Source organism: Phyllopteryx taeniolatus, chromosome 7 (assembly GCF_024500385.1).
Source record: "Phyllopteryx taeniolatus isolate TA_2022b chromosome 7, UOR_Ptae_1.2, whole genome shotgun sequence".
Taxonomy (NCBI): Eukaryota; Metazoa; Chordata; class Actinopteri; order Syngnathiformes; family Syngnathidae; genus Phyllopteryx; species Phyllopteryx taeniolatus.
Genome location: NC_084508.1, coordinates 2,548,951 through 3,125,666, shown reverse-complemented (window position 1 = coordinate 3,125,666; position 576,716 = coordinate 2,548,951). Strand labels below are relative to the sequence as shown.

Sequence of the window (576,716 nt, the reverse complement as noted above, 5' to 3'; positions counted from 1 at the left end):
CTGCTACACAAAGGATGGCAAAGAAAGAACACATAACATTTAAGGGAGACTGATTCACTTGATTCTCACGTTTGAAGAAGAGTCAGCAAAGTTCGCTGCCTTGCTCCTCCGCCTGCGCAAAATGACAAACACTTCAATGATTGGCACTTTGTTTCGTATACATGGTTTCAATTTGCTGGCAATTAGACAAGATATCTTGGGCCCTGGAAATTACGCCAAAGTGTCTGATGCAAACCAAAATGGCAGACTTCCTGTGTCTTTTCAGGCATGGCTTCTTGAGAGTTTTTTGGTGGGTCTACCCATGACAGACATGCCTCCAAAAAGTTCATGGCTTCGGGGGCTGTATTCTCCCCAAATTTCTCAAGGTGAGTTTGTTTTTGAAGGACCCCTGGCTGTTTCAAACCAAAATGGCAGACTATCTGTGTTGTTTCAGGCATTGCCTCTTGAGACTTTTTTGTGCATCTACTCCTGATAAACACGCGTGCCAGAGTTCAAGTTGCAATGTGAAACTGGCTACGGGGGCTGAATTTTCTCATTTGGTAGGAACCGGAAAATATATGTCGGATGAGTTTGTCTTTGAAGGATCCCTGGAAGTGAGCCTAAAACGGCCGCTTCAAACCAAAATGGCAGACTTGCTGTGTCTTTTCAGACATGGCTTCTTGAGACTTTTTGGTGGGTCTACTCATAATAGACATGCCTACCAGATTTCACGTGGCCGGGTGAAACTGGCTTCGGGGGCTGAATTTTCAAATGAATCCTGAGAGAGGCACTATCCAGCCTGAAAATGCGCTGGGCCGGAAAATGCTGAAATCTGAATAAAAAGCGTGGATGCTTTCAAGCTCTTTACAATCACCTCACATGAAAGTCTAATTCAGTTTGGCCTCTTATTAATTCATAAGCCATTAGTAACATATTTCGCCAACAAAAAGTCACTACACAAAGGAGGAGAATACAAAAAAAAAAATACATTTACGATGGTGGTGGTGGGGGGGGGATTACAGTGTGAAAGAAAAACGCAGCTGAATGATGCAAACATTGAAACAATTTTACACAGCATTAGCCTGATGATACATTTAAACATTCACATTTGTTTATTGCTATGGTGACTCACCGTAAATTCATGTCAGGACAAGTCAGTGCAAACGCAGACAAGCGCAGCCTCGGAAATATACGGCAAGCTTCCAGCCTCGAGTTGCACAAAATGACATGAAAAATACAACAACAAAACATCAGAATTCTCATGGAATTTGCCGGACACTGACTGACAACCACTTTGTCCCAACATCAAATACAGTTTCATTGAATAATATGTTTTAGTTCATTACTTACAATAAATCCATTACTGTTTTTAACTGTTTTTTTTTTTTTTTTTTGGATTGGATCAATGAATGAATATAATTTAAATGAACCAAAAATAGCAACATTAAGGCTACAACTACTACAGGAGTCTTAAAATGCTCAGTGGGCTCACAACACCTTTTCTTCTTCTTATTCTATTATTATTACTCATTTTATGTTCTTTAGTTACCATCATACGTGATTTTGACATTACTGGTACCCTTTTGTGGTGACGTCTCCATGAAAAAAGCTAAAGAAAAAGCAAAAGACTTGTTGTATCCAGGAGAGCCGGGAAGATCAAGTTCCTGTTCTATGGTTATTATCACCCTTTTCCATTCCACTGAAGCCTGGAAATGTGAGAGTAATTTAGCCCCGCCCCCCCCCCAACTTCAAAAGGTTTACACTTGCATACAGAGACCACAAGAGGGCAGCAAAACAATACTTTTGTGTAAATTATACTTTTCAACTCACTTCAACATACAGTAGTAGCTCCTTGGTACCAAGGTACCGCCGAAGCACTATTTTTATATTCAACATGATTTTGGCCAGAGCACTCAAACAGCAAATAGGTGAGTTTTTCAGCGACTAATGGAGGCTAGGTTCCTAAAAATAAATCAATTAAAATAAAAATCCTCAAATGTGATTTACGAAGGCCCAACCCTGATTATGGGTTACCCCAAAAAAAAAATGCCAAACTTAATGAGGAATTCTATTTCCTGTTCTATGGTTCTCATTGCAAACTGTTTTGGGGTGTATCTTTCCATTAGAGGTGTACAGAGAGCTTCAGCATCAATTCCATTGAGGGCAAGGTGTCATGGCTGCTTTCATTTCCTGGAATGAAAATGTATTTTTTTTTCCCTCTCTCACTGCGTATAAATCAATTATTAGCACGCGCACAAACATGCACACAGACAGAAACTGCTGTTTACATTTTAAACAGCACCAGCAGCAGCATATGAAAAGCCAATAGGTTGTATTGGTGTGTATGGGGGGGGGGGGGGGGGGGGGGGGGCGTAGGGGGGACAGGAGTCATAAATAAGTCACGGAGCCCCCCGGACCTCCGAGTGAAGGCGGCCAGGCTCTGACACCGATCTGTTTCATGTGATAGCACCCAAATGTCCCACAGACACAACCTCTCATTTTTTTCTCCGTGTGTGTGTGTGTGTGTGTGTGTGCGCGTGTGCGTGCAGCACCATCCGTCCTCCAGAGACCCCCACAACATAACATAAGCTCCCCTCCATCTTTGTTTTTATCCCCTCGAGCAAGGCCGGCGAGGTGTCAAGTCTCAAATCAAAAAATAATACTTCAAAAAAAAACAAAATAAAATAAATCCCAGGCTGACTAATTGGGTGTAATTAAGCAATTAAGAAGCTGGCCAGCAGGATGAAGGAGGAGTGAAGAGGGAATCCAAACAAACAAACATATGGAGCATCCCACCGGATGTGGGCCAGGCAGCGAGGGCAGAGGGGACGCCACAGTGACATTTTGTTACCGTTGCAAATATGTTTACTTGTTTATTCAATCTGCCCACACACACTAATGAGGCACACTCAGCCTGTGCTATTCGCAGCGGTTAGACACCAAGGAATCGACGCAGATAGCAAAACAAAAAATAAAACAATAGAAAACGACACCCCCCGCGCCCCCCTCAATTTTCTTGAAAAATATAATTGACAGTGTTTATAGTAGGGATGGAGCGATTATTGGCCGAGCCAATGTTTGGCATTTTGAATCATAACGGCATCTGTCTTTTTTAATCCGACGGCCGATCCTTCCGCCCATCCATTTTCTACCGCTTATCCGAGGTCGGGTCGCGGGGGCAGCAGCTTTAGCAGGGACGCCCAGACCTCCCTCTCCCCAGCCACTTCAACCAGCTCATCCGAGGGGATCCCGAGACGTTCCCGGGCCAGCCGAAGGACGTAGTCTCTCCAACGTGTGTCCCGGGTCATCCCCGGGGTCTCCTCCCGGCGGGACGTGCCCGGAACACCTCACCGGGGAGGCGTCCGGGAGGCATCCGAATCAGATGCCCCAGCCACCTCATCTGGCTCCTCTCAATGCGGAGGAGCAGCGGCTCTACTCTGAGATCCTCCCGGATGACCGAGCTTCTCACCCTACCTCTAAGGGAGAGCCCGGACACCCTGCGGAGGAAACTCATTTCGGCCGCTTGTATCCGGGATCTCGTTCTTCCGGTCACGACTCACAGCTCGTGACCGGAGGTGAGGGTAGGAACGTAGATCGACCGGTAAATCGAGAGCTTCGCCTTTTGGCTTAACTCCTCCTTCACCACAACGGACCGATACAAAGTCCGCATCGCTGCAGACGTCGCACCGATCCGCCTGTCGATCTCCCGTTCCATTCTTCCCTCACTCGTGAACAAGACCCCAAGATACTTGAACTCCTCCACTCGGGGCAGGATCTCAGCCCCGACCCGGAGAGGGCACGCCATCCTTTTCCCACTGAGGACCGCGGTCTCAGATTTGGAGGTGCCGATTCCCATTCCAGCCGCTTCACACTCGGCTGCGAACCGGTCCAGTGAGCGTTGGAGGTCACGGCTTGATGACTGAGCCCACCAAAACCGGACCCCCTCCACGCATCGGCTGCGCCTTGAAATTCTGTCCATAAAAGACGGCCGATAAGAGACCAATTTAAAACTTGGTAAACTTCAGGGAACTATTTATGTACTTTATATATATATATATATATATTATATAATATATATATTTTCAGGTAACTTTACAAGAGATGCTGCTGACCCCGGGAACTCCTCGCACTTTTTGTTTTATCGGAAAACAACATTTCAGTTATATTTCTTGAAAAAGGGAAAAAATGGACAGCTTCAATAAGCCTGAAAAGCATGACATGCACTCAGTTGTTGTGACTCTCGGCTTGTCTCAAAGTATAGCGAATCCCCACAATTAATTTACAACACCCCTAATCGAAATGAAACGCCTCAACTCACTTTAAAATAGAGACAAGACACCAGGATGCCGCCAGATGGCGTCAAAGCGGTACTGTTTACGCTATGGCATGGAAGACAAAAACAGCAAATAGCCAAGTTTTTCAGCAAATAAAGGAGTCCAAGTTTTAAAAAATAAATACATAAAATAGGTAATTATTTTTTATTTGAGACTTGCATGAATATGGGAGGGGGCGGGGTTAACTGAACACTTTCTTTTGTGAGTAAATCTAGCACTCTACTTGACTTGCCGGTTGTACGTTAGCAGCCTGGCTTTGAACAACCTTGACGATGAGTGAAGTACCGAAAAATAAAATAAAAGGAATATTTCATCAGCCCATCTCGCCATCCCACCCCATCATTGTGTTTTTCCTACAAGCCGCGTTTTCTCGCGTTTATCTGGCAAAGCACTACGACGCCGGGCGTTGACACGTGAAGCAAAACTGAGGCGAAGCGCTGACACGCCGACGTCTTAGCACATAACGCTTAAATCATTTTCCCCGGCAAAACCGGAGCTGCGCCTTCAAAGCCGCTCAGCCGTAATACAAATTTTGCCGGCGTTTGAACTTATTTTATGGGATTTGGCTGTAAGGCCCCGCAATCGATTTGCGGCGCCCATAAAAGCAGATACTTTATCTTTGGAGCTTTGTCGGAAAAAGCTTAGCATCCATAGCTAGTTCTGCCGATATGCCTGCGGGGCGTTGGAGGTAGGCTGAGCGGGGAAGGGGTGGGGGGGTTTGGTGTTCGAGTGTGTGTGGTGGGGGGGGGGGGGGGGGGGGGGGGGGGAGTCTGCTGGCATTGACATTATATCGCAGAATGAATTGTGCTGACTTTACACCTCCCGCTGCTTACATTCTGCTCCTTCATAATCTTTCATGAAGCGCACAATGTTTTATTTAATGTCCCGGGTCAGAGAGAATGTGCGGAGAAAACATATTAATAATGAAAGCGGAGGAGAAGAAGGGGGGAAAAAAAAAAAGTCATCGGCAAACAGGTCAAGAGGCTCGTTTGAAGTCGGCTGCTCTGGCGCAGTCCGGAGTTTAACAATTCGTGTTACTTTCACAAGGCCAGGCTCCGGCCGCCGCCGTCTACCAGTCACGCCTGTTCTTGAAAGGCTACTCGAGGAAAATAAACTGCAAAGCAGCCCATGTAAAAATATGTCTATAATTCTTGATCCTTGAGGTATTTGTAAGTGGTATTAATTTTCCATGCCAGGCTAGAGCCGCTGCCGACGTCGACCAGCGACACCTCTCGCTGCTGTCCTTGAAAGGATGCTCGAGGAAAAATAACTCACAAAGCAGCTCATGTAAAAATATGTCTAGAATTATTGTCCTTGGGGTATTGTTAACCTGTTATTTCTCAATGTTGACGTCTCCATGTGAGACCTCTCACCACCATCGTTGAAAAGCTACTCGAGGAAAATAACTCTCAAAGCAACGCATGCCAAACTATGATTATATTTTTTTATCCTTGCAGTAAATGTATCTGCTGTTATTTCTCAACGTTGCTGACAACTCCGCGACACCTCTCACCGCCATGCTTGAAAGGCTACTCATGGAAAAAAAAAAAAAAAAAGGCACAACGCACGTGAAAAAAATGGGAATAATTCTTGTTTTTTTTGGGTATTTGTAACTGGTGTTCTTTCTCAACTCCAGGCCAGAGCCACGGACATCTCCCAGTGGCGCCTCTCGCCGGCGTCCTTGAAAGACTACTCAAGGAATATGACTTGCAAAGCAGCGCATGTAAAACTGTCTCTAAATGTTCATCTTTGGGGTACAGTATTCAAAACTATTGTTTTTTTTTGTCAATGACAGGCCACAGGTGTCGACGTCTTCTTGCGACATGTCTCTCCACCATCCTTGAAAGGCTACTCCAGGAAAATAACTTACAATGCAACACGTAAAAACATATAGTTCTATAGTTCTTGATCCGTAGAATACTTGTAACTGGTGTTATTTCACAACGCCAGGCCACAGCCGTCGACGCCTTGCTGCGTCGTCTCTTGCCTATTCTTGAAAGGCTACTCAAGGAATATAACTTGCAATTCGTGTAAAATGTCTATAATTGACTCAAGTGTCTATGTCTATAATTCTTTATCCTTTGGGTAGATGTAACGGGTATTATTTCTCATCGCAAGGCCACAGACATCTCCTTATGAGGCCTCTCAACACCATCCTCGAAAGGCTACTTGAGGAAAATAACTCGCAATGCATGTCTATCATCTTTGTGTTAATAATAGTTGGTGTTATTTCTAAAGTTCAGGTCATGGCTGCCGACATCTATTTGTGATGCCTCTCGCGGCTGGCCTTGAAAGGCTACTCGAGGAAAATAACTCACAATGCATGTATGAATATCCCCATGATTCTTGATCCTTGTGGTATTTGTTGCTAGTGTTATTTCTCAAAGCTAGGCCACAGCCGCCGACGTTTCCTTGCCACATCTTTTGCTGCCATTCTTAAAGGCTACTCAAGGAAAATAACTCACAACCCAATGGATTTAAAATACGTCTATAATTCTTGATCCTTGGGGTATTTATAACTGGTGTTATAGCTCAACACAAGCAGCAAGTTGACACATTTTTAAATGTAGCACTACAGTTCATTTAAGCTAAAACACAGCAAATATTGAGACATAGGGGACAAGTTAAAAAAAAATTAAGTTCACTTCTGTGTAAAATAAAAATAGAATCTTTGGCCTCCCACGTGCTATATTATAAATGCCAAATGTACAGGCTGCGGGCCCCCGAGCTAAATAAAGAGTGCCGTCCTCCTACATTTGGAGAGTAGGCAGCTTCGTCTTAAAACATCTCGTGACTGACGGGAGAATCCAACGCCAACCTCAGCAGCACGCGGGCGACCTCGGCCGAGTGGCTCGGCCTCTCCGTGGGATGAACGCCGCGGCGCTCCCCAAATCCGACATGCTTTAGAAGAACCGCTGACCCCGCCGAAAACTTGCACCTTCAGCCAGAAGAGGAAACGCGCATAAAATAAAAACAAAATCAAATCGATAGTTGTACTTTTGTGCGCACAAATAAACACCGTCAAGTTCGCTACAGTGCAGGACAAGTTTGCTTTCACCTCTTTTGGGGAGCTTTCCAATTGGCAAATAGCGCTCCTACACCAGGGGTGGGCACACTTTTGTGCTGAAGAGCCACAGTTGAAATGGCAAACGGACACATGGGCCAGTTCATTCGTAGCTAAAAAACAAAGCCCGCGAAAAAAAGTTAACGTGTATGTGAAATATGTAATTTAAATTGTGGCGCTTTTAAGTCAAGGTTCCACTGTATTAATATAGGCCAGTGATTCTCAAAGTGTGGTACGCATACCACGAGTGGCCCCCTCGAGTGTTGTCGTGACCGTGTTGAATGAAGCTCTTAGCAACGAATGCACAAAACCATTGCGTCTCATAAGCCAGCTTACATCCAAACACACAGCACACTAATCAGTGGATTTGTTTAGTTGTATTTAACTTTTAAGTACAATTCATTCGCATTCGGAATTTAAGAATTGTTTGGTTTTTGAACATTTATTTCGGTAGAATAGCTAATTAACTTTGATGTGCATTACATTTTAATTGAATCGTTATTTGTCCATTTTTGTTTTATTTTCCTATACGTGTATATGTTCAAAATGTGCATAATGTTACAGTGAAATATTACATGAAGTTTTGTTTCTCCAGTACTGTATATTTTATACTTTTCATGTACAGTACATGTTTAAAATACAGTTCAGTTGTCTTTAAACTTAAGTACAATACATATTTGATTATTCTTAAAACCAGAGTTTGTAAACATTTATTGTGGTACAATTTCTATTTAACTGTTATGTACATTCGATTGAATCATTTTTATTATTGTTTTCCTTTTATTGAGTGCTGCGTCAGTGTTCAAATTACATGTATTGTTACAGCAGCTTAGAATAACAAAAGATTTTCAGAAATAATATCTCTGCCCTGTCTTTGAGGAATAGGCTGTATTTAAATCTTGGCCGTTATTTTTTAGGTTGTACTTGGTTGTATAAATGTTGAGCACCACGAAAACGGACACTTTTAAACCATTTCAGCGGCAGCACAAATTTTGGCTTGGTCCCTGACGCCCTTAAAAAGCGAGGGTTCACTGTTTTTACTGTGCTGATTTTTCTACCGCTGCCTTCATGTGCTCCTGCTTGATGCACGTTTAACGCGTGGGAAAGCGTAATGGCGGCGTACAGACGCCGCTGTTTGGCTGCCATCGTCGCTCGTTACCGTCACCATCCATAATTGAGAAGCAAACGCACGCAAAATGCTGCCGCATCACTTCCCATTTGGCTGACAAAGGATGCCAGTGCGCCGGGGCGACGCCTTGTGATGCCCGGGTGGTGCTGGCTGGCTAGCTGGGTGGCGGTGCGCTTGATTTTGTGACAAGAGTTGGTTGAAATGATTTAGTTTGTAGCCGGCGTCGTCACGGGATTTGCTGTCCAAAGGCGTTTGGCGGCCGAGCTTGAGCGCCTTTTTTTTTTTTTTTTTTTTTTTGTTCTGCCTGTGCCGGCCATCAAAGCTCTTTAGCGCCGCGCTTGTTGTTAGCTCCGGCGCTAACGCTTGAGTTTTAAACCTCTTCTTTTGATACTCACAATACAGGAAAGCCTCCAAAGTCCAACTCAACTCAAGTTGTTCTCATCTTAATGCATTTTTTCTTAAAAATAAATGTAAAAGGTATTCACATTTATTTAATTAAACAGAATCTATTTGTCTTTTCGCTCAGTTAACAGCTGATCGGCTGCTAATGACTAATGTACGATAAGTGCCCAACTTAAGATAAAGAATCCTTTGTGATTTTCAAAAACGGTAGATGGCGGCAGCAAACTTCACAACATCCGGCCACCGTCCGTTCACATGGTTACCTGCAGTGAAAGTGTTTCTGCGGGTATTTTGCCAAGTGTATTTTGTCTAACCATGGGTACAAAGAAAAGTGAGTGCTCAGAAGAAGAAGCGGATGATGTCCATTGAATTCAAACTAGGGAAACGTGCGAGGAGGGGTCGACTTGGCGAAGCAGTACGGCAGGTACTATACTGAAGGTACTACACTGAAGCAGAAAGCGTTGAAAAAGGCTATGATGCCAGCCAAAGGGTGTGAAAATCATTTCTAAGCTGCTCTTTCCATTCTAAGATGGAGAAGCTGCTGAAAGTGTGGGGGAAAAGGTCAAGTTCACTGAAAGTGAAGTGAAAAAAATTTAACAATGAAGGAAAAACAGCTTATTTCTTTAAATTCTATTTTATTACAGCATTACTGTGTTTTCTTTTCCGAGAGTACAATACTGTAAAGTGCTACTTTTCTTATTAAAAAAAATACAAATAATAACACATATGACAAAATTGTGTTCAGTGTGTTTGGGGGCCTGGAACGGATTTATAGCATTTCTATTCATTTTAATTGGGAAAGTTGATAGCGAAAATGTGCTCAAATAAATTGTACGCATCTTCCGCGACAGAGTGCCTCGTTGTCTTTGTGTGTGACTGTCGATCGCCATCTGTTCCTCCTCCTCCATTCGTTCAGGTCTCATGCCGTATAATTAACACTCACGTTTACCACACGCATCAGTGCACGGCGATTAGCGCGCTTGGCTTAGCAATAACAACTGAAAGTATGTATGTATGTACGCATGCAGGCGCAGTCTACTGTACACACATTTCCACGCAACAGAGATGAAATCAAACAACACGCCGGCTCCTCATAGTGTCATTAGCACAAATCAACATTCGTTGAACAATTACATATACTAACAGCATTTGTTTTATATTCAGCTCATCTGTACACTTTGCTATTTGTGCAATGCTTTGAGATTTGCACAAAAGGCAAAGTAAAAAAAAAACATACATTGCAATTATCATTATGGTTGTATTATTAACCCACAATGGTCATGATAGTTGTGGGTGTGGCTATGGTTATGTTTATATTATGGATGTGGTTATGGTTACTGTTATGTTATAGTTGTTGTTATGGTTAAGTTACTGTTGTGGCCATGATTGTTGTTGCTGTTAAGATTATGGTTGTTATGGCCATTTGTGGTTATGCTGCGTGTTGTGGTTATCGTTATGTTTGTTATCGTTGTGTTCATATTTCTTATTGTTAGGGTTACAGTAGTTGTTGTTATGGACATAGCTGTTATGTTTATTATTATTGTGGTTATGGTAGTTTTTGCTATGGGCATAGTTGCTGTTATAATTATTGTCATCGTGGTTGGGGGTTCGAATCTAGAGTGTGCCTGTTCTCTCCGTTCTTGCCTTGGTTTTCTCCGGTTTCATCTGGCGTTCCGAAAACATGCATGTTGGTTTCACTGAAGACTTGAAATCGTCTGTCGGTGTGAACGGTTGTACGTGCCCTGCGATTGGCTGCCGACAGGTTCAGGGCGTACCCCGCCTCTCGCCTAAAGTCACCCGCGACCCGCGTGAGGATAATTGGTACAGAAAATGGATGGAGTTCACAACAGCAGGCACTATAGCCCAGATCTGTGAGAGAATTTTAGTCAATCAGAAGCTTCATCACTTCTTCGTCTCGAATTCTGTCACATGTTCTATTCACAAACAAAAAGACCGCTAACCTACCCCCTTTACACTTTGAGATACTTGCAAAATTTCCAACAGTCTTGAATGCAGCATTCAAGTCCGTCGCTTTCCTGTGACCGGGACATTCTTTGGAGTCCTGGAAAAAAAAAAAAAAAAGAAAAAGTGTCGCTTTGATGTGCAGAACTATGAAGGCGTCATACAGTATTTACGGCGTCTCCCCGGAGGACGGGACGGGACGGGGGGCTGGTTTGCTGATGGATGAGGATTACGGGTGCCACAACATGAAGAGGGCCTCTGTCAGATGGCTGACACCTCCTTTCGCCTGCCGTTGTCTCCATTAGTCCGCCGATCACGGCGGGATGATCACAGGAAGGCGGGAAGAACGATGCGACTGTCAGGCGGGAGCGGGAACGTCGGGCTGAGGGTTGAGAGAAACAGAGAGCGAGAGAGAGAGAGAGAGAGAGAGAGAGAGAGAGAGAGAGACGGGGAGGACGGCTTACAGGGGATACAAACCCAAAGATTATGGTAATCTTCCCGCCTTTGTCCCGCCGCGAAATGTTTTGGTACTACGCCTTTTATGAGCGTAAGCAGGGATGTGAACCTCTTCACTGGGCACTTTCTGTGTGGTTTCTGGGTAATTAGCAGCAGTCGCAGTCCCTTTCTGTTTCTCTGCTCAAGCTTATGCTCTTCTTTGCCCCCCCCCGCCCTTTTTTTTTTTAAACCCAGGCCTCTGCCTGCGATTCCCAGGCCGGGCCGAGTCGAGCCGGGTTGCGCAGGCCGGGGCCGAAGAGACCATCTGTTGGCTAAAACGCACGGACAATCAAATGCGCAGCTTAAGTTGAGACAGGTGACCGAATTCATGATTCTTTTCAGCGAGGTGCTCAACAGAAGCTCTCAATGGACTTTGTGCTGCCGTCAACGTGCCAAACATTCTGCCCTGAAACATTTGATTTCTATTTATCTTGGAATAAGAACACTTTCATACATATATTGTTTCTTTGCTCTGGTCCAAAGGATCCAAAAAACAGTATAATAAACCATGTGACATGGATCTCTTCTCATATTGGTCAGCGAAGCAAGTGAAGCAGTAAGATAACGTTGTCGATAACGTTTCGTTTCGTATAGCATTTCCTTGCCCAATGTTTTTTTAACGATGAGAAATTGGAAACTTAAGAAACTGGGACATCTTGTCACATGAATCACGTCGTGTGAATCCAAATGATTCTCATTTGAATGGAAGATGTGAGCGAATCAAATTGCAGTTTAAATCGGATCCTAATACGGGTGAAGTGAGTGAATCAAATTGTCATTGGGATATTGTAACTGTGGCAAATTGTATCGTAATTGGGGTGAACGCTATCACATTTTGTGTGAATCATACCGTAATTGCCGTGAACTGTATCATAATTGGAATGCATCCAATCATTATCAGGTAAGATAATTGTAGCATAACTGGGGTATCTCTAATGACTATTTTTATATTTTATGGAATGATTTTATTTGCCTTCTTGTAATTTTATGTAGACGTAAAGCACTTTGAATTGCCTTGTGTACGAATTGTGCTCAACCAATAAACGTGCCTTGCCTTGATTGGGTGAATCCTAACATAATGGGGTATCCTAATTCTATCTTCCCAGGAGTGGCTTGATGCAGTATGTATTGCAAACACGTCTTCATTGGGCTGAATCATGAGTCGTAATGCAATTGGAACGAATCCTATCGTAAATGGGAGTTGCTTTACAATACTGCAAATGTTTAATTGGGGTAAAAAGTATACTTTTTGGATTGAATCGTATTGTAATGGGGGTAAATTGTATGCTAATTTCAGCTAATGGTAGCGTAATAGATACAATCATAATCATCATGAATCATAATCAGGGTGAGTAGTATTCTAATTGGGGTGAATCCACTTTTAATGGGAAGAATTGTATCTTAACTGCTGTGAATTGTTTTGTAACTGGAATGAATTGAAGCTGGGGTGAATCGTATCGTAATTAGAGTGTATTTTATCGCAATAGGGTGAATTATACGCTAATTGGTGTGATTTGTATCGTAATTGGGGTAAATCATATCTTAGTTTGAGCTAACGGTAATGCAATTGGAGTGAGCGCCGTAATTGGTGAGGGTTGTATTGTAATCATATCTTCCTTTATTTAACTATCGTAATATGTTCTGGTTTTCAGCGTATCAATTCAGGCGGGGAAACAAAAAGTGGCCCCAAAAACAGTGCTGACTTTTGTCACTTACTTTTGGTGGTCATCTTCTAAGAAGTGAGGGGGGCATTTGCGGCGGGGGGGGGGGGGGGGGGCACGGACCGCTAATCTGCCTTTCCCATGCACAGTGACGGGATAAAGTGGTCCGCCGGCACGGCAAACGAGCCTTTTCAATTTGTCCGAGCGCTGATAGCGCCTCTCAAAAGAAGAGCTTACGCTCATCATATCAGGCAGGGAGGGGGGCCTTTCATCCGGGGGTTCAGAGGTCAGCCTGAGATAAAGTGCCATACAAGAGATCAGTGGGGCCGGGGGTCCTCATCAACGCGGCGTTAACTGCGACACATTTGCTGCGCCGCCGCCTTTGATGTGCTTTCTCATTTGCGCGCAACAAGGCCCGCGAGCCGCACTCCAGCACGTGAAACCTCCTTTTTGTCGCCCGCCATTGTCTCAGTCACGGGTGCTTTGTCTTAGCGGGGAGGGTGCGCGGCGGAGGGGGCGGGGTGCATCAAAGCTGGCCCGAGATGGACTCAACAACAGTGGATTAAGGTCTTCTGCATGATAAAGTCCCTACCTATGGGCGTGGAACCAAGCTAATATGTGAAAGAATGTTATTGAGAGGGAAGAAAGTGGCAAAAAAGCTGCCCCTTTCTCCGCGTAATGTCCTAATCCGCCGGGCCGACACCGAGACCCTCGGCCCGGAGTTTGTTCATCAGCGAGATGCCCATCTGGATTGGCCGCCCTCTAAGCTGGTTAAACTTCTCCTAAACTCAATGATTGCCCCCCAGGAGAACCAAATGGCATATTAAGTGACGTGAAAGGGGAATGGGAGTTTAACCCCCCCCCCCCCCTCCCACCCCCCCCCAAAAAAAACGAAAGCAAATTAAGTCGAGCTAAACAGATTAGAGGGCCCAAACACGGCGGTACAATGAGCCCAAGAGAGGCGCAATCTCGTTTTCAAAGACGCCGCTAAACTGCTAAGCAAACCTCATCGCGGACTGGACCGAGCCACTGTGGTCTGGAATACATTTTCCAATTTCACTCATCATGGGGAGCCACCTCAACACAGACATTTACTACCATATACTTTGTGTAATTGACAAAAAAATAATATATATATATACATTCATGTTTGGATTGTCATTGGGGGCAAATTGTATCATAACTGAAATTCGGATTTCAGTTGGTGAAAACAGTATTTTGTAATCCAGTCCAGAATCCAGTCATATTTGGTGAATTAGGGCTGCACGATATTGAAAAAAAAAAGAAAAGACTGACATTTTTTTTTTTTAACCCTGCGATATACTGTGATGTTAAAAATACAGCATAACATACACGTAACCAGCACACATTTATCTTCTTCCCTCTCTTGAAAAACTATGCTCAGTTGAGCGCAAAAGTATATTGGAATGAAGTCTACCCGTATTTCAATGCACTGTAGTATTGCGCAATCGTCCAGCCAGACGTGAAGTTAAAATCATTTCTTTTCATACCCAGTTATACTCCAGTCACTAGCACATTCCTAACACTATTTTAAATCGACTACTACTTTTTTTGTTTTTCATCAATCTGTTATTTTACACCGATGTTTTAACATATGCACTAGCATTTCTATATTTGAGTGAATTATTTCACAAAACCTGTTGTTGGCTCTGCCCCTCCGCCCATGTGTAGTCTGTTGCGACATGCATTCGTTCATAACATTCTGAAGAGAGATGGCGTAAATGCAGGCGTGTAATTGTTTTCTTTTTGTTCTCAAAAATGAATATCTAGCACTCTGGGCTGCTCCGTGTGTCGTTTGATGGGTTATAATTTACCGTAACATGGCTGCTAATCTTATTAGCATGTCCAACCAGGGCCCCCTGCTGGTCACTTATTAATATTCCAGTTGTTTGACTGCATCTGAATTGCGCAAGACCCTGCGATGTGACTATTGTGCATACGTACATCGCGATGACGACGCTCAAAGGATAGATTGCGCAGCCCTAGTGTGAATCGTATCTCGGTTTGATTCAATCTCATCATAACTCTTCCTTCCCGCATCCATCTCTCTTCCTTCAATATATCATTGCTCTTCCTTTACGCTTGTCTCTTCTTTCTCTCATCTGTCACTCCTTCTCTTATCCATCTCTCGTCCTCCTCTCTTCTCTTTCTCTTTTCTCTTCCGTCTCTCATTTGTGCTCATCGTCCACTCGTCCTTCACTCACTATCTTCTTTCTCCCTTCCATCGCTCTTCCTTCACCCTTCCTTCAGTCTTCCCTCCCTCTTCCAGCATCCCTCACGTCTAATTCCTTCTTGAGCGGAGCAAAACGCTGAGACTTTTGCGAGCAAATGCGACGTGAAGGCGTGTTTATGCTCCATATGGACCACAAGTGTGCTGAAATAGCTTTGTCGTTAGCGTGCTTTGTTGCGTGTCAAATTGTATCCCGGCTCTTCTGCTCGTTAGCGCCTAGCTCACGTTGCAGCTGTGCACAAACAACCCGTTTTTTTTTTTGTTTTTTTTTAATGATCTGATGTCACCTTAAATTATGGATGCACCACCAAGACCGCAAAGCCCCGAACACCATAATAATAAATTCAATTATTGCTGTGCGTTCAACACATGGTTTATGAAAAAACTATATAATAACAATCAGCTCAATTGTTGGCGTGATTTTAACATTTGCCTGCTGCTACTTATTACTGTGTTGTCCATCGTGTTGCGTGACAAAGAGCAAAAGTGCCAAAAACGGACCTGATAGTTGTTACTTTGTTTTCATGAACCAAGTGTTTGGGATACAAACAACCAATAAAAGCATTTATTATGAAGTTGTTATTTTTACATTTGCCTACTGCGCTACTCGCCACAACATTCATCTTGCTAGGTGACGAAGAGCAAAAAGTCAGAACGGTGTCTAGAACAGAGCTGATCAGTATTACTTTGGCTTAAGTGAAAGTTATTTAAACCACAGCAAAACTGAGAAAAGAGGATTGCTGTTAGTAAATACCTGGAGTCACTCTCTTTAAAAACCAAAGAACAAGTCCGAAACCTTGGTGTTCTGATAGATTCCGACCTGACATTCAACAGTCTTATCAAATCAATTACTGAAACGGCCTTCTACCATCTGAAGAACATATCCAGAGTGAAGGCTTGCATGTGTCAAGCAGACCGAGAGAAGCTCATCCATGCTTTTATCTCAAGTAGACTTGACTATTGTAATGGTCTTCTGACTGGACTCCCTAAAAAGAGCGTTAAACAGCTGCAGCTTAAACCAAAACCAAAACAAAGAGGTCAGAGCATATTACCCATAATACTGAAGTCTTCCAGTCAGCTTTAGAATAGATTTCAAAGTTCTGCTACTGGTCTATATATCACTAAATGGTTGAGGTCCTGATTACATGAACGAAATGCTAATGGCATATAAACCCAGTAGGGTTGTGAGATCGAGAGACTCAGGTCAAATAGTGGAGCAGAGAGTCCAAAGCAAATGTGGTGAAGCAGCGTTTGGCTATTATGCTGCACACAAATGGAAGAAGTTGCCAACAGAAGTGACGTCAGCCCCAAGTGTGCATGTTTTGAAGTCCAAGGTTAAAAACTTTTCTTTTTTTCCCATGCTTTCGAGAGCATTTCCACTTTGAAATGATATTTCTTGCACTGTACGATGTTTTAATTGTATTTTTATTTAATTGTATTTTTTATCTTTGTTTTAAATGTTTGTAAGCTGTTTTTTTTCCCTTTGTTTATAAATGCTTTTAATCGTGTAAAGCACATTGCGTTACCTTGTGTATGAAATGCACTATATAAATAAATTTGCTTTGCTAAGTCTTCTTTTGTAACATTTGGTTGAATTGCTACTTGCTGTTCATTTCAAGAGTAAAAATGTCACAACAGCATCAAGAACGGTATCCGATCGTTGTTACTTTGTCACAATAAAATATATAAGCCACCAATGAAACAGACATTATCGAGTCGTATTAATAACATTTGACAATTGTGCTCCTCAAGAGCAAACGATGACGACGGTATCGTGTTGTACAATCCGAAGCCTAACACCTACGTGCTGTTCATAAAGGCGTGCTCTCCCTTTTGTTCTGTCCGGAACGTTCCGGGCCGGCCGTCACTCCGGAGCGCACATTCCGGTTGGAGAGCTCGCTCCCGATGACACGCCGCACGGAGACGTTAACCTGGCCAAGCATCGGGACAACACCCCGAGAAAAAGGAGGACGTCGTTGTCACAGCCAGTTTGCTCTCTGTTGCCAAAAAAGACCCTCACTGGCTCTCTCATGCAAAAAAAAAACATGCAAAGAATCTCTTGTTTAGCTTTACAAATGTCTTTAATAACATAGAAATCAGTCAACTTGAATGATTTGCGCCTGACCCTTCTTATTTTAAGTGTAAATAAGCAGTGTAACAAGTGATTTGGGTATGAAGTCGCCTCCGATTCTTTTGAAACAGTCTTGATGTGAAACCCTACTCTGGTTTTTTTAAAGCCCACTTTGAAAACCTAATCTGTGTATAAACCCGAACCCTTATTAAAAATCCTAGCCCAGTCTTAAAAGGTTACTTTGAAACCCTAACCCCGTCTTTAAACCAGACTGAGGAACCCTAACCCAGTCTTAAAACGCTACTTGGAACCACTAACCCATTTTTGAAACTGGAATTTAAAACCCTACCCGTGTCGTGAAATCTTATTTTGAAACCAGTTTTAACACGTTACTTTATAGGTGTAACCCTGGCTTGAAACACTTATTTCAACCTCAACCCTTGTTTGAAACTCTACTAAAACCCTAACTCTTGTTTAAAATGTAAACTTCAAACCCTAACCCTGTCTTGAAACATTACTTTGAAACACTAACCCATAGGTTGGCACATGAAAACCCAAGTCAGTCTTAAACTCTGACTCTGAAACCATAACCCTGGCTTGAAAAACATATTTGAATTCCCCACCCTTGTTTGCAACCCTAACGTAACACACTAATCCTTGTTTAAAAGCCTCCCCTGTCTTAATTCCTTACTTTGCAGCCCTAACCCTTGTTGGAAAACCTTAACATGAAAGCTCTTACGGTGTTACTTTGGAAGCCTAATCCTGCTCAAAAGGTTTCCGGGTGTGTTAGTCCAGTCAGACTGTCACGACGTTTTCTTTAATTAATGAGTGATTGCTGATTCGTCTTCCTTAAGTTCTAATGACCAAGAAACATGTCAAGATGTCAACCAGGACGTTAATACTGACGTGTTCCTTCAGGCCGCTTTGCGTAAGCATATTTATGCATTAAACTTGATATGTACACACGCACGCACACACGCACGTCACTCAAAGCCTCTGGTGGTTAAGTTTGCTCTGTATGCTTTATATCAAGACAGCCAGCCTTCATACTTTCTTATTCTTCCATCATTAGTCTCATTTGAAAATCAATTCCTCTCTTCAAACCCTTGAAACTCTCACCTTTGTTTGAAACCCTAACCCCGGTTTCAAACTCTAATTTGAAACCCTAACTAACTCATTTGAAACCCCAATCTGTGTCTGAAACACTCATTTAAAACCGTAACCCTGTCCTTAACCAAAGTGAAAGTCTAATCTATTCTTTAAACCTTACTATGAAACCCTAACCAAGTCTTAAAAAGTTACATTGAAAGACAAACATGGTCTTAAAATCAAATAAAATCTTACCATGAAACCCTAACCCTTTATTGAAACCCTAACGCGGACTGGAAACCTTACTTTGAAACACTAACCCTTGTTTGAAACCCTCAACCCTGACTTGAAATGCCTAGCCGTGTCTTCAAACCTTAATTTGAAACACTAACCCTTGTTTGAAACCCTAACTTGAAACCATAACCCATGCTTGTAACATGAATTGGAAACCCCAATCCTGTCTAAGAAACCCCTACATGAAACCCTGATCCTATTTGAAGCCCTAACCTTTCTTTAAAACAATAACCCAGTCTTGAAAGATTACTAGTAAACCCTAATCCCTAATTTGAAACCATAACTCTGCCTTGGAATGTTAGTAATTGTTGTCGATTAATTTGATCATCGATTAGTTGTCCATGAATCGATTAATCATGCACCCCGACTTGCAAACCTACTTTGAAGCCCTGATCCTGATTTCAAACCCTTGCTTCGAACCCAGAATTTGAAACCCAAACCCTTGTTTCAAACCCTAAACCTGGCATGAAACCATATTTTAAACCACCAATCCCGCCTTGAAACCCTTTCAAAGAAATTGTGATTCATTTAAAACTCAGTAAAGCTGTTCAAAATCTCTTGATGTGACTTAATATCTTCATTTTCCTTGTTCTGACATGGATAACCCTGATCTCAAATTCGTGTAGCTTCTGATTGGACCTGCTTTTTCCGTTTAACTCGAGATAACTCTATGAATCAAATGTTTGGGGGTTGACTAACCACCTACTGTATGTGTGTCTTACTCGACAGTAAAGCTTCCGTTACATTAGCGTCAGAGGCTAACAGAATGTGAAAATTGCTCCGTATCGGCACGCGTTTTGTAGCACTTTTGCAAAAGTATGGATCGGCTCCTCGTCCCTGCGGCAGGAGCCGGGATGCGGGAGATTATGCAAAACTGTCCCCTTTTACGGCGTACGCGTCGGTGGCCCATTAAAAAGACATCATGAGAAGAAGAAGAGGAAGAAGCGTCTGCGAAATGACCTCGGGACAGCGGAGGCGCTCTCGTCTCAAACTGACCCCTCACATTCCATCACAGTCATCTTTTCTTCCGCTTCGTGCTCGGTTTGCTGCCGCGAAAAAAAAAAAAACATTTGCACACAATGCAGAACCTCAAATCAAAGATGAAATATCGGAAAACAAAGACAAATACTTCATTTAAGAGTATCCAACTAAAGAGTTCTTTGAGTTAAAAGCTGTCACTTGATGAATTTTCTGCTTTGTGCTGAGAGACAAAAATGGCTTACTTTAACCAGGATCCCTCGCTGCATCATGGCTGTGGTCTGTTTTGTGCCTGTCTCGGTGCCGTAAAATTCATAATGCATTGCACTGGCTGAGAACATTAGCTGTTAATTATCTGCTCGCAATCATCTACCACGATGTGATGAATGAATCCTGCCTAACTTTTTCCCCTTCAGTCTACTGCGGTCGCAGTCACGAACATCCGTGCAGCTCCTCGGGCAGGGCCATTGGACGCCTTGTTCCGCAGAGATCATCATCTCGGGGGAATCTTATTGTTTGATTAGTTTGGTTTCGAATCCTAAAATTCTCGGTGTACTGTTCAGATGTTTTGGGGTGCACTCACGAGGGAATTCTAATAAACACCGATTCGTTCATAGTCCTAGTAATTAGACTTAAGAATGCCAGTTTAGTTTTTCTTTCATACTCTTTTATTGTGATTTTCTACAATACAGTTCCTATTTTTCTTCATTAAAATCATGTACCAAAATAATTGTGGAGCTTTTTGCCGGGCCGGAACTGGATTAATGGCATTTCAATTATTTCAATGGGAAAATAAGTAAATTGAGTTACAAGCTTGGTCATGGAACGAATTACCACTGTATGCTCATTTTTTGTCGGTCAAGATATTTTTTCTTACCAGGCTGTTTTTGTGTCAGAGCATTTCAGCTGTTTCAAGAACGTTTTTGTCCTAAAAATTTGAATAAAGCATTTTAATTTGCTGGTGAGATTGCTTTACTGGTCATGAGTAAGTTTAGCGTCGAATAATAAATATCAGAGTTGTGCTAATTTCTCCACTTTGATCGGTTTTGCAAACATTTATTATCACCAAATGCCTTTAGATTTTTGTCCACTCACATCTCAGCCTTTATGTGTGAATGTAAATTTGAAATGAGAAATTCTTTTTTTTTTGACTAATCAGATTTCAAATTCATTCTCACACAGCCAAGCGAGCAGGGCCTCAATGACGACAGCCCTTTTTCCGTCCTCTGATTGGTTGGTCAGAGAAAAACTTCTTACAACCAAGATTAACTATCAAAACACATCTGTAGAAATCTGTAAACATTGATACATACAATATTCAACATCTCCGGTGACTATGATGTATTTTTTTTTTTTTACATTTTCCATAATTTTTTAAATCACATTATTGAATATTATATTAATTGTGAACTGCTCCAGATGACGTATGTGGCACAGTTGAGTGCTGTTATATTGCATTTTTGTATCATGTTGATGGTTTCTATAACTGTGATGTGACAAGGTTAGCCCCCACTGCAGGCCCAGGTACCAACTGCATGGCGCAACACTGTTTTTGCAGTGCAGGAAGTAAAACGTAGCATACGAGGATGCCGATTCCACGATGCGCCCCGACGTTTTTGTATTCTTTGGCAATCGCCGCGATTCTGTAGCGGAGACATGTAGCGGAAACACGGCGAGACAAGCTTTTAAGAGCATTAAACAAATGCACTTTGGGAACCACAAACAACAGGAGCAACTCTGGAAATTTGATGTTTATCTGTCCTAATGCGGTCCTCTCTGCGCCACACCGGAACACATGGTCGGCACGGCGGCGACGCGATCCTATCCGACGTGCGGATATTCAAACTGCCATTTATAAATAGCCGCATGAAAGTCGGGCGCGACGGGGAAACAAACGCGGCGAGACGTTTGCCCGCCATCTGCTCGCCGCGCGACGAGAACGTTTCTGGCGGTCGAGTGGAAAGCGTGCTCATTAAAGTCAAATCTCCCTGGCCGGAAAAAAAAGTCACAGTTCCCGCTAAAAGCAGAAAAAAAAACGCTTTCTTGCCAGTTTGAAGACAGGCAGCGGAGGACGAGACGGCGACGCGAAAAGGTCAATAAGCTTATTAGAGCCTCCTGAGGTAAAAGTGTCGTTGACGTGTAATCTACACTTTAATTACATTCAATAACATTTGTAATTTATGTCGAGTCCAGACACATACAAAAGTTACAGAATCTACCCTTGTTAACAAGTTTGTCGTTTTATTACTATAAAATAGCTGTTGCCATTCTTCCCCAATTGGCCAACACACACCATGAAAACTCATATTGATTTCTAAATTTGCATTGCCCATCGTTCTTTCATCATCTTTCGCAATTCAGCATCGTCTCTCTATATAGTATACATGGGTCGAATTTAATACAAAGTTTGGGGAAATGGGACTAAAATGGAAGCTTCTAAACAAAAATGGAAAATTCTCCACAAATATACACAATAACAAAATCATAACATTTACTGCTGATAGTACAGTACACCACACCACATATGTGGTTCAAATTTAGCAGGGTTCAAATTTAGCAGGAATCGGACAAAATCTTTCAGATGAGTTTGTTCTTGAAGAAGTCCAAGAAATGACTAAAACTGGCAGCTTCTGACGCAAACGTCAAATTTTGTAGCTACTGTCTGTCAGCATGCAATGACAAAAACTCAAATCCTTCATAATTTACCATCACATTGTAATCTATCACATTTGTTATCTGATTCATCCTTTTGTCTTCAGTCTTTGTAGGTCACTACATTACACATCCGTCAGGTGTCCAGGATGTACCCCGCCTCTCGCCCAAAGTTAGCTGGGATAGGCCCTAGCTCACACGTATTGAAAACGGATGGATAGTTTGATTACAATGCGGTTAACTACAGTACTCATTACACTTGTATGACAGCTCAGAATGGTACTTAAAACACGATCTGTACAATTAATTTGCCGAGGGCCATAGTTTGACCCTGGAACAGATGTTTTCTAGTTCTCTGCCGAGTACGCTAAAGCCTGATAGGCCGCCAGCCTAGCGTAGCAGCCCGTGACGGCAGCACTTCTGTCGACAAGGCTAATGACCACGGCGGTTAAATTCCACTAATTAGCCTCCCCGGTCGCCGTGCTGCTTGTTCCGCAATTAATTAAAAAAAAATAAAAAATAAAAAAATAAAAATCACTGAGCTGGTGCTTTGCAGACATCTTCAACCCCCCACACACCCGTCTCTGCCTTTAAAAAGCCAGCGGGGTCGTGTTGATGGCGGCCCAGAGAAGCTAAAGACGTTCTCATGCTCATGAGAGGGAGCGGGCTGTGTAATTTAAATTCTGTTGACATTTACTGTCAAGGACCATTAATTCTGCCGGGCTTACTCAGCAGCAGCGGTGGGCCGCAGGCGGCGTGCTAGCTCGCTAACGCTACTCCTCTCTTTGCGGATTCGCTTGCACAAAAACACCCGTCGACAGCCAACAGGCAGCAGTCGTACTGTAGGTCACAACGTAGCCTGGTGGTTTGTCATTTATCCTGGTTGTGTCCTTGCAGCGCAGACACCTTCGCCAGCCAACACTAATAAGACAATAGCAATGTTAGCTCACTGTTTTTGCTCCAGCTGTAATGTAAGAAAAATCTTCAACGTGAGTTTATAATGTAGTTTACTGCAATAGGTGTCAGCTAGTTCTTGTTAGCTACCTCCAAACATTAACATTTATGACATCTAAATGCATTTCAAGGACATGCTTGGCTAGTCGACGTCATTATTTTACCCAGCGATTAGGATCACTCCAGCTATCTAACTAGCTAGTTTGTTATGATAACTTCTGGAGGAATACTAAGCTATTTATAGTATAATGGTGAAAAGATTTAATGGACATTTTCATAATTTTTGTAAACAATAAGTGCCAGGATACTTCCAGGTGGCAGAAGAAGTGTTTGACTACCGCTGACCTGAACTGAAACCATCCATCCATCCATCCATTTTCTGAGCCGCTTCTCCTTACAAGGGTCGCGGGCATGCTGGAGCCTATCCCAGCTATCATCGGGCAGGAGGCGTGGTACACCCTGAACTGGTCGCCAGCCAATCGCAGGGCACATACACATACAAAACAAACAACCATTCGCAGTCACATTCACAATTTAGAGTCTTCAATCAACCTAGCACGCATGTTTTTGGGATGTGGGCGGAAACCGGAGTGCCCGGAGAAAACCCACGCAAGCACGGGGAGAACATGCAAACTCCACACAGGCGGGATTGAACCCCGGTCCTCAGAACTGTAAGGCTGACGCTCTAACCAGTCGTCCACCGTCCCGCGAACTGAAACCATCACCATAAAATGTGTTGTTTTTGGGTTTGCGCCAGCACATCTGCCCCAAAAGTTTTTTTCCCCATTTCATTTCATTGAAAAAAATAATAATCTCAATTAATTGCAATTTTTGAATCAACTCGTTTGAAATATAAATTACGGCCAGCGTTCCATCTCCTTCAGAAGCAATTTACCTCTCGTAAGATCTTCTTTTTTGAGAGTTCACAAATTCAAACTACGGCGGTTGAGCTAAAAGCTAAAATCGTCATTCAAGGACTTTACCCTGTTTTCTCAATCACGCTGCCATGGTCAAATGATAAAGAAGGGTTGATTTACTAGTAGTGCCATTGGGGCTATTGCCACTCAGAAGTATGTGTCACGTATATACAAGCACTGTTAAGTCTGCTAGATAGGAGTACTGCTTAAGCTAACGTTAGCTAGCCGCAACATTACTGAACACATTTTGTAAATGTTTATCAAAATGCAAAAACAATGCAGAGATTAGCCTAGCACGCATATCCAGCTCCTATAGTCTCTAGCTCGCAAGATTCTGCTAAAACAGTGAGGCATTTATAGCACTGAACGACTGGTACAGCTGTTTTATTCAATTTTTGTACAACCTCTGTTAAAATGTCACCTTGGTTGCAGGTGAAGCTAATGTTGCTAGCCTTCCCTATAGGTATAGATATAGACTTTTGAAACAAACCTTTATTATCATATTTTTTTAAAACAGCAATTCCGAGGGAGTGAAGGAAGGATGGAAGAAGGTCAGAAAGGAAACGATGTAGGGGGGGATTAAAATAATCTGTACATTTAATAAAATGACATTTTTTATAACTCTATACCTATTTTTGACCAAGTCTGTATTTAACTTAATCAGCAGACAACAATAGGCCTATAGCCAGATTATTCTTTCTGTAAGCATATTTTTCTGTCCATTTTGTCCCGATAAATATTGCAGACATTTTCAGTTTAGCATAGCTACCACGCATAATAAGCTGGCATGCAATGCGAGTGAACAACACATGGAGACATTAGCTCTCATTTCCTGATCTTTTGACTGTGAGCACAAATCACATCTCGGCGTAAATACGACGGCGCGTGTAAGAAAGCGCGCTCTTTAAAGCGCAATTTGCCGAGCGCGTGTTTAGCGGTTGAGCTAAAGTGTATCGGACAAGGCCTCGGCTCGAGCTCTCGGCAATGACACAACCTTGAGTGAATAATGGGCACAGCATCTGCGGGCTAACGGCCACGGGCTCACGGAGCGTAACGGTCGACGATTACGCCGATTGCCCGCGTTTAACGCATCTGGCTGATGTTTTTAAACTTGGAAAGAACAGACAAAAGTACGGGCAGGCGTCAAGACAATAACTAATCCGGGGGTATTTGTCGACATCTGCAGGCAAATTGGCGTGAAAATGGGTTTGTGGGAACACTGATTTGTTTTTCTGACTAACAGCATTAGAAATTGTTTTAAGATGATTATGTTTGATTTAGCATTTTAAAGAATCTCAGCGGTCATAAAGGGTTATCGTAAAAAATGTTTTTTTTTGTATTATTTACATTCATCTATCATTTGTTGCAGCTGTTTTAATGACTTTAATTGGAAAACTGAGAAAATGTGCCAAGTTGCAACATTGAACAAAAAAATTAACAGGTCTTTTTGTATTTGTATTATATGCAAAATTGCAATTGCATTGTGCATTCGGAACTGAAAATAGTTTTGTGTAAGTCTGTGCATGACTTTCCTGATGATATTTTTCACATGGATCTGTTTACTGACTCAGTATTAATAGCAAAAAAAAAGAAAGAAAAAAAACTACATGTAAATGTACATTTTAATATTTTATGTTTGAGGTTCCATTTTAGAGAATTTCATAATTTTATTAAATTCTCATTCACCAAATGCTTCTTTGGAAATCAAACTTCTCAATTTGTTTGCGTGCCATATCTACTTGACTATTATATTACAAGCCCCCAAGGCCCACATAAGTAGCCCGCGGGCCTGTTCTAAAAATAGCTCACCAGTGATGGGACTTTGTGATTTCCTAGGAATGTTGCAGAAGTGATTATTTGAAAACATAAACACTTAAGAGATTTATGGCAATAAAGCATTGAGTATTCATATATCTATTTCCTGGATTTTTAGATCATTGTTGATAAATATTGTGAGAAATTATTAATATGATCTGTGTCTTCACAAAGAAGCAAATTTGTTTTTACAGACGTGTGTATCAAACTGGTAGCCCTTCACATTAATCAGTGCCCAAGAAGTAGCTATCACTTTCAAAAAGGTTGGTGACCCCTGATATAAAGTAAATACTTGTAGTCCATGTAGCATACATTCCTTCATTGAAATAATAATTCCTTAAAATGTTATTTACTAGGAGCGCAACAAACACCGTGCTGCCCCTAAATATAATGTTTGTATATTTATGTAATGTATGTACCTTGAGATACGTACACTCATATCTCAAATCATCTTTCCACATTGAAATGAATGGAAATGCCATTATTCCCTTCCAGCAAACAAAAAAGTTTGCAATGTTTTTAATAAAAACAATAGCGTTCCTTGAGATTGCACTTCATAAAAACACAGTAATGACATAATGCAATTGAATGTAAAGAACTAAACAGTTTTATCCCACATTTGTTTTTGCTTCAATTCAATGGACATTGTGCTGCTCCTTCTGGTGTGCACCTGTCGGCCACGTGAGGGCAATATAATACTGACATACGCATATGCATGGCGACGGTCACAGCTCCTCAGTAAGCTGCAGTAATATTTGTCTTCCTTTGCAGAGGATAAAGAATATACTGTATGCCTATATCGTAAACAAAAAGAATTACACGGTGCGCAGACAGATATGTTTAGTTTGACAGTAAACTTCAACTTGGAGTGCCAATGAACAGCTTGATGGCTTCTTTTTTCCTTTTTTGCAAAAGTGTTCACTATTTGCGAAACTGCTGCTTGCTGTGAAGTGAGTTCACTGCCACCATACAGAGCATGTATCTCAAATTTTCACTCACAAGTGTAAGCAAAATAAATAAATATAATTTTAAAAAAGAGGTATCTCGAGGCACCACTGTAGATTTCAAAAAGTAACAATAAGCATCAACCAAAATGAATTTCCACGCGTACAAACTTGACTTTGGTGTACAATTTTGTGCGATAATCACATAGATGAGTGAAAAGATTTGAGGTGCGGTGGCAGGGCGGGGGTTATCTCCCGCTGCTTGTTTTTCGCTATTAAAATAGGAGACTTACACAGTGAAAAATACAAGGAGGTTGATACTACATTTCCTTGGCGGTGGGCGTGTGACCTAAATGGAGGATTAAAGTGCGTATGAAAGGGGGCTTTAAGTGCGGCGCTGCAGCATCTGACAGGTCCTTGGGAGATACACACAGACTTGCTTGCAACACATGTCACATATCATAGCTTCAGCGTGTAGCCCCAGCGCTACCTGCGAGCTACAAATGTGCGCTCGCTGTCATTTACACACACACACACACACACACATTACAGGCGGGGGAGCAAATAGCGGCGTAGCATTGTTTGTTTTTTTTGTTTTGCTTGAATGCTGTGATGTGAAAAACACGAGCACGCGTTCAAGTTTTGTCGTGACACATTTTGGAGGCTAGCTTGTTTAGTCGTATTATGTTAATACGCGCATGGCGGGGTGTGGGGGTGCGACACAAACACATGCGCGCACACACACACTCGCACACATCATCACCAGAAGCTTATTATTAGGATTGTTTTGTTACAGCTCCAAACCTCAAAGAGCAATTTTCCACTTCATTTGCAAATGCTGTTAGCGTTTTTTTTTTTTTTTTTTTTATTACTACCCACTTGGGAATGTCATGAAAATTTAAAAAATATATATCCAAAACACATTTTAGATGTAAAGACATGGTTAAATGTGTTGTTATCACACATGATGATGTCTTGTGTTGTTTCATATTAAAGCTGGTTGAATATAAATTAGCATTAATGTGTCTATTATGAGACAAACACATGAATAAAGCTACTATTTTTTTAATAATATTTTTCTGGACAAGTAACGACCAAACTAATATTTATTTTTGTATTATTTCCATTTATCTTTCATTCATTGAAGCAGCTTTAATGACTTTGAATAGAGAACTGGGAAAAAAAGCCCACAGAAATCACACCTTTGACTTAAAAAAAAAAATCATTGAGATGTTGTTTATCATTCAAAATGCACATTATACAAAATAAATTATTTTTTATTTCTTTTTTTAGAAAAAATATTTCATAGATTTGAGTAAAGAGTATCAGATACATTTTAAATACAACAGAAAGTTTGGACATCTTGTGTTTAGTTCTCCTTCATTATGTTTGTGATTGGGCATTGTGTCTTTTGACCATGTGAAGCACTTTGTGAGTCCGCTCTGTGAGAAGTGTGAGATAAATAACATTTCTTCATTTATCTTATACGGTGGTTTCCTTTCATCAAGTTCAACGATTTCGACTGGACTTTAAAACTAATATCAGACTTTAAAACTAATATCATCAGCCCTTGTCATCCATTTGCTTCCGAGTTATATTTCAAATCAGCTCGATGGTGCGTCTCATTTTGTGTCTGTATGTTATTCAAAATCAATACGATTTTACTTAGTATTATAATGATGGGTTTGATGAGTGGCGGGAGAAAGGGGGCAAGATGGCGTCGGGGCGATATTTCTCGGCGTGGACGTGCAATGAGGATCTTTGTCAGGATGGAAATTGTTGGCATTTTGTGCTCTTTTAAAAATAAGGGGGATCTCATTAAAAGGGAGGCCTGGCCGTCATTAGCCAATGGAGGAGCGGCTCCATCACGGCTGCGCTGTCGCCAATTTAGCTTGTGATGGAGCCGTGTGATCTTCCTCCCACCCGCTAATGTGAACCCGCGCCCTGCGGCGGCGTGGCGGCTTTAATGAGTGTGAGGCGGTCACGCATTCACTTTCCACTCTTATTACACCGTCATTTCGCATCATAAGAGTCACAGTGGATGAATACAAGCACTTGATGCTAACACGATAACTTATGCTAGCACAAATAGATAGCCGTCGATGCAATCATACTTACTTGTGTCATTACAAATATATTAATGACGACCCTCAATGTGTGCGTTCAAATAAATCAAAACAGTTCGCAAATTTATTATGACAAGCAATCAATGCTAACATGCTAACTTGTGGTAGCATAAACTGTATTAAAAAATAACCTTGAACACTCTAAAACAGGGGTGGCCAACCCGCGGCTCGCGAGCCTCATGCGGCTCTTTAACTAGTTTCATGCGGCTCTTCAGGAGCTGTAACATGACATGCGTCAAAAATTCTTGGCTGGCGCTGTCATTCACTCCCCTACAGCTAGATGGCACACTGACCATGTAAGCCTGTTTGAGTGACGTCAAACGAGCGACGAGAGAATCTTTGGTGTGACATCATTTGTGTTGTAAACAATTTCCGACAAGTTACCTCTTGAAATGGCAGGGAAAAAAAGCACATCCAAACGAAAATATGAAGAAGAACACAGGACGTTTTTGCCAGAGTGGGAGAGTTTATATTTTTTTGTTAAACGTAATGGCAAGCCGATCTGCCTTATATGTCACGCAGCATTAGCGCATTTCAAAGCTTCAAATCTTCAGCTCACTCCACCCTAACATCGAACAGGAATTTCCAAAAGGGACTGAACTTCGCAAGAACAAGTTGGTCGCTTTGAAAAGCAAGGCAGAAAAGCAGGTGCAGTTTTTCAAAAAAATTACAAAACACTCAAGAGACCGTAACGCTTGCATCATATCAGCTGGCTTGGAAGCCAGACTGTTTGAAAGCCCCGCTCGTCACAGATGAGGCTGCGGCTGAGTTGGAGATGATCGACCTTTGTGAGGAGGATCAACTGAAAACTGTTTTAAGGGAAGGGACCGTTGAGTTCTGGAAAAGTGTGCCAATTGAAAAATACCCCAACATCAAACGAGCTGCGCTTAAGATACTGTCCATGTTTGGGTCAACGTACGTCTGCGAGTCTGTGTTTTCTACCCTGAAACATGTGAAATCAAAGCATCGATCTCTTCTGACTGACACTCATTTGAAAGAATTGCTTAGAGTGGCAACAACAGAATACAAGCCAGATTTGAAGAGGATTGTTCAAGATAAGGAATGCCAGAAGTCTCACTAAGCAGCATAGTAAGAGAAAGATGTTATTGAAAATTATTCTTTTATTGTTTGTGGACTTGCTTGAACTGAGAGTTTGTGTGTGTGAGACACAATGTTAACTGTTGAAAATTACTGATATTATCATGTTGGTGTGGTTATTTTCATTAGATCTGGCTGAGCAGAGGTCTGTGTATGCGTGCATACATGATTAAAAGATGATGTTCATGTGTACCCGTGTATGTGGCTCTTTGCAGTAACACAGGAAAAAAAGTGGCTCTTAGTCTCTGACTAGTTGGCCACCCCTGCTCTAAAATAACAAAACAAGGCATTGAGGTTAACATGTCAACTTGTGCGTTACAAATGTATAAACAAAGAATCTAATGACTAATCAAAACAAGCTGTTGATGCAAACATGCTAGCTTATCTAACGTACCAACTTGTACAAATACAAATATATTAAAGAACTTTGATTCTTTCTCGCCGGCACGGTGGACGACTGGTTAGCACATCTGCCTCACAGTTCTTGGATCCGGGGTTCAAATCCCGGGCCCGCCTGTGTGGAGTTTGCATGTTCTCCCTGTGCCTGGGTGGGTTTTCTCCAGGCATTCCGGTTTCCTCCCGCATCCAAAAAACATGCGTGGCAGGTTTGCCCGTAGGTGTGAATCAGAATCATCTTTATTTGCCAAGTATGTCCCAAAAAAACACAAGGAATTTGTCTCCGGTAGTAGGAGTACGACAACAGACAGTCGATTGACAGAGAACACTTTTGAGACAAACAAAAAACAGTCACTGAGCAATAAAGGGTTGCTAGTTGTCTGGTAATCCCGGTACATTATTATTTTTTTTTTTGACAATTGTGCAAAAGATGCCGAGTCCTCTAGCACTTAGAGCAGTTCGAATGACTAATATTGCAATAGTCCGGTGCAATGACCATTGCGCAAAGGGCGCCGAGACTTCAAGGAGTGTATGCGGTTTAAAGTGACGAGCGATAATCTGGGACAATGTTGATTGTGCAAATGTTGCAGATACGCCTCAATCAGTGTGCAAATGGAGCAGATGCTACTCTGGCACGAGTGGCCAGTATTGGTCAACAACAGATATGCAAATAGTGCAGCGTGGCGATACTACTACAGTGAGTGCACGAGTAATATATAATTGGCCCTAGAGAAATCTGACAACAAACTCAAGTCAAAAAACCGCCAGCATGTTGTAATGGAATTGTAGGTTAGGTGTTTAAGAAGTTGATCGCAAGAGGGAAGAAGCTGTTGGAATGTCTGCTAGTTCTAGTTTGCATTGATGAGTAGCGCCTACCTGAGGGAAGGAGCACGAAGAGCCGGTGACCGGGATGCGGAGGGTCCGAGCTCTTGTCTTAGTTCTGGCAGCGTGCAATTCCTCAAGGGTGTGTAGGGGGGTACCGACAATCCTTTCAGCAGTTTTGATTGTCCATTGCAGTCTGAGTTTGTCCTTTTTTGTAGCAGCACCAAACCAGAGTGTGATGGAAGAACACAGGACTGATTCGATGACCGCTGTGTAGAACTGCCTCAGCAGCTCCTGTGGCAGGCCGTGCTTTCTCAGAAGCCGCAGGAAGTACATCCTCTGCTGGGCCTTTTTGAGAACGAAGTTGATGTTGGTCGCCCACTTCAGGTCCAGAGAGACTGTAATTCCCAGGAACTTGAAGGTCTCGACGGTTGACACAAGGCAGGTGTACAACGTGAGGGGCAGCTGGGGCGAAGGATGCCTCCTGAAGTCCACGATCAGCTCTACAGTCTTGAGCGTGTTCAGCTTCAGGTTGTGTCGGCCGCACCGCAGCTCCAGTCGCTCCGCTTCCTGTCGATATGCAGACTCGTCACCGACCTTGATGAGGCCGATGACAGTGGTGTCATCTGCAAACTTCAGGAGTTTGACAGCCGAGTGCGCTGAGGTGCAGTCGTCCGTGTAGTCCGAATTTCGAATGGAACAACGAATGGTTGTTTGTTTCTATGTGCCCCGCCCAAAGATAGCTAGGATAGGCTCCAGCAGCCCGTGACCCGAGTGAGGATAAGCGGTAAAGAAAATGGATGGATGATTCTTTCTCGAAAATGACAAAACAAGCCATTGATATGAACACACTAACTTGTGCGTCACATATATAATAACAAAGAACCTCTCAAATGATGACTCAAAATAAGCTGTTGATGCTAACATGCTAACTTGTCTAGCATGCTAACTCGTACTAGTAGCAATATATTACCAAGTAACCTTGATGTTCGCTCTTAACACTTTAACAACACCTCATGCTAACACGCCAACTTGTGGAGGGGCAAAATATATAAGGCAGGAACAGCGATCGCTCTAAAATGACCAGCTGTTAATGCTAACACGCCAACTTTTGGTAGCATAAAATGCACAAATGCATTAAGTAACGGAGCCGCTCAATGACGTCATTGATCGGATCGGCGAATTATGACATTAAAGCCGATCAGCATAAAATGCTAATTATCTATCGATACCGGTCAGGCCGATAAAAATCGTCTAATATTTACATTCAATTTCATCCAGCTGATGCTAAAGTAATGAGCATGTAGCGGATTATTTTTTATTATTTTTTGTTTTGTTTTGTGTATTTGAGCTTTAAATCTCTGACGGGAATGAGTGATGTTGACTTTTAGGCGCAAAGCAATTGGAAAAAGGCCAGTAAGATGATTAAACTCCAGAGGAAGTGGCTCAAGCGGCCCCCTGATATATTGTAATAAAAAGTGGGTGCGTTGGGGGTGAGATCAAAAAGAGGTGCGCGCTAGCGGTGCGCACACATGCGGCGGAGGGTTTAAAAAAAATTAGCAATGCTCAAGTGGAACGGAAGTGGCTTGCGGCGAGCGAGTTCCCACAATGAGAAGCAACATGGACCTCCAATAAGCTTAAGGAGCAATCTTATATTGCACTCAGCAGGTCGGACGCTTTCAAGCGGGCTGCGCGCTCATAATCCAAAGCCAGCCAGCTTTTTCTTTTCTTTTTCAAACTTTGAAGTGCCACAAAACCGCATGTTCCTGCAAGTTTTTCCAGTGAGGTCAACTCAAGTCATTTGTTGACGCTTCCCTCCCGCCGCAACACAACATCGCCTTGTTGGACTTTTAGAAATAAAGAGCCTTATTGTTCTGAAAAAAGTACTAATCCAACGAGAACAAAGTTGTATTTTTAAAAAGGCAAACGTTTGGGGTTATTTCTTTGTTTTTGGAAAAAAAAAATGATATTTTTAGATTTTTATTTTCAATATTTTTCAGGAAAAAATGCACAATATTCCTAGGTTAAAGAGAATAAAATGTCATATTTTCTGTGAATTTTTTTTTTTAGGGGAATTAAGTTAAGGTAAAAATAAGCAATTATACCAGAAAACAAAAATCAAAAATTTATTTTCCCCCAGAAAAAAAGGCGTCATATTTTCAGAATAAAGTCAGCATGTTGTGAGGATAAAGTTGTTTTTTTTCCAAGATGTTGAATATTTGTTTTGGGGGTAAAAAAAAAAAAGTCATTTTTTTAAAAGGAAAAAAGTAGCATTTACTGGAAAGAAAAAAAAAAGCATAAAACTTTGAGGGGGAAAAAAGAAAAAGTAATCCTTCAAGAATAAAGGTTTCTTTTTGAAATATATTTGAAGTACATATTTTGAGAACAACAATTCAAATTTTCAAATTTTCTTTCTGAAAAAGGAATCACGTAATGAGAATGGAGTTGTATTCTGTATTTTTTTTCATGGAAAAAGTGTCAACGAAAAAAGTATGAATTTTCAAGGAAAACTTTTTAAGGGGGGAAACTATTTTTGTAGAAAAAAAATGCAAATTTAGAAGCATTTAGTTTTCTTTTCTTTATGAAAAAAAGTCACAATCTGAGAAGAACGCAGATCCACCCCAATAAAACAATTTTTTTGTTTTAAATAAATTACATTTTTTCTGAATTATTTTTTTCTTGAGATTTTTAGAGGGGGGGGGAAAAACCCTACAAAATTGAGGTTTCTTTTCCAGCGACGTGACCCAGACCCCAAATGAATGTGGACGCCTCCCTCGCCGTTTTGGGGCGACGTGGGAATGCGCTGAGCGACAGCGTCTGGGAATCAAGTGAACCCGCCTCGTAACTCGATGGCCTTTTCGGCTCCGCATTTGATTGCTCAATATCCACCCAGAACAATATGGCCACCTTAATTAACTTCTCTCAAAGCTGACGCAGTTTGCACCGCCATCTGCCGTGAGACAATCGTGCGTGTCTGTGTGCGTGTTTGTGTGTCTCCCCGACTAATCCCCTCCACCATTAAGACTTGTTTGAATGCAGAGCGACAAACGTGTCAATTATACAGCACTTAGGAAGCTTTTCCAGTGATGGCCACATAGAGAAAAATGCTCAACTTGCCCTAATTAAGACCTAAATACAATAAGACATTTTTTATGAACACGGCGTAAGAGCAAAATGGCCCTCGGCTTTGGTGAGTCCCGACTTGGAACAACGAAGGACTCTGGAGCTCAACCTGTGAAGGTTACGTTTGTCCAAGCTGCTTCAGGCTTTATTCAAGTAAGACCAAATGAAGACTTATCTTAATGATTTTATTTTCTGCCAAAGAACACATGAAGAGTTGCATTTTGTTTGAGAAAAAGGTCATATCTTTTTAGAAATGCTGTACTTTTTCCCCAGAGAAAAGGTCAATTTTTCCAGAAAACACCCAAAATAGAAGGCCCTATTTTCTGGAAATGGTGTGTTTCTTTTTTTTTGTCTTTGGGGAAAAGAGCATCAATCATATTCTATATCAGTCATATTCTTGAAAAATAACATTCCTAGAAAGATAAGATTTTTAATAGAAAAAAAAAAGTTAAAAAAGTAAGAAATGTGGGGTTGTTTTGGGAGATTTTTTAAAAAGTCATGTTTTTTTCTAGAAATTATGTTGTAGGTTTTTGGGGGAAATGTTGTTTTTTTTTCCCATTCGAGAAATAATATTGTTGTGGTTTTCCCCCAAAATGCTGTGTTTTTGCTGTTTTAAAAGGCCAGATTTTTCGAGAATTGTTTTTTTCTTGAAAAAATAAAACAAAATAAAGTTCCTCTTGACATTATTTCTTAATTTTTGAGAAAAATGTAAAATTTTATGAGAAGGAAGTTGAATGTCTTTAGAAAATATTTTTATTTTGAATTGATGAGAAAACCACATTAAAGTTTAAATTTTTTAAGTTCCAAATTTTCTAGAAAAAAAGGATTACTTTTGTATTTATTTTTTTTTTCTACAACTACATTTTCTTCCTCCAAATGTAGTTTTACTGGGCATTTAATTAAAAAAAAAGAAACTTTTTTTCCTCAGAATCATGTTTATTGTTCTAGAATTGTTTTTCCAAAGGGAAAAACTTTTCTATATATTTTATATAATTTCATCAAATAAATTCATAAGTCCGAAAATGTTGAGATGAGGGAGAAAAAGGTGTTAATATTGCTAAAATAAAGTTGTAATGTTATGATGATAAGGTCGTTTCCCCCCCCCATGGGAATTTTTTTCAATAAAAAAGGCGCAATATTACAAGGATTAAGAGGTAATATTAAGAGAATAAAATTGATTAATACAAGTTCGTCCATTAAGAAATGACGGGTCAAATGTGACGTTTGGCCAGCCCCGCCGGATCTGCCTGGCACGATTCTGGAATCTGCGCGGGTTTCATCGGCCCAAAGGTCTTCGCAGACTTAATTAAAAAGACGATTGTGAAGACTTCTCCTAATGATTTGATCTGAGGCCCTGAAGAAGGGACCACACAAGGCCATCAAGGTGGCTGCTGAACTTGGGTCATGATGTGATCTTTGTGCGTCCTAATCTGATTAAGTCATTGTGGAGGTAAACTTCAGACTCCATCTTGTTAGCAGCTGGCCAAAGATGGATTACGGCGGCCACTGAGCTGGAAAATGAACTGAGCAGTTCAGCGTTGGCCTTGCTGCCTTTCAACACCTCTTCAGGCTCCCTCTGCTTTTCTTTCGTCGGCCCTTCAAACCGCATATTATCCTCACGACGCACCCACCCCTACACTTTCTTTATTTGGCGCTGATGCCTTAACTAAGTGTGGACAATGGCGAAGAAATCCTGACCCCTCTGTTGCCTTAAAGACTTCTCAGACCTGCCGCCGCGTTATGAGAACACTGTTGAGTGCTGAAGGGAAGAACAAAAAAAAAAAAAAGGGGCAAAGTTTGGGGGAATTTGGTCTTAAACGACTGCGAGCGACCAAGCTGATAGGTCGGGAGGTCTTCGCCTCCTAAATGAAGATATTTTGCCTACTCAGTGAATTATGCAAATGACAGCGATGGTCGCAGTCTCTGCTTCAGACACAAACTTATACTTTTCAAGAAATATTATGAAAACGAGGTGGTATATTTGAGGGGAAAATGTTTTATTGCATTTTATGAGAGAATACAATTGTATTTTCGGAAGGGAAAAAGCATAAGATGAACAAAATTAATATTTTGTTTAAGATACAAAGGCATATTATTATGTGATTGACGGAACAAAATTAAGTTGTTTTTCAGAAAAATAAGTTAGATTTTTTTTCAACTTAAAAGGTCTTAATATTGTGACATGTGTTTTTTTGCAAGAGAAAAAAAGCAAAATAACAGAATGAAGTCATATATTTCGAGGGAAAAAAAGTCAGATTTTTTTCAAGACAAAAGGTCTCCATATTATGAGATTTAAGTTGTGTTTTTACAGGAAAAAGGTCAGGATATGGAGAAAATCTAATTTTTGGATCAAAATTATTTTTTTCATTATTAAATAAAGCATAATATCATGTAATTAAATTTGTATTTTTTAAGAGACAAAGTGAGAATTCAGTCATATTTTTTTAAGTCAGATTATTATTATTTTTTTTAATAAAATACATTTTTATTTTTTGGGGGGGTGGGCAAAACTCACAATATTAAGAGAAGACAAAGTCAGACTGTATATATTTGAAGAAAGTTGTACACTAATGACAATGACGGCTTTTTTAAATATAAAAATACTAATATTATGATATTGAAGTCAGATTTTTTTCAATAAAGTCACATTATTTCAAGAAAAAAAAGTAGGGGTGAAAAAGAATTATTTTCCAGAAAATATGTAATAAGGATTAAAATTAAACTTTTCTCAAAAGGAAGAAAAAGTCTCGCTATAAAGACAATTTAGCTGTATTTTTTTGAGAAAAATGTCAAGATTTATTTAGGTAAAAAGATATAGTATTATGAGAATAAAGTTGTATTCTTTTAGGAAACAAACTCTGAATATTAAGAGAATAAAGTTGTATTTAGAGATAAAAAGTCATGTTTTTCTAAAGAAAGTAGTAAACTTACGAGAATGAACTCATACATTTTTTTAGATATGATTTCTTTTTGGGGGAGAAGTAATAATGAATTAAGATGATAATATCAGATTTTTTTTCAAGAAAGTCACGTTATCGCTACAATAAAAAACTATGAAAATAAAGTTGTATTTTTTTCGGATTTCTTTTAGGATAAATAGAGGAAACAAATCTATTTTTTAAGTCTTCATCTTAGTAGAATGCATTTGCATATTTCCCCATAAAAAGTTAACAGTCACATTTTTTTCAATAAAGTTCAAGTAGTTCAAGAAAGAAAATGTAATGTGAGAATTAAGTTTGATTTTTAAGAAAAAAGAAGACTGACAAAATAGGAATATTAAGAAAATAAAAATGTATTTGACCCCCAAAATTCATATCCTGAAGGAAAATGGAAGAAAAGTCACAATTTTAAAAGAACAGCCATATTTTCTTGATTAAAAAAAGGAAACATTTTTTTTCCAAAAATTTGAAATCTTAAGAATAATGCTTTTTTTCAGTGAGAAAAAGTTTTTGAGAAATCAAGCAGTCGTACTTTGAGAAAAAGCAAAGTCTAACCCTCGAAAAATGCAGTAGTTGTTGTTCGATTCAATTGCATATTTTTTCAAGACAAGTCGTAGTATTATGAGAATAACGTTGTTGTTTTTTTTTTTTTTTTTTTAGAAAAAATGTTTCTTAACCTGTTGCGTTATGCGAATACGCTGAAGTGTCTGGAATTTGGTCTTAAACGACCGCGCCGCCGGGTCGAGAGAGGTCTCCGCCGGCTAAATGAAGATATTTTGCCCCCTCGCTAAATTATGCAAATGCACGAGATGGTGGTGGTCCGCGCTGCGTTTTGCTTGTGGTGGTCTTTGATTGCCTTTACAGTGAATGCACACAGCACAAGAAGAGTGCCCCCAAAGACTGAAAGAGTTCAAAGCTTTCAAAAGACAAAAAGGCCTAAGCCGGGATTCTTCTCTCTTCTTCTTTTCTTACGTACACTCAAAAGAAGAATAAAATATAAATTCCCTCTATTCCCGTGCCTTTTATTAAATGTCGGGACATAAAGGCAAAGGAAGAAGTAAACGTGGCCGCGGCGGCCATTTTGCAACAGGACTGCTCTTTTGGAGGCCGACGTGGCGGCGAAAAGGGGGTCGCGTTCGATCGGGCTTTCAAGTACGCCGCACTACACACGGCCGAGAGCTAATCAGCAGGTTTTCTCCCCATTATCGCTTCCCGTCTGAGGGGAGCGCCGCACACAAGTACCCCCTTCTATTGATTAGTCGGACGGGAATTTAAATATTAATACGCTGCCCGGCCCCGCTTGGCACTCTCGCTCTCTGCGGATCCACAGGCTGCATGGCCAAGCACTCATTCCCCAGATTAAAAAGAAACCTCGCCATTTTTTTTTTTTTCTTTTTGAAGCACAATCCGCCTTTCTTTTCAGCCATTGAAAAAAAAAAAAACTTCAAGGAGGCAAGTGGCAATGAGGAGGAAGACAGTCACGTCTTGCCTTCCGGAGTATACACTAATGTAAAGTTCCACACACAAAAAAGAACAAAATACCACAAGAAGAATCTCGTAAATATGTGGATACATAGATGTGTATAGGGATAGAAAATACATATTTCGTCAACGATAAAGTTGTATATTTTTGGAGAAAAAAAAGGCATATTTTTCTAGATTAAATGTCATATTTATTTTGAGATGAAACTGAATATTTTTGGGGAAAAAGTATGAGTATTAGTATTTTTTAAGATCAGATTTTTTTTCCCACCGTGGTCGCATTTTTCAAAATAAAAAGTCATATTTTCAAGGAAAATGATTTTTCTTGATTAAGATAACCTATATATTTCTGAATAAAAAGTCTAATTTTCTAGATCAAAGGTTGCATTTATTCCAAAATGTAAAAATGTTTTCTAGATTAAAGAATGTATATATCGTTGAATTAAAAAAAAAAAAAAAAAAAAAAAAAAAGAAAATCACATTTTTTTCTAGATCAAAGTTTGCATTTATTCTGAGATTTTAAACTTTTTCTAGATTAAGGAATTGTTTTTTTTAAATAAAAAGTGTCATTCTTCTAGATCAAAGGTTGCATTTATTTCAAGATTAAAAACATTTTACTAGATTAAAGAATGTATATATTTTTCTATTTAAAAGTAATTTTTCTGGATCAAAGGTTGCATTTATTTTTAGATTAAAGACTTACTTTTCAAGACCCAAGTCATCTTTTTTCAAGATAAAAAGTTCCACGTTTTAATATAAAAAGTCTGATTTCTTCCCAATAGTCACATTTTTCAAAATAATAGTATTTAGGAAAGTGAATTTATTGATAAAATTTAATATTTTCCAATGTTAAATATTGTATTTATATAAAAATGAGTAATTTTTCAAAACTAAAGTCAGTTTTTAAAGATAAAAAGCCATATTTTTAAAAAAAAAAGGATTTTTTTCACAGTAGTCATATTTTTCAAGATAAAAAGTCATATTTTCTAGATTAAATGTTGCAATTGAATCTTTTTTTATATAATGATTCTGATTTTTTTTCACAATTACAGTGCCACATTTTTCAAGATAAAAAGTCCTACTTTAAGAGTAAAGGCATGTTTACCCTGAGATAAAAAAATATAAACCATATTTTTCAAATAAATTTTTTCAAGAAGCTTGTATTATTGTAAATTAATAAATCTCAGATTTCTTTTTATAATAGTCATTTTTAAAATACAAAGTCATGTTTTTAGAAAAAAAAGTTCTATTGGTTCAAGAAATTAGCCCTAATATTTTAGAAAAAAAATACTCAACCACATAAGAGGAGTGCAATTTTTTTTTAGATGAAAAGCAATATTATTCAAGGATAGAACTGTATTTTGTCCTGATTATAAAGCCATAATATGATAAGAATAAACTGTTATCAGAATTAAATTGTATTTGCGCTAGAAAAAAGTTGTAATCTTATGACAAAAGGCAACATTTTTAAATGATTTCAATTATTTTTTATGTAAAAATAATTACATGAATTTTAATTCAAGAATGAAGTTCTATTTTGAGATTTTCAAAAATAATAAAAAGTCAGTTTTTCAAGTTGTGTAACACTTTGCCTTTCAAAGACAGTCATTTTGTAATGTAATGACTTTCAAATCCGATTATTAATACACAATAGCGGCAGTCAGTGTTCCACCATCAAAGTTGCAATGTGTGCTCGACTGGCCAAGTGCAAACTGAGCATTCACTGAATCCAAATTGTTTTTAGCCTATTTTAACCAAGCGCCTTATTTCGCATGGAGCATCCCGACGATGTAAATTTAACGTGAAGCTGTTCTAGCCCGTCCAAAGCAGTGGCCACTCCGATCGGTCCGCTCGACCTTATAAATGAACACATTTGCCCGCCGGCGGGCTCACGACACGGGCGAGGGGACACGGACGCGTCGACGCGGGCGGCGGCCCGAGCGAGCAAGCGACCCAAAACGCGCCACTTACGACCTCACTTGACACCAAGGGAAATGCTGCATGAATGCCCAGACTAAGTGATGAAAAAATGCTAGGTAATACATACCAGGGATACCAGACAGCACAACCATAATGCAGAAATATACTTTAAAAAAAATAAAATAAAATTACAGAACCAAAACGCCGAGAGAACCGTAAAACACAAGCACACAAGTGAAGGAGCTGCTGTTGGCCACAGCTCACGCCCAGATAATCACGCACCACCTGACCAGGCACCGCCTCTTAAAGGCACATGCATGTATCTGTCACAAAAACTACATTACGTATAGTAATATTTTTCTATACATTTTATGTTTGAATTGCAAAAGGTGACATTATACACACTATCAAATGCATTTCAACATTTAGTGCAACTTTTTTTTTTTTTACATTAAACACTCGTTAATTGAAATATTCCAGCAATATCTTTATTGATAAGCAATCTTAAAATAAATCAATATATCAAAATAAACTATAAAATGACTGACAAAAAAGGTAATAGGACACATACAGGGTGGGCCAAAGGTAATGGATACACTTTTTAAACTTATTTAAGGAAGGAAGGAGGGAAAGAAAGAAAGGAGGACAGAAGGAAGGAGGGAGGGAACAAATGAAAGAAGAAAAGAAAGAGGGAAGGACGTTTGGCTCACCCTGTAAAGTTATTAAGGTCATCTATGTGGAAGTTGGTTGCTCATATACCTTACAGCATGTAAGCTAATGAGTTTGGCAGGAAGCTAGGCGTTAGCAGCTAATAACGCTTCTTACCTTGAGTGACAGTCGCAGTTAATTAGCTCTAATTCAGCTCACAGGACAGGGCAGAATCTACCAGCCTCGCCACATTTTCCTCTTGTTTAGTTTTAGCTACATTATAAGAGCAACGAAATCACCCCGAAAATGAATAAATAAATAAATAAATAAGAAAGAAAGCTAGAACCAAAAAGTTTAGCTAGAGTCAAATGCTAGCATATTAGTCATAAACAGCTATAGTTATGAGACAAGAATCGGATTAGCCGAGCTAACAATTGTGCCAATGTGGCAGCCATGTTCCCAATGAAAACAATTCATGGAAATTGAAATTAAGTCATAACTTGCTCATTTCTCAAACAAATTTCATGTGTTTTACTTTTTTTGTCAAAGCGTGTGCTATCAATACAGAACATTTGAGGTGGGGGAAAAAAGCAACCAAAATTATTTTTTTTTACCTGTGAAAGGTTATTCTGAGTTCCCTTGTCGTAATCGTCCAGCGTTGTGTGCAAGCGTACGCAGCACCATGTACCTGCATCCTTGGTCTTCAGGTTTTCTTGCCGTCCACACATAGATGGCGCTGACGATTTTGACCCTCCTAGTTTAGCGTCGCCGTAGGCACGGAGCTCAAACGTGGATGTCGCATGCATTTTTTCATATCTGTGGAAGCAGCCTGCCTGAACCAAGAGGTGGCTGACAGGAAGTGATTGTCAGGGAAGGTGATAAAGTTGACAACGTAAAAGCCACGCCCATTTGAATTTTGGAGGGAAAATGAAGAGTACTGAGACAAGATGGAGGACACTAGCTAGGAGAGGACCTGTGGATTCATTTCCTTTTTTTACAGACAATATATCATAGAAATGATACATTCTTAGGTTGGATATTATTTTAAGATGCTGGAAGCCTAACCTGCGGAGAGAGTTTGGGACGAAATCTTGGTTTTTCGATGTGGCTCTTATTAGGATATAACTAAAAGTTAAGTGCTTTATGCTTCTTTGTTACGCCTGTGTGCTCATGCAATTGTTCGGTGGTGATTTTAACTCCAACTCACAAGTGGTCTGCTACATTTCCTCATAAACATGAGTTGCCGCTACGCTAAAATGGCTAATGCTAATTTGTTGTTCTCATCCATTTATTGAGGCTACATTAAAGGTAGGTTCTATTCATGTTTTTCTGATGTCAATAATTAAATGCTTGAATTTATTTATACCCTATTAAAGGTAAGTTGTTTCCATTTATATTTGTGTTGTTTATTAAATGCTTGAATTTATTTAGATTGCATCAAAGGTAAGTTTTTTGTTTTTGTTCACTTTTATGTAATGCCTTGTTCTATAGCAAAATTTGTATTTAACAGAATTACTTGAAAACTTATTAAACTTATTAACTTAAAAAAAATATTTTAAAATGCTTACTGAATTTATTCAGATTACATAAAAGGTCAGTTGGTTGTATTGATAGGTTGGTGTTTTATAAAATACTTGAAAACTTGAATTTATTTAGGCTATGTCAAAGGTAAGTTGTTTTTTCGTGATGTCTTTGAATCGTTTTGGAGCAAACCCTGTATTTGAAGTTTATTTGTAAACATAAATTATCAAATAGCAACTAATTTAAAATTTTATTTTTCAAATACCTTTACTGTAGCTTGCTTAAATTCAAGTAAGTTTCCATCGTTTGTGTTAAAGTATCCTTTTATAACACCATGACACCAATGCTATTCGTTAGCCTGTCTAAGGCGTTTTGCATTGTTTGTTAGCATTAAGCTAAACGGATTTACAGTATCTAAAGCAGAGCTCGGTAGTTTTGTTGTAAATATACGGTGTGTGAATTTTTTTTTTTTTTTTTTTATATTCTGAGAGTAAACTTCAACTGGGATAGCAATATTTTTAGCCATGACTGTTGTCTGTTATATATACCTTTTTATATTTGTCTAAAAAAATAAATCCTCTCATTATTCTAGCATTTATCCAATAGAAATCATTTTGGTAATCTTAATCGACCTAAAACAGGAAGACTTTAGTCTGATTTCATGTCAGACGGGGGAAAAAAGTGTCTTTTTATACGGTCCTTCTAAGTAGGGTCACTCGTACCTCAAGGGCGGCACTATTGTATGAATTTCGATGGCCAGCAAGGCCCTCTCTGCTACCCTAAACTATCACAACCATTCACCTACACGTACAACCTAAATTCTGATATTTATTCCGTGAAATTGTATGTGTATATGGATGTTATTTTTTTTTTTTCCCTTTTGTCCAATCAGATTTCAGCTCTGCGTGTTGCCATGTCAGTCTAATCTGCACAGGGCCTCCAGAGTTAGTCGTGCTGGCCAATGCTAGTTAAACTATTAGCAATGGGACTGTTTAACCAGTCAGATTTCATATTCGCCTCACAAGGCCAGCTAGCCAGCCCACAATAACGTCAGCAAGTTTCCATCCTCTGATTGGTTGGTCCGAGCAAAACATGTAACAGCCAACTGCGACTGGTTCAAGGATGTTCATTCTAGCATTATCTTATTAAGAGTGCTTAATGTATTTTTATGATGTCTAAAACTGACTCGCATTTGTCATTATAGTCAAGATGGAGCGTTTTATTATTTGAACATTATTTTTTAAACTATCATGCTGGCAAATGGCTAAAATCCACAAAAGCCATTTTAACTGGATTATATTAAACTGTCATATTTTTTTGTATCTTTGTATCGGACTAAATGTTAGTGAACCAGAGAGGCCCCCAAAAAAGCCAACATGACAATCATGAAATCTTGTCAAAAGTACGTGGTGATAATATCAGGCGTGAGATCCCGCCTTCCAGGTGAGGAGCTCTTCGTCGGCGGCAATGGAGGCAATTAATGCGAGACCACAGAGGTCATTAGCATCGCTCCATGGCGGCACGTTAAGCAATCACCTCACGACATCCGCCGGCCCGTCTGTCTCCACCCGCCCCCGCCCCCCCCCCCATTCGCCGCACGTGTGAGGTCACTTGATGACGGCCGACGCGCACTTCCGACCGGGGGAGCTGATTAGGCTTCGCCGACAAGTGTTAATCAGCCAGGCTGCAGGACAGGACCGACACTGTTAAGGATTTGAAACGCGCCCCACTGCTCGTCAAAGATGGACCAATGAGGGCCGGCCCGGGGATGCAGTGGGAAGGTGTGAAAACTTGGGTGTTCCATCCATGGTGTTGGTGTTTCTGAGCTAATAAGTCTCTGTCTGGGTCATTTTAATTGCTCAGTTGAGAAGCTATCATCAGTGTTGTTTCAAAGTTGTGTACCGAATGATTTTGTGGCCTTGGTGTTCAAGCAGGACCAAAGTTAATGAACTGAAACTGCATTTTTCAAAAATGCTAATTCTTGGAAGTGAGACTTACTAGTTTTGCCCACTCTGCCTCATTTCCTGGCGTTTCGCCTCATTTCTCCCAAATAGTTCCTTTTTCCCCAGTAGATTGTGACATGGGGTCACTACACCACTCATTAGTTCGGCCTAATCTTCCTCATTTCTTGTCTTTTCTCTGCATTTGTACAAAAAAAAATGTTTTCCCTCGTAGATTCTGAAATGTGGTTATTGTGTTGTTATAGTTGAGACTTGGAGCCATGGGCACGAAGCAGAGAAAAGCAAACAACTACTCACTTTCCCCAAAAATTAGCATTTTCCTGTTATACTACATTTGGATTTTCAGAAAAATGTCAATTTGTTTTTACTAATGTACCAAATATTAAATGTTTAAAAATCAAATGTTTGATTGAAAAAAGTTGTAGTTATTTACCCATGGGAATAAATAGCTTAAATCAATGCTAGCCATGTTAGCAAAACATATATTTTATATGTTTTGCTAACATATATACCAAAACTATATTGAATCGTCGTCGTTGTTGATACTGGTACTCATCATATATTATTTAAAAAGGTTTAGGATAAGCTGTAGACTGATGTGGTCGCACCACGATGTTGCGAACATGCATGTTTATATTCTGTAGCGCTACGCAATCTGCCTTGTTTCCTGGTGTCTCGCTTCTTTTTTTCCTTTTCGCTTCCGTTTTTTCTCTCAGCAGACTCTGTCGTGGTGAATCCCACCATGTTGTGTGCGTCCAGGGAGCTGTCCCTTCTTTCTCCATAACAGTTCTTTTAATTTTCGTTTTAACCTCCACTTTTAACTTGACATGAATTGTTTAATATTATTTCAAGTAATGGCCTCGCCCCTAATCGGAGTCGTCATTGAGTGACTGACGGCAGAATTAGCATGGAGTGTTTCGTTAAGCTCCCAGTCTTGTCGTTTGCGTTTTGGAGAGTGATTGAATCAAAGCGGACAAATTCACCACGTGTAAAAGCCCAAATTCCCTTGGATTGAAAGCTAGGCGTCAAACAAAAGGAGACGGTGCTGACAGTGGATACAAAGGAGGACGTCTTGGCGGAGGCATTCATCACGCCGGCTGATGTTTCTCCTTGGCACAAATGGTTGAGCGTGAGTGATGCTCACCGCCATCCATCACAGAAGGACATCATGGACACACGGGGCGGATGTGGGATTGTGGTGGGGGGACTTCAGGGAGCTCATTAGCGCGTCTATTAATCTGCGGTTTGACCCCGGAGAGAGCGCACCTCCAGCTAAAGGAGACCTCAGCCCAAGTAATTCGGAGATGAAAACAAAAGCTCCAGTGGATCACACTGGGGGTGAAGAATCACACCAGCGTCATCCTCTCTTTTTTTTAACAGCTGTGTTGGGAATCGTTCACGCCCTCCCGATGTAGGGATTTTTAGTTGCTCTACTTATATTAAAGACATTTTGGTGATACCGATCATGGAAATCAAACAATACCCCTGAAACAGAAATTCATTTATGTATCGGCGCAATGCATCATGGGCTGTATTGCTTTCCCTAGTGACCATCGGTAGTGCTCTCCAAACTACGACTCGGGGGCCATTCAAGGGCCGCCGCCAATTTTTTTTTAGCGGCCTGCATCATATATTAAAAAAAGTGTTGCTCCACTCTGCTCCGTGTCAAGGTGTTATTTGTAAACATGTCATATATACTATAAGTGATCCTCCAGTAAAGACTGTTTTAAAAATGGTCAGTTTCCTACGAATTGTGAAATATTTTGGTTCTGAATGTGGAGATCTGCTCAGGGCAGGGGGGGAGGATCTATTCTCGTGGGATACAGGGACGTGAGCCACCTCAAAATTCTGAAACCTCCAAAATCATTTGCCTAAAACTCTTTAACAGAAAGCTGTGACGTAGCAGTAGAAAACAATTTATAATTGCTTGATGGATTGCTTTTGGCGGGTTGAATAAAATTGGAAGAATTTCAAAGTGGTCCCTGTGTCCTTCGATTTTTCTGTACGGTATACGGCCCTGGGAGGAAAAAGTTTGGACACCCCTGATATAAAGGATAACCTATACTCCCATTCAAACAGCATTACAAAATGGTGAACTCACTATGTAGGGCACTATATAGTTGATAGGGAGTGATCCAGAACACAGCCTATGTCTTCTTTTTTCCCCCAAGTAAATTATTGATAGTGGGGAGGAATCTTGATGCCAAGGATGAAAAGCGTCTGGCGGACCTCTGTGTCCAAGTCACTCCGGCTTTCAAGACGAGTCCCGCCGCATCGCTGATCCTTCCTTCAGGGCCCGCCGCCTGCCGCCCGCCCGCCCGCCTCCCTTGTTAGCGCTCTCTCGCTCGCTGGCTGCGCTGTTGAGCTCAGCACTTTGCCGAGTCAAAAACAATGTCATGCCTGCGAGGCCCTCGCGTCTCCGTGTCCTTCGCTGAGCCCTCCGCTGCACTTGCTTCCTTACCAAAAGGTAGCAGTGCTTCTGTCAGCTTTATTTAACACAAACGATTCAAGTCTGTGACTTTTAAAAAAAGCTGTGTTAAAACTAAAATTAGCACTCAGTTGGCGTAAGGGTTGGAAAATGTAGACGAGCTGGTCGTTGTTACTTTGTTTTAATGAACCGGGTAATGACAAAAATTTTCTGCTCAAGATTCACATTAAGGTTATATTTTATTTCGGAAAAGCATCACCGTAAAGATCACCGTTACTTTGTTTTAATAAATCAGGTGACCACAATCATTGTTTTGTCCTCATGATTAACAGTAAGGGTACAGTGTATATTTCTATATGATTAGTAACACTGTCATTGGATTGCCGTTACTTTGTTTCAATGAACCAGGTGATAGCAACTGTGGATCGTGAACTTAATGTTTTGAGCTCACAGCTGAAACATGTAGTAAAGCCAATCATCATTACTTTGTTGTGTCAACCAGGTAATGATGAATCGCGGACAGTGAGCTTAAGATTTTGCGCTTGTGACTCACAATAAAATTACTGTTTATTTATGTATGAATTGCAATAGTGCTCAGACGAGCCGATCGCAGTTACTTATTTTTTTCCATAAATCACGATATGACAATCGTGGATGGTGAACTTGGTTTGTGCTCATCAATCGTTGTAAAGTTATGCTTATATATGATTAGCGACACTTTCCAGATGAGCCAATTGCAGTTACTTTGTTTAGAATGAACTGTAGTGCCGCTATAGATATCGTCGAATGGTGCGCAATACTGCAAGATTTTGGATCAATCTGATACCATGTAAATACAGGGCCAAGATCACAGGTACTGATACTAGTGATTTACCGTGAAAGTCCGAGTTTAACTCTGCGGACTGCAGACATCTGACAAGGCCGTTTAACAAAACACAGAAAACGTTATAAAGTGCTGTGGTTTTGTGCGTTGGCAAGCTACTTCCTTGTTCTGTACTAATCCATTCACAGCATAGTGAATAAAAGAGACATTTCGTGCTCGACGCTTTGAGACAGATCCGCACCGGTTTCATCCATGCAAAATGATTGCTGAAAGTTCAACACAAGTAGGATAGCAGCCAGATTGACTGGTCTCAGTCTAGCCGAAGCTCTAAAGCTCAAACTGGCGTGGTATTGATGTTTTTCCAGCACAGAGGAGTCAGTGTTGAAGGTTGGATGGATTTGAGGTCAGACGGGTTGTGTGCAGGTAGCGGTAGCTTAAGAAACGACGACGCAGCTGCTGCTGAGACTGTGATTGCGCCTTTGATTTCCCTCTCAGATGTCTGCAAAAGGACACTTATACATATTTCAAGGCCTGAGAGTCCACAAAGGAAAAAGCAGCAGCTTTGAAATAAACAAAGGTCCCTCACCTACACGTCATCTCAGATGGCCCTGGGAAAAACGGCCGAAAGACGAGAACCGGCACAGCCCCCGTCGTCGTCGGCTCGTCCGAGTGTCGTCCGCCGGTGCCGTGACCCCCATCTTTTTGCCTGACGGAAAAAGCCCCGGCGTCCATCTGCGCTCCTCTTTGAGTCGGGCCAAGAGGCGCTATCGCTAGCATTAAGTTGATTAAAGTGCTCGCCCTCCAAATGCCAGATGAAAGCGGCGAGCGCACTCAGCCCAGGTCGACAAAAGAGCAAATCGTACGCCGGCTAAAGCAATCCAAAGCTTCTCTGCCAAATCATCTCTAATTGGACCTTTCTTCCTCTGAGCCAGCTGAAAAGCAAGCCAGCGCAGATACTTTGTTTGAATGTCATGTCAATCTCACTATTTTCAATGAAAAGCTTTCAATCGCTCCTTTTTTTTGAACAATTGAGACCGTTGTTACGTTGTTTTAACAAACCAAGTGGACATGTTTGGCACTCCTGAAATGACATTGACATTGGCATAGTATTAGTGAGCGTGTCAAGACAAGATGCCAGTTACTTTGTTTTAATAAACCACATAATGTCCAAGATCACAAGTGACATCAAGGCATTTATATACAAATAGTGACCATATCCAGACGAGAGGCGATCGCGGTTACTTTTTTATAATAAAGCACCTGATAATAATCATGAATCGTGAACACTTCTTGAGATCACAAACGAGAAAAAAAGAATAATGACACCGTCAAGACAGAAGCCAATTGCAGATACTTTATTTTAACGAATCACCCGACAACAATCATGAATAGTGAATGTTTTGCGCTTATGACTGACAAATTTATACACAAGTAGCGGCATGGTCCAGCCAAGAGTTGATTGCGTTACGTTGTTTTAATGAACCACGTGACGACACCCTTGAATAGCGAATGTTATGTTTTGTTCGCTTAGCAATGGCGACACGGTACAAAAAAAAGAAGAGAGAGATGATCACTGTTACTTTGTTTTTTTAAACCATGTAACGACAAGCATGGAAAGTGAACGTGTATTTTGCAGGACTGACAAATTATTTATATATGAATAGTGATACTGTCCGGAAAACTGCCACGATTTTCTTTTAATAAACTCAAGTGGCGACGACCCTGGATTGTGAACGTAATGTTCTGAACTCGCGGCACGGTGACCGACTGGTTAGCGCGTCTGCCTCACAGTTCTGAGGACCGGGGTTCAATCCCCGGCCCCGCCTGTGTGGAGTTTGCATGTGTGAATGTGAGTGCGACTGGTTGTTGGTTTGTATGTGCCCTGCGATTGGCTGGCAAGCAGTTCAGGGTGTACCCCGCCTCCTGCCCGATGATGGCTGGGTTGGGCTCCAGCACGCCCGCGGCCCGAGTGAGGAGAAGCGGCTCAAAAAATGGATGGATGGATGTTCTGAACTCTCTGCTGACAAAGGTTTGCTAATAGCAACACAATCCAAACAACAGCCGATCACCATTACTTTGTTTTAATCTTGGATATCCATTTTTTTTTCGGCTCATGACTCTCAATAAAATTACCGTATTATTTCTTAGCAAATAGAAACACTTTCCAAATGAGGCAATTGCTGTTACTTTTAGTTAATGAACAATGTGACAACACCCTTGGATCGTGAACGAAATGTTTTTTGTTCCCAATTGACGAAAATAGTTATTTGACCAAAATACCAACACGGTCCAGACAACAAGAGGTCGCGGCTACTTATAAGAATAATAATAATAATAATAATAATGAATCAGGTGATGAAAACCTCACGTAGTTAATGTAATATTTTACGACTCATAGTCATGGTACATTTCTATATTGTACGAATAGTGACTGACACTCTCTAGACGAGTTGATCACCACTACTATTTTTTAATAAACCCAAGTGCAAACAATCTTGGATAATAAATATATAGAGTTTTGTCCTCATGAATCTTACAAATATAAGAGATGCGTTTCCCTTTTTATTTAGCAGTGTTAATCTTTGTATTGTTCAACCAACAAAAGCATTGAATATGTCACGTTATTAACAGTTTTCCACCGCGTTTACTTTCTTTTAACCGAGAGGAAAAAGTCACGACACCGCCGAGTCCAGAGGAGAGCCGACAGGTAGCCAAGATGAAAGCGCGCGAACGATTGCACTGCGCCGAGGTCGACAAAAGCGCAACTAATAATACGCCCGACGAAAGCAATCCAAAGCCTCTTTGGCAAATCATCTCTAATTGGACCTTTTCTTCCCCGTCGACTTAGCCGCCATTCTACCTTTTTCAAAGCCTCCTTTTGAGAGCGGCCTACTCCAACCAAGTGACCATTAGCTCCATGTACAACATTACAGTAGCAAAAAAAAAAAAAAAAGACATTAGATAATTAAAGTGCGCTTCTATTACAATCCAAGTCAAAGGCAAGCAGATGGCGCAATGAGGAAGAAGCAGGAGTGCGTTGTTGTGCAGGAAATGATCAGGACGTGACAGCACTTTGCTTTCAGGTAATCTATTCCCATAATTGTCCCGCCATATGCCGTCCCCTCTTTAACCATCAAACCCCCCCTTCGCCGCCACCCCCTACCATCCCCGCCGAGGAGGTGTCATGCGAGCGTTACGTCTCGAGGAACACACTCGGCGAAGCGTCGACAGAAGCTTTGACAGCGTTGTTGCGAGCAAAACAAACAAATGCTCGGGCGCTTAAGCAGCTGATCAATGCCTGTTCCGCCATTTTTTTGTCAAATGACGACATTTCTGAGCTCAGAAGAGGTGCCAAGCGCGCTCCAAATTAGCCTTCAAGAGCGACTCTCGGCACGCCGGTAAATAAAGGGCCAGCATAAATTACCTTTTGCATGTCAATCCTGATGTTTTTTTTTTTTTTTTTTTTTTTTTTTGTCAGTGTGTCGCCTATTCGTCTCGCTGGCGGAGTGAAATAAAAGTCAGCGATGCAACTACCGGCGGCGCTCGGCTTACGCTTGAAAACGATTGGCTGGCTCGGCTCGAGATGTGCGGGATGCAGCCGAACTTTGGCCGCTGGAGGATGAGGCAGGTGGTGTTTATGCAGCTGAATGAGCGCATTACGGGCTACGCGCTTCCTCCTGCTTCAAACATTAGCGTTTCAAATGTGGCAAATCAGATCTTCATCTCCCGCGCTAGCTGCCTGCAGGGGACTTTTGGTGTATACGGAGGACAGCGTGTTCAACATCAGTACCATGTAACCACCGAGCAATTGTCTACCAATTAGTGTTCTTATCAAATTGGACCTCTTGGCAGATATTTTGTCGTCATTGACATTTTTCACTACAGTGAATGCTCGCTGTTTGCGGGGGTTAATTTGCTGTTCGCAAAGAGCAAATTACTGCGAATAGTACAATAGATTGCTTGCTAATTGCCTATATCAGGGGTGTTAAACTCATTTTTGGGACGTAGTGTACAGTAACTTATGTTGGGCAGCTAACCATTAGTAGCTGGTCAACACCGCCAATCGCGATTCAGACCGATTCTTGAGGTTTACCCCCCTTACTACCACCGGCGGAGTCCAGCCTGCCTATTGGACTTCAACTGGAATTTTCCATCACGCTGCTGATCGCTGTCAAGTTGGTCGGCTATCAGCGCTAGCAAGCCCTCAGTTAACGTGGTGCCTTAGAAGGAGCAGGCCATTTTGGGGCGTTACAGAAAGACCTCACAAATATTCGGATAGGTGCGTTTTTCAGCCATCAGTTTTACTTGCAGTATGTTCAACAGAAACATTTGGGAATGCTGATTTGTGAATCAGCAGGGGTTAAGTGTAGATTCATTCACTATGCTACGAAATAATTTTGTCATTTGACCTCCAAATTGTCTTCTTTTGTCCAAACATTGTTACAATTGAACTTTAGAATTGAACTTTCTTACTTAGTACTATTTGGAGTGTCTACCTCCACCAAAGCAGAAACGGTCAGAATTTGGTTTATTTAGTCACATATGTGCCTTATTTTGATCCGTATATTGGTAGCGTATTAAGTGGCGTAGTTGGTGTAGCATATTTGTTTCCTTCCTTGGAAACATGCATGTTTGCTTTGCATATGTGTTTGCATATTTGGTGAGAAGTTTGTTTCGCTATTTATTTCTGGATTTTGGTAGTGGATTTGCTTCCATATTTGGATCTGTATTTGGTAATTTGGGATTTACTTACGTATTTTGGGAGTCTTTCGGTTAACATATTTCTTAGTGCATGTGTTTCCGCATTTGGTTTCATATTTTGGTAGCATATTGGTTTCCATATTTGAAAAGCTCCATGTTACAATATTTGGTTCAATAGTTGATAGCGTAATTGTTCCTTCTATCTATCTAATCTAATCTATCTAATCCATTTGCCAGCATGTTTTCTTCCAGATTTGGTTGTCTTTGGTAAAGGATTAGTTTCTATATTTGGTATATGTTATGTTTCCTCATCCGAGAGTGTTTTGTTTTTTTTTGTCAGATTTGGTGTATTTGTTTCAATGTTTCCATATTTGGTGACGTATTTGTTTCCACATTTGGCCTAAAGTTTGCCGTGGAAAGGAGAGCAGACGGATGAAAGGCATGGGTGATGCGAGTAAGCAGATTGGACGGGACATTTATGGACTGCGGGCCTGGACTCGATGAAATGTTTGCTCCACTTTGTCCGAGCGACACTCGGCGCTGTGGGTGCCGCACTAAAGTCTCCATTGTCTGAGTCAACTTGACCTGACCTAGCTGGTTAAGCTGTGGCATTGTGCGCAGCAAATTGCTTCAACCACGGGGGGGGGGGGGTGCGCTTTGTGTGGCTGCGGGCACAATAACGCGTAAGCATCGCTAATGCGCAGAAAGACCAGTTTTGTCTACGTTTTTTTTTTTTTTTGCGGCTAGCTGAGGAAACACAATAGTCAATGTAACATTGGCTCCTTATCCACTTGGCAATGCGGTTTTGTTGACGCATTTCTCACCACTTTGTACGGAGACCCAGACATAAAAAAAATTCAATTATGGCCAGAATATACTGCAGTTATCGTGCACACAAAATTCTCATTTGTGGCCATGGAATATAGGTATAATGTGTGCACGAAATGCTCATTTGTGGCCATAAAATGGGTACAACGTGCACACCAAATTATTTGTGGCTGAGGAATACTAATTTGTTGCTGCGAAATACTAACTTATGGCCAGAAGATTACTAATATGTGGGCACTAAATGGGTATAATGTCCACATAATATGCAACTTTTTGGCCATAATTGGTGTATGCATTACGTGCACACAAAATGCTAATTTGCATCCTCAAAATGCTAATTTGAGGACCTAAGTTAGTTTTTAGTGCCACAAATTAATTTTCATAGCCACAAATTAGCATTATGTGTCCACGTTACATCTATATTACGGGCACAATTTAAAAAAAAAAAAATAAAAAAAAAAAGATGTCATATTTGGGCTTTCGTAAATGCACATTCTGGGATGCAAACATCGTGTGAGCGTCCTCCAGCAGCACTTAGCGCCTCAGCAGGCCCGGACAAGCACAGCGCGAGTCTTCACACCCGCCTCACCGAGTGCATCCTTTCGCAAAATGTAATTAAGTGTAACGCCGACACCGCCGGCCGACGCTGGCGTTCAAAACAAAAACGACGTGACCGAAGCGAGGTTAACATCATGTTCTTTCTCTTCCGATGCTAGTTTCTGTTTGGATGCCATCTTATTACGAAGGTGATGTTGAATTTCATTTGCACGCTTCACGCCGACAACAAACATTCGACATATTGCCTCTTGGACAACTTTTCACTCTGAATAAAACTTGTATTTAATGCGGCACTGTTAAAAGAAAAAGAACACCTGTAACCCCGTCCACCATTGTTGCATCATGTTAATCAATGAGTCCCGCTCGGGATTTCGTGAATTGCTTATGGTTGTGCTAGTAAAAATTACATTCGACGTGGTTGTTCTGCTTTGACATTTTCAACCTAAGCGGGGTACTTCGCCAAAGTCAGGTAGTAGGCAAATCAAAAATCGATGTTAACGAAATAATAATAAGGATGGTGTTTATTAGTTTTCATAGGTTTTGTTTGGACTGGTACAAATGTTCGGGAGTTTCTGTACTTGTTCGTAGTCCCCTAAAACAAGCACAACTGGCTTTACATGTAATTGTTTTTAATTTTTCTTGATGTTTAACTGTGTTTCCATCTACATTCAGATAAGTGTATGTAGGCGTTGGATATTTTGCCTCTTCTGACTGCGAGTGGCATTTCATTGTTTCCGTCATGCTTCACGCAAATTAGTCACTTGGAAAACTTTGCTTCCGTGTGCGGCCGCGTACGCTTTGTTTGCGGTCATGTGACTGCCCGGTTATGTTTGATTTGTGAAATGGAGTCAAAGAACGATGGTGGTTTCGTTGGATTAGCGACGCAGAGTCACGTGACGGCGCCACACAGCAAGGCAGGAGTCCGGATTCGAACCGGATTGCTCCGCGTGCCGCCCAAATTATGGTTCATTTGTTAAAATTACGCTTAAAGTGGTTGTGATTACTTGAAAGTACGACACGCGCAATGTTTTGTGTCTGGCATTGTTTTTCGTTTAAAATCCTTCCGGATTTTTACATAATTGTTTGTGGTTTTCCGACAACAAGCGGAAAACTTTATTTCCTTCTGGATGTCATCAGCCTGCCGCTAATTACAGGCGGCGTCCTGCCTGCCAGCCAACACGTTATCCCTGCCATGAACCGCGCCAACACTAATTGTTCCATTACATCAACAATACGGCGGCGTCAGAAGAACAAAAGAAGTCGAAGAAGAAAAAGAAAAGAGGTAGAGATGAACTTGACACGCTAATTTTCATTAACCCCAATCTCTGGGCGCTTTCATCATCCACCGCCCTCCCCATCATCATCATCATCATCATCCTCCTCCTCCTCGCTGGCGAAGAACTCAAATTATGCACAAGCGCCGCGGCTACGGCTAATTACCCAAAGAGTTCCTCATTAGGCCATTTCCAATCCCACCTTACATCAACACTTACTAAGACCTGGGGGATTCTCCCGTTCCCAGCAGCGGTTAAACAAACAATCAGTGCAAAGGATCAGGTGTTCCACTCGGAGAAGAGCCGGAAGAAGCCAAGGGTAAACAACTGCTCATCTCCAGCACCCTGACGCAGACGCTAACTGGCTTCGATTTTTTTCTCGCGACTCGGGTCAGGAAGTTCCGGAAACGTCTGAGGACGGGGGAACGGTGTGGATTCAAACTGGACGCCACGCCTACGATAAACACAAATCGATCACAAGTTATGCCCACAACAGTTATTAACGCTAATATTCTCTTTAGTCTACCAGCCGCATCACAGTACAGTCACAAATAATGAAAAAGCCTCGACAGACGCAAATCCTAATATTGAACTAGCTTAACTACGAATTTTAGATAACTAATTTGTAGAAAGTAGAAAATGTCTTGCCTTTTTTTTTTTATTATTCTAATGACGGAATCTCTAAACTAGCCGAGTTGAGAACATTTTTATTTTTATTTTGAGGGCTAAATTTGGCATTCTCCCAAAAGAAAAACCAACTGCTGAGACTCAGAACTATGTGATTGTTAAGCTAACTGGCTCCAAAATATGTTTTTGCCGCAAAATACCTCATTTTAGCAGTTTTTCTTATCTTTGTAGATTTTGTATGCTGCCTGTTCTACATTTTGATTTCACATGCTAAGAAGACATTTTGTAGTGGAAAATCTGCTCTTGTGGTTTAGCATCTTTGAAGCTGATTGTTGTTTGGGGTTTATCGCCTGCAGATCACGTCAGTGTTCATGGTGGATGTCGGCCAAAAGGCGGCTTGGCAAGGGGAACGTTAGCGATTAGCAGCTAGCTGCGGAAGAAAACAGCGTTTGTTGTAACAGCCAGAGACGACGCAGTTGCGGTGCACAGGAAATCACACGCGCGGGCAGCGAAAAGACAAATGAAGTTGGCATTCGATAGTGGGATGGAAATGATCCCGTATGCTAATCTGGATTCCTTTGTGCCAAGATACTGTTTGCTAATAAGATCCTCCTTGTCTGTGACATTAAGACAGGATTTGCATTGCGGCTCTTGACGCCAATTTACGATTTATTGCCACTATCCCATTTTCATCAAGTGATTCATATTTGATATGTTTTGATTAACAAAGGGGTGTCAAACGTGAACGGAAGTTATGCCACAATCGGATGATTGTCTTAGCCAAAAATGTACAAAAACAAGTTCACATGCCCCCCATATTTGCCAAGTATTTCACGACAAAGTTCTTAAGCTAACCTAATTTGAAAATGTCCACTTTTTTTTTTTTTTTTTTGTGGCAAAATTAGTTGGGGTTCCAAATTCAGCGGTGGCGAACTGGTGGTGACACAAACGCCATCAAGCCTTGTGACTTGATCAACTGCAGTCTTTTAGCTCAAGGGTTTGTAAATATTATAAAGTTGTTTTTTTTCCTGGCAAAGAATTTGCTTGTTCCTCAAACCCCGATTATGACGTTCTTAACCCCTCCGTCTTTTTTTCTGGAATTTTGTGTTTATGGTTAACTGTCGGCAACTCAATGAAGTCGTCGCCAAAGTGGTCCACTGATCAATGGCAACCATTTGATGGGACTATCTACTAAGTTCCAACCTACTTGGAATATTTAGTTTGCCATTTTTTTTTTTTGCGAAAACGTCGTCATCTTCTGCAACATTGTCTTCTGGAATAAGATTGTTTTGGTTGGCCCACGGCGACTTTACAAAGTTGTCGCCGACGTACTCCGCTGACCAAAGGCTGACCACAAAAGTTCTTCATCAAGAAAATATTCAAAAGTTTTCAGTCTTTTGGGGCGAAATGTTGGCGGCTCTCCGAAGTGCGCTGACCAATGGCAGCCGTTTGACGCGATTGACTACGATGCTATTAACCCAACCTACTTGAAATTATTCAGAAGTTTGTCATTTTGATATGGCAAAATGTTGGCGTCTTGGGTCGTCTTTGTTTCTGGAATTGGTTGGTTTTGGCGAACTGACGGCGGGCGACTCTACGAAGTGCGCTGACCAATGGCGGCCTTTTGATGTGCTCTGGCTCGTCAGCCTTCATCCTACCTCCTCCTCCTCCTCCCGGCGTCAGGTGTCATCGCATCGGCGTTCCGCCAAACGGCAGCAGAACGCGCGGCGGGGCTGTCACTTAAAAATGGGACGGCGTCAGATCTGTTACTTTAACCTTGAAGCAATTAGCCGCGGCTGAGCCGTAATGAATCCTGACATCACTCCGCTGTGATGAAACCTCTAATTGCTCGGCGGGAGGAAGAAAAAAATGAAGCTTTTGACATCACTGCTGACAGACTTTTTTTTTTTTTTTCTTCCCCCCTCCTCTCCATCCTCCTCCAACCCTTCTTGGCGGTTGGCCTGGTTGCAACTTGAAAGCAAGCGTAGCCTCGGTGCCATCAGCTGTCCTGTCACATGACAAAGACGATGACGGCGAGCCGGCGAGGCAAACTGGCTGCCTTCGCCCAAATGATGATTCCCGTTTAAGCCGCCGCGATGGACGCCATCACTCAGACGAGCAACTCGCCGTCCTCGACGGGCCCCAAAGGTCAACGCCCCCGGACACGTTTTTTTTTTTTTTTTTGTCTTTTTGCTTTTAACACACCCACTAGCCACCTCGCGACCGTTTTAAAACATTTGTGTTCAGAGGCGTCAGAAAAACGGAGCTGAATTCAAATCACAAAGTTGACGTGTGTGTGTGACCTCCAAGGTGATCGTTTGATCATCGCGTCTGCTTTTGATTAGTCAGGCCTGGCATGGCTTTGATGAACGTCATGCCTGACTGAGTTGTACAATCATTTATTCAAGCTAATGCCAATTTTTATTTTTTTTGAATGCCCTTTTAATCAAAATGGATGAAAAACACAGCTAGATTTTAAAAATCTATTTAAAAAATAGATGTTTTTGAAAAGCAAAATGTATCAAAAGAATTTCTCAAAAAAAGAAATCAGATTAGTATGGCATTAAAATTAAAAGATGAGAATGAAATTCAAATTAAAATATTGGGCTTTTTAAATCTTAATGTTTTTAATAATTAAAAAAAATTATTAGGCCATTTAAATCATACAATAATTTCAACCATAAGTAGTCTAATTAAAAATATTGTTTAGCTTTTAAAAATAAATATATATATATATACATTTTAACATTAAAAAAGAAAAGGAATTATGAATTTAACACTAAATTGGGGCTTTAATAGCATATGAATGAAGCAATCTTCCCCCCAAAATGTTGTACATACATTTAAAACAAAAAAATACTAAAATTTAAAAAAGAACCAAATTAAGGACAAATCAATCAAAACTTTGAAATCCTAATTGCATTGAGAATTTTTATTTTTTTTTTAAAAGTTATTTGCGAACCACATTTTTAAAAAGCAGTGAGAATATTTGGCATATTTTTCAGGAAGCTTTAAGTTACTTTAAAAAAAAAAAAAAAAAATGTGCCCTCAAGCTTTTTTTTTTTTTTTAAGTTACTGAGTTCAAGATAAAAAAGCACATCGATGACATTTCCCAGCATAGTTTCTCTGTCTTGTATTTGAACATTTTTAGTCCACTCGGTCAGTTCTGTTGTCTGAAGGCAACAATGTAGAAGATGCTGCAGAGATATTTTGGGCGGATGAGGAGGAGGGGGACGAGGCCGGGGGGGGGTCCGGGGGCGGGGTTAAGACGCTGTTTAGTGAGTGATGTCGGCAGATGTGATAATGAGAGGCCAAGCAGAGCAAGTGTTAGCTCATTATTGTCATGAAAAAGATATGGCGGCGTTACATCAGCGAGTGCAGAGAAAAGTGGCAATTAAAGGAGCCTCGCGAGGTTCCCGCTGCAGGCGAACGGAGAGAGAGAGAGAGAGAGCCTCCCTCCTTCCGAAGAAAGCCCATCTGTTGTCAATAAGCGAGAAAAGAAAGAAAGGAAAGAGGCCTTAATCCGCTTTATTCACGTCTGCTGCCCTCCGCGCTCCGCATGACACGCAATCCTTCACCGGACCGTCGTCATCCTCCTCCGGACTCCCAATGACATCCACTCACACCAGCTTGCATTTCTTATCAGACCTCGTGCGTATTTTATGTTACATGAGATTTGTTGTGTTTCTGTTTAATACAATTGATTGGAATGGATTTATACATATACAGCAGATATGGAAAAAAAAAAACATCTGATAGTTCTAAAGAAAAATCTACTTCATTCTCATAACGTTATTTTTTCCCCCTTAATTAAAAAATGGCAAAGTAAATATTTCTTTCTTGGGGCGGGGGGAACAAGTTCCTTTTTAGATAAACATCATTACTAGAAAATGTGATTGTTTGTTTTGTTTTGTTTAAATGTCTAGAAATGGCAAACTACAATGTAATTTCTAGAAAAGCACAACTTAATGTCTCGGAATTACACTTCTTCCTCTAAAAAAGCAGTTTTTAAAAAACCTGTAATATTTATAGAAAAATGTTACTTGGAAAATGTATTTGAAAATGTCATGTCTTCCTTTTGGAAAAGTTTTTTTTCTGGAAAAAGCAACAGTATCTAGAAAAAAAATTTCATTTCTTCCTTGGAAACAAAATGTTAAATTCTTCTTGAAAAAAGTATTTCTAGAAGAATATGGCTTGGAATGATATTTCTTTCTTGGAAAAAATATTCTTGTGAAAAAAAACCCTAACAATTTCTTGAAAAATCTCTTTTTAGAAATGTTCAGATAAACCTTTTTTCCTTAATATAAATTACCATTGTTTCTAGAAAGATGACTTTTTAATGAATGTGTAGAAAAAGTAGACTTGAGTAAAAAGACTGTACAAGAAAAGACATTTCTAGAAAGTATTATTTTTCTAGAAAGAAATCAGTTTTTCTCAAAAAACACAACTTTTAACTTTGGCAGAAGATTACATAAGTAAGATACACTGAATATAAAAAGTCTACACACCTCTGTTCGAATGCCAGATTTTTGTGCCATTAAAAAAAAAAAAAAAACTGGGACCAAAAATATAATTTCAAACCTTTTTCGAGCATTGTGACATTTACCTGCACAACCCATTTTTTTTCGTCATCTTTTTGCGATGGGAAATTAAAAATAACAAACAAAAAAAACAGATATGTTTGCAGAAGTGTGCACACCCTGTTATAATTGGGGATCTGGCAGTGTTTAGAATGGGAGTCAGCATTTAAAGCCACCATTTAAAGTGCCTCTGATTAAGCACCAATAAAGTTCAGATGTTCTAGTAGGCTTTTCAATTGAATTGTGCAGGTTAGAGGCCACATTATCGTGGGAAAGGTTTTGAAAAGATTTTTCTTGATCTAATTTTTTTTATATATATCAAAAATCTGGCATTTGAACAAGGGTGTGTGTACTTTTTTATCTCCACTGTATTCACATTTTGTTCATGTTTGTGGTATTTTTTATACTACAATGTATCTTTGTTGATTTTTTTTTTTTTTTTTTTTTTTTTACAATATACATAGAGTGGTAGTTTTAACTATTTAGATTTTTCTTGGATTTTTAGTCATCTACAAATCTTTTCAATTTATATTTAGTACTGTGTTTACTTATTCATGTTTGATAATTTAGATTTTGTATTTGCTTTTAATCATATCGTCCTCAGCTTTAGACTGACTGACTGGCTGGCCACGAGCCGCTTGATGTGCAAGCTACTGACGTCACAGGCGATATTACCGCTCAGATTTCTTGTCTATTTCATCCATTTCATTTATTTTATGTAGTACAAAGTGCATTCTTTTATGTTTCTAGATTTGTATTTAAACCTCTTTTGAAGCGTCAGACTAGTGAGCAAGTGAATGACGTCAGAAGTGATGTTTAAACTCACGTTTGTTGTACATTTGATGATTTATCAGATCATTTTCCAAGTACTTTATTTAGTAACATACTATGTATGGCCTTTCTTTTTTTGTTTTCATGTTTTTAGCATTGTAATATAGATATTACATTCATTGTCTTTTTTTTTTTTTGGTACTTGTTTTTCCCAGCTAATTCCAAAGCTCCCCCCCCAAAAAAACAAAATTCCAAAATCAAGTTTAAAAATATATCAAACTTTGAATGGCAATTGTAAATATGTTGCAAATATGGACTGCATTGAGTGTTTCCCGTGTGAAAAGCTCAACCTGCCAGTCAGCTTCACGCTGTCACTTTGACTCACACTCAAGTGTGACCCACTTTAAACAAGTCACTGCCACCTTTTTTTTTTTTTATTTTTTTTTTTGCCGCTTTGTTTGCGCCACCATTTCACCGCTTTAAAAAATAAAAAATACACACACACACTCCATAACTAACTCCTCATAAATAAAAATCATTTTTCATGTAATATTTCGCGTTGTCTTTTATTTTATAAGGCGTCTAATGGATGAGCAGGTCTCCATGCCGCCACATTAATTCTGTTTGGCTTGCAGGCTGTTAATGAAGCGCGTGCACACACACACAGACACACACACACACACACCCTCCATCCATCCACCCGCGGAGTGCAATAAATAAATCATAACGGCGCAGAAGTCATGCATGTGCGCGCCCAGCTGATGGCGCAAAGCTGAAGAATCTTCAGCATGTGCGACGTTAAAATGGCGATATTTGCGCGTCTTAAATTGCGGAAACTGTGCCCGCACGAACGTGCTGTAGATACGAAAACGTCGCATTTTACTTAGTCTACTTTTAAAGGGGGGGGGGAAATAATAATTTCACGTCTGCAGTGCTGAAAATATTTTTTGTTTGTTTGTGGACGGTCCAAAAGCAACAAAAACGGATGAGGTCGACGATGACGTCACGTATGTGGTCATAAACCCGGTCCACGGGTAATTGTAAAAACAACCCTGCTAAAATGTTGCTTGTAATAATTGTTGTGCTCTCTCTCCAAATCTTTGAAGTGTGACGTCGAAAAATGCAAATGACGTCACGGCAGTGGCAAACCAGCAGGATGTGGGCCATATATGGCCATGCAGCTGCTCAACAGATTGCCCTCAAATAAAATTCTATATGTTCTTTAACGAGGTTGAAAAGGCAAATGAAGTCCTTATTAGGAAAAAATAAGGGATCTTAATCAGGGTGTCAAACTTGTGGGTTGTGGGCCACGTATGGTCATAAATCTGTTCCGTCAGACTGTTCTAAACGCAACCAAACCAAAGAAACTCCCATACATAAATGATAAATTGCATAATTTGTGTGCTCAAATAACAAGTATATGTATTTTGACTGACGCACTAAAATGAACAAGTTGATCGGTTTCAAAATATTTTTTTTTATGAGAGTGATGAAAGGGGAAAATGTCGCCGTGCTTGGAGTAAATCGGGCACGAAAACCTCAGGGATGCGAGGTCATGCATCTGAGTTGTCAAACCAAGTCAAATGACGAAATTGAGAGTTTGCGCTGTAAATTTGAAAATCTGTATATTTTAATGAGGTTGGTAAAGGTCGGCAATGCAAATGACGTGATCGCCACTGTGCAAACATACGCCTCCAAATCACGTGGTAGCCTTCTGAAAAGTTCAACTATTTGCCAGAACCTCATCACATAATAACGCTGACGATAATGATAATAAGGATGAATGCAATTTAGCACGGCCCCTGATGGGAAAATGGCTGCCGCTCGCTTTGAGCGAACTTGTGGTCGTCCCCCCCCCCCCCCCCCCCCCCCCCCCCCGCCTCCCTCGCCCCACCCCACCCCCTTCCTGGTGCGCCTGCCCCGCTGAGAAAATGCGAAATGTGCAGCTTGTGTGAACAGCTGCTGGGCCCAAGCAGGCCGCAGTCCCGTTCCCGAGCGCGTGCACGCGCATTCCCAGCCATGACGCACGTGGGCCACCTGCACGCGAAAGCTACAGCTTTTGTTTGGCAAGACTTGAACACACTTTAACAAGTGATTATTTTTTTGTTTGTTTGTTTGTTTTCTTGCATTGGCGCTGCTTGAAAACACAAATATTTGTTCGTTTGTCGTTGTTTTTTTTTTTTTGTTATTGTTTTTTTGCTTGTGGGATTAAAAAAAAGGGAAAGTTGTACGTTTGCATGACGTCTTTATTCATTCCGTTCGTCTCCATCTAATAATAAACTTGAACTGTTTATTTACTAATGTTAAGTGGATTTTGTACAAAAAGACAAAGAAAAAACGGACAATCAGACGCGAGCAGTCCACGCGTTCCAGAGTTAAATATCTCCATTTTCCACTTCTCCGTGGATTTAAACGTCTTTTGTTTTTCGTGGGTTTTGTTGTTGTTTTCGTCGCGTCCCTACCGCGCGTGCGGCGTGCCGGCCATGGGGCTCGACAGGGGGTTCAGTGCCGGCTGGCCCCCGGGTCCCAGGCCGTGGATGAGAACGCGGGGCACCAGCGGCCTCTGGATGCCCGCGGCCGCCGCCGCCGCCGCCGCCGCCGCGGCCGCAGCCGAGTGCGGGTGAGGCGGCGGCGCGGAGGGAGTCCGGTACATGCTGCTGTACATGGCCGCCGCCGCCGCCGCGGCCGCCGTGCTGCCGTCCACGGAGCCCAGCAGGCTCGGGTGGTAGAAGTAGGGCGACGGGAACATCCGCTGCAGGGCCGAGTAGTTCCCGGCCTCGGCCAGCAGCTCCAAGCCCACCGCCGTCTGCCGCTTCCACTTGGTCCTGCATGCGGGCACAACGCCAAAGAACAATCGTCAAAAAAAAAAAAAAAAAAAAAAAAAAAAGTCAAATAACCAATAACACCATTGTTTCTATCAGGTGCGCCCAACCTCTGGCATCCGGACCATATATGGGCATGTGTCCGGTCCACACATTTTGGGCATTTAATTTATTTATTTTTTTTTCATAAACTGCACGAATTGAGGTAGAAATTCTTCGTCATTTTGCAAAAAAAAAAAAAAAACAAACTAAGTCCAATGTGGCCAACTTGTGGTATGCGGGCCATATATGGGCATACATCCTGTCCACCATGCAATTTCGTCGTTTTTAATGAAATAGCTTTTTTTTTAATGTTAATATACAATCCTTAGTGTCATTTAAAAAAGCTTCTCAATCTCAAGGGTGGCCAACTTCCAGTCCGCGGGCCATGTATGGGCATGTTATATGGTACACCATGTACTTGGACAGTTTTTGGATATTAAAAAAAAACAACATTTTAAAGTTTTTATATACATGTGCAAGATGCATTGTGGAGAAAAAAAACGTATTTTCACATACAAAAAAAAAAAACTAAAAACCCAAAACCTTCAAAATTAAGTCTAGCCATATATGGACAATTCGTCCATTATGGGGTGTGAGAATGTTTGGATTTTTAAAAAGCATTTTTGTTTTTCCATTGCGCAGAACGAATTTAGGGAAAAATGTTGATACAATTTTCACAGCTTAAAAAAATAAAAAAACAAGCTTCAAAATCAATGGTGGTTCAACCTCCGGCATGCAGGCCATTCATGGGCATACATGCCGGCCCACCATGCAATTTAAAAGAAAACCTTGATATAATTTTCACGTACAAAAAAAAAAAAAAAAAAAGTTTATAAAAGACTAGTGGCCAACTTCCGGTTGCAGGCTCTATATGGACATATACATCTGGGAGCGAATTCGAGGAAGAAAAAAAACTTCAAAATGTTGTTTAATGCTGATCATTGTTGATAACAATTTGAAATATTTCCGTTTGTTTGTTCATGTAGATGTCAAAGGTTAAGAAATGCTAATTATGCATCTTGTGACCTGGCAAAATAGGGTGGCAAACCTCCAGTTTACGGGCAATATATGCTCATACATCCGGTCCACCATGCTAACGGGAACCCGAATGAGCAGTTATTGAAAAGTAAATTAACCTACAAATGCATGTAAATTAATTATCAACATTTCCTGAAATTGTGTATGACTCTAAAAATAGCTCCAGTGTTTTTACGCACACATTTTAATGAACCTGCACACGTGCAGACCAGCATGTAATATATAATGACGTCAAATAAAGTCACGTTCCTATTTATCGAGTTAGCATATACAGCACCAAATATGATTTAGCCAACGTGCATACAAACTGTGGCTTGAATAAAAATCATCGTTAATATTACAAATGCAATATTCAAATACAACTTAGAACAGTCAATATGTAAATAATACAACTCATCTAATAATAGTAGTAGCTGCAATTTCAATGATGTTGACAGTTCTATTTGTACAAGTACACTAAAAAACCAAATGTTGACCAGTAACCATTAATCATCATATTTAGTTAACAATGCAGCAGCAATAGGTAATATATTTTGGCATTGAAATACATTTTAAATGTAATTCGTTGAACGCCTATTAAGAGGTCTTAAAGTAGACTGAACAACGTGTACTGTATATATTATGTTATTTTAAAAAAAAAAATTTAAAAAAAAGAGAGAAGCAAGGAATATTTTTCACTCAGACCACATATCAACCAATGATCTCGGGTTTTCAAATTCATCATCTAATAAACGGATGAAAACATAAACAGATTAAATCCCGAAAGAGACTTTTTTTTTTTTTTTCTCGCGTAGCCTTCACCCTGATTACGATGACTATGCAGAATAAATGTTTATCGTGACTATTCAACGGCGTGCGTTTTTTTTTTTTTTTTTTTTTTTTGCGTGCGTTTGGGCCGTAATGCGGTCGTCCGTACCGTCGGTTCTGGTACCAGGTCTTGACCTGCGTGTCGGTGAGGTTGAGCGCGGCGGCCAGGTCCATGCGGTCCTGCACGCTCAGGTACTTCTGGCGCTCGAAGCTGCGCTCCAGCTGGTTGAGCTGATGGTCCGTGAAGGCCGTGCGCGCCTTGCGGGGCTTCTTGGTGCGCGCCGGCGGACTGTCGCGGCTGCTGGAGATCTCGCGCTCGCCTTCCTCTTTGCTCGCTAGTAGAAAATCAAAAAGAAGTCAAATCAATGCATCCCGCAGGTCAAAAAGTGCAACCGGGAAAAGCCTCGTGTCGCTCCTTCCAGAGGTTTCGGCTTGAGTCCAAAAGGCTTCTTGGCTTCTCCAGAAAGTGGAGAAGATGCAAAAATCGGATTTTCTTCCCTTTTCTTGAGAATAGGTTTTTCTTTTTACCCCCTCTGAATATACATCTTGTTTTCCTTCTTTTTCTTTTCAGAGCGAGAACATTTTCCTTTGAAAATGTTCAACTTTTTTTTTTTTCCCCCTTAAACACTGTACGACCTTTCCACCGTCTTACTTGAAACTATATCGTTTTTTTGCAATGCAAATGTACACTTTTATTTTTGCAATTATACTTTTTTCTTAAAGATACAGATTTGTGAAAATGCTTTTTCAATGTTTTTTTTTTTTTTTTTTTATTTACTTGTGCATTTTCTTGTTTCTTGAATATAAAAATTTTGGGGCGTAAAAAAATGGTTTTCATTTGAAGCGATATATGTTTCTTGAAAACATGCCTTTTTTTCTTTTTCTTTCCCGAGCAAATCGACCTGCTTTTTTTTTTCTTGTAAATGTACATTTTTCCTGTTGAAAATATCCGACTTGTTGTTGTTTTTGGGGTGTGTCCTACTCCGCGGCCCCGACTTAAAAGCGAAGAAGCCTTTTGAATTCATGCTGCATCGTCCAGCTGCCGCATTTTATGAAAAAAATAAAATAAAATTCCTTCATAGTCATACGATAGCAAAGGATTTGTCGGCATTCGTTTATCTTTTTACGGTGTTCTTTCATGTTCAAGTCGACAGAAAAGAATTGCAATTGCGTGTGTGTGGGGCGGAAACCAATTTGGGATGAAGTCTTGAAATCAAAAGTCCACTTGCGTCCAATTCAACTTTTTGTCCGCCAATCAAATCACCCGCGTCAACTTTCCGATGAAGTTTCGCTGAGGCGCGCGTTGTTGTAAAAATCAATGTGTCAATCTATTCGTGCCCGGTTCTCCTCCTGCCTGCAGGAGTACCGATCATCTCTCTAATTGAGGCTCCTCGCCCTCACCGTTGCACTTGAGCACGTCGCCGCCGTGCAGCAGCATCTCGTCCCGCCGCTCCATCCTGGCCCCCCGGCCCTCGTCCTGGAGCTCCAGCTTGGGCCGGAAGGCGTCCGGGGCCGAGGCGCTCTCGGCCCCGAGCTTGGGCGACAGGGCGACGCTGGTGCTGTAGGGCGCGCAGGCGGCCAGCGGCTTGCCGTCGCCCAGGATGTCCTTGATGAGGAACGACGAGGTGGCGCTCCGCGGGCCGCTGCAGCCGGCCCCGGCCAGCGGCGGCCCGGGCCCGGGCCCGGGCGCCGGTGGGAGGCGGTGCGGGTGACGCTGCCGGTGGTGATGGAGGAGGAGGCCGGCGTCCGAGTCCTCCGCGGTGACCGACAGCGGCGACGAGGGCGCCGTGCCTCCCGCCGCCGTGTCCGCGTCCGAGCAGGACGGCGGCGGCGACGGCGTGGCCCGGCCGCCCGCCAGGATGGTGTCGATCCCGAAGCTGGAGCCGCTCGATGCCTCCATGTCAGCGGGAGGGAGACGTCATAACAGCCCGGGCGCACCTCTCCTCAGCTCACCCCCACCCCCGCCCGCGCCCCCTCACCCCCCCCCCCCCCCAAAAAAAAAACCCAAAACAAAGCAAAGCAAAGAAAAAGTTGTCTCAGACGAAAAACACAAACAATACCAAAAGGGGAATAAGTCCACAATCCAGCAGGTGAGTTTCCCCAGCATCCACGCGCAGCTCGCCCTTGTTTTGCTTTTCTGTTTCTTTTTCTTTTTGTTTTTCTTTTTATTTGAAGTGGCGTCCGAGTTGCTGGCGCCGTCCGTCCGGCTGCTCCTGCTCCTGCTCCTGCTCCTGCTCCTGCTGCTGCTGCTGCTGCGTCGTCGTCCGCATCTCACTCGTCACTCGCGCCAACCTTTTGCCGCTAATCGCCGCACTCGCGCGCTACAATCACTTCCTGCGGTGACGTCACGGCCCACGGGGGCGGGGGCGATTCATATTTTCTCCTTTCTAATAAACAAGGCAACGCTGCTTCTCTCTTCATGGCGCTCAAAAAGAGCGAAAACCTCCTCCTCCTCTTCCGCGTCCTCCTCCTTCTCCTCCTCCTGCTTCTTTTCATCCACCTGCTCCTCCCTAGCCATTGGCTGACGCCCAGGCCCCGGCGGCCAATCAGCGCGCGGCATCTTCAAGCCTCTTCTCAATGCGCAGGCTGAGAAATGAAGCTTTTTTCTCTCTCTCTCTCTCTCCAGGCCACAGCGGCGAGCTTTTATTTCCTAAACACTCAAAGAAAAGAGGACTTTTTGTCTTTTTTTTTTTTTTTAAAGGAGAGTTAATTCCAGCGTCATGGTGGGAACACTCCCCCCCACCAACCCCATTCCTCTTTTATTTTTTTCGATTGTTTTGTTCTTTCAAGCTCCGTCCTGATTTTGATTATTATTATTATTATTTTTAACAATTTTCAGTCTTATTTTTTTTTTGCATGCGTTCATGTTCCAGGCGTCCACGGAGGAGCGACGGCGTTAATGAAGGTTGTCATTTTCGAATGACTCGCGTCATTATGGGCCGCTAATGAGCGCGCGAGATCAGCTGACAAAGCGCCTCTGCTTCATTTCCATCCGATCTTTAGCAACATTTTGCTTTTTGTGTATATTTACAATTCGTTTTTATCTGGCAGCGAGGAATTTAATTTCTTTCAAGTTCAGACTTGATTTTAACATTCTGTCAACTGCATTTTCCTGGGCTTATTACTTGCATATCTTTTATTATTTGCATCAACTTGCACGCTGTAATGAAATTCGTTATATTTATATAATATGTAACAAATGTGTGTGCCGTTGAAGCTTCTTTCATCTTCATCACTCGATGGAATTTTTCCAAACTCACTCCAGTCTAGCAAATACATCTATTAGAATTTATTGACATTAAAATCCCGTCAGTCTGTCGCAGTAATCTGTAATAATTAACATGTCAAAGTTCGGAAGGATGCGTTTCATTCTTTCAAAGAGGAGCATCTCATCGGAGAATTTCTCCTTTCAAAAAATGAAATGGTACTTAAGAATTAAATACACGGAAGACGCTCGATTAAAAGGACATTAAAATATACTTAATTAATGAATACGCAGGTATTATGTTGTGTTATTCAACTGTTAAAAAATAATTCAAACACGCAGTTGGATTAGACGAGAATCAACCTCCACCCTTTTGACCACACGGGGGCGACAAAACGAAGCAAAAAACAAACAAACAAAAAACGTTTAATTGCGACAAAAATCACGAAATAAAAAATATGTATTCTTGGGAGAAAGCAGAAATGTGACACTAATACTAAAGAGTAAAAAGCGAGCAATAACAATGTGTCATATGATGCCTGGAAACACATTTTGAGATCATGCCAGAATGAAAAGCAGGAAATGTATTTATTTGACTCGATGATGCTGACTGTTTGATGATGATGATGATGATGACGATGACGATGACGATGATATTTTCATCGAAATGTTGTTTGTCGTGTCTGTGGCTGCTGCGGTGGGAAAAGCGCGGAAGCTGTCAGCTCACACCGTCGGCGACCTGCGTCATCTAGCCTGTCAATCAAATCCCAGGAAAGAAAAGAAAAGAAAAAGTAAAGAGGGAGGGAGGGAGGGGCGAGTTTGCTAAATGACTTTTTAGGGAACTAAAAAAAAAAAACCTTAATTGTTGCATGACGGAAATGATCTTAAAGAGAGAGGTCATTCACAGCAGGGATAAACAAATGTTAAGTTATTTAACATGACCAAATATGCTACTTCGCTTTCGATAGTCTGTCATTTAAATATAAAACATGGATGCAAACGTTTTATTTCTGCTTATTTTGGATGGACGTGATCACCTAAACTGGGTCACATTGATGAGTAAAAGCTTTAAAAACTGCAAAATATTCATCCTCCATTCAGCTGAGATGTCACCATTTCAATTATTATTTAAATCTTCCACAAAAGAAATTAAGATTATTATTATTATTATTATTATTTTTTTTTTTACGATAACGATTACAGAAAGTGACCATCAAATCTCCATTGCTCGTATTTAATCTTTAAATTGTTTTAGGTGATTGTTTTTATGTTTGTCATCCCGAATCAAATAAAATATTACATAAGAACTCAAGTGTAGCATCGTATTGGACTTATTTGTGTTAATTGGATGACACGTGGAGACGAAAGCTAAATTGAGGGTATTCGGGGGGGGGGGGGGAAAGTAATATCAATCAATCTGAAATTTGATTCAACGATTCAATTTTATTCCCATTGACAAACAACAACAAAACATTTCATAAATACAACACATCTCCATCCATTTAATTACAAAATGTATGTAATGTAATGTGAATTTATGTATGTAATGGCAATCCATGACTTTATTGGAAGAAAATGTGCAATTACTTTAGTTGTTTTTGGACATTTCCATGATTACATTTTTAGTTGCATTTGGGGAAAAAAAAAAAAAAAAAATGGCTGCAAAAACTCAGATTACTTCCTCCTTTTAAAGTCGACACTTGTGATTGGCTCACTCTGGTCTTGTGCGATTCTGCTGTAGTTTCAAACATGACATATTTTTCCAAATATGACCTCGGAGCGCCACCTTGTGGTGCAACCTATTAATTTGTCTGGGATTTAAAAAAAACTCATAGTTCCACTTTTGAATGTAAATTGCGCACATTTGTCGTAAGGTCAACATGGTATGGTGGTTTTCCACATGCATCCATATATAATGCAACAAATACATTTTTGTATGTCTTATTGTTTTGTACTTTTTTTTTTGTAAACACCCAGAACAGTACAAAAATTATTGTAAATAAATATAATAAAGTTTTAAAATTTCTTACAATTTTTAAAGTTCATCCAAACTTGGCTGACTGTTGGTTCTTTTGCGTTCCAATTGGACACTATTTTTTTTGTCTGTTAAATCCCAAGTCCGTTAAATTGATGTTCCAGTGTATTGTTATATCGTCTTCCAAAGACAGTATTTTCTTTGTAAAAGTTGAAGATTTCTCTTAGGTGTACCTAATGAAGCAACCTAATACTATTGAATGTTTTAAAACATCAAAACAAGACTGAATTTGATCTAGTTTCTATTAAAAAACAACTATGATGCATATTATCGTAGATATTTTCGCCGATGAAGTTGCCAAACTTTATCTAGTCTTTATTTTTTAAAACAAAACAAAACAAAAAAAAAACCAACCAAACAAATGTCTTGGTTACGTAGAAAAAGACTCGCGACGAGTCCAAAGTCGGCCTGGCTGGGCTGCAGCTCACCCGCGACGCTAGTTAGGCTAGCCGTACGCAAAATGAGGAAAAGACTGATTTTATGTTATATCCCAATGAGTGGACATTTTGCAGACTGTTCTCTATATCGTTTTTAATATAAATCTGTGTATACATTTCATTATATTCCCAGCATTCCTGTCACTGTACCGAACGAAGTCGCTAAAGAGTGTAGTCACAAAGGGCTTTTTTCTAGTATCGGTTTAAAAAAAAAAAGAGACTTGTATCTCGTTTGTAAAAAAAACAAACAAAAAAAACATGATATATTATCATTTTGTAGCCAGTAAAGTGGCCAAAGAGTAGTGTTTCGCAATAAAACATCCAAGCCAGTGAGGCCTTTATCTAGTTCCTATGAAATATTGGAAGCTAATGCTAAGCTAATGACCTCTCATGCGTGTCAGTCGTCCGATCAAATGATGAAATTACGCGGACGTTCCCGCACGGAAAAGACATTTCATTGTCAGGAATCACATTTCTGGAATGAAAGGTTGTGCCACCAGAGCCATGTGACATTTTGAGGGTGGGACACACACACACACACACACACACACACACGTGCGCACGGGCATGTATGTTACTCCCTGCAATGTACATCATTCCCAGCTCTGCTGGCCATATTCCGGGTTGTGTCATTCCCAACGCTGTACCTAATCACGTGTGTAAGGCGTGTATGTTTTGCATTTCGTTGCATTTTCGAGTGTGTGTGTGTGTGTGTGAAGCGCAGGTGAGTCGGATTTCTAACCTGACGAAGGCGGAAGTGACGTTCCCAGCGTGGCAAATAATCCCGACATGACGAGCGCATTGATCGGAGCGTGTTCTCAATGCGGCCCTGACAAGCTTGTGTGTGTTTGTGTGGGGTGGGAATGCGGGGGGGGGGCGGGGGTGGTGTCGGGGTACAATCCCATCATTACCAAAGCTGTCAATCAAGCGAGGCTCGCTGCCTTCCGCCAGGAGCCTTCCTCACTGATTGATCTGTGGTGATGGCATCGCACAAATAATTACCGCCACGCTCCTGACGTGCGCGTTCACGCTTCGCCAAGGTAATCGGAAAAGGGGGGACGAAAGAGGGTATTGAAAGGGGCGGGGGCGTTTCGGATTACCCGGAAAGAGCCGACCACGGGCCGACGCGTCATTTCCTGTCACGTCGTCCCTGTCGCTTATTAACAACGTTACCACAGTTACCATGAAAACGAAACTTTACTGGTGACTTGATTTTACAAGTAACTAACCTTTCTGAGCACCTCACCTTCCTGTGTGCTCACCGACGTCTCTGCTTGCTCCGGAAACTGCGACGCGCCGGACTGGGTCTTGTTTTTTGGAGGAGCTTCGACAGACGTGTGGCGGAGAGCATCCTCATCACCGGCGTCACGCCAGAGAGGAAGGCGGCGTACAAAGGAAGGTAATGGCTGCTCAGAAGATCATTGGGGGGGGGGGGGCAGCCTCCCCACCACTACAGACATCTTCACCAGCAGGTGCAGGAAGACGGCTCTCTGCATCATTAGACTCAACACATCCCGCGCAACCTCTCTTCCATCCGCTCCCCTCAGGCAGGAGGCCACAGAGCATCCGGTGCAGGACCACCAGGATGAGGAACAGCTTCTTTCCGGAAAATGTTAGACTGTTAAACTCAAACAGTGCTCTGTGGCCCCGCCCCCATGCCCATTCATTCCCGGATGATGAAAACTTGATTCTTTTTTTTAAGTACAAATAAAGAAAATAAGTAAATATCATGTGCAACTCACGCCTCTGGCATTTGTACGGTCGCTGCATCCAAATCCTTTGAAGCTTTTGCACCTTTGCACACGTTCACAACTGCAAATAAGTAGTTTTGATCTTGCCTTACCTCATTTTCTTATTCTATTCCTATTTCACAAGGCTTGAGATATATTGGGCTAATCTGGGACCTCGGGTATCAAAGTATGTGCCATGTCATAAACGTGTATTAGTATGACCAAGTCCTTGAATCCTTGATTTTGGACCAGAAAAAGTGTGAACTTGAACACCCGCAAAATAGTCAGATAAGAGGCTTGGTGTACCGAGACTATTGTCCACACGGCACACGTCGACAAGCCAGGCAACGGCGCCTTTTTTGCAAGCCGATGAACAACGCAAGGTGAACCCGCGCGCTCGCGAGGAAACGAGCGATGATTAAATGATCAAACGGCAGCCGTGTCACCGCCAGGCGCTCGTCTTTGCCACAAGTGGGTGAGGAGAGAAGAAGGGAAAAAAAAAAAAAAAAAGTTGGGGTGTTTCAAACGCGCGAGTAATTACAGCCGCCATGTCAGCTTGACATTAATGCAGCCGGCAGAGAGCGCCTAATTGGCCTCGGAGGAGCCCAGAGTGAACCAGAAAATATATTAACATTTTAAAAAAGCATATTTTGCCTAATCCGCTCACTTTCCAACAATATTTGAAGACCCCAAAAAACGCCCCCGGGCAGGAGAATTTAAATGAGCGATTTTGTTTTTGAAGGAAACGGCCAATGAAACAGAAAAGAGACGAAAGGGGGAGGGGTGGAATGGGGGATCATTAGAGAGGCTGACAGGCTTGCTGGCTGCTGACTGGCTGGCCTGTCACTGCGCACCACCACATGAAAAGAGCCATAAACGTGCAGCCACAAGTCAAAGCCTATTATCTGCATGTTCAAATGATGCAAAGGGTGAGGCGGGGGCGGGAGGGGGGGGGGCATGAGGGAGGAGGGGATTCGTGTCTGCTGTAGGGGAGAAAGTGGCCAGATGGAAGATCTTGTAACCACTTAGCAAACGCACAACAATCGGCTGCAAAAAAAAAAAAAAAAGATGCATTGTCACGTGTGTTCTGTCTGTGGTGAGCCAAAGTACACAAATGCACCTAAACCTGCACTTGTACGCATTACCGCAGTGGCAAAAGCGCCGATTCGGCACAATTCCCCCCCCCAACTTGTCCGACTTCCAATATGTCGGCATTGCTGCCCCTCGTAATCGACACGAAAAAGCCAAAATTCACCAACCAAATCTCCAACGCAAAGTTACTGATAGCGAAATGGGCGCACTCGCCACCGATGAAACCCCCTGGTCTAAGACCTCTGGTGAATTCTCTCGTAATCATTTGTACGAGCGCTGGGATTTCATGAAACATCCGATCCAGTGTGTCATCTCTTCGCGTGGCGCTTTAAGAGGAACCGAGCTGATTGGCCAGTGTTGAAAAAAGAGAAGATCGTAAACATGTTTTTGTTCTCGCTTGCCGCCATCTTCTCAATCCTTTCTGTGGCTTTCCTTGCCGGAGGTGCTAGCTCCGCCCACCCGCCAACCCCCCCCCCCCTCCCCCACTCTCTTCTCGCCCTCTCGTGTCCGCCGGCCTTTTTTTTTTTTTCCCTCTCCTCCTCATCTCAGGTTCTGGTTTCCAAAAGGGCAAAAAGCTCTCCGGGCCGAGTCGTTTTGGCACCGGCGGGGGGTCTCGGCCGCCTTCGTCAGCGCGGAACGCCGCTAACGCTTCACGACTGCGCTCGTCTCTTGTCGCATCACCGCGCCGTGTGCTAACCCAATACCCCATACCCAGATACATCTACAAACTGTTACTTGAGAGTATCAACGTTTGGATAATTCGGCCCTCGAAGCTAGTTTTACTTTGCAACGTGAAATTTGTCGATCATGAGTAGCAATGTGTGAAAAGACACAGGAAGTCCGCCATTTTGGTTTGAATTGACCATATTAGAGCCAAAAGGGAACTCGTCCGAGAGGTTACGGCCGTTTGATAGCAAATTTGAAACGCATAAGACAGAAGGACAAAGTTACATTTTGAGAACTTCTTGTCCCGTCAGCGGAAAAACAGAACATTTTTATCATCTTCCCCGCTCTAGCACAGCTTAACACCAGCCAATCATTGGCCAGCTCCTCTTAAAGGGACAGGCGCAGAAAATGATGTCACTCGTTTCTTCCCTTCGAACACCGTCCGGAATGCAGAACTTTTTCTGTTCTTGACTTATTTTTGCGATCTTTACCGATTTAATGCCACCGCACTTGTAGCTGAACGCCGACCAATCATATCTAAATCTCCTCTTAAAGTGACGGGTACAGAAAGTGATGCTACACTGTTCTTCCTATCCAATCCCGGAAGACAGAACCTTTGATGTTCTTAACTTATTTTAACAATCTTTTCGGATATTGCCCCTCTGCACTTGTAGCTCAACGCCAACCAATCATAGCTCATCTCCTCCTAAAGCGACAGCCGCGCCGTAACACAGAACCGTAGATGTCCTCAACTGATTCTCCGCCGCTAAAAACCATCCATTTTTTAATTATTATTTTTTTTGCGGCGACTAAACGAGGCGATCCTGCCGGCAAACGGCTTCGGCCTTCGACTCAAAATCGGCGCCAGACCACAAGCGCATCATCATCCGGCGATACTCCCGCTTCCCGCATAGCAAGCACGGCCCCCCGCCCAGGAATCCCGTCTGGGAACCATTCCTCTCCATACGTTTCAAGGACTGTAAACAACGGCGGCCAAGGAGATTCTCCCTGGCTCAATTACGCCGCTGCCCCGCGGCCTCCCGCGGCCCTGAGAGATGGCGTCTATAATTAGACGAGGCCAGACGTTATTGATGACCCCTCCCTCGCTGTTAGCATTAGCATTTCCGTCAGGGGGGGCCGGGCGTACGGCCTCCGGACCCTCGCGGCGTGACGGGAGAGCGCCGGGCTGTTGGCCCGCTCATCAATACAAGCGGCTGTTTTGTCGGTAATTTGCAATAAGTGTCTGCGCCACATCTGTAGGGACGCGGAAATCATTAGCGGCTGAGGCCCTGCTCGCCCGCTAATTGGAAGCGTTGGGCCTTATCAGACCGAGTTTTTCCGAGACCTTTGACAGGTACCGATTCCAAAATCATTGCGGGCTTGTCAATTTAAGAGGCTGTTAAAGGGCTTATTTTAATTTTAATTGGAACTTCCTGCTTCCTGCGCTGGATTACAAATGAGCTGTGGGGCGGGTCGAATTGACAGCTAGCACGACCGAGTTCGCTCGGCCTCCTCGGGACTTCATCATCGGCATCGGAACGTGAGCGGAAAATGTTCCAATTAAGTGCCGCCGCTTAAGATGTTTGTCGGCCCGGCGCGCAGGGACACGGCCATGGATCACCTGTGCTAAATCGAGCGGCTTTTTACGCTGTGACCCTGAATGCAGCGTTCCCGGATTTAATTAGGACAGACTGGCTGTGAAAGCTGGGAAGCTTTACAAAATACAAAAGGTGATTATTATTATTATTTTTTTTAATGTTTTTATTTTGAAAAGACGTATAATATTTAAAACACGTACTGTACAAAATTGAAAAGTACATTTACAAAGCTGGAACTATTTACATAATGTTGAATGCGTTCATAAAATTACAAAAGTTTACACAAACGTACAAACTGAAAAAAATTTGAAAAAGTTGAAACCCATTTGCAAAGTTGAAAACTCATTTTGAAAATTGACAGTATTTAACACATTAAATGCATTTTCAGACAAAATTACAAAAATGTAAAGAACTCTGAAACAAAATTTTACGATTTACAAAATTGAGAACAAATTTAAAAAGATGAAACCCTATTTACAAAAGTTGAAACCCTATTTACAAAAGTTGAATACAATTTAGAAAATTTAAAAACCAAGTTGCAAAATTTTAAACATTTACACAATTTTAAATAAAATTTCAAAAGATTAACAAATATAAAAACTCTGAAACAAGTTTACAAAATTAAAAGCACATTTCTAAAGTGGAAAATCCTTACCAAATATTAAATGCATTTATAAAACAAAATTACAAACTCATGAACAAATTGACATTAAGAATTTTTTTTGTATTTTTTTTTTGCAAACCTGAAAACAAATTTACAAAATGAAAAACACATTTACAAAAAGGGTGACACGAAGGGGCTTCAGCAAGCCTCGTGCGTAATCACAGGGTCAGTATTCTTACTTTCGTTGAGTTTTTATGCGACAGTTAACTTGTAAGGTCTTCGGCCGCCTCCGTGGAAACATTGTTTAGCTCTGGGCCGCAAACGCGTCGCAAGTGGAGCGGAAATCGTGTGAAAATCGTCCTCATCCGGACAAAAATCACGTCTTCTTCCGCCAAACGGAGCCGTCACGTGGCATTAAAGCCCCGACTCGGTGTTCATTCCACTTTCCCGTTTAGGCCTCTAACGTCAGGGAGGCTAATGGGCGTCTCATTAGGCAGCCGGCGGCGGTGCGAGAGATGGCTTGGCCGAAAACGTGGGAGCTGGTGTGGTGTTTGTCGAAAAGATGGCGGCAGCCACATTTTCGGCCATGCCTGCTCAATTTTGAATCCCGAAACAGGTTCACAGCATTTGAAAAAATATGACAATGAAGACAAATTGACAAGATTCTTTTTTTATTTTGAGAAAAATAAAAACAAAAACAAATGTACCGAACTTTGTTTCAGATGTAGGAAAAACTTATAAAATATTTTCAAACACATTTACAAAATGTAAAAAAACAAACAAAACAAAAAAAATCCTAAACTGATTCAAAATTTACAAAATTTATCATTTATAATTACATTCTTCGGCAAAATTGAGAACAAACGAACAAAATACATTTACAATATTTTTTTAATGAGAGTTTAAATACACTACCAAATTTAAAATAAAATGGATGTGTAACACAATTGAAAATAGATTTACAACATTTCAAACATAAAATTGCCAAATTTAATTAATTTAATTGAAAATAAATTTACAAACTGAAAACAAAATTGCAGTTGAAATTGCAAAGAAATGAACACGCTTTAATTAAATTTACAAATTGAGGGAAAATGTACAAAAGTTTTTTTTTTCATTAAAATGAAATAAACACAACACCCCAACAGATTATCAAACTGAAATTTGTTTTATTAAAAAACGAGAAAATAATTGAAAACAATTCAAACGATGAAAAAATGGTTACTAAGTGAACTTCTTTAAAAAATGCAACACATTTACAATTAATGGAAATGAATAAAACATTACAAGAATGGAAATAAATTATTTAAAGTGACAACAAATTTACAAGTACCAAACAAATGTATACAAATAAAAATAAATATACAAATTCCAAATAGTCACAGAATTACGAGTGAATTTGCAAACTGCTAACAAAGTCATATAATTAAAAATAATATTACAAATTCCCCCAAAATTCTTACAATTCAAATAAAATTCATGACTCCAAGCCAATTTATGGAATTGAAAATAAATGTACTAATTCCAAACAAGTCTTACAACCAAAATAAGTTTACAAACTCCAAACTAATTCATACAATTGGAAATAAATGTACAAAAATACCCCAAACCAAAGCACCGCGTCTTCCACTGCTAACATTGTTTACGCCAAGTTAGCTGTGGGCCGTGACGGCTAACTGCACAAACGCGTCGCAAGTGGAGCGGAAGTCGTGAGAAATACGGCCTCACCCAGACAAAAATCACATCTCCTTCCGCTAAATGGAGCCGTCACGTGCCATTAAAGCCTCGACTCGCGTCCGTTCCACCATGCCGTCCGGCGCGCGCGAGGCCGCTAACGCCGAGGAGGCTAATGGCCGTCTCATTAGGCAGCCGACGGGCGCCAGCGAGACACGGCCGGGCCCGAACTGTGGGAGCCGGCGTGCCGTACGCCGGCTGTTTTTTCCGCGCTGTCGCCGAGCATACGAGCCGATTCGCTTGACCTCATTAGACGTCGATAAAGAAGGGAAGGCGCTTTGCTAAACATCACGTCACGTGCTAAAAAGACCATTCCGGAACCGTCTGGTGTGCTGGGAAAAGAGGAGGGGGGTTGGGGACGGAGGGAATACGGGGGATGAACCCTGCCTCGCCGCGAGGGATCCTGACAAGCCGAGCGACGCAAAGGCGTGTTTAAGAGCAGCAGTCAGTGAAGAGAAAAAAGATTTATGCTTTTAATTAATGGCAATTAAACCGCGCCCGCTGGGCTGGCCCGTGGCGATTGTTCTGCGTGAAGAAAGAAAGAAAGGATGAGTGGGAGGAGAGGAGGAGAAGAGGAGGCGGTGATGAGCATTTGAATGCACTAAGCTCCGCCAGGGGAGCTGACACTGCGGGCGTCAAACCTTCCGCTAAATCAATAACACAATTAAACTTTCATAAAGCGACTGCACGCCTTTGATAGTGCAAACTCCTCCCAGAGCAGGAGAGCAAACAAGCAGAGAACAATCAAAGACAATCGCACACAATCAAAGACAATCAAAGTTTCATCAGACAGCAATCAAAGGGTCTCGTTAGCACGCGCCGCCGCCGCCGCTAATCACCGCAAATGAGTGTGACTGAGGCAGCCACCTCCGATTCGTCTTGGCAGCGCACCCTAACAACCCCCCCCCCCCCTTCAGAGCACCCGCTACAACCCACCACAACAATGCAAACACAATGACCCCCCCCCCCCCCACACACACACACACACACACACACAACCAATCAATGCACGCTAACACACCACAACGCTTGTTCAGTGGGCTGGACAGATATTTTCGGACGATTTTGTGGGATTGCCACCAAATATAATCTGAGCTGCGACCAGAAATTATTTGGCTGATTATGGCCACCTATGACTACAACACACCCAAACAAAACACCAACACCACACTACATATAACACACCGCGACGCACCCCCCCCGCGCGGTGTATCGACGATCGCTCACCCCAACACAACACACTAAACCGCAACGCACCCCAACAGTGCAGCATAACAGACAAAGACGCACCCGCAAAACAACACCCTTGCACGCTACGCCACAACCCCCCCCCCCCCCCCCCCCCCCAAGCAACACACGACCAAAACAGGCCACCGCAATGCGCACCCACGTCCACAACACACCACAAGCCACCCCCACAAACAACGCTCCCACAAAAGACGCCATCAACGTTTCTGAAGACTTCTTGCTCGCGCTCAGCGCGGATCCACGATTGATTTTCACGGCGCACGTTAGGTTTGCACACCCGTCATACAAAATGCAAGCTTTTATGTTTCCCCGCTCGACCGCGTGGCTCGCAGGCAAATCCGCTTTGCGCCAGTTTGATCGTCTTCGGGGATTCTCCCGCTTTCGCTTCACGATTTCTCAAGGCGGCGTTTAGCATTAGCGTGTTAGCACTGGAGGCTGATTAGCCGGTCTCTTCCTATTACACAGGCGTGATGATACACCACCATGCACCCAAACAACGCACCCCCAGAATACACCGTAACGCGTAACAATCACAACACCAACCGAAACACCACACCACAACAAATCGTCACAGAACACCACATGACCCCCCAACCCACCACAGCACCCCTCAAAACACCACACAACCCACCCAAAGCCCTCCACCAAAACACAACACAACACCCGACAACATACCACAATTCACCCGGACAGTACACCGTGTGACACCTGCCATTTTACATTTTGGTCTGGTCTGACTTTGATGTCGTCCCTATTTCTCAAGACTGGCATTAGGACTCCAATGCTAATGCTAAAGCTAACATCCAGTGTCTTCCGATTCATTAGGATTGAGTTCCTGTCCTATGGCCGTCATCACATTTTGATTCTTTTGTCAGTAGACAGTTGGGGGTATTTTGGTGTGGGAGGGGGGAGGGGGAGGGGGGGGGGGGGGGGCTCAATGTAATGGAAATGCAACCTTATTGACAGGTGATTGAGACCAGCACCAAACACCAGCTGCACCCCCTCCTGTCTGTGTGTGTGTGTTTGTGTGTGTAGTTTCAAGTCAACATGGTCCAATTCCCACAGTGATGTTGTCCCGCCTTCCACCTGAACTGCGAGTGAACCCCCCCGCTCCCCCGCCCCCACCGTATCTTGAGGGACGGTGTCTCTCTCACACACACACACACCCACACACACACACACACACACACACACTCTCACACAAATACAAACGCACACAGACCTACTACACTACCACAGCAAAACAGCTACACGCACACACAAGGAGCTAATGCTACATCGCAGACGCTGACGCCGCGTGTCCAGTGTAACTTTTTGGACCGCGGGGCCGTGGCGCTAATTAGCGTGCGGTTAGCCTAGCGTCCTGGAAAGGCGACTCCCTTCCCACTTTGCCACCTTCAGCCAACACCACCGCCAGCCATGGCGAGGACGGCGTCGTGAAAACGTCCCAGCGGAGGTCAAACTTTGACCTTTTCCCTCATGGCAATTCCTCCTGTGGCTGGGACGCACATCTGGTTACTGGAGCAAGTTTATTTGTGTCGCCATGCTAATGAAACATTTGAATAATCGGCGGAAATAATCATGACTAAAACACGAGAACACGCGCCACAGAGGATCCTAAATGCAGAATTTCACCACCACGCATAAGTAGAGGAGTTTTTTTTTATACTTCCACTGTAATTTTTTGGGGTATTCTGATGGATGTTTATTGGAAATATCAGTCAGACAGAACAAGGTTTTCAGGCCCACCCGAGAAGGAAGCGCCAGACAGGACACTATGCACACCAAGGGACCCAGAGCGGTCCATCCAAAGTTCCCGTTGATGTATTCATTCGAAATTAAGGAAAGTAATCAAATGTCATTCGTTGTATTACTTTAGCGAAGTCATTGAAATAGTTACACTACTATTGCATTTTCGACAGGGTAACTTGTAACTGGAGCTAACTACATTTTCTCAGCAGCCATCCGACACGCATATCCACGGAGTTCGTGTATTTTGTCTGCCCGCAAAGCCCCCCAATCAATTCACCAAAATCGCGTTAGACCAGTTGCGGCAAATTTTCGACGTGGCCGAGCAGGCCTAAGTTTAGACGGACTTTCCGACACATCCCCGAGGGCACGGTCTCGCTGCGGCGATGCGCCGGCTTGGCGGAGACCGGACTGCCAAATTGGCAAACACACTCGGCGAACGTCGCACTTGCACGAAAATCAGGATACGGCGGTTTTTGCGTTCGTTTGTAGTTGGGCCGTCGTGTATGTCCACGGCCGGGCCGGAGCAAAGTGTTTGAGGGCGTGTCGAAGTGACGCCGACGAGAAATGAGACTCGAGCAGGAAGTTATTAGTTTGCAGCAGGCAGAAATGAGGCCAAAGGGGGAGGGGGGGGGGGGGGGGGGGGGGGGTTGTGATGACGAATGAGCACATTTCCCCGAGCAAAAGCCTGACCTGGATAGCGCGCTCGTCTTCCTCCTCCTCCGCCAAGCGGGCCGCCGTTTTTCAGCAGCGACCCCGCCCCCCTCTTTCCTCCGCAAAGTCCCTGCCCCTCCGTAATCCCCTACCCCGGGCCGGCGTAATTTGATCAAATAGCGAGCGCCCTTCCCCGCCACTTATTGGCCAATTAAGTCAAGTTCTCACGCAGGGGGTCCAGCTGGCGGCGTGTTATCCCGGCCGGGATGAATTGATTGAAGCGGTGCGGCCTTCTTTAATGATGGAGGTGATAATACTTGTAATTCTTCTCAGTCAGGGGACGCAGCTGTTAGCGCCATAATCCTTGTCCTGATACACTCGAGTAGAGGCGAGGCATTAATCTGCCTGCCTGCCTCCGTCCGTTCCTCCGTCCGTCCTCGTCCTCCTCCTCCTTCACAATATGCTGATAGGACATCTGTGTGATGCCACGTTGAAAGTGTAACAACGTGGTGGTGGAGGAGGAGGAGGAAAAAGGAGCGTGCCAACCTCACAACTGCTGGCATTCCTCAAAAAAAACTGAAAAAAAAAACTCAATAACTGGCGCCCCCGTGACAACTTAAGAAGGATCGAGATTTGGGGAGTGAAAAATCAATAAATACACGCGCTGCTTTCAAAGGCGCGAATTAGCATTCCCAAAACGGGTTTGGGGGGGGGGGGGGGGGGGCAATCATCCCGCCTGCAGCCATCCACTCAAAAACATCAAATTACACTAATGAGCTCTAAGTGCACAGAAAATGGGACGCAGAAAAAGCGGCGCAAAGTCGCACATCGAGCCAATCCCTGGCTTGAAACCATAATTTTAAACCTGAAACCTGGTTTGAAACCCTTAAGTAAACCCAACTTCTTTCTTGAAACCTTACTTTGAAAACCTAATCCAATCTTTAACCTCCATCCATCCATTTTCTGAGCCGCTTCTCCTCACGAGGGTCGCGGGCGAGCTGGAGTCTATCCCAGCTATCATCGGGCAGGAGGCGGGGCAACACCCTGAACTGGTTGCCGGCCAATCGCAGGCCAATCTTTAACCTGATTTAAGAAAAAAACAACAACAAAAAATTTTGTCTTGAAACCCTACTTTAATAACCGCGGTTTGGATACCTATTTTGAAATGCAAACCCACCCCGGTACTGTTCCCCAGACGGCGTGGGTGAAGTTGAAAGGTCAGTGTAGCAACGAGCTAATTAGCCGGCGTGCGTTGCAGCCGAGCACAGAAAGCTCCGGGGAGCGGGATCACCATGTTCAGGCGGCGGCCCCCCTGCTCCTTTGCTCATCTTTAATTAATAATTAACACACTAGCCTAGCACTCTGTCATGTTAGCTTGTTATCGCTAACCCTGCTTGTTTGGTTAATAACGACATCACTGGAATGTTTGACGAGAGAGCTGCTTTTGTAGCCAAGAAAAAAGCAGCGTGATAGGCCTACCGATAATATCACAATACAACAATTACGAGATAATAAAATGAACCATAAATCATCTGATACCTCAGGATATCTGCTTGTGGATTGATACATAAACCCATGCGATACGATACAAATATCACAATTAGCGCTGCAACAATTAATCGATTAATTCACAATTAAGTGTAGCAGTTAAATTTTCTCGAGCAACATACATAAAATCAACTTGTTAGTGAAATGTGGACCAGTGAGACCCCATATCTCCTTCAATTTGAAATAATGAGCTACCAACAATATTTTCCATAAATTGCCTGATAATCAAAGAAAATGCACTATAATCTGTAATCGACTATACATTGAAAATGCACTTGTGTATCTATACTGTATTGTAACAGACAATAATGCGTTACAAAACCAATCGTAATAGTTCAGAAATTGCGTCATCAATACGCTAGAAGCAAACATTGACGACGCGCGATTAACGATACGGTACCGGCGTGTTTATGTAATTCATTTTGTAACGCGTTACAGAATTCACAAGTTTGTAAAATGAGTGCGAATATCTGTCGGCACATAATTTTCATCCCAAACGTTCCTCTCACTTTGCATGATGCTCTCAAATTGGCAAAAACGAAAAGTGTGACATTTCACACATCCCGCCGCCGCTAACTAAGCTGTCAAGCGGATAAACTGCACGCCGTCACACCGCCAACGAGCCGCAAACGAGCTACAAGCCCTTTCAGCCAATCGGAGGCCGGCAATTACCGCGACTACCTGCCAAGCCACCAGTCACGCCGGGGTCCGAGCAGGACGTCTTTATTATGCTCCACCGAGACTCTGCTGTGTTGGCACTAGTGTGGAGGGGGTGGGGTAGGGTTGCGAGGTGGGAGGGGGACCTGACAGCGTCTGTCTACAGGTCAACACCGGCGAAGAGGTTCCGGGACCCCCGCGACCCGCAGGTCCCACTTGACAAGTCTATCTATAGAAGCACTGACACATGGAACACTGACGGCCTGAAAACTCAGGCTCACTTCTGCACTATAGTACTACTACTTCATGGAAATATACACGGATTATATAGAAAACAAGACCTCCATCAAGGCCCCAATGGCACATCTGCAATATTAATTTTCAGGTTTGATTTTTCTGAGCAATTATCACTACTATTACTATCAATATTTATTGGGTGAATTTATTTTCTTATATATATATATATATATATATATGTATATATATATTTTTTCATTATTTTTTTTTTTTAATGACTCGCGATGTGGCGTTTCACATATTGCGGCTTCAGCGCATCGCAACATGTAACTAAAGCTAATTGAATAAAGCCTACCACCGCTACTGAGAACAAATTCTAATCCATAACAGGTGGTTTGGATAGAGGGATGATGCAAAAACAGCCATTGGTGCGCTTTATTAAACAAATGGTAACAAAATACAGTGATCAAAAGCCCATTCTTAGCAGACCTGCCGGTAGCCTCAATTGACTCCGTCACAGTGGCTAATGCTGAAGCTAAAGCCAGGAAAAAGCCAGCGGATAGTACACACCTTTGCACAATGGTCATTGCACCGGACTATTGTAATATTAGTCATTCGAACTGCTCTAAGTGCTAGAGGACTTAAAAAAAAAAAGTACCGACATTCTCAGACAACTAGCAACCTTTTATTGCTCAGTGACTGTTTTTCTCAATGTCTTTATGTCTCCTAAGTGTTCTCTGTCAATTGACTGTCTGTTGTCGTACTAGAGCGGCTCCAACTACAGGAGACAAATTCCTTGTGTGTGTTTTTTTGGACATACTTGGCAAATAAAGATGATTCTGATTCTGATTCAAATACGGTGCAAAAATGGGCACCTAGGAAGAAGTTTGTCTTTGCCCGCCTGCAGTTCCGCGCCAGTCAGTGAGGCTTCGTGGCTGTCCTGTTCTCTCCCATCCTGTCCTGTTGGTTAGTGGTTGCATCCCTTCCTCACAGGATGTAGACATATGTCATATTATTCGGCTATTCTGCTGTATATGTTCGCCTCCTGTTCTCTTTTTCTGTCCCCACACAAGCCTCATTTTGTCCAGCTGCATTTCCAATAAAGACCACAATACAAACAACCACAGAGGGGAAGGGTTTTTCAACCGGTATGCATGGAAGTTGCTCACGGTGCGTTTCATAGTTGTATATTATAAAATAAATTATTGTTTTGACTCGGGTCTTGAAAGATCAGCCCAAATGCTCTAAAACGGCTGGCATATGGGGGCTTCGGCTTAGAAAACCGCTGGCAGTGAATGAGTTAAAGGGGTATGCAAAGTTGGTTCTTATTTGTAACTGTTGTACAAGTTACAAAGACAAAGTTAAACCTTTGTTTGTTTAACAGCGGTCCAGAGAGGTACCGCGATGTCAGCGGTAGCGTTCCAGTGTGGCTATGTTAGCCTAGCCTAGCCTAGCATAGCAGCGTCGATGTGTGAAATTAATTCCGGAAGGGCGTCCCTCGCGCCTCCTGGAACGATGTCTTTAATTGACTGCCCGGCTGTGATGAATGGCGGCTGGCACACTCAACATTTGCGCCTACATCTCTGGAGGAGCACTTAACTCTGAAGCTGAGCTCCGCGTTACGGCTCGGGACGGGAGCGAGGCTCCTAACGGCACCCGGAGCCGACCTGAGCCGCATCCCGGTGACGTGAGGAGATATTTAAAGGGATTCCTGCCCCCTTGAGTGGCCCTCAGACAATGGCCGCTTCTGCCGTTCAAATTCATGATGACGCCTTGGAAAATCAGCTACACTCCTCTAATGTATGTCTGTGTAGCATATTTACATCATCATTACTGGATGTACCGTAATTTCTCGTGTATAATGCGCATTTTTTACCCCCCAAAATAGTCAAAAGTCCATAGTGTGCATTATACATAGGTATAGGACAAAATGAAAAAGACATTTTATCAATGTATGCCGCCATCTAGAGGTTATGAAAAAGCTGTACACTTTCATTCCACTATTCCACCGCCCCCTAGAGGTTATGAAAAAGGTGTAAACTACACTTTCATTCCAATATGACAGGGGTACGTATGACTGCATATATGTACAATTGTGCTCATAGGTTTACATACCCAGGCAGAATTTGTGAAATATTGTTTTGTTTTGTTTTTTTAAATACGACTGATGACTGAACAACAACCATCATGAATTTCTTTATTGTTATGTTTTGTTTAATGATAATGATTTTCTGAAATGCTTGATGGTTCAATTTGAGTCCCATTAAAATCAAATTAAATGTGTTTCACTTGGTCGTTCATGTTTTCTTAAAAGAATTGTATGCATCTTACAAATCCTGCCTGGGTAATCAAACATATGAGCACAACTGTGTGCTTTCCCATTTACTAAATAAAAGTAGGGCTGTAAATTTCAAAATAAGAGCAAGTAAATAAAAAGAAAGTACTGTGTGTTCAAATATGGTGTTTAATTTCAGAATAATTCTTTGAAAAAACGAACAAAATACAGATAATACTTAATGTTTTGATCATATGGGTAGGAGCAAAATCATGCATTGTAAAAATGCATTATACATAGGTAGAAGGGTTTTCCAGAATTTTGAGGTCAACTTTGGTGCGGATTATACACGAGAAATTACGGTACCTCTAATCTACGATAGTTCCATTATATTCAATGTTTGTAAACCTCTAATGTGTCATGTTTACTTCATATTTGATGCTCTACACCAGTGGTTCTCAAACATTTTACATCAAGTACCTCCTAAATCTCTCCAAGTACAACCATCTTGACCAACATTAAAATACAGTTCCTAATGGGCTTAAGTGTTGATCAAAAAGGAGACAGAGAAACTTCATCTAAAACAATAAAATCTTTACAAAATAAAATCCTTTTAAAATAACAAATGAAGGGAAATTCAACTTCAAGAAACGGTATTACACTATGTTTTCTACTTGTTCAACAGCACAATACTGTAGGCTCACCAGGCAGATGACAAAAACAGGAACAAGGGTCCCGTGGATATAAAAAGTATACACACCCCTGTTCAAATGCCAGGTTTTTGTGTCGTAAAAGAATTTTGACCAATATAAATCTTTTTTTGTTTTTCCCACCATTAATGTGACCTAGAATTTGTACAACTCAACTGATATATCTTTGTCGCTTTTTGAGAGTGGAGGTGAAATTAAACAACTGAAATCAACTTGCACTTCACGTTTAACTTATCAAAAGAGATGTTATGTTTTAAATGGTCTTTTACCTGGTTAAATAAATAATGGTTAAATCTGGTTGCGCGAGGATTCACTCCCTCTTATAACTGGCATGCGGCTGTGTTCAGACGTAACGGATCACATTCCAAGTCATGTTCAACAGGAGTCCACACACACCTGCCACCATTTCAGTTTTGAAGTTCAAAAAAACAACAACGCATGGGGCCTTATGGAAACATTATTTGCTTTATCCACGAAAATGACTGAATGGAGCTGTTTGCTGACCAGACTTATTTGTGTGCGTGTTTCTCAAGTTAGAAGTGGGCTGAAATATCCAAGTTTGGGGCAGTGACAAAACTACGGCGCATGTTAAAGATGTTGTTTTTCGAAGTCTGTAATGTCGTGCGCTCACTTTGATTGGCCCGCGAAGCCCAGTAGAAGACTTTGTGTGCGGACATGTGACTTTCTTGTGTCGTTTGATGGGTGAACTTGAGTCAAACTTCAGTGGTAATCACGGTGGATTGGAGCAACAGCGCCCGACGCGGAAGTCGAAAACGAAAGTCAAAAAATAGATCACGCACGCAATTATTGAGAAATGAAAGTAATGAGCGGCATGTAGATTATTGTAGCGGAATAAAAGTCCCATTTCCTCTTAACATAAATACAAAGACATACACAAATAAAGGAATGCTTCATTAAAACTACTCCAAGTGCAATTTTTTCAAAATGTTACTTGACTAAATGTAATGGAGTAAATGTAGCGCGCTCCTACCCACCTCTGCACCTAAGACACCTTATTTACCTTATATTTAATGTTTATACTCCTAATGTAGCATATTGACATCATATATAATGTAGTATATTTACATCTTCCGTATTTCTCGTGTAGCATAGTTACACGTCTATACAGCTCTAATATACTATATATACATCATGCTTTAGTGTCTCTACACCTTTAATATAACATTGCATGTTCCTTCGTACGCCATACCATATTGACATTGTTCTTAACATTCTATATATCTGTAACAGATAATGTCTTTAGAATTATACACCGCTAATGTTGCATTTATACATATGCCCTCTAATGTAGCATATTTACATCACATTTAATCTGTGTACCCGCTGATACGGTGAAGGGCTTCACCGTGGTGACAGTGTTTTCACGGCGGGGGTCCGTGTGGAGGGGGGGCGGCTTCCATGCGCCAACATCCATCCGTCCCACCAGCCAATCACTGGCCACCCGTCCTCATTAGCACCACCCCCTAACCTCCCGATGACCAAGCTGGCCTGGCAGGCCACCAGCCCCAACATGGCGGCAAACGCTTAGTTTGACCCCGGGCGGTGCAGGCCGGCAAAGACCTTGAACCAGCGAGGTCGTTGGCATGGGAGCATGTGACTGAGCTAATTGAAATCAACATCCAGGCGGGTGCAGGGCGGCGGTGGGGGCGGGTGGCGTACTTGGCAGCACGGCTCATGCCAACATCAGTCACCGCTTGATGCCGCTCCCCCCCCCTAGCAACGAGGGCGGCCCCGCTATGAGCTGGACACGCACCCGGCGCTCCATCGCAAGGACGTCGAAGGTCCCGGAGCCAGGGGTGGCGAGGGGTGGCGACGAGGGGGTGGGGTGCTGCCCAGAACCGGCGGGACTGGTGCGGGTCCGCAGAGCTCTCACCTCCCAGCAGGCCGCCTCCAGGCCGGCGTTAATGGTGGCGCTCAAGTGGACCCCCTCCTGCCCCTCCCCCCTGGCACCAGCTTATTAGCCCTGGGCAGGGCACATTAATGCTACGCTAATTAGCAACGAGCTGACCAACCAATTATGCACAGTTCAGTCAAGATGCAGAGGTTAAAGGGTCTTCCCATGTTGCATCACACACACTCGCAAATTATTTCAAGCAGCTGTGTGTGCGGCGCCCGTTTGTATAAAACATTAGCACAATTCTGTTGCTATGTGACGATGTGTCATGGTGTTGGACATAAAAATGTCCCCAAGGCCATGTACGCTAGTCATTAGAATAGCATATGTTAGCACAATGTAATGTAGCATAGCACATATAGCATAGCATGTGGCACAGCATATGGCATATGTGCATTGTACAAGAACAAGTCAAATATCATACTAAAATACAAATGACATTAAATTAAAAAAATACCATCTAATTTCTGTAGCTCCATCAGTTTAAAAAAAAAAAAAAACCTGCCTTTTCTTTGCTAGTGCACTTTTTCTCATGATCAACTTTTTACTTTGATTGTCGAGTGGGGATTAAAAAAAAAAAAAAAAAACAAGCCACATTGTGTGATGATGTTCTGGCCACAGCCCAATTAGCAGACATTTTTAAAAGAGCAGACTTGTGACCAGAAGGTGCGAATCCCAGCTGGGACTTCTCTGTGCATCCGAGGTACTTAACCCCGAATTGCCTCCGTAAATATCCATCTGCACCAGCCGGGAGACGGCGGACCGAGGTGAAGTTCCTCAGAGGAGCTTTAATGGCATTTCTGTGCTGAACTTTAACGCAAAAGAGGGGGGAAAAAGGTAGTTTGACGCCGTAAAATCAGCATGTTTCAAGGGAAGGGAACATTAGTTTGTATTCTGTCCGTGATCAGCCGCCATCTGCTCGTTTTTGTTTTACTGCACCGTTAGCAGGTAGCCAACATGGCCGCCTTACTGGCTGTCACAAAACACACCTCATGTGCACACGGCGGAAAGAAGGAAGCGCACACTGGCTACTAAATTAGGTACACCGGCGCCATCAGATTACACCCCGACCGCCCAACTGGAAAGAATGGAAATACCGCGGTACCTGGATTAACAAGTTTAAGAAAAATAGCACTCCACGGCAATGTGCGAAGTAAAACAATTTAATGTAAAGAAATAAAAAAAGTTATTATTTTTTCTTTTTTTAAATTTCCAAATATTTTTTTTTTTGCCATATTAATGTGTACAGGGGTTACATTGGAAAGAAAACGATACAGTAAATTTGAAAAATATTTTTTTCCCGATTTGGAAAGGGCTAATATCGGTTGATTAAATTGGTCAGCTGCGTAATCAGTCGGTGTCACGTGGAGGGCGATGAGGTCTTGGGAAGGCCTGGTCTTCACTTTCGTAAAGTGTTTGACAGGAAGTCTTTGAACGGCAGCGAGAAAAGCATCGGAAGACGTCAGGTGGCTCGGAGGGCCGCTAATGGGGTGGGAGGATGCGGGAAAACGCTTGGCCTGGATTTGCATGCTGCCGACGGCGTCTTTAGAGGAGAAGAAAACAAGAAATAAAGAAGAGGAAGCGCCTTTAAAGTCAGAAAAGGAAAACACTGCCTTCAGGTGCGCACTAATTAACAAAGTTTTGTCTGAGAGGAGACGGCGGGCAGAGAAGAGAGCGCCGGAGAATCCCCCAAAGACGCTCTTCAAAGGCGCTTAAACGCATCATCAAAAATAATAATAAGAACGCTAACGAGCACGCGCCGCAATGCAACGCCGCCGCCGCCGGCGGAACGCCACGCGCACCGGCAGGAAAAATGCGACACAAAACCTCCTCATGCACTTTAGGATACTTTGACACTCGTTATTAGCGAAAGAAAACTATTGATCTTCAGTGACAAGACTGCGAGCACCTATTGATTTTGAAGGCCACACGCAAAAAGTGACGGGCCGCGATTGCCATGGGTGCCCGAACAGAACGTACACGCAAAGATGCGTGTTTTACATTTACTTGGAACCAGAAAATAGGGCTAATGTTGTCATATGCAGAAAACAACAGCAAACACACACACACACACACACACACACACACTCTGCTCCGACATATGTATAATATTTATCAGTGTCGATTGTAATGCTTCATTGTGTAAAGTAGTTGAATTCCACATTGGTTGCCTTTTTTCCCATATTTTGGCCAAAATGAAGCACACACACATGCACACACACTGCAGGCGTCCTTCACACCAGCCAGTCCCTTGCTGTGCGTTGCCAGGGCAACGCGTCGCTGGCGGCCCTGTTGGCTTTCTCCCGTCAGCTTGCTTACGCGGCGGCTTGACCTCGCCTCTTGTCAACCTCCAGCAGGTCTCTGACTCGCGGCCTCCTCCCGTCCCATCCCGTCCCGACGCCTCCGTCCGTCCGTCCGTCCGTCCGTCCGTGCGTCCGCGCACCTCGTAAGACCCGCCCGGGGGCCGGGGGTGGGCGGCGGGTCACGGGCGGCCTGACACCGTGGCGCGCACCCCCTTTGGCCCGGATCCTCGCACTGCCAAGTCGGATTAACGTTTCCCGTCCCGTCGTCTCCCGCTGCCCACCTTCGACCTCCCCGAGAAAAGCGTCGGCCGTCCTCGCTCGCTCTCTCGCCCCACCGACTGTCTGCTCACATCGCGTTAGCTTAGCGTGCCGCCGGACTGCCAGCCGTTGCCAAGGATCAGCTTCCATTAGGCCGCCCATTATCGGCGCAGATCAGTCGCGTTTCAGCGTTTAAGTGTCCAAAGTTCACGCGGCCAGCCGGAAGGTGGACAAGATGCTCGTGTTTGGACTCTTTTCAACACGATAGCGTGCACGTTAAGCTAGTGGCGCTAAGCTAAAGCTCCACAAAGACATTTTTATGTCTTGTTTTAAATCTTTGTACCACGTTAGGGCCATGTTAGGCCCCTTAGTCATGCTTGTCACAACAAACAGTATGTTTACTAGATAGCAAGTGGCTAACTGCGACTGCTAGCACGGCCTACAATGGTTTGCACTGTGTTGCAACTATATTGCTCTCTGTGGCCCTGGCAGCAGCCGCCCGTTGGTGTGTGGATGTGCGCGTGAATTTGGCGAACGTGATCCTCTGTAAAGCGCTTTTGGCACCGTGGTGGTGTAGCTAAAGCGCAATATAAGCGCATTCCATATAAGCATTCGCTGTAGTCTTCCGTCAGATTCAGATTCAGAATGATTTGTTGGTCCCAGAAGGGCAGTTCATTTTTTACAATCTAGCCGTCTATAGTACGACAGTAACGACAACAAGGAAATACATAAATAGTATACATACACAGACAGACACGCAAGATAGATTTCTTGATCATTTGAATCCAAGCTATGTCAAGCAACGGCGGCTTTAAGCTTCCACACTCTTTATTTTCTGTGCGCACTACGGCCCAGGTCCGGAACGGGCCTCGAATATCCTACGAATAATTGTCTATATCAAATTGGGAACTGCAGATCTCTTCGAAATGTATTATCTCTCCATCTAATAAATTGTTACTTAAAAAAAAATGTAAAATTCAGATACATATTGTTTTTGTGCCTGTTTCAAGGCACCCTCTGACCTTTGTTTGACTTTGGGTCTAATCATTCTTGTGCTGTTTTACTATTGAAATGTTTCAAGATTCCCCCCATGACCCTTCAAAGAGCAGCAGGTGCTGGTTTCCGTGGGAACCTGTGCAAACGTGGTGGGAACACAGTCGCTTCTCGGGACTGTTTCAAACTCACCCATGAACACCAGTTTCACAGTTTCAATATTATAAAAAGGATTAGCACAAATGGTAGGTCTAAAAAGCATTTTTGTAAACGTCTCAGAGTTGAGCTGAAACAGCCCCAGTATACACAAACTTTGTTGCACTTGTAAGAAAGAATGAGATTTTCAAATGTTTTCATTTTTGGGTATTTTGGGTCACTTTAGGAAAAGACATCAAATTTCTGGGTGGAAGAATGCCATTGGAGGTTTCTTTTATTGTTGTCAAATGTCAAAACGCCTCAAATTTGACCCGAACAGTATGTAAGGGTTAAAAAATGTGATTTTTTTTTTTTAACTGTCATGCGTAGATGCTGCCGCAAAGTGAAGTGGCACATGTGCGGACATGATGGACTGTCACGCCGCAAAGTAGATCCTCATTATAGCGTTTCCCCGAAGGCCGGCGGCGGCTACCGCGGCCCCGCTGCGGCAACGCGGCGGGTCGCGTGCGATTTCCTGCCGGAGACAAGATGGCAGCGGCGTCCAAAAGTGTCAGCATCAGTGCGCCGCTGATTGCCAGCCCCCACCGCCGCATCCGCCCCCCTCGCCATCCCGCCGGCGGCGCTGTTTAGCGAGTAGCAGCGTGCCAGGCTGCTACCATTAGCAACATGAAAGGTGCTCCGTGTATTTTTAAAATTGTTGACTTTCCGCGTAATGATAGCTCGCGCAATTAAGCGCTAGCTGCAGGCCAAGCTCGTCCTTCAAGAGCAAAATATGCTCTCGTGTGTGCGTGTTTGTGCGCACGTGTGTGTGTGTGTACTCCATTTTAATTGGTGTAATACGTGTGTTTTCGTTGAATTAGTCATGATCTATTATGTCGTTAGCTGATTAAGAGGGAGAAATGATACATAATTAGACGTTTAAAAAGAACCACTTGATTAGAGCGCACGCACTTTGTCAGCCAATCGCAAAACAAAAATATATTAATAGACGATGATGTCAAATATTCGTATTATTGACGGATTTTGTGCATAAAAACACCGACCGACCAGTCACTTGGGCAATATAATGAGCTACAGCTAATACTGTGCCTTTAACAATGGTCAACCTTTGATTGACAGCTTTACATTCATGCAACAATATGTTGATTATGGTGCTTGTAGTGAACTGTACTGCATCGTGCTGAGAAATAGTTTTTAAATTTATAATCTTGGAAAAAAGAGAGATTTATTTTTTTCTCGAGGACAAAGGTCAAAAGCTATATAGCCAGAAAATCGTGTACAATTAAAACGTGAAGTCACATTTTCTTTCAAATTTAATATTACAATATTAAAGTCAAAACTAAAAAAGATTTTAAGACTGGAAAAAGTCTTTTTTTTTTTTTCCACCACTCCCCCAAAAATATTTCTTCCTCCAAACAATGTTTGACTGCAATCTAAAAAAAAAAAAAAAAAATGGATTATTGTACGTTCTTTTTTCCCCTCTTGGTGTGTACCCAATACTTCTTTGCACTTCTTTAGTGGCTCAAAAGACAACGAAAACGTATCAATATTGTTGCGCAGCCACACAATCGTGTTCAGTGCATGCGGTCCTGTGAATAGCTCAGTGACAGTGTCACTGGCTAGCATGAAGCGCTTGAGGGTGTGTGTGGGGGGGGGGGTGCGGCGGGCTAAATTGTGTTGGATGCGTTGTGACATTCACGTGTGCTAAATGTGACCACTTGAAGTCCCGTCAGCCGCATCCCGCGAGCTCTCGGCTGCAATAAAAGCCTCCATGTAGGGCAGCCGTCTTCCACTCGTCTTCTCTTTTCAACACACATCAAGCGCCGAGGGAGGAGGGGGGCGGGGGGGGGGGGGGTCCGCCAGGGGGGCGAGGGAGGGTGCGGTGTCACTCTGTGGGGTAAATAGGACAATAATAAACAACAATTCATACACGTTTTTTTCCCCATAGGAAATAATCATCTGTTCCTGTCAGCGCAATCATACAGTAAAGCCTTTATTAAGTAAATAGGCCACAATTTGAAGTCATATTCCTGTACTGTTAAGAAAAACAAAATGTTTTTTGTGCTACTTTGATTGCTCAAGTCGTATAAAAGAATGGTGAGCTCAATGTACAGGCGAGACATTTTTATACATCTATGGTGCTAATATAAGATTCAAGATCTCAGCTTTGGTTGTGATTCTGAAGGTAACATTCAAAGATCGAAATGCAAGCCGCGGAACGATGAACGTAAATACGATCGAAGTCAGTCCAGGTATCGCTTCGAAGCGTCCTCTGAATGGAGATTCTGTCGATGCAAAATTTACAGTGCAGCCCACCGGATAGACTTTCCCTGGCTTTGCGCGAATGCCTGCCGTAGAAGTTCTGCGTTTTTTGTTTTTGTTTTTTTTTTTCTCATTGGTGGTAGTGGGAAGCCTTCTGCATGGTTTCTCAAGAACAGATCCTGTTTTGAGAAACTCAACGTGGATAGCCGAAACTGTAAGACCCGTTGGAAATGCTTCCGGAGATAAAGCCCAAGCTGTCAAATGCTGACGGCCTCACGTCTGGCCGGATGATACCTGAAACGAAGGTTTTAAACAAAAAAAAGGAAGTGTATCACGACATTGGGACACCCTGTATATTACAAAACTGTCACTGTTAGGTTTTTTTTACTTACATATTACTTTAATATATAATATATACGTATTTTACATATTTTAAGCGCTTGTATGGTAGTAGTGTTAAAATGGATCTTAAAACATGGCTTGTAAGGTAAATAAGGATTTAGTTTCTGTTAGTATTCCACACATTTGTCTGGATCAATAAAAGCGATCAAATTATTCCGCCCCCCCCCCCCCCCCCCCACCCCCCCCAAAAAAAGCTTAGCCTGACGAGTGACACATCAGGTCAAAGTTCAAGTCGCTTCGGCGCAGAGCGGTGCCAATTTTCCCATCCCGGACGCCTCTCGCTATCGACAAACACATGAGAGTGCTGTCAATGCGGCGCTCCCGTCGAGGCAGACAAATCGAGAACGCCCCGCTAACGATGCGAGTCGACGGCGCTCGGCACACCCCCGCCGCCTCCTCCTCGCGTACTCCTTCTCTAAATAACGTGCAATCCAATTATATCGTATCATTGAAAAACAAATAAGAATAATTTAAAAAGTGCATACAGTACCTATTGTACATATAGTGATCGGCGCGCCAATTAAAACAAACGCAATAAAACAACTCCGGAAGACAATTGCTGAAATGTAGACTGGAAGACTTGAAGTTGGAATGTTGGAATCGGTCAAGGAAGGAGGGAGAGACTCATGTCAAATGTCTTAATTTATTGTGAACATTTAGGAATTATGATATGTAAAATATCTTAAATTTGGGAATTTTATTGGACAGGGATTTAAAAAAAAATAATTTTTTTTATTATTATTATTATTATTTTATTTTTTTTGACTCATTCCTACCTTAACTTTGGGCCAGTTAAAAGCTCTGACGTGATTGTGACGTAACACATCAATCTGACATCCCCAAATGAATAAAGTCGTGGTTTTTTTTTTTTTTTTTTTTTTGGGGGGGGGGGCATAGTTTTAGAATATAGTCCTATTTTAATTTTTTTTTAAACATTTTCTTGAATAAAGGCAGGACTACTATTGTGAGAATGAAATTGTTTTTGAAATTCAATTAACTCAAATATTACTTTCTTCCTGTTTTAGTTTAAAAAAAAAAAAACATTTCCAGTACATCATTATATTCTGACTTTTACTTAGAAATAATGACAACTATCATAACATTGCAACTTTTTTTTGGCTAAAAATTATGAATTTATTGTAAAAGTCTTCAAAAGTTTGAGAATCCATGACATAAAAGCTCTGACATGATTATGACGTATCATCACATGAATCTGACATTATGGAATAAAAAAGTTTTTTTGTTTTTGTTTTTAGAGAAGGAAAATGTCTTTTCCTGAATAAAGTAATCTTAGGAGAACTTAATTAATATATGGCTTTATTCCCCAGTTCAACTTTGACTTTAAGATCAGAATGTTGCCTTTTTTTTTTTTTTTTTAAATATGACTTTCCCCTCATGACTTTTTTCTCTGATTAAAAAGTATGAATTTATTGTAACGTTTCGACTTTTCTTTTTAATTCATTAGGCATTATTTGGAGTTGCAGTAGTAGTATTTATAGTAGTAGTTATCGAAGTTGTCTTTAATGGGTGTAAGGATTATGAGGACCTGGACTCCAAAAAAATTGAGAACTGCAGTGTAGAAAATCAAGGTGTCTTTTACACAGAAAATATTATGAGAACAAATATGTTAGGATTATGAGGGGGTCCTTGATCGGGTGTGTGGTGGTGGGTGGGTGGGGGGGGGGGGGGCACTGTAAGGGGTCCCTTGGACCAAATAGTTTGCGAAATGCAATCCTAGCATACAACCCCCCCCCCCCAAAAAAAAAAAATCCAAATCACAGAGCATCCAAACAAAGGCGTTCCCCTCCCTCCCCCTTCTCCTCCTGCTGTGATCCGCAGAGTCAACATTGATTATGATAACCATTAAATTCCCGCCCGCTCGCTGCTGTGCCGATGGGTGTAAATATTGGACATGATGGGTACACGGGCGCGCTGGGAAGTGGTGCGTGTGTGCCAACACGGCGCACCTTTCATATTCTAATTTGTAGACAAACTTCACATCCCACTTTTTTCCCCTCCTAATCTCGCTTCTTGTTCGAGGCGGAAGCGCCGTCACAAAATCATGACACGCTCGTCTTTGTTGTGGTTTTGTTGTTGTCATGGCAACAAGACTCCAAAAATTGTTCAGTCATTTGTTAACATTCCAATAGTTGCCGTTTTTTGGGTCCCCCCCCCCCCCCAACCCCTTTGTCTAGCAGTCTGCCTGAATTTGGATTTCTAAATAAATGCCTTGGTTCAGGACAAAAGCTTACCTCAGCATAATGTACCCAAGGACGTAACGTGTTAATGCTTACCAATGAATTTCAGCTCTTTATCTTATCATAATTGTAGCAATTTAACATAACATACTTGGACAGATAACATGCTAATGCCCACCAATGAACTTGTCTCTGTTGGAGCAACGTAGGTTAGCATAACGTAATGTATGCGGACAAGTAACGCTCTAATGCTCACAATGAATTTGTCTTTGTTGAGGTTTTTACACGAGATAACTTAGCAATAGTTTAGCATGAAAAACGGTACAATAAATGCTAAATTGTCTTTGTTCAGATCTTTAGCAGAGATTAGTTCAGTTTAGCATATTTTAGCATGAAGTAACATAACGTACTGCTTGACACGCTGGTTTGCTGACCGCTTTATCTGATTAGTTGCTTATTATAGTCATTGTCGCTAACTATTCCAACTATTGGTCACGACTTTCTTGTAAAAGTTGCATTTATTGGACAAGAAAATGTAAAGTTGGTCATTTCTGACAGATTATCTCATGGCCAAAGGCATCATAAATCAAAATTAGTCCCTTGCCAAAAGTGTTGTTAGCCTAACAGCTCACATTAGAAACCTCCTCTTGCTAGCCGCCTACGCAAGTCGCTCGCTAACAGGCCCCGCTTAGCTGCGTTTATCTCTAATTAATTACGGTTGCCTGATTAGCCGCTCTGTTTCCGCCGGACACGGAGTCAAGTCGCCGCGATTATTAGCGCGCTCACCGGGCCTTTTAAGAGTGATATTAATGCTATGCTACACTAGGCGCGGAAAGAACGGGAGATGCTTTAATTGCCCAGGTGTTTGCTGACGGCAGCGGCACTTCATCATCCACCAGCTCGCCAAGATGATTAGCCAGGATTCGTGCAGCGGGAGCTATCTCGTTAGCGAGGCTTGTTATTGTTTTATTTATGACGCTCGGCCTCCGTCCCCCGTTTGGCCCATTTTGTTCACGGACGCTCGTTGTTGTCGCTTTTACAGCACACGCTAGCCTTTTAAAAATCAAGCCAAGTGGACCAGTGTGCTTCATTCACTTTCCCAACAGTGATTAAAAAAAAAAAAAAAAAAGAAAAAGAAAAAAGCTGATAAGATACATCCTTTTTTTAGCCTAACTTAGCAATAGCATAACATAGCACGTACTTGGACAGGTAATATGTTCATGCTCGCTAATGTATTTGTCCTTGTACAGCATAATTTATCCTAATTCGGCACAACGTAATTGGACAGGTAATGTGTCAATGCTCAATAATGAAATTGCTCTTGGCTGACCTAAGTTTAGTATCACTTAGTGACAATGTAACAAAAATGTACCAAGGAAAGGTAACATGTTAATGCACGTGTCTTTGTTTAGCTCTTTAGCTTAGTTTAATTAATGAATTAATTCCTGTCTTTAATTCTTTATCTCTAATTTTGGCTCTAATTTAGCACATTTACATCTTATTTAATGTCTATACACCTCAAATCATTTACATCACACAGTATGTAATGTATTCACATCTAATAGAGAATATTTAACTTCTATACACCTAATGTAGCATATTTACATCATTTTTAATGCCTCTAATGTCACACATTTACAACATGTTTAATATCTGTATAATGTTCTGGTGTATTTTTCCAGCTGTTTTTTCCTGGCCTCACAATGTGTAGTCTTGGGGGTGTTGTGTGGGGGTCGGGGAGCGGGGGGGTTGACAGCTTGTGGTGGTCCGACGTCCGCCAAGGTGGAGGAGAGGGCGCCCGGGGGCGTCGGCGCAGTGTTGCAGTGGACATGCATATGGCTCGCCGGCCGTCTCGTGGCACCTTTTGCCAAACGAGGCGCTCAAGGCCGCTGACCTGGAAACCAGCGAGCCCACTCACTTTGCCCCCCGACCGGGTTTCTATGGCCGGGAGAGACCACCACGAAGCGCATCCCTCCCCCTTTGTCTCCCGCCTACCACTTCCTTCCTTTCTCCTCCCACTTCCTCAGCTAGCCGGCGGCGGCGTTAGCATCCGAGCGGACATGTGCGAATGCTCACTCGGAATATGTCCCGGCATGACACGGCACATTTTGTCACGTTAGGCCAAGTGAACGCTTCAGACGCTTTGCTCCTAAGCGACTGTAATGGTCTCTGCGTGAAAAGAAGAGACGTGTCACTGGCCATTAGCTTAGCTTAGCTTAGCATGAATAATGTAACATAATATCCTTGGACAGGTAACACGTTAATGCACACCATAGAATGTTGTAGTCACCGGACAAAACAAGGCTAATCACTGCTATCTGTTTCCTGTCTTTATGCTAAGCTAAGCTAACATCGCAATAATGTGATTTTGTATTCTTAACGTGACTAATTTGCGCTTGAAAGGTTATGGAAAAGTTAATATTAGCTTAGCATGAATAATGTAAAGTGTAACATAGTTGGACAGGTAACATATTAATGCTAACCATAGAATTGGTCTTTGTAGTCACTGGAAAGAACTATTAACTATTGTAAAGTGCTTCTTGTCTTTATGCTAAGCTAACCTAGCATGAATGCACTTTTCCACACTTGGTTGCTGGTCCATTCACTTCTACATAATATATAATCAGTGGACCTTAGCTTAGCATATTTAATGTGACGTAAAATACTTCAACAGGTAACATGTCTATGTTTGCCAGATTACTTTTACTTTTCTTTGTCATCAAGAACGGGGCTATTTGCGACTATAAGATTCCTGTCTTTGTCTAAGCTGAGCTAACCTTACAAGAATGTGCTTTAGTATTAACACAACTACATTGGGTTCTTCGGAAAAGAACAGACACGTCAGTGGAAAAGAATTGTTGTAATTTACGTATATCACAATTAGCAGCCGTTGATGTTCTGATGTGACAAAAAAAAAAAACGGATTTGCTGAATTGGCATAAATCGAGTGTTGTTTTTTGAGACGGGACATTTTCCGATGGGACCGTTTCTGAAATGGAAGTATTGTCACTTAGGTTTTTCGCAGTTCGTCTTTTGACGTCGTGTCACGTGACGGACATCGGCAAACGTTTTCCTGACGGGACATTTTGCAATGGAACATTTTCCTGGCAGGAAATTGTATGACGGGACAGTTTACAGCGTGAAGTGCCGTAACTTATGAGTAACTTCAAATCAGAGACCTGTTACTTTCTGAAACAGGATAGTTTCCTGACGGGACATTTTCCAATGGGACATTTTTTCGACAGGATATTTTCTGACCTAAAGTATCGTAACTTACGTTCCTCACGATTAGCATCCTTTGACGTCCAGTTGTCCGGAACCAAAAGCGGGACTGACCCAAAATCCGCTGATGTTCCGGCTTTATGTAAAACCCGGATGTGGAGTTTGCCGCATTGATTTATCCCGGCGCGGAAGTTGTGTAAAAGCCCTCTGCCACTTAAAGGTCACCCTGAGAACATTCTCCCACTTTCTTGTCGCCGCGATGCCGCCACACTGCTGTCCTCAGCATCTCGGCGGGGCGGTTGCCTAATTGCCCCCGTAAATCACCAGCAGGGCCGCGTCGTCCCGCGTTTACTTTTTCCCGACAGTAATTTACTGCTTGCTCTTTTGCACACTTGTCACGCCGTGTTTTCTCCCGCTCACATTAGAGGCGGGCAGGCGGGGGGAAAAAAAGGAGGACGGTAATTAACGGTGCGCTGCCGCCGGTCGCCACCGCTCCTTCATCACGCCGTGATAATTGTGCTCCTTGTCTGTCACCGTAACCCCGCTCGCCCGCCTCCCCCCCCCCCGACGCTTACTCCATGGCGATTTGTCAATGCGGGCTGGGGCTGGGGGGGGGGGAAGGCCTCACACCCCCCTGTCCGCCATCACGGGCTTCGCATCCAGGCCGGCCCGTTTGTATTTCATGTGAAAACTTGTCAGGTATTAGCCGGGTCCCGACAAAAGATTTATGATAAATGCACCTGAGTGCCTCATTGGTCCGTCTCCCCCCCCCCCCCCCCCCCCTTCCAGAGGTGGTACACTGTCAGGTCCAGCTGAGTAAAGAGTGGTGAAGGGAGCTCCTTTAATGGAAGAATACAGTTTTTCCCCAGACTATTTTTTAAAGACATGCACCCCTTTCCGCACGCGCGAGACCTAAAAATTAAGGTTAGCGCACCTCAGCGCTAGAATACCTGAACTTTTTTTTTTTTTTTTTTATGGTGTGAATTTTAGACTAATCCAGTATTTCTCAAACTTTTTAAGCCACACCCCCCTTTCTACAGCCCGGAAAAAGTTAACGCACACCATCTCCTCACGCACCCCCTCAAATAATTAAAACAAAGCCTTTTTATAGCCAAAGAATTATATAGCTAATGTATTTATTACACAAGTCTTAGACTAATCCATTATTTTTCAAACTTTTTAAAGCCACACACACACACACACTTGTACATCCTGACAGTTAGCGCACCCCCTCAGACCTCCTTAAAAATTCCAAACAACGCCTGTTGATAGTCGTTTTGTGAGTCACTTGGAGTAATAAACTAAATGTAAATTTGTTATCATTTAAACACACCACCATTGAAATTTTAATCTCACGCACCTCCTGTAGGGCACCACCAGGGGCGTGCGCACCAGAATTTGGCCATCTAATCTATTTACAGGGAGTAGGGGAATTGGGGGGCGGGGGCGGGGAGGGGGGGGGGTCTTTGGTAATGTTGGAGCATGTCAGCGTCTATTTTTACCCGCTGCGTGCCAGTGATTCACGGCCTATCTTGTTATCCCGCTGCTCCACATTGCGGGTGTGTATGTAATGGTGGGGGGTGCACCATATCCATCAGCCACGTGCCGTACCCCCTGAGGTTAAGTCATCAATAACTTTGCCTCTGGAAATATTGCGGAGGACCCACAAAGTTTTGCGCCTTTGACTGCTTGTCACACCCTTAACGCGCACCCCACCCCACCCCACCCCAGCCCTCCCAACTTCTTTTTTTTTTTTTTTTTTTTTAAATATATAAAATATCTTTATCCCGCTGTCACGAGGCGGGCTAATGGGATGTGTGGTCAAGATTTGAGGATCCATCACTCGAGGGAGGGGGCCGCAAGAATTAGCATGGGCCCCATGCATCACCTGCCACAGCTGTCATGGCCGCTGTCTGGACCCGCTTCATTATAGCACCGCCCTGGTACCGCACCCCCCCTCCCCCCACCACCACCACCACCACCACCACCACCACCGCCCTCCAACAACCATGCCCCCACCATCTCAGGCAGCTACATGAGAAAACTGTTTTTTTGTTTTGTTTTTTTTTAAGGAAGGCCTCCGTTCTCCCGCTCTAGATAATCTTTCAAAACTATTAACGCTGATTAAGTGGCATTTGGCCCCTTTCGCTCGGTCCATTTAAAAAAAGATTTTTGATTTAGATTTTTTTTGCTTTGCGCTGTGAGCCAAAACTTTACAGTCGCATGTGGGCAAGGGGAGCCGCAGTCACGGATGCACTTGATGTCGTTTCTTGAACTGGACAAACAGTCAAACACGCAAATACAAAATCAAAACACAGAAAAATTACAGCATCCACTCAAAATCCCGCAATATAGAGAATCATGCGCGATATGAAAAAAAAATTTGCAATGCACTGAATCTGCAATAGGTGAGCGGCAATTTAGCGAGAGAACACAATTTTTTTTAACTTAAAAAAAAAAAAAAAGGTGAAACATACATTCATGGAAAAAATTATGAGACCGCCCTTATTTTATTTCAGTTTCTCGTTCTGTTTTAATTCCTGGTGGACAAATAGAAGGATGACAACAAAAATAGCTCATAAGAGTTTAACTGAAGAGCTGATATCTCGCCATTGTCCACTGTTGTCTTCATAGCAACCATAACCACTGGGAATATAATTGAGCTCAAGTATGACAAAATATTTTGTTGTGTTGATTGTATTCTTCAGGTAACACACCTTTAGTGGCATGAAAATAAACAAGAAATTGAAGAAACAAGGGTGCTTTAAGTCTTTTTTTTTTTTTTTTTTTTTCCCCCCCATGGTTGTTTTCATGGTGTTTCCCTTCATTTCAATGTGGAAAATTGATTTGATAATGTGCGTGTAGAATCAACCTAAATTAAGCGCTTGCTCGTGAAATTAATTCAACTTGTAAGTCAAGTTACCACCGTATCAGTTAAGTGGCTGGCATTCGGACGGCGATCCCCCCGCTGTCGTGTTCCCGGAGGGCCGTTCTTTACGTGTTCCCCAGCGGGCGGAGGTCACGGCCGAGCGGCGGGCCGCAGCTGGCGACCGCGCCCCTCGCTCGCCCGCCCGCCCTCTTATTAGCAAATCAAAGGCGCCCGCAGGAAGAAGACGCTCACCTGATTTCCTGGCCGCCCGCTAATCACGCCAGCCCAGCCTCGCCGTGACTGACACTTTTCTTTTATAATTGGCCCCATGATCTGGCAGCCGTCTAATAACCGCAAAATCCCCTCAGAGGGTGCGCCGGGCCGGGGGTGACCTGGCTGCCTGATCCGCCGCGCCCCACACCCCAGCCCGCCATCTGCAAGGGTCCGCCCTAATCTCGGTGTGGATATTGAGCCACGGCGGCGCGGGCTAATTACTGCTCATTTGCCAGCGGATCAAAGCCTCGTTACTGTTGCTCAGATCCAGAGGGGGCGCACCCCCCTCTTGCCCCCCCCGCCACATCCACCGCCGTTTCGTGTGTGTTGGCTAATGTAGCGAGCCTCTTCAAACACAGGAATCAATGACCGATAGGAACTCTCAGACTCGGTAATGCACCGCCTTCCACGTGCCGACAGAGTTCGCTCACCCGTTTTTGCCACGCACCCCCTCAAATGTCCCAAACAAAGCACGCTCATCTGACTTATCTACAGTATTTGTTGCAGAAGTCTCCAACTAGTCAAGTAGTTCTGAAACTTTTTAAGACGCGCACCCCCTTCTACGTTATGGCAGAGTTAGCGCGGACCCCGCCCACCCCCCTCAAAATGTCAAAACAGTGTTTTAATTCCTGTTCATTTGCCAGAAAATCAAAGTCTCGTTCGTGTTGCTGAGATCCAGATGGGGCGCACCCCCCACCTTTTTTGCCCGTGCGTGTCTTGGCAAACATGGCGAGCGTCTTCAAACACGAGAATCAATGAGAGAAATGGAGACAAAGGGCCGTAATCCCACACTCGCTCTTCCGTTCTTTTGCCCTTTCATGTCTTGACCCAAAAAGTGAAAATCTGTAATGGTTATCACAGACCCTTTTAATCTCACACACCCCCACGGGTGCACGCACACACTTTGCCGATCTCCGGACTAATCTTTTTGCGAGACAACTCCTGGTGTAATCCAGTCTTTAACATACTTTTTGATCAGTTTAGAAATCTACGAATACATCTGTTCCCAAGTCTTTCAAAAACGTTTGAATCCAGACCTTTTACTTTTTAAACTGCGCACCCCCTTTTACACCCCTCTCCCCTGCACACACCCTATAAAACCACCAGAATTTTCAATCTTCGGACTAATCTATTTATGTGGGAAGTCATGGACGACTCCCAAAAATGTTTTTAACCACGCCCCCCTCACTTTACAGCTCAAGAAATGTAGCGCACCCCTCTTCTCCGCAACCCGAATCTATTCACGGCGGAGCCATGGACTAATCAAGTCTTTCCCAAACATGTACGTACTCCTCTCCTCTGCACCACTCAATAATTAAAACAAAAACAAGTTTTAATGAGGTCATTAATTGATTTACAGCGGTAGTCTAATCGAGCCTTTCCCAAACTTGTTCATGCCACGCACCCCCGTTTACAGCCCGGTTTAGCGCACCCCCTCCCAGGGCTCGCCTTGCGTTGTGTGTGTTGGTAAACACGGCAAGTGTCTCCAAACAAACACGGGAATCAGTGACAGAAACGGAGACAAAGGAGCTTGACAGGCCCGTAATCCCGCACTCATTGTTCCGGTGCGCTCCCGTTTCATGTCTTGTGGGTAAATATCCAACACGGGGGGTGGGTGCGAGCCCGGCGTCATGTTGTCTCTCCTCCGGCAGAAGAAAGGCGTTTTGTGTTTTTCCCGTTGAAACACCGTAACCCTGACAGAAGTATCAGCCGGCGTCTTGACAGTTTCTGTCAGCAATTAGCAGCTAAAGCGGCTAAATCTCTCCCAAACAAGCGCTTTCGACGCGTCGGCGGCGTGGCGCTACAAAGCCGACGACGCGACACGGGAGGCCCTGGCGGAATAAACCTCCCGCTTTCTTCGTCGAGAAGTTTGTCGGCGACATCCCGCTTTAATGACACGACGTCTTGTTGTTGTTTTTATCGCTGCCGACCGCAAACGGGTCACCCGGTCGTTAGCGTCGCCGTATTTAACGCCAGCGGCTGGCAAATTAACGCGCCCGTGATCCGGCCCCACGGCTCATTAGGTCAGGATATTTATCTTCATCTTAATTCCGTGTTTGATGACACGTGCAGGGACGGCAGCGTGGGGGAAAAAGCTGGCTTTGATAGCAGCAGCCCCTTTCACGCAGAGATCCCGTTACAGCTCCGATATACGACTTCTGAAGCGGGGAAATTCGCTGGGTCGCCGCCCTACCCCCATTCCGTCTCATGAACATTTCACCCAGTACAGCGACACAGGAAAAAGCCGTGAAAAAGCCAACCTCGAAAGACAACAGTCCCTTTCATGCAGAGATCCCGGTACGGCTCTAATATTACCTCTGAAGCCGGGGAACTGCCGCTCGATCTCCTGTACTACATCACAGTTTTGGAAGAAATCTTGACAGCAGAATTCGTAGACTATTCTCGTCGTTAGCCGATGTTTTAGGACGCACCCCTTTCTACATCTCGATAGTTAGCGCACCCCTCTGCGCCCTGCACAAACTCTCAAGTGTGGGGCACTTGGAATCTCGGGACTCATCTACTTAAAGGGGAAGCCTTGGTCTAATCCGATTTTTGCCACCCAGCCCTTTCGTATTTACATTCCGTTTGTGCACCTCTCAGCCCCCTTCACACACCCTTAAGTGTAGGATAATCAAGCGCACCACAATTTTAGAATCCCTGGCACACAATGAAGTTTTACAATTCCTGCTGAAATCTTGACAACGGAATTCTTCGATGACTCCACTCTTCACGAAATGTTTTTCAACTCGCACCCCTTTCTACATCTTGATTGTTAGTGTACCTAATCTCCTCCCTGAACACACCCTCAGGTGTAGGTCCCTTACACACCCCCACAGTTTTGGAATCAATGGACTCAAAGTCTCGGACAAATCCATTCTTTCCGTTGACCGCCCTTGACCCGGGGTGCCCCTCCCTCGTTTACGACTACGGACAAAATCAATAGAGGCAACACTGTCTGGTCGCTCTCTCGGCTTCCTTCCCGCTCTTCAAGCGCACCCCCCCCCCCCCCCCCTCCGCCCCGACCACCGCCCTCCAGGTAGGCCGCTACAGCCAAGTCGCATTAATGCGGCCCCCGCACACCCTCGTGTATCTCCTCCGCGTTGCCTCGCCCTCAGCAAGGCCAGACGCTAGCTGCTAACAAACACAACAGCAGAAATACAGAACACAAACGATATTAACGACTTGAACGAGATAAATGCATCTTTAGATTTGTTATAAAACGCACGATTTCTGTCGCATGTTAGCCATTTAGCTCCTTTTAGTCTATGTAAAGACAAAATCTTTTACACAAATCAGAAGTGCGCAATTTACGTTTGTTATCGACTTTCTGTGCTACGCTAGCTTGCTAAAGTTGATTGGGTTAGCTTCTGAAATCCATATCCAAATCCATTCATTTGGCCAAGTTTTCTCATCTTAATTTTCTGGTTTTTATTTCAATTTGTGTCACATTCTTTCCAAATCTTGGCCAATTTTGAATTTCAGTCACACTTTGTGAATGTTACATTTTCAGCTCATTCATGAAAAAAAGTCATTTCACGTTGGGTACATTTTTTTTTTTTTTATTTCTATCACATTTTCATCACGTTTTGTATTTTCATTTGCAAATGGGTGTTAGTTTGTAAAAGTTGCACAATTTGTAAATTTGTCACTATACTATAAGTGTCAACATTTCTCACAATCTGTACATTTGTTTCATTTTTGTTTCATAATTTGTAAATGTGTACCATATTTCTTTAATTGACTTTTAAAATTAGTTTCAGCTTGTGTTTTGCATTTTGTAAATTTGTTTTAATGTATTTTTTTAAAACGTGTGCCACATTTTGTGTTGCCATTTTTTTTTAAATTTGTCTCAAACTACTTTGTAAATGATTTTTAAATTTGTTTCAGTTTCACATTCTGTCAATTTTGTGAAAAAATAAATGTCCAATTTATGATATATTCTTATAAAGTACTGCCATTCTTTTTGCATTTATTTCACATGTACATTTTTGTCACACTGTTATGATAATAGTTTATATTACTGACGTGTTTTCACATTTAACGTACGACAGGTTGTCAGTGTCACATTTTGTGTTTGCGTTTATTTGGTGATTTGTCACGTGACATTTTGTAAAATTGTTTCACATTTTGTCAATTACTTTGAAGTTGTACTCTCAATGAGTGTTTCACATTTTGCACACGTCTTGACATTCCCGTGATTTTATTTACTATTCGCCTGTGCAACATGTTCTCTGTTTTGAGTCTTCAGCATTTGGACGCAAACGGCAACAAAAAAGCGTCCGCTGTCCTTTTATCATTTCAATCCTTCCAAAAGTGGCTCGGTCGCCACGACAACCCACACAGCATCATCCACAGTATTGATGCCGCGTGTGTTGTAATAAGTGTGTGTCTTTGAGGTGTGAAGGATGTTGATGTGGGGGGTAACGCTTGCGAGGTCAAATCTTTGGCTTCATGGACCCCGAGGAGGGAAATTGATTGTTAGGAGGCGTGGGGGGGTGGGGGGGGGGGGGGGTAGGGGGGGGGGGGCAGGCGAGCGTTTGACTCCTGCAGGGAAGGAAAGAGAGCCTTGCTTGACATCACTTCCCAGAATCCTCCTCTGCTCCAGCAGGCCAATAACACCAATTAACCTATTAGGAGACATCTTTCATGGCTCGCATCTTTACACACGCCGGCACGTGCACGCGCACACAGCACAACAAAAACAACAACACGCACACACCAAACTTTATGTAGGACTTCGCTGACATTCAGCAGATATAAAAAGTTTACACACCCCTCAGTTCAAATTTTGTTTATACAAAAAAAAATGAGACCAAGACAAATCATTTCAAAACTTTTCCCACCATGAATGTCACTCATAACCTGTGCAACTTAGTCCTGCAAATAAACAACAGAGATAATGTGGTTTCAAAAGTGTGCACACCCTCTTTTAACCGGGTTGTGGCTGTGTTCAGAATTAACCAATCACATTCAAATGCATGATAAATGGGAGTCAGCACACACCTGCCACCATTTTTAAAGTGCCTCTGGTTAACCTCAAATAAACTGCACTTGTTCTAGTAGGCTTTTCCTGACTTTTTTTTTTTTTTTTTTGCTTCCTCGCAACAAAAAGTTCAACTTTGGTTTCATCGGACCATAAGAATATCATATATATAATATATCAGCACACACACCTGCCACCATTTTTAAAGTGCCTCTGATTAACCCCAAATGAAGTTCAGATGTTCAAGTAGGCTTTTTTTCTGACATTTTTGTCCACAGAGAGCTTCCACAGAATCAGGGGAATCTCATTGTTTAAAGGCAGTCAGGACATCCATCCATCCATCCATTTTCTGAGCCGCTTCTCCTCACTAGGGTCGCGGGCGTGCTGGAGCCTATCCCAGCTGTCATCGGGCAGGAGGCGGGGTACACCCTGAACTGGTTGCCAGCCAATCGCAGGGCACATCGAAACAAACAACCATTCGCACTCACAGTCATGCCTACGGGCAATTTAGAGTCTCCAATTAATGCATGTTTTTGGGATGTGGGAGGAAACCGGAGTGCCCGGAGAAAACCCACGCAGGCACGGGGAGAACATGCAAACTCCACACAGGCGGGGACGGGGATTGAACCCCGCACCTCAGAACTGTGAGGCTGACGCTCTAACCAGTCGGCCACCGTGCCGCCGGCAGTCAGGACAAGCTTACAAAATAATTTCCAAGGTTTTAAATACTATACCATGGAACAAAGTGAAGACAGGAGAAAATATTGCACAACAGTGACATGGCCAGCTCCTGGCTATTCCTCCAAAATTGATGAAAGGATGAGAAGAAATAAAACAGTGCCAAATAGCAATGAGTTGAAAAATGTCTGAAAAAGCCTACTAGATCAGCTGAACGTTATTTGGGCTTAATCAGACGAACTTTAATTGGCGCAAGTTGTGAGCTGACTCCCATTTTTATGAGTTTGAATACGATTAGTTCATTCTGAAGGCAGCCGCATCCCAGTTATAAAAGGGTGTGCGCACTTGTGCAACCGCAAACTATTACCATCACGAAGGAAGCCTTTGCGCTGTCGTTTTGGTGCCGGCGAGCGCCTCGTGCACACGCGCAAACTTTGTGACATTTCCCGTTCGCGTGTGCGTCGCGCCTTGGACACAATACAAACAAATGACGGGGCGGCCGCCGTGAAAAACATCAAAGTGCTCAAAAATGGACCCCCGGGGTGTTTGTTGTCCTCGGCTGCCGGCGTCATTGGACCCCGCTTGTCATAAAGTGGCCCCCCAGGTCATTACTCGCCACCATCGCAGCGGCCATGTTGGAAGCCAAAGGACGCGCTGGACGCACATCTGACGTCCCCGCACCGATGCGCTGGCAGAGAAACTCTTGAAGCAATCGGCGGCATCATTTTTCATTTTGATGCATAAATTCTCTTTATTTACCTTTTGGTTTGCATGGAAAACGCCACTCACGGGCTTTTCGGTGGCAAAACATCACAGGCAAAAACAACAATTGTGGGGGAAAAAAAATAAAATAATAATAAATAAATACTAGTTCACAACGAGCAAACAAGTAGGACACAAGTACTACTTTGTGAGAATTGTATAGAATTACAGTAGATAGATGGAACTAGTATGATAGTGTTAGTATAGATCCACGATTCTCAACTGGTGGGTTGCGGACCGCGAGGAGGAAATTGGATGTACAGCGGACAAGCCGCGGATTTTGAACCCAAAATATTTTTGGGCAAGCGCGGGTTGATGGTTTCCACCCCAAAGAGAAAAATCATAAATTTTATTTTTTTTTTTTAATCGGCGGACAGGTGAAAACGTGCGAGTTCCCAATTGCATCTTTTAAAGATGGTAAATTTTGTTACATTTTTTTACACATTGATCATTTGTGTCACATATTGTAAATCCCATCACATTTTCGTATGTCGTGTTTTGTGTTTCACGTTTGGCGAATGTGAAATTTTGTAAACGGGATTCCAATTTGTGGATTTTCTGTCGTGGAAGTCAAAGAAAGACGAGAGCGTCAAACGCCGCGCGAACGCTTTCGTGCGGGACGGATAGCGGCAACGTGGAAGCTCATTGGCAGGCTGGCAAAAAAAAAAAAAAAGGATTCATATGCTCCACTTCCATACAACCACCAAGTAAAAGTACTTTTGAAGTGTCCGATTCTTTTTTGGGGGGGGGGGATTTTAGTCAAATTCCAATTTTTTCCTTGTGAAATTCACTTTGCATGTAAAATTCCAACAATTTGGATTTTTTTTTTGGCCCAGAAAAGCCTGACTTTGTTTTCTCACTTCTGATTTCCCCGCCCCCTTATAAAATGACAGCTTTAATTTTGTAATATTTTGACTGTACGCATAAAACTCAAACTGTTCCTCGTACTTAGATTTTAGCCTGTAAATTTCCGATTTTAATCATGAAAAATTCTGATATTTTCCCCCCTAAAATTCCAACTTTTCCCTTTTTTTCTTGTAAGATTCTGCCTTTTTCCTCGAAATTTTCAAATGTTTTTTCTTGTAAAGTTCGGACTTTTCTTGGAAATTAACTTTTTCTGATGTTTTTTTCTTTTAAGATTTGTTTTCCTAAAAAAAAAAGATTTTTTTTCCCCTCGGGTTTTTCTACATAAAATTCCATTTTTTTTCCCCTTTCCAAATGTTGTGCCTTTTTCCTCGTATAATTGTCGCTTAAATTTCCAAATACGACACCTTTCATCGCCCCTCATCCTGATTTTTTTTTTTTTATTTTTCTTGAAATATTCCGACTGTTTCCTTGTCCCATTCCAACTTTCAACTGGCTCCATTTTGTTGTTCGGTTTTGCATGTCGAGTGTTTCCGCTGGGAAACGCGGCGGCGGTTTTCTCGGGGAATGCTAACGAGCTTGCGCATGTCGTAAATCCCCATCGCGGGCGCCCAAATAAATGTGACAATTATTGTCTGCGGGGAAACTTTTCAGAGGGGCAGCTTTATGGTAAGTCGTACCGCTTGGCACTCGATCATCAGCGAGGACGGCGGACGCTTCCGGAAGGCGGGCATATTTACGAGCGCGCAACAGACGGCTAGCGCGCCTCGCGTCCCGCCGGAACGGGCCTTTTGGCGGCCGTATAAAGATGATGAAGCGGCCGCCGTAACGGGCCTCGGGACCCCGCGCCGCCGCAGAAAACGTCCCAACGAGTATCCCGAGATTGATGGACGCCGCGACGGCGGGAAACGACAACGGTAATTTAGTCGAAAGCAAACGAGGCGCGAGAGCCCTCCCGCGCCGCCGTTCCGGCTCGAGCGCTCCCCCGACGGCGGCGGCCATTAAAGAGGCAGCCGCTCGGCAATATGCTGCAGTCGAAGTCGTCGAGGGGGCGGGCGGGACAATAAAGGGGCGGGCCACGGCGCCGAGCGAGCGTCGAGTCGACGCAACTGAACCGCGACACATTAGAGCAGTGCTTCCCGACGAGGCAGAAAACATTTAGGTTTGGAAAAGCTCATAAAAGTTTGGCATGCTGAAATATCATCTCGAGCGGTTTTTTTGGACATACTCGGCAAATAAAGATGATTCCGATTCCGATTCTGATTCTGATTCTGATTGACTTAGAAAAAGCCACTCAATGTTGATAGAGGCTGATAGAGTTGATAGAGTCATTTAAGGGGGAATTTGTAAGGGAAGAAGTCGGCGATAGAGAATGACAAAAGTTGGGGGGAAATGTTTTTAGGAGAAAAAGTCCGCAATGTATGTGGAAAAAGGAAAATTCTGACGTTTACAGGGAAAAGCTTTACATTTTACAAGGAAACAAACATTTTAAATTTTCAAGGAAACGGTCATGACTTTAGGAGGAAAAAAAAGTCCAATTTTTACAAAGAGAAAGTATTTTTTTATGAGGGAAAACTAAACCGATATAAGAAGGGAAAAAAGTCTGCATTTTACAGAAATAAAAAGGGGAAAAAGTCAACATTTCATATGAGGAAAATGTCCGAATTATGAGAGGAAAAAGTTAGAATTCAAACTTGTTCCTCTTGTCAAATTCTTCTCTTTTGTGCCCGCGATCCTGTTCTTTGCCACACCGTGAGCTATTGCGCCCCCTGGTGGCGGAAGGCGCCGAAGTTTCCGCCATTGTTCCCGTGGACGCGGCGCGCCTGTTCCGGTCCGCTGGCCGACTTGATGAGGTCGAAATGAAGCGGCGGTGGAGAAGCTACGTTTGCTAAAACGTGCTAATCTTCAGTGCTGCGCGACATTCAAAGTTTGCTAATGAGAGATTCAATCAAACGTGGGATTAATTCCCCCCAGCCCCCCGCCAAACCTCCTCCCCTCGCAACAAAAGCGAGTTGAAGTTTGAAGGCGCGGCTGCTCATCTAAATGCTAAGTGAGATGGCTCTCCTTAGCCGCACGCTAATCATGCTAATTACGCCTTCACTCTCCTCGCGCCTCGATGTCAACATTTCAGGCGCGACCGAGCCAACGCCGATCAAACCTTCGTTCCGAACCGCGACCGTCGTCCGAAACCCTAATCGAGTCTCGAATCGTTAACCCGTCTTTAAAACCCTAACCGAGGGTTTCCCTCGCGCCTCGGCAAATCGCCGACGGTCATCCTTGAGCGACGTTTCGAGTGCTTATCGAACCTTCATTTCAAACCCTAACGCAGGAGTGAAGCCTTAATTTGAAACACGACATTGTTTCAAACCCTAATCCATTTAAAAAACCCGTTATGAAAGCCAAACCTTGTTCCAAACCATTAGCCTGGCTTAAAACCCAAATTTCAAACCATAAATTTATCTTGAAACCTTCATTTCAAACCCTAACTCTGGTTTGAAACTGTATTCCAGTCTTGAAACCTGAATTTTAAACCCTATACATTTATTTTACTCTGTTTTAGACCCTTAATTTCAAGACTTAACTTTAGTTGAAAACCCTAACCTTATTTTAACAACCTAATTTGAAACCCTAAAAGCTTAATTTCAAACCCTAACTTTTGTTTCAAACCCCAAATGGGCCTTGAAAGCCTAAATCTAGATTGAACCCTTAATTTCAAACCTTCACCCCGGTTTCAAACCTTAATCCTTTTCTTGATATCCTACATTAAAACCGGAACCCTGACTTGAAACCCTACTTTGAAACCGTAAACCCTTGTTTAAAACCATAACATCGTCTTGAATCCTACATTGAAACGCGAACCCGCTCTTGAAAGCCAAATTTGAAACTCGACACCGTCGTTTGAAACCCTAACATGACTTGAAACCCAACTTTTTTCCAGCTCGGTCACGGAACCGATTCAACTTGGAAGTCAAAAACGTCAATCGTGTTTTATGACTTTATTCTCATAATATGCGCACTTTGTTTTTCCACATAAAAGATGATTTTAATCTCGGAAAAGAACAATTTCCACTTCAACCTGTTAAAACTTTATTTGTGTAACATTCCGACAACTCCAATCTCATTATTTAACTGCAATCTTACATATTCTCATAAATTACAACTTTTTCCCGAATAAAAACAAAATGTCCGAACGAACGATTTGGCCAAAGACGAGAGGCGTCGCGACGATGATTGTCGTCCAATGATGATTCAGAGATCGGAGGCTGATGATTCCGACCGCGGAGGAAGGCGGAGGCTTCATTAGAAACCCAAGCCAAAGCGAGAGGACTAATACGTGCCGACCGACCGAACAGAATCGCAGATGATTCGAAAATAACGAGCGTTGAATACGTTTGAAAAAGCGGCCATTTAACCGCGAATGCCCGTCCGTTGTGTTCCACTCCAGCGACGACGTGGCATAAAAAAAAAATCAAATAAAAAGGAGGTCAGCTCGCGCCCGCGGGATGCGGGCCAGCTGCTTCCTGACCACCTGACCGCCGCGTGGACCCCCGGCCCCCCACCCGTCCTCCTCCTACCTCATTAATGGCCAAACAAGCGCATCGTGTCGCCTGAGGAGACCGGACGTCCTCTTGCTTGACGCACCAGACTCTTTTTTTTAATTTAATTTAATTTTTTTTTTTTTTTTAATGCCCTAAACTCACAGATTTTCATGATGAAAACTCAGTTGGGTTTTCTGTAGCAACCTCTATAACAATTATTAGAATCATTTGTAAATCAGCTTCAGATTTTTTGCTCCTGTTGTTTGGTCTATTTTTTTTTTATTATTTTGCAATAAGGAAAATACATTTGTGTTGTCACATTAAAAACTGTATATATATTTGGATTGTTTCTTGCAATATTCTCTCTGGCACTATATTTATTTTCATCATTTGTATTTTTCTAATGATGTTTCTATGCATTTTTGAAAAATTCATTTTCACTTTACTATCTGTATTTTTCAGATATTGCTTTATGAATTTCATAATGCTGAAAATGCATCAGAATGTTTTATTTTCTGTAACTGTATTTTTGATCAAGACATTTCTGCTTTTTGTTTTAAATGCTTTTTATTTCGCCAATTCTTTGTTTTTATTTTACATATCGCTTGAGTTGCCCTCCCCCAAAAATTAAACCAGAGAATATATAATTTTTTAACATCATCTACCATGTGTATTCTATCAGGAAACATTTTCATCTTTATTTTATGGATCAACTCAGATATTTATTTTAATATATCAATCAATGTTTTTTTTAATGAGTTTTTTAAATTTTATATACCATTGCTTTTGTTTGTCTATTTATCATTGTTCCAATTTATGGTTACATTGTTTTTTGCATGTAAAATAGATTTTGATTGAAAAATATATTTTATATCGTTTGAGTTTATTTCAATGCTGAAAGCACTTTTTTTTTTTTTTATATATTCCCTTTGTATTTGTATTTTACGAATGCTATTTAAGCATAACTATCACATCACAAGCAGCTCTGCGTGATATTTTCTATTTGTACAAGCAAAACAACAAACTTATTGTGACCCCAATAAATAAAGATGATTCTGATTCGGATTCGGATTCTGAATAACCGCTCTCACGTTGAATCAAAACGAGCGCAATTCTTGTATCGTCATGAGACGTGTACCTAATCAAGTGTCTCAAAAGACCCATCATGACGTGTGTGCGTGTGGGCGGGCGCACGCGTGTGAACGGCAGCGGCTCATGTAAGCGAGCTGTGTCATCCCAATTAGCCCGAAACAATTAGAGCGACTTTGAGTGCCATTACGGTGTTGTCGTTTGAGGCTGATGATGATTTAAAAAAAAAAAAAAAAAAGCAAAGAAAGAAAGAGAAACCTGCAGCGTGGAGCGCCTGGAGGCCGTCAGCGTGTGATTAGAACCTGTCAGCTGCTCAAGCCGACGCGAGCGGCCATGCGTGGCGCGCGACATGACCCGCTGTGCTCAAACCCTGTCAACGCATTAACCTGAATTCCCGCAAGTCGTTACGGACGCCGCCTGCGGGATGGGGGGGGCGAAGAAAGGGAAAAAAAAGTAACAACTGTACAAGGACAAAAAAGACTTCATTCTTAACATGTCACACCTTGTGTAATTGCACGAAGCTACCACATGACTTTGTCGTAGAAACGGCCGCTAGCTTAATGCTAACGTGTAAGCATAGGCGCCGCTGTGTCATAACCCTTTCAGCGACGGACGTTTGAAGGCGAAGCGTGGAGCAAAGCGTGCAGACAGGTAAAGGAACCGTACTCACAGGGATATATTCTTTCTCCTCTGCGACCGACGGCTAATGTTAGCGCACCTCACTGAGCAACGGTGACTCCACGGAGGAGATCTGTAAGTCGGCAGTGTGCTGCCCCCAGGTGGCCGAGGTGCGCACGCCACGCGTAGCGGCGCAATGCCCGTTGAGTTGAAGCCAAAGTCGTTGAATTCTTTACATTCAACCGAATTCTTATTGCTGTATGTTTTTTTTTGATAAAGAGCAATATTATATCATGCTAATGTTTTATGATTAGAAAACACATTTCAAACTTTTTTTTTTTTTTTTTTTTTTTTTTTTTGCAGGCTGAAAGGAAACATGGCCAATTAGTGTCAAGGTTATTTTTGGGCAATTAAAACATCTTTGAAATAAAGCCCAGACCTAAACCCACCCAAAATGTTTCGGGGTGACCTGAAGGGGGAGATGTGCCCTCAAAACATGATACATTAGGAGTGCCTCTGCAAAGGAAAGGCCTTGAATGAGTCTGCGTCTTTTGAAAAAATGATTTTCACAACAATAACATTTTTAGAATGTAGTAGCCAGAACCCAGACCTAACCCCAATAGAAAAATGCCTGGCGTGTCCCGAAGGAGGCTTTGCAAGAAGGGACTCCATCGCAATTAGACACGGTTGGAGTATCTCTGCGTGCCAATGTTCGAATATTGTCTTTTTAGCACTTCAAATTTTGTTTATTGTCATATCCATGTCAAAAGTGCAAAGTGCATTCCAATGAAATTAAAGATGTTGTGCACGAGCACTCTCTCATTCCCAAAGTTGACACCTGACTAATAAAGAAATAAAAAGTCACAAACAAGACCTATATTCAGTTAAAAATGTCGGGGGGGCTAACGGGGGGCTGAGCCCTCGCAGTCTAACACGTTAAGAGCGCCTCTGCAAAGAAAAGTAGCCAAATGTTTTGAAGTTGTATTTTTCATTTGAATTGTACGTGTTTACTATTTCAATTTTGAATGTTTTAAAAGGGAATTTTAAAGCTAAAAACATTTTTGGATTTAAAAAAAAACAACATTTTTTTTAAAGTTTACATTACTTGTTTGTAAGGTTTGGCAATTACTGTATTTATAATTGTATACCTTTATTTATTTATTTTTTAAACAGCTTTGCAAATCCCCCCTTAAAAATCAAAACGATTGTTGTTGTTGTTGTTTTTATTTTTTATTTTGTGATGTTCCTGAGATGATCCCAGGCGGTTCTCGGTCCAAATGGAACGAAATCGTGTGTGACAAAAGTGCGCTTATGAAAACAAATGCGCTTCCCCGCTGCTGGAAGCTGTCTAATAAGAGCATGACAGATGACATCATTGCGTGAGTCACGCGACAGCGCATCATTAAACGCACACACGCACGTCGATACTAATAAATGGCGGTGGCAGGAGGGGAACGATAGTTTTCCGGGAGGCCAAAAGGTTGTCTTTTGCTGACCCTTGTCAAAATATACAGATTTCTTGACGCCGTCATTACTCAGCGCTCAATCCCCAAACGCTCATTTTGAGAGGTCACGTTAAGTTTGAAGGCCCGGAGTGGACTAAGACCCCCTTATCGCCCCCCGCCCCTGACACCTCCGAGACCGTAGCCATGACAACAATTCTGTCAATACAATTTGCTGACTTGATGGCTTACACTCTCGTGACATTGGGAATTATAAAAATACGGAGCAGAACCTTCTCTCAGGACTAGAACCGTTTCTCTGGACCACAACCACCCCCCCCCCCCCCCCCCACCCCCTCGGGACTCGGGACTCGTACCTTCTCTAAGGATTGAAACCGCCAAATGTGCTTCGCGGACGTGCACGCTCACGCCGTCTTTCTGGCCGCAAGCGCCACCAGGTGAATAATTGATGTGTGGATGAAAGCGCCGGAGCGGGCCCCCCCTCCCAGAATCCCCCCGATGCCCCCTCGCACCTCTCGTGGGTCACGTGAGGCCTCCTACAAGTGCAAAGGCGTGTAGCGTCTTGTTCCTGTCGCCGGCGTCTCCCCTGGTGTCACGGCCCCCGGCGTCGCCCGGGCAACGCCCGCCATCCACGGGCCGCTGACACTGGCCGACAACGTCACGGAAACCTATTGATTTTGCACACGTGCGCGCACAGTTGTCTCGAAAGCACACACATACGCAGTCATGTTTCACACACACACAAGCACGCTGTCAAGTCACACACATGTCACAAACACACAGGCACACGAACACACACACACACACGCACGCACGCCGTCGCGTCAAAACACACACAGTCATGTCTCACGCATACACACACAGATACAAACGCACACAGTTGTCACACATACACAAACCCACAATTGTTTCTCTCACACACATACACACACACTCAAAGTTGTGTCTCACACACACACACGCCGTCGCGTCAAAACACACACAGTCGTGTCTCACACATACACACACTGATACAAACGCACACAGTTGTCACACGTACACAAACCCACAATTGTTTCTCTCACACACATACACGCAAACACACACACTCAAAGTTGTGTCTCACACACGCACACACACACGCCGTCGCGTCAAAACACACACAGTCGTTTCTCACACATCCACACACTGATACAAACGCACACAGTTGTCACACGTACACAACCCCACGATTGTTTCTCTCACACACACACCCACGCAGCGTTGTGCCAGACACGCACACGCACTGTTGTGTCACGCTGCGATCAACAGGCCCGAAAGGACGGCCGGTGATCAATCACTGCCCGTCGTCGCCAAGAGGACTTTTCAGCGGGTCCGCCGTCCAGGAAAAGCGACCACGTCCCGTCATTGCAAACTTTCAACACTTTCAGCAATAAAAAGGGTTTGTAAAAGGTTCAAAGGTCGGGAGCTTAAGGCGGCTTCGCTTGGAATGAACGAGCAGGTCCCCGAGGAGATGAATGAGATGCCGACGTCACGCCCTGGCTCTCCGAGATCAGTACTCCGATCTGATCTGTTCTCGTTATGCATTGCCAAAAAAGATGATTGTATTTTTGTTTCATTCTTTCCACTCTTGCTTAGACAAACAAAGGCAAAAAAAAAAAAAAAACGACTCACGCACGCCACCAGCACGAATCCTCACTCTTATCGCTCGCGAAGTCGCCCAAAACTCTTTTTTTTGCGCAAATCTATTTAAAATTAGGATACACACGCCCACTATATGTCACACTTAACATTCACGTCTTGGAATGTCGATGGCATTCGATCACAGGCAAAGGGAATTAAGATTAGGGATTATACCACTACATTTGAAAACAATTTCAATTTTTTATTTTTTTTTTTACAAGTAATGCTTTGTCTTTTGTCTTTGTTTCTCTCTGACTTCTAGAAACTTTGTCCTGTTCGACTGATCAAGTGTGATTGTCAATCAACCTCAATTGTAATACTACAGCGGAAGCTTAAAAACTCCGCTGTGACGCGGTAAAACTGTTCCGGCATGAAAGGGATTTCCAGATTTTCCATTCTGCTTGACCTAACAGCCGAACAGGACAAAAAAAAAAAAAAAAAAAAAAGCAGCGGCTAACTGCTAATGCTACCTACGTGTGCTGACAGCAGTGAGTGACAATGGTGCGTTTTTTGTTTTTTTGTTTTCAAAATGCTTTTCGCATAATCGGTTCCGAGCGGCGGGCTCGGCGGGAGGACGGCTGAGTGGATCGGGAAAAGGGTCGACTCTGATTGGCTGTCGTCCCGCACATTTCCGCCAATGTTTAATCGAGTAAATAGGCACCAGCTTATCTGATTGGACAAAAAAAAAGAAGAAAAAAAACGAACAACCACGTACGTAAGAGAAAAGTATGAAATGAAAAGAGTAGACTGTTGGGAATCAATGAACAGAATTTTATGGAAGAAATATTCGAATGTAGGTGGTAAATGAAGGTCATGATCTTTTTGGTCCTTCAGAGAAGGCTAACTAGCTTGATGCTAACAGATGTAGCGTAGCCGTGGTAACAACAACAACAACATCATCACGAGCCATAAATAAATGGCAGTGCTACTTGTATTTGATGTCCATTGGTTTGCACTTCGAATGGAGCCCTCCTCCACGGGGACCGGGACCCCCGCAGCAGATGGCGAGTGAGGCTCTGGCGACGAGACATTTTTTTTCATGTCGCCCTCTCCCATCCGTCCGTCCGTCTCCCCCCCATCCCTCTTCCCCGCTCTCTCCAGCCAGCGGAATAATGAAAAGCCCGACCGTGGTCACGGCTAACTCAATCTCATTATAATCCCCCCTTTATTTTATTCATTGGGCCCCCTGGGAGGCTGCCTGCCAGCGATGTGCCTTTCAACCTCCAGAGAGGAGATCTTTTGGAGAACGTAATGAAGTCACAGAGTGGCACAATTATTTCCCAAAGACGCCGCGTTAATGTACTCGACAATTCCCCCGGGAAAGGACGCGTGATGACAATTGCTTTGTACGCCTTTGATCGCTGCTTTAAATACTGGCCGGGATCAACTACGGGCTGATCCCCCCCCCCCACCCCAGAACCCCCCTCACACACACACACACCTCTTCTGAGGTTCAACGCACCCACCCCACCACCCCCACCCCCTTATGTCGCTGTCAGGTGTGACCATTGGTAGTGCGCACACACTGGGAATAAATGACTCACTGCTACCTGGAAGTTTAGCAACCAATTTTGAATTGTTTGACAGAATTGTTGTCCCAAAAAAAAATTGCAATAGTTGCGCAGTTCAATGCGCCACTTTATTAGGTACACAAACACATTACGTCCAATACGAAAAGAGCATCTTCTGGATTTTTTTTTCTTTATTTTTATTTTTTACTTCCTTGCATTCCGATACGCAATTGCACAATTATTAGCAGAGGTGGCAAACGTACGGTGTACTAAAGTGTGTAAAAACAAAAACAAAACTGCAGTCAAGTTAGCGCAGTGTGTTGATTGGTCGAGAGAGAATGGTCACTTCCTGGATGAAAAGACAAAAAAAAAAAAAAAAAAAAAAAAAGAAAAAGTCAACAGACTTCGCAGCGACGCTTTGACCACGTTTAAAACAAAAAATAGAAATTCTTTGCAATTTAGCCGCAAGTTGTTCAAATCTAACGCGAGACAAATTTGATGCTACGTGAAGCAGCCAAAATGGCCGCTTCAAACCACAATGGCTGACTTCCTGCGTGTTTTCAGACACGGCTTCCTGAGACTGCGCCGCGACGCTCCGATGGCGGCTCGTTGATGAGCCGAAGGCGCAAACGAAGCTTTTAAAGCTCGACAGAAGAAAACGTACGACAAACGAAACAATCCCAAATGGACTTCCCCGTGTTCATTTCAATTAATTCCGCCGACAGAGGCGCCATCAAGCGCGCGCCCGCGCACATTATTGTCTGAGGACCCGAGCGCGCGGTAATTATATTATGAAACGCAACTGTGACTCCCGCTGCGCCTTCGATGCCGCCGCCTCCCCGATCCCCTCGCAGCTCCCGTTTGAACGGCGGAAATTGAACGCCATCCGCCGTCTTCGGGGGGGCCTGTTTTCACAAGCGCGCATTTGCACGTCTGCGAGGCCGATCGCAGGAAAAAGCGCGGCTGCTAATAAGTCTTTCGACTCCGACAGGCTGCCCGCGCACGCACGCACGCACACACGCACGCACGCACACACACACACACAGACACACACACCTATTACTTGTCGAAGCGTACTCACAGAAACATAAATAGATTTCTCCTATGATGTCATCCGCTGTACGCCCGCTCGCTCGCGTGCGTTTCACTGTCACGCGTACAAACCGCCGCCCAAATGTTTGATTTCCGCTAAATATTTTGTTTTGTGTCAAAGCGTAAAGGTCAAGGTCCGGCTCCAAGGTCAGAGGAAGGTCAAACACGGCAAACACGTAACGCCGACTTTTCCCTGCACTTTTCACCCGATCGTCGCGAGTGGTGTCGCTTGACCTTGCCCTCGAGGATATCGTGTGAGGTCGAAGTTCACCGGTCGGCAGACAACATTTGATTTCTCGCCAAAACCGCTTTCATATGAAACGCCGTGAATACTTTTTAGATATGAAATGTACTTGGAAATACGCAATCGTGTGAGAACGCACCAAATCTGATATTTGGTCATGACAATGTCAACAAACAATATGAGCGCTCTCACCAATGGACAAAAAATAATAATAATTCTTCGCTTTTCCGGGCCGCACCGCCACTGACTGATATAATACAGAAAATAATATATGGTTTGATGTTTTGCCATTTAAAAAACGGAACATTTGCTCCCGAAAAGTTACATGAGATCAGCGTTTCTCAAACTTTTTAAACCGAGCACCATTTAAAAAAATTATAAAAATTGAATAGCCAAGAGGCGCCATAATTAACCAACATTAATATACAGTCTGCTGAATAAAAACGCAACGGAATTTTTATTCCTAAAATGTACGTTTACGATTATTGTGAGTCGCTGTAACCTTACGTCGTTTTCACCGAAATATAGTCAAATGAAATAATGAGTCAATTCAAATGTGTTGCACATAAAAGTTCAATAAAAATTGTACCGGAAAAAAAACAAAGATGACAAAAACATTTGGTAAAGATGAAATTCAAATGTATTCAACGTTCAAGTTGAATCCAACGGAACGCTACTCGGGCAGCGATTCTTCGGTGTCGCACTGGTGGCGCTCGTGACGCGCTTTGAGAATCGAGCAAAATCGGATGTTTTGCCACGCCCCCGGCGCCTCCCCGTCGAGATCTGGTTCGCGCGTCGCCAAAGCTCGCTAACGCCGGCCCCGTCTGGACTGGCGCCCGACCCGCCGCTTCCTCGCAGGCGTCTGATTGAAGCTCGCCGGGTGGCGGCCTCGTGGCGGTCCGCCTTCGTTGAGGACACGGCGCACCTCTGAGCCGGGGTGTGAAGCAGGTCCATTAACGAGCGCTCCGAAGGCTGCGCGGGGAACAGCAAACGGAGCGGAGCCGGGCCCTTTCGGAGGCTTTCGCTTCCGTCGGTGTCACGTTGTCACGGCTCGTGATTTGCGACCCGCGGCTGTCAGACGTCTTCGTCCCCGACGTCGCAGCCGGCGGGCACTTGACACGAAAAACAGATGAACGCGCGCTTGTTTTGGCCATTTTGGAGGCTCGTCTTGCAACAGTGCTGTTGTTTGCTGCAAGGGGGCCAAACTCATTGGGGCCGCATGCAGCCCAATTGGAGGTCAAAGGTGCATACTTCACATACGGAATAAGAAACAACAATTCCCTTTGTTTGACTGTAAAGCGCTCGGTGCAGAATCCACACAGCGACCGGCTCAGAATCGGAACCTCGCCGAGCGCGAGAGCAGGGGGGGGGGGGGAGGAGAGAGGAGAAGCGGCAGTAAAACAGGCCAACCTGTACTAAACTCAATCTAAAAAAAAGGACAATAAAACATTAGATTTTGTCATTAAACTGATGGATTATTGCCATAGAAATGCAATATTGGGCCACAAAAGGGCAATATTTGTGCACGGCGATGCAACTGTTGACCCTAAAAGCTGTATTTGCTCACAAAAAGCTTTTATGAGCCTATGAAAAGTTTTGTCGCAAACATTTTGAAAATATCGATACATTGCATTAGAATGATGGATTGTTTTTTTTCTTAAAAAGACGAGCGTGTTTCATGAAAAAGACAATTTTGCCTTTAAAACGGTATACTTGGTTACAAAAAGACTACATTCGAACATAAAACCATTATATTATGCCTTTCGGAGTTGAGATTTTTTGCATAGACGGGCTCGCGTTCTGTGAAAATGCAAAAAAAACTATATTTGGCCCACAAAAACAATCAGGAAAAGCTAATATTGTGCCATTAAAACAGTGTTTGCTCACAAAAGGCATAAAACAGCACTAGATTTTTCCTTTAAAATTAGATTTCACCTTTTTTATTTCAAGCAATAGTTTGCCATGACGCTGTGATTTTCTGCCAAAAACAACAGCGTGATATTTTGCCGTTTTGCTCACAAAAAGGCTTCATCAGGCGACTAGATTGGGATATTGTGTTGTGACCAACATCGGCGAGCTCACCAATGGACAGAAATTCCTACAGCTGCGCAGATTGCACAACAATGTGCAAAAGTGAAATATCTGCATATGAACACGCAAAAGTACAACATTGGACCGCAAAAATAACATTTCGATTTTGTCACCAAACTCATGTAGCTTAATATTTGTTGCTATATTTTTGTATTTTATATTCCATGCTATATTTGGCCACAAAAGTGCAGTATTTGTGTTTGAAATTGCAATAGTTAATAATCATCCTAATCAAAAATGTGTATGTTGGCACACAAAAAAAGTACATTGTTCGTATTTTGCCGTTGTATTTGTTGACAAAAAGACTATATTAAATGATTTAACCATATTTTGCGATGAAACACTAGCATTGCTCAGAAAAAGGCATTTTAGATTTACCATATTCTTCTCTTTTTAGTGTTTTTTCTGTAATCGTTGACAACAAAAAGCCGTTTTGCCAAACAGCAGCGAGAGGCGCGCGTGTTTATTCACACTCCGGTCCTCGTCCCGGCGCTGCGGGAAACGGCGACGGGATTATCCGGGGTGGCGAATTGTGATTTAACAAGCGCCTCTTCTCTCCCGCCACCTGTGTTCACAACAAACCTCGCCGTTAGCCCCGCGCGCCCCCCCCCCCCCCCCTCCCCCCCCCCCGCCCCGGAGCGAGAGCGCTTCATTACGCCGGCCATCCTACGGGACGCCGCCTCGGAATTCTCGACGGCGGCCCTAAAATGGAGCAGATTTCCACAGCAACAAAGAACCAGGGGCGGTTCTAAAGGGGTGGGGGAGGGCAGTGCCCCCCTAACACTGTGCTTGCCCCCCCCCTCTTAGGTTTGGTTCAAGTCCAAAAATGAAAAACACACCACCCAAGTTGTTTTAGGACTGAACTTGTTTGGCAAAAGTATCCGTACTTGTACTTGAGTACAGCGTGCGAGTGCTTTTGCCACCTCAGCAAATTGGCAGACGCGCAATCACGCAGGTTGACGCGAGTGCGGCGTGCGACACCACAACCACAAGTAGTCGCTCCACAATGTTGTGCGTGGTCATTTCACTCACTGGACTGCCGTGTTTCTTGTTTTGCCACAGTTCCCCAACATTTTTCTCCGAGTCGATTCTGGAATGTGGTTGCTCCACAATGTTGCGCGTGTTCATTTCATCTATTTGACTACCTTGTTTCTTGTTTTGCCACTGTTCCCCAACATTCGATTCTGCCATATGGTTGCTCCACAATGTTGTGTCTGTCCATATTTACAGTGTCCTGTTGGTTTTCTTGTCAATCTAGTCTTGCCTGCATTTTTCCTTAATGTCTTTTTTTCCCAAGTAGATTTGTGGTCACTCCACAATGTTGTGTGCATCCATGTTTATGTTCCAAGGAGCTATGCAACTTATTTGTCTACCTTGTTTCTCGCTGTTTTATTTTTCCAAACTAGTCTTTTTTTTTTCAGTAGTCTCTGACATGGGCTCCCTCCACAATGTTGTGTGCCTCCATGTTTACATTTCTGCGGCATGATGGGACGTATTTTTTCCACGCAGTTTGCCTCGTCTCTTGCTGTTCGGCTTCATTCCTTCAAAATAGTCCCTTTTTTTCCCCCAGTATATTTTGACATACAGTATCGTTGCTCCACAATGTTGTGTGCCTCCTTGTTTAATGTTCCAGGAAGCAATGTGACTTTTTAGGTCTGTCCATTCTACCTTGTTTTACTTAATTTCTCTGAATTAACTTTGGGGTTTTTTTTCTTCCCAGAAGACTCTGACACATGGTCACTCCACAATGTTGTGTGTGTCCATAATTAATGTTCCCGTAGGCTATGTGACTTACTTTTGCCCAGTTTGCCTCACTTCTTGCTATATAACTTCACACAGTTGTTGACAGTTACTCGGAAGCGAGAATAACCTTGGGCAATGAGCCACATGCTGCTTCACCAAGGTTTTACATTGTGTTAGCGTTACGCTAGCAGCCTTTAATAAGATGAAGTCATGTGGTTGGGTTAAATACATACAAGGTGTAATTCCTTTGTTCCGTTTTACAGTCAACTTCAGCTAACACGACAGCGACACGTGTCGCATACTCCGCGTAGCTGCCGTGTTCACTCTCACGTCGGATGTCGCGTCGTCGGCGTATCTAATGGAGTGGCCGAGCGAGCAACCGAGCGCTCCCGTCCGCCGCGGGGGAGCCGCTTTGCTAACGAAGTGGTAAATTCAGTGTTAATGAGCGGCTTCGCTGTCGCCACCTCCTCCGAGGTAAAAAGCTCTCACGCTCCCGTCTTCCTCCTCCTCTTCTTCCATCTGTCGCCGCGTTAGCCGGGAACAGACGCTCCCCATTTGCGGCAAAAACGTCGCCCGCACCCTCCCCAAACGACGGGGTGGCGAACGCATCAAAAATATCCGAGCGCGGGCCTCATTAGCAGCACACGTCTATATATAACCAAGTGATTTTTTCCTTCATATTTATCTATTTGCTCGTATTTACTTGATTTAGTGGATGTTAAAAGGCTGCCTTTGCCTTGCCTGCAGATATTTACAGGGATTAGCAGCTCTAATACACTTAAGCTGTATGCACAGATCAATCTGCGAGCAGCTTTTACTCACCCGCTTTGATTACCGCACCATGTTGCGCACTTGACAGGCAGCAAAACAAACTGCGCTCGTGTACTAAAGACTCTATTTTTACTTGTATTATTTATCATACTTGCTCTGTTCTCCGGTCGATGATGTGGAGATGAAAAAACAAACAAAGTTGTACTGGGGTATGCTGCAGATGTGCCTGGCGGAGGAGGTCAATTTGTACAATTAGCAACAAAATCTGACACGTGAATGTTTTCAAGAGCTGACGTAAGCCACACCGGGCGACTCCGATCACGAGGTTTTGGCCTTGGTCCTGTTCCCAATGTAGGAAACCCTGCTGATGGAAAGCTCTTCCTAAAATAGTCCCCGTAGAACTTGGTTTCAGCCAAGTGTGACCTTCTGTTCGAAAAGGATGACCCATCACCCCGAAAACCACCAAAATCCAGGTTCAGGTCTTTCCTGGTATTGCCAGTTGAAGTACTTCTTGACATTGCAGACATTCGTGTGTTGTCCCAGTGGAAAGTTCCACCATAAAACCAGTCTAGGTAGAACTTGGTTTCGTTCCTGTATGTTCTGCTGTTGAAGTTATTTTAAACAGAACGATCCACAGAACCTCCAAAATCACCAAAATCCCTGTTGTTTCCCATTATTTTCAATTCGATACTGCCAGAGGGCCCATGGCTAAAAATGATGGTTTAGAAATTGATTTCATGCCCTACGGCCTTCTCCAGGGAGCCCCAAAACCACCGGAATCCACTTCCAGGTCTTCCCTGAGGGTGCCGAAGAATGTGCTTGCCACTTTTCTGACATTATCGAGATCCGTAGGTGTTGTCGTTGAAAATGTCACCCCAAAAATCTGGGTCTGGGCGAATTTGGTTTCAAACCACTTCAACCTTTGATCAGAAACATCAAATGGAACAATCCATGGATCCCCCCCCCCAAAAACTCAATCCGAGTTGTTTCTGATTGCTGTCGGAAGTGCTTGAGTACATTTTAAGGGTACTGCTATTGCCCAACATGGTCAAATTTTGGGGGTGATTAAAACCACCGAAATCCTGGTTCCGGTTGTTTTGAATGAATTTCTCGAGAGGGGTCCGACCGGCGGTCCGGCGGAAGCCGAAGCGTTCCGGCTGTCGCGGCCTATCAGGAGCTCGACGCGGTCTTCCGAGGCGGGAGGTCGGAGGATCGCGACCCCGCCCGAACCGCCCGCACCCCCCACCACCCCCCCCCCACCCCTGCCGCTAACACCCTCCCGGCGCCGACAGCTAATTTGACGCAAACGCATTTGTTTGACACTCCTCCTTCACGTCAAGGTGAGAACATTCCCTGTTTGGCTGGCGTTCAAGCATCAGATTAGCGATGCATCACACTCTTGAATCCGTCCTCCTCCTCCTGCGAGGAGATTCATAAAAAAAAAAAATAAATAAATAAAAAATAAGCCAGAAAGCCTCTTAAATCTGTGCAGCGGAAAATAAAGGGACGCCGCGCCTTCCCCCCGCCTGGATGATGTTCTCTTTTATCCCGCTGAAATCCCGTCGCCCAAAGGTCATTTCCATAATAATACTCTCTCTCGTCCCTAATGGGATTCCGCTTGTGATTATGTATGCCGGCGTCTTGGCGATGCGGCCTGTCTTCGCCCGTCGCGCAGATGTAATTACAGCGGGCCTTTGATAGCTAAACAATGTAATTTACTGCTTGACTGCGAGTACACACTCGCATTACTCGGCCCGGCGGCGCGTGTCACCGAGCTCGCCGGGAAGCGGACGCCGCTCGCCGGACGAGCCAATTGAACACCGCCGCCATCCGCCGAATCGACGGCGTAGAAAGAGAAAAACATCAGAGCTTTTTCTAATCGTTTCGCTATCTGGCATTTCACACATTCGGATTCCAGCAACTTTATTGATCCCGGTGTGGGCGATTCATTAGCGGCACACTTTCGACAAACACTTATTAGGACGAGGTCAAAGAAGACGTGCTAAGTAGGCAATGGGACAGGTGCAAATAAATACAAACAGTTAGATAAAAAGCGATGAAACGCAATCAAATTCAAGGAAAACATACGAAAGATTAAAGCAAGATTAGCCTGGCAGGCACCAGGCCCAAGCCCGCTAGCTGGCGAGCTAAAGAGGATTTAAGCGGATATTTTGAAACATGTATGGATGTGTAGGCAGAAAAAAAAAAAAAAGAAGATGCTAGACTAAGTAGGCTGAAATTTCCAGCTTACACCCCGGAAAGTTCCCTTTAAAAAAAACAAAAACAAAAAACTCCAGACCGATTCTGACTCACTCGATAATCGTGCTATGCTAATAATAGCATTTAATACAAATAATAACAATAGCAATCAGTATGTGTACCAGATAAAACCAAGGTAAAGTCAAACTACTCACTCTGTGATGATAAATGTCAGACACGTTTGCATTTTGCCATTCTGGGCGGGCGCTGTCATATTTTACTGTCGTGTATGATTCCACGTTTGCCAGAGATGTGATATTTCCAAATGTTCACGTTTTCTATACCAAAGCTGCCAAGCTATCACACTGGATGTGAAATTTCCGCTTGAAATATTGTTTTTGTGCGCGACACACGTCAAAGAAAGCTAACGAGCTGCCGCGTCGTGGTCATGTGGCGGAGGCGCAATGCGGCCCCAAAACATCGGAAGCATAGCCTAGACTTGTTACGCTAATAATAATATTTATTCACATCACGTTTTCTTTCTCTTTTTCCTACTTTCTCGCTTGCTATTGTATGCCTCGCGTTGCTATGCTAATAATAGCATTTCATACAAATAGTCGGGATAGTTTCACACGTATACCAGATCACAGTAAAATATAATAAAAATACTCAACCTTTTGAGCACATTGAAGTGTGCTCGATGGGAAAACATTTTGGACGACGCACGTCTTGCCGCATATCCTGCTATTGAGCCGCCCGGAGTTGCTATGCTAATAATAGCATTTAATATTGATTAAAAAAAAAAAAAATGAAAAAAAAAAACACGTGGGTGGATGTATGTTTATAAAAGACGAGTGGCGATGAAAACTGCGGGAAATGGAAATGTGGCATTTGGAAGCGTCCGTGTTTGTTTTCCATATCCGACCGGTCGCCATCTGCTTGGCCCCGCCCACCGTGAGAGCCGCGTAGCCAAAGCGCTCACATGCCCCGACGAGAACATTTCTTCGTCTTCTTCTCTTGTTTGAAATGAGGGGGGAAAAAGAAAAAAAAGAATTTAAAAGTAAGAGAAATCCTCCCCTGTCAGACGCGGCCGCCTTAATCCGTTTAATTTGGAAAGGTATTGTTTGGAGCTTTAGCGCTGATGTGCGCTAATCCTGCGCCGCCGCAAACGAGGCCGTGTCAGCACATTTAATCGGAGAATCCCAGGTTGAGGCGCTGTTTGATGTTTCCACCTGCGATTGAACATGCCTGCCGTCTTAACCCGACTGTCACTCGCCCGCCCGTCGCCCGGGTTCCCGTTTCACCTTTTTTTTCATCAGCGAGACCACTTCACAGCCTTTTCGCTCCTTGACACCCCCCCCCACCCCCCCACCACCACCACCACCACCCCCGTCCTCGCCTAACCTTTTATTATCTTTTTTTTTAAGAAAAACTTTGTGCTGGACGAAGCCAGTTTTTACTCTCTTTCTCTGCTGGATGCTAAGCTAAGCTAGTGAGGGTTTTTCCTGTAAATCAATAAATGAACTTGAAATGAAAGCTTAAACCTGAAGACAACAGCAATCTGTCAGAAGTAACAATTGTATGTTTGTCATGACAAGGCGGCTCAACGTCGAGCGTAAGTGCTAAGTTATCGTACACTCTTTCCCGACTGTAAACAATCGTATGTTTGTACTGACGTGGTTTATTGTTTAGTATCAGTGTAGATTATTCTCATATGCTCTGTTCCATTTGTAAACAATTGCATGTTTGTGAACACAGGACAACTCAATATTTGCTATAAACGCAACTTATTCCTAGTTGATTACTATGTTACAATGTTCCAAAAATAAACAATTGTATGTTTGTGATCACCAGGCAACTCTGTGTTTAGTGTCGCTTATTCTCGTACCGTATACTGCTTTCTATCTAACTGTCAACAATTGTATGTTTCTATTCGTGAGGCATCTCAATATTTAGTGGAAGTATTGTTTATTCTCATGCGCTGTTTTCCCGCGTGTAAACAATTGCGTGTTTGTAATGACGACGTTTCGCAAAAGTGTGACAGCGCCTGACGTGTTATTCAGGAGACTGTCTACTGCATTCCGAGCTTGCCGTCCGCTTTGTACAATTTCTCCTCCTCCTCTTCACAGGAAATCCACGCAACATTTGCAGCGACGCTGTCAAAAAGTCACGCGGAAATGCGCGGGTCTATTTATTTGACGCCATCCTCTGCGAGCCCGTGACGGCGGCGGGATTCCCCCGGCGGCGTTTTCCCGCCGTGCCGCCGCGACACGATTGTCCCGTCGCGTTCGGCGACGGCCGCCCTTTTGACCCCGGATCGACGGGCCCGCTCATTAACGCGGGCGAAGAGAGCGCCGCTCGATCGGTGCCGGAGCCGAACAAATCAAAGGGTCGGCCGTAGACGAAAAGGAGCTAATATTTCCTCAACGAGCCCGGAGAGACGCCGTGGCGGGATGCAAATTGCCTCCCAGGAGAGTCGCGTTCACCAGAGGAGCGGGAAGTAGCCGGGAGGCGGCAGGAAGCTAATGAGTGTAACGCTAAATGTATACAAAGGCAAGGGCGCGCAGCCTCGCTATTCACGCCAATTAATAGCAGCTTATCAATGGAGGGGCTACTGGAAGAAGGGGCGCGGCAAAGGGGGCCGGCCGGCGTTCATCGGCCCCTCGGGGGAGAGCGCCCGGGCCGGGCCTGCCGAGTTAAGGAGGTTTTAAAAAGCGCTCACTTGACACATCAAAACAAATCACGGCCCAATCAAAGGGGGCTGCTGCAGGGGTTCAGGATGGGGACGGGGGGGGAGCTGGGGGGGCGTGCCCCTGTAGCGAAAGGCTACCCGGATACTTTCGAGACGCATGAATAATTATTGTTTTAAGTAACAATCAGCGTGAAGGAGAAGGCCTTCCGATGCAATTAGCATGTCCACATTAGCATTTTTATCCATTAGCGCCATTAGCATAGTTAGCGTTTTGACACGCGGCTAACGGGCTCGTTAGCCCGCGTGACTTATTTGAACGCAACTTTGTTACACAGGGACATTATGAAATTAGGGAACTTGAATTAATAACGTCGACGCTCACCATATTAGGACTGTAAGCCTTTTTTTTTTTTTACTTGTGTATATGCTAATAATAATTGTGAGGACTTTCGGAATAGCTGTCTAATTGTGGTTTCGTTCAAATATTTCTCATTTTTTACTCCCCTCACATGTTGCTACAGTATGTAACATCGCAAAAAAAAAACTTCATGAATAATTTAAATAAGAAAAAAAATATTTACAAAAATAATTTAAAATGCTGTGTATTCATAAAAGAAACTGACAAATAATACAACATAAAATATACAAGACATTCATACAAATATAAAAACATTTACATTCATGTCATTCAATGAATAAAACCTCATATAAAATATATTGATTGAAAGATTATTGCAATACAGAGTATTGATATGGCAAAACATACAACACGTTTTAAAAAGTAACACATCTAGAAATAATATAAACAATGATATACACATTTTTAATATTGTACCTATATTCTTAGAAGTATTTAATATAACAATACATTTACAAATGTATTAAATCATCCAAATGTCATTTATATACCATATTAAAAGTACATATGTTACAATATAAACTAAGATCATAATTATATTTAATGAGTTTAATAGTTGTAGTAATGGTTGAACAGTTGTTTTCAGATAGACCGCTTGAGCTTAATTATCTCTTAAAGGGGGGGACGGGGGGCGGCATAATCATAATCATAATCATAATCGTAATAATACCCCAAAGAAATAATTTGGTGTTGTGGACTGTGAAGCCTTTCAGGACTCGAAAGTCTGCCACAAAAATCCACACAACGGATGAGCCCAAAAATTGGGAGCCACTCGTCACACTTGAAATATGTTTGCAATACATTTGGATGATGATGAGGGGGATGATGATGATGACGACGATGATGATGAAGCGCCTGCAGGACGGCTGCCATGACGACCGCACTTAATGAGGCTGTGCGCGCTCCCATCAATTATTCAGCTGCTGTTTGGTCCTTCGCAGCATCCGTAGCGCCTCAGCATCAGTGGTCGCATTCTGCCCCTCAGTGGACGAAACGCGCATAGCAGCCACGCCGCGCTCGACACTTTACACGACTTCTTCGCGCTCTCTGTTTTTCTTCAATTGGACCGTGAACGCCTCACCGATCTTGCTCATCATTTATTTGATGTGTTCACTATTATTATTCTTATTATTATTAAATGAATGACATGCTCATCTCCGGGGTGCAAACAAAGCCTAAAAAATGGTTCAAAATGTAAACAAAAAAGGGGAATCATTAGTATGCTATATTTAAATGTCTTATTGTATACTCCTATAAAAGTAGTCTTTTTGTTCATGATTTTCTTTAAAATAGTCAATGTTTTTTTTTCTCTTTTTTTGTTTATAAAAATATGTATGAAAGGTGAAAGTCTTTTTTAAAGTGTCTTTGAGTTTGCAAAATCTCCTCATTTGGTCTAGTTGAAGTGTCTTGGTTGTCTTGGATTTTTTATTTTTTTTAAAAATTACATTCAATTTGTGGAATATTCTAAATTGTCTCTGATGTTTACAAAAACATGAATTGAAGCAACATTTAAAAATGTACATTTTGTTGAAGATTAAAAATTGTCTCGTTTACAAAACATTTCCGGAGGAGACAAAAGCTTTTGATGTTTGTGAAAAATGTACATTTGTTCAAGATTCTCGAGTCTCCAACGAACGCACGTTTTTGGGTAAACAGCAAAGAAAACGTAGAATCTTCCGCAAACGTAATGCACAAATTTGTAAATATCATTTAGTGAATATTTGTTGATGGAACTACAAAATATGCTTTGATTTTCACAAAAATATGGTACGTTACAATTTAGTTTGGTCTGGGAATATGAAGTACGCAGTTTTATACTGGAAAATAATTCAATAATCAAACGTAAAATTAGAAAATTCAAATGAACGAGATGCAGCATGCTGGCATTTAGCCGGGTAAAATAATTCAACAAAAATATCAAACATATAGTCAAAAATAATGAAAGTATTCAAACAAAATATAAACTTTTATATTAAGCGAAAATACAAAACAAGAGTAATTAAAAAATAAGAGAACATGAAAATAAATTGCAATACATATATTTATAAAGCCAAGTAAAAGAATACAAAAATGTATAAAATACATATTAATAAAAAAATTGCATACGACATAAAACCAAATATAACACACCACACATAAATACATTAGAAATATAAAATATTGAATTAATGAACAAATTACGATGCGACGTTAACAAGACGCAGCACGTTAGCATGGCGGCGCGCGAAAGCTAACACGTTGAGCGACGCCGTTGATTGTTTGCCGTGGCGCGACCCGGCGGGTGCCGCGTTGGCGACTGACATCAGGTGCCACGCGCAAGCGCCAAAAAACGCTAACGCTAACACATTTTGGGCTGCTGCTACAACGGCGCCGCTTGCAACTCCGGCATGCTAAAATGAAGGCGGGCAATTAGAGCTTCAAAGATGAACTGGCGAATTCAATTTCGGTAGAAATTGCGCGTGAATGCTGATTGAACCGAAACGCTGTGGAATTTATGGAATCGTCCAAATGTGCAATGCCATGCTTGAAATTCGAAATATCTCCCAATTTATTTTGTTTTATTGTGAGAATTTCGCAAATGTGATCATGACTAATTTGACGTTGGAATGATTTGAATCTGTGGAGATTCAAATCTTTGTTCTTTCTTTGTCCGTGTGTACAATGCGGCCATTTTGTCGAATGGGTTTGATGTGATTTGATGTTAACCTACCAAATAGAATCGTTGCAATCCAATACGTTGTCTGGTATTTACACAATGACGTACATTCAGTACGCTTTTTGGAGAAATGACATTTTCACAACACGCATTTTCAACGTGTCAACGTGAAATTGCTTCGAATGAAAGTGTTGAAAATGTGCCGCTCGTCTATTTTTAATGTGGAGAGTCGCTGGTGTGCTGCTCGAGCGAGCGGCTTTGACCTTCATTTAAATTGTACAACGCACAATGCATTATTCATGCCAGACATCTTGTTTTTTGTTTTGTTTTGTGTGTGTTTGTTTTGTGATTCTTAGCAGAACAGCGTGTTAGCATGTTAGCATAGAATCTTTTGGGGGTTTTTTTTCATTTTATTGCTTATTTGGCAATTAGCAATTCATCAGATGCTACCTGAGCGGTAAGTGTAGAGTAAAAAAAAAATAAAAAACCATCAATAAAAATCTGTGTGTGTGTGCGCGTGGCCACGTCAGTTAATTGGCTGCTAATTGGCATATTCATAAAGAAATGAAATATTGATGGCGCTAACACGTCTTTGACTGTACACCACTTCAATTATCAGCCAGAAGTGAAGCCAAATCTTCCCCAAACCCAACTGAATATTCATGCACCGACTGGGCAAATATGACTTATTTATACGCGCTGAATTATTAAGCGGGCGGAATGCGGATACTTCATGATTAATAGTGATATATTGAGAAACTGTAAGACATAAATATTTGCGCATAAATATTTATCCGCTCTTATCTGGTGTTGCTTTGTGCGCTGACTGCGCACACGCGTCATTCTTCGGCAGCGGCTTACGGCAGACTTGTGGGTTTTCCGCTGGGTGCCTTGTTTGCTTTTGTGTAGATCAATGATTTGGGTCTGGGGTATATTTATGGGTGTACATGGGGGTGTATTACGGGTGCCACCGGACACATCATTCGATTTTGGGTGTACTACCGGGTACATTATTTGCTTCTGAGTACCGTGGATAACGAGCGAAACACAGCTTAATTTGGTAGTTCAATTTAATAAGTGAAACTCATATTATAGACACGCACTACATACTCACCGTAAACTATTTTGTGTGTTTTAAAAAAAAATATATATATATATATATATATATATGTATTGTGGCTTCTTGGCCAATGACTTATGTGGAAGTGAGGGGAGGAGCTTCATTTAGTCAGGCCATAGCCTTGTCTAATCGAAAAAAGTGCTTCACACACACGCACAAGTTCACGGATTCTTATGCTGTGTTTATAAACATTGCCGTTGATTAGTTGATATTTCTCGTTAGTCTGCAATGCTGCGTGGGTCGTTGCGAAACGTCGCGCGCCTTTTCCTGCAGCGGGAGCACGTGACCACTAGGGAGCAGAGTGGAGCCGACTGCGCTCGTTTTTTTTCACGAGCAGCCGCGAAATGACTGCTCGCAAATTGCATTTTGATATGCAAAACGCTTTTTAAATGCATATGATATGCTATTTAAAAAAGTCCTTAATGCGGGTAAATATGGCACATTAAGTCTTCTAATATTCTTCTGAGATTAGCGAGTGTGTGTGTGTGCGTGCGCGTGCGTGCCTGCGTGTTTGTGTGTGTGATCAAATATTAATTCTCCTAAAGTTGCTCTTTTAAGAGCACGTCTTTGATGTGGATGTAATTTTTCATCAGCGAAGCAGATCTGCTGCTGGGAGAGCAGCGGGACATGTTTCTTTGATGAGTTGCTGACGAGGCGCGCTCGTTTCAAGATAATTACAGGCTGAGGACACCGTGCCCACCATCTTATCGCAACGTGATGCATGAACTCAGGATCACGTTCGCTATGTGGCCATAATGTGCACCACGATTTGTACGATGTGTGTGCGCTGCAAAATAAAAGGTGAATGTCTAAGGAAGTACAAACCCCAATTGCGATGAAGTTGGGACGTCGTGTAAAACGTAAATCAAAACAGAATGCGACGACGTGCAAATCCTTTTCAACCCATATTCCATTGAATACACTACAATGACAAGAGCGTTCATATTCAAACTGATCAACTTTATTGTTTTCTTGCAAATATTCATTCATTTTGAAAGTGATGCCTGCAACACGTTCCAAAAAAAGCTGGGACACGGGCAGGGGTACCACTGTGTTACACCACCTTTCCTTTTAACAACACTAGATCAGCGATCGGGAACTGAGGACACTGTGGAATTCTTTCCCATTCTTGCTTGATGTACAACTTCAGTTCCTCAATAGTCCGGGGTCACCATTATTGTATTTTGCACTTCATAGTGCGCTTGCACACATTTTCAATAAGAAACAAGTCTGGACTGATGGCAGGCAAGTCTAGTACTTGCAGTCTTTTATGACGAAGCCACGCTGTTGTAACGTGAATAAACAGGGACGTCCCTGAAAAGGATGTTGCTTGGATGGCAGCATATGGTGCTGCATAACCTGTATGTACCTTTTTGCATTAATGGTGTCTTCGCAGACCGTACCGGGCGCAGTTAACCAAATCAAAACGAGCAATAAAGTTGTTTCGCCTTCCCGGGGCGCTACACTTACGACAGCCTTTGGAGTGCGCATGAAAAGGTCGACGTATGGCAGAATACGGCAGATATGAGAGGGAACGCCCGGACTTCAAGGTTACTCCACACAGAGTGCGCACATGGCCAGAAGGTGGCGCAATTGAAAGAAGGAAGTGGATGGCAGAATGGACGCAGTCAGAAAAGCCCAGAGCTGCGTGACTTTTCCGACTTAAGCATATGGGAGAATATGGCGCAATGTGAATTTAAGGGGAAAAAAAAAAACTATTGGTTGTCCATTATTAAGCGTTTTGTATTCATTCGTATGCATAGTTGCAAAAATATAGTTGATCCAAATACTCGATTATTTGATGGAATTTTAAGTAGAATACTCGTTTACCTAAAATATTCGATAGCTGCAGCCCTATTGCAGTATATTGTTTCATAATAATAATAATAATAAAAACCTGCTTCAGGTCGCTGTGCGATTAACCTGCAAAGAATTGAAGAAATGATTAGGAAAAACTGTTCCTTAAACAAAAACAAATATTTCGAGCCTTGGGCGAGTTCTGTCCTAAGCCTTGTTGCATGAACTGATGAAGTCAAAAGAACAATCGTGCTGCGGTCGGTTCACTACACTGAGAATGAAAGGAGCTGGATGAAAAAGCAGAATCAGAATCAGAATCAGAATCAGAATCAGAATCAGAATCAGAATCAGAATCAGAATCAGAATCAGAATCAGAATTATAATTATAATTAGAATCAGAATCAGACTCAGACTCAGACTCAGAATCAGAATCAGAATCAGAATCAGAATCAGAATCAGAATCAGAATCATCTTTATCTTTATTTGCCAAGTATGTCCAAAAAACACACAAGGAATTTGTCTCCGTATTTTTTCAATTTTTGCCGAATAATTTTGTTGGAAATATCCCAAACTGTCACTCCACATGCAGCCATCTTGGTCTAGTCTGGAGATACACGAATTTCACGGCAGTCCAATGCAAATGTAATCCAAACATCCAAACATCCATCCATCCATTTTCTGAGCCGCTTCTCCTCACTAGGGTCGCGGGCATGCTGGAGCCTATCCCAGCTGTCATCGGGCAGGAGGCGGGGTACACCCTGAACTGGTTGCCAGCCAATCGCAGTAATCCAAACAAGATTTCTTAAACATGTATGAGAAAAATCATAAACAATGACAGCTTTGATTGGTGAAGATCAACTTTATTTGATAACGAAACAAAATCAGCAGTGAACTTACAGGCTAAACTTTACCGTGTTGAAACTTTATGGCGTTACACTGTGAGCAACTGACAAGGTAACGTTGCTATGCAAACTAGAAATACATTTATTAAAGCACACCCATCATTCTGAACATATGAACTTGAGCATCAATCTTATCCCAGCTTGAATTCTGCCACAGAACCCATTGGCAGAGCAAATGCGGAAATGCACTGCTTGCGTAAAGCTAAAGACAAAAGTGTATAACGGGTAAAGACATAAACAGCATACAGCAACAACAGCGACAACATATTGTATGTGTCCACGATATGCACTACCGTCATGTCCGCCGGTACTGTGTCCATAGCGGCTCGATCCAAATTGGAAAGTTCACAATGTGCCGACGGTCTCGAACGCATCACAAGCTAGTTGTTGTTAAAAACCTCCCGAGTTAGGGTACGTAGCCCACAGTGCTAATAGGGGGAGGGGGTGAGTTATTTTACGAGGAAGACAAATAAAGATGAGTTTGTTCTCTTCAAAGCTCCAAGAAGTTTCTACAATGTTTGATTCATCTAAAGAGAATAGCCGATGACAACACATTACAGTCGGCGAGACCCCCTAGACCCCCGCCTGCCCCCCATCGGCCTCCCTGTGCGCCTTGTTACGCGCCACTCGGTAAACAAGACTGGCTAACAACTTAATTGATTGACAGTCCTTCAGCTTTCAAGCTGCCACACTTTATTTGCTCGAGTTGGAGAAACTGAAGGCCGGCGGGTGCACGGCGGGGATTTGGAAGGATTGTGGGGCGGGGTGGGGGCCATCGATGGGACGCCATTAATGAGCCCCACACCAGATGCCCGAAAATAAGAAGCCTTCATCCAGTCAAGCCCCTGGTCAATCTCAACTCGTCTTCACGTGTGGTTTCATTCAATCTGATGTTCTATTAGCGTGTAGCATTAGCGACCACATGATCAATGAACCAAGGCAATTAGTAGCAAAGCGCCCCCCGGGACTTTCTGGTCAATGGCAGCTCGTCTTTGCTTCACTTTTAAGTCAGTGTATCAAAAGGGAGTTCAGAATGTAAAAGTGGGATGAAAATATTCTTTATCAAATCTATCGTGGGAGACTTCCAAAGGCATTTTTGGAGCGGCCATGTGAGAAATTTCAAGTCAATCTGCTTTGAATGAGGCCTGTTAAAATATGGAACATCTAAAAAAAAAAATAATAATAATAAGAATAAAAAGCATTATTAAGGAGCATCGAAGTGGACTTGCAAAAGAAGATTCAAGTCAATCCTGCTCGATGAACGAGGGGCACACTAACTTTTTAATTTGGTCATTTCTGAGTTTATTAACACTCCACCGGCAAAGAAGCTATCATGCAACGGATTTGTTTTTTTATTACTACTTGTAGACGACACTGAAGTGAACGTGGGAGAAGTTTCAAGTCAATCTGACTTGAGAAACGAAGTCTGTCAACTTTGGTGAATTGTGGTTGGAAGAAATGTACATTCCAGCATTGAAGTGGAAGTGTTTGAGAAATTGCAAGTCGCTCCAACTTGATGAGTGAGCCCTGTTACGTGTTGTAATTCGGCGCTTTGTAAAACACATCTGGTCAAATTCTGGGGTCCAGATGACTTTTAGTTTACGATGACACTGAAGTCAACATGTGTGAGACGTTTCAAGTCAATCCATTTTTAAATAAATAAAATAAATAAATAAATAAATAAATAAATAAAAAGTCTGTTAGACTGTTTGAGGCTTTACAACAGAAGTCCGTCTGTCCAAAGTGTATTGTCCAAAAGCAATTTCATAGAAGTGTGAGAATTTTCAGGTCAATCCGACGTGATTTTTTTTTTTTGTTAATGATTATTTTGGGCCTTAGTAAAAGTGCCCCCATCTGGCAAAATTCTACAGTCCAATGTAAAGTTTTGTCAAGGACCTTAAAGTGGACCTGTATGAGTTTCAAGTTTCAATCTCAGTCAGATTTCTCGGCCTTCATCTGGACTCACCTTGTAAAATGTTGTCATTTTGGAGCTTGATGGCAGAGCCGCCTATCTGGCAAAATTCCAAATGTATTTTTTTTTTTTAAATCTTTTTTTGCTTGTTTTGTTTTGTAGATGAGATGACTGAGGTGGCTTTGTATAAGACTTAAATGGAAGCGGAACACAACCTGTTCAATGTTCTATTGTAGTCTCTCATCTTTGACCGAGTTGAGGCTCCAGTCAGGTAGTATTAGCGCGTGACGGCCACCAGAGGGCGCTGGAGATGAACAATTCTTCCACATGCAGCCCTTGCATTGCTCTTGAAGAATTGGCGAGTGTGTGTAGGTTACACCACACTGAATTGTGGCTCCCTGATTACAGAGGCCTCATTAAAGATGACGCATTTGATTCATTTATAAGATTTATTAAGTGTGGATTATTTCTAGTCATTGTGTTTATTTCTATCGTGCGAGGTGGCCGTTATCATGAATATATGGCGAGAGGAGCGCTCGCATTGATTATATGCAGTGTTGCGGAGTCGCTAGTTACGTTTTTTAATTACAGAATGTATATCACTGTAATCCATTGTATGACTGGGAGAGCATGTCTATTTAAATTACAGTTGCTTGTGTAAATTTCCCTAATTACAATTTTGGTTACATTTGAAAAATAGCCACAAAAAGCTCTGACTGATCAAATATTGTTTTTCATATCAACATCCGCCATCTTCATTTGCCGCTTGTGATTGGCTCTCTCCGGTCATGCGCCATTCATCGTAGTCTCAAACATGCCATATTTTTCCAAACATGAATTTGAATCGACAACCTTATTGTGCAACAATTTGTTAGTTTGCCTGAGATTTGAAAAAGATTGCACTCGTCGTTACACTTGAACACAGAAAAGAACCTTGACCTTTGAACAGTTTCATCATTAGAATTTTGGAGGTTTTTTTCTGGAACATTCACTAATCTAGTTTGTCACACGAAGTGATATTGTCTACATTGTGTACATTTGTCTTTAGGTCAACATGGTATCATGTTTTACACATGCTGTACAAATATAATGCAACAAACAATTTGTATTTATTAATTTACATGTCATCATGTTTTGTTCTCAATTTATTATTTCCAATGTGTGCTTATTCCCAAATAATAATAATTTATGGTTTTAATCGACTTTTTTGTTGTTGAAAACCCGTTGACGCATTCATTCAAAATCAAGACGAGTAATCGCAAAATGTAATCGAATGTTGAAATAGTAACACTACATTTCAGAAGTCATCTTCCCAACGCTGATTGTATGATATTTACATTGTGCACCATGAATTTTTTGGGGACGTTTTAGATTACTTCTAGTCGTGTTTATCAGGAACACCAATGGACTACCGATGGGAGCAATTGCGAAAGCTGTACCTTGTATTAGCGCTCAGTTCATTTGTTTGACTTTTGTGGATTATTTCCAACCGTTGGCATTTTGAGGACATGACGTTAAAAAAAATGCAGCGGCGACTTCATGTTCGAGAGACGAGTATACGACGAGCACCTCAAGTAAACAACGGGATTTATCGAGATTCCGCTGACCTGCCAAACTCATAAAACTGAGAATTACACATTAAGCTAAACAGCTTAATGTCACAGATAAATCTGTTTAGCTTAATGCTAACAGACGATGCAAATTGCCATTGAGGGGCTAACGAATTCCATCTGTGTCTCAGTCTTACAACGGATATTGGAACACAACAATGGAGCAATACATGTAGACAGATAAAATAAATGCAATATAATGGGCCTTCTCTGCAGTCGGGAAGCAAAAAGAAGCAGAAGGAGCCTGACAAAACTGTCTGACGCATTCCGTCCTTTTTTTAAAACGCTTCGAAAAAGGAAGTCTGACTTAGAATACGACGCCGCTTTTGATTTAAGGCAGGAAACGCCTTCGGGAGACTTTCACAAAAATGAATGTCAGCTCATCTTTCCTGCGACTGACAGGAACTTTAAGGGAGACACTGTCTGCGTCCCTTTAAAAGCTACCGACAACACGACTGAGGCCCACCGGAGACAAACTCGAACCTTGTGGCACTGATTTATGAGAATTTTGTGGTTCACTCATCAAACTCCGCCCACACGCGTCCAATTCTTGGCAATTTAGCGTCGTCCATCTGTCTAGTATGCAGTGCCGTGAAAAAATATTTTCCCCGTTCTCAAATTGCATAGTTTCCCCCCCCCCCCCCCCCACTTTAATGTTTAAGATCATCAAACAAATGTAAATACACAAGATAACCCACGTAAACATAAACTACAGTTTCTAAATGGTGAATTTATTTATTAAGGGTGGGCGGGAAGGGGGAACACGATTTGGGGGAAAGCTAAGTTCATTTCCACTGACCACCTCCGAGCCTTATTAGCCCCGAGACCTTTTTAATCAAGAAATCACCGAAATAGAACCTGTTTTTACAAAATTAAGTCGGCAAAATATCTGGAAAAGCTGCAACAAAATACCACAATCCAAAGAAATTCAACAACCGATGGGAAAAAAAGTCATTGACATTGACTGTATCTGTCTGGAATGGCTTACAAAGCCATTTATAAAGGTTTAGGACTCCAGAAAACCACAGTGAGAGCCATTTTCCTCAAACGGAGAAAACTTGGAACAGTGGGGAACCTTTGCAGGAGTGACCGGCCTCCAAACTTTATCCAAAGAGCACAGCGACAATTCGTCCTGGAGGTCACAAAGGATCCCAAGACACGGCGGATACCAGGACAACATCCGAAGAACTGCAGGCCTCCCTCGCATTGGTTATCTCAAATGCTGTGAACATTAGCACTTATTTGATAGTTCTGGAGAAAAAAATCACTCCGGTTGACTGTGTTGATTTCATCATATTTGATGAATTTTACTGGATCGTTTGTAAGGTACGTGGTCCGTTGATCATGTCGGACTTTATCGTCCATTGCTGAATTTCACAAATGATAACGGCAACTAAAAAGCTAACCATCACTCCTGTTGCTCGACGTGGCTCACAGTTGTCTTTTCTTCGATGTTGACTGCTCGCTTGACTTGACTTGGTAGTTTTGTATATAGCCTTTGTTCTCCTCTTTTTCTTCTTCTTCTTTGATGGTATTTATTGGAAGTGCCCTTTAGGGGTCTTCACACTTGATTAATTTTCAGTCTCGACCTTTCTAACACTGGATTTCTTGACTCAAGCTCAAACTGGAATTGACCTGCAGTGTGAACATAGCCGAAATGACCCAAAAAATGGCCACCTCAAACCAAAATGGCCGACTTCCTGTTTTTTTTTTTTTTTGTTCAGATGTGGCTTCTTGAGACTTTTTGTGGGTCTACTCATGAAAGACATGCCTCGCAAATCTCATGTTGCTAAGTGAAACTGGCTTTGGGGCTGAAATGTTACCCCAAAAAATGTAAATGTTCACTCTGGGAAAATGCGGTACATTTTTGAGAGCCCTCAAAAACGTGACGTTATTTGGCCTAAACGTAACACCGACTGGCCCTGTTAAACAATAATCTGCTGTCGAGCGCTGCGGCTGTGACAGAGCTACGTTGGCTTTGACGGGCGGCGCCATCAACAGGATGGAATCCAAACTCAAAGCCTCGCTTGATGAAACGCCAAGCGGCGTTGACGCGCTTTCATCTGGCATCCTGACACGGTGTAAATAAATACACTTGAAGTCTGACATGCATGCGGATGAGATGGAAGATAATTTGATCCCTTTGAGCGCTTCCTTGTCAGCATCAGCATCTTTTTTTTTTTTTAAATGTGTTTGTGTGTTTTCCACAACAAAAGTTTCCTTCCCTCCTGCCTCGTTAGTGCCACATCACATCTCCCGTGACATTCACCGTGTTCCCTTTCAGCGGGAATCTGCCGTTTCGCACCACTGTATCGCTCGGAGCGCATTTTGGCTCTTGTGATACGGCGGCGGAATGAAAGTGCGACAATTTCACATCACAGCCTGAGACGTACGTACGGAAATGACCAAAGGCGAGTGATGGATGATCAGGCCTTTGTTGTGTCTTCTCAAAGCTTCTTCTTCTTCTTCTTTTTCTTCTTCTTCTTGGTCCTTTGCAACCAAAATTGTAAAGATCATCAAATGCTGTCGAAAACAACAAAAGGATGTTTGCAAAGAACAGCAAGAACGAAAGAAACAAGTGATGCTTAACTTTGGCGCAGTTAGAAGAGATCACGAGCAACCACTGGTAATATATATATATATATATATATAGTATATATATTTTTTTGCCTTTGACCTTAAACAGAAAAAAAAATAAATTACCATTTTAAAAAATACTGAAAAAATTTCACCGGCAACGGCCCTGGACCGTAGGAGACGCGCCGTGGCGTTCTTCAAGACCATTTAGAGTTGTCAACAAACATGGCATCTATTGAAATGTGCGTGGAATTATGACTAGCAAAGATGATTTTGTCTCCGATGATCCTCTCACAGAGGTTTTGGTTTAAACGTTAACAATTTTTTTTTTCTCTTTGGCAAACGGTAGCATATCGATCCAAAGGATCATAAAGAAAGACAATTAACTCAAATTTACTGGAATCCATTTGTCCGCTCTCGTTGCATCCGGATGAATGGATGAAGGAGAAGATGAGTATATTTATTCATCCATCGATCCATTTTCCACACCGCTTAAAATATGGCAAATTTATTAAGGAGCTGTGCTCAAATCCGTCTCTCGGAGACAACAGCCATCAAAGCATCGAAGAAAGCGTAATGCTGCCCATCAACTGAGAACATAACTCGTGTCTCACAACAAGTTTGCATGTTCTCCCTGTGCCTGTGTGCGTTTTCCCGGGGCACTTCGGTTTCCTCCCACGTTACCGAAACAGGCATGCTAGGATAATTGAAGACTATCTCGTCCGTAGTTGTGAATGTGAGTGCGAACGGTTGTTTGTCTGTCTAAATGTGCCCTGCGATTGGCCGGCGACCAGTTCAGCGTCTTTCGCATGAAGTCAGCTGGCATCGACTCCAGCAAGCCCCGTGACCTGTCGGGAGGCTAAGCGGTGCGGACAATGGATGGATTCATGGATGTAACAGTGGCCTAAAACACACTATTGTCAAAGCGGACACCGCGACCTGGGATGTTTAGCAACACGGCGAGGAAACTGCACAATCGTTGGAGTTGCGTCTCACCTCCGAGCAGCTGGAAGGGAGCAGATGAACAAGTAGATGAGTTCCAGCATGGCGGTCACCACTCGCGTGGTCGTCACTTTGGTGTCCAGATCTGAAAGAATGTAAAGCGCCGCCATGGTCAGAATTCAAGCTGCCAGCAGCGACCGACGATGAGAATGCCGTCTACTGTACTGTATACACTTCTAGCAGTTGGGAGCCTATGATGTTGCATGTTTTTGTTTGTTTGTTTGTTTGTTTTTGAGGGGGTGGGGCCTAGTTTAATCTCAGTTTTGGGGCTACAACAGCGAGGACTCCTGCTTCTCGGGACAACAACAAGTGACCTGCCAGCTCATTCAGAGCTTTATAAGCCAACGATCATATTTTCAACTGACTTGTGAAATGTACCGGCAGCCGGCGGACTGGGGAAATGTGCTCTCGCCTGCGTTCCGGATCAATTGCAATCAAGAGAGGGAAGCTCGGTGTAGTGGGAAAACGCCAGCCACAAAGAAAACAACATTTTCAAGCAAGCTCAATTTCAAGCAATCATGTCATCACTCAGGGGCGGCGCTAGCTTTTGACATTTGGGGTGTCTTATCCCTCCCGAAAAAGATTTGCGGCTAATATAGGCCTAGCGACGCCCCTGTCATCAACCCTGGTTCTGCTCGTTAGCTCGGCATATACAGGAAGTCAGCTATCCCGTGTGCCGCGTCGGTCACATGACAGTCTGCATAATAGCGCACTCGGTTAGCCGTACAGGATAAAGCAAATCCTGCGTAGCGTGACCGAGGTGAAAGGTTCTTAAAGTAAGAGTCTTTTTGGAGAGGGCAGAAAGATTAAGCAAGACAAAGAAGGTTTTGGGAAGTGAATACCACGGACTTGGACTGGAAAGTTGTGTGAAAATAATTGGTTTCCAGAACCTCAATGTGTGAATCGAGTGTCGCAGAGTTCGATGAAGTCCATTCTGAGTTGAGCACGACGGTGTAAGAACCTCCGCACATCGATCGGCAACAATTGTTTGCAAATTAACGCAGTCTTCTTAAATCTTGACTGTCGATTTAACCTCGCAGGCTCTCGAGTCACGAGATCGTCCGGGGCATCATTCAAATCTCCGCCAAATATTGCATGTGCGCCATTATATTTGCGTTTAAGAACGATACATTTCATGTCGACATGACTTTTGATGGAGCTGTCTCGTTACGACCTTAAACATGACAAATTATAAATGAAGAGTTGTCTATTTTGATGACCAAAACCATCCACCGACCCTCTTCTGGGGGGGAAATGATTCCAATGTGTCTCCTGTGAACTTGCCGAATAGGATACGGACCCCCTGCTGACTCAATTGAGCCGTGGCTGAAATAACACTATTGGGTTTTCCAAAGTTTCACAGCACAACTTTTCTGAGTGATCTACTGCGAAATATAATAATAATAACAATCTTCCATCTACAAAATCTTTTTGTATCATCGCGAATGCCTCTAACATTGCGAGGTACTAACAGCAAGGAACTAAAGTGAGATTCTGTCATTTAGCAAAAGTTGAAAAAAAAAAGAGATCTGGATGTCGGTAAGAATAATTATGAACGACAAAGTAACAATCACACAAACGCGGAGTAGGTAGATACTCTCCAAATAGAACTGTGAACATTAGCTACCATAATAATAATAATGTCTTTTATCGTGTGAACAAGCAAAATGATTATTTTCCGAGTAACGATGTCTCAGCAACTGTCCTTCCACACAAAGCTGAGAAATATTGGTTTTCCATCTTTAATCTTGAACTCCTCTTGATGACCTCTGCCCCCATCCATTTTTTCCCCCCCTTCATCTTGTAAATTTTTTTTTGGGGGGGGGGGGTCTCACTTCTCAACAAATGTGCATCTCCATTCGACCTCTTCCCTAAAATAAGTTTAAAAACTTGATTTACACACAAAAGTATCCAAATGTCACTTGACGAGTAGAATGTGATTTTGATTGACAGTACGACGTCAGCAGCGACCGCCCCCTGTCGTAAGCCACGCCCCCTCACATAAAGCCCTCGCTGCTGGAGGAAAGTCAGCCAAATCATGTGCAAAAGTCCGGAGCCACGCACGACTCTTTAGCTTTCTTTCCCCCCACCGTTTTTCGTATTTTTTGGTGCTCTTTTCGCACCCCCGCTGAAGTCGCTCCGTTCCCGGCCGAGCAGGGACCGTCGTGCCCCGGGTAGGGGAAGCTGTGCTGACCGCCTTCGGAGCGCCCTTCCCGGGCGTTTTACTTGTTTGACTGGAGGTACGTTCCGCTGCGCTGTCAAAAAAATGTCCACCGCCATGCGTATTTGTCAAATCGGTTTATTTGTGTGCACTTCTAAACAGAAAACGACGTTATGAGGTCCCCCCCCCCCAAAAAAAAAAAGTTAATTTAACGTTTTGATGTATTTTAATGTGTTTAAACCAACGTAGCTTGGAGCTTGTCTGTGTTGTCAATATCTGCATCCTTGTTAGTTTATCTTTTTTTTTTTTTTTTTTAAATGTCATTATTGTTATCGATTGGCAAGTTCAATGCTTTTTTTTTTTTGTTGTTGTTTTTTTTTTTTTTTTTTTAACTTAATGTCCATAGCAGCCTTCATCTGGGAACTTTCAAATGATTTCTAGAGCTCACTGGCCACTTCATTAGGTACACCCAAGCCACCAGAATGAGAATACGTGTGGAACTTATCACCATAATAAACATCTTGTTAAATGAATACAAATCAATTAAAAGTGAAACTTATTATTTTTGTAAAGGTAGATTGCTAAAGTTCTTGTCTTGGGTGACTTCGATAGTGTGTACCTAATCAGCTGGTCGTCAAGTGTACAGTATGCCAAATACACATCATCATCATCATCATCAGTGATCATTATGTACATTATTGTTATTATGCTGTATATTGTGGACGTTGTTGTTGCGCAATGCACAGTGGTTAATAAATGTATTCCAGTAATGTATTTGTAGGCCAAATAGGCCAAAAGGTCATATTTTATGTTGATGTAATGGTTAATACATCAGGATGTATAGTGGGTATAAAAAAAAGTCTACACACGCTTGTTCAAATGCCTTTTTTTTTTTTTGTGGTATCACAAAAGAAACCAAAATAAAAAAATAAAAAAAATCCAACATTATTGACCTTGTAACCTGTACAACTTAATTGAGGGGAAAAAAAGAAGTAGAGAGGGGAAGTGGAAATAATTCACTGAAATAATGTGGTTACACAAGTGTGCATACCCTCTAATAACTGGGATGTAGCTATGTTAAGAATTAACCAATCACATTCAATCTCCCAAACATGTGGGAAAATGCCTTAAGGTCACATGAAAGCAAGGCTGAACTTTTCGGCCCTAATTCCAACTAATTGGCACAAACAGAACACTGCTCATCACCAAAAGAACACCACACCTCCAGTGCAACATGGTAGTGGCAGCGCCATACTTTGGGGCTGCAAGTCTGGCCTTGGTCAAGGTGGAGGGAATCTGTGTGCTAGTAAAAATATGCTTGTAGTTAGCAGTAGTTCAACTGTATTGCATTTTTATTATTTGAAAGTATTTGTAGTAGAAATTAAACATAAAACATGAAATTAATGTAATTCTAATTGATAATACAATGTAAATTATTTTATTGTAATTGTAGTTTGCAGTTTTGTACAAAAATCTTGTATCAGAAAATAAAAAAAACACTAAATTAACATTAATTAATTTTAAATAGGTGGTTGTAATTAGCAGTAATTTGCAACTATATTGTCGTTTTTAAATGTATTTTAGAAAATCTAATACATTTAAACAAGTGATTAAAAAATAGCAGCACTATCAGTGGTCTAACTGGAGATGGGGGGGGGGGGTCTCTGTCTGGTGGGAGGTGAGGAGAAGTCACATGAGGTGATTTGAGTGTTGCCCCAACAAAAGCATGCGGTGTGTCGGCGAGTCCTGTGCCGCTCCTCAACTGCTGTGAGACGTTTTGGGAAAAATGACGACGGGATCGAGTGCTTAATCCTGCCGCCTCACAGCAAGATGCTCACAAATTTGATTCTGCCAAGCATCAAGAAGCGAGGCAGACTTGCTAACTAACTAACAAGGAGCGCAGCTCCCCAGAACATAAAGTCCTTGAACACGCACAACATTGTGCAGTGACCACATGTCAGTGTCTACTTGAAAATAAGGAACTATTTTGGAGAAATTAGTCAAAACGACAAGTAACAAGGCAGACTGGGCGGGAAAAAATAAGTAGCATAGCTTCGGGGAACATAAACATGCACACACACAACATTGTGGAGTGAACACATTGCGGTGTTTGGTAGGAAATAAAATAGACTCTTTTAGAGAAATTAAGTGAGACACCACGAAATGAGGCAGACAGTGGAGAACAAATTAGTGGCGTAGCAGTCCACGATGTAGATATGGACGCGCGCACAATATTGTGGAGCGGCAGCATGTCAGTGTCACCTGAGAAAAGGGGGAAACTATTTTTGGAGAAATGATGGGAAACCTTAAAATGAGGCAGACAAATAAGAAATGTAGCGATCATAAACATTTACGCACACAACATTGTGGAGCGACCACAAATGAGAGTTTACTGTGAAAAGGGACTATTTTTGTATGAGAAACATTAAGAAACATTACAGACTGGACAGAACCACAGAGTGGCATAGATTACCTGGATCATAAACATGTACGCACACAACATCGTGGAGTGACCACATGTCAGCGTCTACTGGGGAAAGGGACTATTTTGCAGGAACGATGCGTAACCTCAAGAAACAAGACCGACTTGGTGGAACTAATAAGTAATGTAGGGCCCGGAACAGTAACATGGATGAACACAACATCGCGGAGTGAGCACATGTCAGAGTTTTACGAGAATGCCAAGTGCCGTTGTCACATAACCTAAGATCATCTTTAACATCTTTTAAACTTGTTTGCAACATGTGGTGAGACTCCATACATGAACTCATATGACAAATGAACCTATTTGTGTCAAAAGCAACTGTAGCCGTCACGCTGATGTCGCCACGCATGTGATTATCTCAATGCGGTGACCCGCTACGGCTGCGCGCAATGTTCCTCTTCGGTGACTTCTGTCTGAAAGGCACAGTCGAATAAATCCAGGTTCATTGTAATGTGTCATAATTCCCGTGGAGCCAGTGTGTGTTTATGTGCCTCGGTTGGTGCTGCTGTTTTGGTTAGCAACGCGCTTCAAATGGGCGAAGCAGTTAAGCCCATGCCCTCCCTACCTTTTACCTCAGCTGCGGCGGTAACGTCAGCGGCTCCGCTGTGCCGGACACGAGGGTCAAGCGGGAGCATAAATCACGGCGAAGGGGCTCCAAACGTGTAATATTTGTCATGATCCTCCAAAATGACTTCCCAGGCCCCGCAGCTGGCGCGCCCTGAAAGCCTCTTTTGTCCCACGACTGTTTATGCAGCCGCGATGCGCCTCCACACTTGGACCCGCCCCCACATTTTGGCGCACCGCCGCGCCTCGGTGCGTCCCGACGCGGTTCGCGGCCCGACAGATAGCGCCGGGTCTGTACCCAGCCCCCCTCGTAGCCCCCCCACGCGGTGCCAAAATGTGAAGCAAAAAAACAAAACAAAAAAAATGTTCGTCAGTGCCTAAGGAAGTGTCTGCTTTCTTTATTATTTATTTATTCACGGATTATCAATCGGCATGGATACAGATCCTTGATTTTTGGGTAACACTAACAAGGATATAACAGTCACTATCACTTGATTGATATTTGTGTGTAACAGGGAGCCATTACATGACTTTTTCTGTGGATTATCCATCAGGATCAATGCAGATCCTGGATTTTTGGTCCACAATGAATGGTCCGGTTCACCCCAGAATCAAAATGTTATCATCCGTCCATTCGTTCCCTACGTTCCGTATCCGTATGTCTGTATTATACTGCCCCCAGGTGGCCAAGGCATACACACCAGAAGGAGCAACGCAATATCCATTGAATTGAAACAAAAAAAAGGTGTTTCATTCTTTACATGCTGTTTAATTATGCCATTACGGTATGTTTTATAAAGTACAATCATATAGAGTGCTATTTTTCTTACTAAAAAACACATTTCACAAATTTTTGTCGGTTTTTGAGGGGAGGCTGAAATGGACGAATGGCATTTCCATACATGCGTGTGTACCCAATAAAATGTCTGGTATGTGTATATTTGCATCCAATAAATCTGATTATTGAACATACAATATTATACAAGTTCAAGGTCTTAGCACATCTCCAAATCTCCCGGTGGATTTCCATGTTCAAACTCTATTTTCATACGAAGTGAAGTGTTGTATGGGGTGTTAAACTTGTCACGGAAATGAGCGTTTGAAGCCTCTCCTCAGCGAGAGTGTGTTAATACCTCGTGGCATGTTCCCCCTCTGCTTTTGAAGTGTGCGCGACCCCCAATTAACTCCCCCGGATTAATCCCCGGCTCGCCAATCTAGCGCTTCCCTCATCTCCTGCGGGGGGCCGTGTTAAGCCCGACCCCCCCCCCCCCCACACACACACACACCCTCCCACCCCCCATCCCTCCTTCCCTCTTACACTGCTTGACTTTCTCTTCTTTTGTTTGCAGCACTGACTTCCTGTGAGCGGGCCTCTCCAAGAGGGTAAAGACGGAAAAAAAGAGAGTTTTGCGTCCACTTCCAAATATTGTCCGTATATTGGAGGCCGCCAACTCGGAACAATGGCCAGGAGATGCGCCCTCGCCTTGTTGCTTCTTGCAGCGTGCGGCCTGGCATCTGCAGGTATGGCAGTATCAAGTAATTGTGTCCTAATGGTGATATTGTTGAGGTTTTTGGGTCATTGCGCCTTTATTTAAGGACATAGAGGCTAAGTAGTTGCACACAAGGAACGCTCTCATCAACACCGTGAATATGAGGTATGACTCAATATGGTTTGCTGCAAATGGATTTTGGGCTTAGTGCTGAATTTGGGAAGATTTTTGCTGCTATTGAGAAAAGACGTGTTTTTTTTCACATGAGCAAACATAGTAGCAATTTTGGAAAGTGCACATTCAGACCTTTAATTTGAGGTATGACTCAATATGGTTTGTTGCTAATAGAAATTTCACCCCAGTTACTGGTCAACTTCGACAAGCTGGTATGTGAAATGTTGTTTTTTTGTTTTTTTGCATGTGACATGTTTTTCATTTGATTCATCGAAGGTTCTTAATATACAAAGTCTATTTTGTGAATATCAAGTAACTCTGTGCTGGGACATTTTCGAGCATGAAAATGTCTTTTTTTGTTAATTAAGCCATTATACAAGAATGTATTGGCATTGTAATTATTCATGGAGGAAGCTCTCATCAAGCCCTTTCATTTGAAATATTACTCAATGTGGTTTGCTGCAATGGAGTTCATATCCTGGTACTGATTTGTGGGTTTATTACGTGGAGGAAAATGACATTTTCAAGCATGAAAACACTCTTGTTTTGGTCATTAAGCCATTATACAAGAACATCTTGGCATAGTAATTCCATATGAGGGAAGCTTTGATCAGGATCTCTAATTTGAGGGACGATTCCCCGTGGTTTGTTGCAAATAGGCTTTTGTCTTGGTGCTGATTTACCAGTTTAATAAGCAGCGGAGATAATATTTCCGAGCATGAATAATTTTGTTTTGGGGGGGGGGGCGATTTACGCCATCACTTAAGAGCATATTGACAAAGTAATTGCACATGAGGAAAGCGCTCATCAAGACCGTTAATGTGAGATGTGACTGACTCACTGTGGTTTGGTGCAGGTTTGTGAGTTTAATAAGCAGTGAAAATTGGGCTTAATGGGGTTATTACCTCGTTAAATGAGCAGATATGGACAGTATAGTTACCAATCTGAAAAAGGCCCAACTAAGACCTTTAATTTGAGGTATGACTTGATGTGGCTTGTTACAAATACATTTTTGACCTTGTGGTAAAATTTGAAGCGATCTTCTTGAGATGAATGAGAGCCACCACCAATGACTACTCAGCTAAGTGGTTTCCTCCCTGCTACATATGTCCAAGTTTAGCGACGATCGGAAGAAGATTGAGGAAGTATTTGGTGTTTGACTTGTTTGACGTCGCTCCGACCTTGAGCATTGTGCTTTGGGGTGCACAAAGAAGAAATGTGGTAAATAGCAAATGTGTTGGTGTTGGTTTGTACGTGTGAAAGAGTGAAAAGCAGAAAGAAACATGACATATCATGCCTTTGTTTTCTTTTGGAATGATGACATCAATCTGTGGGATTTCCCACAGTTTCTCCTTTTGGCACGCCTTTGTAGATTGTGTATTTGTCAGTTGAGGCCAAGGGTATTTTACACAGAAGAAAGTGCTGACACGGCGGCGTTGTGGAGCACAGTCAGCCGGGCCCGCGTGCCACTCTGATTTACGGCCTCCCGATGAGACGAGTGACGGTCAACTGGTGGACAAAGATGAATGCGAGCCATGTACAGCGGAGTACAGTACACTCCCAGTGCCGATTAATAAAAGCCTCGGAATGATGATGTCAGCCAGGGCACCGGACCCAAACCGCACTCGGCGGCTTTGAGGAATGCGCGCGTTGTGACCTCCGCTGTACAAAAGGAAGCATTTTTCTGTTGAATGAGAGGATCTGTTCTGCACGCCGTCACCTCAACCTTATTATGAGGCTTCATCCTCAGGCCTTGACGTAATTACAAGGCATCTTTGTCTCTGGACACTAAAAGGCTCCAGTTCGGACGAAACGTTTCACGGTTTACCGCTACAATGGCTCGTACCTTGAGTTACAAGTTTAATTTGATCACCTTTGTCGCTCATATCAGCTTTCCCCATTAAAATGCCAACCATCAAATCAAATCAAACTTTTTGCGTAGCACCTTTCGTACGTAAGCAATGCAACACAAAGTGCTTCACAAATAAGGAAACAAATCACAGCGACACAACAGATCCTTCCCCTATGCAGAGACCGGCAAAACAATCTGACATCGAGTCAGTCCTCCTCACCGGTAGGTGGCGCTACACTTGGGCCGTTTCACACTTTGGCGAATCATCACGTGCGTCAGAAAGAAAAGGTCTTGACATTTTATGGATCAAAAGTACCAGTGGTATCGATACTCAGTATCAATGAGTACTCAAGAGTAAGTACTCGTACTGGTATCGGTCAGAAAAAAGTGGTATTGTACATCTTTTTATATATATATATATATATATATATATATATATATTCATCTTCCTAAGGAATCAAATCAATAAGCAGTATCGATAGTGGAATCAAAATTGTTAAGTTCTTATCAAGTCCCACCCCTCTGGATAACGTCTATATAACTGTAAAACTGTTGGGGCAATTGTAAGTCAAGGTGTCACTGTATTATTGTTTGAAATTGGCATTTTGGCGACTCGCATATTGAGTGTCTAGTTGTCTACGGTTTCTGACATCCGGGGCACGGCCCAACAAACAGAAGGATACACAAATCATAGAAGAATCGTATCTTCCTCTAATATTTTAGGGATTTTGATGTGTTGGTATTTTGTTCCTAATATTTTTATTTGGTTTCCTACATTTTTGTATTTTTTTTTTAAGATGGCAATATGTTTGTTTTGTGAAATATTTTGCTGTTTTTAAATTGTGTTTTGTTAATGTTTTTGTAATTTTAGTTTAATTTCTAGTCGAAATTTTGTAGGTTTTTTTTTGCTAAAATTGGTGTATTTTTGTCTATTTATTTATTTTTTTGTCATACTTTTGTATGTTTTTTTTTTCAAATTTGTATATTTTTCATCTACTATTTTTGTTTTTCGACTGATGTTATTGTTTTGTTTTATCGTTTTCTTTATTCTTTTTTTTTTTTGTCAAAGATGATTGTATTTCTTGTCTCAAGAAGCGGTGCTGTAAAACGCACAAAATGTCGTCCATTTTGCTTTGGATGAGCCATTTCCGAATCGCGTTGGCCGTTTTGAGGCGTCATTCAAAAGTGAACTTCTTCCAATTTTGAAGCACGTATATTCGATGAAAAGTATGTAATGAAGTAATACAAGTGTGGGTTGAGGTTCTTATTTAGATTTCTATGATTATTCTTCAAGGTTGGCAGGTGTTCTCTTGCGGTTTGAAGCATGCCCAGTGCGCAGAGTTGACTTGAACGCCAAAACAATAAGCGCACAAAGCCAGGATCTAAAACACAATGCCGTTCCGAATGAAGTTGCTTCCCCGTACCACCGCGTGCATTGTTGCACGTCGTCCCCGTGGGCGCCATGTTTACCGCCGTCCAGGGGGAAGGAAAAAAAAAAAAAAAAAAAAAAAAGTCCTTTTCCTGCAAAGTTCACATATCCAGAAGTGTAAAAAAACACATCGGGAGCAGCTCGATGAATTCCAAATATCTTCATCCAAAAGAAGGTCGGAGATTCGACCTTCCTCTCGCGCTTGCCAGCGTGACGCATCTGTGCAAACAGTTGCCATCCACCCTCCGCACGCCTTCTGTAACCAGGCTTCTCTCGGAGCCACGAGTTAGTTTTTACTAACTTACTACCTTTTTACTTGTCTCGTTTTCATTTTTGTAAAAAAAAAAAAAAATAGAGTTGGAAAGTATATTTCTATGATTGCTAAATATTTCTCTATATTTAAAAATATTTTTGGGCTAATATTTTGTAATTTTAGTCTAGTGTTTTCATATTGTTTCTAACATTTTTGTCTTTTTTATTTAAAAAATGTCAAATATTTATTTATATTTTAGGAGTAATATTTTAGTAATTTCAGTAATCTTTTGCAGAGGCTAATATTTTTGTGAATTTAGTTTAATATTTTGTATTTATTTTATATTTTTCGTCCATTTTTCAAACCTTTTGTCTCATGGTTGTTTTGTGTAATATTTGTGTCTTTATGTAATACTTTGTATAATATTTTTGTGATATTTTATCTGTTAACTTTTTCCTAATGTTTTTTTTTTAGAATACTATATTTTTGTCATATTTCATTTTTTTTCATCTAAAAGTACAAATACATTGGAATTTAAAAATCAAATAAATACATACAAATTGTGTTCCCAGAAATATTTATTTTGGCTGCTATTTAGTTTAGCCTAATAAAGTTTAGCCTTCAGTTTAGTCTAATATATATATTTTAAATAGCTTTTTGGCTAATAGTTTTGTTATTGTCGTAATTTTTTGTATTTTTTATTATCTATTTTTGTATTTTTTGTTGAATACTTGTAGGTTTTCATTGAATACTATATTTATCATATTTGATTTTTCTAGCAGCATATTATCGTCCATGTAATTTTTTTCCCTAATATTTAGTCAAAAAAATCATTTTCTTCATAGTGTAGTGTTTTCCATCTCATATTTTTTGTATCACATTAGTGTATATTTTCAAGGCACAGATTAAGAAATGCTGACTTTTGTTTATTCCAGTCCACTTGCATTGGCTGTCCTTTCATCAGCTTTCAACACGGCAATTCGGCGTGGCGCTCCAGCGCGTCACTCCCGCTCCTGCGCGTCGCTCCCGCTCATGCGCGTGCCGCATCGGTGCAAACAGTTCCCATCCGCCCGCCGCACGTCTTACGCAACGAAGCCTTTTCTCTCGCAGTAACGCAATAACGCTCATTGTGGATCACCTCCCTGCCACGCCACGGCTCTTTGCTGACGGATATATTGTCAACTCTTGGCCACACTTTGAGCTTTGCGGAGAAATGAAGTCGTGCGGGAGAGCCGCCAGATATACGAGCCGGAGCTACTCTGCCCGGATCGCGATCGGCTTGGGCCGAGCTGGCAAATGTTACAATATTCCAAATGACGGCAAAGGGCTTTTGTTGGCAAAAGGATCATTTATTTACAGATATTCAACTCCGAAAAGAGCCGTCAGCAACACTAAATAACCGTGTGGCTTTTTTACATGGCATTTGCCATTCACTCCGTGAACTGCATCTTCTTTTCACATGATAGAATTTAAACATAACAATCCACAGTCATTCAGCAGCCATAAAAAGTACATTTGTAATCATTTTAGCAATAGAAACCAGGTTTTCAATGATGTTCCGACCTTGGCGAAGCGAGAGCTTGGCAGCGTGTCATTTCTGAGTAACAATTGTTGGCTCCGAGTAGAAGGGTCGTGGGGGGGGGGTAAAATCCTTTTAGAGATTATATCGCCAAATCAAACAAAAAAAAGTGCCTTGTGGTCTTTTTTTACGAGTTGTGGATATAATGATGTCATCCTCACGTGACAATGAGAGCACACGAACAACAAAGAGCTTACTCACACTTCCAGTCGCTGCAGAGGGACGCCTACTGACCACAACGCTAATACCTTTGGATTTAAGATACAAAAGATACCGATTGCATTATTCAAATGCTAAGTTAACGTAGCATCAAAACAATCGCTAGACGACAGTGTTAGCGAGCAGCACTGTTAGCTCCCTGTCTATTATTCCAATCAGTCAAAAGCAAAAGTGGGGGGAAAATAGCATAATTTTAGTGGCATAGCATTAGGTTCTTGTTAGAGATAACAAAAGCGCAGCATTATTATTAATTTATTTGCTGCTAATAAAGGTTAACGTTACCTCTCTGGTGCTTGTACAGGTAGCCTCTTTAGCTTAGCTAAGATTGCTCGTGTCACGGAGGCCTCGTTTCAGTAGTATATTGTGAGCATTTTGAGCTAACTACAGCGTAGCGTTGTTTTACTGATAAATGTACATGCGGTATGGCTGTTGATTTTGGATGCAGTCAAATGACTATGTCATGTTTGCTTAGCTGTTAGCTTAGCGGGCTAAACTCTCTCTCGCTATGAGTAGAAATGAGGCCTCATGTTAGTAGCATAATGTTAGCATTTTGGTACACAAGCTTATAACAGTGTAGCATTATTTTACAAATAAACATACAGACGGTCTGGCTGTTGATTTGACTATGACTATGACTTGTTTGCTCACCTGTTAGCTTAGCTGGATAAACTTGCTAACGTCATGATGGAAATGAGGCCTCAAGCTAGTAGCATAACATTCGCATTTTGGTTCATGAGCTAACCACAACATAGCAATTATTTTTCAGATAAAACTACATACGTTGTGCCTGTTGATTTTGTTTTAGTAATTCAGTTTTACATAGATAGATAGTAAATAAGTCACAGATAGTAAACAGGGCTTCTATTAGTAGCATAATGTTAGCATTTTGAGCTAAGGACAGCACAGCATTATTTTACATATGTTTTATTTTTCCCATTGATTTACATTTATAGATTGATTGATTTTTATTTGAATGTGTATTTTGAACATGAAAACATATACATAAAGTGTGTCTTTTGATTTTTTGGGGGGGCTTCAAATGCCATCTTATCCAGAATATACATTTATCGGGGTTCATTTTGTCCAATGAGCAGAACATTTCAAGGTGGAAATTCAAGTTCAAAATAAAAGTTGCAATTTGTGAACTGAAGTCGAAGTTTTTTTGGTCTTCACTATCGCGCTGTTGACGTCCCACTCCCTCCCCTTGTAGCAGATTGTTCTTCTTCTTCTCCACGATGTTGAGAAACACAATGGAAAGCTCACAGTCGCCAACAGCTGTCTCCCATTACCGATTCTGACTTCTCTTGTTTTTGCGCCTGCTTACTGGAACCACAGATGGAGAGATCGAGCGAGAAAGGAAGGAGGGGGTGGGGCGGAGGAGTCAGTAGAGGTTCTTCAGATTTGCGTAAGCGAGCTCTTAAGAGGAAGGCCGGCGAGATACGAGGGCGGCCGGGAACGAGATAGCAGCAGTGGATGTGCGGGCAAAAGAGCTGTGTTCACGCAGTGGACGTGCCACGTGATTCACGCCACCTCTCGCCACCGTGTACGATAGAAATAAACACCGCAACTCGAATTCAACCGCGCTCGGTCACCTTTGGGCACACGCGCGCTTCACGTCCGCATGTCATGTAACCATGTCACATGAAAATAAAATGTTTGTTTCTCGCATTTTCTCTTTTTTTAGTCGTCAGCAGTAGAACATGGGTTGGTTTCACCAAGAACATCGGTTTCTGACCACAAAGCGTAGAATGAGCTTTCACGTTGACCCGAAGGCGCTACTATTTATTTATTTATTTGGCGTTTTTGACACCTCAAACTATAAAACAACAAAGACTGAGAAAGGGCTTTTGATGGCAAAATAATCATCAACCACCGTTTTGCACAACAGAAATAAACGCAATGACTCAAAGTAAAGTGTTATGTGACACTAGGCAGCATGGGACCGGTGTTGGGGCCTTCCTGTCAAGATAAAGGCCCGGCCTCACCGTGGCTATGTAAACAGCCCAAAGCGTTCTGCCTAGCGACGCCTCAACATCTGCTCGGCCCGCTGGAAGAAACCCCGCCGACGCTGCCGTCGTCGATTCAAGCGCGGTGACCCGTCCCGCCTCCTCCTCCTTCGCCTGCTCCTCTCCCGCCCACGCCGCAACTCTCCGGTTACAGCGCTTGCACAATCCGAAGGCTCGCGGCGGTCGGCCCCAGATGAGCCTCGGCAACCGCTCGGGGTTTTGGCAGCGACCGGGAAAAAAAATCAGACAGAAAGAAAGTTGTTTGCGCTCCAAAAAGAAAAGAAAACGGCACACTTTCACCATATGGACGATCCCTTTGTGAGTTTGCGGTCAGGCGATTAAAGCCGTTTCAATCAGAAACGAGACCGTCGCCAAGGCTCAGCTCGTATTTTGTTTGTCGGCCTGCTAGTCCCATTCTGGTTTTTTAAATGTTCTTTTATTTTTAAGATGTTTTGGTTGTGTTGGAATTTTCCAAGTATGTTCATTTTTAAAACAGTTGAGAATCCTAAAGTTGTCCTACAATGACTAAAGCTACACAAAAGCAGGAGACATTCCAAGAGCTTCTTTCCCCTTGCCATTAACCTCTTAAACAGTTGACTTACAATTTCAAAGTGACGCTTTGCCAATTTTGCATATGTCCATAGTGAAATTATTACTGTATTCATTGTTGTCACTGTGTCACTTTACATCATTTGCACAACTAGTGTTGCTCAGTAATAGCGCACTTCTGGACACTTTATATCGCTTTAAGACTCTCGACACTTGTGTGTTTATGTCCAAAATATATATTTTGTTACAGTGGCTTGTTTTCAGTAGTACTAGAGTTGCTCCAACTCTACTGAGGAGAAATTTCTTGTGTGGTTTTAATTCAAATGGCCAATAAAGATTATTCAGATTCTGTAAACAAAGTAAAATGTCCGGTTGAAAATGTCATTTCATTTCACTTCCTGGACACTAGATATTACCAATGCATAAAGATTTTGTGCCATACCGTTTGTTATTTTCAAGCCAACTTGGTTGCGTTGAACGAGTATAGGTGGCATTTGCAAGAGGTTATTCTTTTTAAAAATCTTCTACGATCCTTAAATTAGCCTAAAATGGCTAAAGCTACAAAAAACTAAAGTAAAATGTCCCATTAAAAGTGTCAAATTTCATTCCACATTCATCATAACAAACTAATCTAATCCTTTATGTTATTGCTTCAATTTGGACTATTGTAGTACTGGGATGGCTTTCAAGTTTGAATTTTCATCTTTGTCCACCAGATGTTGCAATGTTTTCCCATTCAAAGCATGCAGCAAAATGTCACACCCTTTACTGTTTTCTGTCAGGGTGCCGCACTACGGAAATAATGCTGAAGTGTATGTCGTGTTGCATCATGATGTGTATGGAAAAATAAAATTGCTGCATGCTTTGAATGGGCAAAAGGTAGCACCATCTGGTGGACAAATGTGACATTCAATTAATAAAAATGACATCGCATCACTAGATTCTGCATCACGGGCGACGGCAGATTTTCTATTTCCCTGATCTCTGATTTGTTTTAACGCCCAAAGTTGGGGACTTGCAATCTTTTTGTTGACATAAACTTTTTCTCCCGCCCTTCTTCCCTTTCTCCCGTCGTGCACAGCGTGTTGGAAACGTGCCAAGCTAAACATGCCGCACACGCCTTTACTAGCGGGGAAGCGCTCGCTAGTGGACGCGGAGACCTAACCCCTTCACACTTTTTTTTTTTTTCACCAGCCCACTCTTACGAAGTTTTATGATTGCACTGGACCAAGTGGAAGTGTTGCCCCAACACATGTATTGCCTCTGACAGGGATTTTATTACAAGGGTAGCATAGCATTAGTAGTTTTATGAAGGTTTAAGTGGCCCTAGTTTTGACATGATGATTTCTTTTGGGGCACGGTGGACAACTGGTTAGCACATCTACCTCACAGTTTTGGGGACCGGGGTTCCAATCCCGGCCCCGCCTGTGTGGAGTTTGCATGTTCTCCCCGTGCCTGCGTGGCTTTTCACCGGGCACTCCGCGGTAAAAGAAAATGGATGGATGGATGGATTTCTTATGGCTTGATCGTGAAAAGTTAGTTTTATTGTCTGCATGATTTGGTTAGCTGCTTGCCTATGCCAGCAAGATTACAAGGGTAGCATAGAATTAGCAGTTTTCTAAATGTAAAAAGTGCTCTATTTTAAAATTCTGGATTTCCTCATCATAATATGTGCGTCGTCTCGCTAAAGGGTATGCGCTTGTTCGCTTAAGGTTGTTAATTGTATCACCTGTGCTTTTGGTTAACTGCTTGTTTTTGCCAGCAATATGGGAAGAGTAGCATAGCAGTTGTAGTTTTTTAAAGGTTTAAAGTTGAAAGTTTTCTGTTGTTTTGGTTGATTTCCTCATGCGTTTTCTCGCTAAGGGTTATTGTTTGTATCGCCTTTGTTTTTGTTAACTGCTCGTATAAGCCAGTGTGACTACAAATCTAGCATAGCATTTAGTTTTTTAAAGGTGTAGATTATTAAAGACCCTTGTTTTCAGATCGGGATTTCCTTGGACGTTTTCCTGCAAACAAATATTTGCTTGTTTGTATTGTGATTAACAGCTGCAGGTACCATCGCATTAGTTTTACAAACATAAATTTACCCCAACATTATGTTTGCATTTTAACACTAAAGGTGATTATCTCAGCTTTGGCTAACTGTTCGTTTACGCCAACGAGATGATAGTGTAACATTGCAATAAGATGATTTTTTATGACGATTTCCTTGTGTGTTTTCTGGCTAAATTTTATTGTTTATATTGTTTTTTTCCCCCGTTTTTTTTTGTTAACTGCTTGTTTACACCAGTATGATTACATAGCATTCGTAGTTTTCCTCCTCCGCAGTGTGATTCACTCTTTCTGTCGGCGGCTTGAGAAGAAGAAGGATAAGAAGGAGAAAAGCGGCGCTCGCCATCTGCGATGACTGATGGTGTTTTTGTGCAGCATCACCAAAACAAAGTGGTCGGGCTCAATTTTGTATTGACGCACCGAGAAAGCGATCGATGCCCAAATGTGAGCACGATACCCTTTGTTTTGTAGCAAATGACGTGATCTTATTAGCAACGCTGATGTCGTCATCCTCTGGGGGTAAAAAAATCGACTTTGTCACTGCTCAGATACAACTAGAAGTGTCAGCAGAAGCTAGCTGTTGCTACACAGGCTAGCAGTTAGTTGGAAGAGCCTAAAGTGTTTATTTGTTATCCTCATCAATGAATCTATTTGAAAGTAGAAGTTTTTTAAAAGCGTTAAAGCAGATTCGGATCTGATGGAGAAAAAGTGGTTATAAATACAATATCGCCAAGGCCATTGATGTTACTCCTGCACTTGTCTGCATCATTCATTTCCTAAAAGCAAGACAAAATATTGATGTTGTGCTTTCCTAAAAAGAAAAGGTGAAAGCTGTTATATTTATTATTGAGGCCATTGATGTTTTTTTTTTTTTATAGAACATTATAAGTCAGACCTGTTGCACTTGTCTTCATCCTTTGATTCCTAAAACGAAGACAAACTATTGATATCGCACTTTCTCAAAAAGAAAAAATGTAAGCCGTTGTATATATGATTAAGGCCATCAATGGTTTTTGTCATTTTAATTCAGACCCTTCAAGCTCTTTCACTTGTCTTAATCCTTTGTGTCCTAGAAATAAAATAATATATGTTGCCCTTTCCTAAAAAGAAAATATTTTAGCGGTTTCTCATGATTATTGTTTCAGGCCATTGGGGTTTTTATAGCATAACTGAGATTGTGCCAACTGTTACCGTTGCACTCGTCTGCATCTTCTGTTTCCCAAAATGAAAACAAGAAACTGTTGAACTTTCCTGAAAAGAATATAATTATCGGGTTATATATATTATTAAGGCCATTTACGTTTGTTTATTTATTTATAGCATAATAATCCAGACTATTCAAACTGTTACTGTTGCAATGGTCTTCATCCTCCCTCTCCAAAAATGAAAACAAAGTCACACTTTCTTAAAAAGAAAGGCTCAAGCGATCTGATATAATCAAGGTCAATGGTGTTATGAAATAATTGTCCTTCACTTACTGTTGCACTTGTCTCCCTCTTTTGCTCCCTTAAGAAGCAAACAAGCTATTGGTGTTGCACTGTCTTAAAAAGATTTACACTGCAATACATGACAAAATGACTGTTTTAGTTGTTTATTTTGCACATGGCGCCTGTTTTAGTTGCCTCCAAATGTGTCACTTAACGATGGCAGAGTTGAGCAGTTCCTTCGCCGAGCAGGAGTGCGCTCCTTCCCTCCTCGCTTGGTCCCTTCCCAGCTTCGGTTTCTCGTGACTGCAGTTTACTTCCCGGCCAAAGAAAATCCTCCAGGCGACATGAACCTCCTTATTCCCCTTATGAAGGGCTTTGCTGGCTTCCTGTAGTAGCAGCTTGGGGTTGAGGGGTGAGTGGGCAGGGTTGCTGGTGATGACATATTTTTTTAAAGCCCCCCTGTGGCGGGAAAGTGGGCAGGAGATGTTGTATTTTGGCGTGGGAATGGTGCCCTGCGGTCCAACAGAAAAGGAGGCCAGAGGATCATTTTAATCCAGAGCGGGAACCGGGGAGGAGATCTATTGAAGTTTGCAATAATAATTCATATTCACTGTAATTAAAGTGGCTTTATTATGGCTTTGCCCGTTTGGACCGGCGCTTTTGGGCCTTAACGTCCACTATGGGTAGACTTTAACATTCTTTTCTTTCAGGAAAAAAAACTTCAAATCTGAGCTTTTGGTATAGAGTGGAACTCCGCCATTTGCGGGGGAGAGTGACCAGGTGTTGGGTTGCGAAGAGCAAAACGTTTCGAATAATTGAATAACCCCAGAAATTATTGAATAAGCAGGGATATACCACTAATAAGCTTTTGGGGGTTAGTCCCCCCCCACCTCCCAAAATAAAATAAAAAATTGAAAGAAAGTCGAAAAGCAATCAGGGAATAAGTGAATCCGTTGGTGCTGAACCGTGACTATGCAGCAGTCATCTGTATACTAGTTCTCTACTGATATTAACATACTAGTGGTATACTTGTACACAGGTTTACTTTGACTAAGCACCCACTATACTACTACCACAATCCTACTACAACCCCAGTTCCAATGAAGTTGGGACGTTGTGTTAAACATAAATGAAAACAGAATACAATGATTTGCAAATCATGTTCAACCTATATTTAATTCAATACACTACAAAGACAAGATATTTCATGTTCAAACTGATCAAATTTATTGTTTTTAGCAAATAATCATGAATTGGAATTTTATGGCTGCAACACGTTCCAAAAAAGCTGCCGCTATTCTACTGCCACTATGCTACTACCCCTATACTACTGTAAATATGCTACCTTGATGTTACTATTACTATGCTGCCACAATGCTACCACAACGTTATACTGAAGCAACGCAATTAGGACACTGAGTTCAAGACAAGTGTAAGCATGCACAGAGGGAGTGGGAGTGGAGCTCTGTGTGCATGTGTGTGTGTGTGTGTGTGTGTGCGCGTGTGTGTTTGTTTATCTTGGGAAATGGCTTTGTGGGAATATGTGACTCGTCCCAAACTGGCACACACTGGCTGACATCACTTCCTGTTCCCAAATCTTGGCCGGGCGCCACCCTGTAGGAAGCAGCAGCAGCAGCAGCGTGTTCGGAGTCCCGCCCGAGTCCTCGCCTTGTCACTTTCCTCATAATGTGTGTCATCGAGTCAGAAAAATATCATCCGTACACCCAAAACACCAGAATGGTGACTTTCACTGTGTAGGTTCTCGATTGATCTCTGCGCGTCATGTTATGGTGAACATTCACGCTGGATGGCGCATTAAGTGGCCGCACTGGTCGCGGGTGATTAATGATAATAATAATATCTAACTCCCTGTGGGTGGGGGGACTACTACTATGCAACCTCTATGCCGCTAATACACTGCTACTGTTACTATGCTGCCACTCTGTTACAACTAAGCTGCCGCTGTTTTACTATTACTTTAATGCCGCTATGCTACTAATGGTATTCAACCACAATGTCACTATTTCTATGCTACCAATTTGTTACTATTTCTACACAGCTGCTCTAACTATGCTGCCGCTATGCTACGACTGCGCTGCTACTATTTTATTATCACGACAATGCCGCTATGCTACTATTACTATGCTCCCACTTTGCTGCCACTATATTACCACATGATCCAACCATTATGTTACTATTACTATGCTACAACTGTTACTGTTATTATGCTCCCACTCTGCTGCCACCGTTTGACCACTATGCTGCTACCATTATGCTTCCATTGCTATGCTACCGCTATGTTAGCATGTATATGCGGTCAGTATGCTACTATAGCCACGCTACCAATAGATTACCGTTGCTACGCTATCACTGTTATTTTTACTATGGTGTCACTATGCTACTCTTTCCAACATTACGAGACTATGTTCACACCATGTGACCACCATGCTGCTACCATTACTATGCTACCGTGACTGTGCTACTACAGCTATGCTACCAAATTGTTATTTCTACACTGCCACAGTTACTGTTGCTATGCTGCCACTGTGCTACTTAGTATGCTACTATTGCTGTGTTACTAAAATGTTACAATTTCTACACTCTCACTATGCTACTGGTACTATACTATAACTATGTTACCAATATGTTATTATTACTATGCTGCCAGTATGCTACAATCTGACAATTATATGCTACATCTCAACATCAGAGCTATTTTTGGGATTATTATTTATTTTATTTTTTTATTATGCTGGTGAAGCAGCCCTTTTAAACAGCGCACCACGGGCTATTGAACTCTGCTATGTGCCCTAATTAGGCTCTCCAGCAGCCACTTCCTGTGATCATGGCCGTGCAAACACATAGTCCTGAATGTACAACAACAAAAGGATATCATTAACATGTTTTGGTAGACATAATAATCCTCATAACGCTGCTTTTGGAGACCCGTGTGTGTGCGCGCGCGTCTGTGTTGCAAATCTCTCCGTTCGGCAGAACCACACAAATAAACAGTCAAGGCACCACAGAAGAAGAAAGAAGGCCTTGGCCCACGCTTTGTAACTCTCTTGCCTTCTTTCTTTCTCTCAGTGATGCTGCAGACAACGCAAATATTTGAAGCCTATTGTGAAAATATTTGAGCTTCTAACGGATCTCGGCGACCACTATTCTACTATTGTCCTCATATGCTATGTTACTGTTACTATGTTGCCACTATGCTACCAATATGCAGCTACCACTGTGCTACAATTACTAATTTAATATCAAATTCAATAGGAATTAATACGCCTTAAAGTGCCTCCACACTGAGAGATGCTGAAAGTCTACAGGTGACAATGTCTTGTCTGCTTCCTCCAAACCTTTCACTTTCAGCCGGAAAACATCGACTTGACACCCTGACCTTTAATAACCTCCCCCAAGGAGGTTAGGTCTGAATCATTACGTGAGTTGGTGGGTTCGTTTGTCTGAAACTTCCTGTCTCTGACATATATGTTATGTAGCAACCTGGATTATTATTTTTTGGGTTTTTTTTCATGAAGGATGTGCCCTTTATTGTCATTTCCACTGGCTTTTTCAAAATAGAATGTCCAAAGAGCTTAATTTTCCAAAATAAAACACGACTTGGGGTCCTCCGGATAATGTGGAAAAAACATGAAATATCTTAAATTAAAGGCATTTTTTTATTGAGCTTTTCATAATTACACTCTGTTAGGAGCAATCTGAATGGCAATTAAAACTTAATGAACTAAAACCTTTGTGTGCTGAAACAAACAAACATACCAAGTTATTATTTTAGTAATCTATCGGGATTTAAAAGACATTTTTTCAATTGACTTTTTCAGAATTAAACACTGTTCGGAGCAATCCGGATGTCAGAAGTCATGTAGTATGCTAAATTAGCATTAGCATAGCAGTTTAGTTGGGGCTTTTACCACCATTTTTTGACACAAACATGCTCCCACTTATCATTTATGCCATCTATAGGCATTTTTTTTTTTTTAAATTGAGCTTTTCGGAATCAAATAGTATTTGGCGCTATCCTGATTAAAAACAACCTGAGAATATGCATAATTAGCATTCCCATAGTTGGGGGTTTTACCACCATTTTTTTGACGCAAACATGCTCACAGTTTGCATTTAAGTCATCTTTGTGCTGATAAAACTGAATAGTAATGTAAATATAACAGTGTATGGCGCAGAAAGAGAAAACAATTGCGTTGTGATCTCAGCAGAAAATGGGAGGATAAGGAGTGGTGCAATAAAAAAAAAAAAAAGCCTTTGGACTGAGGCACATTCTGGCTCACGCTGGGAGACTTTAACATTGAAACATGGAAACGAAATCATTTCCAAATGTTCCAACCTCGGCGTGATTTGAGTTAAGGCGAGCGGGGCCTCGGTGGGCGCGATGCTGCTGGCTCAAATGCAAAATATGACCCCCCACCCCCAACCTCTACCCACGTCCCCCACCCGACTGCGGACCTCCTCGACGGGAAACAGTTGTTTGTTGCGCCCCTCGAAAACCTCAGCAACGCTTTTCTGAGTTCCTGCCCCCCCCCCCCCCCCCCCCCCCCCCCGTCCGACTTGATGTCTTGTGTGCGTGTAAGTGGGTCATGTCAAGATGGCGAAGCACCTTTTGCAGAGGACGAGGAGGAAACGCCGTGTCACGCAAGAGTCAACATGACTTTCTGTACACTCCGGGCTCCCACGCTGAACTGAAAACATACACAATCACTTTATTTATTATTATTTATTTGGATAGTGTCTTGGAGCAGAGCAATTGTGCAATCTTTTTTTTTCCCCTTCGATTGTTTTAACGTATACGTTAGATTGCACAGAATAGTTTGGAGTCCACTATCTTAACAATGCTTGTGTATTTTTCCTGGGGGGGGTTTTGGTGCTTTTTCCGGGACTGATTTTCTTCATGGTTCTGATTGGCTAAGATGGCCTTGGAGTTTGGGCTTTTTTTGTTCGATTTTTCTTTCTTTTTTTTTATTTTTAGTTTTAGTTTTCCTTGTTTTTATTTTTCGTTTATTTTTTATTTTAATTTCTTTTCTTTTATGATTCATTTTATTTCAGTTTTTCTCATTTTCTTTCATTTGATTTGTCCTTTTATTTTTGGTTTGATATATTGTCATTGTTTTATTGTAATTATTTTCTCTTTATTTTTTTGTTTTTCTTTTTCCCCCTGATTTGTTTTGACACCTTGACCTTTTTAATTTTTCTAATCATTTTTCTTGCTCTTTTACTTTTTGCTTTGTAGTTTTATTACTTTTCTTCATTGCATTTCACTTTTTTCTTTGGTCATTTTTCTTTTCTTTTTCTCATTTATTTATTTTTCATTTATAATTTCAGTTTTTTCTTTTTCTTTTCTAGCAATTGTTTTTCTTTTTCCCTTGTTTTTTTCTCTTATTTGTTTCATTATTCTTTTTCTTGTTAATTTTCCTGTTTGTTTTTAGCTTGTTTTCTTTTATTCATTTCATTCATCATTTTCTTATTGGAATTTTTATTTTTATTGTTTTCGCTTTTTTGAATTGTTTTTATTTTTCTTCCTTCTTAGTCCTTTTTTGTTATTTTCCTCATTTGTGATTTCTCGTTTTCTTTCTTTTTATTTGTTATTAATAATTTTCTTTTTCCATTTTTTTGGTTTCTTTTAGTTCCTGTAGCCTTCGAACACCTACATCCATTTCATTCGTCTTGACTCGCACTTGATTCGAGCAGTCTTGAGTTCAATTCAGCACCTTTTTATTGGCTTTTTCTTCTCGGCGGCGTAAACTGGTCCCGTGGTTTTCTTGCCAGGTCCCCGAGGCAACAGGTGGTGGTCAAATCTCAGGTGCGATGATGAGAGCATGACGCCTGGCTCGTCTCGAGGGAAAATATGACCAAATTAAGAAATGAAGCGGTTGGAGAGCGTAAGCGGCAATGTGTGTGTTTATTGCATGTGAAACAGCCTTTAAATGGTCAGACTGGGTGACGCTACATTGTTTGGAGGAGAAAATATGCCTGGCTTTTAATTTTTTTTCCACTTGACCACACTATTTGCTTCATTTACGCCGCCGCCCGCTGCAAACTTCATTCTTCTTTTTCGCCCTCTCTCGCAGGCCCGTTGTTTCGCAGCCCGTGCGAGTTGTTGCCGGTGGGCGCGGGCCACCCCGTGCAGGCCATGAGCAAGAGCTTCACGGCCCTGTCGGGCTGCGCCAGCCGGGGCACGAGCGCCCTCCCCCAGGAAGTCCACGTGATCAACCTGCGAGGCGCCGCGCCCGCCACGAGGCCCGGCAACGCCCCCGCAGAGGTAACCTTCGTAATGCGTGTTTGTCGGGTTGTGTTGTGTTGTGTTGTCTGACGCTTTTTCACTATGAAACTGTTGTTTGGCTTTTCATTTTTTATCACAAGCGAGGCAATGTCAACATACAATGCTAACATGCTAACATCATAGCATCCTCCCATTTTCTACTTCCAAGGTTGACCAGAGGTTCAGGTTGCTGTGTTGCTTTAACGTAGCATACAAACTGTTAGCATGTTAGCTTTTTATCTTGTTTGAAATAGCAAAAGGTAGGGTGATCTCTGACTAGATGATAGCTTACCAACTGTTAGCATGTCAGCATTTGACCAGCTCGTGATTCAAATTCTACCCGACTACAGGCATGGGTTAAGATCCTTAGCAATCTGCCCGTCGGCGGCTAGCTAATTAGCAGCTAGCAGTGGAAGCTAACATCACTCTTTGCTCTATATTAGTGCACCAAATGTTCGCATGTCAGCATTTGATCAACTCTCGCTCAAAATGCTATCTTACTATAAGCGTGATTTAAGATCTGTAGTAATCAGCCAGTTGGTGGCTAGCTAGTTAGCAGCTACCGGTAGAAGCTGACATTGCAGTTCATATCTTTGCTTTTTGTTAGTATACAGTACCAAATGTTAGCATTTGAGCAACTCTTTCGAAATGCTACCCAACTGTCAGGCACGATTGTAGATCCTTTCTGCCCTTAGGTTGCTGTCTTGCTACATGTTATCCAACTGTTTTTTCTTTGTTTTCAACAAAACACTAACAAAAGACGAACAGATGGTTGAATCACTGGCTTGTGTGGGGTCCTCAAGGCAAACCATCCTGTCTACCATTCAAGTGCTGTGTTAAGACTCATGACTTGCTGGTCTTATTATGTGAAACATGAGCCATGACTGGCGAGTGAAGGTAATAGAGAAGGTAATGGACTCAAGCAGGAATGTTGCAAATTTTGCCGGGCGCCTTCTTAATTCGGTGTCCCTGAGAGGTGTCGGATTTTGGCGGAATTAAGAACTGTAATTGGGCTTCTCCCCTCTTGTTTCTTTTGGCACAAGTTGAGCTCACAGCCTCACACCAAGCGATGGCTAAAACTAGACAGAACTGGGAAATCACCAAGAAATGATAGTCGGGTGACCCTTGCACACAAGTCGCTGCAACCTCATCACCAGTGCTCCCTTCAGAGGTCAGTTTGAAGCAGATGGAACTGTTCAAGTTGTACATGAGCAACATTCTGGAAGACCTCGGCATCCAGCATTCCCACAAGAGGAGAACAATTTTTGGAAATGCTCCTCCGATCCCCCTCAAAAATCTGTACTATGATTTCGACATGGGATAGCAAACCCAGAATCAAGCGTCCATCACATGTTGAAGTGAGACTTTTGGAAAAGTTACATTCCAACATTGAATTCAAACTCTCAATGTTTAGTTTAGTTCAGTGATCATCAAATAGTGGAATGGGAGGGGGGGGAGAAGGGTTCAGTTGGATTTAACGTTTAAGTTCAATACATTTGCATTTAATTGACTCATTTTATCATTTATAGTGACAGAACCATGCCGCGATTAGCAAAAAGTCTCTAAAAGGGCTTTGCAATTGCCTACGATGTCACAAGATGGTGAAAAAGCACTTAAACCAGGGAGGATCATAAAGCATCAACACCATACATCTAGAACGTACACAATCATGACCTGATGGTTCATAAACGACGATTCAGCAATTGAATTATGTAACACAAACAAACCACCTTCACATGAGGGTCACCAGTAGTATTAGCTAGCATACTAACCTTAACAACAAGCTAGCACAAACTGACGTCACATCACTGACATAGTTTTTCAGCGAATAATGGCGGATCGGAAGTAAATGAAGTTACAAGCTTGGTTAGGAAATGAATTTAACTCGTGAGTCACGGAAATGCGATAGTTAGGTTTTTTTGCAACCACAAACACAACAAAAAAGAGAAAAGAGTGAGCACAGTGCATTTTTGGGGGCACCCAGTAGTTGAGTGGCATTCAATCGGTGTGCGGCTAGCCTTATCCTTCAGTCAGCAGTCGCCTCCTTAATTGCGTCCGTTTGCACGAGGAAGCGGTGTCTGGCGACGGCGTTGGGGATTCTTGGAGGTGCTTGCGGCAGAGGCAGAGGCCTGACCCGGGTCGCCAAAAAAAAACCTCATCCGGGCCCCCGGAACACTAAAAACCGCAGGGCGCGCGACAGAATGCAGATGGGAACTTTCAAACACACGCCACACACGCAAACTTCAGCTGCGACGTGTGCGGCCGTCGATAGTTTCCCGCGACGGCCGTCAATTTCACGTTTCAAAAGGCGCAGCTGGACCCGACCCAAACGCACGTGACTGGCAGCTGGCCCAGCGCCGCTCGTTAGGTGAGAGGCGACTCCCCAGCTGTTGGATTTACCGCTGGCCCAAGAACAACACCGGCCTCGTGCTGGAAATTTGCTCAGCGTTCAACGTGGGGTGACGGCCGCTAACCGCGCTCTGACCTGCTCACAACCTCCACTAACTACATCATCTATTTATGTGCTACTAACTTGTAGCATGTTAGCATTTTAGCCAGTCTTGGTAGACTCTTGAAGTATGAGTATCAGAGGATTATTTTTGTGACACCTGATTGGGGGTCAATTGTACGGACCATAACTTGCACGACTGCTGCGTCTTTAAGTTACCCCCAAAATGTCAACCAACATTATTTGCGTTCCAAAAGTTATATGTGAAGACTTGATTGACCACATTCATGACTAAAAACATTCCTTTTTGTAGGTTTTATGCATTCTGTGCGATTGAGTGGTTGACCAGACAGTTGTGCAAAAGTCTCCTTTTGTTTTCAGACTTTTTAACGACTATTTTGGACTCTTTTATAGACTCTGCAGCAATGACTGGCTGGAATAAAATCTCTACCCACCGAGTGTTATTCACATTTGTCTGCGATCAAAGTAACAGAAGCTGGTTTTGGCCGCGTCTGAGGAGAGAGCGCGCCAGATTTGGAAGGACCGCTAAAGCCACCGACTGGTCGCCGCTGGGTCAAAAACGGACGTCAGCCGTTTCCTCCAATTACCGTTGAACTGAAAAGCTCGAAAAGTATCTCAATTCCACTGAATCTTCGGCAAATTGCGCCTAAGAAAAACACTTTGGCGGTGTCCGAATACCTTTGTCCAGAGGGTTTGAGTGTCATGTTGGTTAAAGATGATGGCCATTTGAGCAACTTTTTGTAAACAAAAGCAACTTAATTTGGATTTTGATGAATGGTGTGTGCATCTGTGTTGAGTCTGATGAGCTTTTGTTTTGATAGGCTGCTAATTCCACTTTTTATTCCATTCCAGTGGCTTGATAGGCCTCTCACCCAGTAGCCTTTCGTGAACAAAGGGACTTTGATTTGGTGATTGGACGTCCGAGTTGCTTCTGTAAAAGCAAGTGTTTTGCACTGAAACTGCTTTTATTTTGGGAGGTTGCTACTTCCTGCCTACCTTTCTGTACAGGTGGCTTGATTGGACTCGCAAATGGTGGTATTGAGCAGCTTTTTGCGACCAAAAGGTGTTTGTTTGATTTGTAATTCCTGTGACTAGTGTGAGCATCAGTGTTGCTTCAATTAAGCCATGGCAGGTTGCTACTTCCTTCCTTTTTTGTTGGCTTGATAAGCCTCTTTGACGGGAGTATTGAGACGCTTTTTGTGAACAAACAGTCCCTTGACTTTGATTTGACTATTTGGTGACTGTTGTGAGCATCAGTGTTGCTTGTGTTAATCCATTTTGTAGCACTGTTACCTCCTTTATTTTGGGAGGATGCTATTTGGTTTTGCTCCATGGCTTGAAAGGACTCAACCAGAAGCTTTTTGTAAAGAAAAGGATGTTTGTTTGGATGTTCGGTGACTGTTGTGACCAGTCGTGTTAAGCATTGTTACCAATTTTCTTTTGGTGGTTGTTACTACCTGTTTTTGTTTGATTGCTGTGGCTTGGTAGGGCTCTCAACAAATAGCTTTTTGTGATCAAAAGTAATTTAATGTGGCTATTTTATCACTGTTGTGAGCATCAGTCTTGGTTCTAGTTCTGCTTTGTTTCAGGTAGGTTGCTAGTCCAGTTTTTGTTCCATTGCTGTGGCGTTTTGTAGCTTTTTGTGAGCAAAGAACTCTGATTTTAATATTCATTAGCATTTTAAAGCGATTTGAAGATGCTTGTGGCTACACCACGTACAATTGGACACATTCTCCTGCCGCTGTTTGTTTGCATTTGCACCTGAGCGTGCTGATTAGCATCAGGCAGCATGTTTGGCCCTCGGCCGGGCGCGTCAAAAATGTGGGCCGAGTCGCGATAACAACCTCCTCTTGTATCCCCAGCCACCCGGAAAGAACCAAGATCCAGACAGACAAGATCAGTAGTTGGCCGTGGTAGACTTTTTTTTTTTGCAGTAGACTTAATACAGTAAACCCTCGCCGAACTCACCTACTGTAAAAAAAAAAAACGGCCAGCTCAGATGGTGAAAAGAAATTTTAAGCTGTATTTCAACAAATACAGTACTAAATTGTTGTCAGTCTTTGCAGGTTTTCAGCACTTACCTTCAAACATATTGAATGTATTAAGAAACAAAACACGAAAATGACTTTAGTGTGACTTCAAAGGTTTTTGGATTATAGTTTGAAGTATATTTAGGTTTTAAACTATTAATATAGGCAATTATAAACATTTTGATTTGGCATCTACTCAAAAGCCGCTTGACGTTTCTCCCGCCCTTTTATTTTTTCCGCCTCCCTTCGTTAGTCCTCTGGTGACTATAATTAAAAGATGTTTGGATTTTTTTTCTCTCCCCCTCAATCATCGGGAACTCAATTAGAGTCGCCGAAAGCGGCAAACTCCCTTTTCCCGCAGGCCGTTCACAGTCTACATGATGTACGCCGCCACCACAATAAGTCGTGAAATTTCTGTTTTTGTGAACAAAACAAGGTTACAAACTGATCACACTAATGACACTTTTATTGCAAGTGGAGTCAGGAAATCTGATACAGAGCTAAATAAGGTCCACCTCCTGTTTTTGTTCCCATTCCATTGGACCTCTCATTGACCCAACTTTTGTAAACAAATGACTTTCATTTGAATCTTGTGTGACTCGTGTGGTGCGTTCCAGTCCATCTGTAAACAAAAGGTAGAGTGTTTTACTAGTTTTGGGAGGGTATAGTTAAGCATCTGTTGGCACTATTACTGCTTTCATTTTGGTTGACTGCCACTTCCTTTGTTTCAGTAGGACTCTTATCGGGAATATGGAGAAGCTTTTTGTGAACACAGGACTGATTTGGCTTTTGTGTGACTAGCAGGAGCGTTTGAGTCTATCAGTTTGTGATGCATGACAAGGAAGATCTAGACTGCTACATTACCTTCTCGTACTAGCTGGCTGCTAACTGGTTACCTGTGATATGTTTTTCAATTGTAAACAAACGGTAGAGTGCTGCTTAATGTTTTATTTTTTCAGCCTAATCATTAATCGATGTTAAGCAGTACGATTTTCAGAGATGGTGACTTCCTATACCTGGATAGGTCTCTTGAGGGTATTTGGCAGCTTTTGTGAACAAATAATTATGATTTTGCATCTTGTGTGTAAACTGTGGTACATCGGAGTCCATCTTTATGTGGTGTTTGACAACAAGAAGCATAGATGACGATGGAGATTAGCATAATTTAGCTTCTCACGGTATCTGACATACTGTGTGCTTGTCATTATCCATCCATCCATTTTCTACCGCTTATCCGAGGTCAGGTTGCGGGGGCAGTAGCTTTAGCAGGGGAGCCCAGACTTCCCTCTCCCCAGTCACTTCATCCAGCTCTTCCGGGGGGATCCCGAGGCGTTCCCGGCCAGCCGGGAGACGTAGTCTCTCCAGCGTGTCCTGGGTCGTCCCCGGGGTCTCCTCCCAGTGGGACGTAGGATCGAGCTTCTCAACCTATCTTTAAGGGAGAGCCCGGACACCCAGTCTCCCGCTCCAATCTCCCGTCACTCGTGAACAAGACCCCAAGATACTCGAACTCCTCCACTTGGGGCAGGATCTCATTCCCGACCTGCAAAGGGCACGCCACCCTTTTCCGACTGAGGACCACGGTCCCAGATTTGGAGGTGCCGATTCTCATCCCAGTCGCTTCACACTCGGCTGCGAACCGCTCCAGTGAGAGTTGGAGATCACGGCTTGATGAAGCCAACAGAATAACATCGTCTGCAAAAAGCAGAGATGCAATACTGAGGCCACCAAACCGGACCCCCTCTACGCCTCGGCTGCGCCTAGAAATTCTGTCCATCAAAGTTATGAACAGAATCGGTGACAAAGGGCAGCCTTGGCGGAGTCCGACCCTCACAGTTGGAACACACCCTCGGTGCCCTTTCTTAAAAAGCGGGACCACCACCCCAGTCTGCAAATCCAGAGGCACTGTCCCTGATGTCCACGCGATGTTGCAGAGGCGTATCAACCAGGACAGCCCCATAACATCCAGAGCCTTTAGGAACTCCAGGCGAATCTCATCCAGCCCCGGGGAGTCCTTGCCACCGAGAAGCTTTTTAACCACCTCGGTGATCTCAACCCCAAAGATAGGAGAGGCCGCGTCAGAGACCCAAGGCTCTGCTTCCTCATGGGAAGGCGTGTCGGTGGAATTGAGGAGGTCTTCGAAGTATTCTCCCCACCGACTCACAACGTCCCGAGTCGAGGTAAGCAGCGCCCCATCCCCACTGAGACGCCGGATGGTGGACCAGAATTTCCTCGAAGCCGTCCGGAAGTCGTTCTCCATGGCCTCACCTGCTTGTCATAAACGTTTAGTTTTTTTTTCCAGCCCAATGATTGAGTGATGTTATACACTATGATTTTGATAGGTTGTGACTTCATATGCCTCAATAGGTCCCTTTGCCGCTATTTAGCGGCTTTTTGTGAACAAATGATTTTAATTCAGATTTTTTTGTGGCCTGTGTAGTAGATTTAAATCCATCTTTTTGTGATATTTGACAAGAAGAAGGACAGAGGGACTATGTAGATTCGCATTATCTTAAGAGTCTCACGCTAGTTGCCTTACGCTTGTCACTTGTAAACAAAAAGTTAAGTGTTTTACATGATTATGTGGGAAATGTGTGTGAAAGAGGCTACTACAGCCTGTATTGGCCTGTGTTACGGCTTTGATGCGAGGGACTCTGTGTGCAAGGGGTGCGAATTGTGCTTCAGTGCCACTGGAGTGAGCTGATGATCTCGCTCACAGCTGTCGTCGTCGTCCCCCCCACCCCGTGAGGAATTTCAATTTGAGTAACGCGATCGGTCTAGACGAGACCCCGGCCGCACCCTCAAATCCGCTCGCTCATTTACGCTGTTACAACCAATCAGGCGACTGGAGCCTCTGTGGGCGGGAACTTGGATGACATGAAAGCGGCGATGGCAGATGCTCACCAGCTGCTGACCATGATTCGTTGTAGTTGAACTTTTTGTGAACAAAGGATTTTGATTTGGCGGGACTGGTTTGGTGCATTTGAGGTTAAGCGATGTTAAGCAGTGGGATTTTATGTTCGTAAGTTTCTACAACCGGTTAAGCCATGATGAGTTTTGGCTTTTTGTGAACAAAGGACTCTTGTGTGACTGGTTTGGTGCATTCGAGGTTAAGCAATGTAACTACCTTTTGTTATTGTTGGGTTGCTACCTGTTTTTTTTTGTCCCAAAGGAGTCTTATCTGGTATTTAACATTTTTGTTTTTGTGAACAAAAGACTGAATTGGATCATCACTGACTGGTGTGGTTCATTTTGATTCTAATTTTTGATGATCAAAGATAAAAACTCTGCTATATGCTTGCACACAAAAGATACTGTGTTTAATGTGTGTTTTGTCCAATGCTAAGTTGCAATACTTTGGGGGAAAAGATTGTTCAGCGACGTAAGCACTGTGGTTATTTTAGGTTTTGCTCCTTTACCTTGATAGGACTCATCGCGGCTGTATCTCAACTTTTTGTGAACAAACGACTTTTTCCGGTTTGGATCTTCTCTGAGCGGTGGCGTGCATTTGAATCTATGAATCTGTGGTATTTGACCTTCTTAGCTTCTTGGGCGAGCTTGTTGCCTAGCTGCCGTATGCTTGTCACTTGTAATCAAAAGGTAATGTTTTTTCAAAGCTGGGGAGGAGGATGGGTAAACCACATTAAGCACAGTTACTCCTTTTATTTTGGTAGGTTGCTACTTCTTTGGCCTTGATAGGATTCTCTGATGGTATTCAGCAATTGTTTGTCAACAAATTCAAAGTACTCTGTTCACGAGAAGCTGCACTTGTAGCTTAATTTGTTTGCGATTGACATTGTTTTTGTTTTCATTGCCTCGCTGTGACTCAGCTTTTTGTGAACAAACGACTTTGACTTGGTTTTTTTTAGTACCTTTTTTTCGCGATGTTCGACCAGTGATGATGTAGGCTCCCTATGCCATCTTTTTTGTGTGTTTTTTTGTTTTTTAGACGCGCGTGTCAGCCGGCTATTCGTGTTTGATGCAACAAAGTGGGCCTCCTCCTGGCGCTCTGCGATCATTTGTAGCTCCACTTGCGACACACAATAGCTCCTCTCAGCCCTTTTTCTTTTTTTTTCTTTTCATGTCATTCAGGTGATTCACATCTCGTTTTTTTTTTCTGTCTGCGCCTCCAAAACTTTTCATCTCCTCTCGGCTGGCTCGCTCGCCAGCCGATGATATCTGACGGTTGTTGTTTGCTTTTGTTGTTGCTCTCCGAGGACCAATGAGAGGGTTTTTCCACATTCGCAGCGGGCGGGAGGGAGGGAAGGAGGTTTCAAAATATGCACACACACACACACACACACACACACACACACGCACACTCAAAACATAAAGTTTCTTATCTTGTTTGTTTGGAGCCTGTCTCATTTTGCTTTAAAGATAGTTAAAATGTTTATGTTCCCTCAATGGAACTTTTACTGATTATTCTGGGGGCTTTTTGTGCTGATAATTAGGCTTTAATTGCCTCACCTTCTGCGGTCACGTGACTCAAAAACGTATATGACAATGTCATAAGTCAAAAAACAAAAGTCTTATTCCATGTCTGGATGGGAAAATAATCCCGTACAAAATAATAATAAATGGAAATAATGCATCCCTCACAATTAATTATGCATCTCGTAATGTTTAAAATAAGATGTAACTTGTGCAAGTAAATTCAGCACAGTTAATGGTAACACATAGAAATTAGAAAAAATAAGGATATGTGTCATCGGAAAAAAAAAAAAAAAAAATGTTACCCATTATGTGTTGTATTACATTCAATACACTGAAGTTAGCAGGATGGATATTATATTCAATTACAAGTACATGACAGACTTATTCTTAAGTGTCATACAAGTCGAAAGATAAGTTAAACTGTGTTCATAGTAACAACAACAATAAAGCATGCTTCATAAGACGGCTGCAGATCGAAATGTTTTACATTTGTATCGTTCTGTACAAGTGTAAAAAAAAAAAAATGTTTTATATTAAAATCCCTAAAGCAATCTGCGATATATTTGATAACAAGTGACAACGCGTGGAGTAAGTGTTGGCAAAAAAATCCCCCAGAAAAGCCAGAAACACTTGAGTGAAGCAGAATTGACGTATCGCAACAAAGACGTGTGCTCGCACGTGTGGTGAGTCAGATTCCCCAATGTCCTTGAAGGCATCAGAACAGTGCTTTCACGCTCGCTCTCAGTGATTCACTTCAGTGCGAGCCGCAGGCAGCTTTGTTTTATTTCGGAGGGGAATAATGAGCGTCCTTCGGCCTCCACTGATGTGATTTGCGCGCACCAATTGGACTCGTCTGATTAGCGTGGGAACACCAAAGAGGAACCGCAGAGAAGGGGCCATCGCTCAAATGCTCAAACTTTTAACGCTGGCAAGGTGACCCAGTGGTACCGAGGTCAGTCTCGCAGCGGACAGGTGCAGTGGGAGTAGTAGAAGAAGAAGAACTAGTAGTCATAGTCAAAGTAATAGTATTAGAAGTAGTACTAGTAATAGTAGTTGTGGAAGTAGGAGTACAAGTTATAGTGGTAGTAGAAGTAGACATAGGAGTAGTTCAAGTAGTAGAAATAGAAATCGAAAAAGTGGTAGTATTACTGGTAGTAGTAGAAATAATTGTCGGTAGTAGTAGAGATAAGTAGTAGTATGGCACAGGACAAGTAATACCAGCAGTAATGGTAATTGTACAGTAGTGGTAGAAGTAAGTAGCAGTAGTAGTAGGAGCAGTGTAGAAGCAATACTCGTCTAACAAACAACCATTCGCACTCACAGTCATGCCTACGGGCAATTTAGAGTCTCCAATTCATGCATGTTTTTGGGATGTGCCCTGCGATTAGCTGGCAACCAGTTCAGGGTGTACCCCGCCTCCTGCCCGATGACAGCTGGGATAGGCTCCAGCATGCCCGCGACCCTAGTGAGGAGAAGCGGCTCAGACAATGGATGGATGGATAGTCTTAGTAGTAGGTGGTGATAAAAGCAAGAGCGTGGCCACCATATTGAGGAGGAGTTACGTAAACCGCACGGCCTTTTGTTTTTCCCGTCTCACAAACAGACTGTGAAAAAAATGCCTTTGAGCAAAAACACCACGCAGAAAAAAAAAAACATGAAAGCCTCAATGAAGTGAACTCGCTGGTAAACAAAATAAAAACCAATTAATCAGCACTAACTCATCGAAAGCAGAAGGCTAATGAGGCCGTTGTGCATGTGCGCGGTAGGTGGAGCTGCACGTGAAACCCATCCAGTCTCTGCTGCGCCACCAGAAGCCTCTGGTCCTCGTCCTCAACTCCCCAGAGGCGCTCGTGTGGAAGGTGAAGACGGAGAGCCTCGCCCCGGGCGTCGGGCGCACCGTTCACGTGAGTTCAGCTTCGCGCAAGACTCAACAACTCTTTTCATCCCGAACCTTTCTACTTGATTTTCCCTCATTATAGGACAATAGCAGCAAGGTAACCTTACTGCGTAGCATTAACTGCACTCAACATTTGCAGTAAGTCACTTCCACTACATTTATACCGGCAAAGGCGCATCATAACCACAATAGTAACGCACCCAGGGATTTTTTTGATTTTCATATTTTATTAAAAAACGTGTAAATGACAAACACCTCAAATTTCACAATGTGTTCTTTATCCATCCATCTATCTATTTTCTGTCCGCTTATCCTCACGCATGTTTTTGGAATGGGAGGAAAGCGGAGTACCCGGAGAAAACCCACGCAGACAACATGCAAACTTCAGACAGGCGAGGCCGGATTTGATCCCGGGTCCTAAGAACTATGAGGCGGCATGGTGGTTGATTGGCTATCACGCCAATCAACCACCGTGCCGCCGGGGTTCTTTATATTTTATTATGAATTCATTATTTTAAGTATCTTTGAAAAAAAAATTTTTTTAAAACAAACAAAATTGTATCCACTGAGGGATTTTTAAAATATTATTTCAAATGTTTAATAAATAACAAAACACACACACACACAATTTTGTGCCAGCACGGGATTTTTTTTTTTCTAAAATTATAATTTAAGTATATATTTTTTTTAATAAAACATTTGTATACAACCATTTTTATTCACATAAAAATAATAAAAAAGTCTAATTAAAAAGTACACCAAATGTCCCAATTTCCCAAAATTCCTAAATTTTAAAAATATTTCATAATATTTTAGAAATTGTATCCCACATAGGATTGTTTTTTAAGGTTAAGTAAATAACCCAAAAAATCACTACCTTTTTGTCCCAGCAGGTGATTTAAAAAAAAAAATGACAGTAAATAATTTTCAACATTTTAAAGGTATAATCTGCGATTTTTGGCGCCTACTGCTGGAATTCAGCATTACAACAAAGCGGTCCGTCGCTCCAATATGACCTCGGCTGTGCCGAGTCCAACTGTCCTCTCTGAATATGCACCAACGTCATGTATATTTGAGCTGTTGAAACCCGCAAGGTGAATAAAACGGGCGCGAGAAACTACCAATAGTTCTATATCCAACGTACAAACACGTTGTCCTAACCACTGCGTTGATGTGGGGACATACATTTCCTGGTTCCCCCTAAGCCATTCAAATAATGTACCTTCAAAAAGTAAACACAACTCAACTATATTTATATTGTACCTGTGGAAAAAGTAAACACAACTCAACTATATTTAGATTATACCTGTGGAAAAAGTAAACACAACTCAACTATATTTATATTGTACCTGTGGAAAATGTAAACACAACTCAACTATATTTAGATTATACCTGTGGAAAAAGTAAACACAACTCAACTATATTTATATTGTACCTGTGGAAAAAGTAAACACAACTCAACTATATTTAGATTATACCTGTGGAAAAAGTAAACACAACTCAACTACATTTATATTGTACCTGTGGAAAATGTAAACACAACTCAACTATATTTAGATTATACCTGTGGAAAAAGTAAACACAACTCAACTATATTTATATTGTACCTGTGGAAAATGTAAACACAACTCAACTATATTTAGATTATACCTGTGGAAAAAGTAAACACAACTCAACTTTATTTATATTGTACCTGTGGATAAAAAAGCAAAGCCTGTGGCCAAAATGTACACGGGGGGTATACGTACGTCGTCGTATGTACGTTTGTCGCTTCGTGGACGCGGATGACGTTTTTCGCCTGTCGTCCTGCTCTTCTTCGCCTTTTCCCATCTCGATCATGCTTTTCGTGTCACGTGTCCGGACCTCAGCTGTATGTCACTGGCGATCGACGTCCGTAGGAAGATTCGGGAAGTCGCGCCATTTTTCATTTAAAAATGTATAATTAAAAAAAATTCTAAATTTCTAATTTTTAAAAGTATTTTATTTGTCATAAATGGTATCCCACTCACATTTTTGTTTTTGTTTGTTGGTTTAAAATACCCTAAATTTCATCCCAGTGGGGGATTTTTGTTTTTTTTTACATTTGTAATTAAATAATGAGCATGAAAAAAATACCCAGATGTTTCAGTTCAGTTTCAGATGGCTTCAGTTCTCCCGTGCCGCACGCACGCGCACATGCGCACACTCGTACACTCGTCGGTGTATTTTCTTAAGAACAGCCATCAGGCGTCAACGCCGAATCGGCGTCCGCAACAGACGGAACGCAGCTGACGAGGCACACAACAGGCCGACCTGCTGTTTTAAGCGTCGTCGGCGTCATTCTGACTCGTTTTACGTCAGCTTACGTTTAGCCATCACCTCTGCTGCGATCCTTGAGATGTTTATTTCAATGGTTTGAAATGATAATGAGTTGCTAACGATGGTGACTCACGCAGTATTAAATGTTTGGTAGGGGAGGAAAAAATAAAAAATCAAGCTTCAGGCTCTTGTTGGCTTCTCGTGGGTGTGACACGTCCTTAAAGAATCCCACTCAAGTGTAGCCTGCAGCGCTATTTCATTATTTAACCGTTTAATGGCGTCTGCGGGGGAAATGTGAAAACATCTAATTACGCAACACCATTTAAAGGTGCACGCCATCCGACAGCTTGCTGCTCATGTGCTCTAGTGCAGTGACTCCCAAACTTTTTGCACTGATTCAAATATATTGCCCATTCGTGAAATACAAATTTTACCCGAATAAATAGGGTTGAAAACAAAAGATGAAAAGCAACTGTATTGTAATGTAAAGTTAAATACAACTGAACTGCACTTAACAAATGTACTACGCTGGAGTAAAAATGTTTTTTTCTAAAAAGCCACTGTAACATTATGTGTACAGTTTGAACATTTAATACAGTGATTCTTCACATACCACAAGAGGGAGCCCATGTACCACTAGTGCAAATAGCACCATAGGATTTCTAATGTTGCGTTTGTAATGTTTTTATTTTTATTTCCACTCTCCGATTATCCGATTTAGTCGAGTTTTTGGGTCAGGCAGATTTTGTTTGTTTGTTTTCTTTTTTTTTCTTTTTTTTTTTTTCAAATCGGCAAAAGTAATTCAAAACACGTCCCCGCTGCTATGCACTGCTTAAACGTAATTGTGATTAAAAGTTAAATACAACTGAACTGTATTTAATCAACAGTAGGGTTTCTAATGTTCTGTTTTAAATCTATTTTTATTGAGGCTGGGTAATTCATCAATCTAATCAAGCTTCTGTGTCAGGATTACGGGGGAAACAATTGTGTAAAATCAGAAATCGGAAATGTGATTTTTGTCGGAAAAAATAAGATTTTATTTTATAGCCATATTGCTCAGCCCGTTTTTTTTTGTTTTTTTTATCATCATGAAGCTAATGAAGGCATCAGAATATTTGAAAGGTCTCTGAGTATAGGCTCTTTCATAGAGTTTCCGAAAAATTGCTGCGTCCAGCTAGTAATGACAGAAAAAAATGAAATGCAAATGTGTGAATCACGAACCGCGAATAGGTGCGCTTTCACCATACCAGAATGTTGGCGCCATGGCAAATTCCCACATTTTATGAGTACAGAGCCCCTTGGGGTTAGCTAAGGAAGTTTCGACGGTGAGCGCACGGAGCAACACGCTCAGCAAATGAGACACTTTTTGGAGCGGGATTTTTTTTCCTGGATGTCCACGAGTCGCCGCCGTTCCTCGTCCAGCTCGGCGGCCGCCATTGGAAACGCTTCACAGGCCGACGCTGTTGCTCTTGGCCAGCTCGCTCAGCGTTTTGCACTTCCTGAAAAACAGGCCAAAGTGAGGCTTTTGTTGTAAAACGCATCCTCGCCGGCACAGGCCGTCAATCAGCGAGCGCTGACACGAGGCCAGTGATTGTTTCTCTCCGGGGACGCGCCGGCCTTGTTGACATTTGCGGCCAAGTCTTGTTGCGTTTAGGGGGTGGGGAGGTTGAGAGTTTTTTCCTCGTCTTGATGGAATAAACTCTTGACATTTTTTTTCTTTCTTCACTGCTGGCTCGCGCTGCCCATTGTTTGTCCGCCAAGACGTTTGGTTTGCTCCGGCTCCTGGAGTCATCGCCGTCGTTGCTATAATGATCGAAACAATGCAACACAGACATGTTTGGGTTTTTATTGGAGACAGCATTAGTTAGGACTGGAACACATGGCTTTCTTTTCAGTCTGCAGTAGGTTTCAATTAGCATGTTAGCGTTTAGCGGCGATTGCGTAGTATCTCACTTTTACACTTTTAGTTGCCAAACATCCTTATTTTTTGGGTAGTTTACGTGGATAATTTGAGACAATTTGGATTCTTCAATCCAACTCACGTATTTAGTTTTCATCAGAGACACCATCAACAATTTAGTCTTAGTGATGAACCTAAAATAATGTGTATTTGGATGACAAAGCTTCACTTTATTCTTAAGTTGTCTTTGACGCATGCAAAAATGTATGTTGGGTTCACCGAAGACGTAGACTTCCTTTGATGGTTACTAAGACACGTATCGTATTTGCATCAAGCACTAAATTGTGTCCAACGTTTACAAAAATACGTAGGGTAAATTTATCAAAATGTGTACATTGTATCTGACGTTGATTGGAAAATCTAAACTGTCATTGATGTTTACAAAAAATGTGCGTTGGATTCTTTGCTTACTCCAAATTGTCTTTGATGTAGGGCTGCAAGTACCGATTATTTTAATAATCAATTAATCAACTTTTTTTTGATTAATCGGATGCAAGTGTCCTATTTTGATGAAACACAGAGCTCATCAGTCTGATTTATTATAATAACTATAATGAATAATATTTGTTGCTGAGAGGCTGAAATTCTGAGGATTTTGACCATTGTAGGTTATATAACGTCTCTAAACGATTAATCGATTATCAAAAATGGATTCATTTGATAATCGATTAATGGTTGAGACTCTGCTTTGATGTTTACAAAATACGTGCCTTAGGTGCATCCAACGCTCTAAATTGTCTCTCGTGTTTACAAACTTCTGTGGTACATCATCTTAAGACTCAAAATTGCCTTTGATGTTTACAAAAATAGGAAGAGTAGGTTCATCAAAGACCCCAAATTCTCAAAACACACACACACAAAAGAACGCACAGATCTGGTATAGTCAACCTTGAAATTTGTCTCCGATGTTTCCAAAAGGTTGTGTTGTGCAAACACTGTGATGTACAGCATGTTATATTGGTCCAAGCCCAAGATTCAAACCCAGAACTTGCTTGCTGTGAGACGGGAGTAGTCACCATGCTTCCATTTTTTTTCATCGTTCATTTGATTCTCATCATTGCTTATATAAACACAACCGCTGTATAGCACAGTATAGTACATTTATGTAACTAACTGGAAGTTCACCGCCGCGCTTCCCAGTATTTCGGGTCCGTCGGCCTGACGAGCATTGGGCAAGAGCGAGAGAGTGAGGCAATGTGTTCAAGTGCTTCCTTGGCTTCGCTGCAGCAAATTCCTGAGGTCGGAACGCCTGCGGCTCATTTGGCGTTCGGGCTGACCAAACCCCCCCCCCACACACACACACTTTAATTCCAACTAATTACGACCTTATTCCCGCAAACTAACTGATAAACTTCGCGTGGCTTCGCGCAGACACTCCAGATGCTCATTTAGAATTTCCGGAAAACCTGATGTGATGTTAATCATTACAAGACAAGAATCCTTGTACACCTTAATGTACATATTTTGCAAACGTCAAAGACGATTTAGATGATCCGATCGACGTCACAGACAATTTACAATCTTCAGTGAACATAATAGTCTTACATGGATGGTTCAAATAGCGTTGTAAACATCGTACAAATGTACATATTTTGTAACAAGTCAAAAATCGAACTTAGGTTTTTGCAAACATCCAGGATCATTTCTCTGAGTCTTTAGTTTCTTTTTAGTGCTTTTTTCTTTTTTTTTCTGACTTTTAAACAATCTACTTATTTTCTTATAAGACTTTGGACAAATCTATAATTTGTAAACATCAAAAACCCGACTTAAGTCCTTGACGAACCAAGCATGGATGCTTGTTAAATCAAAGACAGCTTAAGAGTCTTCGGCGAACCAACATATTCGCTTAAACGTCAGAGAAAATTTCCATCTTTTGTAAACATCCAAGACAGCGAAACTCTTTGATGGCCCAACAATGTTTGTCAGCATCAAAGACAGCTTGAGAGACGTACGGACATATTTTTGCAAACCAAAAATCCAAAGGCATTTGATGAACCGAACGTACGCCTCTCGGAAACATCAAAGACAATCGAAGAGTCTTGAATGAACTTGAACGTACATATTCAATGAAACATCAAAGACAATTTCAAGACTTCGGAGCGCGTAAGGTTCCTCAAAGAGAGGCTAAATGTCGTCTCACTCCCGCTGTGTTCCCGTCCCGGAATGCGACGCCGGTTATTTGTGAGATGGAAAGGAGTGACGTTTGAACGAACGAACGAACGAACGATGTTTAACTGTGTCAAATGAAGCGGGCGGCCAGGCCCAGCTCCAATAAGCGACGAACGAACTAAATGTTCCTTCTTGTTATTTTAAGGCCACTGCCTGTTTTTTGGACTCTTTGTGGAAGATTTTTTACCTGTATATATTGCATCCGAAAAGTATTCCCAGTGCTTTGTTTCTAAGCTTCCTCTGTATTCATATTGACATGATGAAGTCTTTATTTACTCCAAACATATGCCGTGTTTTCCTTCCTCCTTAAGGTACCGGAAGGGTCGGAGGTTCGCTTCCAGCCGGGAAACTTCTCGCTCTCCTGCCGGGTCCAAAAGGAGCTCCTGCTTCCCCACGGCAACGAGCACCTCCTCAGCTGGGCCCAGAAGATGTACGGGGCCGTCACCTCCTTCTCCGAGCTCAGGATGACTCAAGATATCTACATCAAAGTCGGAGAAGGTGACATTCCCAGAATTCCTCAACGCGTGCCTGCAGAGTTCCAGAAGTTCCTTTTGAAGGCCCTGGCATGCTGTGTGTTGTTCACGTAGCGATATGAAATTTGGTCTGTGTCTATCAGGAGTAAACCCACACAAAAAGAAGCCATGGCTGAAAGGTCAAAGCAGGTCAGTCGTTTTGGTTTGAAGCAACCAGTTGCAGGGATCCGTCAAAGATGATCTTATCCTAGAACTTCAAAGGAAAAGGGGGAAAAAAAGATCATTCAACTCCCAAAAGCCACTTTCACTTAGCAACATGAAATTTGGTCGGCGTGTCTATCGTGAGAAGACCCACAAAAAAGTCTCAAGAAGCCATTCCTGAAAAGACAAAGGATGTCAGCCATTTTGGTTTGAATTTCCAGGGGTCCTTCGAAAACCATCTTGAATTTGAACCAATTTGAATTTCCGTCATTGCGTGCGGATGCGCCAACCTTTCAATTTACCGAAGGTTCATTTCGCCAAATGAGGACGCGTCGAACTCTTCACGCTCTCTTCAGCCGCTCTTTGATGCTGAAAAAAACGCAACAAGGTTTGTTTGCCGTTAGCGTGTCACGTCAAACCAAAGCTCAGATGACGACCCGGGGAAAAAGCGGAGGGGTTTAAATCTGGACCAGATGCTAACCTTGCTCCTTTTAACCTGAAAAAGCCCTCTCACACACAGAAACAAATACAAAAACATACACACACAAAGACAGATTCATACACAAACACTCATAAACACAAACAGGCAAACATAAATGCGCACACGCACGAAAACACAGACATACTGTATGTATGCATGCACACAAACTCACAAAAGTCACTCAACAGAGACAGACACACAAACACTCGGAAACACACAACTCACGTGCGCACACAAATACACACCCGGTGTTAACATGGAGTAACCGACGTGTGTTCTCTCAGATCCTCTCTTCTCTGACACGTGCAAGATCGACAACAGGTTCCTGTCGCTCAACTACCTCGGCGGCTACGTGGAGCGGCAGGCGTCCGCGGGCTGCGTGCTCTCCGCCGGCCACCACGAGCGGGAGGTGCACGTGGTGGAGCTGCAGGCGCCCAACTCCAGCAGGTCGGCGCGCTCTCCGGCCGCGGTGCCGTAATGCCACACCGGACGCGTATATGGCCGCTAAATATGTTGCTAGGTTACATTTCAATCGAACGCGCATCATGGAAATAAAGCATCAAATATATCATATGTAGCTTCAACATTTAGCGGGTAACGATGGTACATCAGCGTTATCTAGAACAAATACATAAATACCTTAGAACGTGTAAATATGAAGTGTAGAAGTGTATACAACATTAAATAGGATACATTAGAATTGTACCGAGCATTAAATATGTAACGACGATAACTTATGGCATGGCATAGAACATTTAATGTGAAGAAGATATGGTGCATTAGAATTGTACAGAGGATGAAATATTTGACTTAAGAGGTGTTTGGGCACAAAATCTGATGTTGGCGTCGTGTTGTTGTCTAGTGCGTTCCAGGTGGAGGTGATCGTGGAACTGCGACCGCTGGAGGACGACGGCCCACTCCACCGTGACGTGGTCCTGCTGCTCAAATGTGTCAAGTCGGTCAACTGGGTCATCAAGGCCCACAATGTGGTGGGCAAGCTCACTGTTGTGGTAAGTCGTCCACCCCACCACAAACGCCCAAGTACAGAGGTACCATGACTTGAGAAGGTCCCAACTTACAAGTATTTCCAGTTGCAGGCCGTCGATTGGTCGAATTTTTTATTTATGTATTTATTTGTATGCTTCTGTTTCAAGCCAGCTTCAAATCCGTCGCCACACTAGTGAAATAAAGATGAAAAAAAAAGGGAACAGTTAAGGTATTGGCACTAAACCAGCACACGAATACTATAATAAGTACTAGGGTTGCACGATGAATCGAATTTTAATCGTGAGTTGTTTGTAGTTTGTGACCGTGCACGACTGACCAATGGTCAAGCAGAATAACGGAGACGATAATTGACAATTCACTATATTGACGACTGGGATTTTTTAAATGAAAAATCGGTGCTTCTAGCCTAATGTTATTGCATTTTACGTATTAACTGTATTTGCTTTGTGATTGCACTTTGTAATAGCATATTTATTCAGGTAACCCTTGCTAAAGTAGAAATTTTTTTGGGGGTACATTTATTTTTGATTATAATCTATCATTTATTCTTATTCAAAGATTCATTGGGCACTGAAAACTGTCACATAGTTTGTTAAAAAGTAGTGCAACAAAAATAAAGATTTCTCCCTAACATGAAGAATGATTGCGACTAATAGTCGTGATTACAATATTGATCAAAATAATTGCGATGATCTGCGATTGACTGGCGACCAGTTCAGGGTGTGCCCCGCCTCTCGCCCGAACATAGCTGGGATAGGCTCCAGCACGCCCGCGACCCCGTGTGACGACAAAGCGGTACGGAAAATGGATGGGTGAAAAATTATTATCGTGATTATTATTTTGGCCATAATCGTGCAGCTGTAGTAAGCGCAGTGATTACACTTCATACAAGTTGTTGAATTCTTCACATTCCCTTTTATTAGACTGTTTTTCTGTATTCAAAATAAGTAACCAAAAACAATTTTGGTAATTTAATTGTGAAAATAGATATGATTTCCGGACCAACCCCGCAATAGGTGAAATCCGCAAAGTATCGACCATATTTTTAAAAATTTATATTATTTATACATATTTTAACTCTGTATGTACCTCGGCCATACTCTATTAAACACTTTTTATACTCTTAAACACCTTTTAAACTCTTAAACATAAAATAACGCACAGTAGCACTGTACACTGTGTACATTTTATTCCTTGTAATATGTGTTTAAGGGAATTTTTCTTTTTTTTTTTTACAGTTTTCATGTTTTGGGCTAGGAGGCGTTTATTTTACCACAAAGAAATTACAGCGCACATTCTTAATCCCGTGATATGGTGAATTATGTGTTATATGAATACAGGGGGGGGGGGGGGGGGGGGGGATCAGCAATGCACTGAATTAGCAATAGGCGAACTGCGATAAAGCTAGGGAACACTGTACAAGTAAATTGAGCTAGGAGCCTAGTCACGGAACAAATTCAACTCGTAAGTCAAACCACCACCAAAACTGAATATGAAAAACTGAATCGAATATGAGACGAGAAATCTTTTTTCCACGCAGGCTTCCGACAGCGTTAGCGTAAGTTCGGGTACGGAGAGGCTGATGCAAGTGTCCAAATCCCCCAAGCGGCGCTTACCGTCCGGGCCGCAGGCGCTGATCCAGTGGGCCGAGGAGCACCGCTACGGCCCGGTCACCACCTACACCAACACGCCCGTCGCCAACCACTTCAACGTCTGGCTCAAACAACGAGGTAACAAAAACGTTAAATACATAAGTTACATTAGAGTTAGTGTTGCGAAAAGTATTTGGCCCCTTTTGAAATTCTTTTTTTGGTGCATACTTTCCCTACTTTGGTGTTTAAGATCATCAAACAAATATATATAAATATCAGACAATAACAATAAATAACCCCAGTAAACATAAAATGTAGTTTTTGAACACTTTTTCACGGCGCTGCATATATAAAGTGAAATATTTGTGTTACAAGTTAGCTTCAAATATGCCGCCACTTGAGAAAAGTGGGGGGGGAAAAAAGGGGAGTCATGAAGACAAGCTACCACTGCGTTTGTTCTCCAGACATAGTGGACCTCGCGGAGAGCATGCTGCCCCCGGAGCTGACCATCCTGCGCGACCCCGGGCCGCCCCCCGGCGGACGGGGCTGGGGCTCCCCGCGCCGCTCGGGCCTGCCCTTCCCGTTCCCTCCGCCCGTGTCGCAGGGCCTGCCCTACCTGCCGCTGCCCTCCCTGCTGGACGAGCGTCCCTGGGAGAAGGCGGAGCCCGAGGAGCACCGGGCCGTCCTCAGCGTGGGGTTCGCCGTTCAGTGCCAGGACGCCAGGATGGTGGTCAGCGTCAGCAAGGAGAGCCTCCAAGTGAGTACATAACCTCCCTGGACTTTTGATTAGGTACACCCCCCTGAAGCAAAATGTCATTGTTATCGTCACGTAATTAGGCCAAGGGCTTTGCGCACGCCAACCTGACGCTTCAAGACCCACAATGCAAAGCGGCGGTCAACGCCACTCACTACACGCTGGAGACGCCCCTCACCGGGTGCCAAACCACCGTTTACCCCCTGCAGGGAACCTCCAACGCCCTCCACATCAACACCGTGAGTCCGCCGCCGCCTTGCAATATCGGAGCTAGGTCCGTTGAATCGTCTGGGGATGATAATACAGTTGGGCTCTTTTGATCTATATTCCCGAATACCATTTCCTTTTAGGGGGAAAAAAAACAAAAACTTTTTTTATTTTATTTTTTTTTTTTTTTTGAACAGTCATCATTTTTATTCTTGAAAAAAAAAATCTTTTTTTTTTTTTTTTTTTTTTTTAGTTTGACTTTTTTGAGGAATTAAAAATGATTTTTTTCCAAGAAAAAGATGGAACTCTTGAAAATAATCATAATTTGATTTTTTTAAACAAATGTTGCATTTTTTTATTTCAAGAAAAAGGTTCAACTCTTTCAAGGATAAAGCCATATTGTTAATGAAAAATAACAACAACAACAAAATAAAAAGTGTACAATGCAAGAAAAAAGTATCTTTGGGGAAGTGGGGTTTATTTTTTATTTTTAAACAAATAAATGTCAACGTGGAGTAAAATGTTACGTTTGGTTCGACCTCTGTTATCTGCGTTATGGTGGAAAGCATCCCGGATGTTTGCTCATCCTGCTCGCCGTCTGTCTGCTGCAATTTTCACAACTCGGGCGCACTTCCCAGCGCTGCTTTTGTTAGGCATGGATAAACTTTGAACTCTGCTCTAAAAGAGATGAATTATCACTGAGTGGATCACCCATGACCACCTCAGGGGGCGTTCAACTCGACAGGAAACTGGAGAATTCCTCGAACGTGTCGTCTGCATGACACTGATTTGTCATCAGTTTTTTTGTGTATTTCATTTTTTGACTGACTGAAGGCGACATAAACATTATAACAATTAATAAACCATAAAGAAGGCTTATACAGTGCCGTGAAAAAGTATTTGTTTAAGATCATCAAACAAATGTAAATGTATGACAAACATACCCCTTGTAAACATAAAATGCAGTTTTTAAATTGTGGTTTTATTTATTGGGGGGGGGGGGGGGATCTATTCAAAGCTACATGGCCCTGTGTTAAAAAGTGAATGCACCCCTTGTTAAATCATAAATGAACTGTGGTTAATCACATTTTTTGGAAAACTGAGTTCATTTTCAGTGACCACATCCTGATTACCTCCAGAACTTCTCAATCAAGAAGTCACTTAAATAGAATCTGTCTGACAAAAATCAAGTTGGCCAAAAGAGCAAAATGCCACAATCCAAAGAAATTCAAGAACAGATGAGAAATAAATTGACATCAGTAAGCAAAGGGTTACAAAGCCAGTTCTAAAGCTTTAGGATTCCAGCAAACCACAGTGAGAGCCATTATCCTTAAATGGAGAAAACATGGAAGAGCTGTGAACTTTGAAGAATGGAATTGCCTTCAAGAATACCTCAAGAGCAGGAAAAAAAATAAAAAATCAGTATAATTCCAAAGACTTTTGGGACAATATTCTATGGACTGACGAGACCAAAGTTGAACTTTTTGGAAGGTGTCTGTCTTGTTACATCTGCCTTACAGTAAATGTAACAAAGCATAAAAAACACAGAACAAAGAACATCATACTAACGGTCAAACGTGGTGGTGGTCGTGTGATGGTCAGGGGCTGCATTGCGCGCCTTCAGGACCTGGACGACTCGCTGTGATTGATGGATCCATCAATTATGCTCTTTACCAGAAAATCCTGAAGGAGAATGTTCAGCCATCAGTTTGTGACCTCAAGCTAAAGCGCACTTGGGTTCTGCAGCAGAATAACGATCCAGTCCGGAACACACGTCAGGTCAACTTCTGAATGGCTTAAAAAAAAGTTTTGGAGTGGCCTCGTCAAAGTCAGGCCTTGAATCCGATTGAAATGCTGGGACCATGACCTTAAAAAGACAGTCCACGCTCCAAAACGTTCCAGTGTTGCTGGGAGAGTGAGCCAAAATATCTCCACGGAGATGTGAAAGACTCATTGGCAGTTATCGAAAAGGCCTTATTTCAGTTGTTGCTGCTGAGGGTGGCCCAACCAATTGGCACTGTAGGATAATTATTTTTTTTTTATTCCTCCATATTAGGTTCTGATACGTCACGGCGAGTCCAAGGACGGGAGCGGCGGCCCCCTGGAGTACGAGGACCAGGAATCTGGGGAGGTCCTCTTCCCCAGAGAGACTGTAAACCTCGAAAGGATGCCACCCAGAGATCAGATGTCAATCATTAGAGTAAGCGACTCCGAAACAACTCCAAATAAAATCCATTTTTCTCATTTTTAGTGCTCTAAATTTCTCTTTCCTTGTTGTTAGTATTCTTAGGCCATGTAAATGTCCTAAACCAAAATTGGCTGGATTTCTTTTTCTCTTTTTTCGAAGGTTCAGCTCCCAAAGCCACTTTTACTTGGCAACATGAAATTTGGTCGCACAAAAGTCTCAAGAAGCCTTGTCCGAAAAGACACAGGCAGTCAGCCGTTGGTGCTTTCAAGCAGCAATTTTAGGGTTATTTTGGCGATATTATTTTGTTTATTTTGCCTCTTTCAAAGGCGAACTCCTACAGATTTCGGCCAATTTCTGCCAAATTCAAATACGTCTACTTGACGGTAAAGAATTATAGATTTCGTTATTGTTATTGGCCAATCGATGCATGACAGCCAAGTTTGCTGACTCTCCACAATGAGATTCATGTGCCCCCTACTGGCAGAAATGTAATGATGTGCCAATTTGAACTGAAAGAATGTCGCTGGATCAGCACAATGTGATCTGATGTTTATCTTGTCTTGTAATCTCTCCTGCCAGTTCAACTGCACGTACCGTCAGGAAAGCAGGAACAGCCCGGGCGCACCGCCGCCAGAGAAGGTCCCGGGCAGCGGTGCGGCTCGGCATGTGGACATGACGTTCAGCGTGGACCTGTACGACGCGGCGCCCTCCGACCGGCCGTCCCGCCAGGCCTTCAACACCGTCTCGCAGAACCAGCCGGTTTTCGTGGAGGTTTGTGCTCGTCTCGTCAACTCGCAACGCTGACTCACCGAATGGCTCGAGTTGAACGTCAGTAGCTTTTTTTTTTATATGGCTCCGTGAACTGCGTCATCTTTTCTCACAATCACGACACACACTTTGTGTTACCCACTGCAGCACACCGACTGTTTCTCTGTCCGACTTCCAACGTGTTGCCATTTCCCTCCCTCATAATCAAAGTGGTCACCAAACTAATCTTCATCTCAATTTAAAAGTTGTGTTCTCAAATCCAATTTGATGCAACGCTGCCATCTACAGGCATATGTTAGTCATCCCAGTGGTTTACGAAACTGAATTTCACAGACACGCTGGGCGAGACCCTCTTCTTCCGTTCAATAACATACTTGACGAATATATTCGTCAGTGGCAGTAAACGGTCGGATTCCTGTTGATGAGTGAAAATAAAAAGTCAGCAGAAAAAAAAAATACTCAAGTTAAAGTACCGATACCTGAAAAACCTACAGAAACAAAGTATTTGTTCTTCGTTCCTCTCGAGCACCGCTCGCTGGTTCACCTCCTCGTATCCCCGCAAATATTTACTCAGCGGAGGTCAAGGGAGGTGGCACGCAGCGGCCTTTGAAGCAGTGATTCATGACGCTATCGGCGGGAGCTAACAGAAGAGCTCTTGTGTGTTTGCCGCCAGCTTCTTCCCCGTCAGAAGTAGCACCGTGCTGAGAGACCCACCTCAGGACACAAGGTGCACTCGCACCGAAAGCGTCTCCTTTGTTTTCTTGAACGGAACTCTCCGATGAGTTCACCGGGGCCTTTGCTAGCCTGTCAGAGTGTGGAAATAATTAGCTGGCTGCTATATGATGAATATCAAGTGATTTTTGTGGCTGTTGTGAACATTCATAAAGTGCAGCCTTCCCTTGCAAAAAAAATAAATAAATAAATAAATAAAACGTCTGGAAACTTTTCAAATCGGTCTCTCAAATCCATCCCCGAAAAAATGCGTTTCCGCGTTGATGTGTGCCCGTGAGCGCGAGACAAACGGCAGCTTATCGTGCCTCGTTTGCAACTCTTGGACGAGAATAACTAAATGGACAAACGTTGGGTGTTCTCTCTCACCTTCCAGATCACGTCGACGTCAGCCGACGAGGATGCGGGCTTCAACATCCTGTCGTGTTTCATTTCGCCCGACGCCAACCCCAACGTGGAATCGTCCTACTCGCTCATCGAGACGGTTTGCCCCACCGACAGCTCGCTGCGCTTCCGTCACGACGCGCAGACAGACAAGAAGAGCTTCGGCTTCACCTTCAACTCCCACTATAACACGTCGCGGCTCTTCCTGCACTGCAAGATGGCGCCGTGCGCCTACACCGAGCCTGGCCTTGCACCGGTATGCACCCTGACTCCCCCTGGTGGCAAAATGTTATGTTAGCCACTTCGTAGCCACTTCCCGACTTGACTTGAGAAGTTACAACAGATGGACTGTACCATTTTTATCGAGACGGGTTGACTCTTGTTACCCTAAGAAATTACGATCCGTCACATTTTTTAACGCTTTCAAACGAAAGCAACAAAATTGGAATAATAGTTCTCATTGTTTACCCCCAAAAATTCTTATGACTCAGAAACCCCTTTCATGTTGCCACACAACTTTTTCTGCGTCACTGGTTTGTGTGAAAGGTACCGACACTGAATGGGTGGTTTCAGTCAACCTGTGAAATTGATGGCTTTCGAGGGTAGTATCAAAAGCCCCTTTAAAAGTCAAATTTGCCAACTTCGGAATTAGTATCAGAAGCCCCTTTCAGACTAGGTTTTGAAGCCCAGAGGTTTCTACTTTTTCCCCGTGTCACTGGTCCGGCCGAAACGTACCACCATAAAATGTGGTTTCACAGTCGACGCGCAAACTTGCTGGCTCCGGAAGTAGTGTCAGAAGCCCATTTCACGCTGACACTTGAGGCGTGAAAGTTTTGTTTTCCGTGTCGCAGGTCCAAGCGAAATTGGGGTGCCAAAGTTAAATTTGGCACGTTCAGAAGTAGCAGTAGTGTTAAAAGTGACTCGTGAATTTACCGCCTTTGGAGGAAGCGTCATAAGCCCCTTTCATACTGCCTATTAAAGTTGGAGAGTTTCTGCCTTTTTCCATGGAGATGTTCTGTGTGAAACGTGCTGGGACGGAACGAGAGGTTGAAGTTGACCTACGGCTTTCCCGGATTTGTAGGAAGTATCAGAAGCCCCTTTCACACTGACTTTTGAATGGCTGGAAATCTGGTGTGGGTGAAAGGCACCGACACTGAATGAGGGAGTCAACCTATAAATTTGGCGGCTTCGGAAGTAACAAAAGCGAAACGCCGGAAAAGGGGTGTGGAGTTTAATACCCGACACTCACTTCTCCCACAGTTTTGTTGAAAGCCATCGCCCTGACAACTGTTTCATCCGTTGCACAACTTTTTGTCACCTCTGTGTGAAAGGGGCTAGCGGCAGTTACTCCGGAAAGATCCAGTTCGATTTTCACCTTTTGGCCATTGTTGTTGTGTTGTGCCGTTGACGCCGCGCGTTTGTGTTTGTGCCTGTGTCGTCAGTGCGTGGACGCCAGCTCGGCGTGCGACTCTCTGCAGATCGACGACATCGTGAGCATGATGATGAACGCCGGGACCGGCAGCAGAGCTCTGATCGTGCTGGACGGAGACACGGCAGGTCAGGACATTGTAAACCTGTGACGTTTGGGGTTTGGGCTTCCTTGTGGAAAAAGGGGGAAAGTAGTAATAAGTAGTACGAGTAATCCTAATTTCAAAAGGTATGTCTGTGCAAAATGTCCAAAGTTGGCAAAGTCAACTTGCCGTGGAAAGTTTACCAGAAGCTTTCCGCCCTTTTGAGACTGTTCAGTTGTTCAACTTAACATTTATACCTCAAACAAATTTGAGGTGCATGTGTCAAAGAAAAGTACTTTTCTTTACTCTACTACTTTTACTTTGACTTCCCTCCAAGATACTTGGCCCTACGCTGCTTTGCTGTACTTCGACACTACTTGGTTTGACTCTACCCTGCTTTGCTTTACTTTGTTTCAATTGACTTTGTTTTGCTTTTCTGTACTTTTACTCCACGCTACTTTTACTTTACCTTTAGTCTAATTTACTCAACCCTGCTTTACTCTGCTTCGCTTGACGTCATACTACTTTACTTTTACTCTACTTTTACATTACTTCCTGCTACTTGACTTTTACTTTGCTTTGCTTGTACTTTTTCTTTACTTGACTTTGCTATACTTCTACTACATGCTACTTTTACTCCAATGCTACTTTAATTCACTCTAGTCTAAATGACTAATGACTGTATCCTGCTGTATTTGCTTTAAAGTACTTTCACTTCACGCTACTTTCCTTTTATTTTACTCTGTTTCAATTGACTCAACTACTTTCACTTCACGCTACTTTTTTTGCTGCTTTACTCTCCTTTTTTTCGGCTTTACTCCACTTGACCGTACTTCACTATAGTACTCGAATGCGCTTTAATTCCAGGGCCGAATATGTAATATATAGTCGCTGTATATTTAATGGCATATTGGTGCTTTTTTGTAAAACACAGTCAAATGTCCTGTATGAGTGTGGACGTTGTGCTGTGTGTGTGTGTGTGTGTGTACGTGCGTGTGCGTGCAAGCGTGTGTGTGAGTGATAAGCATTGCGTAGTCAGAAGTGAAGTCACACGACCGCGAACATCACCTCCCTCACATCTGCTCCTCATTACGAGTCATCATCCGTCTGTTTACATCCACCATTTGTACACAAGCGTGTGTGTGCGTGTGCTTGCGTGCGTGCGTGTGTGTGTGTGTGTGTGCGGCTGAGGCGCAACTTTTGGCTGCTAGCTCGCGATGAGGGAGAGCTGGAAAAGAGGGAGTCATAGCAGCACTAAGCTCCAGTTGTTTTCACTTAGCAGCTTCAACTTGCCCCCCCCCCACCCCCCACCGCCACACACACACACTTTCACCCACCTCACTGCGTGTGTGCGTGCGTGCGCGTTAGTCCTTGAAGATCACTCCTTATTTAGCCACTCATCCTCTCCGTCAGCGGGGAATCTGAGACCCCCCGAGGTAACGGCCGTCACCTTTTGGAGTGGCCCGCGTGATGATGTCACTAGCGCCCCCCCCCCCCCCCCCGGAGAGGCGTCAACGTGACTCGATTTGACTTTTGTCTTCTTTGCTTTATTCTATTGTAGTCTTTTCTATTCTTTGCATCATGCTACTTCGCTTTCCTGGTCGCTGCTTTACTCCACTTTACTTTACTTCACAACTTCACTCTGCTACTTTTAATTTGACTTTGCTCGACTGCTTCGATTTTTTTTCACGCTTTTCCTTTACTCTGCCGAACTTTTCTTGGCTTCACGCTGCTTTACTACTTTGCTTCGACTCGACTTTTGATTTTCTCCACACGGCTTGACTTGACTTTACTTTGCTTAACGTCACACTACTTTACTACTTGACTCTACTTTGCTCTACTTCAAGCTAATTTACTCTGCTTTACTCCACTACTTTACTTTTCCTGTACTCTGCTCAGCTCTAAACTTTAAAACTGCTTCACTTTGTGACTTTACTACTTAAACTTAACCTTGCTTTACTTCACACTACTTTACTCCACTTGACTCTAATTTGCTTTACTCTGATACTTTTACATAACTTTGCTTTATTCTACTTTTACTTGACTCTGCTCAGCTTCACTTTGCTTATTTTCATTATTTCACTTTTGTTTTACTCTGCTTTGCTTTTCACGCAACGTCACGACTTTTTTACTTTCCCATTTACTTTATATACGCTACCTTTACTCAATCCTGCTTTGCTCGTCTAGCTGTTTTGAATGTCATCAAAAATCAAAAGGGATCTTGCTTTGACAGTCCCCATTAAGCTTAATGGCTCATCTTTTCAAACTTAAACCTCAAATATTTGCTGTTTTAGAGTGTAAAGCTTTCAAAATCAATAGCGTTCTTGCTCTGCCATTGGAAAACAATATGCTAAAAATGCTATGTTTAAATAGTAGTAACACGACTTTATAGAAGCTTTAACCACTGCTACGTTGGCCAAATAGGGTCGGATGTGTTTCAAAATCAATATAATTGTGGCTCCATTGCAGACTCGATGAAAAATTTAAATTATATGAAGTGTTAGTCGTCAAGGTTTCCGTTCAGGAAGTCACGTAGCATGTGCAGAATCCTGGAGGAACGTCGCTTACCGACATTGGCGGATTAACGACATTTTTCATTTTTCCGCCGTCTCGGAGCGGCGGGGCCAGTGTTGACGTTGGACGGGTTGCCGTTCGATTCCCGGGGAACACACAGGAAGACGCGGTGGTGAGCATGGTGCTAAGCTAGCTAGAAAAGGCCGCATCAGGCCAGGGTTAGTTTTCCTTTGTCGGTCTGCAGCAAACCGCTGACTTCCTGGTTCTCCTCCAATCAACAGTCACTCTCTCACCCAAATGAGTGTACGGTATCTTTAGGGACCGAAGCAAGCTTCACTTAGCAACATGACAGTTGGTAGACATGTCTGTCTTCTAGGCAGAAGCTCCACCAGGACCCAAAAAATGAAAATAAAACATAAAAAAGTTCCCCCCGGGACCATGTTTGCGCCGCCTGAACCAATGTTTCACACGGACATTTGTTACAGACGGAGGCAGTGTTGGGCCACTGATAAACTTTGCCAAAAACAACAGAGGAGCGTCTGTAAAAGATTTTTAAGACACCGTTAGATGTGTAATGTACATAGAACCTAATTTATGAGTGAGCTGAATGGTAGTTAGTGCGTTTTTGTTTTAATCTAAAATGGTAATGGCTAGCGCGCTTGTGCTAATTGCGATTGCTGTTTCAACTTTTGTATAGCAAATTTATACCGTACACTCAGCACCAACGTATGCAGTTTAAGGATCCAAGTCCATCCCTCAGAATTAGCAGTAAAAATAATGTAATAATAATAATAGCGGAGGGACAGGGTGATTATTATTCGATTATTTGATCAATAATCAATAGGCGAATCGATTCTAAAAAGATAATGAGAGGCTTAATTTGAAGCAGCCATGTTCACTTAGGAACATTAAATTTAGTAGGTATGTCTGTCCTAAGTACACCCACAAAACATTGTCAAAAAGCAATGGACTAAAAGAGACGGGAAGAGCTGCCATCTTGTTTGGAAGCAGCCATTTTAGGGCCATTTCGAGTCCATATTACGCTGGAGAGTTTGTCTGATTGCTACCAAATTTAAGCCACGTGTACTAGAGAGATGGACAAAGCAAAATGTACGTTTTGTCGGCAAAGTTTGATGACTCGCCATAAAACCCAACAAAACAAGCAATTGTTATTGGTTTTTTTTGTTTGTTTCTTTCTTTAATTTTATAAAAACCCGACCCGATGCGCACCCTTGAACACTGGAACATGCAAATTTCTGAGGCTTGCATTCCAAGTTCACATGCTACAGATAACATTGTTGACGGGAGCGAGGGCATCCTCCAGCGATGACCTGTCATCTATCCGGCCTAATGAAAAATACGTGGCCTAAGAATAGACGCCATTGTACTCCGCCGAAGCTTGGAGGCGCGCCAGGCGACGTCGCGGCCGACCCGGCGAGGTTCATCGCTCAAGACCCCGACGGCACATTCCGAAGCGCGCAACAGTTGTGCTGTTCTGTTCGTGCGCAAGATCAGCAGATCACAGTTTACACGTTTATATACAGTATGTACAGCGAGACAGAGAACTAGAGAAATACTTACTAGAAATATAAGAAATAAATATAAACAAATATTAAATAAAATAAAAATGTCTATATTTTGTGCATTTAAAATAGATTTCCAGAAATACTGTATTTTTGTATATATTGTATGGGTTTTTTAACTATTTTGTATATATTTATCTACTTTCTTACTGTATGTTTGAATGTATTTATGTACATATATTTTGTATGTATTTTTTATATATATTATTGTGTGTATTTTAATATATATATATATATTTTGTTTGTTTGGTTGGGTTTTTTTTGGGGGGGGGGGGGGGGGGGGGGGGGGGTGTATATGTATCTATTTCTGTTTAGTTTTGTTTCACAATATTTTGTATGTTTTTGAAAAATGATATATATTCATACGTATATTCATTTCTGTCTTGCAGATACGTCGTCACAAGCGGGCTCGGACGACCCCACCAATAATAGTATGTTCTTTTCCGGAAAAGTGCAGCGACGCGCATAAAAGGTGATGGCCAAAGTTATTGATCATCCATCCATATTTTTTGTTTTCAGACTCGGCGGCGCAGCTGCTGGACACGCCGACCGTGGTGGGAATCGCCTTCGCCGCCTTCGCCATCGGCGCTCTGCTGACAGGAGCGCTTTGGTTCATCTACTCGCACACAGGTGAGCGCTTTTAAGGAAAACACAAGACTGCGCGAGGAATGTCGGGATTGGCAGAAATGCGTCCAAACATCCTGCGGCTCACAATAACACGGACCGCGACTACTTCCCGTGCCGCGGCAGCGAGGGCGCGCTCGTCTTTCCTGCCTTTGAATGTTGTCAGGGATATTCTCCGCATGGAAATTCCCCCCCGGTCGGATTGCGTGGGCCCTCGCAGGAAAAAACTCGCAATCTGTCCGCTGCATGCCAAAATCTTCTTCTTCCTGTGTCACCCCTTGAGACCCTTGACCCGGAAGTCAGAGGTCGCCTTTGGTAGTCTCGTGCTTATTGTCCAGCTGTTTTCTTTCAGGCTCGCCCTCATAAGGGTTGCGGGCGGTGATGGGGATTCAGGTCGACTCAAATCACTGTTTTGATGACTTTTGACTTGACAAAAACTTAAACTTGGGACTTGTCCTGTCCTGTCCTGTCCTGTATCGTCCTGTCCTATTTACTACTCATTGCGTTCCCTACCTCAGAGTTTAGTACTGCCTAGCTCTCTACCTTTGTCCTGTCCTATCTACTATTCCTTTCATCCTATGTTTTTCTGTCCTTTCCTATTTACTAGCGGTAGCATATCTTCCTCACAGGTGTAGCAATTCCCGGTTCACTACCCCATTCTGTCCTGTCCCGTCTCGTCCTATTTGTTACTGGTTGCGTCCCTTGCGCACGCGGTGTAACGCTGCCTTCCCAGTCTACATAATAACTCCTACTTAACGTTATCACTGTTGGATTGTTATGTTTTGCTGTTCTTGTTCTCTGTTTTCTACTTGTCTGTTGAACAGGACAGGTTTAAAAAATAAATAAATAAATAAATAAAAATGAAAGCTAGCATCCAGGCCGGGAAAATAAATTAGGAACAGTGATTGTGGACAAGGCACAGGTGCAAGAAGAAGACAACGTTTTTCATCTATCTTGTGTGAAATGACCTTACAAGGCAATATTGATCCAGTCTAAAAATATCCTCCTGGCTTTTTAAGCATTCAAGCACCAAAACAGACCAAGTGAGACACCCCCCCCACCCCCCCTCCCGAGACACAAACGCCTTTTTGCTCCTTTTTATTTTTTTACCCGTCACAGCTGGACACCATAAAAGGTCTTCAGCCTTCAATACACTGAATGTTTGACACTTTGCTCGTTAAGTCCTTAACAAATCATTATTATTTTTTTTAAATAACCTTTTGTTGGACTTTGTCTGGCCAGCAGTACAAACAGGCAAGGTTCTGTCATGAAAACATTTACCCTGAATAGCGATACCAATGGACGCCATTTGATGCTTGCTGGCGGACGCACACCAGCTGACGCCAGTTACTGTTTGCTTCTAAGGATGAGGAACACCTGCAATCCAAGAAATCAAAATGTATATGGAACATTGGTGCAATGTGATTGTGCTAGCTGGCTGAAGCTAACAACAAATGTGTCTCTAAAACATTTATTCCAAAAAAAATGTTCACGGCAAGAAAAAGAAGACTCCCTTCCGGGAAGAAACATCAGACCGAGACTCGGTGTGCGGCGACAATGAGTCAAATAAATGGGTTTTTCTATCTGGCTAAAGCTAACTCGAAGAGTGTATGGAAAATAACGGTGCTCTGTTGTCATGCTACCTGGTTAAAAAGCTAACGCTAACCCATCCATCCATTTCTCACTGGGGTCGCGGCGTGCTGGCGCCTATCCGGCTATTTTAGGGCGAGAGGCGGTGTACACCGCGAACTGGTCGCCAGCCAATCGCAGGGCACATAGAAACAAACAACCATTCGCACTCACGTTCACACAAACCGGAGTACCCGTAGAAAACCCACGCAGGCACGGGGAGAACATGCAAACTGGACACAGCCGATTTGAACCCGGGTCCTCAGAACTGTGAGGCAGATGTCCTAACCAGTCGTCCACCGTGCCGCCCTAACGCTACCCGTGAGAGTAAAATAGAGATGCGCTGTGGTCCTGTTAGCTAGCTAAAGCTAACGCTAACTGTATACAGAGCTGTATCAATTACAAAAATAATAATGCTCACTATTGGTTGTAAAAAAAAAAAAAAAAAAGCTGCAAGGTGATTGTGTGAGCTGACTAAAGCTGACTCGTTGTTTTGTTTTGTTGTTCTACAACGTGTACAAAATTAAAGTCAGTCAATCTTGTGTTTCCGTTGTTGCTTCCAGGAGGGACCGCTGCAGTGGCGGTGGCGGCGGCGGCGGCGGGCGGGATAACAAAAGAGGTCAACAAGTGTCCGCCTGCCTCGGAAAACAGCAGCCCCGGCCACAGCATCGGCAGCACGCAGAGCACGCCCTGCTCCAGTAGCAGCACGGCGTAGCGGAGGGAACCAACCCGGGCAGGATAACCCCCCACCCAACCCCCCGCCGCCCCGCCTGGGTCCGAAAGACTAAAAGAACTCGGGGTGCTCTGACACCCGGGTAAGCGGGAGCACGTCCTGAACGTGCAAGTGCTTCTGGTTTTCTCCACGTTCACGCTACATGTGCAAAAGGATTTTAAAAAAACAAACAAGAAGACTAGGAATAATTTGCCACCGACACCACGAAATTCAGCCAACAGAAAGTCGGACATGTTGCCATGAAGTCGGACATTTCAGGGCGCATTCTAGGACTCGGACTTTGACCATCTCCCACTCGCTATTTCACTCAAATAAATCCCTGTCGGAACACGGTATCTTCGAAAGATTGGTGACGCTAATTTGCGATATTGCCGTGTAAAAAAGCGGCCGCGAGGGCTCGCTTTAAAAAAAATTGCTCCCGACACCAGCTCGGACCCGAAATTACCATGACAGGACGCCCAAAAAAAGTCTCAAACACCCATGCCCAAAATTGAACAGGAAGTCAACCATTTTGGTTTGACTGCAAATTTCAGAGTCTCTTAGACAATGTGGGTGTAGCATGGCACCGAATTTGATGACCATTTCATGTATTCGCCATGATAAATGACGTTCTCGTAACAAATGTGTACTTTAATAATCTCTCACCAGAGAATTGATCCAAATGAGCCCAATTGGGAATGCGTATCCAAGACAGCTATTGATGCTAAATTGCAAAGCTAGCCCAATTTGGGATGTTTTTAGCAAGCCGATCCAGTAAAGCAGGACGTGATACGAACACAAGAACCACTACTGGTCTTAAAAATGGTTTTTAACGTGGTATGTAAAGAAAGCTATTGGTTTTGAATGTAAACAGAAGTTTAAAATGCCAAACAATGTGAAAGACAAATGTGAAGACATACTGATTAACAAATCAACAGTTTTAAACACCCTTTTTTTTTTTTCCATTTTTCTCTTTTGCCATATTGTAAACAGGTGCCTTTGATACAGTAGTATAAATGCTAAGCTAGCTACATTTATTTTAGAGTTGTTTTATATATATATATATATATATATATATATATATATATGACCAACTGGTTTTGTTTATAGTTTTCTTACGCTCCAAAATGATACAAAAAAGGTTGATACCATTCAGAGGCAGATCATTCGCATTTTTAGTGTTTATTTTTCTCCTAGCCCAAGCTAAGCTAACAATACCCCACCCAAAGTGTGATACTGATCTTCTCGTCTTGTTCTCGGAACGAAAGAAAATGAGGCCAAAATTTCATCGTGTCCTTTTTCTGTACATTTTTTGAAAATGTTTTCTTTTTCTTAAAAATGAGACAAAATGGTTGATACCATTCAGTGAGATCATTAGCGATTTTAGCTTCCCCACCCTAAAAAAAACATAAAATGTCACAAGTGTCCTTATAGCGTTATATAGTTTATTTTATTTTCTCCTCTAAAACGGGGCAAAAGGGTTGATACCACTCGAAGTCGGATCATTAGCATTATTAGCATTCGCCCGTCAAAAAACTGGCTGTTTTTCCTATACTAAGCTAACTTTCCCCACTTGACACTTTGTAGGGCGGTACCAATCTTCTATACTTGCTCTGGGGGGTGGGGGGAAGAAAAGGAGATTAAAATGTTCCTTTTTTTTGAAAAAAATCTACATTTTGTAATGTAAATATTGTAAATATTTTTTTGAAAAGTTGAATGTGACGCTCATTTGTTAGCAATGTAGCATTTCACATCCGTTACAGGACAACCTCCTTTGTCGTAAGCGGACCAAATTGCGGGTAAAAATTCCGTTACTACAGTTCGCAGGTGCGATCTGGTCCACATTTGCATGGCCAGCTCCGATGCTAAACTAAGCTAAGGCTAAGAAAATACCGCTTACATTGTTAATCCAGCCAATCGCTGCCTAGTTTAACCGGTGATTCGATAAAATTGTAACGGTTTTTAGATGTTTTTTTTGCCAAACAAAAAAAAAAGCAAAAAATGTCAGCATTTTATTTTTTAACCAAATTTAGTTTTAACTATGCTTTTAATTGTACCAGTACAATTAGCACATTTGTTGCACCTTTTTCCTTACAAATATGAATCTGAACATGATTGAATTTTACTAGGTTTTAAGAAATCAGCGCCCACCTCACAGTTTTATGAATGTTTGCACCAAATTGTTATATATATATATTTTAACTTTTCAAATGTAAACATGTATAAAGAGGGAAAAGAGTGTAAGTACATATATATTTGTGTATAAAATTATATTTTGGAAAATATTTAGCCAGAGGAATTTTGTGGTGGTATGTTGAAGTACTGTGAATTGCCAATCATCACTTTTTACAAGGGATTTATTTGTTGTTGGGTTTTTTTTTTACATTCTAATCTTCATTCAGTGTAACCAGGATGTAAATTGTATAAAACAGTTTAATCTTTTTTCGGTTTTCTATATTCCATGTACAAAACTCTTACGAAGACAAAAATAAATGTACCAAAATTCATGTTTTGTCTAATTGACTTGATGGTATCGGTAAGTAATCCCTGTATGTGAAGAGCACTGATGCCCCCGCAGTCATAAAATTGGCCAATCGGGAGTGAGCTTTCGAGAAGGAGAGGGGCACGAAAGAGACGGTTCGTTTATGATTGCAATACATTGATGTGTCATGTTCAAACTGAACGAATAATATCACCGCAGTGAGTGAATGAGTGAATGCTAACTTCCTTAGCCATAGTCAGGGAGCGCAAACTCGTTTATTGCGTAACTCACTATTTGTATGAACGTACTGTCCCTTTAAGAAGCCTATCACCATGGAAAAATATTGATATCACAGTGTATCTTATGTGCTGATACACCAATTTATAATATTCATAATATTGGAATGTGTCAGTATCAATATTGCAAAGTATTGTATCAGTAGCGCTACAGTATTTGTACACCATTGCAAAATACATAAAAGAGCAATATCAGAATGTTTTGTATCGTTACAGATTACAATCCAGTCGTTAAACTGCCATGAAGTATCCTCGCACTTTCAGTTTGATTAATTGATTACATATATATTTATTTATTTTAGAGGATTATGTTGTGAATTTGAATTCACATCGAGGTTTGGCCCCTAACCTCTGCGAATAGCCGGGGTTCACTGTAGTTTTTTAAACAGATTATTATAATACGTGTGTGAGGGAATCTATTTGTAATGGCTCTAATTGTGTCCATGTGTTTGTTGCTAAGTACTGTACGTAAACAAATGATGTCGCGCAGCCCGGACGGAGTCATCCATCAAAAAGCGAGGGATCGACTCGGTGACATTCGGCCTTTTCATTAACTGCGGTCGATCCATCTCGCATATGTAATTAACCCCAACCGCACCCCCCGCCGACCGGCGTGTTATTGGGTAAGGTTTTAGTTTGAAGAAAATGCGACTTTTGGCTTCTCGCTCGCTCTCTTGTGGCTTATTTACAGAATGAATGAATGAAAGCTTTATTCCGACCATGTTATATTACACAGTAAACAAATTTACAGACAACAGAACAAAAATTGTCAGAATATGTTTTTGTCCGGCTTTTTGACACTTACATGGTGGCGTCCCTTTTCATGAGCGTAGATGATTCTGGTGTGGTTTCGGATAGGGTGGGGGGTCTGGGGTGGGGGGTCTCCAGTGTGTGGTTGAGAACAATGAGCTGTTGAAATGACGTCTTTGCATCTCTGGACTGCGGTGAGCTCATAATAGGCTGCAGACCGTGCAGAGCTGCTGGGGCTTGAAAAAGGGGGCGCTGGCCACAGGAGAAGTGGGGGCAGGGGGGGCGCCACCCCCTCTTTGCGGGCTCCGTCTTGTCGATGACGTCTCCGCCGAGGAGATGCTGGACTTGGTGATAACACATTTGGCAAGTCCTGAATCCTGCTGACCCATTTCAGGGCGTTCGTGGTATCGTTTGTGGATATCCCATTGATGTACTGTCATAAAATACCGATGGTATCACTTTTGCAAAGGATACAATATTGGTAAACAGTCATAAAATAATGATATCACGATGTGATATCATAAAATCACAAAATATAGTTATTGCAACGTACCACGTCAGTTGCTCTAGTTGAACAGAATCAATATCACGTTTCATACATCACTTTCTCTCATGATACAGTATCGATACAGCGTCATAATATAACCAGATATTGTGGTGTATTGTCTGTAGGGATACATTCAGAATCAGAATCATCTTTATTTTGCCAAGTATGTCCAAAAAACATACAAGGAATTTGTCTCCGGTAGTTGGAGCCGGTCTTCTACGACAACAGACAGTCAATTGGCAGAGAACACTTTGGAGACATAAAGACATTGACAAAAAACAGTCACTGAGCAATAAAGGGTTGCTAGTTATCTGGTAATGCCGGTACATTTATTTATTTATTTTTTGACAATTGTGCAAAAAGATGCATAGTCCTCTAGCACTTAGAGCAGGTCGAAAGACTAATATTGCAATAGTCCGGTGCAATGACCATTGTGCAAAAGGCGCCGAGACTTCAAGCGAGTAGTGCGATAATTTGGGACAATGTTGATTGTGCAAATGTTGCAGATACTCCTCAGTCAGTGTGCAGGTGGAGCAGATGCTACTCTGGCATGAGTGGCCAGTATTGGTCAACAAGAGATATGCAAATAGTGCAGCGTGGGGAGACTACGACAGTGATTGCACGAGTAATATATAATTGGCCCCACAGGAATGTGACAACAAACTCAAGACTAAAAGCATGTTGCAATGGAATTGTAGGTTAGGTGTTTAGGAAGTTGACTGCAAGAGGGAAGAAGCTGTTGGAATGTCTGCTAGTTCTAGTTTGCATTGATCGGTAGCACCTACCTGAGGGAAGGAGCCCGAAGAGCCGGTGACCGGGGATGCGGAGGGTCCGAGAGGATTTTGCACGCTCTTGTCTTAGTGCTGGCAGCGTGCAAGTCCTCAAGGGTGTGTAGGGGGGTACCGACAATCCTTTTGTCCGTTGCAGTCAGAGTTTGTGCTTTTTTGTAGCAGCAGCAAACCAGACTGTGATGGAAGAACACAGGACTGATTCGATGACCGCTGTGTAGAACTGCCTCAACAGCTCCCTTGGCAGGCCGTGCTTCCTCAGAAGCCGCAGGAAGTACGTCCTCTGCTGGGCCTTTTTGACATATGTTACATACATACATTCGTCAATGTCACAAAATATTGCTACCATGGCGCATCGCTTTCTCTAACAATACAGTATCAATAAACTGTGATGAAATATCGATATGGCAATGTATTAAATCCCTTTCACTAATGGTACACTATCGATACACCATCGTAAAAAGTAGATTTTGTAAAGTACCGTATCTCACTTGTGATACAAAATTGTAATGTATCACTCTAATGATACAGTATCAAACACCCTCGGAAAATATCGATATCGCAATGTGTCATATCATATTTTCTAGAGTGCACAGAAGTCAGGGTGGTGTTGTTTTAAGGAAACGTTATATATTGAAATTCTAATCATGACACGGCGGCTTGCAAAAACATGTCAACAAATCCCACAAAATGGCCGATTGTTGCGTGTTCATCTTTTCCACTGAAGCGCAGTCACACAAAAAACAAAAAAACAAAAAAAAAAACGGCCAGGCAGCCAGCGAGAGTCACGGGAGCCGGGCCGAGCCTTCATTAACGTTTGTTTTTCCACGCCGGCAGCCGAGTGCACCAAACCAAATACGAGAAGCCAAGCTCGCTCCTCTTAAATGTATCCAGATGTCGGCTCGCCATCCCAGGAAAAAAAAAAAAAAAAAGAAAGAAAACACACGCAGCTGATCAGGCAACGTCGTCATCCACAAAAACACATGTGAGATTTATAGCCCTAGGACGCACTGAAAGGTTAGCACTCCAGGAAAACGCAACTGGAATGGCAGCTAACACTTATGCTAAGCTACGCAGTATGGTACAAAAAAACACGACTGGAATAGCCCATAACATTTATGCAAAGCTACATTATATATTACAAAACAAAAAAACAACAACAACAAAGGGAATACCAACCAATGTTTATTCTATGCTACACTGCAAAGTACAAAAAAAACATGACTGGGAAAGCAGTTAAAACTCGTGCTATGCTGTATCGTAAAAAATAAAAATACAAAACTGGAATAGCAGCTAACGCTTACGTTATGCTCTGCTGTAGAGTTAAAAAAAAACACACAACTTGAATAACATAGTGTTTCTGCTAAGCTTCACTGTATGGTACAAAAACACTCCTGAAATAGCAACTAAGGATTATGCTAAACTATATTGTATGTTTTTTTTTAAAAAAAACAGGACTGGAATAGAAGCTAATGATGATGCTAATCTACACTGTACTGTATAGTACAAAAAAGATAATGGAATAAAAGCTAATGTGTATGCAAAACACTGCTGAGCTACAATGTATAGAACAAAAAACAACAACTGTAATAACAGCTAAAATGTATGCTAAGCTGCACTATAGTACAAAAAACATGACGATAAGAGCAGCTAAAGCTAAATAGCTTAAGCTACATATCAAAAACAAGGCAGAGTTTGTATTCTTTAAGTTTTAGGCTACTTTTACAAGAAAAATGTCATTTTTCCAAGAATAAAGTCCACATTTTATATGAAAAACTTCTAATTACGCATAAATAGTCATTACATGAAAATTTTATTGTATGACATTATACGTGATATCATGGTTGACAACAACACACCAAGGTTCACAAGGATAAAGTTGGAATAAAAAGAGAAAAAAAAACTATTAGCCAAGAATAAAGACAGAATAATATAAGTAATTAAAAGACATTATGACAAGAAAAAAAAAACACAAAATTAAACAACACTTTACAGGAATAAAGTTCAAATACTATAAGCAGAAACGAACTAACTAAAATTAAACCTAAGTAATGATTCAATTAAAATGTCTTGCACACAAAAGGTCAATTTTACCTAAATACATGTTTAAAAACAGACAGTTCTTAAAGATTAAATGCAACTGTATTGAACTGTACTTCCTTTGCATACCATTAGCGGGAGCTGGTTGTACTCGTACCAAACTTTGAGACTCACTTGTATATACTGTAGTACTTAAAGCTTTACTACCAAAATCCATAAATACGCTGACAAAGTCGAGTATATTTGAATGGATAAGGGCCAGTAAGACATAGAGTTGTTCATGTGACATCCCCACCTACTGGCCTGGCATGCACACTGCAGCTTTTTTTCCCAGCTCTTTTTGCATGTCTTTTCCACTATAAAAATAACATTGCTGTTTTACTACATGCTTGTCATATACTATATATATAAACATATGCTAGCGGTTGAGTCTACTTTCTGCTCTGGATGTTATCTACACGAAGAGACGCTCCTGGAAAACTCTGCTTTGCTCATCACGCCGACAAGGAACGCCGCTCGTTCACATCTGGCACGGGAACGACCCCCGAAAAACGAGCCCGATGAGCTCGAGCCGTCCCGCTGGCTTCCCGTCGTCAAGGACGACAACAACCATGGGATGGTTTTTCCACACGCTGCTCACGCGCCCGCAAGGGAGAAAAATCAGAGTTGCATTTTTTTTTCTAAAAAGTCCAGCTCTTCACCTTGTCCTCACCCTGCCCCCTCCTCAGGGGGGCACCGCTGAGCCGCTCCACACCGTCGCCACGGCGACCACAACCCAATTTCCCTCTCGTCTCGCAATAGCAGACACTGCCCTCCATTTGTTTTTGTTTTTCTCCAACCGTCACTGATGTTTGGAGCAAATGCAAGGACAAGTTCGTCTTTAAAAGACTCCTGGAAGTGGACAAAAGGCGCCCGAAATAGCTTACTTGGCTGCTATGCTCTATCCACACGCAATGACCAAAACTCTAATGTTTTGCAATTTTGCAATCTACGACACGAAATTTCAATTTGGCAGCCATAGGACTAAATCTGTCGGAGTACTTCTTTGAAAGACAAAATGAGGCAAAAATGATAAGTTTTGATGCCATTCTCCGCTCGCATGCAATGACCAAAAAATGTCAAGTTTGGCATTTTAAGTATTGGCCGTCTGTCTAATATACAAAATTCAAATTGGGTTAGCAACCAGACCAAGTATCAAAGAAGAGCGCTTGTTTGAAGGACCCCCGGAAATGGCCAAAATGACCCTAAAGCGGGAATTTTGTCTACCATTCTCAGTATCAAATATTTGGGAGCAACTGGGCAAAATCTCCTGGAAATCAAACAATCAATTAAACTTTATTTGTATAGCACCTTTCACACATAAAATGCAAGGTGGCCAAAATAGCAAATTTCACTGCCTTGCTTCAAATTACAAAAACATCTCAATTTCAAAGAAATTTGGGCAACTATCAATAAACTGCTTTTGTAGTACATTCACGTTGATGTTTCTTTAAGGGGCGTGGCCTCGTGAGTGATATCCGGTTACCGAATATTAGCGTCTCTGCCATGCTCCTTGCTAGTGTTTTCATTTTTTTATTTTTATGTTTTCTTTTTTTCACTTCACTCAGGCAGCAGCTTGAAACTGAAGCTCACTTACACAAAGCAAATAAACAAAAACAAACAATCTAGCGATGGTTCGTAGCTTGTAAAACTCTTAAGTTGGAGCACTCTTAAGTCAAGGTAGATGGCTGCATGTGCTGAGGACGTTGACAGAAAAAAGTGTCATAATAATAATATCAAATGTTTTGCTCTTCAGAGTTTACACAATAGTGGCAACATTAGGAAATCTGGATTTTTTTGTGAATAAAAAAAATTAAGTTGACAAAACAAAATAATAACAATAACAATAATAATGAGCGGTGCACAGAACACCGAGCAGAACGCGTGGTGACCCTACCGGCCGCTGATACTTTCCAGGCCGGCTGACACGAGACAGACGTGTTTGACTCCATTTTGTTTGGGTCCGCTAACTAATGTATGATCCAGCTGTGCCCCCTCACACACACTTCTCTAACCTCTCCACCGCACTCTTCCGATGCAAGCCTCGTGCAAGTGTCTCATTAAGTAACCGCATGTGGCTCTCATTGCCCGACAACTGTACTACTCCATTTTACATATGGACTTTTTTACGACTACTAGCATTCTGATGCTAACATTTAGCCACGGGGACCTCGCTAAAACGCTCTAATACACTAAAACTGCTGATGGACGTAGAAATATTTTCTTCCAGCATTGGATGACATTTTCAGCCTCCCCCATTAAATTTCAAGTAATCCAAGTGCAAAATACTCAAACATGAACTTGTTGTGTAAATTTTAGTGGTCCTGAGACTAAATGTTACTGTAGCTGTAATAAAATGTATTCTTAAATATGATTTAAAATACCAAATACCTCTTGAGCATTTCCAAAAAAAAATAAAAATTCTCCTGTCCTTCTCTTTTGTGTCAAACTCTTTATTTCAAACGTGAAAAAGTAACAGAAAAACAACAAAACAAACAAGATTTCAAAATCAAAGTGTTTCTTTTTTCATTATGTAGCTAGGTTTGTACTTTAGCAGTTAGCAAAGCAGCTAACAAGGGTAGCATGTACTCTTGAGCAAAATCTCAAGCATTGATTTGCAAATCTGTTACTGCAATTATTTGTATAATTATATTTTATATTATTTTTAAATTTGTTTTTTTTTTTTTTAGGTGCTATGGTTTCAGTAACAGGCTTGCGCCAAACAACAAAATATTTGCTATGACAAATAAAATATATCATAGAAAGTGCGCTGTTGATTATTTAACTGGATGAATACAATTACGTTTTATTATCTGTTATTCTTAAAAACATGAAAAAATATATAAAATAAAATTTCCTTTTTGAAAACCATTGGTGCCTAAATTGTCCTCCAATTGTGGAATAAACAAATCACACTGCAGGGTCTAGTTTGAATCACCATCAACCACAATGGCGCCATCTTGTGGACATTTTGACTTTGTAACTGCGATTTTGGATTAAACACAACAAAGAGGCTGTGCAAATACGACAGTACCTGACTAGTTGAAAATTATTAATTTACCACACACAAGAGTCATACCTTTTCAAGAGTACGATTCAGTAATAACATGCAACCCCTTCTGAAGTACTTAATGAGTAGGTTACTGTGATCATTTCCGGTATACTTTGTATAAATTGTTAATAAAATATTTCCTGCAACGTCTATCTCCAAATTTGTGAACAGTTTCTGGACCTTTTGTGAGCAGGCTGATAACATTTTAGACAATCTATTTTGTGAATTTAAAGCAGTTTTGGTCAATAGTAACTAATTCCCATCTTTTCCCGTCATAATTATTTTTCCTAGAAATAAGTTATATGTTACTATGAAAATAAAAGGAACACGTGTCACTAGTCGTAATACTTGATTTTATTTGGAAAATTCTTCCTACATAAACATAACAATGTGGCTACAAACCCAACCTTTGCCCACGCCTTGGTTGAATTTATCTCACGTTATAAATCATCAGCTTTTCCTTAAATATATTTAATAATACATTATTATTCATTTAATATATCCCAAAGGAATTCTTATTGGTCAATTCATTTTATATCTTTTTACTTTACTGTATATGTTACAGCTCTCTTTGACAATTTGCTTGTTTAAATAAAGTATTTTTAAAACTATTAAGACGCGCAATGTGACGTCAGAGACAGGCGACATTTTACCTGTACGTACGGTTGATTGTCGGTGCTAACCGGAAAAAAAAAAAAACTAATTATGAACTTTACTACTAGATAAACGTTTATGTATTTACTACTCAGAACAACTGACTAACTAGGTATTAACATAAGCCCATAGAAAAGGCCAAGCTTTGGCCATGTTAGCCACCGCTAAATACAACATCACATAGCGCAATTAATCCTCATACAAACAGCAAAATTTCTGTAGAAACATGTTGGACATAACTGTGAGTATGACTCATTTGACAACACTGAAAACGTCAGTCGTGCCTTAAATGCGGTATATGAAATCGCTAGTTTTGTCTCAATAAAAATAAAATAAAAAATAACGCCACGCGCGACGTGGGAACATAAGTGAATTATTTGTGTTTCCTTGATGGGTTATGAGTTTTCCCACATTGTAAAGCGGCACCTGAAGGCATCGCTCTGGTTTGTAGTAAACGGGGTGCTGCAGCACACATCCGCGTAGTCCGCACTCAGCGCACTGTTATGCGGGCAGCCTCCGCCGGAGCTCCACGGTGGAGCTTCCCCCGGCTTTCGTGCCTTCGCATGCGGACAGTGACAACCTCTCAGTGGAGGTCTGGCTCACAAATGCACCACTATACTCTTAAAGTATTTGGAAGAGCTCAATTTCAACATTTTGTTCCCCCTCGATAGTTAAAAAAAAGTAGTGCGTGACGTAAAGGATTGCATTAGTTTTTAAAATATTATTTACATATATATTTATTTATTTTTGTCCTGTTTAATGTCATGAAATTGGGTTGCAGAAGAGTAAAGTCTTAAACGTGTGATGTAGAATTTGGACCAATCAGTCGTAAAGCGAGAAGTAATGGGCTATAAATCGCACAGTGTTTCCGTAAACTCACCGGTCAACCACTGCGGTCGATGAGTCAAGGAGTCCGGTGACTCGTTAAGGTAAACGCAATCTCGGTAAGCTTGACGCAGTCCTTGCCAAATTTTCATTCACGTCGATTAAAGACGACATGGGGGGGAATTGTAATAAAAACTGTTATTTATACAGTAACTTGAACGAAACCGTCTGTTTAAATCGCCAGCTCTTAGCTTTACGTCCATTGGTGGTGAGTGGTCACCCACGCTCACAGGTGTTGTATACTTGTACGAAAGGATTACAATAATGTTTATTAAGCACATTATATGACGACAGACGTCCCCGCATAACTTTATTTTGCCGAATTGTCGTGTTTGTTTTAGCCGAAACGTTGTGGGTAATTTGCACAAACGATCATTTCGAGATAAGCTAACGTCGCTAATGCTACGGGTGCGTCATCGCGCGGTCTTCAGGCGAGCGGCCTAAAGTTAGAAGTGCAAACACACTTTGGCAAATATCGCGCGTAGGGAACGTGCTTTTACCAACACCCGACAGAATTAAAATAATAATTATTATTAAAAAAGAAGCCAAAGTTAGCTATGAGTGCTAGCATTGGAAGTACAGCTAAATGCTAAAGTAGCATTTACGATTTTTGTCGTACTCTCTAGCAGCTAAGTCTTATTTAATGATTAAGTCAAATGTTATTAATGACTTGTTAGACAGCTTTATTGGCTACTTGACATTTAAATACTTTTCAGTAGCTTAATTTTTGGGAACCTGTGGTGGCCAGCGAGGACATTTTACCGCTGTGACGGGATAATCTGCGACCTGTCAGAATTTGTGACCCCGGGTGTCAAACTTTGCTGTCATTAGTATTATTTTTATTTAACCTTAATTTATCAAGGTGAGGCAGTTGACAGATCATAGCATATGATGACTTAAAGGTTCATAACTGGATAAAAACTGATGCAGCGATTCCTCACTAACTTTTTAAATGATGGTCTTGGGATTCAATGTTGTAGAGTTCCAATCATTAGGGGCAGAAAATTGAAACAGTCGAACAAAGTATTAAGTCTGCATGTCTACATTAATAAGTTACAGGTGGAAATTGATGATTCGCTCGCTGTCAGTCTATCAAGTTTTGATGTCGGTATTTGAACACATACAGTCACAGAAACACAAAAAATGAATGCCTGGTACAACTAAAGGTACATTTGTTGCACAACATAAGGACAACAAAAATAGTTCATAATTCTTTAATTTAATTTGAACTGATATCCAGCCATTTTCCATGGTTTTTCTTGATAGTAACCAAAATCACTGGGAATACGATTAAGTTTAAACATGTCAAATAGGATCAATTATTATGGAATCGGCTATATTTTGTCGTGTCCATTGTATTTTTCAGGTAATATACCTTGAGTAGTACCAGGCATTAAAATGAACAATTTATTTATTTATTTATTTATTCTGTGATTGTTGTGTATCACTCCATGTGGTCACAAATTCTGACTGGTCGTGGATTTTTACATCACCATGCTTAAAGCCCTCAAAACACACAATGAATTTGTTTTTCAAAAGAAAAAAAGCTTTCCCCTTCAAATGTCTGTTCACTAGTTTTACTTTGTGTGTTGCAAAATGACAATAGTTCCAATTCTCCATGTCAAGTCAACCAATTGTCAGTAAAAAAAAAAAGAAACATTTTTCAATTTTTGACTGACAATTGGTTGATTTGTCAATATTTTTACTGACAATAAATCAACCAAATTATTTAATGTTAAATGAATGCATAACATTGAATGAAACAATTTTAGGGGAAAAGTGGCTAAGTGCAACAAACAAATACTGTATAGGACTACTGACTTCACTATGTATTTATGTAAATGCTTATTGTGCTCTGGGTGGCAGAGTTAGACTTTCATTTTTGTGTGTGAGAGTGCAGGAAGTGTACAGTGGACTGTTGTTAAAGCCAAGGAAAACAAGATTAAAAAATAAGGCACTAATTAGAAAATAATGGTGTTTGAATGTCAGTCTATATACAGTTCAATCCCCCGCCTGTGTGGAGTTTGCATGTTCTCCCCGTGTCTGCGTGGGTTTTCTCCGGGCACTCCGGTTTCCTCCCACAACCCAAAAACATGCATGCTCGGTTAATTGATGTCTCTAAATTGCCCATAGGTGTGAGTGTGAATGGTTGTTTGATTATGTGTGCTCTGCGATTGGCTGACAACCAGCTCAGGGTGTACCCCGCCTCCTGCCCGATGAAAGCTGGGATAGGCTCCAGCGCTGTCGCGACCCTTGTGAGGATAAGCGGCTCAGAAAATGGATGGATGGATGAATATACAGTGGTACCTTTGGCTAAGTTTTAAGAGTAATTCATTCCATGGGCAGGCTCGTAAATCAAATCAATGTTCTTGATTGGAATTGAATTGAATTGAAATGGCATTAATCAATTCCACCACAAGTTTTTCTAATTTAAATAAGTAATAAAAATAAATAAATAAAATGTAAAAACAGAATAAAAAATGTGGAAACATTATTTTATAAGTGTTATTGAGCCGAAAGTCGCACATGCGTGCGTTTGTGTTGATGTGTGCCTTAAAGGGGCGTGGCCTATTGCTTGATGTCCGGCTGGATTCCATCCCATTGGCCGTTCTGCTCCATGCTCTTTCCCAGTATTTTCATTTTGTATTTGTCTTTGACTTTTTGTCCTGCTCAATAAATGGCTGAAAGTGCGTTGGTGACTGATACCCGTTTTTTGTTTTGTTTGTTTTCTTTTTCCTACTTTACTCGAGCAGCAGTGTTACTGTAACAGGTGACCGCTCGTTGATTCACCGTCATCAATGTGATGTCGGGCAATGATATCTTACATGTGTTTTAACATGATTTAGTATTTCTATATTTGAGTTGTGTGCGCCTTGGTTTGTCCTTTCACAAATGCCGAAGATAAGTATTCAACACACTGGCCTGCTCTCTGTGTGTTTGTGTAGTTTAAAGGGTTGTAATTTAACATCAGTTCTAGTCTCACTAGCATCGCAAAGCAGGTCCCTCCGGTGGTCACCTATGAATATTACACTTAATTCACTGCAACGCAATACACTGACATTGCAGGACCCTGCGATGTGACTATTGTGCACACGTACCGTGCATCGCGATGATGTTGCGCAAACCATAGATTGCGCAGCTCTAATGTCATGCATGCAGGTTTTGCACAAATTAAGCTGCACCTTTTTGGAAACTGTCAAATTTCTAAAATTGTATGACGTCATGGGCGGCAGTAACCTCTTTCACACAGAGATTCTGCAAATTGGCTGAAGCTGCTTAGATGGCCAGTGTGAAAGGGGTTACAGCATTGAAATTGACTTAAATTTCCCTCCATTCTCTGTTGATTCCTTTCACACAGAGTGGCAAAAAAGGGGAAAAGCTATGTGACAGGTTGTCTGAAAGGAAACCGCGGAAAGCTGGGCTTAGGGTGTAATTCCCCCCCAAACAAAAACGGCAGTATCCCGATTTTCCTGTAGCTGGGTTTTGCATGAAAGGTACAGGCGAACAACTGTTGGCTCTACTGTTGCGTCTTTGATGTGGAAGCCCTGAGTGAAAAGAGCAAATGGTTACAGTACAGAACGGAATAAACAGGCCAACTTCCAATGTATTTGTTTGTACCTTTCACACAGGGCAGTGACCCAAAAAAAAAATCGTAGGAGTTCATATTCCTGACACGCATGATTACGTCCCCTTCCAGCCATTCGGTGGTTGTGAAAGCCCTCACTCCCCGTTCCAGGGGGGCGCGTGATGGCGAGCGCCTCGTCTTAGCCGAGCCGCATGCGAGACTCCCCCTCTTCATGGCCTCTGGGCGACGCCATGTCCGGCGCGGAAGTCTGTCCCAGCGCGAGCGGGAACCCGCCCCCGCCCGAGGTGGTCAACGCGAAGCGACCGGGACGCAGCACCAACCAGCTGCAGTACCTGGAGAAGTCGGTGTTCAAAGCTCTGTGGCGCCACCATTTTTCCTGGCCCTTCCGCCAGCCCGTCGACGCCGTCTCGCTGCGTCTTCCCGTGAGTGAGTCCTCGTCCCGACTTTTACCCGCCGCATCCCGTCCGCCGGATTGTGTTGTCATGCTCTCCCCTCACTCTGCTGCATTTCCAGGATTATTACACAATTATCAAGACTCCAATGGATATGGGCACCATTAAGAGGCGACTCCAGAACAAATATTACTGGAAAGCAATGGAATGCGTACAAGACTTCCACACCATGTTCACTAACTGCTACATGTACAACAAGGTAAGACTATGTTACTAGTACATGCCTGCTATGCAGTAAACCAGGGATACTGTTGTAGCCCTGCTGCGAATAGTGGGGGGTGGGGGGGAAGTGACCAATTGATGCACCTCAAATCTTTATAATTGTCTGTATAAGACTGATGGATGTCACTAACTATGATCCCCAAACAGTTTATCATTTCAGACTCATCTTAAAACATAACTGTTAAAAATTAACTCCAATGTACTACTTTCCTATTAGACAGTGCTTTGGCGCTGACTTGTGGTGTTTCAGAAAGAAGTACCAAAAAAATGCACATAGGTGAGTTAGAGCAGGGGATAGGTTCCATGGACGTGAATTTATGAAAGCATTTAGTAAAGCCCAAACATTGGGGGTTTAGAAACACACTGTAAATGTATTTGAGCACAATATTTTGCAAGTACTGGACAGAAATTGTTCACAGCGCTTTCCACATTTTATTCTGTTAGTCGTGTTCCAAAATGGAATACATTTATTTTCACTTAAAAATTCTGCACGCAACACTCCAAAGTGGCAACATTGGAAGTTATTTATTTTTTTTTTTTTACATTTGTGAATTTATTGAAAATCAACAACTAAGAAATGACCAACATCATCTTAATTGGAGTCCACATAAGGTAAATTCAGTTGATTGGAAAGGCACACACCTGCCAAAATGGGGCACCACAGTTTACAGTGGATATCAGAGCACATACCAAGCATCAAGTCAAAAGATTTTATTTTTAAAGTTCAGAGCAGGCGGCACGGTGGACGATTGGTTAGAGCGTCAGCCTCACAGTTCTGAGGACCCGGGTTCAGTCCCCGGCCCCGCCTGTGTGGAGTTTGCATGTTCTCCCCGTGCCTGCGTGGGTTTTCTCCGGGCACTCCGGTTTCCTCCCACATCCCAAAAACATGCATTAATTGGGGGCTCTAAATTGCCCGTGGGTGTGAATGTGAGTGCGGATGGTTGTTTGTTTGTATGTGCCCTGCGATTGGCTGGCAACCAGTTCAGGGTGTACCCTTCCTTCCTGCCCGATGACAGCTGGGATAGGCTCCAGCACGCCCGCGACCCGAGTGAGAAGAAGCGGCTCAGAAAATGGATGAAAGTTCAGAGCATTAACATCGGCTTGAATTTAAATTGAATCAACTTTGGACTGAGGCTGTAATAAGTGAAGCACTGTGAATACTTTTACGGACGCACCGTATGTTGTTTCTAATAGTCTACATATTTCCTTTCCTCAGCCCGGAGACGACATCGTTTTCATGGCGCAGACACTGGAGAAGCTTTTTCTGCTCGAAGTCTCCAAAATGCCCAAAGACGAATGTGAAGTCCTGCAAAGCGCCCCAAAGGAAGCAGTCAAAGTGAAGAAGAGCAATGCTGGTAAATGACTACACTGCATATTTACTATCTACCTCTTTCGCACAGAAATCGGAGGAAGAAAGGGAGAAGCTGGCGTTTGAGTGTCAGTCACATAGACCCCAATCAAAGCATCGGTATGCTTTCACACAGCAACACGGCGTTCGACACGAAGATAATTAGACGCGTGGCGACATTTGGCCTTCACGTGAATGGGGGGGGGTCGTACATTTCACGCAGCCTTTTCCTGGCCCCCGCCCCAAGAAAAAAAAATTGCAAGTACTGCACAGTGCATATTGATTAGTGTTAGATGGGAGTAATACCCAAGGTATGGCGTTTGATAGCTAGTATATTAACACGGACCTTGCATTCTCAGTGAAACAGCAGTGAAAAACGAGTCCTATAAACCGCCAATTTCTGCAATATTACAGGGATTTCCGCAACAGACAAGTATATACATTCCACCCAAAAATATGGCAGTATAGTGGAGCTGCGGTGGGTGAATGTCGATATAACGGGGGAGCAATATTTCCTTTCACACAGCCGCCATCCTGACTTCGTTAGGGCACTGATACTACTTCTAAAGACGGGACGTTTGTGAAGTAAAAGTGACTGTCCATCCATCCATCTTTCGCTCCTCTGGGGTCAGGTCGCGGGGGCAGCAGCTTTAGCAGGGAAGATCGAGAGACACGGTCGCTGCGGCGTGTCCTGGGCTGTGACTGAGTTTATTTATCCTTGCCATTCGCCGACTCTCCAGCAGGGTCACTGAAGCCAAGACCCGACGTGGTCCTCCAGCACACTGTGACGATCATCCCATCAGATGCTCCTCGCCCAGTGTCACCCGTGCACATCTCAGCTCGGATGGATGAAAGTGTAAGTGGAAAACGGTGCATTGACACCAGCTCACACACGCCAAGAATCACATCGGTATTAACAGAAAATCAGTTGACTGTCAGTGAGGAGCTACTGTATGTTTAGCCGTGATTGTTAGCAGAGTGTTGCACAGAGTCTTCATGTCAATTATTTGCGGCTTTTCCACTATTCGCAGAGGGTTACTGGTAAAGGGCTGCGTGTGTTTGAGAAAAGGAAAACAAAAAAAAGTAGAATGCTAGTCTTTCCTCAAAACAAAAGTATAGCAATATTGCAATTTTTGTCAAATGCTGACACAAAATCAAGCATTATAAGCATGCACCCGTCACAAACAAAGCCTGTGAAATCCTGGCGGGACTGATTAATGTGCCGCAGCACGCTGGGTGGGAATCCTTGCAACATACAGTATTGTCATTTTAATGGCGGTAGGTATTTGTTTTCCTCTTCTTTAAACATTCAGATAAAAAAAGGTATGAAGAGAAAATTGGAGGCCACCCCCTCGGCGGTCACCAGCAGCGTCAGCGAAGTGCCGGCAACGCTCGTGCTATCTGCTAGGACGGGTAGCGGGCGGCCCATCAAGGCGCCAAAGAAAGACCTCAGCGACTTGGAGGACAAGCGGGCCAAACTGACCGAGCCGCTGCGTCACTGCGACGCCATCTTGAAGGAGATGCTCTCTAAGAGGCACTACGCCTACGCGTGGCCCTTTTATACGCCCGTGGACACCGTGGCCCTGGCGCTGCACGACTACCACGACATCATCAAGCAGCCCATGGACCTCAGCAACATAAAGGCAAGTTAAAGGCTACAAGCCCGGGATTCCAAGACGGTGTTAGGGTTGCAAGCCAGAGTTAGGGTTTCAACTATTTAGGACCCCAAACGAGGGTTTGAAGCTGGAGTTACAAGTGACCAGTTGAAGCCAGGGTTGGGGTTTCTAAGTGGGGTTCCAAGATGGGGTTAGTTTTCCCAAACAAAATAAGGGTATTTAGGCTAGGATAGGGGGGAAAAATATCCAAAAGACAAAAATAGAAAAAGGGTTGGGAAATCTAAGCGAGCCTGTTTGAGTTTTCTGGGGCGGGTTGTGTGTGTCTTTTTTTATAATTTTTATTTTATTTTATTTAGTTATTTTTACCGCATATGTTGATTCAACAGAAAAAAATGGAGCAGCGCGAGTACACCGTCGATAAGGAGTTTGCTGCCGACGTCAGGCTGATGTTCTCCAACTGCTACAAGTATAACGCTCCTGCACACGAGGTCGTCTACATGGCCCGGAAGCTGCAGGTAGGTGCTTGTGTGGTGTTGACACAAAAACTTCAGGCTTCTGCTAGGAAACAAAAACATGTCAGGAAAACCCTAGTAGACCACCTGGATTCTGAGGGGGTGTTTAATCAGAGGCACTTTGAATGGTGGCAGGTTTGTGCTGTCTCCCATTTAACATGAGTTTGAATGTTATTGGTTAATTTTGAACAGGGGGTGTGTGCCCTTTTATTTGGCGGTCCAGGTTATTGGTCACAATGTTGGGGGAAAAAAAAAAAAAAAATGTAAATGATTTATCTTGCTCTTTTTATTATTATTTTTTTAAACATATATATATATATATCACAAAAACCTGACATTAGAACAGGTGTGTGTAGACTTTTTCTATCCACTATATATCGTCAATGAGGTGACCAGGAAATTGGGCTTTCTCCTTCCAATCCACCGGTCTGGCAAAGTTTGATTCGGAAACCTACAAGCATGCAGTCCCCAATGTGCTGCAAATGCAAACTCAATGTGATTTAAACCTTTCATAACCACAGAGTGATTAGAACAAATCAGATTAACATGACCGATCAATTTCTTTTAAAATGTAAAGTGACTTTGTGGACCCAGTGTATTTAAACATGTCCACGTGTCATCAACCAGGAGGTTTTCGAGGCGCGCTACGCTAAGGTTCCGCAGGAGCCGGCGCAGGGATGCGTGGCGGCGCCTCGTGGGCTCGATAAGCCCAAAGGCGACTGCGTGCAAAGGCGCTCCCTCTCGGCCACTTCCTCTTCCTCTGAGAGCGAGAGCTCTTCTTCTGACACGGAGAGTTCGTCAGAGGAGGTCGCCACGCAACTCGCCAACCTGGAGGAGAAGGTCTGTCGGATTAACCCCTGACCTCTGTTTTGTTGTGCCTACAAGACATACATTGAACCCTCATAAAAAAAATTGTGAATAGTCGACCCCTCCAAAAAATGTTTGCACTATAGTCACCTGTAAGTGTCCCACAGTGCCTGTACGGCCTGTGCCTCGCTTTTTGGGCCATGTGTATTCTGCATAAAGAGTACAACTTTTTTTTTTTCTCTCTTTCTTGCTCAAAATTGTCTCTGTATTTTTCTTGTCAGTCAAGATGGACCGATGTGTTTTTTGTTTTGTTTGTTGGTTTTTTTTTTCAGGACCCATACCGCTTATTAGTAGTCAAGGAGGCTGATAACCGATATTTGGAGCCGATTTTCATTTACAGTAAAAGGGAAAATCAGTGGGAAAACTCCAACACTTTGTTTAAATGCCTTTAAGTATATGTTTATTCAGCAGCTTTTCAGATTTGCAACATTTCATTTTTTTTTTTTTTTTATATAAATCTTAGACAATGGACATCTTTTTTTTTTTAATTCTGAAAGAGCAGAGAGTTCCGTGCTCAACACCATGTCTTATAAAGTTAAATAAAAACATCATCAAATAAATAGCTTCCCTAAGTTTTCTACAGTAAATGTTTTCCAAAATTTCAGTGGAAATTAAATGAAATCTTTCACTCATCTTTGTTTGGAGTTCAAACAAATTAGTGCAAGAGTTCCCAGCATCTCTTATAAAGTTCTCTGAAAATCAAAATAAATAGTTCCCCGATGTTTACCCAGATGATCTATTATTGTACGTCAGATTTATTAAAAAAAAAAAAAAAAAGGTTGATGCCAGTAAGCATCAAAATAACTAAAATCGGTGCCGAAAATTGGTCTTTCCCTACTTGTCAGCTAAAATTTGCCTTTTGTAGTGTACTGAATAATATTACTTATTCAAACAACTCTTTTAAATGATAAACTGATTGTATACAAGTGACAATACAGTATAGTGGTGCCTTGACTTAGACAATAGCTGTGATGTGACCAACACTTTATCTTGAGATAAAAGTATGGTTGGGCATCATTTGAATTTGAGCCATTCCGGTTCCAAACAATTCTCGATTCCGATTCTTTTAGAGGGCTGGTTTGCATGGTTTAAATAAAGTGTGTCCAAATTATGAACATCCATTTTCTTAGCAGCCCTCAGCATGGACTAAAATGAACATTTGACATGGGGTTCGTTATAACCAGTATCAATATCAAACTTATGAACTAAAAGGCAATGTGTGTGGAACTAACCCAATTGACTTAAAATGTATTAATTATTTTTTCAGCTAAAAGTTTAATATTGCATTGTTAAAATTATTTGTGACTGTTTTATCATGTCAAATGGTTTACATGTGCAAGCTTTAACTTGACTTCCTGTTTTAAGCTTGCAGCCTTTATTTTGAAGGGTACACACAAGAACTCAGCATTTTGGTACGAAAGTAACTTTACACGGCACCGGTGATTTTATTAATTTTTATTTTTTTGTATTTTTATTTTTTTTATTTTATTTTATTTATTTTTTAATGGATGGAACCAAATGCTATAAAACATTGTTTCCTTTCCTTGCCTGCCGTGGAGGCACAAGGTTAGTGTTTGTGAATTTTGTCCCAATTCATTGTGATGTAAAGTTGCTACGGTGACGTTTTAGCTCAATGTTGAGTTTTTTTTTTTTTTTTTTTTTTTTTTTTCTCCTCTCTGTTATCGGCTCTTACGTTGTTTTGAAGACTAAAATAAACACTAAAAACCATCAGTGTAACCTACCGTTGACCTTGTTAGCTGTCTCAGTGTTGGCATAGACGTATTTTATTGTTTCACTCAGCCAATTGACTGAGAGTTGACTTCACTGAAGCTCCGCATGGTGTAGGCTGAGGCTCGAAATGCGTAAGACGCTACACATTGTGAAAGTCTCCTTTGCACAATATAATCTTATTCCAAGTATTGCACTGAGGCGAGTGGTCATTAATTTTAACAAAGTTAAGACACACTTTTGTTTGCCGCCGCCGTTGGGCACAAGCGTGTTCTTCTTCTTCGTTGGTTTTCGTCACTACTTCTTCGGGACCGGCGGACTAAGCATCGAAACTGGGAACCGAAATTTTTAAATTTGAACAATTCCGGGAGAACCGGATTGTTAGTCCCGGTTCCAGTCGGTTCTCGATGCCCAACCCGAGATGCAAGTACACTTCAGACTCCCACCGCTAAGTGGCGGCAGCACACTTCACTACATCCAGCCAGCATCATTTCACATTGGTTACCTTGCAGCGGAAGGACAGTATCCTTTGGAGGGGGTAATGCGCTATTAAGCCAGTTTGCCTACTGCCAATGGACCCCACAGAAGAACAAGGGCAAAATATTGGGTACAATCTTGTTTTGTGCTCACATTTTCCGTATTTGCAGGTTTTGTTGAGAGCAATTGTTATTACAATACATTTATGTACAGTACATTACTGTTGAGTGCAATATTTCTTAGGTCCCTGTGAATGTTCTCATTCATCCGGTCATTTCATTCTCAGGGCAATGAATCGATCGCCACTGGACCCTCCTTGAGCCGTCACCTTATCGTGGTGGAGGGGTTTGTGTGTCCTAAGATCCTAAGAGCTAGGTTGTCTGGGGCTTTATGCCTGTGGCAGGGTCACCCATGACAAACATGTCCTAGGTGAGGGACCAGACAAAGCACGGCTCAAAGACACCTTGTGATGACGACAAGCTAAGGACTTTTGGACTAAGGTTTTCCCTTGCGCGGACGCGGGTCACCGGGGCCCCCCTCTGGAGCCAGACCTGGAGGTGGGGCTCGAAGGCGCGCGCCTGGTGGCCGGGCCTGCACCGATGGGGCACGGCCCGAAAGGGTAACGTGGGTCCCCCCTTTCCATGGGCTCACCGCCTGTGGGAGGGGCGATAGGGGTCGGGTGCAGTGTGAGCTGGGTGGTGGCCGAAGGCAGGGACCTTGGCAATCTGATCCCCGCCGACAGAAACTGGCTCTAGGGACGTGGAATGTCACCTCTCTGGCAGGGAAGGAGCCTGAGCTGGTGTGTGAGGTCGAGAAGTTCTAGATATAGTCGGACTCTCCTCCACACACAGCTTGGGCTCTGGTACCAGTCCTCTTGAGAGGGGTTGGACTCTCTTCGACTCTGGCGTTGCCCACGGTGAGAGGCGCTGAGCAGGTATACTTATTGCCCCCCCCGACTCGGCGCCTGTACGTTGGGGTTCACCCCGGTGGACGAGAGGGTAGCCTCCCTCCCTCTTCGGGTGGGGGACGGGTCCTGACTGTTGTTTGTACCTATGCACAAAACACCCTTTTTGGCGTACTTGGAGGGGATGCGGGAGAGCACTCCCACTTGGGACCCCATCATTCTGCTGGGCAACGACAGTGAGACCTGGAAGGGCGTGATTGGGAGGAACGGCCCCCCGATCAGAACCCGAGCGGTGTTCTGTTATTGGACTTCTGTGCTCATCACGAATTGTCCATAACGAACACCTTGTTCAAGCAGAAGGGTGTCCACACGTGCACTTTGCACCAGGACACCCTAGGTCGCAGTTCGATGATCGACTTTGTGGTCGTGTCATCGGACTTGCGGCCGCATGTTTTGGACACTCTGGTGAAGAGAGGGGTGCAGCTGTCAACTGATCACCACCTGGTAATGAGTTGGCTCTGATTGTTGGGGAAGATGCCGGTCCCACATGGCAGGCCCAAACATATCGTGAGGGTCTGCTGGGAACGTCTTCCAGAATCCCCTATCAGAAGGAGTTTCAACTCCCACCTCCGACAGAACTTTGCTCATGTTCCGGGAGAGGCGGGGGACATCGAGTCCCAGTGGACCATGTTCCGCGCCTCCGTTACTGAGGCGGCCGATCGGAGCTTTGGTCGGTGCCTGTCGTGGCGGCAATCCCTGAACCCGTTGGTGGACACCAACGGTGAGGGATGCCGTCAAGCTGAAGGAGTCCTATCAGGCCTTTTTGGCCTGTGGGATTCCTGAGGCAACTGATGGGTACCGGCTGGCCAAGCGGAATGCAGCTTTGGTGGTTGTTGAAGCAAAAACTCTGGTATGGGAGGAGTTCGGTGAGGCCATGGAGAAAGACTTCCGGACGGCTTTGAGGAAATTCTGGTCCACCATCCGGCGTCTTAGGAGGGGGAAGCAGTGCACCATCAACACTGTGTATAGTGGGGATGGGGCGCTGCTGACCTCGACTCGGGACGTTGTGAGTCGGTGGGGAGAATACTTCGAAGACCTCCTCAATTCCACCGACACGCCTTCCCATGAGGAAGCAGAGTCTGGGTTCTCTGAGGTGGGCTCTCCTATCTCTGGGGTTGAGGTCATAGAGGTGGTTAAAAAGCTCCTTGGTGCCAAGGCCCCGGAGGTGGATGAAATTCTCACGGAGTTCCTAAAGGCTCTGGATGTTGTGGGGCTGTCCTGGTTGACACGCCTCTCCAACGTCACGTGGACATCGGGGACAGTGCCTCTAGATTGGCAGACTGGGGTGGTGGTCCCCCTTTTTTAAGAAGGGGTACCGGAGGGTGTGTTCAAACTACAGGGGGATCACACTCCTCGGTCTATTCAGGGGTGCTGGCGAGGAGGGTCCGTTGGGAAGTCGAATCTCAGCTCCAGGAGGAGCAGTGTGGTTTTTGTCCTGGCCGTGGAACAGTGGACCAGCTCTACACCCTCGGCAGGGTCCTCGGGGTGCACGGGAGTTCCCCCAACCATTCAACATGTGTTTTGTGGACTTGGAGAAGGCGTTTGACCGTGTCCCTCAGTGAGTCCTGTGGGGGTTGCTTTGAGAGTACGGGGTACCGAACCCCATGATACGGGCTGTTCGCTCCCTGTACGACCGGAGTCAGAGTTTGGTCCGCATATCCGGCAGTAAATCAGACTCGTTCCCGGTGAGGGTCGGACTCCGCCAAGGCCGCCCTTTGTCACCGATTCTGTTCATAACTTTTAAGGACAGAATTTCTAGGCGCAGCCGACGCATAGAGGGGGTCCGGGTTGGTGGCCTCAGTATTGCATCTCTGCTTTTTGCAGATGATGTGGTTCTGTTGGCTCCATCAAGCCGTGATCTCCAACTCTCACTGGAGCGGTTCCCAGCAGAGTGTGAAGCGGCTGGGATGAGAATCGGCACCTCCAAATCTGAGACAGTGGTCGGGGATGAGATCCTGCCCCAAGTGGAATAGTTCAAGTATCTTGGGGTCTTGTTCACAAGTGAGGGAAGAATGGAACGGGAGATCGACAGGCGGATTGGTGCGGCGTCTGCAGTGATCCGGACTTTGTATCGGTCCATTGTGGTAAAGAAGGAGCTAAGGCGAAGCTCTCAATTTACCGGTCGATCTACGTTCCTACCTTCACCTATGGTCACGAGGTGTGGTCCTGATCGAAAGAATAAAATCCCGAATACAAGCGGCCGAAATGAGTTTCCTCCGCAGGGCGTCCGGGCTCTCCCTTAGAGATAAGGTGAGCAGCTCGGTCATCCGGGAGGATCTCAGAGTAGAGCCGCTGCTCTAGGAGCCAGATGAGGTGGCTGGGGCATCAGATTCGGACGCCTCCCCGGTGAGGTGTTCCGGGCACGTCACGGCGGGAGAAGACCCCGGGGACGACCCAGGACACGCCGGAGAGACTACGTCTTTTGGCTGGGCTGTGAACCCCTCGGGATCCCCCCGGAAGAGCTGGATGAAGTGGCTGGGGAGAGGGTAGTCTGGGCGTCCCTGCTAAAGCTACTGCCCCCTGCAACCCGACCTCTGATAAGCGGTAGAAAATGGATGGATGGACTGTTTTGGTCGTCATAGAAGACGTTTCGCCTCCCATCCGAGCAGGAGTCATCAGTTCATGCTTTCTTTATTTAAAAAAAAATATATATTTGTGGTCTTTTTGTGGGTGCTGAAATGGATTTATTGGATTTACATTCATTTCAGTGGGGAAAGATGATTTGAGGTACGAGTGTTTGGAGATGGAAGAGTGGTCACGGAGCGAGTTAAACTTGTATTTCAAGGCACCACTGTACAGCTACATCTCAATAAGTTAGAGAATGGTAGCAAAGTCCATTTCCTCACACATGCATGAAAATACTTTTCAGAGGGCAAATTCCTAACTTTTACATTAAATATAATAATTGTTGTTTGTTTTTGTAATCTACTAGTGTCTCGAGAAGGTGAATTTGGGGTTTTCGTTTGCTATAATCTCTATCTCGTGATTGGGGAGAAGGGAATGAGCGAATGATTCTGAACGCAGCCCACATGTGGACGTTGCTCATTCTTCATTCTTGCGTGTGCAGCTGAAAGCAGTGAGTGACCAGCTGAGGAGACTCACGCAGGACCCCCTGATGAAACCCACGAAAAAGGACAAGTTGAAGAAGGAGAAAAGAGCCAAAGAAAAGGACATCGCTCGACTCAAGGACAAATCGGCCAAAAATAACCGTAACATGGAGAAAAGCATCAAGAGTTCTGCTTTGTCCGTAACCTTTAAATTCAGTTTTTGATGCATGTGCGGTTTGGTGCTGATGTGAGCCTTTTGTGTAGTCACGGCAACAGGAGCATTGCGATCCGGGCCGCGCCGACGCCGCTGACTTCCAAGGAGAAGAACCAGCTCAGGCTAGATTTGGACGCTCTGCCCGCGGACAAGCTGGCGAGCATTATTAAGGCCTGCGACGCCCCGTCGGCGGACGTGGAGAAGCTGAAGACGTCCACGCAGCGGCGCCTGCAGAGCTTTCTAGTGGCTTGTCAGAGGAAGACGTGTGGTGCAGGGAAAAAGCTGGAGAAACGTGTGGGGGCGACGCATTGGCGGAAGTTGAAGGACGCGAGGAGACTGGAGGTGCTCGGTAAACGGGCGCCAGATGTGAAGAAGAAGAAGGAGGCAGCAGGTGAGAGAAGCTTCCACCTTCTCCTGTGACACATTTGAATTGGAATGAATTTATTCAGAGGTGCAACAATTAATCGATCAAATATTTTGACAATCGATTAATCGTTTAGAGCCATTGTTTAACTTACGATTGTTCTAATGTTTTGATTTCAGCCTCAACAGTAAACATTATCTGATTTTTGCAGTCTTCATTAAAGCTGACTGGTCATCTTTTGTGTTTAATCAAAATAAGAAAATGTTCAACGTTTTTTTTCCCTGTTTTCTGACATGTTGCGGACCAAGTCAGTAACCCAATCATAATCAATTCATTGGAAAACATTTTTTTTTTTAACCTATTCTGATGAACATCTTTATTTGCAGCAGTTGTTTGGTTTTGTTTAATAATCAAGCACTATCAAATAAAGAACAATAATGGGTGATTGAAGACCAACAGGGGAAAGAATGCTTTTGCAAAGTAAATTTTTACGCCCAAGTTGTTTCATTTGCAGCCAAACGAGCTGCGTCTCCTGACTTCATCTGCCCGTCAACGCTCAGCAGTCGCAGCAGCCCGTCATCCACTTCCTGCGATAGCAGCAGCAGCAGCTCGCCGTCATCTGACAGTGGTCACTCGTCGTCTGGTGAGCTTCTGTGCTGTTGTCGCCCCGCGACCCTCCTTTTCCTTTTGTTGCTATATGGTAACGCACTTTTATAGACATTAACAACAATATGATATTTTAGAAATAACTACACATGCTTACATGTTGAAAGTGTCTTCCAGTGCCTTTATCAAGTTGTTACTTTAATAAAAGTATGAAAACAATCGTAACCACTGTGCTAATCTAGACGGCTGACCTCCATCCTGGTCATTTAGCCGAAATGAATGACAATGCTGGCGAATCACAAATCACTTTTGTACATTTAGTGAAGTCCCGCCCCCACCTGCACGCTGGCTGCTCATTGGTCATTCCCCGAAGATTCAGAAGTGAGTGACAGAACGCTGCAGCAGTTCCGTTTCCGCTCTCAGCCAAAGTCGCTCACGGCGGCAGCCAAGCTCAAACAACGAATCATTTCATAAACTGATTGAGTTCAGTATGTTCACTAAAAAGATTTGTTCTTTTGAACACTACAAAGCAGGCCATATGCGGCCCTGGGACCATACTTAACCACCCTTACAAAATATGCCAATTAATACACACTAATATCCGCAATTGAATATCTGCTTTGTATTCCATCTAAACTGCATGTTGCTTGTCCCCAGCAGCCAAACTCCAGAAGAGCGCTAAAGGCACATGTAAAAAGCTCGATGAAAAGGTAAACGTCTCCTTGTGGCTGTTGACGCTTTGAGCTGCGAGGATGCCAACCGCTGCTTGTCACGCTGCAGGCTGCCAGTAGCAAGTTGAGCCACAGGGGGCGCTGTGGTAACACACACGCTCCTGCTCGAGCTGCTGCCGCCACACTATCAAAGACCGAACGGCACCGGGGTCGTCAAGGCGGGATGATGCTGCCCCCTCCAGGTGACGATTATAGCTGGCAATTCCCCTTTCCTCACTAACCCTATAGCGTCTGTATATCACTAACAAGTTCTCGTTATGTATTGATTTGCTCAAGAAAATGAAACCGCAGTCATTTCCAATATCAATCCATTTTGGAGCAATCGGTCAATAATTGCCCTTTTTCATTGCCAAAATCGATACGCCGCCAATGTTGACAAAGGAATGTACTATCTGATAAAGGGGCAGTATTTACTCATATTTTATATATAGTCATTGATCAAAATGGTAGGAACACAGCGCCAGGCAGCTGCGCCTATCAAAACCTTGCCGCTGTCACATGACGCCACCACCATACAAGAAGCTTTTAATTTCACAAAAGCAAACACCTGTGTTATATCATCTTCCCAAACTGGTTTTCAAAGGTGAGCGATGCAATCAATACAACGAGCTCACTAAAGCCGCGTGTACAGGCGGAAATGAATCTGCACGCACTTACCTCAAAGAAGTCTCATGCGGCTGCCTTCCTTCTGCAGCCCAGCATTACATCATAGAGTTTAACAAAACAAGCCTACTCAAATGTATCTAACCTCACTATTTTCACTCGTTATTGTCTAAAAAAAAAAACATCCCGAGTTTCAATATAGGCAACAATCACGCCGCAGAAACGCGTACTAGTTTAGTAAGGAAATCGTCTTCCGTCGCGGACGTCAGCATGGTCACGCAGGTCTTTGACCAAAATGTGGGCGGGCCACAATCTGGTTGAAAATCACGTGTCATCAGAAAACAAGCATAAATTACGACAGTCTATTTTGTGTGGATTTTTTTTTTCCCGCAGATATTGTTTTTTAAGTGCCCATGTTCACGGCATTTAAATTAAGCCAGTGTTTCTCAAAGTATGGTATGTGGGCTCTTCCTAGTACGCAAAGAATCACTGACTTGCATCTTCAAACTGTGCATAATTTTAGTGATTTTTTAAAATCTAGTACAGTACCTATTTAAGTACAGTTCAGTAGTATTTAACTTGCATATTATACATTTGTAGTTAATCTGTAAATTTTTTTTTTTTTTTGTATGTAATAGTAATAATGTTTTTAACAGACCTGTCCCCCATGTTGTCCCCTGAAACTGTACTGGTCTGGGCCACCTCTGGATTTCAGGTAACACTGATAAACATGATGAGCAAAGAATTTTTTGTCTATTATTATTTATTATTGTAATCCAAACAAAACAATGTTTTCGGATAGTGAAGGGGGAAAAAAAACATTGGAGGTATGGGTTTTGTTTTGTTTGCGATGCAGTATGTGCCTAAATATTAGCGGTGTTTTGAAAATGTTGCTTTGTTAAATGAAAAGCAAGCATGCCCTTTTTTTAAGAACTTTAAAACAAGTAAAATAAATCTTTTTCAACATTTTTTTGACCATACCTGTTTAATCATGAAGATTTTTGACGATACGTAATAGAATTGCATACTTTTTATTGGACACCTCTTTCGTCAATGGCCAACCTGTCTTTCTAGTTTAAATTATTAGTTTTTATCCCCATAACAAATACCTTTTTATTTATTTTAGAAAATAATAATAACAATTTGGAAATGCGTGCTTTTTATTGGGAAATGATGCAATGTTTTGTTGACAAAAGATTTTAGTGGCCTTTTATTATGGGCAGCCTAAGGTACACGTGCAATATTTATGCACTCTAATCAGCATCTTGATATGCCACACCTGTGAAGTGGAAGGATGATCTCGACCAAGGAGAAATGCTTAAAATGCGGATTTAGACAGATTTGTGAAAAATATAGACCACAAGAGAGAAATAGGCCTTTCGTTTACAGAAAACTTTTTAGAGCGTTGAGTTCAGCTTATGAAAAATGGGAGGGGGGGGGGGAAAGTGCTGAGTTTATATTTTTGGACAGGGCAATTGACACTTTTATTCGTACTATATGGTAACGACGTTGGCCTGTTTTTAGGCCCCCTTGCTGTCACCGCTGAGGGAAGGTCCGCTCAGAGAACACCTCGCATCTGGCAAGTCACCTTACAAAACTTTGGATTGCCAAATCTGCTAAATCAAGGACATATGGAAGAAATTCAGTTTCTCTCTCGAGTAACAAATAGCACTGTATTCAAATATGATAAATATACCGCTCATTTTCTTTCAGATTCCAGATGCCCTCAAGATGTTCCTGAGAGTCAAGTGGCCGACGTATCGTCGTCCTCTAACTCTCCCAACATACAAACCCTACAGGAAAAAACACCTAAAAAGGTATGTTTCCCACAGAGGCCCCCACACATGACATGGACGGAATTTAATTGTAGTCAGGATATAGATATAACATGCACACAAAATGCCAATTTGTGGCCATGAAATAGTTATAACGTGCCCACAGAATACGTGGTAAGCCTCAGACTTGACATGCAAAAACATTTTTATTGTAGTCACAATTTAGCTCGAACATGCGCGCAAATTGTTCAATTGTGAGCACGAAATAAGTATAACGTGGACTTGGAATACTAATTTGTGGGCAGAAAGTAGGTTTAATCTGCATACTAAATACTAATTAAGATTTAAGACAAATTTAATTGTGGCCACAATATTTGAATTTGTGTCCACAAATTTCTAAAATGTGTACGAAATACAAATACCATAATTATTTATCGAGGAATTATAATTCCTGTCCAGTTTGGTACGCAAATGGAGTGCACCTTCTCCAGAAACGACAAAGTAGAGCAGTATTATTGCAGTTTGTAGTTCCCTGATGTCTAAGCTTTTCGTGGGAATGATATTAAACCCACAAATATGTTTTTCTTGCACGCGTTCTACCAATTCCGTGGCCACAAATTCGTATTTTGTGCGCACGTTACATCTATATTGTGGTAACCATGGCACTGTCACGTTTTTCTTTCTTCGTCTTAGGACATCGTTCTGAAAAACGCCGAGTCATGGGCCCGACTGGTAAGGCAGTCGGCCGCCGTCCCGACCGCCATCAAGTCGTCCAAAGAGAGCTTCCAGCAGTTCCGGAAGGCCGCCATGGAGAAGGAGGAGCGTGAAAAGGTGCTGAAGAAGAAGCAGCACCTGGAGGTGCCAGAAAACAGGTACTCCGGCCATCCAATAGAAACCATTTGCTCATGATTGATTTCCCCCCAAAGCGTTTGCCTGTTAATAGTAACAACAGTGTTATGATCCCAAAACACTTGAATACCATTTCAAGCTCATCTTACATTACCTTGAAAAATACATGGTTTAAGATGTATGCCGGCGCTTTGCAATGTGTAAAAATCCAATTACTACTCTTCTATTTGTTTATTTTATGCATTTAATTTCAACTCCAGCTTGGATAAAAATCCGCCATCGAGCAAAGGGGACCTTTCGTCTCCGGGCGGCGCCGTCCCGCTCGCAGAGACGACGACGCACGAGCACCCGACGTCGCCCATGCCGACCGTGCTCGGGAGCGCCCAGTCCCCCTTGAGTCGAGCGCGGGAGCTGGCCAGAAAGAAGGAGCAGGAGCGTCGCAGGAGAGAGGCGGTCAGTGTCCAGAAACACGCCAGACGTCTGCCATTTTGATTTCAAGCGGCCATTTTAGGGTCATTTCCAGGCCTCGTATCTGAACTCCTCCTCGGGAATTCACTCCATTGCCACAAATTTTAACCAGATACAGTATATTAGTTATCATGTAACTCTTGTAACTCGGGATGTCCCGATCACATCATGAGATTAAAAATCAGATTGGCTTTATTCATTTTCTGACATTTTAAATGTCACAGAGTAACAAAATAATTCAAAGATATTACATAGTTACTTTTGTTTTTTTGTACATGTATGAGCGTCTGTGAAAGAGACACACGCTCCGTGTGTGCGTGCATGACACACACAGACAGTCTGCCTTGATTCTATTGGCCCGTTGCACCATGCTCTGTATGAACGAGGAGACACCACACCGACGGTATTTCTAAAAAAAAAAAAAAAGTCTGCAAAGCCTAATAAAAAGGCGTCATCAACTAGTCGAGAGAACGTTGGCAAATGTGACATTCAAACGACTTCACTTGAAATACAAGATTAACAAGTGTCAACTATTTTGTGACAAGCTCGTGGTCATAAATCAATAGTGTCATTTGTGGATGAGCAGAGTCACGCACGTGATGTACTGTATGTACATATTTTAAGAGAACTTTTGAATGCACGCTCTTTTTTTAATGCATTGTTGAGGTATCAGATTGGAACTCGGCAGATCCTTAAAATGAAAGACTGCAAAAAAATTTGATCGGGACATCCCTAATTGTTAGTATAATAATAATTTTAACCATCAGTTTTATCATGATGGTATTGCTACATATTTAAAGTTTCATTTAAAAAAAAAAAAAAAAAAAAAACTTCAAATGAAAATTGGAACGTTTTTTAATAAATAAAACAAAATTTGATGCTTGTTTTTAATTTGCACATGACAATACATTAAGTATTTTGACAGTGAAATGTAACTTTTTTTTTTTTGGTGATGAAAAACAAATGTCCATTTCAATTTCCATGTTTTTAAATTAATGTAAAAATAAATGAATCAATTACATTTAAAAAAAAAAAAAAAGTTATAAATCCTTACCATTTTTAATTTCTTTGCACAATTGGCTGACGAAATACTTTTTTGCCCCACTGTAGCTGTCAAATATTTTACTCAGTGTATAATAAAATAGTTCTTTTTTTTTTTTTTTTTTTCGTTAAAATGTTTTAAAAATATATATCAATTTTTATATTTGTTTTAATTTATTGCTGTCAAAATATGTAATACAGTTGTTGTTGCCCAGTAAAAAACAAGAATCTCCAATTTTTGAAAAATGTCAAAAGATGGTAAAAAAATACATTGTTAAATGTTTTATATGTATTACCATTACATTTTAATACTGTTGCTGCCCAATGAAAAACAAGCATCTACGTTAAGAGAGAAATCAATCCAGTTTTTAAATAGATCACTGTCCAAAAACATTTGAGCCAGTGCTCACTGTATCTCCAATTGTATTTTCTTTATTAAAAAGGATATCTAAAATAAAGAATTGTTACAACTTTGTCCTCTCTCTCTCTCTCTATATATATATATATATATATATATAATTCATTTCTTTTTTTATTGTCAGTGTTTTGAATGCATTATAGAACTAAAACATTTGTCAATATATTTTCTTGTTTCTTTTTCCTGGTAGATGTCTTGCATCGACATGACCATGCAGCAGGACATCATGACCACTTTTGAACTCAACCTGGACTAGAAACCAAAAAAAAAAAAAAAAAACTGGGACTGACTTGAAAAATGAAGAGTCTTGAGTCTCCTGTTGGGACGACTAAGCCACGCACAAAGTTTTTGCCTTTGGGAACGTCCGCACTGCTACATTTTGGGCAATTGTGCTCATTTTCACGAATCTGCAAAGTCCCCAAAAAGTGTACTGTTTGTTCTCTTTAGCGCTTGTTCGCCATGTTTGTGTTATTAAAAAAAAAAAAAAAAACTACGCACAATTGGAAAAGTATACCTGTGCCATCAGAGTTTGAGTTTCCATCTTTGAAACATCCCCCCCACCCCCATCAAAAACCTCTGATCTGTGTCATCTGATGGTAAAACACTTAGTGTGTGAAATTCAAAGTCAGACGGCACAGACTTAAATCCATATGTGCGCTATATGCACCTTTGACATTTTATTTCCAAAGAACACTATTTATTTTGCATCCTCTCCTCATTCACTGCGTTGGTTCCCTTCTCGTTCTTTGACACGCACCGCACTTTGTTGGCCATGCAGTCGTTTGCCTCTTCCGTATGTTTCGCCTTGAATACGTTCGAACGAGGAGAGGCTTGTTTTTGTTGTTGTTGTTGTTTTTTTTTTTACTACTGAAAATAATAAAGCTATTTTCACGAAGCAATCGGTGTGGCCTCGGGGTGGTTTGCACAGACGCAGCAGGTGGGAAGGAAGTCTCTGAAGGTCTTCAATCTCGGTGAGTTGCGCTTCATTTTTATTTTACTGCTCGCATATTTGCGGTTTGGCATCCGCGGATTCACCTAGTTGCTCATTTTTATATTGTTGATTGATATTGTTGCGTAAAAGTGCCTGCTCCTTGGGGGACTTCAATCAAGGAATGTACGCAGTTTAAAGTGACTAGTAGTGCGATAATCTGTGACAATGTCAATTGTGCAAATGTTGCAGATACTCCTCAGTTAGTGTGCAAGTGGTGCAGATGCTACTCTGGCATGAGTGGCCAGTATTGGTCTACAACAGATATGCAAATAGTGCAGCGTGGCGAGACTACGACAGTGAGTGCACGAGTAATCTATAAATGGCCCCACAGAAATGTGACAACAAACTCAAGACAAAAAATTGTTGCAATGGAGTAAGTTAGCTGTTTAAGAAGTTGATGGCAAAAGGGAAGAAGCTGTTGGAATGTCTGCTGGTTTTATTTTGCATTGATCGGTAGCGCCTGCCTGAGGCAAGGAGCTGGAAGAGCTGGTGACTAAGATGTGGATGGTCAGAGAGGATTTTGCACGCTCTTGTCTTAGTTCTGGCAGCGTGCAAGTCCTCAAGGGTGTGTAGGGCCGTACAGACAATCTTTTCAGCAGTTTTGATTGTCCGTTGCAGTCAGAAGTTTGTCCTTTTTTGTAGCAGCACCAAACCAGACTGTGATGGAAGAACACAGGACTGATTCGATGACCGCTGTGGAGAACTGCCTCAACAGCTCCCTTGGCAGGCCGTGCTTCCTCAGAAGCCGCAGGAAGTACATCCTCTGCTGGGCCTTTTTGAGGATGGAGTTGTTGATCGCCCACTCCAGGTCCTGAGAGACTGTAATACCCAGGAACTTGAAGGTCTCGACGGTTGACACAAGGCAGCTGGGCAGCGTGAGGAGCAGCTGTGGCGAGGGATGCCTCCTGAAGTCCACGATCATCTCTACAGTCTTGAGCGTGTTCAGCTCCAGGTTGTGTCGGCCGCACCGCAGCTTCAGCCGCTCCGCTTCCTGTCAATAAACCGTCTTTGATGAGGCCGATGTCAGTGGTGTCATCTGCAAACTTCAGGAGTTTGACAGCCGGGTGCATTGAGGTGCAGTCGTTCTTGTAGAGAGAGAAGAGCAGCGGAGAGAAGACACAACCTTGGGGTGCCCCGGTGCTGATGCGGCGTGTGGATGAGGTGGCCTCACCTGCTGTGTCCTGCCCGTCAGGAAGCTGTAAATCCACTGGCAGATGGCAGGCGAGACGCTGAGCTGGAGAAGCCTGGAGGGAAAGGAGTTCAGGAATGATGGTGTTGACCGCAGATCTGAAGTCCACGAACAGGATCCTCGCGTAGGTCCCTGCGCTTTCGAGGTGTTCTAGGATGAAGTGCAGTCCCATGTTGACTGCATCATCCGCAGACCTGTTCGCTCGGTAGGCAAACTACACGGGGTCCAGCAGGGGACCTGTGACGCTCTTGAGGTGGTCCAGCACGAGGCGTTCAAAGGACTTCATGACGACAGATGACCTGAGATTGTAGTTTTCTTGGGGACTGGGATGATGGTGGAGGGTTTGAAACAGGATGGTACGTCGCACAGTTCCAGAGATCTATATCTAAGCATGACGGCGCCATCGGGTACAGCCTCACAAAGCCAAGTCTCCGTAAAGCACATGACGGCGGAATGTCCGAAGTCTTTACTGGTCTTTATCAGAAGATGAAGCTCGTCCATTTTGTTGGGTAGGGAGCGTAGATTCGGCAGGTGGATCTGTCGTGTTCAATAAATGGCTGAAAGTGCATCGTCGACTGGGGCTCTCCTTGCCCACATGTTGTGAGGGTATGACAGTAGTTTAATGGCTCCATTTTCTTTCTTTCTTTTTTTCATTTCACTTGTATCTGTAGCACGTTCGTAAGTGAAAAATGTTCCGTCAACACAAAGCAAAAAATGTGACAAACAAACTGTTACTCAAAAACTTACATTGGGGCACTTGAGGTAAATAAAAACTTGAATAAAAATTGTTTGTACTAATATTTTTCTTTAATTTAAAAGGTTACCGATAGTACTTTTTAAAGTTTACAATAAATTAATAAACTTCAAATGTTAAATTATACCAAATGTAAATTAAGCATTTTACATTTTATTAACAATAAATTAACTTTCTTTACAGAGCACTAAAAAATATAAACTTGAAATAAAACGGTTACGCTTTCATGTAATTTTACAAATATTTTATATCAAATGAATTGGCCAATTATTTAATAAGAGAAATGATTAAAAACTAAAATGTAACATTATAAAATAATTCATTCTAATTTAATAATTTAGAATTTTTATATTTAAATTGTAATTAACCAAGTAGCTATTAAAATGAATAAAACGTAATGTTTCACTAATCGTTTAATTGGCTAAAATGCAATAAATTTTAATTCTATTTTTTATTTTCATATTTTGTTACCATTGTTATTAAAGTGGTTAATTATCAGCAATACAATTTTAAAAATGAGAGTGAATTATTTGATTATACTTTTGTCTTCTTCCCCCCCCCCCACTTCTGTCCATTCCATTGTGTAGTCTGCACGCATGTTTTACAAATGGCACTTCATCACTGGGCTGTGTATTTATTTGTAACAGGGCTGTTTATCACCTCCACGTGCTGTACATGACCTGAACACGAGAACACCAGATGCAAACAATAACAACAACACCCCCCCCCTCCCTTTCCCTTTTCCCTCCCAGTCGTGCGTCCCATTGAGCAGCTCGTCGGGATCCTCCCTCCCTTCTCTTCTTCTTCTTGCCGCTCATCCTCTCTTCTGCTCTTCATCCCTCCAGGATGCGATGCTAAGATGGCGCGCACGTTGCTGCCTCCGCTGCTCGTCCGCCTGGCGCTGCGCCTGCGACTTTGCGCCTACTGGTCGCTCGTCGGCACCTTTTGCGCGCTGTGCGGTGCCGCGGCGCTGCTGCGGCTCTGCTGGAGCGCCATCGCGCGGCCGACGGCCACCTTCCGCTGGACTCCGCGTGAGGCGCCGCCGGCGTGTCTGCACGACACGTCCTTGGGCACGCACTGCTACGTACGCATCAAGGTGAGTGCATGGGGCGCGTGCGAGGGCCGGCGGAGGGTGGGTGGGTGTCTGGCTTGCGGGCACACCTTGCGTCGTGACCGCGGAGGTGGGCGGGCCCAGTGCGTGCGAGTTTTGTTTTTGTCTGAGATGGGCGCGTGCACGAAGTGTTGTCGTTGATCTTGCGTCATCAATTTATTATGCAGCAATGACGCACGCTCAGAGGACACTTCATTAGGCACACTCGTAATGGGATCCCAATACAAGAATCGTGTCTATTCAACTCGGGGTTTGAAGCCAGTTTTAGGGTTTCAAATAAGGGTTTAAAGCTAATGTTAGGGTTTGAAACGAGGGATAGAGTTAAAGCCTGTGTTGTTAGGGTTTCAAACAATGGTTAGGGTTTCAAGCCTGGGTGAGGATTTGAAATGTTTGTTCGGGTTTCGAGCCAATATTATAATAATAAAGTAATAAAGTAAGCAAGCCTTGGCCTTTGTTTGAAACCCCGACATTTTGGTTCAAACCCTAACCCTGGCTTGGAAGGAGCCAGTGTTGGGGACACTGGCTTCAAACCCTACCGACTTCAAATCCTAACACATGCTTGAAACCTTCTTTCAAAATAGTATACATTGGATTCAATTGGGTTTTAATTTTAAAACCCTAGCAAAGGTTGGAAACTTGACTTTAAAATTGTAACACTGCCTTGAAACCCTAAACCAGGCTTGAAACAGATTGAAACACTAATTTTAAATCCCAACGTTGGCTTCAAAGCTTAATTTGAAAACTAAATTGAAAAGTGTGTTTTCAATTGCTAATGTTGCATCCGGTGAGTGTATTTTCTATTGTAAAATATAAAAGTGGAATTAGTCTGCATGTAAACAAAGAGGCTCGCTAACTTTGTTAGTGCTAGTGCTAGACGCTTTCAACCGTTTTGAATATGTTAAGAGTGAGACCGAATTGAAACGGTGATGATGTCATGCAGTCAGTTGTGTGTGTGTTTTTTGTGAGTCGTCTTGTGTGCCCACAGGACTCTGGCCTGAGGTTTCACTACGTGGCGGCGGGCGAGCGGGGGAAGCCCCTCATGCTCTTCCTGCACGGATTCCCCGAGTTCTGGTAGGTCAGCCAGACAAGACTGACTGTAGAGCGCCTGCTAACGCGTTTGCTTGTTGTTGTTGTTGTTTTTGCTCGTTTTTATTTTTTTTGGGGGGTATGGTAAGAAATGCTTCACAAAGTCCATCTAAACCTAAAAAAAAGTCCCTCACTGGTCCAAAGCCTTCAAGTTGTCTCCGCCGCCGTTGGATTACGATATGATATAAAACCCTCGGGGTCAAAGACGGTGCCAGGTTGCGTTCGCGTCTCCTCGCTGCACGCCTAAGCGACGTCAAGACAATTTGGCAGAAATGTCGTTTGGAAACTTTGAAGGGGCGGAAAAGAGCAAATTGTCCTAAATATTGCTGTCGCAATGGATCGCATCAAACTTTCAGCAGTTTATTTTTCATGTTACTGAAAAAAGTTCATCAAATGACATTTCGTAAAGTGTCTTGAGTACCTTTTTAAAAGTGCTCGATTCAATAAATGTATTATTATTTTCATGGTAAAATAATACAAAACATAGATTTTTGATTTATTTCTAAATTAGCAAATTGTCTTAAATATCACAGTCACAGTTGATTGTCGTCGTCCTGTCAACATGTACCATATGTTGTATAATATCTTTTTTTGTTGTCAGATATTGAAATGATTTCATTTTTTTATGCTTTGTGTGTAATTTTACGGGACAGCGGGGTCGGTGACTACGGGGAGTTTAAAACTGTCCCTAGAACTCTCTGTGTCCCAACTACCGGTTCCACGGGTCCTGAAAACTGTCTGTGTTCCCACCACTAGGTCCAGAGAACTGTCTGTATTTCCACCACAGGCTGCTGCCTCAACATGTCCCTGTTGGTTTTGGAAGGCTCATGTCAAGTGTGCTTTTTGTGCCGTAGGTTCTCTTGGCGCTACCAGCTGCGTGAGTTCAAGAGTGAGTTCCGCGTGGTGGCGGTGGACATGCGAGGCTACGGCGAGTCGGACCTGCCGCCGGCCGTGGACTGCTACAGACCCGAACTGCTGCTCACCGACGTCAAGGACATCGTGGAGCACCTCGGTGAGTTAGCAGCCGCGCGTGCTACCTGTGCTAACCACGCTAACGGTGTGAGGAGGGTGGTAGCCATGGCGACCACTTTGACCATGGTGCTTTTGGGTCTTGAAACGAGGGACAGCAGGCGCCTTAAAAGGTGGTCGCCATGGTGACAAAGTCCTCTTTTTATTCTTCCTTTTCTTCCTCACTACCTACTTGTCTTTTTCCTCCTTATTAGTCCTTCTTTATTCAGTTATTTCCTTTGTTTTTTCTTTCTTCCAGTCTTTCCTTTCTATCTTCCTTACTTCCCTCTGATGCATCTTTCTTTTCACCTTTTTCTTTTTGCTTTCCTTCCTTTGCATCTTTCTTTCCTTACTTTCTGTCCCTCACTTTTGTCTACCACCCAGTCCTTCTCTTTCTTTCCTGTCCTCCTTTTTTCATTTCCTGTGTTTTTCCTTCCTAGCTGTTACTTGTCCTTCTCACGGTCCTTTTTTCCCTTCATTCTTCCTTCCTTCCTCTATGATTCCTTCATTCCTTCCTTTCTATCTTTCTTTTTCACTCCTCTCTGTCCTTTGTTTCCTTCCTTCCGGTCATGTTTTTCTTTCCTTCTCTTTTTCCTTCTTTATTTACTTCCTCCCTATCTGTTGATGTTTTCTTTCCTTTCTTTCTCACCCTTTTTCTTCCTTTCTTTGGTCCTCCCTTCCTCTTTTTTATCCTTCCTGTGTCATTTTTTTTGCTTCCTTGTCCTGTCTTGCTTCATTCCTTTTTTTCTTCCTGCCCTTTTTGTCCTTCATTATTTCCTTCTTTTGTCATCCTTCCTTCCTGTCTCCTTTTTGGTCTTTTTTTCTTTTTTTTGCTACAGTATTTCCTCCATCTACCTACCCTGCCATCTTCACTTCCTTCTCTGGTGTCTTTGAGTCTTTTTCATTCTTTCCTTTTTGTGCTTCAGTTTTCCTTTCCTTCCCTCCTTTCGGTTTTCAGTCCTCCTTCCTCTCTGCTTCTTTCTCTCCCTGCTGACGTTTCTCGTGTGCGTCTTCTTCTTTTTCCCTTTGAGGGTACAACCGTTGCTTCCTGGTGGGTCACGACTGGGGCGGCACCATCGCGTGGTTGTTCGCCATCAACTATCCGGAGATGGTCGCCAAGCTCATCGTCCTCAACTGTCCTCACCCGTCTGTCCACGCAGGTAACTGCGTGCGTGTGCGTGCGCGTGCGTGCCGTTTGATCTCATTAAGCACGCGGCGGCGTGCGCTGTGGCTGGAGGTCATCGCTTCAATTTCCGAACGTTAATTAGCGTGAATGACGGCCGTGTTTTGCGTCCATCTGCTAACGCGACAACAGCCGGGACGGAGACGAAACACGCACGAATGCAATCGCAACCTAACCCGCTCTCCTCTTTTTCTTCTCCTCGTTCATGTGCCCTCCTTCTCCCCATCCTACTCTTCCTCATCCTCCTCTTCTTCCCCCTCATCTATCTCCTTTTTCTTCTTCTCCCTCCTCTTGTCTACTCTTCTCCTCCTTCCCTCCCTCCGTTTTTCTTCATGTTCTTCATCTCATCGTCCTCCTTCCCATTCTTCCGCTTATCTTCTGTCCTCCCTTCCTCTCCTCCCCATTTTTTTGCTTCCCTCTCTCCTTCTCATCCTTCCTTTCCACCTTCTCCTCTCTCCTTCCTTTTCTACCTAATGCTTACCCAACTCATTCTTCTCCTCCTCGTGTTGTTATCTTTGTCTCATCCATCTCTTCTTCCCTCCACATTCTTGTCCTTTCTCCTCCTTTTCCCACCTCTTCTTCTCTCTCCTTTCGCCTACTCCTCTTTATTCCCCACCTCCTCATCTTTGTCTCATCCTCTTCTTCTTTTCCTCCACGCTCCTTTTGCTCGCCTTGTGCTTTCTCTACCTCCATCTCTTCTCCTCCTCCTCCTGTTCTTTTTCAGACTACGCCTTGCGTCATCCCAGCCAGATGTTGAAGTGCAGCCGCTTCTTCTTCTTCCAGCTGCCTCGCCTGCCCGAGCTCATGCTCTCCATCGACGACTTCAAGGTGACCTCTCCTCCCCGCGAACTTGACTCTTCTCAAGGGCGTGTGTGTTTCCCACCGTCTGTGTTCTATTTTAAGAGTGCATCAGAGCGAAGGCTAAAAATAGAAGCGTAGAGGGAGATTGGGGGGGGGGGGGGATCAACAATCTTCAGTGGAAATGTCTTTATCCTTTTGAGTATTTTTATCTTCTTGGACCTTTTATAGAGCACTGCACTGCCTTGAAAACTGCATTTGCCCCGGAAAGTGATCATTTTAGTTTGCTATATTTGCTCACAAAAAAAAGGCTACATCACACCACAGAAATATATTCCGTTATGATCAACATAAGTGATGTCACCAATGGACAAAAATTCCCACAATTTATCAACAAGGCTTGATGCAGTATTTGGACACAAACCTGCAATATTTGAGCACAAAAAGTTTTTGGGGAACACAAATGCAATATATTGTCACAAATATGATGTATTTGACCAAGAAAGGTCAATTCATTTTTTTGGGCCATTAAAACATGAGATTTACTAACAACAATGCTACATTGGGCTGTGAAAATATTCATTTGTGTAATAGTTATGTTTAAAATTTGTTGCCATTAAGAGGAAATCTTTGTTTAAATAGAAAATGTGTACAACCTTTTCTCGTGAAAACATAAGCTGATAAAAAATGTTATTTACACGAAACAATTTGTTCTGGAAACGGCTGCCTTAGATCACAAAAAGCATGCCTCTTAAAGTGACAGCGTGCTACAAAAACAGGCGGGTTTCCTCATTTATGTACAATATTTTGTCATTTAAACACTAAGTGTTCACAAAACCTTTACGTGAGACTGTATGCAATGTTTTGTTTTGCCTAAAAAGTCATATTTTCCACGGAATGATGAGAGAGAGATTTGTTTAAACAAGCCTGGTTTAACATTTGGCATTCATCAAAAATGAAATTTGCTCACAAAAAGGCTACATTCGACTGCCCAAAATATGATGTTTGTAATGTAAGTCTATCCAGAAGATTCCAACAATACTTTATTCCAGTTGAATATTGCAATGTAGAGTTACGTAAGGCGTCCATATGGAGGTGTCGCTGTGTGTGTGTGTGTGTGTGTGTGTGTGTCGTGAAGTCAGCGTGGGCCACGTAAAGTGTGGACAAACTGATTTTGCGGCCAAATCCTTCTCTCTGACTCACGCGGTTATTCCCCGCCCCCCCCCCTCCCCCAAGGCTCTGAAGGCCTTGTTCACCAGCCGGAGCACCGGAATGGCCCGGAAAGGAAGATGGCTGACGGCGGAGGAGCTGGAAGCGTACCTGTACGCGCTGTCGCAGCCTGGAGCTTTGACGGCCGCGCTCAACTACTTCAGAAATGTTTTCAGGTAAGGTGGGGAGAAAAAAAAAACATGGTTGCTATGGTTATAGTTACGGTTGGACGATGAGCTAACGGTTAATATGTTTACAATTAAAATGGATAATACAGTTAATAACAAAATGATTTATTGAATACAAAAATATAATTGTAATAAAACATTTTCAAGATCGTGTATGCAAGAAACGGGTAGATTATGACTATTAATATTGTTTTTGTTGGAATTGGAGAGCAGGATTACACAAAAGAACCCTTGTGGGTTTTGCTCTCGTGTGTCCTTGTTTGGAAGGGTCAGGCAGGTGTTGCTCTGCACGCTTTGACACGGCGCATTGTCTTCGAGTCACCTTGAGCGCCATGTCACCACTGTTGCCGTGGCAACAGTCGCCAGGAGGTGCTGCCACGCAAAAATCCGAGGCTCCTTTTTTTGCTTTTAAACTTTAAAACAGTGAATGAAAAGCCGTTCGGCATGGTTACCTAGTGGTTAGGACGTCTGCCTCACAGGTGAGAGGCTCAGGGTTTGATTCTGGACTCCAGCCTTCGCCTGTGTGTGTCTACACGTGTCCTGACATTGGCTGAGGACCAGTCCGTTGTTTGTGTATGTGCCCTGAATTTGTGTGGCGCCCTCTAGCGGAGGCTAGAGGGCGGGGGAAGGCGAGGGACACACCAACGATTTACGTAATAGGTGTGAAACGGGAGCACAAAATCGTTAGGAGCGTGTTTGAATGAATGAACTTGTCACACACCAACGAGCGAGGGAATGAGCCATCTGCTGCTCAATCACACACCTGCTTTTCATAGCACAGAAGAGTGGAACAAAGGGAAAAAGGACAACAAAATGTTGCCTTTTACTGCTGTTTTTTTTTTTCCTTTTCTTTTCCTTCTGCGACTTCCATTCAGTAACCATTTCCACTACCGGCTTTTTGTTTTCTGACTTTTTCCCGCTTCACTGTTTTGTGTGAAAGGTACCGACACAGAATGGTGGCGCGTTTCAGAAACAGTTTTGGTGGATCTCTGTGAAAGTCAACACCTACACTAAATCTAGATTTCAAAGTGCCCTGCCGCAAATAGCAACTTGATGCCACAAAATGGCGCCAGAGCACTTTATTTCATAAGGCTATGATCTGACTAAATGAAGCTCCTGCCCCTTATTCCAACATTGGTCCTTGACCCCAAGATGCCACAAGATGCTGTCAGCAGTGTGACGTGGGCTTTTCAGCAAAAGCGAAGGATAAGCCATTTATGACAATCTGCCTCAATTCTTGCCGTTTCACTTCATTTCTTAACAATAGCCCCATTTTCCCAGTTCACTCTGACATGTGGTTGGTTGCTCCCCAGTGTTGTGTGTGTGTGTCCGTGCGTGTGCCCATGTTAACTTCCCAGTGAGCCACATTTGTTCCACCGTCTGTCTTGTTTCGTACCGTTTTGCATCATTCCTCCCCCAAATTTCCCCGTTCCCCCCCCATAAATTCTGACATCTACTCGCTCCACAATGTTGTGTGCATCCACGTGTATGTTCCTGGGACAAATAGGCCCAGTTTTCCTCGTTTCCTGCTGTTTCACGTCATTTTTCCCAAATATTCCCCCATTTTTTTTCCCAATAAACTCTGACATCCACTCACTCCGCAATGTCGTGTGCGTCCGTGTTTGTGTTCATCGTCGTAGTTGCGGTGAACCCCAGTTCCACTTGAATATCATTCCAGCTCTCTGCCGCTGAGCCGCAACCAGGTGCGGTCTCCGGTGCTGCTGCTGTGGGGCGAGCGCGACGCCTTCGCGGAGCAAGAGATGGCCGAGGCGTGCCGGGTGCACATCCGCAACCACTTCCGCCTCAACGTCATCTCGGGGGCCAGCCACTGGCTGCAGCAGGACCAGCCCGACATCGTCAACACGCTCATGTGGACCTTCCTCAAGGAGGGCGACGGCCGCAAGGGCCACAGGCACTGACGGACGGACGGGCGGTGCCGTTGCCACTCAACAGAGCGATGACACGGTCGTCAGTTTCAAAGCACACTTCGAGCAAGGACCCGGCTGAGAAGGACGCACGGTGAAGACTTTCATTGCTTACTGTGCATCTGGAATACGTAATTACAGCCTTATTCCACAATGGAATAAATTCATTTTTGTCCTCAAAATTCTACACACAACACTCCATAATGTATGGAGTGTTATATATATATTTTTTTTTCTCATACCGTCAGAATTTTAAACTGACCCATGCCTAATCACAACATGCACCAACCAACATCGTGACAGTGTCGTAACACTTCCCGCAGAACGGCGTACTGTATGTCCGTACTATGCGACAATTGCGTGGGAATATTTAACCAAACATTAGTCCGGTAGCACAGTCCCTTGTAAAATATGTAAGTTTATCCTCAAATACAATACAATAAAAGCACAAATGAAATAGAAACAATGACACAGAAATGCTTCATTATTTGGAGCGTGGCTAAGATGTCTCGCTATGTTATGGAACGCGAGACGAGACCATGTGCACGGCTCCCACTAATTACAGCCTCTATAATTAGCATCCTGGTGAGTTGTATTTTTATTGGTTTCAATGCCTTTTGTCAAAATATTTCTTTCTGTAAACCGGTCCGTGATGCAATAATTGTTGGGCATTGCTGTACTGCGCTCAAAAAATATCAACGAATCGACTTTTATCACATTATAGTCTACTACAAAAAATAAAATTGTGGGTTGTTCAACCCTTAATGTATAGTGAATTCAGGAAGTATTCATAGAACTTCACTTTTTCCACATTTTAATTTTTTTTATTTTTAATATATTTGCAAAATGTGTGGAAAAGTGGAAAAAAATAATTAAAATGTTTTTTGTTTTTTTTTTTTTTTTTGGAATAAGGCTGTTAACTTAAAATGTAGAAAAAGTGAAGCTCTGTGCATAAACTGAAAAATATGTATTCAGAACCCTTCACTTTTGGAGACGTTTAGAATTGTGAAGGGAAAAAAATGAGTGAAATCTATTTTGTAATATGATTGACACCCAACAAAATGAGGACAAAGTAAATCGCAGTGAAAACTTCTGGATGCACTGTAAATTCACCATACCTTTTTTTTTTTTTTTTCTTCTTCCACTTCCTGTGTGATATTTTTTTCGGGCGTACCTCCTGCTTTGTACCACCCCACGCATTCCGAAGTTCACAGAGCTGCCATTTTGATTTTATAAATAAACACACTTCCTGTCACTTCTTGCGGGCTTCTTCCAAAAATGGTCTCTGTTAAAAATAGCCTTTTGTTCTAAATAAAAACTCCAGGAATAGAACTAGAAGGGCTGAAATAAATGGAGTGACACAGGAAAAAACACACACACAAAGACACTTGACGTTATCGCTCCACAATGTTGTGCGTGTGCGCGTCCACTTTGTTTTTAAAAGTCTAGTTTCACTTGACATCAATTCTAATATGCCTGTAATATCATCTAATATTCCAACAGATACCTTCCATCTGCAGTTGCATAAATGTCCAGACTTTGTCATGTGGTCGCTCCACAATGTAGTGTGTGTACATGCGTACTCTCTGGTAAGCTGTATTCCTTCATTATTCTATGCATTCAAGCTTATTTGTTGAGATTTCGCTTATATTTCACTGAAATGGTCACTTGTTCCCGTAGACTGACACACTGTCACTCCACAATGTTGTGTGGATCCACTGCCTAGCTTCCTGCCGTTACACTTCATTTGTCCAGAATAGTCTCGTTTTTGTTGTGTGGTTGCTCCACCACTATGTTGCGTGCGCCCATGTTTATGTTGTCATTTTTAAAACATTTCTATTTTCCATTGTTTTCTTACGGTATCTGGGGTTTCCTTTGATATGTTGTCATGTAACAATCAGCTTGAAGGTCGCCGTGGTGTCTCGTAATCTCGGCCGTGAGCCACTTAGGAGCTTAATCATATTTGCACACAAACACACGTACACACAGTTCATTTTAGTTTAGCCGCACCCAAGCTAGCATTGGACCTTGGTGCTGACTAACTGGAGCTAAGGACATCAATACAACAGGGAAACATCACAAAAGATATCCACCTTTACTCAACGATAACAGCAACCATTAGTCAAGCATAACCTCTGCCAAGACTAAAAAAATTTTTATTTGTGCTCAGTAATTTTTCCGTGCCAGTCCAGCAGGGGTTGATAGGGCCCACTAAAGTGGTTGCGAAATGGCAAACGACACAAAACAACACTACAAATGGATGCTTTTACAGCCATTCATTTGAAAATTATGTGCATGGATGTGAAGATGACACCTTTTAATAGTCTAAATGGCCGAATGTGGTCGTACTTTTTTTTTATTTATTTTTTTAAAGTGTCCAAGTCCAGTTTTTTGTTTGTTTTTGTCCATTTTTTTTTTTTTTTTTTTTTTTTTTTATTTATTTTTTTTTTTTTTTTAAGTCTACATATTCTTTGAGACATTGTGGTGTTGGATTGTGCAGGTGTTCCTAATGGAGTGGATGTCATTCCTTAATAAATGCACACGCACACTTTGTCCTCTTGCAAGTCACGCAATGACTTGCATGTGAAAAATTCAAACGGATCCGACGTCTCATTGTCTGCTTGGTTGACTTTCCAGGACGATTCTGCATGCGTGGAATCTTTATTCCTGACAGAGAAGACGTCAGTAAAACAACAAGAGACCGGTCTCATGCTGAGCAACCACGGAACGGACCAAGTAGTGGTTCCAAAGTGGCACCAGAGTAGTCCAACCGAGTCCATGTTTGCCCCTCAGGGTCCACAGACAAAGTGCTGTCCTCAGTTTTGACCGTGCTCGCTTTAACGCGGGTAGACGTCCAGCCAGGGAACTCCTGAATTGGCCTCAGGCTGCAGTCACGAAGGACACTTCAGGAGTTCACTTGATGCAAGATAAGTGGCGCTAGGCGACATTATGAGGCCATATGTGACATTATATGATGCTCATCAGAATCATCTTTATTTTGCAAAGTATGTCCAATAAACACACAAGGAATTTGTCTCCGGTTGTTGAAGCCGCTCTAGTACGACAACAGACAGTCAATTGACAGAGAACACTTATGAGTCATAAAGACAGCGTACAAAAACAGTCACTGAGCAATAAAGGGTTGCTAGTTATCTGGTAATGCCGGTACATTATTATTTATTTTTTTGACAATGGTGCAAAAAAGATGCAGAGTCCTCTAGCACTTAGAGCAGTTCGAATGACTAATATAGCAATAGTCCGGTGCAATGACCATTGTGCAAAGGGTGCTGAGACTTCAAGGAATGTACGCAGTTTAAAGTGACTAGTAGTGCGATAATCTGTGACAATGTCAATTGTGCAAATGTTGCAAATACTCCTCAGTCAATGTGCAAGTGGTGCAGATGCTACTCTGGCATGGGTGGCCAGTATTGGTCGTCAACAGATATGCAAATAGTGCAGCGTGGCGAGACTACGACATTGAGTGCACGAGTAATCTATAAATGGGCCCCACAGAAATGTGACGACAAACTCAAGACAAAAAATTGCCAGCATGTTGCAATGGAATTGTAGGTTAGCTGTTTAAGAAGTTGATGGAATGTCTGCTAGTTCTAGTTTGCATTGATTGGTAGCGCCTACCTGAGGGCAGGAGCTGGAAGAGCTGGTGACCGGGATGTGGAGGGTCCGAGAGGATTTTGCACGCTCTTGTCTTAGTTCTGGCAGCGTACAAGTCCTCAAGGGTGGGTAGGGGGGTTTTCAGCAGTTTTGATTGTCCGTTCCAGTCGGACTTTGACCTTTTTTGTAGCAGCAGAAAACCAGACTGTGATGGAAGAACACAGGACTGATTCGATGACCGCTGTGTAGAACTGCCTCAGCAGCTCTCTTGGCAGGCCGTGCTTCCTCAGAAGCCGCAGGAAGTACATCCTCTGCTGGGCCTTTTTGAGGATGGAGTTGATGTTGATCGCCCACTCCAGGTCCTGAGAGACTGTAATACCCAGGAACTTGAAGGTCTCGACGGTTGACACAAGGCAGCTGGGCAGCGTGAGGGATGCCTCCTGAAGTCCACGATCATCTCTACAGTCTTGAGCGTGTTCAGCTCCAGGTTGTGTCGGCCGCACCGCAGCTCCAGCCGCTCCGCTTCCTCTCGATATGCAGACTCGTCACAGTCTTTGATGAGGCCGATGACAGTGGTGTCATCTGCAAACTTCAGGCGTTTGACAGCCGGTTGCGTTGAAGTGCAGTCGTTCGTGTCGCGAGAGAAGAGCAGCGGAGAGAGGACACAACCTTGGGGTGCCCCAGTGCTGATGCTGCGTGTGGATATGTGACACTGTGTGACAAAATGAGACCTGCGACAATGTGTGACGCTACGTGATATGTGATGCGATGTGGCGATATGTGTCACCGTTATGCGACGCTATGCAACAATACGCAGCAATGTGAGGCTATGCGACGTGTAATATGTGATGTATGCGGCGATATATGACAGTATGCGACAATATGTGAGGATATGTAAAACTATACTAAGAACGACAATATGCAACGATCCAAAATGTCAGGAAAATGTTTGATTCGGTTTTCAGTTAAAACGGAACAAGTGGTAAAGGGTGTTCAGTATTCAGTAGCTGATGGAATATTGTGTGGCGTTCCCATCTGCTTCGCTGTAATTGAGCTAAATATTGTTAGCTCGTTATCACCCAGCTCGTTATCGCATGGTGTTTTGTTTTGTTTTTTCCTCCACAGGAAGGATACATTAAGATCGAAGAGCACCTTGATTCAATTGGCACTCATGAAAGAAAAGCTCATCACCATCTCGCCAAAGCAGCACCGAGGCCAGATCCCTTTTTACCTCAGTGGACTGACGCGGTCACGCCACAATGTTGTGCGTGTCCATATTTATATTGAGAAATGTATTTGTTCCACCCATTCCTCCTCATTTCTTGACATTTCATCTTATTTGTCCAAAATAGTCCTGTATTGCCCAGTAGACTCCGACGTGTGGCCGCTCCACAATGTTGCGTACATTAATATTTATATTCTGCCCGGTCTACCTCGTTTCTTGACATTTTCATGTAATGCGTCGATGTTTACATTCAGTGGATCTACAACTTGCCTCCTGTCTTTCAAGTTTTGCTTCATATCTCTGAAACGGTCCCTTTTTTTTCCCCCAAGCAGACTCTGACATGTGGTCGCTCCACAATGTTGTGTACATCAATATTATGTTCTGAAATGCTAATTAGTTCCACCTAGTTTGCCTCCATTGCCATTTCACTTCAGCCCTTTTCCCCCAGTAGACCCTGACATTTGGTTGCTCCACAATGTTTCATTTCTCGTCCTTTACTACATCAGTAGAATATGACGAGGCCTCGCCACAATGTTGTGTGTGCCCGTATTAATGTTCTGGAAAGCTAAGAGACTTATTTGTTCCACTCAGTAACCCCCGTTTCTTGACATTTCATTTGTCTAAAATAGTCCTTATTTCCCGGTAGACTCAGATGTGAGGCCGCTCCACAATGTTGTGTGTCCATGTTATAATCCGTGGGGCTTTCCTTACCCCTTATTACTTCCACCCAATCGACCTAATTTCTTTAGGTTTTGCTTAATTTCTCTGAAATAATCCCTTTTTTCTAAGTCGACTCTGACGTGGTCGCTCCACAATGTTGTGTACATCCATGGTTATCCATTGCTAACATTGTTTAATATTACAATGACCCCCAGGGTTTATCGTTTGCGTCCCCACTACACCGCATTTTTAAGTGATCCTTTCTTTGTATACAGGTGAGTCTGAATTTAGAGTTCGGCACTTTCAGTGTAGTACCATGTTGTGCCACAACATGCTGGGCAGCACTGACATGCAGCGTAATAGAAGAAGAGGCAGAGAAGGTCCACAACTAAACTGCAGTAATTGTTTTTCCCACAGAGCAGACGGAATATATGCCTGTGAGTATTGTTGTGTGTTGAAGAAACAGTTGTTTGAAGGTTTATGTTTACCGTAATATCTACGCTAATTTCAGCTACCTGACTTGTCATGTTATGTTTTTTTAAACATTTTTATGTTGTAAATGTTGGTTTGGGTTTTTTGGAGTTTTACAGTCAACTTCAACTGGGAGTGACAAATGGAAGCGTGACGTCCTTGGCGGAGGTAATGGCCCGCCAATCTTGGGAGGTGAGTAGACACTGCCCTGGTGGATTAAACCCGTGGCGGTCGCAGCTAATCTGATGCAACACACACACACGCACACACACTGACACACACTCAGTGACGCGTCTTCTGCGCCAGAGAGTGAGTCTGAGGAGGGTGGGGTTGTGTGTTGCTATGGCGATGAAAGGTCCTTCCAAGCAGCTGCTGATTGGCTGACACTGCACAGCACCATTTTTCGCTTCTCACCACTCCGCCCGCCCTCCCGCCATCCTCCCCCCCAGACAGGAGGTCCAATCACCAGACGCATTCCACGCTGCGATACTGCGCCGCCTCTGGAGCTTCTTCTCGTGGCTTCCGGAGACAAATCGGAGCAGGTGAGAAGCTTGTGGTGTGGTGATGATATTCTGTAGCTTAGCTTGGACCTTTTATGTTTATTATTATTTGCTGCATGATGGGGAGGGGAAATGTGTGTGTGTGGGGTGGGGGGGGGGTGACTAACAACTAAAATGGTGCACATGAACCACATGCTGGTCGGTCTGTGGATCCTAAGGCTGTGCTGAAGTAGCCGCTTGAATAATTCATCATGGATGTTAAAGGCGTGTGCAGACCACATGGAAAGCAAACTATGTCACCAGGATTATTAGGATCGTTATTAACCGTTAGTAGCGTTGTTATATCATATTATTATTTGCTAAATTAGCACGACTGCAGCTTGGTTGCAGCCTGACAATCAATTAATTGACTAAAGGTTTGTTTTCCCTCTGCTCAATGGTGTGTGTGTGTGTGTGTGTACGTGCGTGCGTGCATGTGTGCGTGCTAAAGTCCGGTAGCAACAAGCCAACTAATGATTTTCCTGCTCGTCTCTCTCCAGATGCGTTGGACCAGAAGCCCGTCGTCAGCAGCTCACTGGTAATTGTTGACGCTTCATTAAGTTGAGTTCAAGCATAGTGCATGTTGTGGTCGCTCCACAATGTTGTATGCCTCCATGTATATGTTCCAGGATGATTGTTGATTTATTAGTTCCACCCGGTTCACCTAATTTCTTCCAGTTTTGCTTCATTTCTCCAAAATAATCCGCCCGTCCCCCCCAATGGACTCTATAACTTGGTAGCGCCACAATGTTGTGTCCACACATATTTATGAATATGGGAATTTGTAATTCTGCCCAGTCTGTCTCATTTCTTGCTGTTACACTTTTCCAAAATAGCTGATTTTTTTTTTTTTTTTTTTCCTAGTAGACATTGATATGTGGTCACTCCACAATGTTGTGTGTCCGTGTTTATGTTTCAGTAAGATATAGGATTTATTAGCTCCACCCAGTTTGCCTTGTTTCTTGCTATTTCAATTTATTTATTGAAAATTGTCCCTTTTTCCCAGTAGACTTTCATGTGGTTGCTCCACAATGTTGTGTGCCTCCTTGTTTTGTTTCAGGATGCTACACGACTTGTTAGTTTCGCCCCCTTTTTGACTTGTTGCTTGCAGTTTTGCTCCACTTCTCCAAAATAGGTCCTTTTTTTCCAGTAAACATTGACATGTGGTCACTCCACAATGTTGTGTGCCTCCATGTTTATGTTACAAGAAGCTATGGCACTTGTTTATTCTGCTCAGGTTGTGTCGTTTGACAATTCATTTCTTCAAAATAGTGCTTTTTTCCACCCTAGTAGACTGACATGTTGTCGCTCCACAATTTTGTGCCTCGCTTCTTTCTCCACAACAGTCCATTTCTATGTTGTTTCATACTGCACTGTCCCTCTATATTCATTGTAATACAACACTCGCCAGTCATGTTTTCTGCTCGACTGACACATTTTGAGGCGGTCCTCGTGCTCAGAGTTTCCGATTTCCACGCCGTCTCGAATGCGGCAATGCCATGACATCATTGTTCTATTATTGCCTTTGGTCATCTGGCTGAAAAAAAAAAAAAAACTCGGTCCAGTGTCTGTTCAGTTAGCGGTGCCATCCAGAAAAGGCTGAATTTCAATCCAGTCTAATTAAAGCACAACAAGCTTTGAGCATAATAATAATAAATTCTACTTGGGTAGCATTAGCCTCAACGCTAATCCTTAGCGCACTGACACAATGGTCAACCCTTGACATTTGACAAGCAGACAATGATACGCCCTGTAAGTGCATGTAATCTCAGCCATTGAATGTGGAGCTTCACCTTGTGACAAATAGCAAAGCGAGCGAGAGCGCAACAGCGTGAAATGACCAGCAGATGTGCCACTAAGACCCTTCCATGCAGATGAGGCAGGACTGAGAGCGCCTCATAGTCTTTTATTGGTCGTTCGTTAGCTTCAGAAACACTCACCGGCCACTTCATTACTACAACAAAAGCACTCATAGGGCAAACTTTTTACACCAAGTCCCACCTCAAAAGCAGGGAAAAGCCTGCTTTGACAAGTAGTGTGAAAGGGGCTTTAGGGTTTCTTTGCTGTTTGTTTACATTTGTCCAACTACTGGCCTCGCATGCACATTACAGCGTTTAGTGCACTTTTTTTTAAGCTCTGTGGTTATATAAAATCGCCAATGATGTCAAACTTTTCAGGGGAAAAAGGTCCCAGTTTTCATGTGGTCCAGAGGCTTCAGACCGCTACGGGGATCTGCTGGACCCTTGACAGCGACAACTCTGACACAGTTCTGTGTTCTTTGTGTCTTGAGCAGCAGAAGGCGCTACTAAGATGCTCTTCGTCAGCTGAGTTCGAGAGTGTCCGAGTGCCCAGATTCCTCCTCCCGCCATGAAGTCTGATACGCTGGCAAACGCTCACAAATCAGGAGATGGACAAACCTCCAAGGTGAAGACCGCCAGCAAGCCCGGAGAGCGGAGCACGGCGGCAAAGCCAAAGACTACGTCAACCGGGACGCCCGTTTTGAACGGCACCACCGGAACCGTGGGGGCCAGGCGGGGTGTTGTCGGTCGAGCTCGCTCCCACGGGGTGAAAGAGACGGAGAAGAAGGCCAATACTGGGACCAGACCTAAGACCTCCCCTCCCAGCTGCACGTCCAGAGCGCCAAGGGACTCCGCGCAGCACGCCGCCTCGTCCACATCGGGCGGCGCCTCGCCAGAAAATGGCGCCGGTGCCGGAAGCCCTCGAAACGGCACTCTCTCCATTCCAGGTGCTTGTTTGTGTTATCCTTAGCTTCAAGTTTCAAGTTACTGTGTTGAAAATCAAGCAAGTCAAGTGGAGTCCCAAATTCATTTCAAGCAAGTCGAGTCGAGTCTTTCATAAGTTTAAGTCGAGTCCTAAATCCTAAAATTGGGGACTTGGTGTAAGTCTGACTCGAGTCCCCCACCTCTGCTGAATGACTGTCAGAGGTAAGTGGTGTTACTCCAGCATGTAGACAAGCAGAGATAAAGCACTCGGGCTGCTATCAGCGTGCCAGCAGCTGCTCAACTGCAGACGCCTAAGCCCTGCCCGCAGCCGCTACCAGGCTGGTGGGGGCGTGTTTGGTTGACTGAGCACTTTAAGCTTTTGTGGTTTTAGAAAGGCCGCTTAATGCCGATGTCATCACTGATAGCATTATTCAAGGCCTTCTGTACACAAGCATTCAAAACACACACATTGGAGCCGGCAAGGCTGAAGAGAATCTGTCTTGGGACACTGCTCAACTTACAGTTTGTTTGGATTCAACAACACATTTTCCCACAGCAAATACTGGAAATTACATTTTAATATTCTTAACACTCATAAGTGTGTACATAAAGCACTCTTACAAGTACATTTCTTGGTACATCAGAGATAGGACATAAAGCTGGCATTTGTCTCTGTCTGTTTTACACAAAATTCAGCAAGTGATATTGCCATTTCAATGTGCTAACCCTAAAGTCTAACTATGAACCCTTAACTTCAACTCCAACCGTAATTCCTAAATACTAACTCGAATGCTAACCACCAACCCTAGCTCTGACGACTAGCCGTAACACCGATCCCCTAACGACTAACTCCTAACCGTAGATCATGCAGCTGGGCTTTCAGCTGGCTTTTCTTTTGGTATCAGGGCGGAGCAGGTGAACAGCAACTGTCAAGGTTTTGTCCTCAACATGCGCTCTTGTGGTTAATGATCGTGTTTCAGGAGCAAAGCCCAAACAGCAGGCCAAGCCGCTGAACAAACCAGCACTGACCAAATCGGATTTCACAAAGCAGACCAACAGGTGAGTTTGCTTGATTAATTGTCAGAAATGACAGTGAGGAAAACCTTCCGGTTGTAATGGTTTTCTCCATCAGCAGGTCCAGGGTGAAAGAAGGCATCAAGTTAAAGTCTGGAGCAGTAGAGGGCGCTGTGGCAGGAACAACGAGAGCAAGAGGAGACACCAAAGTCAAAGCACTCCAAGACAACCACGGTCAGACTCGTTGTTCTCCAAACATTTCTCTCGAGTAAGTGTGAATGTCCTGTTCACAGCTGTCTTCTCTTTCTGTTGTTTAGTCGCCAAGCATGCAGCTCCTGGGAAAAAGCAGACTTCGCCCAGGAAAGAATTAGACGGCTTGAAATCATCCGTACCGACCAAACCGTACGGGGAAAGTGCAAAAAAGGTCTTAACCGGAACCTCGGCTAAATCCTCTTCTAAACCAACCAAAGTGTCAACACCGCCTCCTAAGCAACCCTCAAACAAGTCTGCACCAAAGCTTAAAAGTACCACTGAATCTGAGAGAGCGTCACCAAAATCAGGAGCAACCCTTAGAAGTGCTAAAGGGCTGGGAGCTAAGGAAAAAAAGAGTTTAGACTGTAAAGCTGAACAAGACAAGAGTGGAAGTGCAGGACTGGTTAGCTCTGAGGATTTGGCAGCACCACCGCCAAGCCAAGACCAAGATTCGCTCAGCTTCCATCTGGACTCCTGGACTTGCGGTGTCCAGGAGACTGAAAAACAGTCCACAAACGGAGCAGGTGAGCCTAGTCCTGCGTCGCAAGCAGTCCAATCCGTTACCGTGGTTAAAAAGTCCGAAGGCCTCACGGGCGTTCGATCTCCGAGTACCCCCGTAGACGCCCCCTGTAGTGTAGGGAGCACTGGCACTCCTTTGGAGGAGTCCTGGACCGGCATACAGCCGCAGGTCAGTCCCGCGTCCGAGACGGGTAGCACGCATTCCACCTCCTCGGACGACATCAAGCCCCGCTCAGAGGACTACGACGCGGGCGGCTCGCAGGACGATGACTGCTACAACGAACGAGGGGTGTCCAAGTGCGGCACCATGCGCTGCCGCGATTTCCTGGGGCGCAGCAGCAGCGACACGAGCACACCCGAGGAGCTCAAGATGTACGAGGGCGGCGCGGGGCTGAGAGTGGAGGTCCGGTTGCGCGGGCGGGAAGCGGAGACCACCAGCGAGGAGGAGGGAGCAAGGCAACGTCCCCGGTCGTGGTTGAAAAGGGAGGAGCGTCCCGGGGCCGCCGCGACAGCAAACAGCGTTCCCGAGCAACAGATGTCCGAGGAGGACAATGACGACGAAGAAGAGACTGAGGAGGAGCGGTCCGAAGTGGAGGTGGTCCCCAGTCAGGGTCTGACCGAGCCCTTGCCGCCGTTTCAAGGGATTGTCAACCTGGCGTTCGACGATGACGTCGCCGCGGACCAGGAAGACGAGCAGCCAGACTTTCAGTCCGCTTCCAACTTCCGCCGTTCCGTTTTGCTCTCCGTCGACGAGTGCGAGGAGCTGGGCTCGGAGGAAGGCGCTCAGAGCCCTCAAGACCCCGACGACGCGGCCACTCCATGTGATGTTTTTGAGTCGGACTCCGTCACTCCGCAATCCCAGTGCGCCCCTCCCCGCTCGCCCGGTCCGTGCGAACATTCAGGTACCGAGCACCATCAGCGAGGGGAGATACGGCAAGAAAAGCCCACCGAGTTCCTGACGGAGATTCAGAAACCGTCTCAGGAAAGCCAAGGGGAAGGGGCCAGGACCGGCTCCCCCGCATCGAGCACCGATGCCGCCAGAGACCCCCCGCCCCAGGAGCGGCCATGTCACCTGGACCTGCGGCAACCGTACGCCAACGGAACCAAGAAGGCCGACTTACACCTAGACTTAAATGAGCCACACTTGACGGGGGACCCTCCCGTACATGCTGCACAGTCACCAGCAGGTAACGTATGATCTATGGACTCTTCCTTGATCCAACCCCCACAAAAATCTATTCTCTGCGCCTGACTCTTAGACCTGACCTATACTGTACCTACCATCCCTTGTGTAGAGAAAAGGATAACTGACCCTTAAGACATTCAGGTTCAAATTCAAATCAACTCATATCTTCATGGCTAAACATCTGCTTTCATCTCAATGCATTTGAATTTGAAACATTTGAAAAAAAAGCACTTTTACACAAAAACGCTTAATTTTTGTGATTTATTTCATGCAATGCTACACTTTTTCACCTCTGAGTTTGTTGCGTACAGCATTTTTAAAACTCATTCACTGTCAGCCTTCCCAGTTATTTGACATCTAAAGCCGTCAATGGCAGTGAATGTGGCTACCATAAATGACTCTACGGCCATTTTGGTGGCCAATCACAAAAGAAAGCTAGAAAGGAACAGTAGTCTTGTTTACAACCATTTAGTTTATGGACAGATGGTCCGTCAGAGGCTGTTCTTCTGACTGCATTGTTGTTTTCAGATCACGAACAGACCAAGGACCAACCACAAGGCTTATTATGAAATTACAGAATATGACCAGGCTTTACACATTTTTAACAAATTTGATAATTTGATTCAACAAAGTTTGGTTAGTTGAAGATGTATTTGATCTCTCCACCAAAAAATGTATTGGTAAAATATTTGTAAGAACATCTACCCTTTAAAAAAAAAAAAAAAAAAAAAAAGCAGCAACTATAGCCTGGAAGTCACACCTAAATAGAAAATTCTATGTCATTCAATGAAAAGTGCAAAACGTATTAACTTGAATGATGCCTCTAGATGACTGGTAATGGTGCTTATCTAAACAAGTATTTTGATGTCATTTTTTTCCTCACGCTGGTATCTAGTTAACTACAGTATAGCTAACAAAATACAACTGCGATGTTTGTTAAAATGCTATTCGTGATAACAGTTAAATATATATATATATATTTTATAAACAATCTGGTTTTTATTTTAAATTGTGTCAAAGCTAACACAAAAAGTCAATTGGACTAAAAAATAATAATAATAATATCATCTCCTGGTTGTTCTTTATTTTCCACACTGTTATTTTTTGTTTTCTTTTTGATGATGTTTATTATTTTGGCACTGCACACATGCATGCTGCTCCTTTTCCCTTACATCCATTTTGTTTTTGTTCATCATTATTTGTATTCTGTTGTGCCCTGTTGACTTGTGTCGCGACCCTTAAGACGAGAAACAATGTTGTTGGCTTTTGCCGGCGCGGCGTTCTCACTGTATCGTACGTTTTTGTCCTTCCTTTCAGTCCAAACCCCGACCCCCCAAAAACCGCAACGTAGTTTGCCATAGAGAAGAATATCTACGCAAACTGGTTTTATTTTACATTTTGTGACACACACACGATTTCCGTGCAATGCATGGCTTATTACTTTGTTTGAGCATGTAGATAAAAAAATATATATATTCAAAAGTCATTTAAAAGTCCTGTTTTTGTTGTAAATGCAGCCTTCAAAGCAGGGGTGTCCAAAGTCCGGCCCGGGGGCCATTTTGCAGCCTCCGAGGCTGTTTTTTAACAGCCCGTGGCTTAATCCAAAAATGAAAATTCACAATGTGACGAGAAAAAGTTGAATGTCACAAGATATCGCACTTGTATTACGTAACGGAAAGGTACCAGAAAAATGTCTTGTTGACACAGCACGTGGCTCGATGTTTTTTGGGGAAATTGGAAGACCTTGTGTGCTGCATTCTGTGCGTCTGCTCTGTACAAGTTCTACTCTTTTTTTTTTTTTTTTTTTTTGCAAGAAATAAAGTAGAAAGACGACCCTTGGTGTTTTTCAGTGTTGATTACTGTAATCAACAAGGCTGCGCGACAAGGCCTAAAAAAAAAATCTTCTCCTGTTCCGTGCTTGTCCGAGCCGTGCACAAACGCTTGGCTCGCATCCGTCTCGTAAACGACTCACAGGGGATTTCATAAAGAAAAATGCACCGGAAGAGCACGTGCACGTGGCAAAGACTCTTGCTAACTTCTTCCGCTAACGACCCAGGCTAAACTGAGGTCGTCTCTCAGTCGAGAAGCACCAATTCAACACATTACCGCACTACTTTGTATATCGACAGGGCTTTGGCGGCATCTTGTGGCACCTTAGGGAGTGGACTAATTGCCCAGCCCTAATACCACAATTTGGTGTTGTTTTTCTTTAAATGTATTTATTCGGTTGGCATATCAGACAATGGAAAAGTTTTGGACACCCCTGCATTAAAGCCACCGCTTCCTACTCGACTTCAAATTCAATACTGCAATATTCATTCCTCTTTTTTGTGTCACTGGAATGTTGAAATGCTCAAAAACAAGACGGCACGTAGAGCTGTGATGCAGTTTGTCATTTTGCAATATTGTCAATTGTTTTTAGGCGACATTGCTTGTGACAGATTGGATCTAGGCGGCGGCAAACGCGAGCGGACGCCGTCCAACAAAGCCCTGTCCCCCATTTACGAGACGGACGCGGGCGACGCGTTAGCGCGCCGCACAGGCAAGGACAGAACAGGACAAGGAAACACTGAGGACAAACGAAGCGAGTTTGCCGAGCGGGACTGGAGCCTGCTGAGGCAGCTCCTCTCGGACCAGGAGTCCAATCTGGGCGTGATCAACCCGGTGCCCGAGGAGCTCAACCTGGCGCAGTACCTCATCAAGCAGACGCTGTCCCTGTCCAGGGACTGTCTGGACGCCGGGGCCTTCCTGTCCCCGGAGAGGGAGACCTTCAAGCGCTGGGCGGAACTCATCTCGCCGATGGAGGACTCGTCCACCAGCATCACGGTGACCAGCTTCTCTCCGGAAGACGCCGCCTCGCCGCAAGGGGAGTGGACCATCGTGGAGCTGGAAACACACCACTGACCTGCCACACGTCAAAACCATATTACTTAGTGGTCCTAATTTATTCTAATTCATGAATTATTTATTTTTTAACCCTCAGTGGTTTATTATGCGTGTTGGTATTTATTTATTTTTTATGTTGCTTCCATACCAAAAAAAAATGGGGGAAAATAAATCTCTCATGCCAGTCTTTCTAATGCAGGTAGTAGTCCCCGGCCGCCGGGCCATGGAACATTTGGTATGGGGCTGAACAAAAGATATTTTATTGATCATCGGAGGCAGGTTTATCCACCTGTACGCAAACAACATTGCATTTTGTGGAATATTAACAAAATAAAGATGTTTATGTCGTGCTGAAATTATTTGGTCAAGGCACATGCAGGTAATTAAAATAAATAAACACCAATAAAAAAAAAAGTGAAATCGAAACTGTTTTACATGTATGACACTTCATGGAAAAGTGCATTTATTTTACAAATATAAAGATGTTTGTCTCCGTAGAGTTGAAAATGCAATTCATTACAAAATAAAAAATAAAATGTCTTTCTTTTTTAACAGATGGACAGAACAGTGGAAGTCGAAAATACTGATAGCGACTTTCGGTTGTGCTTAACAAATTAAAAGCTTTACATGCAGGTTGAAAAAGACCACGTATTTACACACTAAGAAGCAAACGTGTTTGCGGGAAAGTATAGCAAAAGTTGTATTAAAAATATAAACGACTTTCTTGACATGTCAATGATCTTTTCATAATTTAAACCTCGAAATTTAACGAGTGAAGTTTGCGCCCTTCGAGCTGCCGGAAACGCCAGCAACGTTTTCCGGTCTTAACAAATTAAAAGTCGTAAACGACTTCTCAATTCCACACAAGTGGCTGAAAAGACCTTATAGCTGTCACCGTTAAAGACGAGTGTAGTAAGTATAAACTGCACTTTTGACGCGTTCCAACAGCTTTTAGTTCATTTAAACTCCCAAAAGTAGACAAGCATAGCGATTCAGCCTCAGTAGCTAACTAGCAGCTAGCTAGCTGGCTGACACTCGGTCGACAAGATTTTTAAAAAAAAAAATTTTTTTAAAGAAATTATCAAATAAATAATTGTTGTGTATTCTGTATTTTTTCCCCAAAAAAATAATCCCTTGCCATCTCTTCCGGAGATGGCGGCTGACGCGGAAACGAGGTGGACGACAACCATCATCGTCAGCGCCTCGCTGCAGGTGAGCCGCGGTGACAAGGAACAAAGCCAAACTAAAAAAAAAAAAAAACTAAATATCGCTCCAGTACTTTAGTAGATATTTATGGGATATGTACTTGGGTATTGTTTAAGAATGGAGCTTAGGCGCAAACAACTTGTGCATTGGGGAAAACAGGTGGAAGCACTTCCTTCCGGTTCAGGTGACTGACGGAGCCCTATGGCAGGAGCAGTTGTAGAAAATATTAAACGTCTGCGGTGTCTTCAAGGGCTACCAAATATGACAATATCTAATGTTTAGGATATTGGTCAGGTGACGTTCCGCATGTAGTGGGTAGCAAACTTGGTTGTCCGACATTTTGACGCATTCAATGACATCAAGAAGGCTGGCGCCATGTTAGCTCTTTGCCTTGCTAGCAAGCAAATGTATGACCTCCAAACACAGAATATTGACTTAATTTCACACATTCCTCTGCAAACTTTGATATTTAAAGGCCAAATTAACTAGAACGTAACATAACCAACGTTTGTTCCAAAATGGGTGAGGATGGGTAGGTTTGTTGTTTTTTTGTTTGTTTGTTTGTTTTTGTTTTCCAACTGGACTGTTTCTTCCGAGTTACTAAGCTATCCCAGGATGCCACCCGGGAAGCTTCAATATGGTTCTTAAAAGAACTGACCTTTGGAATCTGATGACTCTGAATACCTGTGATTTCAAAAGGATATATTTTTTTTTAAATCCCTGTTATCACTCACGCATTGCGACGACACTTTCCCAGGAAGGAAGTTACATGAAGATTTGATTTAGCATTGCCGGGAAACTTTTTTTTTTTAATTATTTGTATTTTTTATTTTGTTCAGAGCCATGAAACTATCAGGATGCTCCGAGCTCAACAGCACAGAATCCGACTGTCAGACAGCGTGGAGTGTGGAGCCTTCATTTTTCCTCTGTCTGGTACAACAACGTCTGATCACGCTTGTTTACAAACCCTACCAAAGTCCAACATATTATACCTGTAGGATGACTATTTGTGTTAAATATAAAACAGTCGCTTACTTGGGTGCGTAGGTACCGCATTCAAGCTGGTGGAGCCCGAAAATGTTCAAGATGAGTCAGTCCTCGTAGAGCAAATCCAGAAGTTTGTGCAGGTCCACCGCAATAGTTTTGTGCTGCTCTACGCTCCTTTCAACGGGAAAAGACAACTGGACATGCTCTCACTCATCCAGCAAAAGTACGTCAAAATGAAATGATTATGTATTATAAATAGCCAGGGTTAGGCTTTCAAGTCAGGATTAGGGTTTCAAGATGAGGTTAAGGTCACAAATGAGGGTTTTGGGATCATTTTAGGGTGTTAAATTAAATTTAAAAAAGGGTTACAAGCCAGGATTAGCATTTTAAAATAGCGTTTCAATTTAGCCAGGGTTTGGGTTTCAAACCAGCATTAGGGTTTCAAGCCAGGGTCAGGGTTTACAAGTAGCGTTTCAAGCGGTTTGATTTTAAGGGGGGGAGAAGATCTATTGATCATGTACAAGCACCTGGTTATTAAAACAAAGAACGATGATTCGCTCTTGCCTTTCGAGCTTGTCGCTGGACAACAATGATATAAGTAGCATGCAAATATGAAGTGTGTTCTTCTCGCATTCTTGCGTCAAAAGTTGACTTTTTTTTTTTTGTCTTCGTTCAGATTTTTCGGCACTAATCTCCGCATCTTGCCTGTGCGAAACAACGGCGACGTTCTCAAAGGAATGTTGACCATTGCAAAGGTAAAGCTAAGTACGAGTACCGATGTGCCGTATCGGCACCATTGCCAGTACAGTGTATCCGATGTTTAAACGACATTGCTGCCTTTAGGTGCACGTTTAATTCATTCTGTGACCACGCTTTTATCTCAAATCATCTTTCCCCATTGAAAGGAATGGAAATGCCATTATTCCCTTCCTGCCTCCCTCCTAAAACAACAACAAAAAATGTTGGTAATATTTTTTTAATAAGAATAGTATCACTCTGTAATATTGCACTTTATAAAAACCTACAGTAATTACATAATTAAATAGAATTTAAATAAACCGTGTTTGCCGCATTTTTTGCTTCACTTCAATGGACATTGTGCTTCTCCTTCCGATGTGTGCGCATTGGCCACCTGGAGGGAAATATCATACAGACATACGGATGTCGTGTACATGGAGCCCGTCTCAGCTCCTCAGTAAGCTGCAGTAATGTTAGTCGTTCTTTGCAGACGATAAAGAATATATGCCTGTGAGTATTGTTATATTGTCTGACTACATCATGAGTTGCTGCATTGTTTGTGTTCAAATATCCGTTGCTTAAAGGCTTATTATAACACTGCAACACCGATGCGATTCATTAGCCCGTCTATGGAGTTTTGCATTGTTCGTTAACATTAGCAATTCCAAACATTTATAGGGGAGGCTGTCAATTATTTGCGAATTTTTGCTCTTTTCATCAGGTCTTAGTACTGAACCCCGTCAGTAAGCGAGGGTCCATTGGATCCCACTTCGCTGACTTCTGTGTACAAAATCGACACCGTCGACTAATTTCTGCATCCGTTTGTCCACAGGCCACGAGCAAGCCTCACGTGGACCGCATCCGGCACAGGATGGCCGTGGCCCGGACTCGCATAGTCGAGAGGAGCCCCGTGTGGGACATGCTCAGGAAGCTCACCTAAAACACCTGCGTGAGTGTCAAACATTTCAAACTTTATTGTTCACACACATAAATTGTCAGCGTTGAGCCGGTCGGTGTTCTTTTCCTCCGCGATCTCCTCCGTGCGCACAATGAGGCTCTCCATCAGGTCGAAGGTCACTAGAGCGCTCTGCAGAACCTGAGGTACAGTTCAAAGTTCAACAGTGTCATGTGATTTGAAATATGCGCGCGTGTGTGTGTTTTACCTGGTGCTGCACCTCTGGGGACATTTTTGAGACCTTCTCACCTTTGACCGTCCGACTTGGGTGGGACGTGCTGGAGCAGGTAGACGCTCTGGCCGCTAGAGGGCAGAACAGCAAACAAGTTGGAACACATGAATAAATAGGAGAAAAACGTTCTGTAGTCTTACAAAAATGGGGATTTTGACAAACAGGTTATCATGTTACGAGACTCCTGCTTTAACAGCAAACAGTTTTGGTTCAAAAAAAAAAAAAGAAAATAGTAGTCATTTTTCTCCTAATAATAATAATGCTATGACAAAGTATTTTACAGGAAGAAAAAGTTGTAATGTTTACATGACTAATCTTGTCTTGATATGAGAACAAAAAGTAGTAATTTTACAAATTAAAAAAAGTTGTATTTCGTTAAAAAAAAAATACAACTACCAAGTTACCAATCGCAGTGCCGTAGTAGTATTAAAAAATGTTTTTCTTTTTCTGAGGAAAAATAAGTCGTGTTATAAGATTTATGTCATAGTATTACAAAAAAAGCACCTAATTTTAAGAGGAAAACGTAGTAGTCTTAACAAAAAGTTGTACTTTTGCATTAATTGCGAATTGATAAAAGAACTTAGTCATAGTGTTGCAAGAAAACACGAACAAGAAAAAAAGGCATTGTCACAAGAATAAAGTCTTTGTATTACATGAAACCCCAAAATTAATGTGAAGACAATATTGTAATGTTACTTTGAAAAAAAGACAATATTACAGGAATTTAGTCATGGTGGTCCATGGAAAAAGTAATTTTACACAAAAGCAGACGTTATATTACAGCAATGAATTTGGAGTATCAAAAGAAAACGTTTGCCTGATTTTACAAGGAAAAAAATGTAAAGTTATGAGTATAAAGTTTTTACATTACAGTCATCAAGCAGTAAGTGTTTTTGGTACCCGTCTTGTATTTCTACCTCTGGCTTTGAGTCTGCGTTCGTCTCTCAGCTGGTTGAGCTCGGCCGTGTAATAAGCTGTCGACATGCGGATGCACACGCGCAGCGTTTCGGTGTACTCGTCCTTCATCCCGCTCACGCCTTCCCACACGTCCGCCTGCAGATATAAAATCATACACCGTGTACGGACAGGCGGAAGACCGAGGAAGGACGACGTGCAGTACGGGTGACCCACGTTGTTCCTCAGTGGTTGGTCTCGGAGGAGGAGGTAGCGCAGGAGGTTCAGGCTCTCCATGATCCTAGATGGACACACACAAGTCAAAATCTTTCTTGCCATCGAAGCCGACATTTTCAGCGATCATTCAAAAGCAAACTCGTCCTCGGGGTTATGTCCGGTTGCTATCGAATTTCAACTGTGTATATGAGACAGAAGGACCTAGCTAATTCATGAGAAGTCTTAGTTGTCATCATCGCTTGCTTCAACATTTTGGCAGACATCGCCAAGTTTCCTGTCCTCGTGAATAGTCTTGAAAATTCAGCCCCTGAAGCCAGTTTCACTTAGCTACATGAATGAGCAGATCCACAAAAAAGTCTCAACAATCCGTGCCTCGCACGGTTGACGCGGCCATTTTGGCGATTTCCTGGGGTCATTTAAAAGTCAACTTGTCCTTGAGATTTTGCCCAACCAAATTTGAACCACATATAGTAGACAAATGGCTACATTTTGCAGATCTTAGTTTTCGTCATTGCTTGTGAGCTGAGAATGGTGGCGAAGTTTGAAGCAGCTATTTTCAGGTCATTTTGTCAATTTGCAGGGGGTCCTTCAAAGGCAGACTCGTGCTAGAGATTTTGTTAACTGCTAGCAAATTTGAACGAACACAAAACGGACAGTATATAACGCAGAAATCGAGAATTCTTGTCATTGCATGTGGGCAGAGGATGGCAGCAAAGTTTGACATTTTGCTTCAGAGCGGCCATTTTGGGGTCATTTTGCCCATGTCCAGGTGTCCTTCAAAGATGAAGTTACATTTTTGTCCGATTTCTACCAAACCTAAACCACGTATAACAAGACAAATGGACATTGACGCATTTTAGTAAGCAAGTTTGTTGACTTCCCATTAAAGACACAAATACGTCAACTCCATGCGCTAACTCCGCTAGCTAATTAGCATTAGAATTTGACCGCAACGTAAACAGACTTACTTGTCCATGTTGTGAAGCACGTCTGTCTCTGCACCCTGAGGCAAACTCAACACCAGGCCCAGCAGCGACACAAACTCCGCCCCCAGGAACCACCTTGTGGCGTTGCCCGGCTACAGCATAATAATAGTCATTTTTAATACAGCTATTTTTATTTGATATGACATCAGATATGAATCTCACCTTCATGGAAAATTCAACTTGATTTCTGATGTTCTTCACAATGTAACCTTCCACTCCTGGATGCTTGCTGGTTTTTAGCAGGCATCTGTTGTTGTGGTTTTTAACCATAGCAAAATCAACAAAAGTAATAGAATAGATGGCTTGCTGCTATGGAAACCAAGATATCGGGTCCCAAAAAATACTGGACAATGTGAGCTGTGACAACTTGCCTGAAGAGCTTGTGCTTTGCTTCAGCGTCGAGTTTGTTGATGAGGAGCTGTAGGATCTTCAGTCCACTTTCTCTCTGTACACACGTTATATTGATTTGCTCATGACTATTTCATGATTTCGTAGATGGTGATGTGTCGTTGCGTCACTGATGCTCACCAGATGTTGCATGGGACAGTCAGTCAGAACTTGCAGCAGACTCTGTAACATTTGACAGTGTGACTAAATATGTCGATATTACATATTGGTCCAAATTGTACATGCTCTAATTAATTTAGTTTTTTTTAGGTGTGCGGAATAAACTTTTCTAGGCCTTATCTGAGTTGAGATGTGTTTCTCGACTCAACATCTCACCTGCTTGACGTCGTGGAAGCTCTTCACCTCCAGCAGAGTCGCTGGCAGCCTGTTGTCCGCCACTCTCCCCAGGCTTGCTTCAAACAGCGCCTAGTGGACCATACGCTCATATTAAACAATACTTTTTTTTTTTTATTAATAATTTGTAATCCTTACCAGTCCTTTGAGTACGTGTGACTCCTTTTTGCTGACAAAGACAGACAATGTATTTTTAATCACGAAAAATGATCAAGAATCGTGTGTTTGGAGTTGATGGCGTACCTGCTGAGCAGCTGATGGACGTATTCCACGTTGCTCTGAAGGACAAATTCTGGGCTGGGAACAACAGCAGACGCATCTTACCCGGTGTGCGAAATTTCACTGAATAGAGCACTTTAAAAAACAACCGCAGCTGAAACAAAGTGCTGTACATACGCACATAAAATCAAACATAAGAGAATGGAGCATAATGTAATTTAAGAACAGTAACAAAATTTCAAACAATCAAAGCAAGTAAGACACTAACATTAGGGCTTAAGTCACATGCTGTGTTGAACGCCAAGGAATAAAAATCGGTTTTAAGGCAGGCTTTAAAAATGAACAGCGAAAGGGGCCTGTCCCGTGTGCATCGGGAGGTCATTCCATCGTTTGGGACCAACGACAGGAAAGCCTTATCCCCTCTTCAAGGGGGCGAGACCATTTCAAGATTTGAAACCAAGTCATCTTAAAATGAACTCTCAAGTGCACAGGCAGCCAGTGGGAGGGAGGCCAGAATAGGAGTTATATGCTCCCTCTTACGTGTTCCAGTTAAGAGGCGAGCGGCAGAATTTCGAACTAACTGGCGGTGTTTGAGGGAGGACTGGCTGACTCCAAAGAAATGTGGGAATTTCGTCCGGATGGGACGTCTCACCTGAACACGACGGGGAAGCGCTCCGCATCCAGCAGCTTGACAATCACGAGATACGCCAGGCAGCCTTTAGACTCGGCAAGATGTCTTTTGTCCATCCGGATGTCCTTCTTCGCCGTGCTGAAGAACAGAAGCTCTGCCGCGGACTCTCGGATGGCAGCTAAAGTTGCCTGCGGCATGAAATTGCATGTTAATGGAGGGAATGAAAACTTCTACACTTTTTCCACACGTTGTCTCACCATGATGTGTGACGCAAAGCGCCACATGGGCGACGTTCTTCTCCCTGGAGTCAGTAGAGCCTCCAGCAAAGGTTCTCTGAGGCTCCTCATGCAGCTGCATGGTGGGAAATGTCAACATGGAACATTTTGAAATCATACAGATACTGTGCAAAAACTTGAGGCAACCGTGTCTGTAAAACCACAATGCAGTGCTTGTTTGGAACATAATATTTTAACAACAAAAATGCAGCAATCAAAAGTCAAAAGAGTACTTAGAATACTAACAAGTAATTTTTAAGGGGGAAAAAGGTTTTTTTCAGAAAAAGAAAAATGTGTTTTTGAGAAAATCAGTTGTTTTATGTGAATGTGTTTTTTTTTTCAAAACTAATATTTTTCTGAACGATTATCAAACTATTTTGAGCAAAATTAATATTTATGAGAAGTATAATCTAATATTTGTGAGAGGAAAAAAATATATTTTTGAGAAACAATCTAATAGGGGATTTTTTGTTTTTTTGTTTAAGTAGTTAAGTTGTATTTCATACATCATTCAATTTTATTTAGTCTCACAATATCTTGATTTTAATTTCCTCCAAACCTAAAAACTATGTTACTCTCGTAATCTTACGGGGGGGGGGAAAAAAGTCAATTTTTGCAGTAATATCGACAATCCTTTTCCTCAAACGTACAAGTTGAGCAGCTCCGTCTTGATCTGGCGGCGCTCCCCCGCTTCGTCGTTCCTCACCTCCTCCGCGAAGGTCTCGGTGAAGGCGCTCAAGGCGTCGCAGCAGCGGCCCAGGCCCAACCGGTCGTCCTCCTCCAGCCGCTCGCTGTACGGCACCGGCAGCCGAGCGAGCTGCTCGTGCAGGACCCTCAACGCCGAGCCCAGCGAGGACGCCCGACCTTCCTCCAGCCTCAGCGGCCCTGTTCCACCGCAGCGCACTTCACTGCTTATCGCAGCAGGGGGAGCCACAGAGCTGCATCAAAACTACCTGTCTGAAGATGGCCGACCACTACCACGAGGGTCTGGGAAATAGCATCCGCATCGGCGTCTTCCATCACGTCCAGCAAGTTCTGCAGGACTTCATCCGGTCTGCAGGTCTACATGACAGAACGAACCAGAAGACACTCGTCCCTCTCGTCTCGTCACGCTCAAGTCCCAACCCACCGTAGTCACGTGCACGATGGCCGCCTGGACGTGGTCGCAAGTCTTCTGGTTCTTCAAGGCTTCCTTCACCAGAGGGGCCAAGAGGACGCAGCCCATGGACTTCACCATCCTCTAGAGAAAAAAAAACAACACATAGCTAACGTCTTCATACTCCTTTGCTTCATTTAAAATGATCTCAATGGGACATTTTGAGCAAATCAAAAGTTCCACCGGGAAAAGATTGCGGCGGTCCCACTGTACACGGACTTGGGCACAGGTTGAGAGTTGTCGTTGGTTACCTGATTTTTGTCATCTTGAAGGAAGGTCAGGAAGCGCTCGCCGTCTCCCCGGGTGAGGCACGCACATCCCAAGTCGCTGAAGTGCTGCCGGTCCTCTGGTGTCAGCTCATCCTCGGGAGTGTCTCTCTAGAAGAGGACCAGAGATTGGGTCAGCACCTTACAGCATGCGCTCTCAAGGCCCTCTTACAGTTGTTGAGAAATGCGGCACTTTGAGGGGCTTTCCCATACCCAAAACCTGACTGTGATTTTTTTTGTTTGTTTCAGTTTCACTTCGCAACATCAAACTTCATAGGCATGTCTATCATGAGTAGACCCACAAGAAGTCTCTCAAGAAGCCGTTCGTAAAAGACACAATAGGTCATTTTTCTAAAGCAGGCTTCAAGAATGAATTTGTCGTAGAGATTTTGTCCCATTTTGAACCATGCGTGTACGTTATGATAAACAGATGGTGGTCAACGTTAATTGTCAAACATTTGAGTTTTCACCATTGTACGTGGCAGCTAAGTTCCTGCGTGAAGTATGCTTATTACAATAAAGTCGTTAGCTTAATAGCATTAATAACTACATTATTTTTTTAACATTATTGGGGGGGGGAAAAATCAATAAACAAGTTTCCTCGATTCAACCTTTGCGGATTATCATGACCTGGATGACTGAGAATCTACACAGACGGCAAGAAAATCTATTTTTAGCAAGCAAATAGATTTTTTTTTTAACATTGTGATAGTTAGAAATGTCTTAGGCAATTATGCTATCAAACGAATGTTGTTATTTTCGAGAAGTTAAAGGTGGTAATATGATTTTTCTTTCATAAGAATTCTAAAAAATACATTTGTTTCCCAAAATAGATTTTAAAAACTTGCGATAAAATACAATTTATACAAGGCAGATTATTTTTTTAAATCATTAAATCTATTTGTGTTGAATAAAATGTATCCTTAAAAAACTCATTTATTTTCTTTTTCAGAAATTGTCAAAAATAACTTTGGGGGGGAAAAAAAAAAAAACGTTTTTCTTAAAAACACAACTTTATGCTCTGAAAAAAAAACGTTTTTTTCTGAAGTTCTTGGGCTTTCTGCTATCTCCTTCAAACGGTTGCTGTCTTGCCATAAAACACGAAACCGTACAAAGGCAACTCCACAAGGTCAGATCCTAACCAAGTCTTGGAAGTCCATCGGTGCTCCTTGTTGACGAAAATGTGCACACGCTCTCGTTCAGCTCCTGACTCCCAATTTCTTCCAAAGTGTAAACTGTCGTTGACTCCTCTGTCCTCTGACCCACCGCAATTTTCAACCCGCTCCACCCAGCTTTCGATTACATTAAAACGGCTGTATGCATTTTTAGACAAGACATTTGGAGAAGGTTGGGGACTTACCCATCGCTGGATGAGGTCGTTCACCTGCGCCTCATTCATCATCACGGTCACCTATGTCCTCTCAGGCAATCCTTTTAGCACCGTGTTTTGGTTCTGGGACAGCTGCCGCGGCCGTCACAAGTTTCAAAACCGCGGCTCGTCCAGACAAACCTCTCCCGATGCCTCCATTCGGTCCGAGAGGAACCCCGACGTAAACCTCTTATCTGCCTTTGTGCTGTAAGAGGATTACTCGCCGTGCTCGAACAACACTCTCTGAAGTGTCTGGAAGGATCCGAGGAACCACTCAAGAAGTGACACAATGTGGCAAGGTTCCAGTTTTGAAGCAAACAGGCACTTAGAAAAGGAAATTTGTACTGTTACTTCATGAGTGCACTCTGGGGGGCGACATGCTACTGGAGAACAGGAACCTCATTGGGCCACATTCTACTTCGAGAAAGTAGTAAAAAAAAAAAAGTGGAGTTGTTACCCACTTTGCAGGGACAAAAGTATTGGGACACGTGGCTCGTCCACCTACACAAAATGCTCAAGTGTCATTGGGAGCGATTAAGGACTGCGTCTTAATGTTTTTGTCCATATTACGGAATACGACAGGATAGGATGGATAACATTTTAGCAGTCAGCTGATTCCTTGTTTGTTACAGGTTTTGGTAATGTTTGTGTCTGAAAGGAGCACATCTCAATGCTTTTTTTCCCCCCCATATTGTGAAACAGGATAGACAACATTATAGTCATGTTCGTTAAAGTGTGTCTCCTGCTGCGAAACCAATTTCCCTTTAAGGGACAAGAAAGAGATTTTGATTCTGATTCTCAATGCCATTTTCTATATGTTGTTATAGACCAAAACGGGATAGATTAAGAGTTAAATCATCAGGTTATTGCTTCATATTTGTTTGCAGAAACAATTAAGGACTGTCTAAACATTTCTGGCCATACGGCGGAATAGGACAAGATCAAGATGGATTGATATCAGCCTAATGGAATGAACAAGCTGTCGGACAAAGACGCTTGTTGTGGATTAAAAATGACTTTCCAGCCTTTTGTACTGAACACAAAAGGCACTAAGACTCAAGCTCATCCCCCTCATAGAATGTTCATGCGTGTGTTTGTATTTGTGGTACAATAGAAGGACAATCACAGACTTCCTGCTTTTCCCGTCCTGATTTTCCATGAATGGGCCGCGGGGATGCGTGTTTGAACGCTGGGATTTGGGAACCATCTGCCGCTCATCTCCGTACGGTACGACGAAAGCGTGGCACAAAAAGCCGCACAAAAGCAAATACAAGCGCAGCTTGCGCTTCTTAATTAGGAGCTGACGAGCTCTTGTTGTCACAGCGCTGTCAGCGTGGGGCATTCAAACACACCCGCGATCTGGATCATTTTGTCAGTTAGTCCTTATTATGCCTGTAGATTGCTTTTGTATGTGTATACAATCATACAAATACGCCTTTGTCATCGAAACCGGTGCTTCTCAAACTGGGGTACAGTATTGTAAACGAAAATTCTACCCTGGACCCAAAATGTTTGTAAACTCCTAATCAAAATAATGAATATAATAGTCGAAAACAAACAAACATTTAAAGTGTGTTTGGTTTTTGGGCACGTTTTTACTCGAAGGTTACATAATGTGTGGCCACTTTGGCTAACAAGTAGCGCACAGTGCCAGCATGGTGGCGGCACTGGCCTGTCTCAGGTCACTGATATCAGATAGCCATTTATTTTGAATTGACTCAATTCTATTATGCGCTGCGGCCGATAAGGATGAATAAATAGGGAAAAGGCGAAATTTGGCCCGGAAGTTCCCCCTGGAAGCTTTTGAAAATTCATCCCCTGAAGCCAGTTTGACTTAGCTGCATGAACATTGGTAAACATGTTTGTCATGAGTAGAGCTGCACAAACGTCTCAAGAAGTCAGGAGAGAAAAGACACAGGAGGCCTAGCATTTTGGTTCGAAGCGGCCCAGGGATCCTTCAAAAACCGACTCCTCTGAGAGATTTTGTCCCCATTTCTAGACATATGAGGGAGGCTAAATTGCGAAGGATTTCATTTTTTTTCCCTGCATGTGGGCAGAACATCGCAACGTTTGCCATTTTAATTTGAAACTGACATTTTGTTGTCGTTTTGGCCCATTTCCAGTTGTCCTTCAAAGGCTATTTTTCGGTTGTACCCACATTTTAAGAACACAGATGGACAATGCAAAATTGCAAAGGAATTGAGTTTTCACCATTGGTTTTAACAATTTTGTTTTGAAGCGGCCATTTTAGGCCCATTTTGGTCATTTCCAGCAAAGAACGAATTGGCCTAAAGATCTTGTCTGGTTGTTGCCAGATTTGAAGCACTTACAGTATAATAAACGGATGGGTAACGCTTACCTGCAAACTATTATAGTTTTTATTATGTGCGAGCTGAGCATGGCAGCAAAGTTTGCCATTTTGGTTTGAAGTGGCTTTTTTGGGGTAATTTGGGTCATTTCAGGGGGTCTCTAAAGATAAATGAAGTCCAGTAAGAATTCAACTCCACCAGGTGAGAGCTTGCCCAAACGTCTTGTGTGTGCGTGACAAAGGTCCCGCCCTGAAGATTTCCACCGATTTCTTCCGAACCCTGTATATTAAGTCCTCCTTCTGAAACACCTTCTGTTTTTAAGATTTGGTTTGCTTATGTAGTGCACTGTCCCAGGAGAAATCCTCCAAGAGTCGGAGAAAGCGTCACGCGCATTTCCTAGGTGACCTTTTAGCGCGAGCCAGGTTTTAAGTGAACGCTTTATCCAGTCCACTTCCCTCGCAGGCCTCTGCAGACCACCAGCAGCTCGCCTGTCGATCAAAAAGACAAAAAAAAAAAAAAAAAGTTGATTCTCTCCTGGGGGTCCACTTAAGCTACACTGCTGCTTTCTAAAAATCTCGTCAAAGCTCTCTCAAGTCTTTGTCAAATCTCGAGCTAACAGTGCGTCATAATTGGAGTGGTTCACATCGTATCATAATTGGGGTGGTTTATGTTGTAGTTGGAGTTAATCATATTTCATTTTGAGGATATTGTGAATGCATCGCATTATAATTAGTATGTATTGTAATTGGATTGATTCCTATTGCATCGCCATTGTAGTGAATCGTATTGCATTGCCATTGGAGTGTATCGTAATGCTTCGTAATTTTGGGTGAATCATATCGCATCGTAATTGGATTAATTCATATCGTTGCATAATTGGAGTGATTTGTGATTGCCTTGAATCGTAGCGCTTCTTATTGCATCTTAATTGTAGAGAATTGTCTCGTACCATACGTAATTGGTGTGACTGATAGCGCATCATAATCGGAGTGTATCATATTTGGAGTGAATCATATTGCATCATAATTGGAGTAATTTGGATTGCATCATAGTTTGATGGAATCGTATCACATTGCAACTAGGCTTTACACGATCAGGATTTTTGGGGCCGATCAGCGAATTAAAAAAAAAAAAAAAAAAACGATAACCGATCACCGATCCAATCACAAGATGGAGGAATGTGTCTATTTAAATGACCTTTTCATTTAATGTATATACTTGCGTACTTAATTGATAAAAAAAATTATATTTACAATAAATAATGTATCTTTGTTCCTCTATTTATGCCAGTGACTCATAGTGACAGACAGAACAAATGAATGGTCCTCTATTTGCTGGCAGGAAGTACATACAGTAATTAATGTATCCACTTTTTGTGACTTTTGTTTTGTTGGTGTGCCGTGAGATTTTTCAATTGTAAAATATGTTCCTTGGCTCCATAAGGTTGGAAATCACTGCTCTCATCAGATCGTGTATTCTAATCAGTCAGGTCAAACAAACATTAGATGACAGAAATAATGGGTGCTAACTTACTGTTATTAAATTACTTTATTTTTAATTAAATTACTTTAGAGCATGAGTCGACAGAATGGCGGCATGTTTACGTCCAACCGTTCGTGCTACCGCTAGCTTGCTAGGCTACATAACATTTTATTGCCCGCTTGTGAGCCATATCGTATTCAAAAAATAAACTAGCAATTGGATTCAAATATACTGTGCACGCAGCGACGCGGCGTTAATGTCTTTTGCGGAGCATTGAGCAGATCTGCGAATTATGACATTAAAGCTGATCAGCCGATCAGGATAAAATGCTAAATATCGTCTGATACCGATCAGCCCGATCAAATCGGTGTAAAGTCTAATTATAACTGGAGTGAATCCTTGGCATCGGAGGCAATCATATCGCATTGTAATTGGACTTTATCGTAACTAAAGTGAATTGTATCACATCGTAATAGTAGCAAATTGTATAGCAATGTATTAGAAGAAATCACATTGTAGCGTAATAGTCAGTCCTTTGGAATCGTAATTAAAGGGCATCATATCGCAGGGGAGTGGAAGGTATTGTATCGCATTGCAATTGGAGGAAATTGTACTGCATTGTATTTCGACTCAATGTACATTTTATCACATCGTTATTGTAGTGAATTGTATGGCAATGTAATGGGAGGAAATCGTATCATATCAAAATTGCAGGGAATCGTAACGCATCGTAATTGGAAAAAAATTATCACATAGTAATTGGAGGGAATCATATCAGTTCATTTTATAGCATCGTGATTGGATTGAATCGTATCACATCTTAAGTCGCTTTATACGTATTTTGAATGCATCGCGTCAACATCCTTATCGGTGTCAATGATGGAGATTCATTCTTTGCATCCTTCCTTCTGGCTTTTAGTGCGCTTGCCTGCATTTTTTGTTTGTTGTCACAATACGTGACAGAAATATGACCAGCCGACTGTAACGGGAATGATTTGACATCAGTCGTTTGCTGCTGGAATATCTTTTTTAAGGGGCGGGGAGGTTCGCAGAGACACCCCCAGTGGCCCCGAGAGCTAATGGAGTTGGGGGGTCTCGCTAGGGATGCTACTGACCTATGGCCCCTTTTTGTAAAAGCTTTGCCCCTGTAGCAAACAATTGCGGGGAGGGGCTGGCTGTGTTTACTCTCCGGGAGAATCTTCTTCCGCATCTCTCAACATCCCCGTTATGTCGCGGCGAGGTGAAAGCTCCCAGGCGACAGCGACAGCATCTGTCTGCCATCGAGCGAGGCGCCAGGGATACACGGCGTGAGATCTCGCCATCTCGACCGCGACTCTCCGTGTCAACTTGTCGCCGATCAATACGCACAGACGCTGGCTTCGGCTCGACAAGGTAGCTGCCGCGGGATCCCTGACAAGCGCCGATCAATATGGCTGTGTTCGGAATCCCTCCCTATCCACTGTAGTGTGTCCTATATAGTGAGTTTCCCGTTTTTGTGTCGTGAGTATAGATTATTCCCTATGTAGTGCCTACAATGTATCCCACAATACATCTTTAAAAGTAGTAAACAATGATGGTCACTAGAAAGTCAAGTGTATGCCTTGCGCTGTTAGAAAAAAAGAATTGTCCACTTCTGTTTGCTTGAATTTTTTATTTTTTTATTTATTTTATTTTTTATTTTTGGGGGAGTAAAAAAAATCATTAGATGTGGCGTGAAAATATCTTTAACGTACGATAAGTAGACGACCATATCTAAATAACATATGAAGTGCTTCGTTTGTACAAATTTTGTAAATTACACTAAGCTTAAAATGGTCAAATGTTATTATACAAACCCCAAATCCAATGAAGTTGCAATTTTGTGTAAAATGGAAATAAAAACAGAATACAATGATTTGCAAATCCTTTTGTAACCTATATTCAATTGAATACACTATAAAGACGAGATGTTTTATGTACAAACTGATCAACTTTATTGTTTTCTTGCAAATATTCACTCATTTTGAATTTGATGCTTGCTACACGTTCAAAAAGAGCTGGGACACGGACGGGCATGTTTACCACTGTGTTGCATCACCTTTCCTTGCTCAGCGTTCAGGAACTGAGGACACTGATTGTTGAATCGTTGTAGGGGGAATTGTTTCCCATTCTTGCTTGATGTACAACTTCTGTTCCTCAGCAGTCCGGGGTCACCATTGTCATATTTTGCACTTCATAATGCACCTGCACACATTTTCAATGAGAAACAAGTCTGGACTGCTGGGAGGCCAGTCTAGTACTCACACTCTTTTACTATGAGGCCACGCTGTTGTAACGTGCAAAATGTCTTGACGAAATAAGCTGGGACGTCCCTGAAAAAGATTTTGCTTGGAAGGCAGCATATGGTGCTCCAAAACCTGTGTGTACCTTTCAGCATAAATGGTGCCTTCACAGATGTGCAAGTTACCCATGCCATAGGCACGAACACACCCCCATACGAACACACCCCCATACCATCACAGACGCTGGCTTTTCAACTTTGTGCTGAGAACAATGCGGATGGTCCTTCCACGAGGACACGACGTCCGTGATTTCCAAGAACAATTTGAAATGTGGACTCGTCAGACCACAGCACACTTTTCTACTTTGCGCTAGTCCATCTCAGATGAGCTCGGGCCCAGGGAAGCCGGCCGGCGGCGTTTCTGGCTGTTGTTGATATATGGCTTTCGCTTTGCTTGGTAGAGTTTTAATTGCATTTGTAGACCAACTGTGTTAACTGACAAAGGTTTTCTGAAGTGTTCCTGCGCCCACGTTTACACAATGACCCCGGATTTTAATGCAGTGCCGGACAGTCAATGTTGGTTTTCGGCCTTGCCGCTTACATGTAGAGATTTCTCCAGATTTTCTGACTCTTTTGATGATATTATGGACCGTAGATGATGAAATCCCTAAATTCCTTACAATTGTCCATACAAATGTTGTTCTTAAGTTTATATGTTCAGACTATATTCTCACGTAGTTTTTCACAAAAGGTGCCCCTCGTCCCATCGTTTCTTGTGAACAACAGAGCCTTTCGGGTATGCTGCTTTTATACCCAATCATGAGACCCCCCTTTTTCCAATTAACCTCTTCACCTGTGGAATGTTCCAAACGGGTGTTATTTGAGCATCCCTCAACTTTCCCCCGTCTTTTGTTGCCACTGTGTCATCTTTTTTAGAATGTGTTGGAGGCATCAAATTCATAATGTGAGAATATTTGCAAAAGAAAACAATCTTCTTAATCAGTTTGAACATTTATTCTTTTGTCTTTGTAGTTCATTCAATTGAATATAGGTTGAAAAGGATTTGCCATTAATTGTATTGCTTTTATTTATATTTGATACAATGTCCTAACTTCATCAGATTGTAAATCATTTATGTGCTCAAAATGTATTACGGAAGGTATACTAGCTGATTTTTCCCCAAAAATCTTGACTTTACGCTCATAAAATTATGACTTGACGGAAAACCCCTAAATTTTTACTTGTAAATTTGTGGCGCGCTTGCCGAGGCTCAAACTGCCCGGCGTCTCCCCGAGGGGGACCGATCGAAGATGTTACATGCCAACTGGCTGTCAAGACGATTCCGTCAGCCGCTGTTTAAAGATGCTGACACACCGTGTTTAGGGTCCCGATGTCTTGTTGCAAGTGATGGGAGGCTTTTAGTCCCGTTTCGCCCCCCCCACCCCCAAACTGCCTTTATCCGTTTAAGTGTTCACTCGAGTGCGACGATTCCCGTTTCACCTGCCACACGTGTCTCCTGATACTTCTTGCCTACTCAAGCCTTCCTTTTCAGGTCATCTGCCCGCAACCCTTTGACTTTAATTGGAGACTTTTTCCTCCTCAAACTTGGTTTAAAAGAATGCAGCGTTTTTTTTTAACACGCAAACAGCGAGCTGATTTCAATTAAAAGCCCTTCAAGGACGAACCAAAGTTCAAACCAAAATGACTCATTTTGCTGCAGTGCTTTGGCCACACGCAATGCCGACGCAGCAACTTTTTCGCACTTTAATGTTATCAGTCTAGTATACGGGGGTCTAATTCGATAGCAATCAGACCCTATCTCTAGGACCAGTTTGTCTTTGAAGAACCTTGGAAATGACCCAAATGACCTTGAAATGGCCGCTTCAAACCAAAATAGCAAAAATGCTTCACACACGCAATGAAGAAAGCTAAAATTGTTTGCAATTTAGCGTCGCCCATCTGCCATGTACGCAGTTGATTTATTGCTTTGAGATACAATTTTTCAAAAAAGAGGATTCCAACTGTTTATTGCCACTCCCAGTTCGGGTTGAATTACCCCATTGTGTATTTAAAACAACCGCATAGCTTTGCCTTGATAAAGTCTGTTTAGCTTAATGCTAACAAAAAATGCAAATCGCCATAGACGGGCTAACAAACGGCATCATGACCCAAAATGGACACGTTAAACCAAAATGACAAATACGGCTGCCGTGCTCTGCCCACACGCAATGGTGAAAACTCACATTCTTGGCAAGTTAGCATTCGGCTCATTAATTTCAGGGAAACGTTAGCCCCCAAAACCTGTTTAACTTAACAAAAGCATTTGCATCTCTGTCACAAGTAGACCCGCAAAACAAGTCCCAAGACGCCATGCCTGAAAAGACATAGGGAGTCAGCCATTTTGCTTTGAGGTGGACATTTTAGGCTAATTTCCAGGGGTCCTTCAATAAGAAACTTTGGACAGTTTTTGTCTAAATGTTACCAAATTCAAACCACATACAATGGACAGTGCTAAATTGTAAACATTTTGGGCTTTGGTCATTGGTGGTGGGCGAAGCATGGTGGTGAAGTTTGACTCGCCATAAAACACAAAGCTCTTATAATAACTAACTTTGGAAATTCAGCGGTTAAACTGAACAACATAACATTTTGTGGGCACGTCTACAATGAGGAGACCCACTAAAAACCCTTAAGAACCCATGCTTGAAAAAGACACAGGAAGTCAGCCATTTTGCTTCGAAGCGGCCATGTTAGGCTCATTCTCATTGGCCCTTCAAAGATTTTGTCTGAAGGCTTGCTAACTTGAAACTTGTCGCCGTTGGTGACCATCGGTGAGGTTTTGAACAAAACTTGTTACCGATCCCGTGGTGTGTTGATGAAGAAAGCTTTGCGGGGCGGGATCAGATTCCGGTTGGACTCATCAATGTTTCAAAGGATGCCAGAGGGAGAACGGGAGAGCCGCTGCACTGCCTCGCGATCCATTTCTTTCCACTTCCGCGTGGGATTGAAGCATCAGAACAGTGGGAGCCCCTCCCGGGTTCTCTGGACCTCTGGGCCCGTGGAAGTACTTCTTCCCGGTGGCGCGCTTTGATCCTGCCGCTGTGTGACACATGACCACACAAGAGCCCCCGGATGGGCATTAGCGCAGGCTTCAGCACACCCGACATCCGCCGCCGCCGCTCAAATCATTCATTAAATCAGAACACAAAAAGTAACTTTACTTGAATGCCTGCCCATCAATATTTCATGCCGGCTGAGGATGAATCTTTGTCGTTTTTGCACTGCGGGCGGCGTGAATATTGCAGGGAGATTCATCGGCGACATCCTCGCGCCAGCTCTCGGAAGTCGCGTCGGCCTCATTTACATACGTACGTTTGAGTTATTTATTTGAGCGCGCTAATGCACACGCAGGTGCGTGTGGGTCTACACGGTTTGAAACGCTAATGCCTGCCTCGGAACACAAACGTTTGGAAATGACACTTGTGTGACAACAACCTCACAATGTAAACAACAACAACAATCGTTCTTGTAACATGTTCGAACATAGTGAACGTTAACGTGTCCGACGTGACTCGCATACATAAATTTTTAACTGGACGAAGACGATGAAATAACAGTTTTGGATAAAAACTGGTTAGACAAGTAGTTGTTGACATTGCCAACCACTAGCCTGGCACACTTCACAGATCCACGCCAACCACGATTGTCTGTCGAATCACGGCACACTTTTCGTCAATTGAAATGTTTTTACTGAATAAAGATAACAACGTTCTTTGTTTTAAAAGTTTTATTTTTACAAAAACAAATTCATATTTTGGGAGAATAACGTTTTTTTTTCTGTAAAGTTGTAATCTTAGAAGTAAACAAAAGGTGATTTGTTTTAGTTTTTGTTGTTGTCATCTTTCAAGCTTGTGTGTATTTCTTTCAAGGAAAAACGCACTTTAAAAAAAAAAAAAACATTTTAATAATTTCTTTAGAAAATGTTTCTCTGAAAAAAAAATTTATTTAAGTAATCTTACAAGTGTATTTGTTTGGAAAAAAACGGTAGGTCACTTCCTTTGGGGGAAAAAAAGTTGTAATTTTGCAAGTTTACATTTTTAGGTTGCTTTTTTAAAAAGTTGCAAGCTTACAATAACAGAAAAAAAAATATCCTAAAGTCGTATATTTTAGAGAAAAACTTTCATAAATTGTCATTTTATGACAATAAAGGACTATTTTTTTAAGAAAAATAAATTCCATGCTTAAGAGAAAAAAAGATGTAATCTTGGAAAAATACAAACTTGTATTTTTTTATTTTTTTGTTCGCACCGCATCCAATTATTTGAATTCAAGATTCGGCACTTCGACGACGACTTTGAGCAACTAAATGTTTTACTGTACATGACAGAATACTTCTCGCCACTGATTGCCACAAAGTCAGCATGCAAGTAGCTAGCGGTCTCATCTCATTGTATTCAGCCACTTGAAAACCGCATCCATGTCCACAACAAAAAAAGACACGTGAAGGCTTTTGTAGGAGAACGAGAACACCGTGGCGCTAAAAGGCCGTCGCGCTCTCGCTTGTCACTTGTGCTCAAACTCGTCTTTTATTTCCCCCCCCCCGAAGACAAAAAGAAACCTTCATCACATCGATCTGCTTTTAAGATGCACGGATTATTTGAAAGTTCATCGGGTGGGACCGAAAATGTCTTTTAATTCCGGAATGACACGGGTGACGCTTAGTCGCGTCTGCTCACCGGCGGGAAGGTGCTCGCCTCACGTGCAATCATCTGCTCATATCTGATGCTAAACGAAGCGGCTAAACACGCACGCGCACACACACACACTGGCCCTCCAGACTCACGCTGTTCAGGGCCCCAGACCCGACTAATGGAAAGCTTTCAAGATGGCCGCAGAGAAATGTCGTCCCTCTTTTGGCCCCCACTGATTTCTAATGTGTGTGTGTGTGGGTAGTCTTAGTTTTAGAATCACTCGCACACAAGCACCTGGGGACATGCCATTATAAACAAGTCTAAGGACTGAAAAGGGCAACACGCTGCCCCCCAGCCCCTCCCCGCACGCGCGCCGGCCTTGGATGAAGTTATGCGAGCATCTGCATAGTCATTTGAACGTGTCAAAAAAAAAAAAAGTCCAAATCTTTGTCGAAACATTGTAGTGTCTTGACTTCTGAGTTAATTAATTCCGTGACCACCCGCAAAATATCTCAGATCATCTTTCCCCAATGAAATTAATGAAAATGCCATTAATCTGTCCCAGCTCTGTTAAAAAAAAAATAATTTTATTAAGAAAAATAGCACTCTACAAAATTGCACTGTATAAAAATATTACAACAAACCGTAATAACATTTCATTTGAATAGAATGTAAAGAGTTTGTGGGTCATGATTTCCTGCTTCAGTGCCCATTGATATTGTGCTTCTGGTCTGTGTGCCTTGGCCACCAGGGGCAGTATAATACAGTCATACATAATACATGAAGAAGAGTTTCAAAACTAAATGACTCAGCCAGCTGGAGTAATAGTTGTTTCTTTGCAGAGGATCAATAATATATGCCTGTTATATGGTCTAATTGTTATAACTAAGGCAACATTACTGCTAATTTCGTTAGCCCGTCTATGGCGCTATGCATTGTGTATTAGCATTGGGCTAGCAGACTTTGGTAAGTTATGTGGTTTGGTTAAATACAAAACGTGTACAGTGGACCACTGCTATTGGCAGGAACAATTGGGAATAAACTGCCAATAACTATTTTGGGGGTTCCCCCCCCCCCCTCCGAAAAAAAAGGGGGGGAAAGAAAATCTTTTTTAATATTTAAAAAATTGTACAAAAAAAAGGGAAAAACATCTAAATAAAAAAAATGCAAATATATTTTTTTTAAATCCACAAATAAGTAAATGTGCATGTACCGAACTATGAGTATGCAGGGGTTCCACTGGAATTCTTAAGTTTTATTTTCCATCTTCAACTGGGAATGGCAATAAACAACTTAAAGTAAGAACTTGGCCTCTTTTTTGAAGAATAGTTCACTATCTGTTGCTTGTTGTGAACTTGACTGCCACCATGGCTAGCGCTCGTAATTCAAATTTTTGCTCGCAATTCAAGAACAAAGTAATCTGTCTAGCAAAAGCTCGTATCTTGAAAAATGTGTAAGTTGGCTGCCTCGTAAGTCGACGTTCCACATTACTGGTATTATCTCTCAAATAAGCTTTTTCTGTTGTTAGCGTAAAATGCTAACATAAAGCTACTAACGCATAGCTTCATTCTGAAATAAAGCTAAGCGGTTAGCCGCATTTGAATCTTTGCCTGCTCCAAGGTAAACTAATGCAAAGTTATTAGCTTTCGAAATTCATAAAAATTCGGCGCAAGGCTGTTCGGCCAACTTGCATATTCATTTCAATGTGTCAAAAAAATCTTTATCTTTAATCTTTAAGAATTTTGAGGGCTAATTATGTGTGTGCTGTCAGTACTTTCTGGATGCACTGTATTTTTACACGTTTGTATGTTTCGCGCGCGCGTGTGTGTGTGTGTGTGTGTGCTAAAGGTATAAAGTAGCGTTGTTAAACGGTGATATGGAGGTCGATGTGTCTCCTCTTGTTATTATTTTCATGCTCTCTCTTCTTTTCTTTCTGCGGCGTCATGAATTATTTGTGCGCGCGCCTTGTTGCAGCACTGACAGCTGCTTTGCACCGTTTGTCACATGAGGTGAATAATGAATAAGCCTCCATGTTGAAGGAAAGACGTGTTGGGGGGTGGGTGGGAGGTGTGGGGGGGGGTGGGGGGCGGTCATGTCTACGACCCAAACTTTGCTGAACTCTTTGAATCCGCCAATGAGTTAATCAGTGCCGTTAGCTCGCGGGTTCCGTGCCCAGAACTCGTCAGACCTGCACAAAACAAGGCAGAGCAAATATTATGACAACACACACTGCAGTATAACAAGCAGCGGAGGCGCCCGAGGGGAGTCATCGCAATCTCACTCTTTGTGTTTTCTACTCATCAGCAGCTTGTCTCTTTACCGTCAAACAAACAAGCACCTCTGTCGTCTCTTTTACATAAACGCTTGAAAGCGACACTCCGCGGTTGTCTTATGGACACTTGAAAATCAATTCAACGTGATTAAAGGATGGTTTCGATTCCACCGTGGACAACGTTGTAATGTTACAATAACAACGAAAAAAAATTATCTCACGAGAATAAAGTTTTGAAAGATTTTTATTTAGGGGGAAAAAAAAGTGATTCGTAAGGGGAAAAAAAAGGTCAGTTTAAAACAAAAAAAAGTAAAAAATTTTACAGCACAAAAGTTTGATTTGCTCTAGAATGTTTTTTTTTTCATTCAAAAAGTCAATCTTACAAGAATAAAGTCACATTTTATTTAAGGGGAAAAGAAGTGTATTTATTTTAAATTAAAAATGTCAGATTAGTTTTTTGTATTTTTTTTAAAAATCCATTTTACAAGAATTAAGTCTGATTTATTGGGGGTGGGGGTTATTTTTCAAGGAAAAAGTGAATCTTAAAACAGCTTGAATTTTTTGGGGAGAAAACAGTTTTTAAAAATTCTGTGAAAAAGTCATAAATTTAGGAGAATAAGTCAGTAAACAATTTGGAAGGACAAGAGTTGTAATTTTATGAGAATTAAATTAGATTTTAGTAGAAAAATTTATAACACCATCCATCCATCTTCCATACCGCTTATCCTCATTGGGGTCGCAGGGTCTGCTGGAGCCTATCCCACAATGCAACACAGTTTTCAAGGTATACAGTACTGTATGCGGCAAGAAAAAAAAGTTGTTGCATGGAGATTTGCTAGCGAACGCACCTTTTTATTTTGTCATAATGAAGTGTTTTCACTTCTATATCGTACTGTATTTATTTTATTTTTTTACTACGGGGGAAATAAGGTAGGTATAACTTTGTTGATAGAGCTGGAACAGATTAAATGCGTTTCCATTCATTTCAATGGGAAGCATTACCTCGGTTCGCGAACGGAGTCACGTAACCGATTAAATTTATGAAATGGTCCCGCTACCTCTGTCTAAGTTCATTTTTCAATTCAATTCAAAGTCGTTTTTTTTCCAGGAAACAAATTTCTAAGGATAAGTCGTATGCTTTGAGATAAAAGTCATAATCATATTTTAAAAAGAAATATAAGTGGGACTCTTTGAAGAAAGCTGTATTTTCTGAGTGGGTGAAAAAAGTCACACTTCTAAGGTTGGGGGGGGGACAATTCCCAATAAAAAAGTTATCATACAGGAAACATTTTTCAGAAGTCTTATACTTAGAAGTTATTTTCAACTTTTTAAAAAATATATATATATTTTTTTTTTTTTTTGCAAGGCAACTATTTGACTATTATGATGATAAACTTGAACAAATACGTTTTATCTCTATGTGTTTACTTTGCATGTGTTTTGTGGTTTCTGGAACCTTCAGGTAAGAACCCAATGTTGCAGTACCAGCAGGAAACCGTGGGGGCACTGTTTGGATATGCAAGGGGGGGAAAAAAAAAAATTCCCCACGGACATCGTAAACCTCTCTCTCCTCTTCTAGACCACCACCCACATTTTGTCTGCAACTCTCTTCAAATCCTCTTGTGTGAATTCAGTTAAATATTTCACAAAGAAATATGTATTAAATCTCGTTAGACTGTGTACCTAATGAAGTGGCCACTGAGGGGAATCTAGGTCAATTATCTCAAGTTCACATGTAAAGTTCTTCGATTTGACATTTTATTTTCTCTGCATTTTGGATTTCATTTGTTGTATTTATTTTTCATTCCAAATGTCCTGTATGTCCAGTACATGCGTGTTTGACAATAAAGCCGACTGCATGTTTCTCACCTTAATGAGCTACACGAGTGAGTATCACAATATTAGGAACACAGGATCACATTGCTTGTATAGGCTAAATTTGCATTTATTTTAAATATATTTGAAGTGCAACTACAATGTAGCGCAATTTTTTTTTAATCCCTCTTTTTAAAGTGCATTAATAAATCATATTTTTTTTCACAGACGTGGTCCATCCCGAGCCGAGCCGTGATTGATTTGTGCACGTGGCCCGAGGCATGGCGGGAATGTGGTCACGTTTAATGGAAGCTTTTTTCTTTTTCTTTTCTTTTTTTTCCTCTTGAGATTGACTTTTTTCCCCTCTCTCTGGGGAACATGAAATGTTAAACATAATAATAATTGTAAGAGATTATCGTCCTTCTTCTCAACGTGTGCTACTGTGTTTTATTTCCACATGCATGAGTCATCCTCTTCATCGCGTTCAGAATTCCTGCTCTTCCTCTTCTTCTTCTTCTTCTTCGTTGGCCTTTAAAATATTAAAAACGCCTCCGCAGGCCTCGTGCATGTTAACCAAATGAGGCGTGAGGAAGCAAAATCTCAAAATGTCAGTCACTGATTTCAATCACAAAATTCCCTTTAAACAAAAGAAAAAACACTTTTATTTTGTTTTTCATATTGTTGCTGTTCTGAACTTGTTTTTTTTTTTTTGTTTGTTTTTTTTTTGCAACTCAGCAGATAACAGATCAGCACGCCTTCTTCTTGATGGGGTTGCAATAAACTTTGGGGATAAAAATTCAAAACAAACAAAAGAAATCAGCGTTTTGTTGCTGATGCAAACACGTGACCCGAGTGGGCAAAACAAACATGCGCCCGGCAGCAGCGGGCGCACGTGCACGCAATCACAGCAAAAATGCCAAACTTGTTGTTTTTATTCCACTCTGGCCCAGCAAAACGAGTGGAAAGCTTTGCAAATAAATAAAAAAATAATAATAATTTCAATCGTTTTCATTTTTTGCAAATAAATGTTCTAAATGACAATATTTGGAAGTTATCAGTATTTATTTTTTTTTTTAAACAGTTTCCTTTTATTCAAATATATACCAACAGCAAAATCAAAGAAACTCATCGTTTCACTGTGCTTATCATTTTTTTTCAGACCTGTATGTCAAGTCAAAAATGCAAATAAAAATTTATTATACTCATTTTTGTAGGTTTGTTGTTAGCATTTTTTTGGATTTTTTTTAAAATGTATTTCTATTAATTATATTCCAAATAAATCATGGGACTCCTGGGGCGACCCCTAATGAGACAAGCCGAAAGTTGCAACAACAACGTTAATTATGTATTACAGTTTCATTTAATAAGCCTTTTATTACACCGTTTTAATCCACTTTGAGTTTTTTATGATTGAATATTTAATGAGTCTTGCTGTCCATGCTCACATTATTTGGTATGTTTTCTTAAAATGTATATTTCTGATTTCACTTACTAAAGTTTTATATACATGATTTTTATTCTTTTTAGGCACAAATTGAGACTAAACTGTGAGACAGGCTCTGCGTATTTCAAACATTTTTTTTTTTAAATAACTCTCGTGTTGCAGTTTGGTTGGGGAAAAAAAAGTGATGCCAAGGGATCATTTTGTAAAGAAAAAAAAAAAAGTTAATGATAATCATCACATTTGTGAACATGTGCCATTGAAAATATTTGTTTTTTTATTAAATCATCATCATCACATTTCACATTTATTGCGTTTGGTCAAACCAGGCCAAAAGGGCAAAAAATATATATATTTTTTAAAATAAACAAACAGCTGCTGAATGGTGAGAAAGGGAAGAAGAAAAAATCCTCCAATCTGACTTGATGTTTTGCCAGCATGACTTCAGAGGTCAAGTGACAACAAACAGAAAAGATTGCGATCTTTTTCTTTTTTTTTGCACGCGTGCTTAACGTCTCTTAATAAAACTAAATGATGAATGATTCTCTTTTGACAAGAGGTGGGAATCTGCTCGTACGACAACATGACCACATTTTGCCAAGACGATACAGAGATCGAAACCGCTGCGATGCAGCTCCAATGGCTCGATTAGCGCATGAAGTCTGAAGAAATGAAACAAAAACAAACTGTTTTACTTTTTTACAATAAGGACATATGTGGCATCGCCCATATGATACGTTGTCATAGCAGTACTTTTGAAAGGTCTATTGTTACTCTCCGTTTACTCAAGTTTTTGAAAGCATCGATATCAATATCTGTATCAGTGATACCAACCTGTATTTTACTCCCATTGCGATATCGATATCGATACCTGCCTCGATGTTTGACTTGTTTTCGTCCATCAGATAGCGACGATATTCGTATTTGCGTATCAGGGCACACCTGTCCGTCCATATTTTGTCCCACGACGGAAGACGGGGAGGTCGGGTCGGAAGCAAAGTTTTGCTTGCGCGTGGCCGTCACTTGATCCCGTGCTGCGTCTCCTTGTGCCTTCGCAGGTCCACCTTCCTCTGGAATCCTTTGCTGCAGAGGTGGCACGCGAAGGGCTTGTAGCCGCTGTGTTTGCGACTGTGCGTGATGAGGTTGGAGCTCTGGCTGAAGGCCTTCCCGCACACCTGACACTTGTGCGGCTTCTCGCCCGTGTGGATGAAGGTGTGCTTCTTCATGTCCGACTTCTGGTGGAAGCGCTTGCCGCAGTACTGGCAGGCGTAGGGCCGCGTGTCCGAGTGGATCAGAAGGTGCGTGGACAGCGTGGACGAGCGCTTGAAGCTCTTGCCGCAGATCTTGCAGTTGAAGCTTCTCTCCTGCGGGGGGCGACGAAGAGTTAGTCACGTCAGCGGGGTTGTTATATCGTACGACGTAAAACATTTACGTGGATTTACAACAAAGTGCTGTCAAATCATGACAAGAAAAAAAACAACTGTAAATCTAAATTAAACATTTGCTTTGCTTTAAATAGAAAAATACTGAAACAGGTTTAAATTTACAGTAATAGCTTGTATATTACTTAACCATTCACTCACGCAAAATTTACAGTAGAGATATGTTAAAAGAATTATATGTGGAATTTACACAAAACACAAATATCCAGTAACCATAAAAACATCATGTGAAGCCAGGCAGTTCCCAGAGTGCATTGCGCCATGCAATGTTGTATTATTGCAGTAATAAGGACGTAGTAGTTCTTTTGTTTGTTTTTTTTGTTTTTTTGCTTTGCGTTGCAAGCATAATTTTGATTGCCAAATGAGTTTGAGGTTGTGAAAAAAATGTTTTTGGGGGGGGACTGGAACAGATTAGCGGCATTTCCATTTCATTGGGGAAAGTTGATTTATGATATTTAGGATTTCAGTTATGAGCTTGGTCACAGAAGGAATTCAACTCAGAAATCATGGCACGGCTATATTTATGATATCACTACGTTATAGCGATTACGTGATTATGGAAAACATATGACGGCATATTTGCGGCTCATCATTAGCGAATTCACCCTCTTGCAGATTTTTAACATATTTCTCCTGTCAATTTTGCATGAGTGAATGGTTAACATATTACAAGGAATAAAGTGTACGTATTGTAGCGTACAGTACTACTGTGCACTACTGTTTGTTTAAGAATTTAAAAGGTGTTTAAGCGTATAAAACGTTTTTGTATGGTTAATAGGAGTGTGGGTACTTTGTGGATTCCACCTATTGCTGAACGCCCGCGACAAACGAGGGGTCAAAGGTCGCGCTGACCTGCGAGTGGACGGCCTTGTGCTGCTCCAGACTGACGCCGTGGCCGAAGGTTTTGCTGCAGATGGGACACGCGAAGGGTCTGGTGCCGCTGTGGGAGCGGCGGACGTGCACCTCCAGGCCGTGCGGCGTGGAGAAGACCTGCCGGGACGCACGGGGGAGAAAAAAAATAAACAAAATTAAAAAAACGTCATCGTCGTCATCATCATGCAACGGCCAGAGGTGGCAAAAGTACTCGCGCGCTTCATGACGTTGAACCTCGCCAAACGTGTCAAAAATAAAGGTTTTATTTCAGGAACTGCATTTTACTGCAGCTTCCGTCATCTCCATTTCAGCCAATCGTGAGGCTCTACGTGATGATGTCACCACGAACTCGTCACGTGTGTCCTCAAACATGTCTGCGTTAAGAGTTCCTTCAAGAGATTGTAGTTCTAGTACACTCACCTGCTGTTCATTCTTACGCACAAAGCACAACAATGACCATTTCCGTAAAATGAGGGTAAGTCCTCCTCGCCAGCAGTTGGCGCTACACTGCGGCGGTTTGACTCCCTAAAATCAGAAAGACCGAAAGGTGTCGTTTGTTGAAAATTTAGGGATCAAAAGTCAGCATTGGTGAGTACTCAAGAGTGAATATTTGTATTGGTATCGATATGGCAAACAAAATCGACAACCTTAGTTATAATTTTGGAGCTGTCTGTTTTTCGGAAGAGAATTAGGTCAGGTTTTGTGATGAAATGACACGCAATGAAAGACTCTTTCGGTATTTCCCCCCCCCCCAAAAAAAATTTGCCTCTTAATTGCGTTATTTGTAATCAATTACAAAAATGAACTTAAGCGTACTAACTCCGCGATTTCCAGACAATATTTCGAGAAAGCTCATCAGGTGAGCCGCGGGAACCGACCAAATTTCGAATGAAAAATATTCATTTGTCATTTTTCATCTATTTATGTGACAGGCAGAACCACGAAATGTCCTTCCACGAGGCGAGGCGGCAGAAGCTCCATAATGGACCCGAGTAAAAACTTTTTTGTTTCTTGACGTGAATCGCCGCACTACTGCGCCACTTCCGCCATTTTGTCACCTTGCCGCACTTGACACACTTGTAGGCGCCGTCGAGCAGCAGACCCGCGCACGCGACATCCGGCGGGGCCTCGCGGCGGCGGGCGTGCAGGGGCCCCCCGTCGTGGAAGAGCAGCGAGGCGGCGGAGTGGCGGCCGAGCGCGTGCTCCGCGTAGAAGCCGTGCGCGGACGGGGCCGGGCCGGGGTAGAAGCCGTGCGCGGCGGGCGGCGGGTAGCCGCACCAGTCGTACGGCCGGAAGGGAACCGAGAGGGCCGGCGCGTCGTCCGCCAAAGGGGAGAAAGATTTCAGCGAATCCACTGGAAGAAAAAAGCCAGCGAACGTTCAAGACGACAAAACATGAACGGACTCCGGCGTCTGCTCAGACGAGCGGTCGTCAATGAAGTGACGCTTTTAGCCGAGTAACGAACTAGAAATCCGAATTGCTCACCGGGCGAGGCAGACGGCGACGGCGGCCTCCACAAGCCTTCGTAGTCCGGCGCGGGCACGGGCGCGCAGCTCACCGGGGACGTGCGAGAGGACGCGGCCGCGTTCGGGGCCGGAGGAGGCGAGGGCTCCGCGGTCTCCGGTGCCTCCTGCGGGGGACACCGGCCACCATCACTCCACGGACCTACATCACCATCACCGCCGTCACGACAATAACAACAACAGTAATATTAACGTGATAATTAGTTTCAATGTTGCGACATTTTTCCGGGACACCATTTTTACTCTATATTTCCAAATCATACATGTAAGAAATATTCCTTTCAAACATAAATAGCACGACTAAAAACAGTAATTCGCCTCATTAAGTCATCTTTTTGATATTGTATGATAATAAATGTTGAAAATGTGAACATACACATTACTGCTCAAATGTGTCAAGTCCAACAGTAAAACAATATTTTCCACGACTAAAAACATCCATCCGGTGATTTACCTCATGGATTCATGTTTTTGTTTGTTTGTTTGTGATATGTTCAAATGTGCACATCCATACGGGTATTGACTGCTTAGTTGTGCTTAATTGTTAATTGACAGCAAAATCGGATAGTTGAGGTTTTTAAAAACTTTTTTTTTTCAAAGCAAATTTTCGCTTAGCTTTCAAAGGAAGCAGCAAAAAAAAAAAAAAAAAAAAAAATCGAATAATTTGTTACATTTGAATGTTGTCAGAGTGCGCACACACGTGTGGATTTACGGATCAAATGTTTATTTTAACAGTAAAACAGGTTTAAAGAACGCCTTTTTTTTTGTTTGCTTTACTTTTGTAGCGAACATATTCATAACATAGCAGCAAGAAATCTGAACAATTTGTGATATTTTGACGTTTTAGTGCAAATATGCACACACGTAAAAGTTGAGGTTTTAAAACGCAATTTTCTTTCCTGACTTTTGGATATTGAGAAGCCGCAACCGGTGAAAAATACGAACAATTTGTCACATTGTAACGTTTGAAATTATAATAACACACAGAGTGGAGGTAAAAAAAAAAAAAAAAAATGTTTTTTTTTGTTTTTTTTTAATCCTAAATAATAAAAGGGGATTTTTAAATGTCGTGCGAAGTATCAGGTGCGTTTGTTACCTGCGCAGTCGTGCGGCGCTCGCGGCCGGCGGTAAGTGTGCGCCCTCTTGCTCTTCACCAGGAACGCGCGAGGCATCCTCGCCGCTGCCGGTGCCGGTGCCGGTTTCTCCTCCGAATCCTCCTCTCGACCTTCCTTCTGCCTTGCGAGGGGAGGCCACGACCGCCCCGGAGCGCGCATGCGCCACGCGCCGCCCGCCAGGTGTCACGGGGACAGGTGACGCCGAGGAGGAGGAGGAGGAGGAAGAGGAAGAGGAGCCCCCAGGCGTTTGCTTGCACTATCCAGGTGAGTGACCTGCACACAAAAAGAAGCTTTATTTTATTCATGGATTTGTTGTTAGCCGAAAGAAGAAAAATAAACACACCTCCAGTTATTATCATAATTTTTAACTCTGTCAACAAAATACTGCACTCGTTGGCTGCCTCATATTGGCCTGAAATGTTTTTTATGTTTAAGATGTATTTTATTCTCGTGGTGCCTTGACTTACGAGTTGTGGTCATTTTCCATGTACTCATCAAATCAATGCTCCCCATTGAAATGGATTGAAATGTTAATGTATTCCAGAAAAAAAAAAACACAATGAAATTGTAACGTTTAAAAAAATTCGCGAATAGAAATAAGCAGTTTTTTCTTTGCTATTTTTTTTCCCCACGGAACTTCATCTTCGTCACTCTTTTTTGCCTCATTTTCCGCAGCTTCGCCATCTTTTCATGAAATTACACCAACATGTTTTCAATAAAGATAGCACTGCATTGTAAATTACAAATATTTTAAAAAACACAAATACATAAGAACGTAAAGCAATATAATAGCTTAATAGTGTCATGAAGCCGAAATTCGCTGCAGTAAATCCATGTTTTGTGTGACTTTAAGCGGGCGTGGCCTAATGAGTGACGTCAGGAGCTGTAGTAAATTAGGTAGTTGAGTATGAACTTGGAGGGCGGGAGTAATAAAATAAAAATAAGTATATGAGCTTGAAGCAGAGCAAAGCAAGTGTTTTCATTTTCTGCTTGTCCCGTTTGCGAAACGGAAAGTTACCGGAAGTGTGTGTGTGTGTGTGTGTGTCTGAGCTAGTTGATGCACACACAAAATTAAGCACACAAAAAACACACAGTCAAACATACAAAATAAAAACACTCACGCACTCCTCAATGCGCAACAGGCTTTGAATGCGCATGCACGCTGCGCGTTCTCGCGCGCGTCGCCAATCAGAAGGAGCAGAATCGCGACAGGATGCGAGCGCGGACGCGTGCCCGAGCGCGATTAGACTTCCGCTCAGCGAGAAGCCCGCAGATAGGACGCGCGGGACGATAAAAAAACCTGCACCTGCACACGTGACCGCGTTTCCGGCCGGCATGCGCGCGCACAGTCAGCACCGACACACACACACAAAGGAACGAATACATCCAATAAACAGCATAAAACACACTGTGAACGCGCACAAAACGAACATAAAACACACACGCACACAGAATCAACAAACACGACATGAACACACAAGAATAAAACTAAACCAATACACCCACAACGACACAAAAATGAACACACACACACACACAAATGAATACATTCATCCAAAAAAATAAGAAAATAAGCACACGCACGTGCACAATCCAAATGAACACACACAAAACAAATAATTGTGTATTGTGTTTACAATACATAAAAAAGAACACACACAAAATACCACTCACGCACACACACGTTCAATAAAGACACACGTAAATGATCACAAATTGAACAATTTGAAGTCCGCAAAGTTTTTGTGCAACTTTAGTGAGCCATTTTTTCCCGCCCCTGAGTTGAGCTTTTCGAAGTTCCACACAATAAACATTCTGAAGCGTTTTTCATCCGTGTTGGTAAATCACAGCTGAGATCTGAAGGCGCAAACACTCACACACACACACACACGCGTTTGTGTGACAGATTGCCATCTGACTTTTGTGGTTTTGGTGTTTGAAATCATCAGCAGTCTCCAATCGCTCGCCTCCTGCCCTCATAAAAGCACAACAACACACCAATAAAAGTTCAGCAAACATTTTATTGTCAACTCCTTGCACCCAACAAGTTCACTTCCGTGTGTGGGCATGTGTGTGTGCGTGTTGTACTGCAGACTCCCAAAGTGCTTCATAATAAAAAAAAATAGTCGAACGCCGACACGGTCCTCACAGCCACCGGACGAGCGAATGGACGAGTCTAAGTTCAGAATCCAGATTGAGGTCCAGATCCAGGTCCTAGTCCGAGTCAAGGTCCGGGCACCAGTCCACATCTACAGTAAGTCCAGGTAAAAGTCACGGTACACTTCCAAGTCCACATGTGTAAAAATGGAGTGAACACAAGAGGAACAACTTTGGGAACACAACAAAGTGTCCTGAAATCAACATACACACAACAAGCAAACAAACAAATAAACAAACATCTCCCTCCTTTCCTTCCTTGTGCGATGTCTTCTTTGTTACCACGACAACTGATAGCCCCCCCTACCCCACCCCCTGCTGTGTACAGTACAGTCTTTGTGAGGTAAGGAGGCCCCCGAGGTCCATTTCAGTTGATTTTCCTCTCCCGGCTCGTCTCCGGGTCAATTTCATCGGAATGAAATGTGTTATTTCTTTCAGGTCAGGAAGGAAGCAAAATGTCCTCCTCGGGGCAAAAAAAAAAAAAAAAAAAAAGTGACAAAACAGATGCGCACACACACACGGCGCGCGCGCACACACACACACACACAGTAGAGTTGTTGGTTTATAAAATAATGTTCATATAAAATCCCATTGAATGAAGTGTGATATCGCCTAAAATGTGTTGTTGTCTCTTTCTGTGAAGCTAGTGCCCCCCCCCCCCCCTCACTCCTGTCTCTGTGGCCTCTGTCACCGCGATAGCTTCCCTGCGCGTGTGTTGAGCGCCACGCTTCCCATCTGGAAAATTCCACGCGTCACACAGCGGTGGACCTGCGATTTCCGACGTTAGCGGCGGCGGGTACGGAGAGCCTCAAAGCTTCGCCGTCCTCTTCTTCCTCGTCCTCATCCTCGCTGTCCGTGCCGCCCAGTTTGGGATGGAGAACGACGCGGCCGCCGCCCTCGGTGGCGTCCTCGTCCGAAGAGAGGTACGGGCCGTCGTCGAGAGGGTCCTCGCGGTGGCGGCGGTGGTGCGCGTAGTGGTTGATGATGTGGATGCCGTCGAAGGCGCCCGGCTTGGAGGAAACGCCGCGCTGTCCTTTTAAGCAGCAAATCTGCGCCAGCGAGACAATTTGGGCAACATCAGAAAAAAGAGAGAACACGTAAGTATGATGTCATTTAAAAAAAAAAAAGAACACGGCTGAAGAGGAAAAGCATGACATCACCAGACTCGATGAAAGAAATGACAAAAAAAAACCAAAAGGCATAAATAAAAAGGAAAATACGACATCATTAAAAATATAATTAAAAGATAATTATAAGAAAGTGATGTCATCATTAACAAGACAATAATGGTATCATTAAAAAAATATATATATTTTTTTTTAAATCACAGCTGCCGATCATTACATTGGGGCTCAGAGGCTGCCTCTCTGCGACCCGTTAGAGCGTCTCGCTTAGGAGCCCAGAGACAAGGCACGTATTTGATTGACAGCCAAAAGTTCCGGGGAGGCGGGGCATTTATCAACACGCCCGCAGCCCAAAGAAAGTCTAATTCAAGCCTGATTTCACACACACTGCGATTTAAAAAAAATATATATATATATTATTCATTTAAATGTATCCTGGTTGTTAACAAAAACTCTTCTCTGTGACGCGTCACATTGCAACATGCACGTGCGTTTTGATCCCCGCCAGCGTTTCTCAACCCTTGGCCTCCACTTTGCGAGGGACGGGTCGCCGTGTCGTCTTGACAACTCGACGATGTCGCGGGGCCGCACAGGAAGAAGCGCTTTGGGTGGAGTTGACACTTTTGACTTATCTGTTCGCCTCACAGTCAAACCAAGCCAGGAAACAAATCTCAGGGCGAAAGAAGGTGCAGAAGAAGAAGAAGAAAAAAAAAAAAGGTGTGAAAAGCTCAGTTGTCACCTCATGTTTGAGCTCTTGGATCTGATCTTTGAGTTCTCTGATGTACTGGTTGGAGTCGCTGTGGTTCAGCTGGCCCTGCACCTTCCCTTCTTCTTTCTGGACCCCGATAAAAACAACAAGTCATAAGCCTTTTTTTTTGTTTTTTTATTGAATATCTCTCTACAGTGCTAATGTCAAATCATCCACAAACAATGTATGTACATACTGGGAAGGAAGTCATTTTGATGAAACAAACTCAATGACTTATTAACTTTGAAGTTGAGGTCACAAGGTCGATAAGGTGGCCACTCGGGTAGGTGGGTGTTTGGAGGGCTGGCGGGTGACAAATCCCCCCACCCCCACCCCCACCCCCACCCCCGTATTTAAAAATATCAACTTCCTGCAGTACCGGGGGGGGGGGGTCCCAATGGACCCTCGAAAGGAGGTCCAGATACAAGCCCGATGATGTTTTTGAGGGTTTTTTCCAGTTTCCGGGAGCTCAGCTGCGAGATTCAGCAGGTGGCAGCCAGCCGGCGAGCGGCGGCCGTTAAACGTCTCGGGAATGTTTTTAGTTTTATTTGGTGTCAATCTGCCAGTGAGGATCTTAAAAAAAAATAAAGCGTCACATTGGAGTCAAGAGTGAAACCACTTCCTGCGGGCCCCACAGATGCCGGGACTGATAACAACTGGTCGACGAAACTGCTTTCTGAACAATGGGAAGAGAAATAATTTGACAGCCATACAAAAAATATTATATATATTAAAATACAGTGATTCCCTGCATATTCGTCTTTTGGCATTTGGAATTTTGTTGATTTCTTTGGGGAACGACCGTTCAACCGTTATTCGCTGAGAGTTGTTGACTATGCGCCATTTTTGTGCTCAGGCCAAAGCAATGAAAATATTATTGTTCCGACAGCTGATGGAATCGTATTGTTCGGTTTTATTCGTTGGGTGTTTATTCGTTGTCGTTTGAGATGTCCTGTTTTGTTTGTGGTCCTTGAACCCGCCTAATGCACAGTCAAAAATGAAACTGAAATTATGTTTTTCCTTGTTCTGATGCAGCTCCTATTAGCTTGTGTCATTACAATTTGCCTGTTTTGTGTGTAAATGCCAAACGGCGAGTTTAATGAGTTATACCGTCTGTGTTAAATTCCAGTGCACATCACATTTGTTTGCCATGTGATGATGTCACATCATTTTGTGCTAGCGTGTTCTTTAGGCTAGCATGCAATACTATTGATGAGCCTCATGTAAAGGTGGTTTGTTTGTGTTGAATAATTTCACTACTACATCCAGTTGTTATGCATGTACCATGGGTTCAAGATTGTGTACCTTCTAGATGCACAGTGTTGATGCTTTATGATCCTCTCCATTTGAAGATGCCATTTTTGTTGCCATCTTGTGGCATCGACATTCAATAACAGACCTTTTTTACGAGGGGTCGTCAATTACTTGGGAAAAGGCAATTCTACGGTTGTCATCACACATTTCTGCCTCTTTGCCGTCACCGGCACCCCGCGAAAGTTAAGAACAAAAGCGACATTCACAAAGCTAAAAATCCTGTGAGATTTACCATCTTCTTGCACAATAATGATTCAATTTGTTTGACATTTGAGGCCTGTTTTAATCCAAATTGCTTTACCTGAATCTCAAGCTCGGAGATTTGCTGCTGCAGCTCGGCCATGGCGGCCATGTTGTCGGCCTCCCGCAGCCTCACCGCCATCACTTCCTCTTTGCTCTGGAAAAAAAAAAATGCATATTTAACAACCCCTTCTTACGCTCGTCTCCCAGCGTGCATCAGTGCGAAGTCCACCGGCCCGGTACCTTGCATTCCCTCTCCGCTTGTCGCCGTTTGATGTCCTGCAGCTGCGAGTGGAGATCTTTGTTCTGAGACGTCAACGTCTGAACACGCTCCTGAAGGCTTCGAGCTTCCTGCTCCGCTCGCCGCAGCTGATTGCCATGAATTTGGTTCTGAAAAAATAAGAAGAAGAATTTATTTACACGGGCGAGTGGAGATGGATTCATTTTGGAAATAATCTAAAATACTAATAGCAAAAACGCATCAATATGAATGAATTGTAAGCCTTTGATAACTATTTGAAAATGTGACTAACCACACGTATACTTCCAAACAATTTTTATTTGTTTGTTTGTTTGGTCTGACCTGCGTCTCCAGCTCCAGCATCCTCTGTCGGCTCTCCCGCATCTCGGCCTGCGCCTCGGCTTCCCGCAGCCGCACGCTCATCAGCTCCTCCTGCAGCTCGCTCAGCGTGTTCTTCTTAGGACTCTCCCGCCAGCGGCCGGACGTCCGGGCTAGGTGGCGCTGTGGGGGTCGCAGAGCTGAACTCAGTAGGATGTCACATAGGGTTGCAAAAGTCCAGGAAAAAGTTGGGAACTTTCCATGGGAATTAACAGGACTTTATGGGACACAATGTGAATAAACCAGGAATTTAGTCAACAAAAAAATCATTTTTTGGTCAATAAAATAAAATCAATAATACTAAATAAATACTCCATTCACTGCCATGGACGTTCATATTCGTCAACTGGAATCCAACCATTTATTGCCACCGACGTATATCTCCGTCAGGTATGTTTTTCAACGGGCAGCAGTGGAAGAGGGTCTTGCCTACTTTGTCTGTGAAATTCAGGTTTGTAAGCCAATGTAATAACTAACAGATCCCTGTAGATGGCGGCATTGCATTGCTTTGGATTTTAGATCAGCACAGCTTTTGAGTAGAAGATAAACATTAGGGGGTAAATCTTGCAAGTTAGACAAGTTTAGCCACATCACACTCGAACAGAGCATGTACTGTATGCACAGAGTATGGGCCCTGGTGGGCAGTTTGGACACGACCTGGACTAGAGTGAATAGGTTCCCACCTGCCAGTGGTCCTCCAGGTCTCGAACTTGCTGCCGCAGCTCCTTGAGGCCCGTGAGCGCCTCGGCCTCCCTCACCGTCACGGCCATCAGCTCCTCCTGCAGCCGTACCACGTTGGTGTCGTCCGGCAGCGACGTGTTGCGCTAATGCAGGGAGCAAAAAGGACGTTAAGGGATATTTTAGTATATTTTGGTGCCCAAACAGGCATGTTTAACAAAGCCAAAATGAAGATTTTTTTAAGGCTTTATTGACCTCTCATTTACTCGATATAACCTCCAAGGGTCGGTTACATGGGCTCAATTTATCAAATTATTTGAAGGCATTTTGCAATTTGACATACTGTATAAAATAAGTGCAACGATAAGGAAACATACCTTTTACTCTATTTACTGTACTAATTCCTGTTAAATAATAATTTTTGAAATATTTTAATTTATTGTACCATATTTTAATTGAATTGTTTTATCATTCTTGATTTTACATCTTAAGGGTTGTTGTTTATTATGTCTTTTGTCGTGTCCTACGAACCTCACTGGAGCAGTGTGCTATTTATTATAAAACAATATCATAATGAAAGCACCTTGAATGTCCATTGAAGCCAATTTGTAACTCACCTTCTCCATGTCCAGGATCTTGTCCTGCATCTCTTTGAGCGCGCACTGGGACTCGGCCTCCTTCAGCCGGGCCTGCACCAGCTCTCGCTCCAGCTGCAGCACCGCCTCCTCCGAGCAGCGTAGCGCCCCCTTCTGACGACAACCACACCAAGCACAAAAGGTACACACTCATCACGCCACGTCAGACCACGCTATCAATGATGACTGATTATTATAGTAATTTATTTGGATTGTGAAACCAAAGTCAGGAACACATTAACTAGTATCGCGGTGTAGTCGATAGAGATTTATTTTATTTTTTTTCCACTTTTTAAAAGTTATTTTACCTCATCTAAAACTTATTGCAGTAATTACCACTATATCACAGATTTTCTTTTGTAGCTTTTTACAGTTGTTACTTTTTTTTTTTTTTTACAATATTTTTATATCATTTTATAAAGTAGTATTTGTTTACCGGTGTTTATATTGTTTTAAAAGTGTGTTTAAAAACCTTAAAAACTTGAGTGCCATAAATGCTAGAAAACATGCCTAGGGTCTATTTAAATAGGGTATTTCTATTTTGGGTTTGGAACGTAAACCCGCGACGGAGGGGGGATTACTGCATATCACAGGTGTCAAACTCAAGACCCGGGGGCAAAATCTGGCCCGCCAAGTCATTTTATGTGGCCCGCGAAAGCAAATAATCTGTGCCAATTTCCATGAGTCTTGCTCAAATTCTTATATATAATAAACAGTATCGTTTCGATATTGCAAGCATTTTCTGTTTTCAGTAACTTGAACAATAGTTGAACAAACTATTATCCTTGACTTCTGATTTCAAAACTAGGAATCCATCAATTTGTTGTGTGCATGTAATAATATTACGAGGTGACTAAACATTTATATGGTTTCACAGTCAACAGCCCTTTAAGGGAATCTGTGACTACAGCGTGGCCCGCGACAAAAGTGACTTTGACGCACCTGCTGTATATCATCTATGACCTGGCCCATCTGTCCCATTTAAAAATGAAATACAAACGTTTCCCCAGCCCTGTTTTCACATCTTAACTAATCCATCTGAAATCCATTTCAAGGCGCTAAGAGCGTTGGTGGTTTAATAGGAGCAACGAAATGGTGCTATCTTGTTGCCTGCTGCATGAATAAATCATCCAGATTTCACATTATGTAAAACATGCGCTGGGATTAAAAATTAAACATGATTATGTCACGAGAGCAGATGTGTTGGGTGTGAAGACATTTGTGAGTGTAGAACAAGACGTTCGACACGCGTGTCCACGTGGGACTTCATGAGTGCGTTCACACGCAGCGACAGTCGTCATTTCCCCACCCTCACCAAATGTAGCCAGGGTTGTTAGCGGAGATTACAGAGAGTCTTTGCTGCATGTGTATGTTTTTGGTCTGCTGTGTGGCCGTCGACATGCTCAAGCTAAGAATCGACGACCATTTGACCATTGACACTGCGTTTAAATATTGCAAAATAAAATAACTGAACTTAATTCATGATTCCATTCAAATGTATTGTACATGGAATAAATACAAATTGTACTCAAATAAATGCTTAAAAAGAAACAGTTCTTAAAGTTGTTGAAATGCAATGTTAAGTTAAAGTTAAAAACAATTGAGCTGTTTCCGCAGTTTAAGAGGTAGAAATGCAATGTTCAATTCTACCTCCTAAGTCAGTGATTCCCAGTGATAGTAGGCAAGTAAAAACAATGTAGGCACGGCATCAATAAGTGTCTGTCATGTAAAAAAAAAATAATTCTTAGGATGTAAATCAGTATGTTTTCACCCCGCTTGACATATTGGCACAGGCACCACTTAAGTCTGGGTGGGCTCTCGTCCGCAGCGGCGCCGCCCGGTGGCCGTCCTTACCGCTTGCGGCTGTTGCTGAAGCTGCCTGATGGTGTTCTTGGCCTGCTCCAGCTGAGCGCCGGCCTCCTCGCTCTGCTGTTTGACCGTGGCCAACTCCCGCTTGACCAGGTAGTTCTCCTCCGCCTCCTGAGCCCGAGTCACTTGTCCCTTCGGACGCAAACGACCGAGAGCGGGGAACGGTGGAGGGAGGTGGGGAGGGGCAAGGTGAGCACGACAGTAAGTGAAAGACGGCGGAAGAGGAAGAAAAAGATTGGGGTTGTCTAAAAGGACATGCTGGCTTTAAAGGGGATTAAAAAATATATATATATATATTTTTTTTTTTACATATAAACAAGCAAGCACACACTGGGCTTGTTATACCACTTTGATCCTCCAGAGGCGCTACAGTAGCACAAAAGAGGCCATACACGTTCATTGACGTGACCTTCCACTTCTTTTGTGTTGGAAGGATTCATTTCGGAGAAAGTGCAAATCGAGGTGGGCGAAGTGTGGCCGGAGGGCCACAGATGGTCCGCTCTGTTCTTAAATCCGGCCCATCAAGCATTTATATCATCAATAATCCTGTAATATTTGTTACATTCATTTAGCATTACCCCCTAAAATTGGTTAATAAAAATGTATCATTACATAATTTGTTACTTTATGGATTGTAAATAAATTAAAAAAAACGCACATACATTCAACACTTCTTAAAAATGTATTAAATTTGTTAATTTATTTATTGTAACTAGCAAAATAAAAATTGTAAAACAAAACATTGTTTTATATACATTTAACAGTTTAAAATGCCCTATTAAATTATTGGGTAATTCATTTACCATTCAAAAAAACAAATAGAGAGACTCTGGGTGAGAGGCGGGGTACACCCTGAACTGGTCACCAGCCAATCCCAGGCTCATATAAACAAACAACCATTCGTACTCACATGCACACCTACGGGCAATTTAGAGTTTTCAATGAACCTCCCATGCATGTTTTTGGGATGTGAGAGAAAACCCACGCAGGCACGAGGAGAACATGCAAACGGCACACAGGCAAGGCCGGATTTGAACCCAGGTCCTCCGAACTGTGAGGCAGATGTGCCAACCAGTCACCCAAGCGTGCCACCCCTAACTTTTACATTATATGATCAAAAAAATTGGTTAATTATGTTTAAATTACAACACGCGTTACAGACATAAATTACACTTCTAAGTCGTGAGGGCAACAGGTGACGAAGTGTTCCTGCCTGTGCCATTCACACGATGCAAATTAGGATTCCGCGTTGAGATAATTACATGAGATCATCGTCAGATAAATAAGTCTGCTGAATCACTGTGAGAAAAAAATAAATAAATCAGCCTCTTTATTGACTGCGCTGCCCCCTAAAGGCTTGGAGTGTGCTCGCTCGTTCAGGTGAACAATATTTCACCGTTTAACTGGAGTCTGTCATTTGTGAGGACCTCATGCACTTATTCAATACTGTTAACGGCGATAATTACCTGGTAAATTAATAAATGTAGTATAATTTCCCCCCAATAATTGCATCAATAGCCCTTTAGGACTTACTAATAATTATTGGCATGCGGTGCGAAAGAGGCAGACAGGAGTAGGGGAAGTTGCAGCGAGAGGAAAAAAGAAGGGAAAATAATACCTGGATCAATCTATCTGCCAAGGAAGCACTTTCCTACAAAAACCACAAAATCCACAAAAGAGAGAGCAGAGAGACAATCCCGAGGAGAGTTTAAAGCACACACACAAGATATGCAATGATTTTTACGAAAAAAAGAAATGCAATGTTCATTTCTACCTCCTAAGTCAGTGATTCCCAACCAGTGTCGGGGCAGATTCGTGTTCGTGTGAGCGATCATCAGGTGTGCTGCGGGAAATTGTCCAATTTCACTTACATGGTCTGAAAATGATTATTTATTTATTACAAATACTCTATCTTTGTTTATATATGTATGCCAGCGACGTATAGGACCGGTAGAACAATTAAATGCTCTTCCACTAGATGGCAGAAGGTACAATTAACCTGTGTATCAACCTGTTACCGTTCGTTCGACAGAATTATCGCTTTGTGGTCAACTAAACAGGCCCAGATTTCACACCAAGTACATCATTATTTCAGTAGACAAGGTTCCCCCCGCTATATTCCGCTCCACCTACCGCCGCCCTGTTATATTGCAGATTTGTGTTTTGTCGACTGTATCTATTTTAATCTGTGGCTCATAATTGATACAAATTGAGCGATTTTGATGCCATTATCGACACTGCTCGCAGATCCGATTCCTCATCGATTCTCATTGGGTGAGGGAATGAAATGACACAAATGGCAGTCGTCGACTTACTTTTTTTATTGAAAAATCAATAAGCGGAATCATCAGGCAAACAAAAAAAATTATTCAATTGAATTACAGAGAACTGATTTTCGATTCGCATCGCTAATAGGTTTTTACATCTTTTGATGTTAATATAAATACTAAAAACAAATATAGATAAAAATGCAGTAAAAATTAATCATGCGTACCCACACTGACCTTAAAATGTTTCTTTTCATCCCATTATTATTATTATATATGTACAGTATTTTCTATTCATTCCAGTTTTGCAATTTTAGTAAATAAAAAGGTATACGATCTCTCGATATCATGAGTGTGCCTGGAATGTTAACAAAGCCCTGTTGCGAATAACGTATTTGACGCCCACCCCAAAAGCTTGCAATTGCCTAATGATGCCAGAAGATGGCAGCAAAGCACGTTTTGTATTTGACAAGGCTATGGCTTGACTAAACGAAGCACCTCTCCTCACTTTAACATGGTTTCTTGGCTCCAAGACACCACAAGATAAGATGGCACCAATGTAATTTTTATATTGGAAGTTGTCTTTTTCAGCCAACAATGGAGGATAATTCCCCCCTCCAAAATTCCAGAACAGATGCAAATGCTCAACCGAGACTGTACGGGGAGTTCATCGTACACTTTTTTGATATTTTTGTTTGTAAATTATGTGCCTTAGTTCAATAAAGGTTGGGAAACACTGGACTAAATGTTTACATATGGGAGTGGAAAAAAGAACATTACATGCAAGATGTGAGAGATGCAGGTGGAAAAAAATTCAAACAATGACAGGAAGCTGTCAGGAGAGAGAGAGAGAGAGAGAGAGAGAGAGAGAGAAAGGGAGAGAGAGTGAGAGTGCAAGAGAGCAAGAGAGAGAGAGAGAGGGTGTATGAGGAGGGGGCGCAAAAACGAGCTTCCACGTTGGATGAGTTAGTGACAGAGATTCTGTGATGAAGAGCTTGGCAACGTCAGGACTCAGTTAGAATCCGACCACCCGCGTCATGCTAGGTGCGGACCCAGCGCAAACCCGACATGCACGAACGACAAGGACGCTCGGCTCGGCCTCGGTTAGCGGCGTCACCGTGGCAACCGACCGGCCCGGTGACACCCAAAACAGCCAGTTAGTGCGGGACGAGGACGCCGCCACAACACCACGAAGATGTGAGCGACACTCACCTTCTCCAGCGTGTCGATCCTCTGCTTCAGTAGGCGGTTCTCCGTGCGCAGCCTCTGAGAGAAAGAAAAGTAATAAGTTCTGGAATGTACGAAAAAAGATAAAATCATTTTTTTTTTTTAAAAGGCAAAACTTGGTTGGCTAGGCTTACTTTGATCTCCACCTGCTCCTCCATCTCTTTGGTCTTGATGGTGGTGTATTCCTTCTCCAACCTGACGAGAGTAAAAGACAAGGTGATGAGGCAGCAGGATGGAGTTTCCCCACTTGGCCACATGGTGGCGACACAGAAAGCAATACAAATTCTAACTCCAATTATGAGTGTCCAAACTTTTACTTCCAAGTGTCGCACACAGGGAGAAAAAAAATAATAATAAAAAAAAATAAATAAAAAAAATCAAAGGATGCAATAGCCACTCTGAATTTTACGCCTTTAAATTATTCAACACGCTAAAATCAGCCCATCAGTGTAGGTTCAGATACACGACTCAATTACGTTGTTTTTATATACATGTACTATAAATTTATCTAAAAAAATAAATAAATTAAAAAAATAAATAAAAAAAAACCCTCATCTGAGTGATCACGCAAAGAGTCACTGATTTTTCAGCATTTTTGGGTGCATCTAAGTAGAAGAGGTTCCCCCCCTGTAGAAGCAGCAGAATCACAAAAACAGGCAATCTGTACAAAGCTGACCGAAACACAGAGCACAAAGTGGAGTAGACAACTCCCATTTATGCAATTTGCTGCAAACTTAATTTTCTGTGGTGCTATGAATAGAAAGTTCATATTATTTTCGATTTTAACTTTTTGGGCCAATTTTGCAAAATTTGCAGAATAGTTCTACATAAACTAATGTTGTAGTAGTTGGAGTATAAGGTTTGGACATGATTTTTGCATTGGCAGAAAGGACAAAATAAATGATCGCGCGCTCCTTTTACTGACTGCACCCGTTTCATTTCGACAACAGAGACTCTCCGTGTTTTACTTTCTTGCCACAGGTACCAAAAATTGAGAAATTGTATAGTTAAGTAATATTGTATAACAATATTTACATACTGTATTTAGTGTAATGGCATGGCTTGGCAGCGGTCAGCTGGGTCTCGCTTACGCTTTGTACCCGCAGACATTTTTTGGGGGTAAAAGCTCACGTGCATTTTTGACTGGCTGTTAAATCTGCGAGAAAATGTAATCGCAGCAAAGCTAGTGGCCAGCGGTCGTCCACTCGTGAAAACTAGTTGCAGAAGCCCGCAGGGTGCGCGACAGTTCACTCAGGTTCGGCCACGTCGCTTGGTGTGCGGCAGTCCTGACTGAGCAAACTTGACTTGGGATTTAGGTCGCAGTTTGGGTCTAAAATGTTTTTCCCCCACGTACAACCCGGCCGGGCCTCTGCTTACTTTTTCATCTTCTTGGCGTTGTACTTGAACTGATAAGCCGCCTGGATGACCTTGTCGGGGCCACTGTCCAGCTGGCGTGGGACGACCTTCTGAAAGTGCTGCGGTCGCCGGTTGCGGTGCAGAGCAGAAGCCTGATCAGTTCAAAGTCACGCCCGCAGACAAACTACATTCACGACGTAGGAGCGAGCAGTCGTACCTGTAACATTCCCTCCATGTCCAGCTGGATGAGTTCCGCCTGGTTCATCTGCAGGATGGCCAGGCCCACTCGGAACACGATCTCCAGACCCTGATAGCGGACAACACCACTACTGACTGTGCGTACGGCTCGGCTGTACATTAAGTCCGCGAGACGTGAAATAAGTTGCACTAAAATAGGACTTATTTCAAAAAGACTATACCTACATATAACGGTCCTGTGTGCCAATAAAACAAATATAATGAAACAATTCCTCCTCACTACTTTAGCTTATACCATGACCAATATCAAGCTCTGATATGATCGTGACGTATCATCACATAAATCTGACATCCTTGCATGAATAAAGTCAGGTTGTAGTTTGTTGTTTTTGTTTTTTTTCATGAAAAGTGTATTGATACAGGAATAAAGTCTTATTTCTTTCAAGAACATAGCAATATTTTTCCTGAGCACAGAGTCCTCTTTTTCAGAAAATAAAGGCATCTTTTCCAGAGTAAAAGGCATAATATTGCAAGAGTCAAATTTTATTTTTGAAACTCACTCATTAAATAAATGACTTTATTCCCTTGTTAAAATCTATATGACGACTTTATCTTGGAAAAACATACAACTTTATTTTCCTCCGGATTGTGATGTTCAATCCTGACAAATTACATTTTTGTTCTTGCAAAGAAGAAACAAATACTTTATTCTTGTAAAATGACAACTTTTTTTCTCTAAAAACAATTTTCACTTGATATCGTAATGTTACTACCTTTTTCGCAAAAGTAGGCAACTTTTAAATTCATTTATGGGGACACGTTTAATTAGTGTTAAGATTATGAAGGGGTCCTTAGAAAACTAAAGTTTGAGAACCCCTTTAGAGCAGGGGGACTCTGCACAGATTCTCCAGGAGGTGGAATTAATGAACAAGCAACACAATGTTTTCTAGTCTACTTTAATCTTGTCTCTGGCAAGTACCCACCTCGCACATGAAGATGTCGAAGATCCGGGTGGCAACGGGCAGCGGGAAGGAGGTGAGGAAGATGGTGAGGAACCAGGAGGAGGCGTACATGGAGGTGTGGAAGCTCTGTGCCTGGAAGTGCACGTGGAGCTCGGGGAGATCCTCCTGGAAGGAGAAGATAGTCCAGTCACCTTGTTTAGTAGTTTTGTAGTCGGGGACTTTCCTGCATATACAATTTGGAGGCGGAAGATGATGAGTCGCAAATGACGGATTTTGTTTTCTACTGCAAATGTGTCGGAAGAGTTAATTTTCCGGTTTTGGGTGTGCGAATGTTCAGAATGGTATTGCCTCTGCCTCAATTTGAGCCAGGAAAATTCCTGGTAGTAGCGCCTTGATAGTCTCTCCTACCTGGATCATGCTCTCAAACTGGTACATGCAGAGGCCCAGCTCTGCCATGCTGGGCTTGAAGAGCTCCCGGAGCCTGTAGTCCTGCATCAGCTTGACAAAGACACAGAAGGCCTCCTCCTCCGGCATCTGGAGGGGCAAAACTCCCCGTGAGGATTTCGGCTTTGCTCGCCAAGACTGCGCGAAGACGTGAGAACGCGACGATTACCTGCATGAGCAGCAGCCCGACGATGAAGGCGCTGCCTTGACAATAACCCACCTCACGGTCCACCAGGGAGTACGCCTGAGGAAGAGCAAACAAGTTGGGCCAGAAATTCATTTAAACCAGGCAACATAACTCCTTTCACACAGAGACCCCGCTAAATTACTGTATTTGAGCCCTATAATCAGATCTGGCATTTATCAGCGTGTGCCTTTCACACAAAATACAGGGAAGCGGGCACAGACGAATAACTGCTGCAATTTTGCGTAAACTCTGCGTGAAAGGGGCTCGTCGTCGGTTACCTTCATGACATTGAAGAGAACCTCCTGGCCCAGGCTGTCCTTCTCCTTGAAGAAGTCGTGCTCGGGGTAGGTGCGGGCGATGTCGCGGCGAATCAGCTTCTCGCAGGGCGACGTCATCTTCAGGAGGTCCGAGTACTGGTCCTTGATGGCCATGTTCTGGGCGTTGCACAGCAGCTGCCACACGATGGCCCGGAAGTGGTGCGGAATCCCTTTTCGGACCAGATCCTGAAAGGGAAATTCCTTAGTATAGTTGGTGTCGTTCAAGTGTGTAATGTAACACTTTCAAGCCAAGACCGTCCTACACTGTATGAAACACATTTGTGTCAAAGCCAAAAGGTAAGCTGAGCTGCATTGAGTTTTGTTTAACGCACAGATTAGCATTAGCTAACTGTATACGTGTAATTGTGTGATAAGCCGAATATACTTGATTACTCGTTACGTTGGTGGTAGATATTGTTTGGCGATATGTCCAATGCATGGACCACATGCATGGATCGGCACACAAGTGACAAGTGAATGAAGTGCTGCCTCCTTTAGTGAAAATGTTTTTTTTTTATTGTGTTTACAATCCGTACACTTCAGTGACAAGTGCTGCCCGAGTGATGATTTTTGTTGTTGTTTTTTTTTCCCTTTTTTCCCCCCAACGCTTCTGCACGTAGAAGCTGCTGGCTTAGTCACAACCCCCTAGCTCCGGCCCCGGTGGTCATGCGACTGATAGCTGGGCCCGGCATTGGCCAGCAGTGTACAGGTATGGGGCGTGGTTTAAAAGCTGTTCACTGGCATGAGACAGGGTTGCCATATCAAAACAGACTAATTTCAGCAAGACAAGAAACAGGGTGTGAAGTGTAATGTCATTTTTTATGCATGCCACAGACAGCTGGGAACAGGATTAAGGATAGCTGCATATATCAAAATCTTCATTTAAGCACACAATTGTCAAGATTTCATACAGTTATTTATTTTCACTGTGGGTCATGACGGAAAGCTCTTAAAAAGAACAACAACAACAATAACGAGGCATCCAGGTCCATGTGCAGATTTGTATTGTTATGTGTTGTGCTTTTTGTTGCCAATTTCAAACCAATTTTGACTGTATTATGCGCCAGAACCAGGCAAAGCAGAGGCCGCCGTTATGGTGCCACACAGCGGCCCTCCAATTTTGTTACGTGATAAAGAACTAACATAACGGTCCGCAATAATGTTATTATATCGTGTGTGGGTTTGTTTCCATGCATTACTGCTGACACGATGTGATTAAGAAACTTCCTGTGCTGACAGGGCACCCTGCTCTTTCCTGCTACGATGTGTGCACGTGTGTGTGTGTGTGTGTGTTTGCGTGCGTACATCTGGTCAGCCCAGGGTGCATCTCGGCCAGAGGTTGACTTTGAGCAGGACTTGTGCGAGTTTAGACAAGATTGTTGCTCTCGAGACACACGTGTGCATTTTACAGGCACAATCGTCGCCTTGTTACAGCATGTTGAAAATGTGTAGCTCCCGCAGGTCAGCGGCAGGTGGCGCCACTTGTACAGCTAGGCCATGTTCCCATATGTTGGACTATTATTTTAGAATAGTACAAGGAATAACAATTCAATTCGGATTTGTTTACTGTCAATATGAATAGCAAATGGGGGACGTAGCGGGCGAGTCGGACCACTACTTCAAAACCTCCCAATAAAGTTCAAGATGTGTAATTTTAGTCGTACAGGTGCAGTACTCAAGTTGTACCAAATGGGGTGGTGATGCGTAGCTGGCACAAAAAAACAAAAAACAAAGACGAATTTGACCCAATAATAGCATGGTAATTTTTTTTTCCAGATCAGCACATACGGCATGTACAACTGGAATGTTTCCATGGTAAAAAAAAAAGTCTGGCCCATAGAGTCCCACTTTTCAGTATACTTTCATCGGTTGGCAGCCACAGCGAGTGTCAGGTATCAACATCAGCCTATCACTTCCTCGAGCCACACGAGAGGTTCGAAGCTGGAAATGTGCACTCAAATTAGCTTTAGCTAAAATAACACATCGAAGGACACACGGTGGGGGCCCCGCATACAAAGATAGCAACGGGAAATAGTTTCGAGTAAACACCGTAGTTGGACGCTTCCCTCAGGAGATCCGAGGCAAGGAGAGGCGAGATTATTTGTATAGCACCATTCCAACACAAGGCCAATCCACAGTGCTTTAGAAAGGCAAAAAAAAAAAAAAAAAAAAAAAAGTGATTACATAAAAAAAATAATAATAAAAAATTCTAACATAAAAGCACGAAACGAAAGAGCAAAACAGTAAAATGACAAAGCAATTAAAATCATAAACTAAAAGCAAGGTGTTGAAAATGAGAAATAATACTTTTGATATACGAAAAAGCAGCAGTAAACAATAATGTTTTCAGGCTAGATTAAAATTTTCTGATGTTCTTTCACTAGTTCATGAAGTTTGTTTCACAGTTGAGGAGCAAAGAAACAACGCTGATTCACTTTTCCGGATTCTCGTTCTGAAAATACTTAATGAGTCTGAACCCGAAAATCAATAATTGCCGTCCGTGCCTCCCATAAAGGTTAAGAATCGCCACAAGATGGGAGCAAAGCACTGCTTTTGTCTGAATGAAGCTCCTCAACGCAGTTCAACATAGTTCCTTGGCAACAAGATAGCGCCAAAGTAATACTTTTATTGCTGTGGCGTGGGGAATGGAAGGAAACGTTCCAAAAACAATCTGCAAATGTGTGAATGTCGAACCGTGAATACTGCTGAATTATTATTATGTTTTGTGTTACTTCTTTTGAAAAAAGTAAAATATCGCTGGATTGTAGAGCATCGGTATCTTGGATGTGTGACTTTAAGTGGCGTAGTGCCAACCTTAATTGCTGGATTTTTTTCCCTCTCCACTTTAATGGCAGAGTATCTGAAGCTCGCTTGCAACTTGCAACAACGCAAAAAATGAACAGATCGAACAAGCGAAGGCTCGCATCTGGAAAGAAAGCCATCATGTCTTCCACCGTGACGGCTCACGAAAAGCATGGCACCAAATCTTACCTTGAGCTGCTTCTCCTTCTTCTTTCGCACATCCTCCCACTCGTTGACGATGCGCCCCCACAGGATCCACGAGTCCTCCTCCAGGTGCGAGAGATTGGACGAGGCCGAGGAGCTCGACACCAGCGAGGAGCCGCTGTTCCGCCGCGAGCCGTTGGAGCGCAGGGATTTGCTGTCCGTCTCCAGGAGCCTGCAATACAATCAAGTCGTGCCATTAATGGTCCACACGGGTTTATATGATATACACAATACAATGCAAAACACAATATGTGGATATTCAAAACAACAACAGATGCATTTTGGGTCGTTTTTATGCTTAGGCTATATGCTTTTAATGTGTATATATATGTTTCTCATGTTGTTAACACGTCAGCCACATGAACAATATTTTACCTTGAATTACATTAAAAATGTGATTACTCTCAAATAAAATGAATTATATCAGAGATTTTTTTTTTTTAAATGTTTGAAAAATTTATATTGTAAATGTTTTGATATAATCATGGTCTATTTTTTTATTTCCAGTGGTATTTTAACCTTTGTTAAAACGTTAATTGAAACTCAGCATGTACCGTAAATAAAGGTTCCTGTTCCCTCTCCATTACGTGTCTTCAAAAGGACGCACAAGCACCCGGGCACCCGATCTTGGAAAACAGCAGCGGCAGCGTTGACATCACGCAGCTGGCTCGAGTTTCAGCCGCATCTGGGTCGCGTGGGCGGAACTCACGGCCGCAAAGAGCCAGAGAGCTTCCCACTCGGCTCAGACGACAAGTTGAACAAAAGGAACGCCCAGAATCAAGCTCACACACAATCACAAGCGTGACCTTGTACTGTACGTCAGCATAATTTAAGAAAGCCACATGTAACACCTGTCATTCACTAAATATGACCACTACGGACAGATGTTAAGATGTTCTGCGATTGTTGTCTATTACATATTTAAAAAGCATGACAGTTTTACAGGTTGCGGCATTTCTTAATGCAAACTGCCTAAATCTAATTTATCATACATTTTAGTTTAACCAATCAGATCATTGATCCCAATATCACATCTTTTGACGGGTAACCAGACAAAAAGGCAATAGTAATCAGTAAGCAAGTAAATCATTAAATAACAAAAAATGCCCTGAAATATGATCCAATAATCCCCCCAAAAACTATTAAATATAATACAATTTGATTACTTAAATGCCTTGAAATAATTAAAAAGGCCATGAAAAAAGTTCAATATAATGTATTATATTTTAATGACATTTTATTTTAATTGAAAGAGTGGCTTAATACAAAATATACATGTAGGACATTTTAAATATTTAATTATCGTCTTTGTCTTTATCCGTATAGCTACACTCAATTAATGGACATAATCACATTTTCTTTGTTAGCAGGTTCAACGATTGCATTCGCTCAACACAAATGCATCCAGTTAATATTACTAATTTATGTTACTGTAACGATATACAATTGTGTGCAATGAGCAGCAACACCATTATAGGACAAATAAATACATCATGCTAAAATGCTAAAGGCTACTTAAAAATGTGTCCAATGCAAAAAAAATTATATTAATCGATTTTGTGGCATTAAGACCTTCGAAGGCCGGATTTAAAGGGAATTCAAAGATTTTTTAAGGCTCGGTGGACCACCAGTATGCAAACACGCGAGCTGCTCGGCTAATAATTCACCAGCACGAGACGCTTGTCTGCAATAAAAGGTCCAATTGGACCGCCTTCAAGTCCACAATGAGCGTCTAGTATAAAAGCAGCGTACCAGGACCAGTTCATGACGTTCTCCCCATGGTGTTGATCTTCGAGGTCCGGAGCCGTTTACAGACAACGTTGTTGTGTGCTGAGCATCTACAATGTTGGCTGACTTTTATCTGCTCTTGCAGAGTCCAAAGGCCTCGGAAAACGCAACGCAAACACGGTGGACTGTCCGAACGCAAAAATTCAAGCCTGCCCTTATGAACTCGCTCGATTGGACGTTACAGCAGTCTAATTCACACAGAGAGCCTATAAAATTGCTATGTGCTTTCCGTATAAGTAGATCGGCCTTTGCTTTTACGCTGCAGCTATCGAACTTTTGGGGAATCGATTACGCTAAAGATTATCCTATCAATGAATTAAGGAATTGGATAAAAAAATTATTTTGCATTAACAAGCAACAAACTTTGCATGTGAGGTGCAGGTATTATTTTTGTCCACTTGAGGCCGCCATCCGTACATTCCACACAATAATAGCGTGTGTGGCTTTACAAGGCGGGGCCTGGCCTAGTGAGTGACGTGGGAGTCAGCGAATAAGAATGTATAGTTGACTGTTAATGCGCTCAGGTTAGCGGCTGGCTATTACCTAGCTAACCGTTTTGGTCGTCGCCACTTGTGTACGAATGTGCTTATTATGTGTTTCTTTTCTTACTGTTTGTTTAAAATTGCACCGGTGACTGTGTCTATCCTTGACCATATGTGGCGGAATTACAATACATTCTAACTAGCGGTGGTAGGCTACATAAAATTAGCTAACATCGATATCTTGTGTTGGCGATCGTACACGTGCTGTTGTGTTACATCAGTTCTGCTTTGCAGTAGACGCATTACATTTCGTTTTTTTAAGTGAGAAATGATCCCAAATTTTCGACACGTTATATATTTTTTTGCAATCGTTGCTCCTGGCTCGTCACCATCGCGCCAACTTATTTCTACACGGCTAATGAAATTGTTCCCGTTATCCAATTAATTGTTTCAACTCCAGTTGAGTTGTAACAGGAGTCTCTTTCACACAGAGATGGCAACATTGCCACATTAGGCCTGTACAAATAGATGGGTCAGTAACTTTTACCACCCAGAGAAGTGTTAATAGTCCCGTTACTTTCTGCGCTTTCATACCCATAATCAGATCATTTCATAATAAGTAGTAATGGTTACACACTTTCATTAGACTCACATTTTGCCGTTTACACCCAGTAAAAGTTAGGGAATACTGGCAAATTTTAACAGCAAAGTAGACTACACACAGGTCATTAGTAGTAGCTGCATCGGGAGAGAAAAAAAAAAAAAAAAAAAAAAACTTTCACTTTAAGTAATCCCTCGCCCCGAGTAAATTTAAGGACTGCAAACAAAACAGGATATCATTAAATGTAGAAAAAAATGACCATAAAATGAAATAAACCTAACAACTCCAAGATGATGCCAAATTCATACCTTTCAGCAAATAGGCAAATTCGCGAATGCCAAACTGTAAATATGCGATGACTTACTGTCACTGCTCAGCCTTTCAAAACACTTTTACGGCTCTGAAACTACCAACAAAGAGTGTAAAATTTCGAGTCCACTTCGTCCCCGCGTTTTGTGTTTGTGCCATTCATACAGAATCCAGGAAAATGCTGGCTTTTACATACAATAGCGTCATCGTGGATTTTATCGCAATTTAAAAAAAAAAAATTTTCTTCTTCACCTGTTCTGCTCCTCCAGCTTGGCGAGCAGCTCCACGTCATCGGGGCTGAGCTGAGGCGGCGAGGACGGCGAAGACAACGACGGCGAGGAAGCGGAGGTCGGCAGGGACGTGGGCGGGGCCACCTGGCTAGCCATCTGACTGACCGTGTGCGACACAGACTTCTTCACCCATGAGAGAGTAGAACTCAGCCTACCAGGAACCTTGTCTGTCGCCACCTGCACGTGATAATACAAATATAAGAAATTAAGAAAAAAATATATAATTTTTTTTTCATTTACACAATTAAAAACACAAATGTGGTAGATACAGGTCTTAAAAAGTGGATTCAAATATCAAAAATAAATAAGTTAACAAAATTAAAACGGCTTAAAAATAAATAAATGCAAAATTAAAAATAGACGAAAATACATTTAATTTTATATTTTAAATTGTAAAAAAAGAACATAATTTGAAAACATGGTATATGCTTAGCCTGAAATAAAATATCTATATATAGGAAATACACTTTTTGTATTAAACAATCAAAAAAGGAAATGCAACAGATAAAGGCTTTAAAAAGTTGATGAAAAATAAAAATGGATGTGAATCTGTATAAAAGATTAAACAATCATTTTACAAATTAGACCAATTTAAAAAACAACCTGACAGGTAAAAGTTTCAAAAATTAAAAGGTTATGAAAAATAAATAAAAAAACAAGAAATTAAATAAAAGGACCAGAGCTAGATAAAGGTAAAAAAAAAACACACTGTTTTTTTTTCAAAAAAGAAACCAAAGAACTAAAAATTACAAATATTAAGAACATACGAATAATGAAAAAAAAATATTAAAAATGTTAACAACTGATTAGAAAATATTTCATGAAGTGCTGTGACAATGCAAGGATGACAATTAATATACGATTACAGCATATTATGTACAATACACAAGTCTCGTCTAAAGTAGGGTTTCCCCAAACGCTCAGTTCTTGCTTGGTACATAAACTACAAATATATCATGTAGTACCGAAACATCGACAAAGGACAAAACAGACATGCAATTGAATACGCAGAAAAAAAAGGTGTACATGCTTGCCGACCAAAACAACAGCTGAAACATCATTAGACGCCCCAAAAAACTGTCCTCAACTTGAACACAATATTGAGAAGCGGAGTGTCCTGTTCTTGACATCGCAGCGGACAAGAAGTCTTCACGTTACAAATCCATGTATGCCGTTTATGCCATGCCACTTTGTTTTTACCGTGGAATAGGACGGGAATCGGCCCGGCCCAAAGAGTGAAAACTCTTTCTTAACGTTTGCCACTGAACCAAGCAGAGGTGACAATCCCTCAAATTCTCTACCTGCTATTCCAAGTCATTCCCCGGCTTCCGTGACAGCATATCCGGTCGCATCCAGTCCACCATAACGCCACCGCGGCGTTCCGCTGCTGAACCTTCGACCGCTTATGGCAGGAGCTCATTTGCTCATATGCTTGATCACACTGGCAGGTCAAAGTGCTGCAGCAAAGATAGCGCCTTCTCGTCAAAGGAAGTGAACCGCCGCGCGCACCTGCGCATCCGCAAAAACAAGCTCCACAGAACAGGGGTTCTCAAACTTCTTGGGTCAAGGGATAGCCTTACGGGGGGAGATATTTTCCCAAGGACCACCTCAAAAGTCTAACGCCATTTTAATATTACAACCATGTGTACACCTCAATGCCAGAGCAATTAAAACTTTTAAATGTCATATTTTTAGAGAAAAAAAGTCATGAGAATACAGTTTTTTTTTTTGTTTTTTTTTTGTTTTTTTAAATAACGCCTCCACCCTAAAAAAAAAAAAAATCTGTGAATCGGCAATTTCGCAAATACCAAACTGCAAATATGTGGTTGTTCACTGTAAACCCGAAGGACACAGGAATTTAAAAGTTGCCTTTTTTCCAAACAAAAAAGATGAAATGTCATAGTCATCTAGAAAAAGAAAAAAAAAGTTTGAATGTCACGAGAATAAAGTTGTACTTTTCAAGGAAAGAAAGTCATAACCTTTACAAGAACAAAGATGTATTTAATATAAAAACATTAGGACTAAAGTCTTCAAAAAATATGTCTTTTGTTCTGGACAAAAATAGCACTTTATCCCTGTAATGATACAGTTTGCATTGTAAAAAAAAAAACACTTTACTCGTGTATGAAAGGTTTATGTGATAATACCTCACAATCATATCGGAGCTTTTTAATATGCCCAAAGCTTACGTAGGGCGAAGTAATCGGTTTTATCGCATTTGTTTGCTTGGCGAGCTGGTCCCAATATGTCAGTGTGAACTTGTTTAAATGATGAACCCTGAGAGAACCATTTCTCTAGAAAGCCTTTCGTGCAGCCACGCCTACCTCTGGAGCCAGGTGACGGCAGCGGTCGCGCATTCCATTTGAGAGGCTTCCACATAAATCCTGACGGCACAGCTTTTGTGTGCGGGAGAGCTCAAAGAGACGGAGAGAAAAAAAGACGGCGAGGAGGGTGCAGAGGTGGCGGGGATCTCAGGGACGTGGCGTGCATGGCTAATGGCGTAGAGTCACGGAAAAGAAACCACTCATTCAAATGTCTCTCTCACTTGTCACTTGTTCCTCTTCATGCGCTCCACGCATATTAACGAGCCACAATGCATACACACGTAAGGCTACTTTTACTATTATTTTGCTGTATTTTTCCTATTAAGGCTGGAAAATAGATTTTAGAACAGTGTAAAAAAAAAAAAAAAAAAAGGTCACTGGGTTTGGAGAAGAAGAAAAAAATGCAATTGACACCCCCCAAAAGTTTCCAATTAGCTATAATAATGGTTCACAGTTACCATAAATATACCACAAACTAAGGTCCAAAAACACAAATAATTTCAAACTTGTCGTACAATATTATTATACCTTCAAAATAAATGACTTACAAATTAATTGATCTTGAAAAAAAAATCACTAGAAGAAAAAAAAAAAAATACACGGCTCTCCGTAACTTCTACCAACAACCCAGGCTAAACTTAGCGCCTCCCTTAAACAAAGATCTAAAGTCAGTCGAGACGTATCGCTCCAACATACTTCCTTGACACCAATTACTACTCTCTTATTGGCCTGGGCTTCGGGGCCCATCTTGTGGAGTGTGACAGAAAGAGCGCAAAAATACACATAATAGGAGAGGTTCCATAGAAAACAAATGTGAATAGGTGAATAGTGAACCGCGACTATGGGCGATTTAAGTGAATTCGCACATATTAACAGCTCGGCATTTGCATGTTCGCATATTTTTCTATCCTCCTTTATTCACTGAAAAACTCAACTATTCATAATTTTGTGCACATGCCAGAGCAATAAAAGTATCACTTTGCGGCCATCTGATCTAATCTTGGTGTTGTGTTTCGGTTTAATTATTGGATGGTGTTTATCTGTCGCCGTTTGAGCTGCCCTGGTTTGCTGAATGTACAACCCCAATTCCAATGAAGTTGGGACGTTGTGTTAAATCAGAATCACCTTTATTTGCCAACTATGTCCAAAAAACACACAAGGAATTTGTCTCCGGTAATTGGAGCCACTCTAGTATGACAACAGACATTCAATTGAGACATAACGACATTGACAAAAATAAAAACAGAATACAATGATTTGAAAATCATGTTAGACTTATATGTAATTGAATACACTACAAAGACAAGAAATTTAATGTTCAAACTGATAAACTTGATTGTTTTGAGCAAATAATCATGAACTTAAGAATTTTATGGCTGCAACACGTTCCCAAAAATCTGGGACAGGGTCATGTTTACCACTGTGTTACATCACCTTTTCTTTTAACAACATTCAATAAACGTTTAGGAACTGAGGACAATAATTGTTGAAGCTTTGTAGGTGGAATTCTTTCCCATTCTTGCTCGATGTACAGCTTCAGCTGTTCAACAGTCCGGGGTCTCAGTTGTCGTATTGCACGCTTCATCATGCGCCACACATTTTCAATGGGAGATAGGTTTGGACTGCAGGCAGGCCAGTCTAGTACCCGCACTCTTTTACTACGAAGCCACGCTGTTGTATCACGTGCAGAATGTGGTTTGGCATTGTCTTGCTGAAATAAGCAGGGGCGTCTGTGAAAAAGACGTCGCTTGGATGGCAGCATATGTTTATCCAAAACCTGCATGTACCTTTCAGCATTAATGGTGCCTTCACAGATGTCTAAGTTACCCATGCCATTGGCACTAACACAGCCCCATACCATCACAGATGCTGGCTTTTGAACTTTGCGACCAGAGGACACGACGTCCACAATTTCCAAAAACAATTTGAAATCCGGACTCGTCGGACCACAGAACACTTTTCACTTTGCGTCAGTCCATCTTAGATGAGCTCGGGACCAGAGAAGCCGGCGGCGTTTCTGGGTGTGGTTGATAAATGGCTTTTGCTTTGCATAGTAGAGTTCCAAGTTGCCCTTACGGATGTAGCGCCGAACTGCATTTACTGACATTGGTTTTCTGAAGTGTTCCTGAGCCCATGTGGTGATCTCCTGTACACATTCATGTCGGTTTTGGATACAGTACCGGATCGAAGGTCACGGGCATTCAATGTTGGTTTTCGGCCTTGCCGCTTACATGCAGTGATTTCTCCAGATTCTCTGAACCTTTTGATGATATTCTGGACCGTAGATGATGAAATCCCTCAATTCCTTGCAATTGAACGTTGAGGAACTTTGTCCTTAAACTGTTGGACTATTTTCTCACGCACTTGTTGTTTGTGAATGACTGAGCAATTCAGGGAAGCTCCTTTTCTACCCAATCATGGCACCCACCTGTTCCCAATGAGCCCGTTCACCTGTGGTATGTTCCAAACAGGTGTTTGATGAGCATTCCTCAACTTTTTCAGTCTTTTTTGCCACCTGTCCCAGCTTTTTTGGAACGTTTTCAGCCATAAAATTCTAAGTGAATGATTATTTGCTAAAAACAATCAAGTTCATCACTTTGAACATGAAATATCTTGTCTTTGTCGTATATTCAATTAAATATAGGTTCAACATGATTTGAAAATCATTGTATTCTGTTTTTATTTATGGTTAACACAACGTCGTTTTAAAATGGTTCTCCAAGCAGAAGCATTACTTCACTACACTCATTACAATCTAAAGCGCTTTAAATTCAGCTCGCATACTGGAGTCAACACACTGATGCTGACCACTGTGGCACATTAACACTTTTATTTCCTCTGCTGCTGCCTCGTCATCACCGCACTAAACTATAACGAGGAAACCTGCTCTGGCAGTAGTGCATGTCGCCACTTGCACACCAGTGCTGGTGAAATCGCTTCATCTCACGGTCTCGGCTTACACTGAGTACACTGAATGCTGGTTCCGGTTCGCAATCTATAAACGTAGCATTTTTGTTTTATTTTATTGATTTGTTTTGCTCTGGAGTGTTCTATTGTATTGTATGAAAAGATACAGTAATAACAATTAAATCAAGAAAGAAATCATTTATGCATATTTTTTCTTTAATAGTATGTAAACAAGTAAAGTTTGACTTCACTTAAACTTCCTCTTTCTGCTTTTTCTCCACACTTGCTCATATTATTTCCATGATTTCATGCTTCAAGCCAATCGACATCATCTGCTACGTACTTGCTACCTAAACTACAACAACTGTACCTGTACTTTTAACCCTCTGATGCATGACTAATGAGATTCCTATAAGTAGCTGTCCACCGTAGTGAGCGCATGCATCAAAAGGTTAATGCAACCAACATGAACAAATGGTGGCCGGATCTTCCGATGTTTGTTGTCGCCATCTCGTCGGTGAAGTGCCTGACGATTATTCTTAAGTCGATTTTTTGCTCGCAACACGAGGCAAAAAAAGACCCACAAAAACCTTTGACCACATGATGGGCCGTAACTCAAGAAAATGTGTTAGTTGGGGCACTTGTAATTCAAGGTCAAATTGTATCCCCAAACATGAAGTGTTGTAACGTGTTGTTTTCCGCTAACGCGAGTCAATGTACCACATCAAAGAGTCAGCCATGTCTGCAGCGAGTCCACAAACCTGAGTCAGTCAGTCATGTTTCTGGTGAGACTTCTGGCTCAAGTCAGTTAACCAGACCATTGTGTATGTGCTGTTAACTGGTCAGTCTGTTAACTCTAGTCAGTGTACCAATCATCTGAGCATACAGTGTTTCTCGTGAGTCCGCGTATGTGAGTCAGTGAGCCAAATCATCAGAGTTTGATGTTTCTGGTGAGTCTGCTAATTTGAGTTAGAGGACTCCGATGATTTGCTTTGCTGATTCAAGTTAGCGGAATCAGCACTGCGAACTCGGATGATTTTGGTTCATCGACTCAAGTTAGCAGTTTCACCAGAAACACCGCAGACTCGGTTGACTTTGTTCACTGGCTCGTGTTAGAGAACATAGATGATTTGCTACGCTGACTCAAGTTAGCAAAGTCAGCACTGCAAACTCAGATGATTTCGGTTTAGTGAACTCGGATGCTTTTGGTTCAGTGAGTCAAGTCAGTGAACGAAGTCAACCAAGTCTGCAGTTCTTGTGGTAAGACTGCTCACTTAAATCAGCGAACCAAACCATTTGCGTTCGCAAGCTCGAGCCAGAATCCCAAATCATCCGAGTTTGCTGTGTGTCGCCCTTGCATCCAACCAGAGGACTCATGGGAGGCACCACTTATTTTGATTCAAACTGTTCACTGTCGGCTGATTCAGGAATCGTCCAACTCTATTTCACACTCACTTGTGACCCACTGATCACATTATCGTCGTCCTCATCCTCCATCTGTTGAGCAGACAAGCGAGCCACTTGGAAACAACAAGACTCATCTGCTCCTTTTATGGCTGCCTACTGTTGAGTGTTGAAAGGAGATAGTCATCATCGAGCATGCACACACAGCATTAGCAACTAGCTGACAAACTCCCGTTAATTTAACATCCCTGCACACAAGTTAGCGATTTAGGGAGTGGACTTTTATTTGAGGGTCATAAAGTCTAAAAAAAAAAATAATCACACAAGAGGCTCCAAAGCTAACGATGCACCAAGCTGACTAACAGCTAACTCATAAAACATTCGTCGTGCTCATTTCTAATTAATCATTAACAACCGTAGTTTTACGGAGAGTTTCAGGAATTAGACAGACCCGAGAGGGAGAGGAGGCTAAAAATTTTTTTTTGTTTTTTTTAAATAGAACATCCATTTACCTTGAAGGGATATGAACACCCCGCGCCAAACTTCCTCGCTTGGCTCGCTTCCCGTGCATTAACTTACGGTCCGCCGCATTCTCGCGTAGAAACAACCCAAGAAAAGTTGTTTTTTTTCCCCGACACTTTTCCACCGGGACGCGTTACCACTGCTTACGCCGAGTCGGGTGTCTCCTCCTTACATGGGCTGGGTGCCATTGCGTCCGTCTAATACGTGGACTGCAACGTCTCAGGCAGGGAAGCAGGCAGCCTATACAATGCAGGCGGTGTTTACATGCCACTGCGCATGCGCCCTTTACTTCACTTCACCTCGACGTTAGCGACACTGCCTGCCCGGAGTGCGCAACTGCAATTTAAAACCGCTACAAGTGCAGTAGTTATTTGCCTTTTAATTGTGTTTTATGGGAGAAATTCTGACCACAAAGCCAAACTGGCACTTGAACGCATCACTAAGTACACTAGACAGATTGAATGTGTGGTCATTAGGTGCAATAATTATCATCATCTTCATCATCATCATACATACACACATACTGTACATACATACAATAGTTTTTTTATTGTATTATGTATTGGTACTCAAATGTGCTTATATAGAAATAATAAATAAACATAAATGGGGGGGGGGGAACACAAAAAAGTAAATGCCCAAAAAAATCAATACAAAATAATCATGAGTGTTTAAAAAAAACATCTGCTTAAATATAAAGGTTGACCACGAAATATCTCTATCTAAATGTATTTATTTATTTGTTTGTTTGTTTGTGCAACTAATGGAGCCCATAAAGAGTGTATTAAATGAGGAAAGAAAAATTGTCTCGAGATACAAGCAAACATTTGCGATACGAGTACGTTTCAGTCCCAGATTAAAATTAACTGGGCATTACAAATTGGTTATCGAATTTTTTTCTGTCACTGAAGTCATCATGAAACATGTTTTAAACAGACAACACTAATGGAGATTTTTTGTTTCTTATTTCTTATTGTCTTACTGTAGTTATTATATTCCAGATGCCCATAATGATCATATGGCCATCATAATATGCCACCGGTGCATATGTTGAAATATGAAGATTTAATTTCATTTAACAAAAGTAATAAAGAAAATCTATCATTTGTTTTAAGAAAACTGTTGAACATTTATTTATTATTTTTAAGGCCTGGTTACCTTTTACCCACCCTTACTATCGACCCCAAATTTTGTAATAATTCCCACAGATTTGTCTGTTCATTTGTTTTTGTAATAAATGTGTTATTGTAAAGAGCCTTTATGGAAGGACAAACTGTACGGTATATTTCATGTCCAACTATAGCTTTTAAACAAGACAAGGCTCTAACAAAAGGCACCAAAATACATCATTTTACTCAATCTTTCAGCACCCAGTGCTCTTTCTTTGGGCTTTCAAAAGGCACAAAATCCGAAAAGTTCTTGTTAAAATGTTGTGTGCGTATAGTTACTCTTGTGTGTCGCCCTTATCTGATCAGCACCAGACTCCGAAGAATGCCTTACCTGATGTTCAGCTGGCATTTAGAAGAAAATAAATAAATAAAAATCACCACAACACTTGTGTCAGACGACTGGTGTCAAGGCATCTTGTCTTGATGGTAGAAAAGTAAAAAAAAAAAAAAGATGAAGCAATAATCCACAATTAGGGTGTAGTATACTGTTTGAATCCGTCTGTGAGTAACAGTGTATCCCAAAATGTGACAGGTGAAAGTTCCCACCAGGGCGTGAGTTTAAGCCTCGCTGCCTGCCGGGGGTGAAAATGTGACGGCTTGCGTTTACATACCACGCAAGCAGACGTGAAACTTACTTTTCTGGTTTCATGCCGGTAGGTCTGACGCATGTCTATTGTTGCTGGCAGGACCGGGCACTCCTGTGCATGCATCAGCAGTGGGGAGGGGAGAAGAAGGCGTAGAAAAAGTCCATGGCGAGAGAAGGCCTCACATCCTGTATAACTGGAACTACGTCAGACATGTTTCGAAGCATTGCAATGACTTTTTGGGCCCGACTGACATGGTGGCAATAATTTGCCGTGCCCTCGTGGGCAAATTTGTGCTGACCCGTTAGTTTAGGTTTCAGAGGCTTTGCTGAAACTATGTTGGAATCTTAGTCCATTTTTGGCTAACAACTGGTCATGAGACTAGCAAAAAGAAGCAGTGCAACCTTGGGAAGCTGCTGGAATCAAAAGCGACGCAAAATTAGCAACATTTCTGCTCGACAGCTACGTTTATCACCTCTTTTTGATTTTAAATTAAATTGTACATTCCCAAAAAAAATTATTTCAAAAATTTCGAACCAATAACATTTAGTGTTATAGTAACACTATGGTGAATAGGTCATGCTACCAACATAGCAGCTGTGGCTAACGTCGACTTGTTTACAGTGCTAATGCTAGCTCCGTTTTGCTAGCTCAGCCATTTTGTTGGAGCTGGATAACGGTGACTACAAACTTTCACAATAATATTTTATTATGAATGGCCATGCTTTGAAATGGGGTGGCACGGTGGACGACTGGTTCGCGCATAGGCCTCACAGTTCTGAGGTCATTAGTTCAAATCCAGGCTCTGGGTTCCCCTGTGTGGAGTTTGCATGTTCTCGCCATGCCTGCGTTTGTCACGCCGGGTACTCCGATATCCTCCCGTATTCCAAAAACATGCGTGGTAGGTTGATTGAAGACTTCATATTGTCTGCAGGTGCGAATGGTTGTTAGTCAATATGTGCCCTGCTATTGGTTGGTGACCTGTTCAGGGTGTACCCCGCCTGTCGCCCAGTCACCCGGGATAGGCTCCAGCACACGTGACCCTAGTGAGGATAAGAGCTACATACAATGGATGGATGGTCTGAAATGTAGACACTCATAGTGTAGTTGTGCACTCGTTTCACTTTGTTGCAGGCAGCGTGAGGTTTTAATGACGTGGATGAAAAAAATTTCATCCATGATTCGTGTTCTATTGATGTGGGATTGTCAAGTGGTGAGAAAAGAGAAAACCTAGCACCTTCTTCGTGGTTGTGGTGGGATAACAAAACGTCTTCTGGAGTACCACCCCGACTCGATAGGTGGCAGTGTGTCGGATTTACTCCACTACGGCAGCTCGGCCTCTCATCCTGTGACACGCTATTTACTACGCATGCGCACTGCCCAACTTCCTTTTCTCCCGTGCAGCGGAGTCAATTCCCAGTCTTTGGCTCCGGGCTCCTTCGTAAGGAGGCCAGAAAGACTGCAAAATGGTTTGTAATCCTGCCAATATGTGTCTACATGTGTACGTAAAACATGCAACTTTCTCTCGGCGCCGATTGTTGTGTCGAAACACGCAGCTGTGTGTATGATGAACGTAGATTGTGGCCCAAGTTCTCGATAGCCGGCTCTGCTTCAACGTGGCCTAATGGCCGTGCGGACAAAAGCACCACTTCCTGTGCCATATGAACTCATTTCACTGTCATTATTGGCACCGTTTTTCTTTTAACACCTCGCACCGTCGTTGACAATGAACGCTCGACGTGTCATTGCAACTGTGAGCTTGGTTAGCATGTTGCTAACTCACGTCGTTCACTTCTAATGAAGCGTGCTAACTCGCTAAAACATTGACAGCCTGTCAAGTCCGCGCCAAATCAAGTGACACTTTTTAATGACTTTTCAAAATGTACTATGGAATTAAACAGACTTCTAGTGTGTTCTCACCTGCAGGGTTTCGTTAAAGTGGTGAAGAATAAGGCCTACTTCAAGAGGTATCAGGTCAAGTTCCGTAGGAGGAGAGGTACTTTTTTCACACTCGGTTGATATTTACTGCACATTAAGTTGTATAATTACACGCTTGTGCTTCTTTGTAGAGGGAAAAACTGACTATTTTGCCCGTAAGCGCCTTGTTGTCCAAGATAAGAACAAGTACAACACACCCAAGTACCGCATGATCGTCCGCTTCACCAATCGGGACATCATCTGCCAGGTGGGTCGCATTGCTTCATCTGTTGCCATGGTGGTGAGAGTCTCCAAAGTATGTGCCGTGTGTTGTTGCAGATCGCCTACGCCAAGATCGAAGGGGACGTGATCGTGTGTGCGGCGTATTCGCACGAGCTGCCAAAGTACGGCATCACTGTGGGTTTGACCAACTACGCGGCGGCCTACTGCACCGGTCTGCTGCTGGCTCGCAGGGTACGTATTGCCGCCCGTCTCGTCAAGCTTAGATTTGCAAGGATACCAGGCACGCCATCGACAGTGCACGTGGTTGTGTGTGCGCCGCAAGAATCAAGTGGTTGGCTGTCCCCCTCCCCCCCAAAAATGCTGGTTGAACTTCTGTTAAACTTAAACTGGTCATTCAAACAAACTATACATACTGTTCAGTACACATAAGCAAACTTCACACAAATGACAATGCACCTCTGTGCTCCACTAAAAAAAAAATGTTTCAACTTTTCTACTGAGGCAGACGAACTGTCCAAACAAGTGCGGAATGTGATTTAAAAAAAGAAAAAAAGAAAAGAAAAAATTAATTAAATAAAATAAATAAAAAGTCAGTCTGTGAATCAATTTTTGTATTTCAAACAAGGCTTCAAATCTCAGCATCTTCCAGAAAATGATTGGTTTTAAAAATGTTCAACAGCTGAGCTGTTGTCCAATTATATTTTAATTTTCATTATTTTCCATGTTTTGTGCAGTATGATTCCATTGCTGAAATGTATTAGGTTTTTCCCACAGTATCGTTTCAGTATCGATATCGTGACACTTAATACGGATGAAGACAATTTGCGTCGGGTGGTTCAATTTATTTTTTTTTTTTTTTGTACAAGCGCAAAACATTTTTAAGCAGTTAAGACTAAATCATTTAATTGTAGTTTTTTTCTTCTATTAAGTTTTTTTGTTTTAACCAAGTGAAGCGCCTTGGGTCATCATCGAAGTGCTTGTTTGTGTTTAAAAGATCAGTTTTATTAGAAGTGGTAAAAAAAAAAAGTTGAGCACTCTTAAATGTAAAAATACTCAAATGAGCTTAATGATAATGTACATTGTGACACTGGTCGACCTTCAGTTTGTTCAGAAATAATGTGTGAGCCATTATCTATATTATGACAGTGGAGAAGTTCAAGAAACTCCACAAGGAGTCGAAAATGTTATATGGAAAGATGTCTTTTTTTAAATTTTTTAAACATGCTTGTAAAATTAGCGCAAGATGGAACAGAAATAACAAATTCAATTTTGAGCTTCAGTTTGTCTTGTATGTCTTTTTTGCATATGTCACTAATAGGACAGTTAATACTGTCATTTGAGCTAACTTAACTATTGCAACCAGATTTTAATGCAATGTACACTAGGGATGGTGTGGTATAATTGAGGTATGTGTTTTTTTGCATAAAGAACTTTTTTTCTGTTATTTTGCCAGTCAACAAAATGTATGTATGTAGTGTATGTAATAATATAAATTATTTCAAGTTAACCGTATTTCAAATGACTTTTGAATGTTAACTTCCTCTTATTCCTGACTGATTGTATAAATATGCCAATACAGTAGTATAAAATGTATCACAAATTAAAACGTACACAAATGTAAACAAAAACACAACGTGTAGTAGTTGGCTTAAGCGTGGAAGGATTGGCCGTGCCTTCGAGCGTTTTCGTTCAGTGACCAAATCACATGTTCAACCACAGAAAAGGGCTGCAAATGTTTAGCAATCAATTCTCCCACTGCATGGCTCATTTTCTTTTGTTTCTCTCAAGTGAGACGGTAGGTGTGCTGAAAAGCATTTGCAATAGACAACTTGTTTTGCTGGTGTTGGCTTTTGGAGCCGTTGGACTGACGTGTGTCCCGCAAGGGTCACGTCAGGATACCAACACGCAACACCAAACTAAGCTTTCTCCTCCTCCTCCAGCTCCTGAACAAGTTTGGCCTGGACAAGGTGTACGAGGGCCAGTTGGAGGTGACTGGCGAGGAGTTCAATGTGGAGAGCCTCGACGGGCAGCCGGGCGCCTTCACGTGCTACCTGGACGCCGGCCTGGCTCGCACCACTACCGGCAACAAGGTGTTCGGGGCCCTGAAGGGCGCTGTTGACGGAGGCCTCAGCATCCCCCACAGGTCAGCTGATCCTCCATCATCAATGCGGTCAAGACCCCACTTAAAACAGAGACATCAGTGAATTCACCTAGTCGCTTTTTTTTCTTCTTTTGTTTTTGTGTTTTTGAGCCTATCCTCTGTCATTGATGGGAAAATTCACCATCTCGCGGTTTTTGTACTTGGGCCAAATCAGTGTCTCAAAAAGAATCCCATGCCACCGTTTGTTTACAGCTTGGTGGCGAGCATCTATGTGGAAGTGAGGAGAGGAGCTTCATTTAGTCAGGCCCTAGCCTTGTAAAATAGAAACAAAAAATGCTTTGCTACCCTGCTGTGGCATCGATGGGAGTCAATTACGGGCAGGTATTTGGTGTACGCGGCAGGGCTCTGTCCCACAACTGTACACCTTATGTCATCTTCATCGTCTTGAGTCCTCTACTTTCTTCAGTCATTGATTTAAGTTTTTTTTTTCCCCCCTCAAGAGTTGTCTTTTACTTTGACTGTTCTCTTTTTCTGGTTTTCTTCTACGGTTCACATCTACATTTGTTGTGGTCTTCTACGGTTTGTCTTCTGTTGCCATCTTTGTGCTCTACGTTTGCAGCTGACTTTCTCGTCTTTGATTTGTCTCGAACGGTTCACACTTTCTTAGCCTTCTGCTGTTTTGAGTGGTTTGTGGTTTGCTGCATCTTCCGCTGTTCGACCAAGGCAGAGTGATTGAGAAGTCGGAGTAAAAGGCTTGAATTAGGATTTTAACTGAATTGTCAGATGAAAAGGCATAACAGGAGGGAAATTGCTTGTCAGGAAGAGGGAAGCGGGCCATTTTACATTATAACAGTCAAGTGGATTCAGAAAAAGACCTATCTGTGGGAAGTTTAGACATGGATAAAGATAACATGATCCTTGAGGGACTGGCTAATCAATTAACTTTTCTGTTGCTCAGATTAATGGCACAATGCTTGTTTGACACAGAAACGGATAGCGAGCTATAGAGCTGACGTTAGCTAAGGCAAGTGATTATGTTTTGCTAAATTACTCGGAGACAACCCAGCCAAAGCTTTATTCACACCTGTGAGAAAATGTCTTGCACAAACCCGATATTGGAGGTTTGGGTCCTGGTTTGTCCCTTTAGGAATGGCGACAATGACTCTATACGGTCTTGTGATCTACTTTGCACAACTATTTATGACATCCACTGAATTCATCCTCACCTGCAAGTTCTGATGGATTATTTATTTTAGGTAAATTAGTAGGTGGGGGGGGGGGCATAAACCTTTGTGGAATAAATGTCTGTACAAGACCAACAAGTTCCAGCTCTGGTCAGTGCGATTACTTTTCTGCTACCCGGACATATCCTGGTGCTTATTTGCAGCAGGGCTTATTCCCCAAAACTCAAAACGTATGATTATTCAGGCTTAAATAAGTAAACAACAATGTAAGTCTTACGCAAGGTGTGTTTAGTGTATTAGGAAAAACGGATATTTTTGCTCAAGATGGCTATATTTTTCTTTTCGTATTTCCACCGTCCTTAGCACCAAGCGCTTCCCGGGCTACGACACTGAGAGCAAAGAATTCAACGCCGAGGTCCACCGCAAGCACATCCTGGGCATCAACGTGTCCGAGTACATGAGCATGCTGATGGAGGACGATGAGGAGGCTTACAAGAAGCAGTTCTCGCGCTTCATCAAGAACGGCGTGACCCCCGATTCGGCGAGTGCTCCGTTAACGCCAAGCCCCCCATGACCACTTTAGATCTTCTCGTCTCATTTTGAATGCTCTCCTAAATTTGTTTTTCAGATTGAAGAAATGTACAAAAAAGCTCACGCTGCCATTCGTGAGAGCCCAGTCCATGAAAAGAAGCCTCCCAGAGAGGTCAAGAAGAAGAGGTGAGCACACACTGTAGCTTTTTTTTTTTTTTTCACGTGTACATGAACACACACTCAAGATCTGGAGAAAATATAAGTTCCAAGAAAATTACCTTGTCCCGCTTGCCAACAGCACTAATTCTAAGATTCAAGATCTCAGCTTTGTTTCTTAATTCTGTGGCTAACATTCAAAGATGGAATGAAAACGAACATAGAATTACATGCTTTAAAGTGAAGAACATTTACAGTGGGTACGGAAAGTATTCAGACCCCCTTATATTTTACACTGTTATATTGCAGCCATTTGGTAAAATCATTTTTCATTTTTTCCCCCTCAATGAACACACAGCACCCCATATTGACAGAAATAACAGAATTGTTGACATTTTGCAGATTTATTAAAAAAAAAGAAAAACTGAAAGTCACATCAGACCCTTTGCTCAGTATTCAGTAGAAGCACCCTTTTGTGCTAATACAGCCATGAGTTTGTATGGGGAATGATGCAACAAGTTTTTCACACCTGGATTTGGGATCATCTGCCGTTCCTCCTTGCAGATCCTCTCCAGTTCTGTCAGGTTGGATGGTGAACGTTGGTGGACACCCATTTTCAGGTCTCTCCAGAGATGCTCAATTGGGTTTAAGTCAGGGCTCTGGCTGGGCCATTCAAGAACAGTCACAGAGTTGTTCAGAAGCCACTCTATGGTTATTTCAGCTTAGGGTCATTGTCTTGTTGTAAAGTGAACCTTTGGCTCAGTCTGAGGTCCCGAGCGCTCTGGAGAAGGTTCTCGTCCAGGATATCCCTGTACTTGGCCGTATTCATCTTTCCTTCGATTGCAACCAAGTCTCCCTGTCCCTGCAGCTGAAAAATACCCCCACAGCATGATGCTGCCACCGCCATGCTTCACTGTTGGGACTGTATTGGACAGGTGATGAGCAGTGCCTGGTTTTCTCCACACATGCTGCTGGGAATTAAAGCCAACAATTTCTACCTTGGTCTTATCAGACCAAAGAATCTTATTTCTCACCATCTTGGAGTTCTTCAGGGTTTTTTTTAGCAAACTGCATGCGGGCTTTCATGTGTCTTGCACTGAGGAGAGGCTTCCGTCGGGCCACGCTGGCATCAAGCCCCGACTGCTGGAGGGCTGCAGTGATGGTTGACTTTCTAGAACCATCTCCCGACTGCATTTCTGGAACTCGGCCACAGTGATCTTTGGCTTCTGCTTTACCTCTCTCACCAAGGCTCTTCTCCCCCGATTGCTCAGTTTGACCTAACGGCCAGAACCAGAGTTAAATATGAGTGTCACAGAAAAGGGACTGAATACTTATGGCTGTGTGATATTTCAGTTTTTCTTTTTTAGTAAATATGCAAAAATTTCAACAATTCTGTTTTTTTCTGTCAATATGGGATGCTCTGTGTACATTAATGAGGGGGGAAATTATTTTAGCAAATGGCTGCATTATAACAAAGTGACAAATTTAAGGGGGTTTGAATACTTTCCGTACCCAGTGTGCCTTTGCGCTTCCGTGGGCAATGTCTTGAGATTCAAGACCTAATGACCTCCCTGTTGTTACTATGCTGACGCTAATCGGCTCGTTCTCTTAAAGGTGGAACCGTGCCAAGCTGTCTCTGGCCCAGAGGAAAGACCGCGTCGCCCAGAAGAAGGCCAGCTTCCTTCGGGCTCAGGAGAAGGAGGAAGCAGAGTGAGGCCTCGCTCTGCGCTGCTCCCATGCCAGAATTTTGTTCTAATAAATCTATGGAAAATGCTCACACCTGCTCTCCTGTTTTTATCCTACTTACACACCATTTCATCCACTTGGATAATACTTTGATCCAGTTGGAAAAAATCCGCCAGAGTAAAACTGGTTAAAATTAGATTTCCTGTAAATCTCCGGAAAGCTACATGGATAAATTAAGACACTTGATGATATTTCAGCTTCCATCTCGTCTTCACTACGAGTTCACTACATGCAGTGATTCTAAGTCCTGGGAAAATAGTATGTAACTTTACAGAACAAGATTAACTATTTGCAGTCGGGGTAGTCCCAATCCGCTAAAACTAGCGGGGTTCAACTACTGTAAATAACCAGGACCTTGTACAGATTAAAGACTACGTGGTGGAAGTTACACAGGAAGAAGTAGGACTACCTTAAATCGCCAAAAAGTTAAACAACACTACTGTAAAGGTTGCACAGTTCAACACAAGACTACCTCAAATCACCAAAAGTTGTTCAAATAAAGCTACTGTCTGTCCCACTAAATTTGTACTGCAATAAAATAAAAATACATTTAGCCTTACATTTCCCCGAAAGCAGTGCAGGATAAAACAAGACCACCCTGAATGCTTAAAGTGCCAGTTAAAATGAGATGAGACTACCATGAATCCCCCAGGAGTTGCGCCAGTTAAAATAACTCCGCCCAAATAGCTGCGGAGAACGACTCATGTTGCGCCAATCAAACTAAAATTGCCTTTAATTCAACCAAAAGTTTAGAAAGGCGTCGTGTCTGGATCCAGATGGCAGGCCACCCCAAGATTGTTTTGGTGCTTGCCTAGTCCTGAATATCCCAAACTTGATGGGTCATTCCAGAATTGGAGCAGTATTTAGGCACCAACATTTTTGAAAAAGCGGGTAATAAATTATACAATTGGAATCGTCCAGCTCAACGATCAACTGTACACATTTGATCAAATATTTTATTTGGCATTTACATTTTGGTGATGCTACGTACTTTGTTTTTGAAGACTATATTTCCCAAATAGATTAGTGTGAATGAGAGGCAAACTTTTTCGGATGTCGCATTAAATTTGCGATGTGACACATTCAACATGGCGGACTCACTATCGTATCGCCAACGACTGGCTCACACGACCAAGATGGTCACGTCATCAACAAGTGACGTCCGCTTATTGTCGCCAGGGGGCCACGTTGCCTTTGTTCTGGCTTCACCTCCTGTTTCACTTTATAAATCCCAATTATTTGTTAACTAATACATTTAGGATGATTTAATATCATAAATTTCAGAACTGTATATTTTTTTGACTGTACTCCAGTAATTGCAGTTTGCACAGTACACAGCATAGTACACTAGACCAATGGCGAGTAGCAAGGCCGCTGTGACCTGTGTCAAACGCTGTGACCTACAATTACGACTTAAATTCTAACATTATTTATTTATTCAAAAAAATGTTTTCCCCCAGAACTCTATTCTTCTAATTTCATAGTGTTCCTCATGGCTGCACTGCTTCCAGAGGATGTTGGATTTCTTTTGTCCAATCAAATTTCAGCATCTATCTGTTGCTATCACAATCTTATCTGCCCAGGGCCTTTACCATCAGTAGTGCTGTTTAATGTAACATTTTATTCAATTTTATTGGAATTGTAATCTCCTTTTTATAGTTCACATTCACTATACTGCTAAAAGGTATTTTACTCATCTAATCGTATTCTATAGTGTTTTTTAAATTTAATTTAATTTCTGTAGTGCTTTGATTTCAAATTTTTGGGGGTGTGACACATTCACCATTCAATCTCTTTTATTCATCTAATAGTCATTTAATAGATTTTTTTTTTTATCGGTGTGGCACATCAGCCCTTCAATTTACATTCTTTCTTGTTTTTTCTTTTCTTTTATTTCTTTCTTTCTTTTTTTAAAAAATCCGGTCCTTTCAGCTGTTTGGTCAAGGAGAATGGAGAATTCTTTATCTGTTTTATTAAAATTTAACTTCTCCTTGTGAAATTGAAGTTGCACTTTTTATCGCTTTTAATCATAACTGAAAAGCAACTTGTGCGATTACATAATCCTGCTTGTTGGCCTTTATTTCCATCTATGTCAGCGGTTAAAATTGCCTTCATTCTTGCTGTGACGTTTAATTAAAAATCAATGATTAGAAAAGATGATTTAAGGACACCTAACATGTACACTGGCACAGGAGGTAATAGAAAGCGAAACATTTTTTCAGTCCCCGCTGCAGTACAATTGCATTTTCGCAGAGTCAGCAAGTCATAATTCAGCCTAAATGCGGAGGCCGGGCTTTGCACAATGTGCAGTAAATTTACTCCTTGGCTCTTTGTTGTTTGGTGTGACATTATTATAGGCTGCCTTTGGCATCGCCGCCCTGAGTCGCTCGAGTCTTATCTGTTTCATTAGCGGCCAACTTCTTACACTTTGGCTGCGTTTGACTTTGGGGGTGGGGGGAAATAGCGCTTTGCTTTTATCAACTGGAAAGGTGAAAGAAGCGAGGAAGTCAAAGAGAGGGCTTGGCGGCTGTTGAAGTTGAAATAAATGTTATTTATTTCCCATAAGGCCTCTCTTTCTCTCCCCCCGGGGAGGGTAGATATATGCACGCAACCACCATTAGCCAGAAATCGGCCGTTTGTTGCCTGGGGCCGGCTTATTAAATCTTATTAAAACACCTAATCTTGATAGCACTGTAAGCATAAAATACTTTGGTTCTGGTGGAATAAAGCCCGAAGTGATTCTTTGATTGTAATATATCCACGCCTGTCCACCAGCATTACAAATGAAGGCACTGTAATCTCATTTCTGTTTTCCCCGCAGATTTTGAAAGCAAAATAAGAGTTGTGCGCCTTTCGGTGTAGTACCACGTTGTGCCCACAACATGCACGGCAGCACTGAGCTCAACTGGAAGAGATGCAGCGTAATTAAGAGCAAGAGGAAGAGGCAGAGAATGTCCGCAATTAACTCCAGTAATTGTCGTTTTGTCAAATATGCCTGTGACTGCTGTTATATGCTCTGTTTGTATGCATTGCTGCTCCGTGTGCGTTAAAGTAGCAGTTATTTTTAAGCTTTTATAATTACCGTAACGTCTATGCTGCTTTCCGCTAGCCCATCTATTGCGTTTCGCATTAAGCTAGCGTATTTTCGTTAGCCAACATGACATGGTTTGCTTGAACACGTTTGTGTTTAATTCAAATTTGTTTCAGACTCTATTTGGATGTGTTGCCTCTGTGTGTTATCGAATATTGAATAAATGCTCAACAGACTTTATCAGATGCCAGTCGAGCATTTAGCTAGTATGCTCTTTATCCTCACCAGTAAGCGCTACTAGTATGCAATTACACACTACTAGTGTGTGACGACGTGCAAATAATAGGACATTTCTGTAACGTATGACATTTCTGGACACTAGTAGGATGACTTTGGCGTACTAGTAATGCAACTACATATTACTAGAGATTCAAAACTGCACTAGTTGACAAAAGTGTGTTACTGGTACAACTAGTGTCATTATAAAATTCTACTAGTTAACATGTAGCACTTCACCAGTAGTACTAGTAGCGTGCAGATGTCAAGTAGTGCACAGTTTGGGCTCACTCGTAACATGAAGTTGTCCTACTAGTGTGCGGAAATGTCATAAAGTAGTGAAAAAAAACTTCACTTTCCTCCACCCCTCCTCCGTCTTGCTCAATCATGCCTTCCGAACGGGATAAAAATAAATGTTTATTGTCGGGCGCTCCCGTCTGCGAGTGGTGTGACTCGAACGGAGTTTTGGTACGAAACGGTCACCCTTTGAATTACATGTACGTTTGTTTTTTTTGCCTGAAGGGCAAATGTATAAAGCAGCGAGACAGTTTTACAGTTTCAAAACACATCAACAAACTAGATAAACCCGGTTGTAATTTCATAAAGAGTCAAGAGCAAGAGCCAGGATAATCTCGTCCAATGGGACTTTGCTTCGCCGTTAATGTTGTTTTCGTCTCGCACGTCGTATTTCGCAGTCTGTACGCTGTCAAATGCGTTTGAGTAATGCACTGAAACAATAAAACATTCAATTCAACTTCAGTATTTTTCACACATTTCTAAGCAAGTGTTTTTGTGGGTTTTTACAGTAATACACCCTGACATCTGTGCTTTTTCCTGTTAGCCCGTCTATGGCGTTTTGCATTTTATGTTAGCATAAAGCTAGCAGACTGTCTTTATTATATGGTTTGATCAAACAGTTTGAGCTTTAATTATAAACATATACCCCAACAAAATTTCTCGTAACGGGTTTTTTTTAATAAGGAAAATAGCACTTTATAATATAATATTGTGATGCCCTAGTACGTGTTGGGGGACAACACAGACACACACACACACATACAAGACTGCCTGACTTGAGCCAACGTTCAAGCTTAAATGTTCCTTTGCTCTTTCAACTTTGCTGAACTGTCAATCAACAGGGGCTGCCATTAGCGACCCACACTTTATAAAAAACACATAGCAGTGACATATTTGTGCATCATTAGTGGGGGGCAGAAGCTCAGTGTAAAGACTGTCAGAGGACACAGGTTTGAGCTTCCATTGTCAACAAAAATGTAAAAGAAAATGGGAACTAGTCCGCTTACTGGCTCCTGTCGAGGTGCTCTTGAGCAAGGTATCGCTCCCACCACCCGAGCTCAAGCGGTGAAACACACACCAGTCAGTGTAATAAATTGAAAAGTATACATTTTTCATAGGAATCTGACAAGAGTAATATATAATATAATATAAAAAGTATATAATCTAATACAACTAATAACATTAACCCTTTTGTTTTTAGGTATTACATAGAATTCAAAACAAGTTGACGCATGGTGCCATGCTCACGCCCTTTTGACAAAAGCTAGGACGCTTACTTTGTGTGTTCCTCGGAAATCCCCAAACTCTTAATTCACGATCTATATAAGATCGCGAATTGAATTGTTATTGTTTTTATTGTCATACCAAATAATAGTTGTGAGTCTTGTTAACAGCGTGTCTTTGTCAGATACGCTTGATTTGAGGGGATTTCCGACTGTTGACGCGAAGCGATACCCAATGAAAAAAGTGAAAATCCCGAGTGACATTGAACGCCCCACAATTCCCTCCCTCGCCAGTGTGTTTGGTTGCAGGTCCAACAGAACAGAACACAATCGCTGCTAGCATGTCGCTCGTCGGACGCGCTCCGACTTGTCTTCCCTCAACTCTCCTCCTCTCCGTTTAGTTGAAAAACCCGGTTCACTTCAACGTGGACGCGCCGGGCAACGGATTAAACCCCGTCGGGAGAGAAGTGCGTCATAAAAGAGCTCGCTTGTGTTTTTGTTTTTTTTTTAAGGTGGGGGAGTAGAAGTAGTAGTAGTAGTAGTAGTAGTAGTAGTAGTAGTGGTGGGGGGAAGCTTGCTAACTAGTAACGCTAGCCACAATTGGGAGATAAGGGACACAAGAGGTAAGTTAAATATGGAAATTGTGTTGAATTTTATGTGAATTTTCTCTATCCCCCCCCCCCCCCCTACCAACCCCCTCGACAGGAACAATTCGAGTGCTGTAGAACTTGGTAACTTCACAAAGTTACCGCTAGCTGCTTTACACTACTTGAATGTAGTGTTACTGTACTCATAGCGTAGTTGCCAAACTTGCCATTCAATTATTAAACAAAAAAAATGTCCCCTCCGGAAAACAAGAAAACTGCAACAAACAAGAAAAGCACAATTGCCTCAATTCAACTTTTGTTTATGACCATGAATTGGATGACTGAGAAGCTACACAGACATGATAAAGAACGAAAAACCAACAATATTAGCAAGCACGTTGGTAAATTAAAAAACATTTTTTTTAATTGATATTGTGACAAGTTGAGAATGACTGAGGCAATGATGTTATTAGGCTAAAGCTATTATTTTATTGTATGTTGTGTTATATGTGTGTTGACATGGTACACCGAATTGCTTTGTATCCTCTAGTACAAAATTACAATTAACTCATTCAGTGAGTTCCCCATGTTGCCAGCCGGTTTAGAGCATTTGACTAATCTAAAAGTCGGACAGAATTTTATGTTCTTTGACAATGTAAGCACCAGACCTACCGAAAGAGAGAGTAGATTCTCTTCTTTCACCAGAAATAAAGTTTTTTTCTTGCTTTTTCTCTTCTTTAGTAATCATCAGTAGAACATTGGTTGGTTTCACCGATTTCTGACCAAAAAGCGCACACAAAAGGTTTTTGTGAAGCAGAACAGTGACTGATGCTAATACTGAATGTTTTCTTTTGTGACACCTCAAATGATGAACCAACAAAAACAAGACTGAGAAGCACCTTTTGAGAGCAAAATAATCATTTATTTACATATAAACACATAAGATATGTGCTGTGAGCGATGCTGATGCTGCAGTATGTCAAAAAGCCCATTTTGTTGAATAATCAGAATTATCTTTATTGGCCAAGTATGTTAAAAACATAGGATGAAATCACTTTTGGCACTATAACAAAATATACACCTACGTTTACACCATATGCACAAATGTACATTAGCAATTTAAAGTGTGCAATAGTGCATTAGGACTGATCAAATTGAACCGTGCAAATCGTTAACCTCATGGTATAGTTGGGAACGTCATTTTTAATTTCCTGTTACGTGCTTTGCACAATGCTCATTGCACCGGACTGGTGTAATATTAGTCATTCGAACTGCTCTAAGACTGCATCTTTTGCACAATTGTCAAAAAAAAAAAAAAAAAATGTACCGGCATTACCAGATAACTAGCAACCCTTTATTGCTCAGTGACTGTTTTTCTCTATGTCTTTATGTCTCAAAAGTGTTTGTCTGTCAATTGACTGTCTGTTGTCGAACTAGAGCGGCTCCAATTACCGAAGACAAATTCCTTGTGTGTTTTTTGGACATACTTGGCAAATAAAGATGATTCTGATTCTGAAAAGAAAAGAAAAAATACAAAACGGCCTGTTTTTTTTTGGGTTTTGTTTTCCAAAAATGTTAAAATATGACTTAGGAAGCTATTTTATGAGGCTAAAAATGATGCAGTGTTACAGCGAATAATGAGTAATGCTGCAGTTTTCCTCCCACCTTGTTCTGTCAAGTTACATACTATTTATTGCCCAGGGCTTGGATTGACTGCATGCAGTGAACTTGTTGGGGAGATGTGATGGAAGCTGAAGTATCCTCTGGTGTTGTCACATTGCATTGGGCTTACTGCAGTACAGTAGTTAGTTCCTACATAGCACGACTCAGCCAATCACATCAAATGGCTGCACTCTGTGGCTGAATTAATAGGCAATGTTAGAGTAATAGAGAATAGAATTTCTGTGTAAATTGTGTGTGAATGCGGAAAGAGATGAAGTGGAATTAATTGAATTGTTGAAATGTAGAATGTGAGACTTGAAATTGGAATAGTTTGAATCGGTCAAGAAATGTAGTAGGATGAGGTAAATATAAAATAACTCTTAAATTTGGAAATTTTATGATGAAAAGTGTGTAATTTCGGGAATGTGGTGATTATTGGAATGTGAGAAACAAACAGTGGATAAACCATTTTAAAAACCCTTTTCACCATTAACATGACCCATAGACAATCCCAATTAAAATAGAAATGATAATGTTGTACTTTTTTTGTTTTTGTTTTGTTTTTTTGTTGCATTTTTGGACCTGATTTTCTATAGGTGATAATCACACAAATCACACAAAAACGTTCCCCATTTTTTTCCCACACCAAAAACTCAATTCCTTCGGAACTCATCATCCTTTTGTCAAAATTCTTGCTGCGTTGTACGCAGGTTGAAGGGCCCGTTCCAACCAGACTCCGCACTTACAGACTGTCAATTTTGGGCAAATTTTGTCACGTCTCTACCGACGTCATTTTGCTTTCCAGCAGAAGCATGACGGTTTTGTACCAACACTGATTGCTATTTTGAACTGTTCATAATTCCTTCCACCTTGTCTCACACACACAGACAAACACACACGCTTACGCATACGCATACGCACACACACGCATGCACGTACCTTCCACCATTTAAAATGCCTCTGATTAACACCAAATAAAGTTCAGTTGTTCTCATATTTTTATATCACAGAGCTGGGATTTGGCCCGGGGTGTGTAGAGTTTTTATATCCACTGTAGGTATGCACTTTTTTGAATGGTACGACATACTAATTTATTGCACATTATTTTTGCTGACCTGCTTGCTACGGCTCGCGGACCCCGTGGTGTCCCTGCACTCCAATTTTAGAACCAGTGCTTCACAGTTTGAGGCACGTGAATCCATTTATCTATTTTGTACAAATCTGTTTTATGTTTGAAAAAAATAAAATTTATTCGAGGCGGCATATTCCATTGCTGTGTAATTCCATCACAATTTCGCCATCCGAGTACACGTGGGATCACAGGGCGCAGGTGCGTCTATCCACTTTGCGGCAAATTAGATTAAACGTGAACTAAGCACCTGTGAGTTACTCTAATCAGGACCTGGTTGAGGTTTTAAGTCGCTGTTTCTCTTTTCTACTCCTGTGAGACTAAAACCATCTTTATACCAATTCCTGCGTTAGTGAGATTGGTTAATGAGTAATTCAAGATTTTTTTCCTTCTTCTTTATAATACATTTGTCACCACTAAATCCGTTCACAGACGCTGTTGACGAACATTTTGCTCATATTTGCCGTAGGAAATAATACAAATGCAATTACAGTATTAATTAAATTTCTAGGGTCAAACATGTACCATCAGTTTTATTTGTTTGAATTGTTCAGGCAATTTTTAAGTAGCATGTTGAACGTTTTGAACGGTCATACAAGAGTTATTTTAGTGCAACTTGAATGGTCGAATTCCAAATTGTATGACCTCAGGGACATTCCGATTCGGAGGTCCTGCTGTGTTGCTTTGTCATCTGTTTTCGTTTGAGCACAATGTCCTAGTTTATGTATACAAATTTGAGTTTCGGCCACCTGAGTGAAGTGAAAAAAAATAAACCAATTTAGGTACTGCAATGCCCGCGCATGTAGTAGTCAAACACACAAAAAGAAAATGAGAGCGCTTGCAAGGAGTTGCTGTAGCTAACACAGCCAACCCAATTCCAGCTCCTGATGTCCCTCACTAGGCCACGCCCCTTTTAAGGCACACATCCACGCCACAAATACCACAGTACATACAGTAATTACACTTTAGAAAACCAGTTGATCAATCAATCAATGAAAACATTTACTCAACCAGATAATACAACCCCAATTCCAATGAAGTTGGGACGTTGTGTTAAAGATAAATCAAAACAGAATACAATGATTTGCAAATCACGTTCAACCTATATTTAATTGAATACACTACAAAGACAAGATATTTAATGTTCAAACTGATCAACTTGATTGTTTTTTGCAAATAATCATTAAGTTAGAATTTTATGGCTGCAACATGTTCCAAAAAAGCTGGGACAGGGTCGTGTTTACCACTGTGTTATATCACCTTTTCTTTTAACACCATTCAATAAACGTTTGGGAACTGACGACACTAATTGTTGAAGCTTTGTCGGTGGAATTCTTTCCCATTCTTGCTCGATGTACAGCTTCAGCTGTTCAACAGTCCGGGGTCTCCGTTGTCATATTTTATGCTTCATAATGCGCCACACAGTTTCAATGGGAGACAGGTCTGGACTGCAGGTAGGCCAGTCTAATACCCACACTCTTTTACTACGAAGCCACGCTGTTGTAACACGTGCAGAATGTGGTTTGGCATTGTCTTGCTGAAATAAGCAGGGGCGTCCATGAAAAAGACGTCGCTTGGATGGCAGCATATGTTTCACCAAAACCTGTATGTACCTTTCACTATTAATGGTTACCCATGCCATTGGCACGAACACAGCCCCATACCATCACAGATGCTGGCTTTTGAACTTTGCGTCCATAACAGTCCGGATGGTTCTTTTCCTCTTTGGCCCGGAGGACACGACATCCACAATTTCCAAAAACAATTTGAAATGTGGACTCGTCGGACCACAGAACACTTTTCCACTTGGCATCAGTCCATCTTAAATGAGCTCCGGCCCAGAGAAGCCGGCGGCGTTTCTGGGTATTGTTGATAAATGGCTTTTGCTTTGCATAGTAGAGTTTCAAGTTCCACTTACGGATGTAGCGCCGAATTGTATTTACTGACATTGGTTTTCTGAAGTGTTCCTGAGCCCATGTGGTGATATCCTGTACACCACCTGAGGGATCGAAGGTCACGGCATTCAATGTTGGTTTTCGGCCTTGCCGCTTACATGCAGTGATTTCTCCAGATTCTCTGATGATGTAATCCCTCAATTCCTTGCAATTGTACGTTGAGGGACATTGTCCTTGAACTGTTCAACTATTTTCTCACGCACTTGTTCACAAAGAGGTGAACCTCGCCCCATCTTTGCTTGTGAATGACTGAGCAATTCAGGGAAGCTCCTTTTATACCCAATCATGGCGCCCACCTGTTCCCAATTAGCCCGTTCACCTGTGGGATGTTCCAAACAGGTGTTTGATGAGCATTCGTCAACTTTCTCAGTCTTTTTTGCCACCTGTCTCAGCTTTTTTGGAACGTTTTCAGCCAGAAAATTCTAAGTTAATGATTATTTGCTAAAAACAATCAAGTTTATCAGTTTGAACATTAAATGTCTTTGCCGTGTATTCAATTAAATATATGTTGAGCATGATTTGCAAATCATTGTATTCTGTTTTTATTTGTTTAACACAACGTCCCAACTTAATTGGAATTGGGGTTTTCAAACACGTTGAGACCGAGGTCTCTTTTTCAACTGTGATCTGGCTAAGAAGGCTGAGCACAAAATCTCATCATAACATTAACAATACAATGTTCTGTATACATAAAAGAACACAGTACAGATAAAAAGTAAACGTAAAAGTGTACAGAAAATATAAGAACACAGAACGATTAAGATCAGAGAACTGTTTGTCTGTGTAGATGTAGACTACTGTCCAAATAGAATGTAGAGCTGTATATACTGACCAAATGTACATAATGCAAGCACAACAAAACAACAGCAGTCGTACATATCACAACACCTTGAGGAAGAGTTATAAAGTTAATGTGCTAAGGGCTGAACGTCACTTACCTTTATTATATTCTCTCTTACTATGTTTCATTTTGTTTTTATACAGTGCTATTTTTCCTAAAACATGTAAAGCATTAAAACATGTCACGATAAAAATTGTGGTGTTTTATTTGGGGGTGGGGGGGCTGGAAAGTTTCAATTCATTTCAATCTGGAAAATTCATAGGAGTAAATTGAGTTACGAGCCTGGTCAGAGAATAAATTGAACTCGGAAGTCAAGGTACTACTGTATTGTGGCTTGAGTAAAAAGTTGATTCACAGTCATGAACGAACTTGGGTGTTATTGCGTCAATATACTAAAGCCATATGTAAACGTCGGTCACACGCATCCCGTGACCTGGTTCTCGGTACTGTTGATTAATCTGCACGTGTTGACCCTCTTTTGCAGCTCACGCCCAGGCCATGGCCTTAACCGAGGGATGGGAGTGACGTGACACAAATCAAGCCAGCGTCATGTTTTTCTGCTGAAACGACGACGACGGATGCTCGCGACAATGGACGAGTCGGTGCTGCTGGATTTGCTGGAGTGCCCCGTGTGCCTGGAGCGTCTGGACGCCTCGGCCAAGGTTCTGCCCTGTCAGCACACTTTCTGCCGACGCTGCCTACAGGGAATCGTGGGCTCCCGCGGCGAGCTGCGCTGCCCGGAGTGCCGCACGCTGGTAGAGTGCGCCGTGGACGAGCTGCCCAGCAACATCCTGCTGGTGCGCCTGCTGGACGGCATCAAGCAGAGGCCGCGCGGGGCCGCCAACGGCAGCGCCGGAGCGGCGGCCAGGGCGCATGGCGGCGGAACCCGTGGCGACCAGGGTGCGCCCGGAGCCCAACCCCAGCGGGCCCAAGCAAAAAGCACTCTTGCCCGGGTGAGTTCACTCCCTCAAGTCTTTGGATGTGTTCAGAATCATTCGCTCGTTGCCTACTCCATCATCGCTTAAGAGGTGTAAGATAGCAAAAGTTTGCAACATTTCCGGTAAATTTCCATGGGAGGTTGAAATTTATTACTTGGCAGCAGTGGACAAACGTTTGCGCTTTGTGCGGTGTATGCATCCATCCCTCATCTTCTACTTGTCGGGGATGCGGTCACGAGGTAAGCAGCCTAAGCAAAAAGCCCAGACTTTCCTCTCCCCGACCCGAGCCACTTCGTCCAGCTCTTCCAAACGGATCCCAATGTATAATTCATTCAAATTTTTAATTGTCCGCCCATCCATTTTCTAGACTGCTGATCCTCGTTATTTACAATTCATTTTATCATAATTAATAAATTATGTAACAGCATAAATCAAACTTTAAAGTGTATATGTAGTTTTAAAATTTCCCTATTACAGTTCATAGGTACAAAGCCCAACCCCGAATAGCAAATTCATTCATAGTTTTGATGCTGTGTTTGGTCCGAGTTTGGCGAAACTTTGGTGAGACAAAGCAGGCGCAGCAGACATGAGCGCCGCCACCCTATCTAGCCACGCCCGCGAACTGTCATTCAGAAATCCTAACACGCATGCTGTTTGATTTGTGATTGTATGAGCAAGTTGGAGGCTGGGAGCAGAGCGAATGATCATTTGCGTAGGTGCAACTTCCGCCTTCTGGCTTGCGACAGAAGTTTGGTTGAGCGGACAACTAGTTATTTTTATTTTTTTTGGTGCGTTTATTATGGCCTTACACACATTGTTGTTGTCTCAATTAAAGAGACTACAATACAATAAATATCATACATGCTGTCGGCAGTTTTTTACGCAAAAAAAACAAAAAACATATATTCTGACTTTTTGCCACGTTAAAGAAACTTGGGAATGGATAAGTTTTGTTTGATTAATGGAAGATAGGTTCCAAGCCCCTAAAAATCAGAGAATAGGTGAATTCACAAATGCTCCACCGCGAACATGTATTTACCCACTGTACTGTATTTGTATTTGATAATTTTTTAAATAAATAAAATTATACTTTTTTTTGTTTAAGTCTTTTAAAATGTTATTTACACTACATAAATTAACTAATTATTTAATGATGATAATGGATAAAAATGCTCATGAAGGCCGGATTAAAGAAGGGAGCGTGCCACACATGCACGTGGAGAACATGCCAACGCCACACAGGAAGGCCGAAACCGATATGGTCGCATTTATTGGCAGTCCTCAATATATGTCAAACATACAGAGGGCCGAAATTACTTTTTCCAAGAGGCCACTATCACAAAAAACAAACAAACTATATAACATAAAACATCCATGCTGTTTGTTGTATGAAGCGGTTATAGATGAAAGGGGAGAACTCGGAGGCAGAAGCGCTAACCACATGTTCACCGTGCTGCCCTGAGCTGAAACAATACAGCGCAAATCTGTGTGGATTAAAAGCGGCACGTTGCATTACCGCCGCTAATCTTTGCTGCGGATTAACTGCGATCATAGTGAAATGGAAAGCAGCCGGTTGACTAACGGACATGGTTAAGATAGTTAATAATTTAACACAGAAGGTTTACTGCTTTCTGCACCAGCCAACAGACCTTTCCTCTAATGAGATTTCTCACCTCCACATTTTTTTTTTTTTTTTTTTTCCTCCTGTTAGTCTTGCACTTGAGGTCCATTCAACGTTGCTGTTTGTCAATGTACTTGAGAGACTCAGGGTGGGACCCGAGGGGCGCTTGCGTTATCTCCACTTGCAAAATACACTCGGTGAAACTGAGACATTCTTGGAGCCTGTTTGCTGAATTACTCAACCATCTGAGAGATTAGGTTTTTTTTTCTTCTTCACCCAAATCAACAAAATAATATCTACGAGCGTACATGAACGTACCATGAACAGTTAAGTGGAATTACACATGGAGTTCATTTTGTGCACGTTCCGTTTCTATTCACACCGTTGTATGCTCGTGTTTTTCAAAGATTTTCAAAATGTCTTACGAGATATTCTGGTGTTGAGAGATTTTCCAAAGTCTCCAGAGATATGCTAAAGTCTTGTGAGATATATGCTAAAGTCTCACAAGACTTGCCAAGGTATTCTTAGGTCTCACAACATATGCAGAAATATTGCGACATTTGCCGAAGTTTTGTGAGATATTCTGGTGTTGGCACATGTACTAAAGTTTCTCAAGATGCAGGAATCTTGCAAGATTTGCTGAAGTCTCACAAGTTTTACTCAAATCTCAAGAGATATGAGTAAGCAAAGCATATCTCACGCAATATGCTCAAGTGTTGTGAGATTTATGAGATATGCCGAAGTGTCACTAGATTTGGTTAAAACTCATGAAAAAAGCAGACGTTTTGCAAGATTTTCTGAGTTCGTCATACATATGCGAGGTTAGATTTGACAAACTGTGACGTTGGTCGCAGACTACCCGTAGTATTTGGAAATTTGAAATTTGTTTTTGAAAATTGACTTTTTACTAATTACTTGTACACAAATATAGAGGTACCTTGACTTAGTTAGTCTGTCCCTCGGTCGATGTTTTTGTGAGCCAAAATTTGTGGAACAAGCAATACGCCACCCCTAGATGGCAATAGCAAATGCCACAACATCCGCCTAGCTTCCCACGTTCCACGAATAATTTGGTATGCGGGTAAACTGAGTTGCGAACTCTACATACAGTAATTGACAATTGTAATTTGGCAGCCAGCTTGGTGATGAAGTGCTGCGTCCAAAAGTGAAAATAAAATCCACGCTTTTTTATTATCTTTATGGGGGCTCGACTGCACCTTGGAGTTCGTACTCCCTTTTTTTATTTATTTATTTTTTACTTTTTGATGATGGCATGTCACAGAACTGTTTTAAATATGAAAAAAAAAACAGTTTGATCACTTCCTCACCACAAACAAAGCACGGCAGAGTCCGATGGGAACTGTACTCTGGGTTTCTGGTCTGCATCCGAGTTTTATTACCGTGTTCACCCACCTGCCCAAAAAGAACAGGGGCAAAATGAACCAAAGTTAAAACAGATCAAGGGATGATAGTATGGAAACACATTAAGTCTTGGTGGCAGTTTTAACTAAACACATCTTAGCTAACTTTCTGGACATAGAAAGTCAGATGATTTTACAAACCTTGTCCCAAAGAAACCAAATGTTATTTTACTAGATTGTTCTCTTACTCTACATATATTTAGATGTCATTCATTAAAACAGTAGATAAATTACCCTACTACATTGTTACATTTCCGAGCACATTTTTGTTATTACTTGTTTACTGTGTAAATCAACTGACATTATATGTTAACGTCTTAATCTGTGTTTATCACAAATAGCTCCAGATATAAACATGTTATTTCATTTCATGAGAACCAAAAACACAAGAAAAAAGTAAAATATTTGAAGGGCCCATTGTTGTAAGCAGCTCTGACCTGCACAAAAAAACAGGAGGATAGGGTTGATGAAAAGATGTCAAGGCCCTATGTAAAGTCATCAGAATGTCAACACGCTGATAATAGATCGGCCCGGCCAGAGATCAGAGGCCCTCCTGTAAATTGCTACTGCGCGGCCCGGCCCGCCTTGCTGGCTACAGTATCGCTCTATTCATTCGTGGTCCTTTCAAAGCTTGTTTGGGCTTTTGGGAATTTCCCTCAGCTCCGTAAAACCCCATCTCGGTGGACCTCTCACGCTTTCAGGGTGTGTTGACATTTGACACGTTTAGGCCCGAGTGCTTTGATAGTGCGGTTCATTTGATGAGGTGTGAACGCTATCATCCAGCTGTCAATACAAACCCAATGAGTAAACTAATAAACAGCATTATTCTTTTGGGGGGGGGTATGTTTGAATTTCGTTACACAATATACGCCACAGAATCCATTGAGGGTGTGTTAACAAGGTGCTGACGATTCCATTGGCAACACTAAAGGTGCCGTTTCCACCAAACGATCCGCTTCTGTTCAGTTTGGCTTGGGACAGTTTGGATCAGGTAAACCCGGCCTTGGCTCCTATGGAAATAGCGTGAATACAGCCTGTACCAGCGAGATGGTATAATATGTAAAATGTCAGTTGCAACGTTTTCTTTATTTATTTAATCTTTATTCATCCAGGAAAGGAATTTGAGAACAGATTCTCACTTGCAATGCCAATTTAACAGCAGACTAAAAGAAAGCAAAATATAAACACATACATAGACAAGAAACTGTACAGTGTGATATCAGAATCATCTTTATTTGCTAAGTATCTCCAAAAAACACAAGGAATTTGTCTCCGGTAATTGGAGCCGCCCTAGTACGATAAGAGACAGTCAATTGACAGAGAACACTTTTGAGCCATAAAGACATTGAGAAAAACAATCACTGAGCAATAAAGGGTTGCTAGTTATCTGATAATGCCGGTACATTTTTTTTTTTTTTGACAATTGTGCAAAAAGATGCAAAGTCCTCTAGCACTTAGAGGAGTTCGAAAGACTAATATTGCAATAGTCCGGTGCAATGACCATTGTGCAAAGGGCGCCGAGACTTCAAGCGACCAGGACGATAATCTGGGACAATGTTGATTGTGCAAATGTTGCAGATACTCCTCAGTCATTAGTACATTACTAATCAGTACATTAAAAATTTCTTTTTTTTTAAATAGTTACATAATACATTACATTACATCATAGAACATGGTAAATAAAAGGGTCAAAACAGGTGCAGCAATCATGTACAGTATCCCTCACTAACTTTTTGAATGATGATATTGGGATCAATGAGGTGAGTTTTATTATTTGTTGGGCAGTGTTCCAGTTGTTTGATGCAGAAAATGAAAAAGAACTTCCAAAATTAGTACGGACGGAAAGATAGAGGTTCATTAAACTGCTGCAATGGAGAGTGCGGATTGTGTAATGGTGACAAATTAAAGAAGATAACCACAACAATTCACGTAATTCATTGTTACAGACGGAATATTTTAGGTACGTCTCTGTCGACCAATAATCAGGAAACAGTGTGTCTAGGCCTTTACAAACGTACCGAACCACACCACGACGACTGAAGTGTTGCAAAAAGTGCAAAGTTCAGGTTGGATAGTAAGGAGACCCTTTACAATGGAAACGCACTTCAGTGGGTACCGTACAGTTAGGTGGAAGAGGTTGAAACAGGCCATTTGTGAAACCAGTACCTTTCTTTATATTCCGAATCACATCACTACAACCAAGTGTCCTAAAAAACGAAATGATTTAGGTCTTATATTTGGGGACCCTTTACAGTGGAAAGACAACACTATGTACGAACCTAACCGGACCATACTACTAGGAGGAAACAAGGCTGAAACAGTACCGTTAATGCAAGGCCTTTATTGGTTTCATTGACTCTAGGGAACTGGTTCATGGGTCATATCAGATCAGATGCTTTGGGAACCTTTACAATGGAAATGCGATAAAATGCATGCAATCTGAACCTGACCATGCGACAAGGTGGAAACAAGGCTAGATTAGGTCATTGGTAGAACACATGGATTTCCTTAGTAGTTTTGCTTTATTAGTTACCCAGGACTGTGTGATGTGAAACGCACCATGCATCATTTCCCCCTCAACCAAATAACAGTCCTTGACTTGTGGGAGGTTTTTACGTTATCTCTCATGCCAATGGTTTCTTCTGTGTCTGTTCGGCCGTCATGAGGCATTCCGCTAATGACGGACAAAAGCCCGGCTGTGCAGGTGTAAGATCTTTGCAACATGAAAAGCCTGGATCAAAGCTGATGCTGATTGGCCGCGCTGATCCCCCATACCTCCCCACCCCACGGACCAGTGCTCCATGGGGTCTTGAGCGCTTCACTAACCCCGCTCGACACCCTTAGCCTCACTTCTTTATTGTTGGATGGCCGAAAATGTCCGCCTAGAAGCAGCTCTTTTTGGATGTCCATCCCCACCTTTTTGTAGAGCCGGGAGGGCAGAGAGCTGCCTGACAGATTCACAACAGGGTTTTGTCTCGAGTCCCCTTCTGATCTTACTGCCGAGCCGACACCAGTGGGTTGAATGATGAGTAACAGAAGCCAATAGGTGTTAAGTTATGACATCATGACCAAAAGGGACAAATGTTTAGTGCAAAGTAAGCTTTCCGCTCTCCTTCTCTTGACACTATCTCCAGGGTTGCACCAGTTGTTTGACACTCTTTTCTGGTATTTGCTTTGACTTTGTGTAGGGGGGTGGGTGAGCGGGTGGTCTCCTGGAACCCTTCAAAGTTCAGACACAGTTTGATGACTCACATCCCACAGTGCTTGGTAACATGGATGTTTTGACTTCCCCTCAATCGCCTCAAACAACTGCATTATTATTTTTTATTTTTTTGTCTTTGCCAATGTGGATTGAGAACAGACGGCGTGGCAAGCAATGCGTAGAGTCATTGGGTGCTGTCTTAGAGTCAGAGGTCAGGGTTCAAGAGTCATTGTAGTCATGTGTTGGAGTCAAAAGAGTGATGGGGGGAGGGTTTAATGGCAGAGCTTTATGTGGATGTCCTCCATTATCACTATGGTCCACTGGTGAGTTGAGTCTTTACTCACATAGCAGAAACAAGTTTGCTGCTTGGGTTTATTAACTTGACCACAAAGAGTTCCTCATTCCCATCAGCTGAATACAATGGCGAATGATAACGACTTTGCCTCAGTTAAAGGGGGTGCAGATCAAGCTACAACTAACATGGGAATAAGCTTGCTTCATTTTAAACATTGTTTTTAGCATTTTGAGTCCACAGATGCCAGACATTTCTTGATTTGTTTTGACAGTCGGCTGCTGTTTGAAGCACATGCTCCCAACGTTCCAGGACTTAATTGTAACAAATTTAATAGCGCAAACATATAGTGTGTCTGTCTGTCTGTCTGTCTTCAGTCATTAGCTTTGTCTGTCTTTGAGTTGGAATCTAAAACTAACACAAAAAGTGGGGTATACAAATCCGATAATCGGTCCAAATTTGAGCATTTCTCCCTTCGTCTGATTAATATAGGCCCGATTGTAAAGTCACAAGTCATTCAACACAAAAAATGACAAGAAGAGTTTGTAACTGCAAACTAGCTACCCAAAAAAACAAAAACATCTACTGTTACTCTTTTTTTTTTTTCTTTGTATTTTCCGTCAGTCTGGATGACCTGTGGCACAGTGCTGCCTCTCACAGGTTAATCTTGGTACTATGGGAAACTTCAGGTTTGGGGAAGGAGACTCGCAACTGTTGGTTAAGTTACATGTGTTGTGCTGTGTTGGCCATCTGGAGTACACCACACAGTACAAGAGCATTTTAAAAATTAGATGTTACAAATTGGTACACATGTGCGTAAGTGCACATCTTTAGTTTGGGACAGGCTGTGTCCTTGACACGATGGAAAAGTGTCTTTCATAAATCCCCAGAGACCGATTGCGATCATGGGTGTTCCGGCTGCAGACGTTCACTGCATTGGCCGCAGCTGCTTGGGGTGTTCTACTCTGTCAAAGTGATGGATGACCTTCTTGTGTTTCGGTCATCGTTAAAAAGAAAAAAAAGTTGATTTGACCTGTGGCAGAGGGATGTTGTTACTTTTCCACAGCGTTCTTGACGTGAACACGTGGAGCCTCTTAATTAATTTGTTTCTTGACTGTTACTGCTGGTTTTTGCTTGGTCCTCATTCGTTGATGGGAAACAGGAAAATATTTTGTCTATGAGACGTCATCAGGCCTCTGTCTCGTGTAATGAAAGCCTTTAAGAAACATTTGTTTTACATTTTAAAGGCCTCTCATACGCACATCAAACAAACGGGATGCCGGTCGGTGGATTTTCCTTCCCTGTTATTTTTTGTCATTCAGTCGTTAATTTATACCCAAGGCGGAAAAGAATGTTTATATGTTTTTCTTATGCATAGGTTCTCATTAAAATTCCTGCACGGCTGCCTCATCTGAGGTCGATGAGTCACGCCGGCCCGCTTTGATGACGTCACACTGTTGTAGAAGCCTCTCCTCGTGGCCGGCTGGCTGACCTCCGCCTGTGTGACACAAGCCCATCATTACGCCGTCGCATTGCGCCACGAAGCTGGCAAGCCCGCCATGAAAGCTTTCCACCGCTGGGATGTTTTCCCGGAGGGCTTTTGGGCCACCCCATTCCTGATCACACGTTCCTCTTGTTTCTCCAGGAGGCCCCAAATTGCTAAATCTCCCCAATGTTACACTCTTGAATGTTTACACGCACTGTTTAGTCAAGCTGGAGCCATTTGATTGGACTACTTGCAATGTCCCAGTATATGTACAAGGGAAGTCATATCAATTTTATTACCCAAAGTATAACCCCTTTCACACATATTCAAACAGTTGGACATGTGCATTCAAAAGTTTAGCGAAGGTCAAATTAAGTTCAATTGTAAAGGTTATAGTTAGTCCCGATCACATGTTTTTTTTAACGTCTGAGTTACTTGATTTTGAGTATCTGCCGATACTGAGTCTGGATCCGATACCACGGCAATACCTTAAGAGGTTGTAGTGCATTTAAGGTTCATCCGGAAATTTCACTCAAAAGCCCATTATCCCTAACTTTTTGTAAGTAAAGTTTTGTCAGTACGCTCATGGGTTTACATACCCTGTCAGAATTTGTGAAAAATTGCCAATGCTTTGGGGGAAAATATGACAAGATTATGCATAAAACTTTTCTTTAGGGATAGTGGTTGGGTGAAGCTATTTGTTATCACATAATTGTTTGCGCTTTTAAAATCATCATGATAAATGCAATCACCCAGATGGCCGTGGTCAAAGGTTTACATCCCCTTGAATGTTTGGCCTGATAAAATACACACGTTGACACACACAGGATTAAAATGGCTGTTAAGGAAGTTTCCATACGTGTGACTTGTTTGATTGTAATTAGTGCCTTTGTATAAATAGCCAATGAGTTTCTAAGGTCTTGAGAACCCCCTACACAGTTCACATTTTTCTGGAGCCAAAGAGAATGCAAAAGAGCTGTCAAAGGACCTGCGAGAAAAGGTAGATGAACTTCATAAATCTGGAAAAGGATATTAAAAAACATCTAAAAGTTTGAAAATGCCAATCGGTAGTGTTGAAACTCTGACATCAACTCTTTTGTTGATGCCAAGCCACGGTCAGGTAGAGCTAAACAACGATTTCAGTCACAGCTGCCAGGAAGATTGTTCGGGATGTAAAGAAAAACCCACAAGAAACTTCAGCTGAAATACAGGCTTCTCATAAAAATGTGGCTTTGCCTGATAACGCTACTGTATTTAGAGAATGGTACACATCTTACAAGGTCCGCCAGTCTGTGTCAACCTATGAGCACAACTGTACTTGTTGGACAGTGACATTTTCTTTCGGCAATTGCTTTTTGGAAGCAGTCAGTTTTGGTAAGAAGGAAGATGACATCCTCTTCCTGGTCCATTGGGTTCTTGTAGTCTACCTCCAAGTCAGACCTTGTTGTATCTGATCATCCACAGTCTGATAGATACGCTGCAATAGCTCGATTTTTAAAAACGTTATTGAGGTGCATATGAGAAATTCAATTCGGTGCAATTACTGTCGTACCAAGTTTGCATCTATCTTAACAATCGTGTTGGAGTTGTACTAACCCAATGATTCAATATATTTCCTCATGCCATCTTAATGTACTGAATGACACAATCTCTACATCCCCTACCATGGACGTCCTCCCTGCTGTCTCAATCCAGACTGCAGCCGTTAGAGGTCTAATGAGATTAGGGAGTTATTGGGGATTTGGTTGACACTGCTTCTCGTTGTGTTCTGAAGTATTCGTCGTTGTCGGAATCCTCGCATCTCTATAACCACTAGCTTTCAGGAAAAAAAACAAACAAATTGCTTGGGTTACAAAACACCACATCATTGAAGTTGGTATTATACATTGCTGTATATTTCTGTCATATAGGATATATAGAAATGAATGTTTATGCAATTTACCTTCGTGGCTGACTGCTTCTTTCTGCACCAAAGCATTACAACGTTTCATTTTTAACTAAACAGGCTTACTTAGATATCGTTAACCTGACCTTTTTCACTTGTTGTTATCTAAAAAAAACATCCTGACTTTCAGTCTTGAAGTAACATAATGCCGCACGGCTCCCTCAGCCTGAGGGAAGAGGCGAAGTTTTACAACACTTCTCAAACAGTTCAAGCATTCACGACAGTTAAGAGATTTGTTCTAAAGCCTTTTTCAGCACGTTAAATTGTTTAGTAACGTGTAAAAATAAAAGAAGACTTGAGGACAGACCATAGCAATGATTTGGGAAATAATATGAAATTGACCATATTGGGACAGTTTCAGCCAGTAGCGACTATATAAATGTCTGGTTGTGTCATTACAAAAATTGTCAGAATCTTGGTGGCCTGTCTAACTATTACTACCTGTAACGTTCAGTTCTGTACAAGTTTTTTTTTTTTTTTTTTTTTTTTTTTTTTTTTATAAACCTTTCGTCAAACGTAAAGGTACTGTGATAAATGATCCTTTCCTTTCCGAAACACTTCCCTGGGGATACACGGAACAAAACACATTGCAGTCCATTAATTGGTTGTCAGAGAATGGTCACAGAATTTGGAAAAGGGAGAGCACAAAATAATACTAAAAAGTCACCTTATATTGGCAAAGAGCCAGTCTGCAAGAATGGAGCATCTGTGTATGTAAGTATGTCACATTCAAAATAATAACAATGGAATAGAGGGCTGGTTTGGTGTGATGTAACGCTAGTTCTGTAGCTCATGTAGCTATTGCCGTCTAGCCTATGCAACTTGTATTGGAAACACAAGCCAGATCAGTGCTTACAGTTACAAACTGTGCCATGGTGACCTGAACTGAACTTTCCCTATTACAGACAGGTCCTGTCTACCATTCATTTTTTTTATAGACAAAAGTGTGTTATAGATACCCTGGATTCAAACATAGTTTTAATTGTTGTGCATTTGGGAATAACTCCCAAAATACTTTAAATAAATGCACAGATGTTGTAGATAATCAGTGAACACGATACTCTTGAGGCAGCTGGTCTGGCTGAGTTGGCCGTCCCTCATACGCAGGCGAGCTCATTCGTCATCGTCATAAATCCCGTTCGTGTTTTGGAAAACATGCGACGAATGAGTGAGTAAGCGAGCGAGCGGCTGCTTATTCTGCGGGTAATTACCATCCTCACCATGTCAGGTTTTACGTAATTCCCAAGGAGCGGTTCAAAAGAGCAAATCATGTGATTCCTCCCCGGTGGAGGGTAACATTACTCCCCCGGTGTGGACTTTGTGGTTCCCCTTTGTCTTTTTTGTGTCCCTTTCAAGACTGGCCAGCCCAAACACAACCAGGAAGGACTTGACTTGTTTTGCTCTGTCTCATCTTAACTTCTTTTTCCCAGACAGAGAGGGATGTGGTGCGTTAGCGTCAGCGTCTCTGAGGAATTCCATGAGTAGTTGCAGGTCATCGCCCCAGATTCCCCCAACCCCCATAAACGTGTCTAATCCTGTCCCGCACATGCGTCTTCTGTAGCACTACACGCTGGCGATTATTTGTATTGTGTGTGCATTGTGTTTCGTAAAAAAGAAGCGATGTCGCTCTTTGCCTGGTGAGTAAACGGCATTTGAAAAGATGCTAGGGGTCTGTCATTGAGGCACGATAAGCTACGCGCTTGTGTAGACAAGCCAGCGTGCGGCGACACGCATCTGCACCTGAAAGCCTTTGGGCAGAGTCTTTCCTTTTTTTGGTCTTCCTGGAAGACTCTTCGTCTAAGTACAAACTCTTTGACCGTCATTTTCGCGCACGTTTCTGCCGCGCGGTGGTTACTTTTAACAAAGATGTTCTTAATGTTGTTACACGCAGTGATTAAACTCTGGGTGGTCCAACCACCAAACATATTTACCAATGGCCTATGACGCCCCCCTGCCCCCTCCCCCGTTTCCCTGTCTCATCTCTCACAAGTCTGTCAGCATGACAATGGTAATGGAAGCAGTCATTAGCCCACTCACCGCATTCCTATCGCACCTGTACGCCTCCACAAAGTAGTTTTAAGCATGAGCGTCGTCCAGCTGAAGGGGGGGATACTTAAATAAGTTGCCACTTGGAAGCTTGGAAGCTGTGGTTTTATTCCCTTGACAGGATTGGAGTTTGCCCCAAAAAGATTGACATGTTCAAGGTCTTACAGTTTATGGTAGAGTAAGTAACCCCCTAATTTTTTTTTTATAATTGCCTATATTAATAGTTTGTACCATAAATATACCATAAGTCATGATCCCAAAGTCTTTAGACCCTGTAAAGTACATAGATTTGTTTCTAAATAATACATTTCAAAACAATTGCTGAAAATGTGAAAAGACTGGGAATCGGGCAAAAGCCGACAAACATATGACAAAAATAAAATACAATTTTAAAACGTACGGAAATCGGACAAAAATATGGTAAAAATACAGAAACTTACAAATGCTGATTAAAATTGGACAGAAACTTGCACAAAAAGACAATAAACATGTTAAGAAGCTGACAAAAAATAGGCAAAAAAGCTAACATTAATCAGGCAAAAAAAACCTATGACAAAACTTAGAATAAAATATGGCAAACACTGACCAAGTCTGTCAAAATTCAGACAAATAGACTACAGTGCATTCTGACTTCAGCTTATGTCGCCGCCGTATGAACCAAACTCTGCCGTAAACAGATGCCACTTCTTTTTGACTGCGACTGTTTTGTCAGCTGCCGGACACCCCATCTTTTATTGTGCGGTTCGCCTATCCCCAAAGTGGCCCTATAGTACCTGCTTGGCCCATGAGTAAACCTTTGACCTGTCACCCTTGGTTCTGATTGGTGGAGCAGCAGTGGTCAGCCATGGGTTGTTTGGCTGCTGGCATTTTAGGTGTTTTGTTCTCGTCCCCGGGGCCAAATAATCATTTGTCGAGAGTTTCATTTTCAGTTGTTTGACCCGCGACCCCCTGCGGCTATCACGGGCTCTGGATGCGTCTTTGATTCGGTGCTGCTGGCTGCCTCCACATTACCTTGAGTGATGTGCCCATTCAGACATAAACAGTGAAAACTTTGAAAATTCAGCCAGTTTTCCTTCGCGACATGAAATATGGTAGGCTTGTGTATTATGAGTAGACCCACAAAAAAGCCTCACCAAGGAATGCCCAAAAAGTTACAGAAAGTTCTCCATTTTAGTTTGAAGCAGCCGTTCTGGGTTCAGTTGCAGTGGTCCTTCAAAGATGAACAAGATTTTGTCCGATTGCTGCCAAATTTGAGGCACCTGTACAAGACGGAAACGCAAATACTCCACAATTTTCATAATTCAGCAACCAAAGCCAGTTTTACACACAGTGGAAAAAGTCAACACACCCCTGTTCAAATGCCAGATTTTTGTGATTTAAAAAAATAATACCATAAGTCATTTGGCGCTGACAAGAGTGGCAGTCGAGGCGGTAGGGCTCTCAGCCATAATCGCCTCTTCTGTGCAAACATCCGGCCACGACAGGAGGATAACACTCCCGACCGTCTCATCCTAAACACGTCCGATTATCGGGAAGTGCACTTTGAGCCCATTTGTCTCGCACAAACACATACATTTTGGGTCCTACCAAGTGGCCGCAATGTGTGTTTTAATAAGTCACAGGCCACGACATGTAAAAACACAGGTGTGTATTCCGTACAGCCTGTATCCATCTTCTTCGCGGCATCTTGATTAGTGCTCAGGTTTAAGGAGGCAACAACAGCCTCAATTTACCGGACCGTTGTCCCCAGCAACCGTAGATGTTTCTGTCACTGGAATCTGCACCGGCTGGCAGAATTGTACGATGTACGTCATTTTAGGAGTCTTGTCCTTGCACCTTTGCTTGAGGAAACGGGGGCAAGAGCATTCTCTAGAACTAGATTCAACCATGAAGGTAGAAAATAAACCGCTGACCTCCGTGACACCACGTGAGATCCGGGGGTTCAGTACATCACGAGACCTCAGTTCAAGGAATGCCAAATCATTGCTTCTGTGTGGGTTTTGGAACCCAACTCTAGCATCGCCATAAGCGCCTTGTTGTCAAGGTTACAGGGTCGTCGATGAACGACGGAGTTCCTTTACTAGTTTTGCAGAATTTCTTTTGTCAGTTTTTGTCATATTTATGATTGATTTTGATCAGATTTTGTCCAATTCTAATCATGTGTTTGTCTTTTTTTAAAAAGATTTTTGTAATTTTTTTCACGGTATTTTTTTTGTTGCTGTAACATGAATATGTACGACAGTCTATACGAGCTGTAGTCTATCATTAATCTACGCTAACGCAGTAGTAAAGTCAGAATTACAGTAAATATTTGTTTGAAAAACATTTCTAGGCTATAAATATAAAACAATTGAGGTACAGTGTCCTCGATGCATTGCAGAGTTCATAGGCGATGAGATAACCTGACTTTGTTATAGTGTGCCATGATTTCATTTTGTGATAGTTTTTAAATGTTTTGTTTTAATTTTTTTTGTTATTTCCCCATTTTTTTGTGATTGTTTTTTTGTAACATTTCTGTAAATTATTTCTTAATTTTTTTTCATACTTTTGTCCTGTCTTTATCAATATTTTTTATTTGTTAGTCACATGAATATGTACTTCAGCCATAGTCTCACTAGCATATGCCAAGTAATAATTACAGTAAATATTTGTATGAAAAACACTTGTTAGGCCATGTATATAAAACAATCAAGTGAAAAACAGTGAGTATGGTGCGAACTGAGCATGCCTCCTTGTGCCACATGACCACATATTCTTACGCTGCTGCGCAAACTAGTTCATTGTGCCGTTTGAAACCTTGAAATATGATATGTTGGGAGTTGGGACTGTCCTAAGTTGAGGACCCCGTGTAGGGTTTAACTGTCTTTATCTCTTACTGTTAACAGTGGTCAATATATTGTAGCATAATACCGCTTTGAAAAGCTGTATTACAATTTTTTTTTCCACAATTTAAAACTGTATCCCCATGTCACTTGATAATGTCTGTGATATGCTGTTATCAAATTACCCCAAGGATCCATAAAATACCCCTTTTTTTTCCTCAGATCACTGGAATTAGCCTATTTGAAGGGGCGGTTCTGCCTCGTAAAAATTGTCCACAGCTCAAGGCATTGCGAGCGTCTGCTTTTTCCAAAGCAGCCCAGAGTCTAAAAAGACAAACAAGCCCCCATAAAGACGAAGTAAAATCATCATTGAATTTTCACTTGTGGATGAATCACTTTATCACATTACACTTGTCATTTAGTGTGCAAATAGCACACACATTGCCAAACATGAATCTAAATCCCCCAAAATCTGACGTCTTGTTGAACCTGATGAGTTCCGCTGTACAACCTAGGCTGGGGAACCCGAAAGTTGACACGTCTCGCTTAGCATTTCTGTGGACTTGAAGGCGCGCTAGCAGCAACACGTTACATCTGGGCTCAGTCAAGGGTGCAATGAACAAATAGGCTCGCGCTTTGTTTATGAAAGTGAAAAAATGGTCAGTGCCTTGTCGCAGCAGTGTTTGTGCCTCGGACTCTTGCCAATTCTGTGTCAATATCCTATCTTTGTTTGCCCTTTGGAGGCGTGTTTAAGTACTCACCGGCGCAACCAAATTTCTTCATTCGGAGCAATGCCGGGCCAGTTGGAAATAACAGGTAGGTATATCAGGAACAGACCATAACGGGAAGGTAACATAGTCAACCTATAGAGACCACTTCCCTGACTTCCGCCGCTCTAATGGAAGTCGGTCCGGACGGGGCAGGTGGCTCCCGCTGAATGACTCCGAGGAACAAAAGAGGCGACAGTGCTCGCTTTCAGTTGCATAGTGGTGAGTAAAGTGAGGAAACGCTTAGTATTCAGCTGGTATTGACTGCCCACTCCGTTCGCTAATACTGTGACATTTGTGGACCAAAGTCCTCTGTAGCTTGGATACAAGTTCACTTCTTATGTGCAACTCGTCTCTTGGTACTAATCCGCCAAATTAAATCTGAGCTGATTGGGGTCTGAAATAATGGGCCCTTTGTATGATCCGAGGTTTCAACAATCTACCGGCTCATCATGCCCATTTCCACCTAAGCCCAACGCTGTGGTTTTGTTTGAATAGGGTAACATTAAGAGTCTAATGTTCACCATAAATTATGATTTGGTACGTACCTTAATTTTAAGGTCGCGATTCGGTGCAGTAAGGGAAAATATAAAATGAAAAAAACTTCCTGTAGTGACTTCTCCAATAAATGTATACAGTAAATAATTAATGAATCTTATAACAAATATTTTATGGCCTAAATAATTTATTTTTAGCAAGGTCAGCATCAATAGTTTGTCTTCTGTTTAGGAAAGTGCAACATCTATAGTTTTTCTTCTTTTTCGGAAATGTACCCATCATTTGAGTACTCTGCACATTGCGAAACTGCTAAATGTAGATATTCCTTGCTCAGCATTTGTGCAAGTGAACACTAACGCGGGTTTAGGATGGCACGCAATGCAGTCTCATCTTTGCCGGCAGCATTGTAGCTTGCTGGCTTCCTCCGCTGCTGTGTGTACTCTAGAACACCAGCGGGCTCCTGTGAAGGCGGTCGTTAAAGCCCACTGTATGAACTGGCATGCAGTGAAAGACTTCTGTGCTTTCGGCCTTAAGTCAGACAAGCAGAGTGGGTGATCCCCCGGCCCACCCAGAATAGCCCCACGAGGGGCCGACCAGGTAACCCATCCCTCTCGCGCTGACACAAAGTGGTGCCCCAGTCCGGGTTTTGTGTTTTTGAAGGAAAAAAGCACAGCACAGGAATACACTCTCACGAGAACCGCATCTGTGTGACAGCCCATAAAGCCATATTAGCTCCGTGCTAAAACACTTGCCTTTTGGAGGCTAATCTATAGCTTACAGTCATGTCTCGGCACAAGAATGTTTTTCTAGACCTCACGGCCTGCACCTATCTCTTTATAAACTCAAAATCTCAATGTAATTCCTACTTACACACATTGCAACCTTATGGGACCAGGTAGTCGACTCCAGGAACGGATGGCTTTGATCATCGACCCTCTCCCGGATTCCCACGAGCCTCCCTTGAAGTTCAGCACCAGGTCAGGACCTGGCAGTAAAACCTGAAGAGGGTCGGTGAGCCGTTAGCGCGGCGATGCATTTTGCAACTGGGAGCGTGAAATAATGTACATTGTCTTGTTTCGTATGGAAGGTCGAGTTGCATCTCTTTGTTGGCACGAACATGATCTAGTACAATAATTTACATTCAAACGCTTGTAGAAAACTTCCTGTTCTCGTTGTGTGATCCATCTGGCTTCCAGACTGCGCCTTTTCGAGTGAGCGCTTTCGTGCCTGCAGTAGACTGACGCCGAGCCTCATTTGCCGTGTCGTGAGCAGCAACAAACGAGCGCGGGGGAGTTGTTGTACAGCAAAGTACTGGGTGAAACTTCAGCGGCTTATTGCAAATTCTCCCAGTAGATGAATTATCCCCACAACACCAAAGCTGAGCTCGGCTTTTTATGCTTTTGACTTGTTAGCTTCCACTGCAGCGTTGTACAAAAATGGAAGCAGTATTTCCTCAGACAGTGCCAGGGGTCTATAAGGGGTTAGGTGTTTATTATTAGTCTTAAAGGAGACAAATTACAGTGGTACAGTGTTGCCTTGATTTATTTATTTTGACTTTGACCTGCGAGTGCAAACATGAGATACGAGTGCAGTATGGTGGCAGGGAACTCAATTCAACTGACTTCACAATAAGCAATAGTTTGGCAAATAGTGAACAATTAATCAGAAAAAAAGGCTTCAATCTGTTTAATGCCACTCCCAGTTGAAGTTTACTTTCAAACGAAACATAAAACAAAGCGAATTACACTTTGTGTATTTAAAATAACCAAACACTTGCCTAAAGAATGCTCCGCTAGTCACACCTGTAGTGTTGTGTGTGTCTTTAAGGGGTGTGGCCTAGTGATGGACATCAGCCTGGTAGAGATGTTATTCTTGAGCTTGTCTGCTCGCATTTGATCAAAACAGTGTTCCGCCACTTTGACGTCAATGACGTCACAGCAGTGTTGAACTGGGTGGGCGTGTCTATAGCGCATTCAAAAAACATGATATAGTACATCGCAATCATTTTTAGGAAACAAGCCAGGGAGGGAGAAATAAATACAGGGTGATCGAAAAGTAACTCCCTATTTTTAAGTACTTGTAATTTATTTCTGAACAGTAATTCTTACAAGAAATAAATATGAGAAGAAAGTATTGCATGGAGTTTTATTTAATATTCGATATGGGCGCCAGCATTAGCCACCAGTTTCTCAAGCCGCCTGGGAACCTCATGAACTAATTTCACAAGGAACTCTTGTGGGATGGAAGACATAATTTCTCGTATTCGCTCTTCAAGTTGTTCCAAAGTCGTTGGTTTGAATAGAATAGACTTGCTCCTTTAATCATGCAACATACACAAAAAACTTTAGAAAAATATTACAACACATGAATAAATGATAAGTATTTTAAAATAGGGAGTTACTTTTCAATCACCCTGTACATAACGGTGGCGAGCAGTGCTGGAGTGCACATACATTTGCACCCCCAATGCCTTAAAAAGTGGTGCTGGCTGATATGACTTGATGGCTTGACAGCTCACATATAGCAAAAAGACGTCTTTGATGTTGCGACAGTTGCGTGGGTGCCAGACAAGACGTGCACTAGCGATTTTATAAAAATAAAACTAAAGTCATGGATTTAACAATGCTTCTATGAATCCCGGATGGCCGCCAGAGGTGGTGCTTCAGGAGGGAGGAACTAGAACAGTTGTTCACCACCCATTAGCTTCAGATACAATTGCCAGCGACTATAACAATACAGTCAATATTTCTGTTTCACAAGCATTTTTACTTCCAAGTTACCTTTCAAAAGAACTGCAAACACCTATGAGGACTAGTAAACAAAAATATTTGAAGATTTACACTCCCAAGCTACTATGAGACATCACTTGGGAACATTTACTTACCGAAGAACACAATGAAAACACATATAACAATGAGACACATGACAGCCATGAAAGAAGCTTGGTTAACACTTCCCTTGAAAAGCAATACGCACATTAGGCTAACAGATGGAGCTCTTTTTGAGTGTGTTAAATGTTTCGAAGCAGTTAATCATTTTAGGCAAGCTGTCTCAAAGTGATTCATTGTTTTGGAAAGCCTCGGTTTCTCCATCCCTAACATAAGGACCTTGGCCGGTTAGTCCGGGTGTGATTTTTGGTTTACTGCAGCTCTTTGCGAGTGTTTTCATTTTGTATTACTATCCACTACCTTATTCGCTCCATTTTTTTTTTCACTTCACTCGAACGGCGCCGCATCTGAAGCTGGTTCGTAAGTCGCATTTTGGCTTGCAACACAAAGGAAATATCAACCAAGCGACTGCTCATTTCTTGAAAAACTCTTAGGTTGGGGCACTCATAAGTCAAGGTAACCTTGTACTGCATTTCTTTCCCCAAAATAGCCAGTGTTCACCCCGCCCGCTCTTCTGTGGGACCAATGCAGAATAAGATTCTCATTCCCATGACAACCAGGAGTGAAGCTGGGGGGTTGCGATAAGGCAAGCAACTTTACACACTTCACACTTGATGAGTGGGCAGGCACTCCAGAGACCCAACTATTTGTATACAAGCAATTAAAAAGTCCTTTTAAATAATACTCATGTTTATTTAATAACACACACAACAAACTTCAGCTTTACATATGGCAGGTGTTGCGTTAACAATGTCTACCGCAACACAAGGTGGTATCAGATTTCTTTGTAGAGGTAATAACAGCCACCTAGGTTTCATCACCTCTTGTTTTTTTTTTCATTGGGGCAAGCTTCTATTTGTGATGTTGCGCTTATTTGTTCAAGCAGGCATCACAGCCGAGCGATTTAATTGGGGCTTTTAAGAGCGGAGTCCTCGATGGCAACAACAAAGACAGCCTCCATTAGATGTCCATCAAAGAATGGCTCCTTGGCAACAGTTGTTACTTTGTATTTAACACTCAAATAATGCGTGTACTTCGACCAGTGATATTGCCTCAAACATTAGTGGGATTCCTAATTACGTGTCATAGACGGCTAATGGAAATTTGCATAGATTTTACAGTAATTACGAACTTTTGAATAACTGCTTGTCTTAAACACACAGAGCAGCAACACAAACAGACAGCGCACACAACTATACTCATCAGCAGACAGTTGGTTTCGATTTTTTTTCTCCCTTAAGAATAAAAACCTTCATTTAAAAACTGCATTTTGTGTTTGACAAATATTTTAAATTTGATTAATAATGGCAAACATGTAAGTGTGACAAACATACAAAAACATAAGATATCAGAAAGGGGGCAAACACACCACTGTATATACTCCTCACAAATATTATTGCACTACAGCTTAGTAGGGGACCTTTTTTGCCTCTTCTTCTTGCTCTTATTTATGCTGCATCTTTTCCATTAGACCTCTGTGTTGCCCGGCGTATTGCAGCACAACGTGGTATGGTACTACGCTAAAGCCGCGCAACTCTCAATTTGGACTTGCCTGTATACTGTAAAAACGCATAAAATGTGAAATAAAATAAAAAAATAAAAATCTGCAATATTATAGAGACGCAAACGATGAACTGCGATGTAGCGAGGGATCACTGCATAGTAAGTACAAGTAGTTGCCGACTGATATGACTTCTTGACAACAGTACCCTACCCCACCATAAAATTGTTTCCATGGAAACCAGAGGCGCACAGCGAGGCAGACGACATTGTGCCTTGAGATTGTGCTGTCACAAGGACTTTTCATCTGGCCGCATTGTCACATTCTCTATTTTTAGTGTAATTGCCATTTTTACACTGACTTCTTGGTCCCTGGTGTGGTTGAATTATCACACCTCAAACTGTTCTTCCCAGGCTTTTCTTTCTATTTTAATAAACCTTATACCGCCTCCCTTTGTCTACCCTTGTGCTTCCTTCCATGGCCCAGTTCCTGGGTTTTACACAAAGAAGCCCTCAGGACGCGAAGGCAGAATGGAAGAGCGCTGAAAGAAGCCCTGCTGTACAATGGTCATTAAAAAAAACGCCATTAGGAATCAATTTCATGCAGCGCTAATGGAGTCAAGATGGCCCTACATTGCCCCCCACCCCGTCTCGCATCCGCGGTGGGCGGCTGGGATTGTTGGGCGGCAAATGACCTGCTAATGAACAACAAATGTCCCGACAAATGACCACCTGGCCGACGGCTGCTCCAGATATATTGGCTAACTTTTGGGTTAGCGCTCGTTGTATACTCGCACGGTCTGTCATTGGGCACCACCTCCAGAGCTCTGGGAGGTGTCCATGTGGGAGTGTAGACATGTCTGGCGTTTAAAGACGAGGGAGGAGCGGAGGGGTAAAGGTTTCTGTCTACTTTGGCCAGCCGTCGACTGCTGACGGGGCAAACGTTGCTATAAAAATATTGCGGATGCGTGGGCTGTATAACACATCTCTTCATGGTAATGTAGTGACTTGGAAGGGAACTGCTAAATCCCTTTAGCACACTCTTGTAATTGCATTATCCGCGATAGAGGAGTGATTGTACACAGCAGCTGATCAGTGTCAAGTCTGCTCACAAAGTGTGTCTGTCATAACAGACGAGCCTTTGATTATTATAAAGCTGTCTGCACCGGTTCCATGCGGGTGACTGCAAACCAAAACTGTATTTATAAAAGCCCACGTTCCTCAGCTGACTGCGTGGAAATCGTGGTTATTTCTGGATTCCCGCACGCTTGACGTCCCAGCCGAACATTTCCTGCGTCGACAAGCGCAACAATAATGTCACACGGAGATGCGCTCTGTCTGTTTAACTACGTGTCAACGTCAATCACGATCCGTGGTGTGGTAGTGTTGACACTGGTATCCATTCTACAACATTGTACACCGGTTTCATAGCAGTTTATCTGCAGCGTCGAATTTAGAACTGGAGATATCAAATAGTTGTATAATCTAGAGGTGTAACAATTAATCGATTGATAAACTAATTGATTATCAAATGAATCAGCGACTATTTTGTTAATCGATTAATCGTTTAGAGACCTTGCTTAACTTAAAATTGGCCAAAACCTCGGCATTTCAGCCTCTTAGCAGTAAATATTCTCTGATTTCTGTAGTCCTCCATGAAGGCAGACTGATTATTTTTGCAATGAATCAAAATAAATCATTTGCGAACATCTGCATTTGCTTAAAAAAAAGAACATTTTTGCATATTTTCTGATGTTACGGACCAAACCAGTAACTGAATCATAATCAATGTATATCTGGGCGGCGCCTATCCTGTTGAGTGACATTGGAGTCAGCGAATGAGAGTGTAGAGCTGGCTGTTGTTAACTCTGGTTAGGGACTGGCTGTTCATTGACAAACTGGGTGTCAGATGTAGCTTAGCAGCTTGTGTATGAATGTGCTTATTGTGTTTCTTTTGTTACCGTTTAGTACTTGGGTTTGCAGTAAAATGATCACTGCGAAGCTTTGAGGCAGAAGTTTTTCATAAAACTTTATTTTGTAATCAAATTATTCAAGTTATTCGAATAATCGTTTCAGCCATAGTCAATTTTACGATTTTTTTTTGGATCGCTTTGAAATTTTCATTGGTATGGTACTTCATGTCCCCAGTCGGGGGAAGAGTCAGCCCATGTCAACAAAACTTTATGTAATTTAATATTTGTATTACTTATGTATTATTGTTTATGTCCATATCTTCACTGCTCACTTTTGGAGTTATTTACATGCAATTTGGGGGTCTGCACATGCGGTTTGTCTCGTGTTCTGTCAATCGAAACACAGTCATATGGGATATGTCACTTGAAATGTACAAATATAGGCATTAAATCAGAATTTGGCACTTGGACCTGCAGTGTAAATCCAGCTTTAATATACTGTGGTTTTACATCCTGTCTCTCTAAGGAACTGTGGGCCAACGAGTCGAAGAATGTCAATGGCCAGTGTCCCTGTACTGTGACTGGAACAGATGACATCACCTGGAAAAAGAAAAACATTGGCTTTCTACATGCTGAAAGAACCCTCAGTGTTCTCAATGAATTACACTTTATGGACACAATTATTTTCTAACCATTACAGCTACATGAGGTGAAAATGGAAGAAAAGATGTAACAGAAGATCATTTGTGATCATTCCTAGTTTGTTGGGCTTCAGGTCAGGGTTTTTATTTTTTTTTGCTTTGCTTGTGAGACAAAATTTGAGTTGTGAGCGAGCTTTAGATACGCTCAAGTGAATGGGAAAAAATATTCAGCTATTCAGGTGCTATAATGCCTTCGCATGTGAGCGAGCAGAGTCACAGTTGCCGATGCAGTTTTAGCTGTCTATTGAAGAGGACAAACAGTCAAACGCGCATACAAAATAAGAACACTCAAAGAGCTGCTGTAGGTACTCCTGACATCACTCACTAGGCCACGCCCCTTAAAGGTACACATCCAACAGGAATACTATAGCACATACAGTAATTATTGTTGTATTTAGTTTTTATACAATACAAAGATATTTTTCTGTATTAAAAAAAGATTAATGGCATTTCAATAGGCAAAATGTATTTGATATACACAAATTAGACTTTTAACTCAATCTACCACTCTACATTTGTCCACAAAGTGCAATAATGCTGTAGACACAGAGTAATTGCCAATATGTAAATGATCTTGAATGTTGAAAAGAAGACTGCCGGCGAGTCAGCATGGAAGAAGCAGAGCTGGGACGACATCCCCCCTAATGGCTCAAAGTAATTCAGTAGAAATGAGAGGGGGGAAATAGCATCTCATGTGGCCATTGTAGCCAATGGAGCGGACACATTTGCAGTGCAGGAGGAGCCCTTATGTAACCGCCGAGTCTTTAAATCTTTGACCCTCTTAGAACGGTCACGGTTATTTCATATTTACCGTGTCCTCAGATCCCGTGGGCTTTGTGTCATTTTCTTCCAGTTTATCATTTGCATTTTCACCACAGTCCTGAGCCTCTCCCCCTGTACCCCCTGAAAGAAGGCCCAGTTCCAGTGCAAAATGCAGGGGGACTGCTGCTCCTCCTCCTCCCACTGTTCCTGCTCCCGGCTGAGGCGAGGCGATCCACAGGCCTCATTGGCTCTGTGCTTCGGTGTGTGTGATTGTGTGCAGCGGGGTAACGTCAAACCGGCTCACCATCGCCGCTCGTTCTGTACTTTCATTCCCCCCAGCACCTCCCAACGCTTCATTAGCCTCCAACGAGACCATCCAGCTTCCTCCCAAACTCTGTTTACCCCCCTCGCTCCCCGGCTCCCCGTCCACAAGGCTTTACTCCCAAAGTATTTGGGATTCACATCACTGCCGAGGATGTCCAGCAAGCAGCGGGATAAATGGTTGTTGTTGTGGGGGGTTGGTTGGAGCTGAAGCCTCCCTCATAGACACCCCTAACCCTGAATGGAGAACATTGATGCTTCTCCGGCCTGCTTACCCCCCTACCGGCTTGGCCCTCTTTCCTTGGATTGTCATCTCCTGAATGGCCCTTTCAGGGTTTTCGGGGCTAAGATACAAAACCTCCTTCGGGGGGATAATGGGACTGGACTTCTGAAAGTCTTAGTCGGACACAAACGTTTAAGTCCTTGACAGACTTTTGGGCTTCAATTCTTCATCTACATTCTTTTTTTTGTAAAAATCCTTCAATATGCTTGCTTGGGTCCTCGCTTTAGTCTGAAAATCTGCCTGGTACCTAGCAAAAATGTGTTTCAGCAATGAATTTGCCATATTCTGCTTACAAAGCCAAGTTCAGAGAAAGGAAAATATTCTGTTTTAGTATTTTTCTCATTGCCTGAGATATCCTGGATTTGTCTTGCAATGTTTTTCAACGTGCATCTGTTTTTTATAACTTTGTAACCTTGTTCCAACTTGTTCATGTCCCAGAGTTCCTAGGATCCTACTCTAATACAGTGAACCCTTGCATATTTGCAGTTCTTCATTCGCAATTTCTTTTTGGGTACTTATCATTCCTAATTCTTTGAAAAACTCAACTATGCTGTTTTTGTGTTTATGTGATTTAAAAAAAAAAAAAAAAAAAAAAAAGGATAAATATAAATAAAAATATTCCTTTGGTGACATCTTGTGGCATCTGTATGGCAAGGAAGTATGTTGAAGTGAGTTGAGGAGTTTCATTTAGACAAAAAATAATGTTTTGCCTCAATCTTGTGGCATGTATAGGCAACTTTTAAGCTGCTTTTTCACGGCAGTCCCTATCTTCTATAAATCGTGGGGGTTCACTGTATACCTTGTAAAAGCCACCATTTATTATCTTTTCCACAGCAGCCATTTTGATGTAGTAAAAAAACTAAAAATATTAGGACACATAATTCTAAGGTGGCATATTTCCGGGACGACTTCGTCTCCCCATTCCATGCCAGTGCCTTTATAAGAAACAGCGATCTGGAAAAAAAGGCAGAAAAATGCTGACTCTTACAGTGTAAAAGGGGCTTATGTCACATCGAATTACCACCTCAGAGGTTTGATAGTAGAGCCGGGATCAGTTTGGCTGTTCCTTTCAGACAGAACTCACCAAAGCGAGATTTTACTTTTGACACAAAGGAGCGTGGGTGTTTTACTTCACACTCTGCTTACACACTGGTGGAGTTTGGGTTTTGTATTACGCGTCTGATACTAACTACCTTGGAAGACGACAAATTCGGTGATGAACCCATCCTGCATCCATACCAATGGATACCAGTTTCCCTCCACTACGATCAAAGTCAGTCAAGGTGCGAATGTCTGATGTCTCTGAAAGATTATTCTTTGTGATTATCATGCGGTGTGGGTGTGTGTTTGGAGTGAATTATTATTTTTTTCCTCCCTGAGCTGCTCGGGAAAACGTCCGATCCCGACAATCAAAAATGAAAAAAATATCAATGACTTCATCGATTAATCGACTTCGGCTCTACTTTCATCACATTATAGTCTACTACAAAAAAGTTGCTCACCCCTGTAAGTACACGTCATCTTATCTTTATCTTGTCATTCGTGTCACTTTTAAAAATCTGTGTTAAAAATATGTATTTTCACACAGGACAACTGTCGTTTAGGTCTAAGTCAAGTTGAGAGTTTCATAGGTATTAGCCAAGCAAGTCCCAAGTCCCAAAATTGGTGACCTCAATTTGACTCGAGTCAAGCCATGTGACTCGAGTTCCCCATCTCTGCTATGGACTCTACTAAGCGAAATTCTGTATGATATTCGTCCTCATACCGCCTTGTGATTTCAGGGTGTCCCCCAGCTGCCTTGTGCCAAGGCGCTCTACAACTACGACGGCAAGGAGCCGGGCGACCTCAAGTTCAGCAAGGGCGATGTGATCGTCCTCCGCCGGCAGGTGGACGAAAACTGGTACCACGGCGAGATGGGCGGCGTGCACGGCTTTTTCCCCACCAACTTCGTGCAAGTCATCAAGCCGCTGCCGCAGCCGCCGCCCCAGTGCAAGGCGCTGTACGACTTTGAGCTCAAGGACAAGGAGGCCGACAAGGACTGCCTGCCGTTCGCCAAGGTAGCGGAGAGACCGCGTGCTGGTCTCATCATCTGGAGTAGTTCAGAATCAATATCAAGTAACATCCATCCATCCATTTTCCGCACCACTTATCCTCGCTAGGGACGCGTGCTGGAGCCTATCCCATCTAGCTTCGGGCGAGAGGCAGGGTGCACCCTGAACTGGTCGCCAGCCAATCGCAGGGCACATATAAACAAACAAACATTCACACCTTATCAAATAATGACAAAAATCATAGAAAATCATAAATACATCATACTTTCCAGAGATACTAATAATTAAATATATTAATTTGTATATATCACTACAGATGTTTTTATTTAGTTATTATTTTATTAAGTCGTATTTGGCTGTAAACAGGTTTTGCTCTGACCAACCAATCAAAGGATGGAAAAATGCTGACATCTTCGAGGGCCAGCGCTCTAATATGGTTTAAGTTACTGTAGATGGGGCAGCAGAACTGATTCTGAAGGCCCTGGGAAGATTAGATTGATATAGCAACACATAGAGGCTGAAATCTGATTTGACAAAAAAAAATTAAATGTACTGGAAGAAGCGCAGCCAAAGGAAACTTAAAGATAATAGTTTCTTGAGAATAAATTAAAACAATTTCATGGAACATATCATCTTTTGTTTTCCAGGATGACATTCTAACTGTGATCCGCCGGGTGGACGAGAACTGGGCGGAGGGAATGCTGGGAGATAAAATTGGAATTTTCCCCATCTCGTACGTGGAGGTAAGAAAAACAGGCCACGGCAGAATTAGCATTAGCCGAGTGCAGCGAGATCGAAGTAACCGCGTAGGTGGCTTCCTACTCAGACGCTTATTTTTAGTCTTTTTTGATGGTTTGAGGTGGCGAACTCAGAAATAGCAGCACACGGAGCTATAAAAAAAGTCTTTATTCTGCAGTTTTCGTTGGGGCTTTGTTGCTTTTATTGAATTATTAGGCCTTTACACACTGCCTGGAAAAGACTGCATTTTACCATTTTGCTATTCTCTATTAGCACTGACACAGAATCTTGGTGAGTGACATTGACCCGGCAATTTGACCCGGTAGTGTCACCCATTACAAACAGGTCCTAGGTGAGGGACCAGACAAAGCACGGCTCCAAAAACCCCTATGATGAACAAAATATATGGATCTAGGTTTCCCTTTGCCATGACGCGGCTCACTGGGGCCCCCCTCTGGAGCTAGGCCTGGAGGTGGGGCTCGAAGGCGAGCGCCTGGCGGCCGGGCCTGCGCCCATGTGGCCCAAAAGGATAACGTGGGTCCCCCTTCCCATGGGCTCACCACCTGTGGGAGGGGCCATAGGGGTCAGGTGCAGTGTGAGCTGGGAAGGGGCCGAAGGCGGGGACCTTGGCAATCCAATCCCCGGCTACAGAAGCTGGCTCTAGGGATGTGGAATGTCACCTGTCTGGAAGTGAAGGAGCCCAAGCTGGTGTGTGAGGTTGAGAAGTTTAGACTAGATATAGTCGGGCTCGCCTCCACACACTGCTTGGGCTCTGGTACCAGTCCTCTTGAGAGGGGTTGGACTCTTTTCCACTCTGGAGTTGCCCACAGTGAGAGGTGCAGAGCAGGTGTGGGCATACTTATTGCCCCCCCCCCCGCCTCGGCGCCTGTACGTTGGGGTTCACCCCGGTGGACGAGAGGGTAGCCTCCCTCCGCCTTCGAGTGGGGGTACGGGTCCTGACTGTTATTTGTGCCTATGCACCAAACAGCAGTTCAGAGTACCCACCCTTTTTGGAGTCCTTAGAGGGGGTGCTGGGGAGCGCTCCCGCTGGGGACTCCATCGTTCTGCTGGGGGACTTCAATGCTCATGTGGGCCATGACAGTGAGACCTGGAAGGTGCGTGATTGGGAGGAGCGCCCCCCACGATCAGAACCCGAATGGTGTTCTGTTATTGGACTTCTGTGCTCATCACGGATTGTCCATAACGAACACCATGTTCTAGCATAAGGGTGTCCACACATGCACTTGGCACCAGGACACCCTAGGTCGCCGTTCGATGATCGACTTTGTGGACACTCGGGTGAAGACAGGGGCGGAGCTGTCAACCGATCATCAACCGTGAGTTGGCTCCGATGAGTCCGAGTGGACCATGATCCGCGCTTCTATTGCCGAGGCGGCCGACCGGAGCTGTGGCCATAAGGTAGTCGGTGCCTGTCGTGGCGGCAATCCCCGAACCCGATGGTGGACACCAGGGGTGAGGGATGCCGTCAAGCTGAAGAAGGAGTCCTATCAGGCCTTTTTGGACTGTGGGACTCCTGAGGCAGCTGATGGGTACCGGCTGGCCAAGTGGAATGCGGCTTTGGTGTTGCTTAGGCAAAAACCCGGGCGTGGGTGGAGTTCGGTGGGGCCATGGAGAAAGACTTTCGGACTGCTTCGAGGAAATTCTGCTCCACCATTCAGCGTCTCAGTAGGGGAAAGCAGTGCACCACCAACGCTGTGTATAGTGGGGATGGGACGCTGCTGACCTTGACTCGGGACGTTGTGAGTCGGTGGGGAGAATACTTTGAAGACTTTCTCAACTCCACCGACACGCCTTCCCATGAGGAAGCAGAGTCTGGGGTATCTGAGGTGGGCTCTCCTATCTCTGGGGTTGAGGTCACCGACGTGGTTAAAAAGCTCCTCGGTGGCAAGGCCCCGGGGGTGGATGAGATTCCCCCAGAGTTCCTAAAGGCTGTGGATGTTGTGGGGCTGTCCTGGTTGACACACCTCTGCAACATCGCGTGGACATTGGGGACGGTGCCTCTGGATTGGCAGACTGGGGTGGTGGTCCCCCTTTCTAAGAAGTCCCCCTTCTTAAAACATTGCTGTTGCTGGATGGATGGTATCGTATACTTAATTATTGTAATGCTCATTATTTGCTTAGGCTTTGCAGTGTTTTAAAGCAGAGCATTCCCTTTCCCATGGCTCGCCAATTAACATAGAAGCAGCGTTGCAAAATTGCCTCCTGATAAGAAGATATTCTGTTTCTGCCTTCAGTTCAGCGCCAGTTTGAAAGGTTTTATGTCCGTCACACTGCTTGAATGCGTCGAACAATTTGCCCAATCCATGACAAGTTTCTCAAAACTAGATCTGTTCTTGACAAACCACATAGCGGAAGGCCTGCTACGACCACCACTGATGAAAACACCAGACTGCCAGAGTATGCGTTCGTGCAAAGCCAGGGAAAGTCTATCTGGAGGGCTCCACTGGAATTCAGCATCAAACAAAAGCTTGATTCAGCGGATGCTTCTGAGAGTTGTAAAGCTTTACCAATACGGAATTTAGGTTGTTCAAAGGCTTCAAGAGGAACATTATGATGCTCAACAACCTAAAGTTGGTACTGGTAAAGCTTTATCACTCTCTGAACCATTCGCTAAATCGAGATTATGTGGATCCTAAATTCCAGTGCAGCCCTCCCAATAAACTTTACTTGGCTTTGCACGAACACCTGCCTTCCATTGCATGGTTTGTCAAGAACGGTTCGTTTATAGAGAAACTTGCCCTGGATAATGTAAATTGTACTACGCGTTGGAACATTGTGACTGCCATAAAGCTTCACAAACTGGCGCTGAACTGAAGTCAGGGTCAGAAAAACCTCTTGGTGATGTGGCCCATAAGGTAGACAGCATCATCAAAAACAACTATTAAGAAATATTGTGACATCACAATTATGCAAAGTTCTGAAGGGCTCGCTCACAGCCACATCTTCAGATGTAGGCAGTTCACAAAAGATGTACCGTAATTTCTCGTGTATAATGTGCACCCATGTATAAGCCGCACCTCCAAAGTTGGCCTCAAAATTGTGGAAAACCCTTCTACCTATGTATAATGCGCACTATTGACTTTTGACATTTTTGGGGGGGGGGGGGGGGAAATGCGCATTACACACGAGAAATTGCGGCACTTGGTTGTGTAAGTATATCATGCATAATTGGGCTGGCTGACACTCCACAGAGACCAAACTATTTGTATACAGGCAATCAAAAAGTGAATTTACCATATGCCCCCATTAAGTCATGGTTACAATGACTGTTTAAGATCACTCTAACCTGAGATGAGTTTAAAGTGCTCCACCTGACATTTTGCAAAGACTCCTGCCTGTCTTGATTTACTGCGCAGACGTGTAGACAATTAACCGGCACTGCGGTGGAGTCAAATTCTTAACTTTTATGTAGCCTAGATGGATCTGCTCGGGGCAACGAAGCTTGGAAGAGCCTGTAATTAGAGTGCTACTGCTTTAAGTTGTGCACATCAGAGCACCTGAAACGGGTCACAAAGTCGACAGTTTCATAGCTGGCTCGTTAATCTCCCCCTGTGGGGATGGGGAAGCCTCTTGATGGGATTCTTCCACACCAAACTGCTTCCACACTGACTGACTGACATTCAGGCGAATAAATAAACCAGCTGAAGCGGGCCTGACCAATATCCCCCCCGCCATTTTCTCCTCCCTCCTAGTTCAACTCTGCGGCCCGGCAGCTCATCGAGTCGGACAAGCACTCCGACACCAACGGCGAATCAGGTGAGGGGGCCTCCTCGGGGCCCCAGAGCAACGGCGGCCATCGGGACAAGAAGAACAGCAAGAAGCGACATTCCTTCACCTCCCTCACCATGTCCCACAAGCCCATGCTGGCTCCGCCCCCGCAACGCCACTCCATGGAGATCAGCGGCCCGGTGCTCATCAGCTCCAGCAACCCCACCGCCGCCGCCCGCATCGGCGAGATCAGCGGGGGGCTTTCCTGCAGCGCACCTTCACAGGTAACATGTCGAGAACACTCCAGGGGAAACTACAGACCTCTGCCTCTGTTATGGCACGGTTCATCGTCCACACCCCCTAATATACTGTGTTTTTTAAGGGGTTGTTTTTTTATGGGTTTTCCCAGTGTTTTAAATTTTACAATTTCCTCACATGTGGGAAAGGAGAGCCACAGTTGCTGATACACTTTTCAGCCGAACAGTAAAGCACAAATACACTCAGGCAGGAGTTGCTGATGGCAACAGCTCACGCCCAGACACATACAGACTCACCGATGTCACAAGCCCACCACGCACACGCATATACACAGACCCGACAGTATGTCCAGTATTTTCTGTACATTTTATGCTTATAATTTTTTTGTGCGCGTTTAAATGTTTACAATGTATTTAAAAATGTTTTTTTTTTTTTTAAATAACTTTAGATGTGTTTAAAACATGCCAGAGGGGTAAAAATATATTTTTTAAATGTTTTTTAAATGGTCTGTCTATGTCGTTGATTTTCACCTATTGCAGATGGGTCTGGAACGTGTCCCTACTTTCACTCTATACCTCCTTTTGGCCCACCCTGTACATCCTGTATTCATTGTATTCATGGTTACCAAAATATGATTACCATATTTCATCTTCCCAAAGGGGTATGCTGATAATCTGCCAATCCATGCGAAAAGCACACGAAATATGACATAATGGTAGCAATGCTCCATCCGAGCGTCAAGCAATGCGTGGCTGCATGACTCCACTCGCCTGTGAAAAACGTCTTCAGGCCTCCGGGTCCCCGCGGTGCTAGCCAGACATGACAGCAGCTGCTTTATGGTCGTCAGCTGCCGGAGGTTTTGGACGTGGTTAGACACGCTCGCAGACGTGCCAATTTGTTTGAGCCCGCCTGCGCTGCGAATAGACCCAAATAAGCGGCCAGCATCAGTTAAGGTGTTTAAAGAGCGCTAAAATAATAAAGAGGAGCGGAGGAATGCACTAATCGCTCTTTGACTTACATTGAGAAAAACCCAAACACGACCCCGACCCCCCCCCCCCCCCCCCCCCCCCATAAAAAAAAACTCACTTAAAGTTGGAAAGAAAAACAAGCCACTAACACCGGTTTTATTATTCTACACAAAATTTTGTGGGCATGTCTATCATAACAGGTTGCATGAAAAAGTCTCAAGCACCCATGCTCAAAATTGAACAGGAAGTCATACATTTTGGTTCGGTCACTGCCCCCACACATACTCACACACAACCCTCCTCCAACCTCCACCTGACTGATCTTTCCAGCAGACAGACAAAAAGACAACAAAGGTCGGCTCCCGTTGCCCGGGGGAGTATTTGGGAAGCCAACACTCCTGCCGTCAACTCTTTTTCTCAAAGCGTCGCGGTTGACACCAGAAAGCAAAATCATGTCAGTCTGGCAGTAAAGTGGCTTGTAGACACATTTTCGAGACTGCAGATGCAGTTGGAGCTTCACTTTAAGGGGCGTCCCGGCCTGGTGCAGTCATGCGTGCTGAGAGCGAGCGAGCGAGCGAGCACACAGGCCACAGGGAGATATTGTGCCAGCGACACTGGGGCCTTGTTACCACGACACCGCCGCGCTCTCACGCGCATGACGAGCCAATCAGGTGTCGCACGTGTCACCTGATTGCGGTCGGCCAATGGGAAGGGTCGCGGTGGCCACCTCGGCGAGAAGCAAGATCACACAATGTGACAACCCGGTGAAACTGTGTTGTCTGTTGTTATGCTCTACAGTATATGAGGAGTGGACAAAGTATGTCCCCAGGGGTCACCTGACATTTATTATTGAGAGTCCTACAATAGTTGCGTTAACTCTTTAACCTTGGCCAATCAGTAGAGCACATTAATCCTTTACTATAGGGGCCATTTTTTTTTGTTTTGTTATTGTAGAAATCAAATAAAGGTGTGCTGTTACACCCTACACAGATGAGACAGAAATACAGTGGTGCCTTGAGACACAAATGTTTCGACATACGAACAGCCTTTTTTTATTTGCTTTGCCTTGCAAGCAATATTTTTAGATACAAGCATTGTAGAGTGGCAGTGAACTCAACTCATTTCACGACAAGCAGCCGTTTCGTTGATAGCGAGCAATTTTTATGCTTAAACTATAAACTGAATGTTTTTATTTTTTATTCTTTTATTACACATTTTCTATGCAGTTTATGATTGCTTTTTTTTGTTCAAATACATTTACTATATGTTTAAAAAGTGTGTTTGAAATAAGTTTTAATGTTTAAAACGTGTGGCTGGGGTTTTAAATGTTATTAAATTATTGGTAAATTATAATTAAATGAATTCTAAAGGATTATTTTAAGGTATAAAAAGATATTTTGAAAATATAAAAAGAAAATTTAAAATGAAATAATTGTCTTTAACCTCATCTACGAATAATCTGGCCATGCGTTCATTTTAAAAATCAAATGTGGCCCTTAAGCACAAAGGTTTACCCACACCTCCTTTAGAGGTTCTCTTTATGATGATTCCAAATCATTTGCATTTGTCACATGTGCGTGGAATTTTCCATCATGTTTGATGAGCCACATTTGTTCTGTTTGAAAGGTACACATTTGCACAACCGGACTGATCGTGACACCGCCCCCGAGCAGTCCCGTCACCACAGCAACGGTCTTCACGTTTCCTTCGGAGACCAGCTACACATCCATTCCGCTGGTAGGTGCAGACCTTTACCAAGGCAACAATTAAGAATACGTTCAGTCTGGCTACAAGCTGGTGTATCAACTGCTTACAAAGATTTTCTTTTGAATTGCTTGTATACAAATAGTTGGACTGCCAGCTCAACCGACTAGCATGAAATTAAACAACCAAGTAAATCTTTGTCTTCACGGTTATGGAACAGGGGAAGACAACAAAATATAAGTATAGTAAAGTAAGAATATAATTAAATTAGACAGTGGTGGCTTTGTGCCGTTCATTTGCAGCCTGGATGTCGAGCGATGAACAACTCCTGCTCTAGAGGGAGTCCCGGTGTCTCCAGAAGTCTCAAATAATAGCACAAAAAGTTACTAGAGTTAAAGTTACTTGTTGCTCATCCTTTGATTAGGGGGGGAAAATAGTCGCTATAAGGGGTGAAAAAATCAGCAAACGTAAGTATTTTCTTCAAATGAACACTTCTGTCTTCAGTATTGTGTATTGTCAACTCTCATCCAGAGTGCTCACACGCAGGCTAACTGACCAACCTGACTGCAGCTCCTGATGTCATGTACTAGGCCACACCCCTTAAAGGGACACAGCCAACACAAGAATACTACAGTACATACAGTAATTATACTTTATAAAACCAGTTTATTTCAATTCTCTTTTGTGTTTTATGTAATAAAGTGCTATTTTTCTTGCGTAAAAACGTAACAAAAAGTTGTCATGTTTTGGTGTCTAAAAGGGATTACAGTGTGGAACCCCTGCATACTTGTGGTTTGGCACCCACGGATTCACCTATCCACAGATATTTATTTTCCAATTTGTTTTTCTATATTTTGATCACTTTTTAATTTTTTGCCAATTATTATTTTTTTTTTTTATTATAATTTTTTTCTTTTTTGTGTGGAACCAACCCAGAACTTATTGGTGGTTTATCCCCGCTTATTTAGGAATTGTGGGGTTTAAAAAAAATTATTGTATTATTTTTTTCAACGCAATCGTAATGGCCGTGAATTAGCCGCTTATTTCCGCTATTCGCGGTTCACCGTAATAGCACTTCAGTGAATTTCAATGGGGAAAATTGATTGGTTCCATTTGTTCCATTTCCTGTGTTTTTTCCCCTGACCATCCCTCTTCGCCACAAAAAGCAGAAGAAAACACAAAATAGTCAATCCGAAAGATGTTCGCCGATCGGAAGTCTCCCGAGATATGCAAGCACAAAGCAAAATTAAGCGAAATCCCTCGGTTTCTACTTGTTAATGTTGGGGAAAAAATGGTAATAATAGCTCTCAGCCTACACAAACGTGCACACAAGCTTCCTGTGTGTGTGTGTGTGTGTGTGTGTACACTGGCATGCCAAGTTTGCGAATGAGCAGGAATGCGCACACAAAAGGTGGAGCTCTCCGCTTCACTTGGGAAACCTTACGTGATGTTTTTGTACAGATGATTTCTGTATCCCGCAGGCGGCCTAATTATCTCAGGTCCAGCGTCGCCAGTCAACCGTAAGACGCTCTGACCCTTGTGCGCATGTCGCTCAGGGGGGGCGGAGGACCACTCGGCACCCCTGTCGTGTCGTGGACGTTACCACACGGCCGCTCAGTTTGTTGACTTTTTAACAGGTTGTTGGTGGGCCCGGCATAGAGCTGCGTGAACTAGACAGGCGCACACACATGGATACAATTATAGCGCTTACAGGGTAAAAGGGGGATTTTGCCATCGTTACAACCGCCAAGATGAATCTGAGTTGATCAGAGTTGGGATTTGTCATTTCATATGGTCTGCGTTAAATTCTGGGCTGGCACCTCTGCTGCTGGTACAGCTGTTCTGTCTCCTAGCAACAAACAAACAAGCAAAAAGCACAAAATGGAAGGCAGAGAGCAGAGGACAGATGGGCTTACTTTGTCACTTTTAAACAAACTGGGGTCCAAACCTTTTCCACTGAGGGTCCATTTTGATATTCTTTAACTTCTAGGCATATTGGGCTCTGGGGGAAATTTCAGGATGAACCTAAAACGCACTTTAACAGCTGAACATAATTTGACCTAAACTTTTGAATGCACCTGTCCAACTGTTCAGTCTTTCAGTGCTTCACAACTTGCTGGTCTCTCACAAGGAACTGAACGGCAATTCACAACAGGTGAATAAGGACGTTCCCTATATGCCTTTCTGTGACTCTTCCAGCCTCTTAGCTCCTGGCACATTTTTCAAATTTTATTCAATACCGAATGCCCTTTGAGCATTTATTCAACACCGTATTAGTCACAGAATTGTCTTAATTGTATAGACATTGGTGCTTTGAGATACAAGTTTAATTCAGTCCGTGACCACATCTAAAATCATGTTTCCCCATTGAAATGAATGGAAATGCCATTAATCTGTTCCAGCCTTTAAAAAAAAAAAAAGTGTTTTGTTTTTGATGAGAAAAATTACGCTCTGTAATGTACTTTTTAAAAACATACAGTAATGACATAATTAAATAGAATGTAATGAATTAAACAGTTTTTGCTCCATTTTTTTTATGCTTGAATTCAATGGACATTGTGCTGTTCCTTCTGGTGAGCGCGCCTTGGCCACCTAGGGGCAGTATAATACATAGAGATGGTCACAAGTTACTTCTCCATAAGCTGCAGTAATAATAATTGTTCTTCGCAGACAATAAAGAATATATGCCTATGAGTGTTGTTATATTGTCTGTCTACGTGTTAAGCATTTGTTTGAATGCCCGTTGCTGAAAAGGGGTTATAACACCACGACACTGATGCTGTCACTGATTCGTTAGCCACCTACTGTATGCCGGTTATGCATTGTTTTTTTTACCATTAAGATAAACAAACTTTTGTACGGCAAAGCAATGTGTTTTTTTAAAATAAACAACATTTCGTTTTATGTTTAGTTTGACAGTAAACGTCATCTGGGAGTTGGAAACGGTTTGAAACCTCTTTTTTGAAAATTTTTTTATGATCTACCAAACTGCTGCTTATTGTGAAGGGAGTTGAGTTGAGTTCACTGTCACCATACGGCGCTTGTATCTCAAATTTTCTCTCGCAAGTCAAAAAAAATCGGCAGAACGACAGCTCCTATCTCAAAGCACCACTGTACTAGTAAATGGACCTTAAGCTGGATATCAAGGATGTGGAATAAATGCTCAAAGGTCTTACCATAAACGGCTTGCCATCAAACAGGTTTCCCCAGATAACGCAAAGGTGTTCAAATTACTAGTTTCTGTTTCCCGAACAGTATCGAGAGAACGGTTATGGATTGTCACGCGATAATGATAGTAATAATAATAATAATCACCTTTACCATTCTCTCTTGCCATCCCGCAGGACGCTCTCCCGCCACCGCCACCTCCTCCGCCGCAGTCGTCCGCCGGAAGCGCTGGGTACTCGCTGGTAGCGGGGCAGAGGCCCTCCCCCAGCGTTGGCGACCAGGGCGGCAGACAAAGACCCACAGTGTGAGTTTGAAAAACAGTCGTGCCTCCTATAAAAACAGCCATCTGTCCATCCATTTTCTAAAGTGTGGGTCCTCATGAGGTTCCTGGGTGAGTTGGAGTCTAGCTGGAGTCCAGGTACACCCTGGACTGGTTGCCAGTCAGTGACACTGCACTTTTATACAAACTACTATTCACTCTCATATTTACACCTATTGACAATTTAGAAAAAAGGTAGGGCAAATTAAGGATCTCACGTTCCTTCCAGTCGGCCACAGTGCTGCCCAATTGGGTCATTTATTTATTGTAAGTAGCTTACTAAAACGAAAAATATTTGTTTTTGTAAATAATGCTATTAAAGATGACAATGAATTATTCTTACAGGAAAAAGATTTATAGAGTTTACATGAACATTTTAACATTCTTTTTTTTCCCCCTCAAGACTGTCCATTTTTAAATCAAATGTGGCCCTTCAGCACAAACGTTTTCCCACGATTTGGTGTTCCCCCATTGTATCGTGGTTAATTTTTTGCGCCCCCGCTGTATTGTGGAATTTTAAGGAGTCGTTTTTTAAAAATGGGTTTTTACACTATCCTTACTTACCGTAATGCCCTGGTTGTTGATGCTCTTTTCAGCTGTTTATTGAGCGCCGGGACAACAACAAAACTCAAACGAGTACACTCAGGTGAAGCTGCTGTGGACAACATCTCACACTCAAACACTCACGCGACTCATTAGCGTCACACGGCACCCCACAAGGCCCCGCCTCTTAAAGACACATGCATGTACAGTGGACCTCTGCTATGCCGAGTCATGATGGGATACCAAAAATCCACGAGTATTTGATGAACCCCCTAAAAGTTCTTTTAAATGCCATACAATATAGTACTACTTGGAGCTACTCAACTTACTTGAACATAGTTTCTTGGCATCAAGATGCCACAAGATAGCGCCAAAAGACCTTTTTTTTTATATGATCCCATGACTTTTAAACCTCCTCCGAGGCAGCCCACTCATACCTGTTTAGAATTTGATGCCGCCATTTGCGTCCGCTTAATGTGTACACACGTCCGATGTCTCCATGGGATTTCATGTCGACAACATCCCAGCTGTGACTCCTCGCCGGCCCAATAGAGACGTGACCCGCAAATTCCGTGTCACGCTAGAGGGAGTTGTGGGGGGGGGATGTTACTGCCGGAGGGTCCGCGTTGTGAGGATAGATAAACTTCCTGTGTTTGCTAGTCATGGACTAATGTCTTTGATGTGTTTATTTTGCGGCTCCAGCTACGTGGCCATGTTCCCCTACGTCCCCCGCAAGGAGGATGAGCTGGAGCTGAGGAAGGGTGAGATGTTCCTGGTGCTGGAGCGCTGTCAGGACGGCTGGTTCAAGGGCACCTCCATGCACACCGGCAAGATCGGAGTGTTCCCGGGGAACTACATGAGTCCAGTCAGCAGGTTGGTTGAAGGTTAACGGTTTTTTGTTTTTAGTTCAGTTCAGTTTTGATATGCACGTAATGGGACCTCCAAAGTGGAACACAATCTATTTGCTCAGGCAAAACCAATGAAATAGTTGCTTTGGTGCCTTCTTGTGGCATCTTGGAACTACAGCGATACCATGACTGAAGAGTAACCCAACTTGCGAATTTTTCAGAGAAACGAGCTGTCATTTGACTGATTTTTATAGCATCGGTGTCGCAGCGTTATAAACCTTTGAGCAACAATGGAAAATGAACGGCAACTCTCAGCTAGGGGCATTATAGCTATTGCTGTTATCAATGAATGAAAACTAAGCAATACGCTTGTCACAATAAGTTAATTTTTCCTGTGTTATGGTTATCCATCCATTTTCTGTACCGCTTATCGTCACGCGGGTCGCGGGGGCGTGATGGAGCCTATCCCAGCTGTCTTCGGGCGAGAGGCGGGGTACGCCCTTAACTGGTCGGCAGCCAATCGGAGAACCCGGTCCTCTGAACTGTGAGGCAGCTGTGCTAAGCAGTCGATCACCGTGCTGCCGTGTTATGGTTATCGTAACACTTTAACCATTTGCAACGGCTTTTACGCTTCTGTAGTGGCATCACAAAGAAAACACACAAAAATGCCCAAATTCCCAAAACCTTTGGAAACACTTGTGGAGTTAATCCTGAAGATCACAGTTGTCAAACTCAACGCTCAGGGGCCACATCTGGCCCGCCACATCATTTTAAGGGGTCCGTGAAATCAAATCATTTGTGTCAACTTCCATGGTTCTTGCTAAAACCTGTGCCACAATTTCAAATAGTCATATTTAATACATAATAATGTTGAGATATTTATAAGTGTTTATTGTGACCAAACCCCTTTTTACAGTAATTTGAACAATAGTTGAACAAACTATTATCCTTGACTTCTGATTTCAAAACTACTTATCCATTTGTTGTGTATATGGAATACTATGATGAGGCAACAAAAGATTTACGTGTATGCTTTTACAGTCATAGTGGCCCTCTGAGACCCAAAAAATGAGTTTGACACTCCTACATTTAGATGCTAACTGAGCTGAAATTTCACGAGATTTGCTGACACGTTGCATGATGAGTTTGCTCTCTGAGTTTTGTTTGACTTTTGGACGGTTTGACTTTTTGGCTTTCAAGTCCATTTTCATTCAGAATCTGATTAAGATTGCACATTTGGAAGCAATTGAAATCCATGCAAAAGCCCATTTAACATTTTCTAATGTCTGAGTCTTTCAGATCAGGGTGTAATTTGTCAAGTTTAAGTAGGCTGTCATTAATGCAGCCCTATGGGGGCCACAAGCCAGTGCAAACTGTAGGCCGATCCCACGCCTGGATAAATGCAGAGGGTTGCGTCAGGAAGGGCACCCGTCTTAAAACCTTGCCAAACAATTGTGAGCGTTCATCCAAATAATTCCGGTGGAAATTCAGCTACTGTGGGTCGAAGTCAAAGAAGAAGAAGAGGTCTATAGCGGGTTCTTCGGCAGAAAGAGAAGAGGAAAGCACAGAGCCTAGAACTGAATGTGAGGACTTTGAATGTTGGGACTATGACGGAAAATCTCGGGAGTTGATTGACATGATGATTAGGAGAAAGGTTGATATATTGTGTGTCCAGGAGACTAGGTGGAAAGGCAGTAAGGCTAGAAGTTTAGTGGCCGGGTTTAAATTATTTGACCATGGTGTAGATGGGAAGAGAAATGGAGTCGGGGTTATTCTAAAAGAAGAGTTGGCTAAGAATGTCTTGGAGGTGAAAAAAGTATCAGATCGCGTGATGAGGCTGAAACTTGAAATTGAGGTTGTTATGTATAATGTGATTAGTGGCTATGCACCACAGGTAGGATGTGACCTAGAGGTGAAAGAGAAATTCTGGAAGGAGCATCCCAGAGAGAGAGAGAGTCATGATTGGTGCAGATTGTGATGTGCATGTTGCTGAAGGAAATAGGGGTGATGAAGAAGTGATGGGTAAGTACGGCATCCAGGAAAGGAACTTGGAGGGACAGATGGTGGTAGACTTTTCAAAAAGGATGCAAATGGCTGTAGTGAACACTTTTTTCCAGAAGAGCCAGGAACATAGGGTGACCCACAAGAGCGGAGGTAGAAGCACCCAGGTGGATTACATCTTGTGCAGACGATGTCATCTGAAGGAGGTCACCGACTGTAAGGTAGTGGTAGGGGAGAGTGTGGCTAGACAGCAAAGGATGGTTATGTGTAAGATGACTCTGGTGGTGGGGAGGAAGATTAGGAAGACAAAGGCAGAGCAGAGAACCATGTGGTGGAAGCAGAGACAGGAAGGACTGTTGGGCAGCTTTTCGGGAAGAGGTGAGACAGGTTCTTGGTGGACAGGAGGAGCTTCCAGAAGACTGGACCACTAAAGCCAAGGTGATTAGAGAGGCAGGCAGGCGAGTACTTTGAGTATCTTTTGACAGGAAAGGAGAGAAGGAGACTTGGTGGTGGAACCTCACAGTACAGGAAATCATACAAGGTAAAAGGTTAGCTAAGAAGAAGTGGGACACTGAGAGGGCCGAGGAGAGGCATTGAGATGCGACATAGGGCAAAGTTGGAGTTGGCTAAGGCCAAACAAGAGGCATATGATGACATGTATGCCAGGTTGGACACTAAAGAAGGAGAAAATGATCTATATAGGTTGGCCAGACAGAGGGATAGAGATGGGAAGGATGTGCAGCAGGTTAGGGTGATTAAGGACAGAGATGGAAATATGTTGACTGGTGCCAGCAGTGTGCTAGCTAGATGGAAATAATACTTCGAGGAGTTGATGAATGAGGAAAATGAGAGAGAAGGGAGAGTACAAGAGGCAAGTGTGGTGGACCAGAAAGTGGCAATGATTAGTAAGGCGGAAGTTAGAAAGGCATTAGAGGATGAAAAATGGAAAGGCAGTTGGTCCTGATGACATTCCTGTGGAGGTATGGAAGCATCTAGGAGAGGTGGCTGTGGAGTTTTTGACCAGCTTGTTCTACCGTGTGAGAAGATGCCTGAGGAATGGAGGGAAAGTGTGCTGGTGCCCATTTTTAAGAACAAGGGTGATGTGCAGAGGCAGGGAACTATAGAGGAATAAAGTTGATGAGCCACACGATGAAGTTATAGGAAAGAGTAGTGGAGGCTAGACTTAGGACAGAAATGAGTATTTGCGAGCAACAGAGTGGTTTCATGCCTAGAAAGAGTACCACAGTTGCATTATTTGCCTTGAGGATGTTGATGGAAAAGTACAGAGAAGGTCAGAAGGAGCTACATTGTGTCTTTTGTAGATCTAGAGAGAGCCTATGACAGAGTACCCAGAGAGGAACTGTGGTACTGCATGCGGAAGTCTGAAGTGGCAGAGAAGTATGTTAGAATAATACAGGACATGTACGAGGGCAGCAGAACACCGGTGAGGTGTGCTGTAGGTGTGACAGACGATTTTAAGATGGAGGTGGGACTGCATCAGAGATCAGCCATGAGCCCCTTCCTGTTTGCAGTGGTGATGGATAGGCTGACAGGTGAGTTTAGACTGGAATCCCCGTGGACCATGATGTTTGCAGATGACATTGTGATCTGCAGTGAAAGCAGGGAGCAGGTGGAGGAACGGTTAGAAAGATGGAGGGATGCACTGGAAAGCAGAGGAATTAAGATTAGCCGAAGTAAAACAGAATATATGTACATGAATGAGAGGGGTGATGGGGGAAGAGTTAGGCTACAGGAAGAAGAGATTGCAAGGGTGGAGGACTTGAAATACTTGGAGTCAACCCTCCAGAGCAATGGTGTGTGTGGTCAGGAAGTGAAGAAATGTTTCCAAGCAGGCTGGAACGGGTGGAGGAAGGTGTCAGGTGTGTTATGAGACAGAAGAGTCTCTGCTAGGATGAGGGGCAAAGTTTATAAAACAGTGGTGAGGCCAGCCATGATGGACGGATTAGAGAAGAGACAACAGGAAGCAGAGCTGGAGGTGGCGGAAATGAAGATGTTGAGGTTCGCTCTCGGAGTGACCAGGTTGGATAAAATTAGAAATGAGCTCATCAGAGGGACAGCCAAGATCCGTTGTTTTGAAGACAAAGTTAGAGAGAGCAGAGGAGAAATAGTGAGTATATTGGTAGAAGGATGATGAGGATGGAGCTGCCAGGCAAGAGAGCTAGAGAAAGACCAAAGAGAAGGTTGATGGATGTCGTGAGGGAAGACATGAGGGCAGTTGGTGTTCGAGAGGAGGATGCAGAGGGAGGCCTACATGGAAAAGGATGACGCGCTGTGGTGACCCCTAAAGGGACAACCCCAAAGGAAAAGAAGAAGTAGGCTGTCTTTACATTATTCCCTTGGACCCAATTTGGAATCTGGAAGACATTTTCCCTTCTTTATATCCTAGATTGTATGCACTTATCTGTGTGCATCTGTCATGTCACAGTTGTAACATCACCTACGTTTCCCCCCCCCCTTTCAGGACGGCGTCAGGGAGCAGCCAGGCCAAGTTACCCATGCAGGCGGGCAGAGGGATCACCATCGTCAGCCCCTCGTCCGGCCACCAAGGAGCCATCGTGGCGGTCCCCGACTCCGTCAAACATCCCCCCGTCGTTAACGCCGTCACCTCCGTCGCCGTTCAGCCCGCGGTGCCCGTAACTGTGGCTCAGACCGCCACTGGCCAGCAGCCCAAAGTACCGTTACACCTCAGCTCACAGATGACTGTGAATCAGGCTCGCAACGCCGTCAGGACAGGTAGGTCCATCGGGACTTGAGCTTTTAAAGTGAACCAAAAAGATTAGCTTTTTAGCTTTTATTTCCAGGTGTGGATCTGGCACAGCTTTAAATACCACAACTATAATGTCGCAATACCATAAAACCATCAATAGCTACCTCACAAAATAAAAGTAACTGTGCCACCTACATCATCTGGAGGAGTTCAGAATCAGTATTTACCGAACAGCATGACAAAAACGAACATAAATTTGATGCGTCATACTTACCCGAGATGCTGATTATTAAATGTATTAATGTGTGCAGAATTTGACTGTAACAAGTTTTGCTCTGACCAACCGATCAGAGGATGGAGAAATGCAGATCACATCGAGGGCCAGTCGTCTGGCTCTGTGAGAACGAATTTGAAATGTTATCGGTTACAGAAACAGAGCCCCATTCCTAATATCGTTTCAGTTACATGGACCAGCACGACTGATTCTGTAGGGCTCTGGACGATTAGATTGGCACGGAGGCTGAAATCTGATTTTGAGCATTTGACTGTATTCCTGGTAAGAAATTTGAAATTCTGTTTCCAGCTGCATGCCACGGTCAGGACCGCCCCACCGCAGCTGTGCCACCGCCCGGAACCTACCTCCCGCACCTCACTGCGTGCCCCCAGCCCTCCCCCGGCCCCACTCAGGGCTGCGCTCGGGCGGCGGTGTCGCTGGGTTGCGCCGCCGCCTCCCTCACCCCGCCAAACGTCAGCGCCGCCTCCCTGGAGGGAGACGCCTTGAGACCCGTGCCCGTCCTCGCCGGGAACAGTTCCGCTCTCGGTGCCGCCGCGACCAGCGCCGCCCTCGTATGCCGCCTGGACAAGGACATGAAGGTAGGAAATGATACAGCCGTCCATATTTATAGCGCTTGTCATGAATAGTTTGTCCTCTTTTTAATAAAGTGCTACATTAATAGTCTCTTTTTGAAAGTGCAACATCAATAGTTTGCGCTCTTTTTGGATAAGTGCCACAGAACGGTGAGGCAGATGTGCTAACAACTAGTCAACTGTGCTGCCCGGGAGTCATACAAAAGAAACTAAAGTTTGTTGCATTCGCTGTTGTTTTGTTGTTACCACAGAGAGAAAAGAAAAGTCTTCTGAAGCTGCTGTCCAACAAGAAGAAGTCACGTCAGTCGCCGCCTTCCTCGCCCACGCTTGAGACAGAGCAAGCCGCCACCGGAGAGTCGCCCCAAGGTGCAGCGGGCCCCGAGGCTTCCCTTCCCTCCTCCTCCTTCGGCGGCCAGGATGTCGATGCCGCCCCCTCGCTGTCGTCATCGTCCGTCTCCTCTTCTTCGTCGGACCCATGCTCCCATCGGAGGACCGGCGCACTGGACGGAAGCGCGCCCATCGCTCCGCCCCCTCGCCAGCCGTGCTCCTCGCTGTCATCGCTGCAGCATGACGCCCGGCCCATCATCTGTGAGAGGTACCTGCCCGATGGGAACTATATTTTTTTAAGAAAACAAACATCAAGTCAACTAAAAAACGAAAAAAGATTTTATAGTATTGCTATTATTTTTCACACTGAACTGGTAGGACTGGTAAAACAAAATTTTAAATGTTTTAAAAGTTTTAGTTTAAAAATAAAGAGCCTCCTAAAGTGCCTGAAAATGGAAACATAATATATGGCATAAAATATTAAAGAAACATAAATTATACGTTTGAATTGCCACATTTTTCCTCGATAATCTTCATAAGCAAAAATTATTTATTTATTATGACATTTAAAAAAAAAAAAGAATACTAACAACTTTATTGTAATATTCCAAATATATATATATATATATATTTTTTTTTTTAAAGCCACACACTCTGAAAAGTCACAGATATTATAGTCTTGAATATGAGGATTGTGACTCCAAGTGGACAACAGTAATAATTGCACCTCACGTGCACATTTTCTTGTTTAATAATAATACAAAATCTAATTTCATTGGATTAATGGATGGGATGATCGGAAGAATAATCTTTTCTAAAAATACTGGCTAGCCGCAGTCCTAATATCAACCCAACTGTGCTTGCGCTACCTACTGCTACCCCTAATGTGCTGCGTGCTCCCGCGTCAGGTACAGGGTGGTGGTGTCGTACCCGCCGCAGAGCGAGGCCGAGCTGGAGCTGAAGGAGGGCGACGTGGTGTTCGTGCACCGGAAGCGCGAGGACGGCTGGTTCAAAGGAACGCTGCAGCGCAACGGCAGGACCGGCTTGTTCCCCGGCAGCTTTGTGGACAGTATCTAAGCCGCGTCCCCCCCCCCCCCCCCCTCCGCACACACTGCTTTTGTTTTTATTTATACCCTTAAATGTGTGCCTTGTACTGTTCATCACTTTATTGTACATAAGGACACAAAGAGGATTTAGTCTCGGACAAACAATACTCGTTAATATAGATATGTTACTCTTTTTTTATAACTTATTTCAACAAATACTGGCCTTTGTTTTTCTTTTGGGTAGTTCAAGGGGTTAAACTGGCACGTGCTCTCGTTTGATTTGTGGTGATTTTGAAATGGGTGGGCAACCTGTGCTTCATACAGGTGCATCTCAATACATTAGAAAATGGTGGAATACTTCATTCATTTTAGTAGTTCAGTTCTAAAAGTGATTATTATTATTATTTTTTTAATAATTTGGATGCTTGCAAAAGGAATACATTCACATTTTCTTCATTGACAGAATTTCAAACTTTGATGAATCTTTTCCCATAAGTATATACAGTCAAATTCCCAAAATGACTTTTTCTACCATTTTGTAATTTATCGATATGCTAAATCAAATCAAGCCTCGACGGAAATATTCTAAATTCATCCGAGGTTCCTCCAGCTTCTCCGGTAACGACTCACTTTCCTACCGTTGTCGTTTTACGGGCCGGACGAGCTGTGCTGCTAATCAAACGTACGCCGGCGTAGCTCTGCATCGCCAGAGTGACTTAACATTTCAGCCTTTTTTTCCCCCCTGTTAATATTATTTTTATTATCACGACAAAATGCTGCTCCTCGACGGTTGTAGTAACCTCACGACTCTTTAATGTGACTCCACCACCATGACGCAACAAAGCACGTTTGCCTCGCTTTTGTGAACATGCTGGAATACTTTATAGAGAGAGAGATGATCGCTTTGATTGATCCCTTTTGATTGTTTTTTGTATTGACTTGAATTACCGTAACATTTCTTTTGCGATCCGAGAGATTTATTTGTATTTGTTTGTAGAAGAAACAACACTGTGTTAGCAGTTAGCATTAGCAGCGTTTTTGTTCTCCGTGTTGGCTTCCCACAATTAGTTTTTATAATATGGTTAGCCCTTTAATATTTGCATTTCGGCATTCACAAAGTCACCTGTTCACAGATTTTTTTGGGTGGGAACATATCGCTCGTTATTTGCGGAAACCCCCGATGAATCTTCATTTGTTTTTTGGGGGGGTTGGGGGGGGCGGACCCGCCACTGCTTATCTGTTATTTTTCAGAAAACATGTTTTGTTTTTATGACAATTGTTGCAGATTTTTGACATTCATGGTCAGTCTCAGTCTCTATCCCCTGCGATTAGCGGGGGCCCACTGTAATCGGTCCAGCAACTAACCGATTCATAATCCGGAAAATGTTGGACAGTGCAGTTTATTTCAATGTTTTAATGGTTGAGTATAGGGTGTAAGATCAGTGGTAGGGAATGGACAAATTGTTCTTAATGTATCATTTGTCCATCGTGTTTTTTTTATATATTGAATCAATCTAAAATGGGCACTATTCAGAAAAAAGGTTTCCCGTTACTTCTGAAGTTTAGTGTTAACTGTGATCATAATTGATAGTTCACTGTTTTCTATTCGAATCTTTCTCGATACTCCATAATCTTGTGTCTCGAAACGTTCCCATGCAATGCGATGCACCCATGCATTAAGAATAATAACATCAAAAATATATTTTTTAGATGCAGGCTGGTTTGGGCCTATCAGCAGCTTTTATCAAGGACTATTATGGCCACAAAGTTTGACTTAAGTCAAAATATTAGGAAAAAATATATATTGTCAATTTACCCGAATAAAGTTGTAATATTACAAGATTCTTTTATGAGAATAAAGTCATACTATTTGGAGAAAAAATATGGAGTGTAGCAATAATAAAATTTTCCTTAAAAAAAATCATTCGTTAAAAAAAACTGCTATTCTGGTAATTTACATTTTGTTATAAAATGATCTTTATTTACACATTTTTTTTCATGACTTATTGCCAAAAATCCACCTAACCCTTATAATATTTTGCAAATGTTTGCATCATGACTTTTCATTCCTCTAAAAATACTTTTAGGACATTTTCTCATAACTGATCACTTTATTAGCACACCGTTTTCCTGACTTATTTAAAAAATAAGTAATTCTCGTAATATTTTAAAAAGTATTCCTAGTAAAATGACATTTTTCACCTTGTATTTTTTAGTTTCATAAAATACAATTATTCTAATGACTTTGCATAACTGGACTTTTTTCTTGGTAAACAATATTACAACCTCATAAAATTATGATTTTATTTAAATAGATACAACTTTATGCATTTTTAAAAAAATAAGACAATTTTGTTAGTGTCACAAAATTTACTATTCAGACAATATTACAACTCTGAGTTTGTAACTTTGTTATTGTAATGTGATGAAAACAAAATTCCCGTAATACCCCCCCCTCGGAAAAATACAACGGTGGATGACTGGTTAGCACATCTGCACATCACAGTTCTGCAGATCCGGGTTCAAATCCCGGCTCCGCCTGTGTGGAGTTTGCATGTTCTAACCGTGCCTGCGTCGCTTTCGTCCCACATCCCAAAACAAAAACATGCATGGTAGGTTCATTGAAGACTCTAAATTGCCCGTAGGTGTGAATGTGAGCGTGAATGGTTGTTTCTACGTGCTGTTGTGGCCTTAATACTCCTTTTTCAAACATATACTGTATAGTCATGTTTCACCACCCTTTCGTCCTTCAGCTGCACAGAGGCAAAGGCAAAATAAAAAGTCTTCAATCACATTCATTTTGAAGAACGACTTCACAACTCTCCTGCTAAGTACTTGGTCTGTTTTTGTTTCTTATTGGTTTCTGGGGGGCCTGTAGTTCCACTGTCTGAAAGTGAAATCAACCCTATGTGTGATCTATTGTGAAAAGTATTTGAGGGAATAGCACATTTTTAAGAGGCTGTTTAACAATAAAATGAATGGTTTCCACTGCATTTGCTTGCACACGTTGTGCTTTGTCTCATTTACGACGTGATTCTGCTGAGCTGGGAGAGCGCTGACGCCAGACGCGAAGTGACAAGCGTCCACGGAGGTCATTGTCACCGCGCACGCACACACACACACAGCCCTGGAGAAGAGACGTTACCATGGGGACAAGTGATGCCGATCACAATGCTGCCGCAGCACAACATTGAGTGCTTAACTTGACCACATTATTATACACATGTACATTATTTAAGTATTATTGTAACAATGTGTGTACTTTCAAATGCACAGTATTTGAATGGCTTGGGGCTTCGCAGCGGCTATTGTGTGTCTCGCTCGCTTTAAACGGAATCGTATGTGTGTCATTACATGAACAAAAGGTATTTTAATCAGCACATGCGGAACAGGTTTCTACAACTGCTTTATGCGTTGGTGTATATCGGTGGGTATAGTCGACGTCATATCTGTTGTAATGTAGAATTCCAGCGTAGGGGGGCAACAAAAGTTACAATTGCTTTCAAAACAAAATGAACCCAGGTGGACACAAAAAGTCTTTGAAGCTTTGATTTTGGTCATAAAGAAGTGTGATGCTGCTCCTTGTGGTCAATGTTTACAGGACAACATGAAAAACAATGAGGCGTAAGGAGGAAGCGGTCTCAATGGTGGTCTTGCTACTGGTGTGGTTTTGGGATCATGACCATGGACGGCAGCATAGACAAGACCAGGAGCCACCTCAGAAAGCGTTTGGACCAGCTGGGCTACAGTCTCCATCTTGGGATGGACTCGGTGCCCTTGGTTGCTAAGCTCTTCAGGTAGAAACACTTGGTCTTTCATGTCGCATTTAGATAAATTCAAGGGAAAACAGTCCGTATAAAAAGTCTAGACACCCCTGTTCAAATGCCAGGTCTTTGTGATCTAAAAAAAAAAATGAGACCAAGATATATCGTTTCCAAACTTTTTCCACCTTTATTGTGACAAAAACCTGTACAGCTCAATAATTTTTTTTCTTATCTTTTCAAAAGGGGAAGTAAAAATAACTGAATGAATAGGGTTTGCGTAAGTGTGTACACCTCTTATAACTGGGATGTGACTGTGTTCGGAAGGAAGCAATGACATTCCAACTCATGGGAGTTAGCACACATCTGCCCCCATTTATAGCGCCGCTGGTAAACCCCAAATAAAGTTCAGCTGTTCAAATAGACTTTTCCTGCCTTTTTGTGTGTGTGCTTTACAGCAGAAACCTGAAGCCTTGTTCTAACATTAATTACCATTTCAAACTGCTCATAATTCTGAAGGCCCAAGTCCCAGCTGATCATTACAAAATCTCCCAAATGCATGTGGTAAAATGTATTCTTGTCCAATGAAACCAAGGTTGATTTATTTTGTTGTTGTTGTTTTTTTGTTTTTTTTTGTTTTGTTTTTTGGGGGCCATAATTCCAAAAGGTGTGTTTGGCACAAACAACGCTGCAAATCACCAAAAGAACACCATACTGTACCTACAGTGTAGCATGGTGGCGGCAGCATCGGGCTTTGGAGTTGGAAATAAATGTCAGGAAAAGCCAACTCGAACATCTGAAGAGGCATTTTAAATAGTGGCAGGTGTGTGCTGACTCCCATTTAACATGAGATTGAATGTGATGAAAATTCCCAGTTAGAAGAGGGTGTGCACATATGTGCAACCATATCTTGGGTGTTTATTTTTACTTGGGGGGGGGAATTCAATTGAATTGTACAGGTTCTAGGTCACCTTAATGTTGGAAAAGGTTTTGAAATGGCATTTGAACAAGGGTGTGTCGACTTTTTATATCCATTGTATATAATGTCTTTCTGTTCTAAACACAAATGGTTGCGATTTGACAACTGCATTGTTCTGCTTCAGAGAAAGGGGGAAAAAAAATAAAATAAATCGAATTGAATTCAAATCATTGACTGGCTCAGCCCTGTGTCATCACTTCATCATTGGCTCGCAGTGATCTGGTGCACACCACGGTTAGCCTACGCGATGCTAAACTGTCAGGGAGGCAGCCCGAGCGATACCACGATGATGACCTACTTGAGCCACCGTACAGGACCATGTTGGCCTCTGGCGACCATTTTATCAGTGGAGGTAAGCTGTCTCCATTTGGCATCGCAAACAAACTCCGTTCACCCTCCTGTTGAGTTTTTTTTCATCGTTATAAAAATTATGTGTTCATATGGACAAATATTAATGAAAAAATATATATATATAAATGACAGTGGTACCCTGACTGAGTGCCCCAACTTGAGTTATGAGCCAGCATTTAGTGGGTTTTTTAAAATTTTATTTTGTGTGAGCAAACATTTGTGGTTTGAACTCGTTCAGATTACAGTTATAGTGGTACCTTGACTGACGAGTCGCTTGGCTGATTTTTCTCTTAGTTGAGAGCTAAAATTTCACTTTGGAGTGCTAGATGGTGGCAGTGAACTCTATTTAATTATGTTATCACTGTATGTTTTTATAAAGCTGTAGAATGCAATATTTTTTATTAAAAACATGCTAAGATTTTTTAAATTGGTGTTTTATGAGGGGGTTGGAACAAATGAATGGTTAAGTTGGTGACTTCAACTTGTAACTCAAGGTACCACTATAAGTCTTTTGGTCTACTTTCAGGTGGTAAAAAACGCAGCATTGCTTTGATACACAAGTGTACACAGACGGATGAAGACAGACCTCTTCCTCCTCCTCGTGATGATGATGAAGCCGATTTATCTGCAAGGTTTGTTGGCTCCGCAGCAAATATGAGAAATATAGCGAAACCTCTCCATAAGTAGATTTTTGTCAGTGTTGTTAGTTATTGCCGTGTTTTTGTCCGACATGTTGCTAGCTTTTGTCAAATTTTGTCCATTATTCTTTCAGATTTTTGTGATTCATTTATTTATTTATTTCCTATATTTTTGTCTGTTTTCTTTCCATTTTTGTGCATTTTTTGATCTGTTTAAAAAAAAAAAAACATCAGCTTTGGTCGGGTTTTTTCTTTTTTTGTGGGGGGGGCTGTATTTTTTTGCCAGCTTTTGGTCTGTTTTCGTTCAATTTTTTGGTGCAGTTTTCCATCTATTTAAAAAAAAGCTCAAATTGGATCGGGGATTTTATTTTTCTCTAGTTTTGCTTAAGCTTTTTGTATGTTCTCTTTCCATTTTTTAAATTTGATCCATTTATTTAAAAATAGCTGAGATTTTTTTTTAAGGCGTATCTCTCTGTTTTTGTTCACATTTTGTTTGTGTATTTTTCATCTATTTCTCGTTAGTTTGGGCCATTTTTACCCAGTTGTCTGTTTTGTCAGTTTTTCTCTTTTTGAGTTTATTTATTTATTTATTTATTTTTATTTTTTTCCCCACCCAATTTTGGATTGTGTTATATCCTGGTATCAAGTTTTTATCAAATTTTGTCAGATTCTTGTCAGATTTTTGCAGTAATTTTGTCAGCTTTGTTTACCTGCAAATGTATTTGTCCACTAAAGAAAAGGGTTTGGGGTCAGATTTGGTCTTTTTTTTTTTTTTTTTTTTTTTTTTAAATAAATTTTTTTATTGTATTGTCCTATTAGTGCTGTCAGTTTTTGTCAAATGTTGTCCATTATTTATTTATTTATTGCGATTTGCAAATGGCCGAGGGTTTACTGCGGATGCTTTTCCGTGTACATAAAGTGCCGCGTTGATCATTTCTAGGCTGGTGGAACTGCTGGAGGAGCACGTCGTCTCCATGAAATCGGAGCTGGACGACTCTCACGGGCGCATAAAAACCTTAAACGGCCAAGTAAGTCGCCAGCGGGCGTGCGCGGGCGTCATCACGGAGACGTCTAACCGCGCGTGTGACGCAGTTGGCCGAGCTGCAGGAGGCCAAGCGGACGCTCGAACGCACGCTGGAGGACGAGCGGCGGCGGTCGAGCGCCGAGGCGGCCGAGCTGGCCGAGCTGGCCTCGCGGAACGAGGAGACGCGTCGGGAGCTGAGGCGCAAGGACGGCGCCGTGGCTCGGACGGTGGCGCTGAAGGAGCGCGTGCTCAACATGGCCTACAGGAAGCTGTCCGCCTCCAGGGAGGTCATCCTCAGCCAACAGGAAGTCATCCAGGACCTGGAGGAGAACCTAAGGAAGATACAAGCGGTGAGCCAGCTCTTGAAGATTTTCATTTTTCTATCTGGTTAGAACGGCGGGGAAGTGGTTAGTACGTCTGCTTCACAGTTCTGAATTTTGGGGTTCAAGTCTGGGCTGTGTGGACTTTGCATGTTTGCCAGAATACTCGGCGAAAACCAAGAGTCTTGCGTGGCTTTTCTCCGGGTACTCTGGCTTCCTCCCACATTCCAAAAACATTCATGTTAAGTTGAAAAAAATAAATAAATAAATAAATGATGTTGCAATTTCCTAAAAAGAAAAAAAAAAGAAGGTCCGTTTGAAGGTCCGTCGGGCTTTGTCTGCCCCTGCTGTGCTCAATGTGTCGCCTTTCTATTTGGCAGGAAGTTAGCGAGCGACGACGCCTTCGAGAGCAGCTGGACGAGGCGAGAGGACGAAACCACAAACTGGAAGGATTGCTCGACATCTTGGAGGCGGAGAAGAGCGCCCTGCAGAACAAAGTGGACACGATGATGGACACCCGTAAACTTGTTGATTATTAGCTATCCGTCCATCCATTTTCCGCACCGCTTATCCTCACAAGGGTCGCGGGCGAGCTGGAGCCTATCCCAGCTGACTCCGGGCAACAGGCGGGGTACACCCTGAACTGGTCACCAGCCAATCACAGGGCACATATAAACAAACAAACCCTTCACACGCATGTGCACACCTATGGGCAATTTCGAGTCTACCGTGCATGTTTTGGGGATGTGGGAGGAAACCGGAGTACCCGGAGAAAAGCCACGCAGGCAACGGGTAGAACATGCCAACTCCACACAGGCGGGGCCGGATTTCAACCCGCAACCTCAGAACTGTGAGGCGGATGTGCTAACCAGTCGTTCACCGTGCCGCCCTCGATTATTATTATTATGATTATTGTTATGTAGCTGTAGCAGCAGTAGTAAAGGCTCCATCACCACGGATGCCAGTTACAGCCATAATAGTTAATGCTTTAAAAAATACATATATAGTGTAAAAAGTATATAATAAATTTTAATTAATCATTTCATAAAATTTTTAAAAGTTAAAAATCTAAAACTGCATATAAAGTAGTTCATTTTGATCATAAAATAATTCTAATATAAATTGTATTTATATTAAAATTGTATTATACTTTTAGAGTCAACCATTGTGGAAAACTTGAATTAAAATAATTTTTAAATATTAAAATGTGTGAAATAGTTTATTTAGATTTTAAGAAATTCATTGCCATTTTAAAACTGTCACTTTATAATTTAGTCAATTTCTATTGATTAACCAGCCAAGATATCGATTTTAATAGTAAGATAATTTATTTTAATATTTTATTAGGTTGTTTTTTTTTGTAATTGTTCAAATGCGGATGTAAAATAGTTGAGTGAAATGCCGTCTGCGTGTGGTTCAGACAGAGACCTGGTCCTGGAGTTGGATTCGTCACGGGGCAAATATGGCGACGGCAACGGCGGGCCTGCGCTCGGCGTGGCCGCCTTCATCGAGAGCCTGGAGGAGGAGCGCAATCGCTACCGGCGCGAGGTCCAGAGCTACAGGAGCCTCCTGAAGGCCACGACGCCCACCGCGCCCACCGCGCCCATGGTGCCCACGGTGCCCAGTCCCACGCAGGCCAGGAGGAACAAGTTCGTCCTGGCCGCCACCTTCCAGGCCGATGCGGCTGAACCGAGCGGACGCGCTCGTTCAAATCAATGAGCGTTTTATTCCTACGGCGACAACGCTTACCTCATGCAGAAGAAGCACTTTACGAAGAACCGAGAACTCTCCTCCGAACAATTGGATCGTTATTGTACTGTTGATGCTCCGCCCTAATAAAACTTTTCCACCACCAAATCTGATCTGTATGGTTGCACCATCATTCAAATAACACTCAACCCTATTTTTGACGGGGGGTGGGGGGGGGGCTTTGTTCTTGTCACGTTTTTCTTCGTTTTTTGGGCATTTTGAGATATTTTTCTTTTTTTTTTTTTGGTCATATTTTGTTTGCTCGACTGAGCAATTTTTGGCCTATTGTCATTATTTTGTGGCAGTTTTGATGTAACGTTTGTCATTTTTTTATTTTTTATTTTTTTGCCGTATTTTTGGAGGGTTTTCCCCCTTTGACCTTTTTTCAGTTTTCTTGTCTGGTTGTCATTTTTGATAGCTGTTTTATAGGTTTGTTGTCATTCTTCATATATTTTGTCTAATTTGCACCCATTATTACCCATTTTTAGCCATTTCTGTTCATTTTTCTTTTTGTTTGACCGATGCCAGATGTTTTTTTTGTTGATAGTTTCTGTAAGCTTTTTGTCAAGCTTGTGTCAATTTTTGTCATGTTTCTGGCAGTTTTCTAAAAAATAATACCTCGTTTTTTGTTAGTTTTGTGTGAATTTTGTCAGTCGTTTTTCTACTTTTTTGGTCTTGGTTTTGTCAGATTTGTTTTTTTCCCCCTGCTTGTTTATGGTCATGTTTTTCCATTTTATTTTATTTTAATTAATTCTTTTTTGGGGAGCAGTGTCATCTTTCCGTCCATTTTATTGCCGGATATTAGTTTTGTGCCGTTTTTTTTTTTTTTTTTTGGTATGATTTTGTCAGATTTATACCTGGTTTTTATGTTTTTGTTCTGGTTTTTGTCAGTTTTGCCGTTTATTTTGTTTGTTTTGACACAATTTTTGTGTAAAAAGTGCCGAAGGGTCGGCTTACAGACACATTTTTAAAATTAGTCAGATAAAAATGGAGTTACTTGGTTATGTATTTTGACACTTGAAGGGTGGGCCGGCACTCCAGACAACTTTTTGCAGACAATCGGCTGTGGTCTAAATGGCGTCCCCTAGTGGCGAATCATGGGCACAGCGCGCACATGATGAGCGTTACCTTTCGTCTGTGCAAACAGCGCCATCTGGCGGTTTGGTGAATAACCCCGCAATAAGCCGAGGTACTAAAGTCACACTTTTGACAAAAAGTATAAAGTTAACATTAACATCAACGCGCGGGTTTTTACTTTTATTTTCCTCTCCTCACATGTTGATCATAACCACTGTCACCTCTCGATGACGTCACCTACGCGACTCACTCTAAAGGCGTCAATAGTCAACTTTTGTTGCTTCGAACCCACGCATTAATTTGATCATTTTAAGTACTGTATATAAATTTTTTTTGGGGGGGGGGGGGGCGAGTTACTGCGCAGTGTCTGGCAAACTCCAGAAGTGTTTTTTCTTTTTAAGGGGTGACAAAGGAGGAGCTATTTATTTTGCACAGTCAATGTAAGGAATCTATAGTTAAAAATTTACCTAGATATTGTTGTACAACCAAGCGGTTTTCTTGAAAAATGACACTCCGAAAAAAAATACTTTTATTGCTGAATATTATGACTTTTTTTTCTTTTGTATCGAAATTGCAGCTATTATTGCAAACTTGCGCCCCCCGGAAAAAATGCTTCTTTTCTTGAAAAATATTTTTCCCAGGACTCTGTTTTAACTTAATATAACTTTTTATTGAAAATGAATATAGTTTTTCCTCTAAAAATGACAACATTTGAAAAATGCAAACAATTTTGACGGAACGTTGTGACTTTTGACTTGATAAATGATAAATTTGCTTAGATATTTTTTTCTTCAAAAATGTCAACTTTTTGAGCAAAATATTACCACTTTACTGTTCAAAATTCAAACTTCATTCCGCGTGAAATAAAAACGATAACCGATTAATGTGTGTGTGTTTATGCATGTAGGCTTTGACAGAAACGTCACGTTATCTCGTTAGAAGAATCTTTATTTGCAACTTTCATGAACTAAAATAATATCGGCGGCGGAGAAGAATCCATTTACAGGCATGGCTGGCCATGGAAAACACACACACACACACACACGCTTGATGATGGATTAATAATAATAACAAGCGGATGATAAGAAAGATGGTAAATGATGTTTTGGCACTGTGCAAACACACGAGTGTCCACGATCACATGCAAAGAAAAAAAAAAGAACAAAGAAACACGTGTTGTTGTGATATATGATGATGATGAAATTTAAAATGTCGGGTATGGAAATAGTGTTTTTTTTTTTTTTTTTTTTTTTTAATACAAAAATAAACTGGACGATTTGTGACACTGAAAAGCGTTCATGTCTAACAGAAACAGCAACAGTTCGTCTTTGCAGACCCAAAACCGACAGCCGACTTTCCCGTAGTCATCCTTGAAGGCGCGGCCTCGCTCGACGGCTTCACCATCTCGCACTTTCCAGTCGCTTGAAAACAAACAAAACAAAAAGAGAAAAGCAGGAAGGTCCCGACACCCACGAAGGGAGGGACGGCGCCCCCTACAGGTCGTCGCTCTCCACGAGGGAACCGGGCGGCAGAGGGCTGCAGTCGGGGAAGAAGGCCGCCTTGACGTCCAGGCCGCGCTCGGTCAGGGCGGCGTAGCGGCTGCTGGACGGACGCAGCGGCTTCACCTTCGGCACGCTCGGCTGCTGCCACTGGGCTGCGCGCGCGCACACACACACACAAACAGTGCTTCAGAGATATGTGGCACACAAAAAAAATTTTTTCTGGAAATATGGCATCTTTTTTAATATCTCGTGGAATATTATGACTTTTTTTCTTGAAAAATTACCTTAGAAAGTTTTCATTTACTTTCACAAGCTATTATAATTTTTTATTTTTTCACTTTTTTTAACAATAATCTTTACTTGATCTTGAAAACATATTTCTTTTTCTGAATATGCCATTTTATTATATGTGAGTTTTTGCAGATTATTAGCGTTTTTCTTGTCACGTGACGTTTCTTGAAAAAAAATGTGTGAAATATTTTTTTGAGAAAATACTTTTACAGAATATGACTGTTTTCTTGAAAAGATATGGCTTTTACTTTTGAAAAAAAAAACATAACTTGCTCTTATTGCCACATTATGACTCGGGGAGAAAAAAAACAACCTTTCTAATGGAATTTTGCAACTTTTTTCAAGGAAAAAAATACAACTTTTTCCTTTGTATAATTATGATTTATTTCTTCTTGAAATATAAAATGATCTTTATCTAAAAAAAAAATTACTTTTTCTCACAGGTCAACATGACTTCTTGATTTCTTTTATTTCTATGCAGGATATTATGACTTGTTTGTTAAAAAAAAAACTAAAAAATAAGTAAAATAAGTCATTTTTTTTGTAAAATTATAACTTTTTCTTCTTGAAAACTTCTGCCCTAATTTAATTTCCACATGAACTTTCTTCGTGCAATTTGACTTTCTCCATGACAACATTTTTCCTGAAAAATTTAATGTTTTTGTCTTGAAAAATTGGGAGTTTTTAAACATTTTCTAAAATTAAATAAATACATAATTTATTCCTTTAAAAAAAAAAAAAAACTAAAAATCCATCTTTGTTTGCAGCTTACCGTGCACGTCGAGGCGCGCGGTGCTGGACACGATGCCGGCGTCGTTCTTGGCCGACACGGTGTACCATCCGGCGTCCTCCTTGGTGGCCGGCTGGATGATCATGCACAGGTAGCCGCAGTTGTCCTGGTGCATGCTGGGAGTAACAAACAAAAAAAAAACAACAACAACACTGAATGAGTAGTGCAGCGCAAAGCAAAAGCTATTCTTTTTTTGTCTGGAGGCGCTGACCTGATTCTGTCTGTGTCGTGCGTGAGCGACTCGTTCTCGCGTTTCCAGAAGATCTGCGGGTACGGGACGCCGCTGACGCGACACTCCAGACGCACGGGGTGCCCATCCGCCACGCTTGTGTTCTGAAGCTTCTCCGAGAACGACGGAGCCTTGTGCATCTCCTTGGCTGCACCCGAAGCGCACAAATATGACAAAAATGTGAATGTTTGATTTTTTTCCTTAGAAATTGCAACTTTTTTAACAGAATGATAAAAAAAATGTCTTAATATTTTGAGTTTGTGTTTTGAGCAGTAAGTAACATTTCCTGTTCTCTGGTTATCATCAAAATGTTCCTCTCTCTAACACCACCCCCTCCCAAAAAAAAAGCCAAAGAAAAAGCAAAACACACATGGGTGTTTTATTTGTTTTCTGAAAAATTGTAAAAAAAAATAAAATTATTGCTGAATACTACAGGTTCTTTCTTGCAATATTATGTCCCCCTACTAAATTTAGGACATTTTTTGACTATTTATTATTAAATCTTTCTTGATATTTTCCATGAAATATTATGATGTTCTTCTGAAAAAGCATTTCCCCGCCCAGGAATCCATTTTCGGGTAATGCTTTTCCCCCTAAAAAAAAATGAATTTTTTTTTCTCTTGAGTTTTAGACTTTTTTTTTTTTTCCCCTCCAGAAATATGAGATTTTCTTGAAAAATGACCTTTTTCTTTGAAATTTCTTCATAGCTCACTACTACTTTTCTTGTCAACTTCTCCTTTGCAGGACTCCCCCCCCCCCCACCCACACCAAATATTTTTTTTTTCTTGAACTTTCCTGTTCTAGTTTGAGTTCTGAGCAGTAAGTTCCATTTCCTGTTCAATGTTCGTCATCACCCCCCCCCCCCTCCAAAAAAGCCCCCAAAAAAGCAAAACGCAGATGTGACTTTTTCAAGCATATATCTCGGTAAAACGTTGGCCGTCTGTTAGTTTACCTGCGACGATGAGCTCGAGGTTGAAGGAGTTCTGCCCGGCGCGGTTGCTGGCGACGCACGTGTAGACGCCGGCGTCGCGGGCGCTCACGGGCTCGATGACCAGCGAGTGGACGCCGTTCTCGCGCACCAACATCTTGTGGGCCGAGTCGGGCCGGACGGTCTGGCCTTCGAGCTGCCATAGCAGGTCCGGGGTGGGCAGGCCGCTCACCTGCAACGCAGACAGAGAGACTATGAAACAATTGAAAGTCGGACTTGCTCGCATACTTGAAAAACCAAATGATGAACTGCGATGTAGCGAGTCTTCAGGTTGTGTGTGTGTGTGTGTGTGTGTGTGTGACTTTGGCTGACTTTCTGCCATCTGGAATTTTCTCTGGAAACTTCTGGCGGCCTCAGCGCGGCGTAGAAATAAATAAATGTCAGCGCTATAAATAGCGCTGACATTCAGATGCCGGGTTAGAATCACAGCGGCGAGACGTTTTGTTTTATTACCTTTTGACATTTCTAAAAGAATTCCTGACGGAGAGACTTCCAGATGAGACGCGAGTGGAAAACCGCTAAGAAAAGTAACAAATATTTCCAAAAAAGAAAAGAAAAAGGTCCCAGTGGAATAAGGACGAGTTGTTTTGTGTGAAATGTCATTATGTTGGTAATATTTGGATATTTTTTTTTACATACTTTTTTGCATACATTATTAATACTCTATTTAGTATTAATATTTAATTATGATTAATTTTGTAATATTTGGACACTTTTGCAGATTTGTGTGTACTTTCCCTTTGTATTTTATTCTACATCTTTATTTTTACACTTATTGATATAGTATTATTATTAAATGTTATTATTCGACTGAAATTGTATGAATATTATTTGGCTGATTTCAACACGTTTTGTTGGTATTTACTATTCTTATGCTTATCTTAGTATTTTTCAGATTTTTCTTCATTCATAAGAATTAGACAGTAAAAGACAGTTTTTTAATTGTCTATTGTTTGTGGTTGTATTATTTATTATATTATTGTAATAATAATCTTGCAAATGTTAGCAGATTTTGTTCCTTGTTTGTTTAACAATTTTTGAGTGTCATTTTAATTACTCTCAGATGTATTATTCTTTTAATAATTTAGCATTCAAGTATTTTTCAGATAATCCTCTTATTTCTTATTATTATTGTATTGGTTCATTAATATTTTATTATTTAGCAGTATCAATTATGTTAAATTAAGTATGCTGATGCTAACGTTACCATTTATTACATCTGTTTGATTATTTTGTAATTATTTATTCGAAGCTTTTTTTTTTTTCCCAATTTCTAATTTGAATTTATTGATTTATTATTACTATTTGAAGTTGGATTCTTTGTACACTGTACATTGTTTATTTATTAAGTTTTATTATTTTTTTTGTGTTACGATTGAATTATATTACTTTGGAAAAAAAATCTATTTTAATTTGTTTTGTATTGCTATTTTTTGCATTAATATTTGAGATTTTTATTTTTCACCAGGTTAGACTTCATTATGTTTTTATTTGATTTATGAGTATGATTTAATGATATTATTATTTGGGCAATATTGGCATTATTGTTTTTTTTCTTCCCCATGGAAATGTCGGGCTATTTCCGAAAATTCCATTTGTTGATTTGTATTGGTAAAATGGTCTTTTTTGTGTGTGCGCGCGTGTCACCTTGCAGTCCATGCGGCACAGTCGCCCCTCCTGCACGATGATGTCGCCGGGCGCCTGCAGGAAGTGCGGGCGGAAGTGGCGCTCCTGGATGCCGTCGTTCTCGTCGCCGCTGTCTCGGGAGCGCGACCTCGGCCTGCAAGAATTTCGTACACATCACTCGAGTAACGTACAATTGTTCTCCAATGATTCCGTTATTTTGGTAATAACGTACGGTGACGTTTGACCTCATTTGTACACGCCATTGATTTATATAGAATTATCATTATTATTATTGTTGTGGAGTCGACTTCTTTCACATTTGTTTTTCATCATCCTCATCGTCATCGTCATCATCATCACCACCACTCAGTCAACAACCGCCGAGCCGAAAGAGAAGCAAACCGGGTGTGCCCTATCATTAGAGCAACAGGCCCGCAAAGGAAGTGTGACGCGATCAGCGACAGGGCCTGGCGCGTGTGCGCGTGGGCGTTGCCCGTCACCGACCTGCGCATGTGCCCCGGCGCCGATCGCTGGCTGCGCCCTCGCTGGTTGACGGCCTGCACCATCATCCTGCCTGTGCAGCTCACCCGACCCTGTGCGGAACACAAGCAGCGGTCACAAGGGGGCGCTCGCAAACATCCATCCATCCATCATCCATCCATCCATCCATCATCCATCCATCCATCCATCATCTGTCCATCATACATCCATCATCCATCAATCCATCCATCCATCATCTGTCCATCATCCATCCATCCATCCATCCATCCATCATCCATCCATCCATCCATCATCCGTCCATCATACATCCATCAATCCATCCATCATCCATCCATCCATCATCCGTCCATCATACATCCATCAATCCATCAATCCATCCATCATCTGTCCATCATACATCCATCCATCCATCCATCACCCATCCATCCATCACCCATCCATCCATCCAACCATCCATCCATCAATCCATCCATCATCCATCCATCCATCATCTATCCATCCATCATCCATCCATCCATCATACATCCATCATACATCCATCATCCATCTATCCATCCATCCATCATCCGTCCATCCATCCATCCGTCATCCATCAATCCATCCATCATCCATCTATCCATCCATCATACATCCATCCATCCATCAACCATCAATCATTCATCCATCCATCCATCGATCATCCATCCATCCATCCATCATCCATCCATCCATCCATCCATCATCCGTCCATCATACATCCATCATCCATCAATCCATCCAGTCATCCATCATCCGTCCATCATACATCCATCCATCCATCCATCAACCATCAATCATTCATCCATCCACCCATTGATCATCCATCCATCCATCATCCATCCATCCATCCATCCATCATCCGTCCATCATACATCCATCATCCATCAATCCATCATCTGTCCATCACCCATCCATCCATCACCCATCCATCCATCCAACCATCCATCCATCATCCATCCATCCATCATCCATTATCCATCCATCATACATCCATCATACATCCATCATACATCCATCATCCATCTATCCATCCATCATCCATCCATCCATCATCCATCCATCCATCATCCATCCATCATACATCCATCATCCATCTATCCATCCATCCATCATCCGTCCATCCATCCATCACCCATCCATCCAACCATCAATCATTCATCCATCCATCCATCCATCATCCATCCATCCATCCATCCATCATGCACTCATCTTGGCTGCAGTGAAGCCCAGTTTCCACAACCGCCCGCAATCGGCGGAAATCCACCATACAGATGGACCATATATTTAAAAAGAAAACATTGAAATAGTTTGACCCCCTCCCTCACGCTTTAAACACATTTTAACTTGTTAAAAGGCTTTTATTATTTAAAAAAAAGAAAGAAAATAAATTGTAACTGTATTTGAAGATGTGTTGTTTTCTTTTTAGGAAACAGCACCATCAGTCTTTTGTTTTCCTTTATGGAAGTGCAATAGTTTGACTTCTTATTGGGAAAGCAATAGTTTTCTTCTTTTTTACAAAAGTGCAACATCACTAGTTTGTTGCAAGTTATTATTTATTTTTAAGTCCACGTTAAAAACTCTTCTTTTTTGGCAGGATTTTGGGAGCATTTCCACTTTGAAATGATCTTTCTTGTGCCGTTTGCTGTTTTTTTCTCTTTGTTGTAAATGTTTATAAGATGTTTCTTTGTTTTTAAATTATTTTAATCATTTGAAGCAGGTTGTGTATGAAACGCGCTATATCACTACATTTGCGTTGCGTTATTTTTAGGAAAATACACCGTCAATATTGTTTCATTTCAGGTCAAATGTAACAGTTTTTCTTTTTCATGGCTTTTGTAAGTGCAACGTCAATTTTTGTTTTCCTTTTAAGAAAGTTGCAACATCACTTTTTCGTTTTCTTTTTAGGAAAATGTTCACGCAAACCTACGGACAATTTAACGTCTTTCGTTTGCGTTTTTTGGAACGCGGTACTCCGGCGAAACCCCGAACCTCACAAGTGTGAGGCGCACATGCTAACCACTCCGCCACGCTAGGGGAAAAAAAGCGGACGCGTATTCTTTCTATGGTCAAATGATGAAAGAAAAGTGGATTCTTTTTCTCCTCTGCACCTCCGGGTTTCCCGCCATGACGGTGTAGTTGCCGTCGTCGTCGAGGGAGGCGGCGGCCGTGCGCAGCGTGCACGTGCCGTCGGCGCCGCGGGCGATGCGGTAGTGCTCGCTGCGCTTGGAGATCTGCTTGCCGTCTTTGAACCAGTACACCTGAAACGCACATCGTGCACCCGACATGAAATGCGAAGATCGCACACGAGGAGTCGCCGGATGACGAATTAACGTTCGGCGGGCGCTCGCCTTGGGCTTGGGGTCTCCGTGCACCTTGCAGCTGAAGGTGACGGGCATGCCCTCGAACACTTTGTAGTGTTTGAGCTTGCTGAGGAAGGAGGGCGCCGCCCCGTGGCCCGCCGCGCGCCCGGCCTCGTGCTGCACGTCGTCGTCCGACTCCTCCACGGGCGAGCGCTCCAGGCGGAACTCGATCTCGCTGATGAGCCGCTGCTCGAAGCTGGACACCTTGTACTCCTGACGCACACAAAAGTGAGAGTTAGCTCGACGCTAACGTAGCGGCATGCCGCGCGACATCAAAAAGCGCCCCGCCGCAACTTCCCGTCAAGCAAAGCGTGCAAAAAGCGGTAACTGCGGTCACTTCATTAGGTACGCCCCGTGTCAGCAAACCTCACGAGAATTTGGAATTTTATTATATTCTTATTATACAGCAGTTTGCTTATTTTCTAGATTCGTATGTTCAAAATATGACTTCATATTACAGGCTGGCTCAAAAGTAGATTTTTATTTTATTTTTTTTAAACCGTTGTGACGACCTTGGGCAGTTTTGTATTTTTCTCTCTTTTTTTCTTTTGTAATTATTTTGGCTGCGTTACATCTTGTGGCAAGAATTTTTCTTTTGGGTGAAATATTTGTCATCGTTTACGCTTCCACGTCATTTTTAGTGTGTTGACTGACCCACTTTGTGAAAATCCACAAATCGCAGCAGTTAAATTGTCATACAGTAAGTAGATCCATATTTTTTTCATGAAGGTGGGGAGGAAGGAAAGATTTATGGAAAGAAGGAAAAGAAGGTAGGAAGCAAGGAAGGATGAGGAAAGGACGCATTTATGGAAGGAAGGAGAGAAAGGAGGCAAGGAAGGACAAAGGAAGGTAGGAATAAAGCAGGACAACAACACACAATTCCGTAACCCGTATTTTAGTTTGACTCGTCCGCCGTTAACTCGTCGTCGACGTACGAATGACGGCGAAGAACGCAAATGTTACTCGAAACGCAAAATGTTCTCGTTCCGTTATTTCCGACGGGGAAAAGTCAAAAGCGCGTTGGGCTTTAAAAGTTCATTGAACATCGAGCACACCAACGCACAAAACGGAAGTCTGCGAAGAAACGAGACGCGGCCTTTACACCGACACGCAACTTTTTGGGCCGGCCGCTGCTCGCCTTTACGACGTTTATATGCAACACGCACAAACACGCGCGCACACGTGCACGCACGCACACGCTTGTCCTCCTCAATGGTCACAATGAAAGCACGCACTCTCCACGCGGCGCAAAAGTATCGGGACACAACAGGACGCGTCAAGAACCGCATAACATATATGTGCGGCTACACGCAAATGACATGTACAGTATTGTACAAAAGTATTGAGACACCGACAGGAAGTGAAACGAGAAATAAATATGCCGCCGGAGCACCGTAAAACATTTGACCGCACACTCGATACAGTACACACACTGTGTAGGTACTGAACATAAGTATTGGGACACCTACTGGAAGTGAAAATGGAAAAAAAATATGGGCAGGTACTTAGAAGTACAGTATCTGGCGTGTTGACGGGACGAGTGTGTGTGTGTGTGCGCGCGTGTACCTGCGTGGCGGGCTCCTCCTCGCCGTCCTGCGCCTTTAAGACGGTGGCGGCGTTGTCGGCGCCCAGCAGCCTGCGAGCCATCTTCTCCTCATAGGTTAGCCTCTGCAAGCATGGATGCATGGGAGGGGGGGGCAGGGGCAGGGGCAGGGGCAGGGGGGGGTCAGCGCCGGTTAGTGTGTGAGTGGCGCCACGCACACACGCACACACACGCACACTGAGATTAACACTGTTAGTGGCCGTTTGTTACGGAGGCCCTGCGGCTGCGGGGGCGGAGGGGGCGCCGGGGCGCAAAGTCACCTGCTGGCCGTTGCTGACGCGCTCCTCTTTAAAGCGCAGCTTCCTCTCCAGGTCCTGGATGACGGCGTCCTTGGAGCCCTGGATGTCCGAGTCGGACGCCAGGCGAGGCGCGCGAGCGGCCGGCGACTTCTTGGGGAAGGCTTTCCTGCACGGACAAAAAAAAAAACCGAAAAAAGGCTTTTAGGCTCAATGAAGTCCATTAAATACAGACAAATCCATTTCTAGGATATACTGACAAAATCACGTGCATTTTTTTATTTGAAAAAGAAGAAAGAAATAATTCATGAATAGCGGAACTTTCAAATGCTTTCAAAAGCAGCCAGTGGAAGAAAATCAGAATAGTCAGCGAAGTTTGGACTCTCACGTTAGGCCTTTTCGTCAAAGCGTGAGTAGTTCCACTTGATGTCCGCTAACACGTTAGGCCCATTCGTTTTTTTTTTTGTTTTTCAGAGGATATTTTGAATACTTCGAGATCACACGTATAAATAATTAGACTTGGAGATAGCCGGCCGGATCGAGAGCGGAGGGGTCGTGACGGACGGGCGAGGAGGAAGCGGCGAGGTTAACGTCCCGAGATGATGCGGACGAAGGTCCGGACGGTTACTGGCAATGACGGACGTCACAACGGAAGATCGAAGAGATATTTGTGACAAACTGTATGAAAATGACATTATTTATGTGCCCAAAAATATAAACTGGCTAATAGGAAAGTAGTAATTGTGACTTTTACAGGCTGCGAAGTGCTGACATCGTCTAAATTCTGGTGCAGTTTTTTCGCAATCGGTAAGCCACTTATTTTTATGGGTAAGGTTTTAAGATGCGTTTGGGAACTCACACTGTGCCGTTGCCTCTGGGGAGGCCCAGCGCGTTGACTGCGGGGCCGCCGGGCGCGGTGGGCGTGGCCGGCAGCACCGAGGACAGGAAGCTGGAGGCCGGAGACGGCGGGACGGACGAGAAGGGCGAAGACGCGTCCGAGAGGGCGGGGGACACGCAGGCGGGCGGCGGCGGGGGAGGAGGGGGGGGGGGGAGGAGGCGGAGGAGGGAAGTCCTGGGCGCCGCCCGAAGGCGAAGGCAAGTTGGCGGACGCGAAGAAGGGCGGCGGTGGGGGCGGGAAGGAGGGCGAGCCGGGCGAGTCCACGCCCTTGGAGAACGGCGGCGGCGTGGCCATCTTGCCGAAGGCTTTGTGCGAGGCGGGCGGGGACAGGGGGGACGACAAGCTGGAGGCCGAGGACCCTGAGGAGTGGGTGGCGTACCCGCCGCCGCCCCCACCCCCGCCGGGGTTCTGGGCGGCGATGAACTGCTTGGGCCGGGCGTAGTTGAAGGTTCTTGCCTGCATGGCGGCGCTGCTCTCCAGCTCCTGGAAGGATGGAGGAGGAGGGAGGGGCGGAGACGGGGAGTCGGACGGGATCACTTCCTGCGGAGGAGGCGGGACTTCCTGGCCCTGCTGTTGCCAGATGGCGGCTTCCTGCTGCTCCAATAGAATCTGCTCCTGAAGCTGCTTCAGCTGGGATGCGTTGCTGCATTTAAACAAACAACAAACACGTCCATCTGAATTTTCTTTCACACGGCTCCTCGCAGGTTCTGTCTAGAAACAACAAAAAAAAAGCACGTGCGCTAGGAGCATAGCATTAACGCGATCGTTCCGCTCGCCGGTGCTCATGTCGAGTCGAGTCATATGTGGTAAGTGCGTCTTAATTCAATGCATGACTCAGCGGAGCTGCGTTGTTGGTTGCTTAGTGCTCGACTCTGCTTATCAACCAACGACACTAAAATCATTAATTGCCTTGTCAAATGTAACAAGTTTGCTTGTCCAAAAATATGTCACACTCAGACTTCTATTTGAAGGTTAAGTCCTTGAAGCGCATCACATTTGAATTAACCTGTCGGCCAAACCGTTCCTTGCTGTTGTCTGTGAGTCTTTGCAGAATTACTTGTTAGCCGCGTAAGCGAAATGTTTCCACATCTCGCTCCGTGCCTCGTTTTGCTTAACAAGCTGTGGACAAGCGCGAAAGTTTGCGGTGATTTCGAACACAATCTTTGCGGACACTACGGAGCACCGCGCCTTAGAGACGATCTTTTTCGGGCTATACCGATCATCTGAAAATGTTGTGATTTGCCCCCGATTCCTGATCACGGGAACGAATCACGACGACTCTTATCAACAGTCAAAAATATGATCCAATACAACATCACATTAGATATCCATCATCTATGTATCACCGATCTATGACAAGAAAACAGTCATTATCCAAAGCATACCACATCGTACAACGAACATGCACAAGTACTTCTCAGTGAAAACAACAATTCAGCAGCACGTCACCATTTTAGCACGCGTGCTAGCGTTCCTAATTCAAATTAGGCCAACTACTGGCCTGGCATGCACATTGCAGCGTCATTTGGCCCGTGTGAACGGGGATAGTATTGACAGTTCCAAGTTGTCGTCATTTAGATGACAATCAAATCCCAGACGTCCATCCCATCATGACGCAGCGAGTCAACCGCGCTGACGACCGCACCTCAGGAGGAACCGCGCAAAGCTTCACCTAAAACACACACACGCATACATTTGAACAATGCGCTTTGAAAGAAAACATACACGGTGTCAACCAACGGGAACTGCTGGTGTGACACTTATCTCCTCCGTGCATTGTCGACACGTTTTAGCCGCTCTTTGCGGACGGCTCCGGGCTGATAAGCTATCAGCGCCGTGCTGCCTTTCCTTCCCACAAGTCACAAGAGCACACACACACACACACACACAGATTAGGACATTTAAACCAGACTACTGGGGGGTATCTTGTGGTACGAGTTTAGTTCGTTCCGTGATCACGCGCGTAGCTAACGCTCAAAAATGAGTGAATGAAATGAAATGAAATTAATCCGCTCCAGTCTCCCAAAATAAAAATGCGTTTTTCAATAAGGAAAATAGCACTCTATAGGATGCTTTCCAAAAGCATACAGTAACGACATGATTAAATAGAATGGAATAAAATTAAACAGTTCTGACATTTTTTTTTTAACTTCACTTCAATAGACACTGTGCTCCTCCTCCTGGTGTGCACGGCTTGGCCACATGGGGGCAGTGTAATACCTATCTACTGTACATATAGCCATTCTCAGCTCCTCAGCGCGCCGCAATAATAGTAGTCATTCTTCGCGGAGGATAAAAAAATATATCGCTGGCGTGGGGCGGAATTCCCGCATCTTCGAAACCGTCACTTTTCCGGAAACCCCAAAAAAAACGTTTGTTGAGTCATTAACATTGCATCGTCAAAGAGTGCAAGCAATTTTCAACATGCTTTTCTTGTATTGTGGATGCATTTTAGTCAGTCTGTTTATTTCTATTGTGCGGGGTTACGGTTTTGGTGACTACCCGGTGAGCCCAGTGAACGCTTCAATCGCCAATGAATGCAAAGAATTTATCACACAAAACACGAATGTAGGTCAGTTTAAGGTTGGAACTTTAAAGCTTAGTGCCTGTGGAGTACAAGGCATATCCCAGACTTAAAGAAAATTAGGAGTCCCTCAGGGTTGCGTTCAAGTGCCCCCCCCCCCACCTCAATCTTTTCCAGATGTCCAACAATCACAATAAAAAAAAAAAACATCACGCAAGCGTGAAAAGTGTTTTTCTAACAATTCTGCATCCTTCCTACACACACGCGCGCAAAAAGGCCCACACGCTAGCGTCTGTCCAGCATGTATATACATTTGCTCCTTGCATTCCCCAAGGAGCGAAAGAGGACTTTTACAGGAATAGTTTGGCAGCTGGCAGGCGTTCTGCAGCAGTTCGATTTCCTTTTTTGGCTGTGCTCGAGCGCGAACACTCCAGCACCAGCGGAGGGGAAACTTTTTCGTCGCGGCCTCGTCTCTCACTCGTGTCACTACGCAACAGACGGAAGACCACCAACATATCTAACACATCTTATCTATCGATCTATCTATGAAAAGCTCATGATCCAAAGCATACCGCGTCATCTATCTGTGTATCTTATCGTCTATAGAAAAGACAAATTCACGACCCAAAGCATACCGTATGTTTAATACACAAACCCCAATTCCAAAGAAGTTGTGATGTTGTGTAAAAATGTAAATATAAACGGAATACAGTGATGTGCAAATCTATTTCAGCAGATAATCAACAGAATACACTACAAAGACAAGCTATTCAATATTCAAACTGATGAAAGATGTTGTTTTTTTGTTGTTGTTGCTAATATTTTCTCATTTTGAATTTCATGCCTGCGACACGTTCCAAAAAAGCTGGGAAAGGGGCAAAAAAAAAAAAAAAAAAAAAAAGGAATGATAAAAAAAACAAAAAATAAATAATAATACCATCAGAGAATCTGGAGAAATCTCTGCACTTAAGCAGCAAGGCCGAAAACCAACATTGAATGCCCGTGACCTTTGACCCCTCAGGCGGCACTGCATTAAAAACCGGCATCATTGCGTAAAGGATATTACCTGCACGTGGACTCAGGAACATTTCAGAAAACCTTTGTCAGTTAACACAGTTCGTCGCTACATCTATAAATGCAATTAAAACTCTACCAAGCAAAGCAAAAGCCATATATCAACAACAGCCAGAAACACCGCCGGCCGGCTTCTCTGGGCCAGAGTTCATCTGAGATGGACCAACGAAAAGTGGAAAAGTGTGCAGTGGTCTGACGAGCCCACATTACGATTTGCAAATCGTTGTATTCTGTTGTTATTTACGTTTTACACAACGTCCCAACTTCATTGGAATTGGGGTTTGTATATCTACGTGTACATGGAAAGGAATCCAAAGCATACCACATCATAAGTCCAACAACCAAAAGCAAGCATAAATGTTATTAAAAAAAAGGTGGTTGTGGTCAGCAGTCGAATAAAAAAAATAAGACAAATATATAAAATATTTTTTAAAAAGAACATAATCCACAACATGGCTACTTAAAAAGAGGGCTGTCATGCGTGATTATAAGGTCCGCCGCCGCTCACGCGTCCTGAGGCAGAACTAAAGAGGGAAGTGTTCCTCTATCGCCATGACAACGCAGCTGTGTTTGCGCTCTCGGGCCGAGCCCAGCGACTCGCGAGCCGAGCCGCAAGTCGCTTTGAAGGCGCTGCCCTCGCCGCGCTCCTCATTCCAGCCGTGACACCGCATTTCAGTCTCGCTCTGCTTGCAATCGAAATAGCCGCTGCCGCATCGCCGCAGCTGCAGGCCGCTTTAAAGGTTTTACAAGCCAGCTGAAGAAAGGAAACGTCGGAGGGGAGGGGGGGGGGGGGGGGTACAGGAAGTTGATCAGTGTGCACGGCCGCTAATGACGTCGTAATGGGTGTTTGCAAACAAGGCCGGCCGGGCCAGAGGCACGAGACATGGGGTACGTTCAGGGGCTGTAGGAAATGCCAGTGTTCACTAACAACAGACTCTCCGGTGTGAGTCAGGCGCCACGAAAATGCTGCATCGGCTGATTCGGGCCTCGGACAGGAAACGTGTCATCATTTCCCAAATTTGGCATGAGTTTTACGTGCATCCTCATATGACGTAGTCGAGCCATGTGACTTCTGCAAGCCAATCAGCCACACAAGAAAAAGCTGTGGTTGAATATCCTGGAAAATAAATCCTATTAAACTGTACATTCTTACTATAAAATATACCTCAAAAGTCAGAATTGTAATAAAAAGTGTTTCAATTACTCCCAATAATAATAATAGTAATTATTATTATTATTATTGTGAAATACTAAAAATAAAATTACAGAAAGGAATATATATATATAATAGATTTAAAAAATGAATACAAATATTAATATTTAAAAAATGTAATTACAATACATACTATAATACCGATAAAACATTAAATTAAGGCAAATGAAACAATAAAATGCAAAAAATCTAAAAAAATAAAAATAATAATAAAAATAATACAAATGAAACAAATGCAAACAATACAAATAAAATTATACAAATAAAACAAAAACATACTTAAAAAGATCAAATAAAATATAATAAATAATATTGACAATAAATTATAAAAAGAAGTCAATTAAATTCTAAATAATTATCATCATCATAAATAAAAACAAGAAAATAAAATCAAAAATAATATACCAACAAAAAATTATAATACAAACTACAATAACTATAATAATAATAATTATTATTATTATTATTACAATAATGAGACATGCACACTTGCATAAAACCTTAAGCGCTGCTCTAGTTACCAAATATGGTTCCCAGCCTAACTCAATGACTAATTTGACCCCAAAAATAACTGCAATAACAAAAAACAAAAAAATCAAACACTTATGTAAGTAAGTCATAACTCATTGAAAGTGGGAGTTAAAAAGCCTCAAAGACAGCTTTGGCAAGAACTATGCAGATAGGAATGTTCCAGGACAAATCTCGACTGACCGCTGCCCCCCAAAACACGGACGGGACGGTCAAGGTATCACGCGTTTAAAAGACGTGAGCGGTTTTATTTCGCACTCGCCTGCCCTGTCAGCTGACTTTTGAGAAAGACTTTCTCCTCCTCGGCCCATTCCGAAAGCAAACCCCCCATTCCATTCAATCCGGCCTCCAGGCCCTCCGCGGCCTATAATTGCGCACACGCACGCACACACACACGTAAAATAGAACCAGACTGTTTTTCTTTCAAACGCAGCACAGAGAAGCTTTTTCTTCCTTTTGCGTCTCACGTTTCACGTCCACCACCATCCTTCTGCGCCTTCATCCTCCCTCCTCCTCCTCGTACCCTCGATCACACGAGGAATGACGGACGCATTCTTCTCCGGATCGCAACGGGACGGGCATCTCCATCAAATGGGATTAGCAGGAGGAAGAGGAAGCACTTCAAAGAGTTACGCAAATCAAGCAAGAGGCTACCTTTGTCTAATCCAAAAACGCACAAACACAGGAAACTATTTCAACTTCTCTGCGGTAGCATCAAAGTTGAAATACACAACTTCATCCTCAACTTTGAGTCCCGAGCAAACGGTACGGCTTTTTGTTTGTTTTGTTGTTGTTGTTGTTTGTTTTACCTTTGAGCGTTCGGCGTCCTCACCGTGCAGGAGCGTGCAGACGACTGCAGACGACTGCAGCCCCGTCAGGTAGAAGCGAACCTATATAGCGAGCGCTCGCTCGGCGGCCCAGACGCTGACAGACGCGCTCTGCCTCCCTCCCTCCCTCGCCCGCCCTCCCGCCGCATGAGTCAGGCTGTCTGCCAGCCGGGGAGGGCCGCCGCCGCCGCCGTCTCCTCCTCCTCCTCCCTCAGCCTTCACAATAAAAGAACTTTCAGAGTAAAACAGCTGGACTGTCTTTTTCCAATCCAAAGCATACCACATCATATGGCCATCATCTATCTAGCTATGGAAACAAAACAAAAAAACGCCTTTATCCACGGCACACCACTTTATATCCAGCTCTCTATCTATGGATGAGAAACAGTCACGATTCAAAGGAGAGCATTATTGGTTCGGCATCTACCCATGGAAAGGAAATGCTCAGGATCCAAAGCATACCACATCACACCTCCTACAGCCTTCACAACAAAGCCTTTCTAGAGTAAAGCATCTTCCCTGCGATAATAATCACTCGACTGTCTTTGTCCTTAAAGCGGAGATCAAATGTCCTGCGTTGCGGCTTGTCACGGTGTCAAAAAGGAAGATGGCTTGAAGGCGCCGTTCTCAAATGTATCATGTGACACGGCGACACACGGGTCCTCCTTTGGCACGCTTGACAACCATTGTGTCGGAAACATAATGCTTTTATGTGGCCCGTACAGCAGTTTATGCCATGCGAGTGTCACGTTCATTGACTGGTTGAATAAGCTTGAGCCCACAGAGTAAATGAAATGTTCCCAAAATCCAAGACGTACCACATCAAAGGTGCTACATCTACAGAACTATCTGTTCAAAGGAAAAACATACCACATCATGTGTCAAATATCAGCAAAAAAAAAAAGGCAGATCCCATGATCCAAAGCATACCACAACATATGTTGGGTTTAAAAAAAAAAAAAAAAAATTCTCATACTGCATGGAAGCGTGTAAATTCTGGTGTGCATTCAAAAGGGAATCCATCATGCGCGAAGGGGGACGATTCATCTGTTCAGTATTCAGTTTCTCAACATTTTAAAAACAAATACCTGTGGGAATTAACTCATTTCTATTTTTCTGTCTAAAGCCCACGCGCTTGCAGTGTTTTCCAGCCTATTGATGAATCACAGTGTCGATGGAGGCCGGCGGGAGTGGGGGTCCTACTGGATGTTCGTGTGTGTGTGTGTGTGTGTGTGATCATGCCCGGTGTTGTCCAGGTCAATGTGTCAAAGTAACATGAGGCCAGGGTCTCGAGTCATTGCTATTGTTGAGTCACGGCAGTACTTAAGAGGCCAGTCGAAGTGTAAAAACATCAGCGTTCATCACACGAGCAGCTGCAAACGCTCATGACACAAGAATACAGATTGAGATCATAATCAGGACAAGAACCACCAGTAAGACTGCGATCGAGTAGAATCAAAATGAATGCTTGGATGGGAACCATAAACAGGATTCTGAAGGTCTAGTTATTATCAAGGACAAGGATCCAGTTTAGAATTTGAATCGGAATCACGGCCTTTAGCACACTCAAAAGTGAGATGGGGATCAGAACAATATGATCGGTGCTGCAATCAGAATTAGGATTGGGATCAGAATAAGGATACTGTTTCGTAAAATGCGGACCTGGATTAGTATTGTGTTTAGACTAAGAAACAATAAGGATCGGGATCAATATTGAGATCATGATTAGGATCATAATCAGGATTAAGATACAGATTACAATCGGGATCAGGACCAGGAGCAAGATTGACATCAGATTTAGGACCATTATAATAATTACGATTTAGCTCATGAGCAGAATCAGGATTAAAAGAACCAGGATTGATTTGACATCGGAATCAGGATAAGAATGAGGGTGGAGATTGAGAATAAATCAGAACCAGGATTAATTTTGAGATCAGCATCGAGATCAGGATTAACATGCAGATCAAAATCAAATCCAGGATGAAAACTGAATCCAGAATTAGGATCTGGATCAAGATTTAGATTGACATTAGAATCAGCATCTGAATCTTGACATCAGAATCAGGATCTAGATCCAGATTAGTATCAGAATCAGGAAGAAAACTGACACCAGAATACTAACCGGGATCATGTCTCGATTGTGATCCGGATAAGGAATAAAGACTGAGGTCGTATTTAGGATCATTATCAGGATTAATATTAACATCATGATCAGAACCGGTATCAAGACTAAATGCAGAACCAGGTTTAGAACCAGGAACAATATTGACATCATACGCTGGCCGTAATTTACATTTCAACAAGTCAATTGATTCAAGAATAGACGCGATGGAAACTGGCTAATGAATTGACTTTTCTGTTGCTCGGATTAATGGCATAGATGTAACGTTTTGATGCGGAAAGGGATATTGTTCTGTAAAGTTGATGTTAGCTAGCAGGCAAGCCATTATATTTTGCGAAATTTCTTTCAATCCGACCAAACATTTTAAACATACCTGTGAGAAAATACCTTCCACTAACTTGATGATGGAGGTTTGGTTCCCAGTCTGTCACTACTGCATCTTGCAATCGTTTCTCATGGATTTATGACATCCACTTGATTTATTCTCACCCACAGGTTCTGATGGATTAATTTGGATTTTATTTCAAGAAATTGGGGAAAAAAAAACAAGAACAAAAAAAAAACTTTTGGGATATATCTGGCGGCGCAACCAAAAACAAAGAAAAGTATTTGTCAACAGTTCAGTTCAGGTCAGCGATTGTCAATCGCTTATCTGCTAGCCGGAAGCACTCTGGCACAGATTGTTTACAAACATTCTGAAACTGGTCCTCATTTGGATATAACAAGATTGCCTGCGACTGACATTATTGCACAATTTATCCGCGTGCGGTGGTGCGCGTTCAGCATAGCCGAACGTTCTTTCCGGGGAACCACGCCGTCTGCAGTCTGTGAGCGGACCGTTTAGTTTCCATGCTGTCAACTCGCAAACATACAAGAGTCCGCTCAGGTCTTCCGTGACCCGCTTCCATCATACTGTTCACTCAGCCACCCCCCACACCCCTTTGAGAGGAAGGTCAGCTCCGACAGCTCTCTTCCTTATTTGGAAACTTTCTCCATTCCATGCAGGTCATTCTAGCCTGACCGACCAATTGCGCGCCGAGTTGGCCTGGCATCTCAGCCAATCCCAGGCCTCGCATGTCCATTTAAGGACTGCCCATCTCTCAACACAGGAGGCCAATGGGACGTTATATGATTTTTCTTGACTCTTGTTCAGATTTGTTCCCCCTCTCAGGCCTCTTTCTGTTGTCTTCCTTTAGGAAAGTGAGCCACTCTCACTTTCACTTGCCGGTGAACCACATCCGAAGCACACATGCTGCCGATTTCGCATACAAAACCAAAAGCAACACCTCAGCAAAGGGAGCCATTGTTAAGACTTCATTAGGGACTTGATTACTTCCACTTCCACAAACACTCCGTGAGTCACGCCGCAGATATTCCACCAATGCCTGGCAGCCGCAGCCCTGATTAGCAACGTAACACAGACGGAGAGAAGGAATAGATCTCCATCCTGGTGTCACAAACCAGAATTAAGCTTAAGAGCACAATCAGAACCATGATTCTATCAGGATCAGACCACAAGATTAACAATGAGATCTTTTTGTTTGTTTATTTATGTTTTTAAGGTTGTTGTTTTCACGTTTTGTTACAGGTGAAAAGATATTATATATCTTGGTATATACTATATATATATATATATATATATATATATACCATATTTCATGTGTGTGTTTGAAATAAATACAGTACTTAAAAAAGGCACAATAAAGGTCAGTATTAAGACTGAGATCAGGACCACAATCAGACGTTTATTGTTAGCATCATGAGCAACATCAAGCTCAGAACTCATGATCAAGACTGAGATCAGAATCAGGACCTGGATCAGGAATAAGATTGAGACCAGAAAAGGAACTTCAATCAGGATTAAGATCAGAATCACAACCAGTGTCAGGATCAATATTGAGGTCAGAACCGGCACCAGAATCAGGATTAAGATGGAGAGCGGAATAAGGATCAGGGTTAAAATTGAGATCAGAAATAGTATCAGAAAGATTTAAGATTAGAATTTAAGATTTAAGATTAGAATCATGAGCAATATCAGGCTCAGAACACAGGATCAAGATTGAAATCAGAATCGGGACCAGGTTCAGGAATAAGATTGAGATCACAATAAGAATTTCAATTAGGATTAAGATCAGAACCAAACCAGTAAAACTGAAATTGGGACCAGACTCAGGATTATGATCAAGGTTGGTTTCAGAATCATAATTAAGATTAATATCAGAATGACCGATACCAGGACCAATTTTAAAATGGGATCGGAACACAGGATCAAGACTGAGATCAGCATAGGGACAAGGATTGTGTTTAAGGTTGAGGTTAGGATCATCAAAAAGATTAAGATCAGAATCAAATCAATATTAAAATACAGATCTGGACCAGAATCCGAATTATGAAAACGATTGGGTACAGAATCTTAATTAAGATTACAATTAGAATGCCCGGTATTAGGATCTATTTTTTCAGAACACAGAATCAAGATTGAAATCAGAATTGGATTAAGAACCACAATTAGGATTAAGATCAAGATAAGGTTCAGATTCAGGACCAAAATCAAAATTCAGTCTGAGATCAGAAAAAAAACCACTATTAGGATTTTCATAAAGATTGGGATCAGAATCACGAGGAGCATCGTAATTAAGATGAATCTTAAATTTGAACTCATGATCACAGTACAGGTTTGAAACTGATATCAGAATCAGGATCAGAATTGAGATCCCATCATCAGCGTCCGTTCCAGCGGGAAATACGGAAAAACGCAGTGTAAAGCGACTCCGGTTTGCGGCGATGTAAACACTCCTGACAACTTTTTTGCCATCGGTCCTTTCCTTTTCTCTACATCTAAAACAGCTGACACCTGTCAATCACAGGACTTACACACAACCATTGGGACCCAGAACCTTATTGCTGTGAGGCAAAACCGCTCACCACAGACGCACTGTGCTGCTGACTGTACGTGTCAAATCAAAGGATTCTGCGCTTTGCTTTTATGGGCACAGGCTTCTAAAGCGGCAAAGAATTTTGTCGAGTCACGTTGTTCAAGTCAAATCGAGTCTCGTGAATTACCAGGTTTTGGCCACGCGAGTCCTAAAATGAGCAACTGGACTCTGGAGCCATAGCCAAACACCGGAGACTGTACAAAAGGAATGCGGACGCACATCACGCTGTTGCCTGTGAAAGGCGGCAAAACACACAAACATCGCGCACACAGATTCCTTCTTTCCATTTTCAATCGGCAATCGAAAAACAAAACGGCTGGTTTTTCGTATGTCAATTTTAGGCTCGGATCAACTCGACAAGATACAATTTTAGACAATCCAAAAATAATCAACCTTAAAAAGCTTACAAATGGAATAAATTGATAAAGGTGAAAATGGACATTTTTGATAGAAACATTAAGTTTAAATAATTCTGTGAACAAACAATGCAGTTTGATGTACTTATCGTTTTTCTTTTTATTTCAGTTTTATTTTCAGTTAACGAAAATGTTTTATGATTCGGTTATTTTCATTGACTTTAATAACTTTGCTTTCGTGAATCTTAAAATCAAACCCATTTGATTGGCCCATTTTTTTATTTTGTATTTTGGATCAGAGGCTAACATTTAATTCTTTTATTTGTTTGTTTTTTGGGTTGTATTAAAAAAGAAATAACAAATAATCCGTCACTGTTTACATTTTTTTAAATTTCCATTTGCCAATTGAAAATGTAAAGAACCAATGAGACACAGATGACGGTGTTCCCCTGCTATTTGCAAAGGATAAAAACCGAGCGATGCCACAAATAAGTAATTGACGCCCATGCAAAAACATTTGCAAATGTCTGTATATGCCACAAGATGGTGGCAAAGCACTTTTTTTTGCCATTAGACAAGGCTATGGCCTGACGAAATGAAGCCCCCGTCCCTTAACTTCAACATTGTTCCTTGGTGACAATTATTTTATTTACATTTAATTATTATTGCCCATGGTTTGTCCTGAGCACAAAAACTGAATAATGGAAGATAGAGCCCCCCCCCCCCAAAAAAAAATCAGCGCCTTGGCAAATGCCAAACCTCTAATGTGCAAGGGTTCACTGTGCATAAACATACAGACGGCAGCTGGCGGACTATCCCGGCAAATGGCAACACTGTCGTGGCAGCGGAATGCTTTTCTTAACCGGTATTCCCCTCTTTTTTTCCCCTTTATAACCCTTTCACAACGCTCTCAGGTATCCCAGCGGCGACTCCCTGGCGGCAGGTCTGATCCCCCCCCAGCTCACCGCCGTCCGTCCACCCTCCCCCAGGGTGCAGACAAGAGGCGGGGGCAGGTACTTACAGCTTCGGTTTGGGCTTGGTGGGAAGCGGCGGGGCCTCCCTCCCGGGGGATGGAGACAACTTTCCGGGGGTGGGAGGTGAGTCTGATGGGATCTGGACGGGAGTGTGGTCAGATCGCGGTGGCGGCGAAGGTGGAGGAAGTGGAGGCGGAGGCGGGGATGCAGGTACTGCAGGTGGAGACGGTGGAGAGGAGCGCTGGCCGTTGGGCGCACAAATCGTCTCCTCGTGCTTTTCCTCGACCTCCGGCGGCCACAGCTCCATTTCCTGAGGCGGCATCTTGGGTGGCAGTTCCAGCAGGCTAATCTCGGTGGGCGGGGGCGGCGGTGGGGGGAAGGACGCCCCATCCTCCAGCGCAGAGCTATCTCCAGACACGCAGTTACTGGAGGAGGAGTCCTCGGCTCCTGAGGGGAAATCGACATCAGGGAAAATGGGAATATTTAGTTTATTCCGCCCGCTTTCACTCTGGCTTTCATCTATCTCAGTGTCTGTGTATCATCTCATCTGAAGCAGCCCCCACTCAAGTTCAGGCACTTCCTGTTTAGTCAACTCTCCCTCTGAGTGTGTGATGCACTCGCTTGTGCACAAAATGACCACAACATTAGGTACACTTAGGGTGACAAAGGAGTGGAAAATTTCCCCTAAATTTCCAGAAAGTTTCTGATCCTAATTCTGGTCCTGACTCTAAAGCAATTTTGACCCTGGTCCGGATCCTGATTTCAATCTAGAGCCTCATCTAGATTCTAATGTCAATCTTAAACATGATTTCTATTCTAATTCTTATCTCAATCTTGAACTTGGTCCTGATGCTGATCTCAATCTGGATCTGATCCAGATTCTGATGCCAATCTGCATCCAGATTCCGGTCCTAATTCTTGTTTCAATCTTGATCCCGGCCAAATCAAACGTGATTTGTTTAATGGAAGATAAAGTTCCACTGCAGATCTGCAGTTCTTGGTAATGCACAGGTCAGTTCCCTCTCATTTGGCCCCAATGCAAGCGGACTGGAACGGCGACAAACAGCTCTGCTATCTATTTAGCTACACAAAAGGGTCAAAATATTCTGAAATTTTTGTACAGTTGTCATAAAATAGGTGTACTTAATGAATTGTCCGGTGACACCCAGACCTATTGGTCAATTCTCATCATCCTCCCATACAAGCCTTCATTCAACTGCCATATTAAAAAAGATCCATTGGACGCACCCGCTGTGACGGTCAGTTGGGCGGAGCTGTTCACAGCACCGTACGAGTTGGAGGCGGTGCAGCAGAACAGGCCTCCGTCTTCCGGAAAGGCCTCGGCGATCACCAGGGTGCAGATCTCATCTGGGGAAAACAAAACATTAGAAAAGTAAACAACTGTAAGAAATGTACTGTAGATCCAAGTAGATTATATGCCCTGCGGGGTCCCACAGGGATCATTTTTAGATCCTCCAATGTTCTCTATTTACATTCTTTAATTCTAAAACGCCAACAAAATGTCATTAAGTTTTCCCTGTGGAGTTTTTTGGGGGGAGCTGGAATGGATTAAAGGCATTTCAATTCATTTCAATGGGGAACATTGATTGTATGTACGAGTAAGATGAGTTACAAGCTTGGGCAAGGAAAGGTTTAAACCCGTCAAGGTACTTTTTTTGCTCTGTATTTGTGCTTATTGAGCCAAACCCTGAGGTAATTGTAGGTCGACTGTGCTTCATCTCCCTTTTTCTAAACTGCAAATCTTTCACTGTGACTCCATTTCGATTCATGGCACCAATCAAATGTGCGGAGTGTAAACGTCACCCTGGGGATAAAGCAGTAAAGTGGAAACGAGACACCGACTGCAAGGCTGACACGCTATTTGTTAGCAAATGAGACATGACAGACACATGAGACGTGGAAGTGGAAGACAGCGGTTTCCATGTCGTATGCACACCGGTTAGTCAAAACAAGCGTCCATCCAGGTGAGTCACAGTCTGGAGAGCGAACACCTGAACGTGTGTGCGTTGTTGTTATTCAGTGTATTTACCCTGGCTGGCTACACCGCGTGTTACACCTGTTAAGTCAGACAAACGATCATAGGGCGTACCTGACTCCGCCGCCGATCGAGGCTCTGATGTACATTTCACACCAAGAAAAAAAAGAGAACATTTAATTAGTAGAATGGCCAGGTATGTTAAAACATAGAAGCAGTTCATGTTATAGACAAATAGTGAACAGTATAAACGATGTTGAAAATATTGAAAGATTAGCGGAAAATTTGCATTAACATGGTTCGCGTTAGAAAGTAAAAGTCGCGTACTTTTCTGGAGGATCCGAAAATCCGGGGAGTCCAGGATCTCCTCGCCTTGGCGGTACCACCTGACCTGGAGAGGCGGGCTCCCGCGGACCCTGCACTCCAGAACCACCACCTGACCATCGGACGCCTGGGCGTCCTGCAGCAGCTGAATAAAAACAAGAAGAAGAAGAAAAACAATGACAACATTAGAAATTACAAATTACAAAATTACAAAAATCTGGCAAACTGTGATAAAAATGCAGCAAAACAGCAACAAAAATGGACAAGAATATGATAAACATCGAGCAAAAAAGGGAAAAAAAAATCTCACAAAAACTGACAAAAATCTGACAACTGACTTGGACAAACATAGTAAACGAAAGCAAAAAGGACCAAAAAATGACCAACAAAAACTAACCCCAAAAATATGTAAAATAATAAAGAGAAAAAATAATTACAAAAAAACACTTTACCCAAACAAACAAAAATAGACTTAAAAAAACCAGACAGGAACATGACAAAAATTGGGCCAAAATAAAGAAAAAAATATTAAATAAAATGACTAAACACTGATCAAATCTGAGAAAAATCTGTGAAAAAAATGTCAAATTGGGGTTACGTCACCAAATGATCACTGACAAAAAAATTCTAACTATCTGGCAAAAATTGGACAAATATAAAGTGGAAAAAGGAGACCCAAAAATGATGTGCAAACTACACGTACATACATTTCTGTCAAAAATGAAGAAAAGAAAACTCGCAAAAACTGATAAAAAGTGGACGAAAAAAAGTAAAATAAATAAATAAATAATTTTTAAAAAGGACTTAAAAATAGACTAAAAACTAACAGAAAGCATGTCAAAAATTGGGTAGAGGATCTCACAAAAACTGACAAATTGACAATCGACAAAATAATCACTATCTGGTAAACATTGGACAAAATACAGAAAAAGAAGACAAAAAATGACTCACAAAAAATGACAAAAATCTGGCAAAATCAGCGAAGAATCGGACAAATTGGGCTTACGTCGACAAATAAAATTGACTGACAGAAAATTACAAATATCTGGAAAGAATTGCCAAGAATATGTCAAAACCTGCCAAAATGTAAAGAAAACCTTACAACAATCACAGCAAAAATGACAGGTGAAGAAATAAATATATCACACAGAATCTGACCCCCAAAAAATAGAGAGAGAGAGGCCAAAGTTCACAGCGTTGCAATTTATTGTACCAACACGGCAGCCATGTAACCCAAATTTGTCTTGTGGTTCCAGAAGCGGGATGACAAGTTAAATAAAAAGTTGATTGTATTTCCACTTACTTTTGTGAATGTAGGCGGACCCGACCCTTCGCCGCCATACAGCGACGACAGCGGGCTCTGCGTCTAAAGGGACGACATGCACAAAATTCCTGAACACGAGGGCCTGAAACGGCATTTGGCAGCGCGGCGGCAATGGAGAGTCACCCGCTGCGGAGGCTGCGACAGCGACTGGACCAGCGTGGAGCGATGCGGCGGCACCTCCGGCGTTTTGGGGGACGCCGAGCGTATCGTCAGAGACATGGAAGTCATTTTCTTCTGCAGCCTAGAAGAGAAAAGGGAGAGTTGATTTTGGAAGTTTTCAAATACAAACATTAACTATCAACTATACTATAGGTGCAAATCTTGCGCCTGTCTCAAGGCAACTTCTCACCTCGACCTAGTTTTTTTTTTATTTTTTTTTTTTAGAAAAACTCATCAAATTTCAAGGTGAAAGACGGACATTTCGGGTATTCGCATCGCTGTCAAATGTTTAAAAATGGGTCCAGTTTGACCCGAACAGTATGTGAGATTTAAGTGCTGATTAGCGGCTGCACAGCAAAGTCAACCTCGTTGACCTTGAAGTTCAATGGGAACGAGGCATAAAAAGACGACGTACAGCGGCATGCTTCCCGATCTGGACTTTGACGGCGAGCCTTCTCCGTCCGAGTCTGATGACGACGCTCCTGTAATCAGACAATAACAATTACAACACAGTTTTGGGTTACATTTTTGTATTTATTATTATTATTTCCGCCATCAATCAAGCAAGCTGTACATGTCGTCGAGCTACGTGGTTGTTTTAAATACAGTGCTCCCTCGCTATATCGCAGTTCACCTATTCCGGATTTTTTTTCCCCCCCATGTTCATATCACGCATAATTCACCATACGGTGGGGTTTTCAATATATGCTGTAATTTTTTTGTAGTAAAAAAATAAAAAAAAATAAAAAAAAAATAAAAACACTTCCCAGCCTACAACAAAACATTAAAACACATTATAAGGAATAAAATGTACATAGTGTACAGTCCTACTGTGCATTATTGTACGTTCAAGAGTTTAAGAGGTGTTTAAGAGTATAAAAAGTGTTTATAAGACTATGGTAGAGACTAAGAGGAGTGTGGGGAAAATAAGAGTCTGAGGAGGTTCGTACAGCTTGAAAATATGTATAAACAATCTAAAAAAAAAAGGCGCTCATTACTTTGCGGATTTACTGTACACAATGGGCAATTGTCTTTGTTTTATATTTTGTTTGACAGAAAACATCTGCTAGGAGTGGCAATAAACAGTTTGAAGCCTCTTTCGGGAAGAATTGTTCACAATCTGCCAAATGCGTGCTTGTTGTGAAGGGAGTGAAGTTCACCGCCACTACGCAGCGCTCGCATCTCAGATTTTTGCTCTCAAGTCAAAGCAAAAATTGCCCGAATGACAGCTCGCATCCCGAGGAACTCTTAAGTCGGGTCACTGGTATCTCTGGGCACCACTGTGCGTTGCAATTAGAAAAATGAGGCAACAGCTGACCTTCGATGTAAACCTCGGCCGAGGTGTTGTCGGCTCCGAGGCTGTTGGAGGCCACGCACGTGTAGCGTCCCGTGTCGTCCTCGAAGGCCTCGGCGATCACCAGCGTGTGAAGCTCGCCATCTCGCCAGATGTGGATGTCGGGGGAGTTGTGCAGCTCGCGACCCTCGCAGAACCACCTGGACCGTCATGACATCATCAAAACGCTTACGTCAAAACACTTTATTTGTTAAGTGGTACCTATTCGCAGGAACTTATACTCCTTTAGTCGCTGAAAAACGTATGTTCCAAAAATGCCACAAGATGGCACCAAAGCCCTAATATAAAAGTTGTGCTTTGGCGCCATGTTGTAGCGTTTTGGTGCCAAGGAACTATGTTGAAATGAGGAGAGGAGCTTCTATTAGACAGGCCTAAGCGCTGGGAAACATAAAAGTGTGCTTTGACATCAATTTATGGCATCGAGATATATATATAAATATATATATATATATATATATATATATATATATAAATCGGAGCAGATATGCGTAAAAATGCCGAATATCTGCCTAGCCGGTAATCGGCCTATCCCTACACCAAAGTTAAGATCCGGTTCATACTGTATCTCAAGTTCTAATTTAGCCATAAACGAAAGGGGCAAAATATTATGCCGATACTGTTACGATCAAGGAGTGCTTTAATTCAGACTCTCTCGAGTTCAGTGAGGTCGCCACCAAAAATGTTTCGGCGAAACTTAAATACATGTTGGTTTGCCAAACGCATGATGGAGGCCTGCAAGTCTACAAATCACTCATTCGCCCCCGTCACACCCTTCACACGCACGCACGCACGCGCACACACACACACACACACACACGCCTCCCCGCGGCCGTCTGAGAGTCAAGTGGCAGTCGTCAGCCAACCCCGAGCCCCGAGGCGGAAGTGCGTTTACGGGAAGCAGAGCCACCCTTTCCCCCCCTTCCTTCCAACCATACTAAAAGTTGATTTATGCTCTAGTGAGTGGCAAACACTTAAAACACCTTTTTTAATTGTATTTATTTATTTATTTTTAAAGTTGCTTTCATTAAGGATGTCCCAACCGCACTATTTAAAGAGACAGCACACAGGCCTCGTTGATAGAAAGATATTCATACGTTTCAAACGAGTGTGAACTCTGCTAATATGTGACCCATCTGAACGTTTCAGACAAAGCGACGCATCGGACAAAATACTCAGACGACGTTTCATGCTGGAGGATTGACAACTTGACAGCGTGAGCTGGAGAAAGTGCCGTTTGAGAATTAGTCCGGCGGCGGGGGCGAGGGAGGAATAATGTGGACGTGACGATGACGGGCGGCGCTGAATCCGACTGGGCGTGTTGCGACGTCTTATCGCGACAGGAAGTGCTTAACCTTGGCCGACGGTCTCGTTTTGACACGTCAGGCTCCGTGTTAACACAATGGGGAGCAGACCTGCGAAGTGATTTTAGACGGATGAGGAAGAAAAACAAAACAAAACGAGGGTTTGAAAGAATTTAGACGGACGACTTACCGGGAAATTTTCACACGTTTCTCTCGCTATCTGACGTCAGTTTTAATTCCAATTCAATTTGTGAAGCAATAGAAAACTGTGCGAATGAAATACAGTAAACCCCCAACAATACGCCATTCTCTCATTGCGACTTTAACTAACAACTACTCGCTGAAACACTCACATATTCACGAGAAAATACAAATTTGTGTTTTTGTTCACAAAAAGTTGCTCAATACCGACTCTGGCAGAGAATCCTCCACTCGTGTCAAGTAGAACGTTAAAATGGCGTGCACACGCGTGAAGAGTGTATGCTAGCACAAGAAGCTAACGTCGTCGTCTACTTTGCGTTCCTTCTCATCAATTACCATATACAATTGATTCAGTCCTTTGTTTACAAAAAGCTGGACAATACCGGCCTTGGCTGAACATCCACCATTAACATAATCTAAAACATTACACACACATATAACCTCTACCTTTTGATCACAAACGACAAGCGTATGCTAGCGCGAGAAGCTAACATAGCAGTCTACGTCTTCACTTTGCGCTCTTCATCAAATGACACACAAAAAAACGGACTAAAATGTACTGCACTAAGTACAGATGATCCAAATTGCAGTGTTTGGATCACTGAAAGTTGGTCAATACCGACTCCAAACGATAAAACACGCATCACGCCAGTCTTAGAAGAGACAAACCACTTTTTAATTTTCTTCCAAAATGTTTATCAATACCAATTCCAAACATTAAAAGATAACACACATGTATGTAACACTCTACCTTTGGATCACAAGCGTTTGCTAGCTCGAGACGTTAACGTAGCAGTCTGTCTTAAATGAGTGCTCCTTTTTTGTCAAACGGCGCAAACAGATGGGCTGAAACGTAACACGCCAGTCACAGAAGATTCAAGTTACAGTGTTTTTGTTCACAAAAAGTTGACCCACCTTCCATCATTTGAGAAACCAGCCGTCGTGTGTCGCCGATACAGTGTAGCGATACCGCTAGTACTTCCCTCGAACAACGCGCACACGAAAACCAGCAGACGTTCCAATAGCCTAACATATCGGTGGCCGGTATCAGCGGCCTGCGCCAATCACGAGTCCGCAATAAGTTGAAATAAGACCGGTATCGACCCGATATCGCTACCCGTCATCGGTACTCGCCCATCCCTTGTTAAAACCTAACACACATATACCTTAACACTCGAATTGCCTTTTAAACACAGGTGATCAGCGCATGCTAGCGCAAAAAGCGAATGTACAGTAGTAGTATACATACTCACAAATTCAGAAAACGGATGAACTCAAACGCACCACACCAGGAACAAGTGATCCGAATCAAAGTCCTTAGTTTACGAAAAGCTAACTATGTGCAAAAGTACTTGGACAACACTTAGAATGAGAGTTTAAAAAAAAAAAAAATAAATAAGAAGGTAAAATCAATCTGACGAAAAGCATAAGAGTCGACAGCTGAACTCGGTTTCATTGCAGCCAACAACAACGTCCCGGATTAATCAACTTTAATGGTCCGGCATCATCGCACGTAATTACTCAGCCAACGTCGGCGAGAAACAGATGTTAGCGTTTATTTCCTGATGGCGTGCGGCAGTAAAACATCTATCAAAACGAACACACGGGCCAAGTCATTCCTGGATTAAATGGGTTCAAAGTTTAAATGTGCATGTAAAATAAGTAAGAGTTACACGTAGGAAGAAAATAATAAATTCTCATTTTTTTTCCATCAGAATTAATTCAGTTGTGTACATGTTTTATGCATATTTGCTAAAATTGCGTCATCAAAATGTATTTCTTAATATTTGATATTTTTGATTAGTATGTATCCTTTATTTGTTAAATTATTATTTATAATAACAAATATAAGTAGAATGAACTTATAATTCGTAAAATAAATTATATATATATATATATATATAAAAGTATTAATGAAATGTTTGGAATTGTTAACTGTTTTCATAATGAGTAAAATTTAACAAAACTAAAAATATATTTTTTTATTTTACAAATATTTCTTTAACATTTTATTAATTAAAATATTATTATTATTAATAATAATAATAAAATTTAAAATACAAGTGCATCTTTTATTTTGCTGTTCGGTCCCTGTACGACCGGAGTCAAGAGTTTGGTCCGCATATCCGGCAGTTAGTCCTACATCGATTATAAAATACGATTAAAAAATGAGCATGCCTTATTATTTTATCAATAAACAATTTCACAAAAAAATAGTAAAATATTTGGAAACTATTTTTTTTTTTTCACTTTATCAAATAGTTAAGGTAATTATAATTACTTAGAAATAATAATACAAAAATTTGAATTATTATAACCAACTATTTTGCATGTTTTAAATACAAATTTGATTCCACTTTCTTTTTTAACCTCCTCTGGCAATGACCTGCCCCATCTGTCCATTTAAAAAAATAAAAATAAAAAAAATATCAAATGCGGGCCTCGCGGAAAACGTTTGCCCGCCATCCAAACCATCACCATCTAAAAAGTGCCTTTTCCAGAGATTGAAATAAAAGAGTTTTGTGCACTGGCGATCCGAGTGCGTGCTAGGAGCCACCTTGGCCTGCGCTCACCCTGTTTTTAGTTTTGCCGCCGCTGACAGAAAATCCGCCGGAGCGGCTCTCTCGTTTCACCGCAAGCCTTAAAAGCGTCCCGTGCCAGATGGCGGGGATGCGAGCTGCACAGGAAGCGTGGGAGAACGCTCAGAAGCAAGCACAATTCACATAATCAATGTAGGATGCATTTTTTTTTTTTTTTTTTTTATAGCTGGGACAGAGAGTACGTAGTTATACGTTTGTCTGTTGTTGATCCAACGTTGAGGATCTTAGTTCACCGCACGTGTTCAAGCAGAGTGCAGCTGGACCCGCAGCACTTGTCTTCAGATTTGAATTACAAACGACAATAGAGACGTCCAAAGAGAAGGCAGATGAGGTTTCGACTTTCCTACACTCCAAAACAACAATAAGCGCTTCATAAATGAGAGGATTCTCAACAAGTACAGTGGAACTTCGGTTTTCATGTGCTCTAGTTTACGTATGACTCAATTGGACGATTTTCTTTGTCTAAACGTTGTCCCAGTTTTTATACAGTCGCTTGATTTTCATTTTCATTCATCAAATCGATGTGCATTCTTTCGAACAATTTCAGTAAAAAAAGGGTTCAACAGATGGCAAGGAGTATTAAGGTTTAATTAGCAACTCAAGGCAATAACCCTCCCGGTCTGCTCGGCAACACTAAGGAAATATCTGCGTAGCACATTCTACCAAAAGTCAGACCTTCAAAATAAAAGCCTGCATTATAAAAACACAGTTTTGCCACACTTGCTTGGGCCAAATGTTGTTGATTTAACAGTCACACTCAATGAACAAGAATTAAATAGTTTGAGTACGACCTCTAAATAAGCCACCATGGGGTGGAAAAACAAGTGCAGTGAAACTTACTATACAAGCGCTTTTTTCCTCCCCAAGCCTTGATTTTGACAGGACGTTACGCCGATGCTACCCCAACTTGTCCAAGTGTTGCCAAGCAGACCGGTAGGCTTATTATTGCCTTGAGTTCTTAATAAAGGCTTGTATTGTGCAATACGTCTTGCCATCTGTTGAACACCCTCCTTTACACAATATGACAGAAAGTTCCCCATTGGTAAAAGTGAGTAACACGATAGAATTCAAGAAAGAACTCATACTAAAGTACAAAAAATGACTCCACCCTCTTCCCTCCTCCATATGCCATCACAAGTCTACAAAAAGTTTTTATCAACTTCATCAGTGATTTATATTAATTTTCCCACTGTTTTTGTATGTAAAGATATACTTATTCTTTTAAAAAATATATTGTTTGTAAATATTTTTGGGCGTCTGGAACAGATTAATTGAATTTACTTTATTTCCTATGGGAAAAATTGCTGTGGATTTCATACAGTTCGGTTTTAGTCAAGACTTTCTGGCACGCACTGCTCACCACAACCGAGTTTCGAGTATATAGAATAAAATCAGCCTATAATGTCAGGTGAAAACAAGGTGTGGCAGAAATATTCCAGGACTGGTGTCACAAAAAGATATCTTTCCAACCCAAGTTCTCCTTTCAATGTGGCCCAGACGAGCAACCGACAAGTCTACAAGGAGTTCCGAGTACGCGGACTTCTATGCCTTTCTGTGACTCTTCCAGTCCCTCTGTTCAACCTGCTTCGGCACGGTTTGTAATTATTATAATGAGGAGGATAACATCTCGAGCGTCAAAGAGGGACAAAAAGGAGGCCAGCCAGAGATGATACAGGCAGGAATGACAGAAGAAGACATTTCACGACAGCGGGGGGTTCGGAGGTCAGGCGGAATATTCCGGACTCGGCAGACAGCTGCCGGATGACGAGTTGGGACGCGGATGCGGCGGATAGATGTGCGCTAAATCCGACTTGGACATTAAGACCTTAAAATTCACGCATTATGCACGGTGAAATTCAAGAGCATAACAAATAATGCTCGCTATCTGGCCAAATTCATGAATTTGCATCGCTAGCCTACTGATGGGAAGTCAAAACTGGAGGGTTAGCTATAACACTCAGCTCTAATCTGACAAGAACCCTTTTTTTTTCTTTTTTTTTTCCCCCCAAAGAAAAACTAAAAATATTAGATCACAAAAGAAACATAAATAACAGATGTAAATTACACAAATATTAGAAAATAATCAGAAATTATTTGATAAAATGGAAAAATAAGAAAATACTGAAAATATTTGAAAATACTGCACAAATACAATGTAAACAAGTTAGACAAAAATATAAGAGTTGATAAAAAAAAATATATACAATTACAAAAAAAATACTAAGGTAGTAGACTAAATAAAAAAACTTTGACTGAAAGCGAATCACATTAGATGAAAAGTACAAAAATATTCAAAAATAATACACAAATATAAAAAATATGAACGTATTAGACAACAAATACAAAAAGAAATTATGAAAAATTTAAGAAAAAGTATAAAAATTATACAAAGTATACACATACAGTATTAGACAAAAAAGAAATATGAACAATATAAACCAATTAGATTAAAAATACAAAAATATGAAAAATGTGAAAAAAAATGTGTTAAAAATAAAAATAAAAATCTGCAAAAGAAGACAATTGAAAAAAATCTATAGAAATAAAAGAATTTATGTAAGCTATTCAAATATAAAACACAAATATTACACACAAAAAAAATATTAGATTAAAATATAAACATATACACACACACACACATATACATATATGTATAAAACAATACAGAAATGATCGCCCAAAATAAGAGGAGAAAAAAAATTATAAAAATAAAAAAATATAGGACAAAAATATTTAAATATCAAACAAGGCTACAAAAAGTACACACATACGAGCCAAAGAAAGATCTGAAAATAATACACAAATATTACAATAATATCAGATGAAAAAATGCAAACCCCCAAAAGAAAGAGAAAAAAAAATAAAAGAAAAGGAAATTATTATTATTATTATTTTTATATATATATATAGTGGACACCAGTATACTAACTGTGTGAAATGTTATCAGCAATTAGTGTGTGCGTTTGTGGTCATGTGGGCGCGAGTGAGATGCAGACACACCACTAAAATAGTGACAGACATATGCAGCAGCTGATCTACACACACACACACACACACACACACGCACGTACGCACGCACGCACGCACACACACACACACAAACACATTTAACAGTGAAGATACAGAACCCGTAAATCTTTGCATTTAAACCTAAAAACGGGCCTTCCTGTTTGATTCAAAAGAACCAAAATAGCACAGCCACTCATTCATTCACTCATTCATTCATTTGACTCCAAATGAGGAATATTCAGACTTGAAGCTGCCAATAAATCACCCGAAATGTAAACTCAAGGAAACGCACAACCAGTAAGTATTCTGTTTCAATGAGCCATACCTGAGCTGAGCTGGAGTGCCGCTCTTCGCACTCTTCATCAAAATCGCAGCCTCGCGACCAGACACTATGACACACACACACACAAACACACACTCAAAGTGACACACGCACGGACAAACAGAGTGAGGGGCGCGGCGGGGTGGGGGCGGGGAGGGGTCACGCCCCGAGTCGCCAAATTCCACGAGATGAAAAAAGGGTCGGCAGAATAGAGATGTACAATATCGAAGGGAATAACCACCAGTATGGTGCAATTTCGGAGACTGTTCTGGCAAAAATACGCCTCAAAGGTCAAAGCTGGAGTTCAAAAACATCGTCACGGGTGCCAAATCGCGCGACACTGTGAATTTGTTAACGCCACAAGTGTGGTTAGCTTTTTCTTTTGCTTTTTTGGGGGGCAAACCAATACAAACACACCAAAGCAATACAAAAGTATCTAAAAATATAGATATATATCTATATTTTTTAAACACTGTACTGGTAAAAATACCCCAAAAATAAAATGGAAAAAAATGACAAAAATACAACTAATCATGAAAAATATACCAAGATCAGAAAAAATAAATAAAAATAAATAATCTATCAACAGCCAGAGCAAAAGAACCTCTAAAATAAAATTACAATATTTTTGAAATACAATATAATTGGTAAAAATACAAAAATATTGAAAATAACAAAATAAAAATACAACAAAATGAAATGTATACAAACATTAGAAAAAAGTAATGATGTAAGCAATAAAAAAAGAACATCTAAAAATAAAATTAAAGTTATTAAAAAATATATAAAAGAAATGCAGATTTGAAAATCAAATACAAAGAATAATTCAACATACAAATATAGCATTAAAATATAAGAATACATATTTAAGAATAGAATTTTTAAATGTACATATTTTTTTGTAAGTTAATTTTTTGGGGGGGAGACCATTACATTCATTTGCACTTCTATAATTATAAAATATTTTAATTTAAAAATATAATAACAATAATAATAACCAAAGAATAGAAAATAAACAAAACAACAAACATACAATAAATCATGAAAAAAACACAGTGATTAACTTTCTACGTTTTCTTTGGCTTTTTTGGTGTTTTGTGACGGCCAAGAAGAAAATTGTGACGATAACCATAGAACAGAAAACAAAATGTGCTGCAACAGCGTAATGCGGCTGCTAGTACAATACGAGCGATGCAATTGAACGTGAGGCACACAAGAGGACATAAACTACTAGACTGACGCCAAAAGCGGATTCTTCTCAGTCAGCACATAGAAAATGGTTTTGGTGGTTGCTGTGTTGTGCTCTCTCTCTCTCTGTCTGTTGAGGATTACATCCACTCAGCCACAAGGGCGGAGACTTGTATTTCGCTCAGGGGAGAGAACCCCCCCCCCCAAGAGCGGGATTATTTGTGGCACTTGTTACTAGGAGAGTCCAAACTATGTTTGTGTATGAGGTGCTCAAAATAAAAGACATAACAGTAAGTCATTTCATTGAGTTTTGTAACTCACTCACAATCACTCTCGCTCTCTCTCTCACACACACACACACACACACACAACGTCAGAATTCAACGTACCGTACCGTACTTTGCTTTTCAGTTCACATTGGGTGCAGTACGGGAACAAAATGTCAAGCATAAAGGGCTTTTCTTTTTGTTTAAACAAACTGCTTGCAGTAAATGAAAGATACTCAAAAACAAAGAATGTATGTCATAAAATAAAATAAGTATTTTTTTTTTATGATAAAATTATTATTATTTACCTTTTCATTTTCAAAAAAGTGCAACATCAATAGCTTGTCTTCTTTTTAGGAATGTGAAAATTTTGGGACTTTTGGTCCGTTTTTGAAGAAAATAATTTTCTTGAAATTGTCCGGTTCTAAAAATCAGCCAAAATGGAGATGTTGCTTTTTTGCGTTTGAAGTTTCCATTTTTTTCCCCCAAAAATTCCAAAATGTTCACATTCCTAAAAATAAGACAAGCTATTATTGATGTTGCACTTTCCTATATACAATGATCGCATCATTCCTAGAACGATGGGCCCGCGGGCCACCGACGTGTTTCTCGGGGGCTACCCGGCGCCCCCGTGCACCGCGTTGGCGACCCCTGCCTCGGCGGTTCCTTTTTATCAACACGACCTCCGCCGCGCTTGACCTCGGCGGAGGTCGTTCTTAACTCGACTTTGGAGCCAACAGTCGTGTTTACTGTCAATATGGAGCGCTCACACAGCTGCCTTCTTGTCTCATCTGCTCATAAAAACATGCACAGACATGGCATATGTGTATTATTTTTTTTTTTGTTTCTTTTTTTTTTTTTAACTACTCTATCAAAAGATGTTGAAACATGAAAGACAAAGACAAAGCGGCCGCACATCAAACGCTGCGCTCTTGGCAGCCGGCATCCAGGAAAGGAATCGAGTAAGCCATCAAAGGGTTTTTTTTTTTTTTTTTTTTTAATCGGGATGCAAGTCGAACGGCCATCGAGTCACCCGACAGGTGGCGCCAGCGAGCAGATGTGGCACGCGGGCCGAGGCCGGCGCGATGACTCGACGCTACAAAAGCGGAGACGTGGCTCGGCCCGACTTCCGCGGACTTCCGCGGCTCCCCCCCCACCCCCCCCGCGTCGACTGTCACCTGTCCCGTGACTTCCCTTCTCGTTTGAAGCGGCAAGCGGCGCGTCGACGCTTTTATAGGCTCAGACTTGCTTTTCCTGATGTTTTGTCATCGGGCGCCCGCAATTACCGCTCACACGGCAGCGTCTCCTTTCAAGTTTCCGACGCTCATCCTCAAAGCGTGTCGCGCCGCTGCGACGCCCGCAATCGGATTCCTACGCGTGAGCAAGGTCTTGAAATCTCCGTCGCCATTTGTTCCACGTTTCACGTTCCAGAGCCGCCCGCAATATGCGAAAAGCTCACAACTCCAGAAACCATAGAAAACATTTTTTTCCCCCCATCGTTCTATTTAAATGTATTGAAAAACTTTTTTAAACACATTTTAAAAGTACTGTGTTAATTGTTTGAAGGTTTATAATTACCTAATAATTATTTAATTTAATAATTGAAATGTGTTTCAAGGGCTAAAACTATCAAATGATTTTATTATTTTTTTAAAAATATGATCTCTGGATTTTCACTTATCCCCGCTTCGGTTTGAAATGTATCCCCCTGTGATAAACAGAGGTTCACTTTCTATACTTTTTGTGACATTTTTGTCAGGCGGTGCGTCATGAGATTTTTCAAATGTAAAATGTGTAAAAATAAAGGTCAGGGGAAAAAAAAAAAAACTGGGTTACACGCTATCACGCGGCGATGATGTCATGCGATTTACGCAGCTGACGTCGCGTCCGGGGCGAACTGAATTGAACTCCGCTTTAAGAGACACGTGTTAAATTCCTTTTTAAAATGTGAATCGTTTAAAAAATAAAAATAAAAAAAATCGATCTCTACAAGCAACATTTTAAAAAATGACAATTGCTCCCACAGCAGAATTTTCGAAAAGCCACTCATGTCTGCCTCACTTCGCCGAGGCCAGTTGGCCTTCATGAGCCACTTTGGAGGCAAAAGCACAACTGAGGCGGAAATCCAGCGGCGGATTTGCGGGTATTCTGGGACGGAGTGGTGAGAGCGGGAGAAGTCTCACCTTGTTGGGTGCAACTTCACACCCGGTCTCCAGGCGACCTTCGGGGAGAGGCGACTCGAGCATGGAAGACGGAACAGATTCCACCGTCACGACCGCTGTTAACGTGCTGGCGAGAAATAGCGATGGCTGAGCGTGTGAGCTTTTTTTTTTTTGTTTCTTTGTTGTTGTTTTGTTTTTTAACTGCAGATATCTTCACGCGCATCAGTTATCGCGACGGTGAGACGCAAACAATACGTCAAAGTGACAGGCTCACATCCACTCGCTAAATCTCTGCAGATGTCCTACTTAAACAGTATTTTTTTGTTTTTTTTTGCAATCGTGCAGTCATGGGAGGTATTATAGTGAAGCATCGGTATTTACGATACTTATTTTCTTTTCATTGGGGCTCGGACCCTCACACTTGACAATTTGCAAGCAAAAATTGGAGACATAAGCGCTGAATGGTGCCAGTGAATTTGCAGTTTGGCAGACAGCAAACATTTTTTACTTTATTGCCAGCCCCACTGTCAAACTAAACATATAACGGAGAGAATTACACATTGTGTAGACAGTATATTAAAACAACAACCACATAAATTTGCCTGAAGGAAGTCAGTTTAGTTCATACTAACAAACGATGAAAACCACTATATATATATATATATATATTCATTCAAGTGTGCGCCATGGACCCCAGGTGGGCACTTGAAGGAGCAGCACAATGTCCATTGGATTGAAGCAAAAAAAAAAATATTTCATTCTTTTACATTCTATTAAATTATGTCATTACTGTATGTTTTTATGAATTACATCATTACACAGTACTATTTTTCTGAATTATTTTTTGGTGGGGGGGGGGCTGGAACAGATTAATGGCATTTCCATTCAGTTCAATGGGGCACTCCATTTTGAGTGCAAGTGAAGCGTGCAAGCGCTCACTCTACTACTTGGAGCTCAAAGGCAAAATGATGTCAGGGTTTGCTCTGATTTTCCTTTTTTTTTTCTTTTTTTTTTTTTTCTAAAGCATTAAATTCAGTTTCCTCTTGTAGGCATGAGGAGGAGTTCAAGTGAAGTGGGGCGAGGGGTGTCGTTAAAAAAAAAGAGTCAGCATTGCAACGGGCCTGCGTCATGAGTCAGCAGCCGGTCACCTGCTATGACTTCATTGCACTGTTGCACTTCTCATCTGCTCGTACAGTAACAACACATTGCACTTTAAAACCAAAAAAACCCAATGGTGAACAAATGTTTTTTCTAACCTAATTACAGCCGCCGAAGCGCAGCATCCTTTTTCGGATCTAATGCCACCGGCATTTCACGGAAGCGCGTGTTCCAAAAGGTCATCCCCGCTTCCATGGGTGTCGGTGGACACAAAGCGGAGATGATAAACGGACCCCCCCCGTCTCCACTCGCCTTGCGTCCTGTGTTGTGTTTGTACAGCGTTTAGCGTAATGGCACGGAAGAGCATCAGACTCAACTAAAATAGCAACCTTGAGTGCGCTATAATTGAGCAGACTGGGTTTGTTCTGTCTGCTCGGCAGCGCGTTCAAATGCTGGCAAATGTGTCATCAAGCGACCCGAAGGAAGACCGCACACAGAGAGTCACGTTTTCATTATCATCTTGGGCTCCGTTGCCACAGCAACGCCACACTGTGCGCTCGCACATAACGCACATGCCGGAAAACGTCACATTTCTAAAGGGGATTTTCAACGTAAAGTTTGTTCACGTTCAATAGCGGTTACTGCGAAGGGTTCCCCCTCCTGTGATTTTGAAAAATGAAAACCCGACCCAATCACGATCGTGTTAACGTAACAACGTGCAACCCCGAACGCAAACTCACATTCAAAAACACACACTCGCATGCACGCAAACACACACGTGCATACGCACACTTAACTCACAATCATACACACGCGCTGCCATTCACTCATATTTACACACACACATAAACATGCACACACTTTCACACTCACAGTATACACTCACTCACTTATGCTTACACACACATGCACACACACACAAACACACACAATCAAACACGCATTCAAAAGGAGAACAGTCGCGAGGAGCTGCTGTAGGCCACAACTCACACCAAGACGCTCACACATTGTCTGACCGACTCCAGCTCCTGACGCCACGCGCTAGGCCACGCCCCTTAAAAGCACACATCCAACAAACAAATACTACAGTAGGGACAGTAATTACAATTTATGAAAAGTTTATTTCTTTACATTTTAATGTATGCGTTATGTTTTTATACAATGCGGTGCCATTTTCGTCATTAACACATTCACCGCCATTGACGGCTTTAGAAGCCGAATATCCATGTTAACCGGGAAGGCTGGCAGTGAATTTAAAAACGTAACCAAAAAAAAAAATGCGTGTTTTGTGGGAGCTGGACCAACGATCAAAGTTCCACTGCACTCAAGCACGAGAGGACGTGCAGAAAGGCTTTCCGGACCGGGTTGGGGCTTTTTTTTTTTTTTTTTTAAACATTGTTACACAACTGTATGCCTCACACAAGGTGACTTCATATTCTGACGCACGGCTGATTAGAGTAACTGGTAGATTTGTGGTTGGGGAATATTTCTTGTTTCTTTGAACAAGCACTGTGTACGCTGCTTTTGCTGTATGGGTGTTCGTCCTTAAAATACATCACGTTTAAACGGATCCTGCGAGCAGTTATTATTGAAGTCGCTTTGACTCGAACAAAGGGAGACAAACTGCAGTCAACCACATGAAGGCCACGCCCGGGAGTCAGAAATGTCTTTTTAAAAGCTGCCATCCACTCGTTCATATTTTGGGTAGAACAGAAAGGCGAGGAGCAGGCACACACACACACACACATCACAATATAATCACTATGATTGTGTAAATACTATTAAATGGAGTAAGGTCTCACTCAAGTCATGGGGAAATGAGCCTCTGAAAATATATAGTAGATAATGGTTACTTATTATATAAGTGAGATGTCATTTTTCTGATAGTAAGAGACTGCCGGAGACAAACAAGTTTTTGGACTCGTTGTGGTTTGCTGCCCCCTGGCGGTCATTACGTGGACGCGCAGTCCGTCGAAACGGATTGACAGATGATTTATTTACATTAGGTACCAGCTCAAAAATTATTCGACTCTCCATGTACCACCATAATGACCAACAGTAAAAAAAAAACAGTAGCTAATAGGCCTAAGTTGTCATCAAAATAAGGGCTGAGGTTTTATTCCTAAAGAGTATATTTAATATTATCATAAACCAATGAAACATTACGCAGCGTTTGAATGTTAACACTATGCTTCCCTATAGGAGAAAAAAAAATTAGTCAAATAATGATTGAATTAAAATTAAATTAAAATTAATTAAAATTAAAGTTAGAAATATAAAAAAAAAAAAAAAGTTTAAACAAGTCCTAAAGATTCAATGCAAATGTATTGTACTTAGTTAAATACAACTGAACTGTACTCTACAAATGCACTGCACTGAATTAAATGAATAAATACATAAATAATTAAGCCTGTGTCAAGTTTTGCACAGACACAAACATTTAATTCAGTGATTCTTTCACATACCACTGGAGGGAGCCTGCGTACCACTCGTGATATTTGTACCAGACGATAGATAGAGAGATAGATACAGGTCATTATGGGCTGTGCCTTTCCATATATACTGCAGATGGATGTTGGACATACTGTACCATATGATTTAGTACGCTTTGAGTGATGATCAGTTCCTTTCCAGAAAGAGAGACAGCCGATGGACATGATGTGGTATGCATTGGATCATGAGTCGTTTCTTGTCAGCGTTCGCTCGATGGATGGATTACAGCATACTATTTATACAGACACCCGGGAGCATCTGAAGCAACTTTACTTCAAATTCCATTGCCACTCGTGCACTATTACCCAAACAAAAATCAGGTCGTACATCTCGTTTTTAATAAGGAGAATAGCACTATTGTAGTCCTGAAAAAAAAAAAAAAAAAAAACTTATCGTAATAACATGATAAAATAGTAAGAATTAACCAGTTTGTGCTAAATTGATTGTGACTCTGCAGCTCCTTCAAGTTCTGGTGCGCGTCTTGGCCATCTGGGGGCAGTATAATACAGACATACCGATATACAAGGAGACAGTGGCAAACGAAGCTCAGTGAGCTGCTGGAATGTTCGTCGCTTTTTGTCGTTTCTCGGAAATGATAAAGAAAACATGCCTGTCAGTATTGTTGCATTGTGCGTCTGCATGTTTTGTTCCACATTTGCCTTTGAATATCCACTGCTTCAAGTGTTACAACGTTGCCACACAGGTGGTATTCATTAGCCCGTCTATGGCATTTTGCATTGTTTGTTAGCAGCAGGCTAAGCAGACTTTCCTTTGGCAAATAGCCAAACACATGTGCTGTATGTGTACATTTTGCTTACCGCCAAATAATGGAGCCCTATTCAACTGCTTGCAAAATAGTGAACCAGCATTTGACTGGACCGGTTTGCTTCTTGCCAAATAGTGAACCCATATTTAATTGTACTGTACTGCTTTGTTTCTTGCCAAATAGTGAACCCACATTTAGGTATGGCACTTAACTTGCAAAATAGCGTGCCAAAATGTGTACTGCTTTGTTTCTTGTCAAATAGTGAACCCACGGTGAACTGTACCGGTTTGCGTCTTTCCAAATGGTGAAGCCACCTTCAACTGCTTGCCAAATAGTGAACCCCACTGTTAACTGTTGTATTCCAGATGTGGTCTAAGTGATGAAAGTGATGAATTTGTTTGTGTACCTGATGAGCGGCAGCGGGTTAGCGCTGACTCGGCATTCGAGACGAATGGGGCTGCCCTCCGCCACTTCCTGACTCTTCAGCTTCTGCACGAAGCACGGCGGTGACAGGGGTCCCGACGCGGCCGGCGCCCCGCCGCCGGCGTCTTGGCACTCTCGGGCGGCCGGCGCCCCCTCCGGAGCGACCGGTCGCTGCGTCCGCTCCGTCTGGCCTGAGGGCCCGGTCGGGTCCCCACGAGGGGCCGGCCGCTGGCTCCCGGGTGACAAATATCCGCTATCCGGGGAGGACGATTCCTCCTCCGCCGCTCGCTCCAGGTGAGAAGAACCTTTAAAGATGGACGACAGCTCCTCGATGAAGGTGGCGGCGCGGCTGCAAAACTCTGAGGCCGAAGACGCGCGGTCGTTGAGCTCCAAGCCTTCGTGGAGCAACCGGGGTTTATCCTGCTTGTAGACCGGCGGGACCGGCTTGAGGCGGCCCACCTTCTCGGGCGAGGACGCATCAGACCGGCCGAGGGCGGCGGCGTCATCCGTGCTGGAGGCTTCGGTCTCCCGGACGACCTCGCCGTCGTGGGAGGGGCTCCGCCGGGGGTCCGGACGCTGATCCTCCACAGAGTCACCGAAGGCCTCCCAGGCCAGGTCCAGGCTGCGGTTGATCTCCTCGGCGCTCAGGAAGGCGGTGAGGTCGGCGAAGTCCCCGTCGCCGGCGTCCGGCTCGGCCCGGAGGGCGGCATCCCCCTCCGGGGCGGCGGCGGCGACGTCCTCGAGCAGCGCAGCGACTGGAGGGAGTGGCCGGTTCTGACACCCGTCCTGCATCCTGCAAAACACCGCAGATGTTAGAGTTGCGTTGACTTCATCGATTAAGACCAATTCAAAGTGAAAAGAAAGTCAAATTTGACACACCGAAGAGAGGGAAAGCTGTTAATAAAACTGCCAAATTGGAATGACTGGGAAAAAAAAAAAAAAAAAAAAAAAGTTCAAGTATACGAAATGAGGCTTCAAAATCTTGGAAAATCATGTCGTTGTCCACGCTATCAAACGCTGTGGGCGTGTCCGCCCCACTGAAAAATGAATGCAACTTTGTCCACCATCTTTCTTATTCCAACACAACTCTCCAGGTTGGAGCCAGGAAAATATATTCACTGAAAGAAATCCCACCAGGTCATCGTGGGGCTTTCCGCCCCGCTAGCCACCAGCTAGCTTGCGAGGTTGAGGCCCGCCGCACACCGAGCGTCGCGGTCGAACCTGATTGGCCCGGACCGTGGCAAAAAATAAAAAAATAAAAAAATAAAAAAATAAAAAAATAAAAAAATTAAAAAATAAAAAAATAAAAAAATAAAAAAATAAAAAAATAAAAAAATAAAAAAATTTAAAAATTTAAAAATTTAAAAATTTAAAAATTTAAAAATTTAAAAATTTTAAAATTAAGACAGCTGCTGCATTTAGAAATAAATCTCCAAATTCACTTTTACCAAGTATTTAAATAAAATACATAAGACACACTAGAGATGCTGATCATTAAATTGAATGTGTAAAGACTTTTACTAGCACTACAGATTAGATTGAAGTGACAACAAATAGAGGCTGGAATCTGATTGGACAAAGAAGCAGTTCAGCCAAGAGAAATGCTACGAAATGAAGATACAAACATTAGATAACAAATATTAGAGTTTAGGTTGTAAATGTTGGTCAACAGAGAAGGCCTTGCTGCCCCCGACCTGCATGAAAAGGTTTTTACTGTTCTAACATATCAATATTAACGTCATATTTTTACATTCAACTGTCGCTTTTTGTTAAGCGTGAGAAGGCGCGGCGCGTTATGAAACAAGCGCGTGCGTACCGCTTCGTGCTCGGGTGGCTCACGGCGTCCCGAGGAGCAGCTGCTGTTATTTTTAATCCCGCCGGGGCCGCGCCGCAGGCACCGCGACGCCCGCCCCGGACGGTGGGCCGAGCCAGAGGAAAGGGAGGGCCGGGTCCTTAAACGCCCCGTGTGCCATCAAGTGTTTATGGAGCCAAATGGCGCCCTTAAACGCAGTGTCGACCGACGAGATGGAGAACGGCATTAAATATGAATGTGGAAACTTTCACACGACACCGCGCGAAGCCTGACGTGCCTCCAGTAAAGTATTTGAAATGATAGATTTGATTTTGTACAAGAAGAAAACAGCCTTGAAATACAAGAAGGCATGGGGGGGGGAATGATGGTTTGGTATCGCAAGCAGGGATGGCGCGATATTATTTCGATATCGGGATTGTATCATGATTAGGGGTGCGAAAGGGGTGGAAAATTTCAGGTAAAACTGTGGAATTTTGGAAATACTCCAGATTGGAAAGCTGCCAGTGGAATTAACAGGGAAGTGAGGATCATTTAATGGGAAGGAATCACATTCAAGCATAAATGTAAACATTTTGGTTTATCATAACCAGAGCAGGACCGTCATAAGAAAACAGCAATAATATTCGTAATTCTTCGCAGAGGATCAAGAATATATGCCGGTGAGTATTTTAAAATGATCTGTCTACAAGACTCACCGTTTGTGTTCAAATAGCCGTTACACTGCCGAATGGATGCTACTCGTTAGCCTGTCAATGTAGTTTCCCGTTATTTGTTAGCATGAGGCTAGCGGAGGTTGTGTGGTTATTTGAAAGACACAACGTGAAAGTCTTTGTTTTTGTTTAGTTGGGCAGTAAACTTCAACTGAGCGTCAATAAAGAAGAATCGCCCACGAAATCGATCTGCCAAACTGCTGCTCGTTGTGAAGTCCGTTGAGTTCACTGCCAGCGTCCAGAGTGCAGATCTCAAGTTTTTGCTCGAACGTTAAAGCGGGGGGGGGGGGAATCTTTTGCCGTGCAACAGCTCGGATCTCGTAAAACGCAGAAGTCAGTTCACTGGTTTCTCAAGGCAACACTGCATTGGCAAAATGTGTATTCTTGAACATGTAGCAAAAGCACAATTCAAGAGTTAAATTAAGCACATTTTGACACATATCAATATTGTACCATGAGAATGGCCATTTGTTTTTTCATCCCAGTCCTAATAATCAATAATAAACATCATTTGCTGAATATGAATAATCCTAATAAGGGCACACACTCGCCTTCAAGTGAGCTTCTGGTCCAAACGTCCTTCCTTTCTTGCCTGTTGTCCTTCCAGTTTCGCCTCGGGAATCGGCCCAGAAAGGAAGAAGCGTCCTTCACCCTACTGGCCCGTATGGGAGCTAGCAGGACCACCTCTCGGGTTCGGGGTCCGGTGTGCCTGTGCGGTCCCGGGCTGGGGCTGCTCGCTCTGTGTGTGTGTGTGTGTGTGTGGCGCGGGGAGGGGGGGCTAAATTTGGCTCCCCCCGGCTCAGGTTTCACGGCCCGACTTCTGGCTAGGAGGCCGAGTGGTGCGAAGGTATCGCACCTGACAGACGAATGCAACGTGTCACACAGACAAACGCAACCGCTGCGTCAGTGGACGATCGTCCCAGTGACGACACGATCCGTTATGTCACCGTGTTAGTGTAGCGGTTACGGGTTGTCTAATGCACTGTTAAGTGTCTCGCCGCATGCTCCGCTGTTATGTCTGTAAATGGGCATTGGGGGGGATGGGGGTCATGCGTGCGGTCAAGGTCAAGTGCAGATCGACATTATGCGCCGTGCACGATGCCCGTAAAGGCAGACGTTTTATCGACTTTTTCGCACGTCACTATTTAAACTATAGAGCCCCAGACATGACAAGAGAGGGGGGGGGTAAAAAAAAAAAAATAGAAGTCATTAGACATATTTGTAAGCATATCATTTGCAGTAACGCGACATTGAAAACTGCTATACTGGTATAACAAAGAATTACTGGAGTAAATGTTCAAACCTCACGCTACAGTGACTTAAACAGTTTTTTTAAATCCACTATTACACATTTGTTAAGTTCAGTTCAGTTGTATTTAACGTTTAAGTAGAACACAGTTGTGTTTATTATTTTCGAACAGTTTGTTTCCAGTTTGTTTTAAGGAATCATTATAAATCAAATTTGTCCTTTTTCTATATTTAAAATAAAGCTTCTCCCTCATTTTTGATGAACACTACGCTACTGTATTTTAATGTTGGTGGTATTCGGAGAGCCAAGTATTTTTTTTTATGTGGTACTTCGTGTAAAAAGTTTAGAGAACCACTAGTCAATTAGTTGATGGGGGAAAAAAAAAAATTATAATAAACATTTAATGAGCAGCAGTCTTGGTTGAAAAAACAAACAACAAAAAAAAACATCTGACTCGGATTCGGATGTTCATTAAGGACGGGGGCTTGACGGTGCCAACCGAGGGGGCTTCTACGCTTGGCTGCGGAGCAACTGTGCCCATATGAGGAGCATCCCGGGCTTGAGACAGACGACTTTTGGAGCGCGTCCAGCGAGCGCGGAGGTCAGGATGGCGGCTCGGGAGGTCTATTTGTGGGGCCGCGCTATCACATTTGGCGCTCTCGCCAAGCTATTCCCGGTTCTTCGTCAATCTACTGATTACAGCGGAGTGGGCTTGCGATAGGACAGGAAGGAATTTCCACTTTTAAACACACACACTCATAAAACCTGTGTACAGTACTCATCATCCATGCCACAGTAGTGTCACGTATTGAGAATTTTAAAATAGCCACATGACTGCACTGCGACTTTACTTTATCTGCGCGTGGCAGAATAGACGTCGAATATTTCTATTCTTACACCACATATCCGAAGTATGACCTCCTGCACGGCAGATTGCACTTGCATGACACAACGCGCGTGTACGCCGCTCACAAACGCTGAAGGCCAACGGCCTGTTGGGTGGAATTTCAGGAGGAGCCTCGCGTGCACACGCGAACGTGAAGAGCCTGGAAAAGCGAATTTCGAGATTTCTGTCGGAAAAACAGAAGATAGTTGGTGAAAAATGTGAAAAAAAAATAAAATGTTAGCCCGGCGACACACAAAAAGGAAAGTCACAATCAGTGATGTTGCGTGGGTCACTTGTTAAAGGGGGCATTATATAAAAAAAAATTTGTTTGTGAGCGAGCTGGTGATCGAGGTTAAGCAGCAGTTTAAGGGTTTAACTAGTCAGCGGCGGCTTTGCGCAAGCGTTAAGCGCCTTTCATTCGCAGTCTGGGCGAGGAACCGGGTCCCAAGAGTCTCACAAAAAGTCCCTAGATTTGCTGCTTTTTTTTTTTTTATTTTTTTTTTTAAACTAGCCGCTAGAAAGGTCTGGAACAAAGTCGCTACGTAGGCAACGCGCCGTAGCCCTGGCTTTGCCACCGGTTGTCACGGTAACAAATGCTGTACTCTGCATTAGCATGCGAGAGATGACTCCAAAAAAAAGTTGACCATTGCCCATATTCATGGGTGAAACCCGAAATAGCAACCATAAAAATAGCAATTACTACTTTCCAATTAGCCATTTCATTACGTTTCTCAGTGATACATAGATACCATCATTGTCTAAATAAAACAAAAGACCGAACATCTCAAATCAAGGCAAAATATGCATGTTCTTTGTCTACCAAGACTTTTCTTCAGTTTTGTGTAAGATCATTTCACCCGTGTCAAGCATTTTTTGTTTTTTCTTTCAAATCTTCATTGGTTGGACTGTCTACTGCCGGAGTGTCCTTGGGCAAGGCACTGAACACTCGATTCGAAACTGTTCTCAATCGCCTTACCTCGTTAAGCAAAGGAATAATCACAATAAGGTCTCGTTAACTTGCTACTGACATTTTATTACTGGTTATTAGTAAGTTTAGCTTAAAGTAAAAAAAGGGTCATAATTCAAATTGTATAGATATAAGCTGCATAAATACACAAATTTGAAGACATTAGTAGGGGGGGGGGGTTGAGGCTAGCTATGTTAATTTGTTAATAAGATATCGTGCCAGCTCACATGTTCCTGTTCCATAGACCATTTCCTGTTTGTAAACAAAAGCGCTACGATATTTCCGGATGGCAGAAAGTGACTAACAATGGCCGTCCTGAAATGGCAATGAAGACAAAGACGTGCTGTGATTGGAGTTTCCCGTCAGCTATACCACAAACAGTTTCAGGTTTTTTTTTTAAGGATTCCCTTTAAAAAAAAAAAAAAAAATAGGTGAGGAGGATCATTGTGGTAAAAAGTTGTACAGAGAAGATTGCAAAATGTGGCAGCGACTTCTAAGGGACAGACTGGGACCCAAACCTGAAGGACATTTCCTCACAGGTCTGTCTCATATGTTTGCTTGGCTTATTTCTGAATAATTTAGCGAAACATACCGGCTATCCTGCTCGCTAACGTCAGCGCTAGAGGGCGCTATCCATTTCAGCTTGGAAAGCGCACGCCCGTGCCATTAATCCGAGCAACAGAAAGTCAAATCATTTGCCAGTTGCTCGACGACCATGTTAACTAGAGTACGTCTGAATTTTGAACTTGTAAATTACTGCCGACGTTGCGTCTCATTTCCAAGGACTCGATGTCACGCAACATCATTTTTTTCCCGCACCATTTATGCCGTTTTCTCAATGGCGCTGCCTTGGCCAAACGACACAGAAGTATTTCCCCAAGTGTTTTATGAATCGATATAATGTAGGAGTACTGAAACCAATGGTCCTTTCGACCATATTGGAATTTATTGAGATGTACTTGTATCACTCCACTACTTCCTTGACACCGGTAACTACTTATCGGCAAGGAGGGCTTTGGCGAAATCGGAGGACGTTACGGAGAGCACAAAAATACGCAGTTGGGCGTTTTTCAGCGAAGAGTCGGTGAGTTCATCTGAAGAAACTCAGAGACTTTTTATTAAGACACCTGTGAACTGTTTTAAATTGTTGGAGGTTAAAACAAATAAATAATGTCTCCTTTAAAGTCCCTCAGCGTCTTTATTGCTTTTTTTGTCCCCGGTACACACGTGGCTGTTGACTTGCGACTTAAAGGTGAATCTTTTATGACAGACGTCGCAGCTGAACAATCTTTCCCCGGTGTGCGTCCTCATGTGCATGGTGACGTACGCTTTGGTGGAGAAGCCTTTTTTGCACACGGAACACGTGAAGGGTTTCTCCCCGGTGTGCGTCCGCATGTGCGTACTGACGTCGCGCTTGCAGAAGAAGCAGCGGCCGCACACTTCGCAGCTGAAAGGTTTCTCCCCCGTGTGCGTCCGCATGTGCGTCTTCAGGTGCGCTTTGGTGAAGAAGCGTTTGGCGCACACGGTGCAGCTGAAAGGCTTGTCGGCAAAGTGTCGCTTCATGTGGATCCTCAAGTATTGCTTGAGGGAGAAGGTCTCGCTGCAGACGGTGCAGCCGAAGGGCTTCTCGTCCGTGTGCGTCTCCTCGTGCGTCTTCATGTCGGACTTGGTGGAGAAGCTCTTGGCGCACACGGCGCAGCTGAAGGGTTTCTCTCCGGTGTGCGTGCGCATGTGTCGTTTCAAAGTTCCCTTCAGGGTGAACGTTTTGCCGCATTCGGCGCAGATGCACTGCGCGTTGTAGGCGGCCTGCGTCGGCTCGCCTTTAGGCGTCTTGTGAGGTGGTTCGGTCTCGGAAGAGTGCGACGCGGCGTCGTCCGCGTCCGCTCGCGATCCGCCGCAGCGCTCGCCGTCGCCGTGCGCTTCCAGTTCGGCTTTTGTCGAGAAACCTGCGGCGCAGGCTGAGCAGGCGAAAGGTTTATCCAGAGAGTGTGTCCTCATGTGTATCATCAAGTATTTCTTCACGGAGAACTTTTTAGCGCAAATGTCACAGTTGAAAGGTTTCTCGCCGGTGTGTTTTGCCTGCACGTGTACCTTCAAATCGGATTTCCTGGTGAAGCTCTTCGTGCAGTACGAACATGCAAACGGTTTCTCTCCGCTGTGCGTTCTCATGTGTCTGTTCAAGTTTCCCCTCTGGACAAACACTTTCCCACACTGGCTGCACGTTAACGGATTGTTGTCACCTTTAGTGTCCGAAGGTTCTTTGGTGTCGTCGCTGTGGTCGGTGTCGGAAGACGGCGACATCGCGTCGTCCGTGTCGGACAGCGGAGCAAAGCGGCTGTCAGCTTCGGCTTCCGAGCTTCCGCCGTCTCGGTTTTGCTCACCGCGTCGAGCGCCGTCGTCTTCACTCTTCACGGTGACGACGGTACAATTGCCCTCCTCATCTTCCTCTTTAATGTCGGAGGGCTCTGCTGGATCCTCCTGCCGCTCAGAGGGAGCCTCTTCTTCGCTCTCCACCAACACCTGCCGGATGTCTGATGGACACAAAAATATTGATTATTCGATGCATCGCAATTCAATATCATTTGAAACGACAACAACATTGTGACCGAAGCAGTCGGCGACGTGAAGCCAGAGCCTTCGACGTCGAAATCTCACGTTTAGGATCGATTTGGATTCCTGTGTCATTCCAGACTACAGCAAACAGGCACAGGCACAGACATGCAAACACCACTTTGCTTTTTTGTTTTGGGCTCCAACTTGAGCCAGGCCCATGTCCACCAGCACCTGATGCCTCAAGTAAGAATACTGTTACTTGACAATAATGTGATACTCCTCCAAAAAAATTACTTGAGTAAAAAGTAGAGTGAAATAATTACTCGAGTACTGAGTAAATAGTGAGTAACTTCAGATTTTTTTTCAAATCCCGGCCCCGCCTGTGTGGACTTTGCATGTTCTCCCCGTGCCTGTGTGGGTTTTCTCCGGGTACTCCGGTTTCCTTCCACATCCCAAAACAAAAACATACATGGTAGGTTGATTGAAGACTAAATTGCCCATAGGTCTGAACATGAGTGCGAAAGGTTGTTTGTTTCTATGTGCCCTGCGATTGGCTGGCGACCAGTTCAGGGTGTACCCCGCCTCTCACCAGAAGATGGCTGACAAAAAAAAAACATGAAAGCTGTTGTTTTTGTTCGTCTAAATGTAAACACGACGAGTTGCGCGCCGTTGCCTTCATGGTAACGACGACCTTCCCAACATGGCCGCCACGTAGGCACAACGATCAGCGGGGCTGGCTTATCTAGTGTTAACACCTATGCCCGTGAAGCCCAATAGAAGACGTTGTGTGATGTCATGTGACTTTCTTGTGTCGTTTGATTGGTGAAATAGACTTAAACGTCACTCGCGCTAAATTAGAAACATCGCACAATGCGGAAGTCTAAAGTCGTTGTCTCCCGCACGAAATAGTTGATAATCAATAATTGATAAATAAAAGTAGCGAGCGACATTTAGATAATTGTAACGGAGTAAAAGTACCGTTACTTCTTAACAGCAGAAGCGGCGAAAGTGTTTTTTTCTGGTCTCGTCAACTCCTGTGACTTATCCAGGCGGAACGTCAGGCCGATGCGCTCGCAAATTCGTCCGCCGCGGAGTAATATTCAGAAATGACGTGTGTGCGTGCGTGTGTGTAATGGATCTGGCTGCCAGCGTTGATTGGGTACGAAACAGCCTATGACGATGGCGACCCCCCAAGGAAAAATCATCGGATCTATACGATTCACATCAATGGCCCAGTTTCAATTCAAAACGCAGAATTCTGGAGGTTGCCATTTCCCGACATCAAAGGACTTATCAAATTTTTGATACTTCAAAGATTTTTACTCGACCTCAAAAGTCTCAGTCGGACTTCTGTTTTTTTTTGTCTCTCTCTTTCTTTTCTTTGCATTTACAGCACCAGAATGCTGTTTTGACCTTAGCTCCTTTTAAACTTGACACATTTTTTTAAGAAAAATGTTTTTGAGACCAGAAGACTCAGCACCGAATGTTTTCCCATGACGTCACATTGGTTACCATATTGCTGGTTCACTTTCATTGCTACAACACCCTTCAGCCATAACAATAACTATTATTATGATTGTTGGATAAATACTTTATTGACTCCTACTGGTCTCGCTGATGAATATTAAATATTGCCATAGTTTGAGTGCAATTTCAAAACAAATCTTATACGGTGAGGATGGATACCAGTGAGGGTTTCCCGCACGATGTGGGTTACTTTGACTTTATTTTTTGCAAAGATTTCAAAACACGTTTTTTTCCCCACGTTGTCTTTACGGTGTTGTCGTGTGACCAATTTTAGGGGAATAAACACAGGAAGACATGAATTTGACTGAATCAGCTTCTGATTGCCAGCATAATGACGTCGTTTAAAACGACAATGGGATGACCGTAATGCAGACACGCAAATCGAAATTGTGGCCGCAACGGCCGACTGGAACAAATTAGTCAAAGAAAAAATAAAAAAATAATTTAAAAAAGTGGGCCATGCAACATGAAAAACGAACTTGATGACAAACCCGATGCGCGTAATCCAACTTGAGGCTTGAGCACAGCGTCCAGAATTTGGCGTTGTCGCTCGTTCTCCACTTTGGTGCGACAAAGTTCCTCTTCGTAGTCCGCGATGGTTCTCTCGAAGAGTTGGAAAATCTCTTCGACGGCCACGTTCAGCCGCTGCTTCACCAACTCTCGCAACATTCTCACTTTGCACATTTTCGCGCTTCCGCTCGCGTTAGCTAGCCCAACTAGCAACGTGTTGCCAACATCCGCCTTTCATTCTTCTTCGGTGGTGACTTTTAAGAGGGAGGCGGCGCGGCTGCCATCTACAGGTTGCGCTCGGTCATTACAGCAACAGTTGGTGAGCGCGGCGTTTCTCGATGACGTCAATTATCACATTTTAGCAGTTATTTTCTCCCCATTTTTTCAGTTTTTTTCTCGAGTTGTCAGCTCTGAGTATATTATTTGCCAGGTTTGGGTAATTATTTGGTCTGCTTTTGTAAATTGTCATTTTTTGTAAGGTTTTGTCAGATTCTTACAGCTTTGCCTGATTTTTCTCATGCGTTTGTGTTTAATCTCATAGTCTTGTTATTGTATGCTTTTTAAAATCTTTTTGTATTATTATTTTTTTTAAATTATTTTTGCATTTGTCACATTTTCTTATTAACAGATTTTTGTTTCAAGTTTGCAGGATTGTTATCAGTTCTGCCATGTTTTTTTGTGTGCCAGATTCTTGTCTATTTTTCAGCACATATCAGACCTTTCTGTTTATTGTCACATTTTTTGTATGCTTTTTAAAATCTTTTTATTTTTTTGAGGTTGTTTTTGTCAGATTATTTTGCCAGTTGGCACACTTTGTAATTTATTGTCAGATTTCTGTTCGTTTTACCAGATTTTCTAGTTTTGCCAGGGTTTTTCCCTGATTTTTGTCACCTTTTTTGTCAGACTAGTATTTTAGTTTGCTTTAAAAATACTATGCATTTTTGTTGCATTTTGTTTTAAGTTTAGTCAGTTTTTTATTTGCAAGATCGGGTCAGATTTGTCTGTTGTTTTGCATGATCTGTCTAATTTTTGTTTTTTGTATTTAAAAAAATATATAATTTTTAAGTGTTTATTAGACTTGTATCAGTTTTACAAAAATGTGTTCTTTTTTGCAGGATTGTCTTCATATTTTTGACAGTTTTGTCCCCCGATTTTTTTGCCTTTTTTAAAAATTATTTTTTTTTTACTTCACATAAGCGGAAATTGTACGCAAGGCAGAACGTATCTTCTATCACTGACATACTTTTAACGTTGTAGTCGAACAGTAAATATTTGTATGAAAAACACCTGGAGTCGATGAAAATGAAAAACAGTAAAGTGCGGTGGTAACTGAGCGTGCGTTCTTGTGACCACGTGACGTACTTCATAAACATAATTAGTTAATTATGTGCTATTCATGCCTTTGTATAATAGTTATGTGCAGTCTAAATTTAACTCATAAGTGGTGGATTATTATTATTATTTTTTCTTTTACATTTAAGCCTGAATTGAGAAACCCAACACTCAAAAGACAGTAAAAAAAAAAAGTCATCGTTAACCCACAACTACTTTGCTTTTTTTTTTTTGTTTTGTTTTTTTAAATGCCTTTCTTTTAATTTGCTCCAGGCTGTCACCATCATAAACATTAACTGTACAGGCAACGTTTCAGGTAACATTCTAAAAAAGTCGTACGAGGACAAAGAGATGTTAAGTCAATGTAAAATCCAACTAAAACCAAGTAAAACTACAGGAAGCGTAAGGACACATCATGAGCTTTGATGCGAGTTATACTTTCAGCTATTTCTTACAGTATACTGACAGTGGGATGACATCCATGACACACATTTATAGATATAAAAATATCAAATGAGAACACAAGGTGACATGAGTTTGATGTACGCTTAATACGGACACACGGGGTCGGATTTTGTTTTGCGCTTGTCCTCATTCGGGCGGCCACTTGCAGGGCACACAGAGACAAACAAGCGTTCACACTCACACCCCCGCCGGAGTTTATTTACAGCAGTGTTATCATTTTGTGTCTGACTTTCATCATGTTTATATTTGTTGCCTTTTTGTTTTAAGTTTGTTAAATTTTTTTCCCAAGCCCAAATGTTTTTTCTGCTATTTTTGCCAGCTTTCTGTACTTTTTTTTTGGGGGGGGGTCTGCTTTTTAATGGTCATGTTTTCCAAGTTTTTGTAAGCTTTTTATAGGTTATTACTTGTCTGTTTTTTGTTTTTTTTTAAATCACATTTGTATCAGTTAGCCCCCATTTTTTGCTTGATTTGAACTTGTTTTTGTCAAAGTTTTTGCTGTATTTTTTGCCAGATTTGTGTCAGTTTTTTTTATATACTTTTATATTTTTTTTGTCTGCTTTTTAAAAATCACACAGAAAAGTCTGTCTGATTCTTGTAATATTTTTGTACTTTCTTTACTCTTGTTTGTTCGTCGGATTTTGAAATTTTCTTTTCATGCTTTCTTTAAAAAAAAATCGACGCTTTTGCCCAATTTATTAAAAAAAATCCTAAATTCGGCATATTTTTGTGTGGTATTGTAAATTTCTTTTTATGATTTATTGTCTTTTTTTGTTAAATCTTTGTCTCTTTTGTCCCTGTCTGTTTTTTTTTTGTACTTTTGTCTCCTTTAAAAATAATAATAACAATAACAACAGATTATTGTCTGATTTTTGTTTTCCATTTTTGGAAACACTTTTGTTCATGTTTTTGTTAGATTGGTTTGCCGGATTCAGTTTTTTTTTTTTGCACCTTTCTACATGATTTTAATCACATATTTGCCAGATTTTGTTCAGGTTTGTTAGGATTGTCTGTCTCTATAATTGACCAGTTGAGTGTGTACTCTGCTTTTCAACGCAGGTCAGCTGGCATAACCGCTACGCCAACCTGCTGCCAACACGTTTAACAAATATCTACAAAGCACTGCGGTACGTGAAAGAGATTTACAGTCTGTCACAGCGTTTAAATTCCCGCAGTGTCGTTATTGCTGTTTTTGTAGCCGGTGCACACGTGACTGTAGACTTGCGTCTTAAAGGTGAATCTTTTATGACAGGCGTCGCAGCTGAACAGCCTCTCCCCGGTGTGTGTCCTCATGTGCATGGAGACGTACGTTTTGGTGGAGAAGCCTTTTTTGCACACGGGACACGTGAAGGGTTTCTCCCCGGTGTGCGTCCGCATGTGCGTCCTGACGTCGCGCTTGCAGAAGAAGCAGCGGCCGCACACTTCGCAGCTGAAGGGTTTCTCCCCCGTGTGCCTCTTCATGTGCGTCTTCAGGTGCGCTTTGGTGTTGAAGCGTTTGGCGCACACGGAGCAAGCGAACGGCTTGTCGGCAAAGTGTCTCTTCATGTGCACGTTCAGGTAGTGCTTGAGGGAGAAGGACTCGGCGCACAGCGTGCAGTTGAAAGGTTTGTCCGCCGAGTGCGTTCTCACGTGGATGGTCAAATCGCCGTTTCGGGAGAAGCGTTTGCCGCAAACCGTGCAGCCGAAAGGTTTCTCCCCGGTGTGGATTCGCATGTGTCGGTTCAACGTGGCCTTCTGGACGAACGACTTGCCGCACTCGGAGCAGATGAAGCCCGTGTGTTGCGTGGCGTCGCGTTTGGCGCTCTTATTGCGGTCCGGTTCCGAAGAGTGCGGCGTCGTGTCGTCCGCTTGCGATCCTCCGCATTCGGCGTCCGTCGCCACGTGCGTTTCCAATTCTTCTTTCGCAGAGAAACCTTTCCCGCACGCCGGGCAGCTAAACGGGAGACCGGCGTTGTGCTTTCTCATGTGCGTGATCAGATATCTCTTGACGGGGAACGTTTTGGCGCAAACGCTGCATTCGAAGGGCTTGTCGCCTGTGTGTTTGACCTGGACGTGTACCTTCAGATCGGACTTGCGGGTAAATCGTTTGGTGCAACACGAACAACCGAAAGGTTTCTCCCCGGTGTGCGTTATCATGTGTCTGTTCAGATGCCCCTTGTGGTAAAAGGTTTTCCCGCATTTGGAGCAGATGAAGTCATTGCTGTCGCCGTCGCCTTCGGGCTTCTTACTGGCGTCGTCGCTGTGATCCGTATCAGAAGAGGGAGACATCGCGTCGCCGTCATCGTCGTCCACGTCCGAAAGCGAGGCAAAGTTGCTAGCGACTTGGGACGGAACAGCACGGGCGCCGCTCGAGGCCGAAGCGTTCTCTGCCGCGTGTGTCGTCACGTGCAACGCCAGACATTCCCGACTAGAGAAACGTTTCGTACAAACCGAGCAGGCGAAAGGTTTCTCAGCCGCGTGCGTCCTCATGTGGTTGATGAGTTTGTATTTATCTCGGAAGCCCTTAGCGCAAACCGAGCAGGAGTAGGGATGCTCCCCCGTGTGAATTCGCATGTGTCTGTTCATGTGATGCTTTAAGTAGAAGGTTTTGGCACAAAAGGAGCAAGCGAAGTGTTTCTCTCCCGTGTGCGTGATCATGTGGATTTTCAAACTTCCCTTGTGCGCGAACCTTTTGCCGCATTCAGAGCACTTGAACTGTTTGTTGTCTGCGTGGTGTGCGGTATCCCTTTGGGAGTTCTGAACCAAAGTTTCTTCGCCGTGGTCGCTGTGATCAGTTTCGGAAGAGTGCGACATCATGCCGTCCATGTCTGATCCTCCTCCATCTGCTTTTCTGCTGCGCTCGCTTTGACCGCGATGAAGCCGCAGAGCTTCACCGCCGCCGTCGTCTTCACTCTTCACGGCCACGCCGCCGCCGGTCAACGCAAAGGCGGTCACGTCAGCCTCCTCATCCTCCAGCGCCGGAAGCCGCTCGCTATCCCGACTGCTCCACGCTTCCTCTTTTATGCGAGGGGGCTCTGGTAGCTCCTCCTCCACATTGGCGCGCCACTCCCGCTGCGCCGAAAGAACCTCTTCTTGATGCTCCACCAACACCTGCTGGATGTCTGCAGCACACAAGAGACACTGCATGTGATTAGATTCTGGCATTTGAGCACTGACATTACCGCCCACTTGGACTATTGCAACAATCTCAACATGAACAACCATTAAAATGGTTGTTAAAAAATGAAAATAGCATAACAGCTTCGGTGCTACAGTACACTTTTCACAAAAAAATCTGGCTGGAAGCGCGTTACAGCGGACAGTAACCACTAACCAATTACGATCAGCAAATTAGCAGGTAAATTAATAAGCGTCTCGAAAGAAAATAATCTAACAGCTACAGAGCACGTCCAATAACCAGAAATGAATCCGCTCGTTATCGCAACCGTCAGGAGAGGCCTATAAACTCAAAAGTGTATGAATATAATATCAGTAATCTCATTTGTGTTTGTTTGCACTGTCAAGTGTTAACTTATTGTTTGGAGTCAAAACATCTGTATGAATAATGTTCTCAAAAGTACACAAAATATCTGTTTAATTATTATTTGTTTTTATTTCTTTGTCTATTGTTATCCTTATTTTGGACTAGATAACCCATTCAAAAGCACTCCCATTCCCATTTTTACACTTGTGCGTATATCGTGATATTAGAGCGTTAGCGTGAATGGATTGCCATATCGTCCAGCCTTAGATGTGATGACGTTAAACTGCCGGGAAGGCAGTTACATAAATTACATTTCAACAGGTAAATGGATTCCGAAAATAGACATTCAGACATTGTTAACGTCATCATTGAGGGACTGGATAATTGACCCTGGCGCTTACTGTTTACAAACATTATTTATTTAAAAAAAAAAAAACTGTCACGAAAAGCACGCTGCAAATATTATTTAGGATTATTACAATTTAATCAGAGGCAATGGAAGAGACGTGTCAGATTTTTTTTTTTTTTTTTTTTTTTGACGTTTGGTTTTGCAATAATGAATGAGGTTTTCAGTGAGACTCCCATGAGACTTGACCGCAGTCTTTACACAAGGGGGGACGGGGTGGGGGGCGTGAGATTTCACATTTGTGTGTCAGAAAGGAGCACATACCTTCCGATGCCGTGAAAAGCAGGTGAGCTAGCGCCAGTCAAAATGGTGGCTGGCTCGCAATGGCGGACTACAACTCATCGCGAATTAGTTCCAGTTCGCCATTACGCCAGTCTTCCCATCTCCGACTTGGCAACACGTCAGCGGAAAACAAGCGAAACAAGTTCCTAGCTGTTGAACACGTGAGATGAAAACGGTCCAGCAAACCTGTTGAGTGGACTCCAACTTGAGGTTTGAGAACAGCATCCAGGAGTTCGCGTTGTCGCACGTTCTCCGCTTTCGTGCGACAAAGTTCCTCCTCGTACTCCGCTAGGGTTTCGTCGAATAGTTCGAAGATCTCCTCGATGGCCACGTTGAGTCGCTGCTTCACCAGCTCTCGCAACATCCTCACTTTACACATTTTTTCCCCCCACAGCGTCCAAATGACGCTAGCTCTCCCCAGATCAGCGATGTGGCGCTAACTTCCGGCTTTTTCTTCTTCGGCGCTGGCTTTGCGGAAGTGGGCAATGCACGGCGACGCGTTGCTGCCATCTTCCGGATTTGCTTGCATCTCGCTACAAATATCTTTCTTCCGCTGTTTCTTTTTGAACTTTACGGTGTGTTTATTTAGGTATGTGTTTCATTTAATTTAGCTTTATCAGTGCCCTTATGTTACTTTATTTTTCAATAACACCAAGTACAATGGTTTGAAGAATGAATGTTTGGCCTAAAAGTGTGGTGACACCTTTATTTTAACAAAGTTGTTGAGTTAAGAAAATACTTTCCGTTATTTTCCTACTTATAAATAAACAGTTGTTAAAGAACAAATGGAAACACATTGAACTTCAAAGTTAAACACAATTGAACTGTACAAAAGCAATTATTTTGAGTACCACCAGAGAGAGCATTCATACCACAATTTGAGAATGACTTTTCTTGTCCATTATTTTAGAGACGTTTACATAAAATTGAAGCTTTTAAACGGGCTCCCTCTAGCGTTAAGCGACGGAATCACTGCCCCAGAACAGTAGCGGTATTTAACTTTGAAGTTCATCCATCCATCCATCCATTTTCTGAGCCGCTTCTCCTCACTAGGGTCGCGGGCGTGCTGGAGCCTATCCCAGCTGTCATCGGGCAGGAGGCGGGGTACACCCTGAACTGGTTGCCAGCCAATCGCAGGGCACATCGAAACAAACAACCATTCGCACTCACAGTCATGCCTACGGGCAATTTAGAGTCTCCAATTAATGCATGTTTTTGGGATGTGGGAGGAAACCGGAGTGCCCGGAGAAAACCCACGCAGGCACGGGGAATAACATGCAAACTCCACACAGGCGAGGCCGGGGATTGAACCCGGGTCCTCAGAACTGTGAGGCTGACGCTCTAATCAGTCGTCCACCGTGCCGCCAACACAAACATATACTGTTTTATTGTTCAGATTATGTTTTGAACTCTTCATGGAAACATTGTATTTGGGAGTCTAAGTCAATGTGGTTTTATATGTTGAAAAGTACATTATCAGTAGAGTTGAGCGCTCTGTGTTTAGGGAGTATTTATTAGAGCAGTGTCAGTATCAGTATTAGACAATATTTATTAGTAGAAACGCTCCCACTCGCAAAATCACTGTCAGTTTCATAACATGTGCGTACCAGCCAATTTTCTTCACACCACCGTACGTACTGTATGCCAGTGAATCAGAATTCATTCTGAACGACAGGCTCGTGCCCGCAAGCTGCAATCTGCATAAACCGTGCCCCTATTTCCCTACAGGACGTCCGTTTGATGCATCTCAGCCAATGTTTATTGTCACAAGTGATATGAGGCCCCAAATGTTTAATAACTAATCTTTGTCCTATTTTCAATACATTTTCATTTCATTTTTAACTGTCTGTTTTTTAATTTAGGTAAGATTTTTAATTAACTTTCACGTGCGATACATTTCAATTGAATCATTACTTAAGTACAGTTTTTAGTTTTCTATATTTAAGTGCAGTGCTATTGTTCAAACTTTTATTTGCTTACAATAATATTTAAATATACTTTAAGGAGGAAAAAATGTGTCTTGTTTTTATTAACTCTTAGGCTTACTACTTTACTATTTTAATGTTGGTCATACTTGGAGAGTTTTTTTTTTTTTTTATTTGGTGTAAAAAAGTTCAAGTCTAACTGGACTAGAAACGGGCAACATTTGATTCTTAAAACAATCGTAGGTGACGAAAGTTCAAATATGTATGTAAAATAGTGAATTTTAACAATATAAAACAAATTAATTTGTGTGTTATTTTTATTTACAAATAAATGAATCAACCACTTGAGATAAATGTATACACATTTAAAAAAAAACATTTTAACCTCATTCATAGAGGAATTTAAAAAAGTAAAAATAAAAAAAAAAAATAAAAAAATAAATATATATATATATATATATATATATATATATGTGTGTGTATGCAAGATATGTAAGCTTCACCTAACTTAGTACTTCTACGCAAACAATTAAAACGAACAAAAGGTGAGCCACTCAAAACTGGCCAAGGCAACAAGGCTCCTTTAATAAAAACTAAAAAGGCACAGACAATAATCACGCAAGTACAAAGAAACAATATTACAGATTAAAGCTGCAAGCAGTGACAAATAGACGCTCTTACCCGCTTGTTCACGGTGAATCCTCCAATGGATCATCAAACATTGATGCCGCGCCCCGCAATAATGTCAACTTCATGATCAAGCGGACTCATTAAAATACTAAATAGCAATTCCAATTGAACTAGGACATGTCTCGGTCCGTCCACCCGCGGTTCACACTCCAAGCTGCAGAAAAACGAGCGGCTGACGGTCGCAGAACGCCACACACTGCGCGACAGCTCGGTCGCCCGAGGTGCGGCGGCGGGCCTTTCGTCCGCCTTGAACTTTCACCCAAAGGCCAATTTTTCCCAACTTGTTCTGAGTGAGTCAATATCACCTTAAGGTGCCTTTAATTGAAGACTTCCCTTTAATTGAAAGTTTACATTTTCCATTCAAGTTCATATTCATTGTATTAAGTCAACGTTATGCTTTTAGAAATGCATATTGGTCAAGCGCCCATATTTTTTTTCTTTTTAATTAACTGCAAACAGACGCCGTACATGAAATGGTGAATGACAGGGTGGACATTTTTGGCTGATGTTAGCATTTAACTAGCACCTGGTGGAACGTCACTTGATTCAGTTAGGAAGCCGGCTGCTTGAAAAAGTAGATTTCTAATCTCTAAAAGGTTTTTACATCAACTGATATTTCACTGTGACAGAGTGGACATGTTAACCACGACATCCAACTACACATAATATGACAATTACGAAATTCAAGTGTAAATAAATACTTAATCTGCAACTATTCGCTGTTTCAACCTCCATTGCAGAAAGACAAAATGATGGGCGTCAAAGGCTTTCTTAAAGGGACAGTAACCCCATAATGACAGGGTGGACAGCAATTTCAAAGACGCATGCAAAATGTTCGATATGATTGTGAAAAAAGAATATACGAGATCAAAATGACTTAGTTGATCAAATAACTAGTTGTGGACAACAAACCTATATCAAAATATCACATACATCCACTGAAAAAAGGTTTGGTACAAAGTCAAGGAAAGAGAATTTACGAGACTTCTCATTGTACTGATGTGTGCAGAGTTTGGTCACTTCTAATAAGACTTGAAGAGTTTCAATATTCTGCTACATTTTCATGATGACGGAGTGATTTTGATGCGGACGCCAAAGGCACTTCAGCGTGATATTGACCCGAAAGGTATTCCGTCGCTGTCGGGCGGAAACCTCACATACGGTAAATGTTTTGTTTTTGTTTTGTTTTTTTAATACCCCCACAAATTGATCCTGTTGGTCTGTCCCCACATCTTATACTTACTTTATGCATTATTATCCAAAATAAAGTGTTGAAATTAGCTTGAGCGCCAAACCATTACCGGTAACTCTTGAACGCGTCTGAGAAGTGTCAAAACTCCGCCTCTTCTCTCACACTGCAGGAGCTGTGCGGCATTATGTCACCTCAAGATTCAAAGTCTGGATATATATTTTTTAAAAGACAATAACGAGCGAAAATAGTTACGTTAGACATATTTGAGTAAGCCTGTTTTGTTAAAAATGGAGAGCTGTAAATGCTTCAGCTGCAAATGTGCAGTAAGATTATTTAATGACTTACTCTTGGCTCTTTGCAACCTTTGCGAAAGAGTTTGGGAAGATGATTGTTTGCTTTTTGTGGGGGTATTAAAAATGATTATTGTCCTACCGTTTCAATCAAGAGAGCGTAGTAAGTCAGCAATTTTCTTCGCTATTAAATTAGTGACTGAACATGATTTTGTGGTGGCGTTGTGCTGATGCAGGTGGGCACCAGTATATGACAGGATTATAAACTCGGACAATGCAACGCGTGGCAATTCCGTTTCATTTGATTTCCTGAACGATTTTGGAGATCGCAAGGATTGCGCCCGACACCGACGATATGTTGCTCTCACCTCAACTCGTCAACTCGTTTGACCGTCGCTTCAGAATGCATCGAAACGGCTGCGGCATCCATCCCGGCGCACCGGTGTTTGTCCAGCTGATACTTAGACGAGAATCTCTGACCGCACGCGTCGCAAACGAACGCCTTCTCCCCCGTGTGCGTCCTCAAGTGTATCATCATGTTCTTCTTATGCGTGAATCTTTTATCGCACACGTGGCAGCTGAACGTCTTCTCCCCGCTGTGTTCGCCCATGTGCGCTTTCAAATCGTCACCCCGGGTGAAACTGTTCCCTTACCGACGAACGTTTTGCCGCACTCTGAGCGGCTGAAGTGATTTCCGTCGCCCTCTGTCGTCACGTGTTGCCTCGCGTGGAGCACGAGACATTGCGTGCTGGTGAAAACTTCGGCGCAAACGGAGCAGGTGAAAGGTTTCTCGCCGGTGTGCGTTTTCATGTGTATCATCAAGTATTTCCTCAGAGAGAATCCTTTAGCACAAATCACGCAGCTGAAAGGTTTCTCGTCCGTGTGCGTGGCCATGTGTATCTTCATGTCGCACTTTCTGTAGAATTTTTTGGCACAAAACGAACACGCAAAATCTTTCTCTCCCGTGTGTATGATCATGTGCGTTTTCAGCGTTTTCTTGTATGCGAAGGTTCTCCCGCACTCGGAGCAGACGAAGCGTTTTTTGCCGCCTTTGGCGTCCGAGGGCTCTTTGGCGTCGTCGCTGTGATCCGTGTCGGACAACGGGGACATCATGTCGGCCGTGTCGGATAGCGAAGCGAACTTGTTGTCCGGTGAGTGTCGATTTCCAGCAGCTTCTCTCTTCCCCTCACTTGGACTGTGACGAAGCTGTGAGGAAGCACCTTCGTCCTCTTCCCTCTTGACATGGACGCCAGAAAATGTGAACTTGTTGACATCAGCCTCTTCCTCCTGCCTCGGAAGTTGCTGCTCATCCCGACTGCTCCAGACGTCCTCCTTTTCCTCTTTAATTTGGGGTGGCTCTACCGGCCCCTCCGGCTCCGCACTAAGAACCTCGTCTTGACTCTCCACCAACACTTGCTGCATGTCTGCACCACACAAGCAAAGCAAATATTACAAAAGATTCCTTCCGGAGAAGGGTTAGTAAAGTACAGTAAACGTGTTGAGTACAGTTCAGTTGTATTTGACTTTTAAGCACAATACAAATTTGCATTTAAATATCTACAACTGCTTGTTTTCTAACATTAACTCATGTGCAATAAATTTTACTCTAATCAGTATTTAAGCAAATACTTTTTTTGCTGTCCTATGTCACTATACATTTCCTTTTTTTCTTCCTATTTGCTTTCTGGAATGATTCGGGCAGACTTGACGCCATCAGCATTTGACAGCTTAGTCTAGTGACTTTTGGGACAGCCTATGTTCAATGAAGCACAGTGTTAATGTTAATGTCAAATGTTAATGCTAAAAAAATACGTTGCAACTTTTCTTTATTAAAAACACGTAAGAAAATGTTTTTTTTTTTTTTTTTTTGGTGGGGGGGGGGGGGGCTAATGGCATTTCAATTCATTTCTATGGGGCAAATGTATTGTTTGACAATAACCAATGAGCAACGTTGAGCCCTGTGTGACGTTAATTCCCAAAGACTTCACGGAGATGGACGTCGTTGACATTTGAATACAGCTACACGTTATTTACATACATGGTGCAAATGTAATAATGGTAAAGGTATCCAAACCTGCTCTGTGGAGTCGAACATGAGGATTGAGAAGAGCGTCCAGGAGTTGGCGTTGGCGTTCTTTCTCCTCTTTGCTTCGATTAAGTTCCTCCTCGTACTCGGCTATCGTCCTCTCAAACAGTTCAAATATTTCTTCGACGGCCACGTTTAGCCGCTGCTTCACCAACGTTCTCAGAATTCGGACTTTACACATTTTGGGACACAATCACAGTCACTCTCTGCTTAGCTGTGTGTCGCTAACGTCCGCCGATGTCTGGCTGTAGAGGGCGGGAACGTTGGCGCTGCGTTGTGACGTCAATTGTAGGCGACACGCAAGAAAAAGGACTACATTACCCACACATTTCTTTCCACGGTAGTCTGTCTGTATGCCTAAAAAATATCGACAGTTCAGCGGACAAAAACTCTTTTGGAACTTAATAAAAAGAAACAAAAACTTTTTTAAAAAGTAAAAAAAAACCGGCTAATTTTAAACCTTTTTCTAGTGGCTGATTATTTTATAAATATTTAATTTATTATTGTGAATATTTTAGTTAAAGCGACATTGATGGGCAATGTCCGAATTATCACATTGCTATTTTATACTTTGGTGCGTTTGATACTGATTACAAATAATTGATCAGAAACAACTCCCCAGTTACTCAGTTTTTTTTTTTTTTTTTTCACTGAATACTTCGTATTTGGAGGACTTCTTTTTACTTTTACTTGAGTCATATTCTCAAGCCTAAAGTTGTCTCAAGCAACAGTACTCTTGCTTGAGTGGATTTTTTGGCTACTATTGACCAGCCACCCACTTTTGTTTGAGCAATTTTAGGCCATTCAGCGTGATTTTATGGTAATTACATATTTCTGGATACTCACATAACAGGTATTCTGGAGTCAATTCGATGGGAGATTGTTTTATTTAAATTGGATATTATATGTGCCTTGGATCAACAAAGGTGGGGAAACACGCCTAGACTGTCGACACACCCCTGTTGGATCTCGCTGCTGGGCGTGGGCCCACTCTCTAATCGCGATACAAAGCGCTTGTGATCACTCGTCTTCCTGGACTATCCTCTCATTTGCACCGCATAGCCACGCCCACTCACATCCCAGAAGCCACGCCCACTGGAAAACTTCCTCTGAAAATGTAAAGTGTCTCTTACTAGGTTAATTTTGTGAAAATGCATAATTGTGGCAAAACGGGGACATTTTGGAATGTGGAAAAAAGGGTTTCCTGAAAGTCCTGAATCTTGGGATGAGGAAGTTGAATGGTTTGAATCGGTTGCTAAATGAGGAAGGAAAAAAAAAAAAAAAAAACTAAAAGTCGAGAACTTTAGTGTTAAATAACGTGCATGTTTCTACAGGATAATTGCCAGGAGGTCGCAGGCAACGTTGTTGTTACGGTTTCCCTCAACGGACCGTTTATGACTGTGAAACCATATAAATGTTTCATCGCCTCATCAAAGTATTACATATACACAACAAATTGACAGGTAACTAGTTTTGAAATCAGAAGTCAAAGAGAATAGTGTCTTCAATTATTCCTTTAATAAGGAGTTTGGTAAACCCCCCCCCCCCCAAAAAAAAGAAATTCTTGTAAGATCTCATCTTTATTTATTACATACGACAATTTGACATTTTGGAACCGGTTTGAGCAAGAATCATGGAAGTTGACGCAAATTTCATGTTGTGGGCGACCATGCAATTCCAGTTATTGGAGGGATGTTGTCATTACAATAAAAGCTCAACAGAAAATGAAAAAGACAAAAGTAGAAAGGTTCACACGAGTGTTTTTATTATAAGTCAAAAATGGATACATTTCTTACAAATTACTTTTTATATAAAAAAAAAAAAAAACTGATAGGTGATTTTCAGCTTCAGCTAGATGTTCACTTCATGGCAAAATGTTCTTGGAATCTTTTGGCACAGAGTAAAATGGGAAAGTATTTTCTTTTTCAACAGGGTATAGTAATATTCCACAAATTGGGAGTTCACTATTCACAAATTCCCCTATTTGCGTTTTTTTTTTCTTCCCCTCCAACCCCTTTGGAACCTATCCCCAGCGATTTCCTGCAAAAACGGTCCCATTCGTGTTTTGTGTGCTCTTTCTGAAACGCCGTAAAATGCCACAGGAAAAAGCCCCCCCCTCAATTGAGACAGGCGACAAGGAAATATGTTGCAGTGGCGCATCTCGACCGAGAGACACAAGCGGGGAGGAGCGACGTTTAGCCTGGGTTGTTCACGAAAGTTGCGGAGCCTCTTCGCCGCACGTGCACGTGTATGTGCACTTTATTTTGCATTTTTCTCAAAATCATCTGTAAGCCACTTATTTTCAAGGATAATGCAAAATAAGTTGGACTTCAAAGTGTTTTGGTATAATAATTGGTGGAATATTTACAGTTTATACTATTACTATAGGCAATTATAAACAATTGTGAGGAGGGGTCAATGACTAGCGATTTTTTAGGATAGGGGCTGAGCCCTTCTGGGGGGGATTACTGTACACATAATTGAAACTTCTTTTTTTTGAGAAAGAGAGACCCCACACACACACACACACACACACACATTTTTCTATGGAAAAATGGCTTTATGGAAAACCTTTTGAGCATTCATTCAATACCCTTGACATCCATCTTAAGGTCCAGGTACTAGTCTGCATTTTGTCCTCACTAGTAAGACAATGCAGCACACTAGTACAAAGACTATCTTACTAGTATTTATTTTTCTCCCCCCCCACTCGTGAATCACATTTCTGCACTCTAGTAGGACAACTCTGGCATACTAGTTGGACAATTACATGTGACTAGCGAGGCAGAACTGCGCATTAGTTGACATCAGTGCGCTACTAGTAATACTTGTGAAGCGCTAGATGTTAATCAGTAGAATTGTATGTTATTAGTAGTACTACTAGCACGCGTAGACGCAGTTATTCTACAAGTGCCCTGTTTGTACATGGACCTTAAGCTGGAAATCAAGGACATCGGCTAAATGCTCAAACTGCTTTCCATAAAGTACTAATGGCATACAGGCCCAAAATTGGAACTAGCAGTGGTGGGGGTGGGAAGAACATTACAAGTATGACAATTATTTTGCTAGTGCGCCCTAATCTTTCTACTCGTGTGTTGTATTGTGAGGACAGAGTGCACTAGTACATTGGACCTTTACCTGGATATCAAGGATATGGACTAAATTCTCAATCACCGTTTCATATTGAAGCATTTTGCGCATTTATTCAATAGCATGGATAGCGAAGACAGGGAAAGCCGCTTAAGCATTTATTCAATTTAATAAATCCATCCATCTTAAGGTTGCACTAGAAGCCCAAAAGTGACACTAGTAGCTGAACAAATGTTATTTGTAAGACACAGTCATTCTACTAGTGCGCTGAATTGTCTCAATAGTGAGGACAAATAGCGTACTAGTACACGGACCTTAAGCTGGATATGAAGGCTATCGAAACGGCCAAAACCATATAGCTGTGGTAGTACCGCGAGCTACCTGCGGGAGGCACCATTGCGCCACAGTTACTCTTGGTTGTCAGTGTGCCGTTTAATGTGTACCGTGAGCGTTTCTTGACGGGAGAAACATTTGCTACAAATGGGGCAGACGAAGGGTTTCTCCCCCGTGTGTTGTCTCAGGTGGACGCTGAAAGACGAGCTGCCGGAGAAACCTTTGCCGCAAACCGGACAGGTAAAAGGTTTCTCCTCGGTGTGCAATCTCATGTGGATCCTGAGCGAGGAGTTACACGACAGACCTTTTGCGCAAATTGGACACGAGTAAGGCTTCTCGCCGGTGTGTTTACTCATGTGACTTCTCAAGCCGAACTTATCTCGGAATCCCTTGCCGCAAACCGAGCAGGAATAGGGATGCTCGCCCGTGTGTATCCTCATGTGTCTGTTCACGTGATGCTTCAAGGAGAATCTTTTATTGCAAACGGAGCACGCGAAGCGTTTCTCTCCCGTGTGCGTGACCATGTGATTTTTCAAAACGCTTTTGTTGACGAAGGTTTTGCCGCAGTCGGAGCAGATGAACAGTTTTTTGTCACCTTTGGAGTCCGAAGGTTCTTTGGCGTTGTCGGTGTCAGACGAGTGCGACATCACGTCGTCCATATCCGACAGCGGGGCCGAGTTGTTTGCTTGCGATTGCAGATATTCACAGAAGTCTCCGCCGCCTTCCGTTTTCATGCTCTCGCTTGCGCCGCCGCCGTTCTCATCACTTTGACTGCGACGAAGCTGCGAGGAATGAGCGCCGTCGTCTTCGCTCTTCACAAGGACACCGGACAGCGTGACCGTGGCCATGTCGAAATTGTGCGGGGCTTGACTCTCCCACGCGTCCTCCTCCTCTTCCTCCTTAATGTGGCGCGGAACCACCGGCTCCTCCTCAGAGGGAACGCCGTCGTCGTCTTGACTCTCCACCAACACCTGCTGCACGTCTGCGACACGCGGGAGAAAAGCACGGCAGCGAGTCAGCGTAAAATGTTAAAGATACTCAACTCGTACCCGGGGAAGAAAAAGGCTGCGATACTACGACATCGATACCACTTTACGAGCCTGGCGTTTACATTTCGGGGAGGCGGAAAAGAAGCCGAGCTGCGCCGTGTGTGTTAAAGTAACGGTTGTTTGACACGTTCTAATTACCATGACATCCATGCTCATTTCCATAAGGCCGTCTATCATGTTTCACATTGTGGTACGTTAGCATTAAGCAAACGGGATGTTCATGGAGCCATGTGGTTACGGAGCTGTGAGCGTCATCAGCGGGTTGCAGCAGAATTACAGAGACTGGAAGCGTCACAGAAAGTGTTTTCTCAAAAAAAAAAAATTTTGGGGGGGGGGGGGGATTTTGCCGTCCGGCTCCTTGCTTGACAACTGCAGGTTGGGCAAAAAGTACCCAAACACTGTTTTATTTTTTATTTTATTATTTTTTTAGCTGCACGGTCATGCAGTCAGCGGTCACTTCCGCCGCTCTGCAAACATCCAGTTTGGTGCGTTTGAGCTTTTAATTGGTGTCGTCTTGGTCTCATGACGTCCTAATACGAGCGCACTGTTTAAATACCAAATGCTAATTGAACCGGAAAATGCATTAGTTAGTACATTCGTGGATCAAACGCCCGTTGTGAAATTCGCTCCTTGTTGGAGAACAAGCAAGTTATGCAAAAAAAAAAATGAAAAATACTGAAAAGTTTAGAGGTCAAATTAAGTTCACTTCTAAACGCATTTAGGTTCCTGCTAAAAAAGTGTAACTGAAAGCCAAATATGCCTAACATTGTGTGAAAAGTGTAGATTACACTATTATACTACACGTTACGCAAATGAGCCACTCTTCAGTTGTATCTTTTTGTATATTACCGTAATGCTAAGTATAAACAAGCAAAACAAAATGGTGGCTGGCTTGTCCGCAATGGCGGACTGGCGAACTTCTCAGTCAAATATAAAAGAAAGAAGACGATACGATCATGTGATGTGGATTAGGAAACAAACCTTGTGCGTGCAATCCGCCTTGATGCTTGAAAACATTGTCGAGAAGTTCGCGTTGGCGCTCGTTCTCCTCTTTTGTTCGGCAAAGTTCCTCCTCGTACTCGGCTATGGTTCTTTCGAACAGTCCGAATATCTCTTCGACGGCCACATTTAGTCGCTGCTTGACCAACGCTCTCAAAATTTTGACTTTGCACATTTTGACAGACTAGCAATAGCGCTCTGCTTAGCAACCGGGGTGCGAAATTCAGCTTTTTCTTTCCTTCGGTCGGAACGTGCTGTTGCGTGGGCTGTGGTGACCTAAAACGCCTACGTAGACAGTTCCGCCCAAAAAGCCATACTGCGCATGCGCAGAACGGGCCGCCATCTTTGGCAAATCTACGGTGCGTCTTTGGGGACGAAACACATTTCAATTTGCGATTCTGAAAGAAGTCATTTAAAAGATGCGCAAGTTCCTCATTCGACGTATATCACTTTTACCGTCTCTCAAACATTATACGTGTTCGTACGTTTATTAATATACTCATAATTATGTGCCTTATTATATTTTTGCGCAGGGGTGGGTAAAGTATGTCTGCTCCGTTCTTTATCTGACACATTGGGCATTTATGGTATTATGCTACAACTCGAGATCTAAATTAAGATTATATTAAGATTTTCCTGTAATATTTGTTGCATTCGTGTTGCATTTTCGCATAAACTCGGTTAATTTGTATCCATTCATTAAAAAAATTCCATCATGAAATCATTTTTTAAAATTATAAATAGTGGAATAAATATTAGTCAAATCAACAAGTTCATATTTTTTAATTTGACTAAATTGTTTAATTACAATTTAATAAATGATAAAGAAAATTTAAAACAAAAACGAGAATGATTTAATTAGAATTTGATTTACAATTGAGAAATAACCAGAAAATGATTTAGAGGAAAAAAAAAAAAAAAAAAAAAGTGACAAGATGTTATCTACAGCAGCGCTTCCCAACCACTGCGCTGGTGCAAACTATTCAATGTAATTGGTCTAACAATGATTTATTTACAGAAAACAAGGCATCTTCGTTCATCTATCTATGCTGGCCATGTATAATGACAGGCAGAACAATTAAATGCTCTTCCAATCGATGGCAGAAGGTCCGTTTTGACAAAACAAAACCGTGAAGGTCTGTCGGGAATGCAGGCCTCACTTCAACATGTTTGAATGTATTGACACGGCGCACTGGTGTTTGTCCCGCTGATACTTGTAAGAGAACCTCCGCCCGCACAGGTCGCAACAGAACGCCTTCTCCCCGGTGTGCGTCCTCATGTGTATCATCACGTTTTTGTTACTGGCAAACCTTTTGGGACAAAGCGAGCAGGTGAAGGGCTTGACGCCCGTGTGTTTGACCTGCACGTGGAGCTTCACGGCGGACTTGCGGGAGAACCTTTGAGGGCAGATCGAGCAGGTGAAGGGCTTCTCGCCCGTGTGTTTGACCCGCACGTGTATCTTCATGTTTGACTTGATGGGGAATCTTCGGGCACAAAAGGAACACGCATATGGCTTCTCCCCGGTGTGCGTTCTCATGTGTATCTTGATATCCGAGTTGGTGGAGAATCTTTTAGCGCAAACTGCGCAGCTGAAGGGTTTCTCTCCGGTGTGCGTCCTCATGTGTCGGTTCAATGTTCCCTTGTGGACAAATATTTTCCCGCATTCGGAGCAGATGAACTGTTGGTTGTCGGCGTGATGCGTCGTGCCGCTTTTGGACTTCTTTTTAGCCTCGGAAGGTTTTCTGCTGCGGTTGCTGCGATCGGTGTCCGAAGAGAGCGACGTCGCGTCGTCCGTTTGTCTTAGTGGAGCCGTGTTGTCCCGTCGTGAGTGCTCCCCGTCAGCTTCTGTTCTCATTTTGCTGCCTCTGTTTTTCTGTCTCGGACTGTGAGGAGGCTGTGAAGCGTGACCTTTGTCATCCTCGCTCTTCGAGTGGCCACCGGCGAGCGCGAACGTGTTGACGTCAGCCTCCCCATCCCGACTGCTCTGCACGTCCTCCTCTTCCTCTTTAATGCGCTGGAGCTCGGCCGGCCCCTCTTCTCGGCTGTCCGCCGACACCCGCTGCACGTCTGCACCGCACAAGGAAAACAGAGGCCTTCAAGTTTTTGTTACTTACTCATAAAATATTATTGTGGCCGCGGGGGCGATTTTTGTAAAGTGGAAAAACACATTAACAGCAATTTAGTTTCTTCTTCATAGAACTTCTTTGCTAGTTTTGTCCACTGGAGGTCGCACTGAGACTACATTTCATTTCTGTGACAGTGAGCACCAACTGGAGATATATTTTAAGAGACTGAATATTGCAAAATGTCAGTCAGCAGCTTCAGTTCAAACGAGGTTGCTTTGGTGGAACCCTTTTTTTTCATTTTTGTTTTTTTTGTATGCACTGCCAAACCCTGTATGTGTACATTTCCAAGGGGATAACTGCTTAAACTGTGTTTGTGGAAATGTGGCGGCACGGTGGACGCCATCTGCCTCACGGTTCTGAGGACCGGGGTTCAAATCCCGGCCCCGCCCGTGTGGAGTTTGCCTGTTCTCCCCGTGCCTGGGTGGGTTTTCTCCGGGCACTCCGGTTTCCTCCCACATCCCCAAAACATGCGTTATAGGTTGAGTGAAGGCTCTAAATTGCCCGTAAGTGTGAATGTGTGCGCGCATGGTTGTGTGTTTCTATGCGCCCTGCGATTGGCTGGCGACCGATTCGGGGTGTACCCGGACTCTCGTCCGAAGTTAGCTGGGATGGGCTCCAGCACGCCCGCGGCCCTTGTGAGTATAAAGCGGTCCAGAAAAGTGATGGATGTGGAAATGTATAAAAATGGGAAATGATTCCTGTATCTTTTTGGGTTGTTTCATACAAGGTACATGTATATAATTCCACTGTGATCTGTAAGTTGCACACGTGCAAAGGAAAAACTGGTTCATGTCATTGTTGAAATTGCACTCATTTTTTTCTGAGGAAATTTCAAATTGCACTTATATTTTGCCACAAAAATCGATAAATGTGAATAAATGTGAAGTTGGGACGTTGTGTTAAACATAAATAACAACAGATTCCAATGATTTGCAAATCATGTTCGACCTATATTTAATTGAATACACTACAAAGGCAAGCTATTTCATGTTCAAACTGATCAACTTGATTGTTTTTTCGCAAGAAAACATTCCCTTCACGGAGGTGGACCTTTAATGTTACAATGTATTTGTGTAAAACCTCTGAAACCTACACTGGCAACACGCTGGTCTTTTGGCGACTCCAAGAACCAGAAAGAAGTCTGCAGGCTCTTGAGCTCCAGCTGCTGCCTCCGTAGACATGTTGAAAATCTCAAGACTTATTTGTATACGTTGGCGTTTAGTTCAAATACACACAGGCCTGTTTTACTGCTGCTTCTCCTCTCTCCTCCACCCCCCTCTCCTGTTTGCAGGGGGCGGGGCTGGGTGGCGATGACCAAATGTGAGACTGTTGCTGCATGGACTCTGCAACTGGACCACTTAAATCTTTTTCAACGGACTCTTGCATTGAGTTATTTAACATTGTACAGCACCATAGTGTGTGACAAATGTTGCCCACCCCACATCCATTGAAGTCTGGCCATCCTGGAAGGGGGATCCCTCCATCTGTGGTCCCTCTTCTTCCCCCAAATGGGGTTTTGAGTTTTTCCCTTGCCGATCGGGGGTTTTAGATTAAGGTTTGTCGTCAATCTTTTGTCAACTGTGGGCCTGTGAAGCCCGTCGACTCTTTTGTGTTTAATGTCTCTACAAATAAACATGGGTGGTGAACAGGAAGCTATCTAACATATAGACTTCCAACGCGGTAAACAAACCTGGTTCTTGTAATTGAACGCGGGGCTCGAGAACTTGTCGTCGTCGTCGCTCGTTTTTCTCCTTGGCTCGACAAAATTCCTCCTCGTACTCCGCGATCGTCCTCTCAAAAAGCTCGAATATCTCTTCGACGGCCACGTTGAGTCGCTGCTTCACCAGCGTTCTCAGCATTTTAACTTTACACATTTTCACACAGTGACAAAAACTATCTGCTTAATCATTTCCGGCTTTTTTTCTCTCCTCGCTTGTGGTTTGTGGAGACCCAAACGAAAACGGAAACGAGTTCCGCCAACAAGCCACACTGCGCATGCGTATATCGACCGCCATCTTGGAAAGATCTACGGTGCGCCATTTGGAACAAAACCCATATATATTTTTTTGCGTATGTGATAAGGACTGAGTGATACTAATTTATCCACAACAATGTCGGGGGGGGGGGGGGTGAATTTGATTTCTCTGCGCCCCACAAACGCATAAAATAAGATTTTTGTTTGTTACTCTTGTAAGAAAAATAAGGGCCACGCACAAAAGAAAAATATTGTCACGAGGATATTATTAATCTAATTAGTTTTTAGAAACATAATCGTACATTGGTAAAATTAAAGCCACATCACATGGATAAAGTTGTAGTTTAAAAAACAAATTGTATATTCTTTTCTAAATTAAAGTTGTCATATTATACAACATCAACATCAGATGACATCTAAAAAAAATAGACAGCTGTTTCTTCAATCAAAAATATACTTTTATTGTTTCCCAGAAAAATATTTTAACCTGTAAAATTTGCTACTATTTTTCTAAGAATATTCTACTTAATTATAGAAAAAGTAGAAGTACTCTAATAGATATATTTTTAAACAATACTAAACTTTTGATTTTTAAAATGACTTTTTTGCTCCAAAATATACAACTTTATTCTCATAACACTACAACATTAATATTGAAATAATATTTTTATCATACTATATGGCTTTATGGTTGTAAAATCAAGACTCTAATTGACAAATTAAACAAGTTTAAGTTTATCTAACCTATTTTCTTCAAATTACTATATATTAAAATGATTTTTTTAAAGATTTCTATAAAAGTTTTTATCTAAAAAATATGCAACTTTTTTCATTAAGGTAATGTATCCCCCTAAAATATTTTTCTTAAAAATATAAAGCCTTTTATCTCAAATATACGACTTTCATGAAATTAAGACCTTAATTCTAGAAAATCCTGCAACTAACGATTATTTTTATAAACGATTAATCTGTCGACTATTTTTTTTTTAGATGAATCGGATTTAAAAAAGATATATATTTATTTATTTATTAAAACCAGGACATTTCAAATTGACAGCGCAGAAAACGCACAAACATAAGTTGATTATGATTCAGGTTTGGTTTGTCATGTGTCAGAAAATAGGCAAAAATGTTGATAATGGTTTTCCAAAGTTAAAAATGTTTGATGTCTTTCTTTAAATACAAAGATAATCAGTTTGTTTTATTAATATAATAAATTATTAACATTTACTGTTGAGAGGCTGAGAATTTGGACAGTTTTAAGTTAAACAAGGTCTCTAAATGATGAATGCATTATCTAAAATATTGATCTATTAATTTGATAGTCGATTAATTGTTGATTAATCGATTGTTGCGCCTCTGGAAAATAGACATTTTCCTCGGAAATGTATCACTTTATTGACAATGTTAAGACAGCAATCTCATTATATACAAATATTTGTATAGAAATATGCAGCGGTCGTCAGCGCGTACTGTACGTGTGATCATTCATCATCCGCTCGCTGGTGAATTGTCCGTTGCGCGGCAGGCGGGCGAACTTTTTCTCCCTGCCGTGTTCCCTCAAGTGCATCGTCATGCAACTGAGGGTGGCGGATCCTTTGCCGCAGACGGGACAGACGAAGGGCATCTCGGCGTCCGCGTTCTTCACCTGGATGTGGGTATCCGTCTTGTACTTTGTGGAGAAGGATTTGTTGCAGATGTAATAGCTGAGGGGTTTGTCGCCGGTGTGCGTTTTCATGTGCACGATCAGTTCGTAATAATTGGCCAAGACTTTGCCGCACACCGAACAGGTGTAGGGAATCTGGAATCTGTGGATCCTCCTGTGTTTTTTCATCTCTTGCTTCTCGGGGAATCTCTTGGCGCAAAATGAGCAAACAAACGGTTTCTCCCTGGTGCGTGCCGTCACGTGGCTTTCCAAGCCGCCACTGTGGCCAAACGTCTCGCCACCCTGCAACACCTTACGGTCTTTGTTGTCATTGTGATGCGTCGGATCACCTTTGGACTTCCGATCAGAAGACATCGCGTCGTCCATGACTGACAACGGAGCGAATGAGCTGGCGCTCGCAGGCTCCGCTCCACTTTGACCGCCGACTGCGTCATCGTCACTCTTCTTGGGAACGCCGCTAAATGCCGACTTCCACGTGTCCTCTTCTTCCTCTTTAATGCGGAGGGGTTCTGCTGGCTCCTGCTGCTGCTGAGAGTCACGGGGAACCTCTTCTTGAATCTCCTCCAACACCTGCTGGACGTCTGCAGGGCAAATAGGAAATATGTCGCAGTCAAATGAAAATGTCAGAAGCAGGGACGCCAGTGACGCGTTCCTCCAAAATGCCGCCATTTTGAGTCACGAGCAAAGTAACGCGTGGCTTTCCCCCCAAAACGTACTCCGACTTTTACTGTTACTTTTGAGTCATTCATATCTCTCGCCAAGTTCAAATTTATGGACGGCGACTCGTACAAAGAGCAGACTAGCGGTTCATCAACATTTTACCGATCACGCAGACCGCTCGTTATTTGTCTTTGTTGGTCCACAAATATTTTCACAGAAGCTTTTTTGAGTAGACAGTCATCTAATGCATTACTATTTCCAGAAAGGGACAGTGGAACTCTGCTATTCGCAGGGGGACAGGGACGGGGCTGGAGCGCGAATAGCGAAAATCTGCGGATAATCGACGCTCATTGTAATTTTATTGAAAAAAAAAAATTACTATATTATTTGTTTTTTTAAACCAGAAAAAATTCTTGACTAAGCTGGGATAAATGGCCACTAAGCGTTTTCGGGGGTGGTTCTCCCCCAAAAGAGGAAAAAAACGTAAAAAAAAAAAAAGAAAGAAAATCAAAAGAAATTTGAAAAAAAGAAATCTGCAGGTGCCAAACGGCGAGTATGCGGGGCTCGACTGTGGTTATGATGAGTTGTACGAGGTAAATGGACGATCTGCTGTCTTGCAGAAGAGGAAGATTTAATAAGCGACAGCAACCTACACAGTTGGTAAACCACCAGGTTACTTGCAATATTGCAAACATGACCCGGGGGACATTGTTTATCATACAATCCACAGTCAGGGTTTTTACGAATTAAAAAAAATAAATAGTAAGTGCGCGGCTTCACAGTCGTAATTTTCTTCACTAAAAAGTTTTAGAAATGTTCTAAATAATTCAGTTTATGATCATTGTTGCTTGTTTATTTCCAGCTTTACTGTTTAAACACTACATTAGCAATGTCACAAACTTGCCACGGGGAATAAAAATAAGTTTTTTTTGTGTTTTTTTTGCAGTTAGTGTCACATATCATCGTATTACAATTCCGACGGTGGGAGGACTGTATTTGTGTGTTCTGTGTGCGCGTGCACATGTATGTGAGACGGGTTACGGTTCTAGAATATTCTCTCGTTGGGGTGCAGTACTCTGGAATGCCCGACCCCCGTACATTAAAGTGTCCGCCTCGGTGGAAATTCATTCTAGACTTGTTTCTACACTTTTGCATTTGGTAGTCAGTCTTTGTTGTCCTTGTGATGCGTCGTATCACCTTTAAAATCCTGATCAGAAGACATGGCGGCGTCCATATCCGACGACGGAGCAAACGGGCCGCGGAGCAAACGGGCCGCTCCACTTTGACTCCGGCCTGCGCCATCTTCACTCTTCACCGTCGACGTGCCGACGTCGGCCGTCCCCTGCACGTTCTCCTCTTCCTCTTTAATGCGGGGGGGTTCTGCTGGCTCCTGCTGCTGAGCGTCACGGGGAGCCTCTTGTTGACTCTCCCCCAACGCCTGCTGGATGTCTGCTGGACAAAAAGGAAACGACGTCACTGCGAATTCCCAGGAAAATGTGAAAGTGGTGCTTTGACTCATCCTTTCTTCTTTCTACCAGTCAGCAGGTTCTAGAGCATTCTCTAGTTTTTTTTAACAGCCCCCTAATGTTAGCCAGTGCTAGCTAAATTGGAGTGGCTACCTCTGTAGAAATGTTTAAATCTTTTAAGTTTAAGACTTATTCTACACTTTTGCGAGAGAGAGAGAGAGAGAGAGAGAGAGAAATTCCAAATTATTTATCCCCACATTAAATGCTCCCATTCTTTTTTTTAAACACTTAATGTTGTGTGTTTACTGTTAGTGGCGGTTCTAGAGGGTGGGGGGAGGGGGGGACACTGGGCTTGACCTCCCCTGTGGCGACCCCCCCTAAAATTGAAACACACCCCCCACCTCCATGGACAAAATGTTTAGACTTTTTTTTTTTTGTGTTAACAGCCCCCTAATGTTAGCCAGTGTTAGCACGGGCTGCACTGTAGCTCACATATTCCACATAAATAAGGTATTTCGCACTCCAGCGATAATAACATACATATACATATATAAATATATGTACACGGCTGATTTAGTGTGACAAAAACTATTCAGAAGTGATAAGAAGTGGATTATTCCAGGAGCAGCTACTTACTGTTTACACTCGGGGCAGCCATCTTTGATTTCTCCGATTTTCCGAGTGGGAAACCCGACTTCAGAGGGCGTTCCATTTGAATTTAACTACTACGGACTCGGAAATTCCGACTTCCGAGTTCAAATGGAACGCAGTCTGGCCACCCCGCTTAAAAAAAAATAAAAAATAAAGGCTAGAACCGCCACTGGTCACTGTGTTTTGAGCAGTGAAATGTGACCCCCCCCCCCCAAAAAAAAGTATTGCTATTATACACGAGTGGTTAAAAGTGTCGCAAACAAACCTGTTCTGTGTAGTCGAACACGAGGCTTGAAAAGAGCGTCCAGCAGTTTGCCTTGTCGTCGCTCGGTCTCCAATTTGCGACCAAGTTCCTCCTCGTAGTCCGCCATCGTCCTCTCAAGCAGTCCGAAAATCTCTTCGACGGCCACGTTCAGTCGCTGCTTCACCAACTCTCTTAGAATTCGGACTTTACACATTTTTCACACGCTATCCGTTCAATAAGTTGCGATCGGCGTGCACGTGCACTTTGAACTCCCAGACAGGAAAAGGCAGTTTTCTTTTTTTTTTTTTTTTATTAATATTATATTTCCCCCCCCCCGGAACTCCTCTCAAAGACGTAACACGCCAACCAGAACTCAAGCAGAAGCGATCGAAGAATTTTTTTTTTTTTTGACGCTACTTTATCAGCGAAAATTAACATGTTTAAACCAGGGGCGTGCATAGAGCTTTGGAGGGGCGGGGCAGGTGCTCAAAGTTAAAAAAAAAGGGGGGGGGGGGGGGTTTTAACATCTTAGTTAGCATTGCATTGCAGGCTATATTCATGAAAACAGAATAAGAAAAGAAACTTGCCTTAAGGACACCGGGAATTGCAGTTTGCCGAGTTAATCGTCGTAATAATAACAAACCCGCTAATTAGTATTTGGTGAGCAAATGACAACTATTTTGTGACCATATTAGCGATTTGTGTGCATGTCACAACTATATTGCGGCCGAAATAAAATTCCCATGTCGCGCCTGGAGCGCTGTAGATGTTCATCGATATTATTCGCTAGAACCGTTTTTTTTGTCTTCAGTGAAACACGATCGAAAAGTTGACTTTAGAAAGTGGTCCAGCTCACATTCGCCATCCACGGCATAGCATTGCTTCTCTAAATTCTTTTATAATTACATAGATTTTTTTTTTTTTTTTTACAGTGTAAGGTTAGACACATTAATTAAGCACCTTCTGCAGGACAGTAAATCAAATATCTCCACAATACATTTACATCACGCCTGATCCCGACTGAATTTATCATAAAAGGAAAATGCATTCATGAAAATTGCACATCTTCTATTGCGTTAAAATACAATGATGTTAAATAACAAGCGGCCAGATAATTTAACTGGTCCAATGATGACACAAGATGGAAAGGAAGTGCAAAGGAATCGGACAACTTTTGTAACATAAATTAAGATTTCAAATCCTCCGATTTTTCCGATAACTATGTATAATGCTCACTATTGCCAATTTTTTTTTCAGAAAAAAATGTGCATTAAAAACGAGAAATTACGGTAGTACTGACGGAAAACTTTGACCTTGGCAAGTCGGTACTGCACAACTGTATAATTTGTTTGACTGAAGAATGTTGATACATTCTGTTTGTTGTATCAAGTTGCACATTTATTTGCCTTTGTTTTATTTCAGGAAGTTAGTCACCCACTGGACAGAGGCTTCAAAGGCACTTCTGCCAGGTGAGGTACCTGCTGGATAACACTTCCGAGCTTGGTATTTCAAATATTTGCATTTTTGCAAGCCCCCTCTTGTACCAATGTTTCTTTTCAGTTTTAGGGAAACACGTTCTTTAAAGTCTTTTGCTCTTAACTTAAAACTTTGCATTTGAATAATTTAAAAAATATATATTTTTTATTGAAGGTAGGGAAGTAACAAAAAGAGCATTTTCAATCAGATGTACCCATTGGAGGAGATTTAAGAGATGCTGTGGTCGGTGCTCAGAGGCTTGCCCCAAAAATAGGTGACCTTTCTATTGGATACTCATGGGAAAAGCGGTATGTCATTGAGATCTTCGAAACCTTTTTTCCATAGAAAGCACTGAAGTACAAAGCTGTCAACGACTGCAACAAAAAACAAAAACAAAAAAAAAAAAAGCAGCCGCATGGGTCCAAAGAAGCTGATTTTGGCACCAATAAAGTTCATTTTCTCTTCGACTGAAGTATTGTTGACAATCTATGAGGAGGTAGTAGATATTGTGTACTCAAAATGTAAAACTGATTTAAAAAAAACGAAAAACAAAGAAATTATAATATGTCTTCCACTTTTTAAATGGTCTTTAGTAGAGAAAGTTGAGTAAAAACACAGAATACAGTTTTTGTAAAAAATGAACCACGGGGAATGAAGATGGACCATCAAGGTAAAAAAAAACAAAAAAAACAGACTATCTTAAATAAAGGATTGGTTGAGGCTCACCTTTCATATTCAGTCATTTACTTGACACTGTGTTTTATAGTAAACACATCAACTGGGAGAGGCAAATAAACAGCTTGAAGTCTCTTTGTTTGGAGAACTGTGCGAGCAAGAGTCTTCTTTTCATTTGATCAAAGTGATGTTATATGACAGTTTCCCATTTCTCGACGAGTGACGACAGGTGCTAGGGAATACTTTAAAAAGTGTGTTTTAATAAGTTAGTGTGTTTTTATATCTTTACATGCGCTTAAAGTACAACAATAATGTGTATATATATATATATATATATATATATATATATATATAGTCTCTCTAAAGTGCATGTGGATCTGGAACACGTATGTTTGCTGTAATATTGTAACATGAGCTTGATGTGATATTAAACTGTTGAGGGATTCTATATTGTTGCATGTTTACATTTCAAACTATGTATATACGCAATTCTAAGCGTAACGGGGGGGTTGTCAATAACCTTTTGCTATTTGTGGCAGGATGCGAATGGCGAGGGATTACTGTAGACAGTTTTCTAGTTTAAAGTATATAAAATGTTCATTTCAATGATCGCATTTGAAGTCCACGTGATCTCTTTAGGTCCCGCAGCTTCATCTGTCGTCACCGGCACACACGTGTGATTGTCGAGCATCCTCTCGCTGGCGAATCGTCCGCGGCACCCGTTTTTTTTTCCCCCGTGTGCGTCCTCGTGTGTCTCTTCATCTCCGCTTTGGTGGTGAACCGTTTGGGACACAGCAGGCAGGCGAACGGTTTATCCCCGCTGTGTCTCCTCATGTGCAAAGTCATGTACTTCTTGACGGCGAACCCTTTGCCGCAGACGGAACAGGCGAAGGGCCTCTCGCCCGTGTGCTTCACCCGGATGTGGATCTTCATGTCCGACTTTCTGGAGAAGACTTTGGCGCAGAGAGTGCAGTTGAAGGATCTCTCTCCGGTGTGCTTTTTCAGGTGACGGATGAAGTGAGACCTGTGCTGGAATGTTTTGGCGCATTGGTAGCAGTGGAGCCGCTCGGCGTCGGCGTCATTTGGGTCAGAGTACGTCTTTGGGGGTTCTTCGGTGTCTGTCTCGGGAGAGTTGAGCTTTTCGTCACCCATATTCAATGACGCGGCGATGTTGTTGACGTCTCGTGAGTCAGCTTCTGTTGTCGCGATTTGACTCGAGGTGCCAAGTGAGTGTTCTTTCGTGTGTGATATGAGCGACGCTAAACTGGAGCAGCCTTTTGTACAAACCCTGCAGGTGAAATGTTTTTCTCCGGAGTGTTTCTTCAGGTGCTTTTTCAACCCGGCCCTGTATCGGAAGCTCATGGTGCAAACCGAGCAAGGAAAGGGTTTCTCCCCTGTGTGCACCATCATGTGCTTTATCATTTCGGACTTATCCCGGAATCTTTTGCTGCAAACGGGGCAAGCGAAAGGTTTCTCCCCGGTGTGTATTCGCATGTGTCGGTTCAAGTTCCCCTTCTGGACGAACATTTTGCCGCACTCCAAGCAGATGAATGGATGGCTGTCGTCGTTGTTGTTGTTAGCCGCCGCGGGTTCTTTCTTTCCGTCACTTTGTGATCCACCGTCCGTCGACTGACTCGGCTTCTCCCTGATGTGCATCGTGATGTGTAACTTAAGGCATTCCCTGCTGTAGAAGCTTTTCTTACAAATGGAGCAAGTGAAAGGTTTGACGTTGGTGTGCGTGCTCGTGTGCATGATCAGTTTGTACTTGTCGGCGAAGCCTTTGGAGCACACCGAGCAGGAGAAGGGATTCTCCCCAGTGTGGATTCTCATGTGTCTTTGCATGTGATGCTTCAAGGAGAATCTCTTGGCGCAAATGGAACAAGCGAATGGCCTCTCTCCGGTGTGCGTGATCATGTGGATTTTCAAGCTTCCCTTGTGGGCGAACGTCTTCCCGCATTGAAAGCATTTAAAGTCTTGGTTGTTGTTGTGATGCGTCTTATCACCTTTAGACTTCTTTTTAGCCTTCGCTTTTTTGGCATCGTCGCTGTTATCGGTGTCAGAAGACATGGCGTCGTCAACGTCTGACATCGGCGCGAACGAGCCGGTGCTCGCGGGCTCCGCTCCGCTTTGACTGCGGACTCCGTCATCTTCACACTTGACGGGGACACCGGTGACTGTCAACGAGCTGATGTCGGCTGCCTCCTGCCCGGGATTGCTCCACCCGTCCTCCTCTTCCTTCTTAATTTGGGCGGGCTCTGCTGGATCCTCCTCCTGCTCCTGCTGCTGCTGCTGCTGCTCAGAATCAAGGGGAACTTCTTCTTGACTCACCACTAACACCTGTTGGACGTCTGCAGGAAAAAAGAGAAATAGACTATTGGTCAAACGTTTTAGAACACTACCATTATTCCATTAATTTAAAGCACAGACCAACTAAACAATTCAAGTTACAAAAGAAAACATGGCATCAATCTCGCAACAAAAATGAATTCTCAACTTTTGACTCATTAAAGTAGCCACCTTAGCTAAATGCACTCGTTGCATTTTTTTTTCTACAATGAAAATCAAATATTCTTCAGGAAGTTCTTCCCAACTCTGTTGCAGAAGTTCCTGTAAATGCTTAGCACTTTGCTTTCACTCTTTTGGCCACTTCATCTCAAACTACCTCGATGGGGTTGAAGTCTGGAGATTGTGCCATTTTGTATAATTCTGAAATGTACGTTATTTCTCACCAGGCCAGGCCCTGCCTTTTAAAGCCATACACACTCAAAGTCACAGATACAACAGTAGAACATGAGGATGGTGACCTCAAGTGGACAGAAATGGAACCTGCACCCATCATGTACTGTACATGTTATTGTGTTTAATAATACAAAATCAAATGCGCTCTGTATTGAGATTATCGGAGCACACCACACACAATACGAGCAAAGCTGTTAAATGCCTGACTTTTTATCTTCATGTGTGGCGCCTGTCACAGATAAAAAATCTTTTCAGATTTGAAAAAGTCCTTGTGTGTACCAGGCCTTAGGATTGTGGATGTATTTTTTTTTTTTTTTACATTTCTTTTAGTAGTATATTGATAGAACCGCGGTCATTTTCGTACTGTTTCATCTGTAGCGCAGGACTTGGATCCCTACTTGAAGAGATTGCTCAACTTTTCACACCAACGTGCCAGCTACACGCCCCACGGGGGTTTGCGGCGGCCGCGCTTCTCACCGCCTTTCACCAGGATTGGCGCATCTGATGCAAAAGTAGAGGTGTCACTTTATCGCCTGTGTCTTTCACACAGATCTCGCCTAAGTGGGACATAGCAACGTGTGTGAGAAGCGAGTCTCGGGATTCAAACGCCACACCCTGGTATCGGCTTTCCGCAACTCGCTCGCAACTAATCCTGACTTGGGACGGGACGGTTACCGAGTTCAAAGGAAGAGGCGCTTTTAAAAAGTCACGGCTTCAAAACCGCTAAAACTTTCCATTAGTGGTATGAGCTTTTTATTTTTTGTCGTTTGAGTCGTCGTCGCAGGCAAAGTGAGGCGAGCCCGCCGATTCTTGTATTTGATGCGAGGAGACAGTGAGCCCTACCACCTTTCCCCTTGTCAAAAAAAATTCTCTCTTTTGGGAATTGTTCCAATACGAGGAAGGATATGTATGCAATACTTCCGATACGATATCACAATTCTTCGACAAATTCAGAGCAACGTTAGTATTATTAATATATCGCCGTCTTGGAGTGAACGTTTGCGAGCAGTTACGAGAGTTAGCGTGTCCACAATTGGCGAAATAAATTCGATTGACTTGCCACCGAGGCAGATAACAAGCATGGCTAACATCAGACATCACAAAGCGGAGAAGAGCAGAGAAGTACACCACATGTAACAAACATGGAGGAACGTGAACCGAGGAGCTTTAACAGCAATGCCAACAGTTACGATTTTTCCCATTTATTTAAGTTTATTTTTTATTTTTATTGTTGACTAAAAGCGTTCAAAAATTCCGAGTCCAATCTGAAAATACACACCCAGGTAGGATGTATTTTTTTAAATATTTGTTATCAAGGCATCATCCGAGTTAATAAGAGGGAAAATATTTTGTGTGAACAATTTTGTATTTCTCGTTGTGTCACGTTATCAAAATGGGCAGTAAAAAAAAAGATGTTTTAACTTCACATTTAAGTACATTTAAGTGCCCTAATGGGACCTATCGAGATCATGTGGTTGCACAAGTATGCACACCCCCACCCTCCCCCTGGGAACTGGAAATGGGTTGGCCTTGTTCAGAATTAACCAATCGCATTCCGACTCGGGTTAAATCTGCCACTTATATTCCAAATAAAGTCCAATTGCTCTAACAGTTTTGTTGTTTTCCAGTAGAAGCCTGAAGGTTTTATGCTAACACTGCCTACTATTTGGAACTGTTCATAATTCTCTCCACCTTGACTAAGGTTCCCAGTTCCAGCCGAAGAAAAACAAAGTATATAATGCTGCCTCCACATTATACAATAGTACTCAATACTTTAAAAAAACTTTTTTTTGTTTTTTTTGTTTAAATGTTCCTATTTTCCTTCCATGCTGGGGTTTTCAGGCTTTACCGTAATGCCGAGAAAATCTAAATAACGAATGGCTTGCCTGAGCGCAACCAGTCAGTCACATGCAACTAGCTAGTGAACGTGTGAGATGAGATTTTGCAGTAAGCCAACCTGCTGCGTGTATGAAAACGTTGTCGAGCAGTACTCGTTGTCGCTCGTTCTCCTCTCTTGTTCGACAAAGTTCCTCCTCGTACTCGGCAATGGTTCCCTCGAAGAGTCCGAATATCTCCTCGACGGCCACATTTAGTCGCTGCTTCACCAACTCCCTCAGAATTCTGACTTTACACATTTTTTTCTTGCAGCCCAACTCGAACTTACTGGCGTTCGCAGCTAGCTGATAAGCTAATGTGAGAAAGCGCGCCTCTTTTTTGTTTTTTTTTGTTTTATCTTATCGGAGCCGCTCCAACACGTCGTCTCTGGTAAACTACATACATTTATATACGGGATAAAATAAAAAAAAAGTCTGTAATGGACAAAATTAAGCCACCTTTAGGATGAAAAAAAAGACTCTGGTTGCTAACTGTGGCGGTTACCCAATGTGCATCTGAAAGTAGTTGCCAACAAGGGACACTGCGCATGCGTACAAGACCGTCTCGCATTGAACTACATCTACGGTACGCCTTTAGGGACAAATACAGTGCAACAATGCGATTTAAATTTTCCCTTTATCGTCCACATTTCAACAATGCATTGTTGCAGTGCTCTTATTTGTCTAATGTGCCTCATGTTTATAATGAAAAACTTTCATGTATACGCTTACCGTGGCGTTTTTTGTCTAATGGAGTTGTTGTACCTTAACGGCACATAATTCCGTCCGTTTCTAAGAAACCCATTTCAAAACTTTCAACGTTAATCTATCCTTGGAATGTTTTTTTTTTTTGTAAGACAGTGGTTTAATATCATTTCTTGGGGGGCGGATTGCTGACATAGAAACTTCAGAATATTTATTTTTGGGATTGTACTTGTACTAAAATGTTTAGTGAAGCATTACAACAGCGGGTATCTGAAAAGGGACAACAAATCACCCAAGCTGTAAAACATTTAATATGGAATAATATTATTCTCAGGGCATTGAATGGATCGTAACTGGACTTTTTTTCTTTTCTGATTAGACCGATTAATATTTATTAAGAATGTTTATTATTATTTACTTATATGGATGTATTATTATACAGTAGCTGTCATTAATAAAGAAAAAAAAAACCGTCATGTTTCTTCTTCGGCCGCCATTTTACGACGGTAAAGACCCAGAGACGTCACATTGCCGCCATCTTACGGAGACTTTTATTTTTACACATGCAGATAAAAACTCACAATATCAGAATTCCCACCCAATAATCATTTTTCTCACATTAAAAAAAAATCACGTATTAATATAATAATGACATTAATATGTACTTTTGGCGGTTTAAGAGTTCCTATAATCTCTGAAAAACTACGGTGTGCCTTTAGGGGAAAAACACGTTTGATCTTTGAATGTAATAAACACATTACAACTGCAACTGCACATTACAACGAAAGTCAAAGTTAAGCGTGGCACACACGCACCAACAATCGGGTTAAATGTGACTATTTTTCTTCCCTTGCGATCAATGTCGGCAAAGGGCCGATTGTTAGACGTCTTTGGATATGCCTTTGGCACCACACTGACCCTCACAGGTCAGTCTTGGTACTACAACAGACATCTGGTTTGGAGGAGGAAACTCACGATTATCGGTGGAGATATCGTTCCGTGTGTGATATCGTACGTCACACTTCGGTCACACACGTCGATTTTTAACATCTTAACCGATTTTTTATCATGCGCAGGTATTTGCCATCGGAAATATTGAACAGATTTACGACTGTCTGCTCTAATGTTTTTTTTGTTTTTGAAAGCCGAAAAGGGAGGAGAATAATCACTTTTCAAACACCACACCATATCATAATCAATTTATTAGACATCGGACAATCGGGCCTTTACTAACTCTTATCGAAGGAGAGAATATGCTCAAATTTGGCCTTATTATCAGTACAGTATGTGTGTACCCTCACTTTTAATCTTTTCGTGACATTCGACAATCAGGCCTTTGTTGACTTTAATCACAAGTGAAGAAAAATGCTAAAATTTAGTCCAAGTACTGATTTCCTTCTACAATATGTATCGGGTCGCTGACGTTTGAAAAATGGGTTAAAAATCAGTATGAGTGTACCCTGTTTTAGTCATTTAGTATCGTTGTGTTCACCAGACATTTGTGTTTGTTCACATGGCACTTCCGAGTGAATCTTTTGTCACACACGTCGCAACTGAACGGTTTCTCGCCCGTGTGCGTCCTTCTGTGTCTCATCATGTCCCCCTTGATTGTGAATCCCTTGTCGCAGAACGAGCAGGTGAAGGGTTTCTCGCCCGTGTGCCCCCTCATGTGCGTCACCATGTTCCCCTTGCTTGAGAACCTTTTGGTGCACACCGAGCAGGCGAAATGTTTCTCTCCGGCGTGCGAGCTCTTGTGCGCAATCACTTCTTTCCTGCTGGAGAAGGTGGCCGAGCAGGCGGCGCAGGAGAAGGGAGGCGCCCTGCTGTGTTTTTTCAAGTGCGTCAACATGTTTTCCTTCAGGGAAAATCTCTGGTCGCACACCGAACACGCGAAAGGCTTCTCTCCGGTATGCGTCCGGGCGTGCCGGGTCAGGTGCGTCTTCGTGGAGAACGTTCCGCCGCAAACGGGGCAGGAGAAAGGCTTCTCGCCCGTGTGGGTTCGCATGTGTAACAACACGTTCCCTTTCGTGGTGAACCGTTTATCACACACGGAGCAAATGAAGCGTTTCTCTCCAGTGTGCGTCCTCGCGTGCCTCTTCAAGTGCGCCTTTGTGGAGAACGCCCCGCCGCACACTGAGCAACCGAAGGGTTTCTCGCCGATGTGACATCTCAGGTGAGAGAGCAAGTTCTGCCGGTGGCGGAAAGTTTGAGCGCAAACCGAACAGTTGAAGGGTTTCTCCTCGGCGTGGCACCGCATGTGCGAGAGCAGACAGTCCCGCCGGCTGAACGTCTTGTTGCACACCGAGCAAGCGAAAGGTTTCTCTCCCGTGTGGCGTTTCATGTGCCGGTTCAAAATCCCCCGGTCGCCGAACGTTTTCTTGCATTCGGAGCATCTGAAGTGTTTTTTAGACTCGCCGTTCGCCTGCGAAAGTTCTTTGCCATCGTCGCTGTGATCCGTGATGTCATCAGACGAGTGTGACATCATGTCGTCCATATCTGATAAAGGAGCAAAGCTGTCTGGTTGCGATCCTCCACAATGTTCTCCATCTTCTCCACCTTCCAAACCTCTGCTGTTCTCCTCACTCGGACTGCGATGAAGCTGCGAGGACAAAGCTTTGTCGTCATCCTCACTCTTCACAAGCACAATAGTCAACGGAAAATCGGTGACATCAGCCTCCTCCCGCTCCCCGTTCTGACCGGTCCACACGTCTTCCTCTTCCTCTTTAATGCGGGGGGGCTCAGGCTCGTCTCGACTCTCCATCGTCAGCTGCCGGATGTCTACATGACACATGGAAAACAAACGTATGGTTTAGAATATGTTGTTGTTGGTCCAAATTTGAATAGAGACGATTCCCTGGGAAGAGGTGGGTAGTAAATGAGCTACGCTGTCAATACTTGAGTTTTAGTATTTTAAAGTAACAGTACCCTTACTTGAATAAAATATTTGACTCCAGTCCCCACCACTGGTCCTCAGTTTACAACAGAGTTCCGTTCCTGTGGCAGCGACGTAAGCAGAATTTGTAGTTGGAATGTGCTGTAGACTATCACGAACCTATTGGCTTTTTGTCAGATTTCTTTGCCACGTTTTTTTTAGATTTTTTTAAAGACTTTTGTTGACTAATTTTATCACATTTTTGCCAGATATTAGTAAATTATTTTGACAGTTATTACCTGACAAAAAGGCACTATGTTCGGGAGATTTTCTCTTTATTTCTTCACATTTTCTTTTATTGTGTTTAATTAAATTTGTTATACAATGCAGTGTAGAGGTGCAACAATTAATCGATTAATCGACAAATAATCGATTATCAAATTAATGGATAACTATTTTGGTAATCAATTAATCATTTAGAGACCTTTATCTTACAATTGTTCAAATCTTTGGAATTTCAGCCTCTCAGCAGTACATATTGTCAGATTAATTTTGTGTTTAATCAAAGTAAGATATTTGCAAACATCTGCTTGTACTTTGGAAAACAATGATCAACATTTTTGCATATTTTTTGACCTGTTACAAACCAGTAACTGAACCATAGTCAATTCATGTTTGTGCATTTTCTGCACTGCCAATTAGAAATAATGTCCCGTGTTTTACAAAGGGATGGAAAATAAATGTTTTTAACCAATTCATCGCATAATTGAAAGAAATAATCAACAGAATAATCGATTTTTAAATCAATCGTTAGTTGCAGCCCTACTACAGTGCTATTTTTCTTTATTAAGTAAAAACACTTAACAAAAAGTTTGTGGTGGTTTCTTGGGGGCTGGAGTAAACCGAGTTACGAGCTTGGTCACGGAACGAATTAAACTTGTAAGTCAGGGTACCACTTTTTGAAGGAACAGAACTCCAGGTCGAAGACGTAACCCAAATCTTTACGCAAATCGGACACGAACCGACGGCAACAGCTGTAAACCTCTGATTACAGTAAATGTTTGTATGGAAAAAAAAACACTTTGGTAACAGAGCACACAAAGAATTATCCTCACTCCAAAGATGAACAGAGAAATTATTAATGTTCCTCCTCGTACGCTGTGAACATTTTAGTCGCCTCCCTCCCTGCGTCTGTTTGCAGCTAGCATGCTAAGCTACCTCGAGAGCCTCACAAGTCGACCAAGACGAGCTTACCGCAAAACATGTGATATTTCTCTTCGGATGAAACGTCACGCATATGTGTACCGCGTGGACAAATAAACATAACAACAAAATAATACAGACGTTGAATTTACGACGATGTCTCTCTTAGCTCCACTGGGAAGATATTGCTAACTTCCGGGTTGTTCTTCTTTGGTGGTGAGATAACGTTGACGGCACATCACTGCCATCTTGGGGAGGTACTCGTCTTCGACCGTCAACCTAGTAACTGACCAGTCTGTTAATATAATATAATATAATATAATATAATATAATATAATATAATATAATATAATATAATATAATATAATATAATATGCCGCAACCCTAGTGGGGATAAGCGCTAGCGGTTCAGAAAATGGATGGATGGATTAGTTAATATAATTAAATATGAAAAAACAAAAATCAAATACAGAAGCACTTATATCTTTAAGAAAATAACAGCTGCATTTTTCCATTTCATGTAAACAAAAAGTAAGAAAACCAAGTAAACAGCTAATCTGCATCTGAGTCTACAGTTCAGACGTTTCCTCCGACTCCAAGTGCTCTTCGGTCTTCCCCGCTTCGTTGCGTCCGGCCTCGGCGCTCTCGTCTCCCTGGCTGGCCATGGTGGCGTCCGGCGTGTCCTGCTCGGCGGCGTCGTTCTGCTGCTCGGTCCCCTCGTCGTCCTCATCCTCCACGTCCATCTCGAAGACGCGGAGGTGCCTCAGATTTTCGCTCAGCTGCAGGAGAGAGGTGTAAAGACAGGTCACCGGAGGCGTTCCGTTCGGTACGTGTACAGTTAACTTTGAATTAGTGAAAAAAAACAAAAAAAAAACTGTGAGTAATTGATGACCCCGCAAAAAAAATAATTGCTTATGTTAATAGTTTAAACCGTAATTATACAGTAAACCCCCGTATGTTCGCGGCTTGGCATTCGCAAATTTGTGGCTTTATGACAACAGCATTACTTTGGCACCACCTGGTGGCATCTTGGTACCAAAAAACTGACGCAATGAGTTGAGGCTCATTTTGACAACAGTAGTATTTTGCCACCATCTTGTACTATCTATAGGGAATTAAGAGTACTGTGTAACCGCTTTTAAGGGAGCATCAATTATTGACGGATTTTCACTCTACCACAAACTACGATCCAAAAACATTTTAATATCCTTTTAAACTGATCTTATAACGTAACTCTAAAAATAAATAGCTTACAATGATTCAATTTCGGCAGAGCAAAAACAAACGCATTCAATAGACACTCTGGAATGTCCTCTACCAACCCAGGCTAAACTTAGCTCCTCCCTCCCCAACATACAAAGAGCTTAAACAGTTGAGATGTGTCACTTAAAACATACTTCCTTGACCCCCAGTTCCTAGTTTGCTGTCATCTTGTGGCATCTTAGGGCGTTATCAAAATTGTACCAAAAACAGCCAAAAGGTGTGAGTAGGTGACTTTTGTGACGCGCAAATATGCGGGGATTACTGTCGTGTACGAGTGCTTGAGGCTTACCACGCAGGCTACTTCTCGGATGCCGTTGACTGCGACGAACTGGGCCTTCATGCCCTCCAGCTCCCGCCACTGATTTCCCAGCACCAGGCCTTGGCACGGAATGCTGGCGCTCTGCTGGTCCAACCTGAAGGTTCAGGTGGCAAATATCACACTTGAGCGGTGATAATATAGGTACAGTCGACCCGAGAGTCAAAAGTTGGAACGGTCCGCCCGTCTAACGCAGCGGTTCTCAAACTTTTTACACAGAGTAGCGCCTCCAAAAAATATGAAGCTCTTCAAGTACCATCCCACTGAGCAACATTAAAATAAAGATGTAGTCCTAAATGTTCAGCAAAAATAAAACAAAGGTTTTATTCCTAAAAAAGTATATTGAACATTACAGAAAGCCACTCTGACTTGACGGACAATTTGAACATGAACACTGTGCTTAAATACAGGCTTTCGGGTAGCACTTGTGATACTAGTACCGCACTTTGAGAATCGGTGGTCTAACGTTATCCTCCATGAACCAGGAAGTAGTAGCGGTAACGGTCAACTTGACGGGATCGCTGCATGAAAGAGGCAACACACCTCATATTGGGCATCCAGTCGAATTCACTCTCACAGTTCAGGGTCGAAGAGAGAGGAAGCTGTGCCAGGACACTGCGCCCGCTTTCTTCTTCCGCTCCCTGGAGGACCACCGTCAGCATCTCGTCGCTATAGAAACGAGCATCCAGGCAGCTGTAGACGTCGTGCGGCCTGGAAAAGACGACCGAGAGGATCGGTCGAAGAAATGCGGTAGTGGCCCCGCCTCCTCGCTGGGCCCGGGTTTCCCGTCTCACTCACCGGGGTTCCGCGCTCTCGCCGTCTGAGGAGTCGAGATGGTGGCGGAGGTCGAGGGACGCCACGCCGTTGGGGATGTGTCTGTCAAAAAACACTTAGGTAAGTGAGTACATTCTATCTACAAAATGAACCCCCGTTTATCGCGGCGGACCGCAATTGGTGAAATAGAGAGACCATAGAAAAACATTTTCTTTTACAGTCTCACCCCTCCCACATACATTAAAAAAACAGAAAAAAAACAAATTTTTAGCTTTTTGAAACACACATGTTGTAAAGTGTATTTGAACACACACACAATTGAAAGCATCAAATGTGTAGAAAATACTGTATTGTGTCTAGATTAGATATGTGCCTTTAAGAGGCGGGGCCCGGGTGGGGGGCGCTGAATGTGACGTCGGCGAGTCTGCGCGGGGGTGTCTGGCCGCGAGCAGGGGCTGACAGCAGCTCCTGTATGAGTATGCTCTTTGTGTTAAAGTATTCAATACATGGCCAAAAAAGTGCATCAGCGACTTTGGCTCTCCTTGCCCACATGTGAGGGCATCACAGTACTTTCATTGCTCCAATTCCCCCCCCGCCCCCCCAAAAAACGTCACCTGCTTGGGTCGCTTCCTCTGCGTAGCAGGTAGAGTTTGTGGGGCGAAACGTGCGGCATGCAGAACACCACGTAGAGCATTTTGGCCTTCTTGTCATTCCACCTGTGGAACAAACAAGCAGACACACATTAGTAGCTCATGTCTTCATCACGTCATTGTTTGCGGGTTTTATTTAAAAAATTAATTAAAAAACGAAAAAAAATTTATAGCCCTGTTTATTTAAACCCTCCATATAAATGTGAGCAAAAGTATTGGAGCGTGTGTCCATTGATAATTGAAACAATAATGGAATGTCTGGGCACACTTTCAGATGTGTTCTTCTTCTTCAAGATAACATTCATACGACTCAGATGTGTAACCAACACGAAAGCCGGAGAGCTGAGCAATTGTGAACATGAGAGAAGAGGGGAAATCAATCAGCGCTATTGCACAATCGGAACAATACCAACATTTGGAACGTGTGTACTGTCTGTAGTTTTTAAGTTTTTAGTAATTGCAACCTTGCTTTAATATTGAGGGCAATATTTTTTTTTTTTGGGGGGGGGGATCTGCAGGTTTAAAGAAGACAAATTCAAGACTTTTATTGACCTTTTACAGAAATTAATATATCTAGGAATGGGCTCAGCTGTCTTAATACTTTATGAAATTTAGCAATTTGTATTTATATGCTTTATGAAATAAACAGGAAACTTACAGACCAAATTCCAAAGAAAATTGATCAGTTTTGTTGATTGGGTTTTGTGACATTTAAGATTTTTAAAACACGGATTGGATGACTGTGTGTCAATATTAAGGCCTCCATTTTGGAAAATATAATGTAGGACTTTAGGAATCCACAGGCACCCTTTTTATGGACCCAAAAAATATATAAATACAAATATCGCAACTTGTATTAAAAAAAAAAAATTGTGAAATGCAAAAATCTTTTCTCAGTAAAAATGTGTATGAAGGGTAAGAAGCCATACTATCAAACCATGACCATATGGCTCTGATCCATCATTTGCATTTAACATGTATGGATAGTTCATTTTACTCACAAGGATGGAAGCTCAAAAAGTCGCGGGGTATTTTCAGAGCTGGTGGATAAAAAAAAAATAAAAATAGAATAAATCATAAATCATAAATGGTATTTGCAATAAAGCGCCGTTAATACAGAGAGGTGAGAGATCGTACCGCTGTGGCGCCGAGTACAGCGGTAGAAAAACAGCCTGCTTCACGGACTTCCCGATCACTTCCTGCACACAAAACAAGAAAAAGCCGCACATGGCCACTCCCATTTTGTTAAAAAAAAAAAAAAAAAAAAAAACACCACAGGCGAGAATCATTCAGTAGATTCACCGCAGGTTTCTGCAGACACAGCTCGATCACGTTCTCCATCATCCTCTTGACAAAGTGCAAAGACTTTTGGGGAAAGGAAGGAAACAGCAGAGGGCTCTCTATAATAATTTAAAAAAAAAAAAAAAAAAAAAAAAACACATGAACTTCTTACAATTAGGGTAACAAAAGAAAGCGTGCAAACGTCGTGTCGAAAATCACCCTTCAGGTGCGTGCTGTCCTGTAAAAACTTGAGCCACTGGTTCCCATTGCTGCTGGGTGGAGATACGAGGTCCTCGTCCTCATCCTTCAAGTACTGCAAATGACAGCGAGCAAGCAATTGCTCATCGCAGAAAATACTCAACAACGCTTGTTTTTGGGTATGACATCATCATAAGAGGGAATATCACCAAGTTGACAACACAATGTCGGCTCTGTAAAGCCCTAATCAATACCTTTAATTTTACATGTCACTTGACATTGATTGATTTTTAAATTGGACATAAGTGAACTTTGGCGATCCTTAACTTTAAAAAAAAAAAAAAAAAACATCCGCCACCAAAAACGAATCAGCTATTTATCTACTACATGCCAGCCGAGTTTATAGACAATCGGGTGAACATTGTGGAATAATTTTGACATTTTTGACCTTGCTTTGACCTTGACTTGCAAACTTTGACCTATGAATAGCTCGCAAAAAAATAAATAAAATAATAATTGTTGGTTTATGATGTCCACCGAGACAGAGATCAGTTACTGACCTGACCGACCCGCTCGATGTTGAAGTACTTCCCTTTCCGATCAAACAGCTGCTCGTTCTGCGGGAGGGACACGAGACTCAAAACTTGGGACTTCCGGAATGTTGTTGTTTTTTTTTTGTTTTTTTTTGGGTTCCTGTCTCGCCGGGCTCACCTCGCTGAAATGCTCCGAGAGGAAATCGGCGACAAAGGCGATGTCCTTCTGCGTCATCTGAGAAATGCAAGAAATGAAAACGAGGAACGGGCCTGCGGCAATCTCGACGGCACCGGGCATTTAGTCAGTCTCGGACCTCGTCGAACTGACTTATTAGAGTTTTGTCTTTTAATGGAGAGTTATCAACTTTCGCTGCAAACTTGGCAGCAGTCGGACGAAACCTCTTAGTGTCGATATTTTTTCAAGGACCACTGGAAAAAGCCTAAATGACTGCTTCAAACCAAAATGGCTGACTTCCTGTGTCTTTTTGGGCCATGGCTTCTTCAGACTTTTTGGTGGATTGACTCATGATAGTAGTAGTGGTGATTTTATTGCAAGGAAATCAAGCAAATGATTAACGTATATATGGACAAGTAATACAAATTAATTGCACAAAATGGACACAAAAAATATATAGGAAAGAAAACAACACAATAATTTCATGTACTTACATGTTCGAACTACTAATTGAGCCATGCCAACTAAACTTCCCGTTCAGTCCTGAACAATTTTTTCATGTGTCCTGTTATAACAGACATGTCCACCCAATTTGGTGTTTATCTGTGAAACCGGTGTCGTGGGGCTAATTCCGCCTGCTTTTTAAGGGGGCGCTAGCGAGGGCGCTTTTGAAGGGGTTTGCGATGGACACCCCAAAAATACGTGCAGCTCACCTTGTTGAGCTCTGGAGGGACGTGCTCATCGCACATTCTTAGCATCGCTGCCGAGAGAAACAAAATAAACAAGCTTTATGTAAACAAATTCAAATAGTGGTGCCTTGACATACAAGTTTCATTTGTTCCACGCTTGTCACTAGCAGATCATCTTTCCCCATTGAAATGAATGGAAATGCCATTGATCCGTTCCATCATTAGTATTTTACGTTTTTGCTTGGGCAAAAAAAACAAAACAAAAAAAAAATGTCTGAACGACAGCTCGTATCTTGAACAACTCCCAAGTCGGATCACTTGTATCTCAAGGCACCACTGTACTTCACATCCTCCGGGTGATTGTTGGGGAAATAAATAATTAAAATCTACATACCGACATACAGCCAGCGGAAAAAGGCTTTAAAGTTCTTCATGCTCTTGTCGATCACCCTGCACGTCCAAAGACGATTGCACGTCATCGTCGTGTTGGAAATGTTTCAAATTCGGCTTTCAAACTACATTGTTATGAAAACAGCAAAAGAACTTACTGCAGGAGTTCGCTGGTCTTTAAGGAAAAGGAGCCCACGGCCGTGATGGCCCCTGGAAGTCAAAAAACAAAAACAAAACAAAAAAAACAATAATCAAAAATCTCAACCGTGTGAAACATTTGCACTTGCTTGCTGCGTGAACTTGGCACGCTACCGTCGATGGCGGCCGAATCCAGGCCGAGGGGCTCGAACTTCTTCTTCCACAGGGACATGCCCTTGACCTCGCTCAGGTGGTAGAGCAGCGCTTCGGAACCACTGCCAGACAAGCGAGCGAGGGGTTTGTTGGGAGGCGGCAAACGCAAAAGGACACTGAAGAGACGCGCTCCAACCTCTGAAGGTGGCTAATCACCAGCTTCTGGATGCTGGAGTAAGACGACTCGATGGTCTGGCCGAGCTTCTTCAGGCCCTGCGATGGAAGCGGGAGAAAAAAAGCTTCACGTCAAATCAGAAGCACGTACGTATCTTAAGGTGGGGCTATTAACCGAGTTTATCCAGTCAAGAGGATTTATTTATTGACTTATTGTTTGGGTGGTTTCATCTCCTAATAGATCTCCTAGTGCGGACAAAATAATTACTGAGTAAAAATGACGAACATCTGGCCGGGGGGGTTTTTTTGGGGGGGTTTTTGGGTTTTTTTTTTGTGTTTTTTATTAAAAATTTTTTTTTGGGGGGGGGGGGGGGGGTTGGGGTTTTTTGGTGGTTATTTGTGGTGTGGGGGTGTGTGGGGGGGGGGGGGGGGTTTGTGGGGGGGGGGGGGGGGGGGGGGGGGGGGGGGGGGGGGGGGGGGGAGTGAGATATTATGGTTTATTTTTATGATTTTTTTTTTTTTTTTTGTTTAATTTGAGTATTTTGGGTATTAGGTATATAAGATTTAAATATATTATATTAGTTTTAATTTTATATTATTTATTATGTATATTATTAATTTTCATAATTATATAAAATAAATGATATTAAAGATAATTGATATTAAGAGAAATAGATAAATTTTATATAAGTGATAATAGAATAGGAATTTATATTATGTATTGTGAGAGGTAATTGTTGAAATATGAATAGATATTTAGGTATATGGGATGTAAGAAATGAAGTGTGATGATGAAATTTTATATATTTGTTTGGTAGTACGATAAAATGGAACGATAAAGAATAAGAACTTAAGCGTCCTCACCTCGACTGTCCCCACAAAAGAAGTTCTAGGAACTCGTCCTGGACTTGTGTGCTGGTGTTCTTTTCCTAGAAAACATACAAAGAAACATAACTAGAGTTGTTTGTGTGACAAAGCGGCACGGTGGAGGGACTGGGCCCACCTGCACAAACTTGGTGAGGCGGAGGTCCATCTGCATGAGGATTTCCTCCCAGGCCTCGCACATGCACGTGAGCGACAGATGCAGGTACTGCAGCAGCGTGGAGATGTGGGTGAACTTGCGCGCCATCCTGGTCAGCTCGGCCAGGCACTCGGACAGCAGGCCCGTGTCCAGCTGAGGAATGTGGGAAAACAGGAACGGAGTGTCCTCAGTTGACCACGGACTTCCGTGCTCAACGGTAGCGACGCAAGCTGTCAGTTATTTGTGAGATTTTTTTTTTTTATTTCCTCTAATTATTGCCCGTTTTTGCTCTTTTTTTTTGTCATTTAGTTTAAATTTTTCGTCCAACCAGAATTTGTATGCATGTCGATTAATCTATCACAAAAGTAAAGTATTCGTCAAGGTATTTTGGGTCTATTTTTTTCTCCAAGTATTATAAGATTTTTGTCAGTCTTTTGTGAGATTTTTTTTTTTTTTATTATCTCCTCTAATTTTTGCGCGTTTTTGCTCTTTTTTTTTTGTCATTTAGTTGTAATTTTTGCTCCAACCAGAATTTGTATGCAGGTCGATTAATCTATCACAAAAGTAAAGTATTCGTCAAGGTATTTTGGGTCTATTTTTTTTCTCCAAGTATTATAAGATTTTTGTCAGTTATTTGTGAGATTTTTTTTTTTATTTCCTCTAATTATTGCCCGTTTTTGCTCTTTTTTTTTGTCATTTAGTTTTAATTTTTCGTCCAACCAGAATTTGTATGCAGGTCGATTAATCTATCACAAAAGTAAAGTATTCGTCAAGGTATTTTGGGTCTATTTTTTTCTCCAAGTATTATAAGATTTTTGTCAGTCTTTTGTGAGATTTTTTTTTTTTTATTATCTCCTCTAATTTTTGCGCGTTTTTGCTCTTTTTTTTTTGTCATTTAGTTGTAATTTTTGCTCCAACCAGAATTTGTATGCAGGTCGATTAATCTATCACAAAAGTAAAGTATTCGTCAAGGTATTTTGGGTCTATTTTTTTTCTCCAAGTATTATAAGATTTTTGTCAGTCTTTTGTGAGATTATTATTATTTTTTTTAATTTCCTCTAATTTTTGCCCGTTTTTGCTCTTTTTTTTTGTCATTTAGTTGTAATTTTTGCTCCAACCAGAATTTGTATGCAGGTCGATTAATCTACTACAAAAGTAAAGTATTCGTCGAGGTATTTTGGGTCTATTTTTTTTCTCCAAGTATTATAAGATTTTGGTCAGTCTTTTGTGAGATTTTTTTTTTCCCCCCTCTAATTTTTGCCCGTTTTTGCTCTTTTTTTTGTCATTTTGTTGTCATTTTTGCTCCAACCAGAATTTGTATGCAGGTCGATAAATCTATCACGAAAGTAAAGTATTCGTCGAGGTATTTTGGGTCTATTTTTTTTCTCCAAGTATTATAAGAATTTTGTCAGTCTTTTGTGAGATATTTTTTAAATTTCCCCTCATTTTTGCCTGTTTTTGCTCTTTTTTTTGTCATTTAGTTGTAATTTTTGCTCCAACCAGAATTTGTATGCAAGTCGATTAATCTATCACTAAAGTAAAGTATTCGTCAATTCGTCATTTTTCTTTGTAGCATATTTTTGTCAAATTTATGCCAGATATTTGTACATTTTGATCAGTAATTACTTGGTCTGCCGTAAAGGTTTTGTTCCTATGACGTAACCTAAATTTGTACGCACGTCTAAACGTGCTGTAGTCTATCGCTAACGTCGTAAACTGAAAACACCCAGGAGTCATAAAAACAAGAATATGACGATGCCGCCTAAGAGCGTCTCACCTGCACAAAGCAAATCTCTGCGTGGTCCTCAGCAGACTTCACCTCGGTGATGACGGCCAGAGACTTGAGGTCACTGGCCAGACTCAGTGTGCGACAGCTTCCGGAAACCTGCACGGTGGAATCAAAAACGTCGTTATAAAATCTCGCAATGAGAAGTGTGTCACCGTCCACATAGCGCCACGAGGACTTCTTTCCTGAAATTTTAGTTATTACTACCCCGCACTAAATGCAAAAAGCTGAGTTTTGTGTTTTGGGTCGGTTAGTTAAATTATCAGCAGGGTAACACGACGCAACTGCAGAACCGGTTTACATGAAATTACTGTCGCGGAAAGGCAGCGCAAAGTCATCCCAAAGCAATACGCGCTTTATCCCCTTCAATTTGATTTATTTTCTGCTTGATCACAACCGCCACATCCTAGCTTTACGCACACGTCCTACTTCACGTTTTGTGTTTATTATCTATCTTATCACTTTTTCATAGTCGCTCATTTATTCTTTATGTTATCAGCAGTTGAGTTAAATAAAGTCTTCTAATGTAAATAGGACCGTAGAGGCAATGTGTGCGGTCGGCACTCACGCGGTTATGCTCATTACTGCCACCTACCGGACTGGAGTGGAATAGTACGGCGTTTCACGCCTGGATTTGTCAATCAAACAATTAAGATGAACATGTTGGCCGAGGTCCGCCATTCTAGCACATTCCAAACGTCTTACTCGGGCTAACGTTGCAATCTTGTACATCCCGTAGGCGTAAAGCTCCACATGGCCGGCGTCTCCTCCCAGGACGAGTATGTTCAACCTACACGAAACAAAAAAAAAGCAAATCAACGACAAATTCAACTACTGTTACGCTTTGTTATTGCCACACAAAGCACGTAAAACTACCTGACTTCTCCAAGGAGGTTCATGATCTCGTCAGACTTCTCCTCACTGTGAAATAAACACATTGTGAATGAAGAATATTTTTCAATTACGCTGGGGCAGCCGTGTTAAAAACGGGTTTACCTGAAGAGCTTCGATGTTGTGCTGTAGCTGGAGAACAAAAAAAGGGATTTTAGGTGGTTGACTTGAGGACATGTTTGTAACCGGTTTCTCTTACTTCTTGGGGAGGGACGCTAATTTGGGTAGGAACAATTTGGATTCATCCTCCGACTGATAAAACGATCCGAGGGCACTGGAGCACAATGGCGAGAACAAAAAGCATTCGTGCATTTTAATATGTAAGTGTCTTAATTGAAGATTGTCACGCCCACCTGCTTTCTTCCGTCACCTCCATCCAGTGCATGCAGCTGACGGGGTTCTGCATGTGGAACACGTGCAGGATCTCCGCCTTCTCCACGCCGCACAACACCACCTGCTTCATGTCTCCCAGGCTGAAGGCCAGAACTGACACATCCAGAGAATTTTGGGACAAGCGCAATGACTACAGTGAACATGGCCGAGGTGAAAATCTACGATATGGAAAAACCCTATATTTATAAACAAAAATAAAAACTGTTCTCATTCTTTCGCTCTCAAGAAATGGGAGAATATCTCTGATAACATCACTCAAAGGATACAAATAAACAAACAAAAAAGACTCATTAGCACACTTCTGCAAATACACAGCAAAGTGAGCTTGCTTCAAGCAAGGTTATTATAGTTAACATAAGAAAATAACCAAAACTGCAATTGAAAAAAAAAAAACCCTTTTTAACTACAACTGAAACAGCATTGTCTGCTCACAAAACTATTTCCAAAAAAAAGATTTTTGTCTTTTTCATACATTAGCTCAATCAATTTATTTTTGTTTTATTTTGTTTTGTTTTTTTACAGTTGTTCATTTGTCCTAACAAACTTTGAAATGGTATCTTTGTTGAGTCTTTATGACACCATAAAACAAATATTTTACTAATTGTGACCTTTTTTACAGGATAAATACCACGAATTACAAAAACACTAAAACTAAGCATTGTACCCCAAAAATAAATAAGTAGCAAAGTCACTCTAAAAACTATGTAAAACTAACTAAATTTTGAAAAACAAAGAGTAAAAAAAAAAAACTAAAACTGATCAAATATCTTTATTTGTCATTCCCCGTTAAAGTTCACTCTCAAACCGACCCACAAAACAAAAGTGAATCAAACATTGTACATTTAAACACCAAAATGTTCAACCAACCATATAACAATGAAAGTCTTATAGCTTAATGTTAACATATAATGCGAGGCGCTATAGATGGGTTCATGTAAATTAGCATGGATATTACGCTAATTATAAACAACTGCTACTGTAACACACACGGAGCGTACAATACTCCCAGACTCACGCACATTCCCTCTGCTCTGGGAGAACCACTATTGCTACAGCTTAGTAGGGGGCCTTCTCTGCCTCTTCTTCTTACTGTTAATAATGCTGCAGCCACATCCAGTAGAGCTCAGTGCTGCCCGGCATGTTGTGGCACAACACGGTACTGCCCTAAAGGCGCACAGTTCTAAATTCTGACTCCTGTGTACGGCAAAAACCCATAAACGATCCGCGATATAGCCGGAGGGGGGCGTAAGAGATAAACAACGATATAGCGGAGGGGAGTTGACTGTTTTTGATGGATACAAGCCTTGCTCACTTTTGCCGTCGGGTCTCCAGGCAAGAGCGGTGATCTCCTTCCCGATGTGCTCGCTGGGCGCTAAGCTCCAAACCCGCTGGAAACCGGACAAGCGGTGCAGCAGCAACTATTTAAAAAAAAAAAAAAAAAGAGAGAGAGAGAGAGAGAGAGAGAAAGTAGTCGTGAAGTTGCAAAATAGTACAACCCATCCATAACGATTCCGGAAGCGTACTTCTCCGGTTGTACTGGCCAGAGCGATGAGATCTCTTTTGGGCGACCATGCCATACACAGCACGGGGTTGGGGAGCTGCTTCTCCCCGACTTGCCGGAAGGCAGGCATCGTTTGTTCTACATGACCCAAAACAATCCAAAAAAAAACGAAAAAAGGATTGCATGAATACTTCTGTTATATTTTAATCCACAGTATTTGTAAGGCTCATTTTTTTTGCCGTTCAGCTCCCTTGGCAGAGAACAGCAAGTTGTGCAAAAAGTCCTGAAACGTTGAACAGTTGGATATATACATTCAAATATTTAGAGAAGCGCAAATTAAGTTCATCTTAAAGGATATACTCAAGTGTGTTTTTGTGTATTCATTTTAATAATGTATTGTTCTTTAGCTATACTCTGTTATTATGCTGGTAGCGGACAGCTAAAATCTTACCTTTATTCTCCTCCAACGTTACGTTACGTTGCGTTGATTAGCGAACTTTCATACGAGAAGAAATCCCGTTTTTGTTTTTCTATCTTCATGTGACTAAACACAAAATTCGATTAGTTTTGCTACTACGCGGGCAGCGCCATCTTCTTTTCCCCTAAGCCAATCATCGTGAAGCGACGGGAACCGAGAAGAGACTGATTTTCTCGGAAATAATAACGCAAAACCGTTAAACGCTACTGTTCGCCTATATTCAGCAAATTGGCTAATAATATAACCCACGAATACATTAAACAGATTTCTTGAATACATTTTTATCCGGCAAGTAGACGATACAAACACTGTCTATTATCGTTGCGTACCGTGCCACTATACATGACGTCATATGTGTGCGACGCACCACAACCCCCCCCCCCGAGGAAATACAGGGAGGCAGTTTAGTAATCGCTACGGCGTTAAAATGTGTAAAGTCCGAATGCTGCGGACGTTGGTGAAGCAGCGACTGAACGTGGCCGTCGAGGAGATATTTGAACTGCTCGAGAGGACGATCACGGAGTACGAGGAGGAACTTTGTCGAAGCAAAGAGGAGAACGAGCGACAACGCGAACTATTGGACGCTGTTCTCAAGCCTCAGGTTGGGCTACGCAGCGCAGGTTTGTTTACTATTTATTACTCACATGTTCAAAAGACCCCTCCTTGAGCCGTCACCTTGTCGTGGTGGAGGGGTTTGTGTGTCCCAGTGATCCTAGGAGCTAAGTTGTCTGGGGCTTTATGCCCCTGGCAGGGTCACCCATGACAAACAGGTCCTAGGTGAGGGACCAGACAAAGCACGGCTCAAAGACCTCTAATGATGACGACAAACAATGGACTTCGTTTTCCCTTGCCCGGACGCGGGCCACCGGGGCCCCCCGCTGGAGCCAGGCCTGGTGGTGGGGCTCGAAGGCGAGCGCCTGGTGGCCGGGCCTGCACCCATGGGGTCCGGCCGGGCACAGCCCGAAAGGGTAACGTGGGTCCCCCTTCCCATGGGCTCACCACCTGTGGGAGGGGCCATAGGGGTCGGGTGCAGTGTGAGCTGGGCGGTGGCCGAAGGCGGGGACCTTGGCGATCCGATCCCCGGCTACAGAAGCTGGCTCTAGGGACGTGGAATGTCACCTCTCTGGCAGGGAAGGAGCCCGAGCTGGTGTGTGAGGTCGAGAAGTTCCGACTCGATATAGTCGGACTCGCCTCCACACACACCTGGGGCTCTGGTACCAGTCCTCTCGAGAGGGGTTGGACTCTCTTCCACTCTGGAGTTGCCCATGGTGAGAGGCGCCGAGCAGGTGTGGGTATACTTATTGCCCCCCGGCTCGGCGCCTGTACGTTGGGGTTCACCCCGGTGGACGAGAGGGTAGCCTCCCTCCGCCTTCGGGTGGGGGGACGGGTCCTGACTGTTGTTTGTGCCTATGCACCAAACAGCAGTTCAGAGTACCCACCCTTTTTGGAGTCCTTGGAGGGGGTGCTGGAGAGCGCTCCCGCTGGGGACTCCATTGTTCTGTTGGGGGACTTCAATGCTCACGTGGGCAATGACAGTGAGACCTGGAAGGGCGCGATTGGGAGGAACGGCCCCCACGATCAGAACCCGAGCGGTGTTCTGTTATTGGACTGCTGTGCTCGTCACGGATTGTCCATAACGAACACCATGTTCAAGCATAAGGGTGTCCACACGTGCACTTGGCACCAGGACACCCTAGGTCGCAGTTCGATGATCGACTTTGTGGTCGTGTCATCGGACTTGCGACCGCATGTCTTGGACACTCGGGTGAAGAGAGGGGCGGAGCTGTCAACTGATCACCACCTGGTGGTGAGTTGGCTCCGATGGTGGGGGAAGATGCCGGTCCGACGTGGCAGGCCCAAACGTATTGTGAGGGTCTGCTGGGAACGTCTGGCAGAATCCCCTGTCAGAAGGAGTTTCAACTCCCACCTCCGACAGAACTTTGCTCATGTTCCGGGGGAGGCGGGGGACATCGAGTCCGAGTGGACCATGTTCCGCGCCTCCATTGCTGAGGCGGCCGACCGGAGCTGTGGCCGTAAGGTGGTCGGTGCCTGTCGTGGCGGCAATCCCCGAACCCGTTGGTGGACACCAACGGTGAGGGATGCCGTCAAGCTGAAGAAGGAGTCCTATCGGGCCTTTTTGGCCTGTGGGACTCCTGAGGCAGCTGATGGGTACCGGCTGGCCAAGCGGAATGCAGCTCTGGTGGTCGCTGAAGCAAAAACCCGGGCATGGGAGGAGTTCGGTGAGGCCATGGAGAAAGACTTCCGGACGGCTTCGAGGAAATTCTGGTCCACCATCCGACGTCTCAGGAGAGGAAAGCAGTGCACCACCAACACTGTGTATAGTGGGGATGGGGCGCTGCTGACCTCGACTCGGGACGTTGTGAGTCGGTGGGGAGAATACTTCGAAGACCTCCTCAATTCCACTGACACGCCTTCCCATGGGGAAGCAGAGTGTGGGTTCTCTGAGGCGGGCTCTCCTATCTCTGGGTTTGAGGTCACCGAGGTAGTTAAAAAGCTCCTCGGTGGCAGGGCCCCGGGGGTGGATGAGATTCGCCCGGAGTTCCTAAAGGCTCTGGATGTTGTGGGGCTGTCCTGGTTGACACGCCTCTGCAACATCGCGTGGACATCGGGGACAGTGCCTCTGGATTGGCAGACTGGGGTGGTGGTCCCCCTTTTTAAGAAGGGGGACCGGAGGGTGTGTTCCAACTACAGGGGGATCACACTGCTCAGCCTCCCTGGTAAGGTCTATTCAGGGGTGCTGGAGAGGAGGGTCCGTCGGGAAGTCGAATCTCAGATTCAGGAGGAGCAGTGTGGTTTTCGTCCTGGCCGTGGAACAGTGGACCAGCTCTACACCCTCGGCAGGGTCCTCGAGGGTGCATGGGAGTTCGCCCAACCAGTCTACATGTGTTTTGTGGACTTGGAGAAGGCGTTCGACCGTGTCCCTCGGGGAGTCCTGTGGAGAGTGCTTCGGGAGTATGGGGTACCGAACCCCCTGATACGGGCTGTTCGGTCCCTGTACGACCGGAGTCAGAGTTTGGTCCGCATATCCGGCAGTAAGTCGAACTCGTTCCCGGTGAGGGTTGGACTCCGCCAAGGCTGCCCTTTGTCGCCGATTCTGTTCATAACTTTTATGGACAGAATTTCTAGGCGTAGCCGAGGCGTAGAGGGGGTCCGGTTTGGTGGCCTCAGTATTGCATCTCTGCTTTTTGCAGATGATGTGGTTCTGTTGGCTTCATCAAGCCGTGACCTCCAACTCTCATTGGAGCAGTTCGCAGCCGAGTGTGAAGCGGCTGGGATGAGAATCAGCACCTCCAAATCTGAGACCATGGTCCTCAGTCGGGAAAGGGTGGCATGCCATCTCCAGGTCGGGGATGAGATCCTGCCCCAAGTGGAGGAATTCAAGTATCTTGGGGTCTTGTTCACGAGTGAGGGAAGAATGGAACGGGAGATCGACAGGCGGATCGGTGCAGCGTCTGCAGTGATGCGGACTTTGTATCGGTCCGTTGTGGTAAAGAAAGAGCTAAGCCGAAAGGCGAAGCTCTCAATTTACCGGTCGATCTTCGTTCCTACCCTCACCTATGGTCATGAGCTGTGGGTCGTGACCGAAAGAACAAGATCCCGGATACAAGCGGCCGAAATGAGTTTCCTCCGCAGGGTGTCCGGGCTCTCCCTTAGAGATAGGGTGAGAAGCTCGGTCATCCGAGAGGATCTCAGAGTAGAGCCGCTACTCCTCCGCATTGAGAGGAGCCAGATGAGGTGGCTGGGGCATCTGATTCGGATGCCTCCCGGACGCCTCCCTGGTGAGGTGTTCCGGGCATGTCCCACCGGGAGGAGACCCCGGGGACGACCCAGGACGCGCTGGAGAGACTACATCCTTCGGCTGGCCTGGGAACGCCTCGGGATCCCCCCAGAAGAGCTGGATGAAGTGGCTGGGGAGAGGGTAGTCTGGGCGTCCCTGCTGAAGCTACTGCCCCCGCGACCCGACCCGGATAAGCGGTAGAGAATGGATGGATGGATGGATGGATGGATGTTCAAAAGATGCAAACTAAAACAGTCGCTGTTTAACACGGATTGGTTTGACCATTTCGGCCCAACGCTTGTTATACTTTAAAAAAAAATGTATTTCGTTACATATAAGGGGGGGGCATATATTTACACGAAAACAAAAACTATGAATGAAAAAGAGGAGAGGCAAGATTAAATCTGATATATTCTGGCTGTCCTTACTAATATATATATATATATATATATATATATATATATATATTTCATTTCAAATGTCCTCGCTATTTAAATATATCACAATTTTCAGTCTTCTAAATTATTTTTAACTTATTCTGCAGATCGCCGTTTTAACTGTTTCCTAGTTATTTCATACCCTTGATTTTATGAGCTTTTTTTTTTTTTTTTTTTTTTTACTTGACACCTTTCACTGCTATACTCATTTCCATCACTATGGTTCTAAATCTTCTCACCCTTTCAAATTGTCGTCGCTTGCTCTTGTTTTCAAAGGTTATTTGAATATTTATTGCTAAGACACTTTTATTCAACTTGTGCATCTGTTGTAAGAACGGTCGACTGATATGGATTTTCTTAGGCTAATATTTGGCATAAAAAAAAAAACAATAACCGATTAAACGGCTGATTCATTTAAAAAATATGGATTGAATGAAATAACTTCTTCTTTGGTCATTCATATAGATATGAATTACAAGCAGAACATTTGACTGTTTTCACAGTACTTTGTCCTTAACACATTTTCCTTAGATTTAGTCCATAAATGTATGCAATATATAAGCAACATAATGAGTGAAGTTAGCTGCAAAACATTATGCGTGATGCCTTGAACCTAAAATCACATTCTTCTACTTCCTTATTTCCTTAGCCATGATGTGATGACTTTTGTCGATTTGAAAAGGGCTAATTGTCGGCCGATGAAATCGTTAATTGTTTGGGCCCTACTTGTAATATTTACATATCTACTAAATCAGGGACTATTATTCCTAATCGTTAACAATAATAAGAATTTTTGGTTTGTTTGTGCCTTGTAGACATCCAGCAGGTGTTGGCGGAGAGTCAAGATGAGGTTCCCTCTGACCACGAGCGGCAAGAGTGGGGCTCCAATGTGCACGTTAAAGAAGAAGAGGAGGAGGAGGTCATGTGGGGCGGACAGGACGTCGCCGCCGTCACATCGATTGGCGTCCCTGTGACGAGTGAAGGGGACCGAGCTCCAGCCTCACCGCTTCGACACAGTGAGGAGACCAGAGGCGGCGGCTCAAGTCAACACCGTGGTGGATCCCGACCAGAGAAGTCAGCTACGGAAGACAGGATGTCACATTCTTCTGACGACGACACCAGAAAGACTAATAAGAGCTCACACGGCGATGCCAGTCCGTTTATCTGCTCTGACTGCGGGAAGACATTCGTCCAGAAGTTCACTTTGAACAGACACATGAGGATACACACGGGAGAAAAACCTTTCGGCTGCACGGTTTGCGCTCGGAGCTTCTCGAGGAAGTCGGAAATGACCGCGCACGTGTTGTCGCACACGGGTGAGAAACCTTTCAAGTGCGCCGTGTGCGCCAAAACGTTCTCGGTGAAGAAATACATGATGGCACACATGAGGACGCATTCCGGAGAGAAACCTTTCACCTGCTCGGTTTGTGCGAAAGGTTTCTCCACGAAAGCGCATTTGAAGATACACACCAGGACGCACACCGGAGACAAACCTTTCAGCTGCGAAGTCTGCCACAGAAACTTCACGAGGAAAACCGAGATGATGACTCACATGGCCACGCACACGGGCGAGAAGCCTTTCGACTGTTCCGTTTGCGCCAAACGTTTCTCGGCCAAGAAATATCTGATGATGCACGTGAAAAGACACACGGCGGGGAAACCTTTTACTTGTCCTGCGTGCGCTAAAAACTTCTCCAGCAAAGCTTATGTCATGATACACATGAGGACGCACACCGGGGAGAGACTGTTCGGCTGCGACGCGTGCGATCAAACATTCACGTTTAAAAGCCAGCTCGACAGCCACGTGTGTACTGGGGACAAAAAGAGCAATAACGACAGTTTGGGACTTTGAATGTTTTGCTCAAATGCATATTAGACACTTTGTGATAAACTCTGTAGTCGTATTAAGGGTGCATCTCAATACAGTGGTACCTTGACTTACAAGTGACCAGACTTGTGAGTTTTTCATGATGTGAGCCATCGCCTTTGTTTGATGGTTTTTGCTTTGACTCGTGAGCTGAATTGCCACTCACTCTTGAAGTTTACTGACAAACTAAACAAAACAAAGAGAATTACACATTGTGCATTTAATGCAACCACATAAAAATGACAAATACAAAAAATAAGAGGAAAAAAACAACATTTTGGAAAATCTGGCAAAAACAAAAAAAGACAAAAAGGCTGAAAAACTGAGAAATTCAGTCTAACAAAAAAATTGATTTTTTTTTGAAATGCTGAAAAACTGAGAAATTCAGTCTAACAAAAAATTGACATTTTTTTTAAAATTAAAAACAATGACAAATATGTAAGTGATGGACGACGCCATTTTTGCACACAAATTCAGATTACATCAGAGAGCAATTACTGACACAATGCAGCAGAGGGGGAAAAACATGGAAAGCTGACAGAAAAATACTGTGGAAAAACTAAAAAGACAAAACGTGCAAAATTTGGCAAAACCAAATTGCATAAAAAAGGACAACAATGTGACAAACTGAGGTAACGATTAAAGAAACTGACATTTAAAAATGGGGGGAAAAACTTAAAACTCATTACAAAAAGCTTACAAAAATATGGGAAGAAACTTCAAACATCAGGCAAACAAAATCTTTCAAAGCTGGCAAAACTGCAAAAGGTTAGTGATCTATTACCGCGTGCTGCGATTTACGCACACATTCGGGTTATATCACTTCGTAGAAGCTTTTATATTCTGCCAGACGGTGGCAGCATTGCAACATTTGAGTAGACCGCAAAACACCACAACCACCGAAGAAGAAAAAAAACCGGAAGTTAGCAACACGTCTAGAGGCGGAGCGCTAGCGTGACTGTGGAAAACAAAAATGTGCAAAGTGCAAATGTTGCGAGAGTTGGTGAAGCAGCGACTAAACGTGGCGGTCGAAGAGATATTTGAGCTGTTTGAGAGGACCATCGCGGAGTACGAGGAGGAACTTAGTCGATCAAAAGAGGAGAACGAGCGGCAACGCGAACTCCTGGACGCTGTTTTTACGCCTCAACCGGGGCAAGACAAAGCGGGTTGGTTTAGTTTTCCCCCTTTTTCGTGCTCTCACTATCGTTCTACTTTATCATTGAACACTTTTGTCTTTCACTAAGGCGGCTGGGTGGCATTTCTCAGGGTGTTTGCGTGGGTGGCCAGCGTCCACCTCCAGTATTGAGCCTCTATTTAGCCCGAATCGTATGTTACAATGTAATAAAAATCATGTCATTTATTCAAACTTTTCCAAAACTAGTCAGTACTGACGCTAAAATGATATGACGCGCCCAGTTAACAATCCTCACAGAGCAAGTGAGTTGACCTATGTATTGTAAACGATATGAAGTTGTCAAAATTGTGACTTTCTATTGACTCTACTGAGCATGTGAAAGTGACAGCTAGAGTGAAAATCTCTTTGGACAAAATGCCTTTTGTCCTTTGAAGGCCACTGTTCATTCGCTTGTGTGAGTGACTCAAAACAAATCGGAGAATTGTTTTGTTACTATGGATGTTACTCACAGTTTTTCTCTTCTGCAGACACCCAACATTCGATAGAGGTTCCCGCAGAGCCACAGCAGGAATGGAGCTCCCTCGTGGCGCAGGAGGAGCCAGTCGAGCCTCCCCATATTAAAGAGGAGGACGAGGATGTGTGGCGCGATCAGGAGGACGAGCAGCTTCCAGGCCAGGAGGAGGCCGATGTCCCCCGGTTACCGCTGACCGATCTCCCTTTAAAGCGTGAAGACGATGAAGACGGAGCTCACTCCTACCAGCTTCGTTACAATCGAAGTGAGGAGAACACGGAGGCCGGGGGAGGACCTCAAGCAAACGCCAGCTTTGCTCCGCTGTCCGATATGGACGACGTGATGTCGCGCTCGTCCGAGACGGACCACAGCGACGACGCCAAAGGACGTACGAAGCCTTTTAACCACGCTAAAGGCGACCGACTCTTCAACTGCTCCGAATGCGGCAAGACGTTCAGCCGGAAGGGAACTTTGAACCGACACATGAGGACGCACACCGGAGAGAAACCTTTCGCTTGCTCATTTTGCGCCAAAATATTCTCCTTAAAGCATCACATGGACAGGCACATGAGAATACATACTGGGGAGAAACCCTTTTCCTGTTTGTTTTGCCCTAAAGGATTCAGAGACAGGTACAAAATGATGACGCACATGAGGACGCACGCTCCCCAGCTGCCTTTTCCCGCCAGCGACTCCAGTCAACGTTTGTCAACAGAAGCTGACCGAGAACGCTTTCAAGCTCTTCACTCACAACCGGGCAACGTGGCTCCACTATCAGATATAGACGACGCAATGTCACACTCTTCCGGGAGCGAGCACGGTGACGACACCGAAGGAACTAACAAGGACTCCAAGAAGTTCATGTGCTCGGAATGCGGGAAAATGTTCGGCCGCATGGGAAGTTTGAACCGACACATGATAACGCACACCGGAGAGAAACCCTTCGCTTGCTCAGTTTGCACGAAAAGATTCTCTTCAAAGGAACACATGAAAAGACACACGATGATCCACACGGGGGAGACGCCGTTCCCGTGCGGCGTTTGCGCTAAAAGATTCAGAGATAAGTGCGAAATGATACTGCACATGAGAACGCACACCGGCGAGAAACCTTTTACGTGCTCGGTGTGTCGCAAATGTTTCTCGCGAAAGGACGATTTGATGTTACACGCGAGAACGCACACGGGAGGGCATTTCACCTGCTCCGTTTGCCATAAGAGATTCTCCAGTAAAAAGTATGTGATGATACACATGAGGACACACACCGGCGAGAAGCCGTTCAGTTGCAACGCGTGCGATCAGAGGTTCACGTATAAGTACCAGGTTACCAGACACAAGTGCTCCGGTGAGCACGAAAGCTGCGTGGATTTAAACGCGTCGGAAGCGACGTCCCAAGCTGGGATGATGTACACATGAACAGACTTTCCATGTACACTGTTTAAGCAGTTATGATATTCATAATTACATACAATGCCCTTCGGGATGAACCGATACCACTTTTTTTTATTTTTTATTATACTGTACTGTACTTACATTTGAGTACACAGTGATACCAAGTACCGATACTTGATAATGCCATTGCGTTTTGCAATCATGATGACAATAAGTTTTATTTTTTTAAACAAATACTGTTTTAAAAAAAATAAAAATAATTCTTGAACATGGCATAAGTTGCACTCTAATATATATATATATATTTTTTGGAGTAACAACTTGTCATTACCGACATTTTTAACATCCAACCGCATGTGTCTCAGTCTTAACACCGTCACTTGAAAATAAAGTATCACATTTTCGATTCCTCATGTTTACAATGTGGTAAACTGACATCATTTTCCCATTATTTTTTTTTTCCTCAAAAATCTCAAATAGTGTATGTTAGTTGAACACATTAATTAAGTGCAATCAAAAGACTTTTTCACTGTTGGGGGCACTGTGTAAAAGGAGTACAAATAGTAGTTAAGAGACAACGAAGAATGTAGAGGCTGGTGGATATAAACAAGTAGGAATATGGCTGTCATGTTACCTCTGTGTGTTCACTACAGCGTAAAGTGCTGCTTCTTGACAATATCACCAGCAAAGCATAATTGGCAGTTGGCGAAATGTTTTGTCGTCTATGTTTACCTTAAAAGTGTCGCCACGCGGCTCCTAGCCGGAAGGTAAATGTCAAACTGTTCAAGTGGTATCGGTATGTAGTACCGTTGTACTTTTAGGAGTACGAGTACCGTACAGATGTACAAGACTGTCATCGATACTGGTATCGGTTTCGATGCTGTTCTACGATTACTCCAACGGCGACTGTGCTCAATGTTATATTATATTATATTCTCTGACATTATGACTCAGTTAATAAAAGAATCCGAACAGGCATTTTATATTATATTATCATGGGCGTGCTTGGAGGCTATCCCAGCTGTCATCGGGCAGGAGGCAGGGTACACCCTGAACTGGTTGCCAGCCAATCGCAGGGCACATACAAACAAACAACACATTATTGCACTCACATTCACACCTATGGGCAATTTAGAGTCTCCAATTCATACATGTTTTTGGGATGTGGGAGGAAACCGGAGTGCCCGGAGAAAACCCATGCAGGCACAGGGAGAACATTCAAACTCCACACAGGCGGGGCCGGGAATTGAACCCCGGTCCTCAGAACTGTGAGGCTGACGCTCTAACCAGTCTCACCGTGCCGCCTCATTAAATCATTATTTCAATATTAGTTTAAAAAAATAAAATAAAATACATTTAGCAATGTTTTTCTTTTTTTGTTTTTTACAAAATCGGTTAGTTAATCCTAATTTAATTATAAAATAAATAGGACTCATTTTATCAGTAAAATAAACTCGTATTATTTATACATTTGTATTTAGTTTTATTAATTAATCTCAATTTAAAAAAAATGACTACCAAAATAATTTTACATTTTGTAACATTATTTTATTAAAAGTTTAATCATAACAAAATTATAAATGTGTCAAAATGGGGAACAATATTGGAAAAAACTCTTTCAAATTTTTTTTTTATTGAATTTTGTATTTATTTGCCGCATCTACAAATGACCTGGCCTATCTAGTCATTTGAAAATCACTTTAACTCACTTAATTGGTACATTGATAAGAATGAGAGCGATAATATTAAAAGCAAGAATAATGATATTGTATGGGCAGCACCGAATTGGAAATCATTAACATTACTGCAATACAGTAAAAAAGAAAAGGAAACAAACAAAACAAAATTAGCAAAGTTCTCATTGTGTTACTCATGTAACCAAATATCAACACAGGAATATTTTCCATGCATTTATGTCCAAAAAGACATACCGTAGATAGCTTCCAAATATGGCGGCAGATCTACGTACGCATGCGCAATGTGGCTTTTGTATGGCGACTCCTGAACGCATGCGCAGTCGTGACCACGACTTGGAAGCTAAAGTTAGCCTCACGTCGCGAAAGCCGAGCGCTAGCCTGCTTGTGTGAAAATGTGCCAACTGAGCATTCTGAGAACGTTGGTGACGCAGCGATTAAATGTGGCTGTCGAGGAGATATTTGAACTCGTTGAGAGGACGATAGTGGACTACGAGGAGGAACTTTGTCGAGCAAAAGAGGAGAACGAGCGACAACGCGAACTACTGAACGCCGTTTGCGAGTCTCGAGTTGTTTCACAATCAGAAGGTGAGTTTACACGTGTAGATACAACTAAATCACTTTGACAATAATATGAGTTTCATTTTAGTGAGCCACCGTGACGAATGTGTTCATAACTGCAACACGGCAATGTCCAGGCCTGATTATTTATGACTGAGTTAGTGTCTCGTCTGTGACCACTTGGTTTGTCCCAGTGGGCTTGCCGTACAACTTGTGATTGACCTTCCTTCTCTCCTCCCCTCCTTCCTCCCTTCGTCCCTTAAATAAGGGCATTCATGAAGTGTATATCTATTTTTCACTCATTCTGTATGTGCTGTATCGATGTGTGTTGTTTATCTATTTTTTTAATATCATTTACATATTTTTCTTCATATTACAATCTGCTGTGTGCCACTTTCTCCTGTAATGACGCAACAGTTGAATTTCCCTTCTCCGTACCAACAAAGGATTAGCGTACCTTTTTTTTCAATATTATTATTCTAATTTAGTTTTTTAAGTCTTTATTCACAAACGTCATTTTAGTTAACCATGTTTGCGTTCCTCGTGTCATGCAGACAAGCGGCTGGTGGCAGTGAAGCGTGAAGAAGAAGAAGAAGAAGAGGAGGACGAGGTTCCCACAGAGAGGCAGGAGGAGCCAGCAGAGCCCCCCGACATTAAGGAGGAGAAGGAGGACGTGTGGCGCGGTCAGGATGGAGGTCGACTTCAAGAACTGGAGGCGAATGATGTCACCACGTTCGCACTGATTGGTGTCCACGTAAAGAGTGAAGAGGATGAAGGTCCGTCTTCGCAGCTTCATCGCAGTCAAAGTGAGGAGACGTTGGGTCAACACGTCACGACGCGAGAACAGCGTGGAGGCCTGCACTCGCAACCGGGCAGCATCGCTCGAATATCGGATATGGACGACATGACGTCTCAGTCTTCTGACACGGATCGCGGCGACCGCACCAAAGAGCCTTCGAAGACTAATACGAACGCTGAAGGTGATATGAGGCGTCGCACCGACACCAAGCACTCGCACTGCTCCGAATGTGGGAAAACGTTTGTCCACAAAGGAGCTTTTACCAGACACATGCGAACGCACAGCGGCGAGAAACCTTTCAAGTGTGCCGTTTGCGCCAAAGGCTTCTCTTTGAAGGCCAACATGAAAAGACACATGGCGATACATCACGAGCTGAGCGGCGGCTCCGCCCGACACGCGACAAGCGTTCAGTTCGGCTGCTCCGTATGCGGGAAAACGTTTGGCCAGAAGGAGCATCTGATCGCGCACATGAAAGCGCACAGCGCCGAGAAACCTTTCAACTGTGCCGTTTGCGCCAAAGGCTTCTCCTGGAAGACCAACATGAAAAAACACGTGGCGAGACATCACGAGCTGAGCGGCGGCTCGACCCAGCACGCGACAAGCGTTCGGTTCGGCTGCCCCGAATGCGGGAAAACGTTTGGCCAGAAGAGCAATCTGATCACGCACATGAAAACGCACACCGGCGAGAAACCTTTCGCTTGTTCGTATTGCGACAGAAGATTCCACACGAAGCTTCACGTGAAGAGACACACGGCCATTCACACCGGCGAGAAACCGTTCTCCTGTTCGTTCTGCGGGAAAAGTTTCCGAGAGAAGTACGACATGATGAATCACACCAGACTGCACACCGGCGAGAAACCTTTCCCCTGCTCCGTTTGCGCTAAAGGTTTCTCTCGCAGGTCGTATCTCAGAATACACATGAGAAGTCATGCTGGGGAGAACGTTTTAACATGCAGCAGCTCCAGTCGACACGTGACAACAGAAGCTGATGGGGGACACTGCGGAGATCGCCGCTCACAAGACGATAACTTTGTTCCTCTGTCAGATATGGACAACATGATGTCACGCTCGTCGGACACTGATCACGCCCACAGCCACAGACATCTTATACCATAGACCCTACCTTTAGCGACTTGGCCCGTTGCTGTGATACAGCAGCTAATCCGCCATATTGGATGGGGCAGATCTGCTTGTAAACAAATGCAAGTTAATGGACATGAACTTTCAAAAAGCGACAATCTACTCACAGCCGACATACACGCTTAAATGGGTCATTTTTATATGATTTGATCATTACTGGTATTTTATAAATATATAATAATAATAATAAAACAAAATGAGCACTGCACTTTTTGTGCTATATCTGAAATGGCCAAAGATGGCGCAAAAGCCCTGTCGAAATGGGAATCAGTGTCAAGGAAGTACTGTATGCTGAAGCGATGCAACTTGACTGAGTGACTAGCTCTTTATGTCGGGGAAGAGCAAAGTTTAGCCTGGGTTGTTAGTGAAAGTTACAGTGGACATGAAAAGTCTACACACCCCTGTTGTACATGTTGTAAGATGTGACTACAAGCACTCAAACTGTAGATTTTTTTATGTCCACCATAAATGTGCACTTCATTTGCATTTTCTTTTTTTAAACAAATAATCTGTAAGCCATTTCTTTTTAAGTGTAATGTTGTATGATGAGGTTGAATATATATTAAAAGTGTTTTGGATAATTGTTTTTACGGTTTAAACTATTAATAAAGGGAACTATGAACAGTGGCGTCAATTATTTTGCAGTTTTCGCTATTCGTGTCAGCGCTCGGTCCCTATCCTCCGCCAACAGCAGGTGTTTACTGTACATACCATTGCTAAATTTAGTTTATAAAACTATCACATTGACTTGAAGATAAAAGAAATGACAAAGGTTGACTGTTTTCACACCCAAAAAAAAAAAAAAAAAAAAGGTTTTCAATATTAAAGCATTAATGTACGCAGTGCAAGAGGCTGTATATATGTATGCTTAAAGTAGCGGTTATTTGGAGCTTTGGGATCGCTGTAACATCTGTGCTAATTTCAGTTAGCCTCTGTATGGCGTTTTGCATTATATGTTTGCATCAAGCTAGCTGAATGATTGGGTTTTGGTGACCATTTTGTTGCTTAAATACACAGTGTTTAATTTTCTTTTGGTTTATGCGTCGGTGTTATGGTCAACCTCAACTGGTAGTGAAGCCATGACACTTCGGGGAGTCTGTAAGAGTCTTCTTTTCATTTCCTCAAAGTGATGTTATACTATAGTCTCCCATTTCCTGACAGCCGGAGAGTGCGAACAGGCTGTAACGAATACTTCGAAAAGTGTGTTTTAATATTTTTAGATGTGTTTAAAGCGTGTTGGAGGATTTTTTTTTTTTGGGGGGGGGGGGGGTTTGCTCTATAACGCAGCTACACCTTGTGCCCTGTAATAAACGAGGTTCACTATATTTTTTTATATTCTTGTTTGTAGAAGTAGCAAGTTGCATCGTGTTCGGTGGAAGTGGCGCGTCACGGGGGTCGCTCAAGATGACACTTGGCTGGGAAGTTTCACACCTGACGCCCACTTCTCCCATGCGGGTGGGCTGAAAGCAATTATCGCCATCTGGCAAGTTTTCGGCACGGCGGCAGGGGGTGGCCGGGGACACTTTCGCCTCTGAGATTTTCAAAAAATATACTTTGTAGTATCCAAAGCACTTAGACAGATTTTTTCCCCCCCAGCTCACTTGGAGAATAAAGTTGTATTTATCCAAGAGCAAAATGTTTTAATCTTTATAAGGACAAAGAACAGAACAAATTTTGTCGCAATAATAAGTCGTAATCATACGAGACTAAAGTTGTACGTATTTTGTCAAGATAAAGTTCTAATATTATGATACTTAAGTCAAGGTTTAACAGGAAAAAAAGTTAACCAAAACTTTATCCTTTTAATTTTATGTATTTTATTTTATTGTGGAAAATACATTTATTTCCTGAAAAAAGGGGCTAGGTTCTTAAACGAATAACGTCATTTGTTCTTGCATACCCAACATCCAAGCTAAATTTACTCTGTTACATTTACTCAAGTAATTTTTGGGGATCAATTGTTATTGGCAGAGTAGTTTTAATGCACGGCGACAAAGTAGTTTTTTTTTTACATTTACTTGGACATTTCAGTTTAGAAGAAAAGCTACTCCGTTACATAAAGCATTACAGGTATTTTTTTTTTTATTGCTTGTGTGATCCATTTTTGGTTAAAACCAGGAGGTCGAATGTCGAAAAAGTGTATGCAGAGCACCGAAGATAAAGATGTAAGTTGGCAGAACTCAAATTATTTTTATTTGGGGAAAATTAAACAGCATTGTCGCATTGCTGACAAATGTAGGCGAATCCACCAATATAATCAAAAATATATATAATTATAAAATTAATCATCTCTGCCGGGTGAGCCTATTGTGCTGATTGAGGTATGTAAACAAAGAAAGTTCGTTTAAGACCTTTTTTTTTCTGTGAGTATGAATTTTCCCTAGTTCGTGTTATTTCAAAATACAAAAAAAATTTTGTTTTGAAGTGATATTGTTGGGCAGTAATTGAATTTGTCAAGTCTGTCTATCTATCTATCGACCTATCTATCGTATACATACATACCTACCTACCTACCTACTGTGGTGACGTCATATTAAAGGGGGGGGTACGTGTGACGTATACGGGAAGTCTCCCGAATGGGACCGCCCCATTTGTGTTTAACAAGACGACTTGCAGAAGTTGAGCAGAGAGCAGAAAGTCGCAGTGTGAGTTTGTGTCAAACAAGCAAAAAACATGTGCAAGGTGAGAATGCTGAGAGCGTTGGTGAAGCAGCGGCTCAACTTGGCCGTGGAGGAGATCTTCGGACTGTTTGAGAGAACCATAGCGGAGTACGAGGTGGAACTTTGCCGAGCCCGGGAGGAGAACGAACGTCAGCGGGTGCTGCTGGGAGCCGTTGCCTCCACTTTGCGTCGTCGAGTCGGGCGACACACGGAAGGTTTGTTGGCTTTTTATTTGCTTTCATGGACGGAAAACCATTTACAAGTTGAGGAATCTTGGTGAGAATGCTTACCAAAAAAAAACAAAAAACAAAAAAAAAAACGTCAACCGCCATGACTGAGCCGCTGTCCTTCTGGCGCCAGAAGTGCGCATGCGCCAAATCTGGCCATAAAGTGCCTTTGAGTCTTCCCCCGTTTCACCTCCCAAAAAGATTTTCCAGTAAACTTCATATTTATTATGGTATGAAGTAGGTGTTATGCTGTAAGAAATGCATATTGGTGATACTCCAACACTTAAAAAAAAAAAAAAAAAAGAAAAAAAACTGCAATCAGATAATGTACATGAAATCAGAAACATTTGTGAGCTTGCTGACCTATTTGCGGCTTACATGAATATATGGTAAAAAAATAAAAAATTATATATATATATATATATATATATATATATATATTAGAATAAAGCCTCTGCTTTAATGTGGGTCATGATTGTGGTATTTGGAGAGAAAAGAAAACATTGTTTTTGAATTGTTTCCTCTCCCCGTGTCGTGCAGACATCCAGCATGTGTTGGTGGAAAGTCCAGAAGAGGTTCCCTCCATGCAGCAGGAGAGCGGCCCCAGAGCAAACCAGGAGAAACCAGCGCAGCTCTCCAGTGTTAAAGAGGAAGAGGAGGACGTGTGGAGCGGTCAAAATGGGCAGGCTGACGTCACCACGTCCACGCTGACTGGCGAAGATGACCAAGCGCAGTCCTCGCAGCTTCATGACGAGAACGAAGCGGCGGCAGGCAGCGGCTCCTCGACTCGACGCACGTCGAGCGCCCCGTTGAGCTGCCCCGAGTGCGGCAAAACGTTCGGCCAGAAGGGCAATCTGATCATACACGTGCGGACGCACACCGGAGAGAAACCTTTCGCCTGTTCCTATTGCGACCGGAGATTCTACACAAAGCATCACGTGAAGAGACACACCACCATTCACACTGGCGAGAAGCCCTTTTCCTGTTCGTTCTGCGGGAAACGATTCCGGGATAAGTTCGAGGTGATAAAGCACACGAGAACGCACACCGGCGAGAAACCCTTCACCTGCCCGGTTTGCGCCAAAGGCTTCTCTCGGCGATCGTCTCTCCGCTTACACGTTCAACAACACTGCGTGACGGCAGGAACTGGCGGAGGGCAGAATTTGGACGCCGGACGGGCGCCCTCTTCTGAGACCGATCGCAATGACAACAGTGACCGGGATGGTAAAAACGAAAAGATGTATCTCATTGACAACAAGCAACGGAATTGCCCTGTATGCGGGAAAACGTTTGGCCAGAGGTGTAGCTTGATAAGACACATGAGAATACACACGGGGGAGAAACCCTTCTCCTGCGCCGTTTGCGCCAAAAGCTTCCGGGACAAGTTTGAAATGCTGAAGCACATGAGGACGCACACCGGCGAGAAGCCGTTCGCTTGCGGCGTGTGTCAGAAAAGATTTAATTTTAAGGTGCAGGTGAAGAGACACAAGTGTACCGTTAGCCAATGACGAAGCAGGAGGCGGGGGAAACAGCGGAGGAACTGCGACTTACTCACAAGCTCTGACGGTTTGTTTGGAGTTGTTCCTATTTTGCGAACCTGCAGGCTATTGACCTTTTCACACTGACGTCACACGTACCTGCAAGGTGGCAAAAAACTGTATCTGATGGATTAATTATTTTTCAAGTCAATTGAAGTCAAACAACGAAACGTTTCAGTTCAGGTTAATGCTAGTCAATTGCTTTTCTGCCACACGCAAGTAGCCTCTGCCTGCTCTTGGGTCCAGTCTCCATCCAATTCGCGATACTTTCTTTATTACTGCAAGTGTTTATCTCATTGCGTGCACCACACTGCCCTTCAGAGTTCAAGACATGCACAGCAGTTACTTTATGTAAGCCATCAGTTCATGATAAATGGGTCGGTTTTTCTCATACCAACAGTTGCTGATTAGTGTTCTCTGTTTGAGTAATATCACTTGATCAAACCTTTTCTAACATTCCATAATACAAAATTATGTATGATTGCTGGGATAGGCTCCAGCACGCCCGCGACCCTAGTGAGGAGACGCGGCTCAGAAAATGGATGGATTGATGGATGTTGCTGAAATTGGATCGGAAATGAAAATGTTGGCTCGGGATATCCCTAGTTTTAAGTGTTAGTGACACACATTGGGCAAAAGGGTTAGGGTAGGGGGTTGACAAAAAACATTGGGAAACGGGAAGAGGGTTGTGACAGAGGGATGTGCCATGACCTCAGAGTTGAAGTCCCAAACTGTAACCCCCAAATGAACCCTGTAAACTTGTGTACAAGTGAAAGGGAATAGAAACAAAATGCCTGCTCATCACCCCTCAACACCTTCAAAGTCAAAAGTTCAATTCAATGGAAAAAAAAAAAAAAAATATCGGACTCAAGCAAGCCTTACACAAAACGCAAACGAGTTGCTCAGTTGAAAGGGAAAAAAAAAGTCTTGTCTGGTGCAAAATGAATAGTGTCAAGTGCTGTGGGACACCGGAGCACAGGTGTCCATCATTAGTGAAACATGGTGATCCCAAAACTTACCTGATGCAGGAATCCGTCCCATCAGTGAACTGTTAAGTGATGATGAGCTGCTGGACTTAAGAGCTGTAAATGTCTCATAAATCCCCTTTCAGAGCTGGCTACCAGTTAGTTTCAGTCTGTGTGACCCAAAAGTGAAAGAAGCAATGTCAGATGAGGTACTCGTCCCAGTACGAGTTTGTAAGGACTTAATGCAGAGGCCCATAATAGGGTTTAATGCCACTGTGGAGGTGTTGGTAAACAGAGAGAATCAGGTTCAGCTGAGTTAAGAGTATTGGAATGCTCAGAAATTCACTAAGACTTGGGTCAGGAAAGGCAAAAGCATTGCTTAACCTCATTCAGGGGAATACTAACCAAAATATTACTTACCCTCTTAGAACAGGATGCACATCTTTTGTAGTTCCAGGAGGACAAATGAAGTGTCAACACAGATCTGAACGGAAAACACAAATCCTCTTTGAACCTGAGAAAACACTTGCATTGGATCGAAGGACTCAAAATTACCTGTCAGCTGATAACTGTTTGCTGCTCCTCCGTAAAGTGAACATTTACAGTGGGGCAAAAAGGTATTTAGCCAGCCACCAATTGTCTAACTACCTAATTTTCATCAGAGGCATACCTCACCTATAAGAGACAAAATGAGACTTTAAAAAAAAAAAAAATCCTGAAAAACACGTCTGATTTTAAAGAATTTATTAGCAAATTATGGTGGAAAATAATTACAATAATTTCTCGTGTATAATGCGCATTTCCCCCCCCCCAAAAATGTCAAAAGTCAATAGTGCACTTTATACATATGTATAGGGACAAATGGAAAAAACTTTCACATTTTATAAATGTATGCCGCCATCTAGTGGTTATGAAAAAGTTGTATACGTTCATTCCAAAATGCCACCGTCACCTAGAGGTTCTGAGAAAGGGGTACACTTTCATTCTAATATGCCACCACCACCTAGTGGTTATAAAAAAGGTGTAGCCTACACTTTCATTCCAATATGGCAGGGGTACGTATGACTGCCTATATGTACAGTTGTGCTCATAAATTCACATACCCTGGAAGAATATGTAAAATATATATATATTTTTTAATACGACTGATGAGGCGGCACGGTGGGGACTGGTTAGCACATCTGCCTCACAGTTCTGAGGACCGGTGTTCAAATCCCGGCCCCGCCTGTGTGGAGTTTGCATGTTCTCACCGTGCCTGCGTGGGTTTTCTCTGGGTACTCCGGTTTCCTCCCACATCCCCAAAACATGCATGGTAGGTTAATTAAAGATTCTAAATTGCCCTTAGGTGTGAATGGTTGTTTGTTTCTATGTGCCCTGCAATTGGCTGGCGACCAGTTCAGGGTGTACCCCGCCTCTCGCCCGGGTAGATAGCTGGGATAGGCTCCAGCATGCCCGCAACCCGAGTGAGGATAAGCGGAACCGAAGATGAATGAATGAATGATGACTGAACAAAAAACATAATTAATTTCTTTATGGTTATGTTTTGTTTAATGATAATGCTTTTCTGAAATGATTAACCGTTTAATTTGAACCCCATTAAAATAAAATTAAATGTGTTTCGCTTGGTCCTTCATGTTTTCTTTAAAGAATTTTACCCAGCTTAAAAATTCTGCCTGGGTAATCAAACATGAACATGTAATCAAACGGCCCCTTCTCCACCCATGAAGAATCTTATCCTACAATTCCATTACAACATGCTGGCAATTTTTTGACTTGAGTTCGTTGTCACATTTCTGTGGGGCCAATTATATATTACTCGTGCACTCACTGTAGTTGTCTCGCCACGGTGCACTATTTACATATCTGTTGTTGACCAATACTGGCCACTCATGCCAGAGTAGCATCTGCTCCATTTGCACACTGATTGAGAAGTATCTGCAACATTTGCACAATCAACATTGTCCCACTGCATACGTGCTAGAAGACTCTGCATCTTTTGCACAATTGTCCCCCCAAAAAAATTATATATATATATATATATATATATATATATATATACCGGCATTACCCGACAACTAGCAACCCTTTACTGCTCAGTGATTGTATTTTTTATTTTTTTTTGTTAATGTCTTTATGTCTCCAAAGTGTTCTCTGTCAATTGACTGTCTGTTGTCGTACTAGAGCGGCTCCAACTACCGGAGACAAATTACTTGTGTGTTTTTGTTGTACGTACTTGGCAAATAAAGATGATTCTGATTCTGATTCTGATCTCCAAATCTGACTGGTATGTGGAGGGCCATGACTGCAAATCAGATACAAACAACATTCTTCTCCAGAATAAGTCAGACCCCTATGCTAGATCAGGCTTTTTTTCATCCCTGTAATTACAAGGGACAGAAAGTTTGTCAAAGACATATTGCACAAAGAGAGTAGAACTACAAGCTTGGTGAGGATGAAATGTGAACCTATCAAACCATTGTCTCCAGTTATCTCTGCGAGACTATCTCTAGTCAATACCAGGTCACTGGGTAATCAATCAATGTTGATTAATGACATCATTACAACCTATGATCTAGACTTTTTGTTACTAATTGGAACATGGTTCTCAGAAAGTAGCTGTAATACCATTTTAAATGAGGCAACACCAGCAAATTTTAATTGCATGAACACGTGCCAAATAGGAAAAAAATGCAGTGGTATTACTGCTATTTTAAGTCATTTTTTCAGTGTAACGAAATTATACTGGGTGATTTTAGCTATTTTGAATATCTCTGTTTTATAGTAAAAGGTGATCCAAAGGTTATTGTTTTAATAATTTCTCATCCTCCAAGATACAATGGAAAATTTATGGAGGATTTTTTAAAAATGCTGTCAGTTATTTGTACTGACTACAACTATTTTGTCAAAACGGGAGTCTTTCACATTTATGTTGACAATAACATGGAAAACCTTTCAAAAGAACTGCTATACTGGCGATATTTGACCTCTCTCAACATATAAACAGTCCAACCCACACTGAAGGTCACATCTTAGACCTGGTAATCTCTATGGATGTTGAAATTCTATCAGTTGACATTTAGGATATGGCTATTGATGACCATTTTTGTGTGTTCTTTGAATTACAGATTCTCCCATATGTTCAGACAACCTCTGTCTATTAAGAAAATGTACATTAATGAGAGTACCACCACTAAGTTTATGGAGACCTTAGCTATGTCACAAACTGTGAATGCTGAGACAGTTGATGAATTTTTGAATAACTTCACCAGGAAAATCTCAAATGTCATGAATGCTGTCGCACCTATTAAAACTAAGAAAATCTTGAGGTGACCTAGAACACCGTGGAGGAGCACAATGATGGTAAAGACCTCTAAATCAAAGTGTAGGAAAGCAGATTGTAAGTGGAGAAAAACAAAACTCAAAATTGACTATGACCTCTATAGACAAAGTCTGTGTAATTTTAACCAAGAGTTGGTCAGGGCCAGACAGCAACACTTTTCTGAAATCATCAGTAAGAACCTCAACAATGAACCTCTATTTGCTGTGGTTGACAAGCTCACAAACTCCCCGAATCAGATAACTCCAGAATGCCTAACAGCAGATAAATGCAATGAATTTGGCAATTTTTGTGAAAAAAATACAATCCATCAGGTTAAATATCAGCACAAATCAGCAATATGATAACATGATGCAACATCTTAAGCCACTCAGGAAAAACCATGTCAGAATTTGATAGTTGCCCAAAAAACTGTCGAGCAAACGCTTCAGCACCTGAAACCATCAATGAGCTGTTTCGACTCAATTCCATCTCATTTTTTCAAAACCATTGCAGAGTCGGTGCAAGTTGATTTGCAGCAAATAATCAATTGCTCACTTTTGTCAGACCTGTTTCCTAAAGCTGTAGTAGCTGCCATTAAGCATCTTCGAAAAAACAGAACACTGGATGCTTCCATGGTAGCAAGCTATAGACCCATCTCAAATCTTCCTTTCATAGCCAAGATTGTCAAAGTTATTTTTAATCAACTCAGCTATTTTAACTTCAATGTACTTTTTGACAAATCAGGTTTCGGAATTCATCACAGTACAGAATCAGCTTTTATCAAAGTGCTAAATGATATAAAGTTGAATATTGACTCGGGAAAGGTGTCAATTGTGGTCTTGTTGGATCTCAGTGCGGTTTTTGATACGGTAGATCATAATACAGTATATTACTGAACAGGTTGGAAACATGGGTAGGACTAAATGGAACGGTCCTTAAATGGCTCAGATCCTACTGGAGGAAAGGAGTTATTTCGTAACAACTGGAAGTATCTCATTGAATGGTAATGACCTATGGAGTCCCTCAAGGATCAGTTCTTGGACCCCTCCTGTTCAGTCTGTATTTGCTACCCTTGGGTCAAGTTCTTCAGAACCTTGATGTTGACTATCATAGCTATGCAGATGACACACAGTCATCGGGCTCATCAAAGACGGTGACGAGTCTGCGTATCGGCAGGAAGTGGAGCGGCTGGAGCTGTGGTGCGGCCGACACAACCTGGAGCTGAACACGCTCAAGACTGTAGAGACGATCGTGGACTTCAGGAGGCATCCTTCGCCACAGCTGCCCCTCACGTTGTCCAGCTGTGTGTCAACCGTTCCTGGGAATTACAGTCTCTCAGGACCTGAAGTAAAAATAAAAATAATATGGTAGCACAAGAATGCACTGCCTCCTATAACTGGCTTGTGGCTGTGTTTAGAAGTAACAGATCACATTCAAACTGTGAGGGAAGAATAAAACAGGAGATCGACAGGCGGATCGATGCAGCGTCTACAGTGAGGCGGACTTTGTAGTGGTGAAGAAGGAGCTAAGCCGAAAAGGCGAAGCTCTCAATTTACCGGTCGATCTAGGTTCCTACCCTCACCTATGGTCACGAGCTGTGGGTCGTGACCGAAAGAACAAGATCGCGGATACAAGTGGCTGAAATTAGTTTCCTCCTCTGCAGGGTGTCTGGGCTCTCCTTTAGAGATAGGGTGAGAAGCTCGGTCATCCGGGAGGGGCTCAGAGTAGAGCCGCTGCTCCTCCGCATTGAGATGAGCCAGATGAGGTGGCTCGGGCATCTGATTAGTGTGCCGCCTGGACGCCTCTCTGGTGAGTTGTTCCGGGTATGGCCCACCGGGAGGAGACCCCGGGGACGACCCAGGACAGGCTGGAGAGACTATGTCTCCCGGCTGGCCAGAGAACGCCTCGGTGTCCCCTCGGAAGAGCTGGAGGAAGTGGCTGGGGAGAGGAAACTCTGGGCATCCCTGCTAAAGCTACTGCCCCCGCGACCAGACCTCGGATAAGCGGAAGAAAATGGATGGATGGGTCCCAGGGTGACAACAGTTGACAACCACTGGTCTAGTGTCCTCCACTGGACTGGTCTTGCAATACCGAAAGCATTTTGTTAAACCAACTGGTCTTGTAATACCAAAAGTATTATTTTTATCACTGTCAAGTGATGAAATTTTTTTTCATTCATCGCACAATTTTCCGTAATTAATGGAATGGTTGTTTGTTTATATGTGCCCTGCGATTGGCTGGCGAGCAGTTCAGGGCGTACCCCGCCTCTCGCCCGAAGTTAGCTGGGATAGCTCTTTTGGTAGAAACCAGGGTCTTCTAGTGTCCCCCAGAATTGGACTGGTGTTGCGATATTGAAAGGATGTTTTTAAATGATTTTCTTTTTTTTTAAATCAGTGGTAATAACGGTGAAATATACAGATTTGAGCTTGTGTTTTATTCTGAAATTCAACACCAGATTTGAATGGGACCTCTTTTTACAGTAATATTTTGTCACCGACGGCAATGCCGTAAGGGCAGATCCCAAAAAAGAGACTATCGGTCAGAGGTCCGAAGATTTTTAATTTAATGACAGAGCATGTGATGGCAAGACATACGAAGCTAAAGGAACTCACAACCAGAAAGAATAAAAAAACAGATAACGCAGATAACGGAGACACGACAAAAGGTCGTGGTATAATCGTAGAGAACCTACATTTGGACAGCGGTCAGCAAACACGGGGCAAAAAACGAGTGAATATTCCGACGCCCACACACTGTCACGGTGCCCCCGAAAAAAGGCTGATGATTACAATGCATGAGAGGTGCGTCACCGATGTCAACGCCCACCTTCGCTCAGCCAGACACTGCAACACAAAGAAAAACAATTGGAAACACAGGGCCATGACATTATCCCCCCCCCTCAAAGGACGCCACCTGGCGGACCACCCGGCTTCTGCGGGTGGAAAGAGTGGACGGCCCGGAGCAGGGACGGATCTAAGATCCAAGAGCGGGGAACCCAGGAACGCTCCTCAGGGCCGTAACCCTCCCAGTCGACCAAATACTGCACACCTCTGCCCCTTCTGGAATCCAATATTTCACCCACCGTGTACACTGGCTCGCCATCAACCACCCGCGGAGGATGAGGAGGCACCGCTGGAGGACACAGAGGGCTGGAGGAAACCGGTTTGAGCAAGAAGACATGGAATACAGGGTGAACTTTCATGGCGGGAGGGAGCCGAAGTTTAACTGCCACCGGGTTAACAACAGAGTCAATTTCGAAAGGACCAATATACCGAGGACCCAGTTTTTTTAGAACCCCCGGCCAAATGCAAATTTCGTGTGGACAACCAGCCAGCTAAGATCCGATGATGATCAGCTAACTGCCGGTTGCGAGCCTCAGTACGGGACAAGGCCGCCTTTGCATCCCGCCACACCCAATGAGCCCTTCGGAGATGGACCTGTACAGACAGAAACCGGACGAACGACTGGAGGAAGCCCCCAGCGCTTTGCAGAACAACCTCCAGACCCGAGAGATGAACTGCGGCCCCCTAGCAGACACCAGATCAGCAGGAATACCTTGAAATTGGAAGACATGGTCGACAAGGAGATCAGCAGTCTCAAAGGAGGACGGCAGCTTCGGCAGAGCAACGAAATGGGCCATCTTGGAGAATCTGTCAACAACACTCAGGATGACCGAGTTCCCTCCGGACAGCGGAAGGCCCGTCCAAGTACAAGGCGACGTGGGACCAGGGGTGGGAAGGAACGGGCAGTGGACGAAGAAGACCAGCTGGAGGACGATGGGAAACACACTGAGCATGCCGAAACATATTCCTTAACATCCCTGCGTAGTCCTTGCCACCAGAACCGTAGGGAAATGAGGAAAAATGTCAGACTGACCCCAGGATGGCAAGCGACTCTAGAAGTGTGTCCCCCACCTCAACACCTCTGGACGTAAAACGACCAGAACAAACAACTTGCCATCAGGAACACCTCCCGGAGCCTGGACGTCCCTCCCTGCCTCCACCACCTTCTTCTCAATCTCCCACTGAAGCGCTCCCACCACCCGGGTCCCAGGTAGAATGGTCTCCACAACAGGCTGAACAGCAGATGGGCCATCCAGCCTAGACAAGGCGTCAGGTTTGCCGTTCTTCAACCCAGGGCGGTAAGTGATGATGAAATCGAAACGGGTATGGAACAGGGGCCAACGTGCTTGACGGGGGTTGAGTCTCTTAGCAGTCCGGAGGTAAGACAGGTTCTTGTGGTCGGTGAAAACTTGAAAAGGTTCCCTAGTACCCTCCAGCAAGTGCCTCCACTCCTGCAACGCCAGGATAATGGCCAGGCGCCGAGAAAAGAAGGCGCAGGGGTGCAGCCTCTGGTCGACCGGGGACCTCTGGGAGAGTACCGCCCCCTCACGTGAATCAGATGCGTCCACCTCGACAAAAAAAGGAAGGTCAGGATTAGGATAATTTTAAACCAGGAGCCTTCACAAACAATTGTTTAATATGATCAAAAGTCACATCTGCCTTAAGGGTCCATACAAATGGTATTTTATTGGAAGTAAGTCTAGTCAGAGGTCCCACCTTAAGGCTGTGATCACGTATAAATCGCCTATAAAAATTAGCAAAACCCAAAAACCTCTGCAACTGCTTCCTAGACGTTGGATTTGGGCAATCAACCACAGCCTGGATCTTGGCTGGATCGGCCCGAAGCTGGCCCTTCTCCACGATGAACCCCAAAAACCGTACCGACTCCGCATGGAACACACACTTCTCAGCCTTGATGTACAGTCGGTTTTCCATCAAGCGCTGCAACACCATGCGGACATGTTGGCGATGTTCATGTAGATCACGGGAAAAGATTAAGATGTCGTCCAAGTACACAAAACAGAATACATTTATCATGTCCCGGAGCACATCATTAATAAGACACTGAAACACAGTGGGTACATTCGTGAGTCCAAAAGGCATGACTAAATACTCAAAATGAACTAATGGAGTATTGAACGCAGTCTTCCACTCATCTCCCTCCTTCATCCTCACCAGGTGATAGGCATTGCGCAGATCTAATTTTGTGAACACCTTTGCAGACTGCAAAGGGGCAAACGCAGAGTCCAACAGTGGGAGAGGATACTTATTCTTTATTGTGATGTCGTTGAGACCCCGGAAATTGACACAGGGTCGCAGGGTCCCGTCCTTTTCATCGATAAAGAAAAATCCGGCGCCAACTGGCGACGATGAGGGACGAATCAACCCGGCAGCTAGCGAAGTCGAAATATAATTCTTTAATGCCTCTTGCTCTGTCTTGAAAATCTGATACAGCCTTGCACATGGTAGAGGAGCCTTGGGAATCAACTCTATGGAACAGTCGTGTGGACGATGCGGAGGCAAAGACTGGCCGCGATCCTTACTGAACACTAGTTGCAAATTATGGTACTCAGCTGGACAATTTAGAGTCTCTATCACACAGGAGTCCACAAAACACTCATCAGCTCTGGAGTCAATTAACGCGGAAACCTTCACACTGCCGCCAAATCCCGATACTTCGCCTGTCAATTGATGTCTCTTGTTGTTCGATCCAGTTCCCAATTCACTGGGTAGCATGTCTTCATCAAAATACTCACACAATGAGACGTTTCCGCAGGCAGAAGGCGCTGTCACCACCACCTGGCCGCTATGCTTGGAACGCGTAGCGTCACTTCAAAACACAGGGCCATGACATATTTGAAGGAAAAAAAAAATCTGAATAGGCGGTGGCTGAAGGCAGGGACCTTGGCGATCCAATCCCTGGCTACAGAAGCTGGCTCTTGGGACGTGAAATGTCACCTCTCTGGCAGGAAAGGAGCCCGAGCTGGTGTGTGAGGTCGAGAAGTTCCGACTAGATATAATTGGACTGGCCTCCATACACAGCTTGGGCTCTGGTACCAGTCCTATCGATAGGGTTTGGACTCTCTTCCACTCTGGAGTTGCCCACGGTGAGAGGCGCCGAGCAGGTGTGGGTATACTTATTCCCCCCCGGCTCAGCGTCTGTACGTTGGGGTTCACCCCGGTGGAAGTGAGGGTAGCCTCCCTCCACCTTCGGGTGGGGGGACGGGTCCTGACTTTTGTTTCTGCCTATGCACCAAACAGCAGTTCAGAGTACCCACCCTTTTTGGAGTCCTTGGAGGGGGTGCTTGGAGAGCGCTCCCGCTGGGGACTCCATCGTTCTGCTGGGGGACTTCAATACTCACGTGGGCAACGACAGTGAGACCCGGAAGGGCGTGATTGGGAGGAACGCAACCCCACCCCCCCTGATTACAACCCGAGCTTTGTTCTGTTATTGGACTTCTGTGCTCATCACGGACTGTCCATAACGAACACCATGTTCAAGCATAAGGGTGTCCACACGTGCACTTGGCACCAGGACACCCTAGGTCGCAGTTCGATGATCGACTTTGTGGTCGTGTCATCGGATTTGCGGCCGCATTTCTTGGACACTCGGGTGAAGACAGGGGCGGACCTGTCAACTGATCACCACCTGATGGTGAGTTGGCTGGGGGAAGATGCCGGTCCGACGTGGCTGGGCCAAATGTATTGTGAGAGTCTGCTGCGAACGTCTGGCAGAATCCCCTGTTAGAAGGAGTTTCAACTCCCACCTCCGACAGAACTTTGCTCATGTTCCGCGCCTCCATTACTGAGGCGGTCGACCGGCGCTGTGGGCGTAAGGGGGTCGGTGCCTGTCGTGGCGGCAATCCCCGAACCCGTTGGTGGACACCAACGGTGAGGGATGCCGTCAAGCTGAAGGAGTCCTATTGGTCCGTTGTGGTAAAGAAGGAGCTAAGCCGAAAGGAGAAGCTCTCAATTTACTGGTCGATCTATGTTCCTACCCTCACCTATGGTCATGACCTGTGGGTGAGGTGGCTGGGGCATCTTATTCGCATGCCTCCCGGACGCCTCCCTGGCGAGGAGTTCCGGGCACGTCCCACCGGGAGGAGACCCCAGGGACGACCCAGGACACGCTGGAGAGACTACGTCTTTCGGCTGGCCTGGGAACGCCTCGGGATCCCCCCGGAAGAGCTGGATGAAGTGGCTGTGGAGAGGGAAGTCTGGGCGTCCCTGCTAAAGCTACTGCCCCCGCGACCCGACCTCGGATAAGCGGTAGAAAATGGATGGATGGAAAATCAGTATGCATTGATATCCATTTATTATTTGTAGGCTTTTATTTTGAAAGTGGGTTTCGCTGCTCGTTGGCGGCTTATTACTGTAATGCCTAGTATAAACAAAATTAGGAGAGGATGGCTTGACTTCTTCTTTTCGAGTGGAGGCTGGCTTGACCACAGTGACCAGAGCGGGGTCTTTCCAAAGTCAGCTGGGATAGGCTCCAGTTCCCCTGACAATGAACAGGAGAAGCGGTATATAGAACAGAATGGATGGATATGATGCATCTTTTTCACAATTTAAAACAATTCAGGTGTTTTAAAACACACCACGTATTTAATTAAATGCGACAGGCTTTTTGATCGCTTCATCATGTAAGCAATAGACCGCTCAAACTTAAAAAAAAATTCCAAACAATCACAGTCTTCCTGAATATTAGATGAATATATGCATGATTTCGGACTCGCCGACATATGGAGAATTAAAAAAATCATACAAAAAGGGAATACACTTTCAGTTGACTGCTCCTTCTCTAGAAATGATTACTTTCTCAACTCAATTGCTCAAAACACCACTTCCAAAATACATCAAACAATATTTAGCGATCATGCTCCAATCTCTCTCTGCCTCAAACTTGAATCAAAGATGATACCGTCTCCAACCTGGTGCTTTAATACTTCTTTACTGAAAGATCCCAAGTTTGATATATTTGAAAGGAAGGAATGGGACGATTTTCTAGATATGAATGATTCCACAACTGTATCCCCATCCTTGCTTTGGTAAACAGGGAAAGCTGTAATTAGAGGCAAAATCATTTCATACTCTTCCTGCAACAAAAAACAAGAAAAAAAATTAGAAAGTGAATTGGAGATAAAAATCAAACAACACAGAGGAATATGCAATGAATCTGATAGACCTACTGTACTAAGGAATGCTTTATAATGCTAAACAACTAGATTGCATATTATCAAAAAGAACGGAGTTCCTCCTACAACAGCTAAGATACATTCATTTTATTATTCATAATAAATCAGGAAAATTTCTCGCAAACCAACTTCAACGTAACAAAGAAAAAAATTCTAATTACATCTGTCCAAGATTCAAATGGCACATTTACTCAATCACCACAGGATATTAATGATATATTTTACTACTACTAAAGTAGCTTATATTCATCCCATAATAAGCCGAATAAAAATGACAAACTTTTTTAATAACCTAAACATCCCTCAATTAACTTCAGAAATTAAAAGGTTTTTAGATGCCCCATTAACCCTCGCAGAGTTACAAAAGGCCTTAAACGATATGCCAACAGGTAGAGTTTCAGGCAATGATGGGGTTTTCCTAAGAGTTCTATAAACATTTCTGGCGTATACTCGAACCACTATTTTTCAGAATGGTGATAGAGATAACAGATAAAGGCCTATTTACTTGTATAAGCCATATGAATACAGCCGCAATAAAACTAATACTGAAACCAGGGATAGACCCTACTCATCCAGCTAATTACCGACCCCTGTCACTAATTAATACGGACACAAAATCCTATCTAAGGCTTTAGCCAACAGACTAGAAAAAAATCTCCCGTCGTTAATACATTCTGACCAAACAGGTTTCATTAAAGGACAGAACTCCACCAACAATGTCAGGCGACTGATAAACCGAGTATGTCTCAGCATAATAATCTAAAAACTATTGTCTTGTCACGAGATGCCGAAAAAGCTTTTGACAAAGTTAACTTCTTTTTGTCTTTTCTTTTTGATCTACTTCAGAAATTTGGCTTCGGTGACTCATATATTCACTGGATTGCAGCGTTATACAACTCACCCAAAGCAACTGTCACCACAAATGGGGTCACAAAGTTTCACTTTACAAAGAACTAGACAAGGATGTCCTCTCTCGCCCCTGCTATTCGCACTATTTATCAAACCACTGGCAATACGGCAGAACACTAATATTAAAAGGTATCAGTACTCTTATGTCAGAACACAAAATCAATCTTTACGCAGATGATATCCTTCTTTATTTACAAGAACCCAAGGCTTTACTTGAAACATTTTTTAACCTCATTAAGATATTTTCACAATTATCAGAATATGCTATCAATTGGTCAAAATCAATAATACTCCCTCTAACGACTAACTCATGGAATCCTGTGTGGAGTCGAACAACAATCTTGGCTGGAACAAGAACAGATAGAGTGCAATAACACCAAACTTTCAGACCTCCCATTTATCAGCACAAGTCTAAAACACCACAATTGTTTTAAGAACCTGATTATCGCTGCCACTTTTTCAGTTTAGTGGAAAAGTCGAGAAACCACCCAATCTCAGTTAGCACCATATCATTCCTCCCCAATCTGGCACAATCCCGATTTTGAGATGAACAAAATACCCCTTCACTGCAGCACATGGGAACAAAGTGGAATTGACCGCCTACATCACTTATTAAAAAATGATGTATGCCTGAAATTATGTATACTGGAAACCAGCAGAATGCCTGGTGTATATCAAGTGGACCTTAACCTAATTAGCAGTTTCCCGTCAAATCTTGATTCCTGGTTTCAAAAGACTCCTTCCCCGACCAAAAGGTTGAGGGACCCTCCCTCCAAGAAGCCTATGTGGTTAATATTCAAACATGCACGTGAGGCGCCACCCACTGGTGTTGAGAGGAACTGCAAGCTCCAACCCGTAGACTCGCCTTTGATGTTTGTTAACGGAAGATAAAAGGTCCGTTTGGATATCTTAAAAACTCTGTAGAAATATTCCAAATGTATGCCTCGGTGTCTGTGTCACTATTGTCAGATCTACAGGTCCTCTGCAAGATTTTGGAGAATTGTTCCTCTTGATTCGAAATCAAACATTACGAAATGTTGTATTGAACAATAACCGATAACAACCGATCTCCCATGACCAAAATGTAAACAATAATTCTACATGTGAGAGTACAAAGTTGGGAGTCTTTTAGATGAATATATGAATTTAAACCCATTTGATCAAATTTGTAGACAAGATTCAGGCTGATGGGTGTGGTCTTCTCCAAGTCGGCAATCCCTCTTGGGTTAGGGTTAGTATTTAACTCTTAACTCACACCTTCTCCCTCTAGTCTTGTGTTTTTTTCCTCTCCTCTTGTCTTACTTGGAGCTCGCCAGCCGGGTGGCCTCCGGCCAACCCCCCTCCCCCTTCTTTTGTCTCAGTTGTCCTCGGGCGCCTCCGCTGCCACAACGTGCACGAACACTCGCCGCAACCAAGCCGGCGCCGTTTTCAATCGAAGAAGCCGGCCGCAAATCTGATGACACGAACACAAAGTCGATCATCGAACTGCGACCTAGGGTGTCCTGGTGCCAAGTGTATGTGTGGACACCCTTATGCTTGAACATGGTGTTCGTTATGGACAATTCGTGATGAGCACAGAAATCCAATAACAGAACACCGCTCTGGTTCTAATTGTGGGGGCGTTCCTCCCAATCACACCCTTCCAGGTATCACTGTCATTGCCCACGTGAGCAGTGAAGTCCCCCAGCAGAACGATGGAGTCCCCAGCGGGAGTGCTCTACAGCACCCCTTGTAAGGACTCCAAAAAGGGTGGGCACTCTGAACTGCTGTTTGGTGCATAGGCACAAACAACAGTCAGCATCCGTCCCCCCCCACCCGAAGGCGGAGGGAGGCTACCCTCTCGTCCACCAGGGTGATTCTAACGTACAGACGCCGAGCTGGGGGGGAATAAGCATACCCCCACCTGCTCGGCACCTCTCACCATGGGCAACTCCAGAGTGGAAGAGAGTCCAACCCCTCTCAAGAGGACTGGTACCAGAGCCCAAGCCGTGTGTGGAGGTGAGCCCGACTATACATCGTCGGAACTTCTCGACCTCACACACCAGCTCGGGTTCCTTCCCTGTCAGAGAGCGGACATTCCACGTCCCTAGAACCAGCTTCCGTAGCCGGGGATTGGATCGCCAAGGTCCCTGCCTTCGGCCACCGCCCAGCTCACACTGCACCCGACCCCTATGGCCGCTCCCACAGGTGGTGAGCCCATGGGAAGGGGGACCCATGTTACCCTCAAGGGCTGAGCCCAGCCGGGCCCCATGGGTGCAGGCCCAGCCACCAGGCGCTCTCCTTTGAGCCAGACCTACCGCCCTGGCTCCAGAGGGGGGCCCCGGTGACCCGCATCTTGGCAAGGGAAACCTACATCCATTTGTTTTGTTCATCATAAGGGTCTTTTAGCTGTGCTTTGTCTGATCCCTGACCTCAGACCTGTTTGCCATGGGTGACCCTACCAGGGGCGTGAAGCCCCAGACAACTTCACTCCTCGGATCATTGGGACACACAAACCCCTCCATCCTTTCAATCGATGGGATCAGAAAAGTATCCAATATGTAAACTTGTGCATGTATTGAAGATGTAATGACTCATTTCTCTTGTGCCTTTACCTGACAAGCAGCCACATATCATCAATGACTGGAAATGTGAATGTTTTCTTCATAAATCCCATTAGAACAGCATCAAACAAAAGTTCCAGCATCATTACCTTGCCCAGTGCAGATTTGCGATGATTATCTGAATATCACTTTCATCCAGTCATCCACAGTCCATAATCAGCCCACTGTAGCCTCGTTTTTTTGTTGTTGTTTTGTTTTGTTTAGGTGTTAAGGATGGCTTTCGTTTAGCTTTTTTGTATGTAAATCCCATTTCCTTTTGGCGGTTTCTTACAGTTCGGTCACTGATGTTGACTCCAGTTTCCACCCATTGGTACCTCATTTGTTTTGTTTTGCATTTTGTATTTTCAAGACATATCGCTTTAAGTTTTCTGTCTTGATGCGTTGAGGTCTTCCTTGGTCAACCAGGACGCTTCCCTTTTGCAACCTTCCCAATTTGTTTGTACTTGGTCCAGATTTTAGACAATGCTGTCTGGGAACAACCAAAAGTATTTTGCAACATTCCATGATGCTTTACCTTCTTGAAGAGGTTTTATAATTCTCTCCTTTCTTTCAAACGACATCTCTCGTGTTGGAGCCATGATTCATCAATCGACTTGGTGCAACAGCTCTCAAAGATGTGAGCACTCTTATTTAACTGCTGACTAATTAGTAGATTCAATCCGATGTAGGTGTTTGTTCTAGAACTGATTCCATAACTTCTTTCCTCAGAATTGAGCGATTCCATATCAAGTAACCAAGTAAGGGTAAAAATAAAGGGTTTAAATATAAAGAGTAAATGGAAGGAAGGAAGCATTTCTTTCCTGGTAAAAGCAAAACATGTACTCAACCAAAAATTGATTCACATACTGCACTGATCTCTCATGTTACCATATTTAAATTACTGTTCAGTGGTCTGGGGAAACACTTTCAAGAGTTCATTACAACCCCTACTTATACTGCAAAAAGAACCATGAGAATAGTCCATAATGTCAGATTTCTTCACCACAGAAAACAATTGTTCCTCCAATTTAATTAAAAACTGAGACGTTTTAAAATGTTCTGATCTTGTGGAATTTAAAACTGCACAATTAATATATAAACCTAGACATATTCTGCTGCCGAGACCTATACAGAATGTTTTTTGGGAGGGTGGGTATAATTTGAAACTGAATTCAAAGACAAAATACTCTCGTACAACAATGGAAATTTTGTGTTTCCATCGGCAGTGTGGAAATACGCAAAAAAACTTTCACTGAAAGCCTTTGCTGTAAAATTGGAGGCATTTGCTATAAAACTGGTCCAGTATTATACTGTATTTCGATTATGAAATTACTGTAAAACACGATGCACCATGGGAACAAAAGCAAAACAAACAAAAAAATACAGCACTACTATAAATCTTCATTTTTATTGTAAACCGCATTGCATCATGGGAAGGAGGACAGAAAAGAGAGTGAAAAATATACCGAAACTCATGCGAAACAATCTCAGTTCACTTGCATGTGTCCGCAGTCACACACCCCTGGGACTTATTCGCTGGGTGTGGGGCCACTCACTCATTGTGACAAATAACATATGACATACGAATTTCTTCGGTATCTCCTCCCTTATACTTTTATAATTTATATAGCCACTCCCACGACACTTCAGTTGTACAGCCGGGTCCACGACCCCTGTCCTGCATGCTTCCCCTCCCGTCCTTGTCCTGTCCAGCCCTGTCCTTCCCTCACAGGGTGGAGCACTACTGCCCCATACAATACTCATATCTGATGTGTCATTGTTCTAGGTATATAATGATTTACTTTCCTCATCTTGTTTACAGCTAGTGCTTTATCTTTTGTTGTCTTCTTTTCCTATATTATTTAGTTATCTTTTTGCTCTCGCTCCTTTTTTTTGTCACTCCCCAGGATAAAAGGGATACAGATCCTCCTTTCTGCTTGAACTAACAGCTGAACAGGACAAATAAAGGAAAAAAAAAGGGTGTATGGGATACCGGACCCTCTAATAAGGGCTGTTAACAGCTGAACAAGACAAAACCCTAACCAAAAAAAGCAGGGGGGAAAAAAAGAATGTAATATGGGGTACCGGACCCCCTAATAAGGGCTTTTCGGTGTACGACCGGTGTCAGAGTTTGGTCCACGTTGCCGGCAATAAGTCTAATATATTTCCAGTGAGTGCTGGACTCCGCCAAGGCTGCCCTTTGTCACCGATTCTGGAAGAGATCGTGCCTGAAGTGGAGGAGTTGAAGTATCTCGGGGTCTTGTTCATGGGTGAGTGAAGGATTGAGCAGGACATCGACAGGCAGATCGGTGCAGCGTCTGCAGTGATGTGGACTCTGTATCGGTCTGTCGTGAGGAAGAAAGAGCTGAGCCAAAAGGCAACGCTCTCTATTTACCGGTTGATCTACGTTCGTACCCTCCCCTATGGTTAGGAGCTGTGACATCGTAACCACAAATAAAGCCTAAACACCGGATATTGTCATCTATGGTGGCTCTGTGGGGAAATCTTGTGTTAAACAAAATGCATTGTAGACGTTTAAAGTTCCTACAGGTGCTTACTCATGTTTTCCTGCTATAGCGTTCTGTCATTTACCCATGCTGGAAGGAAGTGCTTTGACCTAATTTGCCAAATGCAGAAGTTAGTTGTGCACATACCAGATTCCCCACTGTGTTTATACTCGGGATGGACGAATACTGATACCAGGTGTCGGTATCGGGTCGATACCGGCCTTATTTCAAGGTATCGGGTACTCGCAAAGGCTGCCAATAACAGCCACGGATACTTCAGGCAAAAAAAATTCTGATATTGATTAAGTCCTCCTCGTCAGTATTTGGCGCTACACTGTGGGAGATTGACACATTGGCAAATCATCATGTGCACCAGAAAAAAAGAAAGGTCTTTGTTCACAATCATCTGTCACTGTGTTCATTTATTTTTTATGTCTCAAAAGTAATACTGGTATTGGGATTGGTATCAGTGAGTACTCAAGACTGAATACTCATTCTGGTATCGGTCAGAAAAAAAAGTGGTATCAAACATCCCTAGTTTATATACAAAATTTTAACATCAACCCCAAAATTTGGATGTATGAGATAAAACTTTTGGTAGTTTTGTAGTTTTCAAACTACTACTAAAAGAAAAGGAATTGCCATACTTTTCAATTTATTCTTCTTCTTATTCTTTTTTTCCGTTTCTCTAGTTACTTTTTTGTCATATTTCTTTTCCAGGCCCAATGAATGACAAGTCAGCACAGAGAATGATTTGTCGTGTAAAGGAACTTATTTTGTGGATGGGCTTTAAGGATTCCAGCGGACCATAGGGAGAGCCATTATCCTCTCAGGCGAAAACATGGAACAGAGGTGAATCTTCCTAGGAGTGGCTAGCCTACAAAGATTACCAAAGAGAACAGCAATTGCTCATCCAAGAGGCCACAAAGGAACTCAGGACAACTTCTAAATTGTAGGCCTTCCTTGCCTCAGATAAGGTCAGTTCACGGAACAATAGACACACAGTCAACTTCATTCAGCCTCACATTAACATCTAAGGACAATTTAGAGTCTTAAATTAATGAACTTGCATGTTTTTGGATGTATGAAGAAACCGGAGTACCCAAAGAAAACCCACACAAGCAAGGGGAAAACGTGCAAACTTCACACAGGAAGGCCAGAGCCTGGATACGAACCCACAACCTTTAAACTAAACTAACTCTCATATGAGGGAGAGCAATAAAGTCTAAACCTCGATCAGTCTACTAGCCCGTCTCAAAATTTGGTTGAGGGAGTTCTTGTTTTCGTGAGTCAGGATGCGGAACCAAGACATCTGGTTGTAAGATAAAACAGACTCAATGAAACGGTGGTACAACATGTTAGCGGTTTGTCGAAGCAAAAGCTGACTTTTGAGTAACACTATGATTATACTTCCAGGAGGATTCTTACATTCTTGTTACAATTATGAAAAATGTGTTCATCATGTATCTGATATTACTTGACCTACAAGACATACATAAATATTTAGAGAAATGAGACAATCGTTCCTTGATGACATTTCACGGCGAGAGTAATTAAAGATGATGTCATGTACTTGATGCGTGCCACAAATCAATCGTCTATGTCTAAATGATCATGAATATCCCTGTAACTGGCGGCACGGTGGGCGACTGGTTAGAGCGTCAGCCTCACAGTTCTGAGGACCCGGGTTCAGACACCGTCACCATTTTTGACATTAAATATATTTCCAAAGGTGCTATTGACATGAAAAGTTCACCAGATGTTGGGAACAACCCAAGTAATTCATACACACAAAGAAAGTAGAACAAATAAGCTCAGAAATGAAGTTGTGTGTAATAATGTGAAATGACACAGGGAAAAACTATTGAACATGCCAATTGTTATGTATTTAATACTTTGTACAAAAGTCTTTGTTTGCAATGACAGCTTCAAGACACCTCCTGTATGGAGAAACTAGTCGCATGCATTGCTCTGGTGTGATTTTGGCCCATTCCTCCACACAAGTAGTCTTAAATCCTGAAGATTCTCTGGGCTTCTTTTATGGACCTTGAGTTTCAGTTCTTTACATAGATTTCCGATTGGATTCAAGGCAGGTGATTGGCTGGGCCATTCTTACAGTTTTATTTGTTTTTCTCTTTGAAACCAAGTGAGAGTTTCCTTGGCAGTATGTTTTGGATCATTATTATTATTATTAATAAGTTTATTTGAAAGGGGACAACGCAATTTCATAAAACACATGAAGTATGGTTAAAAAAGCCAGAATTAGCCAGAAGGCTAGTTTTCATCTGTAGTCCCCTGGCCATGATGTAAAAAAGCAGTAAAATACATATACAAGACAATATAATACAGGATACATAATCATTCCTCAGGTACTGAGTTCCACTCACCAGCGCTCCTCACTGACCAGGCTGACTTACTGAAAGTGCTCCTGCGCAGAGGAATGAGACAGTCACCTCTGACAGAGCCTCGAGTGACACGCTCAGAGGTGTTTCTTTGGCTGATGAACTCAGCCAGAGGAGCTGGAGCCAAATCATGCACTATTTTATAAATCAAATTTAAATCTGCAAATATGTGAAGACTGTCCCAGTTTAAAAGACTGTATTTTTTTTAAATTGCACAGTGATGATAGTGCCTTGTTTTTTTATCCATCACTTTAATTACTTGTTTGTACAAAACTTCCAATGGTTTTTTTGCATTCTGACCAGCCTGGGACCAACTGGTTATGCAACAGTTAAAGTGACTAAAAATCATTGAATGAAAGTACATTTTTGTGGCTTCAGTCGAATTGCACGAAAATTTGCGAGGTTTAATTTGATGTTTTTACACAATTTGTCAATATGGGCTTTAAAGGAAAGCTGTGAATCTATTATTAACCCAAGATATTTGTATTGGCTGACAATTTGCATTTTTTCTCCATTAACAAGTATGTCGGGGTCAGGTGATATTCTATTTGTTTTAGTGAAATACATGCCTACAGTTTTAGAAACGTTTAGCTGTAGACAGCACTCCTGCAACCAAGTTGTGACACAGGACATTGTATTAGTGAGTTTAGAAGCAACAGTATCTTTGGAGCGACCATGAACAAAGAAAACCGTGTCGTCTGCATACATTACACACTCAGCTTCAGAACAAACAGTGGGCAAATCGTTGATATAAAGACTAAATAAAAGGGAGCCTAATATTGATCCCTGAGGGACTCCAGAGGTTAGCCTAAGAGACTCTGATCTGCAGTTGTTAACTGATACAGATTGTGTTCGACATGCAGATATGATTCAATCCAGCTCACAGCTTTGCGAGAGAAGTTAAATGTTGAGAGCTTGGTAAGAAGAACAGAGTGATTTACTGTATCGAAAGCTTTCCTGAGGTCCAAGAACACCGGCCCTACAACTCCACCCTTGTCGAGAGAAGATTTTATTTTCTCAATGAAGAGGCATGAAGCCATTTCAGTGGAATGCTTGGATCTGAAACCAAGAGAGGGGGAGCTGCTGTTTAAATAATGGACAATCTGCTCTGACACCCATTTTTCTGCAACTTTGGAAATGGCCGGAAGAACGCTTATAGGTCGGTAGTTATTCAGAGAAGTTGAGTCACCGGATTTAAAGACGGGTAACAATAGCAGATTTCCAGGCCTTTGGAAAGTGACCAGATGAAATTGAAAGATTAATGATTGAGGCAATAGGAGTAGCAAGAGTTGAACCTAGATCTTTGAGCATGTTCGTGTCCATTCCAAAAACATCCTTTGCCTTAGATGGTTTGAGTGAATGAATTAAATCGATAACTTTGGTCTCAGTAATATTTGTAATAGTAAAGAACTGTGTTGCAGACAATGCAGGGTATTCCTTCCTTTGTTTTACTGCAAACTTAGCAGAGATTTCTGACACAGATTCAATTAAGTATTTGTTAAAAGCATCAGCCATCACTTGAGGTTTCATCAGGATGTTTCCATTTAATTTAATTTGCATTAGTTTTGTTTTGTTATTTTGTGTATCACCCAATAGTTTTTTTAATATAATTCCAGATTATTTTTGAATTTCCCTTCGCACTATTCAAAGCAGTAATGAAAAAGTCAGCTTTAGATTTTCTTATTTCTTTCACTACCCTATTTCTCAGTGAAATAAATTGGTGTCTATTGTATCCTGATTTGACCGACAACTTCATGGAATGATCGCGTTCTTTCATCAGTTTCAGAATAAATGTGTTTAACCAAGGAAGGCCATTCTTTCTAGCTTTTAGTTTAATTATCCGTGTAAATTGTATAATATTTTTTTTGTATTTTGTTGGCAAATTTAGAACAATCCTCATCTTAATTTTTTACCAGCGAGTAATACATCCCAGTTTACTTCTTGGACAGAATCTTGGAAATGTTGTTGTTCATGTTTTGGTATCCTATAGGATTCAGTGGTGGCCAAGGGTTTGAAGCGCTTTTTATTTAATTTTCTTGTGACCATTATAAGATTGTGATCATACAATCCTGTGAACATATTGTATGGCTTCAAGATCCTTTCTGGTCTATTGGTAAAAGCTAGATCAATCTGAGTTCGGGTGGAGTTTGTCATTCTCGTAGGGCCATTAATTACCTGAGTCATATCCATATCATCCATAACCCTTTTCAATTTTTTCCCAACTTTGTTAACTTCCCAATTAACATTTAGGTCACCCATTATTATCACCTCTTTTGCAAGATTGAGTTGTTTCAGTAAAATTTCCAGCTTTTCATAAAAATCTGCATTTGATGAGGGAGGCCTATAAATTACTACAAGAATAAAAGACATTTGGTGTGACAAAGAAACAGTTAGTCCAAGAAATTTTAATCCATTCTCATCTGTAACATGTATTTCATTACAATTAAAAGTGTCCTTGGCATAAATCATAACACCTCCTCCCTTAGAACCCTGTCTGTCTTTTCTAAACATTTTATAACCAGGTACAGATAGTATTGGTGAGGGCGAAGATTCATGGAGCCATGTCTCAGATAGGCAGAGGAAGTCAATATTTGAGTCAGTGAGAAGGGGATGGACCTGATCACTTTTCGTTAAAATGCTTCGTATATTTAAGGGTGCACAAAGAATGCGTTTTGGTTTACGTGTTGAGTCCCATATTAATTTAAAATTATTAACGGTTTGGAACAACCTGGATTTCCGGTGCTTTAGTATTGCGGGGTTTGGCAGCCCCCTGTTTCTTTTATTGGCAATGTTTGCATATAGCTTTATGCTGCCAGCTTCTGCATCAGCCAGCAGAGGTGGAAGCCCAGCTAACAGAGGTGGAGGCCCAGCCGGCAGTGGTGGAGGCCCAACCGGCAGAGGTGGAGGCCCAGCCGGCAGAGGTGGAGGCCCAGCCGGCAGAGGTGGAGGCCCAGCCGGCAGAGGTGGAGGCCCAGCCGGCAGAGGTGGAGGCCCAGCCGGCAGAGGAGAAAGCCCAGCCATCAGATGTGGAGGCACAGCTGGTAGAGGTGGAGGCCCAGCCAGCAGAGGCGGAGGCCCAGCCAGCAGAGGCGGAAGCCCAGCTAGCAGTGGTGGATTCCCAGCTAGCAGTGGTGGAGGCCCAGCTAGCACAGGTGGAGGCCCAGCTAGCAGTGGTGGAGGCCCAGCTAGCAGTGGTGGAGGCCCAACTAGCAGTGGTGCTGGCCCAGGTGGCAGTGGTAGAGGCCCAGCTAGCAGAGGTGGAGGCCCAGCCGGTAAAGGTGGAGGCCTAGATAGCGATGATGTTCGCTGATCTAGCAGTGGTGTTAGCCCGGCTGCTCGAGGTAAAGGCCCAGTTGGCAGTGATGTTGGCCCAGGTAGCAGAGGTGGAGGCCCAGCTAGCACTGGCCCAGGGATTAGTTCAACATCACCAGCCAAAAGAAGTATCAGCAAGAGATTAAAAACACCCAGGAGTGGTTTGCCTGTGACAGCTTGTTCCTCCTCACCTGGGGGTGGCCTGGCATGGCCGTAGTCCATTACCCTTGTGAATAGCATGTGCTGACTCCATCTGGCTGGATACAAGGTTAGAGTGTCCCTTTTTCTTGGATATGTTGAATTTAGCAGAAGATAGAGGGTTATCCAAACAGCAAAGGAATACGTTGATAGGATAATTCAAGGTCATTATCCTGCTGAAATGTCCACCCTCGTTTTATTTTTATCATCCATGGAGATGGCAGCAGAATTTTGTCAAGAATCAGAATCAGAATCATCTTTATTTGCCAAGTATGTCCAAAAAAAACACAAGGAATTTGTCTCCGGTAATTGGAGCCGCTCTAGTACTACAACAGACAGTCAATTGACAGAGAACACCTTTGTGACATAAAGACATTGAGAAAAACAGTCACTGAGCAATAAAGGGTTGCTAGTTATCTGGTAATGCCGGTAATTTTTTAAAATTTTATTTTATTTTATTTTTTGACAATTGTGCAAAAAGATGCAGAGTCCTCAAAAACTTATAGCAGTTTGAATGACTAATATTGCAGTAGTCCAGTGCAACGACCATTGTGCAAAGGGCGCCGAGACTTCAAGCAAGAGTACGATAGTGTGGGACAATGTTGATTGTGCAAATGCTGCAGATACTCCTCAGTCAGTGTGCAAATGGAGCAGATGCTACTCTGGCATGAGTGGCCAGTATTGGTCAACAACAGATATGCAAATAGTGCAGCGTGGTGAGACTACTACAGTGAGTGCACAAGTAATATATAATTGGCCCGATAGAAATGGGACAACAAACTCGAGACAAAAAATTGCCACCATGTTGCAATGGAATTTGATGGTTAGGTGTTAGGTGGTTTAGAAGTTGATTGCAAGAGGGAAGAACCTGTTGGAATGTTTGCTAGTTTTAGTTTGCATTGATTGTCCGTTGCAGTCGGAGTTTGTCCTTTTTTATAGCAGCACCAAACCAGACTGTGATGGAAGAACACAGGACTGATTCGATGACCGCTGTGTAGAACTGCCTCAGCAGCTCCTGTGGCAGGCCGTGCTTTCTCAGAAGCCACAGGAAGTACATCCTCTGCTGTCTCGACAGTTGACACGAGGCAGCTGGACAGTGTGAGGGGCAGCTGTGGCGAAGGATGCCTCCTGAAGGCCACTATTATCTCTACAGTCTTGAGAGTGTTCAGCTCCAGGTTGTGTCGGCCGCACCACAGCTCCAGCCACTCCACTTCCTGTCAATATGCAGACTCGTCACCGTCCTTGATGAGGCCGATAATAGTGGTGTCATCTGCAAACTTCAGGAGTTTGACAGCTGGGTGCGTTAAGGTGCAGTCGTTCGTGTAGAGAGAGAAGAGCAGCGGAGAGAGGACACAACCTTGGGGCGCCCGAGTGCTGATGCTGCGTGTGGATGAGGTGGCCTCCCCCAGCCTCACCTGCTGTGTCCTGACCGTCAGGAAGCTGTAAATCCACTGGCAGATGGCAGGTGAGACGCTGAGCTGGAGAAGCTTGGAGGAAAGGAGTTCAGGGATGATGGTGTTTAACGCTGAGCTGAAGTCCACGAACAGGAGCCTCACGTAGGTCCCTGCACTGTCGAGGTGTTCTAGGATGAAGTGCAGTCCTATGTTGACTGCATCATCCGCAGACCTGTTTGCTCGGTAGGCAATCTGCAGGGGGTCCAACAGGGGGCCTGTGACGCTCTTGAGGTGGTCCAGCATGAGACGTTCAAAGGACTTCATGACCACAGATCTCAAGGCGACAGGCCTGTAGTCATTTAGACCCGAGATTGCAGGTTTCTTGGTTTCTTCCGTACCCACTGTATTCCTCCTCGCTCCTGTTTTTCTTCTCAGCTCCTCAATGGGATCTCTGGCAGGAGGCGCTAACATGTAAACAGAAGAGCAACGATAAAGGACCTTGATCCTCGGTTGCAAATATAGAAATGGGATTTGGCCATTGGTTATTCGCCAAAGATTCACAAGTGAATGACCGAACGAGGCAGTTCCAATCCCGGCTGGCACGCTCACGAATGAGTGACCTCGACTGAACTTAGAAAGGAACATATCAGTTCATGAAGTGATCCCATTACATAGATTCACTCAAAAATAATTTGCTGTGTAACAAAAGAGTGACTCTATATCCCAGGAACCTCGGACAGGACAGCTGTTATCTTTGTTTACAGTCTGGTCAGTGAAACTGACCTGGAAGTACATTTACATGAACAAAACTTCAGTGTTGTCTTGCAAAACCAAATTCCCCCCCCCCCCCCCCCCCCCCGTGTGCCCTTAAGGCTGCGGGACACCAAGCGACACGGTCGCTGCAGCGTGATAGTTTTGGATTGGATAGGATTGGCTAGTTGCTACACCGTGCAATCAAAATACACATTAGCTTTCACTCAAGCTAAGAATACATTTTGGGTTGTAAGCCAGCAAGAGAAAGAACGGCTGCTGTGCTGTGCTCCACCCCCAAGACATACAAATATATTAAATATTGTGTTTTACGGCGGCACGGTGGCCGACTGGTTAGAGCGTCAGCCTCACAGTTCTGAGGACCCGGGTTCAGTCCCCGGTCCCGACTATGTGGAGTTTGCATGTTCTCCCCGTGTCTGCGTGGGTTTTCTCCGGGCACTCCGGTTTCCTCCCACATCCCAAAAACATGCATAAATTGGACACTCTAAATTGCCCGTAGGTGTGACTGTGAGTGCGAATGGTTGTCTGTTTGTATGTGCCTTGCGATTGGCTGGCAACCAGTTCAGGGTGTATCCCGCCTCCTGCCCGATGACAGCTGGGATAGGCTCCAGCACGCCCGCGACCCTAGTGAGGAGAACCGGCTCAGAAAATGGATGGATTGTGTTTTACAACAATACTTTACTATATTTATTATGTATAATTTACCTGTGGATGAAAAAACAGTTTGTGCCCAAAATGTAGCTGAGCGGGCACAAAATGTACGTACCGCGCCAGATATACACTATATTTCCAAAAGTAATCAGAATCAGAATCAGAATGAGAATCATCTTTATTTACCAAGTATGTCCAAAAAACACACAAGGAATTTGTCTCCGGTAGTCACTTCACTTACCCATTCAAATAATCCGTATCAGGTGTTCCAATCGCATACACGGCCACAGGTGTATATAATCAAGCACCTAGGCATGCAGTCTGCTTTTACAAACATTTGAGCTCTCAGGAGCTCAGTGATTTCCAGCATGGAACTATAATAGGTTGCCACCTGTGCAACAAGTCCAGTTGTGAAATTTCCTCCCTCCTAAATACAGTCCCCTCCAAAGGTATTGGAATGGCAAAGTCAATCTCTTAGTTTTTGTTGTATACTGAAGACATTGGGGTTTCATATCAAAAGATGAATATGAGACAAAAGTTCAGAATTCCAGCTTTTATTTCATAGTATTTACATCTAGATGTGTTAAACAACTCAAGTCAGAGCACCTTTTGTTTGAAGCCACCGACTTTTCAATTGAGCAAAAGCATTGGAACAGACATGATTAACTTAACTTAAAGTGAATAACATTTGATATTTGGTGGCATAACCCTTACTTGCAATAACTCCATCAAGCCTGCGACCCATTGACTTAACCAGACTGTTGCGTTCTTCATTTGAAATTATTTTCCAGGCCTTTCCTGCAGCCTCTTTCAGTTCTTGTTTGTTTCTGGGCAGTTCTCCCCCGAGTCTCCTCTCGAGGAGGCAAAAAGCATGCTCTATTGGGTTAAGCTCTAGTGATTGACTTGGCCAATCTAAGACCTTCCACTTTTCCCCCCTAATGAAGTGCTTTGTTGTGTTGGCAGTGTGTTTTGGGTCATTGTCTTGTTGCATGATGAAGCTTCTCCCGATTAGTTCGGATGAATTTTTCTGTAAATTGCCATACAAAATGGTTTTGTAGACTTCCATCATGAGTTACATCGCCAATAAAGACTAGTGAGCCCGTTCCAGAAGCAGCCATGCAAGCCAAAGCCATGACATTACCTCCACCATGCTTCACAGATTAGCTTGTGTCTTTTGGATCAATAGCAGATCCTTTCTTTCTCCATACTTTGGCCTTTCCATCACTTTGGTCGAGGTTAATCGTAGTCTCATCAGTCCATAAAACTTTGTTCCAAACTTCTGTGGCTCATCTTTGTACTTCTTTTCCTGGCCTTACGATTGTCTTTGCTGATGAGTGGTTTGCATCTTGTGGTATAGCCTGTATATTACTTTTCCCGAAGTCTTCTTCGAACAGTGGATTGTGATACCTTCACCCCTGCCGTGTTGAGGCTGTCAGGGATGTCACTGACTGTTGTCTTTGGGTTTCTTCACAGCTCTCACGTTTCTGTCATCAACTGCTGTTGATACCCTTGGCCGACCTGTTTGATGTCTGTTGCTCAGTACGCCAGTAGTTTCTTTCTTTTTCGGGACATTCCAAACTGTTGTATTGGCTATGCCCAATGTTTGTGCAATAGCTCTGATTGATTTCCCCCCCCCCATCTCTCAGCTTCAAAATGGTTTGCTTTTCTGCGATAGACAGTGTTCTGGTCTTCATGTTTGCCTAACAGCAAATGCAGTTTTCACAGGTAGAAGCCAAAGCCAAAAACAAGCACTATCTAATGTTTAAGCAATCAATCTGAAAGCCAACACCTGAGCAACTAGAAAGAGCCATCACTCACATTCCAATACTTTTGCTCACTTGAAAAGTGGGTGGGTTCAAACAAAAAGTGCTTTGTCCCGAGTTGTTTAACACATCTAGATGTAAATACCATGAAATAAAATCTGGAATTCTGAATTTTTGTCTCATTTTCATCTTGATGTCTTCAGTATACAACAAAAACAAAGGAATTGACCTTGCTGTTCCAATCCTTTTGGAGGGGACTGTATTCCACAGTCGACTGTCAGCTGTAATATAAGAACGTGGAAGCGTTTGTGAAGGACAGCAACTTAGCCACGAAGTGGTAGGCCATGTAAAATGATGGAGCAGGATCAGCGGATGCTGAGGCACATAGTGCAAAGAGGTCGCCAACTTTCTGCTGTGTTAATCCCTACAGACCTCCAAACTTCATGTGGCCTTCAGATTAGCTCAGGAACAGTGGTCAGAAAGCTTCATGGAATTGGTTTCCATGGCCGAGTAGCTACATCCAAGCCATACATCACCAAGTGCAATGCAAAGCGTCGGATGCAGTGGTCTAAAGCAAGCACTGGACTCTATAGCAGTGGAGACGGATTCTCTGTTGTGACAAATCATGCTTCTCCATCTGCCGATCTGATGGACGAGTCTGGAGAACGGTACTTGTCTGACTACATTGTGCCAAGTGTAAAGTCTCATGGCGGGGGGATTATGGTGTGGGGTTGTTTTTCAGGAGCTGAGCTTGGCCCCTTAGTTCTAGTGAAAGGAACTCTGAATGCTTCAGCATACCAAGAGATTTTGGAAAACTCCATGCTCCCAACTTTGTGGGAACAGTTTGGAGCTGGCCCCTTCCTCTTGCAACATGACTGTGCACCAGTGGACAAAGCAAGGACCATAAAGACACGGATGGCCGACTTTGGTGTGGATGAACTTGACTGGCATGACCTCAGCCCGACAGAACACCTTTGGGATGAATTAGAGCTGAGACTGACAGCCAGGCCTTCTCGTCTAACATCGGTGTGTGTCCTCACAAATGCGCTTCTGGAAGAATGGTTAAAAATTCCCATAAACACACTCTTAAACCTTGTGGATAGCCTAGTTGAAGGTGTTATAGCTGCAAAGCATGGATCGACGTCAAATTGAACCCTATGGATTAGGAATGGTCTGTCACTTAAAGGTGACATATTTTGGCTATTTAGACCTCCATAGAGTGACTCTCTAACATGGACTTGGTATAAAAGTGTCAATTTTATTGACAAAAAACCACCTTGGTTTTGTCTCGCAAGTGTCCAGAAAAGGCCCCTCTGACAGCTACTTCTGTTTGACCCAGTTTTGTATTCGATTTGACCATATTTGGCCTCTTTCCTCTTACGTTCACAGCGCTGGCTCGGGAGCGGAGAGGTAGGCGGAGATCTTTGCTAGTGATGTAGATAAACTCGAGAAATTTGAATGACCTGATTTCAGGTCTCTTGGCAGAAAAACGTCTGGAGCTCAGGATTGCGTGGACGCTTTTAATTCATATTTCACGTTAACTGAGGCACCATAGAGACAATATAACATCCGAAATACTAGAGCAAGTTGGTTTGGCAAAATACGGGACCTTTGAGTTCATATGTGAGTCAAGGCAGGTGAGCGAATCATTCTTAGAATATCGTGTAAAGTCAAATGAATGAGAGCGAACAAACCGCTTTTAAAATATCCACTCTCTCGCCTTTATTCTCACTTTTATTGCGCATTGTGTGGCGGGCCATAGGGGCTCCGTAGATTCTCCAACTCTCAGGGTAAATAGCTCAACAATTTAGCATAAACAATAGGGCACTATGAAAAGCCTGTGAAAATTTTCAGTAGAGTATAGAGATGTACCGTGACATCACGCACTTCTGAACACGATCATGGCTGCCATGTTGAAGGCCAATACATTGTTTTCTTCTGGTGCTTATTGGACGTTTGAATAAATCAATTTTATATCCAACATCAAAACAAATGTGGGAAAATGACCAAAAACCAACACGACTCGGTCTAGTAGTCTTATCTCCCTATCTCGACCTCCAACATAGCGGACAACCAAATAATGATCATGTGACAGAAAACTATCCGGACCAACCGGGACTAATATTGTACACATGCTAACATATTGTCAAGTCATTTAAGCCTGCCCCATTTGTTTGTTCAATATAAATCATAATTACAAAACTTACACTTGAGCAAAAACAAATCCATCATATTGTGCAGTTATTCTTTTTCCATTACTATATAGAAACTCTCATAATTAATATAGAGACAGGCCCCAAGTTTTGAGTATACTACAGTGCAATTTTCTCACCAAAAATCTAAAGTACTGTGCTGAAAAAGACAAAATGAAAATAAGATTTTGCCCCAGAACAGATGATCTCAGATAACATTGGAATAATCAACAGGTGGCATCATTAAAACATTTACTGCAGTTTGAGTGGTCCTGAAAACATCCTGAATCATTACAAAATATACAGTAAATCCAGATTTAACTAGGAAGTCACAGTCTATTTGCATGCTGTGGCCTAAAAATGCCTACTCTCTAATAGGGTTTCTTCATTGGGGAATTGAGGCACAACTATGCAAGACCAATTTACAAACACAAAACAAATTAACATTTAGAAATTACTATAACAGCAGGAAGAGACAAGGTCTTTTCTGTCTTATTTGTCAAATGACAATGTCTTTTAAGACAAATGACTGTAACTTCTTGAAACAATTTTGCATTGAGAAAAGTGAGGACATACCATGTGTACAAATAACAAAATATTGAACGCTATAAGATTTCTTCCACTTAGTGATAGAGGCACATGCTGGTACTCTGGTACAGGTACATGTAGGCATCACAGAAAAGACGTTTAGCGACACCTTTCATGTCCCGAGGAATCTGATTGGCCAGCTCTGCTGGAGACATGTCCAGGTAGATGCCAACCTCAGGGCATCCTCGCACTTCAGGGATGTTGAAACCATCTGTCCCTCCTAAGCACAGCACATGACAGAGTAAAAAACAGTCAAGAGTACAATTCACAACACATTGCTTAGTAATCACTTACCTTCTCTGTCTGCCATGCTGTCAAAAAAGATCCAGTCGTGACTGTTTGGTCCGTATTTGAGGAAAGAGACATAGTGGCTTGTCTCTATGCAGAGGACGGCAAACAGCTCCATTATGTCTTTAGTCAGAGTGTGTGGTACTCCTCGCGCCATGTAACCCTCTGGTATGTCGAGAGCTGCTGGTCTATGGGTGCGCCGCTGAGGATGGGAATGAACCTGAAATAACAGTGAAATTATCTTTATATTTCTTCATGTTATCTACTTTTTAATAATGCTGGATCAATTATTTCTAACATTGAACTCCTTGGTATGTCCAAAGGTGGATAAGTATTTCAGTCTATAAAAGGGGAGTCATCTATCTGTAACACGGACAAATTTAAGCATTGCATGCTGTAAAACTGCTTTTTTACGTTAAACAAAGTGTCCAGGTAACAATGCAAACCTGAGCTGAGCACGTCTTGCAGAAGATTTTACATCCTGTCTGGCTGAAAACGGGCTCTTCAAAACAGTCAATGCACTCTTCTTGGGCCAGGTTTCCGCAAAGTATGCACTGCTGAGGACCTGAAACATGCCACAAAACATTGCAGTCACTGTGTTTACAGTTTATACTGTGATTGTTAGCTGGGTTTATACAGTAAGTGTTTACCTTCAGAGAGGAGATTAGTTATGTCTAACTCCATGGATGGAATGATTTTGTCAAACATCTTGAATTTCTTTCCAAAGCGAGGCATCTGAAGAATGAGGCAAGACGGCACCTGAAATCATAAGACTGTATTAAAAGATGAAATTGAGTGCTGAAAATTGTATTCAAAACTACAGTGTTTTAGAAAACTCTCCACCAGAACCATCTGCAGGATATAGTGAAGATGTATTCATAGCTACATTTATTTGTTTCACATAGATAGAACATAGATACAGTGGATGCTAAAAGCCTACATGCCCTTGTTAAAATGACAGTTTTATTGATATAAAAAAAATTGAACCCAAATAAATACATTTTGAAGTTTTACAACCGATAATGTGCTCTATAAGGTGGACAATTCAATAGAAAAAAAATCTTTAGGAAGGGTGTGGGCCTTAAAAAAAAAAAAAAAAGGGACAACCTGTTTGAAATATGCACACTGTTAAACTATTAATAATGTTGAAGCACCTTTTGGGTATATAAAAGCACTCTTTTATTTTGTGTGTGTATGTGGGGTGGCCCATCTTGTCATGGAAATATCTGACCATTCTTCATTGCAAAGGCACTCAGAGTCAGATTGCAAGGATATCTCCAGCTTTCTTCAGATTGCCCTGAAGATTTTCCATTGTATTTAGGTTTGGGGTCTGGCTGGGCTATTCCAAAATGTTTATATTTTTCTTTCCTTTTTTGTCAATTTGAAGATATATTTGGAGGTGAAATTCTTCTTAATCTTTGCCGTTGCCACCCCCACACATCCGTGCCTCTGACTCACCACAATCATTCAAAAAAAGTTAAAAAGTTTCCATTTTCAATTAGCATTTAACCTCTGTTAACCCATCACCCATTTGAGCTGTATATTTTTCTCTGTTTTTGTTTGTTTTATGAGTTCGTAAAGCATCTTTGGGTTTGATTTATTATTATTATTATTATCTCTTCCCTTCTATTTATTATTATCTACTTTTCTAGCAGAAGCCTAAGTTTCTTTTATAATTCCCTCAGTTCAAGCTCAAGAACAATGGTGCTTTATTAAGCGAAACAAACTATTACCCTAAACGACAGGTCTCAAACTCAAGCCCTGGGGCCAGATCCGGCCCAAAATACATTTTATGTGGCCTGCGAAAGCAAATCAAGTGTCAACTTCCATGATTCTTGCTAAAATCTGTACCAACATTTCCAAATTGTCACATGTAATAAGTGTTTAGGTATTGCAAAAGCATTTTTTTGTGTGTGTTGTCAAACCCCTGACTTAACTTGAACAACAGCTGAACAAATTATTATCCTTGACTTCTGACTTTAAAACTACCGTATTTTCTGGAATATAAGCCGCTACTTTTTTCCCCACGCTTTGAGCCATGTGGCCTATACAACGAGGCGGCTAATCTATGGATTTTTCTTCACTAACGGCCATAAGCGGGCGCTCTAGCAGGAAGCGTAAAACCGAGACAGACGCAAGAGGTCAATTCAAAGAAGAAGACTAGTTTTTGGCGCACTCAACGCAAAACACAGCACGACGCAAAATATTTTTCACACCCTCGTCATGGAAAGCATACGAACAAATGCATATGATGCAGCTTTTAAGTTGAAAGCAATCAATATCTATCCAAGAAGGTAATAGAGCTCCTGCGTGTAAGCTTGGCGTTAATGAATCAATGGTGAGACGTTGGGGACGGCAGCGTGCAGAACTGATTCAATGCCAAAAGACAACAAAGGCTTTTAGAGGTCATAACAGCAGATGGCCTGAATTTAAAAATCTCCTTGAGGACTGGGTGAAGACACAGTGAGCAGACGGCCGAGGTGTATCCACCGTGCAGATCCGACTGAAAGCCAAAACAATCCCCAGCGAAATGGATATAGAAGATTCTAAAGGTGGACCATCGTGTTGTCTCAGATTTATGAGACGAAAAGGCCTGTCCATCAGGGCTCGGACGACTCTCTGTCAGCAACTCCCTCCCGATTATGAAGAAACAGTTTCAAAACTTCCACAAAATCACTGAAACAAAAATAGCCGAGAATTCCATTGGACCAGATGACATCATAACTATGGATAAAGTACCTTTGACGTTTGACCTGCCTCTGACTAGGACTGTTAACAAGACAGGTGCATCATCCATTATGGTGAAAACAAATGTCCACGAGAACACATTTCAGGTGTGTTTTAAGCTGCACCGCATCCGGATAAAAGCTTCCACCAATGATGATTTTAAGCGGATGACTATGGCGTAAAAAATAGATAATAATAATAAAAATAAAAAAAATCTCCCAAAAGACATAGTCGTTAACGTTAACAAGAAAGGGTGGATGATAGAAACCCTAATGAATGAATGGTTAACAGTCAGTTAAGGGATGTAAATAAACATTTACAAAATCTTTCTGTGTAAATATCTCACTGCACAATGCGGATATCTGCGGGTTATAGTCTGGTGCGGCTAATCTATGTAACACTATTGTTTTTTCTTTTAAAAATTAGTGGGTGCGCCTTATATTCCAGTGCGCTCTATAGTCCGGAAAATAGAGTAGTAATCCATCAATATGTGATTGTTGGGATCACAAAATATAATATTAGATCACATTCAAGTATGTTTGGACATTGTTGTAGGTCCGTGTTCAGTCTGTTCCAAGTTTTTACCCCCATACAGATATAGAAAAGATTTTCATTTTTTTCCTTGACTATTTTGTCTTGAAATTAAAATTTCTCCTTAGATTATAGCCCCCTTCTCTTTCAGAAATGTTTTTTTTAATATTACCCGGCAGCAGATTATGTCTGGCTTTATAGATTAGTTGTGCAGTTTTAAATTTCACAAGGTCAAAAATGTTTTTAAAAAGAAGAAAAAGTCATCCAAATGCTCTCTAGCAAACTTCAGACAGGGCTGGACATGTACTGTCTTAAGCAGGGTGACAAGTCTGGCACTGCAGGATTTGAATCCCTGGCAGCGTAGTGTGTTACTGATGGTAGCCTTTGTTACTTTGGTCCCATCTCGCTGCAGGTCATTCACTAGGTCCCCCGCCAACGTGTGGTTCTGGGATTTTTGCTCACTGTTCTTGTGATCATTTTGTTTTTGGTGTCCTTTGACAGGTCTTTGGTCTTGGCCATAGTTTGGAGTGTGACTGTTTTGAGGTTGTGGACAGGTGTCTTTTATACTGATAACGAGTTCAAACAGGTGCCATTAATACAGGTAATGAGTGGATGACAGAGGAGCCTCTTAAAGAAGAAGTTACAGGTCTTTGAGACCCAGAAATCTTGCTTGTTTGTAGGTGACCAAATACTTACTTTCCACCATAACTTGCTAATGCATTTTTGAAAAATCAGACAATGTGCTTTTCTGGATTTTTCTCTCATTTTGTCTCTCCTAGGTGCGGTATACCTATGATGAAAATTAAAGGCCTCTCTCATCTTTTGAAGTGGGAGAACTTGCACAATTGGTGGCTGCACCACTGTATGTACCTTTTTATAGGTGCTATTGACCTGAAACTTTCACCAGATGTTGGGAAGAACCCACGTAATCCATACATACAAAGAAACTAGAAAAAAATAAGATCACAAATTAAGTTGTGTGTAAAAATGTGAAATGACACAGGGAAAAAGTATGAAACACATTAAGAAAGGGAGGTGCAAAAAGGCATGGAAAGCCAGGACAACACCTAAAATCTATCAATAATCAAACAGCAATCCAGCCCCTTGTCAGTGCAAATGAATATCAGCTGGTTCAGTCCTAATTGATGGCCTAGGTGTGAGTCAAGACACATCTCATGATGGGTAAGATCAGAGAGCTGTCTCAAGACCATCGCAAACTAATTGTTGCAAAACATAATGATGGCAGTGGTTACAGGCGCATATCTAAGCTTCTGAATATTCCAGTGAGTACCGTTGTGGCCATACTACGTAAGTGGAAAGCCAATCATACCACCATAAATTTGCCTCTATCAGGTGCTCCTTGAAAGATTTCTGACAGAAGAGTGCAAATAATAATCAGAAGAGTTGTCCAAGAGCCAAGGACCACCTGTGGAGAGCTTCAAAAACACCTGGAATTAGCAGGTACTGTTGTCACAAGGAAAACAGTGAGTAATGCACTCCGCCACCATGGCCTGTATGCACGCTCACCACGCAAGACCCCATTGCTGAAAAAAAAAAAGCATGTCAAAGCTTGTTTAAAGTTCGCTGAACAACGTTTGGACAAGCCAGTTAAATACTGGGAGAATATAGTCTGGTCAGATGAGAGCAAAATTTAACTGTTTGGATGCGATAAATGCACACCACGTTTGGAGGAGAAATGGCACGGCACATAACCCTAAAAGCACCATACCAACAGTGAAGTTCGGAGGTGGGAACTTGGTGGTGTGGGGCTGCTTTTCAACAGATGGTACTGGTAAACTTCACATTATTGAAGGAAGGATGAATGGGCAAATGTACCGAGACATTCTTGACAAAAATCTGCTGCCATCTACGAGGATGATGAAAATTGAAACGAGGGTGGACATTTCAGCAGGCTAATGATCCAAAACATACTGCCAAGGAAACTCTCAGTTGGTTTCAAAGAACAAAAATAAAGCTGCTAGAATGGCCTAGACAATCACCTGACTGGAATTCAATCCAAAATCTATGGAAAGAACGGAAACTCAAGGTCCATAAAAGAACTCCACGGAACCTTCAAGATTTGAAGACTGCTTGTGTGGATGAATGGGCCAAAATCACACTACTTAACTCTACTCTACACTACAAAATAAAATTACTTAACTCATTCCCTGGCATCATTCACAATCGAGCTATTCCCTGCCAATGCCGATTAAAGACGTCAATGGTGTTTTTTAACGGGGAAGGGTGGGGGAGAGTCTTGTGCAGTTTATGTGTGATCGTCAAGTGTCTGGATAACTGAAATGATGAATGGCACCCTATAGAGGGCAACGATGCCTTGAGGTGAAGGTCCATCCCTCAGACTGAAGAAGAGGAAGAAGAAGAAGGAGGCAGGGTGCAGGCAAGAGGCAAGCATAATGGCAGAAAGGAGAGAAGACAAAATTAAAAAAAAAAAATTTAAAAAAGCTTTCGGTCCTAGAAATTTATTGCGCCAAGGGTTAGGGTGAGGCAAGAAAAATATTCCTGCAATCGACAGGAATGACGCCTTAGATCATGCGGAGGACTAAAGGATGACGCTTCGAAACGATCCCTTTTTAGCAAAGCTATTGCCGCAAATGCCGGGCCATATGGCGAGATGCTCTCGGCCGGTTGCCGCCTGATCGTTTGCCGACCAGGATTTGAGTAAATGGGATCCGTAATTGTCAGATGAGTGAACTTCCCCTGTATCGCCTGGAAGCAGCCGAGCTTCATCCCGAGATCCTGAGACAAAGATAACTCGTTTCCAGCCAGCGTTAGCTACATTTAACGTTCAAACAATTCTCCCTTCTCCTCTAATCCTTGTTACATAAACATAATTTAGTCCCACTAGTTCACATTACAGCGGCACGGTGGACGTCTGGTTAGAGCGTCTGCCTCACAGTTCTGAGGACCGGAGTTCAATCCCAGGCGCCGCATGTGTGGAGTTTGCATGTTCTCCCTGTGCCTGCGTGGGTTTTCTCCGGGCACTCCGGTTTCCACCCACATCCCAAAAACATGCATGGTAGGTTAATTGACAACTCTAAATTGCCCGTAGGTGTGAATGTGAGTGCGAATGGTTGTTTGTTTGCATGTGCCCTGCCATTGGCTGGCAACCAGTTCAGGGTGAACCCCGCCTCCTGCCCGATGATAGCTGGGACAGGCTCCAGCACACCCGCGACCCTCGTGAGGATAAGCGGTAAAGAAAACGGATGGAGGGATAGTTCACATTACAATGAAACATCTGTTGCCAGTACTGATTTGAATTTTCCATTTACAGCTCGTCCATCTTTTGCAGTAATGCAACACACCCAAGTCAAACGTCTTTTAGGATTGCAATGAAGAAAAGTAATCTTTTTTTTGTATCCCGGCAAAATACGTCATCAATAAAAAGTATTTTATCATAATCATATGTATTTTTTTTAAACTTACAAGTTATGCATCCAGCAGACGTTCGGCTCCATTGCAGTACGCAGTGCAAACAAAAAAGGTAAATGAAAGCATTTTTTCCCCTCCACGTCCCACTACAGCAATTTCAACAATGTATTTTTATAGTAATAGCTATATTTCTAAACTGCACAGGCTGAGCTTTGAGCAGAAGTAGGGACTGGTTTCAAGGACAATGGCAACCACACAAGATCCCATTCACAGACATGCAAACAACAAAGGCATGAAAAATGTGACAAAAAACAACAACAACTAAATAAATAACATTGTGTGTGTGTGGGGATCCCCCGGGCCCCTGCAGAGATTTTTTTTTTTAATTTTAACATAAATTAGGCAATCTGGAAGACTCTAAAGAGTACAATAAAAAAAAATGAAAGTAAAATTCTTCACACCTAAAAACCTATTTACACCGCTCAAGTACATGTTGATGTACAAATTTAAGATTCAAATTAAATTTGCCTAATTTCTTTGCTTTTTTGTTTTGGCCTCCAACTTGAGCCAGGCCCATCTCCACCTGGACCTGATGCCTGCTTCAAGCTGTGCCACATGAATAGCATCCCCCTCTTTAAGCGCACTCATTCAGGAAAAGAATTGACTAAAATCAGTCTGTTTCACTTCATTTTTCACTATTACCAACTTCAAAGGCTAATCCCAAATGCATCCTCCAGGAAAATGTTAAGTACAATATTTTTCTGTTTTTATTGGCCATTTCTGAATTTGAAGTTAGTTCATTCTGTGTTGTGCCATAATCCCTAACATCGCTCCGTCGCTTAATATATTTAACATTAACATCCGTAAATGAGATAATTTTAGGCCACCACATAGGCACGAAAATCAGCCGGGCTGGCTTATCTAGTGGTAATACCTACAGTATGCCCAGGAAGCCCAATAGAAGACGTGTGAGGTTATGTGACTTTCTTGTGTCGTTTGATAGGTGAACGAGCCTTAAACGGCACTAGCGCTTAAAGTATTACACAGTAGTACACAGGCGGGGCCGGGGATTGAACCCGGGTCCTCAGAACTGTGAGGCTGACGCTCCAACCAGTCGTCCACCGTGCCGCCCAAATGACAACATCATATAACCAAATTTTAGCATCACTTTACTGGCTTCCAGTCTGGAACAGATTTTAAGATTTTACTAATGACTACACTTGTAAAGCATGGATGGGCCTGGCTCCGAGCAATATTACTGAACCTTTAACCACATATACTGTATGAGCCACCCCGTGGCCTCAGATCCTCGGGTGAAGGCCTTCTGCTTGAGGAGCTGAGACGAATTGGTGGCATCTTTTAATTCACTTCTAAAAACGTACTTTTACAGACTGGCTTTTATGTGATGTCGTCTTCACCCACAATGTATGTATTTATTTATTAATTTTACTTTTTATTTTTTAATGGACTATTTTATCTTTTTGTGTACGTGTGTTTTAAAATGTATTATCTATTCTTTTTATATCATCCCACATCAACCCTCTTGATCTCAGTTGTGTTTGTTGGGTTCCTGCATTGCCTGGGGCTTTTCTATCATTTTTTTTCTTGTGTAGGTTTATTAGATTTTAATAATGCGAGCACTCTGATGCTTTGGAAGCACATTGTGGACCATGGCTTTTGCTGTAAGATGCAACTCAGGAAATGTCTGGAAAATCCAAGAACAGGGGTGTCAAACTCATTTTTGTTGCAGGCCACATTGTCGTTACGGTTTCACTCAGAGGGCCGTTATGACTGTGAAACCATAAAAATCTTTAATCACCTAATTTTAAAAAAAATTTTTGGTCCTGTTCGGCTGTAACAGCCTAACAACCGAAACACCTCATCATATCATTACACCCAAAATTTATAAACTAGTTTTAGAATCAGAAATCAAGGGCAATGGGTTTTTCAGGCGGCACGGTGGCCGACTGGTTAGAGCGTCGGCCTCACAGTTCTGAGGAGCGGGGTTAAATCCCCGACCCCGCCTCTGTGGAGTTTGCATGTTCTCCCCGTGCCTGCGTGGGTTTTCTCCGGGCACTCCGGTTTCCTCGCACATCCCCAAAACATGCATTAATTGGAGAGTCTAAAATTGCCCGTAGGTGTGAATGTGAGTGCGAATGGTTGTTTGTTTGTAAGTGCCCTGCAATTGGCTGGCAACCAGTTCAGGGTGTACCCCGCCTCCTGCCCGATGATAGCTGGGATAGGCTCCAGCAGTCCCGCGACCCTTGTGAGGATAAGCGGCTCAGAAAATGGATGGATGGGTTTTTCAACTATTCATATTTGGTAACACATAAATACTTGCAATATCTCAATGTTATTTACAAAATATGACAATTTGAAATCGTGGTACATATTTTAACAAGAATCATGGAAGTTGACACAGATGATTTCCTTCGCGGGCCACATAAAATCATGTGGCGGGCCGGATCTGGCCCCCGGGCCTTGAGTTTGACACCTGCGTCCAAGAACATAACAGAAGAGCAGAACTTTATTTGGGGTTAATGAGAGTTACTTAAGGATGGTGGGTGTGCACAGAATCCTTTTAACATTAGTTTGAATGTGATCTGTTTATTTTTCACTTTAATTGTCCACGTTATAGCTGATATTAAAGGTGGAATTTGTTTTTTTTTTAATGAGGAAACGTTGTCTTACTTTTAACATAAAAACCCAGCATTAAAATAGTGTGTACAATTTTTATATCCTCTGTAGGTGTTTGTTAAGAAGAATAGTAACTGGGTCTACCTGAGAAATCAGCAAAAAAGACAACACAGGTTCATGACCACTGATGGACAAAACATGAGGTTGTAAGCTGGTTCCTCTTATGGCGGTTTAAACTTTCCTAAACTGAAACAAAATGATGTCCCCCTGACTTGTTGGAGGTGATACTGGTTTAACAAGGCGAATACACGACAAGAAGCCCATCTCACCTCTGCCAGTTTGAGTCCTGCACTGTGAAAGGAATGTTCCAGCAACTGTTGCACAGTCGGAAGGACCAGGCTGTGGTTCTGCTCCAGGAAGATCTGATAGCAATAACTCTCTTGCACTTTACCACCAGCTGACCTGAATTGGAGACCCAATATGGTTAGTGAACTTTATAGGTAAATGTTGAAAAGTGACGTTCCATATTTGGAAAAGTCAAAAACAATTTTTCTTTTTTTGCAATATATTCATCATTAAAAGTTAACTGTGGTTGTAACATACAGTTTGAGTAGAGGATCTAGTGCAAGAATGTGGTGCATGATGATAGTGAGAAACTCCTCTGGATCTGAAAAACAACAGCTTCATTATACCAAACACAAATCATCTCTGAATACACTTGAAATTAAAAACTGACCCTTCTCTTCTGTGGTGAAGGAGTGACAGTAACCATGGTTTTGTAGCTGCTGTCGGAGCTGCATGATATGTCGACCTTCCACAAAGCCCTCACTAGAAAAGCATCCACACATTACTCAAAACCATTTTCACCTACCAAAAATTCCAAATTATGGTAAACGCATTAAAGACGCACACCTTCGAAGAGGGTTGACAATGTCATTGAGCAGTGTTCTCTGGATTGGGGCATCTTCTGGCTGTATCGATTTAAACAACATGGAGTCCAGCACGGATGAGCAGGAAAACAAACTGAGAACCGAGAATGAACCAGAAAGGTTAGATTCACATTGCATCATTTATATTTCAAAATGTAATAATAACAAATGCATCACACTGTTTATTAAATGCATATTTTAATAATTGATTTTCCATAAATGTGTAATTCTGTGGCACTTTTGCCTCTGCGATTTCAATGCAACACTACAGTCTGCTGAATGTAGCATTTCACCTTTTCACATTCCCTAATGGCGACAGTTAAGACTGCAGGCAGGCAAGAACACACCATGCCTTTGTCATGATAGCAGAGCCAGATTTGCCTTCTTTTTCTGAAACCGGGCATCATTGGAAAATACACTTTTTTGAAGGTTGCAAGCAATATCAAGCTATGCACTGACATAATTCCACATGGACTCCAGTTTTTAGATTTCACACCAGTTTTATTACCGATGGTCTTTCTTGTGTCAGTCCAGAGAATGAACATGCTATAAATTCATTAAACTTTAAAGAGATGACAAAAGCGACCTTTGTTCTGCACACAAAAAAAGACTTCTGGGATGGATTACTCTGCTATAACTTGGTGGGATGCAATCACTACAGTCGTCCTAACCTGAAGAGAGCAGCATCCATGTAGCAAGAGTTACAGTGTCCTTGGATCCCCTTCATTTGTCCGATCAGAATTTGGTCAACTTGATCTGTGCTGATGGGAGCAACAGGATCCATTTTTCCAATACTCTGTTGTCTTTCTCTGTCTGAAGTCAATTGCACACACGTCATCAACAGGGTAGATTTGATCTGTCCATTTAAGTTGGAGTCGCATTGGCAGAAATTTTAATCCATATCTGAAAGACACTTTATTCTCATTTGAGGATATTCAGTTCGCAAAGCTGGCTTCCGTTTGACACCAACATAAAACGCATCTGAATTGTGCCACTTTGGACCAAAATAAATCCTAAATGTGTCAAGAGCCATGTTCTCTATCCTGGATAATATGTGAATGAATTATATCATTTAGAATATTTATATAAAAATCTGTTATATAATATATAATATTAAATATGTCATATATATTTATAGTATTATACTATTTTTTTTAAATTGTTTCCTTCAGTGTTGTTAACACAGACCACAGACTAATTAGATGGTCATTGTTTGAACAATTGTATTTTTTGGACATAAGACAAAAGGCTCTGATCAAAATGTGGATTCATGTTCCTGTGTTTTCTCTGCTCTTCAGTGGTTAGAGATTCGAAAGTGGATGACCGACTCCGGTCTGTGTTGGTTGTTTATTGCACACTTTAATTAATGGCTATTTTATAACGAATTTAATTTGATAATTAATAATAATAGTTTGATGCGTCTCTCTCTCGGTCTCTATCTCTTCTCACAGTGATTGTGTGGCGATTTGACTGTTTATTTTTTTTACCTTCCATTGCATTTTTTTTTTTATTTATCTGCATGTGTGCTGTTAAATCCACCAATAAATGTACATTTGGTGTCATTCGTCTTGATCCGTCTCTCCTTGTTGACACAGCCTTTTAGCCGGATAATGACGTGTTTAGATATGATTCACTAGTAAATAGAAATCACATCAAACCACCCTTGGAGTCTTCAGGGGTACATGTGGAGAACATTCAAGAAAAAGAACACGCAAACAGAGAAATGCTTCAAAGGTTGAACTTTGATGGACATTCTATGCTGACCTGTCACTTTATGCTTTGGTGACACATCTTTGTCACCATCATTCAGAAATCGTGCATCAGGACGACAACTGCTGTACTTCACAAATAGAGCTCTCCTCGGAGGACATTGGAAGAAACACACATTTTTGAAGGTACCATCACTCACTCCCTTGTCCTCCTCCTGTAGAAAATGACAGAAAAATGTAATAAACTCAAATTAGTAAAAATGTTGCCTTTTTGTTGACACATCACACATTAAAAACAAAGAAGCCATAATACCCTGAGACATTTATATTTACTGTACATTGTTTGCAAGCATGAATTAATGAAAAATATTACAGGAATTATTTGTGGATTACCAAAAACGTCTTGCTTTTTATAGCATACATTTCTTTTCAATCGTAGGGTAATTGTTATATTCCAAATTACTTTTAGTAAGTTAAAACGTCACACGAATGCATAAGTGAAACATTACAAGTTCAAGTCCAGCCATAATTTCCTGCCGCCCAGGAAGGGTGCCAATCCAGCGGATTATTCCATATAAACTGCCAGTACCCAACGACACCTCCACCAGTGAATTCACACCTAGACCCAAGTCAGATTTTTGTTCCACTGCAGGACTGTAAAGGTCAATCAGATCACACTCTGTAGAAAAAAAAAAACATGTTTGTGTAAAATGTCTACAAATATGATTAATTAAACTATAGATTTCATCATGTATGGTCCAACCAGCAGGCCATTCTCCCTTAACAACAAATTGTAGTGGGACTTCAACTTCGCCTGTCTTCCCAGTGGCATCGGTGTCCTGAAAACATGAGAAAAAGAAAAGTAGAATCTGAAATTTGACGTCACTTGAATACCTAATGTTACATTAAGCTTTTAATCCTCTCACTCAAAACTCTTTTGCAACTAATGTAACTTTGCCCCTAGCTCTGCCTGTAAAGCACACTCCTCCCACCTGCTGTTCAAACAAAGCTCAAATAAAATTGTTTGAATGACACTGAATCGATGAGAATAAAAGGCCATAACTTCATAATTACAGAATTTTGTTTTTGACCAAAATTAGATTTAAAGTACTGTTAAAAACATTTCAATGGGATCGAAATAAAACTGTGCTCCTCTGCAAAAGCGACAGGTGCGGCGGTCAATTGGTGGAAACTGAAACTGAAAACCGCTATTGTTATACAGTAAAATGCATTGTTTATTCTACCCTTCCCCAAACCAATATATATTTTTTACAACAGTTCCCAGGTTTCTTAATAAAAGATCTCCTACATGTGTGGGTGAAAATAATGAATTAGAACACAAACGTAAGACCCTGGTTAAAATGTCACGTTTTGTCTGGGAATGTTTTGGGGTTTTCTCCTATCAGTTAGTGCTTCCTGTGCTTCTCGGTTTCCCCTAGGGAGTAGGGAGGAGTTCAGCAGGGAGGCAAACACCTGGGGGTAATTGTAATCAACTCCCTGTCTATGACCATACCAGGAAGGTGCTGCATCATTCCTTGGTTCCAAGTTGTTTGCTATAGGCATTCAGATTAGCTTCCATGTAGATATTTTCTCTGCTCTGGGTATTTGTAGTAGGTTTTAATGTTTTTTTTCTGGTAATACTCCTTCGTTTAATTTGTTCTCGTTAGTCAATGTTTGTTTGTACTTTGTAACTTAAACTACTTACTCGTAGCACTTTGTTACTTTGTTCTTTTGGTACGTTGTAAATTACCATTTCCACTTAGTAATTCCTGTATGCTCTGTTGCTGCTTTTGGGTCCAACCTGTCACAAAGTGTAACATAAAATTTCTAAACAAATTTTAATGGTGTGGGGGGGCTGGTGTGTTCATGCTGGATATACGAACTCCAGATAATTATTATTATTATTTTAATCAGGACGACAAGGTGAATCTATGGTCTGGGTGCTAGTTGAGCCCAGAGTCTAAAAAAGTGTGTGTGATACGAAATAAAGATGAGTTAAAATTAAGGGTGGGACTTTACCACATTAACTGTGATAAATTACTATTAATGCATTCTAATCGCATTCTGTGTTCCAAACAACACAATCTTTGTAAGTGTAATATTTCCTGGTACACCGATTACACTGAAAACATCAGAGCTTGGCTACCAAAATGAAGGAATTTGATGTAACAGTGCTGCTAGGACTGATGGGTGGCAAATGTCAGTTAAAAAAAACAAAGTCCTAAAATTGCACTTGAACTTTAGGTCCGTTTAATTTTGGCCAGAGATATTTGATTATTTATGAGTTTTTCTACTGTTTTGTATTGAAATGCAATTAAATGCATTTTCCAGAGTTAATATTTCTGTCTGTCAATTGATTCAGTTGTCCACTAAAATCCATTTAAATCAAACCTTGTTGTTTTTTATGACAAATTGTTTTATGATTAAAATGTGATTGAGATTAATTACAAAGACTCTAATTAGATTTTTTTTAAATCATGTCCCATCCCAAGTTCAAAGAACTGTAATGGAATTTTCAATTGTGGAGGCAGTGCATCATCGCCAAGACGCCTAATTACACTTAGTGTGCGGATGTGTGTAGGTGACCAATGCAGCAGACACGTTGCCAACACAAATATTCCTGCCTAATACCCCCTCCCCGCCCAATAACCTTTTGCCGAGCCTCCCAAATCACAGGTGGAGATACCGATGTGGGGGCAATATTAGTATAGTAGTATTATAAATTGTATGTCGATAGCTTCAATCTTAACAAATCTTCTTCTTTTCCTTTCGGCTTGTCCCGTTAGGGGTCGCCACAGCGCGTCATCCTTTTCCATGTAAGCCTATCTCCTGCATCCTCCTCTCGAACACCAACTGCCATCATGTCTTCCCTCACGACATCCATCAACGTTCTCTTTGGTCTTCCACTAGCTCTCTTGCCTGGCAGCTCCATCCTCATCATCCTTCTACCAATATACTCACTATTTCTCCTCTGGACGTGTCCAAACAATGGACGTCTGCTCTCTCTAACTTTGTCTCCAAAACATCGAACCTTGGCTGTCCCTATGATGAGCTCATTTCTAATTTTATCCAACCTGGTCACTCCGAGAGCGAACCTCAACATCTTCATTTCCGCCACCTCCAGCTCTGCTTCCTGTTGTCTCTTCTTTAATCCGTCCATCATGGCTGGCCTCACCACTGTTTTATAAACTTCGCCCTTAATCCTAGCAGAAACTCTTCTGTCACATAACACACCTAACACCTTCCTCCACCCGTTGCAACCTGCTTGGACCCGTTTCTTCACTTCCTGACCACACTCCCCATTGCTCTGGACGGTTGACCCCAAGTATTTAAAGTCCTCCACCCTTGCTATCTCTTCTCCCTGTAACATCACTCTTCCCCCACCACCCCTCTCATTCATGCACATATATTCTGTTTTACTTCGGCTAATCTTCATTCCTCTTCTTTCCAGTGCATGCCTCCATCTTTCTAACTGTTCCTCCAGCTGCTCCCTGCTTTCACTGCAGATCACAATGTCATCTGCAAACATCATGGTCCACGGGGATTCCAGTCTAACCTCATATGTTAGCCTATCCATCACCACTGCAAAAAGGAAGGGGCTCAGGGCTGATCCCTGATGCAGTCCCACGTCCACCTTAAAGTCGTCTGTCACACCTACAGCACACCTCACCGATGTTCTGCTGCCCTCGTACATGTCCTGTATTATTCTAACATACTTCTCTGCCACTCCAGACTTCCGCATGCAGTATCACAGTTCATCTCTGGGTACTCTGTCATAGGCTTTCTCTCGATCTACAAAGACACAATGTAGCTCCTTCTGACCTTCTCTGTACTTTTCCATCAACATCCTCAAGGG

General features: G+C 42.6%; 27 protein-coding genes across 51 annotated transcripts in view; 12 read left to right on the top strand and 15 right to left on the bottom strand.

Moving 5' to 3' along the window:
* Window positions 1-63,629: 63,629 nt before the first annotated feature.
* On the bottom strand, window positions 63,630-68,299 carry barhl2 (BarH-like homeobox 2). The gene is made up of 3 exons (XM_061780529.1): window positions 67,728-68,299; window positions 66,436-66,661; window positions 63,630-64,442 (listed from the first exon to the last, which is right to left on the bottom strand). Exons 1-3 carry the CDS (start codon window positions 68,224-68,226, stop codon window positions 64,076-64,078), a joined length of 1,092 nt encoding a protein of 363 aa, XP_061636513.1. The 5' UTR covers window positions 68,227-68,299; the 3' UTR covers window positions 63,630-64,075.
* Window positions 68,300-149,376: 81,077 nt separating this feature from the next.
* On the top strand, window positions 149,377-209,001 carry tgfbr3 (transforming growth factor, beta receptor III). 2 transcript variants are annotated; one of them, XM_061778330.1, is made up of 17 exons: window positions 149,377-149,592; window positions 153,912-154,083; window positions 171,688-171,878; window positions 182,579-182,716; window positions 189,448-189,634; window positions 190,576-190,738; window positions 191,154-191,301; window positions 192,840-193,029; window positions 193,356-193,648; window positions 193,729-193,884; window positions 195,909-196,052; window positions 196,620-196,811; window positions 197,914-198,177; window positions 199,364-199,478; window positions 203,919-203,960; window positions 204,049-204,159; window positions 206,346-209,001. In XM_061778330.1, exons 2-17 carry the CDS (start codon window positions 154,023-154,025, stop codon window positions 206,495-206,497), a joined length of 2,547 nt encoding a protein of 848 aa, XP_061634314.1. In that variant the 5' UTR covers window positions 149,377-149,592; window positions 153,912-154,022; the 3' UTR covers window positions 206,498-209,001. The 2 variants fall into 2 exon arrangements, with proteins under 2 accessions (XP_061634314.1, XP_061634315.1); XM_061778331.1 differs by lacking the exons at window positions 149,377-149,592; window positions 153,912-154,083; window positions 171,688-171,878 and adding an exon at window positions 182,292-182,495.
* An 8,428-nt stretch (window positions 209,002-217,429) lies between these two features.
* brdt (bromodomain, testis-specific) lies at window positions 217,430-227,298 on the top strand. The gene is made up of 8 exons (XM_061778332.1): window positions 217,430-218,071; window positions 221,725-222,035; window positions 222,127-222,264; window positions 223,504-223,642; window positions 224,376-224,491; window positions 224,949-225,278; window positions 225,638-225,766; window positions 226,391-227,298. Exons 2-8 carry the CDS (start codon window positions 221,805-221,807, stop codon window positions 226,622-226,624), a joined length of 1,317 nt encoding a protein of 438 aa, XP_061634316.1. The 5' UTR covers window positions 217,430-218,071; window positions 221,725-221,804; the 3' UTR covers window positions 226,625-227,298.
* Window positions 227,299-238,321: 11,023 nt separating this feature from the next.
* On the top strand, window positions 238,322-253,201 carry ephx4 (epoxide hydrolase 4). Its single transcript, XM_061778333.1, has 8 exons — window positions 238,322-238,441; window positions 243,695-243,945; window positions 244,946-245,031; window positions 245,901-246,058; window positions 247,086-247,214; window positions 247,962-248,065; window positions 249,272-249,420; window positions 251,111-253,201. Exons 2-8 carry the CDS (start codon window positions 243,709-243,711, stop codon window positions 251,349-251,351), a joined length of 1,104 nt encoding a protein of 367 aa, XP_061634317.1. The 5' UTR covers window positions 238,322-238,441; window positions 243,695-243,708; the 3' UTR covers window positions 251,352-253,201.
* Window positions 253,202-257,366: 4,165 nt separating this feature from the next.
* Window positions 257,367-266,934, top strand: btbd8 (BTB domain containing 8). Of its 3 annotated transcripts, XM_061778354.1 has the most exons (8): window positions 257,368-257,517; window positions 257,681-257,867; window positions 258,365-258,402; window positions 260,158-260,610; window positions 261,568-261,646; window positions 261,720-261,835; window positions 261,919-263,559; window positions 265,981-266,934. In XM_061778354.1, exons 4-8 carry the CDS (start codon window positions 260,232-260,234, stop codon window positions 266,460-266,462), a joined length of 2,697 nt encoding a protein of 898 aa, XP_061634338.1. In that variant the 5' UTR covers window positions 257,368-257,517; window positions 257,681-257,867; window positions 258,365-258,402; window positions 260,158-260,231; the 3' UTR covers window positions 266,463-266,934. The 3 variants fall into 3 exon arrangements, with proteins under 3 accessions (XP_061634339.1, XP_061634337.1, XP_061634338.1); XM_061778355.1 differs by having other exon boundaries at window positions 257,367-257,867; window positions 261,723-261,835; XM_061778353.1 differs by having other exon boundaries at window positions 257,367-257,867.
* Window positions 266,935-267,071: 137 nt separating this feature from the next.
* On the top strand, window positions 267,072-270,324 carry LOC133480415 (protein SPO16 homolog). 3 transcript variants are annotated; one of them, XM_061778373.1, is made up of 6 exons: window positions 267,072-267,356; window positions 267,597-267,656; window positions 268,490-268,583; window positions 268,698-268,860; window positions 269,314-269,392; window positions 270,208-270,324. In XM_061778373.1, the coding sequence occupies exons 2-6, from the start codon at window positions 267,597-267,599 to the stop codon at window positions 270,313-270,315; spliced, it is 504 nt and encodes a 167-aa protein (XP_061634357.1). In that variant the 5' UTR covers window positions 267,072-267,356; the 3' UTR covers window positions 270,316-270,324. The 3 variants fall into 3 exon arrangements, with proteins under 3 accessions (XP_061634357.1, XP_061634356.1, XP_061634358.1); XM_061778372.1 differs by having other exon boundaries at window positions 267,072-267,656; XM_061778374.1 differs by lacking the exons at window positions 267,072-267,356; window positions 267,597-267,656 and adding an exon at window positions 267,844-268,057.
* Window position 270,325: 1 nt separating this feature from the next.
* Window positions 270,326-277,613, bottom strand: LOC133480413 (glomulin-like). Its single transcript, XM_061778370.1, has 18 exons — window positions 277,328-277,613; window positions 275,953-276,078; window positions 275,675-275,785; window positions 275,499-275,607; window positions 275,196-275,430; window positions 274,528-274,621; window positions 274,292-274,458; window positions 273,664-273,717; window positions 273,559-273,589; window positions 273,403-273,492; window positions 273,208-273,249; window positions 273,051-273,124; window positions 272,842-272,926; window positions 272,662-272,771; window positions 271,694-271,757; window positions 271,480-271,615; window positions 270,539-270,633; window positions 270,326-270,471 (listed from the first exon to the last, which is right to left on the bottom strand). Exons 1-18 carry the CDS (start codon window positions 277,367-277,369, stop codon window positions 270,355-270,357), a joined length of 1,782 nt encoding a protein of 593 aa, XP_061634354.1. The 5' UTR covers window positions 277,370-277,613; the 3' UTR covers window positions 270,326-270,354.
* Window positions 277,614-293,860: 16,247 nt separating this feature from the next.
* On the bottom strand, window positions 293,861-299,827 carry LOC133480414 (zinc finger protein Gfi-1-like). Its single transcript, XM_061778371.1, has 6 exons — window positions 299,681-299,827; window positions 298,541-298,832; window positions 297,407-297,586; window positions 296,980-297,275; window positions 295,901-296,038; window positions 293,861-294,970 (listed from the first exon to the last, which is right to left on the bottom strand). Exons 2-6 carry the CDS (start codon window positions 298,716-298,718, stop codon window positions 294,626-294,628), a joined length of 1,137 nt encoding a protein of 378 aa, XP_061634355.1. The 5' UTR covers window positions 298,719-298,832; window positions 299,681-299,827; the 3' UTR covers window positions 293,861-294,625.
* Window positions 299,828-300,560: 733 nt separating this feature from the next.
* On the bottom strand, window positions 300,561-330,280 carry evi5b (ecotropic viral integration site 5b). 13 transcript variants are annotated; one of them, XM_061778358.1, is made up of 20 exons: window positions 330,035-330,280; window positions 321,340-321,554; window positions 317,893-318,079; window positions 314,863-315,087; window positions 314,567-314,641; window positions 314,362-314,487; window positions 313,975-314,118; window positions 313,011-313,100; window positions 312,815-312,912; window positions 311,572-311,632; window positions 311,423-311,476; window positions 309,562-309,594; window positions 307,929-308,075; window positions 306,057-306,188; window positions 305,445-305,585; window positions 304,726-304,884; window positions 304,386-304,532; window positions 304,204-304,299; window positions 302,580-302,675; window positions 300,561-301,765 (listed from the first exon to the last, which is right to left on the bottom strand). In XM_061778358.1, the coding sequence occupies exons 1-20, from the start codon at window positions 330,050-330,052 to the stop codon at window positions 301,469-301,471; spliced, it is 2,541 nt and encodes an 846-aa protein (XP_061634342.1). In that variant the 5' UTR covers window positions 330,053-330,280; the 3' UTR covers window positions 300,561-301,468. The 13 variants fall into 13 exon arrangements, with proteins under 13 accessions (XP_061634342.1, XP_061634344.1, XP_061634345.1 ...); XM_061778360.1 differs by lacking the exons at window positions 302,580-302,675; window positions 330,035-330,280 and adding exons at window positions 328,064-328,171; window positions 328,525-328,786; XM_061778361.1 differs by lacking the exon at window positions 330,035-330,280 and adding an exon at window positions 328,525-328,779.
* Window positions 330,281-331,607: 1,327 nt separating this feature from the next.
* On the top strand, window positions 331,608-338,196 carry LOC133481079 (large ribosomal subunit protein uL18). Of its 2 annotated transcripts, none has more exons than XM_061779995.1 (8): window positions 331,608-331,756; window positions 332,214-332,283; window positions 332,357-332,472; window positions 332,544-332,678; window positions 334,388-334,590; window positions 336,096-336,273; window positions 336,361-336,449; window positions 338,034-338,196. In XM_061779995.1, exons 1-8 carry the CDS (start codon window positions 331,754-331,756, stop codon window positions 338,131-338,133), a joined length of 894 nt encoding a protein of 297 aa, XP_061635979.1. In that variant the 5' UTR covers window positions 331,608-331,753; the 3' UTR covers window positions 338,134-338,196. The 2 variants fall into 2 exon arrangements, with proteins under 2 accessions (XP_061635979.1, XP_061635978.1); XM_061779994.1 differs by having other exon boundaries at window positions 331,642-331,756; window positions 332,197-332,283.
* Window positions 338,197-343,296: 5,100 nt separating this feature from the next.
* Window positions 343,297-398,860, top strand: sh3rf1 (SH3 domain containing ring finger 1). Its single transcript, XM_061779367.1, has 12 exons — window positions 343,297-343,615; window positions 349,651-350,119; window positions 376,354-376,629; window positions 377,271-377,366; window positions 381,075-381,374; window positions 383,943-384,053; window positions 387,365-387,492; window positions 388,753-388,923; window positions 393,382-393,653; window positions 394,211-394,500; window positions 394,746-395,089; window positions 395,730-398,860. Exons 2-12 carry the CDS (start codon window positions 349,745-349,747, stop codon window positions 395,896-395,898), a joined length of 2,532 nt encoding a protein of 843 aa, XP_061635351.1. The 5' UTR covers window positions 343,297-343,615; window positions 349,651-349,744; the 3' UTR covers window positions 395,899-398,860.
* Window positions 398,861-398,982: 122 nt separating this feature from the next.
* LOC133480775 (centrosomal protein of 135 kDa-like) lies at window positions 398,983-404,788 on the top strand. Its single transcript, XM_061779366.1, has 7 exons — window positions 398,983-399,664; window positions 400,823-400,959; window positions 401,485-401,590; window positions 402,537-402,624; window positions 402,689-402,970; window positions 403,321-403,459; window positions 404,361-404,788. The coding sequence occupies exons 1-7, from the start codon at window positions 399,546-399,548 to the stop codon at window positions 404,657-404,659; spliced, it is 1,170 nt and encodes a 389-aa protein (XP_061635350.1). The 5' UTR covers window positions 398,983-399,545; the 3' UTR covers window positions 404,660-404,788.
* A 2,336-nt stretch (window positions 404,789-407,124) lies between these two features.
* Window positions 407,125-453,798, bottom strand: palld (palladin, cytoskeletal associated protein). The gene is given in 22 exon segments (XM_061778285.1): window positions 407,125-407,420; window positions 408,332-408,465; window positions 408,561-408,726; window positions 409,531-409,738; window positions 411,214-411,346; window positions 411,697-411,785; window positions 413,820-413,969; window positions 414,060-414,284; window positions 415,638-415,739; window positions 415,935-416,079; window positions 416,770-416,925; window positions 416,927-417,451; window positions 429,413-429,812; window positions 430,614-430,733; window positions 431,476-431,499; window positions 431,689-431,830; window positions 432,989-433,051; window positions 433,133-433,250; window positions 433,584-433,650; window positions 434,487-434,662; window positions 450,335-451,144; window positions 453,426-453,798. Coding segments are annotated over 21 exon segments (4,113 nt in total). The 5' UTR covers window position 451,144; window positions 453,426-453,798; the 3' UTR covers window positions 407,125-407,259.
* Window positions 453,799-455,506: 1,708 nt separating this feature from the next.
* LOC133480383 (gastrula zinc finger protein XlCGF57.1-like) lies at window positions 455,507-461,960 on the bottom strand. The gene is made up of 2 exons (XM_061778288.1): window positions 460,548-461,960; window positions 455,507-458,507 (listed from the first exon to the last, which is right to left on the bottom strand). Exons 1-2 carry the CDS (start codon window positions 460,738-460,740, stop codon window positions 457,156-457,158), a joined length of 1,545 nt encoding a protein of 514 aa, XP_061634272.1. The 5' UTR covers window positions 460,741-461,960; the 3' UTR covers window positions 455,507-457,155.
* Window positions 461,961-462,111: 151 nt separating this feature from the next.
* On the bottom strand, window positions 462,112-469,258 carry LOC133480382 (oocyte zinc finger protein XlCOF6-like). Of its 2 annotated transcripts, none has more exons than XM_061778287.1 (2): window positions 469,118-469,258; window positions 462,112-465,461 (listed from the first exon to the last, which is right to left on the bottom strand). In XM_061778287.1, the coding sequence occupies exons 1-2, from the start codon at window positions 469,149-469,151 to the stop codon at window positions 463,522-463,524; spliced, it is 1,974 nt and encodes a 657-aa protein (XP_061634271.1). In that variant the 5' UTR covers window positions 469,152-469,258; the 3' UTR covers window positions 462,112-463,521. The 2 variants fall into 2 exon arrangements, with proteins under 2 accessions (XP_061634271.1, XP_061634270.1); XM_061778286.1 differs by lacking the exon at window positions 469,118-469,258 and adding an exon at window positions 466,698-467,156.
* On the bottom strand, window positions 468,998-472,951 carry LOC133480384 (zinc finger protein 350-like). The gene is made up of 3 exons (XM_061778289.1): window positions 472,683-472,951; window positions 471,326-472,032; window positions 468,998-471,212 (listed from the first exon to the last, which is right to left on the bottom strand). Exons 1-3 carry the CDS (start codon window positions 472,873-472,875, stop codon window positions 470,973-470,975), a joined length of 1,140 nt encoding a protein of 379 aa, XP_061634273.1. The 5' UTR covers window positions 472,876-472,951; the 3' UTR covers window positions 468,998-470,972.
* A 1,486-nt stretch (window positions 472,952-474,437) lies between these two features.
* On the bottom strand, window positions 474,438-482,265 carry LOC133480879 (zinc finger protein ZFP2-like). The gene is made up of 5 exons (XM_061779568.1): window positions 481,982-482,265; window positions 479,326-480,232; window positions 478,455-478,530; window positions 478,148-478,349; window positions 474,438-477,099 (listed from the first exon to the last, which is right to left on the bottom strand). Exons 1-5 carry the CDS (start codon window positions 482,163-482,165, stop codon window positions 476,192-476,194), a joined length of 2,277 nt encoding a protein of 758 aa, XP_061635552.1. The 5' UTR covers window positions 482,166-482,265; the 3' UTR covers window positions 474,438-476,191.
* Window positions 482,266-483,639: 1,374 nt separating this feature from the next.
* Window positions 483,640-487,318, bottom strand: LOC133480719 (zinc finger and BTB domain-containing protein 24-like). 2 transcript variants are annotated; one of them, XM_061779239.1, is made up of 3 exons: window positions 486,975-487,318; window positions 485,790-486,041; window positions 483,640-484,513 (listed from the first exon to the last, which is right to left on the bottom strand). In XM_061779239.1, exons 1-3 carry the CDS (start codon window positions 487,165-487,167, stop codon window positions 483,729-483,731), a joined length of 1,230 nt encoding a protein of 409 aa, XP_061635223.1. In that variant the 5' UTR covers window positions 487,168-487,318; the 3' UTR covers window positions 483,640-483,728. The 2 variants fall into 2 exon arrangements, with proteins under 2 accessions (XP_061635223.1, XP_061635222.1); XM_061779238.1 differs by having other exon boundaries at window positions 485,790-486,044; window positions 486,975-487,315.
* A 234-nt stretch (window positions 487,319-487,552) lies between these two features.
* LOC133481274 (gastrula zinc finger protein XlCGF57.1-like) lies at window positions 487,553-494,250 on the bottom strand. Its single transcript, XM_061780435.1, has 2 exons — window positions 493,801-494,250; window positions 487,553-491,452 (listed from the first exon to the last, which is right to left on the bottom strand). The coding sequence occupies exons 1-2, from the start codon at window positions 493,976-493,978 to the stop codon at window positions 489,765-489,767; spliced, it is 1,866 nt and encodes a 621-aa protein (XP_061636419.1). The 5' UTR covers window positions 493,979-494,250; the 3' UTR covers window positions 487,553-489,764.
* A 706-nt stretch (window positions 494,251-494,956) lies between these two features.
* LOC133480903 (gastrula zinc finger protein XlCGF57.1-like) lies at window positions 494,957-498,836 on the bottom strand. 2 transcript variants are annotated; one of them, XM_061779622.1, is made up of 2 exons: window positions 498,639-498,836; window positions 494,957-497,200 (listed from the first exon to the last, which is right to left on the bottom strand). In XM_061779622.1, the coding sequence occupies exon 2, from the start codon at window positions 497,181-497,183 to the stop codon at window positions 495,888-495,890; it is 1,296 nt and encodes a 431-aa protein (XP_061635606.1). In that variant the 5' UTR covers window positions 497,184-497,200; window positions 498,639-498,836; the 3' UTR covers window positions 494,957-495,887. The 2 variants fall into 2 exon arrangements, with proteins under 2 accessions (XP_061635606.1, XP_061635605.1); XM_061779621.1 differs by having other exon boundaries at window positions 498,549-498,835.
* A 128-nt stretch (window positions 498,837-498,964) lies between these two features.
* anapc4 (anaphase promoting complex subunit 4) lies at window positions 498,965-511,430 on the bottom strand. The gene is given in 27 exon segments (XM_061779624.1): window positions 498,965-499,276; window positions 500,050-500,173; window positions 500,620-500,787; window positions 500,875-500,952; window positions 501,465-501,566; window positions 502,502-502,540; window positions 502,638-502,699; window positions 502,803-502,900; window positions 503,001-503,094; window positions 503,540-503,596; window positions 503,691-503,747; window positions 504,401-504,447; window positions 504,771-504,826; window positions 504,925-504,976; window positions 505,079-505,179; window positions 505,254-505,356; window positions 506,082-506,160; window positions 506,235-506,405; window positions 508,030-508,137; window positions 508,744-508,828; window positions 508,915-508,959; window positions 509,035-509,061; window positions 509,129-509,203; window positions 509,283-509,415; window positions 510,635-510,740; window positions 510,846-510,961; window positions 511,275-511,430. Coding segments are annotated over 26 exon segments (2,385 nt in total). The 5' UTR covers window positions 510,954-510,961; window positions 511,275-511,430; the 3' UTR covers window positions 498,965-499,066.
* Window positions 511,431-511,510: 80 nt separating this feature from the next.
* LOC133480904 (gastrula zinc finger protein XlCGF57.1-like) lies at window positions 511,511-517,609 on the top strand. The gene is made up of 2 exons (XM_061779623.1): window positions 511,511-511,921; window positions 516,353-517,609. The coding sequence occupies exons 1-2, from the start codon at window positions 511,654-511,656 to the stop codon at window positions 517,387-517,389; spliced, it is 1,305 nt and encodes a 434-aa protein (XP_061635607.1). The 5' UTR covers window positions 511,511-511,653; the 3' UTR covers window positions 517,390-517,609.
* A 291-nt stretch (window positions 517,610-517,900) lies between these two features.
* Window positions 517,901-521,551, top strand: LOC133481315 (oocyte zinc finger protein XlCOF22-like). Its single transcript, XM_061780521.1, has 2 exons — window positions 517,901-518,570; window positions 519,067-521,551. Exons 1-2 carry the CDS (start codon window positions 518,378-518,380, stop codon window positions 520,461-520,463), a joined length of 1,590 nt encoding a protein of 529 aa, XP_061636505.1. The 5' UTR covers window positions 517,901-518,377; the 3' UTR covers window positions 520,464-521,551.
* Window positions 521,552-522,207: 656 nt separating this feature from the next.
* LOC133481299 (zinc finger protein 2-like) lies at window positions 522,208-525,257 on the top strand. The gene is made up of 2 exons (XM_061780502.1): window positions 522,208-522,721; window positions 523,249-525,257. Exons 1-2 carry the CDS (start codon window positions 522,529-522,531, stop codon window positions 524,607-524,609), a joined length of 1,554 nt encoding a protein of 517 aa, XP_061636486.1. The 5' UTR covers window positions 522,208-522,528; the 3' UTR covers window positions 524,610-525,257.
* Window positions 525,258-527,225: 1,968 nt separating this feature from the next.
* Window positions 527,226-532,285, top strand: LOC133481288 (zinc finger protein OZF-like). Its single transcript, XM_061780471.1, has 2 exons — window positions 527,226-527,508; window positions 528,061-532,285. The coding sequence occupies exons 1-2, from the start codon at window positions 527,307-527,309 to the stop codon at window positions 529,026-529,028; spliced, it is 1,170 nt and encodes a 389-aa protein (XP_061636455.1). The 5' UTR covers window positions 527,226-527,306; the 3' UTR covers window positions 529,029-532,285.
* Window positions 532,286-535,969: 3,684 nt separating this feature from the next.
* LOC133480416 (chromo domain-containing protein cec-1-like) lies at window positions 535,970-536,636 on the bottom strand. Its single transcript, XM_061778375.1, has 2 exons — window positions 536,256-536,636; window positions 535,970-536,185 (listed from the first exon to the last, which is right to left on the bottom strand). Exons 1-2 carry the CDS (start codon window positions 536,542-536,544, stop codon window positions 536,175-536,177), a joined length of 300 nt encoding a protein of 99 aa, XP_061634359.1. The 5' UTR covers window positions 536,545-536,636; the 3' UTR covers window positions 535,970-536,174.
* Window positions 536,637-560,299: 23,663 nt separating this feature from the next.
* Window positions 560,300-576,716, bottom strand: part of cyldl (cylindromatosis (turban tumor syndrome), like) — a 34,181-nt gene continuing 17,764 nt past the window's right edge. For 2 of the 4 annotated variants that reach the window (XM_061778059.1, XM_061778058.1), the window contains exons 4-14: window positions 573,370-573,699; window positions 572,916-573,075; window positions 571,823-571,964; window positions 571,135-571,245; window positions 570,959-571,050; window positions 570,826-570,889; window positions 570,552-570,684; window positions 561,588-561,696; window positions 561,384-561,502; window positions 560,944-561,157; window positions 560,300-560,869 (exon numbers count right to left, since the gene is read on the bottom strand). In XM_061778059.1, coding sequence (XP_061634043.1) covers window positions 560,685-560,869; window positions 560,944-561,157; window positions 561,384-561,502; window positions 561,588-561,696; window positions 570,552-570,684; window positions 570,826-570,889; window positions 570,959-571,050; window positions 571,135-571,245; window positions 571,823-571,964; window positions 572,916-573,075; window positions 573,370-573,699 — 1,659 coding nt within the window. In that variant the 3' untranslated portion in view covers window positions 560,300-560,684. The remainder of the gene's footprint in view (window positions 560,870-560,943; window positions 561,158-561,383; window positions 561,503-561,587; window positions 561,697-570,551; window positions 570,685-570,825; window positions 570,890-570,958; window positions 571,051-571,134; window positions 571,246-571,822; window positions 571,965-572,915; window positions 573,076-573,369; window positions 573,700-576,716) is intronic. The other 2 variants (XM_061778060.1, XM_061778061.1) reach the window with 2 other exon arrangements.

Excerpts from the sequence above, each read along its gene's own strand:
- LOC133480775 (XM_061779366.1), top strand. The coding sequence starts at position 399,546 with ATGACCATGGACGGCAGCATAGACAAGACCAGGAGCCACCTCAGAAAG. Across the intron at positions 399,665-400,822 it reads TTGGTTGCTAAGCTCTTCAG|TGATCTGGTGCACACCACGG; the intron begins GTAGAAACACTT and ends ATTGGCTCGCAG. Across the intron at positions 402,625-402,688 it reads TAAAAACCTTAAACGGCCAA|TTGGCCGAGCTGCAGGAGGC; the intron begins GTAAGTCGCCAG and ends CGTGTGACGCAG.
- barhl2 (XM_061780529.1), bottom strand. The coding sequence starts at position 68,226 with ATGGAGGCATCGAGCGGCTCCAGCTTCGGGATCGACACCATCCTGGCG. Across the intron at positions 66,662-67,727 it reads CGACGTGCTCAAGTGCAACG|CGAGCAAAGAGGAAGGCGAG; the intron begins GTGAGGGCGAGG and ends ATTTTCTACTAG. Across the intron at positions 64,443-66,435 it reads ACCTGGTACCAGAACCGACG|GACCAAGTGGAAGCGGCAGA; the intron begins GTACGGACGACC and ends GCCCGCATGCAG.
- LOC133481288 (XM_061780471.1), top strand. The coding sequence starts at position 527,307 with ATGTGCAAGGTGAGAATGCTGAGAGCGTTGGTGAAGCAGCGGCTCAAC. Across the intron at positions 527,509-528,060 it reads AGTCGGGCGACACACGGAAG|ACATCCAGCATGTGTTGGTG; the intron begins GTTTGTTGGCTT and ends CGTGTCGTGCAG.
- LOC133480384 (XM_061778289.1), bottom strand. The coding sequence starts at position 472,875 with ATGTGTAAAGTCCGAATTCTGAGAACGTTGGTGAAGCAGCGGCTAAAC. Across the intron at positions 472,033-472,682 it reads TGTTCGACTCCACAGAGCAG|ACATGCAGCAAGTGTTGGTG; the intron begins GTTTGGATACCT and ends TGTGTGGTGCAG. Across the intron at positions 471,213-471,325 it reads TCGTGCTCCACGCGAGGCAA|GAACACAGCGGGGAGAAGAC; the intron begins CACGTGACGACA and ends GCGCACATGGGC.
- LOC133480414 (XM_061778371.1), bottom strand. The coding sequence starts at position 298,718 with ATGCGCGCTCCGGGGCGGTCGTGGCCTCCCCTCGCAAGGCAGAAGGAA. Across the intron at positions 296,039-296,979 it reads AGTGTGTCAAGTGCGGCAAG|GTCTTCTCCACGCCGCACGG; the intron begins GTGACAAAATGG and ends GCGTCCCGGCAG. Across the intron at positions 294,971-295,900 it reads ACAAGGCCGTCCACTCGCAG|GAGAGAAGCTTCAACTGCAA; the intron begins GTCAGCGCGACC and ends CGCCCCCCGCAG.
- LOC133480415 (XM_061778373.1), top strand. The coding sequence starts at position 267,597 with ATGGCGGCTGACGCGGAAACGAGGTGGACGACAACCATCATCGTCAGC. Across the intron at positions 267,657-268,489 it reads TCGTCAGCGCCTCGCTGCAG|AGCCATGAAACTATCAGGAT; the intron begins GTGAGCCGCGGT and ends TATTTTGTTCAG. Across the intron at positions 269,393-270,207 it reads GAATGTTGACCATTGCAAAG|GCCACGAGCAAGCCTCACGT; the intron begins GTAAAGCTAAGT and ends GTTTGTCCACAG.
- sh3rf1 (XM_061779367.1), top strand. The coding sequence starts at position 349,745 with ATGCTCGCGACAATGGACGAGTCGGTGCTGCTGGATTTGCTGGAGTGC. Across the intron at positions 350,120-376,353 it reads CAAAAAGCACTCTTGCCCGG|GGTGTCCCCCAGCTGCCTTG; the intron begins GTGAGTTCACTC and ends TTGTGATTTCAG. Across the intron at positions 381,375-383,942 it reads CCTGCAGCGCACCTTCACAG|GTACACATTTGCACAACCGG; the intron begins GTAACATGTCGA and ends TCTGTTTGAAAG.
- LOC133480416 (XM_061778375.1), bottom strand. The coding sequence starts at position 536,544 with ATGAAAGTTCACCCTGTATTCCATGTCTTCTTGCTCAAACCGGTTTCC.
- LOC133481315 (XM_061780521.1), top strand. The coding sequence starts at position 518,378 with ATGTGCAAAGTGCAAATGTTGCGAGAGTTGGTGAAGCAGCGACTAAAC. Across the intron at positions 518,571-519,066 it reads ACCGGGGCAAGACAAAGCGG|ACACCCAACATTCGATAGAG; the intron begins GTTGGTTTAGTT and ends TCTCTTCTGCAG.
- brdt (XM_061778332.1), top strand. The coding sequence starts at position 221,805 with ATGCGAGACTCCCCCTCTTCATGGCCTCTGGGCGACGCCATGTCCGGC. Across the intron at positions 222,036-222,126 it reads CCGTCTCGCTGCGTCTTCCC|GATTATTACACAATTATCAA; the intron begins GTGAGTGAGTCC and ends CTGCATTTCCAG. Across the intron at positions 224,492-224,948 it reads CAGCTCGGATGGATGAAAGT|ATAAAAAAAGGTATGAAGAG; the intron begins GTAAGTGGAAAA and ends TTAAACATTCAG.
- LOC133481274 (XM_061780435.1), bottom strand. The coding sequence starts at position 493,978 with ATGTGTAAAGTCAGAATTCTGAGGGAGTTGGTGAAGCAGCGACTAAAT. Across the intron at positions 491,453-493,800 it reads CGTTTTCATACACGCAGCAG|ACGTCCAACAGGTGTTAGTG; the intron begins GTTGGCTTACTG and ends TTTTTCCTGCAG.
- LOC133480903 (XM_061779621.1), bottom strand. The coding sequence starts at position 498,618 with ATGTTTATTTGTCCACGCGGTACACATATGCGTGACGTTTCATCCGAA. Across the intron at positions 497,201-498,548 it reads GAAATATCACATGTTTTGCG|ACATCCGGCAGCTGACGATG; the intron begins GTAAGCTCGTCT and ends TGTGTCATGTAG.
- LOC133480382 (XM_061778286.1), bottom strand. The coding sequence starts at position 466,890 with ATGTGTAAAGTGAGGATGTTGCGAGAGCTGGTGAAGCAGCGACTCAAC. Across the intron at positions 465,462-466,697 it reads AGTTGGAGTCCACTCAACAG|ACATCCAGCAGGTGTTGGTG; the intron begins GTTTGCTGGACC and ends TGTGTGCTGCAG.
- LOC133480879 (XM_061779568.1), bottom strand. The coding sequence starts at position 482,165 with ATGTGTAAAGTTAAAATGCTGAGAACGCTGGTGAAGCAGCGACTCAAC. Across the intron at positions 480,233-481,981 it reads CGTTCAATTACAAGAACCAG|ACGTGCAGCGGGTGTCGGCG; the intron begins GTTTGTTTACCG and ends TGTGCGGTGCAG. Across the intron at positions 477,100-478,147 it reads AGGCGGATTGCACGCACAAG|ACGTGCAGCAGGTGTTGGTG; the intron begins GTTTGTTTCCTA and ends CGCGTGTCGCAG.
- LOC133480719 (XM_061779238.1), bottom strand. The coding sequence starts at position 487,167 with ATGTGTAAAGTCCGAATTCTAAGAGAGTTGGTGAAGCAGCGACTGAAC. Across the intron at positions 486,045-486,974 it reads TGTTCGACTACACAGAACAG|CAGACATCCAGCAGGCGTTG; the intron begins GTTTGTTTGCGA and ends CTTTTTGTCCAG. Across the intron at positions 484,514-485,789 it reads TTCTGATCAGGATTTTAAAG|ACGTCCAGCAGGTGTTGGAG; the intron begins GTGATACGACGC and ends TTTGCCCTGCAG.
- LOC133481299 (XM_061780502.1), top strand. The coding sequence starts at position 522,529 with ATGTGCCAACTGAGCATTCTGAGAACGTTGGTGACGCAGCGATTAAAT. Across the intron at positions 522,722-523,248 it reads AGTTGTTTCACAATCAGAAG|ACAAGCGGCTGGTGGCAGTG; the intron begins GTGAGTTTACAC and ends CGTGTCATGCAG.
- ephx4 (XM_061778333.1), top strand. The coding sequence starts at position 243,709 with ATGGCGCGCACGTTGCTGCCTCCGCTGCTCGTCCGCCTGGCGCTGCGC. Across the intron at positions 243,946-244,945 it reads ACTGCTACGTACGCATCAAG|GACTCTGGCCTGAGGTTTCA; the intron begins GTGAGTGCATGG and ends GTGTGCCCACAG. Across the intron at positions 248,066-249,271 it reads TCTCCATCGACGACTTCAAG|GCTCTGAAGGCCTTGTTCAC; the intron begins GTGACCTCTCCT and ends CCCTCCCCCAAG.
- evi5b (XM_061778358.1), bottom strand. Across the intron at positions 312,913-313,010 it reads ACATGGAGGGAATGTTACAG|CACTTTCAGAAGGTCGTCCC; the intron begins GTACGACTGCTC and ends CGGCGACCGCAG. Across the intron at positions 302,676-304,203 it reads TCTCCGAGCTTGAGATTCAG|AAAGAAGAAGGGAAGGTGCA; the intron begins GTAAAGCAATTT and ends ATCGGGGTCCAG.
- btbd8 (XM_061778353.1), top strand. The coding sequence starts at position 260,232 with ATGAAGTCTGATACGCTGGCAAACGCTCACAAATCAGGAGATGGACAA. Across the intron at positions 260,611-261,567 it reads CGGCACTCTCTCCATTCCAG|GAGCAAAGCCCAAACAGCAG; the intron begins GTGCTTGTTTGT and ends ATCGTGTTTCAG. Across the intron at positions 261,647-261,719 it reads TTCACAAAGCAGACCAACAG|CAGGTCCAGGGTGAAAGAAG; the intron begins GTGAGTTTGCTT and ends TTTCTCCATCAG.
- LOC133480383 (XM_061778288.1), bottom strand. The coding sequence starts at position 460,740 with ATGTGCAAAGTGAGAATGTTGCGAGAGTTGGTGAAGCAGCGGCTGAAC. Across the intron at positions 458,508-460,547 it reads AGTTGGATTACGCGCATCGG|ACATCCGGCAGGTGTTGGTG; the intron begins GTTTGTCATCAA and ends TGTGTCCATCAG.
- LOC133480904 (XM_061779623.1), top strand. The coding sequence starts at position 511,654 with ATGTGTGCGACGCACCACAACCCCCCCCCCCGAGGAAATACAGGGAGG. Across the intron at positions 511,922-516,352 it reads GGTTGGGCTACGCAGCGCAG|ACATCCAGCAGGTGTTGGCG; the intron begins GTTTGTTTACTA and ends TGTGCCTTGTAG.
- LOC133480413 (XM_061778370.1), bottom strand. The coding sequence starts at position 277,369 with ATGATGAATGAGGCGCAGGTGAACGACCTCATCCAGCGATGG. Across the intron at positions 272,772-272,841 it reads AAGTTGAATTTTCCATGAAG|CCGGGCAACGCCACAAGGTG; the intron begins GTGAGATTCATA and ends ATTATGCTGTAG. Across the intron at positions 271,616-271,693 it reads ACCAACCACTGAGGAACAAC|GCGGACGTGTGGGAAGGCGT; the intron begins GTGGGTCACCCG and ends TTATATCTGCAG.
- tgfbr3 (XM_061778330.1), top strand. The coding sequence starts at position 154,023 with ATGGCCAGGAGATGCGCCCTCGCCTTGTTGCTTCTTGCAGCGTGCGGC. Across the intron at positions 193,030-193,355 it reads CGTCTGGCTCAAACAACGAG|ACATAGTGGACCTCGCGGAG; the intron begins GTAACAAAAACG and ends TTTGTTCTCCAG. Across the intron at positions 193,649-193,728 it reads TCAGCAAGGAGAGCCTCCAA|GCCAAGGGCTTTGCGCACGC; the intron begins GTGAGTACATAA and ends TCACGTAATTAG.
- LOC133481079 (XM_061779994.1), top strand. The coding sequence starts at position 331,657 with ATGCGCACTGCCCAACTTCCTTTTCTCCCGTGCAGCGGAGTCAATTCC. Across the intron at positions 336,274-336,360 it reads ACGGCGTGACCCCCGATTCG|ATTGAAGAAATGTACAAAAA; the intron begins GCGAGTGCTCCG and ends TTTGTTTTTCAG. Across the intron at positions 336,450-338,033 it reads AGAGAGGTCAAGAAGAAGAG|GTGGAACCGTGCCAAGCTGT; the intron begins GTGAGCACACAC and ends GTTCTCTTAAAG.